At 46.7% G+C, this 445,176-nt stretch overlaps 12 protein-coding genes, 2 long non-coding RNA genes and 3 other non-coding genes across 49 annotated transcripts; 4 read left to right on the top strand and 13 right to left on the bottom strand.

The window, feature by feature from the left end:
• Positions 1–63,881: 63,881 nt before the first annotated feature.
• On the top strand, positions 63,882–157,520 carry BICDL1 (BICD family like cargo adaptor 1). 4 transcript variants are annotated; one of them, XR_011420803.1, is made up of 11 exons: positions 63,910–64,437; positions 70,875–71,090; positions 130,510–130,626; positions 133,531–133,677; positions 139,348–139,527; positions 140,141–140,359; positions 141,487–141,630; positions 147,518–147,648; positions 152,636–152,756; positions 153,632–153,740; positions 155,985–157,520. XR_011420803.1 is itself a non-coding variant. In XM_014727566.3 (10 exons), the coding sequence occupies exons 1-10, from the start codon at positions 64,006–64,008 to the stop codon at positions 156,144–156,146; spliced, it is 1,869 nt and encodes a 622-aa protein (XP_014583052.3). In that variant the 5' UTR covers positions 63,882–64,005; the 3' UTR covers positions 156,147–157,520. The 4 variants fall into 4 exon arrangements, 2 of the variants coding, with proteins under 2 accessions (XP_014583052.3, XP_023502810.2); XM_014727566.3 differs by lacking the exon at positions 153,632–153,740 and having other exon boundaries at positions 63,882–64,437; XR_011420804.1 differs by lacking the exon at positions 141,487–141,630 and having other exon boundaries at positions 63,904–64,437.
• A 668-nt stretch (positions 157,521–158,188) lies between these two features.
• Positions 158,189–176,550, bottom strand: RAB35 (RAB35, member RAS oncogene family). Of its 2 annotated transcripts, XM_070220084.1 has the most exons (6): positions 175,976–176,550; positions 170,577–170,627; positions 167,385–167,508; positions 162,131–162,255; positions 161,915–162,039; positions 158,189–160,471 (listed from the first exon to the last, which is right to left on the bottom strand). In XM_070220084.1, exons 1-6 carry the CDS (start codon positions 176,025–176,027, stop codon positions 160,343–160,345), a joined length of 606 nt encoding a protein of 201 aa, XP_070076185.1. In that variant the 5' UTR covers positions 176,028–176,550; the 3' UTR covers positions 158,189–160,342. The 2 variants fall into 2 exon arrangements, with proteins under 2 accessions (XP_070076185.1, XP_023502812.1); XM_023647044.2 differs by lacking the exon at positions 161,915–162,039 and having other exon boundaries at positions 175,976–176,240.
• MIR9012 (microRNA mir-9012) lies at positions 159,165–159,309 on the bottom strand. The gene has a single exon (NR_128024.1). It is a non-coding gene; the product is annotated as a microRNA mir-9012 (primary transcript).
• An 8,734-nt stretch (positions 176,551–185,284) lies between the features above and the next one.
• Positions 185,285–244,057, bottom strand: GCN1 (GCN1 activator of EIF2AK4). The gene is made up of 58 exons (XM_001488848.7): positions 243,844–244,057; positions 239,438–239,540; positions 236,245–236,308; positions 235,539–235,670; positions 234,926–235,034; positions 230,408–230,506; positions 230,181–230,315; positions 229,261–229,329; positions 229,024–229,132; positions 228,354–228,428; positions 227,959–228,087; positions 227,384–227,434; positions 226,950–227,048; positions 226,559–226,732; positions 225,083–225,235; positions 223,865–223,957; positions 222,706–222,781; positions 222,393–222,552; positions 221,400–221,589; positions 221,182–221,306; positions 220,212–220,390; positions 219,816–219,909; positions 218,484–218,597; positions 218,165–218,363; positions 217,108–217,263; positions 216,448–216,629; positions 214,598–214,678; positions 214,112–214,255; positions 213,050–213,177; positions 212,694–212,883; positions 212,414–212,484; positions 211,641–211,806; positions 211,098–211,292; positions 209,302–209,548; positions 208,719–208,840; positions 208,255–208,369; positions 207,306–207,485; positions 204,150–204,370; positions 202,839–202,907; positions 202,499–202,637; positions 202,213–202,409; positions 201,883–202,025; positions 199,322–199,439; positions 198,993–199,208; positions 197,672–197,836; positions 196,206–196,367; positions 195,832–195,924; positions 195,453–195,596; positions 195,087–195,356; positions 194,728–194,841; positions 194,030–194,260; positions 192,148–192,341; positions 191,892–192,006; positions 189,346–189,442; positions 188,800–188,948; positions 188,224–188,331; positions 186,537–186,755; positions 185,285–186,002 (listed from the first exon to the last, which is right to left on the bottom strand). The coding sequence occupies exons 1-58, from the start codon at positions 243,859–243,861 to the stop codon at positions 185,877–185,879; spliced, it is 8,016 nt and encodes a 2,671-aa protein (XP_001488898.3). The 5' UTR covers positions 243,862–244,057; the 3' UTR covers positions 185,285–185,876.
• Positions 244,058–245,230: 1,173 nt separating this feature from the next.
• Positions 245,231–249,362, bottom strand: RPLP0 (ribosomal protein lateral stalk subunit P0). Its single transcript, NM_001252576.1, has 8 exons — positions 249,338–249,362; positions 248,972–249,073; positions 247,818–247,993; positions 247,623–247,710; positions 247,350–247,496; positions 247,054–247,239; positions 245,832–245,972; positions 245,231–245,464 (listed from the first exon to the last, which is right to left on the bottom strand). Exons 2-8 carry the CDS (start codon positions 249,023–249,025, stop codon positions 245,303–245,305), a joined length of 954 nt encoding a protein of 317 aa, NP_001239505.1. The 5' UTR covers positions 249,026–249,073; positions 249,338–249,362; the 3' UTR covers positions 245,231–245,302.
• A 2,059-nt stretch (positions 249,363–251,421) lies between these two features.
• Positions 251,422–298,255, bottom strand: PXN (paxillin). Of its 18 annotated transcripts, none has more exons than XM_070275381.1 (15): positions 298,052–298,255; positions 264,356–264,582; positions 263,934–264,049; positions 263,352–263,488; positions 263,039–263,240; positions 262,061–262,196; positions 259,695–260,030; positions 258,341–258,616; positions 257,774–258,085; positions 257,056–257,157; positions 256,610–256,780; positions 256,314–256,487; positions 255,644–255,725; positions 255,354–255,502; positions 252,372–254,512 (listed from the first exon to the last, which is right to left on the bottom strand). In XM_070275381.1, the coding sequence occupies exons 1-15, from the start codon at positions 298,062–298,064 to the stop codon at positions 254,246–254,248; spliced, it is 2,700 nt and encodes an 899-aa protein (XP_070131482.1). In that variant the 5' UTR covers positions 298,065–298,255; the 3' UTR covers positions 252,372–254,245. The 18 variants fall into 18 exon arrangements, with proteins under 18 accessions (XP_070131479.1, XP_070131487.1, XP_070131482.1 ...); XM_023647038.2 differs by having other exon boundaries at positions 259,695–260,537; positions 298,052–298,219; XM_005612559.4 differs by lacking the exon at positions 298,052–298,255 and adding an exon at positions 270,188–270,392 and having other exon boundaries at positions 259,695–260,537.
• On the top strand, positions 297,351–327,119 carry SIRT4 (sirtuin 4). Of its 6 annotated transcripts, none has more exons than XM_070275394.1 (5): positions 297,351–297,412; positions 320,573–321,070; positions 323,581–323,875; positions 324,002–324,214; positions 326,431–327,119. In XM_070275394.1, the coding sequence occupies exons 1-4, from the start codon at positions 297,381–297,383 to the stop codon at positions 324,152–324,154; spliced, it is 978 nt and encodes a 325-aa protein (XP_070131495.1). In that variant the 5' UTR covers positions 297,351–297,380; the 3' UTR covers positions 324,155–324,214; positions 326,431–327,119. The 6 variants fall into 6 exon arrangements, with proteins under 6 accessions (XP_070131495.1, XP_070131497.1, XP_070131496.1 ...); XM_070275396.1 differs by having other exon boundaries at positions 297,367–297,412; positions 323,581–323,794; XM_070275395.1 differs by lacking the exon at positions 297,351–297,412 and adding an exon at positions 312,138–312,240.
• On the bottom strand, positions 311,776–311,916 carry LOC111774840 (U4 spliceosomal RNA). The gene has a single exon (XR_002810143.1). It is a non-coding gene; the product is annotated as a U4 spliceosomal RNA (small nuclear RNA).
• Positions 312,583–312,723, bottom strand: LOC111774841 (U4 spliceosomal RNA). Its single transcript, XR_002810144.1, has one exon. It is a non-coding gene; the product is annotated as a U4 spliceosomal RNA (small nuclear RNA).
• Positions 327,120–330,337: 3,218 nt separating the features above from the next.
• Positions 330,338–330,877, bottom strand: LOC138925332 (uncharacterized). The gene is made up of 2 exons (XR_011441333.1): positions 330,753–330,877; positions 330,338–330,457 (listed from the first exon to the last, which is right to left on the bottom strand). It is a non-coding gene; the product is annotated as an uncharacterized lncRNA (long non-coding RNA).
• Positions 330,878–333,456: 2,579 nt separating this feature from the next.
• On the bottom strand, positions 333,457–340,840 carry PLA2G1B (phospholipase A2 group IB). Its single transcript, NM_001434670.1, has 4 exons — positions 340,743–340,840; positions 337,431–337,590; positions 336,767–336,894; positions 333,457–333,671 (listed from the first exon to the last, which is right to left on the bottom strand). The coding sequence occupies exons 1-4, from the start codon at positions 340,774–340,776 to the stop codon at positions 333,550–333,552; spliced, it is 444 nt and encodes a 147-aa protein (NP_001421599.1). The 5' UTR covers positions 340,777–340,840; the 3' UTR covers positions 333,457–333,549.
• Positions 340,841–349,151: 8,311 nt separating this feature from the next.
• MSI1 (musashi RNA binding protein 1) lies at positions 349,152–372,215 on the bottom strand. 7 transcript variants are annotated; one of them, XM_023647029.2, is made up of 15 exons: positions 372,006–372,215; positions 371,796–371,836; positions 371,154–371,235; positions 370,971–371,055; positions 368,017–368,058; positions 366,365–366,457; positions 362,704–362,752; positions 361,458–361,540; positions 360,616–360,733; positions 357,585–357,665; positions 356,329–356,385; positions 353,403–353,471; positions 352,426–352,613; positions 351,913–351,976; positions 349,152–350,924 (listed from the first exon to the last, which is right to left on the bottom strand). In XM_023647029.2, the coding sequence occupies exons 1-14, from the start codon at positions 372,062–372,064 to the stop codon at positions 351,935–351,937; spliced, it is 1,089 nt and encodes a 362-aa protein (XP_023502797.1). In that variant the 5' UTR covers positions 372,065–372,215; the 3' UTR covers positions 349,152–350,924; positions 351,913–351,934. The 7 variants fall into 7 exon arrangements, with proteins under 7 accessions (XP_023502797.1, XP_023502798.1, XP_023502799.1 ...); XM_023647030.2 differs by having other exon boundaries at positions 352,426–352,580; positions 372,006–372,202; XM_023647031.2 differs by lacking the exon at positions 356,329–356,385 and having other exon boundaries at positions 372,006–372,208.
• A 46,323-nt stretch (positions 372,216–418,538) lies between these two features.
• COX6A1 (cytochrome c oxidase subunit 6A1) lies at positions 418,539–420,862 on the top strand. Its single transcript, XM_001488666.7, has 3 exons — positions 418,539–418,802; positions 418,947–419,089; positions 420,585–420,862. The coding sequence occupies exons 1-3, from the start codon at positions 418,613–418,615 to the stop codon at positions 420,666–420,668; spliced, it is 417 nt and encodes a 138-aa protein (XP_001488716.5). The 5' UTR covers positions 418,539–418,612; the 3' UTR covers positions 420,669–420,862.
• A 1,519-nt stretch (positions 420,863–422,381) lies between these two features.
• On the bottom strand, positions 422,382–424,366 carry TRIAP1 (TP53 regulated inhibitor of apoptosis 1). Its single transcript, XM_001489061.6, has 2 exons — positions 424,183–424,366; positions 422,382–423,333 (listed from the first exon to the last, which is right to left on the bottom strand). Exons 1-2 carry the CDS (start codon positions 424,363–424,365, stop codon positions 423,250–423,252), a joined length of 267 nt encoding a protein of 88 aa, XP_001489111.2. The 5' UTR covers position 424,366; the 3' UTR covers positions 422,382–423,249.
• Positions 424,367–424,378: 12 nt separating this feature from the next.
• Positions 424,379–433,245, top strand: GATC (glutamyl-tRNA amidotransferase subunit C). Its single transcript, XM_001489039.7, has 4 exons — positions 424,379–424,509; positions 424,604–424,776; positions 430,590–430,693; positions 432,316–433,245. The coding sequence occupies exons 1-4, from the start codon at positions 424,429–424,431 to the stop codon at positions 432,366–432,368; spliced, it is 411 nt and encodes a 136-aa protein (XP_001489089.1). The 5' UTR covers positions 424,379–424,428; the 3' UTR covers positions 432,369–433,245.
• Positions 429,139–430,594, bottom strand: LOC138915204 (uncharacterized). The gene is made up of 2 exons (XR_011420801.1): positions 430,392–430,594; positions 429,139–429,802 (listed from the first exon to the last, which is right to left on the bottom strand). It is a non-coding gene; the product is annotated as an uncharacterized lncRNA (long non-coding RNA).
• A 522-nt stretch (positions 433,246–433,767) lies between the features above and the next one.
• SRSF9 (serine and arginine rich splicing factor 9) lies at positions 433,768–441,898 on the bottom strand. Its single transcript, XM_023647025.2, has 4 exons — positions 439,924–441,898; positions 437,388–437,548; positions 435,689–435,861; positions 433,768–434,265 (listed from the first exon to the last, which is right to left on the bottom strand). The coding sequence occupies exons 1-4, from the start codon at positions 440,109–440,111 to the stop codon at positions 434,122–434,124; spliced, it is 666 nt and encodes a 221-aa protein (XP_023502793.1). The 5' UTR covers positions 440,112–441,898; the 3' UTR covers positions 433,768–434,121.
• Between the last annotated feature and the right edge of the window lie 3,278 nt (positions 441,899–445,176).

The raw sequence follows: 445,176 nt of genomic DNA, 5'->3' as shown, positions 1-445,176 counted from the left end.
AAAGCCAAGTATGGTGGGGAAATGGGGCTGTAAGCAGACAATTGTGAAACACTGTGATGAGTTCCTGTGGCATTGAATTCTACCAAGTGCTGTGGCACTCAAGGGAGCAGAGGGCAAGTGGTACGTGAGAGCAAATATCCAAAACTTGAAAATAAAAGAAATGTGATTGCCCTCAGAGCGTTCAACTGGGAGATAAAGCTAGCAGAGATACTCCAAGGCACCTTAAAGAGACTGGAGGATTGACTACAAGACTCAAAGTGGCCTTAGTGGAACATTAAGAATTGTACAGGGGCTGGCCTGGCGGCGCGGTGGTTAAGTTCGCATGTCCTGCTTCGGCGGCCCAAGGTTCGCTGGTTCGGATCCCAGGTGCGGACGTGGCAGCGCTTGGCAAGCCGTGCTTCGGCAGGCGTCCCACACATAAAGTAGAGGAGGATGGGCACAGATGTTAGCTCAGGGCCAGTCTTCCTCAGCAAAAAGAGGAGGATTGGCAGCAGATGTTGGCTCAGGGCTAATCTTCCTAAAACAAAAAAAAAAAGGAAGAAAGAAAGAATTGTACGTACTGTCCCTCCAAAGGACAGATCAAGTATCTGAGAAGCTAACCCTTTCTAGATATAAAGAGACAATGCTATTCTGGTTCCTTTGGCAAGAAAGAGTTCCTCAAGCTATTTTAGCTTCAGGTAACTTCTAAATCATGAAAATAACCACCATTAGCTGAGTGCTTTCTAAGAGCAAGACATATCCCAGGCATTACCTGTTTCCCAGAGATGTGCCCCCACCACTGGTATGAGAAACACTTTCAGGTCACATACAAATGTCACTTATTTTTTAAATTATACATTTTACTGTGTGTTAGGAAAAATTATAGTTAGTCCATCAAACCAGGTATTGTAGGATGTTTAGCAGTATCTTGGCCTCCACCCATTAGATGTCCCACCCACCAGCACACACTCCCAGTTGTTTCAACCAAAAATGTCTCCAGGCATTGCCAAATATCCCATGGGGGGCAAAATCGCCCTGAATTGTAACTGTGTGACATGAAAATTCCCAATGAACACATTAAATATACTTTCTTTATTTAAACCAACAAAGCTCACAAACAAACCAAAATACGTTTTCCAGATTTTAAAGGTTATGCGAATTTCTGATTGTTAGAACTTTCATTCTGACAACATTACTTTCCAAATGCTTTTCTCCAAATTTGAATGAAGAATTTCCTATCCGTGTTCTTTTTTTTCCTTCTTTGACCTTAGACAAAGCTTGTAACAAGGAAAGAGAAATTTTCAAAATCCAATTAAATGGCAATTAGCCTTCCTGCCATTTGATTCCAGACAATTTCTCTATGATGCTTGGGCATGTCGGTTAATTGTGTTTCTTCAAAAATGTTATAAACTGTAAAACATACCTCTAATCCTTCAGCCCACTGATTTCAGGAGTGTTTTATAATCCCCAATCCATTTATAATACAAGAGATTCAGGCACCCAACTCAAAACAACTGTGTTCTGAGGACAGGTAGAAAAAAAATGTCATCAGATCCCTACAGTGTTCAAGAGAATGGAAGGAGAGGCCATAGATGGGCAGAAAATATTTGCAAAAGATACGTCTGATAAAGGATGTTATCCAAAATATACAAAGAATAATTAAAAGTCGCAAATAAGAAAACAAACAACCCAATTTAAAAATGGGCCAAAGACCTCAACAGACACCTCACCGAAGAAGATAGACAGATGGCAAATAAGCATATGAAAAGATGCTCCCCATCATATGTCATTAGGGAAATGCAAAGTAAGACAACAATGAGATACCACTACACACCTATTAGATTGATCAAAATCCAGAACACAGACAACACTAAATGCTGATAAGGATGTGGAGTAACAGGAACTCTCGTTCCTTGCTGGTGGGAATACAAAATAGTACACCCAGTTTGGAAGACAGCTTGATGGTTTCTTAAAAAACTAAACACTGTTGCCATACAATCCAGCAATTATACTCCTTGGTGTTTACCCAAAGGAGTTGAAAACGCATGTCCACACAAGAACCTGCACGTGGATGTTTATAGCAGCTTCATTCATAATTGCCGAAACTTGGAAGCAACTAAGATGTCCCTCAGTAGATGAATAGATAACTGAACTATGGCACCCCAGACAATGGAATATTATTAGCACTAAAAAGAAATGAGCTATCAAGCCATGAAAAGACATGGAAGAGCCTTAAATGCATATTATGAAGTGAAAGAAGCCAATCTGAAAAGGCTACATATTATATGATTCCAACTCTATGACATTCTGGAAAAGGCAAAACTGTGGTGACAGTAAAAAGATGAGTGGTTGCTAGGAGTTCAGGGGAGGAGATGAATAGAAAGAGTACAGAGGATTTTTAGGGCAGTGAAAATACTCTGTACCATACCATAATGATGGATTCATGTCACTAAACATTTGTCCAAACCCAGAGAATGTACTATACCAAAAGCAAACAGTAATATAATATTTAACATGATTATTGGACTAGAAAACACATACTTGAAAGAGACTAGATGATTGTCGATCTCTCAAAATTAATGAACTCATATACTTATTGTAAACCGTGTCTCATGCCTTAGCTGAGCTCCAAGAAGACAAATACTTTGTCCTGGGATATGATTAAATATGTCCCATATTCTTTCATCTGGATTTATCCTAGGTCTGCATGTAATAATAACCCTCTTTTTAAATTGACTCTACCTTTCTTGTCAACCTAATATTTACTGTTTTTAAACCCATCTCCTACGCCCACCCACGCTCTAGCTGCATGAGGGCGAGGATCATCCTGTCTTGCTCCCAGCAAGAATCTTCAGTATCTTGCACAGTGCCTGGCCCTTGGGAGGCCCTCAGTAAATTTATATTCTCTGAATTAACATGTGAATAAATGAATGAATGCACCTCTGCATTCAGTAAAGTGTTAGATCTAAAGTTCAGGTGGAAAAGCCACTCTGATTTAAGTTTTACTTTTGCAAATTTTCTGACTGTGGATGGATTTGAATCAGGACATGGAAGCAGCCATCCTGCAAGAACAAGAAGACACCAATAGAAGACATTGCAGAAATAAATAGAAAATGCAGGGATTAAAGTAATTTGATTTATGTGTCAATTATATCCCAATAAAGCTGGGGGAGGAAGTAATTTGATTATTTCTTTAATAGAAAGAGTAGAAAGACTTCATCAGACTTCATTCATTCATTTATTCACTCAACAAACATTTATTGAGTGCCTACTATTTGTGACTCTATTTTAAGTGTTGGGGAGATAGCAGTAGATAAACTGAACAAAAATCCTTGACCTTGTGGAGTTGATGTTCTGGTGGGCAGAGACAGGCAATGAGCAAGATAAATAAGTAAATGTGCTATGGAGAAAAATGACCCAGAAGACGGGCTCACAGAGTGCAGGAGAGGTGCTGCGATCTTAAAGTGGTCAGGAACGGCTTCATTGAGGCGGTGACATTTGAATCAAGACTCCAAATTTGGGAGAGAGCCATGCAGACAAGAGGGGAGGGGCTCTCCAGGCAGCAGGATCAGCAAGAGCAAAGGCCCTGAGGTGGGAGGGGGCCTGGCACGTTCAAGAAACAGGAGGCCAGTGTGTGAGTTTCCTATCGCTGTTGTAACAAATGACCACGAACTCAGTGGCTTAAAACGAGACAGATTTATTCTCTTGTAGTTCTGGAGGTCAGAAGTCCAACAAAGATCTCACTGTACTAAGATCAAGATGTCGGCAGGATTCTTTCTGAAGGCTCCAGGGGAAAATCCTTTCCCTTGCCTTTTTCGGCTTTTAAAGCCACCCATATTCTTTGATTCATGGCTCCTTTCTCCATCTTCAAAGCCAGCAACGTAGCATCTTCTCTTCTCTTGTCTTCTCTTCCCTTCTCTTCCCTCTCTCTCCTCTCTCTATCTCTCCCCTTCATTTGTCACATCTTCTCTCTCTGATCCTCTTCCACTCCTCTTATAAGGACCCTGTATTTACATTGGGCCCACCTGGATAATCGCACCCCCATCTCAAGATCCTCAATTTAATCACATCTGCAAAGTCCCTTTTGCCATGTAAAGTAACGTATTCACGGGTTCTGAGGATAGGACGTGGACATCTTTGGGGGGGCCACTGTTGGGCCCACCACAACCAGCAAGGTTGGAGAAGAGTTGGTGCAGGCAAGACTTGTAGGAGATGAGGTCAAAGATACTCCTTTTCACTGACTAAAAGCTTATTCATTAAAAAGAATGGTGTTTGCAATTTCATTCTTTAAAACTAACTGGGTTGGCCTTTTCCACAAGAAATAATATTGGGTTGCACTTTTCTACTCCTTCTGCTGTCAGAGCGCCTTTGTAATGTTCTCTTTATTTCCCAACTTCTAATAAAGTTAAAACACTTGGAGAGACTGCGGTAGAAATTATTTGAGCTCTCCGTGTGTGGGTGTTAAGAAAGGCTCTCCGATCCCAAAAGGCAAACCTAGCTGAGAGGACTTTGAGAAGAAAGAAAACACAAAACGTGGAGGGGGTAGAAAAGAGTGTATTCTGGTGTTCATTAACATCCCTTTGCAGAAAAGCCCAAGATCTCTATTTGGGGGCTCGTATATATTGGGGAGGACACTGTCCAGCCTTGCATAGCTTTTTTTTTTTTTATTTATATTTTAATCGTGGTAAAATACACATAACATAAAACTTACCATCTTAACCACTTTTAAGTCACAGTTCAGTGGCCTTAAGTCATTCACACTGTCGTGCAACCATCCCCTCCATTCGTCTCCGGAACTCTTAATTTTGCAAAACTGAAACTCTGTATCCACTAGACCATAACTCCGCATTCCCCGCTCCTCCCAGCCTCTGGTAACCTCTAATCTTTCTGTCTCTATGAATTTGCCTATTCTAGGTGCCTCATACAAGTGAAGTCATAAAATATTTATCCTTTTGCATCTGCTTTATTTCACTTAGCATAGTTTTTTCAAGTTTCATCCACATCGTAGCATGTATCAGAACTTCATTTTTATAACTGAGTTTTATTCCATTATACAGATATACCACATTCTGTTTCTCCATTCATCTGTTGATGGCCCCTTGGGTTGTTCCCACTTTTTTGGCTATTATGAATAATGCTGCTATGAATATTGGCATGCAAGTACCTGTCTGAGTCCCTGCTTTCAATTCTTTTGGGTATATACTTAGGAGTGGAATTGCTGAATCATATGTTAATGCTACATTGAACTTTTTGAAGAGCTGCCAAACTGTTTTCCACAGTAGCTACACTATGTTACATTCCCACAAGCAATGCATTAGGGCTCCAATTTCTCCACATCTTCACCAGTGCTTGTTATTTTCTGTGATTTTTTTTTAATAGCCATACTAATGGGTAACAAGTGATATCTCATTGTGCCTGTTTATTTTTACTTTCCTTGTTTAGTTATAGAAATTTTTCATATGAAATGCAGGCGTTTCTCCAGATCACACTCATTCCACACTATCTGTTGAACACCTATACTTCACTTCCGACAGCCTTTAGGCTCCCGCTTTCAAAATTACTTCCCTCAAGGGCTTCCTTGTCTTTAAAACACCTAAGGCACCATTGCTTGCTTTGCATTTTGCCTCACCGAAGCCGAGGCGCTATCTAGCGGCCTAATGGAGTAACTGCAGGTGCAGCCCCCGCTTTTCACCAGTGCCTGTCCTAATAGGTAAAGAGTGCTTGATTATATTTTATTTCCCTGGTGATGCCCCTCTGGTAATACCATGAAAGGGGAAATCCAAATCCGATTCAGAAAGGACTGTTTTTCCAAAGATTATATAAATGGGCTTTCGCCACAAATGGCAATGCCTTCTCCAGTGTCCTCTTAATTGCACCCCTTCCTAAAATAGGAATAATAGAAATGCAGCTGACATTTTAAATGTAACTGGGTTGTGGAACAATCTATCCAAAAAAGAAACAATTTTATTTTCTTCCAGTCTGTTCCTTCCTTCTCGATTAAATTTCCCTTTTCCACCCTTTAAAGACAGCCCTAGCTTTCAGGTTTCCTCAGTTTTCACAAAGTCCCTTGCAGTGCCATCTGATACTTGACCTCCTTCCTCCCCAGAATAGGCCGGACTTTGGGGTGGGGGTGCGGGGGGCCACTGGTCTGCTGTTTCATGCTGTTCCCTCCCCCCACTTTCTTCCTTTAAAATTCCCCTGATGTTTGGAGCGGAGACTAGAAATTAGGCGGAAGAGCCCCACCCTACCATGCCCCTCCCCTCACACATCCAGTTAAGTTCCAAGGTGGCCACTCACTTCGTTTGTGCCCACTCAACCTCGAGAGTTCAAGCTTCTCCATTTTGCCCCCATCTCAGCCTCTCCACCTCCACACTCCAGCCATCTCCCTCCCATTTTTCTCCCTTTCCTCGGAGATCACAAGAATAAGAATAAGTATCACTCTTGGAAAAGGAGATAATGTTATCATTAGCTAGGACTGTAAACCTGAAAAACCCAAAAGACTCAACTAAGGAATTATTAGAACCAACAAGAGTTCCAAAAGATAGCCCAATAGAAGAGGAATGTATAGAAAAATCAATAGCTTTCCGTTATACCAGCAACCGCCACTGAGCTAATGTGAAGGAGAAAAGATTCCGTTCCAGGAACAGCAACATATCAAGATCCTGGAAATAAACTCAACAGGAAAAAGAACAGAGATCACATAAAGGAAACGATAAAGCTTGACCACGGACGTAAAAACAAGACATGAGTAAGAAAACAGAGAAGCATGGCAGGTCCCTAAACAGGAAGCATCAACATTGTAAGAATTCTTCTTCTTCCCAAATTAACATAAAGACGAAAAGCAGAATAAATAAATTGTGGTCCATCCATACAATGGAATCCTACTCAGCAATAAGAAGGAATGAGCTGTTGACATATGCAAGCACATGGATAAGACTCAAGACCATTATGCTGAGTGGAAGAAGCCAGACACAAAAGAATACATACTTTATGATTGCATTTATATAAAACTCTAGAAAGAGGAAAAATTGATAGCAGCTGGAGTTGACAGTGGAGGTGAAGATTAATTGCAAAAGGGTATGAGGGACCTTTTGTGTGCGTGTGAGAAAGCATGGCCCTGAGCTAAAATCTGTTGCCAATCTTGCTCTTTTTGCTTGAGGAAGATTGTCGCTGAGCTAACATCTGTACCAGTCATCTATTTTATATGGGATGCCACCACAGTGTGGCCTGACAAGCGGTGCTAGGTCCACGGCAGGGATCCAAAACTGGAACCCCCAGGCGCCAAAGCAGAGTGTGCGAACTTAACCCCTACGCCACTGGGCCAGCCTCTTGAGGGACCTTCTGAAGGTTGATGAGAATGTCCTACATCTTGACTGTACTGGTGGTCTAAACATTTGTCAAAACTCATCTAAATGTATCCTTAAAATGGTGCATTTATTGTATGTAAATTATAAATAATTTTCAATGAAGGTGAAAAAATGAAATGCAATTACAATTGAAATGTGACTCAAAAAATCCCCAATGTTAGATTTTTGGGGAAGGGCTTGGGAATAATAAATGCATGAGACCAGCCAAGAAAAAAAAGCGTAAGCTCAAAAAGCCCATCAACAAGTCCACTGCCCGAATAGGTCACACTGGGAACAATACGCCTCCAGTTTCTCCGTTCTGGCAGAACCATCCATCCCTTCATCTCTAAGAAAGTTTCCCCCATGGGGAGGGGAAGGAACAGTCCCAGCCCTTGCCCTATGTCCACGCCCCCCCATACAGCCTGGGGTGGGAGTCAAGGGCCAGAGTGAGGCTGCAGATAGCAAAGGAGTTTGCTCCCTTCTAATAGAAGAGGGGGACCGCCATTGTTTTCTTTTGTCTTTGGAATGTGGGGTCCATGAAGCTTTTTTTTTTATCTCAGCTGCGAGTCCTGGCTGCCTCCCCCAGAGTCATCCTATTACAAACAGCAAGCAAGAGGTTCAAATTCCTTTAGGACGCTCTTTTTATCGTGGAGGGCTCCAAGAACATATTATTTCATGGCATAAAAACAAGGGCCACCTGTAAGCCCAAATAAATTCTAGGGATTTAAGAGAGGCAATGTGCAAACATCACGTGGTGGATTCCAATACGCACCAAGCAGGAAAGAGGAGCACAGTGATGAATTGATTTTGTAAACTCCCACGGTTTGCTGTTATTTAGCATGAAACGCTTGAAAAGGGAGAACAATGAATTGATGCATCAACATGCTCTGTGTTCATTGCAGACAAAAGCAAGACAGTGCCTTACTGTGACCAATTTTTCTGGGCATAAAGATATTCCACGACCATTAAGACATCTCTCTTTCAATTGGTATGCTTGGCGGTATATTTTTAGAATTGGAATTTCTCGTTAAGGGATGATATGGTTTGAAGATGATCCACTCTTCCGAGCTAGTTTTCTCTCTGCTCCCCATTAGTGGGGTCTAAAAAGACTTAGAAAATAAAGGTCTTATGCCTTCGGGAGCACAATTCCAAGCTCACTTTCCTCTGCCAAATAAAAACCATTTCTAGCACCAACAAAAAAGTATTAGGTCTGAGATCCTTTACCAGTTTTTCACTCTGTGTAGCTAAGATTCTTCAAGGAACAAGAAATCATCAAGATGTGAAATTTATTGGAAATATTCTTGACTGCCAATCAATGACGGATATCGGGATCTACCTCTCCAGGATAACTTATGGAGATAGTCTTTCATTTTCTGAGCCACTGGAGTGTCTCCCTATTCACCACTAGTAAATAAAATGAGAACAACCCTATCAGGTGCTGCTAATGCCTGCTGCAAATTAAATGGAGCCTATCACTCAGATCTGTCAATATTAGTTATCTGATGCTGTGTAACAATATCGCCACACACACAGCAACATTAAACAACACACATTTATTATCTCACAGTTTCTATGAGTTGAGAGTCCAGACACAGCTGAGCCAGATCCTTGGCAGAACTGCAATCAAGGTTTTGGCCAGGGCAGCAGTCTCATATCAAGGTTTGACTGGGGAAGGATCTGCTTTTAAGCTCATGTGGTTGCCAGCAGACTCAGTTGCTTGAAAGTTGTAGCTGTAGTTTCTTCCTAGCTGTCAGTGGAAGCCACCCTCAGTTTCTTGTCACGTGGCCCAGTCCATAGAGAAACTTACAAGACAGCAGCTTGCTTCCCCAAAACCATCAAGGAAGAGAATCCTGCAGCAAAACAGACATGACAATCTTATGTAACTTAATCACAGATGTGACAGCCTATCACTTTTGCCATATTCTATCGGTTAGAAACAAGTCACAGGTTCTGCCCACACTCAAGGGGAGAGGATCACACTAGGACATGAACACCAGGAGGGAGAGTTCACAAGAGTCACCTTAAAGTCTGTCCTCCACGTTGTCCAAACTGGCTGTCGATATCACTTTAGTTTAAATGGGGATGACTTGATTGAAATGGGATGACTCCATCCCCATGACGGACAGACAGACCATCCTCTGCCATGAGTCCTTTCATTCAAGGATAGTATTTACTACACAATTGAGGGCAATTTGGGATGATTCTCTCCTCTTCTTACCTGCTCTTTCTTTCTCTTTCTCCTGTCTACCTCCCCTCCAAATAATGAGAATCCACACTGCTACTCTACTGGGCACATCGCCCTGAGTGCACCTCTTGGATACCCCGCAGTGGGGACTCGCCTGTCTCTGGGAATGTAACTATGTGTACATAGAAGTATCTACCGTCATCAATATCATTGTCACAGTTGCTCAGTGCCTCCACTGTGCAAAGCAGTGGTAGCCATGAATGGTGATGCAAAGAAGAATGAGGAATGATCTCCAGATATTTACGATCCAGATGAAAACTGCTCTGCAGTCTTACCCAAGAGAGGATAAAGGGACCATAAACCTAAAGGGCATAATGCACAGCTCTTGTCCGCTGTGTTTGAATTTTTTAAAAATGAGCATGGAGGAATTCAGAATAGACATTTCTTATCCCACCTTCTAGAAACAGAATCCCAATCTGGAAACACAATCCCAAATATCCCTTGTGAATGCCCCCTCCCTTCCACATCTTCTCAACCAGAAGCCTTGGGTGGAATTGATCCAACCCCTCCTCCAGAGAAGGGCCTCTATCAGTCATCAGCCAATCAGTTTCTCCCATACCTTTCCCCTACAGTGATTGGTTCACAATTGAGGCGGCAACCCAACCAAAGCCAATGAGAGATTAGGAGAAGATTATCGTGGTCCCTGGGAGTGAATTCCCTCTCTCTTGAGGAAGTTTCCAGAAGAGTCTCTTCCTCCATACCAGTGTTATCCAGTAGAAAGATAATGTGAGCTTCATATGCAGTTTTTAATTTTCTAGTAGGCACATTTTAAAAAGCAGAAAGAAAAAGGTGAAATTGATTTTAATAATATATTTTGTTTAACCCAATATATCTAAAATATCATCATTTTAATATGTAATCAATATAAAAATTATTAGTAGATATTTTACCTTTTTTTATACTAGGTCTTTCAAATCTGAGGTATGTATTTGATGCTGACAGCACGTCTCAATTCGGACTAGCCACATTTCACAAGAGTCACGTGTGGCTAATGGCTACTGTATTGGACAGCGGAACCCTGGACAGTACAATATAAGGATGTGAGACAAAATGCTATACTCATTTCGATACCACAAGTATGTGGGACGGGGGACAGCTTAGGATGAAACTGACCACATCTAAGGAAAAGAAGAGAACCAGAAATAAACTGGGTCTTCAGTGACATCATATGAGTCACCTGATCAAGCAGCACTTGAAATCAGTGCAACCTCAGAACATTTCAGTTACGTAAGCCAATAAGTTCCCTTTACTACTTAAATTTATTCAAGTTGAAATTTCTGCCATTTCCAAACAAAAGAATCTCAACTGATACAGAGGGTAATTATTAAAATAAAACAACTATTAATGTGCCAAAACTGAAGGATGGAAAGTAAGCATAAAGCGGTCAAAGATGGGAGAAATCAGCTTGGAGATATCAAGGTTTCTCAACCTGTGCTTTCGACATTTGGGGCTGGATAATTCTTCATTTTGAGGGGCTGTCCTGTATTGTGGGATGCTTAGCAACATCCCTGGCCTCAACCCACTAGATGCCAGCAGCACCCTCTACCTCCAGCTGTGAAGAATGAAAGCATCTCCAGATATTCCCCAGTGTCCCCAGCTGAGCGCTACTGAGCTAGAGGGGAGATTTGTCATAAATCTGGAGGAAAGGGTGGGATGTATTTAAGTGAGAAAGGCATTTCCAGTGGGGGTAACGACATGAATGAAGGAACCCGAGAGAGAAAACAAAAGGCTCACAAGGAAATCAATCAAGTCATCACTGCTCCGTCTCAGCTGTGGCTGCCAGCGACAATCAGAGCATTAAGTTTTATCCGGAAAGTCATTTTTTAAAAAATTCTATCATACCCTGTTAGTGGAAACCTAAATCAGTGCAAACCTTTTTTGGAGGGCAATTTGGCAATATCTATGAAAATGAAAAATGTTTTTACCCTTTGTCCCAGCAATTCTTCCTCTAGGAATTTATTCTACAGGAAAAATTTTACCTAACAGAAAATAATAATAATAACCGAAAAAGACAAATGTCTATTAATTGAGACATGGTTAAATTAATCATGGTAGAGCCACATAATTGAATACATGCATCCACTTTTTAAAATTAACTCTGTGTGCACAAAGAAAAATATCCAAGATATCTTGTTAGATGAAAAAAGAAGCTAAGATATAAACAGGATGTATAGTGTAATCCCACACACGTAACATGAATATCTGTTAATGTATGCCTGGAGAAAATGAGGGAAATATATACAAAACCTAACGGTGGTTATTTGAGGAGAATGCATGCTGTGAGAGAAGAAAGAAATGAGAATTACACTTTCTATGTACATTATACATATAACAATATGGAGAAAATTCTCTTATTTTCTTGGCATCGAAAATGATCCCCTGGCTCTGCCTTCTGAAAAACAAAACCTACTTTTGTTTGGTAAAAATTTGTATATGCATCTTGCAAGGTGGTTCCAGTTGTGTGATGGAAAGTGTTTAAGAACCAGCTGTGGCCAGGAGGAGCCCTGATTTATAGTGTTTGCCAATTTCTGTGGTGTAAATACTCCAACCACAGCCCATTTCACTGAATGAGCAACTGGGAAGAGAAGCACACAATTAGGTCTTCTAAGCCTGAGAGAGCCAGCTTCAGTGCTCATTCCCAGCCAACCTTGATGAATAATTGATGGATATTGAGCTGCTTTCCTTAAAAAGAAAAAGAAGGGTCAGAGTAACATCGGCCATCTACTGAGCTTTTGTCTTTTTGAGTGGGGTAAGCAAACTGAGAGCCAGTACTGAGTTGTTCCAGGCAAATGGGGGGGAATTTAGGTTGTGATGGGGAGCAAAGACAGACAGGGAGGGAGGAAGCGGAGGCAGGGGCAGTGGCAGACATTTAGAGAGGAAATTTTAGCAGAACAAAGATGTTCAAAGGGAATTGCTGTGAAGTTTGCCATGTAGTATGAAATGTAACCCTTCTTCTATGTGATGTATAACAGACCAGAGTGAGGAAGATTGGCCCTGACCTAACATCCATTGCCAACCCTCCTCTTTTTGCTTGAGGAAGACTGTCCCTGAGCTAACATCTGTGCCAATCTTCCTCCATCTTGTATGTGGAACACCGCCAGAGCATGACTTGATGAGTGGTGTGTAGGTCTGCACCTGGGGTCCGAACCAGCAAACCCCCAGCTGCCAAAGCAGAGCACGCAAACTTAACCACTACGCCAACGGGCCAGCCCCTGATTTTTTTTAACAATGAGCATGCATTATATGAGTTATCAGCAAAAATATTTTTTTAAGAGTTACCTGCACTTAAGAACATGGAGTTGAGAAAGTTATTTTCTTACCTTACTCAGTAGAACATGGCATAGAGACCTTTGCACCTAAAGGAGGAAATCAAGTCCTAGAATGGATTATAAACCAGTTGGGTCTGTAGAGAAGAGGTTTTGTCACAGAAAATAAGCTTCCTAAAACTGCTTGTTTCCTTCCATGGTATTTTTATTACAAAACTTTGACAGAACCTTTTTGCATTTGGTCAGAAACCTCAAACATACTGATAAGCCTCCCCAAACTGTCTGTATAAAGAGAAGACGTGGCCGCAAACTTGCCTTGTGATTCAAATTCCTGAGATAATGCTGATCCTGTGGACCAGAAAGCTGGATGGAAAGCATTCAAGTGTCTGACATCTTCCTCCAATGAGGTGTGAATAGGGTTTCCTATTACTGCTCAAGTAGGAATGCCAAGGTCTAGGGCCTGGAATGAGAAATTGCCGGAGAGAGAGAGAGAACAAATCTTTATACCTAGCTACAGGAGCACACTTCCTGGCTTTGGGTACTTGCTTTCTTTATGTCAGTATCTGCTTTTACCCTTCCAGTTTTCTCCCACTAAGAAGCATCCTGATACTTCTCAAGTTCACCCTCTTAGCTGTTCCCAATGATGGATATCCTTGGGGCTGGCACTCCCCCCGCAAAGCAGTATGGGAGAGAGGGTGCCCAAGTTTACTGCAAAGGCACAAGAACTTGATGCTCTCTTCCTCTATCAGTGTATTTTCTAGTTTCCAACCAGCCACCCAGCCTTGACCACTTTCCTTCTTTTGGCCTCCTAAAGTTTCTGCCCTTCTGATTTCTGCATGCTGGCCTAGATTGATGCGCAGTCTTGCCTGGGTCCTCAGCTGCAGCTGTAGGGTTCCATCTAATACTTGCTATCTGCTTCCCACCCACTGCCTAAGCTCCCTGGTTGTGGACAACTTCCAAGCCTCCAGATCCCTGGCACAGCACTGATGGCTAATGTCAAGACTAATTTGCTAAGTCAGGTCACTGCCAGGCCTAAACACTTGCTCTGTATCCTTCCTCTCTCAAAGGTTCTGTTGGCCTAATTTGTGCACCCAGAAGGGGCAATCAGAGCCAGTGCAGAATAACGGGTCAAAAAAGCATGAGGTTAGATACCAACTGCGGTGTACACATAGAATACAATTTGAATTGTGCCCTCTGGAGGAAAATTCCAATGCTGTAGTTAATGCCAATGATTTCCCCTCCCCTTTCCCCAGGGTAGTGCAAAGAGGGGGCTCTTCTGAGCTGTGTGACTTTGAACAAGTCAATTCACCTCCCAGTGCCTCAGTTTCATCACCTATAAAATGGAGCTAATATATAATACCTACCTCACAGGACTGGTGTGAGGAGAAAATGAAATGCCTTTGTAAAGTTAGCATACTGCCTGATACATTAAAAGTCTTTGTATGTGGTAGTAGTTATTATTTTCCAAGTATAAACACCATGGCCAGCCCTTCTTTAATCTAAATTCAAGTTGCAGCAGAGATGCTGTCTTTGTACTTATTGGTGGAACCAGCAAGCAATACTCTTGGGTCTTATTAGTATACAGATTGGAGCCATTGTTTTGCTGAAAGTTATGCTTGGATGGGTTTGGGTTCTGCACATTTCAACCAAGACCCGGTGTAAATGCAGCGCTTCTCAAACTTTAACATGCATATGAGTCACCCTGGAATCTTGTTAAAGATGCAGATTCTGAATCAGCAGATCTGGGCTGGGACCTAGGACCCTAGGACTTCTTTTCTGACCAGCTCCCAGGTAATGCTTATGTTGCTGGCCCACAGACATACTTTTACAGCAAGGTTTCATTGAGGTATGCTTGTGGATCATAACATTTACCCATTCTGAGTATACAGTTCAATACTTTTTGGCAAGTTTATCAAGTTGTGCAACCATCACTATAACTCAGTTTTGGGACATTTTCATCACCCCCATGAGATCTTTCATGCCCATTTATAATTAATCCCCACTCCCACCCCTGGCCCCAGACAACCACTAATCTACCTTCTGTCTTTATAATTTGCCTTTTCTGGGCATTTCATAGAAATAGAATCATATAATATGTGGTCTTTTATGTCTGGCTTCTTTTGGTGGGCATAATGTTTTTGGGGTTCATCGACGTTGTCGCATGGGTCAGTACTTCACTCCTTTTTATTGCTAAGTGGTATGGATAGAACACGTTTTATTTTATCCGTTCGCCGGTTGATAGATTTTGAGTTGCTTCCAGGGTTGGGCTATTACGAGTAACGCTGCCGGGAACATTAACGTGCAAGTCTTTGTGTAGAGGTACGTTTTCATTTCTCTTGGGTAAATATCTAGCAGTGGGATTGCTGGTGAGCAGTAAGGTTTTAGAGCATAGTAAAATGTTAGACACAAAGCTGTGTTAGATAACAGGGCTTTGTTGTTCTTTATGACTATTCCAAGGCCCAGAGATGTGGTTCTGATGCCTGGTCTCGCTGACAATTCTATTTCCATTAAATCAGGATTTCTCAACCTCAACACTATTGATATTTTAGGCCAGATGTGCTTTATTGGGGGGAGAGGGGAGGGAGGTGTCCTGTGCATTGCAGGATATTGAGCAGTATCCCTGCCCTCCACCCGCTAGATGCCACATGCACGTTCCCCACATCAGCCCCAGCTGTGACAACCAAAATTGTCCCCAGACACTGCCAAGGCTCCCCTGGGGGGCAAAATCACCCCTGGATGAGAATCACTGTATTACAGTTTACTTAATAAATGAAACTTGTTCCCGTCCTGCTTCTGACCTGGGGGTATTTAATGATTGAACACGTGGCCAGTCCTGTCTTCCACACTCAGAATAGGTGTGTGGGTCCTGTCTTGGAGCGCTCAGCGTTGACATCCTACATGTTGCTTTATTTAATTTGTTCTAAATCAGTAGTTCTCTTGTGGTTTGGTATGTATGCATTTGTTCTCAAATTGGGCCAGGAGAAGTAGAGGATTGCAGATGGCACAGGCTGTAGTCTCCACCTAGTTAATTCAGATAAGGCCATCCTGGTGGAATTGATCTGAAAGTATGAGTTTAAGACGACATGTTATAGGTACTCAGAGTGTTTCTGCAAGAAGCACAAAGCAAAATAGAGTGGATATTTGTTGTTTTTTGACTGCGAGATGATATACATGTCTCTCTTCCAAACAGCACTCTGCTTGTATTTTGAAGACCTTCTCCCTGACTGTGGGCAGTTGGTAGACCAGAAAATCCAGGAGGCGGCCCTTGCACTGTGGAAGCCAAAGGGCGTTCCTGGAGGCCTCTCCTGGCAGATCCTTCCTCTCCAGCTCCAGAGGGTGGGCACGTGTTTCAGTTATCCATCACCGTGTAACAAACAATACCAAACTTAGAAGCTTAAAACAACCATGATTTGTAATTTCTTATGATTCTGTGGTTATCCGTGCGAACAGATCTGCTGGTCTCACCTGGGCTCATCCATGTGGCGGCCTTCAGCTAGAAGGTTGGCTGGGCTGGCTAGAAGATCCAAGATGGTCTCACTCAATATTTGGCCGTGGGTGCTGACTGTCATCTGGGGAACCTCAGTTCTCCTCCAAGTGACCTCTTATCCTCCAGTAGGCTGGCCCTACAGAGGGTGGTCTCAGGGCTCCAGGAGGTGAGGGCAGAAGCTGCAAGGTTTTTGAAGACCTCAGCTCTGGAGCTCACACAACATCGTGTCTGCCCCATTCTGTTGGTCAAGGCAAGTCATACAGCCAAATCCAATTCAAGAGGATGGAAAAATAGACTTCATCTCTTGAAGAGAGAAGCAGCAACATCACATTACAAAAGGGAGTGGGCAGAGGAAAGTGTGATTCACTGAGGCTCATTATTATAATGATTTAGCACAGCATGTGACCCAGGCCACTCCAATTGGATACTCTCTTCTGGGACACCAGATGTGTGTGCGTGCGTGTGTGTATGTGTGTGTGTGTGTGTGTGTGTGTGTGTGTGTGTGTATCCGGCTTGGGTTGGCCAGAATTGACTTCTGTCAATAGCAACCAAGAAATCTTAATGATACTTGTATCAGGTCTATTGTGTTGAAGACCTTTCCCAGATTTTGATGTATAAGGGCAGACATTCACTTTCCTGCGCTGGTTATAGGGGGTAGGCACCAAGCACTGAGAACTGTCTTATCCCCTTTACCAACTCCAGCAGTGGCCCCCTTTGTCCATGTCTGTATGATGTGATCCCAGCTCTTCGATGATACTTACTGAGACCAGGAGTGGAAACTGACCCTACTGAGTTCACTCAAACGATTTCTCCCAGGACTCGAAATCAGGACATGAGAATCCATCAGGCTCTACTATCCCTTGAAGGAGGCCATGTAAACTCAAGGACTGAGGATGGTCACCTTCCACCCTATGCAGAGGAAAATAGAGAAAGTTGATGTACAGAAAGAAAGAAGTGGAGATGCTGGGAGGAGAGAGATAAGAGATCATGTGGCATCTGAAAAAGGAAGCCTGAGAGCTGTTTGAGTCCTAAGAGCTTTTTAGTCCCTGGTTCTTGTCTCCTGACCATAGAAATTGGTTCAGGAATTGGCAAATGGCTGGATTTAGGTCAACAAGAGAGAGTGAATTCCAGGACTCATGTAAGATATCAGAAGATACATTCTTTCTTTCCCTGGAGGGTGTGGTATGAAGATGAGAGATGTAAAAAGACATCTAAAAGGAGCAGAGTCTGGAGCAGCCATAGGACCACTGAGTAGACTCTGAAGATGATATCAATACTATAGGAGTTAGAATGGAGAGGCAGAAAGAAAGACCGTGCTTGGTGACATTCTGCAAGCCACTGCATCAAGCCTTCCCTGAAGAGAGCCCTACTTACAGACTTTCAGTTATGTGAGCAAATAGGTAATAAATTCCCTGTTTTGTTTAAGCCTTCTGGAATTGGGTTGCAACCAAAAGCATCCTTACCGACAACTATCTCTTATAAGCATAACCTGCTACTTCTATAGGGGGTAACAGATGGGGGAACCTCAGGCCATGTGCCATTGAAGAGGACCTAACTCCCAAAGCAAGCTCTGCAGTCTCTCTTGGCACTTTAAGAGTATTCACAGATACTCCTTGAGCCCCTTCGGTTATAGAAACCATATATCTGAGTCCTCCAATAGAACCTATTAGAGTGCTCTACGCAAGCAAAAACTCAATAAATTTGCTGATTGACTGGAAATTTTCATTTTGATTGGGTCCTTGAAAATTATCCCTATGGTTTGGGTGTCTAATTTTGAAGAAGTAGGCAAGATCCAACAGCAAGTGTCTTGGGTTCATTCTAGGCTCTTAAAATCATAAATCTCAGAAACTCATTTTTTCATATCTGGTCATTGATAAACCCAACTCTCCTCTGCGTGATGTTGACCCAATGGCTCAGGATTCAGAAATGACTTGGGACTTCCAAAAGTCATCAGAAGAGCAGCTGAGCTTGTGAGACGGAGAACTCACTTTATTCTCTTACTGCTGCTAACTTATGAAAAGGAAATGTGAGCTCCATTTAATGGATAAGGCAAATTGAGGCATATGGAGGTAACTGATTCAGCTATAAGCATTAGCGAGGGCGCTCACATTTGATGCTAGGCTGTGCTCTTACATCACCTTTGTAAATCACATATCATCCACGTGCCTAGACACCTACAAATAGAACTGGAGGCTCCTGAGGAGCTGGAAGGAGCAGTCAAAAAAAGCAGAAAAAAGGCCAGCGGCATTTTTAAATTGTAAATCTAATTTAAATGATCAGGACATGCATTATAGTGACACAGTGCAGGGACCTCATTAGCAACGGACTTTTAAAGAGTTATTAGAATTGTCCCAAAATGAATATTGATCCTTCCACAGTCCACGGGTAGAATCAAATACCATGAGTAAGTACGCAAATTGACAGGTCCCCATATACCCAGGGTCTAAAGAAAACAAATCAGGGAGCTATCCTAAGATAACTTTCAATAAATTTTGCTTTTCCCTTTATTAGCATTTGGTTCAGTTTCGTTCAACGAGCATTTATTGAATGTCTACTGTATGCCCAGTACTGGGCATTTCATCTCCTTTCATGTGATGGTCAGCTGTCACCTTACTTTCTTCGTTTAGCTCTTCCAAACAGGATACTGTATTAGTTTCTTAAGGCTGTACCACAAACTGAGGGGTTTAAACAATGGAATTTTATACTCTCACAGTTCTGGAGGCTGGAAGTCCCAAACAGAGGTGTCTGGAGAGCCACGCTCCCTCTGAAGTTTCTAGAGGAGAATCCATCCTCTACTCTCCCCGTTTCTGGTGGCTCCAGGTGTTCCTTGGCTTGTGGCTGCCTCACTCCGATCTCAGCCTCCGTTTTCATGTGGCCTTCTGTGTGTGGGCCTCTTTCCTCATCTTGTAAAGACACTACTCATTGGATTTAGGGCCCACCCAAAATCCAGGACAATTTCATCTCGAGATCCTTAACTACTACATCAGCAAAGACCCTATTTCCAAATAAGGTCACATTCTGAGGTTCTGGGTAGGCATGAATTTGGGGGGAGGGGCAAAGCTAGTCAACCCACTATAAATGGTGTCTCACAAAAGCATGAGTGAGCAATGCCAATTTCACCAAAGCTTTTGACAGGGAGGAGGAGGAGGGTTAGATTACTCACCCACAGCAGATACCTTGAAATCCCCGTGTCACAGTTTGGGTTCCTGGGAAGCAAACTCTGAGATGGAAATCAGCATGAAGGCTGTTTATTCAAGAATGCTCTTGGGATCACAACACTTGGGAAGGGAAGAGAAGAAAGCAGGACTGTGAAAAGCTGAGCTGTGCTGTAGCCACATCAAAGGCTGACCCTATGAAGAACTCTGAAGCCAGGGTGGCCCTTCAGAGCCTTTGTGCCCCCCCCCCCATTGATTATTGGATGTGGGCTTCGCAGGAAGGAGGTGTGACCTTGAATGACGGCTCTCTTTAGGAAAGGCAATCCCCGTAGGGGGCTGACAGCTGAGGACTGCCAGCCAGCAGTACGCCCAGCAGCTGGGGGAATAAGTCTTTCACCCCGAAGCGGGATCTGAGTAGACACTGTTGTCTACCACACCTCCTTAGTCATTTCTCTCTTCGTGCACCTGCCCTCGGGGGGGGGGGGGGGCTCCCTTTTTCTCCCGTCTCCTTGCAGTGCTGAGGGATCCTCACGTTTCTTACCCCCATTGAGGCTTCTTTCTCCAAACTCATCCACAAAGATGCAAACCCATCCACAAAGAAAGGGTCTGAGAGCTACCCCTAACTACGAGTTACCTCCTCAGAAGATATTAAAGGGAGTAATAAATAACAACCAAGGTGTTTATTAATGTTGGTCATTGCATAACGGAACGAGTACTGGATTTTGAGTAAGAAGATGCAGATTCAAGTGCTGGCTCCACCACTAGCTACGTAACCTCGAGCAAATTACTAGTTTATGAGACTAGAGAGCAAGGATGATGTCTGCTTTGTCTGTCACTGATTATGCAGAACCTGGAGTAGTGCCTTGCACATAGCAGGGTTTTGGTAAATAATCCCTGAGTACGTGAACGAATGAACAAGCTTTGCCCGAGCTTCGGTTTCCTTGGGATAATACTGAATTGGTAAGGATAGGCGAGGTAACGATGCTCAAAGCTTAGTTCTGCACCAGCAGTAGCAGCAGCATCACCTTGTTAGACGTGCTTATTATTGGGCTCCACCCCAGGTCTGCTGAATCAAAAAATCTAGAGAAGGGGTCCAGCGTTCTGTGTTTTAACAAGCCCTTCTGCTGATTCTGATGCAGGCTCAAGTTTGAGAACCACTGGGGTAGGTTATAACAAGCGACAAGCTCAAAATCTCAAAGGCTTAATACAACAAAGGTTTATTTCTTGCTCACACTAAATGCCCACGTTGGGTTGACAAGAGGCTCCGTTCATCCTGGTCACCCAATTCAGGTTGATGGAGCAGCTTGCACCTTGAAAGCTGTTAGTGGTCATGACAGAGGGAAAAAGAAGGGGTGGTGAATCATGGACTGGCATGTGATGTCACTTCTGCTCACAATTCATTGTCTAAAGCAAGTTGCATGGGCACATCCAACTCCCAGGGAGCAGGGGAGAGCCCCACAGTTTGTAGGATTGTTGAGAGGATCAAATTAAATAGCAGACAGAGAAGGCTTCTGGGAACTGTTAAAAGCTATTCCAATTTCAGGCGTTATGTCTATTATTTCTACTCTTGGTATAAAAGGGTTTGCTCCCTGGCTGTTTCGGTCACTGTTATAGTTGTTAAGGGACGGCTGAGAATGGTGGAAAGATGACGTTGAGTTCTAAAGCAGAAGTCACGACCTCTAAGGTTCAATGCAAAACGAGTTTATCAGCTCTTTTTAAGATCCTGGCTTTGAGGGCACAAAATGAGAGGAATGTATAAAAAACACGATCCACACAATACTTGGCACATAGAAGTTATCTGATACGTTTTTGTTACGCAAGTGATTTTTCCAACTATTTGTGCAAATTATTTGTATGATCTCACAGTTGCAAAGATTGGGTTGTGTGAAACAAGCTTTATGTTGCTGGTCATACGATTGGCTTATTGGACATTCTGTAGGTAGGAGTCCAACCAGAGTTCAAACCCCAGCTCAGTCACTTGTCACCTAGGTAACCTGAGGCAAGTTATTTAAGTTCTTTATGACTCTGTTTTCTTCCCTGAAAAATAAGGATAATAAGAACCCTTGCTTCACAGGGTGCTGTAATGATTAAATGTAATAATCCTTGTAAACTTCTTAGAACAAGTTCCCACTCATAGTGGGTACACAATTAAGTGTAAGCTATTGCATTGTTGTTGGTTTTAAACTTAAAATAGAATGCAACCTCTTCACCAATAACTTACAGACTCTGCTTGAGCACTGGCAGCCTTCCCCACCTCATCTCCTCCACTGCTCCTCACTAACTTACCCCTCAAAAGCCACACTGGCCTTCTTTTTCTTTCTCAGATATATCAACCTTGCTCCTGCCACAGGGCCTTTGGACTTGCCACTCCCTCTGCCTGGGCTCTTCCACCAGCCCTGCGGATGGTTAGCTCCATCTTGTAGTTTATTTCTCAGTTCAGACATGCCCTCCAAGTGGGAGACCACACAATCCCAAATTAGCAGCCCTAGTTATTTAGTTATTCTCTCTAGCCACCCTGGCATTTTTACTCCCTGTAACCATCCTGTTCATCTGCTTACCAGTTTATCTTTCCCGCCACCTATATAATGTCATCTTCTCAAGAGCAGGGACAGACTTCGAATGCCTCCTTTACCACTGGAACTTAAGCTTCTAAAATAATGCCCAAAGCATAAGTCGGCGCCCTATAAATGTATGTTGAATGAAGGACTCAGCGTTCCGCTTCCCTTTTGAGATGTTGGCACTCTGCTCTGTGAGAGGAAAATATCTTCTCTCTAAACTTGGGATGACAATGAATTTCTGCAGCAGAAACATTTTTCACATTCAATAAATGGCTCCAGAAATGCGGTGCGTCCAGGAGCCATGTGTTGAAGAAGTGCCATTTTTAACAGAGGGCTTGTAGGGTCATCGTTCCAGCTGATCCACTTCACAGTCTCGCCACAGATGCCCGGCAAAAGAGTGTACTCACAGCCAAATTATTTTCGCACATTACTACACGAGAGCTATGTGCAATGTCCTAGCAGTCGTGCGTAGATGTACTTTCAGGAGAAAAATAGCATTATTGTAGGTTTTAAAAATTTCTAATTTCAGAAGAATCACTAGCTCGTTGTAGAAATTTTGGAAAACAGAGGGAAGCACAAAGAAAACACCAATCTTCCAAACAGTAAACATTTTGAAGTAAGTACTTTCCAGTCTTTTTTCTGTGAATGTTTTAAAAATGAGTCTGTACCATAAAAACTGTTTTGGAGGCAAATTTTTCCCTTAGTAGTATATCATGGATGTTATTGTTCATTTAATATTATTCTACAAAAATGTTTATATTTTACAACGTGTTTAAATAATTTTGAGTTATGTAAAAATATATGCCCATGGCAAAAACTCCCAATAATACAAAGAGTAGGAAAGAAAAAAATTTCATACCATTCTTACTGGAAAAAGCATCTTGTGTATCCTTCCAGAATATTCTATGTTTATGTATACATGAAAGGAATCACTGTATTATTGTTCAACAACTTATTATCAAATATAACAATATATTTTAGATATCTTTTATGGCATGGTGTTCTGTTGTATAAATATGAGATAATTTTTAGCTAGTCTCCACTTGACACTTTCATGATTCTTAGTTGTTTGACGTTAAATACGATGATGAAATGCTCTCTCTGTCTCTCTCTAGATATAAATATAGATATAGATACACATAGGTATATAGGTATATAAATATATCTATGTATTTATAGATCTCTATCTATCTATCTGTCTACATGTATCTTGTTAGTTGCTTAGAACAGTGCCCGCACAGAGTATATGTGGTGTGTGTGTGTGTGTGTATGTGTATATGAGGCCAATTTGGCAACATCTATCAAAATTTTAAATGTACATCTCCTTTGACTTATAAATTCTGCATACTTTGCAATCTATAAGTTTTTACGTACAGAATTAATAAGTTGATAAGATACAGAATGAATAACGTATTTTAAATTTTGCTAGACACTGCCAAATTGCCCTCCAAAAGGATGTGCCAACTTATGATTTCGCCAAGAGTTCTGGAAAGTGCTTATTTCTTGACTCTATCCAACACTGGATAGTATCAATTTTTCAGATGGTTGTTAATCTGATAGGTAAAAAATTATATTCCACAGTTGTTTTTATCTGCATCTCCCTATTGTTAGTGAGCGTGTTTATTTGACAGATAGACGATAGATACACAGAGACATATATATCTACACTAAACATAGATATATATTGCTTGTTTGTTGTTTTTCTTTTTTCTGCAAATTGCCTTTTTGTGTCCTTTTGTGTCCTTTGTGCAGTTTTTTTATTGTGTTTTTCTTACTGATGTCTAATCTCTTTGTTGTACTACAGAAATCATATGTCATTACAAAAGTGCCAAATTTATGTAACTAGTCTCTTGTTATTAGCTGTATAAGTTGTTTCCAGTTTTCTGAAAATAAATCCTAGAGATTCTCAATTCTGGTTGCAAAGCAGTCACCTGAAAGGTGGTTGTTGTTATTCAAATACAATGCTCTGAGGTGGGACCCAGACATCGATATATATGGCAGGAAGCCTTAACCTCGGCACTTTTGACATTTTGCACCGGATAATCTCTGCTGCAGGGAGCTTTTCTGTGCACTGTAGAACGTTTAACAGCAATCCTGGCCTCTATCCATTAGATGTAACGGTAGCACACCCCTTCCATGTTGTGACAACCAAAAATGTCTCCAGACATCGGCAAAGGTCCTCTGGGTGCGAGATGCTCCCTTACCTGCCCACCTCCCCACCCTCAGTGGGGAACCACCAGTATATTGTTTTTAAGCCCCGGAGTGAATCTAATGTGGAAGCAGGGTTGAGGATCACTGGTATAAATGATGCTGTAGTGAGCATTTTTAAGCATATTTGGTGCATGCATCTCTAATTATCTCCTTAGGATAAACTCAGAAAGCTTGCACATCTTAAGACTTTCGACACAATTTCGTCAACCGTCCTTCAGAAGTAAAGTACTACTTACTCTCCCATCATGAGTGCTTGAGAGTGTCCTCTCCCCCTCATCTTTGCAAAATCGGGAATATTATCATCATCCTTTTAAACCAATCTGATAGGCGAGAAATGATATCATATTTAGAAGTTGACATTTTGTAGGCTTGCATTAAAAAGAAAACCTAATGTGGAATATTCCAAAGGTGACACGCAGATCAAAGTTTTTCATCACGTTGGCTGGTTGATTCATCACTTGTGAAAGCCTGAAGGGTTTGGACGAATTTCTATGCTGACCTAGCACCAGTGGCGTGCTGGTAAATGTTTAACTGGCTCTCTGGGGGTTAAAAATAACAGCAATAAAACCCTGATTTGTTGTGTGTTTGCCAGTTTCTGTGGGGTGGCTGATTTCCAATCATCAACATGATGTCATTGAACATGGAGATGGGAAGAGATGTAAACAGTTGGCTCTCGGTGGCAAATACGGTCTGGCTTCAGCTGACACAGCCTTGTACGAACGTTGAAGTGACTGCCTAATTCAGGTCCAGGTCCCACCTCTGATAGTGAGAACTTAACCTATTTCTGTTAGATTGGGTTATGTGAGCAAAGCAGACAGCAAGCAATTAAGTGATGAATTTGGCCTCTGAGTTCAGCTTGTATCATGAAAATTTTGAAAGGGAACAGGGTGACAGATGAACTCAAGGGCCTATGTCGTCCAAAAGACTTATCCTAAATGCCCAGTTGCCTAGAATATTGCACAAATATTATCACTTTGTCCCATATAATCTGGTTTCAGAGACTCTGTGCTTGACTTTGACGCTTGCAAGATATCCAGCCTTGAGCAGCCCTTAAATTTCCGGGCCTTATTTTTCTCCCATGAACTGAGGAGGAAAAGAGGTATATTATTTCACAAAAGAACTGTGCAAAGCAATCCATCGACATCAAGTATTGCAGTAAAGCCATCTGTCCCACTGATTAACAGGAAGCCACTGAAAGATAAGTCAGCTGACTCCAGCTCTGCCCACACTCAAGACAATTTCACGACCTTAATAATCATCGCGCCTCGCGCAGAATAGAAATGCATGACTTGACTTGCTGAGCAGTTTCCTACTGACAGCAGTCAAAATAAGAACGGGTTTTCCTCCTTTCCAACATAAAAAAGGCAACATACAAGATCAGATTCCAGAGGGAAAATTACCTATTGACTACAATAAACATTGAATTCCATTGTTCAGAGGCTGTTTAACCAGTTTAAGAATTTCCTAAACCAGTAGTTCCTAATCCTGACTGCAAACAAGAATCACCTAGGGAGGATCTGAAAAATACAGAGGTCTGGACCTCACTCCAGGGTCTCTGCTTTAAGTGTTTTGGGGCAGGGTCTAATAATCTATTTTTTAAATTCTCCGGGTAGTTCGAATGTGCAACCGGGTCTGAAAATCACTGACCTAAACCAATGGTCCCTCAACTTTCGCATGCATTGGAATAACTTGGGGGAAATTTATCAAGCATGTAGGGTCCTGGTTCCTACCCAGAGAGCAAAATTTGGCACGTTTTGTCTCTGCCGTGGGACCCATAAATCCGTACTTTTAACAAACTCCTCAGTTCAAGACTCATTGTTAATTTAGACAGTGGGGAACGGTCCAAGGATTGAGCAGTGATGGTCAGGTGGTCAGAGCAGATCAGGATCCCAGTAAGATGACTGGAGAGGAGAGAGACAGGCAGACTCATCAGAGAGCTGTGGGAGAAGTTCAGGCAAGTGGTTCCAGCCAGAAGTTGGTCGTTGGCACTGAGATGGAGGGTAAGAGCTGGAGCTGGGACAGACCTAGGAGGTGGTGCTAGCAGGATTTGGTAATTGATTAGGCATGGAGAATGGCAGAGAGGAAGGAGTCACAGATGACCCGAGGTTTCTTCATCCGCGACTGGTTGGACGATGGTGCAAATAAGGATATAGGAGCAAAAGCAAACTTGGAGAGAAAAGCAGTGTGTTTGGTTTTGGACCTGAGGCATTTGAGATGCCTCTGGGACAGCTAGTGTGGATATTCAGTGGGTGACTAGAGGTCAGGTGTGCTATCAAGAAAGATGATGGGTGGGGCTGGCCCCGTGGCTGAGTGGTTAAGTCTGTGCACTCCGCTGCAGGCGGCCCAGTGCTTCGTTGGTTCGAATCCTGGGCACGGACATGGCACTGCTCATCAAACCACGCTGAGGCAGCGTCCCACATGCTACAACTAGAAGGACCCACAACGAAGAATATACAACTATGCACTGGCGGGCATTGGGGAGAAGAAGAAGAAGAAGAAAAAAGAAGATTAGCAACAGACGTTAGCTCAGGTGCCAATCTCTAAAAAAAAAAAAAAGATGATGGGGCTGGAGATGGAGACGCGAGTGTCATTGGGACATCGGCAATAGTTGAAGAAATGGAAACGGATGAATTGACTCATGCTGACTTCTCCATCAGGCACAGCAGGCCCAGAACCTACGACCCACAAAAATGTTTTACTTGCTTTTGAAAGCAAAAGAAAACAAATAAATAGAATAATGAATCCAGTCTGGATTATATTCATCTTTATACCCATGCATGCAGTCGTAAAATATAATTTTTTAATATCTTTTATGGAGGAGGGGCCCCTGGAGGCTGAAGTGCCTCAGGCCCACAAAAGTCATAACGCAGCCCTGAGTCCACCCAGAGAGAGGAGAGCCAAGGCCAGGTTCAAGGAACTCTGAGGTTCTGCAGAGGTTTCTCTCCTTCCGTGTGCGTGGTATCTCTTGGGCATTCCTGTGAAGCTAGGGGAACTACAATAAGACACAGGGTTACAAAGGAACCAATTACATTGAAATAGAGTTCTCAAAGTACTTTAAAAAAGTAATTTGGGATAAAGTAACATCCAATTAATTACTTGTCCAGTATTTGCCTCCCCTTTCTCTGTGAAGATTGGGACTGTATCTGTATTCCCAAACCAGGAATAAATGTTTGTTGAATGGATGATGGGTGGATGGATGACCCACCTGGGACAGGAACTTAGAGAACAAATTATCTGTTTAAATAATTTCATTTTTCCAATTGCCTCATCAATTTTCACCCATTTTGCCTGAAGTTTATTTCATAAATTTAATCCCCATTGCCGATTCATATTAACTTCAAGCTCTGACCACAAATTTTGCTATCACTTCCAATTTGTCCCTCAATGCATTTTATTTTGGTACCGCCCGCATGGTAGGAATTGAGAGAAAGGGGAAAAAAAGGACACGTGTGTGCGTTTGGAGTAGGGAAGGGTTGGTGAGGGGGTTAGTGAGCGAAGGAGAATCAACTTGATAGAAATCAGGAAGAACCATCAGTTACTCTCCCTCCAAAGCCAGCGGCTGTCCAGAGGGAGCCTCTCGGGGGAAGCTTGCTCTTTGCTGCCATCTGGTGGCTGTTACTGGAGCAGTCCCCACAGGAAAAAAATTCCACCCAACACTTAAGCCGCACCTCCAGCGTTCAAGCCTCTGTGCCAGACAATCTATAAAAAATTCCTACGTTTTTATGTTCCTCTACCAGTTATGACACATTTTCACATACAGTATTGCAACTCAACCTCATAGCAACCCTGTGCAGACGAGGGTTCCATTTTGCAGACGGCAAAACTGAGACTCAGCTTGCGCAGAGCCTGGCAAGCTGTTCTAGAGCAGAGTTGAGGAGAGGCTGGAACCCACGTTTTCTGACTCCTAGTTCATAGACTACGGCAAAACAGATATTACATCTTTGGTTTTATTCAAGATAGAAGACCCAAAAAAATACTAAGTTCGCCAGTACTGAAGGCACAGAGACCATGAAAGGTGACAAAGAAAAGGAAAATGGACCAAGAAGAGAGAGAAGGAAGTTTTGGCATCTCTAAATTTTTTTTCCAGCTCTAAATTTATTGATTTCAGGTAATATCCCCAAATTTTAAGATTTCAGATCAGTGGGGGACAAATAAGAGTCAACTAAGATAAATAAGTCCTGGGGATGTAATGTACAACATGATGGCTATAGTTAACAATACTGTATTGTATATTTGAAAGTTGCTAAGAGAGTAGATCTTAAAAGTTCTCATCACTAGGCCAGCCCGGTGGAGCAGTGGTTAAGTTCACGCCTTCCGCTTTGGCGGCCTAGGGTTCTCAGGCCCAGATCCTGGGCACAGACCTACACAACATTCATCAAGCTATGCTGTGGCGGCGTCCCGTACACAAAAGAAAAAAAATAGAGGAAGATCGGCACAGATGTTAGCTCAGGGCCAATCTTCCTCACCAAAAATAAAATAAAATTTAAAAAGTTCTCATCACAAGAAAAAAATTGTAATTGTGTGTGGTGATGGATGTTAACTGAACTTATAGTGGTAATCATTTTGCAATATAATATGTTGTACACCTAACACTAACACAATGTTATATGTCAATTATATCTCATTTAAAAATAAATTAATTTCAAAGAGAAAAAAAAGGAAGCAATTAAGTTCACTTGAAGCTCAGCATTGGAAGGAACGCTGAAAGTCACATAAATGACTCTTCCTTCCGAAGCAAGCGTCCTCCACCCAGTGTTCTCCAACCTTATCGTGCACACAAACTCCCTCGAGATTGCGTTAAAATGCAGCTTCGGCTGCAGCGGGTCTGGAGTGAGGCCTGAGACTCTGCATTTTAACCAGCTCCCAGGTGATGCTGGTGCTGCAGGTCCAGGGTCCACACTGTGAGTAGCAAGGGTCCGGGGCAGGGGCCAGCAAGCTCGTTCAGTAAAGGGCCAAGTAACTTAGGCTTTGCAAATCACACAGTCTCTGTTGTGACTACGCCACTCTGCCATTGTGATTCTTGATTCCGCCACACAGCACCAAAGCAGCCTTAGATAAGACACAAAGATGGGTGTGGCTGGGTTCCAAAAAAGCTTTATTTACAAAGACAAAGTCTTGCTGGATTTGGCCCACAGGCCATAGTTTGCCAGCCTTGCTTTAAATACTTCTATTCCTGAAGGAGCTTTATGTGTATGTGGGAAATATGTTGGCTGAGTTGTATGTGGAATACTGTCCTGGTTGCGATCTCAGGTTCTTAAACCCAAAGACCTCACCCAGGACTCCATACTCAGCAATAACCATTCATTTAAACCTTCGTATTTGGTATCAATCTGATACCAGGTTTTGATAAAGTAGAGAATTGAAAACAATCTCACTAATCTAACAGAGTGCTTTGATGTTCCAGGCACCATTCAGAGGCCTTTATGTACATTAACTATTTAATTCTCACAATAGCTCTATGAGGAGGTACCATATTATCGGCTCCATTTTACAAATGAGGAAACTGAGACAGGTTACGTAACTTGCCCAAAATTGTATCAAAAGTAATCAGTAGAGTCAGAATTTGAATCCCAGCAGGTTGGTGCCAGAGTCCCTGCTCTTTATCGCCTCATTATACTACTTCTCAAAAGCAGCAGCAATTGGTCCTATTAGCTGGGGCCGATGGGTAAAGAGAAGCAGTGACTGGTGTGGAGAAAGATGCAAAATATGGAAGCTGAAAGTTGATAAAGTATTTTCTGTTGTATAATTTGTTGAGAATAGACCTTGTTAGTTGGGTCTTCTTACTATTCTATTTTGTCATGCATTAAGTTTCCTTAATGATAGTATGTGACTATTATTTTCCAAGAGTCAGAATAGAAATAAACCAAACACTGGTAATTCTCACATTCAATTCTAATCTGAGCTATCCTTCTTTTGCTAAAGTGCTTTAAAAATTACCCTTAAAGCAGAAATGCAAATCAAAACTACACTAAGATATCACCTTACGCCCGTTAGAATGACAAAAATATCTAAAACTAATAGCAACAAATGTTGGAGAGGTTGCGGAGAAAAAGGAACCCTCATACACTGCTGGTGGGAATGCAAACTGGTGCAGCCACTATAGAAAACAGTATGGAGAGTCCTCAAAAAACTAAAAATAGAACTACCATACGATCCAGCCATCCCACTACTGGGTATTTATCCAAAGAGCTTGAAGTCAGCAATCCCAAAAGTCCTATGCACCGCAATGTTTATTGCAGCACTGTTTACAATAGCCAAGACGTGGAAGCAACCTAAGTGTCCAGCAACAGACGAATGGATAAAGAAGATGTGGTACACATGTACAATGGAATACTACTCAGCTGCAAAACAGAACAAAATCATTCCATTTGCAATAACATGGATGGACCTTGAGAGAATTATGTTAAGTGAAATAAGCCAGCGAGAGAAAGATAATCTGTGTATGACTCCACTCATATGAGGAATTTAAAACTATGGACCAAGAACAGTTTAGTGGATACCAGGGGAAAGGTGGGGTGGGGGGTGGGCACAAAGGGTGAAGTGGTGCACCTACAACATGACTGACAAACATTAATGTACAATTGAAATTTCACAAGATTGTAACCTATCAATAACTCAATAAAAAAAAATTACCCTTAAAGCAAAGAGTCCAGCAGAGCTTGGAAGAGCGAATTTTCTGAGCAGTTCAGTTGGGCACCTGGATAACTTTTACCTACCATGTTCAATGCCCTCCTCCCAAATTGGGAAAATAGGACCTCAAGGGCACCTCAATATACCAAGACCAGCCACAGAGGGTCTACCAAAGCCTTTCAGGTGAGGCAAGTCTTCTTGATGAGACTACATCACATCCAAAAATAAATACCAAATCTGTTTGTATAGATCAAGGATTCTCGACCTCAGCATTATTGAGATCTGGGGCCAGAAAATTCTTTGCTGTGGGTAGCTGCTATCTGTGCATTACAAGACGGCTAGTCCCATCCTGACCTCCTGCCCACTGGAAGCCAGTACCATTGCCCCAGTTGTGACAATCAAAAATGACTCCAGACATTGCCATTATCCCCTGGGAAGGCAAAATCGCCCTCGATTGAGAACAACCAGTATAGATCAATGACGGTTTATAATTCGAGAATGCCCGCCACCATCTGTTTGTGGGAGTACACATAAACCTTTTGAAGAGTGCTTTTGAAAGTAGGCTTTGGAAAGCAACCATTAAAATATTCAAAATATTTGCATTTGGAAGGAAAAGGAAAGGATTTGCTATTTATAGCTCTGGAAATGGAATAGATTCATTAGGAATAGAAGTTTGACAATGTATGAGACTTTATTTTCCCTGAGTGATAGCCACAGATCCGGTGGCTGCCAGCTTCCAACAAGCCCTGAAGCAACCACGTATGGGAGAAGCCCCTGAGTAGTTGATCTGAGGTATGGGCATCTGGCTTCACTGGCTTTGTCTACACTTTACTCCCCAGACCATGGTGGTCCATCCAAGGGTGAGTCAATCAGAGTACTTCCCTAGGGTTCTTCTAACTGAACTGAGGGGGCAGGGCGGGGAAAGAGGGTGTCTCTCCTCTCTGGTCACAAGGCTGTAAACATGGGAACTCAGCATTCAATGGCCGTGTGCCCCCACCGTACCCCCCAGTGAGGAAGTTCTGAGAAAATGAAGCCAATATGTAGACAGCAGTACAGTCCAGAGGCACAGAGAATCCTTGTGACAGGCACCCCTGCGGTCAGCTCCAACCAGGACATTCCCATGGTTTCATTCTGTAAGCCCATTTGTTCAAGCTAATTCATATTGGATTCTTGTCTCTTACAACCATTAGGTTTCGACTAATACATCTTAGCAAAGGTGTAAAGATCAGGAGCCCTGGTAAAATTTTGACTTATAAATGTCCTGAGGAAAAGATCTCTGTGCAAACTAGGTGGGTGCAAATTCACCTATGGGCCTATTTTGTAAATCCTAGTGTGGCTTTTGAAAACTCTCAGCAGAAATGGCTGCTTCCTGCCATGAATAGATAGCCACCACGACGGCTTCCATTTGTTCAAAGGATTTATACTTCCCAAAGCTTTCACATTCATTGCCTCATTTGCCTTCCACCATAACTCAATCAGACAGGGAAGGAGATCTTAGCATCCCTATTTCCAGGTGAGAAAATGGAGACGCCATGTGGCTAAATGACTTTTTTATGTAATGCAGGGGTTTGGAACAAGATCAGCAGTTCTCAAATTCAATCAGTCATGAACTGTGTCATGAGTGATTTGATGCTAATGGTTAAAGTACCAAAGCTTGAGAATGATTCATCTGTTTTTAAGTAACACATTATCCCTATAATAACCTTATTCTCACCAGCGTTCACTATGCTTTCCCGAGTGGGAGAAAAGGCATGGAGTTACAGCTGGCAAATTGGGGATTCCCATGGGATCAGTATGCACGTGAATGCCCCACCGTGTGCATCCTAACAGAAAAAAAGGTTGAAAGTCGATGGATTAGTCAGGCCTGGAAGTTGCTTCCGGCTCTAAAATTAGATGATTTACCCAAAATAAACAATGAGTTGATTGCATTCGAGATCAAAACTAACCACTTTTCCCTGTTCGTGCATCTTATTAAGGATCACTCACTTCAGAGAGTTGTAGGATGATCATAAAATGTTTCATCCAAATCAAGATACTTTCAAGAGAAAAAAGGGCACCAATGGAATGGAATATCAGGGCAACAGATTAAACAGGAATTGTGTTCAACAAACCAGGACTTGAGTCACCTTAAATATATGTAACCCAAGAAAAGTAAATTTATATAACTGGAAACCGCCAGAGCTGCCCCTAGGAACATCACTTTAAAGGCGAGTTGAATATGTCTTGGTTTCGGTGCCCCCAGAAGCAGACCTGAAGACAAGGATTTAGGAGCAAGTTTATTTGGGAGATGAAGGAAGTACCTGTAGGAGAGTGGGGAAGTGAGACAAGGAGAGAAAGGCAGCCAGTAAGAATGTGTTATGAGGCTGGCCCCATGACATAGTGGTTAAGTTCAGCGTACTCTGCTTTGTCGGCCCAGGTTTGCAGGTTCGGATCCCAGGTGTGGACCTACACCACTCATCAGCCATGCTGTGGTGGTGACCCACATACAAAATAGAGGAAGATTGACACAGATGTTAGCTCAGGGTGAATCTTCCCTAGGAAAAAAAAAAAAAGAATGTGTTATCAAGTCAGCTACTGCTGTGGGCAACTGGAACATGGTCCCTGAGCTGGTCACAGAGATGTGCTGCCCACATCCCCCTCAAGGAAGGACTTATTGTCCAGCTGCAGGGAGTGCCATCAGCAGATGGCCCCCAGCTGTCAGCTCCTTCAGGGTCTGCCTCAGCTACAGAGAACTGCCTCGCTCAAGGTCATGCCCTTCCCCAAAGCAGCCTGCACCTGCTAACCGAACAAGGCAAGGGTATAAAGGCTGGCAATTTCCACCAGATGCGGGACATTTTGACGGGCAGTCCTCAGTCTAGAGCTTCCCTCTGGGTTGGCCAAGCCTTTGTCAAGCCTGTAATACAACTAGACTTTTCCTTTCCTTTCAGAGCGGTTGATCCCTAATAAGCATTTTGCATCCCAAACTCCAAACAAGCATCTGCTTCTGAAGAACCTCACCCAAAACCAACCCTCCAGGGAAATTCAGTATACTAATCATGTTTTTTAATTTTCTGTATCTTATGATGTTTTGACAACTTGGGGGGCCTTTCAGACCTGGAGAGAGACTGCCCCTACCAGAGCTAACTAATTCCCAAGAGTGGTAGACAGTTTGTCTGGAACACGCCTAGTCACTTGCAGAGCACCCTGTCCAGTGCATGCCCCTACTCGCCTGCTGGTTTAACTCTCACACACCAAGCCAGTATTTCCCCGGCCCTAAATCAACCCAGAGTCAGACACTAGACACTTGGTGACAGCTCCTATGCCCCAAAGCCAGCTGGAATTATTCCAACTAGCCTATCCCAAACTGTTACCCTGCTCTGACTTGCTTTTCCTATGGAAACCCCAATAAAGGCTCTGACTTAGGGTTTCCCCTCATTTCTGCCTCTGCCTCCTGACCAAAACCTGATGCCTCCCCTATGGTCCTGCATGGTATGGCGTACCCCCTTCTCCAGGGAAGTAAGTAATAATACATCTTTCAATGGCATTGGCCTCTCCATGTCATCACTCAATCACCTTTATCCATAATCATCACCTGTAGCACCTTTATCCATAATTGCCAAAAACTGAAAGCATCCAAAATGTCCTTCAAAAGGTGACCAAACAAGTGAAAGAAGACAATCTGAAAAGATTAAATACTGTATGATTCCAGCTATAAGACATTCAGGAAAAGACAAAACTGTAGTAAAAAGCAGAGAGTATTATAGTAAAAAGAGACAGTAGGAGATCAGGGGTTGCCAGCAGTTGGGGGTGGGAGGGAGGGACGGTAGTGGAGCACGGAAGGTCTTTAGGACAAAGAAATTGTTCTGTCTGGTACCATAATGGTGGATACATGACGTTATGTACTTGTCAACACCCGTATCACTGTACAAAGAATGAACCCTAATGTAAACTAGGGACTTTAGTTAATAACACTGTACCGATAAGGGTTCATCAATTGTAACAAATACCTCGCAATAACGTATGATGTTCCCAAGAGGGGAAGCTGAGCGGAAGAGAGAAGGGGTGTATGGCAACTCTCTGTACTGTCTGCTCAATTTTCTGTAAACCTGAAACTGTTCTAAAAACAGGACAAAACAAAAAAGTGTGTAAAAGAGGAAAGTGAAGAAAAAGTCAATGGATGGGATGCTCTAGGAAAAGTGTATCTGGGCTTAGACAGGACAGAAGGAAATTAAAGCTTTCAATAAAATAACAGAAGTAAACCATGAGATACCACTTCACATCCAGTGGGATGGCTAAAACTTAAACACACACAGCATAACAAGTGTTAGCAAGGATCTGGAGAAATTGGCTCTCATCCGCTGCTGGTGGAATGTAAAATGGTGCAACCACTTTGGAAAACAGTTAGGCAGTTCCCCAAGAGTTACACATAGAGTTACCATGTGACCCAGTGATTCCACTCCTAGGTATATACCCAAAGGAACTGAAAGCAGGGATTTGAACATATACTTGTGTGCCAATGTTCATTACAACATTCTTCATAACAGCCAAAAAGTGGAAACAAACCAAGTGTCTGTCCATAGATGAATGGATACACAAAATGTAGTGCATCCACACACCAATGGAATATTATTCAGCCATGAAAAAAGAAAGTACTGATCCATACTACAACGTGGATGGACCTTGAAATCGTCATGGTAAGTGAAAGAAGCCAGACAGGAAAGGTCACATATAGAATCATTCTATTTGTATGAAATTTCCAGTATAGGCAAATCCAAGAGACAGAAAGTAGATTAGTCGTTGCCGGGAGCTGGGAAGAGAGGAGACCGGGGAGTGACTGCTAATGGGTACAGGGTTTCTTTCCAGAGTGATGGAACTGTTCTGTAATTAGATAGTGGTGATGGTTACATAACATAGTGAATATACTAAAAACCACTGGATTGTTCACTTTAAAAGGATGAATTTTAAATTATGCAAATTACATCTTAATTTAAAAACACATACGTAACAAAGCTGTCTTCCAAAGGCTAAATTTTTTACTTTAGTTTTTTTTTTTTTTGAGGAAGATTAGCCCTGAGCTAACATCTGCCGCCAATCCTCCTCTTTTTGCTGAGGAAGACTGGCCTTGAGCTAACCTCCGTGCCCATCTTCCTCTACTTTATACGTGGGATGCCTACCACAGCATGGCTTGCTAAGCTGTGCCATGTCCACACCAGGGATCTGAACTGGCGAACCCTGGGCCGCCGAAGCGGAACATGCGCACTTAACCGCTGCACCACCAGGCCGGCCCTAAACTTTTTAGTTTCTAGTTAGTGTTTTATTAAATAAAACTCTTAAGGGAAAAATATTACAGCACAAAACCAGATACCTACATGCCTGCGACCCACCACTTAAACAACAGTTTCTTTCTGATTCATGGAATATAAAGCAGTCACCCAATTTCCAGCATCTGAGATTCCTGGGGAGCCCAGTTTCCAACATTGCTGGCAATTCTTTTCTCAATAGGCGTGTTATTGAGAACGGTTTGCCAGGACACCTACAAGCAGAGATTAGGTTCATAAACAGGCTGCATTTGAATTATCATCGGGTGTTCTTAGATGCACATAGCCTACTGGGTATATATTTTAAAATGCCATCTCTAGATCTATCTTTGGTCCCCACCTCCCAGCTTGTGCTCATGAAAATAAGTATATCTACATGATAATGATTTCAAGGGTAACCTTGACTTTATGAAATACACAATTCCAGTATGTTGGTAGGTTTTTAACTGGTGGTCCATGAGAGCCTTACTGTGTGCAGGTCCTATAAGTCTCATTTGCTCACTGAGCACCTACTATGTGCTGTTTTAAGCACTGGGTTCCAGAAAGAAGGGGCCAGAGAGTCCTGCCTCTGTTTCTGCCTCTGGTCACAGAGTCAGTTTATAAACAGTCTGTATATCTTTGTGCTACAGAATAATAATCAGATGTGTTCAATGTGCCCAGCACAGTGCTAGGCCTGACTAATAAGCCTCTGTTTCCAGAAGTTCACAGAAGGAGGAAAATGGTCAATAAATAAAGGGAAAATGTTCAACCTCACTGGTATTTATTTATGTATACCCTGCTGCGTTCCAAAAAAGATTTAAGGCAGCTTATGAGGATACATAAAACAGAGCCAGATAGCATAAATTGTAAGTAGGACAGAAGGGAAAAAAAGAAAAACAAAGCAAGAGTGAGGCCTGAAATGGGGCCAGAAATAAAGATGATAAATCCTCTGTGCTCATAGCCTGGTGTAGTAGATGCTTTTGGGGCCCTGCCCAGAGCATCTCCATAGTCACCTCTACGCGCCAAAGGACGCTCATCTCTGCACCCGTAACTCTCTAAATGAGGGTTTTGTTCTGCTGTGGAACCACACCTGGCCAGCAAGCAGGATGGTCCAGAAGTCCCAGAGAGTTCATGTCCCTGAAACAGTCCCAACCCAGTGATGGATGGGAATATCCCAGCCTCCTCTTCCTCCATGGAGATAACATGAGGCGTGCTCTCCACAGCCTCCCAGAGCTCCCTGGGGCCTGAGCTCCAGTTGCCCATCGAGGTAACTTGCTTGGCAAGCACCCCTAATTGGCTGCCTTCCTTTCTGCGTCTCCCTTTCCCTCTCCCCACACTGTTGTTTTCTGGGATCACTTTCCAAACCAACTACCTTCCCTTGACTCCTTGTTTCAACATGTGTTTCTTGGGGAATCCAGCCCAAGACAGCTCACCAGGCCCTTGTCTGCTGTTCACGGAAGAACCCCAGGCTCCTGCAATGTTCATTCCCTGCCAGAATTCCTGCAAGTGCCCAGAAGGGAGTCACACATGCCCAGAAACAAGTCTAGTCAGCTACCACGTTTGTGGATTATTCCTCCTTTCCTCCTGTTCTGGACACCCTTTCATCAACCAGGCATGCTGCTGTTTCTGCTGCTTATGACTGTCTCAGTTGACTTCCACTTTATTCAACAGACATCTCCACCTTGTATCACTAGGTACCAACTTTCCTGCCAGGAACTGCTGCCTCCTACTGGGTACCAACTTGTGCGAGGTGCCAAAGCTGTTTGATGTTCAGTGATGATGTTCAACAGAGGGGAATGCCTTCTAGCCATACTGTATTCCATCGTGTGGACAGGATGCCAGAACAACATTGCTTGGGGACCAAAAAGAGGTTTTCATTAAAAGATCTCTTTAGTTTTTACTCTCAGCCATAGCCACATAAAACTCAGGCATGTAAGTCCATAAGGACTGGTCCTGAGATTTTTTTCTTTTCTGCTTTTTTTGCTGAGGAAGATTCGCCCTGAGCTAACATCTGTTGCCAATCTTCCTCTTTTTGTATGTGAGCTACTGCCACAGCATGGCACTGACAGTTGAGTGGTGTAGGTCCACACCCGGGACCGAACTGGAGTTCGGTCACCTCAGGCCACTGGGGAGATTTAATCTGAATGACAGGTACACCACTGTCCTCAAAAATCACCCATCCAGGGGCCGTCCTGATGGTGTAGTGGTTAAGTTCCCATGCTCAGCTTTGGCAGCCTGGGGTTCGCCAGTTTGGATCCCAGGTGTGGACCTATGCACTGCTTATTAAGCCATGCTGTGGCAAGCATCCCACATATAAAAAGTAGAGGAAGATGGGCACGAATGTTAGCTCAGGACCAATCTTCCTTTAAAAAAAAAAAAATCACCCATCCAAACTCTAGCCAAATATAAGCCTTATTTTGAGTCAAACTTGTCTGACTGATCTTGCCTTTCCTTTTGATGCGTTATCTCCTGGGAGGTCCCTGAGTCCCTCATGCAAACAGGATCCATGCAAAAGGTAGGTGTCTTGGCATATGGGATTATTAACTAAAATACTACTGAATCTTGGAGGACACATACCAAAACCAATCAGTTCTTAGTTCTTCTTTCTGGCAATTCGAGAACAGGGTCAGTGGTCCATTGAAGCAACTACTGGCTCATTTGTATGAAAAACACATCTGGTTATTTTTGTGCTCTAAAACCTCCAATGGCTCCCTATTACCCAAAACAAAATTTAGACTTTGTAACATGACTTACTGGCTCCTGCTGGCTCCTGCTTGCTAACCCCATCTCCTATGCCCTTCTCCATGTGGCTTCCCCATGTATTCCTCAAACACATCAAACTCTTTCCCACCTCAAGGCTTTTGCCTCTGCTGTGCCTTCTGCCTGGGATGCTCTTCCCAGGGCCTTTCTGTTGGCTGACTTCTTTTTCTTCAAATGTCAACTCAAATGTCATCCTCTCAGAGAGATTGCCCAGCTGCTTTATTTAAAATAGAAAACCTCCCCACTCCCCACCATTATAAAGTTACTCTTTATCAAATAACTGTACATTTTTTCATAGAACTTATCAGAATCTATGATTATCCTATTCATTTGTTTTCTGTCTCATTTCACTGGAATGTAAGCTCCATGACAGCAGAGACCTTGTTTGGATTTTGCACCTAAATTCCCAGCGTCTACCACAGTGCATAGCACATAATATCCACCCAATATGTTTTTGGTGAATGATATTTATATAACCAAGTGCTTATCTTTCTGTCCTCAATGGCAGAAAGGCGTATACTTTTCATTCATCCAAAACTGGTAGCATATTATTAAACTATGAATTGAAAAGCAGCGAAGCCAGTACACACCCCTTATTTTCCCTCATTTAAAACATTTTAATGATGGTATCACAAGACCTCTCTTAGTGATTCTAGAGGAGGAAAGATTCATCAAACTCCTGCAGCTTAACCTATCATCAATTTTTGGTGCAGGCAAAGTCTAAAGAAAGGTCAATAAAATTGGCAAACATACTATTCCTAGCCAACTTGTTCACATGGTAGCAAAAAAATATAAAAGTTCATCGTAGGTGCTCAAAATAATTTTTTCTGAATTATTGTCTAGCTTGAGTTAGATCTTTTGACTAGACTAGCACTGTCCAATAGAAATATAACATAAGCCACATGCATAACTTGAAATTATCTAGTAGCCACCATGAAAAGAGTAAAAAGAAAACAATTGAAATTAATTTTAATAATACATTTCATTAAACTCAATATATCCAAAATGTTATCATTTCAATATGTAATCAATATTTTTTTTAAAAAATGAATGAGTTCTTTTTTTCCACACTAATTCTTCGAAATCTGGTATAATTTTATACTTACAGCATATCTCGATTGGGACGATAAATTTGAACTGGAAGAAATTTCTCTGTACTTAAATTTCAAAAGCTTAGAGTTGAAACAGTAGATTTATGTACCCAAATAATTCAAATACACCTAAAATTTTCCAATAACGGAATTGAGTATCCGTTTTTAAATTTAAAATGGAAATTAGTTACATTATGCTAAGTAAAAGAAGCCAGATGCAAAAGGTCACATATTGTATAATTCTATTTATTTGAAGTGTCCAGAATAGGTAAAGCCATAGAGACAGAACATTGATGGGTGGTTCCCAGGGGCTGTGGGGAGAAGAGAATGAGGAGGAGTTGCTTAAAGTGTTTGGGGTCTACTTTTGGAGTGATAAAAATATTCTGGAACTAGACAGAGGTGGTGATTGCACAACACTGTGAATGTACTAAATGTCATGGAAATGTTCATTTTTAAATGGTTAATTTTATATATGTGAATTTCACCTCTATTTAAAAATTGAAATTAATAAAATGTCAGTAAAATTACAACTTTATTTCCTTCATCACGCTAGCCGTGATCCAAGTGCTCAATAGTGTTAGGCTATGACATTGTATGACACAGAACTAGACTATTCCAGAGCAGAGGCCATGGCTTTTTTAATCATTTATTTCTATTTCTACAGGACACAGCTTCTCAGCACTTACCGGAAGGTTTCAAGGTGAAGTGTTCCAGTTTATTTAAGCGCCACCTGGCAGCCACTGAAGCGTCACGTTTCTATTTCATAAGAGGCAGCCATGAATCTGATTGCTACTGTTCCACACGATTAGCACGTTTTGGGTGACAGATTGCCAGGTTCGCCACGCTTTGGAACACACTGTGACTCTTTAATAGTCTTTCTGAAGGGTGAGAGGCATCTAGAAGCTTGTGATCTGTGCTTCAAGAACTGACTTAGGATGGTTTCCAACAGCCCTCCCCTCCAAGGTGCTGGAGAGGAGCAGAAGAGGAATGAGCTCACACAGAGCAGGCGCTGTGCTGGTAGTAACACATATTAAAAGAGCAGTTTAAATGATTAGGGGTGTGAAACCTTAAGAAACCCCGAGGATGATTCATAGGGACTCTGACTTCCAATGAGCTCACCTGGTCCACCCCAGATACATAAGAGCAATTTGCCCTTTTCTTTCAACTCCCTAGAGATGAAGATCCACAACCATTCTTGTTTTCTCTTTGCACTGAATCATACGTCTCAAGTATCAAGAAGTGTTCCTCTAAGTCTTTTTTTATCAAAACCTCTCCTATGAGTTTATCTTTTAAACCTCTTGGCTAAATCTGATCTCATTCAGTGATGACTGTCTCCTGAATATCAGAACCCTTTATCTGGAAATATCTCTTTAGCATTTTCTCATTTTTGATGCTTCCTCATCCCAATATGATTATTCAGTTTCTAGATTGCCTAGACTGTTTCTTTTCTCTCTGTCTCTCTTGCTGCCCATTGCTTTTTTTTTTAATCTCCTTTATCGGATTGGATAGAAGAGCAAATAAAATTTCCACCAGCCAGTTGTTTCTTGGCCAGTGCAATAGTGAAAATATATTCAAAGTCTAACTTTCTAATATTGAAGTGAAAGCCAGCACCGTAAATTTATACTTCTCATTTATTTATAACACAGGCCTTGAGCGCTTTCATTTAAAAAATAAAATAAAATAAAATACAAACCATGGCGGCATGTTCAATCCTGTTGCTGACAAAAGTGATGGCTTTTATAGATGCCTCAGAAGAAATGACAAACATTCCCAAAAGAGTTGCTGTCATTTATGCTTCTTTCAAGGTTAAACCTTGCCATATGCAATGTATTTGAGAAATTTTGACAGTAAGTAACAGAAATGTCCTGTGTCTAGCATAAACCCCCCCCAAAAACGTGGAGGGGGAGAGGAGGAAATTAACGAGAGGATACCGGAGGTATTTTGTGGCATCAAAGGACACGTTGAACAACTAAAATTTCGAAAAGGAAGAAACTAGGGTGAGTTTAGAGAATTCAGTAGCAGCTCATGAACCTTTTCTCCAGAGCACTGCCATTAACATCACTTTGTTCCAGGTCTCCTCGTACTTCATTCCTTTCCATTTCCAACTTCAGATTCCTGGGAGAGAGCCCAGAGTGGGTCAGGTGACTTCCAGGTACAGCCAAAGAAGCAGAGTCATGTAATGTCCTGTGTAAGGAGGAGATTCCCAGGAAAGAGGGACCCAATTTCATCAGTGGCATTTTCCTCATTCTTAGGAGACCTTTAAGAGACTTGGCACAAGAGAAAGATGAAACTACTGTTTAGGAGTGGTGACATTTGATTTGCATGAGATAATGCACATAAGGTGACTTGTGCTTTCCAAAGAAGGCCATGATCATATCTCCCTTCCCACGTGCTCTTCTGCGATGTGACCTTGCCACTCCCTCATCAAAAGGTGGTCTGATCCCCTCCCTTGAATCTGGATTGCCTTAATGGCTCACTTGTAACTAATGCAAAATGACAATACCATGACAAAAGTGACACTGTGCTTTGTGTCCCCAAATTAGAGTTGACAGACAAAATACAGAACACCCAATTCGCTTTGAATTTCAGGTAAACAAAAAATCGTCTTCAGATAAACAATGAATACATCCAAATGCAACATATTTATACTAAAAAATTATTTGTTGTTTATCTGAAATTCAAAGTTACCTGAGTATCCTGTATTTTTATGTGTTAATTCCAGCCACCTTATCCAGTATCTGTTCTCTCTTTCTTCCTTTTGGTAATAGGACCCCCCACCTCCCACCCCAGGAGTTTTACTCCAGCTAGAGATTACATTTCCCTGCTTCCCTTGCACTAGGAGTGGTCATGTGACTAGCTTCTTGCCAATAGAATGTGAATGGAAGAGTGCCAATCCAGCAGCTTGCCCACTGAATTCTTCTTTCCCCCTTCCTGCAGACTCAAATGCTGACGCGACCCTAGAGAGCCAGCTTGGACTATGCAGAAGAAGACAGTACCTGCCCAGGTATGGCAGAGCAACAACACAGCAGGAACCCAGGTCCCCATTCAACTTCTTGGAGTAGAGCTGCCTAAACTCTTGGACTAACTCCTACTCTAGTAGGAGTAGTCCCTAGCTAATAGTCCCTAGTTGAGGGACTAGAATATGGGAAAGAAAGACATTTCTAACTTGTTTAAGCCCCTGTATTTTGGGGTCTGGTTGTTACAGTAGCTTATTTATGAAATAATAGAGTTAATAACAGAGCCCGTTTACAGGGATGAGAAGCACAGAATATGCAAGTGGATCACTGGGTGTAATTGTAAGAAAGGCTGTTGCTTGATTTCCAGCTCCAATATACTAGCTATAGGGGCATAGCACATCGCCTCTATGTATCACTTGCTGGTTCAAAGTATAAACCACGTCTTTCAAGATAGCACCCAACCCTGCAGGATATGGCTTGCCAGCAAGCATACTAACTGGGCCTTCAACAGGTGTTTTAAAACACAGATTTTATTACTGTTCAGGTATAGTGAGGCCAAATGATCAGGAGATGATTGCCATTGAAAAGAGAGTTTGTTACTCATAGTGCCCAAGAGGAGGAGGTACACCATGCCACACAGGGCCACACAGGGAAGCAACAGTGTCACTCAGGAGGCAGAGGGAGCAGAGAGGAAATGTGAGCAAGAGTCTTTATTGTGGTTTCCATAGGAAGGAATGGGTGAGGCTGGGTAAGCAGGCTTAGGATGGGCTAGTTTGAATAATTTCATCAGGCTCTGGAGTGTAGGGACTGTCTCTAAGTGTACGGTACCTGGCCCTGGGGTGATTAGGGCAGGTGGATAGTGGTCCAGACTGTAAGAGCATGATAGAGTAGGTAAAGGGGGTATGAGCTCTGCATTGGCTGGTTTACATATGAAAGGCACGCATGGGCAAGTCTGTTACTATCTCTAAGAATTGGCTAGTCCTGGGAGGGGCAGTCTCTCCAGGGTAAGCACAGCCCCAGATGTCAAAACAAACACTTAGTTAATACAACAGGTCATTCCATCATTCTACCAGACCGGTTATTTCTGGGTGATGGGGTACTTAGTAAGAACAGTAAAGCCTGTGGTCATATGCCCATTATCATACTTCCTTTGCTGTAAAATAGGTCCCTTGGTACCCAAGATTTTACAGGATATTATGCCATTATATGACATCTATAGGCCAGCAGATGGTGGTGCTAGTAGAGGCACTTGGAAAGGGGAGGCAAACCCATATCTGGAGTACACAATAATGTAAAAGGATGAATTTCTAACTTCTCCAAAGTGAAAGGGGCCTGATTGGTTTCTTGGACTGGCTGGTTGGTGGCTGTGGCTGATTCCCATGAAGACTGGTGCCATATTGATCTCTACTGCTAGCAATTGGATATTCAGCAATGGCATAGCTAGAACATCCTCGGGGCGGTGAGGGGGAGTCCAAGGTGTTGTTGGGCCCATACATGGTCTCCATCTCTGTCACCATGGTCACTTTGTTCATGGGCCCGTTGTGCAAGCTACGAGTACACAGTAGTTAATAAATATTGTTGAATTTGATTGATTTATCCAACAAATATTTAGTGAGGACCTATAATGTAGTAGACAATGAGACAGGTTAAGAATATCAGCTGAAAGTATCAGTTGTGTGTTATGGGTCAGGTTATCTGGAAGCAAACACTGAGAAGGAGTTTTGGGAGGAGAGATGTTTAAAGGATGGCAAGGGGCAGAAGTCAATCTGCAATGCAAACCTAACAGAGCTTTGATCAACCCCTGTCTTAGTCCATTCAGGCTGCTATAACGAAATACCATATCCTGGGTGGCTTTTAAACAACAGAAATTTATTTATTGCTGTTCTGGAGGCTGGGAAGCTAAAATTAAGGTGCTGGCAGATTTGTTGTCTTGTAAGAGTCCACTTCCTGGTTCATAGACAGCTGTTTTCTTCTCGTAATTTCACTTGGTGGAAGGGACAAGGGAGTTTTCTGGGGTCTCTTTTGTAAGGGCGCTAATCACCCCTCAAAGGCCCTACCTCCAAATACTATCTCATTGGAGATTAGGTTTCAACATATGAATTTTGCAGGGACACAAACATTAGGTCAACCTAGCAGGAAGCTCTTAGGCCAAAATAGGCGTCTCTTTATATGCGCTCATCCTTTTAGCCCTGAGAAGGGCAGGATGCTAGGTGAGGCCAACCCTGAAGGAGCTGACAGCTGGAGGCCATCTTCTGACTGTACTCCTCACGGCTGGGCAGCAAGTCCTTTCGTGAAGAGGGATCTCAATGGCACGTCTCTGTCTGCAAGAGTCCACCTCTTGCTCATCTGCTTGGACCCATGTCTCCAGGTACGCTCAGGGCCCAGCTCCTCCATGGCTCCCATGGGCCTCTCTTCCTGAGGGAGGACTCAGAGGAGGGGATTAGTTGGATGAGCCACAGTCCCCACCTCTGCAGTTGGTCTCAAGGCTTTAATTGATACTCATCCTCTCCCTCCTCCACTGCCCATTCTGGATTCACCTCAGCCTCAGCTACCACCTCTGCTGGCCTTGCTGTCTCAGCTGGTGATATGATTCAGACGCTCATCGCTAGAGCTTAGCAGGCAGGAAGTTTATTACAGAGAGCTCTCAGCACCAACACCTGTGGGGGAAGTGAAGGAAGCAACCTTGGACAGAGGGAGAAGTTGTGATCTAGTCACAAGATTTCAGCTGACCCCTTAGGGAGCTCTGAAGCTAGGCTTGCCCTTCAGAGCTGTCCTCAACTGGGGCAAGAGGACCGGGCCTTTTTTGCCCCTGCATTGACCTCTCTTTGGAGGCAGGCAGCTCTGGGGAAGTGAGTATGATGCTGAGTGAGATGTTTTTCTTCAGCTGAGGGCAATTCCCACAAAAGGCTGGTAACTAGGATGTGTCAGCAAGCGGCAATCCCAGCAGATGGAGCAAATGTCTTTCAGTCCTGAAGGGGGGGATGGGATGGCGCCAACCACAATAGCCCCATCTATGTCCAAGATCCAGCACTTGTCTCTCCCTGTCACAGTCTCAAACTGATCATCAGAGTTGTTTTTCATTGACTCCTCGTCCAGGATTTTTTTGAAAATTTCAGTAAAATACACATAACATCAAATTTACCATCGTAACCATTTTTAAGTGTACAGTTCAGTATTAAGTGTACTCACGGTGTTGTACAACCAATCTCCAGAACTCTTCCATCTTGCAAGACTAAAACTCTACAGTCATTAAACAACTCCTCATTATCCCTTCTCCCCAGCCACTGGCAACCACCATTGTACTTTCTGTCCCTAGGAATTTGACTACTCTAGATACCCCATACAAGGGGAATCATGCAGCAGTTGTCTTTTTGAGACCGACTTCTTTCACTTAGCACAATGTCCTCAAGGTGCATCCATGTCGTAGCACATGCAAAACCTTCCTTTCTAAGGCTGAATAATACTCCATTGTGTGGATAGACCACATTTTGTTTATCCATTCATCTGTCATTGGACACTTGGGTTGCTTCCACCTTTTGGCAATTGTGGATAATGCTATGAACATGGATATGCAAATATCTCTTTGAGACTCTGCTTTTTATTCTTTTGGATACAAAGCCAGATCCAGGATGTTTTTATCCAATGTGGGTTCATCTCTCGTTGGCTTAATTCCTTCTAGGCCCAGACAGAGGCGAGGATGAACAGCCTGCTATCTTCTTAGGGAGGCAAATCTTACAAATCAGAACACTCTGGAAGGGTCAGGTTGATGGATAGCAAACCTGGCTCATGATTAATTGTGAGCCAATACATGCCATCCAATAGTTTCTGTTTTTTCCGCCAAAGGGAAAGAAACCGTCTGTAAGGGAAATTTCCCACATCCTGCTTGAACGGCTTCACCTTTTGTTTTCCTAACTGCCAAGGTTAGTTAATCACAAACAGGACTTTGAGAAATAGCCAATATGATGAAAGAAAATACAGCTAGGAGGCAGGCAGGGGACCAGCTCATTGCATCATGCTGAAGCTGACAAGGGGATGATGATGCGGGAAAGCAGGGGCCAACAAGGGAGAGGAGAGACTGGGAGAGGAGACTGGGTGGAGTTGAAGAAAATTTTGCCAAGAATCTACTAGTACACCCTTTTGTTGGCCTGGTTTAGACTTAGGCTAAACAATACCTGGGATTTCAAACAGCAAGAATGCAAAGTGCGTTCCTTATGAATTTTTAAAAACAACTCGGGCTTCTTGTCTAGGGTCTATAAATTTGGACGAACACATACACTTCAGGATTTATTTCTTCTGTTTTTATTAAAGTTAAATCCAATCTGCATGACTCAAACCCGAAGTTAAAAGTAGCCTCAGATGATTTTCGAGCTTTTCTTCACCCCAGATAGCCAGCTGAAATGGGAAAGTGATCAAAGGAGACTTAAAATTCAAATTCATTTTCGTAAGGAATTTCTCAACTCTGCAACTCACCCACACAGAGCTGTGTGCAAGTGGTAATTGATACTGAATACATTAATGGCATAATTGTATGCATGCTTCCTAAAATAAGCAGAACTGTGCCACAGTAGTTGGAAAGGAGGCTTAAAAAATAAATAAGAGAAGAAACTTCCTACCACAAAAGATTCACTTTTAATCATCATTTGAAATACTAGATGACTACGCTAGACACACCCAAGAATGTTTTCTGAAAAGATCAGTCAACCCAAAAGGCTACATTGTTATGGTTCCAGGTTTAGTGAGCTGTAGGGTAGATGTTAGTAACTTTATCCTCTTGGGACATTCGCATTTTTATGAGAGCAGTTGTACTGATACTGTATACATTTTCAGTTTTGTACAATGACTCTACACATTAAATAACTTGCCTGATGCTCATTTCAACAAGAAAAAGAAAACAGCAGAAAACAATGCAAAACAAACAAAAAACCCAACACATCTCTGACTTTCTCCATAGTTTTCCCTTTAATTGGTAGAAACATGGACAAATTTTAAAACTCCTTTCCTTTATTCTCTTTAGCAAAGATCAGATCATCTTTAATTTTCAAAAGAAGCTCCAACAGTAAACACAGGAATTACCAAAAGTGAGAAAAGAGAAAAGCCAAATTGAAAAATACAGGTTTGATTTTCTGATCCTATAAAAGCTTGCTAGCTTACTGAGACAGCTGGTTCTCATCTGACACCCTGCTCAATTTCCTCATTTAATTTTTCTTCTCTTTCTCCTCCGGCTCCTATATTTGCACCTACCCAGAAGAGGGTCCTACTCACTCAGAACTCCAAGGGAAAAGTAAACGGAAGGTAAGTAAGATTGGTGGCCCAAACCCAGGTAAACAATGAAATTTTCACTATTCTCCAGGTGGCTTCAACGTAGAAAAATTTCCCCACCCCTAGGAAATGGTCAAGGTTTCATTTCTAAGAGTAACAGTTTGTGGTCATACCTAATTTGGAATATCTATTACACAAGAGTCTAATGAGCTTCCATAAACCAACTTAAGTCCCAGAGAATTAATCTTAGCCTTAAAGGCAAATTCCGTTTGTGTGAAAAGAAAAGTAATTTTTATCATGGAAGTTGCAGCTGTCTTTGATGTAAAATTGTATCCTTCATTTTTCACTTTCAAAATTTCCCACAGCTGAAGCAAAAGATCCTGATCTGTTTTTAGACATCTCAGAGAAGCCCAGTTACCATAAAACCCTAAGTATTAAATTAAGGGCAAGAACTTTCTGAGAATGTTGTTACTACATGTTGACATAAATGACCAATATAGTGCATGAGCTGAAGTTAACACAGACTGATTTCTGTTTTTATGGTTAATTATAATGGAGTGATAAGGCAGAAGAGACTAACGAAAAACTCATTTGTGTATCATTCATTCATATTGGGATGTTCACCAAGGCCACACCCCAGCCATTCTATATAAACTACATCCTAGTCCACCACCTCAGTTTTTTAAAGCAGTCCAGGATCTGTAAACTCAGCAAATGATTCCAGAGTACAGTAGCCAGCATTTTCAGAAAGTGTTCTTTGATATTTAATTAAAATTCTCAGTTCAATTACAGAGTAATTGATCACCACTGTGATGGTTAATTTTACACGTCCACTTGACTGGACTAAAGGATGCCCAGATAGTTAGTGAAACATTATTTCTGGGTTTGTCTGTGAGGGTATTTCTGGAAGAGATTAACATTTGAATCAGTAGACTGATAAAGAAAATGGCCCTCACCAAAGCCAGTGGGCATCATCCAATCCATTGAGGGTCTGAACAGAACAAAAAGGCAGAGGAAGGATGTATTTCCTTTTCTCATTGAGCTGGGACATCCATCTTCTCCTTCCTTTGGATGTTGGTGCTCCTGGTTCTCAGGCTTTTGGACTCAGAATGGAACTTAACCAGCAGCTCCCCAATTCTCGGGCCTTTGGACTTCCACTGAATTACACGAGTTCTCCAGCTTGCAGACAGCAGATCGTGGGATGTCTCAGCCTCCATAATCACGTGAACCAATTCCTATAATAAATCTCCTCTAATATATTTATGCTACTGGTTCTGTTTCTCTGGAGAGTCCTGACTAATACAACCACCTTCAGCAAAATAACGCAAGGGTACGTTATCGCTTATCTCGGGTTAAATAATTCTATTCACTTACATTTTCTTTGTAAGTTCTATTTACCCATTGTTTAACCAGATTTTGAGATTTTCTGAACTATCCTCTAGTTTTGGTGTCGTCTATTGACTCATCATCAGAAAGTAGCGAAGTGGACAGTGGCTAGTCCCGCACCTTTCTTCAGGTTCCCTGAACCAGCCTAGTTTGCTGCAAAAGAAACAACCAGTCCTAGGCTCAGAACAGCTCCATTTCATGTTACTCTACAGCCCCGCCCCCGGAACTATCTTATACTCACTATTGAGCAGCTCACCCACACCAAAACCCCTAATTTGGCCCAAGAATTTGCCTAGTCTCACCCAAAGTCCTGCAAATCTCATAAAAATGCTTGAGCTCACACAAGAGCAGTTCTCTCTCTGTAATGGGCCCAGAATTCTTTACAAGGACAGTGGAGAAAACAATAGACCTGAGAGGGGCACCAAATGGGCCCTGTATGACCCAAAAGTTTTTTCCCTATTGGCCAATCTCAGTCAATTAAATTCTCTAATTTGAAAGTGTTCCTTTGGATGTTGGCAATGTATTTCCAGGAAGGTTAAAATGTGCATATACGTAATTCATAGCCGTTGTTAGTCATGACTTCGTTGGCATCAATAAATCTCTCCTGTTGGCTCTCAGTCACCCTACCAGTCCCTAGGAACTTGCAAGCTGTGTTGTGTGGAGGCCAGAGCTTGGCCTGCCTTCAAGGGTGTTGGCTTTGTCTCGCCCTAATAGAAAATCCTGAGGGTGTGTGGTGCTTGCAAGTAGGGGAAGAGGCACTGAAAAAAGAGGTAAGACAACCAAAGATAAATGCTATACAACTATGCTTGTGCTTTGAGAATAAGAGTTAGGCAGATTCCAACCAAAGTGAAGCATGCGTGCTCTCTGAGGTCAGCAGACTTTGTCTACCAAGAAATCTCATAAGGTAATTTCCCATTAATAACAAGATTCAATACTTACAGAGTCTTTATTGTGTGGGAGGCACTGTTCTAAACACTTTGCATGAGTTTATTTATTTAATCATTACAACGGCTCTATAAGGTAGGCACTGTTTTTAATTTCCATTTGCAAATAAGGAACTGAGGCTCAGAGACACCTATGGCCTAGTTCTGGTCTATGGGCTCAAAGGTTTAGAAATCTGGTTTTGCCAGCACATGAAGAGTGGCAAAGTATTTTAGAATTGGACTCACATTAATTAGAGCTTACTAAGTGCAATGTTCAAAACCAGGATGCCAAATTATCAATTTATGATGAGAAATTGAAACTCTCAAAGACCATGATGCTGAGGTTGGCAGGACTAAAAAGCATTCTCCCTTTGTAGGCAGAGAAGCCAAATTGCAATCAGAACATACCTTAAAGAGCTTATAATTAGAACAGAGAATTAGATGAATGAGCTAAAAAAGGGTCCCTCAGCTTGGTTTTTAGACATACTCTGCCCTTCTTTGGATAGCCTTGCCAATGAGTCTGTAATACTGGAAGTCCATTGCTGAGCCATATATTTTTTTTCTTGAGGAAGATTAGTCCTGAGCTAACACCTGCTGCCAATCCTCCTCTTTTTGCTGAGGAAGACTGGCCCTGAGCTAACATCCATGCCCATCTTCCTCTACTTTATATGTAGGATGCCTACCACAGCATGGCTTTGCCAAGCGGTGTCATGTCCACACCCAGGATCCGAACTGGTGAACCCCGGGCCGCCGAAGCGGAACGTGGGAACTTAACCACTGCACCACCAGGCCAGCCCCGCTGAGCCGTATTTTAATAGGACCCCTGATATTTACTTCTGTGATCCTCCTTCGCTTCTGCTTCCAGATAGACTTCTCTTCTGATAGACAACATTTTAAAAAATCCTGTTGACCCCCTGAATTCAAGCCTCCCTCTGGCTTAGGAGTGACCATATCTTTCTGTTCTTATATATTGTATATTTATTTTATAAATCTCTTTTGTACCACCAAATTAGTCTTATTTATAAACTCCGCAGAGCATAGCACAGTCATTACACAAGGCAAGTCCCAGAAATGTTTGTTCAAAGAATGAGAGTGAAGGAATGAATGAATAAATGCATCTCAATGTCAGATGACTTATAAATAGCTCTCCTATCACTATGGGAAACAGTATAGAGAGGCCTCAAAATTTTAAAAATAGAATTACCATATGATCCGGCAATTCCACTTCTGGGTATATGCTCAAAAGGATTGAAAACAGGACTCAAAGAGATATTCACACACTCATGTTCACAGCAGCGTTATTCACAATAGTCAAAAGGTAGAAGCAACCCAAATGTCTATCAACTGATGAATGGATAAACAAAATGTGGTAGATACATATAATGGAATATTATTCAGTCTTAAAAAGGAAGGAAATGCTGACATATGCTACTGCATGGATGAAACTTGAGGACTTTACGCTAAATGAAAGAAGCCAGTCACAAAAGGACAAATACTGTATGGTTCCACTTATACCAGGTACCTAGAATAGTCAAATTCATAGAGACAGAAAGTACAATGGTGGTTGATAGAGTCTGGGAGTAGAAAAGAGTTGGGGAGTTATTGTTTAATGGGAACAGAGTTTCATTTTTGCAAAATGTAAAGAGTTCTATGGATGGATGGTGGTGATGGTAGCACAACAACGTGAATGTGCTTAACACCACTGAACGGTACACTTAAAAATCGGAAATTTGATGTTATGCGTATTTTACCAAAACGGAAAAAGAAAAGCTCCTCCCTAGCTCATGGCTTATCTTTTTTTTTTTTTTAAGATTGGCAGCTGAGCTAACAACGTTGCCAATCTTTTCTTTTTTTCTGCTTTTTCTCCCCAAATCCCCCCAGTATATAGTTGTATATTTTATTTAGTTGTGAGTCCTTCTAGTTGTGGCTTGTGGGACGCCGCCTCAACATGGCCTGATGAGCGGTGCCATGTCCGCGCCCAGGATCCGAACCAGCGAAACCCTGGGCCACACAAGCGGAGCACGTGAACTTAACCACTCAGCCACGGGGCCGGCCCCTGGTTTATCTTTTTAAACCTGAGTGTTGTTTCCATAAAACCAGTATATCAGCTCCTTTATTTGCCCTTGCATAGTGCAACGGTATGTCCTGTTGAATATCATTCTGTTTGAGACTCCCTATTATATGGTGCCACTGCAGCAGCTATACCACAGAGTTGTGTAACATACAACAGAGCATTTCAAAATAAAGCCACAAACTATATTGTCACAACTTGCCAATTAAAAGGATAGACTTTCAATCAAGAAAATAAATACAGTATTCATGGTTGATAAGCAAAGCAACTTGATACTGAATCGACATCAACTTTGACAATCTGAACATAGTTGTTTTTTAGATCCACAAGAAACAAATCTACCAGCTGAGTGCAGTTGAACAAAATCATTACAGGATTAGCAGTTTTCTGACCCACTTACTATAAAAAGCTGAATCACTTCATTGAGACCCCAGGGAAATGCAAATTTATACATTTGACGTACTTCTTGGTTTTTCGTCAATTAGATTAAATTCTGTAACCAGTTTTTGAGTCCTTGCCATCTTCTCTTCTTTTAATTGCGTAATTTCATATGTCTTCTTGAATATATAAGCCTTTGCAAATTCTTGATTTTTTGTAAATGCAAATATATAATAAAACATGCATACAGCTTTCTTCTATGCAATTATTTTCTAAACTCATCAGGGAGGCCTTCTTCTCTCCTGATTCCCTTCCTTTATTAGATACGCGGTGAGTGGGTGGAGTGGGCTGTCAGGAAAAGAAGCCCAATACACTTGGCTGCAGATGGGCCTCAGAGAAGATGGAGGAATGATCACTCCACCTGTAGTCACACTGGCCCAATAAAGGACAGAAGCTTCCATTCCCACAGGCGTGGAGCCGTGGTTATCTCTCTGTTTCCTACCACCAGGCCTTCACCAATGTTTTTCCAAACACGGATTACAAACTTTCTCCTCCTGTCAAGTTTTCTAGCCCTCTTCCTTCGTCCATTGTGGTTTTCTTTACAAAGCTTTCTTCCACATGAGGAATAACTTTTCATTTTCAAGCCCCTTGATACAACCCCTGACCAAGATCTCATCAACAACTCACTCTTATAATTGCTATATTTATACTGATTACATGCTTGTCTTATTTCCCTGCATAGGCCAGATGTCCCTGGCCATAGCCAAATCAAAGGGCTTAATTGTGTGATTATCTCTCTTTTTCCAGCTTTCCTGTTTCTGGCAATAGCACCATCATTCTGTTGCCCAGGTTAGCAACCTCAGAAGCATGCCTGCATCTCCTTTTTCCACACTCCCACTTCCTAATATCCAGTCAGTCTCCAAATTCAGCCATTCTTTCTTTACAGTCTCTCTGACATCTTTTTTCCATTTCCAGCATAACTTCCATCCATAAGAGTCCATCTAGATTCTTCCAGCAGCATCATAACCGGCCTTCCTGATTCCCAACACCCACCTTGAGTTCATCCTTAACACGAGCACTAGATTAATCTTCCTGAAGTATGGCTTTATTCAGATGACTTCATGGTTTAAAAATCTCCAGTGGCTCCCTGTTGTCTTTGGCTTAGGATTCAAGGCTTGATAGATGAAAAGACCACAGGTTTTATAAGCAGTCTGACCTCTGTTCAAATCCCAACTCTGCCCTTCACTAGCTGTGGGATTTGGGGGCAAGATCCTTAACCTCTTAGAACCTTGGTTTCCTCACGGGTTCCCGAACCCATGAACCCCGGGCTGCCAAAGTTGGAGCACATGAACTTAACCACTACACCACCGAGCCAGCCCCATAAGGTGTTTAATATAATTCAATACTACTTATAATTATTTCTGTTCATGTTTTCTATCCTTTATTAAATTGTAAACTTTTTGAGGACAAGTATGATAGCATGTATATATAAATATTTATATATCTTTGTTTCCCCTACATCATTCCCTCATCTACAAAATGGGGGTAATAATATGCATTTGGAAGGGTTGGTGTAAGGTTTAAGCAAGGTCCTGTAAGTCAATCCTTCGGCTGCCCATAGTAGGCACACAATAAATGGCATCTTTTCTTCTTCTGCAAGCCAACGCCAACCTACCTTTATCTTTATAACTTATTCTCCCCCTGCTTTGCTGTTCTCCAAACACAACTTTCTGGCCCCTCTGTCTTTGGAGAAGCTATTCCCTCTACTTGCCTTGCCTCCATCTTTGCCCATGGAATCCCCTAGGTCCTTTAAGGGTCAACCTCGTGAAGTGTTCCTTGATCAGTTTTGTCAAATATCATCAGTGGCATACCAAGAAGAGAGGTGAGAGTATGTTACCACTGACATTGTTTAGAATTGCCAGCTCATAGCGATAATAAAAAGCACAGAAACTTTTAGTTTTCTACCACCATATCTTATAATATCTCTCTTCTCTGAATTCCAAAAAATACATAGCATAATTTTTAAGGTAGGGGTTTTTTTGGTGATGAAGCTTGGCCCTGAGCTAACATCTATTTCCAATCTTCCTCTTTTTGCTTGAGGAAGATTGTCCCTGGTCTAACATCCGTGCCAATCTTCTTCTTTTTTGTGTGTGGGTGGGATGCTGCCACAGCATGGCTTGATGAGCAGTGCATAGGTCCACACCTGGGACCCGAAACCATGAACCCCGGGACGCAGAAGTTGAAGCATGTGAACTTAACCACTACACCACCAGGCCAGCCCCAGAAGGTGTTTAATATAATTCAATACTACTTATAGTTATTTCTGTTCATGTTTTCTATCTTTTATTAAATTGTAAACTTTCTGAGGGCAAGTATCATAGCATATATATATATCTTTGTTTCCCCTACATAATATCCAGCACCACAGCTTCTATGTGATAAATGTTCTGGATAAATGAAGAGGTTAATGCAAACCATACAGACCATGTTAATATGTAACAAATCTGGTATTCTGAGAACAAAGTGTTTTTAAAAGATCTTATTGAGCGAGCACTGACTATGTGCTAGGCAATGTGTTCAGTGCTTTAAATACACTATTGATTCATCATAAAAATGTATCAAGCTCCTACTATATGCTAGGTCACTGTGCTAGGCCTTAAGCACACATCAGTGAATAAAATTATTTACTTACACAATGCATGGTGGTCAGAGAGGTTATCTAACTTGCCCAGTGTTATTCAACTAGTAACTGAGGGAGCCTCAACTTGAAACTGGGTCTTACTCTAGAAACCATGTTCTTAACCATTGTAGTATATTTCCTTTGGTGTGAGCTGTAGACAAGCCACATGAGACTGGTGAACGTCCAGTTTGACCATACTCTCTTACACAAGCAATGAGGAAATCCTGATTGAAGATAGGGATCATGCTTTCATAAATCCCAAGGGTATCATATAATGTTACTACCAAATCCATTCCAATTTCTCATGGTCACTCAATAAATACTTACTGGCCAACTGCCTTGATAGCTATATAATCCATTAGATTTCCTTATAACTTGGGAATTTAAAAAAGTTAATTCACCCGTAAAAATATTTAATCACCAATAAAAACTTACTTCTCCCAGTCACTGTGAAGTATAAATTAAATACCAATATTAGCTAGTGCTTTATTCCAACTATCTTCCTAGAATACTTAACATGCCTACATATCTCACACCTACCTGTACACCCCAGAGACAAACACAGCTACATTCTTCAGGACGTGCAACTAAATCTTGACTCTTCAGAAAATGGCAATTCCTCTGACCACAGGAAAACACCAAGAAGCACATAAAGGCTTTTTACTAAGAACAAGAAGGATGCTAGTAGCAATGATAACATAAACTAGGAAAAATAGATTAAAGTTATTTTACCTATCTACTAGCAAAAGTTTTCAGTTGTCCTAGCAACTGGATGATATACTATTTCTACAATCAGTTTACTCTGAAATTGATGACAAAAAATAAAGGAAAAACATGGTGGGGGAGGGTTCACTTAAGAAACAGTGTTAATGTGAGCAGTATCAATAGGTATAAACAACATGCTTGCCAACAGATTAAACCAGCATGTGATGCAGAAAGAACAAGACATAACAAACGTTTGGCAAATTCTTGAAATGAAATAAAACTAGGAAATGTCTAAAAATAGCTTCAGTTGAATGATATATGTAGCAAAACATATTAGCAGTGTGTTTAGGGCCAAGATCATTGAAAAGAAGCAGAAAAATGTGAACACAGAAAATTAAATCACAAATCTTTCTGGATGTAGGCATTGGCAGAACCATAAATAGCCAACTCTTGAGCATAAAGCAGTCATTTTCTGATGAGTTTGGGCAATGGAGACAGCCAAATCATTAGACGAGGGAGCGGGAGAGTGGGGAGCAATTTAGTCAATATTGGGAACAGTTCAGCCCAAAACAGAAGGATTTGTTGTTGTTGTTGTTTATTTATTTGTTTGCCTAAGTCGTATGGCTCTATTATGGCCGGGTTTCTCAATGGGAATTCTTAAGAGCAGCCCAAACCACCCTTGGGCTCTCATCATAGCCTTTCTTGTGTATAGCCCATTTATATCTTTCTCAGGTAACAAATCCCATGGTCAAATTGTAGAAGCCTCTTGTTTTAGATCAGAGTTTGTCAACCCTGGCAGTATTGATATCTAGGGACAGATAAGTCTTGTTGTGGGAGGCTGTCCTATGCATTGTAGAGTGTTTTGCAGCATCTCTGGCTTCTTCCCACTAGATGCCAGTAGCATCCCCCAATTCCAGTTGTGAGAACCAAAAATGTCTCCAGATATTGCTCAATGTCCCCAGAGGTCAAAATCACCCCTGGCTAGAACCACTGGTTTAGAAGATGAAGGATGATCATCCAGCCCAACCTCTTAGCATACAGACGAGGAAACCAAAGCCCAAGCACATTGAACGCCTTGCTCAAATGTCCACAGCTGGTTAGTGCCAGATGTAACCCAGAAACCCCAGATCATCACTCTCAATAATTCCACTATACCCCAGCTTCAATCATTTGCCTACCATCACCATGATTTTGCCATATCCAATGCCACCTATATTATTATTTTTATTTGAGTTGACATTTTTTAACTTAATACATTTATTTTTAAAGGAAACAGGCATATAAGAGAAAAGAAGACAGACATAAAATTTAGGAAAGACCATGGAGTCAGAGGGAGAGATCTGTGCTCAGTTATTTTATGTATTTATTTATTCATCAAACATCTATATTGTACCTACTATGTACCAGGCACCATTGGGGCTTAATAAAGACCTTATTAGGTAAGTACTATTATTATCCTCATTTTACAAATGAGGATACTGAGGCATAGAGGTATGAGATCACCCAACTGATAAATGGCAGCACTGGGATTCCAGCCCAGGAAGTCTGGCTGCAGAGTCCATGCTCTTAATCCATAAGGAGAAAAATTGGAAATGCCTGATGAGAAGGGAGAGACACGAGTCTGGAGCTGAAAACTCCAAAGTATTTCCTGAATAGTCAGGAAATAATGAGCAGAGATAAAAATGCAGCTAGACCTGGGGTGTTAAGCAAATCCTTGGGAGTGGTGAACTCTCACCTGGAAGAGAAAAGCTGGGCAGGGATGGTGATAGGAAAGGACAAGAGCTGGGGGAGAGGGAGTCAGGAAGAGGAGCAAGATGAGGCTTTGACTAATTAATTAAAGAGCATCAGGCACTGAGAGAAACAAGGAGCTTGGCAGGATGGGGAAATGAGGAGGCTGGAGGTGGAAATTCAGGCAGAATGGTGGTCTGAGAAAAGGTAAAAGGGAGTGCAGGGTGGAAGCAAAGGCCCAGGAGAGAACCCTGGGCGGGGTGAGGGGAATGGGGTGAGGGAGCTGTCAAGGTGAGAATTTAGAGATGGGAGGGGCTGCTGCAATTTAGGTGGGGCTGGGAAGGGGTCCCAGCAGGGCAAACTGGGGCACCATGATGGGTAGCAGAGAAAGCACACTCCCACACCAGGCAGGCCAGGGTGTCCGCTAAAGACTGATGCTGGTGAGCACCAGCCACTGAAGTTAACGTTTTTCCCTTAAAAATCAAGTTGCGAATCACTAGGGGTACACACATCACATTTTGCAAAATGTTGAATCAATTCATCTCCAAAAAATATAAAAAGCTTTTGGGTAACATTTGAGGAATTTTTGAGACTTTTATGTTCCCACGACTAGTTCATAAATAAAATATATGACTTAAAAAATGCACACGCACTTGTAATTGCTGAATGAAAATACGAAGCATAGAACTGCTTTATCACATTTTGCCAGCTCCTCATGTTTCTTCAACACTTGACTTTTCAAAAACAAATTTTCTGGAAAATGTTTTGTCTTCTACACTTTTCAGCTTTTGCAGATCAGGAGGATAATAAAAGTAAACAACTTGGGGAAATTCGATGAGTGTTGTCATATTTGGAGATATTAGGATTTCTGAGAAAGAAAATTTCATGTTTTGCCCTTAAAAATGCAACAGCACTTATGTGGAAATTCATCCATGATATGTTAAGATGGGTCATATCCAAGGCCACCAGAATATCCAGGTACCAAAAGCAACACTAACACAAATGTATTTAAAGGAATATATTAAAAACAATAAAAATGTGAAGTGAGGCATAGTAACTAAAAGCAAGCATTTTAGAGTCAGACTGGCCTAAAACACTAGCATCTTAGTACCATGTAGTGGTGTATACTGGTGTTACATAGTAGCATTATAGGGTTATTGTGGGGATTAAATGAAATGTCATATAAAGGATTTAAGGAATGTCGTACTAAATATATGTCAGCTACTATTATTCCTGTATGAAGCAGAATAAACTAAATAATAAGCTTTAGAAGGCTGAGGGTTTTCATAACTTTCCTCTGATGAGTTTTAAATCCCGGCACTCATTTCCTTGTGGGCAAGTACTTCTCCATTCTTCTTAGCTCAAAGCTGACCTAATGTTCTTGAGTGGCTCTAAGTTAACAGTTCTCAACATGCGGTTCACCAACTCCTGAAGGTCCCAAAGACCCTTTCAGGGGCCCTACAAAGTAAACATTATTTTCATAATAATTGCAATGCTACTGATTCTAATTTTATTAATAATAGTAAAACTAATTTCATAATGATACTAACTGTCCAATAGTACTTTCGTTTTTCACTGTGTTGACATTTGCACTGTTGATGCAAAAGCCATGGTGGGTGATACTACGGATACCTTAGCAGGAATCAAGGCAGTGGGACCAAAGTGTCCTGGTAATGTTATTCTTCACTACCATGTGCTCACTGGAAGAAAAAAAAGCTAGTTTCACTTAAGAACGTCCCTGATGAAGGGGTACTTTTATTGAATCCTGACTCTTGAGCACACATTTTTTTAATATGTGATGAAATGAGAAGTACCCATAAAGCACTTCTGCTGCATATTTAACTACGATGGTTGTCTTGAGATAAAGCACCTGTACCGCCATTTGAGTTATGAGCTGAACTAGCCATGTTTTTCATGGAACACCATTTTTCCTTGAAATGAATGAATGATAAATGACGATATTCAGATTTGGGTATTTGGCAGACATTTTCTCAAAAATTAATGAAGCAAGTCTGTCACTTCAAGGAAAACAACAGACAATATTGTTACTAGTGATGCAATTGGAGCTTTCAAGTAGAAATAAGAATTTTGGAAAACTCTTATTTGCCTCAGTGAGCTTGATAGCTTGCCGATACTTAAAGACTTTTCTGATGAGATCAGTGGTGATAATAATCAAGGTGATTTTTAAAACTATATAGTATAGCGACACGTGACATTATTTGGAAGATCTGCATAACCTAGTGAAGACAGATTTTCCAAATGACCAACACATGCTGTTATAGAATCAATCACACATGGATAAAAGAGCCATTCCAAGTGGAAGATACATCAATAGATCTCTTCGATATGTTTTTAGATTCCACATTGCAAGTAACATTTAAGAAGCCATAACTTGTCTGATTTTGGTGTAATAGCAAAGAAAAATAACCACGATGACCTGAAAAGTCTATTAAAATATTTCTCCTTTTCACAACCACATCTTTGTGAGACTGGATTTTCTTCATATATCACAGTCAAAACAAAATATCACATTGAATGGAGAAGTAGATATAAAAATCCAATTTGCTACTATCAAGCCAAATATTAAAGAGATTTGCAAAAATGAAAAATGAGGCCACTCCTTTCACTCATTTTTTAATTTGGGAATATATAGTTACTTTTCATTATAATACATTGTTAACGCGTAACAGGTTTATTGTAAGCATTTTTAAATTTTCTCAGTTTTAGGGCTTTTTGCCCATTAAAAAATTTTTTTGAGTTCACAATAGTTTACATCAATGTGAAATTTCAGTTGTACGTTATTTCTTGTCTGTCACCACATTTGTGCTCCCTTTCACCTCCTGTGCCCTCCCCTCACCCCCCTTCCTCTGGTAACCACTGAACTGTTTTCTTTGTCCATGTGCTTGTTTGTATTCCACACATGAGTGAAATCATCTGATGTTTGTCTTTCTCAGTCTGGCTTATTTTGCTAAGCATAATTCCCTCCAGGTCCTTCCATGTTGCAGCAAATGGGATGAATTTGTCTTTTTTTCTGGCTGAGTAGTATTCCATTGTGTATATATACCACATCTTCTTTATCCAGTAATCAGTTGATGGGCTCAGATAGTTTCCATGTCTTGGCTATTGTGAATAGTGCTGCCATGAACATAGGGGTACATATGTTACTTTGGATTGTTGATTTCAGTTTTAATTTTTAATATGGTAAATATCAATATCAAAATCTATATAAACTAAAGGTTTTTGCGGTCTTCAATAATTTTTAAGAGTATAAAGAGGTTCTGAGATGAAAAACTGGTAAGAACCATTATTCTAAATAATTCTCCAAACTTGGGCTGGTCTCATTTGACCATCCACAGAAAGATAGTGCTTAGGGCCAAATCTACAGTAGAAAATGATCACTTCCTAGTCAGGTTAGGCAGTAGAACATTGTGAGGAAGGATCTTCAAAGTTAGAGCTGGCACTGTAAGAATTCATCCTCACAGTAACAGGTAAGTCTAATAGAGTAGGACCATTGAGTTCAACAGGGTATGCCAAAGACCTTTTAAAAAAGATAGGCTGCAAGTCCCAATCAAGGAAAAATAAATAGCTAAAACATCTGATTAGGAATTGTTTGCTTTTGATGTGTGTGTCTCTATAGATAGATGAAGGAGAAACTTGTCCTTTCCTAATTAAAAGGAAATTGCAACTGGATCTCACCATGGGCCCACAATATCTGCTCAAGAGGGCCTAATAAAACGTGTTAGAACAGGCCATTACTGTAATGGTACCATGGTCACCTTCCAAAATCTAGCTCTAAGATTGATGCAGGAACCCCTCTATGGTCCGTCTCCTTCCCAGCCAAGAAGCAGACAAAGCCAGCCCTGAGGCTCAGGACCTTTCGGATTCTCACCTTCAGTCTGAGGATAGAAAGTGATGTATATAGTTGAATATGGCTTAGGCTGTGAATTTAATAAGGAATAAAAGTCATGAGAAACCATTTGGCCCATTTCAGCCTCTTGGTGTCCTGAAATTTCCATCTCACTGTGATGAAAAGAATCAAGGTATGATTTAACTGAAAAGGGGGTTGCTGTCCAAGAGGAAAGGGAAAGAATAAGGACCAATTCTAGCTTCAGACAGCATTGTTTCTGAAAATAGGAGAGAGAGCATCCCCGATGAGGTCCAAGCAACTACTGACAGGAATCATCCAGCAGGCTCTTCAATCCTTTGATCATTCCAGGAAGCTTTCCTGATACCACCTTCCATATTGAGCCAGGTCATCTTGGTCACAAATTATCATTTATCCTCCTCAAGACTTGTGTGTGAAGAAAGTAAAAAATAATGATTTACATGAACCCTGGTGTCGGCCTGCCTGGATCTGATCTTGTAACTCCCGAGGCTTCAATTTCCTCCTCTGTAAAATGGGAAGTGACAGTACTTACTTCATAAGATTCTTGTGAAGATTATCTAAGATAACGCATAGAAAGCACTTAGCACAAGACACGGTACACACTAAGTGCCTAATAAACCCAAGTTATTATTAGGGAGAGTCTTTGCTTCGTATTCCCATCTGTGAGCAATTTTTTCCGTTATTTCTCAACATAACCTCTTTCTTTCGAGGCTGTTGATCTCCGAGGCATCTGGTCCCTCAGATCCCTGAGTCATCATCGTTAAGATGCCGGGTTTCTGAAGTCATCCCTTCTCCTGCTGCTCTCTAGGGCTCCCTCTCCTGACTGCTTAGCTCTCGTAGGGGCCAGACTCAAATTCTGTGCCTGCGAGTGTCTCTTGGGGCTTGGCCACCCGTCTTGGAGGAATGGCCCAAGTGCTCCTTGGAGACCACTTATGAGGAGGCCACAAAACTGAGCACCGCCAGACTCAGAGAAACGCCCCAGCCCAGCAGCCGCAGCGAGGCCGGGGACGGGGTCGCGCCCAGAGGTGAGAACGAGGCCGGGGGCGGGACCGCGCGGCGAGGTGGGAACGAGGCCGGGGGCGGGGCCGCGCTCAGAGGTGAGAACGAGGCCACACCCCGAGGTGAGCGTGCTGGGGGCGGAGCCACACCCCGCTGTGGGCGCGAGGCCGGGGGCGTGGCCGCGCCGGGGGAGCCGCCCCGACCGTTAGGGATGCGCCAGCCGCCTCCACCGGCGGCGCGCGCAGCCGCCCCCAGGCGTGAGGCAGCCCGGGGGTTAAGGCCGCCGGCGCCACCTGGGCGCCGCTGAGGAGACCCACGAGCCGGCGAATCCCGCGCGGGCGCGGCGAACAGGTGCCCGCGCGCGTCAGGCGCCGGCGAGGGGCGGGGCGAGGGGCGCGGCCGGAAGCCCGGGGCGGGGTGCGGCCGGCCCGGTGAACAGGAGGAGCCGAGGAAGGCAGGAAGGAGCTCGCCGGGCTGCGGGGCGCGCGATGTGGAGCCGCCGCCTCGGCGCTTGCAGCAGCCGCCGCCGCCGCCGAGCCGAGGGACATGGAGCGCGGCTGCAGACAGCGGCCGCCGGCAGCAGCAGCAGTAAGCGTCGCAGCGACAGCCGAGCGCAGCCCGCCCCGTGAGGCGCTGCCCGGCCGGCGGCGGCAGCGGCAGCAGCAGCAGCAGCAGCAGCAGCAACAGGGCGGCTGAAAACCCGGCGGCGGCGTTCCTCGTCGCCACCGCTCCTCCCGCTTCGCGGCCCCTCCGCCTTCCCTTCCTCCGCCTTCCCTCTGCCACCGCCTCCTCCTCCCCAGAGCGCGCCGAGCAGCTGAGCCCGGGGGCGGGGGCGGGGGCGCGTGCCGCCGGCGCGGGGGAGGGGCGGGCCGGCGCGCGCCGCGCCCAGGGCTCGCGGGGACCCGGGGGGCGCGTGCCGCGGCGCGAGGCGAGGCGCGGGGCGCGGGGCGGCGCGGCGGGGCCCCTCCCCCCTGCAGCCTGGCGCGCGCCGGCCGGGCCGCACCGCTGCGGGCTCCGCGCGCGCGGGCCATGTCCGCCTTCTGCCTGGGCTTGGCCGGCCGCGCTTCAGCACCCGCCGAGCCGGACAGCGCCTGCTGCATGGAGCTGCCCGCCGCGGCCGCGGACGCAGTCGCGAGTCCAGCCGCCGTCGCCGCCCTCATCTCCTTCCCCGGGGGCCCCGGGGAGCTGGAACTGGCGTTAGAGGAGGAGCTGGCGCTGCTGGCGGCCGGGGAACGGCCGTCCGACCCCGGGGAGCATCCTCAGGCCGAGCCCGGGCCTCCGGCCGAGGGGGCCGGACCGCAGCCACCACCCGCCCAGGATCCCGAGCTGCTGTCGGTGATCCGGCAGAAGGAGAAGGATCTGGTGTTGGCGGCCCGGCTGGGCAAGGCGCTGCTCGAGAGGAACCAGGACATGAGCCGGCAGTACGAGCAGATGCACAAGGAGCTGACAGATAAGCTAGAGGTGAGGACGTCCCTCCTGGGATGGGTTGGAAGCAGGGGGAACCCAGGCGCCCGTCCGCCCGCCCGGCTCTGGTAGCTTCGGGAGCCGCTCACCCACCCCACCCCACCCCACCCCACCCGACTCCACCCGTTCCTTGCTCACCCTGCCTCCCAGAAAACCGCCGGGGCTGGGGTAGGGGTAGGGTGGAGGGTTTCGGATTATCAGATCAGGGCACTCGTTGAACGCACCTGACTTTCTCACCCTGCTCGCAGCAAATGGGTCCATGCACAGGTCTAACCGCTGTGGGCCGTTCTATATATGTACTGTACACAGAATCTAAAATAGAGCTTACAGTATGACTAATTTGTACAGCACTGAGGTGATGTCTGCACGCCGAGAAATGAGAACGTCGGGAAGCATTTAAAATATGCTCCAGGTTTTCGGAGAGGGAGTTAATCTCTAATCAGGGTGTTAGCCTGAAGCTTTCCAGTTCTGGCGTTACGGCCTCCAGATGCCCTTGTCTTAACTTCCCCGGAGCTCAGAGTTGTGGGAAACAAGTGCCCCTAAAGGAGCTTTATATAGCTTTCAAATACTCAGGGATTAGGAAATGTGGTTCCATTGCAGAAATCAGGCGAGCCTAGGCTCAGCATGTGACCGTTGGTGGTGGATTTAATTTGGATCTAAGTATTTATGTGTATTTAAACGGTACTGTGTTGTGGGTCTCACACATGCACCTGAATGGCTAAATGCAACCTATGAGAACCATATTACTTTAACTGTTGTTATAAATACCCCTTAAAGTATTTATAAAATTTCTACTAATTCTCTGGCAGTCTTTTGGAGCTATGCCTGTTTGTTTTCTTGCCCTTAACTAGAAAAGGGACTTGAAAGAGGTGCAGAACACCAGCATTTCTAAAAATTAGATTTTAAAAAGCGGGGTGGGGGAGATCTCTGGCAGTGGAGATGAGCTGATCTTTTTCTGCCTGTGCATTTACTGTTGTTACCCAGTTTGGTTGCAACCAGTTCTTTTTATTCTTAGTTACAAGAGACTAGTACCGTCCTGAATAGGGTCTGAAACTGACGCTACTCTGGTTCCATATCACTGCTACTGGTTGAACAGTCAGAATGTAGGTTCCAAAACTTTTCTGGAATAAAATTTAACCATGTTTGTAGTCTAATGACATATCAGAAGTAAATCAGAGAGAAAAAAGGAAAGCGATGAGTTCCCTGTAGTTCAGTTGGCCTGTTAACTAGGTCTGCCAGTCGATGAACTCCCAAGATACCACTCTGAAAAGTAGTTTGTGAAACCTATAGGTAGACTGCCAAAAAGCAACCCAATGAATTGAACTGTTTAATTTTCACTTGAAGTAGAGGTCTCGAAATGAAAGGGTATCTTTTTATAAAAGAGAGATTGGATTACACGACTCTCTGTAGAAGTACGACTGCAGAGATTTGTACGTGTGATCTGAATTCCTTCAGTGAGGGACTTGATTGAAGAGGCAGCTAACTTGAAAGGAACATCATATCAGCCAGTTTGATTAGTGACAGATTTCAGAGTAATCCTGAGTGTGCAATTACACACATCCTGGATTCCATGTGGAGCCTTTATACATTTCTTCAACAGAGGAAAAAGATTTCAGAATTCTATAACAAGAAAGCTTCTATTGTAAAAAAAAATAAGTTACCTTTGACTTTTTGTATTGACTTGATAGACAATAAAAAAATAGTTTAAAGCTCTTGTTTTTTTAAGTGTTCACTCCTCAGCAGGTCAGCACATGAACTCTAGCATTAGGTTTATTTTTAATTTCTGGAAGTTGGTTGCACAACAATGTGCATGGTTGAACTGTACTCTTAAAAATAGTTAAGATGGTAAATTTTATGTATACTTTACCACAATTTAAAAAGTAACATTTTTTAAAGGTTATTTTTAAAAAGCCAAATATTGATCATTATTAAAGCTGAGTGATGGGAAATTCAGTTGTACTATTTCTTCTAGGTATGTTTGAAAATTATCATTAAGAATTATTAGGGTTTTTTAAAACATATATTTAAAAATATCTTATAAAGGTATTGTCATTAGCTCCTTGTTAATTCTTCTAGTTTAATATTAGAGTGACAAACCTATTAACAGGGGACTATTTCATTTAATACCAGCAAGTGAATTTTCCCCACTGTGTATTTTTTAAGTAGCCTAGATTTTAGAATGTCTGCTTAGACAAAATAGTTTCTAAAGTTTAACACAGCCACTCTGATATATTTTCAATTAAGTTAAACGTTTAGGAGCAGAGAACCAGCCCTTACTTTAAAATGCATTTGTAGGGGGCCGGCCCCGTGGCGGAGTGGTTAACTTCATGCGCTCTGCTTCAGCGGCCCAGGGTTTCACCAGTTTGAATCCTGGGCACAGACATGGCACCGCTCATCAGGCCATGCTGAGGCCGCGTCCCACATGTCACAACTAGCAGGACTCACAACTAAAAATACACAACTATGTACGGGGGGACTTTGGGAGAAAAAGGAAACATAAAATCTTTAGGGAAAAAAAAGCGTTTGTAATTTTCCACAAACTGTCGCACATTGGGTCAAACACATTTTCTCACAGGTTGGTTTGAAAGCTAAACACATGAGTGGACTCTGGGAGAATGTTGATTTGACTATTAAATAATTGGGCTGGTTTTGTTTTAGTCCCATCTCCTCCCTTACTATTTCACAGTTGGTACCTTTCTACCTTCAGGACCAATTAGCCATTTTCAATATCTGTATTTCTACCTATTTATTAGTTAGTATTGAATACCTCTCCAGTTCTGTGTGCCAAACCTGAGATTTTGTTTTGTCATTTAAAACATGAAGTACTTGATCTTACACTGCTCTCGCATTAAAGGCACACTCTTTAAAGTCTTTAATGATTTAAAGGTTAACATAGAAGTTTTTTAGCTGTACCTCTCTTAAAATGAAGAAGGTTCAAGCCAAGATTCAATTTAATTTGAAAGACTGTAAGGTTTTGGTCATTTTTTCCACCCTTAGATCGACTATATTGTATTTTATTCATTCACTGAATCAGATTTTTATATGCTTAAAGTTCTAAACACATTTAAAAAATTTATTTCTTCTGCATCTACAATTAGCCCTTTTGCTTTTAAAACTTATATCCAGCCAAGTCCTTAGTTTTTTCCCCAGAATATGAAATAAGACAGTAACTTGCATTTATACACTTTTTTCTTCAGAGATCAAATATTTATTTAGTTTTAAAAATTATTATTTTTAATGTGCAGCATCCCCATTTTCCCCATTCCAGCTGAGAGTGAATTATCTCTTACTGCAGAGACAGTGTTTTTCCTCAATTACCTTTTCTTCCCCCTTTTGTAGGCCAATTCTAATGATTCTAGTACCATTTTTTTAAAAGGGCAAAATGAGTAAGATGAAAATGAATGGGAGTCACTAGTAGATTTAGGGGAGCAAACCCAGGGGTCCTGATTTGCATTTAGTGCTTGATCCACTTAAAAAATAGTACTTTTTCTTTGTATTTTTCAAGAACTGTATCTTGGACTTATGAGCATGGTATTGCTTTTTGGTTCTTTACAGAAATTCATATTTTTAACAACTGTTTTTAGGTAGGCTGATGATACTAACTTTTGTTTTTTGAGAGTTTTAAGTAGGCTTTATTTTCTTAGAATGGTTTTAGATTTACGGAAAAGTTGGAAAGATGGCACAGAGAGTTTCCATATGCCCTGCACCCAGTTTCCTCTATTATTAACATCTTACATTAATATGGTACACTTGCCATAATTAAGGAACCAATACTGATATGTTGTTATTAACTAAATCCTTAGTTTATTCAGATTTCCTTAGCCTTTACATATTGTCCTTTTCTGTTCCAGGCTCCCATCCAGGCTACCACATTACACTGTTTTCATATCTTCTTAGTCTCCCCTTTGCTGTGACCATTACTTAGACTTGCCTTGTTTCTGATGACCTTGACAGTTTTGATATTAACTTTTTTCTTTTTTTATTGAGGTATAATTGACATGTAACATTATATTATTTCAGGTGTAAATTTCAACTTTTAAAATACCATGTAACCCCGAGAACCAAGAAATAGCATGGACAGAGCCTCACCTCCACACTTACCGATATTCTGCCTAGAGTTTACTGGTTAATTTAGCACTTGATTGAAAATATAATTCTGCGAGAAACCTTTCTTTTCTCAGTGTAGACAAAAGGCTAAATTCTGTATGTTCATTGGAAAGTCTTGGTGGGACAGCTGAATTAGGATTGTCCGAATTGTCACATGTCCAAGGAAATAGAAGGACAGAATAGACTGATCAGCACCGCCTGTCCTCAACAGGCCCCTCCCCCCACAAGTGGATTGGGTTGTTTCAGTTGCCTGGTTGGGCTGTTCACTAACAGCTGTTTGCTGAATGTTTTTAAGTCTCTCTGTTCTTTTAGAACACAAGCCTAATTTATCTGGCCTCTCAATAACACTGTGATTACTGACCTCTTGTTGCCTTCTGCTCAGTCTTTTTCATTTTGGAAAAACTCAATAAAACCAAGTATCACAGTTTTGGGATTGCAGTTAGCATTTGTTTCTGCATTTCTTCCTTCTGAAATTTCAACAGTGACTAAAACATTCTCATTTTTGGAAGTTTAGCAATATGAAGAAAGCATGAAGCAGAAAATTCTCATGCTCATGAGTAGAATTCTGTCCTTTGTCATTCCTTGTCCCACATGCTCCAAACTGAGGCTGTCTAAAGTATAACAAGTATAAGTGTGTGACTTTTTCAACAAATATACTAGAGTGGCTATATGCAAGTTGGTATTTCCTTAAAGTGGTCAATTTGCAGGGCTGTACATTTATTTCAGTGAAAACTGCCTTTGCTAATGTGCTCAGAAATTTAATTTTGGATCACTGTTTTTTTCTTTTGCCACATTATTTGGACTGCTTTGTTGTGGTAAATTTTCATCTTTTGGGGGGTAAATTCAACTTTCGGAAACATTCACAAGTCACTCAGAGCAAAGTAAGAGGAATAAGATGGCAGGATGAAAAGGGATAATCTCTTTTTTAGAAACATCTCAGGTGTGAAGTAATGGGACTGATTTTGTTGTATAACCATATGCCCTGGCCCTTCAGGCTTTTGAAAAAAATTTTTTAAAGTGAGAACTTGGAACTTGAAGCATGGCTTCCCAAGGTGAAGAGATGACTGAGTACTGTGAAGTAAAGATTCGTGTGCTCATCCTAGCTTGTTGAAACGATCTCAGTGTTTGATATCAGCCTTCAGTGCATCAGAATTTCCTGTAGAACCAAGATAGATAGATAGATAGATGCACGCTTGCCCAGGCCTCATCCCATTCTTAACTGAATCACAGTCTTTGGAATCGGGGTCCAGGTGGTATATTTTGAACAATTACGCAGAGCTTTTCTGAGAGCACCAAACGTTGAGGACCATTACTTTAACTTCTATTTTATATATTCCTCGAGGTATAGACTTGGCTTGTTTGTACATCCTGTGCTTTTTAAGTAGGAGAACATACTTGCCCCTGAAAAGAGACATCTATGCTTATGTCATAGAAACAAAAAGATGTTCTTATTTCCTTCAGTTCAAAAGAACTTCCACCATCTATACTTTTCTTGCATACCATTTGTCACACACAACTTATTACTTTTATCAGCCTCTCTCACTAGAATGAAAACTCCATAAAGGCATGGGCCATGTCTGTTTTGCTCCTTATTACATCCCCAGAGCAGTGGCTGGCCCCATAGTAGGCACTCAGGAATGAATGAACGGATCGAAAATAAATATGCAAGGCTAATAGGCCATGATTGAAAGTAGAGCTGAACCTGCACTTGCCTTAATGATTTAGAAATACAGTGCTATATATAGCAACAAATATTTATTGAGTTGTGATTTAGAACGCTAAACAGAGTCAGGTGACTTGGACACAGATCCCAGCTCTGCCATTTACTAGTATTGACCTTGAGCTTGTTACTTATTATCTCCTCTTGCCGCATTTGTAAGAAAAGATGGTTAATCTGAAGGATCTCTGGAGTTCTTTCTGTCTCTGAAAATTCTGTGATTCTAAGTGCTTGGTCTTATGCCAGGCACAGTAGATGATTCCAAAAGAAGCTGCCTTGAGGACTCATTTTAAGTTGTTTAAATGTGTAGTTCACCAATTAATTAGATGACTTGCTAAATTTCAAGTGAATTCCTACGTCTACATAGTAACATTAAATATTTTTAATAGGAATGGCATTCTCCTTGAGAAACCAACTCCTTCCCTGCTCTGGAAGAAGGGAATATATTTGTGGCTGTGAAATGGGCGATTTTTTGTATGTGGCAGAGTGTTCTGTTGTGCTGACCGACTGGGAAAAAGAAAAGTTCCACACAGGAGAGTGTGAAAAGAGAAAAAAACGAGAGGCTGTGGAATTTTTAATAGTTTTTAAATCCTCTTCATTTTTCACCCAGCACTTAGAACAAGAGAAACACGAATTAAGAAGACGATTTGAGAATCGAGAAGGGGAGTGGGAAGGACGTGTGTCAGAGCTGGAGAGCGACGTCAAACAGCTTCAGGATGAGTTGGAGAGGCAGCAAGTTCATCTACGGGAAGCAGACCGAGAGAAAACCCGGGCTGTCCAGGAGCTGTCAGAACAGAACCAAAGGTTACTGGATCAGCTCAGCAGGGTGAGTCACAAGTGAGGAATTTATGGTGTAAATTACTAAAAGTTGAAACAGAGTTTCTGTGTCATGTTAAACATATATATGGTAGGAGTAGTTCTGACTTTTTGTTGCCTTTGGTGTTAATAGCAACAAGTTAAATATTTTTCACCTGTAAGAACTTGAGCTGTGCCAAACTAGGAGTCAGGAGCCAAGCCTCTTGCCTGTCATTAGCCAGCTATGGGGTTTTGACAATCACTTAACTTGGGTGTTTTCTCATTTTTAAAATGAAAAGGTTGTGCTTAATGATTTTTGTCCTTCCTTGTAGCTCTAAAATTCTATGATTCCGTTACCTAGAGGAAGTCTGTCACTGGTAAAATTATGTTAATGCATTTAGTTCAAATATTAAATGGTGCTGTCTTTAAACTGAAAAACTTAGGGAAAATTTCTGGAGTAAATGATTTCCATTGATATTACATTTGTGGATGTACATTCTTTCATACTATTTAAATATGAGAGGAGGTATGTGTATCTATATTTAAAATTTATTTTCTTTATTTCCCTGTTAAGTAAAAAATTCTTTGCTTGTACCTTTGTAGGGTGGTGTCATGGAAGTATTAATTAATTAACCAGGGTCAAGACTGTAAAGTGATTGCAAAAAAAAGGAGTTTGAGTACTGAATAGGTGGAAATCTCATTTAAATATAGAACATACCTTTTTAACAAATGCAGGAATGTTGTTAATACCCTGCTCTCTAAATCCACCTACTTTTGAAAATTAAGAGCTGGATTTACTATTGTACCTCAGTCCGTCTCATGTGTTGAAAATAAAACTACTAACTCTTCAGTTACCAGAGGAAAAAAGAACTTCTACTCTGATCTCATCCCTAAGCACAAACGTTCTCATGAGAGCACTGTCTTGGTCCGCCTGGTTAGTGTTTGGTGCTTAGGTCTTTGGGAAATGCTTAGCTAGAGCAGCATATGGTAGATTCTTGGCAGTTCCACTACTTCAACGGGTAACACTGTATGAAGTTGTTTCATTAGTTTGTGTCATAGTTGCTTCCCATAGGTACTCTGAGACTGGTCACAACCTTCATGCCTCACAAGGAAGTGTGAAGTAAATGCTACCACTGCAGCAAGGGAGAGGAGGAAGGAGAGAGAGAGAAGGAAGGGGGGAGGGGTGGGAGAAATAGAGAAGGAGGAAAAGGTGAGAGAGGCGGAGAGAAAGGGAGAGAGGAAGGGAAGGAGGGCAGAAGACAGGAAGGAAAGAAGGAAACAGAGAAAGAGATGCGTAATAACTTGGAAAATAGCTAGTTGCAGGAAATATCCAGATGTATGTGAAAGGTGAGAATTCAGGTGATGGGTAGAGCTGAAGATCTTGTCTTCAGGCTTCCCATCCAGGGAATCAAATCACTATTTGATTGGCTGGAAAGGAAGAGTTGGACAGTTCTTCAAGGAGTCATTTACAGGGCCAGCTCAGTAACAGCATTTTTGACTCAGTAAACCTTTTTCAGCAACTGGGAAGGGAAGTTCTATTCTTGTGAAGGTTTTTGAGTCTTCGTTCATTATTCACGAAACATTGAATTAACCAGATAGGCCTGGCCAGATTGATTTATTTGTTCAAAAACATTTATTTAATACTTACTCTAAGCATTTCTTATGGAGACTTATGAAAGGAATACAACAAAACAGAACAATTAAAAGGGACATCCTTTGTTGGGGACTAAGTTTATGTTACAATATAACATGGGCTGAAGCAGAGTTAATTCTGGTTTCTGATCTGGTGAAAGATAGATGGCCAAGAGAGATGAAGGGAGAAAGCAAATATTAGCATGACATAGCAAAAGAGCACAGAGCTTGGAACTTAGATGCGTGTTGAATCTTGACTCTGCTTCTGAAAAACTGGGTGACTTGTTTGTGCCTCATTTTCCTTGTCTTTAAAGTGGGGGTAAAAATTGGTACCTCATGCAAGTACTGTTGAAATGAAAATGAGATAACGTATTTATGTTAAGCAGTATATGAAGGTAAGGATTTGTTTCAGTGTTGATGGTTATTTTACTAAAGCAGCATCTTTATAGTTGAGGTTCCTTTGCCTAATTTCCCTGCGGAAAATCCTGTTAAGCTGCTCCCAGAAGAGTATAGGAGGATAACATTTCCACTAAATCTAGATTCTTGTTATCCTCTCTGGCCTTGAATGTAGGCCCTTGGTGAGTTTCGTCGCTTTTTTCCCCTTTTTAAACAGGACAAGCCCCTGGGGTTTCCATCAGCAGCCAGTTTAGATGGTGTTTTATTGTCATTTTATTAACTGAGTATTCAGGAACTAGAGGAGTTGAGTACTTTGAAGTGAATCAAGATTCTCCTAGGACAAGCTAACAGCCAGCAGAGGTAGTAGAAGACAATGCTTTTCTTATAATGTAGATAGTGTGTTTCATAAGCGTGAAATGTATTTCACAGTTTAATAATATCTAAAATGTAGTACAATATTTCAAAAATGATGCTTTTGTCCAAAGTATTTTTAAATATATTTCCTTTGCTGCCATGGCCTCCAAGTTTCTCTTTAAAAAAAAAAAAACAGTTCTCTTGAGATACAATTCACATTTACTTTTAAAAAGTGCACACTTCAGTAGTTTTTAGTATATTCACAGAGTTTTGCAACCATCACCACTATCTAACTACGGAGCATTTCATAGCCCCCCAAAAACAGACTCTGTCACTCCCCATTCCTTCTAAGCTACCCCATGCCCTGACCCCTGGCAACTACTAATCTACTTTCTGTCTCTATGGATTTGCCTGTTCTGAACATTTCACATAAATGGAATCATATTTGTGTGACCCTTTGTGACTGGCTTCTTTCTCATAGCATAATGTTTCCAAACTTCATCCAAATTGTAGCATGTATCAATACTGCATTGATTTTTGTGGCTGAAGAATATTTCATTGTATGGATATAACACGTTTTGTTTATCCATTCATTAGTTGGTGGACATTTGGGTTGCTTCCACTTTGGGGCTATTATGAATAAGGCTTCCATAGAAATTCATGTACAAGTTTTTGTGTGACCAAGGTTCTTTTCAGCTCTAAAATAGGATGCTGTGAACATATATATCCCATGAGCTTCTGGATCCTCATTATGATGAAGGAAGGGATAGATACTGTTCTAATTTTATAGCTGGGAAAACCTGAGGGACAGAACCATATGTGACTTGATTAAGGATCTTCTAATTCAAGAATGATTAGAGTTCCTGTGCCTCAATTTCAGATTTCTGAGACAGCAGTTAAGATCGCAGGCTTTGAAGCCAGACAGCCCTGGGGCCAAACACCAACTCTGCTATTGACTAGCTGGGTGAACATGGAAAGTTTTTTCAGCTTTTTAAACCTTAGTTTACTCCTCTGTATAATGGAAACAATATATTATTACTATTACCTGATAATATTATGAGGTCTGAATGAGATAATATGTGTAAAGATCTAACCACAATGTCTAGCATATAGTAAGTGCTCAATAAATGGTAACTTATCATTATCATGTCCTCATCATGTAGATGGGATTTCTGTATCTAGTCAAATGTTGATTCTCTAACTTGAGAGCAGAAGAATCTGAAGTGTCCCTAGTACATATCAGTGTATAAAAATGTTTTGTTTAGTAGTTAAATCTCTATTCAAAAATATTTGTGTAGGGGCTGGCCCCATGGCATAGTGGTTAAGTTCAGTGCACTCTGCTTCAGTGGCCTGGGTTTGCAGGTTCAGATCCTGGGTGTGGACCTAAACCACTCGTCAGCCGTGCTGTGGCAGTGACCCACATACAAAATAGAGGAAGATTGGCACAGACGTTAGCTCAGGGCTGATCCGTCTCAAGCAAAGCTGGAGGAAGATTGGCAACAGATGTTAGCTCAGGGTGAATCTTCCTCAGCAAAAAAAAAAAAAAAAAAAAAAAGTGTAAAATTGACCCTCCTAGGAGTTGTCAAGTTTATCCTATGGCACCTAGTATCCCCTGGACACTGCTGCATATACCCTGCGGATACCTCTATCCCAGTTTATTTGCTCATTTGGACAAAATGCCCTCTAAATTCTCTTTTAGCTTCTAAGATTCTCTGAGTCTCATTTTTGTGAAACTCAGGCTGACATATTTGGAGAAAGTGTAATTCACATTCTAAATTAGAAAATAACACTGCAGTGGCATTGACAGTGGGTTTAATAGGACATGTTAGACACTTATCATCCTAACTATATTGAAAGTGGAAAGAATACACTGGGCCTTGCTTTCAGAAGGAAGAGGTAAGAGACATGGGCCATGCTTGTTGCCTAAGGCGAGTACCTCCATATAAAGCTTAAAGTGGAGGTTTGTGAGAATCCTTCTGATACATAATACAGTACTTTTCACCGACATTACAACAGAAACCTCCAGAGCCCCAGACGGCAGCAGCAAAGATATCAGAGTTCTGGTCAGTGTCAAAGAGTCCTGAAGTGATTATTCACTGATTTAACCTGCCACAGTTATAACACAGTTCAGGCACTGTGGAAAGTTCTTAAAGCCTGTGTGCACAGCAGCAAGCCAAAGCAGCGATTTGAACAATGTCGAAACAGTCTTGTTCATAATACTAATAATGTCAGTAATGAGTTTCTTCCTTAGCCTTTTCAGTCTTCAGAAGCGGTTAAAATAAGATATTATTTTTAAAATGAAGCTCAGTAATGTTAGAAACGACAATAAGAGTTAAAAGAAGGCCTGTGCACAGTTTGTGCTAATAAAACACTGTTCACACATTCTTGCAAACGCTAAGGTCAGACTTGAGCACCTGTTGACCAAAGAATGGGAAAAACAATTTCTTCTAAAAAAGTGGGATTTAAAATTGCTTAGGGACTTCTAAGATTTTCCTTCCCCAAAATGCATGGCTCTAGAGTTGGTAGCAACTGGCTAGAAATTTTCTTACGCTTTTTCCCTGCGGTTGTATACCTGATGGATCAGTCACACCTCTTTCCTCCTCCTTTCCTCACTCCTCATCCCACCAACAGCAGGACCATGTGCTTGGTTTTAATCTCATTTTCTTACTAGTGTCAGGGCTTCAGTTCCCTGCAGGACTGAATGTGTACAGTTTTAGCAATCCTTTGAATGGATTATTATGTTGATTTTTGCTTTGTCCATTTAAAAAATCATGAGATATTTAAAGTGCAGAGAAAAATACAAATCCAGCTTTGTAAAATGTTAACATTTTGTCATATTCAGATTTTTTAAAGAGATAAGACATTATTGCTGCATTTGAGGCGCTCACCTCATGCCTCTCCACTTTTCCAGAGTTATCTTCCTTCCTATTCATGTTTTTATACTTATACACACACACACACACACACACACACGTATATGTGAACTTATGTATATCTTCATTATATATATACACCTATGTGTCCACTAACAATGAGTAATAATTTAATTTTTTCCATGTTTCAAACATTTAATAAATGGCAGCTTCATGTCCACATCATTCTTCAACTCGTTCTTTTGGCTCAATGTTATGTTTGGGGGATTGACCCACGTTAATAAATGTAGTTCCAGTTCATCTGTTTTAACTGTTGTTTGGTGTTTCGTTGTGCCGTTATAGTACCATATATTTATCCATTCTCTGGTTGATAAACATTTGTTTCCAATTTTTCAGTCTTACAAACTTTCCTGCAGTGAATATTCTTGTGCCTTTTCTTGTGCACATATATTTGCATTGCTCTGGGGATAAACCTAGTAGTAGAATTGCTAGGTCCATGAGAAAATACGTCTTCATATTGCCAGATTGCTCTCCAAGAGGGTTAAGCAGGTTTACGTTCTCAACCAGCAGTGTGTATGAGAGACAGTGTGTGTCATTCTTCACATCCTCACCAACACTTGGTTATTGTCAGATTTTTAAGTTTTTAATCAGTCTCATATCTGTGAAATGGAATTTTTGTTGTTTTAATTTATAATGAATTATGAGTGAGGTTAAGCATCTTTTATTTATTTATTTATATTTTTTTGAGGAAGGCTAGCCCTGAGCTAACTGCTGCCAATCCTCCTCTTTTTGCTGAGGAAAGCTGGCCCTGAGCTAACATCCATGCCCATCTTCCTCTACTTTATGTGTAGGGCGCCTACCACAGCATGGCATGCCCAGTGGTGCCATGTCCGCACCCAGGATGGGAACCAGCAAACCCCGGGCCGCCAAAGTAGAACGTGCGCACTTAACCACTGTGCCACCGGGCCAGCCCCAGCGTCTTTTATTTTTATGTTTATTGTCTATTGCCTGTTTATATCTTTCACCTATTTTCTTACTACTGTATGTGTAAGTTTTTTTTACACATTCTTGATACTATTGTATTTTCACTTTGTTTATGGAGTCTTTTACTAAACAGAAGTGTGTACTTTTAACAAAGTCAAATAATTTGTTCTTTTGTGTTTTTCTGTAATCCTGTCCTCCAAGTCATAAAGATATTTGCTCATATTAATTACAAAAACCTAAGACTTGATTTTACGTTTAGATCTTTAATCTATCTAGAATTTATTTTTCAGTATGATATAGGGATCCAGTTATGTTTCCTGCATGGAATATTATCTCAGCAGTGTTAATTTCCCCATGAATTTCTAATGCTGTATGGACTTTTTAAGGAAAAAAAAAAATCCTAGCGTTTAATCTTGACTAAAGAGCTAGGAAAACGTAAAATAAAATTTTTAGGAGGTTATGGAAAACTGTCTTAGTTTGCTAGGACTGCCATAACAAAGTGCCACAGACCGAGTGGTTTAAACAACAGACAGTTACTGTCTCCCAGTGCTGGAGGCTAGAAGTCCAAAACCAGGATGTCGTAAGAGCTGGTTCCTTCTGAGCGCTGAGGAAGAGTCTGTTCTAGGTCCCTCTCCTTGCCTTGCAGATGGCTGTCTTCTCTCTGTGTCTCTTTGCATTTCTTCCCTCCATGAGTATCTGTCTCTGTTTCCAAATTTCCTCTCCTTAAAAGAACACCAGCCATATTGGATTAGGGCCCACCTGATGACCTCTTTTTAATTTAATTACCTCTGTAAAGATCCTGTCTCCAAATAAGGTCACATTGTGAGGTACTGGGATTTGGACTTAAACATTTGAATTTGGGGAGAGGAGGCACAATTCAACCCATAACAAGAATGATCTGGGGGTGTTTTTTGCCAACAGGTCCAACTCTTGGCTCTTAGCGCTGTCTATGGGAGGCATTCACAGTGGTGCCATGTTCCTTGGGGCTTCCTTACACTCAGTGACATATTTACACACCAAAGATACACATGCTTATAACCATGTGACTAAGGGCTGCCATGCCCAATGGGGAGAGATTTAGAACCCTTAATTTTATTCTTTGAAAAAGTCCCGGATCCACCTCTCTCACTCTCGTTTAGTGACTAACTGGCATTCTATTCTTTTGAGTAAAATGGTGAAACTTTTATTATATTTTTAGATCTTCTTTAATTCAACGTTCAGCAAATATTTATTGAGCAAGGCACAGGGGATGCAGTGGGGAACACAGGACCTCTGTTGTGTGAGGCTAGTAGGAAAAGTTATATAAATAACTAAACAAATCCACAAGACACTATAGATTGTAGTAGGTACTATGAAGGGTGATCTGATGGCAAATGACCAGAAGAAAGAAAGCGACTTTAGAAAGAGCAGGTGGAGAAGGCTTCTGTGTGGAGATAACGTTTGAGGTAAGACGTACAGGGTGAAGAGTCAGCCATACAAGAGCTGGGGGAGCAGCGTTCTTTGATGGATCCTGTTAGATTGCACACTCTTTGAGAGCCAGGCCTGCATCTGTCGTGTTTATTGTTATAAACAGGTATCTAACAGAGTGGGCGTTCTATAAAAAGTTGTTGGTTGTCATTTTTGTTAAATGACTATCTAAGGTACCTAATAAAGAAATGTTTAGAACCAGAACTTTCTGAAGAATACACAACCCCTCCATGCACTCTGTAGAAAAGCACTCTTGACTCTCAAACTCACTCTTATGCCGTATATGTGCTATTCAAAAACCAGTGGTCAAAGGGACCATGGATGTCAGTGCTGTGACAGACAAGCTGTAGACGATGGTGACTCGTTTGCCTAGAGATCTAGTGTTTTGTGTCATGCTGTGTTTCTCCAGAGGTCTCTGGGTTGGTCAGTTACTGAGTGACTGGCCCTGTAGTCCTCTGACCTTGCTGATGGAGATGGAAATGAGCATTTTAGCGTTTACAAAAAAAATTCTCTTGTCTCATGGGAGGGTTGGCCGTTATTTGGATTTGGGTATCATTATGGCTTCCCCCCTCTTCCTGGGGGCATAAACGCTGGACGAAAAAGAACTCCCTGTGTGCAACTCTCTGTCATCTTATCCATTCTTAGAACCCAAAATGGTCTGTAGTGTGGAGAAGGAGGCAGCAAAGGTGCCTGCTTTTGAACAGAGCCTCATCGAGGATGCATAGCTGCTCCATGTGCAGCCCTGGATGTAAAACTCCTGAGAATTCCTCTTAAAAATCATTATTTTTTCCCTTCTTCTTCTTTGAGATTTACAATGCTGTATTCTTTTAGCTTTTATTTTCCCAGGACCCTCCCTATTAGTCCTTTTTCCCCTCATTGCAGCTCTAGAAGTGTCTCTAACAAACCCATCCCTGATTCCTCATATCCACAATTGTGGGCGTGTGCCTCGTCACTGTGGCTTTGTGTATCACTATCTAATTGTGCCAGTGGGAGAAGCTGTATTTGGGGCAATATACAGAAAGGGCTGTCCCAAAGGCTGGATGAAGCCAAAAAAGTTGTTACTGTAGAATCACAGATAGGGAGGGGGATACAAAGAATTCAGCAGGAAGTTAGGCGTAGGTCCAAGGCCAGGAGACATCAAAGCCCGCATTTCAAACTTGAAGGGCTTAGGCCAAGATACCTGGAGGAACAGTCTGAAGACTGGTGATGGAGAGGTTGAAATAAAGAACAAAGACCCACTTGTAGTTCAGGTGAAGCCAGGCAGTTTGAAATCTGTGTCTATGAAAGCTTGGCACCAGTGGGGTGTTCTTTTGTAAAACTTGATTTATCTAGCTAGGATAGAGATGGTTTCTTAAGGAACTAAGCCTTACTGAAAATCCCTAACTAGATATTCAGAAATTCCAATTATGTCCCTTCCTTAAGTTTCCACTCATAGATTTTGAAATTAAAATATATATATACACATTGTTTTTTCCAATGGCAAAAAGAACTCATGTTCATTGTAAAATGAAAGTCAGACAATACAGAGATGTTTGATGTAAGCAGTGAAAATCCCCCATGATCCTCCATCAAAGAAAATACTAATGATGATATGGTGTTAATATTTTTGTATTTCTCTGTATATCATACACACATGTGCATAATTTTTACATTTATTTTTTCTTTTTAAACAAAATAGTTTTGTTAATTTTTTTCACTTTATCTTAGACTTTTTTTCATATTTTTAATGGTTGTATGTAGTATTCCATGTACATATGGATGTACCATTTCCTATTGAAGAGCATACGCATTGGTTACAGTGTTTTAGTGTTAACAAACACTGCTGCAGCGGACATCTTGTTATATATCTTTGCACTCTTATGTTAGCATTTCTCTAGGATGGATTCCTAAAAGTGGGATGTCTAGGTCAAAAGGTATGTACGTTTAAATTTTTAATAGATATTATCATATTGCCCTCCAAAAATGTCCAAAAAGAGTCTACTCTCCCTAACGTTATCTTTATTAAGGCTGAAAAACCTATCATTCTGCATGTATAAGTAGTAAAACTATAAAGAAAATGGAGGTGATTTTCCTCACAGAAGTCAGGATAATGGTTACCTGAGGAGTTGTGTGTGAGGTGGTTGTTGTCATCACGGAATGATGCTTGGGGAGGAGGCTTCTGGGATGTTCTACTTCTTGACCTTGGTGGTAATTACATGGGTGTTTGCTTTACAAATAGTTAATATATGTTTTATGTATTTGTCTTTATGTACATTATATTTTGCAATAAAAAGAAAAATCAGTCATTCAACAAATATTTTTAATGTGTACCTACTGTGTGTGAAGGACCTGTTCTGCGTAACAGAGATACTTAGCGAACGAGATAAATTCCCTATTCTAAAGTAATGTAGTAGGTTGACAGTAAAAAAGAAATACATGAGAAATACAAATCAGGTAGTGTTAAGTGCTCGGAATACAATAAAGCCAGGTAAGGGGGAGAAAGTGGTAGCTACAGGAACAACTCAGTTTTTAATAGAGTTGTCGGGAAGGAACTTTTGAAGAGGTGAGGTTTGAGCAGGCACCTGATAGATAAAAATGAGCGAGTGTTCCAGGCAAAGAGAACAGCGTTGAAAAGCCTAGGAACAAATGGAAAGCAGGGTGATGTGACTGGGGCATGGTCACCTTGGGAAGAGTATAGGAGATGAGGTCAGAGAGGTACCCCGTGGCCAGATTATGTAGGGCCTTTCCAGCCATGATACAGAGATTTGGGGTTTTATTCAGTGTGCTGTGAAGCCAGTGATGTGTTTTTGGCAGGAGAGCATCATGACCTGACTGATAGCTGTTTTTAAAAGATTACTCTAGCTGCTGTAGGAGAATGGGTTATAGCAGCCGGGGTGGGAGCATGGAGATCAGTGAAGAAGTGACTCTCCACGGGGAGAGTTGATGGTAGCTTTGATTGTGGAGGTGGTGGGGAGGGTTAGATTGAGTGTGTGTTTTGAGGTAGAACCAACAAGACTTGTTAACAGAATGAATGGATATGAGAAAGGGAGTTAAGGAAAGAATAATAAAAAAATAACTCCTAGGGGTTGGCCTGGTGGCCATGAGGTGGTTAAGTTCGTGCCCTCTGCTTCGGTGGCCCTGGGTTTGCAGGTTCCCATCCAGGACACAGACCTACCACTGCTCATCAAGCCATGGCGGCATCCCACATAAAATAGAGGAAGACTGGCACAGATGTTAGCTCAGCGGTGATCTTCCTCAAGCAAAAAGAGAAGGATTGGCAGCAGATGTTAGCTCAGGGCCAATCTTCCTCACACACACACACAAAATGACTTCTAGATTCTGTCTCCAATGAGAATTCTGTGGTATTGAGGTGAGATTTTGCGTAAATTTCCCACAGCCTCTGAACTCTCTTCAGTACCTGAGACTCTGTTCTAGTACTTTTTGTGTGGTTTTCACCCAAGCATTTACTCATGCAGAGTGACTGAAGCTGTATTCAGATGCACGCCTGCTCCCCCCTCCTGAGTTCTACCCTCTATGGATTCCCCACCTCCTCCTCATCCAGCCCTCACACTCTCCCTCCTAGAGGAGCCACTCCTCTGAGTTGGTGTCTGTGAGGTGACATGTGTAGGAGGAAGTTGATGCGAACAGGTGCTTTGTCTGTTTCCTGCCTGTTTGGAGCTGTATTCCTCAGTCTGCCTCTCATGTCTCCTCCACACACGAAGAATATACTATGCATACTGGCTGGAGCTAATCTCCCCTGAAAAGACTGATTTTCCTCTGAAGAGTCAACAGATCCTTGTTCTTTAAACAGCTGTCTTGGAATTAGCAGCTTTGCATCTGATACACTTCTGGAAGCAAATTTCTCCCAGATTTCTTTCTCAGGGTTAAAAGCTTTGAGATAGTGGCCATTAGTGTCATAGCCACTCTGCCTCTGGTGGGTGATGCGTGGCCATCTTTGTTTCTAGGACACTTTACAGTGAATGACAACAGCTGCTCATCAAAAGTAGTGTTAATTGCTGAATGAGCTTTTGTTCCTTTTGGGGTGGGGACTGTATTACTTGTCTTCTCCTTAAAATCTGCTTCATTTACATGTGTTGTGTTGTTGTAGAAAAAGGACATGGCAGTTTTTAGTCAGCCTATCCTTGAAAGAAGTTATGAAAACGAGATTATTTCCCAACCAAATAACAGTAATTTAAATTTCCAAAGGACTTTCGCATATGGGACCTCCTCTGATCTCATTCCCACTCTGTGCCTGCAGTAATGGTAATTATTTTTTACTTGACAGATGAGGAAGCTGAGGATCAGCAGTTCAGTGACATTGCCAGGGCCTTGCACTGGTTACAGGTTAACCGCTGGTGTGAAGCTTGGTTTTTGTACATTTTCAAGGATGGGTAGTCAATCAGAAATAAAAACTTCCTCTTGTGCATTTCCATCTTATTGGCATATTTTTTAGTTGATATTTGCTGAGTTTACCGTTTTGGATGTCCCTTAACTTCAGAGTCACTGAGTAAAATGAATCCAAAGGTTTGGGATCTACTTAGCAGCTTCTGTTTGTTTTATCAAGGGTGTGCTAAAAGTATTGAAAACGATTTGTTGAGAGAATCACTTCAGCTAGACCAGAAAACGGGCTTTTGCATGTAGGAGCTCTCTTCTGTGAAGACAGCATTTCCAGCTTTTTCCAGATTGGTACTATTGCTAATTGGTAGGTTAAACACATTAGGGTGGTAATTGCTTGTTCTTTCAGCATATGGGTGTTTTTATTGGTAGATTTGCGTCTTGATTATTTGAGCCTGTTCTTAATTATTTACCCAGAGAGAGCCATGCCTGATTCAGGAGTCTTCAGGTTGGTTGTGTTAGTTACAACTGTGTCTAGTGGCTGATTGTCTTTTTCAAAGGAGAGAGCCTACGGTTCTAGCATATTAAGTCTAAATTTGGGGGGTTGCAAGGCCCAAGATTCAGCTGAATCACTGTGGGAGTATATCTTCTCAATGCTGCTGGATTTGACTTAACACAATGGCAGCCAGCTTTTTTTTTAAATTGAAATCTGCATTCCCTTGGACCCTGTAGACAACTTAGTGTATCGTGTTGGAGTGATGAAAACGGAGTTCAATGGGCTACCCCTGCCTGATGTGAACTGGGGCCTCCACATTTTGTACCTAGCAAATGGGTTGCGGGTGGTAGAAAGGTTGGAGTTTACCGGCAGAGAAAAAAAATTTGGTAACAAACTATGCACTCTTTTGTTTCCTAGGCTGGTGAACCCATAGTTCTGGTCCCTAAATATTGTTGCCTTGAGAAATAAACTGTCTGTATTCAGTAAGTAAACATAATCAGTAGAAAAGCAGGTAATGTTTTGATTCTGATTGCCTCTTCTCCATTGCTCTTTATTGGAGTCCACAACAGTAATCCAATGCTATTGTATAATTTTTAGAACTGAAAAAGAACTTCTAGCCTAGCTGGACCCGTGGTTTATAAAATGTTTACTGTTTCAGACATTCTGCAAATTTAATTATGTTTTAAAAAATTTGTAACACTTTGAAGAACCGTTACCAAAATAGCTATCATGCACTGTCTTGAGATAGATACCACACTGCACGGATGAAAGACCGCTGGTCCCTCAGCTAGTGCTGCAGCTGACTTGCTTTGTGGAGGTACTGGCTTACAGCCTTTCTTGCCATCTCTCTCAACTAGAGAGTACTATGCTGCTGTAAGGTGGGCTATGTACAAACTGGTGACATTTGTAACTCTCTCATTGAGTGAATTAAAAAAAATTATTTTCAATACTTTAAAATCAAAACTAAATGCACAAATATAGCAATACTGAGTAAAGCTGCCAGTCTCATCTTTATCCTCCAATTTCAAATTGTTTTGAAGAGACCTCATTCTTCTTGAGTTTATAAATATTATACTTAAATTTATAAGATACTTAATATTAATAAAAGATTACCTTTATCTCTATCTGTTTATTGAGACATCTCTTAAGATTTCATATGGAAAAGGGTGGTACTGCCAAAGAAAACTATAATTAAAAACTGTTGGTTTACGTGAGTGATTCTTGAACTGTGTTCTGAGGAGCCCTAGGTTTCCAAGAGGTGCCTCAGGAATGGTTGCAAGGAAGACCTGAAAGGGCCATTAAGCTGGTGGAGTCCTACACCCTTCTCCATTTTCATCTCACCCTGAGCATTTTTATGTTTCATATATTGAAGTTCTGCTTAATATTTTATTTAAAAGGTTTTTATTAAAAAGCTTTTTCAGCTGTGTATTTTAAAAAATGATTTGCTAATCACAAATCTGTTAATACATAGTTCAAGAAGCTAGGTCTGGGGAAGTTAAGTGACTTGCAGTCCCAGTGCTTTGCTACTTCCAGCGGGGCTCTTACTGAGAAGTCAAACTAGCCATCTCTTTGGAAGTAAATACTATAATAATGATTAAGGAAAAACGGAGTGGCATTCACTGTTTGTAGAGGGGTAACCCTAGTTATGGTTTTATTAATTAATACTGAAGTTTCTATAACAGATAAATCTCAAAATCTTAGTAGCATAGTAGAGGAGTTAAACACTGATATTCCTGAGTGGTGGGTGGTCCTCAATCAGGCAGTGATTCAGTGATCCAACCATCTCCTTCCATCTTGTAAGTCTGCCACCTTCAACAAGTGGGCTTCCAAGTTCGCAGCAGAAGGGAAAGAGCCTGGAAGGTTTTCTGTAGGCCATGCCTGGAAGTGGTGCACATAGCTTCCGCTCATTCACTCATCAGAACTCAGTCACAGGGCTGCACTCAGTTAACAGAGAGGCTGGGAAATGTTGGCCAGCTTTGTGCCCAGGGAGAAGTGGGTTGGTGAACAGCTAGCCAGTCTCAGCCATAATGGTGTCAGTAAAAAGAGTCGTGGACTTTCCTTTTCTAGGCTTTGATTTTCTGAAGAAGTTGGAATGGCTGATTGCTAAGATTCCACCAGTTCTAACTGGAATGGCAGACATAGCTCTAACAGTATCAGCGTTTTTGTGCACATACACCATTTTGTTCCAAATAGAGAAGCTGTTGGTCTTTTTGTCCTCAGGTAGTATCTCTGATAATCACAGATTTGGGTAAATTCGTTTGAAGATGTAGCTTGATCCAGAATCCCCAAAATAAAGAAAAGTGGTATGCTTTTCAGATTGCCTTGGGGTAGGATAGACCCATCCATGGTTATATTAGGTAGGCTAACACCATTATAACAGATAAAATGTAAGATCTCAATGGCATCACATAATAGAAGTTTATTTCTCATTCTCATAACAGTATTCCTGTTTAAACATGAGGGGGAAAAAATAGCATCATGTTTTAATGGAAAGAATTGGCCTGGAAAACAGAAGACCTCAGTTCTAGTCCATGCTCTGTCACTTTCTGACTTAAATAAATCCTCACTCTGGGTCTCAGTTTCTGTGTCAGTAAAACAAGGGGATTGAAATAGATGGTTCTTTTCACTCTCTAAATGTCTGCGTGTATATATGTGATCTCTGTTAAAAAGAAAATTCTTAAGGGGGACATTCTCACATTATGTGGCATATTGTGAGTCTGATAGTTTTGTAATGCTGCATTCTTTATGTACAGGAATGCATTCATCCTTCTCTAAGACCAGGGGCTGCTGCTCCTCTCACCAAAATTCAGTGCCTCTATATAATGAGAAATAGAGTTTGAGATGATTGGTGCCACAGCAAAATTTACTTTCCATTCCAGTCATGACACATGAGGTACTTTCCCTGCACACAACTGATGATGTGGGCAGTGAGGAGGTGTTTACGTGCTTTTCCTGTTTAAAATTATGCAGCATAGTAATAAGGTTTTACGAGGCTGACATTCTCAACTCTCTACGAAGTCAGATTTTCCACATTGCCCTAATAGTAGTCGGATTCAGTGCTGCATGTTTGTCATTTGCAGAACTGGAAGAATTCCCCTTACACACACCTCTCGTCATCAGTTGCTAGGTTACAGCTTTTTACATTGTCCCAGTCTGGTGCTGTTGCTATGGATACTAGTTGTTCCTCCTCCTATGGCACTGTTCTGCTCAGGCTCAGAGTGCAGGTAAGACGTAACTATGATGTCAGAGATGTTTTAGCATATGACTTTCCCTCTACATTAATGATAAGATCTAAGTAATAGATATCAATTCCATGTTTTCTAACATTATATAAATTAAGGAAACGAGATATTAGCTGAATCATGGACATACTCCATCACTTAGGATGTTTATTCCATTATTATTCTGCAGAAGTAAAACTGCCAGATAGGAGACCTGCCATACTGTGTCCAGTTCATGCTGGACCAGCATCCTACCTCCTATAGGAATATCCATGGAATATAATCATTATCTTTGACATTGCCCTTAAAGGTTAGGGACATGTGGGGATGCTCTTTGTTAAACCTAATTTATCCAAATGTAATGCCTACGGTCTAAATTGTATTGCTGTTTATCATCACACATGGTTGTGTTTGCTTTCCTGCTAGGTTTTAGAAACGTGAAGGCAGGGACTGTGTCTTTAACTGGTTTTTATATCTGACAATGGCAGCGATCCAGAAAAGGCTTATTGATTTGTTCTGAAGACTGAAAGAGTAGGTAATTACTAATTTGACTTAGATTTCTAGCATAGTGTTTTAAGATGGTAAGAACCTCTTCAAATGACAGTTTTAAAGGTTGAGCTTAACCCATGTTACTTAGCTCTCACCAAGTCTGACTCTTTGATCTCACAGTGGAAGAAACAACTAAGGTCCTAAGAGGATGTGACTCATTTAAGGTCACAGAGCAAGTTAAGCTGTGGTTTGTGCAAATGTGTGTTGTAAAAAACAGTTTAAAATCTTTTCAGTAAAATTAATTTTGTTTACTTAAACAATAGTGTTTTGTTTTATGCAGTCTGTTTACTTAAAAAGCTGGCAGACATACATTATTAAAAAGGAACTTCAGTGTTAAACAGGAGCCCTGTGAAAAGCACACCAATTTTTTTTTCAAATCAACTCAAAGCCTTGCATTCTACTTAAATATTTGAGTTATTCCTCAAAAACCAGATTGAAATTGAACATAGCATAGAATTGAAGCCAATCTTTCGAAATTAACATCCTATTTAAAAACTGGCAGAATTCAAATTAAAAAGTCATCCCTTGCATGTGATGGTACTTTCTAAAGTGAAAGGAATTTTTTTACCAAATGGAGTCCTTTTTTTGGGAAAAAACAAAATGAATGAAAATGTGTCTTCTGAAGCAGACTGTGGAAGGTGTCAGTTAAGGACGTTCACCCTCGGTAGGGGAGAAAGACAAATCCCGTGAGAGTCAGGGAAAGTGACAAAGCAGAAGCCCTCAAGAGATGACGTGTAATTCCAGATGAACCTCCCCTCCTTCCCAGGACCCGAGATTCAGAGAGTCAGCCCCTCCTTTCCCTTCTTACTGCTGTTCCCTTGTTGACTCTCTCTGAACTTCATGCAGCAGTACCCCACGTGTCTCCCTGCCTGTATGTTCTTCCCCTCCATTTTTGCCCATTGTCAGGTTCCCTTCCTTCATGGACGTTCTGAACAACTCATTGCCTTCAGGGGACACCCCTTTACCTACCAAATAAGGTTGAGACTCCTTGGCATGGCATTCAAAGCCCTGTACCATCTGGACCTAGCACACATTTCCATCCCTGTCTCCCACTATCTTTCTATTTGTGCCCAATGCTTCACACAAATTAGTCTGTTTCCTGAGAATGCCCTGCGCTTTCACACCTCTCATTGTCTCCTCCCATTGCCACCTGTTGGAAATGTCCCCAGTCCTTAAGGCCAGACTCAGTTGCCACTTCCTTCATGGGGCTTTGCTGTTCTTCCCCCACCAATTTTCATCTCTCCTACTGACCACCAGCACTTTCGTACCTTTCTTTTGTCACTTACAACTGCTATCTATTATGATTAATTCATGTTCTTGACTCTGTTTAGTTAAGGCTGTGCACTCAGGGCACCTCCCAGAGAGCTGAGCACCTTGTCTGAAATATAGATGCTTGTAAGTATTAAAACTACATTCACAGGGCTGGCCCCGTGCCGAGTGGTTAAGTTTGCGCGCTCCGCTGCAGGCAGCCCAGTGTTTCCTTGGTTCGAATCCTGGGTGCGGACATGGCACTGCTCATCAAACCACGCTGAGGCAGCGTCCCACATGCCACAACTAGAAGGACCCACAACAAAGCATATACAACTATGTACTCGGGGGCTTTGGGGAGAAAAAGGAAAAAGTAAAATCTTTAAAAAAAAAAAAAGAGCTACATTCACAACTCAAGCATATATTACTTAGTTTTCTGGTTCAAATGTACAGCAAATTTGACTGTTTACTAAAAGATTTTGCCCACCTGGAGAATTAGTATTTTACTTCCTTTAATGTACATTCTTTTTTTTTAGGAAACTATTTATTTTTTTATTAACTTTAAAAAAATTTTTGAGATATAATTGACATATAACATTATGTTAGTTTCAGGTGTACAACATAATGATTAATATTTGCATATATTGCAAAATGATCACCAAATGTACACTCACTCTTGCTGGATTCCTTTACCATTGTCTATAGCGCTGGTTTCCACTCTCTCAGTTTGAGGACCCTCCCCTTTTAAAAATATAATCCAATGATGTGCAGCATTTTTGAATGGCCTCATTGAGGTATAATTTAGATTTTATAAAATTCACCCCTTGTAAGTGTATAATTAAGTTATTTTTAGCAAATGTATAGAATTGTGCAATCATCACCGTAATCCAGTTTTAGAACATTTCCATAACCCCCCCCACACACAAAAAAAAGCTCCCTCATGTGTCCTTTTCAGTCGGTCCCCACTCCCATCCTCACTCTCAGCTCCAGGCAAACAATGATCTTTCTGTCTATATTGATGTACCTTTTCTGGATAGTTCATATAAATGGAATCAGTATGTAGTTTTTTGTATCTGCTCCTTTCATTTAGCGTAACATTTATGAGGTTCACTTATGTTGTAGCACATATCAATAGTTCCTTTTTACTGCTGAATAATATTCCATTGTGTGGATATATGCATTTTGTTTATCCATTCACTGCTTGATGGACATTTGGATTGTTTCTAGTTTTCGGCTATTATGAATAGTGCTACTATGAACATGAACTTGATTCACGTATGTGTCTTTGTGTGGACATATGTTTCATTTCTCTTGAGTAGATACTTAGGAGTGGAATTGCTGTATGGTGTATCTCCGTGTAACTTTTTAAGAAACTGCCAAACTGGTTTTTATAGAGGCTTGTACCGTTTTACATTCCCACCAACAATGTATGAGGGTTCCAGTTTCTCCACAAGAGGACCCTATTTTTTTTGGTGAGGAAGATTGTCCCTGAGCTAATACCTGTGCCAGTCTTCCTCTGTTTTGTATGCAGGACGCTGCCACAGCATGGCTTGATGAGCAGTGTGTAGGTCTGTGCCCAGGATCCAAACCCGCAAACCCCAGGCTGCCAAAGCAGAGTGCATGAACTTAACCTCTATGCCACTGGGCCAGCCCCTCCCCTTTTTAATTTTAAAAAAATAATTATAGACTTTCACATGATAATAGATGCCATTTTAATATCTGCAGATTGATTAAAAATATGAGAAGGACACATTATTGGGGATTTAGTAATATTTTTAGAAGGATTTATGTTCTGTAATCACAACAGCGTTTAATGATGATGTATTCAATCCAGGCAGTGCTTTGTGTGCACTCTTAGAGCAATTCAGTGTCCCCCAAGGATCCACAATTGGGAGCTACTGGTCCAGGTGACTTGTTCAGAAGTAAACATAAGCTATTTTGTGCACTTTTTTTGTATCATCTGTCAAATAGACACCTACTTCATAGAGTTGTTTGAAACCTAAATGAAAACATGTCAAGCATTTGGCCCATAATAGGTGCTCAATTAGTGACAGCTGTTACTACTAGGGATCAGCATGACCTAATAGAGTACAGGCTTTGGAGCCATTCAAGTGAGAATTCTAACTTAGCTGAACCAGGCTTAGTTAATTGCAGTCTCTACTTAACCTTGGAGTGGAGACTATATGGATTCTTGGAAACACTTGTTTCCCTACTTGCTGACTTCAAATTACTATTTGTTTCTTCTCATTTCCTTTAGTTTCATCTTTGTTGAATAGGAACCTTCTTCTCCTCCCCACCCCGAGTTTATCAAAGTCACTTAGCAAATGTTATTTCTGTGTTCTAAAGCTATAATGCTCATCCCTGATTGCACATTAGAATCACCTGGACAGCTTTTGTGCTGAATGCTGATGCCTGGGTCCCACCTCCAGAGATTCTGGTTAACTGCTATGGGATGTGACCTGGGCATCAAGATTTTTAGAAGCAAGGTGATTATAATGTGTGGCCAAGGACGAGAATTATTCTAATATGAAACCAGGATTGGTGATAGCTATTCTTGCCTAATTTAGTGTCAACCAAACAATGTTACAAGTATTTTAATTCCTTCATCAGTAAAGGGATTGAGCAAAATGGAGTCTCTGGGATACCCTGTTAGAATGACACCAAGCCACTGGAAGAACCTCGCAGGTAAGCCTTTCTTCCACCTGGTAGCAGAGTCAGTGTCTGAAAGGAGGTTGTGTGACATAAAAGCAAAAACCTTAAATCTTATTGAAGTCAGGGCATATTTCATCCATCATCAGTCCTTCTAGGATGCAGTATGGCATAGTGAAATGGATTCAAATTTTGGCATTAGATGAATCTGGGTTTATTTTGGCTCTATTGATTACTAGCTGTGTTGGTTAAGGTTCAGAGAGTTTGCAATTGCACATTTTCCTCATTTGGAAGAAATAGGGATTATTAAAAACAGAATCATGCATCATGCAGAGTTGTTAGGATTGTGGACAGTATATAAAGTTATTAGCATACTTCCTGGCTTAGTAAGTAGCAACTGTACTTGTACTGCTCCTCGTGCTGTGTCTCACCAACTGGGCATTAAAGCCCAGGGACTGTGAAGTTAGAGGCTGTCTTAGACTTGTTTGTATCTCTGGTGCCAATCATAGTGCCCTGTGCTCAGAAGGGTTTAAAGTTTGATGATACAGAAAACAGAAACATGTTATTTCATTTTTTTTTAAAGATTGGCACCTGAGCTAACATCTGTTGCCAGTCTTCTTTTTTTCCTTCTTCTTCTCCCTAAAGTACCCCTGTATATAGTTGTATATTCTAGTTGTAAGTGCCTCTGGTTGTGCTATGTGGGACGCTGCCTCAGCATGGCCTGATGAGCGGTGCCATGTCTGCGCCCAGGATCTGAACCGGCGAAACCCTGGGCCGCCGAAGCAGATCACGGGAACTTAACCACTCGGCCACGGGGCCGGCCCCAAAATTTTATTTCTTTTGAAAAAAGTCTGACTGGTTCACCTCATAGGTAAATAATTAACAGAGATGTGGCATTATAACATTAGTGCTCAGCAAGTAAATGTTGCTACACATTATTTTAATGGCAATATTCTTTCATTTTTGTTTAATGAGATTCATGGTCAAGGCCATGCAATGTCGTACAATCCAGGGACAAAAATAGTAGCACCTAGTATTTAGAAAGAAATACTTCAGTACTTACAGCAAGTGTGATGTAAGCAAGAGAATAGTTATGAGGGACAGCTGTGAAAAGTTACCAGGCAAGGAATGAGAGAAAGGTCAGAACAGGTTGGGATGAATAGAGAAGCCGAAATCAGAACATGCAAGAGAAACGCAGTTCATCATGTGTTTTCTTCCTAGCTCTGTCCACAGAGGGCCTAGAAGCAGGGAAATACTGGTAGTAATGAGTACTCCGAATGCCTACATTTACTTTCTAAATATTGTTCCCACTAAAAGGAACCAGAGCTCCTTGGAGAAACGACTAATTCCAAGTCTAGAATAGGAATTTGATGGGGTGAGCCTGAGATATCATCTTGTGCTAGAAGCAAGAAAGCTTTCAGGGGGCTGGCCCCGTGGCCGAGTGGTTAAGTTCGCGCGCTCCGCTGCTGGCGGCCCAGTGTTTTGTTGGTTCGAATCCTGGGCGCGGACATGGCACTGCTCATCACACCACGCTGAGGCAGCGTCCCACATGCCACAACTAGAAGGACCCACAACGAAGAATAGACAACTATGTACTGGGGGGCTTTGGGGAGAAAAAGGAAAAAAATAAAATCTTAAAAAAAAAAAGCTTTCAAAATCTAATGGAATTATTATACTTCAGTTTAAAACAAACTAATGGAGTTGTGTCAAAGGGACACAGAAGTCAGTTTGAAGGGACTCCCACTGGCTAAAGTTGGGACAGTTGGAGCATTAGGGAGAATGATGATTACAATTGATTTATACACGTGAATATATAAAAGTCCATGAATCCATACTACTACTCAGAAAAGAGAAAGCTCTCCTCCACGCCATCGTCAGCATTAAAAATTACTCTCATATCAGCTCCTTACTCTATATACTGACAAAAGAAAGAACTGAGCAATTTTCCAGGGACAACTGTTTTTTTAAGGTAACTGAATAGCTCTAGGTGATGAGAGTGTGCCCTTCTTTACATAAGAATGCCAACTAATATTTGTAGAAGTAATGATGTAATTAGAGAATCGCCATTTCAGCTCCTAATAAAATAACTGATTCAGGCAACAATCATCTACAGATGATACAAATCATCAGGTGAAAGATAGATGGAGAACTGGACATACCACCCCACAGATTAATTGATTATTTCAAGGGGAAAAACACAACTTTACAAAAGAGGAATTACCTTAACCTGGTGATCTATCTTGGCATCACAAATAGTATTACAACCATGCGTTACGTGCTTCTCGGTTGGGATGCAGTAGGAGGTAAACAGCATCACCTGTGAAGTGTTTTTGTGAAAATTGTTTAACCTGAATCTATTTAAGGGTCTTAGATTGACCTTCAGTTTATAGAAAATACAGGGGTTAGAGCAAACTATGGCCCTCAGGCCAAATCCAGCCCGAGGCCTGTTTTTGTATAGCACTTGAGCTAAGAATGGTTTTTATGTTTTTACAGGATTATAAAAATAAATAAACCAAAAAACCAAGAATATATGGCCCACAAGACTAAAATACTTACTTTTTGCATCTTTAAAGAAAAATTGCTGACCCTGTTTTAGAGGATCAAGTCCATTGACTTTACAAGAAAGCAATCAGACAAATCCAGAAGTGGACATCTTATCGGAAAACTGGCTGGGTCTATTCAATTTCCTAGAAAAACTAAGGAGATAGAGCATGGGAATTTATTCAAGATTGAAAGAGACTTAGGAAACATAAGAGCCAAATGCAATGTGTGGATCCTAATTTGAACAAAATAGTTTTAAAAAAATATATTGGGAATTTCTGCTTTCAACCAAGCTGGAATGACAGGAACCAGATTTACCTTCCTGCCTGGAAAGACAGACAAACTGTATAAAACAATGGTTTTCAAGACACTGGGTATCAGGCAGGGAAGGACAGTAATCCCTGGGACATGGCAAACAAAAGAAGTGAGCCCTCCAATTGCCCCATTCTGCCTTAAGTTTCTAGGCTCTGGCATCAGGAGCAGAAACTGAAGCAGAGCCTGAGGTGATGTGGAGCTGAGAGTCTGGGGAGACCAGTGCAGCTGCCGTTCATAGGACAGAGTACCAGAAAGAAGAAAGATACTTAGAACCACAGAGATCTGTCAAAGGTCTCCCTTGAGTACTCACAGACTGGTCAACACAAGCATGTGAGCAAACTTCCCAAAATTGGGGATTTGAAGAGATTAGAGGGAATGTTGTCCACTGTTCACACAGTGGTAGCAATAGGCACTGTTACTACCAGCCAGATAGGAAAATTTCATAATTCATGAGGCATTAGGTAGAGTACTCGGGAAGGTTTGCCTTAGTAATAGGTTATAATTAGCTCTGCACTTAGGCCTGCGTAACGAATCTTCAAAACAAGATTCAGAAGGATCAAAATGTGTCCAGGTAACTTAACTGTATTCCAAAACGATACAAAAATATCTAACACCTTATGAGGTAAAATTTACAATGTCTGGCATCAAATCAAAGATTATCAGGCATGCAAAGAGGCAGGAAAACATGATCCATAAAAAGGAGAATAATCAGTCAATTGAAACTGATCCAGAGCTGACACAGATACTAGAAGAGATGAACATTAAGAGAGTGGTTATAACTTACCTTTTGTAGGATCAGAGGTTAACTAGGGACATGGAATGTATAAAACAGATCCAAATAGAACTTCTAGAAATGAAAACTATAATGTCTGAGATGAAAAATACACTGGATAGGATTAATGGCAGATTAGACATTGCAAGAGGAAAAGATTAGAGAATTTGAAGGCATAGCAATAGAAATTATCCACAATGAAACATAGAAAAGAAGAACTGGAAAGAGCGTCAGTGAGCTGTCGGGCAACTTCAAGTGGCCTAATATATGTGAAATTAGAGTCCCAAAAGAGAGAGGGCTACGAGAGAAAAGAGAGAGAAAATATTTGAATAAATAATGGCTGAAAATTATCCAAACTTGATGAAAAATATAAATGCACAGATCCAAGAAGCTCAATGAACCTCAAACATGATAAATGTGAAGAAAACTACACTGTCAGTTATCAGTTTATTGCGTTTCAGTTCCAAATGCACCCTTCAATATATGCTCTGAGATAAACAAAGAATTCTTTTAAGTTTTTCTTCTTTAAAGTGGGCAAGATGTTAAGCTTTCTTAGTAGAGGGTGCTGGTGCTGGAGGGCCACTCTAGGAGAAAGAAGCCCTTCTGCTGTTTCTGGCACAGGTTGGGGAGTGGAAGTGTGGGTGTGAGGACGTCTGGTGGAGACTTCCCCAGAACCTGGTCTGTCTGCAATGTTTGTACTCTTGTCCTTTCTTCAGCTGTCTCAACATGTAAACTAGAGGCTTCATATGACTGTGCTCTGAAGACCTCCTGCCCCCACCAACACTTGGACTCCCTGCATGTTGTTGGTTCCCAATTACCTGCTCCCCCACCTGTACTCCAGAGGGTAGCTTATTGTTTGCCTGGGGACTCCAGACTACTTCTGGCCTGGCCAAACCAACAAACTTCTTTGCTATCCAGTGGGCTAAACCATAACTTCTCCCAGTGAGGTCTGAATCCTTTTGTCTTTTATGGGTACTCTCATTCAGCTATAAGGTACCATATAAAATTTCCTTATTTCTTTTAGTTGCTCTTTTATCATAATGATCCTTTCTATTAAATTTCCCCTTTTAATCTACTGTGTGATTTCTGTCTCCTGATTGGACCCAACCACTACATACACCAAGGCACATAATAATCAAATTGCTCAAAAGCAGTGATAAGGAGAGAAGTCTTAGAATCCGCCAGAGAAAAAGACACTATATAAAGAGGAACAAAGATATGAATGACATTAGATTTCTCATAAAAAATAACACATGTAGGAATATAATGGAGAAATATCTTTAAAGAACTGAAGAAAAAATCTGTCAACCTAAAATTCTCCACCCAGTAAACGTGTTTTAAAAGTGAAAGTGAAAGACGTTTCAGACATACAAAAGCTGAGATAATTCATCAGCAGACTCACACTATAAGAAATGTTAAAAGAAGTCCTTCAAGCAAAAGGAAAATGATACAAATGGAAATCTGAATCTATACAAAAGAATGAAGAGCATTAAAATGGTAACTACATGTTTTTTTCTTATCTAAACCTCTTTAAATGATAATTGACTCTTTAAACAAAAATAATGACAATGTATTATGGGATTTATAATATATATAAACATAATATGGATGGCAACAATAGCCGTAAGGCCAAAGGGAAGAAATGGAAGTATAAGTTCTTACACTTTATGTGAACTGTGTGTGAACTTCTTATACTATATATGATATCAGTTGACGATAGACTGTGATAAAGATGAAGGTATTACACCCTAAAGCAACCACTAAAATAACGAAACAAAGAATTATAGCTTTATAATATAATGTATCTTCTATATAGATATAATACCTATAGAAAAGATAAAAAGGAATTATAAAAAATATTTCATTAATGTTTTAAAAGGCATAAAAAGAGGAAAAAGAGAATGAAGAACAGTTGCCACAAATAGAAAACAAATACAAGATGACAGACTTGAGCTGAAACTTATCAATAAATCACATTAAATGTAAATGGTCAAAATAACACTAGATAAAAAAGCAGAGACCAACTGATTGGATAAAAAAGCAAGACATTAATAAAAATAAAAGGATGGAAAAATTATAGCATGTTAACAGTAGTCAAAAGAAAGCTGGAGTGGCTACATTATTTACTATCAAATAAGTACATTTCAGAGCAAAGAATATTACCAACAGTAGAGAAGTTGATTTCATAATGATGAAGAAGTGAATCAAGAGGGCATAACAATCCTAAGTGTTTATGCCTTTTGTAACAGAGTTTCAAAATACATGAAGCAAAAAGTGATAGAACTGCAAGCAAAAACAGGCAAACTCACAATTTGGTTTATCTCTCTCAATAATTGATAGAACAAGTAAACAGAAGAAAAAAAGCAAGGATATAGAATACTTAAATCAACTATCAGTCAACTTAACCTGATTAGAACTAGACCTATTAGAACACTCCACCTAACGATATCAGAATGTACATTAGTTTCAAGTGTACATCTTACCAAAATAGACCATATTTTGGGTCATTAAAAAAGAGTCTCACTATGGGGCTTTCCCTGTAGCTGAGTAGTTAAGTTCACATGCTCTGCTTCGGTGGCCCAGGGTTTTGCCAATTCGGATCCTGGGCATGGACTTAGCACCACTCATCAAGCATACTGAGGCAGCATCCCACATGCCACAACTAGAATGACCCACAACCAAAATATGCAACTATGTACTGAGGAGCTTTGGGGAGAAGAAGAAAAAATTTAAAAATAAAATATTTTTTTAAAAAAGAGTCTCAATAAATTTATAAGGATTCAAGTCCTACAAAGTATGTTCTCTGACCACAATGGAATTAAATTAGAAATCAGTAGCAGAAAGATCTCTGGAAAATCTAAGCATTTGGAAAGTAAATAACACACTTCCGGAAAAAAACCCCTCTTGGATCAAAGAATAAATCAGAATGGAAATTGGAACATTTTTGGAACTGTATAAAAATGAAAACAACATATCCTAAGAGGTTGAGTGTTACTAAAGCAGTTCTTGGGGAAATTTATGGCATTAGATGCCTATATTAGAAAAGAAAAGAGTTTCAAATCATTGACCTCAGCTTCTACCTTAAGAAATTAGAAAAAGAAGGGGCTGGCCCCGTGGCCGAGTGGTTAAGTTCGCGCGCTCCGCTGCAGGCGGCCCAGTGTTTCGTTAGTTCGAATCCTGGGCGCGGACATGGCACTGCTCATCAAACCACGCTGAGGCAGCGTCCCACATGCCACAACTAGAAGGACCCACAACGAAGAATACACAACTATGTACCGGAGGGCTTTGGGGAGAAAAAGGAAAAAATAAAATCTTTAAAAAAAAAAAAAAAAGAAATAAGAAAAAGAAGAGCAAATGAAACTCAAAGCAAGCAGAAGAAACAAAGTAAAGATTAAAGTTGAACTCAGTGAAATAGAAAACAGAAAAAACAATAGATAAAGTCAGTAAAACCCAAAGCTGGTCCTTTGGGAAGATCAGTAAAACTGATAAACCTCCAGCTAGACTGATCAGAGAAAAAAAGAGAGAACCAATGTCAGGAATGGGAGAGGTGACATCACTACAGATTCTACAGATATTAAAAGGATAAGGGAATATTATGAGCAACTTTATGCCAATAAATTTGACAACTTTGGGTGAAATGGTAAAATTCCTTGAAAGACAAACTACCAAAGCTCACTCAAAAAGAAATAGTCCTAAGAGCCCTATATCTATTAAAGAAATTGAAATTACAGTTAAACTTTTCCCCAAAGAAAAGCCTAGGACCAAATAACTTCACTGGTGAATTTTACCAAACATTTAAGGAAGAAATAGTACCAGTTCTACACAAGTTCTTCCAAAAACTTGAAGAGGGAGTCGTCTCAACTCATTCTATGAAACCAGCATTACCCTGATATCAAAACCGGATGGACATTACAGGAAAAGAAAACCACAAACCAATATCCCTCATGAACATAAATGCAAAAACTTTATAAACAATATTTTAGCTAATTGAATCTAACAATATATTAAAAGAATAAAAAACAAGAATAAGTGAGATTTATTCTTGGAATTGGTGGTTTAACCTTCAAAAGTTAATATAATTCATACTAACAAATTAAAAAAGAAAAACCATTAACAAATTTAAAAAGAAAAACTGTGATTTTCTCAATAGACACGAAGCATTTGACAAAATCCAACATCAATTCCTGATGAAAACTCTCAGCAGTCTAGGGAGAAAGGAGAACTTTTTCAGTGTGATAAAGGACATTTACAAAAACCTACAACTAACATTGTACTTAAATGGTGAAAGACCCCCTAAGGTCAGGAACAGGACAAGGATATCTGCTCTCACAACTTCTATTCAACGTTATCCTGGAGGTTGTAGCCAGTACAGTCAGGAAATAAAAAGAAAGAAAAGGCCTCCAGAAAATAAAGGTAGAATTAAAACTGTCTTTTTCCACAGATAACGATTGCCTATGTAAAAAATATGATGGACCTACAAAAACTACTAGTAACTACTAGTAAGTTATGTTAGAAAGATTGCAAGATACAAGATCAATATACGAAGAGCAGCTGTATTTTTACATGCTAACAATAACAATCAGAAATTGAATTTTTTTTAAATGCCATTTACAATACCATCAAAAAAATGTGAAATGCTTAGATAATCTGACAAAAGATATGGAAGACCTGTATATCAAATATACAAAACAGGGGCTGGCCCCGTGGCTGAGTGGTTAAGTTCGCGCGCTCTGCTGCAGGCGGCCCAGTGTTTCATTGGTTGGAATCCTGGGTGTGGACATGGCACTGCTCATCAAACCACGCTGAGGCAGCGTCCCACATGCCACAGCTAGAAGGACCCACAACGAAGAATATACAACTATGTACCCGGGGGCTTTGGGGAGAAAAAGGAAAAAAATCTTTAAAAAAAAAATACAAAACATTGATAAGGGAACTTAGAGAAGAACTAAATAGATGATGATATAGACCTTGTTCTTGGGTTGGGAGACTCAATGTTGTTAAGATGTCAGTTTTCCCTAAATTAATCTATAGGTTCAACACAATCCCAGTCAAATCTGAGTAGGTTTTTTGGTAGAAATTGACAAGTAAAATATATCAGTTTGCTCTAAAATTCATATGATAATGCAAAGGACCTAGAATAGCCAAACAACTTTGAAAAAGAAGAACAAAGTTGGAAGGGTGACTGACGCTACCTTATTTCCAGAATTATTATAAAGCTACAGTAATTAAAACATTGTGGTATGGGCATAAAGATAGATGAACAGATAAATGGAACAGACTAGAGACTCCACAAATAAACACACACATATATGGACAATTGACTCTTGACAAAGGTGGAAGGTAGAGTGGTGGGGAAAGGATAACCTTCCCAACAAATGGTATTGGAAGAATTTGATATACATATGTTAAAAAAAAGAAAAAAGAAAAAGAACTTGGATCCATACTTTGTACCATACACAGAAATTAACTCGAGGGATTAGACACCCTAAAACCGTAAAACTTACAGAAGATACATAGGAGAAAATCTTTATGACCTTGGATTAGGCAAAGATTTCTTAGATATGACACCAAAAGCATGACCCACAAATTGATAAATTGGGCTTTATCGAAATTTAAAGCTTCTGCTCTTCATAAGACATTGTTAAGATAATGAAAAGTGAACCACAAACTGAGGGAAAGTCTTTGCAAAGCATATATTTGAGGATTTGTATCCAGAATATATAAAGAACTCTCAAAACTCAATACAAAAGCAAACAACCCAATTTTTTTGAATGGGCAAAAGATTTGAACACACTTCACCAAAGGAGATATGTATGTGCAAATAAGCATGTGAAAAGATGGCGAATGTCGTTACGCATTAGGGAAATGCAAGTCAAAATCACAGTGAGATACCTACACACCTATTAGAATGGTTAAAATTTAAAAGACTTGTTACAATTAAAACTCTTATACACCAATGGTGGGAATATAATATAGTACAACCACTTTGGAAGAGTGTGACAGTTTCTTAGGAAGTTAAACGTACCCTATCATCTAGCCATTCCACTCTTAGATATTTGCCCAAGAGATAAGGAAATAGATGCTCATACAATGTTCAAAACAGCTTTGTAGTAGCAAAAAACTGGAAACAACCCAAATGTCCATTAGCAGGTGAATAGATAAAGTGTGGTATACAATACAATAGCATTCAGTAATAAAAAAGGAAAGTACTCTTGATACATAAACAACTGGGTGAATCTAAAAAGTAATTATTCTAAGTGGAAGAAGCCAAACAGAAAAGAACACCTATTATATAATTCCATTTATATAAAATGCTAGAAAATACCTCCCTATCTTAAGTGGTAGAGCAGATCAGCAGTTGGTGGAGAGACGGCAGGGTGGATGAGAGGGATTTCAAAAGGGTATGGGGACACTTTTGGGAGTGATAGATATGTTCACTATATACTTGATTATGGTGATGGTTTCGTGGGTATATACATTTGTCAAAACTTATCAAATCGTATACTTTAAATATGTGCAGTTTATTGTATGTCAGTTATACATCAGTAAAGCTATTTTTTAAATAAGATATATTAGTATAGTTGGCATTTGAAGATATACTGTGTACCAGAGAATATTAAGGAACTATTTTTAATTTCTATAGATGTGAAATTGTATTGCGGTATGTAGGGAACATCCCTTTTTTTAGAGCTTCATATTGAATATTTTTGTAGAAATTGATAAGTCTAGTTTATCAGTTTGTGCTAAAATTCATATGGAAATGCATATGAATATGGATTCATAGAGATGAATATCCTAATGTCTGTGATTTGTTTTAAAATACTTTAGAAAAAAATTGATGAAGCAAATAGAGCAAAACATTAACATTTAATACTTCGAAGTGATGGATATAGGGGCATTCATATAGAATTTTCTCTACTTTTCTGTACTTCTGTACTTTTTCTAAACTTTTCTACTTTTTAAAGTACATTCTCTACTTTAAATGAATGTAAAAAGATATATTTGTCTTTCAGAACAGTGGATTAGAAGCTGGGTAGGTAAGAACGTGGAAGATAACATGTGCTATGGACTGAATTTTGTCCCCCCAAAATTCGTATGTTGAAGCCCTAACTCTGCCATGTGATGATATTAGGAGGTGGGGCCTTCAGGAGGTAAGTAGGTTTAGATGAGGTCATGAGGGTGGAGCCCCCACGATGGGATTAGTGTCCTTATAAGAAGAGGAACAGAGACCAGAGCTCTCCTTCTCTACCAAGTAAGGACACAGTGAGAAGGCAGCCATTGGCAAACCAGAATGAGGGTCCTCACCAGGAACAAAATCTACCAGCATCTTGAGCTTGGATTTCCCAGCCTCCAAAACTGTGAGAAATAAATGCCTGTTGTTTAAGCTACCCAATCTATGGTATTTTGTCATGGCAGTCTGAGCAGATTAAGACAATATATAAGAGAAGGCTGTGCCCAGTCTAAACCAGCAGGAACTAGGCACTCATCCGAAAAAGAGCAAGGTGAATCCAGTATCCAGTGAGGCCCTTCTTCCTCGCCTGTGGATGGTTGTCTTCTCGTTGAATTGTCACGTGGCAGAGAACCGAGAGAGGAAGCAAGCTGTCTTCCTGTAAGGGCACTAATCTCATTCATGAGGACTCCATCCTCATGAGCTAATTACCTCCCAGAGTCTCCACCTCCTAATACCGTGACATTGGGGATTAGGATTTCAACATAGGAATTTCGAGGAGACACGAACATTCAGTCATAACAATATAATAAATGAATTTTCAGGAAAATCTTATAATCAATCAAGATATAATATTAATATAGTGATTATTTATTGATTATGTAAATATGACACCAAAATTACTGTTTTGTAATGTATATGTTTATGTCATTACTCCTGTATCTTTATTACTCCCACTATGTTTTCTAAGTAATAAAACATTTTAAAGAAAAAGGTCAAAAACAGTAGAAGATAAATTTAAAGCATCTATACCAAGGAAATACACTAACAAGTGAGGCAAAGGGCTTCTTCAGCTCAGGTTTTACGGATTCCTGTGGAGGGAAGGACCAGTCACAGACGCGACTTCTCAGCACCCCCAGCACTTGTTGGGGTGGGGCGTGAGAGAAGTTCCTGCTGCGCTGTCGTTTGGCTTTGGCTTGTCAGTCAGCTTGTTTGCTTCCCTTGCTGTCTCCATGGATGTGCTCTGTAGTATGAAATCTCTGTGCTTTGGCCTGACAAAGACTTGTGACTACAAGAAGTTGTTGTTTTCCCCACATCCAGGTTGAGTTGGAGTTGGTTTTAAACTATGGTGGAAATTCCATGGGGAAACTGGAGTCATATAAAGAATGTGAATTATTGAGTATTTCAGTCCTTGAAATGAGAAGAGAATGAGACTGGTGGAATAATCTCAGATCCCTTTGAAATAAAGTTGAATGTCATCCTATTCCCCTTGAGGTATCACTTTACCGTGAAATTGCTTGCAGCATTTTTGTGCTATGTAATTTTATTTGTTTTCATATATTATCTAATTTGAGACTTATAACTGTATCGTTAGATATTATTATCTCTTTTTTACAGATAAGGAAACTGAGTCAGGTATTATTATCCCTATTTTACAATAAGGACACTGAGACCCAGAGAGGCTGTGATTTGCCCAAAGTTGATCAGCTAGGTCCTGCACAAACTGTCATATTGTTGTCACTTTTTGTGTTCTATCATGGCTCTTTTTCCTCAGACTTCTTTGAGATCTTTAAAAATTTTGCAGTTTTCACTCCCCAGGTGTTGTTGAAAATATGACTTTTCTTGTGGAACAATTTATGACCCAGAATTTTCTCTTGGGTATAGCGTAGTAAGCATCCAAAATATCTTTGGTCCTCATAGGATTAGTTTAGCTATTTTCGTCCAAGACATCAGCTAACATCACTAACACCATTATTCCGAATTAACAGATTTATTTACTCTTAATTTGCAGTTATAGTCCAAGATAGGCGAACAGCAAGAAGATACAGGTTCAGAAGCACTAAAATGTTGATTGTCATGCTCCTAAATGGATGTTGTTAAGACGGTTTTAATTGAGGCAGTGGTGGATATTAATGTCGCTCTGCTTTACCGTACCCCTAAACTGTTAATGACTCAGAATTCATCCTCGAAATTGGCAATCTTGGAATGCTGTTAAATGGCTTTGTTTTTTCTCATAATGTCTGATCAGCAGGGTCATGACTGTCAGTTTAGTCCCGGGTCTGGAATTGGAATGTAGCTCTGCCATTATCTGGGACTGCAGCCTTTGTTAGGAATACCAGTTTGGTAGTCTCTCTAAGTCTCATTTTCACTAGAGTTTTAATAAGAGAACATCCCTAATTCTGTGTTCTGCTCTCTACCTTTTAGACTCTTCTGTTTCATTGGCTTTGCCAAATGTTTCAAAGGCCCATTGTCAGTCACCCATCCAAGAACTGGTCCCTCCAAAAAAGATGAATATTGAAAATAACAAGAAAACATGTTATTTTATGAAACAGGCAGCAATGGGACAGGAGTGGCCAGGAACCTAGCTATTTAGGCAGAGACTACAGATCCCATAGTTACAGGTAATTGAGGAATCAAGTCCGAGGGCAGCCAGCTGACTTAGGAAAAAGCAGGCTGGTAAACCAAAAAAAAAAAAAAAAAAGGATCGCTGAGGTGGTCGTGATCCAACAAGCCAGTGAAGAGGCTCTAGCAAATCATGCTGAGTGAGCAAAGGTACACCCTGATCTGGGGACGTGGGGCATTAGACCCACGGCTCTTACTGCTTGTCGTCTGAGGCCCAAAGTGGGTCTGCTCTAAGTCATAAGGGTGAGCGTGTTAAGATCACAGCAGGCAGGAACAGAATGCACTGTGGAACCCCCGGGGCAGTATTCTGCTCTGTGCCCTGAATTGCATAGCTGTAATTTTACCTAAAGGTTAGCACCACTTTTTCCCCTCAGTGGGTAGCACAAAGAACCCTCAGCTTCATTCTGTAGAACACAATTTCTGACATTGTCAGTATTATAACTAACTGTTCTATTTATTTTAACTTGGTTGCCGTCAATGGAGCCCTGAACTGAAATGTAGGTTTATTATTTTCCAAAGTGTTGGCAGCAGCTCTCCCTCAAATTGTGCCATTACTGTATCAATCCCAAGAAATGTATCTCAGAATAAAGGATTCCATGGTCAAGTGAATCCAGGAAACTTTTAATATCGTATCCCTTTCTTGGAGATTTACAGTGTATACTGAATCTCTAAAAGTATACTGAAAGTTTTTTGTAAGTCTTATAGTAAAGAAACCTATTTGATACAATGGTTCCCAAACGTTTTTGACCCCAGAACTTTTTTTGTTGCTAAAATCTACTAACCTTTTGAACTAATGTTTCTTGACTTGGGAAATAGAACATACTCTTGGAAATAATAGCTATATGCCAAGTGGACTGAGCTTGAAACAAGAAGAGGAGATCTAGATTATCATTAAGGTAGCCCCATGATTTAGAGAAAATGTCAAACCCTCATTAAGGGAATAGATAAGCCCAAGAAAGGGCCTAATAATGATGATCTGTTCTATTTTCCTGAGGAGGTGGCTGTATTTTGGAAATTGGAACAGGCTTGTGTTACTTAGACCTAATAGGATGATGAGGATGCCTCACATTTATGTTATGCTTTAAGATTTACCAAACTTACGTTTCCATGGTCAGAACCCTGTGAGGTAGAAAGGCATATATTGTCCCCATTTTACAAAAGAGGAGCCTCAGATTAAATGACTTGCCCAAAGTCACGTGACATGACTAGTATGTAATAAAACTAGTATATCTGGAACTCTAGGCTTCATCCCCAAGTCCAGAGCTTATGCCCACATCGCCAAAGTTGTTGCTCACATCTGTGCTAATGAGTGCTTCTTTTACAGAAGTGTACCTTTCTCTTATTCACTTTGTTTTTTTCCCTTCTAAGTACTTCTAGTTACATTTCTACCCCTGGGGGGTTTTTGCCTTTGCTACTTATCACAGCATGTAAGTGATGAGCACTCTGGACATCACAAATACCCAGTTTCTCTCTAGGCATCCTGCTTCTCAGAGGATTAGAAACTTTAGACTTGGACAAATTCCAAATTTCTCTTATAGAATATGCTTCCAGACATGAATTTAGAACCCACCATGTTTAACGTTTTTTGGTTTTGGTTTTCATAAATTCAGCAAACTTTTGAGAACTGGCTACCAGCTACAGGCAAGGCATCAGGTATCCATCACTCCATCTTATTCTCTGATGCATTTTAAAGTAAGTTGGAGACATCAGTACACTTTACTCCTAATACTTTAGCAGATATATTATTAACTGGAGTTCATAATTTGTTTACAGTTCTTTTTGGTTTGTGTGTGATACTTTTTGTGTGCCAGGCACATGATAGGTGCTTATCAAATGTCTATTGAGGGGCCAGCCCTGTGGCTGAGTGGTTAAGTTCACGCACTCTGCTTCAGCGGCCCAGGGTTTCACTGGTTTGAATCCTGGGCGCAGACCTAGCTCCGCTCATCAAGCCATGCTGACGCGGCGTCCCACATGCCACAACTAGAAGGACCACAACTAAAATATACAACTATATACTGGGGGCTTTGGGGAGAAGAAAGAAAAATTTAAAAAACAAATAAAAATAAACAAGAATGAAAAAATTAAAATGTCTGTTGAATGTGTGAATGACTCCATCAGATTAACACACAAGAAGAGAAAAAAGACCAGAGTGTGCACATTCGTGAAAGTCGTAGAACCCTGTGCAGTTTGAAAAGGCCATTTCACGTCTGCTTGCTTGACAGTCTCAAAATTCCTTCTACCATATCTTTCCTTCACTCCATTACATGTATACAGGGCCCCACTCATACCTGTGTTAGAACATTCCATTCTCAGAGGCAAAACATTCCATTCTCAGAAGCCAGGAAGAGGGAATCTTTTAGGAAGATGAGGCCAGAATAAGTCAACACTCCTCTTCCTGGTCGTGGCTCTTGGATCATGAACAATGACAGAAACAAGGGGCAGCTGATTAGGACTTAAAGGGAGGTTTTTTGTTTATTTGGCCTGAGTAACTCATGACCTAGCCAAGCAGTCCTCCATACTGCCCTGCCACTTTTAGGCTGACTGATGGGTTAAAGAATTAACAGTTAGTTTCTGCTTGTCCAAGTTCTATCCATTTTTCCAGGACCAGCTGGCAGTTCATTTCCTGGAGGCTTCCCTCGCCATTCTAGCACAGTGATTGCTTCATTTTCTGAACTCGTTATCATTTACCTGGCACTTATTACTCACTGCCTTGGAGATTTTGTTTTGTTTAACTTATTTTTTAACTAACCTTTTATTTTCTTAAAGATTGGCACCTGAGCTAACATCTGTTGCCAATCTTCTTTTTTTTCCTTCTTCTTCTTCTTCTCCCCAAAGCCCCCCAGTACATAGCTGTATATTCTAGTTGTAGGTCCTTCTGGTTGTGCTATGGGGGACGCCACCTCAGCATGGCCTGGTGAGTGGTGCCACAGCTGCACCCAGGAACCAAATGGGCGAAACCCTGGGCCACTGAAGTGAAGCATGGGAACTTAACCACTCGGCCATGGGGCTGGGCCCCATGTACTGCTTTTGTAATAATAACAGGTTAGTTAAGGGGGCTGGCCCCATCACCGAGTGGTTATGTTCCTACGCTCCGCTTCGGCGGCAGCCTGAGGTTTCGCCGGTTCAGATCCTGGGCACAGACCTAGCACTGCTGACCAGGCCATGCTGAGGCGGCATCCCCAGTAGCACAACCAGAAGGACCTACAACTAGAATATACAACTGCATAATGGGGGGGCTTTGGGGAGAAGAAGAAAAAATAAAAAAGAAGATTGGCAACAGATGTTAGCTCAGGTGCCAAGCTTTAAAAAAAAGGAGAAAACCACAAAAAACAAAAAAAGCAGTACATGTGCACTGAAGAAAATTAGAAAATAGAGACAAGTCAAATAATTTTCTTTAAAAACATCATATTTCCACCTTCCATAGATGACCAGTGAAATAGCTTAGTGTCAGTCTTTAGGGACCTTTTCCTAGGAATAGGAAAATACATCTACAGTTTTTTTAAAACCAAAATGATATCACATGCTGCGTGTACTCTTCTATAACCTGCTTTTTAAATCACTGATCTCCACCTTTCCACTCCAATGATTTCTCCTTGTTCTAAGTGGGCCAGGTATCCTGGAGAAAGTTTTAGCTTCTGAGTTTGTCTGGTTGCTTCCTCATAGTGACATTTAGCTTGTTCTTCTATTCCCTGGCATTTGCTATTAACTTGAAGTTATATATTAAAGCTTGATGGATTCAAATGAAACATTTTTAGCTAGAAGACATGCACTTAACGATGCATTACATCAGATGACACACAACTGATTGTCCCTCCATCGTTGATGCTGAGATTGACCCCTGGACTATGGCAATGATGTGAGATCCTCCATTGTTCAGCTGTGTTTTCCCCTTTTGACAAGAAAAGTAATCTATGGAATGTTCAAGCATTGACTTATGTAAAATCCTTCTTTCAATGCTACCAGATAATGGAATACAATTTCTAATCCTTCATGGTCATTGAGCATTTTGATGAAAATAGCATATCACCAACTAAATTTTTGCATGTAATTTTCCTACATGTTTTTGGTCCGTATAACTTGCTGCTCTGATTCGGGAAAATGAGCCAGTATTAGTTGTAGACTAACAGAAATTAACTTTGTCTTTAAGAATGAAATTAGAGAGACTTCAAATGTAATGGATGAAATGTGCCATCTGTAGAAATCGCAAACTAGGAATTGTCTTCTATCGAGTACCATTTGGGAACATGCAAAATACAAAGTTACTTGAGTGTAACTTCAGGAAGGCATGACTGGACTTATCTTTAACTAAAATTCTGATACTAAAATTAACTAAACACAAAGGAGTTTGTGAGCTGCGTCTGTCAGGGGGTTCCTCTCCTGGTTTGGGAGCACTGGGCTTGAACAGAAGCATCTGGTCCTGGGCAGTTGATCTCTGGAGAGGGTATGACATGTGACTTTATGATCCTGTTCAGGACATAAGCTCATCCAAGAAACTCCCCAACTGGAATTTGGCTTCACGTGACAATTTCTTTGAAGGGATGCAGGGATCAGAAAACTTTTTATTTATTGTCTCATCTGGTGAGATGGTCAGTCAGGCTGGTGGTCAGGAGTCGAGCACGCGTTCACTGAGCCTTGTGCTCAGGGTCTTACAAGTCCCCTCCACAGCACAATCCCCTTCTTCTTGTGCTACCCAGAGGAAGCACTATCCACACTTTTATGGTAATCAGTCCTTTCCCTTGCTTTATAGTGAGTTTTACTTGCTAGGTTTGTATCCATAAATAATTCTGTTCTGTTTTGCCTGTTTTGGAATTTTGCATAAATGGAATCATACAGTGTGAATTATTTTGTGCCTGACTTCTTTTGCTTAACAGTTTGTTTTTACAGTTCATACATGTTGATACATGTAGCTTACATTATATTCCGTTGTATGAATATATAACATACCTGTTTGTGATAGTTGTTTATAGGTTTTAGCTATTAACAAATAAGGCTGTTATAAACAATCTTGGACATATATTCTGGTGACCATGAACACATACTTCTGTAGGATGTACACCTAGGGAATTTCTAGTACATAATCTTTGACAGCTGCTTTGATTACTCCTGCGGATAGATTCCTGGCAGTAAAATTAATGGATCAGAAGGTGTGTAACCAAGGCAGGCGATTTCAGGACGTCTGTGAATTTACTCCATAATCAGTAGGATAGCCTTTATTCTAGTTTAATTGTTTCTACTACAGTCTAGACTAGCTATACTTTGTTCAGTCTGTGGAAACAAGCTATAGAATCAGTAAGCAATTTTCTTGTCCTGAGAGCGTCAGACTGTTTTTCTCTAAAGTTCATCTGGAAATGTAGTTCTTTCATGCGCCTTATAGCCCATTCTTTTGCGTTTATGTGGTAATTATGGCTGATTGGCTACAAAGCTTGGAACTGTTGGTGAGTCTCACTGTATAGAAATATCAGTTCACCATGATCAAATAAATACAGTGGATAAATAAATGCATTGATTCGGTGTGCTTTATTTGAGGATTCACTTTCCAGAACTCAAGATCTGTCAATTAAATGCTTTAATATATGCGCTTCTGTGTTATTGCTTTTACTTCAACAAATTTATGTTTCATGTCCTTCCTCGAATGCAGGAATGAATCTTACTCATAGCCTAACATTGCCTTTCCTATGGTAGATGTTCAATAATTGTATGTTTAAATGGTATTGGGTTACCACATTATTTAGAATTGTTGCCTTTGTTATATTTTTGCTCTTCCTTAGTATGTTAGGTTTATTAATGAGTAATCATCTTGATTTATAGAACACCTTCTCTGCCACCTAGGAGCTCTGAGGTGACAGGTTATTTAGATTCTTTTTGGCTTGGAATATTTATTCTGGCATTTGAATGACCCTCTGTCTGAATGTGCCCCAAACTTCTATTCCTATCTTTTTCAGCTTCCCTGCTCCCAAGAATTTTCAGGCTCATAAGACCGTTAAGTAATTAATCTCCATCTTGGCATCCCAGATAGACATGGAAGTTGATTGACAGAAAGGAAGCAGAAACAAGTTTAAATAGAATGGTGCTTAACAGTGAGATAGCACTTTATACCTGAAAGCCTTCACAGACATTAACTAATCGATTTTCTAACACCTTGGAGAAGTAGGAAATGGGTTTTTATTATGGATTTAGTAGCTGTGGAAGTGAGACATGTTTTTAATCTCTTAACTCTTCCTGAGAAGTTGATGTTCACTTTCGAACACATTACTTTGTTTAAAATCCTAAAGACATTTTTTATAGCCTGATTTACATAATACATTTCTATTTTTTTTTTAATCTGAATTTTTTAACAAACTCATCCTTTCACCTTCCATTTTTCTCAGGAAACAACTGAATCAACTAACAGGCTTCCTCATTTCATTTTCACAAAGCCGGTCCACTAGGCAGTTTCCAGAAGTAGTAAGCTACTCTTGTTCCCTCACCATCTTTGGAGAAACAAGAAAATAGAACAGATACCAACTTAGAACACTAAGTAATGTCTAGTTGCCCCTGAAGGATGATCCAGCAGTGGGTAGAGTTAGTTAGTTCCATGTTTTTGGGGGGGTTTTTGGTGAGAAAGATTGGCCCTGAACCAACATCTGTTGCTAATCTTCCTCTTTTTGCCGAGGAAGATTGTTCCTGAGCTAACATCTGTGCCAGTCTTCCTCTGTTTTATGTGGGATGCCGCCAAAGCACGGCTTGACGAGCGGTGCTGGGTTGGTGCCCTGGATCCCAGCCTGTGAACCCTGGGCCACCAAAGGAGAGCACGTGAACTCAACCACTGCGCCACCAGGCCGGCCCCAGTCCCATGTGTTTTAGAGGCTTGAGGAGACAGGCCAGATTGCTGACATGAATTGCTTCTGTTCACCCAGTGAGCCAGGAACAGTTGGGAATAGAGTTCAGTGACAGGTGATCCCTGTCCCAACATTTTTTCCTTAAGTCAGTGATTCTTAACCTTTTTCCCTCAAGACGCATGCTCAAAATGCTTCTGTAATGTTCAGTTTGCCCAGAGGGCTAGCTTTAACTACACCTTTGCTCTCCCACTTGAGGAAACATAGTGAGTGAACATTCTGAATTTTGCTACTATTGATATTTTTGAATTAAAGTATTCACTTTATTACTTTATTAGTAATAACAAGTGGCTTGCAACATATCTCACCACTTATCATGACCAAACACCAATATGTTCATAGTTATGCCTTTAAGATTTTTAATTAATTTTTTTTTCAAAATAGTATATGGATGTTGTTAGAAGTCTTTCAGTTTAAAAAAACACACACACACACAACCTAGCAGTCGCTGCCTTCCCACCTGCTCACATCAAATGTAGTTCTTTTTATTTTTTTTATTGTTGATTTTTGTTAAATCACTTTTTATCAACTCATTGCCTGTTATGAGCCAAGCCCTTTCTGAATACTGGAGAAGTTGCAAGAGAAAGTTGAGCAACCCCTTCCTTTGAGGAGCCTACAGTCCAGCACCAGTGATAAGGCTTGTTTTGGGGAAATAAATTGTCTTATGGGAAAGGTCACTTAAACTCTCCAAAGTTCAGTTTCCTCACTTAAGTAGTGGCTTAGTAATACCTACCTGAGAGATACTATTCTGAGGACTTAGAGACATGAGTCATATGACAGTGCTTAGCACTGGTGCCTGGCTCAGGGTAGGCACTCGGTAACTGTTCTTTCAACTTGCATGTAGGGCACCATGCAAGACACTATCATTAGATACTCAAATTATGATATGAAAGCCATTTTTAAAAGTATAAATTGAGAGACAGAGGCCAGAACTGAGAGCTAGAATTTATTAGGAAAGGCTTCGTGGAGGATGTAGGATTCAAAAAGGCTCAGAGCTTAGATGATCCAGCTGTAGGTATTACAAGGATAAGAAGTGTATAGACTCTGATTTGGAGGAAGAGTTTGGGCCCCTCCCCTCCCCCAATTACAGGGAGTCTCACCAGCTTTTTATCCCCATATAATATCTATGTTGCTTCCCTAGTGACTGCACAGGAAAATAATTCTACGCCCAGTGGTTAAACCTTTTGGGGCTAATCCTTGTTAGCATTACTGCTGTTTCCACGGCAACCATCAGCTGATATATAATCTTAGTGAGGCAAGATGTGAGAAGTATTTTCATCAACAAATGCCCAAATTTGCTGGTAGAATGTCCCACTGGGGGCTTACCACACTACTTAGCTGCTGTCTCCAAAATCTAAACTTTGCTTTTCCATATTTCCATGTTTGAACATTTAGTAGGAGGTGCTTTTAAGAAAAAGTCTTGCCATGGATTTTTTTTCTATAAGGAAATAGCATTTTGCTTGAATTCTGTTTGAATAGTTTTTGCAAAATGGGCATAACAAGATAAGGTAAACCTGAGGAAGGAAAAGGCTTTATATCTAATTTATGTAGAGGTTTTTGACTATTGATAAGTAATTAGGGGCAAAGGTAATAATTGCCATAATTTATTTTCTGTCAGTTTTACTCAAATGAAAGGAAAGATTTAAAAATAAATTTCTTAATATTTAAAAATAAAAATTTTCTGCTGAAAACTGAACTCATTCTGTAATGTGGGAATTTTATAGAATTTGTTTTGTTCCCTGTGACATTTAGGAGTATGTTTATAGACAACTGTAAGTTGAAAATGAGTGAAAGATACGTATTTTCCCTGTATTCAGTAAATTTGTCTACTCCGTTCACTGCACAGTTCTGAGTACGAGGGTTACGGCAGCAAATGAAACAGAGGCCCTTTTGAAACTGACATCAAGGGCAGAGAGAGGAGCAATTACTAACTCAGTTAAAAAAGAGCTATAGGTCAGGTGTGATAGGTGCTATAGAGAAGAATTTAACAGAGAATGGCAATAGAGATTGACATGTGTAGGGGTAGGGTGAACAAAGGAGGCCTCTGTAATGAGATGACATCTGAGAAGAGACCTGAGTGAGGGAGGGAGCAGGCCTTGTGAATATCTCAGGAACGAGTGTTCCAGACAGAGGAATAGCAAATGCACAGATCATGATGTACTCAACAGGGCTGAGGATAGCAAGAAGACCGGTATAAGTGGAACAGAGGAAATGCAGTGGATAAAAGAGATCAGAGATGAGGTTGCCGTTGAGGAAAGAATCTTGTAGACTCTTCTAAGCCGTGATAAGGACTTCACTATATTTCATTCTGAGTAAGATGGGAAGCTTCTAGATGGTTTTGAGCAGGGACGTGACCTGGCTTGGGTTTTTAAAGAATTGCTCTGCCGCATGGAGAACAGGCTGTCAGAGGACAAGGCTGGCAGCAGGGAGACCAGTTAGGTGGTTACTGCAGTGAGGATCCACCTAAGCGGTGACCGTGGCTGCAGCTAGGCTGCGAGAGTGGATACAGAGAGAAATGGTAGAATGCTGGGTATTTATTTTACTCAGTACTCACGTAGTGCTTATTATATGCCAGGCACTGTTCTCACAGCTTTATAAGTATCGACTTATTCATGCTCATAACAGTCCTCTGAGGTAAATTTCAAAGGTACAACCCACAGGATTTGTACGTGGTTCGGATGTGGGTATAATGGGGAAAAAATGGAGTCAAGGATAATTCTTGTGTTTGGGCCTAAAACTCCTGAGAGTGGAGTTCCATTTCTTGAGATAGGGAAGACTCTGGAGAAGCATGTTTGGGTGGGAGCCCTAGAATCAGGAGTTCAGTTGTTGTACATGTTGAATTTGAGATACACAGTAGTTATCCAAGTGGACCTGTTGAGTAGGCACTTGGATATAGGAACCTAAAGTCAGAGACAAGATCAAGGCTGGGGATAAATTACAAAAGAGATCTCAAAGCTTTCAGGAAGAAGTGCCAACTGGATGTCTGTTTCTTGCTGCTAAACCTATCCAGAGGTAGATGTGAGAGCAGTCTTTTCCCTTGCATGTGGTTGTGTGGTGGCATTTTCGTTGGCTTTGGGGTCAGAACTGCCTTTGAATACTAGCCCCATCATTTACTAATTAAGTGACCTTGACTCTGTGACTTAATCTCTTCTAGCTTCACCTATAAAATGGGTTAACAGGACGTGTCCCATAGCGTTGTAAAGATAAAATGAAATAATGTACATTACCTGGAGCCATGCTTGGACATAAAAAGTATGTAGTGAATATTCATTGTCTTCATTTTTCTCAGGTTTGGTTTCTTGTTTCAACTCAAGCTACCAGAATATGAGCTTCTCTTCCAGGATAAAAGAAATCTGAATTTAAAGCCTACTCCCTCAGATACTTTTCTGGGGGTGCCTATTTAATAACAAGTTCCAAAAAGGGTTTCAAATCTATCTCCTATCAAACAATAATGACCTTATAAAAGAAAGGACTTTATTGAGGTTTATAGAAGCCACAGGGAAAGAAGTTGTAGGTTCTGAGTATTAAAAGATTCCACATGCATAAGCAGAGTGAAGGTGTAGGTAGAAGCACCAAGCAGCAAATCCACGGATCAGTCACAGGTAATTTACATCAAAGCCTAAAGTAAATCAGCTTGAGTCATGATGACCTATAGGAGACAGTGCCCTTTCCTGGGGATGGGCTATTTAAATCAAAGGGAATTATCTCATTAATTCCCTGATGATCCTGCTGGAACTTTGCTAAAGGGACCCTCCTGGGGTTTAGCTTAATCCCACTTCTATTTTCTATAGCCATAGCTTAACTATCTCAAAATGTACTCACATAAGGTGTGCAGATTTTATCTCATGCAGTAAACTTTTGAGCACCTACTATGTGCCATGTACTTTTTTAGGGAAACAAAAATAGGAAATACAATTCCTGTCCTTAAGTCCTTCACAGTGTAAGAAAGAAAACAGACATGTAAACAAACAAAACTGTGTGTGGTAAACAAATAAACAAAATAGAGTGTGTAATACAGTCATGCGCTGCGTAATGACGTTTGAGTCAACGGTGGACCACGCATACAACAGTGCTCCCATAGGTTAGGACCATATAGCCTAGGTGTGTAGTATAAATCATCTCGGTTTGTGTACGTACACTCTATGATGTTCACACGACGACGAAATTGCCTAATGACGAATTTCTCAGAACATATCCCCGTCGTTAAGTGACGCATGACTGTGCTCAAAGTATTACAGGACTGGAGATGATCTGATTTTACCCTGAGACATTAGGAAAGCAATATAGAGGTCATCTCTGAACTGCGCTGTTAAGGTTAAGAATTTATTAGGTGAAAATTTTCAGGGAAAGACGTTTCAAAAAGGTAGCCCACTACAAGCAAAATCATGAAGGCGTGTTCAGAGAAAAAAGAAAAAGGCAGAATTTGATTATTAGTTTGTTTTTATGGTGGTGGGAAGAAGAAAGTGACCACCAGTTAGGAAAGCAGTTTTTCCCAAACCCTTCTCCAGCTCCAAACAAGAAGGTCTGAACTTTCTAACCTTCTTTTGAGGTCTAGATGAGTCCCCTGGTGAGCCGTATGACCAAAAGGGAAAAAAGCATTAGAAATTCTAGAATTTTCTTTCTTAACAGGATTAAACATGACAGTTATTTTCTGAGGGAATCCTGAGTGTGTCCCTTTGACGCCATTTGGCCTTCAGTGAAGGCTGCCTAAGTGTTTACCCCAGCCCATTCCCATCACTGTCCTCAGTTAACATTTGCTAAGTAGAATGTCGTTCAAAGTGTCTCCCTTCCCCCAGCCTTCCTGTTTATTATATAAAGGTTCTCAGTTTCTTTTCCAAGCATCTCTGTGTAATCTCTTTTTGGAAACAAACATTTCACATTCTAGGAAGTCCACGGTACTGCCAGTATCTTCAACCCTGAGGGAAGGGGGAGGCTGTTCCAGGATCCACGTGTTCTTGGGGACAGTGCAGTGTCTCAGTGTAGCTGGATAGTAATTCTTTTAGCTTGGCTACGTTTCCATATTCACTTCTCCTTTTACCCCCAACACCTGTCAAGATTTCTCTGTTATTACCATCCCCCATCCATGGACGAAAGAGTGTGCCTAAATCTTCTGCACCTCTGCCTCAGTCAGGGCTGTCATTCTCTCCATCCTCCATCCATCCCTATGCCAAACTTTCTGAGGCGCTTTAAGATCTGCCCTCATTTACATTTAATCTTTGACACTTTTCTGTGCCAATGACCTGAACATCAGATCTTCAGTCCGGGTTGATCTTTGAGATTATTAGAGCCAGCATCTAGTAATGATGAAGATGACAACAGCAACAACTAGCACATACAGTACTTACCGTGTACTTAGACACTGTTCTAAACACTTTACATATATTAATTTATTTCATCCTCACAGCAACCTTTTGAGGTAGCTACCGCTTTATCTCATTTTACAAGTGAGGAAACTAAGGCACAGAGAATTACACAGTTTGCCTGAGGTCACACATGCAGTAGCTGATGGAAAAGAAAGACTGTTCTTTTCAGACTTTGAGCTTGGGAGACAGTTTTCTCACAAGAACTGAGTGTTATTCATCTCTGTATCCTCAGTTTAAAGCATAGAAGGCAAGTGTTCCATCCATGTTGGAATTAGTGCAAGTTGCCAGGCCATCAAGCTAACACAGAGGATTGTGTCGTTTTGGTTAAAAAATTAAAAACAGACTAAGTGAACCAAATGCTGTGATTGTGAACATGGTATTTTGGGAATATCTGGGGCCTATTTTATTAGGAGTTCTCATAGAACATTTAAAAATAAAATTTAAAAAATCTGTTCTCTCTGACTTCTTCTGAAATATTTTTTATTAACTAGCAGTAGGAATCTGACATTGAATAATGGCCCTCTTTCAGAAACAAAAGCGTATTAACATTTGTCCTTTTTTCTTTTTCAATTAAAGCCTGTGCTGCCAGAGTTGCTGGTCTTTGATGCTGAGGGATTACGTTTGTGACAGTGGTTAAAAGGAGGATAATAAAACTATTATTGTGCTCTAATTTAAAAGTTATTTCAAACAAAACAAAATTAGACACGGCCCCTGTCTAGTGGGCATACATCTTCTAAATGTCGCAGAGCAGCTTTTACACAGAGCTCGTATAAGCAGGACCGATAGTGCAGTGACTTTATCAGGCCCTCCCTCTCAGGAGTGAGAAACACTGTTAGTGGCATCAGACTTTCCTCATCCCAAGGGATGTGCTTTTGGCATCCGTGAAAATCATCCAATATGTGGCTATTCATTTTTGTCTAAAAAGAGGCAAAAAAGGTAATAAAATGGAAAGAAACTGAAAGGGGAGTCAAGAGCTAACTCGCTCTGTGATCTTAGTCAGGACCCTTACCTTCCCTCACTCAGATCAGATCCTGAATAGGCCTCACTTGGTTGATCCCTGCCTCAGTTTCATCACCTGCTCAGTGAGGGGTTTGAACCAGATAGTCACTGAGGTTTCAACTTTCAAATTGCGTGTTTTCCTTTGAACAAATGTCAGTATTCTACTTGGCATTTTCACTTTATCATAATAGTAATAGCTATAACATATTACATATTTAATCTGTGCTAAAAATTTCATGTAAGTTATTGCATTTTAATGTTGGCATAACTTTTTTTTTTTTTAAGATTTTATTTTTTTCCTTTTTCTCCCCAAAGCCCCCCAGTACATAGTTGTATATTCTTCGTTGTGGGTCCTTCTAGTTGTGGCATGTGGGACGCTGCCTCAGCGTGGTTTGATGAGCAGTGCCATGTCCGCGCCCAGGATTCGAACCAACGAAACACTGGGCCGCCAGCAGCGGAGCGTGCGAACTTAACCACTCGGCCACGGGGCCAGCCCCTGGCATAACTTTAAAGGTTGATCTTTTAATCACCATCTTTCAGATGAGGAAACTGAGGTATAGTGGTTGCATAATTTTCTCAAGGTCACACAGCTGCGTACTTTGTTCTTCCTTCTCTTAAGGCATTTACCGTATTTTTTCTTGAGCTGTTTGTGCCGTTCTCATACCACCTGCCAGTATATACAAATATTTATTCTGTGCCGTATGTCGGCTGCTTCATGAGTGTTTATCTCAACTCCTTCAGCTCCTTGAGGATGGAGATTGTGTCTTATACTTCTTTATATACCTCACAGGGACATGGAACTTTGTAAATTTTCTAACTTGAAAGTTTGAAATAAACCCATAACTTCTTTTCCTCCCTCAGTCTTTCTAAGGTTATACTGTCTGAGGTATGTTGTGATTACTGTGTCACTCTCCCCAGGCTCATTATTACTAAAATTCCTGATCTTTGTCCAGTGTTAACAATATGCCTTTCTTTCTTTCACCTTTCTCCCTAGGTCAAGGTGTTATGAATGTACTTATTTTTAAAAAGTAAAAATAGCTTCATTTTTTCCTGATTATTAAGATGATACATACTTCTATAGACTATTCAAACATTACAAAAAAGTAATTTTTTCCAAGTGAAAATCACGAGGAATCTCATCCCCCAGAGAGAATCACTGACAACATTTTGATGAACAGCAGCCTTCCAGGGAGTCTTCTACGCGTGTGTGCACATAAATAAATATGTGCATAGAATTTTCTGTACATGGGATCAATATGCTGTTTTTTCACCTTATATTACCTTGTTGAAATCTTTCCGTATTAATACAGGTAGCATTTCATTGCACTGATATACTATAATGTTTTTAATCCATTCTGCTAACAGTGAACATTTAGGTTGCTTCCAGTTTTTTACTATTAAAAACAATGCTGCAGTGAACATCCTTGTACATAAATCTTGAGTACAAAGTGAGTTTCATCCGCCTGCATTACGTATCTAAACTAAGGTGGATTAATTAGTAAGGTAGTACAGCAGACGTCCACAGCCACACCGTTATCGTGTAACCACATAAACTTACAAGAATCCAGCAACCCAACACGGAGTAGACAGGTGAATGCCTACCTTTACAGGCATTAAACTTTGGGTTGTTCAGAAAAACAGATTCCCATTAAACACTAAAATAAAATGAAAAATTTGAATAATATGAAACTTACCTTCATCTTGTTAAAATCTCAAATTTTTCACTTGAAAGAATTTTTGGACGTTTGTTTTCATGTCTGCTTTGGCTTGGTAGTAAAGTAGTGCTTTGCAAAGTCTAGAGAGGATGCTCTGCATTATAAAGTGAAAATAGAACTTTATGGGAGAATTTTTTTTTTTTTTTTTTTAAAAAGATTGGCACCTGAGCTAACAACTGTTGCCAATCTTTTTTTTCCCCCTGCTTCTTTTTCTCCCCAAATCCCCCCAGTACATAGTTGTATATTTTAGTTGTGGGTCCTTCTAGTTGTGGCATGTGGGATGCTGCCTCAACATGGCCTAATGAGCAGTGCCATGTCCATGCCCAGGATCTGAACCCTGGGCTGCCGGAGCGGAGCGCACGAACTTACCCACTCGGCCACAGGGCCAGCCCTAGAACTGACTTTCTAATAAGAAAATATAAACTATGCATTCTCCAAATATATATTAAGCACCAATGATGTACTAAATAATGCCCTAGATACTAGAGCTCAAAGTGTAGCAGGAGAGAGATTAAAATAATTAGTAAAATATACTTCAAACTAGTTGAAACCCAAGATGAGAGACCAGGAAAAGAAAATGTTTTCTTCTAAATATTTGCAATCAGTATTCTACTTATTATGCCTCACGTTTTGTTTTGTTTTCTCCTTCTAACCTTTCTCTATCAACTGCATTGTTATTAAAATTACAAGTCCCTGTTTCCTGTGATTTGCTTTTCCATCCTTTTCAGTCATTCTCCCTAAATTGGTATCTCATTTGTTTACCTATCACTTACTGATTATGTGACCAGGGCATCCCTTCTGGGCCTCAGTTTCCTCATCTGTATAATGAGGGAGTTCAAATAACTGGTTTTGGGTTTTTTGTAAGATTCAGCTCTGACATTCTTGGAACCTAAAGTAGGGACCAGCTCTATCTTCCTCACTATTGTCAAGGCTACTGCCTAGCAGAAATCTAGCCACACGGTAAAGGCTTGATAAACTTTTGTTAACATTTTGATTTAAATTTGGGGTCTGGAGGCCAGCCCCATAACCTAGTGGTTAAGTTTGGCACACTCCGCTTTGGCAGCCCAGGTTTGCAGGTTCAGATCCTGGGTGCAGACCTACACAACTTGTCAGCCATGCTGTGGTGGTGGGCCACATATAAAGTAGAAGAAGATTGGCAACAGATGTTACCTCAGGGCTAATCTTCTTCAGCAAATTAATTAATTAATTAACTTGGGGTCTGTGTGTCTACTCTAGTTCTTTGGAGATGTTTTGTTTTCATCCCATAGTAACCAGACTTCTATACATTGAGACTTGATTCTTTTAATTTCTTAAGGGCAGTTGCTGTCAGCCTTGAAAGATCCTTAGTTTGGTTCAGTTTAGACATTTTTGAGAGCCTACCATGTGCCAGACATTGTGCTGTCCACTGGGAATACAAAAATGAACTAGACACAGTCACACCCCCCTTAGAAAGCTAAAATGGGATGAGGGAGAAGGACTCATAAATGGATAACTGTGATAAAATGTAGTATGTACTCTGCCAGAGGTATGTGCCCAGGGTGCTCTGAGAACCCAAAGGAGGGCACTCTGGAATGTCTGGGAGCACAGAAAGCTTCCTGGAAGACGTGATGCTGGGGCTACGTCTAGAAAGACCAAGAAGAGTTAGTCCTGTGAAAAACTGGGGAGAAGTATGTCCAGGGAAAGAGAACAGGGGTAAAAGGGACACAGTTACGGAGATGGAAGGTTGGTGGGGGACTGGCCAGAGAAGGTTTTTTGTGCTTGTAGGTAACAGAGAGCCACTGGAAGATTTAAGCAAGAAAATGCCTTTTTGGCTTTAGATTTTTATTTGTATCTTTTTATCAACTAATATGGGCCCTATTAATGGGCATTAGGAGAACCAAGTCTTTTCCTTGGGAAGATAATCTGTCTTTTTTTCCTTCCATCAGCTTTTCAAGATTATCTTAGTCTTTAGTGTTCTGCAGTTTCCTTAACATGTATCTAAGGGTGAATTTCTTTTTATTTATTCTGCTTGGGCTTCTTGAGTTTGTGAATTGGTGTCTTTCATCAGTTAGGAAATTAACAGGCCATTATCTCTTTGAATATTTCCTCTGTCCCATTCACTCTGTCCTTTGTGGAACTGCAGTTTAAGCTTATGGAGGATATATTAAAGTATCTCTTCTGTCTTCCATCTCTTTGTCTCTCTGTGCTGTAGTCTAGATCATTCCTTCTGACTAGTCTTCTGATTTGGTAATTTTCTCTACAACTGTCTCATGGTTACTTAAACTCTATTAATTACCTCTGTAGGAAGCTGCAAGGCTTTTTTCCAACGTGTGTTTTGCCATTTTACACTCCCACCAACAATGTCTGAGAATTTTGGTTATTCCACTATTTCCCACATATGGTGGTGTTGGCCTTTTTAATTGTAGCCTTCTCATGGGTGTGTAATGCTGTGCCATTGTGGTTTTAGTTTACATTTCCCTGGTAACCAATGATGTTGAGCACTTTTTCACATGCTTATAGGCCATTCATACATCTTCCTCTGTGAAGTGTCTATTCAGATCTTTTACCCATTTTAAAAACTAGGTTATCTTTTTATTATTGAGTTAGTAGTTTTCATATATTCTGGATACAAGTACTTTGTCAGATATATGGTATGCAAATACTTTGTCCCAATCTGGACCTTACAGATTTACTTTCTTAATGATATCTTCTAATGCTTAGAAGTCTTTAATTTTGACACTACACATCGTGTTTTAATTTTAAAGATTATTTTTTATTTCTAGACATCTTGTGTCTTTTTCAATCTGGTAGATTGTATCTTATATTTTCTTGTTCCCTAGAGATATTTTTAATCTTGTCTTTCATTTATCTAAACATAATCAACACAGTTGTCTTATAATCTGTATCTGGTAATTCTAGGATCTGAAATCTTTATGGATCTGTTTATGCTAGTTCTTGCTCATGAGTCTTTGTTTCCGTAAGTGTTTGTTTTTGTTTCTGTTTTACTATAATCTGCCTATTTTTATTAGAAAATTATTTGTGGGATTATTTGATCTTTGGATGAAGGTACTATCATTCAGAAATGATTTGTTTTCTTCTGCCAAGTGTCTAGGGACACTACCAATCTGGTATTTAAAAAAATAATAATGTTAGACTTACAGAGAAGTTACAGAAACAATGCAGAGATTCTCATATACCCTTCATCTAGCTTCCCCTAATGTTAACATTTTACGTAACCATAGTACAGTTATCAAAACCAGGAAATTCACATTGAGACAATATTAACTAATCTGCATACCTACTGGAATGTTGCCAGTTTTCCCACCAATGTTCTTTTTCTGGCCCAGCATACAGTTCAAGCTCCCATATTGCATTTAGCTGTCCTGTTTCTTTTGTCTCCTCTAATCTCTGACAGTTCCTCAGTCTTTCTTTGTTTTTCTTGAACTTGATATTTTTGAAGAGTACTGATGCATCATTTTATAGAAAGTCCCTCACTTTGGGTTTGTCTAACGTTCTGTCATGATTAGATTGAGGTTATGCAGTTTTACAGTGGTAGCACAGAAGTGCAGTTGTTCCCTTCTCCATGCATCCTATTGAGGACACATGGTGGTGATGGTTTTTTTACTGGTGATATTAATTTTTATCACTTGGTTATGGTGCGTCTGCCAGGCTTCTCCACTGTGAAGTTACTGTCTTCCCCTTTGTAATTAATAAATCTTATGGGGAGATACTTTGAGCCTATGCAAACATTCTGTTTCTCATCAAACTTTTGCCCACTGATTATTAGCATTGATCCTCTAGTTCTTGCCTGCAACGGTTATTAATGTGATGCTTGCCTAATGGCAATTTTCTATTTCCATCATTCCTTCTGAATTATTAATTGAAATTCTTCTTTAAGGAAGAGCTTCCCCTTTTCCTCAATTAATTTATTTATTCAGTTGCTTATTTATCAGTGCAGACTGATGAATATCCTATTCTATGCTTTACAATTCATTACTATCATTATTTGTTTTATTATCAAATGCTTCCAGTCTTAGCCATTGGGAGCTCCTGCAAGTTGACACCTATGTCCACTAAGTATACTCCATCATTTTTTGAGCATTCCTTTCTTTCTGGCATCACAAGATATTCCAGGTTCATCCTCTATTTTTCCTGCCCCAACCTTGAACCAGCCATTTCTTAGTTCATTTATTAGAGATTGGTATTTAGAAACTAGATGTGCTTATTGCTACTGAGATGTCCTTACTTGTAGGCCCTCTCAGGGGACAGAGCTAGGAAATAAATATACACTAATATACTCGTAAACAGACATCTATAATTATTTCTCAGTCGATTCGTTTGTACATGTATTAAAAACCTTAAGTTCATACTGATATCTCTGATTCCAGTCTAGTACCACAGAATTCACTCTAGCCTTACCTCTCTCCTTATTTGTAACTTCTTTTTCTTCAAGAGAAAAACCTGGTTCTCATTATCCATGATATATTTACGTATTTGTTCAATTCTATTAAATACGTACAGTAAAGTCAGAATCACTAACCCATACCTCTCTGAAACACCGATTTATTAACTATAGTGCAACATCTATGTATAGTCCGTTTTTTCTTGAACCTTGCAGTATACAGTCAGAAGACTGTTTTCCAAAATTATTTAGGTCATGTTCTTCTCCGTCTCTATCAGTGTGATTATGTTTTCCATTTGTGGTATAGTTAGATTGATTTGTTTCTGTTTGTGTTTTATTGATTGGTTGTAATAATTTGCACATGTAAAACATTAACATGGCTCTATCACTATCTTGTCAACTCCTTAATGCTTTTAAGAAGTCTTTTCTGTTTTATTCAGTGTATATATCTGTTTTCAGTAGGAAGGTCAGTCCCAATAACCTAGCCTACTATATTACCAGAGATGAAGCCTTTTCTTTGGAAAGATATTGGTGCAAATCTTATTCTCTTCACATATTAAGGAGAATATAAATATGTAAATTTTACTTCTAGGTTTTATTTTTGAGAGACTTTGGGAGGAATTGGCATACTGAAGCCTAGTGAGAACAAATAGACTTTTACATTTTTTGCATTTATTTATAATCTAGTAGATGGCTGTCACTTTTATTGCTATAAATCATCAAGATAGTAAAAAGGAGGCTTATCATGTAATACTCTGTCAATAGGCTCATGGCACTCACCACCAAATTTGAAAGTTTTTAACAATGAAAGTTTGAAAATAAGAAAATACAGATTTCTGGTTAATTGGATTTTCCAATTAAGTGAAAGCTAATTATAAACCCATTTTTGGTTTAAATTGGTATAAATTTTCTTTTCTAAAGTATATTCATCTACCTTTCTGACATAGTAAGGTGGCCATTCTACTTGTACTCAGGTCAAGTTCTACTGTCACACCCCAATTGCAGGTATTCATTATAATTGCAAAATATGGGAAAATCCCCAATGCCTAACAGTAAGGGAGTGGTAGAGGAAATTATAACATATTTACTTGATGGAATATTATGCAGTCATTTAAAGTGATGATTAAGAAGAGTAGTAATAAATAACATGGGAATGCTTTTGATACAATGCTAAGTGAAAAAAGAAAATCTATCTGAACAGCATGATCATAACTAATTGTACACACACACACACACACAAATATAGAAAGATTTTCAGGGAGGTCAACAAAATACTAACAATACTTTTAAAACATACCCATATTCTGCAGTGGGGTTCTATTATATTTAAATTGAAAAATAAATTTAATTATTTTTAAAGTAGTGTCGTAAAGTAGCAGTTTTCAGCCATAGTAAATTACAAATGCTTTTAAATAATTCACCCTTTGTCCTAAATTAGAATTAATTCAAGGTTCGTGCTCTAATTAGTCAATCTCATTTTATCAAGCATTTTTGAGAAGGAGCAAAGGGGGTTGGACAGGGAGTGCTATGGGTCAAGGCTGAGAGTATGAGTGTAGGAGCTGCAGCTCCAGCACCTACCAGCACCGGTATGACCTTGGGAAAACGACCTACCCTTGATATCCTCATCTGTAAATAGGAAAAGTCAGAATACGTACTTCTTCATATTATTGTGAAGATTAAATGAGAAAACAAATGCGAAATGCTTAGAACATGATAAAGCATATAATAGATGCTTGATAATGTGAACCATCACTATAGGTGGTGTCATCATCCTCATTGTCACCCCCCCCCCGAGGTGTTTCAGGCAGTTGCCCATCATTCATCATGCCCTGACAGAAAAAAATTGAGAATTTCTCTCTTAAAGTAAAATTCAGTAAGTCAGGCAGAGTATTGAAATAGTACATCTGGGGGCCGGCCCGGTGGCGCAGCAGTTAAGTTCACACGTTCCACTTCGGCAGCCCAGGGTTCACTAGTTCGGATCCCAGGTGTGCACATGACACCACTTGGCAAGCCATGCTGTGGCAGGCATCCCACATACAAAGTAGAGGAAGATGGGCACGGATGTTAGCTCAGGGCCAGTCTTCCTCAGCAAAAAGAGGAGGATTGGCAGCAGATGTTAGCTCAGGGCTAATCTTTCTCAAAAAAAAAAATAATAATAAAAATAAAAAATAAAATAGTACATCTCTCCTACTATAATTTCTAAGTTAATTGGTTCGTTTTTTTTTTCCTTTTGACAAATAAGTTAAATGGATGCTCATGTGTAACTAGTGCAATTTCCTTTCCTTCATTTAACAAGAAAGTGTATAGTTAATAGTACTTCTGCTTTGGCCAATTTAAACCAACTTAATTTAAATGTTCCAGTTTGGGGAAATGTTAATATGTTATTAATCATATCAATAAGAAAAGTAGTCATGGAAGAGCTCTGCTCGGGGGAGAAAGTAATCTGTCCACGATGGTTCTCTGACCAAGTCAAGCATATCAGGGAGAAGGAACACACTGTCAGTTTGTTTTGCCAGTTTGAGGGTTAATTAAATAGTAATAATCTAAGCAGTCAGATTATGACAGGCGTTCATTTCAGATCACTCCAGGACTATATATGTGTTAAACTTTCAGCTTTCTTTAACAGAACTAGAGTTATTTCTCAAATGTCTTATTTTCTTTATCATCCAGTCTGTATGCAATGAAAGTAAAAGAGACGTTTTTGAGAATATTAGAAATAAGTATCTAAAGATTAAAACGTTTCATAATACCCAGTGGTGGCAAGGTATTGGAAAGCGGGTGTATTTATGTTCTGTTGGTGGGGGTTTAAATTGATTCTACTGTTTTGAGGGACAGTTTGGGAAGACCTATCAAAATGAGTATGCTCTCCTTTTACCTAGCGACTGCTCTTATAGGAATTTATTCACTTATAAGATATTCTCCCTCAAGCACAAAGATGGGTAAGTGAGGATGTTTTTTGCAGCAATGTTTATAATAGCAAAGAATTGGAACACTCTAAATGCTCATAAGTAGGGACTTGTTAAATGAATTACGGTATGGTCGCATAACTAAGTACCAGACATTGTTAAAAAGACTAGATCTACATATTGACATGGAAAGATTAAAATATATGTATGTTTAAATCCAAAATTTTTGGTAATGTTTCAGATAGATATGAATAGAGAATTTCTAGAAGGACTCACAAGAAACATCTATATGATATTAGATGATGTTAGAGATATGGGTGATGTTAGAGATGTCACTGGAGAGTGGCACTGATGACCAGGGATAAGTGGAGACTTTAACTTTCATTTCAATCCTCCAATTCCCTTTAATTTTTTTTTACTCTGTGCATTTGTTGCCCTTGTTATAGGAAAAAATCTTAAGAGTTTAAGACGAAAAGAACAAACACTTGAACTAAAATCATACCATCTTTTTTATATTCACCCATGATTTCAGATGTCATTTTTTGCCACAGTTTTGCCATAGCTGTTATTGGCTGCTTACTCAGGCACAGTAGCCAAAACGCATCATTTTGAGAAGTAAACTGTAGGTCCCATGCCTGCCATTTCTGCTATCAGAATGAATTGTCCTAATATCCCTCCCAGCACCATCACCAAAAAAGGTCCCCCGGCAAAACCTCAAAGGAGGACAATTTCTATCTCTAAGAGAGCTATGGCTCCTGGTGTTTGCTGACTAGTAAAGAGCTTTGAAAGGCCACCAGGAGAGCAGAACTGAAAGGTGTGACTGCCAGATATTTCTGGTTTTCTCTGTATTTTTTAGCTTGACCACCACCTTCATGTTTGCCGAGTCGTTTAAAGGGCTCTTCTCGGTGCAGACCCCATAAGTGAACTGAACGTATGACAGCACCCTGTAACATATACATGGTGTTCTTAGCACCCGGTTTTTTAAAAAACTGAACAACTGATCCTTGGATCTCTTACTATTTCCTACAGCTGCCCTAAATCTGTAACAGTACAACATTTCTTTTCTTTATTTCCCTAAACTTCAGTGATTCGGCTCAATCTCACAAAGTCCTGAATTAGAAATAGAGAAATGGGCATTCTGTTAGACCTGCCCTTTTTGTGTTACTGTGTAAAGGTGGACTATGTCTATAATTTGGGAGAGTGAGACTCAGAGAGGTTAAATGACTCATACAGCTTGTACACATACATGTGGTAGGACAGGAACTCTATCTCGTAACTTTTTTCTTTCCATCATCCTATCCCTCCTCTCAGGAGCAGAGCAGGTCCCTTCAGAAAGACCACCGTTACCTTGGCTGACTCTCCTACTTGAAGAACTTCAAAGAAGCTCTGAAGTTCATTATGGAGCTAAAATTGGCTCTGTAGGCTTCCTGACACTTTGATCGGAGAGCATTTAGAACATTAGAGTTGTGTGTGAACTTAAGAGATTATTATTTAATTTATATACAGCAGTAGCTAATATTCCATTGTATTAGGTCTAAAGATCTGAGCCAGACTCCATCTCTGAAAAAGAAGAAAATAATTTACTTTGAAAGGTGCATTAGCTTCTTGCGAATGGTAGATTTGTCTGTCTGGTTGATCCATCCTCTCCGTCACTATCACAGGCAGATGATTGGCCATCTGGCTGGAGGTGGCTTTGGTGTGGTGGGAGAGCACAGAACTGGGAGGCCAAAGACCAGCACAGTGCCAGTTCCCACTAAGCCTCTACCTCCTTGTCTACAAAACAAGGCTGGTGATTCCTGCTCCTTAGGGCTGTTGGAGTGAGAGATGCAGGTTAAAAGCCTCTGTGAACAGTACATCCCTGAGGAATCAGACATTTGAAGGAGACATTACAGCTTAGTGGTTAGGAGCCCAGACTCTGGAGTCAGGCTTCCTGGTGGAAGACACAAGTTTGATTTCTGGGAAGATTGCTCTGAGAGGAGACTAGCGTACAGGAGCGTTTCCGATACCACTGGGCTAGCTTTGTAGCCCTCGGTGCGTTTCTGTGGCTTGGTTGTCTCCTGTGAAGATGGTGATGCTTGGAATAAGGTTAGCTGCCTGAGTTACCCAGTGCTTTGCAAATCTAAACACATTTGAAACCCTGAGAGTCAACAGAATTCAGTACAGGCAGTCAAACTGCAGCATTTATAAGAGGAAATTTTCTTTATGGGCCCTAAATTCTATTAGAAGAAATTTCAAGAGTCTTAAATAAAATTGCTTAGTATAAAAAAGAAGAAGAAAGAAAAAAAGGCCTTACCAAATTGGATTTGTGAAGTTTGTTTTCAATAGTGAGAGATAGAAATAGGAAAAATTATTTCAAGATATAAGGAGGCAGTATTACAATCCTAAGGGGATAAGACAGCCCAAAGTTTACCATCCTGATGCCTGATGATACCTTGCTGAGATGTTGGGCAAGTTCTCCACCTCCCTGAGCCTGTTCCCCCCATAGTAAATTGAGGATGGTAGGCCCTGCTTTGGTTGTGACAATTGACATAATGCATTTAAAGCATTTAGCACTGTTCTTGGCACATAGTAAGTACTCAGTAAATATTACAGTTATTTTTAGGCAAAGATGACTAACGTGTTTCTAAGTGAGTAAGATTGGCTACAGATGTTACCTCAGGGACAATCTTCCACACACCCACAAAAAAATTTAGAATAAGGAGGAAAAAGAGATGGTGTGTATTTCATTCTGTTTTATAATTGTTATTTAAAGATTAGAACTATAGGTTAAGATTCTTATGTGGCTCTCTAGTCTAGGGGAGCAATATTTGTTGAATCTATGGGACCAAAAAAAGACGGACAATTGATTATATAGCACTTGAAGAAAAAAAGAAAAGAATTATTGAACATGTAACCATTACGGTGAGAGCCTCATTGAACAGCTAGCCTACCGTTTTAACATTATTACCATCCCACCTCCTCCGACAGCCTTTCCTAACCGTTTCAGCACACAGTGATCTCTCCTGAGAACTCATGAAGCTTACTGACCCCATTTGGCCTCAAAAAAGCACTGAGGCAGTTACTTAACCTGTCCTGTGGCTTTCCTCTCTCTAGGGCTCTCCTCAGTGGGGGTTGGGCTGGGCCCTCAGGAGGAAGACTAGAGTTCATGTCTCACCAAGGGAGCATTCTTTCAAAATACTCTCCTGCATATTTAAGAGAAGGTGTTAACACACTGAGTGGTGTTTGGTGTTTGCTGTGTTTCAGCATTAGGGAATAAATGGATTAGGATACAAAATGAGCACCTCCCCAGAGAATTAAAAGTTGCAAAAAATGTTGTTGAGGAATGAACAGCAAAAATCTTAACAGACAGGACAGGGAATTTCAAAGAGTGCCCACGTTGAGTAGACGTGAGAAATGCAGACACATGATCTGCCTGGGCCCCGCTGAGGAAATGGATGGGAGAAATAAAGGGATTTCTAGGGTAGTAGGTAATCTGTCTATTCTTTCATGTAAAATACTGAGACTTTCTCTCAATTTAGTAGGTGTTTGCTGAGCTTCTGCTCTGTGCACAGTAATAATGATGATAACTAACATTTGAGAGCTTACTGTTTCCCAGGCCTATTTCCTCTGATCTAGGTCTTGGACCTAGACAGAGTCATTCATGGTAGAGGTAGGGATGGGATTTGTCTTGTTTGGTGCTAAAGAACAAATGGACTAGGGATAGGAAGCCAGCATCTCACCCTAGAATAGAGAGTTGCAAAGAGATGCTTGAGAAATGAAAGGCGGAAATCTGAACAGACTTCCTTTGCACAACCTCTGAGTCGGCTCTGAAGGTCTCCTCTGCTTGCAGGCATCAGAAGTTGAGAGACAACTCTCCATGCAAGTCCATGCCCTCAGAGAAGACTTTAGGGAGAAAAACTCATCAACCAACCAGCACATCATCCGGCTGGAAAGCCTTCAGGCCGAGGTGAGCCTTCCTTTGCAGCAGTGCTTGGAGATGGAAATGCTTCTCATTGGAGACGCTGCCCTGGGTCTTTTGGATAAGGAGCCTTCTGAACTGGGAAACAAAAACCTGCTCTATCCAAAATCTCTAGAGAGACATATCTGTGAGAAAGGTCTAACTAAATGGGGAACACTTGATCCATGTTCCTCTGGATAGCCTGTCTCCTGGAAAAATAAGGTTGCTCAAAGCTGAGTGTGTTGAAATCATGAATGACCTACATCTACTGAATATGGTGATCCCTCCAAAAACATCCTTGCCAATCCTAAATAGAAAATTAGAGAGGGAACCTTCCCTTTCTCCATTCCCTTTGGGTCCCGTTCAGTCCACCTTAATAGGGCCTGTTATTCTCACCTATAAAATGAGAGCAGTAGAAGTGTCTGCTTCATAGGGTTGTTGTGAGGGTTCAATGAGTTAATACATAGAAAGCACTTTGTGTGGTGTTTGGAAAATAGTAATGTTATTGAAAGCATATGAGAGGCTAGGCAGGGTCTGTGGCCTGGAGTGGGCCAAAGGGAAAAAGAAAGGAGCAGGTAGGGGGCAATACTGTGAGAATCCAGTTGTGGGGGTTGTATCACCAGCCCAAGCAGGGGCTCTCCCCTGAGCAGGCCTCCACCTAATCTGCTCCTGAGAACCCCTCAGCTAAGTGTCTTAACGGCAGCTCTTCAGCTAAGGTTCACTTTGAGGGACAGTCTAGGGCCAGGTGAATGCGCGCCCACTGTGGTTAAGGACTCAGCCCGTGTGGTCAGGCCCAGAGAAGCGCAGACGGCTGCTCCCCTGCTTCTAAATGACCTGAAGATGTTTTTCCTAAAGTCTGTCAATATCTTCTCTTTTCTCCTGCCTCTCATCCCCTTCCTTCCTCCCTTCCCTTGGAATTCCTACTGGTATTGAGCAGCAGGTTCTTGAAGTAAGTAGTTTGTTTGGTGGGTTTGGCATGCCTGTCTGTGACCATTTGTGTGCATGACTTGCCGTTCAACCGCCTCTGACAAGGTCTGGCTCGTTCGAGTTGCCTGTCTTCCTCTCCCCCACCCCACCCCCACTCACTTTTTCTAGACCCTCATGACACAGGATCATTCCCAGGAATGTTTGTTGCCAGATTTGGTCACAAGTTTCAGGGTGTGTAGGGTGGGGTGAGGGAGTTGGCCGCCTAACGCCGATTCCTTGCTTCATCCAGTAACACGGCTACTTTTAAAGCCAAGGTATGAAATTGTTCATTTCCAGTAAGCCACTTCATGTAACTCTGAACTTCTGAGTCTTTTTAAGGGGCCAGAGTTGTGTATCAGAACTGTATTACTTCATCGCTTCCCTGAGTGGCACTTGGGAAACAAAGATTATCTATGGGAAGGAAAATGTAAAGGTCAGAGGGTATTTAAATGAAAATCAACTGGAGGAAGAATTCCATTCACATGGGTCACGTTGCTTCAAAGTGGGGAATAGTGGGCCCTTTCACAAGAGGGGCCTGCTCCTTTTGGTCGCTTACCCAGGTGCACACTTGAGAGACAGTATTTCTTTGTTTGGCCAGATACCTGATCTCTCTGGACAAAGGCCACATGCTGCATTTCCCCAGGATGGCATCCTATCTGATTGATTGGTGGCCAGGGGAGATCTGTGCCCTGTGAACAGAATTCTAGTGCAGAGAGAACTAGAGAAGGCTTCCAGTGAGAACAGCCAAAAAGCAGACGGAAAGGTGGATTTCAGAGGACCTGGGACAAGTTAGACATTCATTTCAAAGTCTCCCCTGGAAAGGGTCTGAGGTTGGTCCCCTTAGTGAATTGTTATCCATGCTAAAGAGCATGGAAAACATCTAAACCACGTCGGGAGAATATTTACAAGCAAGAAACTGGGTGAGAGATCAGTCCAGCAGGAACTGATAAATCAGAGGAGGCATGGGGACTTGCAGGACTCCAGAAGTCCCCCAAGGCCACTAGCAAATTGAGGGACTTGGGAAGGCTTCCCGTAGCCCCCGAGCAGGGCGGTATTCTTGGGGTGAAGCATTGCTGGCCATGGGGAGTGCTGGCACAGCTTCTCACCCTGCAAACCTTGAGGCCAGAGAAGACTTTGCATTTCTTTCCTCTTTTCCTCTGTTTTCTCACTGAAACTAAAGAGACTAGACAGACCTTCCTAAAATAAGATGTATATCTCTCTTGAGACTGGCTAGATACTCAGTGTGCAAACATACCAGCTTGTTTAATAAAAGAAAAGAAGTTGCTTCTGTTTACAAATTACTTGCTGGAACAAAAGATACTTTGAGTAAAATCATCTATTTACTTGTGTCTGTGTCCTTTTCCTTCCCAGGACACAGGCTGATGCAGGCACTGCTTTGTTTTCTGTGTCGTGCTAGCTCCCCCATTCACTCAGGGCATTGGGTCTGAACTGTGACCTCTAGATCCAGACCTGCCAGCCGTGGGGGAAAGAACAGAAAGAGCTGTAGAATATGAAAATACAGCAGCTCCAGAGGCTATCTCGCGTATTTTCTTGTGCTCATGACTTGAGAAGGAAGAATGGTATAACAGGGTAGGTTGCACTCCCCCATTAAACGTGGAGTTGAAGTAAAGTTGTGGGCAGGCAAGGTGAGGCTCTTCTCTGTCTTATCTGTGGAATTTCCAGAACGGTGATATTCCTTTCTCTGCCTGGCATCCCACATTCCAGCTTCTAAAGAGCACAGCTCCCACCCTTCCCAGACAAGTTTCTAGAAGGGAAAATTTTCTCTTCAGCTTAGGAGTTCTCAGCTGTTCTCACAAAGATGGGGCACCAGGCCCCTGGGCAGAGCACTTGGAAAGACCCAGGCCTTCGTGTGTGGGGGCTAGTCCCTCCCTTCCCATCAGCCTGGGTGTAACTCCACACCACCCCTGTGGCTCTCCACCCTTTCAGATCAAGATGCTGTCGGATCGGAAACGGGAGCTGGAGCATCGTCTCAGCGCCACTCTAGAGGAAAATGACCTGCTCCAGGGGACCGTGGAGGAGCTACAGGACCGGGTGCTGATCCTGGAGAGGCAGGGCCATGACAAAGACCTACAGGTACTAGGGCAGAAGCAGCTGTCCTGTAGGACAAGGGCCAGATCAAAAGAGCACTTATCTGCCTAGCCAAAAGGAAAGGCTGAGAGGCCAGTGCCACTGCCAAGGTCAGGAGGGGGTGAAGCTAAGGTCTCTCCAGGCCTGGTTGTAGTTCTCCTCGGGTGCTCACTAACTTGGCTGGCCTGGCTCTGCTGAGAAGAAATGTGTCACTACCCACAGGTCATCCTTTCAATTTGTTCTGAGCCACTGGCTCCTGAAGCAGTTTCACAGAGTTCTTTCTGGGCTATTAACATGGCTGGAACACTGGGAGTGTCCTTCTGCCTCCTAGGGTTGGTGAAATCTACTAGAGATTTCGGAGGGAGCTTGTGACTTCCGTGCTTGGTTTACAATGCTCTCTGCTGTTGCCTTCCCAGGCTGATGCATTGAGTTGGCTGGCACTGAGCAGAAACCAAGATGTTGCCCACTGAACACAGCAAGAGTCATATCCTGCTTCTGCCAGTTGCTAGAAAAGGCACAGGCTGACCCCTATGTGAGCCTAATTAGCCTCTTTTTTCTTCCTAAAGGAAATTGCTTCATGGCCATATTTGTCCTTATTTGAGAACCGCCACCAGGCCTCAGCAGAATCCCCACGCTCACACTTGACAAGAAACAACTCCCTAAACAAAAGGATAATCGCTCCCAGCCCCCCCAAAACAGACTGTAGCATCTGCTACCAAGAAAGTTTTGCTGGGCTGGCTTAGGAGCACCTGGGCCCAGTGGCTAAGAGTACATTGCTTCCCCTTGCGCATCCTCTGAGGGTGCCAGGAGGTGGAGTAGAAGGCAACCGTCATTCGTATGGAGGTGGTCAGCCAGGTATACTCGAGCACCAGTTGGGTCCCTGTCCAGAGACCAGGCCCCAGAAGGCCCCACTAGGCCCAGCAGCCAGCTGTTTAGGAAAGCCCTGTGGTGTGGGACAAAGAAATATCTTAGGCTAAGATCACTTGTTACTGACACCATCGGCTAAGCTGCCATCTGAGGAATTAACCTCTTTAAGAGCAAATTAATGATTTTCTCCCTCCATGTTTTTTGTACCGTAAGCTTGGAACTTTGCGTATAGTAGGGCCTCAGAAGATGTCGAATAGAAAATAATGCTGGCTAAAGCCTCAGCGCGGTTTTCAAGATGGGAAAGAGTTTGCTCATCTTGTAAGGTTGATAATGATAATAGTGAACATTTGTATGCTTCTTTACAGGGAATACAGTGCTTTTGCAAACATTCTAAAACTGAGGCTTAGAAAAAATGGATCATTTGTCCAAAGTAGTGTAGGGAGTCCTTGATAGAATCAATGGTAGAGCCGTCCCACCTGCTTCACCTGGTGCTCAGTGGTAACTGCTAGCCCGTCACTGCCTCTGCAAGTCAGTGTTTCACCAGCAGTTACACCCCTGCTGAGGTGGCGTGTGGGGAGGGGGAGGGAGAGAAGTACAGAAGAATGGGAAAATGGCTCCTGCCTCAAAGGAACTTTCAGTCCAGCATGAATTCACAAATGAAAAGTCCTTATTTCAAATCGAGAACTGGGAATGTGGGGATGGGGAAGAGCCAGGACCAGTGTAGACCATCAGTACCTGGCTGGTACAGTGAGCTCCTCCTTCCCAAGTCACACGATGCTCACATCCTTGCCATCTGCACACCCACTCTCTTCCAGTGGGACTTCCAGAATGAGAGAGTGTCACTCACTCCAGGGCCTACATCAAGTCAGGCAATTCCCACCCTGATTTGGAAAATCGGCGTTTATGGGCTGAACTCTCACCTTTCCCAACTATCTGTAATTCTTTTTCTTCAATTCATATGAAACTCTCCTCAAGCTGCTGCCCCTTCTCTTCCTAAAATGGCCTATATTGGTACAGAAATAAAAATCCCAGCTTACTCAGGTAGTAGTTGAATAGTCCTAAATCAGACTTGTAAAATAGAGAGCTGGTGACCGTGGACTGTGTGTAATCTCATGATTTTAATCCTTTTCCTCAGACAAGGGATGAGGGGAAGGCTGAGCAGGCAGGGCAACAGGGCTGCCACAGCCGGCGCAGCCCTCCTTTGATCTGGTTCACAATGTAATTGAGGTTCTACTGTCAAACACAAATGTTTAAATCACTGATCAAATCCACCTCTGTTTGTTTTTAGGCTGAGAATGAGGATAAAAATTGTTATTTATTGAGTACCCAATAAATTAAAAAATCAGGCATTTTTCTAAACTCTTAATACCCGTTAAAGGATTTTGTCCCTCTAAGGGCCACTTAACTGCCCTATTTCCTACCCAGCTGTGCGTATTACAGGTGAGTGCAGGGGCCTCGTCCTGATGAGTGGGCATGTCTCATCAGTGGAGGGCATAGGCCCCACTCACTGTGGGCAGCCCAGGAAGCAGGTGACCTGGAGTCGAGACCTCGCTTTGACACTGAGCATGTACCATTAGGCAAATCGCTTAACATCGCACCACCTCAGTTCCCCCAAAGTGAAATGGGAGAGTACCCCCACTTCTGCCAACTTTAGGGACATGTGAACTTGCACTTAGTATACTATACAAACACAAGGCATTTAGTGTCTTCTTTGTTCATACATATAAATAGATTTAGTGTCATCTTTGTTTTATAAAAGATGATATTTCTTGTTTTAGAGGGTTCTCACATTTAATAGACCCTCCCCTGGCTTGGTTTGGTTTTTCTGCATGTCTGTGGATCAGTTATTGACCAGAGAGGGCTGCCCTGTCCTGGTCTTTTGTTCTCTTGCTGTTAGAATTAATTAAGCACCTTTGAGTGTGCATGAGTAATTGAACTAATTTTGTTCCGTGCATAAGAACTTGTACTTGTCTGTGCTGAACTTCTCCTGCTGAGATGTATGTGGAGTTGTCTAGAAAATAATTGTAAAGCATTTTGCCATTTTAGTATGCTGTTTGTAATTGTGCCAAATGCTTCCTAGGAATGTCTTTTTTTCTTTTTAACCCTAATTTCTTCTTTCTGACTTTCCTCAAAACTGTGGCTGGAGGAGTTCCCACTGGCCCAGCAGGTATTGTTGATCCATGGGAAGCATGCAGAGCAGGCTCACCAATTCCTTTTTCATTCTCTGAGCCACCAGGCTCCAAACTCTTCCTAGGTAAGGCACATCCAGACCACCAGCGCCGTTAGCCAGCTGTCCCCTGATGCTGACCGGCAGAGGTGAGGCTCCCAGGGCACCTGTAGGATTGGCTGAAGCTCTGCAAGGCAGCGTGTTCCGTTCCTGAGAGCTCAGAGCTCTGAGTTGTTTTCTGCTGCCCCTGAGTCTCCGCATCTCTGCAGGAGCCACGAGCCCTACCTGGCCAACAGTTTGGAAAAGACAGTACAGTGTCTGCTTTATTTTTAATGAGCAGGAGTGCCCTCAGAAATGCTATTTAATAAAAGCCTAAATTAGTTAAATTTAAATCCCACAAAGTTCTTCCCCAACCCAACCCCTAAAAACTTTTAAAAAGGGGGAGTGGATGGTCCACAAATACAAGGGTAGGAAACACTGCTCCTGTGCAGGTGTGGTCCGTAGACTTGTGCGTCTGATTAGCAGACGTGTTCAGATTCTGCAGTTAGGGTCTGCTGTGTTGAAAGCAATGTAGTGATGGAGTGCACTAGTAAGAGTATGGCATTAGCAGCCGTGGTGGAGTTGTCCCTTACATTCTGCAGTAGTAACCTCACCAGGTCACAGTGCCCTGTTTGGACTCCACAGGGAAGGGCCACAGAGAATGCAGAGAGGGATGAAGTAGCAGCAGCGAGAGAGAGGGAAGGAGCACTGGCCTGTAAGTCCTGACACTTGCATTGCTGTCCCCCCCACCACTGGCATCACTGTCCTTTGAGCCTCAGATGCTGAGTAAGGCCCCTCCCAGGCCTAGGCCCTTGTCTGTAAACCAGGAGGTGTGACACAGAAAGGAGGGAGAGACTGCTTTTTCCATGGGTTTGGGAACTCTTTGCATTACTACCAAGGTGTTATTCCAAATCTCTCCCCCAGCTCCTTTCCAAACAATCCTTTTCCCCTTAATTTTTTCATTAAAATGCCACATACATATAGTAAAGCGTACAAATCTTAAATGGACAGCCCAGTGAATTTTTACAAGTGTGTACACCTGTGTACCCACCACCCGGCTCAAGATAGATCCCGTTATCAGCACCCTACAAGCCTCTTTTTTGCTCCCTCCCAGTCAATACCTGCCACTTCCTCAAAAGCGCACCTCTTTTCTGACTTTCATCTCGTCTATCTCAGTGAGGTTAGAACTTCTTATAAATGGAATCATACAATATATATTGTTTTATGTCTGGCTTTTGTTCGACATCACATCTGTGAAATTTATCCAAGTTGTGGCATATAGTAACTGTGTTCTTTTTTCATTACTAGATAGTATTCCAGCATGTGAATATATCCATTCTATTTTTATTGGCATTTGGATTCTTTCCCATATGTGGCTTTCATGAATAATGCTGCTGTGAACATCCTGTTTGTCTTTCGTGAACATGTGTGGTCACTTGTGTTGGGTCTGTACCTAAGAGTGGAACTACTGGATCATAGGATAGGGGTATATTTCACTCGTTAGAAGCTGCCAAACAGTTTTCCAGAGTGCTTCTACATCTTCCACTCCCACCAGCAGTGACAGTCCCAGTTGTTCCACATCCTCATCAACACTATTTTTTTATTTTGTTGTTATTTATTTTAGCCATTCTGGTGAGAATCTAATGGTATCTTACTGTGTGTGCCTGTGTCTGTGTGTGTGTTTAATTTTTTATTATGGAGAATTTCAGACAAACTCCACAATAGAATAGATAATAATGCCCCAGTGTACCCCATTGCCTGGCTCTACAAATCGTCATTCCCTGGCCAGTCCTGCCATCTTCGTTACATCCACTTGCTCCTTTAATATTATTTTGAAGTAAATCCTTCACTTTTTATAATTTCATCTGTAAATAAAGGATACCTCTAACTGATAAGAACTTAAAAATATGTAATCACAAGACTATTATATCTTAAAAAAATAGTAATATTTTCTTGACATCACCAAATATCTAGTCGGTATTCAAATTTTCAGTTGTCTTATAAATGTCATAATTGTTTTTCATTTGAATCAAGATACAAATTAAAATAGGCCTACCCAGGGGCCGGACCGGTGGCACAGCGGTTAAGTGCGCACGTTCTGCTTCAGCGGCCCGGGGTTCACCAGTTCGGATCCTGGGTGCGGACATGGCACCACTTGGCAAGCCATGCTGTGCCAGGCGTCCCACATATAAAGTAGAGGAAGATGGGCACGGATGTTAGCTCAGGGCCGGTCTTTCTCAGCAAAAAGAGGTGGATTGGCAGGAGTTAGCTCAGGGCTAATCTTCCTCCAAAAACAAAAAAAAAGCCTACCCAGTGTGGTTGGTTGATATGTCTCTTAAGTCTTTTTTAATCTGTAAGTTGCCCCATTATATATTTTTTTTCCTTGAAATTTATCTGTTAAAGAAACTGAGCTGTTTGTCCTGTAAAATTTTCCAAATCTGGCTTTGGCTGACTGCATCCCCCTAGTATAGTCTAGCATGTGCCTCTCTCCTCTGTATTTTTCTGTAAATTGGTGGTTGGATCTAGAAGCATGATCAGGCTCAGTTTTTCTTGTTGTTTTTGATTTGGGCAATCCTTCCTACCATTTGCTGTCTCTTTGAAAGCTGCATCAAAGCCAGCTGGAGCTCCAGGAGGTGCGGCTCTCCTACCGACAGCTGCAGGGAAAGGTGGAAGAGCTCACTGAGGAGAGGAGTCTGCAGAGCTCTGCCGCCACCAGCACGTCCCTCCTGTCTGAGATAGAGCAGAGCATGGAGGCCGAGGAGCTGGAGCAGGAGAGAGAGCAGGTGCTAATATCCCTGTCGCCACGGCACCTGGGGTTTCCCGTCAGTCCTCCCTGTTGCTCAGTGCCTGCTGCTTCAGCTTCCACCTGGCCCGGGCTGTGGCCTGGCACCTGTGCAAGCCCCTGGGCCTGCTGGCTAGCCCTGTCATGAAGCAGGCCCTGACCGAAGCTTGTCCCTGGCCCACTGTCATCCCAGTGTGTCTTAGGAAATACTTGTTGACTAATCATCAGCCTCATACCTCTTGTATTGACAAGGTTCTAGAACATTCATGATCCATCGAATTGGCTTCTTTTCGTAATACTCATAACCACTTATACCCCTAATCATGCACTGACTCCCACCACAGTAACTGACTATATAAAGAAATGCTTTATATGGCAAAGGGGAGGGACTAGAGGGCAGGGAAAATAAGAATTGGGAGTTCCGTACAGATGTACTGGGCCCAGAAGAACTGTCAGTATTTCTTGGGACAGGTGATTTAAAAAAAAAAAAGAACAACTTTCTCCTAGAACTAGTATCTTGGGTATCAATATCTTGGGTTCATATACTAGAAAAAGAGGACCAGGTAGCAGTCTTCTCTGAAGTCCATAACCGAGACTACTTCTTTGTGGGCCAGCTGAGACTGCAGCTGTGGGAAGCATACTGCCAGGTCCGGTATCTCTGCTCACACCTTCGGGGAAATGACAGTGCTGACTCGGCCGTCTCCACGGACTCCTCAATGGACGAGTCTTCAGAAACCTCGTCTGCCAAGGATGTGCCAGCCGGCAGCTTGCGCACTGCCCTCAGCGAGCTCAAGAGACTGATACAGAGCATTGTGGATGGCATGGAGCCCACGGTAAGAGGCCAGGCTGAGCAGCTCCTTACCCCACAGCACCCGGCTCGGGGGAGGTTGAAACCAAATGCAGAGGGTGTGGTTAACCCTGGAACTGGAACCTTATAAAATCTGCAAGAATTTCTTCTGAGCCATTATAGTTTGAGAGCACTGAATGCTGGTGATCAGATGGAGGGGCTGAGAGCCGGAGAGCAGAGGGCTCCCCAGTCATCCTCCTGCAGACGCCGGAGACAAATGGAGTCCTTTCTCCATTTGGTCATGTACAGGCCACAGTGGCCTCCAGTTAAGGGCTTTCCTTAGAAGCTTGGAATATTGAAATCTGGATCCAGCTAAAAACTGCAAGTTGCTTTTCTGTAGCCCATTGATCCTAGTGGTGGGGTTAGCAATGAATAAGCAAACTGAAAAGATCTGAAGCTTCTACTAAAAAATATAAGTGAGCAGACAAAGTGGAGAAGCCCAACAGCAGGGGCCTTGTGGAGCTCCAGATGTGGCTCCTCTCGTGGAGGAGAGGAGTGTTCCCATGGGTTTTCTGGGCACACTGTCAGTTCTTCCAGCTTCATGACAGATTTCTGCCAGACCTACTCTGCATTCACACTCCCAGCTCTCAGGCTGTTGTTTCTCTTCAGGTTTCATCCCCCTGCAGACTCGTTGGGTCTTTCCGCCCATGTTAGATGAAGTAAGGTGAAGGGGTGGTTGGCCTCACCTCCACATGCCACGTTGATGTGTGGAATGTACTGTAGCATGGAGGCCAGGTCACGGTGGGGAGCGGGAGCTGTCTGAGTGAGGTGTGCTGTTCATGCCACACAATTTCCCTTCCCTGAAGCCTGAAACAAAAATAAATGTCTAGCTATTGTTTGCAGATTGCAACTGAGCAAGAGAATCTCTCTCCTCTAACCTTTTCTTTCTTCCCTCCCTTGCCTCTCCTCTTTCTCTCCCTCTCCGCCCCATCTCCTCTACTATTTTGCTCTCCCTTGAGTTGAACCATCTCTCTGCTTCCCCTCCCCCTTGCTCCCCTCTCCCCACACCAACTCCCCCCTCTCTCCTCTCCATCTCCCCCACTAACCATCTCTCCACTCCCTTCCATTGGCACCATCTCTCTGGCTGACCGGCTCTCTCTCTTTTGCTGTCAGAGCTCCCGGAGAATTGACGATGACTCCTTAGAAGAACAGATAAGGCAGACCAGTGAGGATTCAAGAGCACTAAGGGAACTCATGGAGGGAGAGAGGGGTAAACTGAGGCAAAGCCTAGAAGAGCTGCAGCGACTCCACAGTCAGGTGAGCATCCTCAGTCCAGTGAAGGGAATGTGCACGGTCCCCGGGCTCTCTTGGGACCTTTGTGAGTTTCTCTCTCCTGCATCTCTTTGGGAAGCGGCTCTCCTCTGGCAGATCCCGAGGGGACAGTGACCTGAAGTTGAAGTGAGCTGAGTGTCTTCAAGAGAAGGAGCCAATCCTCTGGTTTAGCCCAAAGTAGATTGTCAGGGATAAGAATGGCTGACCCTCCGTTTCCTCCAGCATAATAATCTGGTGGATTCTGACAGTTTCAAGTGTCACAGCTCCCAGGACACTTATGGATGCTTTTCTAGCAGCTTCTGAGCAGGGAACTTTGCAAACCAGGGAACGATTGATCTTTGCAGGCCTGTTCTCTCTTTGTAAGTGCCATCGCCTCTGCCAGCCTGTTTTTCAGCTTTAGACGGACTTACTGCTGCTCTCACTGTTCCTTTCCTGTTTGATCATGATTTCATCTCGCTTGAGAACACTGGAGAAGGACATCTATATTCTGATCTGAAAAGTTTTAAAAGGCTTAGGAGCAGCCCCACCCAGAGAGGAGCTCCTAAAATTTATCCTAGGAGATAAATAAAGGCTCTTCCTTTTGACTGAGGTCACATGTAGAGGCTCTGTCCCACTTGTAGGGGACACCAAGCAGGTAGCATTTTAAACCCTGCCCCCACCCAGCTTACCCCCTTCTTTCTTTGTCCAAAGCTAGTTGTCCCTTCCTGCTACACGAGATTGCTGAGAGATGGAATTGAAGCCTGCCTTTTGCTATAGGCAGTGTTTCTTGGTTTTAAACGACCTTATGGAAATAAACTGCTGTCTTTTTGGGGTCGTATCCATGAGACTTCCTGTATTATTCTCTTGGAAGGTATTGGGAGACCCACCTGCAGCTACTCTTGCACTCTTCTTTCTGTGGGTGACCAGATAACGAGGACAGGAAGATGCTATTGAAAACTGTAGCTTGTCCCTGGCCTAAGCCCTGGGGAGTGGGGTCGGGCAACCAAAGACACTCTCACGCCTAAACCTTCAGATCCTCAGACGGTCCTTTGGCCAGGGAGTGGTTCAGACTTAGGGACACGTCTTCCAAACCGGAAGAATAAAATGCAAGAGAAAGTGGATCTAAAAGCTCTTTGGATTAATAAAAATTTTATTTATTTTAAAGCCTATTTAAATTTCTGTGGGGTAATTCTGCTTATCAGCTCTTTGATATTGGCTGTTTTTTTGTTTTGTTGCTTCTCAGAATTATATAACTAGAAACACCAGAGGGCATTATTTCATTCAGACCCATGAGCAAGGTATAGGTTACTGAGAGTCTGGTGTGGAACTATTTAGGAAACCATCTCCACCAGGGAATTTTCCTTAAAAGTTCAGCTGATAACTCGTTTAGGTCAGTTTCCGGGGATTCCCTTTCAGATAGCTCATCAAGCAGATGGTTCTGCTCAGTCCCACATGGAGTATAGAACTGGGTCTCTCCCGTGGATCATCTCTTCCCTAAAGCTCAGTCAAAGCAGGGAACTTCTCAGCTAAACTACATCCACCCAAACCATCCCTTGGGAGTAACACTGACCTCCCAAGGCAGTGGGTGGGGTGCAAACTGAGTTCCAGAATGACACTGGAAATGGCAGCCATTGCATGGGCACGGCCTTCCTCGTGCGATTAGATCAGCACCTCCTGAGCGCCCAGCACGTGCCTGCGCTGCTAGACGCTGAGAGGCACAGGATGACGATGACAGCACCCCTGCACCCAGAACCCCTCACGGTATCCTGAGGGGAGTCAGACCAGCTTTGTACCCTTGGAACCGAGGTTCCAGCAAACAGCTCCCAGACCAGGGCCACACCTCATCCCATGGATGACCCGGCCTCCCAGCCCACTGCTGTCCGAGCACCTGAGAGTGCTCTTTTCTCTCCTGGAAACTAGGCCACAGGTCAAAGATGTGGGGCCTGAAAGGTGAAGTGACCAGCAGCAGCCTACCCAAATTTTAAATAAAAGAGAGCCCAGGTTTCATTTAATTAATAATTGTCTGTTTGAGGCAAAAATCCATAGCCAGATTGTTTCCAGATCTAAAGACTTGCCCCGCACCCTCATGCGCGCTGTGGAGGGCTCCCTCCCCGCTCCCTCTGCCGGCTCCTCTGTTCTCCAGGCTCCTGCTCATGCCTGGTGAGGGCTGGCTGTGGGGTCTGGAGAGCTGCTGGGAGGCAGGGAGGACCTTCAGAGCAATATGAAGACTGCTTATCCGTGGGACCCCTTGGCCATTGCCCAGGCCGGCAAACCAGGTTGTGGGAGGCACAGTCGTTTGGCTCCTTTATGCTTGACTCCTCCTGGAACGCAAACCAGTTACTCCAGAAGGGGCATGAAAACACAGGAGAACATGTACTGGGAGCAGTGAAGGCCTTCACTAATGAAATCGTGGTGACCCCCCTTTAGGAAATCTCAGTATGTTCTCTGTTCTCCATCCTTCTAGCAACTGCCCTATTTGAAGACCTTTAGCCTTTCGCACCTTGGCTTTGGTCATCACTTCCCAGTTTATCTGCCTTCCTCCAGCCCACTCACCCTCTCCATGGTTTGAACTGATCTTCCTGAAGCACGACCTGAAAAGGGACACCCGTTATGCCCAGTCAGTCTGGATTGATTCCCCATCACCGAGTGATGGGAAGCCTCTGGACCTCACGGACGCCACGGTCTGGCGACATTCCAGCCATCCAGCCTTCTTCCCTGCTGTTTCTGTCTCACCTCCTTTGCTGTAGCAGAATTGAACACAGGCTGTGAAAGGGCGTGGCACCCACTGCCCATGCTGTCCCACATCCAAGGCTTTTCTCTGACTCGCTCTCTCTGCCCAGGAGACTCTCCTCTGCCACCTGCACATATCTCAGCCCTACTCATCCTTCAAGTTCCTGGTCAGGTTTCACTTCCTCCTCGAAACTCTCTTGATTCCCTTCCTCATGGAGCCCCCCAGCCCTGCTTTGTCATGGCTACCCTTGTTCACATCTCATCTTCCCAGTCAAGCCTTGGATCTCCACAGGGACAAGCGCGAGGTCTGACATGCCTTTGTCCTCTCCTAGAGCATCTGGCACTGTGCCTTGCCTAGAGTAGGCACCCAAATAATTGTCAAGCAAAATGGCAAATAAAATTGCCCTGTGGCTTCAGGATATTTTCTTTGATGCTATTCAATTGCGAGGGCACCCACCTTATTTGGGAAAAGTGGATTTAGGGGTGGCTGTAACCTAAGTCGGTGTATAAACAAGCTAGATGGACCCTCGTGACAGCCATCAGCACGTAGGTCCCACACGGCTGGAGGGAGGAGAGGGCGTGGAGCTTCCAACCCTGTGCCAGGCACTGAGCTGGCCCTTGATGTGATTTATCCCCTTTGATCCTCACAACAACTCAATGGCGGGGAATAGTTATTTTTATTCCTGCTTTTTTTTTTTTTTTTTAAATTTTTTTTTTAAAGATTTTATTTTTTCCTTTTTCTCCCCAAAGCCCCCCGGTACATAGTTGTGTATTCTTCGTTGTGGGTCCTTCTAGTTGTGGCATGTGGGACGCTGCCTCAGTGTGGTTTGATGAGCAGTGCCATGTCCGCGCCCAGGATTCGAACTAACGAAACACTGGGCCGCCTGCAGCGGAGCGCGCGAACTTAACCACTCGGCCACGGGGCCAGCCCCATTATTCCTGCTTTTTATGAAAAGTTTGTGCAGCTCAGAGAGGGTAAGTCTCTTGTCACTTCTAAGGCAGATAGTTGGTGGTTTCTATGTTAACCAGGTTTTCCAGGCCAAAGCAAAAAGTTCTGGTGGAGTATATTAATGGAGTTCTGGTGGAGCATATTAAATGTTGGCATTTCCAGCCTAGCATGTAGTTTTATCTGTCGCTGACTCAGCTGGCAGAACACCTGGCTGGCCTGAGGCCATGTCAGGGCTCATTTGGTCTGAGGAGGTCTGGCTGTCTCTGCTAGGTGCTTTCTGGGTCGTGAGTTCGGGCCTCCCAGGCTGCAGGACCTGCTGAGAAGTAGGGCGAGGCCGGGCGTCTCCCCCGCTGCCTTGTCTGCCTCTGGGCTAGCTGCGTCTGCGTGCTGTGGCCTCTGCAGCACCCCCCCCCCCCCCGCCCCTGGCCTGGTCTTACCTAAGGCTTTTCATCCTGCTCACCAGAGCTGTCCCTGCCACAAAAGCACGGAGCACCGGGTCCTGACGTTCCCTACCAAGCACTTAAGAGCACAAAATCCATTGCCCCTAGGGACCACAAGTTCTCCTGTATCTCTCTTCAGTGTTGAATGTCCTCTGATTTCCTCCCAAGTGGCTGCTACTCCAGGGCCTGGCAACTCTGCTGTCTCAGTCTGGGCAGTCCAGAGTGTCTCTTGGCAAGCTTGATCTTCAGCCTTAGTCCTGGGGCCTTTGCTCAGTTCCATTCTGTCTGAAGATGATTAGACTTAGAACCTGAAGAGCAGAGGAGTGTCCTGAAAGGTGACATCTGTCTCCTTATGGGAGGGACAGACCTGTACGGATGGGTCCTCCCTTGGAAAAATGTCAAAGTATGTAATATTTAACAAGAGGGCAGGGTCAGGTATCCTGACTCCAGTCTGATCCTCTCTCTCTCTGAGAAGCAGGGGTTCCCACCCTTCCATTCATTCAACAAATATTTATTGAAAGCTCTACCAGGCAGAGTTTCTGGTTGCAAACAACAGAAACGCTCTGCTTAACTTAAGCGGAAGGAGAATGTGTTGACATTGAATCTGAGAGCTTACAGAATCAACAGGAAGGCTGGAGAGCTGAGCTTCAAAACGGGGGAGCCATGGAAAGTGAGACAGCAGAAACAATCTGCTGTCCATGTCATAATTTCCCACTGGCCTATGGCTTTGCTGTACCCTCAAGAGCTGCGGTCCCAGGTAGGGGAGTGTGACTGGCCAGTTGAAGTCACATGCCCATGCCCAGGTGCCTAGGAAAGGATATGTCTCTCCCCTTTTGGCTTCCTTAGTAGGAGGGCATGCCCCATCTCCCACCAAGACTCAAGCCACCAGAAATGCCCCCTAAAATAGGAAAGGACTTGAATGATGACTAGCCAAAAGATGGTAACTGTCCACTGCACTAACATTTTGGGATGAAGCGTCTTCTGCAGTCGGGCTCTGAGATACACAGATGGATAGGACATGCTGCCTGCCATCGCAGGGCTCAAGGTGTACACGGGCTACTATACAGTGGGTAGGGTGAGCCGTGGTCACCAAAGGAACCACTAGGCGGGGCACGTCACCACCAAAGGATGCCTCCCAGTGAAGATGGGCTGTGGCGCCATTCACTGAGGCACAGACCGCAGAAAAGCTAACAAGTTTGCAGTGAAAGGTGATAACATCATTTAGGTGTCTAATTTCCATGTGGCTTTGACCTGGGGAGCTGGATGAAGAAGATGAAGGAGCCAGGCTGCATCAAGTGCTGTCATAGAAATGGGAGCCAGGTCCCAGGCTTTGGGACCAGGCAGGGCCAGGTTAGCAGTGTTCCATGTTGGGTGGGAGATGGCTGGAAACAAACTTGAGTCCCTACTCCAAAAAAAGTGTTTCAGAGCTCTGATTAATGGTGGTGTTCATTCATTATTTCCCTGGGAGTGCCTTGGAAATGGAGGTGGTGTGGTGTGCTCCTTCCAAAGGGGATCTGGCCCCATGGCTGCAGTCCAGGGCTGAATTCCTCCCCAGCCCCCTGGCCACTGAGCTCCAGCCCAGCATGTGGCATCCTTTCTCCAGGAGGGATGGGCCTCCCTCAGAGCACGGGGCAGCGGGAGGCTACCAGCCTGCGCCGCACACAGGCGCTGCACCTGCCTGGGTCTTCTTATTCCTTTCTCCCTCGACGGGGGAAACACCCTAGGCCAGCAGCAGTGGTCTATCATCACAGTCATCCCTTTGGTCTCCCGTTAGGTGACACTGCTGAGTGTGGAGATGACTGCACTGAAGGAGGAGAGAGATCAACTCAGAGTGACATCTGAGGACAAGGAACCAAAGGAGCAGCTTCAGAAGGCCATCAGGGACCGGGATGAGGCCATTGCAAAGTGAGTGGGCATGCCTGTTTGATTTTACTTTCATTACAAGTAACCTGAGTATATGCTCGAGTTTAGGTAAATCATACAGAAGGACTCAGAAGTGAAAGTGAGTTTCCCTGCTTCCCCCCGTCACCCCACTTCCATTCTTCTCCCCAGACAGATGCTATTGTTGAAAGTTGAGGTGCATTTTTTGCAAATCTTTTTCCGGTGCAGATGAAAATGCAATATAATTGTGTGGTTTTTTTAAACATCAATGAGATGACACTCTACATGTCTTGGTTTTTATCCCACTTATATCTTAGAGAGCTTTTCAATTTCATTATATATATCTATCTGAACTTTTTTCTTTTTTAGGTTGTTTTATTTTGTTACTTTTTATTATGGACATTTTCAAGCATACACAAAAGTAGAAAACATAGAATGAATCCCTACCTACTTGTCTCCCAGCTTCAACAGATGGCCAGTCTGATTTCATCTGTATCCCCACCCACTTCCTCCACGTCCTCACTGGACTGTGTGCAGCAAATCACAAGACGTCATATCATCTCGTTCATAAACACTTCAATATAGATCTCTACCTGAAAAACTCCTGTAAAACACACCCACAGTGCAGTCATCACACTTGAAAAAACTTAAAATAATTTCTTAATGTCATCTCGTATCCAGTGTTCACATTTCCCCAGTTGTCCCATAAATGTCTTTTTATAAGTGATTAGAATCAAATTCCAGAGTCTGCATAATCCCTTTAGTTGACATACCCCAAAAGTCTGTAACACTTCCCCCTCCATCTTTTTGTGTCATATTGCATTTATTTATGGACAAAACTGGATCATTTGTCTCCTAGTTTTTCTCCATTCTGAGTTTGATTGCTTCCCCAGAGTGTCATTTAACATTTTTGTCTCTGTCCCCTATATTTCCAGTAAACTGGGTCATTTTTTTTTTTTTAAGGATTTTATTTTTTTCCTTTTTCTCCCCAAAGCCCCCCGGTACATAGTTGTATATTTTTGGTTGTGGGTCCTTCTAGTTGTGGCATGTGGGACGCGGCCTCAGCATGGTTTGATGAGCAGTGCCATGTCTGCGCCCAGGATTTGAACCAACGAAACACTGGGCCACCTGCAGCGGAGCGCGCAAACTTAGCCACTCGGCCACAGGGCCAGCCCCTAAACTGGGTCATTTTTAAATAATGTTTTGGATTTTCTTTGGCAGAGAAGAAATGCATAAATGCATTCTCTTACATTCAAAAAACTTCAGAAGTACATAGGCAAGAAACGTTTATATATTCCCCACCCCCCTGAAAATTATTTATCATGCACTCAATCTACCCTATTCACTGGGTGTGAGGAGATAAAAGGTACTAAAGATGTGTCTGCTTTGGTGGCGCTTTACAACACATTAATAACGAGACTTGTGTATCTCTTTACTGTTCACAAAATACTGGCATCCTCTAACCTCCTCGCCACAGCGAGACGTAAAAATTTTAATGCCAGTTTTACAGATGAGGAAGCTGAAATACTTTCCCCAGGATCACAGCCAGTGGTGATCACTGGCCTCCACCTCAGGTCTCTGACTCCTGTCCCCACAACCTTTCCCCTTACCATGTGGCTGCTTGTCCAGAAGCTAAAAGGAGCTCATTTGAAACAATTTGTAAATAGATACTATATGCCTTTTTAAATATGACATTTTAATTTCTGACTTTAAAATTCCCCACACCCGCCTTCTCACTTCCACACACATTTGTCCCCTCCCTTCTGTTCTCTTTAATCATTTTCATCATTGCCATTTCTTAGTTTTACCTTTGGGTCCCTTTTTCTGTCTGATCAGAACCTCATATCAGATTGTCTGTCAATTTCCAGTTCATTTGGGAATGGCACTCAGTGAGGCTCACACGCGTATCTATCTTTGCCACTGGATTCCTCGTGGATTTAATTAGTGAATACTTGAATAGCAGTATGATGTTTTGGAGTGGGAGCATATTTTTATGAAGAACAAAGGGTGAAATTGTGTCGTACAATTAGGGAGTAGAGTTAAGGTGCTAATTTTGAAAGCCCATTGGGAATAAAAAGCAGAATGAAGTTAGAAGTAGACACTGGTTGGTCACCATCTCTCGGCTACACAACTGGAAGAGAGTTGAATGTCTCTCTGACCATGTTCTGTCATCAGCATGGGAGCTGGGAGATACGACCAGAGAAAGTGTTAGTGTGCAGGAGAGAAGAAACAAGTTGTCCAGTCCTCCTCCCTTAAAATAAGTGGAACCTAGCTCTGACACCTGGGTGACAGGAGGCCACCCAATCTCCATGAAACTTGGAAATGCATGCCCTTACCTGGGCTCAAGAGGACCAGTTAAGCTCCTGGAGTCTGACCAAGCAGATTTGCACATTCTCCTCCCTGAATGGGGAGAATGCTGCAGTGAGGCCCCTGTCCTTCCTGGACCCTAGAGAACAGGGCTGGCCTTAGAGAGGGTATTAGATCACTCCAGGAGGACAGTTATTTTTCTGTCCCTTAGAAATGAAATTCTTGGTGTACAAGAATTGAGACAACAGACTTAAGGAATCATTTACACGTGAGGGAACCTCACCATATTGAATAGGACCTTAAGAGTTTTACAAGATGTTTTCATATACATCATCTCTGATTCTCCATCCTGACTAGACTTTAGAATCATCTGGGGTACTCCCCCATGCCAGGGCCTTCTCCAGAACAATTCTGTCTGAATCTCAGGGTTTGGCGCTGCTACTTAAAAACGTCACGCTGCCCCCACCCCGTGATACTCGTGTGTAGTCAGGGGTGGGAACCCCTAAGAAAGATAACTTCCCTCTCCTCCCTGGGCTGCCAGAACCATAAAGTATTCCTTATCCTCTAGAATAGATGCGTTTCAGAGAAGTTAAGTAACAATTTTATCTCCTTGCAAGTGAAAGGCCCTCACTAAAAACCAAAGTCTGGGCTAGCAGTCTGCCTTACAAAAACAAAAAGCAATCAGCCACTAGTGGTTTCATTTAAAATTCTAGCCCTTTAAAATGCTCCTTTTTGACGCTGTGATTGACATATTGATCAGCGGCTTGTGCAGCTTGGCTTTCCTGGGCGGGGGTTTCTCATGAATGACAGGCACCAAGCTTCCCTGGTGAGCAGACGTTCCGAGGGTGCAGTCCGAGGCCGGCATAGAAGGTTGGCAAGTGGCCCCTGCTTCGGGGTCTCCCGGAAGGAAGGGGACCGCCTCCAAGCCCAGCGGCTGCCGCTGCTGCAGCCCTCCGCCCCTCCGCCCCTCCACCCCTCCGCCCCTCCGCCCCTCCGCCCCTCCGCCCCTCCGCCCCTCCGCCCCTCGGCCGGGTGGCGTTAGTCAGCACATCCCAGGGTCTGCAGACTGCTCGTGGCGCCACCTGCCGGGAGATGCCCGGAAGCTTGCGATGCTGCAGCGCCCCGAAGCGCCAAGGGGGCGGACTTGGCTGGCCCGGCGTCCGTGGCAACTGGCTTCGGGCGAGGATTTCCGCTGTTCGCGCCAGCCAATGGCAAGGGGCGTGGCGGGGGCGGCCTTGCGGCGTCCGAGACACTGGCGCTCATTGCACGGGCTTGGCTCCGCCCCGCAGCCGCAGTGCTGGCGGGCGGCCGGCGCTGGGGCTGTCTCGGCGGCTCTTCTAGGAGTGGAGGGCGGGGCGCGATTGTGGACTTGAGGCTGGAGAGGAAGTGCCAGTCGGTGGCCTGAGCGCTTTACCCCCGACTGCCCCACCTTTGTGCAGTCGGCGTTCCTGAGTCCCGAGCTGGGCAGCCTCTGCGGGTCTGTGGGTCCTCCAGCTGTCCTTGGGCCGTGCACATTAGTCACTGGCCCTGTGCAACGAGGACACTTGTTAGTTTTGCCGTGTTGAATGCTAAAGAGAGCAGTTGATGAAGACGAGGGCTAAATAATGTTCATTGTGGCCGCTGGGCAACCAGTGCTTCCTCGCAGAGGCTGCCCGGTTAGTCCCTCGCACTTTTTATTCCCATTCCCCCGCCCACCCCCAAATTAATTTTCTTTTGCATTGAACAACTATGATTTAGGAATTTGGGGGAAGGGCAAACAAAGTAATATGTGAAACATATCAAAATGTGAAAAATACAAAATGCAAAAGTTGTGGGAGCAGTTACCCATCAATGACCACCATCCAGAGATAACCAAGTAGACGTTTTTGAGTAGGACTAGCAAATACAGGCAGTTTTTCTGCAAAGCTAGTATTATAACAGACCTAAGACAAGGGCTGATGCTTTTTGCATCGGACTAGCTTTTGCAAAGCTGCAAACTTTCCAGCCCTCTACAAGTAACATTATAGTTTCTGTTTGTAATAGTAACGTTACAGTTCCTATTTGCTGTGAGTTTGGAGTCGAGCCTATCAGGTCTCCTGCTAAGGTTTGATGCTTTTCTCCACTCAGCAATACATCGTGTGTCCCCACTGTCTGTAAATATTCAGCATCGTTGCTGTGACTGTATTCCGTCCTATAATTTACCACCAGTCCGCTACTTGTTGGCTGCTGTGACTAGCTAAGCTGTGATGGTCAGTGTGTGGCTACTTTTGCACATGTGTGTATCTTTAGGGCAGATCCCTTAAGGGGGGTTGCTAGTGAAAAGGAGGGAAGCAGAAGGACAAGGCCCCCGCCGTCTTTGGGGCTGGCCTTTGGGGGAAGGGTTAGCAGCTCCTTAGTGTTGTTTGAGGCCTTCATCTTCTCTGGGTTCCAGTCCTGACTTAAGTATCATCCTCTTTTAACCACTTCTTCATCTGTGAGATGAGGATGACACATAATCCCTTCCCCTACAGATTGGTTGTACAAATTGAGAAAATGTATGTGAGAGCATGCTGCAAACTTCCCAGCCCTCTACAAGGAACATCACAGTTGCTTTTACAGTTAGTTTGTTGTGAGTTTGGGGTCAGGGCCTGTTTCCTCATCCTGTGGATTCCAGGTGCCCCAGGTGAAAAAGCAAGATGCCTCCAGCGCAAGGTGCCCATGCTCACTCTGGCTTGTGTGTTTTCAGGAAGAACGCTGTGGAACTGGAACTCGCCAAGTGCAAGATGGACATGATGTCTCTGAACAGCCAGCTGCTGGATGCCATTCAGCAGAAACTGAACCTCTCGCAGCAGCTTGAGGCTTGGCAGGTAAACGGGAACCTGGAGACAGAGGATGAGAGAAGACTAGGCTCCAGGAGGGGCCTCTGAACCCAGGCAGAATGTAAGGAGAGTTTGCTACTGGAGGGTCCCATGCACATGGGTGAGCAGTAACCCCAGTCTTCACCGGTGAAATTCTGAGCTTGTGTTCCCTGAGTCCCTGGGGGAAATGCCTGAGGATGCTCTCGAGAGCGTTGAACCCCAGGCTATGCCATCTGGGGCTCTGGTGACCTCCAGGCTTGGAACAGAGGCCACCTGCTAGTTGTCTCGGCTCTGTTTAAATTAGCTGGAAAGAAACAGCTGTTAACAAGGAGGGCCCCGGAACCCCTGTATGACTGAATGAAAATCCACGGCTGGATGGAGTAGGGCAACCCTTGCGTTGCTGGCAGCTGCTGCCCTTCCCCTTCTCAAAGGCCAGCTTGCTTTTTCCAAAGAGCACTGTCCTGGCGCAGGCCTGGGGAAAATGAGTCAGGGCGGCCATCTCTGGGACCGCTGTTTGCTGAGCCCGGTCAGCCTGCCCCATCCCAGGCCCCAGATGGCTTCCCGCTGGGCCAGGGCTGTCCTTGCTTTTTGTGAATGAGGTTAGGGTAGTACAGTTTCAGGATATGAGTGTAACCATTCACGTTTCTCCCCAAGAAATCCCAACCAGACAGATGAAAAGCCTCCTGCAGCTCTCTCAGGCGAGCCCCGCCATGGCGAGCAGGTCGGCAGGGACCGCTCCTCCAAGGGCCCTGCTGGGCTGGCCGCAGGAGCACTGGAACCCTCCCCAGAGAGCGGGTCCCTGGCTCCTCGGCCTCCTGCCCTTGGCCAGCTGGCCATTCCCTGGCTCACCGCCCCTGTTCTTCTCTCTTCTCTCCCGGCTGCAGTTTGCTTCCTCAGGGCTTTTTACTATCTGGCTCCTTTGGTTTCTGATCTAGTGGCCTTTCTCAGTTCCCGTATCAACAGCTTTAGTTGTACACCCCTCCTGCCTTTGAGGTGAGACCGAGCACTCATCCTGCCCACCCTCTCCCCTGCTGCCATCGCAGTCCTGCCCCTGCCACCTCCCTCGTGGCCCACCGTGTTCTGTGTGCTGGACCCCAGCATCATCTCTGTGCAGTGTGCCGTGCCGTCGAGCCCTGGCCTCCCCCTCCCATCGCCATCATGTCCAGTGAGCGTGGCAGCACGTGGCCCAGTACTGACAGGCTGACCCCTGCCTGGTTTCTTGGTTCCATCTCCTCGTGAATGGGTTGTTTTGCCCATAGAAGTAATAGCAGACATGGAATTATGAGCAGCTCATGCATGTGTGTGTATGAAGTTCTAAAGTGATTTATTTTATTGGGATTACCTTGACAAATTTTAAAGTATGAAAAATGCAGTTTGCAATGTACCAGAAAAAACAATGGCAGCTTTGAATGGTTTCTTTCTGAAGGACCCTTTAACATTCCTAATGTTGCATTTAACAACATAGGTTTTATTGAGCACGTCCTAAGTGCAAGACAGTGTGCTGAGGGTTCAACACTGGGACCGTGGAAGTAGGGACCATGTCTCCTATTTCTGTGAGGAGGAGGAGGAGAGGTGCAGGAGGAAGTCAAGTATGAAGAAAGACAGGGATGGGGGCCGGCCCGGTGGCACAGCCCTTAAGTGCGCACGTTCCACTTCTCGGCAGCCCGGGGTTCGCTGGTTTAGATGCCAGGTGCGGACATGGCACCGCTTGGCATGCCATGCTGTGGCGGGTGTCCCACATATAAAGTAGAGGAAGATGGGCATGGATGTTAGCTCAGGGCGAGTCTTCCTCAGCAAAAAGGGGAGGATTGGCAGCAGATGTTAGCTCAGGGCTAATCTTCCTTAAAAAGGGGGGGGGGGGGGGGATGGGAAGAGAAGAATGCAGGAGAGCAGGACGTAGCAGGGGAAGGAGCAAGAGGTCCACACCCGCCATCACTGGGTATGTGGTCAGGAATGTCCCTTTGTTTCACACTGAAACCTGCAGAGACATTCGAGTGACACCCCACTAGTGGGAGCTTGGGTGAGAGTGTAGGAGGTGTTGGACAAGACAGTCAGAGAGAGGGGCCTGGCCAGCCCCACTTCCTGCCCTCATCAGGTGAGTGGCTAGAGGTCTTCTCTCCGCCATCCTGTGCTCAGATGGGAGCAGTTGACACGCTCACTCCAGGGTTTGGCTCAAGGCTCAGTGTCTTTTCTCCAGGACGGCCCAGAGCCCACCAGGTTGAAGGGTGAAGGAATCAGGCAGATTCCTCTTATGCTTCCTGCTGGGAACTAGACAGGGCTGCTTATATTTCTAAACCAATGGCTCCGTACTGTGTAAGTGGCAGAATGTGTCAGACGGAATCTTCCACAACATCAGAATCTAGTGACTAGAATGGAGAGAGAGTGGAGCTGCTCTGTCCAGAAGCCCCTCTGTGGAGTAAAAGCTGCTGTTCTGTAAGGTGGAGTCACGGTGAGGGGTCCACTTTCTAGGCAACTTCGACAGATTGGAGGGAGAAAGGTGCTATCCCAGTGAGGAAGTCAAGGAGATCGGCCTAAGCTGGAGCAAGACAAGCCCTGACGATGCTCATGCCGTGGCCTCCGCCACAGATGGAGCCTCGCCAGGGGGCACTGGAGTGCATGGTCGGTGGTGGGCAGGGGCAGCACCCAGGGAGCCTGCGTCCTTGCCATGTGGGGCTGCCCGTGACGTGTGTGCATCAGCAGCTAGGCTGGTAATAATTTGAAGGGAAAAAGGGTCAGGAGAATCCCTCTGCGGGCAGGCCATTGGGCTGGAGAGCTTGCAAGCTGAGGTGGCCCTAGGGCCTGGGAGGGTGGGTACCAAGTGAGAGGCACCCACCCAGCCCCAAGGGACACAGGAGGTGGGGCAGAGAGGGCCAGAGGCAGGGAGGCTGAGCACTGGTGTAGGGCCAGCGGCCCGGGTGGAGAGACAGGGAAGTATCGGTTGCAGCCGTTCCCTGGGCCTCTAAGGACAGGCCATCTGTGGGGTCAGCTGAGGGGATAACACTAGCAAGGAGAAGCCAGCTCAAGCCCTGAGGAGAATGGAGGTGTCACGTGGCTTCTGAGTGTCCTGGCATCGCGTCTACACTTGCTGCTTTCTTGACCAGGGCAGCCCTGGCTGCAGCCGCTCACTCATCTCATCCCTCATCCTCATCTCACGTCCTTCCCACACGTGCCACCTCCCCGCCACCGCCAGCGCCGGGTCAGAGCCCTGCTCAGCCCCATCCGCTCTGCCCTCTGCAGGATGACATGCACAGGGTCATTGACCGGCAGCTGATGGACACGCACCTGAAGGAACGGAGCCGGCCTGCTGCTGCCCTCGCCAGGGCCCACGGCGCGGGGCGCGGAGACGAGCCCAGCACCACTGAAGGCAAACGGCTCTTCTCATTCTTCAGGAAAATTTAAGTTGGGAAGAGTCAGGCCAGTGAGGATGGGTGGACTGGAGGTGACTGAAAAGGGCGTGTGGGCGAGGGCCCCGTGCACCATGTTTGCACGCGAGGGCCCCCCCGGGCTGGGCTCAGCGGCTGCACTGCCCACCCACACTGGGGCCAAGTGGTCTAGGAGGGCCCACTTGGCCTCTGAAGGCTGCCCTCAACACAGGGACACGCAGGAGCCCTGTCCCCACCGCCCGGCCAAGCCCAGCCTGGGCATCCCCAGGATCCACTGTTGAGCAGGGCTCAGGCTGCGAGCAGCCCCTTGGTTGGGGTCCGCAGCTCAGACCCAATGGATCACAGCCCACCCCACCCCCCCTCAGTGGCTCCCATGCCCAACCCCAGGCACCACTGCCCTCCTGTTTTGGAATATGGGGAACAGAAGAAATGGAGGCCCCTCTCTGCATGCCTCAAGAGGTCATCACTGCCCCCAGCTGGCCTGAGCCTTGGGGGCCTAGTCCTGCAGGCCACCAGGCCTGAGCCTCCATCCCTCCCCCAGTCGCTGGCCCAGGGAGTATAGGGAGGAGGCGGCCCCTCACCCACGTGCATGCACCTCTGCCGGGAGCACCTCTTCGGGCAGGAGACCCAGCCTGCAGGGCGTGACGGCTGGGCTTGTTCACTCATGCTCAGCCACAGTGGGCTCTCCCAGAGTTTGGCTGAGGCCATCCCGAGCCCAGGAGGACGAAGGGCCCTGCCCTCCGGCTGCCATGGCTCTCCCTCCAGTGCAGGCCTCCCCTGAGGGGCAGGCCTCCTCACAGGCCCTCTGCAGGCTTCAGCCACCCAGCCCTTTCCCCTTCATGGGGCCAGGGCCAGGAAGGGTCTCACCCTCCTCCCACAGCCCCCTTGCTCCCCTCATAGATACAAGTTCTTGGCTCAGCCAAGCAAGTCCAGGCCACAGAGTGGCCCCGGAGGGGTCTGCGGTCAGCCCCCTCCACCTCAAGGGCAGCACTGGCACACGGGGTGGATGTCTCCAGATACTGCCCACCAGGCCTGCAGAAGGATGAATCCTGCAACCTGCTGCTTCTGCTCCTTCCTCAGCAGCCACTCCACCTTCTCTGCTGAGGCCTAACTCAGAGGGCCCTGGGCTGAGCCAGCCCACAAGCCGCTTTACAAAGGATCGTCTCCCTCCCTCACTGGGAAAAGCACAGCAGGGATGAGTGGAAAGAATGTACCTATAGATATGTACATACCACAGTGCTGTAATTTTGTATGTAGCAATCATGTAAATATGTGTATGGATTTTATAATATACATATTATATATAAATCTATAAAGGCATATTTTTAGAAAAACAGCACACCACTGCTTCTTTTGAAAATAGTCTAAGAATAAAATGAATTTCTACAGAGCTTCCTGCCTCAGTCATTGGGTACCTGGAGGGTTGGTTTGGTCAGAATACGGCTTCCGTTTCAGGGTGGCCTCTGGCTGGCCAGGAGAAGGCAGCAGTGGGGAGTCCCCACGAGCTGGGAGGTCACCTCAGACGCTGGTGCCCAATCAATGGATTCAGCCCTCCAGGGGCACCTCCCTCAGACGGTGGAGGCATCCTGTCTGTGACAGCCGTTTGGGAGCAGGGGCAGAGGGTACTGCCGCCACGCCCAGCCTGGCCCTGGGCTCCCTGCCAGTGCTGCGGTTGCCCGGCTGCAGGCAGAGCCGGCCGGCACTGCTCCCCCAGCCACGAGCGGGCTCTATAACCTGGCAGAAACCTGGAGCCAGCAAGAGAGTGCTGAGGGCAGAGCTTCCAGTGCGCCCTTCCGGGCATGCGGAGATAAACACGGAGCTTCCCCCGGCACCATACCACTGTGCTCCCCGCCAACGCGTCCAACCAGAGGGGAAGCTTGGCCCAGACCAGCCTTTCATGGAGGAAACAAACTTGGCTTTGACAGTGTCCCTAGGCCCCAGCAGGCACCTGTGCAGGACTCAGACCAGAACAAATGACCTGGACACAATGGGCGGGAAGGAGCCAGGCCCACCCAGAGCACAGCTGGAGGAGAGGAAACAGACCCCGGAAGACTGTTGGACAGCTTGAACCTTTATTTTTAGTATTTTTTTTAAAAAGCATAATTAGAAACTTTCAATACAGAAATAATCCTAGCAAACCATTTAAAAGTTTTGTTGTTCGACAGGAATTTCACATCAGGTCCACCAGGATATCGGTCCAGCCCTGTGAGCCCCCCACCCCCCATTCATGCGTGTAACACTCGGGACAGGCACACAGTCACCAAAATCACCCCACCAGCTCGGGCTGGCCGTCCAGTTGCCAGAAGCCATGGTGGCTTCTAGCCTCGGCTGGAAAATTCCAGGACCCCGTCCTCTTATTGCTTGAATTTGCAAGCACTGCCACACTGGCGTCACCTGAATGCTCAGAGTCGAGTATGCCGCCCACCTCAGGAGCCCCGAGCTCTGCACACCCCCCATAGGACCTCGGGCAGCCACGACAGTCCTGAGGACGGAGACCACGTTTTTGCTCCCAGTGCCCCAACCAGTGGGGGCCGCCTGCCGGTTGGCCCCGCAGCTGCCCTCTACAGCACCGACTTCCCAGTCCTCAGAGCTCCACCACCTGTCACATGGAACCACGGGCCTTTGGCAGTTTGGGGGAAGTGAAGAGACAGGTCAGAAGAAACCCCTAGTTCTTATTGATTAAAAACCCATCAAGTGTTAACATGGAAAATCTGCAGTGTGATCTGTGACGTGATTGTCCAATCAGGGCTTCGCCTGGAAATCGCCTAGGAAAGGAAATCTAATAACACACATCATGGTGTTGAAATAAATTATTTCCAGGTTATGTGATCCTTTTAGGGGAAAGGTGAATGAGGTGTCCCGGGCGGGGTGGGCGGGGGACAGTAATCAAGTGCAGATGACTCTGGTTTTTCCACCAGGGGACCGGGGTGGGTCAAAGCTGGCTGGCTCCCAGCCCCGGTTGCCATTCCTTCCCACCCGCGAAGAAACCCTCATGCTGCTAAAACAGTTCTGTCAGTGGTCCAAGGCTGCCTGCCGTCCAGCAGCCCCGGGCACCCGCTCCCCACATTCCAAGGTGCCTGGTGCTGCATCAGAGACCCAGGGACTCAGTGGGAGGCGCTGGGCCGACACAGACAAGGGTCCTTTCCCACCAAGAACTGGCCAGGCAGGCAGAGCTGCTCTGCCAAGAGCCCGGCACCACAATGAGAGGAAGCTATTCACTTTTTCTAAAAACACCGGACCCAAAGTGAGGTGGCCACAACTTTTGCTGCTGTGCCAACCAAACCTCAGGAAGAGAAGAAAAAAGTGTGAGGAACTTAATTCATTTGATTTGGCTTCATTTTCTTTATCTGTTAAAATAATGCTCCTCAGCCCTCCTGCAAGCCCCATCGCTGCACAAACAACCCCTACCTTTGTGGTGGAACTGAAACAGTTGGCATAGGTTAGAAACCACGGCTCCCCTGGGTGTGTCACTCAGAGGCATCTAGAAGGCAGGACAAGAAACCTGTTGGCCAAAGGGCAGGGATGACTCCTGTGGAACCAAAGGACTGGGCCAGCCGGGGGGCAGGGCCTTAGTCTAAGGGAACCTCCAGGCCTACCCCAGGGCCAGGTTTCCCCAGCTGCCAGGATGGGGATGGGGAAGGAAGGGACCTGGGCTGGGAACAGAGGCGGCACAGGCCCTGGAGACGGGGGAGGCCCTGCGTGCCACGGACAGAGGCCGACAGCCCGTAGAACGAGTAACATGGAGCCCGCTCCACCAGCCCAGGTTGGCAAAAGACGTGGCTAGAACGCGATCCTGTCTCCTCAGGAAGCTGCTGGCAGTAAGATGGGATGGGGAGGGGAGGGAGGGTCTGTCGCAGCAGGCTGGCATTAAGGAGGCAAAAGCCAGAGCAGGACGTGGGTGACACGGTGGTTAAAGCAATATACATTATGTACAAACTCTGGTTAATCAGTCCGCTCGGCTGGCAGCGTCCTCGCCGGGCCCAGGCGCCTTGGCCAGGGGGCAGGGGCACCAGAAGGGAAGGGCAGGTTGTCCAACACCTTCTTGGCACTTGAGGGGGAGGGGAGGAAGTGCCCGTGGCGCCTCCCGATACAAAAACGTGGAGAGAATTCTTTAAATAACGGCACGAAACTGAGACTGTCCCCCGAGGAGCCCACGGGCCTCAGGCCAGGGGAGTGGCCGCAGTGCAGTCTCTGCAGTGGGTGGGTGGGACATTAGCAGCAGCGTTTCTTTCGTTTACTGTTCTTCGTGAGCTTCACCACATCGTTCTGTTGCTGCTGCTGCTGTTTCGCTAAGTTGTCTTTCTTTGCTCGGAGGACCAGCTCTGTGATGCAGTTGAACATCTGTGAGGGTGAAGGAGGCAGGGCGGGCCTCAGACCCAGCGAGGAGGCGCCATGGCGGCTGTGCTACCTCTGCTGGCCAGCATGGCCGCCTCCCCACCTCCCCACGCCCAGCTTTCTATTTCTACTCATGAAGTTTTTTGTATGTATGCCCCCAAACCCGTTCTTGAAGGACACGGTAAATTATAAAGGTCAAAAAGAAACAAAATCAAAGACCCCTGAGCCATGTCTTGGGGAAGGCAATCTCTCAGGGATTTTCTAGTCTGTCTTTTAAAGAGAGAAAGAACCCCTTTCCTTCAGTTGGAATCTTCCGACAAGATGGATAAAGGTGCCTCTGTTTTAGTTACAAGCTAGAGGGACACTACCCCATGTAGGAGCCTGCCTACTCCAATGCACCTTACTACACATCCTAGAACCTTCCTGGGACCACCCTAAGACGTCCTTGCAATGCAGGACCCAGTGGAACTCAACCCACCAACCCACAGTCCTCTCCTCCACTCTGCTGGGAAAGGGACATAACCTGCTGACATAATTCGTTTCACTTATTCCTCACCACCCTGGGAGGCAGGGACTCCGAGCCGACCCCAATCTACAGAAGGAACAGATGGAGCCTCGAGAGGTTAAGTCCCTGCCCAAGGGCACACGGGCCCGCCACAGGCGCCCTAGCAGAAAGGCCCGTATTGTGATCCTAGCCTGACTGAGGCACCTGGGGTCCCCACTGCTGTGCAGTCGGGGTCCAGCATGCAATGGACATCTCAGCCTCCCTGGGCCTCTGGCCGCCACACACTGTGGGGCAGGACTCTCCCAAAGCCGCGAGCACGGCCAGCCTGGGCTTGGCAAAAGGTCCAGCTTTTCTCCCACAGATTCACAACTGCTTTCCAGCAGGCCCAGCAGAGTGAAGGGAAGCCACCCCAGGCCGGAGGCTCAGCTAGTCTTCGGGGGATGCACAGCCCCCGGAGCCTCTGAGGGGCACACAGCGGGTGCCCACCTGAGCTCTGGAGGCCACAAGAAAGCAACCTGGTCTCTGCAGGGAGGCCAAGGCCCTAGGGATAGCCAGAGACCTGGAAGAGGTAACTGCGGTGGGCCCAGAGGAGGGACAATGAGGCAGAGGACTGAGCGGAAACTGTGCGTGGCTGTGGTGTGGGACAGGTCTAAGTCTGACTCAGCCTCTTAGGAGCTGAGTGAGATTCCTTAAGTTGGAACCTCAGTCTGCCATCTGAAACGTGGGAATAATTTACCTCAGAGGACTGCTGAGATATGAGCTGACACCTTTAAAGGGCCTACCTCAATCCCTGACACTCAGTGGGCACTCAATAAATGCAGCTCCTGTGACATTTTCTGTCAGCCACCTGGAGGCCCTGGGCAGGCTAGGAGTGGGGAGAGGAGGGCCATGGTGGGGGACAGAGCCGCACTCCTCCCCCATCCCTGCTCCAGCCCCGGCCTCACCTCTTCCACGTTGACGTTCTCCTTAGCGCTGGTCTCAAACAACTGGATCCCCATCTGCCCGGCGAATTTGTAGGCATCTTCTGTCTCCACCACCTTCCGCTCAGGGTCATCATTCTTATTCCCCACTTCAAGGCAAAGCAAAGTCAGCCCGGCCCTGCGGGAGCACCCCCCACCACCTCCATCCCACTGTCCCCACCCCACTGGGTCCAGCCTCACCTAATATTCGACACACATCATCACAGTTTTGGTTGATTTCGTGAAGCCACCGCTTGACGTTGACAAAGGACTCGGCACTAGTGACGTCATAAACCACGATGACCCCGTGGGTCCCCCGATAATACCTGTAGGGCCAGAGTGTATCAGAGCTTCAGCCTAGACAAGAGGAGCCCCTTCACTAGGGCCCGCCTGCCCACAGCCGGGCAGCACCAGGGAAATGGCGAGGGGGCGGATGTGCCCGCGGACACCCCGAGTCTGCTCTCCACCTGGCCTCGGCTGGACACATCCCACCCGGCCAGCAGGAAAGGGTGCACACCAGCGCTGCTTCTCACGCTTGTCCCCAGGGGACCAGTGAATAGGGAGCGCTTGGCCCTGAGGTGGCCAACCAGGTCCAAACGTCTTTTAAGTTCTTATTTTATTTCTAAAGATCAGGCAGTTTTTACATTTGATATCATATTATCACTATCTTTGTTTTAACATTAAAAAATTTTCTCTCCTCAAGTCTGTCTTAGTAAAATGCCATTCCAAGAAGACACACCATTTGGGAAGCCCTGCCAAGGTCTGCATTCACTCCCCTGGGGGCAGGTGGGCACCTCCCTTCCTGCCACTCTGGGCTCGTCCAATCCATGCCGGAGGGAGGGAGAGCACGGGAACTGCGTGGGCAGCCAGGCACGGATGGGAAGAGGATGTCCAGATACCCACCGTGCCACCGTCCAAATGTGCAGACCCCCTGCCTGAGGTTAGCTAGAAGGTCCGGAAAGCAGGAGGACGCAAACATTCCTCTCCAGACACTGCGTCCCCATTATTCACACGCTTCAGGAGGACAGATGGGGACATCAGCTCCGGGAGGAAGACAAGGTCAGGGCCTCACACTCCCGGAGAGCCTTCCCTGCCCCGACACTGTGTAATCACCCAGAGCTGCAGATTCTCCTCACCAGGGGCTTCTGAGCACAAGGGTAAGAACCACTGCCTGCAAGAGGCCACGCTCCTGAGTGGACAGGCTGCCTCCACCTGACCCGCTGGCTGCCACCTGGCCCAACTCCAAGCACCTCCACCTGCCTTGGCTTATCAGCGCCTGGGCACTTGGCCCGTGAGCCACAGGTCCTCCGAGCGGCAGTTCTGAGCCCCACGGGCTTAGCAAGGATGGAGCCGGCCAGGCTGGGGGGTGCAGCTATGTTTTCACCTGCCTGCCCACTGGCTCTCTGGCCAACTCTTCACATCCTAGGCCCAACCACAGGACAAAAGCCTCCATCTCTGAAAGGCTGTGGGACCCTGGGAAGGTTACTGCATGCGCCACATCACATCTCAGTTTCCTCAACTATTAAATGGGGATGCCGGGGCTGGCCCCGTGGCCGAGTGGTTAAGTTTGCGCGCTCCGCTGCAGGCGGCCCAGTGTTTCGTTGGTTCGAATCCTGGGCACGGACATGGCACTGCTCATCAAACCACGCTGAGGCAGCGTCCCACATGCCACAACTAGAAGGACCCACAACAAAGAATATACAACTATGCACCAGGGGGCTTTGGGGAGAAAAAGGAAAAAATAAAATCTTTAAAAAAATAAAAATAAATAAATAAGTAAATAAAATAAAATGGGGATGCCTGTACTGAACTCTTGGGGTGGCTGTGAGGAATAAAGGAGATAACACATGTTTTCACAAGGGCCGGCAAGCAGCAAACGGTCAAGGAATGGTGGCTCTTTATATCGTTATTAATATTCCTTCCATGACAATCTGAGGCCCCTGACACAGGTGGAAGCAAACCAGGGGACAGCAGAGCAGCGGTGAAGGCAGCTTCCCTGATCTGGCTACCAAGGCTTCCAGCAAGAGAAGCCCTGCTGTACTCTGGGGTCAAGCCCAACCTGTCCCCTCGACCCATCTCTCCACCCCCCAGACACCTGCTGAGATGTCCCAGGGGCTTCAATCTGCCCACAGCTTTGCTTCTCAGGGACACAGCGCCACCTCCTGCCTTGGGGAGCCCTAACTATCCCGTTGTCTAAGTGCTCATCTGGGCACTGGGCCCTCAGAGCCAGCTCTCGGCCCTGCGCCTGCCCCCTGCCCTCCAGCAGCTGCTGCTGGGAGTGCCAGGTCATCACTTGGTTCACCCTGCTGGACACCCACCTGAGCGGGTGCAGGAATGCATGCTGGGAACCAGGGGGACAGAGAGTTGTCCCCTGACAGCAAGGCAATGCAAGCAGTGGAATGCATTTCCAAATTCTCCTTTGCTGAAGACTATTGAAGATGCGAAGAAATGCCTACAGCCACGGCCCCAGCCCAAAGCCCCCGCTGCTCCCTGGGAACCTCCGCTTTCTCTGGGGCCCAGGCAGGGCGACGTTATCCAAGACAGAGAATGGTCTGGGGATGAGGTCAGGGGCTCAGAGCTCCAGCAAGGAGAGCACCAGTGCTTCTGGGCTTCCTGTGACCACTGCCACCAGTGATCACTTCCACTCACGACAACCTAGTTCTATGCCAGGCCTAGCGTTTTCTATCCACCACCTTATTAATCTTTGCCACACCCTCGTCTGACAGACATGAGGGTCGCCATTTTACCAGTGAGGACGTGAGGGTGTGTGGAGTGACCTGCCTGAAGTCACACAGCTGGAAGTCACCAGGCCAGGTCCAACTCCTGGATCCAGGGCCAGGTATCGAAGGGGCTTTCCTTCCTCATCATCTCCTCCTCTCACCTCACCATCCAACACCTCACTACTCACTCCTCCCCAACCCACCCACCAGCCACACCTCAGTGGTCAGCAAACTCCAGCTACTGAGAGACAAACTATGAGGGAGTGACACAGGGCTCTTTCTCATCAGGCTAACAGCATGCAGTTTTAGTTTCTCTTTTAATGCCCCGAATCAGAAAAGGCCACACTATTGCACCCTGACTGCCCCAATCCCTAAAAAGAAAACAAACTCCTAAACTCGTCAAGACTCCTTCCTTCTTTGCCAGCTACCATCACAGGGCGTCCAGTCTCTCCGCAGCCCCTGGGCATGACCTGCAGTGACTCTTGCCTCATGAGGGGCAGAGTCAGGGACCCCAAGATGGGGCTACCTCAGCCTCCCCAGACAGCCAGGCAGGATGGGGCTGCCCCGGTGCCCAGAGGCCACCAGCGCACAGAGTGCCCTCGGGCAGCTGAGCAGCTCCAGTGTCCCCAACAGGATGCAGGAGGCAGTTCACCCCTTCCCGCCCCGAGAGGAGCTGACCTCACGGCGGCCCAGGGAGGGCTGGGGCTGCTCTGCCAAAAGGGCCCAGGCAGCCCAGGCCCCACTGCCCTCCCTGAAGCATTTCCCGTGGCCGTAGGCCCAATGTTCTCAGCCAGCCCTGGATTCCCTGACTGGTTTCAACCGACAGGAGGCACTGGAGCGCCTGCCCTCTGCCCCAGCCCCGCTCCCTCAGGGGTAGGAAGCCAGCAGCGAGCAGGGCTGTGGACTAGGCAAAGGCAAGAGCTTTGGCATCAGAAAGACCTCAATTCAACTCCTGACTAACTGACCAAGCTAAGTCACTTCACCCTCTGGGCCTCGGTTTTCTTGTCCAGTGAGGATTAACTGAAATGAAGCAGGTAAAGTCCTTAGCAACAGTCCCAACCAAGAGTAAGGACGTGTGGGGTCAGTGCCCAGACCTCCAGACCCTCACAAGAGGTCTTGGTCTCATTCAGGCCTGGACACTCGGGCCACCCAGAGCTCGTGATATCTGTCCTACCCCAAGGAGCCTCTGACCCAGCCGCCCTCCTCAGGGCCTCGCTGGCAGTTGCTGAGATACAGGGGAGCTCAGGCGGCTCATCAGCAAGTGTCACAGAGAGCGGAGCCAGGGAGCCCCCACGATGGGGACCCCTGGGGTCTTGGGAGGTCACTGACCACGGCACACATGCGCACTACAGGGCTACCCAATGACAGAAGCCCCTCCTGCTCAGCACTGCTCAGGCTCCAGCCCCTGAAACCTCCCTGACCAGGGCCGCCCACCCACCGGGCCTATCCCCCCACCACACTCAGCCAGCACCCGCTGCAGTCCCCCCACATTCCCAGCCACCCCAAGGGGGTCTCTTCAGCCCTCGCACTTCCCATCCCTCAGAAGATCCTGAGGGGCCTGGGGATGGGCAGCCAGCCTGGGTCGGCCCCGTTTCCGTGCTGAGGGAGGAAAGGGCTCTCTGGCCAGAGAACTTCCTCACATACCTTCCCAGGAGCCCCCACTCACAGAGGAACTGCTGGGGAGGGAAAGGAGAGGCCACCGAAGACGCAACTACTACAGGCAGCCAGACACCAGCTGCTACTCTGCATACATCCCGAGGTGGGGCTCAGGCTCTGCCCTTCACTGGGAGCAGGACCCCGCTTGAGGTTCCCTCATCCGTGAAACGGGGATAATAATAGTATCGACTGCAGAGAGCATCGAGAGCTCAATGAGATCATCCATGAGAGGCCCAAGCACAGAGTACCTGGGACACAGGACACAGCATTAAAGCAAATCCTAAAGGTAAATCCTCTGGGAAACTGAAGCACAGAGATTTTAGGCAACTTGCCCAAGGTCACACAGTAGAACAGAAATGTAAATTCCAAACTGTCTGCCTTCCAAGCCCTGCTCTGTCCTGGAACCTGTTCCATTAACAGTCCAAGAACCAAGAGCCCCTCCACAGGACTCCTGCGGTCTGGAGCTCCAGCTGGGATTTCCTCCTGTTTGCAGCTAAGCACAGAGGTGCTGCAGCAGCAAAGGAGGCCAACCCTCTAAGTGAGCCAGGTTCCCAGGAAACAGCTTTGGGGAGGCAGAGGAGGGGCCTCTCAAGGGCCTCTGATGTATCAGTGTTCCTTCCAGCAGAGAGAAGCCACCTCCAAGAAGTCACAGTGGGTGATGGGAGCCTGCATGGCCGACCCTAGGGGTCACAACTGATACCTAACGAGTAGCTGTTATTGGCTAAGTGTCTGACCACCTGGTGAAGCCAGTATCACTGCTATCCCATTTTACAGACAAAGGACCTGAAGGCCAGGGGGTAAGCTGACAGACGCGTACTGTCCCGACAGCCCCCAGAGCCAGGGGGCTCAGCCACTGCTCACCCACAGGCAGCAGCCACACCTTGTCCCCTCCTCCTCATGCATCTTCAGGAAGAGGAAGGGCTCAGATCGACAGCACCCACTGCGGCCAGCAAGGAGCTCACCTCCTGACAGCCTCAGGACCCATCCCAGTGACATTTCTCCCACGACCCGGGACTAGTCTCTCAACAGTATCCAAATGTCAGTGGCGAGGGGTCAGAATGGGAGCAGGCCTGACTCACGTGGAGGTGATGGTGCGGAAGCGCTCCTGCCCCGCCGTGTCCCAGATCTGCAGCTTCACCTTCTCCCCATTGATCTCCACCGTCCGAATCTTGAAATCCACACCGATTGTGGTGATGTAGCTGCCTGCACACACACGCACGTTAGCAAGGCCCCTGGGTGTCCCGTCAGACCGTGCGTGTCCTAAACTGCACAGGCCACCCCGGGCTCCACGATCCCTCCCCACTCCCTCTGTGCCCAGCACTTTCAAGGTCTCAGGGACACAGCCCTGAACAAGAAAGACAAGGTCCCTGCCCCGATGGAGCCCACAGTTGAGGTGAGGGCAACAGGCAGGATACAATGAAACAAAGTGGTATAAGAAGACAATTTCAAGAGTGATGAGCGCCACAAAGGAGATAAAACAGGTGATGTGACTGAGGGGCGGGGACAGGTTCCTTTACTGGGAGGGGCAGGGACATGTTAGCTGTGGTCTGAGAATGGTGGGAGGCCTATGATGCACTTGGGGTTTTTGTTTTCTATTCTATTCCAAACATTTTAAACGACCCACAAAATTAACTTCCTAATACACAAGTCAGACCTGCAAAACGCTGCTCCAGGCAGAGAAGACAGCAGCAAACCCAGCAATGGGTGGGGGTCATGTGAGGTCAAGCACACAGTTAGAGGCTGGGGGGGGGGGGGGGCGGCGAAGCCAGATCTCAGGGCCTTTGTGCCACTTTAGAGAGTGTGGACTTTCTCTTGCGTGTGACAGGCAGGCATTGAAGGGTTTTACCCAGAGCATGAGCTGCATTGTAAACAGCTCTCTTGGGGCAACTGTGTGAAAGATGGAGCTGAAGAGGATTTTTGGCCAATGTAACAGTCCTGTCTAGGCTTACAAAGCCCCAAATGCTAAGAACACACATTCTCGCTCCATTAGGAGCTTACAGTATACACAGTGCCACAGATAAGTCACACACAGTGACTGTATGAGGTACGGAAAGGATATATGAAAGGTCAAAGTTCAAGGTGGGGTGGAGATCAAGGAAGGCTTTGGGGAAGAAGTCACATTTGAGCCTAGCTTGACAGAATAGGTACAATTTCAAAGGATGAAATGAGGTAGGGAAAGACATCCACCCAGAGCAAAAGAGCTGAGGCACAAGCAGAGAGAGAATACATTCCAAAAAGAAGACAGCATCTGGTGCTCCGCGAGCTCTGGATAATGCCAAGGAAGGTGGCCCCGCACCTAGTGCTACAGGCACTCAATAAACAGCTGCTGGCTGAATGAGGGAGCGTGCGAGAGAGCGAGCGCACGAAAAGACAAGAATGAACTAACAGCACGAGAGAGGAAGTCAGAACGTTGAGCTGAAAAGAGATCGTGAAGACCAGTGGTTTTCAGTCAGGAATGACTGTGCCCCCAGAGGACACTTGGCAATGTCTAGAGACATTTTTGATGATCACAAGTGGGCGGGGGTGGGCAGTGGCAATGTTACCAGCATCTAGCTCAACATCCTTCAACACAGAGAGCAGCCCCCAGAATGAAGAATTATGGGCCCAAAGTGTCAACGGTGCTGAAGTGGAGAAACCTTGCTATAAACTCTGCTCACAAAAGAGAGGGTGGCTGCAGCATTACAACAGAGAACAGACCCTGCCAGAGACGTGCATTAGCAGGCGAACTCTGCAGTCCGGTGTGGGATGGGCAGGAGCTGCTGAAATGCTTCAGGCTAGAACAACAATGGTCTGAACTAAGACCCTGGTAGCAGAAACGGAAAGGAGGAGAGAGAGTGCAAAAGAGAACCCTCCAGGAGTCGAAAGCTCATAGGACGGGGAGTAAGAGGGACCTAAGGAGGAAGAGGAATGCTTCAAGCCCAGCATAATGAGAAGCTGCCCATTAGTTGCCATTCTTAAACAGACAGAAACATTTATTGGGAGATTGTATTTATTGAGAGATTACTTAGTCCCAGACACAGTGACTTGCGCTATCTCAGGTAATCCATGCAATAGCCCATGTGGGAGGGACGATGATTAGTCCTACTTTACAGACAAGCTGAGACTTAGTCACGCTCACGGTCACACAGGGAAGACAACTCTTTCCAACATCACACCACCAGCGGTGCTGCAGAGCTACTGTGGGGAGAAACCCACCGCTCCACCAAGACAGAGGCGTTGGCCATGTAATCACTTCCAATTTGTAGCTCACTCCTCAACCACATCATAGGGAATTCCCCACAAGACAGTCACATCTCAGACCTTGATCAGAGAGGCCAATCCAAGCCGAAGCCTCTGCAATGAACCTGATGGATTCAACAAATGAAAATACGTCCAGCTTCACCAGGGATCAGGGAAATACACCTTTAAACAAGACAGCACTTTTTGCCTATCGGCTTAGTAAAAATGAAGACTACTGAGACCCAGCACTGATCAGAGTTGACAAGGGGCACTTTCGACCCCTTCAGTGGGAGTGTCAGTTAACTTCTTGGAAGGCGAGTTGGCAGTACCCATGAAAATTTTAAACGCACATACGCCCTGACCTAGTTACTCCGCTTCTTTACAAGAATAAACATACAATGTATCCCAAGTAATGCAGCATCACCTAAAACAGATGCAGCCAGAAAGCGCACACATACCAAGAGCACTGTTACTGACTGAGGGGCATCCACGCACGGCCCAGGAAACTCCACAGCCATTCAAAAGACCCAGAGGGCTGCACAGAGACGTGGAAGGATGACGCTTGATGTGCTGAGGGGAAGGCAGGTCGCTGCCAAACCGCATGCGGAGTTGAGAAAAACGTCAGAGAGATACACACGGCTACACACGCTCAGAAAGATACACACCACTCGGAACAGAGGCTACCAGGGCAGGGGGGTGGGGAGGAGGTGAAGCGAAGCTTTCATTTTTCACTTTACTGAGTCCTCCTGTTTGAAATTTTATATAAGCATATACTAACTTGTAACATTTCTTTAATTTTGTTTTTCTTTTTTAAATGTTAGGGCACAAAAAGACCCTGGGTGGAAAAAGGATGGGCCGCAAAAGGATTTTTTTGAACACGATAAAGACCGACCACGGAGACTTCTAACCTACGCCTCTCTTGCTGCTCCTTCCCTCTCTGGCAATCAGAATGAGGACAGTTGTGACATTAGGCAGAGGTAAGTGTGTTCTGGCACCAGAGAAAGGGATCTTATAACCAAAACATCCCAGCAGCACCCCAGGGGCCCACTCACCTGAGAAAGTGTTGTCTGCAAAACGTAACAGCAAACTGCTCTTGCCCACACCTGCAAGAGAGGAAGCAGGCAATGAGAGGAGGCACTGGTCCCCCTCCAACCCCAATCCTTCGGGGATGTGATTCCCAGGTCCTAACTCCTAAGAAGCCCAGCAAGACCCATCTCCCTCCTCAATGCTGTTTTTTATCTCCCCAGCCCGTTCCACACCAAGAACAGCTCTCCCACTCAATCTCTGACCTTTTCCTCCGTCCTAGTGTAAGACAAGCTGCCCCCAAATCCCCAGGGAGAGATGAGAAAGGGTTCGTGCCCAGACCCCGGACTGAGGGCTAGCCCCAGCAACCCACAGGAAGATACCAGACGACAGAAATAAAGCAAGGGGAAGGTCAACCAAATGGCACTGCCCTAAACCGTGTCTAAAACATGGTCCCTCGAAAACTGCCCTTCATGTGTGGAGCTTCAGTTCGTGTGCAATGTGAGATGAGGAATTGTAGAGCTGGAAAGAACCCTTGAGGTCATCAGGCTATTTTGCAGGTGAGGAAACTGAGGCCCAGACAACCCAAACCAACTGTCAGCCGTCTTCCCCTGGCTGATGTCTCCACCCACTGGAGGGGTAGAAAGGGCGTGTCTACCTTACACCTATCAGCCCAACAGCTCACATAAGCTCAGACCATTTCACTTGCTACAGCATCACCTGGCATACTTGTTCCAAGAACAGGCGGAACCTCATAAGCTTGGCTTCCCTTTACTTCAACACAGAGCAGCTTTAGCCCGCCAAGGTGCACCTATCCTGTGTCCTCCTGTCCCATCCCCTTACCCCAGCCACCCCTAAGGCCAAAAGCCAGCTGGGTCAACTGGCCACAGAAGGAAAGCGTTAGCATGCACAGAGCACTGTGTGTGGTGGGCACTGCAACCCTCCTGTAATTCCAACCGCATCTCTAAAGAGGCAACTGAGGCTCCAGGAAGCGAGGCAGCTGGCCTAGGGTGCCTCTGCAGGAAGCGTGGAGCTGAGATCTGAATCCAGGTCTGTCTACGCCCGCCCGAACTCTTAGCTCTTTCCAATACATCCTGCTTGGGGAGTCATCATGCATCTGTCTCAGGACATGGAATAAAAAGACCCCAAAGGGGCTGCTGCATCTCACTCCTGCTAGATGTGCAGCCGCAGCGCTATGAAAGCTGGTTATGAGGAGATCTTAACCTAGATGCTCAGAAACGCCCCAAGCTAAGTGTGAATTTTGAGTATCTGTGCATATTTGTGGGGAGGAGCCCGCAGCGTTCATCAGATCCTCAGAGAAAGCACTGCCTCTGCCCCCATCCCCAGCTGTGTTTCTCTAAACCCAACTAAGCCCAGACATCCTCTCTGGGCAATCTTCTTGGAGGATCTCTTCCAGGGACTTCTCCAAGTGAGTGAGTTGTCCAGGGATGCCCAGAAAAACTTGTTTCATGGTGAAAATCTGGGTCTTACCTTCCCAGCGACAGGCTGGGGGAGCGGCTCTGAGCACACCGGAGCTGTACCCGCAGGACCTGCAGCTCAGCCCTGGGCCTGCAGTGCTCTCGCTCAGAGCCACTTCCTCATCGTTGCTTCTGCGAGGCTTCCTGCTGAGCCTGAGGAGAGCCCAAGTCCTGGGCTGGGTCCCTCACGGCTCTGCCTGACGCCAACACCCCACCGGCCCTGCCGGCCCCTTTGCTTCCTCCCGGGGCCTTCTGGGTCTGCTTACTCAGCTAAAAGCTCGTGTCTGGGCCGCCAGGCTGTGAGTCCCTCCAGGAAGGAGATCTCGCCTCACTCACCCTGGACATCCACAGTGCTGGAAGCCGGGCCCAGCACTTAGTAGGTGCACTGTTGAATGAATTTATGACTAAATGAATGCCAATTGCACTGGCAGCTGTGTTATCTAACCCTATAACTGCAGCATTAACAGGAGCCAAAGCAGTGGTTCAGACTTTGGGGGCCAAGAATCCTTTGTTTAAATTACACTTTATCTGACTCCCGTATACCCAAAACAGACAAGGGGGAAGTGCTCTCTCCACAGGAGGCAATGAGGCACAGCGTTCCCTGGCCTCCCCGGGGCCCCTTCCTTCACCCCCAGGCTCCACGGCAGAGCTGCTGAAAACCGCCAGGCTACAAAGGCCACTACAGTCACCACACTCACTGCTGCTTTGGGCCTGACACCAACCTCCAGCACTGCTCGTCCCTTTAACAGGAACAGAAACCCACCCTGAGAAACGCCAGCTCCTAAACATCCCTGGGGAAGCACGCTGCCACCATTCACCCCACAGCACCGGCGGAGGGAAGGGAGTGATAGGTACCAATCCACCTTCACCACAGCCAATCAACAGCTTCCCATGAGCCGCATCTGGCAGGAAACCCAACCAGCCCAGCCCAGTGTCCTTTCCCTGCGAGGAGCACGGGCCTGGGCCCTCGATGCCTCTTGGTGGCCAGGAGACAAAGATTGATTCTGCAAAAACCATACATGCCACTCTGCATCACTGCTCTGCCTGCATCAAACACCCTCTCTCCCCTGCCTGCCTCTTGGCCCACACAGATCCTCTGCTCCTCAAAGCCTGCACAGAAGTCCCCACCCTCGGCCCTGCTCTTCCCTGGGCTGTAGTTCCCTCACGCCGCTTTGCTTCAGTTCTAGACTGGTGAAGACCGTTAGACCTTCGAGTAGAGTGTCCTCAATTTTAATCCTGGCTCAGCAACTAATTCACTGTATAACTCAGACAAGTCACTCCCCCCTCCCCGGAGCCGCAGTTCACTCATCTGTGAAGTGAAGGCTTTCACCAGATCTCCGACAGCCACTCCAGCCTCCAGGTTCTAAGAAGGAGGATGGCCAGCCCCATGGATCAGATGCAACGCTGTTACAAAGCGAAGCCAATGTCACAAGGGAAGAGAAAATGTAGACCCTCAGGCATAAAGAAGAGCTGTAAAAGCTGAGAGAACGTATTCCAGAAGTGTGTACAAGCGGCAGGGTGGGAAGAAGAACTCTAGATTTACAAAGAAAGAAACTAACATTGAGGGCCTACTGTTTGCCAGGCCTGACACCAGCTGCTCACACATAGCATCAATGTGCATTAACTCCTGGCTTTGCCTCTGACAAGCTGTGCAACTGTGGGCAAGTCAGTCAGCTCCTCTGAGCCTTAGTTTCCTTATTTGACAAACTACACAGGCTATGGATGAGAACCAGACGAGAAAGTGTCTGTGAAATCATTTGATAAACCTTAAGGAAGCAGCCACAGAAGGAGCCCAGTTCAGGGGAGTGCACGATGTTGGTGTCCTTGCTCAGTCACCAAGGCTTAGTTTCAACTTCCATGGCTAACATCTCCCAGTCTCAGAAGCTCTCGGCTTTGAGTAACAGCTCATCATCAGGAGAAATTAAACTGCAGAGCGTCTGTCTCCTCTGCACAACGCAGTCCTACATGCTCAGACTGAACTAGGAGCCAGACTACATCCATCTCGACCCAGCGAGTCTTCTCCCACACCTGACTTCAGAGTGAAAAATCAATACACCACGCAAATGTACTGTGAGATGGGGGCCAAAACCATCCCCTGGGTTCCACAGGGGAGAAAAGCCAATAAGCTGCGTCTTCATGTACAGTTTATGCTTTTCATTTTTGGAGACGGACACACAGGCCCCAGATGTCTTGTAGAGGAATAAGGACCCCTGACCTTTAGGTGGGCTGACTTTAACTTCAAAAGGAGAGAAATCATACTGGTGCCAAGCCCCTCAGAACCAAGGCCAGGGCTGAAATCAAATCGTGTAAAGGCATAGGCCTCAGAGCCCTGGGGCATGCCAGAGGCCATCTCCAAGAGCAAGCCTACACAGTTCGTCTGGTTTTCTTTCATTCAAACCACAATGAATCTGTCCTCCACCTTTCTGACTCCTTCCCAAGCACAGCTACTCTTCATCTCCCTAGTTAGCCCCTAACTTTTCCCCTTACCTCTCTCTTCCACCAGTAACCACGGAAACCTCAGCCATCCTTCACCTGATCCAAACCACCAACCACATCCCAATCCAGCTCCACAGTGAGACCAAAACCCACCCACCTCCCTGGCCCAGCGATGAGGGTGAAACCTAGCACTCCTACGTCAGGGTCTCACTACGGCTTTCATTTGGTCCCCTCCTTCCTTAACAACCCACAGGCTCCCCCACCAACCTGGCTTCTGCCTCTAGTCACATGACCCCTTGCCCACACTCAACTCAGGTCTGGTCTATAAACTTGGCGTGCTCCCCAGCCTCCTTCCCCATCATATAACCCCAGCACCTCAGCTATGCTCCCATAAACCTCCTAGGGCCTGCCTCCCTGACCTCTTGGTCACCCCATAAACCTGCTTACCTGCCACACTCCAAACACCTCTAAAACCCTGCACCCTTTCCCAGAAACCAGCCTACCTGTTCTAAGGACACGTAGTATTTCATTCATTCATTCAACATGTACTAGGCACCTGCTGGGTGCCAGGCACTGCACTAGGCACTGGAGACAGAGCTGGGCACCGAACTAGGAGGCCTCCACAAGTATATATCCCGTCAAAGCCCTTTCCTAGTAGTGAGTGACCCACCTCCAGTACCGTCTAGTACACAGTGTGCAACAGCAAACACGTCCTGAGCACTCACTGTGTGCCAGGCACGGTTCCGAACACTATGTGTGCGTTATGTCACTGAACACTCAGCCAGCCCAGTGAGGCCGATTCTACCATTACCCCATTTCACAGATGAGGAAACGAACCACAGAGAGAGAGCAATTCAGCAGGAATGTGCCAGGCCCTGTGCGAGATGCTTTACCGGCCTTACCTCGTTGAAACCTCGCAGTAATCCCACTAGGCAGGTTCTGGGAATAGCCCCACTTTACAGAGGAAGAAACTGAGGCTTACAAAGGGTACGGATGACCCCATCACTAGCTAACGCCCAATGAGAGCTTACTTTACCCCAGGTCGGGTGCTAAGCACTTTTTCAGCCTTATCTCGCCCAATACTCACACCACAGCGAGGCAAGTCCCCACTTCTCAGACGACGGAACTGAGGCTCAGAAAGGCGAAACAACTCACCCAAGGTCACGGAGTGAGGAAGCTGGGAGTCCCGGACCCGAACCCGGGGCTCTCCAACTCCAGAAATCGCGCGACTTGACCAAGGTCACACGTGAGCCCGGGGCGGGCGCGGTGAGCGGACCCGGCGGCCTGGCCCCGACCCCCGCGCGCCCGGCCCCCCAGCTCCGCAGCCCGGTGCCCCAACCTCACCTCGGCGCGGCCCCGGCCCCTCGGCGCGCCCCTGGGGCCGGCGGCTGCCGGGCAGCCCCGCCCGCCCGCCCCGCGCGGGCCGGCACCTCCCCACCCGCCTGCCCGCCCCGAGGCCCCCGCGGGCCGCGCCCGGCAGGGCCCACGCCGCCTCTGGCCACCGCGGCCCTCACCACTGTCGCCGATGATGAGCAGCTTGAAGAGGTGGTCGTAGTCCCGGGCCATGGCGGGCGGGGGAGGCGCGCGCGGGCGGGCGGGGTCGGTGCTGGCCTCGCGATCCGCAGCTCCCTCCGGGCTGCTCCGGCAGCGGCGGATCCACTTCCCGAACAAACAGCCGGAACTGACAGAAACACCTCCCTCGGCTCCCCCTCCTCCTCCTCTTCAGCAGCCGCCGCCGCTGCCGCCGCCTCCCTCCTTCCCGCCCCGCCCCGCCACTGCGCAGGCGCAGCGCCTGGCACCGCCTCTGCGCAGCCGCAGCCGCATCCAGCCGCGCCCTCTCCGCGCTCATGCATCGCGCATGCGCCCCGGCACAGTCCCGCGGGCGCGGCCTGCCGGCTTCGCGTCTCCTCGGCCAACGTCGCCGCCGCTGCTCGCGCGGCCCCGAGGGCTCGGAGAGCCGAGCTGCTGTCGAGCTCTAAGTGAAAGAAGCCAAGAGGGCCGGAGACGCCCGGATGTGGCCCGGGACGAACTCGCTGCTTCATCTTCAAGACCCTCCGGCGCTGCGGAGAGGAAAGGACGGGCGCGCAGTGACCGTGGGGGCGGGGCTTGCGCCGATCTCCCGGTGTCTAGAGACAGGACTCGGACGCTCCGCCCCTTCCGCGTGGACGCCGCCTCCGGAGTGCGGGCTGCGGCGCCGACCGCGTCCCGGGCCTCGAGATGGACGCCGAGGGTTACGGGCCAGGAGTCGCTTGCCGGAGCGCTGCGTGTTAGGAGTGCGGCCTCTGAGGTCGGCGCTGGGTCGAATCGCATCCTAGCCCTTGACCTCTGGGAGCCTGAGTTGCCTGCTTGGTAACGTGGGGAGGGTGGTTCCAGATTCAGAGTCCCGTGCACCTCGACGCTGAGCCCGGGAGATGCATGACCCGGCGTGTCAGAGGCACCCCGGAGACGGAAGGCAGCAGCTCCCTCGGCTTCAATTTCACACCGCCTACAGATACACATCTCAGAGTCGTGTGGGTAGGAGGACCGGGGCCGCCAGAAGTTAAGCGGTATTTGGTGTATCATCAGCCCGTTTTTTTTCCGTTTTAGAGTAAGTTCCCACCTGCCCTAAAAATAGGATGCTCCTACTGCCAACCTGATAGAATTGTAGAGAAGATTTTTTAATTCTTCATAGCCCTGCCCCTTTCCAGTCAAGTGCCTGTTGGATATTTCTACTTGTTTTATCAAACTTCCTTTTTTTTTTTTTTTATTTTGACGTTATAAAAAATAATGCTTGGGCGGCCCGGTTGCGTAGTGGTTAAGTACACGTGCTACCCTTGGGCGTCCTGGGTTCGCAGGTTTGGTTCCCGGGAACGGACCTAGCGCCGTTCATCAAGCCACCCTGTGGCGGGGGTCCCACATACAAAAAAGAGGAAGGCTGGCGCAGATGTTAGTTCAGGGACGATCTTCCTCAGCAAAAAGAGGCGGATCAGCAACAGATGTTAGCTCAGGGACAGTCCTCCTCACCAAAAAAAAAAAATGCTCATAGTTTTAAAAAGAAATGTACAGAAGCTTACCAAAAAGTACAAGTTACTATTTTTCCTTCAGACCCACTCCTTGTAGGTAATCCTGTTAAGAAGTTTCTTGGATACCTTAAAATGCTTAAAACATATTTGTTGAATGAATAAATATCCTTTAATGAATTTCTGTGCCTACCCAAACACATATATGTATATGTGCCTATGTACGTTGCCTTTTCTCTTTAGACATGGTCATTTTGCAGCTGCATGGGATGGTACTCCATCATATGGTTGTACCATAATTTAACCACTCTGCCGTTGACAGGCATTCATGTTGTTTATAGTGCTTTGTTACTATCAGCAGTGTTGCAGGGAAGATCCTCCAACAGCACATGGAGTGTCTGACTCCAGCTTTGAGTTGTTTTCCAGGAGCTGAGAATCAGTGTGGTGATGTCAAAAGAACATGGGCTTACAATCTGAAGGTACGGGCTGGGAGAGGAACTGCTCATATGCTCATATGCCTGTTGGAAAACGGTCCTTCTTGGTCCGGGAAGGGCTGGTGGGACCCCCTTTGATCCAGCAGTTTTAGGGAAGAAGGAAGCCTCAGTGCAGCCACCAGCCAAGCACACTCAACCCTGACCAGTCAGTGCGGCAGGAGATGACTCCACATCTTCTGGAGTCGGAGAGACTTGGGTTCAATTGCTAGCTTTGAAATCCTGACTCCATCCCTTAAAAGATTTGAGATTTTGGATGTCACCTCACAGTGTCTCGGAGCCTCAGTTTGCTCACAGAGTAGTTGGGAGGATTAGAGATGTTTGTAAATTACCTGGCACCTATAGGCATGTGATAAACAGTAACTAATGCTGCTAACCAAGGTCATTTTGCACGGACTTATTCATACTTGCAGCCATTTCCTATTGTAGACTCTCATACACATTCCCAAGGCAGCCTCCTGATAGCAGGGCTGCAGGATACTTTCGAGAAATAGAGCAGAATTGGCCATTATAAAGACCAGATTCCTGATTTGCCTGCCTGTGTCTTCTGGAAAGCAATAGGCATTACTTCATTTATTCAGTAACTATTTAAGGCATGCTTTTTATGATGTGCCACAGATTGCAGAATAGAGCCTTTTCCCTCCGGGAGCTTACAGTATCATCAGAGATAAGACATACTCATGAGGAATTAAAAATACAAGACAACACAGTAGATAAAATAGCTGTCAAATAAGCAGTCTAGACTTCAGAGGAGGAGAGCTATTTTTAGCCACAATGAGGGGGAGAGATTTCATCCTAAGATTTCATGATGGAATTGGAATTTAGAGAGCCTTGAATGACAGGTGTATTTAGACAGCTGCTGTCACAGCCTGTGAGAATCATCAATTTTGGCTTTGAGGGGGAATTCCCTATGGGCCAGGATATGTGCCTGGCATCCCAAAAATGAAACTGAGCACATTTCCTCTAGAAACATTGTTTTGCATTTATTTAAACTACAATTCAGTGACTGGAGCTGTGTTATGGTTGATAGATAGACAGAAACTTTATAGAAATATCCACTTATGTGATCTGAGGTGAGTGTTGGTGTGTCAGTGGGAAATGTCCGCTGTTCAGAACAGCCAGCTGACAGATGAGCTTCTGCAACACCACCTGTTTGTACCTGCGAAACTACAATGGGGACGCATTGAAAGTTTTTGAGCAGAGGAGCAATATCAAACTATTACTTTAGGAAAGTAATCTGGCGTGAGCATGCAGGATGGATTTTAGCTGCAGCGCTGTAAAGGAGGTGATTGTAAAGCCCAGGTGTGAGGTAACAGCAGGAAGGGATGGATGCAAAAGACAATATGCAAACAATATCAACCAGACAAAGCAGCATTAAAAAAAAAATCCTGTAACTTGCCTGGCAACTGGATTCATTTGCTACTTCAACAGATATTTGTGTGCCTCCCAGGTGCCAGGCACTGTGCCGGGCACTGAGGATATAACATCGAAACAAAGCCCCCTCCTCATGGAGCTTACAGTACAAGGGTGGAAGACACGGCATTCATTCTTCCACAAATATTTGAGGGCTTACTGTGTGCCAGGCGCTGATGGAGGAGCTGGAGAGGTAGCAGTAAATAAAAATTTAAAATCCCTGCTTCCATGGAGCTTACATTCTGGTAGAGAATACAAATAAATGTGTGTCTAAAGAGAGAAATAACTGAGAGTAATGGGGAAAGGAGTGTGCAAGGTTTACAGGAACAGACAGTGACACCATGGAGGTGGTGGAGGATATACCAGTCACTCAAGTGTGGCCGTGAATGAAAAGAGAAATAGAAGGGTTGGTAGAACAGTGGGGCTGAATGAAGTATTTTTCAGGGTGGTGGAGATAGAGGATTAGCAGCCAGTGAATAGTAAGGATTGAGTAGTAAGGACTGAAGATGGGTTAGGGGCACTCTAAGAGCTTAAATGGCAAAGAGAGTTGGGAAGTGCAGTGTCACCAACAGGGAGGCTGAGAGGGTAAAGGAGAGGAAAGCTCAAGCCTGAGGCCTTGGAGACAGAGCCAGCAGTGCCTCAAGGGTAGCAGTCAGAGAGATGAAGATTAGTGCAGCGGGGGCCTGGAGAGACCTGTGAAATCCAAATTTCAGACTGCTCAGCAGTGGATTCTAACGCTGAGATAGGTAGCAAGGGAGGAAGCACATGCAAGAAGGTGGGAGTGGGTGATGAGAATTTAGAGAGGGCAGGTAAACTGAAGGTCGGATTGAATTAGGAGGGGCTGGGGCACCCTCCAACATGCTGGTCAAGGAGGGAAGGAATAAAGGGGGTTGCATCCAGTCTCCCTTTGATGAGACTGGAAATTGGCCCTTCCCCCATACCTGCATGCCTGATGCCATACCAAGAGACTTGGCCATGGCCTTGCCCTCAGGTAGCCCCCAAAATCAAGTGAGCATTAAGTTCTTTGACTGCAGGGACCATCCTGATATCCTCTGGGACCTAGCTCATGGGGCACTTGGTGTCTGTTGAATTAAAGTGAAGCCACGAGCCAGCCCTGATGGCCTAATGGTTAAAGTCTGGCGCGTTCTGCTTCAGTGGCCTGGGTTCAGTTCCTGGGCACAGAACATCACCACCCGTCTGTCAGTAGCCATGCTGTGGCAGCAGCTCACATAGAAGAACTAGAAGGACCTAAAACTAGAACATACAACTGTGTACTCAGGGAGAATTTTTCCCAGCAAAAAATAAGTAAAATGAAGCCACACACAGAATTTAAAGAGTTAGAAGGAACATCACAAACAATCTAGTGGAACTCTCTCTTGAGTTTGCTTTCTGTGGGGTGTGGGCCAAACTTGGGGTCTCTCACTCTAACTCAGGGTCAACCCCCACTCCCTCTGCTCCTGCCAAACCCTTCAGTAGGATTTTCCCCCTCATCTTTTAGACTAGATAAGTGGTTTTCAAACTAGTCTGACCCTAGGGCTCCCTAAAACCCTTTCAAAGGATCTGCAAAGTCAAAACATTTTCATGATACTAAAATGTTATTTGCCTTTTCCACTCTCATTCACTTATGGGTGTACCATAGTTTTCCAGAGCCTACATGACGTGATATCACAACAGATTGACTGAGAATCCAGACATTAAAGAGACTTGGAAAAATGTAAAACAATGCCACTCTCCTCACTAAACTGGCTCTTGTTTTGGAAACTTAGTTATATTTGTTACGGTTATTTATGCTAACAGGTAATGGGTTTATTAAGTGAATTAATAAAACTTTTAAAGCTGACCAGTTTTGATGTCTAGGATGGTAAATATTAACAGATAAGATACATATAAGCAAGAGCTCTTTGGGGTCCTCAGTAATTTTTCAAAGTATAAAGAGGACCTGAGGGGCTGGCCCCGTGGCTGAGTGGTTAAGTTTGCGCGCTCTGCTGCAGGCGGCCCAGTGTTTCGTTGGTTCGAATCCTGGGGGCGGACATGGCACTGCTCATCAAACCACGCTGAGGCAGTGTCCCACATGCCACAACTAGAAGGACCCACAACAAAGAATGTACAACTATGTACCAGTGGGCTTTGGGGAGAAAAAGGAAAAAATAAAATCTTTGGAAAAAAAAGAGGACCTGAGGCCAAAATGTTTGAGAAATGCTAGATTAGATACCCCTGTGCCCCAGCTTCCCACCCCCTTTTTTATGGGAATCTAAATGGTAAGAAGGATCTAATGTAACTTATGACCAGCTGCCATCTCAACCAGAGAAATCTGAGAACAGCATCAGAAAGTAACCGATGTATTCCACTCCGACACACTCAGGAAGTCTCACCCAGAAATCCCACTGAGGTAATAATCCTTGGACCAGTTTTTCCAGTTTCCGAAGCTTTGGTAGTATCAACACCACCCTTCCACGCGGGCGGGCTGCAGGGAACGCTCCTACCAGAACTGAGGGGCAGCTCAGAACCACTCAGGGAAGTAACTGGGCTCCAGCTCTTCCAGAAAGTGAAGCCCAGTCACTCCACAGAGCCACATGCCCAAAACTTGACTAGTTTTTGTTAAATTCATCTCTAAAATTATCTTTATAGAATGGCCCTGGGGCTCAGTAACCAGGGTATCAAGAAATACAGGTTTTCTCCAGTTCTGCAGCCAACTGGCTATATGACCTTAGAGACGCTCCTTTCCATCTGTACCTCAACTTTACTCCTCATGAAATAAGCCCCATCTCCTCCTGGCCTCTCCCACGAGTGAGTCTGCTCTAACAACGATGGTACAGTGCTTTCCTGCCCAGGCACAGGGAAGACCCATTCACATGCTGACATACCTCTCATTCAGTGTTTCAGATATTCAAACACAGTAACGGTCATTCCTCAAAAGAAATCTGATTTTCAAACTTCGGGCTCAAAACGTTAACAATACATCTGCAAATTCGGGTCCAGCAATTAACTCCTGAATACGAGAGCACTCATATGCTTGCGACACACCTGCTGCGGCAGGAGGTGCCTATGGCTCAGTCTCTTTTCCTTGACGTATGTCATTTTACTCATATCATCCACGTACCGAGCACCTCCCATGTGCCCAGCCTTGTGCTGAGTGCATTACCTCATTCCCTCCAGACAAGCCTGCGTGACTGAACCATCACTGTACAGCTGAGGGTACGTGGGCTCGGAGAGGTTAAGGAACATGCTCTGGGTCACCTAGCTTAATATTAAGCGGTAAAGTTAAGGTTCAAACCTGACTTCAAAGTCCATGTGGCTCCAGTACAGTTAGTACACTAGACTAGAACTTTAAATTGCTATCTGCATTTCCATAAAAATATTTTAGAACCTAGATCTTTAAGTTAGACTAGTTCCTGTTTTTCCCTATTGTTCTAATTTAGAAAGGCTTGAAACAATTTAAGGCATGTACACAGAACCTAACTTAGAAGAAAAACTTTCCTAACTGCCCATCTTGTTTCAAAATCTGCTCTCAGTAATATAATGTCTCGAAACCCCTGCAAATAAAATAGTGTCAATCCTACAGGACCCTTCCCCCCCACCTCCCCGCCCCAAGCCCTCTAGGATGAATGGAACTCACCTGTAGGTTTGGTTCCTAGAAGGCATGCCATACTCTCCCACATTTTAAAATAATCTTGATTCCAGAGGCTCCCAGAGTTAGTTGAAGGGTTGAGAATGCTCAATTTCATTTTCCCTGGACTAGCTAAGGGCACATCATTTTGTCATTGCTTTCAGACACGTGGTGTCCTGTAAATGCGGTGAGGTATCAATCAGCCCGGAGAGCAGTGGGTGGGGACTGGGTGGGGGGGGGGGGGGGCGGATAGAGCCCCGGGCGTCATCTGGAGCCGCCTCAGCCATTTAACCGGCATGCAGCACCTGTATTTCCATTGCCTGTGTGTGCCAGGACAAAGTTCTGGAGGCACTGCTCTAAAGAATGAAAAAGCTGGTGCCTAACCAGCCAGCACAGTGGAAGTAAGAGAAAGGCTAGGAATATGAGCTCTGGGGACAAACTGCCATTTATTAGCCATATGATCCTGGGTAAGTGACTTCTCTGTGCCTCAAGTTCCCCCTCTGGAAAACAGTAGTAACAAGAGAACCTACTTCATAGGTTGAGAGGATTAAATGAAAAAATGCTAAATGTCATCTGTTATAACTACTATTAAATCCTAAAGGATAACTTTTTTAAAGGATAACAACAGAGCTCTCTTGTTCTCAAAGTTATCCTTTAGGATTTAATAGAACTTCCATTCCAAATTCCTCATTTTACAGATGAGAAAACTGGCCCAGAGAGGTTGGATGACTTGTCCAAGGCTAAACAGCTCTACCAAACCACCAGGGCAAATAGCTTTGCTTCTCTGCTGCCAAGCTCCATTTCCTCCAGGGTGTTCAGTCTGAGCTGCTGTTTTCAGGATTGCCACGACTCTGAGCTGACAAGGTCCTTTTTGCCTGCTCTGCTGTCAGTCTGTGACAGCCCTTCACAGCTCACTTCCTGGGAACTCACACCCGCCTTCCAGACTCAGGGAATGCAATTTAGCATGCTCTGGGAGCCTTTGAGTCATCTCCGTCTGTGAATCAACCTTCATCCATCTATCCTGAACAGAGAGATCTCATCCTCCTCCAGTTTCTGGAACTGGAGCCTGGTGTTTTTCCTTTGGATTTTGCTTACTATCTCTTAAGTACATCAGGTCCCATCCCCCACCTCACTCCCACCCCCACTTCCAGACTGGGGACTGACCACCAGAGGTGGACACAAGCACCTACTCTCAGATCCTGGAGGAAACACTGAAGACTACCTTAGGGGCTTAACAGAGGTTTTCCCACCCATGCCCCCTCACATAAAAACTTCATCTGCCTCCCCACAGCTAATTGGCAGAGGTAACCTATATGCATACAGCTTGCTGGACATATGCCCCAGGCAGCTGGGAGGACACTGATGACCATCTGAATCCCAGAAGCAGAGAAGAGTTACCATGGTTACCAAAAGCTATGACCGTTGGCTGCTTTAGCTATGGGGACCGACTCAGCTGACCTCTCAAGGTCCCTTCCAGCCCCGGGATTCTACAATTACCTCGAACCAGCTGAGACCATGTCTGCTGCAAGAAAATAGGAAGCCCTGTGACATATAAGGCTCGGGCATAGAAAAAAAAATTTCATCAGAAGTATTGTAGAGGTCACCTTGTCTTATTCATCAGAAGCGCTGAGTCACAAGGCTACTTTCTGCTGCATTATTAATAAGCAAAGCCTTGTTTTTGGTATAGCATGTTAGACCTTTTACAAAATGAGTTCACTACCACATTTAATTTTTCTTCCTTTTACAACTCTGACCAGTAATTTTGATAGAGGTTTGTTCCATATTGTGACCAGAGAAACAGCCCAGGAAAACTTGCGTCACTGGGCCCAGAGGGGCGTGCTCCATCAGACAGGACGGGTGGGTCACGAGCCTTCTAAGAACCAGGAGGAAGGAAGTCATTCACAAAGGAGGCAGATGCTGAACTGCAACTTTGGTTTCCTCTGGCAAGTCCTCTGACTACAGGAATGTGGTTCTTTCTGACTCCACAGAGGGGAGGGATTTCTCTTTAAAACTTGACTACCAGAAGCTCTCTGCCTTTCTGAGTCAGGAGAGAGCAGAGAAGTGGCTACTTGGACCCTTGCCTTCTCCATGCAGGGTGAGATCGCAGGCCTGGCTGCACACCTCTTGAGACCCGACCTCAGGACAAAGAAGTCTGCAGACATCGACAAGACTCTGAGAGCAGGAGAGAGTCGCCCAGAAATCAGAGTGCCGCCAATGCTTACAAAACAGTCGCAAGCCTTGCCTTATTCCTGATGCAGGAAGCTTCATGTTAATGGATGTTTGGAGATTTAAAAAAATCGGCTTATAACAAGATTAAATCAAAGCCTTTATTAAACATTCCTCCTTCAAATAACTGCATTTAAACCTATACCCCTCCCCCAACTTGGGAAGCGCCGGGGCTGTGGGAGTATCATTGCCACCTGACAGAGGTCTGATCCAGTCAGCCCGCACAACACTGAAAAGCCATGCCAAGACACACCACACCAGGCAGACCCCCTCAGTTCTGTGCCCCACTCGGGGTCAGGAAGAAAGGTTGACAGCACTGGCTCTGTAACCAGAGCTCAAGCAGAGGAGAAGAGGAACCAGAGGTCTGACCCAACTGCTCTAGACCTGGTCATGCTAAGCTGGACGATCAGCTCTTGACCGCCACTCAGTGAGGCTCACGCATGTGCTTTTTCTTCTCTTCTCCAAAGAAAAGGGTGAGAGATGGAGGAGGCAATTTTCAGTTGTGTGTGGGTTTGATTTAAGGCTTTGGCTGTGGGCTGTTGATATATTAAAATATTTTCTGGGAACGCCATCTCCTAAGCTCCCCATCGGAACAAACGTATTTTCAAAAATGAAAACACTGAACAAAGAGGTGGAGCCGAAATGCTGATGTGGAGCCCAGTGGGCAGGGCGAGGCCCATCATGTCAGAATGGTGTCGTCCACCTGCTCTGTGGAGTCAGCCTGGCTGGCCAGCTTCTTCAGGGACCGCCGGTTACACTCACTCAGCACCTCCAAACTGGCCACATCCAGGATCTTGGAGACGGACTGTGGGGAAGATGGAAATGAGGAGACAGAGTCAGAAAATGGCTTAAGCTTTCTCTGATCAAAGACAAAAACGAGTGTTTACCTCAGTAGTAGAACCACTGAGGTGAAGTCTGGCAAAATAAGGGAATCAGATGGATCCAGGGAAAGCCAAGAAAACACTCCTCATGCTTTTCATGTGGGGAGGTGGCAGTGATCAGAGTTTTCAGTGCTTTCAAGGTTGCTAGGAGGTAGGGGACTGAGTGAACAGGGCCCTGGCTTCACAGGCAGCCCTACTGGGATCTGTTTTCTAGGTTTAGGAGCATGTGACATTTTATTTGAAGAGAGGGCTCTGTTGCTGAAAGAGTGTGAACACAAGAATAGAGGAATGTGTTTTCAGGCACTAGACCAGTCACCTGATCACAATCTGCCCCTCAACACTCAGGCTTACAGGGAGGCAGGGAAGAGAATGATGCTCAAATACTGTCATGCAGAAGAAGACTGCAAGAAAAATGCCCACAGCATGCCCTGGGGAGGCACTCCGGTCCAGGCTCCCACCTGAAACACCTCTTCTCCCTGCCTCATCTTCAGGAGGTTGACAATCGCCTGGTCACTGTAGGCCCTTACGACAGTGTTTTTATCCTTGGTGTTGTCGAGAAGAGCCTTCAGGATGGGTTTGATGGCCTGGGGGTCCAGGGGAGGCAATGGGTCCTTGTTTGCCCACCAGATCATCTTCTCAGCCACCAGCCTGATGTCACTGGATGGGTTCTGCAGACACTATGAAGAGGAACACAGGCTTTTAGTCAAGCAAATCCCATCTATTTCTCAAAGAAATTCAAAATTCTGCCCTGACACTCTTTCTTCATCACGGAAAGTGACCCCACTACTCTCTTCTGATGCCTTCCCTCCCATGGGAGGGTGACAGGTGTGATTTGGCCCTGTCTTCCCCTCCACCTCATCTCGTGCCACTCTCCCCTCTGCTCACTATTCTTGGCCCACATGGGACTTTCACTTCCTCAAACATACCATATTCCTTCCTGCCTCAGGCCTCTGCATCGGCTGGTCCCACTGCCTGGGACATGCTTGCCCCGGATCCTTGCTTGGTTGGTTCCTTCTTATCCTTCAGGTCTCAGCTCACATGTCAACCTTCAGAGGTCTCCCCTGACAACCCCATCTAAATTAGGGCTCTCCCCACGGGCTTTCTGTGTCTCCAACTCCAGAGATCTTGTCTGCCCTGGTCATCTCTACACCTTCAGGGTCTTGCCCAGCAAGCACACAAAGAGTCCTCCGCAAACAAATGCTGATGACCAGCTGCACATAGGGTGCTGCCCTCCTACAGGATCAGTCTGATCGGGCCCTGTACACTCCCAGCAGGGCTCTGGGTGTCTGCAGGGAGGGGGCCATCACCCTTTAGAACCTCACTACTCAAAGCCATGTCCATGCACCAGCAGCACTGACATGCCTGAGAGCTGGTTACAAAGGCAGTCTCAAGCATGGCCCCATCTCTTAAAATGTAGATTCTGGCTCTGATTTGTGTGCACGTTAATGTTTGGGAAGCATGCTTCACTAAACAGGCAGTGGGGGCTCCACTGTTGGGCTCCCTGGCTTTCCTAACTGAGGCCTTGCAGCAACCACACCAGCCACACTAATAAGTGCCATGCCAGCTAAAGGGAGACAGGGAAGAGAAGATTTGAACCCAGGTTTGTTCCAAATTTTACAAAATTGAGGTGCCTAGAAAGAATGCCTAAAATAGTGGTTCTTTTTTTTTTTTTTTTTTTTTTGAGGAAGATTAGCCCTGAGCTAACTGCTGCCAGTCCTCCTCTTTTTGCTGAGGAAGCCTGGCCCTGAGCTAACATCGTGCCCATCTTCCTCTACTTTATATGTGGGACGCCTACCACAGCATGGCGTGCCAAGCGGTGCCATGTCTACACCCGGGATCCGAACTGGCAAACCCTGGGCCACTGAGAAGCGGAATGTGGGAACTTAACCACTGCGCCACCGGGCCGGCCCCAGTAGTGGTTCTTAACTTGATTTGGGATCACAGGTCTATTTGAGAATCTGACAAAACGTTGGGCATTCTTCCAGAGAAAAATGCACACAGAACCATTCTGCACTCCATCCTAGGGGTTCAGAGTTCCTTGCAGGCTACCCATGGAGAACTGCTAGAACAGAGCCAGTCTCAGGGCACACTTCTGGTGTTCTCTGGTCATAGGTCCTTCTCACAAGCCAGGCTGCCCCCGCTCACCTTAATGAACAGGTTGGAGAGTTTGGATGGCAACTGTCCTCCTCCTGTCTCGATGTGATGCTTCATCAGGAAGCCCATGCCCCGGACCCCGCTAACCGCGATGGGGATCTGTGGAGAGAGGAGAGAGCTAGACAGGACGACATCCTGCTCCTTCCTCGGAGCAGCAGGGCCAGGCACAATCCCATTCTCAAGAATCTCCAGGACCCCGCTTCTTACCACCAGCCCCCCTACCCTCATTACTTCATAGCCAAGACTCCTTGATAGCTCTCATGCAGACAGGCTGCCCTGGCTGTGAGGCAGATGAACAAAGCCTGGATCACTGGTTCCCAGGAATAGGGATCAGAGACTTTCTGACCTAGAAGGGACCTCTAGATGCTCCCACCAAACTCCTCACTGTTTAGGTGATGAAATTGGGGCACAGAGAAATGAAGTACTAGTCTAAGGACACAGGAGGTTACCAGCAAAGACAAAATTTGAATCCAGGCCTGGCGTTCCCCATGCTATGTGAGTAAAGCTATGGCAGTGGAATTTTGACTAGGGGTCGGGAGGACTAGTCTCGCTTCCCCAAAGCCTTACCCTGTCTGCCATGGCATTGCTGAGGATCATGTCCTGAACTTCACTGCTGTATTTGCCTGCACAGAGTCTGCTGGGAGCTACATTCACAGCCACAGAGAGTGCCAGGCTCCGCCCATGCCGAACCATCCAGTCAATGCCAGACACGTCCGCTGGTTGGAAGGACACAACTGGGGTCAACCTGCACTTTACAGCATGCCCCCAACACCCATGCAGCCCACAGGTCTACCACACCCCTGAGACTAGCGTGCCGACTTGGACCTGGCAGAAACCCCAGTGCACTGTACAGGGACCGCCCTGCTCAAGGTGGCCTGTTAAGGCGAGGTCTCTCGCAGACTGATGCAGACTTGCAGCTGTGCTCTGTGAGCAGAGATGCTCGGGGCTACAGGATCACTGGAAACTCCATTTTGTTTTAACAGCTGAATTCCCAAGGAAAGGGTGGCCCAGCTGTCAGAGACCTTTTAAGGGGAAGGGAAGACAGGCGCACACAACTCTCCTCCAAGGCTGGGAGGCTCTGAAGGGGAAAGCCCCAGTGGACGAGAGACCTACCCAGCAAGCACTGCTCAAGAACAGCGCTAAGCTCCTCTTCTGTCAGAAAGGCACACAGTTCCCCCAGGCATCCGGCCGAGGAGACGCGAGTGTTGTCCTGACAGGGCAGAGAAGAGAATGAAAGGTGGTGTCAGCCACGCCACCAGCTCCATGGTAACCAGGGCAACCAACTATGGCCCGGATGGAGGGCAGGGAAGAAGGCAGAACAAAGCAACCCAGGAACTCTAAACCAGTCCTTACCCCAGGCACTGGTGCTCCTGCTGCCAGACTGGGACTGCCGTTCACTGCAACTGCCACTCAGCGCGGAGTTAAAAATTACACACCCGGCACTTCACTTAATTATAGAAAACTCCAGTGTGTGTGCATATGGTAATCATCATCACAATAGCAATAATAACCAGATTTACATAGCACCTTTCTTTTTAGGAAGTCTGAATGCTTTACATTTATTATCTCAGTTACTATCAACAGCCCTGTGAGGCAGGGAGGGGCACGCAGAGGGGAGGTCCCTGCCCACAGTCACCAGAAGCAGCCAGAGAACCACTCTGAGCTCCATTTTTTGTGTGTCATCTTGTGTCCAGAGCAACTCCCTGCTATCTCTCTACTGTGTTGGGGCCCCACTGCCACCTCCATTATTCAAGTTTGTCCTAGGAAGTCAAAAAGAAGCTGCTAATCAACCCCAGGAAGACAGGTGACAGCCATGCTTTTTCTGTTAGAATCAAAGCCAGATACGTGGGGCCAGCCCCGTGACGGAATGGTTAAGTTCGCAGGCTCTACTGCGGTGGCCTGGGGTTTCGCTGGTTCAGATCCTGGGCAAGGACATGGCACCGCTCGTCAGGCCACGCTGAGGCAGCGTCCCACATGCCACAACTAGAAGGACCCACAACTAAAATGTACAACTGTGTACTGGGGGGTTGGGGGAGAAAAAGCAGAAAGCAAAAAAAAAAAAAAAGAGTGGCAACAGTTGTTAGCTCAGGTGCCAATCTTTAAAAAAAAAAAAAGCCAGACATGCAAATGGCTCCTTGATGCCTCTCCCTCGTCGGCTAACTGCAAGATCCTGAGCAAGTGGGTTTTAAATTATGTGCTATATTATTAATAAGTACCAACTTGACGTGCCTCTCCCAAAACAACCCACCAACTAGGGACTCAATGACCTGTGGGGAGGCTGACACCAGGCTGGCACCCTGGAGTGCCACCTTCGATCCAGGGGAAGTTCTGAGTTGGGGGAGGATGGTCTGCCAGCAGTTTGGGCCTCTGAGCTCCAAGCAGAAGCCCAGGTGCCAAGCAAGGCTAAAGTTGGCTCTCTCTGACACCCACTCTCTCCAGCAGGATCTATTTTAAGTTCCATTGTGGTGAAATGCAAATTGGTTTAAATACTAACTTTTGCTTGTACTGTGCATGGCCCTGTAAAAACCCTGACAGATTGTGACAAAAAGAAGGCCGAGTCTCCCATCTGCACCCCCAGAGAAGACCAGGGCTTTAGTCAGAGCAGGCAGCTGGGGATTAGACCAGACCTGCGGAGTCGTGATAAGTGCAGCAGCAACAATGGCCAGCCCCATGTGTAGACACACAACAAAGTGTGAAACCACGTGAACCCAAAGGCCTCTCTCCACAGATTAGGCCCCACAACAGAGGGCTGTCTGTCAAAGGTGAAAGAGAAAATTCTTATCCACAGACTCATCTCCTACTAGACCTGCCACAGTCCCGGGCAGCCAACAGGTACTGAACAAACGCCCCCAGACTGTGTAAGGAAGGGCTACACTGCTGGGACCCAGACAGGACAAGGAGGCGCAGAGCTCCGATCCTGGTTCTGACTCTACCACCTGCTAGGTGTGGCCCCAGGCAAGTCCTTCCCTTCCCAACAGTGCTAAGACTTTCCCCCCGGACAGACACCAGACACTAAGTGTATTGAGGGCTGTGACCATGCTTTAATCACCTCTGGGCTAGGCCCTTCGACTCAACAAATGTTTTCTGAACCAATAAATGAACCTCTTCATTTTTTTTTTTTTTAAGGTTTTACTTTTCCTTTTTCTCCCCAAAGCCCCCCGGTACATAGTTGTGTAATTTTAGTTGTGGGTCCTTCTAGTTGTGGTATGTAGGACGCTGCCTCAGCATGGCTTGACAAGCGGTGCCACGTCTGCACCCAGGATTGGAACTGGGGAAACCCTGGGCCGCCGAAGCAGAGCATGCGAACTTAACCACTTGGCCACAGGGCTGGCCCCTGAACCTCTTCATTTTACAAATGAGGAAATGAGAGGCAGAGAGGGAAAATGATTAAGATTAGAGATTAATGAGAGATATAGACTTTAAAAAACTTACTTTCCTTACCTATAAAACATAATAATCAATATCAATACTACCTGCCTTTTCTCCCTCACAAGCAAATGTTAGATAAACCATAAAGAGTGATATGAATGTCAGGATGATTATGACTACTGACCAGCTGGCAGCTGTACCAAATTCATCTAACACAAGCAGAGACACCAAACAAACAAAAGAAGGAAAGCAGTCAAGCCCACCAGCCCCGCCACCACCTACAGCCATACCTCGTCGTGTCCCAGCATGTTCAGCAGGAGTGAGACGATGTTTTTCCGGATGACTGTGTCCACTTTGGCCCCTGCTCCCTGAATCACAAACCTCAGGGCCTGCAGCATGGTGTCCCTATGGAACCAACGCACCCAACTTAAAACCTAGCTCTCCTGCACCACTGCTCCCACCCACACAGGTACAGCCCGGCCCGGGGCTGCTTCAGCAGCTGCCTGGCCTCCTTGCAGCCACAGCACATCCCCACTGGCACCTCACCTGACACCCGGGTCCTCCATGACACGGATTCCATTCAGCAGCTCTGTGAAGAGGGGATCCACCTTGATGTGGATGGAAATGAGCTTCCCCAGTGCATCAGCAGCCTTCAGGCGCACCCCTCGATTGGAGTCCTGCAGGGCTTTGGTAAAAGTGGTCTGCAGCTGGGGCAGGAAGGGCTTCAGGGCAATCCCAACCTGTTGGAGAAACACCCAAAGGCACAGCTGTGGTGGAGCCCCAGGCCACAGTGTACTACAGGCACAAAAACAATCCAAAACCACCACGAGCTGAGCCAGCTCTCATACACGGGCTAGGAATAGATATCCCAGAAGAGAGGAGCACCAAGCACAGACAGGTTATGCTCAGCCTCCTCTTCCGTTTTCAGCATCCTTCACTGCACTGGGAGGAGCGGGGGCGGGGGGGAGGGGGAGGATGACGAGGGTGACCACCACCACCAAGACATGGTCAGCTTGGCTTGGTGGAGACCTATCCACGTGGACGAGTGACTGGAAACCTCCATCTCCAAATACATTAAAGAGCAGGGCAGGCAGCCGGCGGTCAGCACCAGTGAAGAACTGTTCTAGTGCCAACAGAGGGAAAGAGACTGAGTGTGTAAGGGCAGGTACCATCCAGTGAGCAACCCATACACAGGTTGAGCACTTGACAGTTAGCCCTCAACAATCCTATGAAACAAATGATCTCAGAAGTCATCCCTGTACACATGTGCACACCTCCAGTAAAAATCCAGTTTAATCCCTGACCATATATAGAAAAACAGGCACACTTGTGACAAAATACAGATGGGTCCAAGACTAAAGATTTACTTATTTGCTAAATGAGAAAATCACAGTAGCTGTCTGGCAGTCTGGAAATACCAGGGTCGGGGTTTGCAGGCTGCTGGAAGGCACACGACAGAGTGAAGCCAGTAAATCTGAGGTGGGAACCATCTGCCCAGGGGTGACATCTGACTCATGGCCTAAGGGACAAATTCTGTGAGGGAAGGGCTCCATTTGTTCAAAGAATTACAAAAATACCACAGAAAAAAGCACAAGATACAGATAATACTTACTTAAAAAAAAAAAAAAGACTCAATTTGCTATAGAATGAGGCTGATGCTCACAATCCCACTTTTCAGCTGGGAAGTTGCTCCCCACAACCTTCTCCCAAAAGGAAAAAAAACTACACATTTCAAGTTTGCTTTTGTTTCCAAACCTCAAGCAAGAATTCAATTTTTTTTTTTACAACAACAAATCTTGGCTTTGTTCATACTTTTTTAAATCTAAAGGGCTTAATTCTTGCCCTGTACAACATTAGAAATGGTTAATATGTTGTATCTTTGCGTCTTACACTTTTGGCAAAAACTGAAATTATTCCAGCTGCTCTCAGACTTCATTCTCTCATCAGATTCTCAGCATCTCCCTTTGCGAGGTGGCAATAAAGAACAGGAGCATATTTAAACAATGTTTTACTTGTATTGATGTGGCCCTGGATTTTTTCCTTTGAAGCAGTAACTCTTCAAAATAATAGGAATTAGCATGTATTGAGTGCTCAGAACGTCAGGCACTGTGCCTGGCATTATTTCATCTAAGTCCCACATTTCACAGCCCTCCTTGAGGCAGGCAGAATTAGCACTCTCAAATTATAGGTGAGGAAACAGGCTCAGAAGTTATATGACCAAGGTCATCCAGCCACAAGGCTACGAACTGGTGGACCTGGAATTGACCATTGTGTAGTGTGAGCCTAGAGTCCAAGGTCTTAAGTCCCTCTGCTATGCCATAATAAGCTGTCACTCTGCTGCCACGTGACACCATGTACCAGTCTCCTGCAGATGATCTGTTCTCTAAGATCCAAATGGACCAAGAGAATGAACTCGTCAGTCACTCACCTTGGCCAGCAAGAGGCTGAGTGTCTCGAGCAGAGCTGCCTTCACGTTCCAGCTGAATCGGTCCCCCAGGATTCGAATCAGAGGGCCAGTGATGCTGACCACGGAGGGCCTCAGGGCGTCAGCTGAGGTGAGGCGGATCACCAAGCCTAAAGCTTTGGCTGCTTCCTCTTTCTGTTCTGGGCTGCCAGTCAGGACTCCCTCCCGCAACACTGGAAGGATGGAGGTTACTCCCTGACAAGAGAACCACACCTGAGAGTCAAATCTCAAAGGCACTGGGCCCAAGTGTCTCCCACCCAAAGAAAGGTGCTCCTCAACTCCACAAAAAAGACTAATCCAGGCTGCCAGCATCACGGCCTGAGAGGGTGCTGGCTGGGGAATAGTTTTGACTTGACATTGACAAGACGATAAGAGCTTCCAACAGGCCTATTAACACAGAGGGATACACACTGCTGTCACCTCTGTGACTCACTTGCTCTGGCTAAGGTGGCCGCCACAGTTTAAACCAGATGCAGCATGAACCCTGTCCTCATGTGGCCACCAAGGGGAAGAAACACTGTCTGGGCAAGTGTGGAACAGCACCTAGGGTGCTAAGTCAGATTAACACATGGCTGCTCCAGCTGACCCAGAGTGGGAGTGGGGGTGAAGGTAGAAGAAGGCCACATGCCCACAGCAGCCTGCACCACGAGCCCCTGGCTTACCTTCTTTGGGAGGCAGAACCCTGGCACGTGCTCCCCTTTGCTCTCATTCCCTATGAGCCGGATTTCTTTGTGCAGTTCTTCAATGAGTGCCAGCTGGTTGCCAGCATCCAGCTTCTATGGGAAGTCAGGAAAAAACAGAGAGGATGTCAGAGTTCTAAGTACAGCCCTTTCAAGACTGCTTCAAAATAATACAGCAAGGGAAGGGGTATGGGTGGGAGTATAAACAGGACTGGCCATGGATTGATAAATGTTCAAACTGCATAATGGCTACCTGGGGGGTTATTTTAAGAGTCTAGTCTTATAAGCATCTGGAATTGTCTAAAAGCAAAAGCTGGTTGTGGGGTCAGCAGTCCCCTGACCTTGGTAATGGCATTCAGGGCATCCCAGCTCTCCTCCAGAACCACAGGGCTGGAGTCATTGAAGAGTCGGATGAGGCCGGAGACGAGGCTCCGCAGGTGGCTGGTGTAGTCCGCCTTCGAGCGGGAACAGTAGATGTTGAGGATGATGGCAGCAGCCTGCCTCATGCCCACCTCAGGGCTGCGAGTGGCTTCCAACAGATCCTCGATGATGATCCGGTGCCCGGTGTCATCCTCTACTGAGAGGATCACGGCCTGACAGTTGGCCATCTCCTAAAACCACAGCGGACACCTGGGCTGAGCACGGCTTCACAGGGGGAAGGACAGGACAGCTGTTAGAAAGCTGGCGGGAACCATCATGACACTCACCAGCTGCTCATCTGGAGTCCCGAGCTTCTCCTTCAGGGCCAACATGACCGCTGGGAGGATCACTCCAAGATGACGGGTCAGGGCGTCGCCTGCCACAGATGAAAGGAAAGCCAGCACCCGGGTATTGACAGGGGGAGTCGTCAGCTGTAGAATGAACAACGTCAACTCAATGAACGCTGCCCCGTACTGGCCACTGCACTAGGCTCTGGGAGAGCCATTCTCACTGTTCAGGGCTGAGTGTCTGCTCCAGGGCATCCTGCATCCACCACCAGCCTCCTCTAACATCTGAGTTCAGAACTGGGCTTCATGGCAGGCCCATGAACAATGATGGGGCTGTGGCTTCTGGGCCAGAGAGGGGTTCCCATGTGTTGGGATTTACCTTGGGCACAAGGTAGGGCAGCACCACACGACTCTTGATGGCCATAACTTGCTTCAGACCGTCCAAGGCAAATTCTGACACCTCCTCATCATCCTGCAGAGGGGCAATGAGGGCAACACTGAGGAGCTGGCTCCCATCCCCACCTCTGCTGTCTAGACTAGCCACTGCCAACTTCCTTCTCCACTTTCTTCCCTCCCACTGTACCCACACTTACTGACTGTCAAAGAAGAAGCACAGAGCCAAGTGTGATCCTGCCGCACCCACTCCCTCTGGGGGCCCACACTGCGGCTGCCTTGGCACAATAAGCCCCCTATGTTTTGCTTCTACAAAGATAATAAAAGCCAAACTGGTAGGTGTGTGGCAGATCCACTCACCAGCTGCTTCAGCAAAAATGGTAGAATGTCCTCCAGAGCCTGGTGGCCGATGGTGGAGTGCAGCTGCTCGAAGGTCTTGGCCGCCGCCTCTCTGACCTCCTCCAGCGGGTCACATAAAGCCTTCCTCGCCGTGGGCACAAGGGACTCAGAGAAATATAGCACCTGCAACAGCACACGTGCACTGTACCTGACACAGCAGAGACACGGAGGGAGCGGAAGCGAGGCCCTCTGGCCCAGCCAGGCCTCCACCACTTCCTTGGCTTGACTTTTAACTTAGCTGTTTTCTGTGAAAATGTGCAAGTATAAAAAAGCAGAGAGGATATGTAATCTAGCCCTGAGGACCTTTCACCCCGACTTAATAATTAACAGCTTGATTTTTGTAGGTAAGTTCTCCAGATACTCCCCATCTCCTACAGGAGGAACTCCTAACTCCTTGCCCCAGTGAGGCTCTCCATGATGTGGCCTCCTCTCCTCCGACTCTTTCTTTTGCTTTTCCTCTTGGAACACTCCAAGTCCTTCTTCACGTCTCACTCAGACACCTGCTCCTCTATGAAGTCTTTGGGGCTATAGCAGGGCCAAGGACAGCTCTGTCCCCTTTGTAACCAATTCCACCAAAGCAAAGCTCACTATGACTCTAAGGACGGGTTATATGTTGGCCTCACCATCGGCAAAGTCTCAGCCTTTGGGGGACTCAGTAACTGTTCAATGAATCACAACTCTATTTGGTTGAGTTTTCTTGGCCAAATATGAAACCCTAAATGTAAAACATATAACTGATACACACAGGACAAGGATCTAGTAAATCAGATGAGGATGCTCAGGCTAAGCAATAGGCTATGTGCTTACTTTCTGACTGGCCATCCACTCCACTTTGGCACTTTCATTCCAATCAACAACCCTATGCATACTCAACCTATTCCCAGGAATGCTTCCAGGATCAAATACCTTAGAATGTAAGGTCAGTGAGAATGACTCCAAATCAAATGTTGCTACTATGGGAACAGTAGGATTCCTGGAGAGAACACATTTCCACCCACTGGGTACTTACTCTTATCTACTCCACTCCTTCTAAGAACAAGCGCACGCCCCTCCTGCTCCCTGCCACCCTCCTTTCCCTGCTAAGGATATCACACATTTTAACTGAACTGACATAGCAACGCAATAGGGATTCATGTGGAGCAACCTCAGAAGTAGTGAGAAAAAGTTCATCTCTGATTTCTAAAGGCCACTCAAGACCTCTAAACCGCTTAGTTTTCAGCCTGCAAAACTGATAGTAAAGCTGAGAGGAGGGAAATCCCAGTCCATGTGTGGCCCACCAACAGCCCACTGCCAGAATGAGGTTCACGTGTCCTGAGGGGGAAGTGAAGTGTCCCTGGTGGTGCAGCTTCTCCTGTAACCGCCTCCCAGCCCTCGGAGTCAGGTCACCTGCAGGGGCAGGGCCTGTGGGGTCCCTGAAAGGTACTCACGGCGTCCCGGCTGGTGGACTTCATGATCTCACTCAGCCCGATGCACACGCCCTGCCTCTCATCACTCTTCTGAGACCGCAGGCCTTCCTCAAGGATGGGGATGATCTCAGGTAGGATTTTCTCCCCTAACTTTCGGACGAGATCTCCCAACGTCCTCGCTGCAATCTGTCAGCAGAGATCAAGCCAGGCATCAACTCCCTGCAAAGCCCAGGGCACCCAGAGGACAACTCCAGAGTGAGGGCCCTGGCACCTCTTATACTTTATCTCAGTCATTGACTTAACTTCCCCAAATGCTCTCATCTCTGAAAAGCCCCCGCCAAGATGCTTACAAAACACTACAAAATAAAATTATGTTTGTGTCACACATACCTATACAACCTAAAGCAAGAGCTGGCACCTTACATATGAATGGGAAGTTCATCATATGCTCTCAGTCAAGGGCCAATTTCCCTGGATTGAAAACTGCAGCCTAGAAGTCACTTAACTACATGCTCTCGCCCAAGAGGAGTTGAATTTGGAACAAATGCTTTAAGGAAAAAACCCATCTCCTCTGAGGCCACATGCAAATCTTTCTTCAGAGCCAAATATGCAGTGTCCTAGCCAGGGATGGGGGCTGGGAGTGGGCCAAAGGAGACTGGCAGAAGTGATCATCAGTGCAGGCTGGGCCCCTCCTCCCAACCAATGAATGTGGCCTACCCCAGCCCAGTGCGTCAGCCATATCTCACGCCATGCTTGTGCCTGCCTGCTTTCTCACTCCAGACTCACCAGCCTTTGCTCAGCCCCTACTGTTGGCCATGTCCCTGCCCACCACAGGGCTTCTGCACATCCCACCCTTGTATCTAAAGCACTATTCCCTCTGTCTGGAATAGTCTTTCACTGACTCCTCACCTGGCTGGTGCTTACTCATCTTTCATCTTCAAGCATTAATTCTTCTGAGAAGCCTCCCCTGACCTCCCTAGCCAGGTCCAATGTCCCTGTGATAAGCATTTGCAGCGCCACGTAGCACTTGCCATAGCTGCATTTACATCTGTCTGTGTGATTATTTGATTAATATCCTTCTCCTCTACCAGACTGTAGCTCCACGAGGACAAGGAATGAGGCTGCCTTTCTTCCCCATTCTATTCCCAGGTCTTAGGCCCCTGCTTAGCACCTAGCAGATGCTTAACAAATATTTGTTGAAAGACCAAGTAAATAAACAAACGTTCCCCTGTTAAGAGAGGGGACCCTAAGCACTCTCCTGGTCTCTGCAGACCCAGCTTTCTAGCCTCTGAAAGGAGGCATCAGGGCCTGCTGGGTCAGAAGCAAGGTCCAGGAAACTTACCGTTCTCTTATCTGCACATGTGCTGGCTAGGAAACCCAGCAGGAGCCCAAAGAGAGTGGGCAGGATCTCACGCAAGGTGCGGGGAGTATTGGAGACCACAATCTTCCAGACGTGCAGGGATGCTTGCCGCACAACCAGCTGGGTGTCCGAGCGGCCCATGTACAGCCCTGCCAACACCCGGTTCCGCCGATCTACCCCCAGGGCAGTGATGATCGCCTGGAGCCAGTGGAAAGAAACAGAGAACACAGGGGGTGAAGCCTCCACAGCATGAGTGCCAGGGCACGTCCCTACCATCAGCAGAGCAAGGAAAATCAACTCAAGGCACGCACCTTGTTGGACTGGGCAGTTCCAAAGTTATCATCTTCAGAGGCAGTTTCTGTGGTCATCTTGCCAGTGACTCCTGAGATGTGGAACAGGAGATCCCCAAGGAGCTGAACAGAGCTGAACCTGGGAAGGATGCCAAGAGCAGAGTCACACAGCCACAAAGGGTAATCTCAGGGCACAACCAAGCACAGGGCAGAAAAGAGACGGGAAGGAAATGCACCCAGAATATTCATGGTGGTTAGCTTGGAATGGGAGAAAAGTTACAGGCAATGGTCATTTCTTCAGACTTTCCACATGTTTTCTTGCCAAGTTTTCTACTAATAAGCTTTAATCATGGAAAAAAATAAATTTTTTTTTTTTTAAGGAAGATTAGCCCTGAGCTAACTGCTGCCAATCCTCCTCTTTTTGCTGAGGAAGGCTAGACCTGAGCTAACATCCGTGCCCATCTTCCTCTACTTTCTATGTGGGACGCCTACCACAGCATGGCTTGCCAAGTGGTGCCACGTCCGCACCTGGGATCCGAACCGGAGAACACCGGGCCACCGAAGCAGAACGTGCGCACTTAACTGTTGCACCACTGGGCCGGCCCCAAAAGTAAATATTTTTAAAAAGCACATGTAAAGGACTGGTCCGGTGGCACAGTGGTTAAGTTTGCACGTTCTGCTTCAGCAGCCTAGGGTTGGCTGGTTTGGATCCCAGGTACGGACCTAAGCACTGCTTGTCAAGCCATGCTGAGGCAGGTGTCCCACATATAAAGTAGAGGAAGATGGGCATGGATGTTTGTTCAGGGCCCATCTTACTCAGCTAAAAGAGGAGGATTAGCAGCGGATGTTAGCTCAGGGCTAACCTTCCTCAAAAAAAAAAAAAACAAAGCACATGTGAAAATTTCTATAATATAATCTATCAAAGAACAGAAATAGAGCACAGAGGGAAGCATTAACAGGAAACCAAAAATGCTGATCATCAGAACTGGAGACATCAGAAGAGGCCTAGAAGGCTAAACTTTATTTCTCTTCAAATTAAATGAGGTTTATTGTTTTTTTTTTTTTTTTTAAAGATTTTATTTTTTCCTTTTTCTCCCCAAAGCCCCCCCGGTACATAGTTGTATATTCTTCGCTGTGCGTTCTTCTAGTTGTGGCATGTGGGACACTGCCTCAGCGTGGTTTGATGAGCAGTGCCATGTCCGTGCGCAGGATTCGAACCCACAAAACACTGGGCCGCCTGCAGCAGAGCTCGTGAACTCAACCACTCGGCCACCAGGCCAGGCCCAATTGCTGTTTTTCAAAGAATGGCACCTGAGCTAACAACTATTGCCAATCTTCCTTTTTTTTTTTTTCTGCTTTTTCTCCTCAAATCCCCCCAGTACATAGTTGTGTATCTTAGTTGTGGGTCCTTCTAGTTGTGGCATGTGAGACGCCGCCTCAAGGTGGCCTGATGAGCGGTGCCATGTCCTCGCCCAGGATCCGAACCGGCAAAACCCTCGGCCACCAAAGCGGAGTGCGCGAATTTAACCACTCGGCCACAGGGCCCGCCCCTAAATGAGGTTTACTGTTTTTAATGATCATAAAAAATAATAGTCATATTCAAACTGAAAATTTTAAAAATACAGAAAAATGTAGAGAGAGTATAAACAATCACCTAAACTCCCACCACCCAGACAACCACCCTGACACTCTGGTGACATTCTTGCACACACAGCCTCTATAGACACACACTCCCCCGCACAATGTGGGAAGTGGGCCCGTACCACATGCACTGGCCACCGCCTGCACTGCTCCATCAACAAGAGGCTGAGGAGCTTTCTGTGTCAGCTGATATAGTCCTCTTATGCTATCCTTTGTAATGGCTGAATAAAAGTTCATGGTGTGGATGTACTGACTTTTTTTTTTTTTAAGGAAGTTTAGCACTGAGCTAATATCTGCCGCCAACCCTCCTCTTTTTGCCGAGGAAGACTGGCCCTGAGCTAACATCCGTGCCCATCTTTCTCTACTTTATATCTAGAACGCCTGCCACAGCATGGCTTGCCAAGTGGTGCCATGTCCACACCTGGGATCTGAACCGGCGAACCCAGGGCCACCAAAGCGGAATGTGCAAACTTAACTGCTGCACCACTGGGCCAGCCCCATGTGCTGACTTTTTAAAATCAAACTCCAATTTTCCCAGTGATAAACACTACTGCGACAAACATCCTTCTATAGACATCTTTAGGCACTTGACCAAATATGTCCTTGGTATAAATTCCTGTAAGTAGAATTTCCAGATTAAAAAGTATATTTGTGCTTAAAACTTTACTACAAACTGAAGGACTGAACAGAGAGAAGTTTTTAAAAGAGAATCAGAATAAAGACCCTGCTACAGGAAACTGGCGAGTTAGACAATGGTTAAAAGCAAGAATCTGGGGGGGCTGGCCCCATGGCTGAGTGGTTAGGAAACTGGCGAGTTAGCAAATGGTGAAAAGCAAGAATCTGGAGAAAGTTGAGAGCGTTCTTGGCAACATTCTGCTCATTTCTCGGAGTTCCCAGAGTGCAAAGCTGGAGCCATTGGGCCTTCCCACCTGAGTTCTCACCTTATTCTCCAGAGGTCATCAAAGAGGCCTTGCTCCAGCTGGGGCAGCAGCAGGGCAATGGCCGTCTCAGCGTACATGGAGATGACCCGCTGGCCCGCACGCAGGGCGGTATCACGCACAAACTCGTTCTCATCTGCAAGAGCCTGCACACACAGAGGGTGGGTCAGCCAAAGTTGCCACCCCAGGCACCCAGACCCAAAAGAAAATGGGACTCCCTGAATAGCAGGATGAGGACTCCTGCCAGCCAACCCCAATTGGCAGGGAGCCCAGCTCTCTGGGAGAACACATGCCCTCCTTAATGCCATCCTCAGCATGGTCTTTGGTGCCTACTTTGAGGATACAGGGGATGATGGGCCCCACATAAGGAGTGAACTTGTCCCCGAAGGTGATGGGCAGGTAGTTGAACATCATGATATAGCCATCTCTGACATGGGGTGCAATGTCCACTTTGCTGGCTGTAGCCACAATTTCCGGCATCAGCTTCTCCAACTTCTCCACCCCTAAGCCAGCCATGACCTCAGCCAATCCTGTAACAAAAGGACAAAATGAACCCACTGGATCTGAGGGCCCCTAGAGGGCATTCCTGGACTGGCCCCTGGGCCTGCTCTTGCCTCACCTTGCGCAGCGCCTGAGCGATCCACAGAGCTCTGCTCATAGGTCAGCGTCTCCATCAGCCACGGCAGCAAGTCCTCGAAACACGACTCCCCCATGCCCTTCACCATGGCCCCAAGAGCCTTTGCAGACACTGTTCGCACCTGTCAGGTAATCAAAAACAAGGATGGTGAGGAAATCTGACTGAAAACTAGGTAACCACGAAGAAGCAGAGAGGGACCCCTCGGGTCTCCTTCCCTCTACCAGACAGACACAAAAGCAGCTTAAAGAGAATTCTCAGAAATCAATTTTCTGGGGACTGGGCTAAAATAACAAGCTCCTGCCCCATCTCCTCCCAGACTCACCTCAGGTACAGGGTCCAAAAGAGAGGCTTTCAGGCCAGGTGTCACGCTTGGCAGGTAAGGAGCCAAGTCCTGCAATAACACAAGAGGCGCCTCAGGCAGAAGCCCAATTCCTACTTTCTCCAGGTTCTGTTCTACTGTGGACCCTGACCTCACCATTCTGCTGACAAGGAGTGCTCAGTAGGGGTGCTCCCAAAACAGGTGGGGAAGGGCAAGTGGCGAAGAACTCCCCCCTCTGACTAGTTCCTCGAAGGCCCCGTGCAATTGCTTAGGGAAACCTAGAAGGGACCCAAGGCCCATTCTCAAGAGGTCGAGAGAGCCACCAGCTACAGTTCAATGTTCTTCCCCCGCTGGTCCTCCTCCTGAGACCAAGCCCTGCCCAGCCTCTGGAATCTAGGAAATTATTTCTGGTACTTTCCTTTCAGAATTGCATTATCATCTTCCCTTTCTTCACCTTAAATGGTTTACATCTCTTGATACAGCATTCAGCTTAGGAAACAGTTTTAAATATAGAAAAAGCCTTATGTTCACTGAAGCATTACTTAAAATAGCAAAAAAAACTTTGGACACTATATGACCGATGATAGAATTATGTAAGTTATGGTATAAAAATTTGTTGGAATATTATAAAAGTATTAAAAATCAGTTTTATAAATAACTTGTTTTAATCTGAAAATAAGTTTATGTTCAGTAACATAATTTTTAAAATATAATAAAAATCATTAACAGTAATTGTTTTAGTGTTGGAAGGCTATCAATAAAATTTTTTGTCTTTCCAATTTCCCAAATTTTCTAGGATTGACATAACTTCCCACTTTGTCTCTTGTGTCCCTAGGCTGAGCAAGCAAAGCAGAGATGTGGTAGACAATGAAATCACACATGCAAGTCCTTGGGAGCAAGTAAACAAACAAACAAACAACATAAATCTCAACTAGGCTAATTTCCTCTGAGAGGTTTCCAGAAGCAAATGCTTGTGACAAGAAAACATTGCAAGCAGTCAAAGCAGCAGCCACTTTCCCAACATTCCTGAAAGGCCAGAGGCGAGGCTGGACCTTTCCTCCCTCTCAATCGGTAAATGGGGCCCACTGGGATGGGCCTTACCTGGGGGCTGAGCTAAGAAGGACTGGAACCACTGCGCTCTGCAAGACGCCCACAGAGCCTAGATTTCCACCCTCCACCCCAAAATGGTCCGTTTCTCCCTCTAAACATAATCAGGGACCAAATGCCCACAGCCCTCCCACGTCTACTGTAGGACTCTCTGCCCTAAACCAGCATCTACTTGTCTGAGCCGGACCAGCCCCAGTGGGCTGCTACCTTCTGGTCTGTCAGGGAGTACATGTTGCCAATAATCTGGGCTGCCATCTTCCGAGTGTCGGTGGAACGGTCCTGGAAGGCTCTCTGGACGATGGGCATGATGAGGGCGAGCGACGGGGCATCAATGAAGTGGACAAACTTTGTGTCAAGCAGGGTCTGCAAGCATTTCTGGGTCTTCCTGGAGGGATCCGTCAGGGCATCTAGCAGGACTGGGGCAATGGCTGCATGTCCAAACAGGAGAGAGGCTGGTTTGTACAAGTCTATGGTGTGGCAAAGCCTCTAGATCCCCAGAACTAGAGGGGATCAGAAGAGAAGGGAGTCCAGGACATGCCTCCCTGGAGCCCCACAAGTCACCAAATGGGGAAGCCAGCCTGTCTGCAAAGAGCAATCCTGCTCCACCAAAAGAAAGCTGTGTGGAGGCGGCAGCCGTCAGTCCTCTGCACTGTAGCGCTACGATCTAGCTTCAATGGGCACTGAGCTGGGGCCAAAGTGCTGGGCCTCCACAGGAGAGCTGGTTGGGCACGATGGACCTTACTTACCCTGGAAGCAGTAACACCAAGTGGTTTTGTGAAAAAACTTTTAAGACACCAACCAAAGGCCCCTGAACCAGTGGTTGGAGGGAAGCACGCAATGCTCAGAGCAGCCAAGCCCAGGTAAAATGAGCTCTCAAATTCAGCATCATGAGCCCAGTAGAAGGAATTCCCAGAGGAATACTTGGCTTATCTCTTCCACTAGCCCAGGGAATTTAACCACTATGAAGACCCGTGCTGGTGGTCAACAAATAAAAAAACCGAATAAGCCAATTTAAAAATGGGCAGATGGGCCAGCCCCATAGCCAAGTGGTTAAGTTCATGCGCTCCGCTTCAGTGGCCCAGGGTTTCGCTGATTTGGATCCTGGGCACAAACCTAGCATCACTCATTAGGCCATGCTGAGGCGGCGTCCAACACAGCACAACCAGAACCACCTACAACTAGAATATACAACTATGTGCTGGGGGGCTTTGGGGAGAGGAAGAAGAAGGAAAAAGAACCAAGAAGTTTGGCAACAGATATTAGCTCAGGGGCCAATCATTTTAAAAAAAAAAAGAGGACAGATGATTTGAATAGACAGTTCTCCAAAGAAGATATGCAAATGGCCAATAAGTACGTGAAAAGACGTTCAACATCATTAGTCATTAGAGAAATGCAAATCAAAACCACGAGATGCCACTTCATACCCACTAGGATGGCTGTAACCAAAAAGACAGACAATAACGGGTTGGCAATTAGAACTCTCATGCATCGCTGTTCAAACGATACAGCCACTTTGGAACAAACAGTCTAGTACTTACTCAAAAAGTTAAAGTTATGACATGACCCAGCAGTCTCATTCCTAGGTATCTAACCAAGAGAACTGAAAACAGGTCTAAAAGAGTCTTGTACACAAACGTTCACAGAAGCATTCTTCTTAATAGGCAAAAAGTGGAAACAATCCAAATGTCCATCAACTGATGAACAGATAAACAAAATGTGATCTATACATACGATGGAATATTATTCAGACATAAAAAGGAATGAAGTACTGACAAATGACACAACATGGATGAACCTCAAAAACATAATGCTAATAGGGCCAGCCTGGTGGCGCAGTGGTTAACCTCATGCACTCTGCTTTGGCGGCTTGGGGTTCGCAGGTTCAGATCCTGGGTGTGAACCTAGCACCACTTATCAAACCACACTGTGGAGGCATCTCGTATAAAATAGAGGAAGACTGGCACAGATGTTAGCTCAGGGACAGTCTTCCTCAAACAAAAAGAGGAAGATTGGCAACATAGTTAGCTCAGGGCCAACCTTCCTCACACACAGACACACATAAAAACCAAAAAAATCCCATAATGCTAAGTGTAAGAAGCCAGACACAAAAGGCCACATGTACGATTCCATTTACATGAAGCGTCCAGAACAGGCAAATCCACAGAGACAGAAAATAGATTGGTGATTGTCAGGGACTAGAGGAAGGGGAGGAAATGAAGAGTGAATGCTAAGGGGTACGGGATTTCTTTCTGGGATGATGAAAGTGCCCTGGAACTAGACAGTGGTGATGCTGATGTAGTTTTGTGAATATACTAAAAAACCAAAGAATTGTACATTTTTAAAAAGTGAATTTTATATTATGCAAATTATTTCTCAGTTAAAAAAAACCTAAGCTGGATTCCCAAAATGAAGACACTTCCACTCATCTGATAGAAATGAGACTGTTCCAGGCCTTAGAATTCCCCAGGGATGTTGGACATTGTAAAAAAACAACAACAAAACCCAAGTATATCTATTCATCCCTTAAAAAAGGAAAACGGGCTGGCCCTGTGGTGTAGTGGTTAAGTTTGGTGCACTCTGCTTCAGTGGCCTAGGTTCACAGGTTCGGATCCCGGGTGTAGACCTATATCACTTGTCAGCCATGCTGTGACGGTGACCCACATATAAAGCTGAGGAAGACTGTAGCAGATGTTAGCTCAGGGCTAATCTTCCTCAGCAAAAACAAAACCAAAACAAACAAAAAATTACATCATTTTCTGCATGAAAAAAACTCTGGCTGAACTACACTGAATGGGCACTGATGCTCCACGTTGAAGCTTAAAATTTAACAAGTGATGCACTAGTCAAGGTGGCCGCTGGGCTTTGTTTCTAGAAATCAACCTCTTCCTATCACTCAAGAAAGAGTCATACTAAAGAGGACAGTTAAGGGGAACATCCTTTCCTTATCTTTCCCTTTATCACAGGTCTCCTGGAATGAGAGAGAATAGAAAGTTCCCAAAGAACCTAACACTTTGAACGATGCTGATGTGGTCCAGAGCTTGCCATTCAGTTCTGTTTTGACAGCAGGACTCAGCTTAGTGCACAGGGCTCTCTCGGACTCAAGCTGCTTCTGAGCCAGTGACTCAGTTTCCCTACCTGTGCAGTCAATGGCAACTGCTCCAGACCAGTGGGAAAACAGAGTGCTTCCAAACTACTTTCCACTAATTATTCTAGGAAAAGAGCTTTCCAGAATTTAGAAGTTATTTCAATATGAAAATATCTGTCCTCAGAGGGCAAAGATTTTTGCTGAACGGGTGTGTGTTCCCAGCACCATCAGGGATGGGAGGAGGAGCAAGGGCCAGTGCCCTTCTGGGAGAGGCGTACCCAGGATCTCCGGGTTCCTGATGACGGAGCCGATCTGCCTGAGTGCCTGCTGTCCAGCCTTTTGCACTTTGACGTGGGAGTCAGTGAGCACCTCCGTAAGCTTGGGCACGATGTTGGGCAGGCAGGATGACAGCTGCTTGGGAGCACAGTACGCCATCGCCCCAAGCAACTCCACCGATCCTGCAGACGATAGACACACGCCCAGCATGGAATCACTGAGCACAGCCTGGCAAGTAGCCTGGGCTGCCTGCCCAGGCAAGGGACAACCAGCCTGCTCCTCTGCAGACTGTGCTCAAGCAGTCCCTGGGAAGAAGGCAAAGGGGCTGGCTCCAGCAGAGTGGGCAAAATGCTCCTGAGGCCTGCTGAGCCATGAGATCCTGGGTGAGGGGCAAGGCAACATGGGGGAGAGAGGCGAGGCCAGGATGGGGAGACTTGGCTTAGTTCTGGCGGTGATCCAAGGCAAATTCACTAAATTTTTCGGACCTCAGTTTCCCCATCCACAAATGAAGAAACTGATTTAGATCAGTGATTTTTCGAACTGTAGAGCAAAGCCTGAAGGATTGAGGGGGAAGTCTAAGTGGGAGGGCCCCAGACCTTGACCCAAACCAGAAAAGCTCTGCTTGTTATCTATATTAGAATTCCAGATAAGAATATATTTTCTTAAAAAGAGGTTTAAAGGGGGAAAAAAGCCTTAAAGTCACAGAACTAGCCACAGACTAGCTTTAAAGCTCTGGGATTTCCTGACTTAGGGCTGTGGCTCCTGTCAGAGGCTTGTTCTTTGTGTGAAAGCACACAAACTACTGAAGGATTGAGCTGTCTAACGGCTCAGAGAGTCGTGGCCATATCCCTGGGCTGGGAAGCATACAGACAGGACAAGGGCTGTGGCCACCTGCATAGGAAAGTTTTCAGAAAAGGAAGCTGTGAGAGACGTGGAAGGGAGCAACCTTACCAGCTTTGGTCCTCCAGGATTCCTCCTCCAGGGCAGCCAATAAGGAGGGAAGCACCAGCTTCACCCCATGAGCACTCAGGTTGCTCATCACAGCCTTGGCACAATCATCTGCAGCCTCAAGGGAAGAGAAAAGACATTCAGGGGCTTTCTTGCCCAAGCAAGGGTTAAGGCTTGATGCCAGATCAAGAGTTCCCCCAGTGACAAACACTTACTGGGGGTCCACTGTGTCAGACCCTGTGCCCGGGCCTGCAGATACAGCTGAGAAGAGAGATCGTTTCTTACCTCAGAGAGCTTCACTACTTCACTGGGAACCAGAGGAGTCTGTCCTAGTAACCACTGCCCAAGGTATGGGCAGAAGGGGTTCCAGCCACAGGGCCTTACACCATTTGAGACTCCCTGTCGAGTCTCACCCCAGGGGCCGCCCCCAGCTGCTGACGGTTCTCACATGCAGCCTCAGGACTTACCTCACGAACGTACTGGTTCCCATCCCCGAAGCAGAGCAGCAGATGGGGCAGCACGTGAACCACATATGGCTCAAAGAGCTTCCCCAGCATGGTGCAGAGCATCTCAAAGGCAAAGAGGGCTCCTAAGGGAGGAGAAGGAGGGAGAGCTGGGAACAGAATGTCCTCTGGGGGCAGCCACAGGACAACCTCCCTGCTACCTCCTCACCCTCTGGAAACACGCAGGCAGCTATGGGACTAAAGTGGCTGCCCCATGAGGGAGCAGCAGCATCTGCCTCAGCTTGAGAAGCCCCAGAGCAGGGATGGAGCTGAGTAGAAAGGAGGAGAGAACAGGGGATCATCCATCACTTCTTGGCACTAACAGCTAAAAAGGCAAAATCTCTCAGCTAAGGGTATTGCTGACTTCGAAAGTCCAGGCAACATCAGCAAGGACTGGATGGAATGGCTCACACACAGGTGCCCCCTCTACAGCACACATACACAAACACCAGCCCTTCGGTGGGGAAGGAAAGAAAAGATTCCTTTCTCTGGCAGCTGTGGGGACCAATTTCCCACACTGGGCAGCACCAAGCTCAGAGACACTTACCCTCTCGCCGGCGGAAGTTCTTCTTATCCTGGATGGCATCGGTCAGTGCTGCCATCATCTCCTGCTGCTTCAGTGAGAGAATGCCCAGGCCTTTCACCAGGCCTGCCAGCCCATATGCAGCCCCTTTACGCTCTGCGTATTTGTCAGACTCCAGCAGCTGTTGCATCAGCCTCTGGATCATCCCTCCTGCGTCTTCCTTGATGGCTGGCACAAGGGGCGGCAAGCAGCTGGCCACGGATTCCTGGACCTGTGGGAGGAACCCGTCTTGTCACTGTGGCACCTCAACCATAGCCGGTTCCTGGTGTTTGACACAGTCCTCCACAGTACCTCACCACTAGATGTCCCCAAACCTCACCACAGCCCCTGCCTATCAGACAACTATACAGGGCATTGGAGAGGCAAAAAGTGTCACACATTCATAAATGACACGAGCTCCATCAGATTGAATACTCCATCTGTTAATGACGAGAGCATCAGCCATTCTGGTGCTATTTCTGGTCTAAATGGGGAACCCAGGCCTGGGTGGGTGGGAGAAAAGTCCAGGAAGACTAAACCCCTTCACAGAGAAAGATCCAGAGGGAAGCAGGCTACTGTGTTTCCTTAAAAAAGGCCCAACTCTTTCAGTTTTCAAACTTGTCCAAGTCACAGGGAAATGCAGCTGGCCTTACAGGGCCAGGCCCAAATTGAGTGGCACCAAAAGACCCTGTCAATCTTGCCTCCAGCTACAGCTCATTAAGCCCAACTTGACAGTAGAAAAGTATCATGCTGCCAGGGTCCCAGGCAGGACCCTTAGCAGGTTGGGTGTTCTGAGAACTTATTTCACCATAATTTTGTGAACCTGCATGTGATGAGAACACTCTGGGTGGTCCAAACTGCAAGTCACAGATAATTCATTCAAAAAAGATTAAATTAAAAAACAAAATTCCGGGGTCGGCCCCGAGGCCGAGCGGTTAAGTTTGTGCGCTCCGCTTTGGCAGCCCAGGGTTTCTCCAGTTCGAATCCCGGGTGCAGACATGGCACCACTCCTCAGGCCACGCTAAGGCAGCATCCCACATGCCACAACTAGAAGGACCCGCAACTAAAAACACACAACTATGTACCAGGGACTTTGGGAGAAAAAGGAAAAAAAAAATCTTAAAAAACAAAATTCCTGAGGCCGGCCCAGTGGCGCAGCGGTTAAATGCACATGTTATACTTTGGCGGCCTGGGGTCCACTGGTTCGGATCCTGGGTGCAGATATGGCACCGCTCATCAAGCCATGCTGTGGCAGGTGTCCCACATATAAAGTAGAGGAAGATGGGCACAGATGTTAGCTGAGGGCCAGTCTTCCTCAGCAAAAAGAGGAAGATTGGTAGATGTTAGCTCAGGGCTGATCATCCTCAAAAACAAAACAAAACAAAAAACAAAATCCCTGCACTGTGGCTTGGAGGCTGCATTAAAAGGCCCCTGAAACATATAACAAACACACAGAGAGGGTCAGAGAATGCTCAATACAGAGAGAGCCTGGTTTTTTTTAATTTTTGTATCCTTAGTGCCAAATATATACTAAGTGCAAAAGAACGATGAATGATATTAGTAAATGAGTAGAAAAAATGAAAATATTCAGGAGGTTGTTTAGAACAAAGCAACAAGAAAATTCCCTCTCCAGGGGTATTCTTGACTATAAACCAGGCTGTCCCCTGAGAAAGGGGTCAACTCCTCACAGGTAACTGGGCCTTCTGGACCCTGACAGCTAACTCAGCCCCAGCATCCCACTGCCTATCTGCAGTCAGGGCCCCAGGACAGGTGACAGGTACCTGCTGGGAGGGGGTGGAGAGGGCAGCGATGAGCTTGGCAACAATGGGCTTCACTTTAGGGTCACTCTTGTCCAGGTGCTTAGCCAGAGAGCCCATCAGGACCACCACGCTCTGCCGCACGGCATCGTAGCTGGCGTCGTTGGGCGCGTTCTTTAAGAACTCCTCGAACACTGGCAGCAGCGAGTTGACGTTCTCCTGGAAAGCCAAGTGCACCCAGAGCCTCACATCAACCTCATAGGCTCCATCTGGCAATGACAGTCTCTGCCCCAAGGACCAAGCCCAAGTCTGGCTCTGGGACAGGCATCCTGACAAGCCAGCCAACAATGCCAGCAGGTTTCCCAGTTTTCTGACAGGACTGCAACAGACTTATAAGAATTTAACACCCTCTTGGGGTCTTTTTGGCTCAGAAGAACTACAAATGGAATTTTCACGGGGGCCAGTGCCCTGCCAGAATTTTTGGCCCTCCTTGCGTCACCACTGCTCAGCCTGCCTCTCGCTTGGCCCGGTCTTCTCCCCACCCATCAGCTGGCTGAAATCTTTTACCTTCCCATGGATGTTGAGCGTCGCGAGGGCTGCATCTAACATGCATTTCCGGACATCAGGGTTTCGGTCGTTGAGGGCATCAGGGACAAAAAACTGAAAGAGTGGCTTCACCTGAGAGCTATCCAAACACTGGGAAAGCTTGTTCAGGGCCAAAGCCAGGCCACACCTGGGAAGGAAGTGGGGGCATGTCAGCGGGGGAGGGCCACGTCTGCTGGTGGGGTCTCTCTTGGTGTGTCACAAGGAGAGGGAGCTGGCCAGCTGCAAACACCCCTTTGGAGGGTAGAGCACAGCATGAAGTCTGTAACAGCCCACTTGTCAAATAGAGACCTGCCATCTGCCTGGAGTTTACCTCCTACAGGGTGACCTTGGGCAGGAGACCACCTCTGCCTCCATTTCCCCATGTGTAAGTGCAATGTCTACCCCCCTACTGCCAGGGCGGGCTGCAGGAGGAGGAGAGGTAAAGGAACTAGACGTGAAGGCACAGGAAATGGATATATTCTACAATGAGAAAGTGCTGTTATTCTTTTCGGCTATAGAGCAGTAAGAAGATCCCCGGGGCCGCTGAGGAAACAGAGGCCTGGAGGCCCAAGCTCACACGGCTAGCACAGGAGGAACCAGCACTTGAACTCAGGTCTCTCTGACTCAGAGGGAGGTCTTGCCCTTTCCCTCTACTGGTCCATTATTCCATGCTGTCTCCTCAGAGCACCTAGGCAAGCCAACCTGCTACATCTCAGAAAGCTCTGAGTGGAACAAGATTATAACAGCTGTTATACCTGGCTTCCCACTGATCTGGAGGAGATTCTGAGATAACTCGTCCCAAAGCATCCAGCACTGGGGGCGGCCGCTGCAACAAAACAGGTTGATAAATGTACTACAGTGTTCTCTCCAGCCAAGCCGGGCAAGCCAGCAACCTGGGTGTGAGGCGGGAGATCAGTCACAGCCACCCTGAGCCAGTGACCTCCAAGACTCCTGTCTGGAACAGGCCGGAGGCTGAGTAGAGTCCAATGCACCCTTACACCACCCAGACCACATCAGAGTGCACAGGATACTCACGTAGAGCTTCTCCTGGTAAATCTCCATGAGCCTGCCCATCACCTCTGCCGCCTGTCGCTGGTAACGTGCCACTGCTTGGGAGAGGGCTTCAGCCCCAGCCTGCCTCACAGCTGCCTCGTGATAGATCACATCGTCGATCAGCAAGGAGCAGAGGTCTGGCTGCAGATCTAGGCCCATCGTCGACCAGAGCCTGTAACAGACCAAAGGCAGGGGCTGGTCACACAGGGATCTCCAGCGCCCATGCCACCAAACCCGACCACCCAGCCCTTCTCTCACTGTAGGCTGAGCACATTGGGTCCAGTTATTTCATAAGGGGAAAAACAACAGAGCAGGAAAAACAACCTTTTGGCTCTTACCTCTCAGCCAGCTTCCGGATCTCCTCCTCTTTGTCGAACTTGACCACCCAGAGCCTCCGCAGAAGGTTCAGACCATTCTTCTCATCGGTGTCAGGTGCTGGCAATACCATGTGGAGTTCCATCAGCCCCTGACAGGGGGTGGGATCGGACCGTGTGAGGCATGACCTTTCAGAAGAGTCCCTGACCTGCCTCCCTGCCTCCCTCCAGGGCTGCACTGTCCAAGATGTAGCCACCAGCCACACATGGGTCTTCAAAGTTAAATCAACTAAAATTAACTCTAAGTTCCTCAGTCACACTAGCCACATTTCAATTGCTCAATAGCCACACGCTGGCTTAGTGGCTACCGCATTGGACAATACAGATATAAAATATTTCCATCACTGCAGAAAATTCCATTGGTCAGAGCTGGTCTAGGGAATGCTATGAGTCAGCTCAACTCACTAGCTGCTTAATCTCTTCAAATAGTTTTTCTTTTGTGAAATGATGGTGTGTGGTGGTAGAATATTTTTCAATGTAAAATTTAAAGATGCAACTCTAAGCAAGACAGATAAAACCCCAGAAGAAGGGCATTTCCTCTAAAAAAAATTTACCACATTGCCATCATTTTTCAGATTTTACCAAAGACCAGTGAAAGCTCTGTAACAGATCAACAGCAGGAGGCTGCAGAGTGGCATTCGGGAATCATCATCTCATACTCTAAGGGGATCCTTTAGTTTTTAGTCGAAAAGCACCAAGAAAAGGCAAGTACAAGCTAGTAGGTTAAAGAAATGAACTACTCCTATGAGTTATGTTTCTCTATAGAAGTATCAAGACCCACATTCCATTTTAGAAACTAGGTGACATCTTTAGAAGTGAAGAAAAAAATACGATACATCATGACAACTGCTTCATTTTCGGATTCCCAGAATGACCCTTTTTGCCTCCAGGACACACTAGTGCAGATGTAAGGCATCTCCCATCAGAATTGATGGGACATTTGAGAGAATGTCCCTCGTGCAGCTCAAACACTTGCACAAGTGACAAGGGACACTGCAGTGGCCCCAAGAGGGAGTGGGCACGTACCCGAAGCACAGTGTCCCGCACACTGGCACACGGGGACTGCAAGGCAGAGAGCAGCACGTCCACCTCCTCCTGCTCTGCGAAGGCACAGCCATCCTCGCCACTGCTGCTGGCACACAGGGTGGTCAGGGTGTCTGAAGCCAGAACCTAAGGAGAACATCGATCCACTGGGTGCAGTTCAGCAAATTATCTACTTGTATGGGGCCAGGTGATGTGCTGAACGGCCCAGAGAGGGATCTGAACTGAGAACATCCATCTCACAGCCCTATTAGGGCTGAGACCCCAGCTCCAGGCCAACGCCAGTGATAGTAACCAAACAAAGCCCCTCACTAGCCGAGAACAGTCAGGCTGGCTCTCAAAAGCAGCCCTTCTGCCCAGATCCAAAACTGGGGGCCAAGAGAGAGAACTAGGACTCAACCTCAAGTGCCAGGACCTGAAGTTGAGGTTATCAACTAAGTCACAGCAACAGCCAACTGAAAACCAGATTACCTGTAGGCGGGGAGAGCCTGTCCCAATCACCCAAGTCAGAAGGCGCAGCATGGCCACACGAGGCAGCAGCTCCGGGCCATTCTAGGAGAGAAGAGCAGATAGTCAGGGTGAGGCTCTGGGGAAGGTCTGTAACCAAGTTTGGCGGCACAGGAAGAAGCATCCTCTCACACACTGGGCAACAGTCAGGGTCATATGGACGAGTCCACTGTAGAAAGACCATCAGTTTTACAACTAAATCCACAGGAGCCAACCCCAGTCAACCATAATCCTCAGGGACTCAAAATAAATAAACCCTGAAACTCCCTTGAAATTCACAGAACAAGAAATACAGATGGCCCCTAAACACACAACGAGACACTTATTTAACCTTACAAGTAAGTAAACAAACACAAAATGAGATACCATCCTTTCACCCATCGTTGGCAAGATTTCTATTATCTGAGGTTGTGTTCAGTTTGGAGAAAAGGGAACTCTTAGTGAGGGTATAGCTCAGAACATGCCACATAACCTAGCAACTCCACACCCAAGAATCCGTCCTATGGAAATTCTCACATGGGTGCACAGGGGCCATATACATAAAAGGGGGCACACCATAGCACTGCTCCCAACAGAGAAAAATTAGAAACAACCTTAAAACATCCATCAACAGGTAAAGACTTAACTAAAAAATGCTGTAGCCATTGCAGAGAATCCCACAGCGCCTGTAAAATACTTCATTTATATGCAATGACATGGGAAGAGATCCAGAGTATATATCATATGAAAAAAGCAATACTTTTTATTTTTTTTAAAGACTGGCACCTGAGCTAACAACTGTTGCCAATCTTTTGTTTTTGCTTTTTCTCCCCAAATCCCCCCAGTACATAGTTGTCTATTTTAGTTGTGGGTCCTTCTAGTTGTGGCATGTGGGATGCCGCCTCAACGTGGCCTGATGAGCAGTGCCATGTCCGCGCCCAGGATCTGAACCAGCGAAACCCTGGGCCACCGAAGCAGAGCATCAAACTTAACCACTTGGCCACGGGGCCAGCCCCCAATACTTTTTTTTTTTTTACAATATTTTTACAATATTTTTGCTTTACTGTGTGTGAGGGTGTGAGTTTTACATGTGCTTGCTTAAAAAAAGGTTCACGTTGGGGCCAGCCCAGTGGCATAGTGCTTAAGTTTGCATGCTCCGCTTTGGCAGGCCCAGGGTTCGCCAGTTCAGATCCTGGGTGCTGACCTATGAACCACTTGTCAAGCCATGCTGTGGCAGGCGTCCCACATAAAGAGTAGAGGAAGATGGGCAGGGATATTAGCTTAGGGACAATCTTCCTCAGCAAAAGGAGGAGGACTGGCGGCGGATGTTAGCTCAAGGTTAACCTTCCTCAAAAAAATAAAAGGGTCCACGAGGGTATACACCTAACTGCTAGCAACTGTCCCCTCTGGGGATTGGCACTTCTGTTTTGTTTCTGTACTGTTGGAATTTTTAAAAATATGCATGCATTACTTTGGCAAATTTTTAAAACATAATCTATTAAAAAGAAAACGCCTCCATGAATAAGGTCCAATCTCATAATTGTAAGTCACAGGAAAAGGCAGCAGTACTATCTTCTGAGTTAGAAATAAAACAAACATAGTAAATTGATACAAAATCCTTCAATTTCTTCAGGTCATAAACTATCAGACACAAGAAACCCGTTAAGCTTCTTTGAGGCCTTGACAGCTGCACTAAACAGAACATCTGGGTTCTCCTCACCAATGGCTGCTGCTGTAGGTGTAAACACACACTCCACTGCCCCACCAAGGTGCTGAAAGCCCCTGCCTCCCCAACTTCCCTTAAGCCAAGGGGAGAGCGGAGCTCCCCTGCCAACCTCATCCACACGCCCGGGCGGGTTGCTGGGTGAGGCCCTCAGCTGGGCATGGACAGTGAGGATCTGAAGAATCTGGGCCATGCGCTCCTCCTCCTCCTCACTGTGGCAGGGCATCTCGGTCAGCACCATCTTCAAAAACGGGAAGACTAAGGAGAAGGCTGGCGCAGACAGGGGCGCGGCATCTGTGAGAGCAAGAGGCAGACACAATCCTACAGGCAGGGCAGGGCACAGACGCTGCTGCCTCAGTCTCCATCCTCAGAGCGAGTGGGCAGGGGGAAAGGCTGGAAAACCTTTCTGACACCCAAAAGCACACAGTATGATGACAGGGACGACAGCTGGTAGCCCAGTTCTAAAGCCAGTCCTGCTCCTACCCCAAACACTGCCCAGTTCCAGAATGTGAGAGTTAAAATGGACAAGTAGGTTCCACTGACAAGAAGTAAACCCTCAATGGAGGTCTCAGCAACTCACAGAATGCCAGGATTGAACTCAAAAATCCTTCATCTACTCCAACCCCCACTTTTTGGATGAGCAAACCAAGGCCAGGGAGGGAAGGAAGCTGCCCAAGGCCACAGCCTCAAGAACTCTGGGGGACGCCACAGTTCATGGATTCCCCACCCCGACTCATATCACCTCGAGCCCTTTGTCTGCCCTGTCCCTTACCTTGCTCACCCTTGCCCCCCCTGCTGGTGATGGTGTGGCTGTGCAGCAGGGTCACTGCTCTCTTCACAGCCAGCGACAGCTCTTCTTGGCACCATGACTTATCCAGGGCACACTCTGGCTTCAGCAGACGCAGAGTCACATGGCTCACCAAAGTGCCTGTGTCCAAGAGAAGGGACTCAGCAGAGAATGACCCATGCAAAGATGCAGAATCTGGCCTGGGTGCAAACCAGGGACACAGGGCAAAGACGCCACATCCCTCTGACTTAACAGTAATCAATTCTGCCGTGCCAAAATATCCTCACCCTAACTTCTCATTTCATCTCTGTGACAGTGCTGAAGGGTAGGCAGGCAGGGAGCTGTCCCGACATTAAGAAACTAAAAGTATGCTGAGAAGAGGCAAGAGCCATCCAAGGATTATTCAGCCAGAAGTAAAGCTCTAGCTGTATGGCATTCCTACCTTCCACGCAACAGCCCAGCCAGCCAGGTAACACTTCTGGCAGCTTCTATATGTACTGACTGACTTTTCCCCTCAGAACAGTTCCCAGATTCCACCCTCACCCATGGCAACATATCCTTTAGGCGAGGAAGTCTGCTCAAGGTCATTAAACAACCCACAAAGTGAGGACACCATAATTCCCAGTCACTCTACCTGGTCTTTGTTTCTCCAAAGCCAAAAGAAAGCTAAAGGTCACAGAGACCTCTAATCACCAACAAGTGGGTGCTCTGGGGTGCGCTGACTGGCCACGTGGCATCAAACCTTCCCCAGCGCCACTGAATTTCTGACTCCCTAGTTTTAAAACTCCTACAGAAAGATCACACTGACTAGTACCTAAACCTTGGTCCTCAGAGTGAAAGCACAGCAGACAAAATGGGAGAGAGGTGGCATTACGTCATTCCTAAGGACATGCAGCTTGAGGTTCCCAAAGCTGCTTCCATATGGAAACAAAAGTCAGTAGCCTAGATCACTGTGTACCTCCCCACAAGCACTCAGGGGCATCCGCTGCCCACCTCTCAACCTGCCCCAGGCAACACCCACAGCCAGCAAACAAGGACTAACCCAAAGCCTTGAGCCGAGGGGGCATGACACAGCCAGCCAAGGACAGGAAAGGGTTCTTGATCCTAGGAGCGGCCAGCGGAGATTTCAGCAAGGGCAGGAAAGAGTCAACCAAGACAGGGATGTACTGGGTCAGGCCAGATGGGTTCTTGGCCAGGATGGTGTCCAGCAGTCCTAGCGCCGCCTCCAGCTCACTATCCAGCTGCAAGTAGAGTTGTCCCAGGGGGCAGGTCAGCAGGGCCCTGCTCCAGGACAGCAAAGAGTGGGGCTGGGCCGCCCAGCACTCTCACAGCACAGGTGTGTGGTGGCAGCAGCCACTTACCTCCTGCAGCCGCCTGCGGATCTGTGCCTCCTTGTCCAGCTGAGCCTGCAGCATCTCCTTCTGCTTGCTGGTCAGCTGCACCTCCTCTTTTATGCCCTTCTTCTTCTTTATCTCCTGAAGGGAACGAGCAAAGCAATTTCATCTCCAGGGAACAGACCTCCCTCCCTACTACAGAGGAGGGCAAGCTCAGTTCCACAAGCACCATGCTAGCTCTAAGTCTGTGACCTGGGCCCCCAAACCTGCCATGTGGCCTCCTCCATCTCCCACAAAGTCTGCAGCCATCTGCTTTCTACAGAACGGAGAGAGTAGTGGAGAAGGGATTTCTTACTGGACTCTCTACTGACAAACACAAGGGAGCCCTTTGATACATTAGAAAAATGAAAAGTCCCCCAATGTGCTGAAAAGGGTATTTTGGTACACACATAGCTTCAGAATCAAAACTTCAGCCTCCCCTCCTGGCCAGGACCTCCCTACAGAAGCTCTCCCCGGTCTAAGCTGAAGCCTGGAAAAGGTCGAGAAAGCACTCATTCATTCAGCGAGTATTTACTGAGCACCTACATTGTGCCAGGCACTGTTCTAGATGCTGGGGAGACCATGGGGAACAAGACCAAGTCTCAGCCCTCACAGAGCTCACAATCTAGTGGGCAAAGATAACAACGAGCAGGTAAATAAATACACAAACAAGATGACTTCAGATCACGACAAATGTTATAAAAGGATTTAGGAGGATGCATAGTAACCAGGAAGAAGGATGGAGTTTACTTTAGATGGGGTGGGCAGGGTGGTCACCTCTCTAAGAAGGGAACACGTAGACATGTGAAAGATAAGGGATGGGAAAGAAAGAAGAACCCAGTCTGATAAAGACCGAGGGAAGAACAAAGTCTGAGACAGGAAAGAACCCTGTGTGCTCTGCTTCTATCGGAACCAGTTCTGTTAGAAGCTGAATACGGCAATCAAACCACACTTCCTCAGAGGCTACATTGTGCCACACCCTGTGCCTGCTGTCAGGAGGAAAGACAGGTCCCAGCCTTCCAGGAGCTGAGAGGACAGGCATGGAATCAAGCAACACCACTTAGTGGAGGAACATACGAACTGCTGCCGGCACCCAACAAAGAGAGAAATTTGTTTTCCTTGAGTTGGGGGTGGAGAAAGCTACGGACAAAGGGTAACTAAAGAGTGTGAAGGACCTGGGAGGGTGCGGGAGACCAAAGGAGTGTGCCATGGGTCTGAGGATGACCCAAGGGAACAGTATATAGTGCACCAGGAAAAGTCACCAGCCTGAGGCCACAAAACTCAGCAGCCACTCCATGTGCGATGGTTCCGCATACTCACCTCCTTCAGCTCCAGCTCGATGATCTGCTCCTTGAAGGAATAAGCTTTGTTCTCCCGCTTCATGTTGGCCTTTTTTATGCTGTCTTGCTGGGCACTGAAACACCAGAGTAGGTGATCAGCCAGCTTCAAAATAGCCAGCAGGCCCTTCAGCCTCCCACTAGCCATGAAATCCCAGCTAGCTTTTAGGTAGTATGCACCAGAAAAGTGCTGGACACTCAACATGCTCTTGTATCCCGGGACTAAGCATGTGCCTGGAACAGAGCAGGTACCTGTCCAGTGAATGCATAGGTTGTTTCATTTGTTCCTCACAATGACCCTAAAAAGGAGGTGTTGTCTCCATCTTACAGGCAAGAAAACTAAGCCTTGGGCCAACTGAGCCCAGAAGTGGGGTCTCACCTCTGGATGATGGATTTGTCATACAGTTCCCCGGCAGGAGTCTGCATGATGGCAAACTCCTCCCGGGTCACCTGGCGCAAGGCAGGGTTCTGCACAGAGGCGGTGATGGTGCTGATGAGCTGCGGGAGGACTCGGTCCGGCGACAGGATGGAGAGGGAACCCATGGCATTCATGGAAGACTGCCAGGCAAACACAGATACAGTCAGTGTGCACTAAGGCTGGCATTGGAGAGGGGTCCTGCCACGCCTAAATGCCCCTAGAAATTGGCTCCCCTTCTTGCCACTGCCTCTTCTTTTTGAGCACTGCCTGCCAGAGTGGACAGCTGTGGCATGTTCCTGCCTTCTCAACAAGCATTTATCCCTTTGTCTGGAATAGCAGCCTGATTTGGGGGACACACTCCTCCTCTACTCTCAATCTCTATGCTTCAGGTGAAGCTGTCCCCACCCTTTCCAGAGGTGGGCACGTGGTCCAGACCAGAAGGAGAGGCTCAGGGACGAGCATAGGAGCCAAGTCAGGTCAACCAGGGACAGTGAGAGCACATGCCAGTTGAAATGACTAGAAAATGCACGCTGCTTCTACTGGAGCTGATAAGAGGACAAGCTGTAAGCCTGGAACTCTAGCCACTATCCTCCTACCAGAAAGGGGAATGCTGTCTGAGAAAGGAGCCCACATCGTGGAAAGCAGGGATGAGACAAGAGAGACGGACAAAGAGCAAGAGAGACATCACCTACAATGTCCTGAGGACAACATCTGAGTCCCTGCAGCCAGCATCACCTGGAGCCAGTCATATCCAGGGACTTAGCAGTTAGACGAGGCAGTGAGTTGTCTCTGTGCTCAAACCAGTTTGCATTTTCTGTCACTTGCAACCCCAGGGTCCAAGCCCACATTTCATCACATCTTCAGCTGTTTCTTTGAATCTTCCCTTCCCACACTCTGACCCGAGGCCAGAACCAGCTCAGGCACTAATCACCTGGTTGAGGGGACTCTGTGTGGTGATCCTAGGAATGATCTGATCCAGGTGCCTGGTGATGAAGGCTTCGGGATCAATCTTCATCCTAGTGAGAAGTGCTGGCCAGAGTCCAGATTGCACTGCCACTGAAGGGGAGTGGAGCTGTTTGAGGCTTTCTGCTCAGCCTGCTCTTACAAGAGAGCCCTCCCACCCCTTGCACACCCACCCCAGACACAGACCTAAGGATGGGTGGTGGGAGATGATCAGCATTTCCTGGGCCAGCTGTTCAGTGTTGGTGACGTCACCCTCCAGGCCTGGCACCCCAGAGATGATACACAGAGCCTCCTGCAGGACTCGTGGAGGCACACAGGCCTTGCCTGACTCAGTCACCTCCCCAGCATCGGTCACCAGAGCCTCTAAGGGCAGCACCTGTGTGGAGACAACACATGAGCTCCCACTGCTCAGAGTGCTGTGCAGGCTTGGCACACATGGACACAACTGCCTTTTGCTCATGTTGTTTTCTGGGGCTCCTACTGGATAAAGACTGATACCCAGCTCCCTGCATTGGGACCTACAGGCTGTGAGATGTGTCTGGAAGGAGGAAGCACCTGTGACTTTGCACCTAAAAAGCCCACAGGGGAAAAGAAGGCAAGAGAAACTGGTCCAGGAGACCCAGCTGACAGACCCACCCGTCCGTCACTGGCCCACATCCCTCAAGCAGGATTAGGGAGGGAGGGAAGCAGGGAAATGGGGCACAGAGGGCAGTGAAACAGGAGCCAGGTCTTTGGAATCTACTCCTAGTTCCGCCACCCACTGGCCAGGAGACCCTACGCAAGTCTTCCAGATGCCGGAACCCTGGATAACTCATACAAAATAAGGGTAGCAAGCCTGTCTGCCTTTTAAAGGCATTGTGAAAAAGCAAAAGGGAGAATGGGCTTTATAACATTCGTGAAAATGTTATAAAGGGCTTTAAAAACAAAGTGTTATTCCATTAGTCAGGGATAAAAAGGTTGCACTACATGTCATAAGATGTGGGAAGAAAGAAAAGGGTCTATGAAAAGGAAAAGGAATTTTACAAAACAAGATGTTACCGGAGCTTGAGGGCAGAGAAGATTCTAGCATCACACAGGGTGTGAGTGAGTAAGAAGAGCCCAGGAGTGGCCCAGCCAACACCCCATGGCATAAGCAGGGTCAGGAAACAGCTCTGAATTCTGGTGCCCAGGTGCCCTCACCTTGTGAGAACTGAGGACAGTCTTCAGCTCCTCTAGGAGTCCGTACGCCAGCTTAAAGCCCCCGAGAGAGGACAGCAGCTTCCGAACTGTCTGCTGAGCCTGCCTGCGCACGTGCCAGGTGCGACTCAGGAGCACCGCCACCAGAGCCCGGTGGTACTGCCTGCGAGCACAGGGACAAACCTTCCTTGGGGACGGCCAGGCGCGGGGCTCTCCACAGCAAGCCCTCCCACCCCCTGCACACCGCCGTTCCTCAGGATCCTGCCAGGGTTTGCCTCGTTTGGCCCAAGAGGAAAGGTAAGTGAGCCTCACGTACTGAACTTTGTTGGCTGTGAGTCTCTGAGGGTGGTCAAGGAAAAGTCTCTCCGTCAGCTGCAACACAGTACACAGGGCTAGGAGGGGAGAGAAACAGCACACATGATTTTAAAGTAGAGAACACATCCAGAAAAAACTGGAAAGAACTGGAAAATGAACACCAAAATGTAAATGCGATTATCACTGGATGTGAAATTACAGCTCATTTGAATTCCCCTCTTTTTGCTAACTATGCACACATGTATTTTGGAATATGTAAAAATATACACTTTCTTTTAATTAATTAAAAATTACTATGCAGTTCTAAAAAAGAATAAAGACACTCATTACATACTGGCATGGAATGATTTCCAAGTCTAGACAGCATAATGTGTACAGCAGGCATGCTACCATTTGTGTAAAAAGGTAGAGAACTAACACATAAAGATATTTGCTGGTATAAATATAAAATACCAAGGATACACAAGAAGCTGATAAAATTGGTTCTCCATAGCCAGGGACACTGGGTGGCCAGAGATCAAAGCAAGGGTACAATTTTCAGTGTAGACGCTCTTGGATCTTTTATTTTTGAATTACATGAATGTACTTCCTATACAAAAAACTAGCTAAATTTTTTTTAAAAAACCAGAAAGTGACTAACAGTTATAGCTCATTAATAGGATGTTGTGATTTGTGAGTCAATATGACTTTTCAAATCATCAATTAGTGGCAGACACGCCTAAGGCAACCTAGAATTTTAAACCTACATTTAAAGATCAACTGTTTCTTCTCTGCCAGGATAGAAACCAGCAGCTTTTGTGCCTCCTGGTAGGGGAGTGGAGCCAGCCACATTCTACCAGAGCTTCTCTTAATAGAACAAAACCTCTGAGACAGCACCAATTACCCAATCAGCTATAATTACACCTAATATCACAGCCCCACAACCATTAGTGCTCTGTCTCCACAAATCTCCCACTTCCCCTCATCTCCCTGGCATTATACACGCCCCGCAGGAATAAATTCATTCTCACGACAGTCAAGCTGCTGGCCAGATCACCCTGGTCCAGGTTTTTGCAAAGCTGACTAGTCAAGACAACAGATAATCGGGGAAGGGTCCAGTCCGAAGACCTGCCAAAGACTTGGCCCCAACCTCAAGTTCAACCAAGGGGAGAGTAACTCACCATCCTCTGAAGCCATGAGCAGGAATTTCTCAGAAGTGAAAATCTGCTTCTTCTCATCCACAATCAGCTGCCAGAAATTGCTCAGTTTGGCCTCTGCAAGAAACGAAAGGTTGCTCCACAACCCAGCTCACCACGTCCAGCAGAGCTGGTCCCCTCATCCTGAAGCTGTGGGGCTGGCTTTGCTGACAGACCCTCAGCTACAGCAGGCAGGGGTGCTCCGCCAGAAGGGATAAGTCATTCCCAGGCCCTCTGCCTGCCCCCATTCTGAGAACTAACCGTCCTTCTAGTATCATCGCCTGTATGAAAACCTTTGGTGGTTCTCTGTTGTCCACAGGATCCCAGGCGAGCTGCCTCCCATCTGAAATTCCCACCTAGCCCAGGCACCAGGCTGAAATACTTGAGGTTCACACATGGTGCTTTCCCTGCCCTTCTCTGACTGGGGCTGGTTTGAACTCACACTGGGCCATTCCCTTCCAGCTGGCGAAAGACTTCCTAGCCTTCAGGACCTTAGTTCAAATGCTCCCTCCTTCAGGAAACCTTTCCTGGCACCCAGCCAGTGCCCTGGCATATACAGAGATGGCATATGACTCCATTTCTAACCATGGGAATAAGTTCAGGTATGTCTGTATGCAGAGTAAAAAGTGGACTGAAGAAAGCATGGAATAGCACACAGACACACAAAAAAGTTCTTTTTGTTGTACTGATTTGGAATCTTTTCCAAGATATGCTCAGTATATAACATGGCATATACAGTTTGTTACCCAGCATGTTTAGTTGATGACTCACTGACTATCCTTAGACACAAAACTGGTAATACTGCCCAGGAAGGGGAACTAAGTGGCTGGAAGACAGGCTAGCTAAGGGGAAGTTTTTCACATTATATCCTCTCGTACCTTTTGAATTCTGTACTCTCTAACTGTACAACCAATTTTAATAAAACGTCCCCTACTAAACTCAGGTCAGTCTGCGCATTATCTACCGGCCCTGATCCCAGAGCACTGGATGAAAGAGGACGGTGACAGAGTCCCCTGACTGCATTCCCATTGCTCACTGCGACCCTGAAGCTTATCCCTGCAGATGACAAGCAGCCCTGTGGCTGACCCAGAGCAGTAAGTGGCCAAGCTGAACCTGTAAAATTCTAAACACCACGACACTCCTCCCAAGGACTCTGAAAGAGGCTCTTGTCTACTACCATCCTAGACACTTCTGGACTCTTACCAGCCTGTGAGTCAGCCATGGAAAGCTTCGAGAGCAGCAGGGCTGCGGCGACTCCTTCAGTGACTGTGGGAACCTGAGTGCTTTGGGAGGCTGCCTTCTCCACTGTCTGGACAAGCAAGGGCAGTAAGTCCAGGGCCTGCAGTAGTGTGTCACCTGTGGAGAGAGGACCAGAACCTCACAGAACACTCTGATCCTTGGGAGTGACAAGATTACTCAAGAAAGGAGTTATCCACCTAGATCTGATCCGGCTGACTAAAACCCTTCAGTTACCCTGTCAAATATCTTGAAGAAGTGGAATTAGAATCTGAGGCTTAACTCAAACTCTACAGCCATAAAGTTAGAGTTAGAAGGATCCTAACTAATCCAATAGTCCAGCTATTCATTTTTATGGAAAAGGAAACAGACCAAGAGAGGTTACATGAGTTGCCCAAGGCCACATATCTGGTTGAGGGAGAGCCAGGGCCAACCTCAAGCCTATCAATTACTATCTGGGGTTCTTCTCCCATACCAGATGACCTCTGGACCCAAATTTCAAAAGCAGAACTAATTTGCTGACCTATGAACTATGAAACTCAGAAAAAAAAAGGTAGAAACCTATTAAAACTATAGCTAAATCCATGTTTTCTTAACTACTAAACTGGCATATCAGAACATTTCACAATGAAACCAGTTTTCCTTTCGGATGATGTCATGGATTTGAATTCAGGAAATGTTTATTTTAAAAGTTTATTTTATATTATGTTTATTTTAAAAGCATCAAGCAGAACTAACTAAAGCTGCAGAGACTAGGTTAAACCATGTCTTAGCTATCTAGAACTCAATTTAAAATCAAGGCTGATCAATGCAACAAAATTGCAAACTGATATATGAATATAGGAACTATATAAAACAGTGTCCCCTCTCTAAAGGCAGCTGTAGAATTTCCTAGACATTTCCTTAAACACAGCCATCCTAAGTTTAAACCTTTTTAGAAGACATACAAGCCTATCTCAGAGGTGGAAGTCAACGTTGGAGATTTTCCCCATGGAGATCAAGCTCCTGTACGAACACGAAAGTTTCCCCTAGCTCTTCCTGGGAAGAGGTGGATGCCTATGTCCAAATAACAGTAGGTCTGCTGGCACTGAAGCAAGGGCAGAGGTTGTTTTTAATAGGTCCAGCACAAAGTTTATATGAAGTTGGACCTTTCCTCCAATCAGTCCTATCAGAATCACTTCTCCATGATCTCAGATAATGTAGTGGCAGGTTCTGGTTCCGGGTCCTCTCTGAATAAGCTTTTTATTTTGAAATTCTGCTAAGGAGGAGAAGCCAGAATTTACTGTGAAGTTGGACTCTGATTCTGAGCTTTATGGATGACTAAGCCAAATGCTGCCAGAGATGTAAAACTAAATGATGCAAAATAAGCTGAACCAAAAGGGAAAGCCTGGAAAGGTGATCACGCCCTGGAGACTTGGTCCCCTCCGCGGGGCAGGATCTCACCTCGGAAGCAGGCCAACATGCACTGCAAGTAGGCGTGCCTCACTGCAGAGGTGGAGGTTTTAAGGCTGAAGGCTTTCTTGAACCATTCAGTGAGCTTCTTGGGCACTTCCGTGGTGAATCGGTTACACCAAAGAGCCAGGACAGAGACAGCATGCACCAAGGTAACTTCATGAACTAAGGCAAGAAGCAGAAATCCAGTCAGTCTGACATTTTAGACCCACGTCAAATCACTGCCAGCAGTGTAGGAAAGCAAGCAGGAGTACCAGGGAGAGAAAACAGTGATGCTTCGGGAGGAGATGTGCCTTCAGAAGAGGTTCATGGCAAGCTGAACACGAAAACCAGGATCAAGGTTGGGTCTAGACTGCATTCTCACTATGCTGCACACAATTACCTTCTTGCTGGAGAAACGGGATGAACAGCTCAGCAACGGTCCCATTCAGGACTTGACTGGAATGCCCAGAAACCACGTGATGACTGACACTCCCAATCCCTGGAAGGTAGGGGATCCCCCGCTCAGCCCCTCATCAGCATGAAATCACCAACACATGAGTCTTTCCGCCACTGCCCACCTCCGCAGCAGCCATGCCTCTCCTCTGGCCATTACTGACCCTCCCTCAATCCCCCCGCAAACACCCTGCCTTCTGTAGAAGCCAGGCCTCCCACTAGACTTGCCAAGCAGGCAGGCAGCAGAGTCCTGGGAGCCAGGCTGGGATGTCCAAGATTGTCAGAAGAGTCAAGATCCAAAGAAGGACTCGCCTTACCCAATAGTTACATTACACCTCATCTACTACCACACTTCCTACTACCCACAGAGAAATTCAGTACCTGAGAGGACGCTGATCTTCTGGGCTACAATAGTTAGTTTTCCCTCTGAGCCTGAGAGGAGAGACAGTAGAGATACAAAATTCACATCTGCCACATTTCCCAAGGGGTGAATATTGTAGTCATGTGTGTGACATCCAAGATATAGTTTCCGATTCCATTAAGTAGTCTTTCTGTTGTGAAGCTGGGTTTAAAATAACATTTACTAGCTCTTTTCCCCAACTAAAAAAGGAATATGTTTTTACAGAAAATCTAAGACACAGAAAAAATACAAAGAAAAATATTTTAAAATCACTCATGTTCCCACTACTCAAAGACACTATTAACATGTTGGTGTATTTCCCTCTAGTTTTTTCCTCTATGCAGACAATAATATATATACCTAAAAAAAAAAATGAAACTGAGAACACCTCTATCTACACTGCCCTGCAAGTGCTTCTGTTCACTTTACACATTCACAGCCTACGGCCTTCACATGGCCTTGCCACGAGCAGCCTCGGAACACCAAGTGCTAGTCAGGTCTTGGAATGCTGGAGGCCACCCCTCAGCCATCTCCACGGCCAAGAAGGCTTGCTCACCTCCAAGGATGGCAAACAGGTGCCTGGTCAGGGCTTCCATTGCCGAGGAGTCACTGCATTGGTGGGCCAAGTTTCGCAGTGCCAGCACGGCTTCGTCCATCAGGCGTGGACTGTTGGATTTCAGCTGACCTGGACACACAAACAGCCACAGCTCACAGGTTGCCGACAGGTGAATATCCAGGCTTTCATCTTTGACTTTTCCATGCTCCCCACTCTTCAGTCCTAGCTCTATGTTCTCATTATAGAGGATCTCAGGAAAGATACTATGCAAACATGGTTAAAGCCTCATTTCTAATCTGAGCTGTCTCCTACCCCTTTTTCTATAATAATTGGGACAAGTACAACCAAAACCCAAGGTGTCACTCTAGGGGCTGGATAGGGGTCAAGATACTCACTGGCCAGTCCTTTCACGATGTCCAGGGCATACTGGCTGAGATCGAGAGTCACTGATGCCAGCAGACTGGAGATAGCTGAGGGGCAGAGAAAGCACTGATCATGTCAGTCTCAAGTGTAATACCCATTTTTGCCCTACTCCCCAGCCAATGTCATCAGGCTTGCCATCTAGCCACAAAGAACCATGACCACTCTTCATCTCTATATGGTCACATGAGTGGTCACACCTTTGCTCCAAGCTCTGATGTCAAGATGTATAGTGCCCCATCCCAATCAGCAAAAAATCACCCCTCCAACAGTCCACCTACACCTCTTACCAAGATTAACGGGACAGAGACTCAACTCAAATCCTATGGTTTCAAGTGCCACTTCCACATCAAGTTCAAACTGTCTAGAGAAGAGGTTCTTAACCTGGTCTCCAGAAGGTTCTTGGACCTCTAAAATTATAGGCAATATCCTAAATAGATATACTTTTGTGCATTCTTCTAGCAAAAGGGCCCATGACTTTCAACATATTCTCTTTAAAAGGGTCCCTGATCTCTCTCCCAAGGTCCCACTGAAACAGTGAATACATCCCCCGTCCTCCCCAATGCTTCCTGCTGCCAAGTATCAGGGATTCAGCTTATCAGACAACTTGTCTCCCTCCCACTGTCCTGTTTGGCAGCAACCTACTTTCAATAACATTTTCTGGACTCCTCAGTAAAGACTTCTGGATGGTGGGCAAGATCAGATCCTTAAATTCCGAGTGGGACATGTATCGGAGCAGAGGGGCACAGTTATCCTACAAAGAGAAAGGAGTCAGGCACCCAGCCCTCCCAGAACAGACCAAGAATAAAGGACAGTTCTGAATTACAGAATTTAAAATGGGATTTAGCTTGTCCAGGTGAGTAAGGGCCACCTCTCACTCACCAATAGATACTTCTGAGGCTTTACTTTGCTCATCAGGATGTTCTTCATGTAAAACTCCAGCAGGGCGCTCTAGAGAATGCAAACACCTGGTTACACCCTGACGTTCTGTGGCCTAAGAGACCCCTCTTGTGGGAATGCCTCTAAAAATACAAATCAGTGCCCCAAATTTCACAGTGTCAAGTAGAGAGGTCCCATTGATCATGCCATTCCCCATTTAAACACCTTCCACAGTTTTCCAGCACTCCTGGAATCAAGTCCAAAGTCCTTGGCTTGGCTCTTAGGCCTGCCTGCTACTCGGCTGGCTGCATCTCACACCTCTCTAGCCCACTCGTGCCACTCTACCCCACTCGCCTCCTCTATGTCCCTTCCCGCAGGCTGCTTTCTCTGCCCTCAAAGCTCTTCCTCATCCCTTGACCTTGCTAAGCCTGCTTCACCCTGTAAGATCCTTCGCTAGAGATGTGTTCCCCGACCTACAGCCTAAGTCAGGTCCCCCATTAGAGAGTAACACAGCTTCTTGCACTTTTCCCTTGAAGCGCTTATCATGGCTTTAATTAATTAGACGACTGTCTGTCTAATGGCAGACTCCTCCTCAGACTCAGTTCCGTGAGGGCAGGGAACACAGCTTCCTTGCTCACTGTTGCATCTCCAGCACCTGGCACAGTATGTGGCGCCTGGCAGCTAATCAGCTGTGGGAGAATAAATCACTGCACTAACAGGCAGACCCTCATCCCAATAACCTTGCCAGGTTTCACCCCAAGTCAGAGCTGGAGGGAAAACTGTCTAACTCCTCAAGGTTCACGTATCATGGCAAAAGGCCAGGGTCTCACGTGAGAAAACAAACAAGCTTCAGATAAGACCAGCAGCTGGAGCCACCAGGGCAAAATCAGCTCCCCCGCCTTCCCTCTAGTGAGTCCACTTGCCTTGTGCTGGTTGACCACGTCCATCTCCTTGTGGCTCGTGCAGAACTGCACCAGCAGCCCCAGCATGCCTGCATAGTTCTGGTTGGGTTCTAGGCTGAGAATGGCTGACAAGTACTGTTCCACCAGCCCGGGGTTCTGAAGAGGAAAGTGTAAAGCAGGTACATCAGATGGCAACTGGGGTGGCAGGGAAGAAGCACTGCCCACCACTCCCTGCAGCCTCCTGTCACCTCTTTCCAGAGTTTGGTGAGCTTCTTCACAGCACCATCCACAGCATGCTTGTGGGAGCCGCCCAGCACCTCCAGTAGAAGCAGGCACTGCACCTCCACCTGCCAGGACCAGGAGAGGCTCAGGTCAGGACATGAAACGGGAATGGAGGTCCCATGGCCCTCAGAGCCTGCCCAAGCCCTTCATCTGGCCCACCAGAACCTGGGTTCATCTCCACTGGGCCTCTCCCACTCAACTCCAGCCAGATCCACTTCCCTCCAGCCCCAACACTTAGCCGTGCCATTGAATTATATCTGTTCATTTATTGAGCACCTACTGTGAATCAGAGAATGAAGACACAAGGGGACCAAGGCCGATATGATCCCTGCTTTCATGCACTTTATAGACCAGAGGGAGAAAAAGGTATCAAACAAATAAACACACAAATGAATATATAATTCCAGCAAAGTAAGTGCCATATAAGAAGAGGACAACGACCCTGTTCCGTGTATTTCTTTATCTGCCTTGGCTTTTCCTTCATTAACTCCACAAATACTCACTGAACACTGACTAAATGGCAGGGACCATGCTGGGTACCGTGGATACAAACACAAAGACTGATGTGATGGTCTCGGCCTGTGTAGAGCCCACTGTCCGTCCCAGAGTGAAACGCCTAACAGGTGCTCAACTAAAAAACCTCAGAGACTTTATGGCCACAAACACTGAAGGTCACTGGTGAGCAGTGTGAATGGCCACCCTGAGAAAAAGGGCATGCTTAAGAAGTCTGCAGAATTCTATCTGCATGTGTACAAAATGGCATATGTACAAGGTTATTCACTGCAACATTTTCTATAATGATAAAAGATTGTAAACAACATAAATGGCCATCAACAGGGGACTACTTATATATACTGTGGCACATCCACTCAAAGGATTAGTAAATACTTATCAAGAATAAGAAACCTGGTAGAAGTAATCAACAACTACAGCAAAGTTGCAGGGTACAAAATCAATTTGCATAAATCAGTAGCATTTCTATACTCTAATAACGAACTAACAGAAAAAAGAACTCAAGAACACAATACCATTCACAATCTCAACAAAAAGAATAAAATACCTGTGGGTAAATTTAACTAAGGAAGTGAAGGACCTATATAATGAAAATTACAAGGCCTTTCTGAGAGAATTGGATGACGACATAAGGAGATGGAAAGACATTCCATGTACTTGGATTGGAAGAATAAACATAGTTAAAATGTCCGTTCTACCTAAAGCAATCTACAGATTCAACGCCATCCTAATCAGAATCCCAATGACATTCTTTACAGAATTAGAACAAAGAATCCTAAAATTCATATGGGGCAACAAAAGACCCCGAATTTCTAAAGCAATCCTGAGAAAAAAGAACAAAACGGGAGGCATCACAATCCCTGACTTCAAAACATACTACAAAGCTACAGTAATCAAAACAGCATGGTACTGGTACAAAAACAGGTGCACAGATCAATGGAACAGAATTGAAAGCCCAGAAATAAAACCACACATCTATGGACAGCTTATCTTCGACAAAGGAGCTGAGGGCATACAATGGAGAAAAGAAAGTCTTTTCAACAAATGGTGCTGGGAAAACTGGAAAGCCACATGTAAAAGAATGAAAATTGACCATTCTTTTTCACCGTTCACCAAAATAAACTCAAAATGGATCAAAGACCTAAAGGTGAGACCTGAAACCATAAGGCTTCTAGAAGAAAACGTAGGCAGTACACTCTTTGACATCAGTATTAAAAGGATCTTTTCGGACACCATGCCTTCTCAGAGAAGGGAAACAATAGAAAGAATAAATAAATGGGACTTCGTCAGACTAAAGAGCTTCTTCAAGGCAAATGAAAACAGGATTGAAACAAAAAAACAACCCACTAACTGGGAAAAAATATTTGCAAGTCATATATCTAACAAAGGCTTAAAATCCATAATATATAAAGAACTCTCACAACTCAACAACAAAAACTCAAACAACCCAATCAAAAAATGGGCTGGAGACATGAACAGACATTTCTCCAAAGATATACGGATGACCAATAGGCACATGAAAAGATGCTCACCATCACTGATCATAATGCAAATCAAAACTACACTAAGATATCACCTTACACCCATCAGAATGACAAAAATATCTAAAACTAATAGTAACAAATGTTGGAGAGGTTGTGGAGAAAAAGGAACCCTCATACACTGCTGGTGGGAATGCAAACTGGTGCAGCCACTATGGAAAACAGTATGGAGATTCCTCAAAAAATTAAAAATAGAACTACCATACGATCCAGCCATCCCACTACTGGGTATTTATCCAAAGAGCTTGAAGTCAGCAATCCCAAAAGTCCTATGTACCCCAATGTTCATTGCAGCATTATTTACAATAGCCAGGACATGGAAGCAACCTAAGTGCCCATCAACAGACGAATGGATAAAGAAGATGTGGTACATATATACAATGGAATACTACTCAGCTGCAAAACAGAACAAAATCATTCCATTTGCAATAACATAGACGGACCTTGAGGGAATTATGTTAAGTGAAATAAGCCAGCTAGAGAAGGAGAATCTGTGTATGACTCCACTCATATGAGGAATTTAAAAATGTGGACTAAGAACAGTTTAGTGGATACCAGGGGAAAGATGGGGTGGGGGGTGGGCACAAACGGTGAAGTGGTGCACCTACAACACAAATGACAAACATTAATGTACAACTGAAATTTCACAAGATTGTAACCTATCATTAACTCAATTAAAAAAAATAGGAAAAAAAAAAAAAAGAATAAGAAACCTGGGGCCAGTCCCATGGTGTAGTGGTTAAGTTTGGCACATTCTGCTTTGGCGGCCGGGGTTCAGAGGTTCGGATCCCAGGCGCAGAACTGCACCACTAGTCAGCCATGCTGTGGTAGCAATCCACATATAAAATAGAGGAAGACTGGCACAGATGTTAGCTCAGGGCTAATCTTCCTCAAGCAAAAAAACAAAACAACAAAAAATGAGGAAGACTGGCAGAAAAGAATGAGAAACTCTTTACATGTTACTCTGGAACAAACTCTAGGCCTGGGTAAAGAAAAATAAAACAAGATGAAAGAAAAAAGTAGGTATGGTATGCTATCATTTGTATTAAAAAATCTATTTAGTGACATATGCAAAGTAGATATCTACACACCTAAGGAACTAGTAATAGAAGGGACCTAAATGGTTAGGAAAGGGGTGAGAGGGAAAATAGTATATCCTTCCACACCTGTTGAATTTTGAACTGTTTATTTTTTTAATTAAAATAGTTTTTCAAGCTTGGTGATATCACATTCAGAACTATACTGTTGTTCCCTCTTCCTGGAATGTTCTAACCCTTATCTGGGCATGGTTTGTTCTTTCATATCCTGCTCAAATGATACCCTCTTCGAGAGGCCTTCCTCCCACCATCACCCTCCACCGCACTCTCTTTTCTGCAGCATAACTTTACGTCTTATCATTTATTTGTGGACCAGTTTGTTGTCTATCTTCTCCACAAGAGCATGTCTTGCTTTAGCCTCTGCTTCTGGAACAGCACCCAGCAAGGAAAGGGGAAAGGCCCTCAACAAATACTTGGGCGACTAAATGAACTACAACCTATGGGTATGGTCGACATCAGCAACGAGCAAAGGAAAAACCCAGATTCAAGACACAGAAAAACTAAACATGGTCTCAAGCTCCTGGTGCATTCTGGTCCATAAACACAACCCTCCAGGGTTGACCCCTCCCAGTCACTAAGCCACAAGTATACTTATCTATCTTGGATAATGGTTATAAGAATTCATTGGAGAGAAGCCAGTGAGGGAGCCCAGGATGAACCATCTTATAAGAAGGCCTTTTGGTAACAATGAAACCCACATTCTGAAGCGAGTCCAATTCCAGCACATCCACTACCTGTGAGGTTTCAGTATCTTATCCCTCAATCAATCACTGATGGCCATTCCAGTCAATCCAGAAGTGTGCTGGATGAGCCCAGGGACGAGGCCATCAATGTGTTCTAGCTGCTGCTTTGGGGAGAGGCACTTACAGTTCCTAACGCGCTTCTCGTGTACCTGCACAGCCCTCTGTGAGTTTCTACAGCCCTTTCACACCTCATCTGAGCCCATCTCCACGACAACTCTTCCAGGTGGATGGGGTGGGTGGTGCTTTTTCCCATTTTGCAGATGAGGAAACAGGCTCAGAAGTTAAGTACTTGGCCAGATTTCATGGGCAAGGATCAGATCCAAATCAAGATCCTCAGACTCCTTTTCACAAAACCGTAAGACCACTCCTCTTGCCCTCCACTAATCATATCTAGACCTTCAAAAGAACCTCCCAACCTTATATATTTGATAAATAGATGAATGTTATTATGTTGCACTCATGCCTATCCACACCTCGGGACAATTCAAAGTGCCTGGTCACCCAGCACTGAAAAGAGCACTTGGTCAGCACATGCCCCAACTCTGTGCAGAGAGCTGACCATCGCTACTCCAAAGACCCAGGGAACCTACCAGTTTGTTCCAGAGGTCTCCTTGCCGCTTGGCTCTCGAGGGAAAGACAATGCGCACCAGTAGGCAGGTCCAGGACAAGGCCAGCAAGGCGGCCGAGCCGCTGCTCTTACTGCAGAGGGGAGGGAAGGCGAGGGGTGAGTGCAGAGCAGCAGCCTCCATCTTGAGGACAAATGCTCACCGCAAAGCCCTGCCTGGTATGTAAGACCTGCCCTTGACCTAAAACTGGGCAGAACTTGAAACCACTTTCCCCACAAATCATCTGTAAAAACTGAGGACAAGGAGTGCAGGCCTCGTTGGCCAACCTCCCATCTCTTAGCACTCACAACTATAAAAACAAAAAGACAGCCTCCCCCATTCACTGCCTGGTAGGCATCTGGTTTCCCCTCAAAAGGGCCTTTCTTCCACTGGTTTCCCAACTCTGTTCCTCAGCAAAGTGGTTTCTCCAATGAGCCTGCCATCCTGGCTTCTCCCTCTACTCAGAATGCAGACTGCCAGTGTCATTCAGAGCTGGAAACGGGAAAGGGGAAGGGACAGGCACGCTCACACCTGCTCAACGCAGCTCGTCTGCACTCAGTTCTCCCGAGAGGGCTCCACCAACCCCTTTCCCTCTTACCTGGGGACACCTGCTTTGGAGCCAATGCCTGAAGACTGCAGCGAGTGCAGGAGGTTCTTAGCAGTGGCTTCTGGCTGGGCCTCAGCCAACTGCTGGATGGCTGCCTGCAGGGCCCTGCGGGAGGCTGCATCTCTAGGGAGAGAATGAATGGGAAAGGTGAACCTGTGGACCCAGGGAAGGGGCAAGGCAGCTCAGGCCGGGCACTGGTCTTTCTCAGGAAAATTGGATTGCACTGTATTCCAGGGATCATAGCTGATGGGATTAGGAAACAACTAGATAAATCTACCTTCTCCCAGAGTTCTAGAAGCAGCTAGTATGGGCAAATGAGCCACAAAGGCTATAAGGGCAACCCCTACATTTATGGAGCACTTACTACGGGACTCAAACTAGGCCAAGTACTTTTACATGTATGACTGACGACAGCGTCCACACTGAGCACTCATGACGTGGCACGCACTGTTCCAGGCACTTTACACTTACTAACAACCACATATGAGGTAGATAACAGCATCATCCCCATTTTGCAGATGAGGAAATTGAGGTACAGAGAGCTTAAGTAACGTGCCCAGGACCCAATAGGTAGGATGTAACACAGCCCAGATTTGGACTCAGGCAGTCTGGCTCCAAACCCTGGGCTCTAACCACTACCCTATATCACCTCTCTGCACAAAGTACTTCAGACACTGGGCCCTTGGCTAGGATTCACCTGTATCGATGCAGAGTCAAGCAGAATAATTTGCAGAGCCCTTTCACTGCTCCCTCTGGCAGATCTGAAACCAAAGATTACACAGAGATTAGTCAAGAAAAACTACCTCACGAGCATCTGCTTGAGCCATCATTCTGACAGACATGATCTCTGCCCCCTGGACACTCCCTGTTCATTTCAGAAATAATTCCCAAGAGGAAAAAGCAGTGACAAAATAGGACTCTAGGAAAAAATCTGGTACAGAAAAGCTCTCGGGGGCACATCTGTTAAATAAATGAAACTAAGGAAACACAAGCGGCCCCAAATTTAACACGCTATGGAGTGGAGGTGCTGGAATGCTGGGACTCTTCTGCTTCTTGAGCTGGGTGCGGGTCACGTGGGTGTATTCAGTTGATGATAACTCAGTGAGTTGTTCATTTTTGATATGTGTACTTTCTGTATATCCTAATAAACAGTTTTTTAAAATAGTACAAAATTCAAGGTCTACAAGGGATCAGAAAAGGGAAGAACGCCTGTAACTGGATGGTTTCCAAAGGTTTTAAGGACACAGAAGCTTAGCCTAGCAGATTAAGAAGCTATGGAAAAGTGGAAAGAGAGGGAAGTACATGCTGAGTGGGGTTAACACGAGCAAAAGTATAGGAGTGAGACAGCATAATGCCTATTCAGGACCTGTGAGAAGGAAGAGGAGGAGGAGGAATAAAAACACCCAACACGTAACTAATGCTCACAAGGCGCCAGGCCCTGCTCTAAGCAGTTCACATACATTAACTCATTTAATCCCTATAAGGTGGGTACTGTGATTGAGTCCATTTTAAGACGAAGAAACTGAGGCACACGAAAGCAGGCAGACCAGCCAAGTGAAAGAGAAACTTTGGTTGAACAACAGAGCTCAATAATGGAAAACCAACCTGTGCCAGGTCCTGCACGCCAGACTGCAGCATGCAGACGAAAGGGAGAAGGGTCTGAGCAGGGGAAATGTAGGCTGCGATGTAGGACAGATTACTCTGGGAGGCACCGAGAGCAGTGGGCCCACGAAGGGCTCGCACAGTGCCTCACACATCAGGCATCTGAATGTTAGGCGCAAATGAAGGAAGTGCAGGGACCCAGTACCCCAGGGCCCTGAACACTATTGTGGTCCACCAGATTTGGGGCTATTTCAGTAATTGAGAAAAAGAGAAACTGGGGCCAGAAACAGTTGTGGTTTATCATAGCCGGGGACTGTGTTAAGCACCATCCATACATGTTCTCATTCACTCCTCAAACTAACCCTTTGAGGGAGGCACTATTGCCACCTCTATGCTCAAAGCAAGGAGACAGGCTGAGACAGGTTAAGTAAGCTGAACCAGGTCACACAGCCTGTAAGTGGTAGATTCAAGGATAGAATGCAGAGTCCATCTGACCCCAGAGCTGAGGGCTTCATCACTGACTGCTGCCTACAGACCTGTGACTGGGAAGATCAGGCACAGGAGACGCTGCAGCAGCGAGTCGCCAGGTTCAAGCACACGAAGGCAGAATGGAGCAGAGCATCAGAGAGGCCTCAGGGCCAGGCGGAGCTGAGCCATGCTGACCAGCTGCATCCCGGGTTAGACAGCCCTGACAAAGTCTTCAACTCCTCAGCCTGGCTAAAAACATCTCCCTCCACCTTAGGTTAACTCACTTGGTTATCTGCTTGCTACCCTAAAAACAAGAGAGGCCTGAATAATTATCACCACGCAAAGGCTCCTCCTTAGACTCAGAAATTGAGAAAATTGAGAACTAATGATTTCATGCAGGGGTAGTTAACTTCCCATAATCGACTCGCACATCAAAGGCTACTAAATACTTTACAAATATAATTTGCCCTGAATTGTAGAGTTTTAGGGTGATTAAAGAATAAAATCACCTTGAAAAGGTCCTGAGTAGTTCATAAATTTCACCCATACACATCGAACTCCTTACTCCATAAAATGGGGAAAAAGCGTAGTATTCAGCAGTTATTTAGCAGGGAGTCAACCATCATGGTTCAGAAGGTCTGTACAGCTACTCTCTTGTCACACGGCAGCCTTGTCTAACTAGAACCTTGTTGAGAAAAGTGACCAGAAAGACTTTTGAAGGTGCCATAAAACTCATACACTGAAGCATTAATACACAGGAGAACCTCTGAGAAGCTCACAAACAGCAATTTACTTAATTTACACACCTCTTTAACAAGCTTGGGTACATTACCAGGTGACAGTAGATCAGAAGCGGCAAACAAGAACTCGGGGGAAAGGGTGGTAGGAAGTAGGCTCTTCACTAATAAGAAGGGAAGGTTGACGGAAGGGGCACCCAACTCTATACCGCCATGGTTCTCAAACTTTGGCAAACCCAGGAAGCACCCAGAAGGCTTGTAAAAACACAGATGTTGAGCTCCACCCCCAGAGCTTCTGAATCTGAGTTTCTAGGGTGGAGCTGAGAACTCGTATCTCCAAAAAGTTCTGGGATGATGCTGAAGCTCCTGATCTAGGGACCAGACTTTGAGAATTAATGCTGTATAGTAAAAACACACCAAAGGGAAACTCAAAAACTAATCAGGATTTATTGGGTGAAGGCAAACTAGGCTTACACACTGCAATAGGAGGTAGGGATAGCCCTTGGTTATGGAACAGAATCAGGATAACCATATGTGCTCAGCACTTCCCAAAAGGTGTTCCCCAGACCATGAGCAGGTTTGCAACAAAAAAGAAGTTCAAGGAAAACATCAGATTGAAGAAAGCTTAATAAAGTTAAAACACCTTCCTGGAATATGCTGCAAGTCTCCCAGAGGGCATTAGAAAACGTGACATCTCCCAAACTTATTTGATCTTGGAATCCTTTACTGGCCAATCACCTATTACCATCTTGCTGACTTCCATGGAGCACAGATTGGGAAAAATGGTGCCCCAAGTCATAAAGAAAATTTTTTGACATACACTAAATTACTTAAGAAAGACTGTTGGTATCTTTTAGAAATACATATTTCCAATCAAAATGGTTAAAACTGTAAAAAGCTTTGGCACCTAAATGGATAAACTCTCCACCAACCCAACTGCTTCAAGTGTTTCAATGCACATAACAAGCAAATACAGAAAGTGATCGCAGAAGTTGCTGCGAGGGGAAAAGAAGACCATGGTTCTAAACAGAGAACACTTTGAAATGGAATCATCTCCAGGCCATGGGGATGGAAAATAAATACCTTTTCCAGAAACACATTTCCCAAGTTCACTGAGGATTTCTCTCCGTTCCTTCACACTGGCTGTTGTCACCTTCCCTGCAAAACGCTTTAGTGTCTCGGAAACCTGTGAAGACCAAGCCCACAGAGAAAATTTCACCCATCAGACTACAAAACAATGAGTGTGTGTATGTGCTATGGACGGGGGGTGCAGAGTTCAGTGAAGATCTAACGCAGGGTTTCTCAACCTCCACACCACTGACATTTGGCTGGCTAACTCTTTGTTGAGGGGGGGCTGTCCTCATACATTGTAAGATTGTGAGCAGCGTTCCTGGCCTCTACCCACAAGATGCCAGGAGCAGCACTCCATTCCTCCTACCCCAGGTAGGACAACCCAAATTGTCTCCAGACATTGTCAACTAGTCACTATACCTTATCTAAACTTGGATTAAAAAGAGGCAAGGCAAAAGGCAAAAACCTCACAACAGAAAATATCCTTTCAGAATTATGCAAAATCCAGTGAGGGCCTACTAAGTGTTGGGCATGTTCCCTTTCTATCAGCTCATGTAAACCTCCCACGAGGGAACTGTCAGTATCCCAGCAAGTCACTACTGGAGCATAAGCATAGTGGCTGAAGGGTGAAAGGTTAAGAGGCTGAATCCCAGCTCTACCAGCTGTGGAAACTCAGTCAAATTATGTCATCTCCTTGATCTTCAGGTTCCCCATCTATACAATGCAGATAATAGCACCTACCGCACACGACTGCTATGGAGATTAAATGAGATAGTGTACGTAAGCACTTCCTCTCATCTCAAGCACAAAGTCAGCTACGACTACCAACAAGCCTTGAAGTAGGGATCAGCATCCCCATTTTACAGTTGACAAAGGAACTGAGTCCACGAGGGAAAGCCATTGCTCTGACTAGAGTTGAGAGCCACAGCACCTGCATTTTTGATACTAAACCTGAAACCAACAGGTCTAGAAACTGATGCTAACAAGTCCTTAGCTTTCAACCACCAACCATGTTACCACAGCTGCATCCCCTGCACAGAGATATAAGCATAAGACCCAGAGAGGGGCCAGGTTGCAAATATTCCTGAAAATCTAGTCCTGTGCAGTATTTTACAAGCTACGAGGTAAGCAGGTCATGGATACAAGAGCAGTAGAGCAGGGCATAACAAGACCAAGTAATAACACATTGGTGCCAGGGTATTTCACAGAAAGGCTTTATTAAAATAATATTCAAGGGTGCATAGAGAAATCAAATAATGCTGAGTTTTCCTTATACTTAAAGCCCTGCTACAATTCAATTGGTAATGAATAAACTCATGTCCAAAACTGTCTTCTATATAAATGTTTTAACAGTCATACATGCACATAATTAAAGAGTCAAAGTTGAAGAGTTCTGGGAGGTTTGCTATGAAAACCAGTCTCTTACCCTCACTCCCCAAGGACCGTCTCTTTCACCAATTCTAGCTGGTTATTTTGGTATTTATCTCTAGATAACTTGCTTGTGCTGCTACTTCTTGATTTTTCAGTTTTATGGCCTTTCCACCATAGCTCTTTCCTTCTCCAACCCCACTACACACCCTCCCCATTTCCCCAATATAATTCCTGAGTTTCACAATGTGGGCTAGCTCAGTAGTCAGTGCTTACATGTAAATGGTATTCAACTTCCATTTAATAAACTACATTTACTACCCTGCACAGCTTTTTTATTAACCCTGGAGTTAAGCGTCTTTCCCACCTCACCTCAGTTTGCCTTGTTTTATCTAATTAATAATTCAACCCCAAACTTTCTGCCACTTGTCTAAATCCCAATACATTTAGGCAGATCAGGTGTTCTATTAAATTGCAACTTCCTGAAGAAGCCTCGTCCAGAGCTTTCTGACCTGCCCCAATTTGGCAGGTGACCCTCTACAGCTGCTACGCAGTTATCACCCTGAAAATGTACTCTTTCTTGTGTTCGGGTGAGGCACATCCTCCATTTTGTGTAGTCCTCGCAAGTCTGAAAATATTCTAGCCTTATACTTGATTTAAGTGTGCCTGGATTCAAAATTCTAGGTTCAAATCATTTTCCATCAGAATACCAAAGACAGGTCTCCACTGGGTTCTAGCTTTCAGTGTTGTTATTCAGTCCAAGGCCATTCTGATTCTTGATCCTTTGTATGAGACCTGATTTTTTTCCCCTGGAAGCTTCTAGGCAGGATCTTCTCTTTGTGTCCAGGGATCTAAAATTTCACACTAATGTGCTTTGTTGGGAGTCTATTTTCATCCCTTGTGTTGAGCATTTTTAGTCTGGAAACACATCTCTCAGTTCAGGGAAAGTTTCTTGAATTATTTTGTTGATGATTTCCTTGGATACTGGATGTCCCACACTGGTCTTCACAATGATCCTGTTTCTTACACTCTCCAGAGAGAAAACTTCCAGTCTTTTGCCAAGGGGAGAAAGACAGCCTGGGATCTGACTGCATTGGAAAAAAGGGCTTTCAACCAATCCTCCTAACTTAGCCCGTCACTTCCAGAATTTAGCTGATACCACCAATTGCCAAATGTCAGAGATTCCGCAATGTAAAGCAGGTTGGTTCTCAGCTTTCCTAACTATTGGCTTAGGAATCCTTTTCATTGGGTCCGCTAAATGCATTCCACTCACCACTTCCTAGCTTCCAAAAATTTGCTGCTATTGTCTGCTCACCATTCTCCCAATGGCTTAGGAATCATTTTCATTGCGTCTGCAAAATGCATTCCACTCACCACTTTCTAGCTTCCAAAAATCTGTTGCTATTGTCTGCTCACCATTCTCCCAATCCTTGTGAGATTTTTAAAAAACCCTTTACTAGTTTTAGTGATGTTTAAGGAGACAGCAAAAATAGATGTATGTATACAATCTACCATCTAGCTAGAATTCCCACATAGCTGTCTTTCCACGATAATATTAAATTCCTGGCTCATTTCTCTCACAAAGATGAAAGAGCTTTTCAGGTTCAAGGCTCTTCTTTTCCTTAATCATAAGATGAATGTTACCCACTTGAGACCCTGTCAGAACAAAACTGAGGAAGAGCACGCTAAGATCCTTCAGAGAAGTTATTTGCTAGAGAAATCAGATGCAAACAGCCATAAAGTTCACAGGTTTCTCTCTAGAGCAGCATTGTCCAACAGAACTTCCTGTGAAAATGGAAATGTTCTTCTGCACTGTCCAATACAGTAGCCACTAGCCGCATGTGGCCACCGTGCACTGAAATGTGACCAGTGCAACTGACGAACTGAATTTTTAATTTCATTTAACTTTAACTAACTTAAGTAGCCATTTGGCTATTAATTAGCCAAGTGGCCAGTGGCTACCACACTGAACACCACAGCTCTAGAGAGATTTGTTTTTTTTCTTGCACTTGAGTATTAATGTTAAACATTCGGCATGTATTCCCTCAACCCCTTTCAAAATACCCAACAGACTAAGCTTTTCTTTCCAGGATTCAACATAACACAACTTGGAACAAATTACCAACCCTTTGGTAACAGGCAACTCTCAATATGGGTCTTTTGAATGTTGAGGTTAAGTGGTCACTCTCTGATCTCAGGGCCTCCAAATCAAAATCAATTTATCTCCTGACCCTGGAGACCCAAGTGAGCCAAACTGTCCACTTGACACCTATTTTTTTCCCCCATAATATTGCCTTTTCACCCTAAAACACTCACAGCTACAAACGAGCCTGCGGTGGCGGAAAACGGTTTTCCCAAGTCCTTCCGAAGGACAAGGTACCCACAGGTGATAACATTCAAGGGTGACAAGACTCTTCCTGGATAGTGACAGTTCTTTTATCTAATTCTAGACCTAATAATAACCAACATGCTGGAGTCCTACTTTATCTCATGGAATCCTCACAACAACCCTATGGGATAAGTATTATTTTAAGCCCATTTATACACAAAAATACTGAGACTTGGCGGGGTTAAGTAACTTGCCCAGCGTCTCATAGGAATCGATGAGCTAGGACTCAGACGCAGAACTGCATAAATCCAAAGACTGTGCCAGAAGTCCCTGCACATAATAGGTGCTCGAGACACATCTGCTGAATGTAAAGTTTAAGGAAGAGTTGGCATTGGCCCAGCTCATTGCCGGAGGGCTTCGGAGAAACGGAGCAGGGACTCCGGGAGGTGAAGGTCTACAACCCCAGGGTCGGGGGAGGCCCCTCCGGGCTCCAGCTGCCGAAGCCGAGGCCAGAGCCCCTGGCTCCTCGAGCGCGGGGTCGGTCTGCGCCGCCCGGGCCGGGCCGGACTCGGAGCCGTGAGGGACCGGCCCGAGGCGGCCCAGGGGCCGCGCCCTCCGCAGCCGCCGTCCCCTGGACCCCTAGACGAGCGACACGAGCGGTCGGGCCCCGCCATCCGCGCTCACTCGCTGAGCGCTTCGGCCCCGCAGCCGCCCTCCTCACCTGCGTGTCCGCCGCCATCCTGCCGGCGCTGACTCCGGAACCGCTTCCGGAGCGCTTCCGGGTCACAGCGCGGGCCCACGCGGCAGGGCGAGGCCGGGAGCCCGCTGAGGCCGGGCCTGGCGCCCCCGGGCGGGACGGCGGCCGCTGCAGCGCAGGCTTGGAGTGGGGTGCCGGGCCACGCGCCGGAGACGAAGGCCTCCTCCTCAGGGCCCGCCCTTCAGCCTCGGGCCGGTGCCCTTCGCCGCCTGGCCTCGTGTGAGACGGGTCTCTGAGGATTAGTAACGCGGTGAGATCGCCCTGCAGTCCCCGACCCCCTTCGAGCCCATAGGTCCAGCCTGGACACTCCCATGGGGGCCTTTCCTGAGTGAAGACCACGTGCTTTAGAGAAATGTGTTTCCTAGATGGCAGGAACTGAACTAGGTAAAAAGGAGACAGCGAAATATAGTGTCTTGTCCTGAAAGTTTGTAACCCGGGGTGGACGATCAAGGAGTTATAAATCAGGGGTAGATGTGGCAGTCAGGAAGGGATTCAGGACCAGAGGAAACCTTGGATGCTCCAGGCTGGGAGCTTAAGCCAGGCCCAAAGGGTGGGATGCTGGGGGAAAAGAAAAGGCCTCACGGTCCAAGAGTTGTCTGAATTTCTCATAGTGCAGACCTGCCCACGCTATAGACTAGAGAATGGAGTCTGCATAGCTTAGTCGTTGGTCCCTCTACCAGCAGTGGCTTTCAAACTTTTGACTGAGACCCATTACAATAAATACATTTACATCATGATCCAGTACAAGCTTATAAATGAAATATAAGCTTCACAACAAAATGCCTACCCTTTCAGCAGTCAGGTGGTGTTTTCTCTCTTTAAATCAGTCACCACCTAGTCTTTATGAATTGGACCGCCACCCAGTTTAAAAAACCCTGGCACTCATTGAGCGCTTCTCTCAACTGACTAAACCTACTGGTGGCTAGTGGCTGGATGGCCATGGAACCAAGAATTCTAGTATAATAAAAAATATAGTTATGGGCCAGCCTGGTGGGGCAGTGGCTGAGTTTGCATGCTCTGCTTCAGTGGCCCAGAGTTCACCAGTTCGGATCTTGGGCATGGACCTACGCCACTCACTTATCAAGCCATGCTGTGGCAGGCGTCCCACATATAAAGTAGAGGAAAATGGGCACAATGTTAGCTCAGGGCCAATCTTCCTCAAAAAAAACAAACAAGTTAAAGGTGGGTCTAGAAAAAACACAGGATGTTAAGAGAGCAATACTTCACTTACAAAGAGGAGACCCAAATGTCAACTTCAAATAAAACTCTGGTTTTACCATGGCTTTAGTTTCTATCATACAGCACATAAACCTCAAAATGCAAAAAAAAAAAAAAAAAAGGAGTCCAGAGATTTTTAAGAGAAGTAAGCCTTTATTTCTTTGTTTCACAAATAAAGCTGGCTGAATTGGTTGCTTTTTGGTGATTAGTCAAAGAGACCAAATCCCATATCCTCGTCCGACTCCTCCGACTCTTCCTTTGCTTCAACCTTGGCTGGGGCTGCGGCAGCAGCAGGAGCAGCAGTGGTGGCAGCGGCCACGGGGGCAGCAGCCACAAATGCAGATGGATCAGCCAAGAAGGCCTTGACCTGAGGCAAGGGGAAAAGTCTGTGGTCAAAAGGGTCATCCGCAACCCCTACTATTCACAACCCTTTGGCCTCTGTAGAGCTCTAGTTTAATGGCCAACATCTTTCAAACCAGTGAAGCCTACCCCGGAAGTGACCGGGGAGAACAGCCTGGTGAGCTTAGGCCCAGGTCCTACCTAGTAACTAACCCTTCTCTGGATCTCTTGTCATTTCTAAAGTCAAGGACACACCTCCCCTGCCCCTCAACCTCTCTAAACTACACTTAAAAATTTTACCTGCTATGTAAAATATAAAAGCACTAACTCTGCGGGCTGCCATTTATCCCCCTGCTAACTGTCAGGCCACCTTGGTCCTCATGGGTTCTTTTTACCTTTTCAGCAAGTGGGAAGGTGTAATCAGTCTCCACAGACAAAGCCAGGACCCGCTTGTACCCATTGATGATAGAATGGGGTACTGATGCAACAGTGGGGTAACCAATCTGCAGACACACACTGGCAACATTGCGGACACCCTGTAGAGAAGGAAAAATTATACTTTAGGTGAGACATCATAGAGAAAAGACAGTGAAGTCCAAGCAAGTTCAAGGGCAGACAAGACTGGCTAGGTTAGCATCTTGGCCTCACAGAGAACACTTCATCCCACACCAAATGCTTCTGGCAGAGCAATTCATAAATGCTTTTTGCCCTCATTCCCCATCTGGATATTCCCTATACCATAATGATGGTGTTTACTTCAAAAGCCACGATTTTGTGAAAAATATAAACTGTTAACGTAACTGCTGAGTTCCATGAGAAAAACATTAAATTCCAGGGGCTGGCCCTGTGGCCAAGTGGTTAAATCCACATGCTCCGCTTTGGTGGCCCAGGGTTTCGCTGGTTCGGATCCTGGGCGCAGACATGGCACTGGCTAAGCAGGCCATGCTGAGGCGGCATCCCACATGCCACAACTAGAAGGACCCACAACTAAAAATATGCAACTACGTACCAGGGGGCTTTGGGGAGAAAAAGGAAAAGTAAAAAAAAACATGTTTTAAAACATTAAATTCCAGATGTGAATTTCATCCACTAGTAAGATTTTCAAGAAATAAGATGAAGTTAAGAGTATATATATTTGCAACTTTTCATTTGTCCAAGAAAAGAAAAAATTTCATCTTCTATCATGTTATTCATTAATTAAAGGATATTTTAATGGCAAAATTAAGCAAGACAGTCTCAGAAGAGTCAATCCTCCCAACAAAGGGTTCTTGGCAACATTCATGTATTATTAAATTGTCCACGTTTTTCTCATTTTTCCTTTGACTCATGACACTACCCAAAATCTCACTTTACTGCAGATTTATTATTGCTAGAATAGCCCTCATTATGTGCCCAGCACTATTCTGGGCTGGGTAAGGCTTTATACCCATTAATTCATTATGTCCTTCAACAATCTTATATTGTTATTGCCATTTTACAGATGAGCAAACTGAGGTAGACAAATTAAACTATCCTTGGTTACATAGTTAGTTTCAGCTGCGTGACCGGGATTCAGTTAGATGCTAGTCATGCTCTCAACCATTAATGTAAGAAGGGGCTGGAATCAGCAGCATGTACCTCCAGGAAGCGAGAATGCAGAGTTTCCTCTGTGATGTCAAGCACTTCCGGGTTGTAGATGCTGCCATTGTCAAAGACCTGCTGGATGATCAGCCCAAAGGAGAAGGGGGAGATGTTCAGCATGTTCAGCAGTGTGGCTTCGCTGGCTCCCACTTTGTCTCCAGTCTTAATCAGCTGCACGTCACTCTGAACAAGAAGATAACAGTTGACAGTTAACACCTGGACATCTAGCAGGCGCAAGGCAACCATGCCCCAACCACTTGCCTGGCCAGCACTGGCAAGCCAGGTCCACTCACCAGAATTTCAATGGTGCCTCTGGAGATTTTAGTAGTGATGCCTAAAGCCTGGAAGAAGGAGGTCTTCTCGGGCCCCAGACCAGTGTTCTGGGCTGGCACAGTGACTTCACAAGGGGCAATGGCACCAGCACGGGCAGCAGCTGGCACCTGAACAAAAACAAGAAATGTGAGACGTCTCCTCTGCACAGATACAACCTGAGAATGGTCCATTTTCCTTTTAAGGAGCCAAAATTAGTGATAAGGTCTCTTCTGCCAAACTAATTCTCCCCTTACCTTATTGGCCAGCAGCATGTCCCTGATCTCAGTGAGGTCCTCCTTGGTAAACACAAAGCCCACATTGCCCCGGATATGAGGCAACAGTCTGCAAAGAGAAGTTTACAGGAGATGGTCACCTTTCAGCACCATTCTTCTCCAGGAAAAAGGAGAAGGGCACCGAGGAGGACAAAGATGCCCAGAGAATTAACTGACTTCTCCAGAGCCGGGTTGTTTTCCAGATGCCCTCGGATAGCCTTGCGCATCATGGTGTTCTTGCCCATCAGCACCACAGCCTTCCCGCGGAGGGACATGCGGATCTGCTGCATCTGCTTGGAGCCCACATTGTCTGCTCCCACAATGAAGCATTTTGGGTAATCATCCAAAAGTTGCTACGAAAACAAGCCAGAAACAAGCAAAGTTTACAAGGAGAAAAGAGGAAAAATATCAGGAGAAACTAAATCCTACAATGGCTGGTTTCAATCTCGTTCCCTTTCTTCTGTGCTTTTGAAGTGACTCAGAGATTGGGACAGTTCTTCCCACTAGGAGCCACCAGAGTTCTAACACGGCCACATTTGTCAAAGATTTGCTTGCCGAGTATGAATGGTGAAAATTAGGTTTGTACGTTCAACCAAAACATTTTTTTAATTTTAGCTTTCATTTTTAATTTTTTCCACTTAAGAGGCATGTTTCTGATTCACTAAAATGGCTGAGTTAACAAAAAAACAGTGCTCCAAATAAGGCTAGATTTACAACATTCAAAACACAATGTAAAGCAAATACAACATAACATTACTTGCAAAATCTGGATTTTGGGTATGTGATTATTGTACAAGTCTCGTAAGTGTTTTGTGTGTCTGAATACCTTCATGATAAACAAGGGAGGATATAATAAACTACGCTCCACAATGCAGCCTGAAGGGCAGCACGGTCAGAATTTCCAGGGAGGGAAGACCCACCTGAAGTCCATCAAAAAGATAACATTCACTAGACCTTTAGTTTCTTGACTGACAGGACCTAAATATGCAACAACTTGCCTCCTTATGACGAGTCATTCGTTGCCTCAGCCCTTCCCAAAGATGGAGGCAGAGAAGTAAAAGCATGATGAGCCTATCTGGAGGACAGGCAGACCTGGGTATCAATGCTGTCATCACAGGAGCCACCTAACCTGCCTGCGCCTGTTTCTCTGCAACAAGGGTGGGAGGGGGGCCGCAGAGGTCAGAAATTTGTGAAGATCAAATAAGACTCGATAAGTGTCTAATTCAGTAACTGGCACCAAGTAAGCGCTCAGCACACAGCAGCAGACTGTCCCTGTAAGCGCCCGGGGCCGAGGCAGCATGATGGGCGGCCGCGACCCATCCCGCACTTACGATGATCTTAAGGAAGTAGTTGGACTTCCAGGTCGCCCTGTCTTCCCTGGGCATCACGGCGGTGCGTCAGGGATTGCCACGCAGGGTTTAAAGACGATGTCACTGAGGAGAGAGAGGGAGCTCAGACACCCCGACACCGAGCCCCACCGCCCCGCCGGGCTCCAAGCCCGAGGCCTATACGGAGCGCGCCCCGCGTGAGCGCCCGCTGGCTCGGCCTGGGACTGCCGCCGCTCGGGGAGCGCGAGCCGCCGCCGCCGCCGAGGCCCCAGCCAGGATAGGCCTAGACCACGCGGCCCCCAAACCCCCGCAAACACTCCCATCCTTCCCTCCGCCGGTTCCCGGAGCGACTGCCCCGACCACACGAACCTCTCACGAGGACGCCTGGCAAAAGGAGTACCGCCCGCCGGCGAGTACCTTTTATCTGTGAACGAAGCCACCAATCAGAAGCCGCGGACGGCACCCCTGCCTATTGGCTAGCGCGAACGCCTGTCAGGTGAAGCAGAACTGACCTAGGCAGCCATTGGGTGATATCGCTGCCACTCCAGCCAACGGGAAGCCGTCTCTAAATTAGGTATTTAAGGAAGGCTCTGCCTGATACCGGAGGAGGTTTCTCAGAGCTGCTTCCCTCTGCTGGCCTGGAGCTGCTTTGGTGTAGGAGCTAGAGTGTGAACTGAGACCTGGTTTCTCCCTGCCAACTGGCCAAGTCTCAAACTAAAGATAATGACGTGGAGCTGAGAAATAATTGCACATGCCTTAGAAACAGAATGGTCTCTGGTCTCCTCTACAGTTTGTTCTTTCCCCTACCAAAACAAAGGGATGCTTTAAAACCTAAGTCGGGGGGCCAGCCTGGTGGCACAGTGGTTAAGTTCGCCCCTTCCGCTTCTTAGCGGCCCGGGGTTTGCTGGTTCGGATCCTGCGTGCGGACATGGCACCGCCTGGCAAGCCAAGCCGTGCTGTGGTAGGCGTCCCACGTATAAAGTAGAGGAAGATGGGCACAGATGTTAGCTCAGGGCCAGTCTTCCCCAGCAAAAAAGAGGAGGACTGGCAGTAGTTAGCTCAGGGCTAATCCTCCTCAAAAAAAAAACCTAAGTCGGATCATTTCCTCATCTGCTCAGAATTCTTCAAAGACTCCCCAATTCCCCTGAGTAAAAAATCTAAAACTTAAACTGCCTGCAAGGCCCTATATGATCAGCTCTCCGCCTCCACCTCTATAATCTCACCCAGACGCTGCTCTTTGCTGCTTTTCCAGAGTGTGTGCCTACTTTAGGGCTCTTGCCCTACCTATTCCCTCTTTCTCGAAGGCTCCTTGCCCATATCCACAGGAGTAACTCACCTCCATCAAGTCGTGGCTCAAATATCACTTGCTCAGAGGCCTATCCTGATTGCCCTATTTAAATTTACAAAAAAAATCCACTCCCACTCCCCCTTACCCTGTTCTATTTTTTCAGTAGCACTGACACCTTCTAACACATTATATAATTTATTTATTACACTGTGGTTTTTCTGTCTCTCCCTGCAAGAACGCAAGCACCACAAGGTAGAAATTTTTGTCTTGTCCCTGGCACACAGTAGACGTATAATAAATGTTTGTTGAATGAATGAAGGCAGAGTTTGCAATCAGATGACCTAGATCCAATTACTTATTCTGCCACTTCCTAGCTGGGTCATCTTAGGAAGTGATTTCACCTCACTGACCCTCTTTTCCCTTTCCTTATCTGTGAAATGGGGATAATAATAGTATCTACATTCTAGAGTTGTTATGAGGATTACATGAGCTATGTGTTAAGACAACACAGTTCCTGGAATGTAGGAGGAAGTCACTAAATGTTAGCTTCTTTTATTATGCACCCATTCAACACTTATTTGAACAATTGTGTTATATCAATAAATTTTTTTTAACGAATGAGCTTAGATCCTTGGGCCGAAGGAAAATTTTTCTCTATCTCCACCCTTTTCACTCCACCAAGTTAGAAATCTCTGTATTTTGTTTTAAACCCTCTTAGTGCCTCTGATGATGAGCCTGTTTAGTGAACCGCTGGAGTCGATTACTGCTAAGATCCCTTTTTGATGACAACATACATGCATGCTCAGCATTGTGCTAAGTACTTTGTGTGCATCACCGCTGTTGATCTTTACGGCAATTCCCTGAGGAAGTATAGTATTGGTATTTCTGTTTTATCGATAAGAAAATTCACAGAGAGGTTAAATAATTTGCCTAAGTCCCTCTGCCAGTAAATGATGGCTTCACAACAGAAATCGAGGAGTAAGTTCAAAGCCCATGGGCCTTACTATGCTATAGTTCCTTCCAAACCCTGACTGTCTCCCACTAAACACACTTTTCCAAGTATGTACATACTCCCGTGGTAACTTTCCAAGGACATCCTGGCTCTGATTATATAAATATCATCTCTAATTGCAGTACATCAATATAATGGAATACCATGAAGCCATTAAAAAATGATGCAAACCTATATTTATTGACACGGGAAAACGTTCACTATGTACAATTGAGTGAAAAAGCCAATTACGAAGAAGTGTACCATATCCATTTCTAAAAAGAAAAAAAGAAATTCAACATGGGCTGGAAGAATAAACCAAGTCATTATCTTTGGGTGAGGGTTGAAGGTAATTTTCACTTCTGAGCTCACAGTGAAATGGTCAAAGTTCAGACTAGAATCCAACATGCTGCTTTTGGAGGACCATTCCAAACAGGGAAACCGTGCAGCCACAGCTCAAGGGGGAACAAAGCTGTCCAGGAAGCTTCTGGTGCCCTTAGCTGGAGTTTCGGTCCTGACAGGAGCAAGGAGGAAGCATGCAAATATGCACATGACCACAAGGGAGCAGTAGAGACCCATCTTCAACTGTAAATCTGCAGCCTTCAGTTTGGAAGGTTCGACACCCAAGGTGTGCCAGCATGTCGAGGGTGGCGTGTCCGGTCAACGGCGGAAGACAGGCAGAGGCCAGCCCCGGGGTCCACATCCTGTCTCTGTGCTCACTCAGAGGCTTGCCTCATGCATGTTGGTTCTCCTCTCTGAACCCTTCTCCATCTGCAAATGAAAATAAGGCCACCCACAGGACCATATGAGGATGCCCTCAGTGAATCCACGGCAAAGCACCTGGGGCAGGGCCTGACCCACACAGGGCCCAGCAACGCTGCTCCCCAGCCTGCCCCCACCAACTACTGAGGAAGGAGCAAAGCTCACACAGGAGCCAGGAGGACCTGTGACCACAGACAAGTGTGCTGTGGGGCAGGGATCCCATCCCCAGGGCTTTTTGCCTCAAGTAAGGGAACATCAATGATTTACCCGCAAACTGGTCCTAGCGAGTCTGGGGAGGGTTTGGTCTCACTTCTGAGACTAAGCTGCTATCTCAGACCACAAAGAAAAGGCACTAACACAGGTGAAAATAATGGCAAACTTTATTGGCATAAATCACAGAAATTGAAATGGGGAAAAGCCTGGTTAAAAGTTTACAGAGAAAAAAAATCAAATCATCAAATAACCATTGACCCAGAGGGTGGACCCCAGAAACCCCAGTCCCTGTAGGAGAGTGGCCTGGGGCAGGTCACTGTAAACACAGCAATAAGGCCTATGGGTGGAAGTGGAGACTTTAGACCTGTGGAGGGGTCTGGCTGACCTCCCCTGTTCCCAGCCCTGCCACAAAGGAGGGACCGTCTCCTGAGACCCCAGTGCACTCAGCCTCTGCCATGAGGCTAGCAGAGCAGTCTGGATCTTCCTCACTTTAGACCCCACTGGGGCCCCTTTCTGCTGACCAGGAACCCCAGGTGTGCCTGCTCCAGTTTCATCCTTGGGGAAGAGAGCTGTGGGGCTTCCCATTATTTCAGCAGGATCCTGTCCCTCTGCCCAGAATCCTTTCAGGCCCCTTGCAACAACCTGGGCCCTTTCCCCAGACCCTTAGTCTCCAGGGAGGGCAGGAAATTTGGGGAAGTGATGCGCCCAGTGGAATCAATAAGACCAATGGTCAAAATCAGACACCAGCTTTCCTGAGAAGGCAGAAGAGAAGCAGTGAGGAGGCCAAGAATGTTCAGTGGGTTCTCTTTGTTGCCAAAAAGTTCACAGGGGAGCAGATGCTCCTAATGGCTTAGACAGACAGGAAAGTACCCTTAAAGCGTACTTTCCCCTTCTCCTCCCTCAGGAACAGGACGGATGAGGTTCAGAATTCTCGGCCCCAAAGGGCAAGACACCCTTAGGCCAGTTTCAGTTAAGAGCTTGCTGGCCTGGGTAATAAGGAAGGGGTTTCAAAATACAGCAGTTTATAAAACAGTCCTGGTGAGCTGTGAAGTTAAAGGAGGGGAGTCTCAGAGCTGCTCCCAGTTCACCTGCTTATGCTAAGAAAAAATAAAATACAAATTGCTTCCCCACCCCAAGCCCTCAATACAGGTTAACCCCGTACCACAGCCACCGTGACCAACAGTACCAGCGGCAGTGGATAAGGAGTAGAGTACAAAAGGGGACAGCTTTAAAATGTCTTCAAAATCATTTTGTATAGAGAAGTAAAAGCAACGCGGACGATATGAATTCAAACCTCAGTGTAGAAATCTATCAAAGTCAGTACAGTGCCAGGCATGGGGTGACTCCCCGCCTCACGCCATCCCTGGAGATGGAGGAAGTGACTACAAAACATTATTGCTGGAGAGGACTTTCTCAGTAGAACCAGAGCATTTATGGGAGGGTTCGGGGGCGGTCGCCCAGGCCTGGGGAGACTGGAAGGGCAGGAGGAGCACAAGGAACCTTCCATGGCCCCTTGGGCACGTCCATCTTTGAATGGATGGATTTATGCTGGCATTGTCTGGAGGGAGCCAGGTGTCCCCCAACACTCTCAGAACAAAGGTAATTAGGTCGAGGGGAAATAAGGATAAAAAGAGACCCCATCTGACCCTGCCTGCCCTCCCCGCTGGCTCTACTGCCAAAATATGAGTAAGAGATGGCTCCAGTGTGGGGTGCTGGCTTGGCCAGGCGAGTTTGTAGGGACACGCATGGGGTGGGGTGGGGCCCTCCAGTCCCCATCTCCAGGGAGGATGAAGAGCTGGCAGCCTGGGGAGAGCTGCAGGAGGAAGGAGGCCCAGAGGCTGTGACAGGGGGAAGAAAAGCTGGCAGGGCCCCACATGGCCCTCTTGCCATCCTGCACCAGCCGAGGACACGGTTTCCAGTTTCAGTCGGGTTTGCCCCTTCACCCCTGGGCGAGGCCTCTGGGTCACAGTAGCAGTTGGGGAGGCTGGGCCAGGGGAGGGGGCAGATGAAGGGACGAGGGCGCCTAGCAGAAGAGCTTGAGGAAGCAGTTCTGACAGTAAGGCTTGTCGTTCTGCTCCTTGAAGGTGCCCTTGTTGAGCTGCTTGAGGCAGAAGGCACAGACGAAGTGCTCTGGGTGGAATTTCTTGGCCATGGCGGTGATGCAGCGGCCGGTGATGGGCTTCTGGCAGCCAGAGCACAGGGAGCCGCGCCGCTCGTGGTAGTGCACCTCACAGTAGGGCTGCCCGTCGTGCTCAAAGAAGCTGCCATTGACGAATGGCGTGAAGCATTCCTGCAGGCAGAAGAGGCGGTGGGGCAGAGGGAAGGGGGCTCAAGCTGGGGTAGGGGGGCTGAGGCAGCTCCCAGCATGAGGGGCAGGAGACAGTCATGGTCGCACGCTCCTAACAACTCCCACTCACTAAGCATCTCCTATGTGCCAAGTGCGGCACTAAACACTTACTGAATTCTCCCAACAGAGGGGGCAACTGAGGTGGTAGAAGGTATGTGACTTGCCCCAGGTGAGGCAGCTACTAAGTTGCACAGCCTGGATTGAAACATAGGTCTGACTCCTGAGCACTGAACCAGGTGGCTGTAAGGTGTGCTCAGAAACCATGGTGCTGAGAAAAGGGTTCCGTGGTCCAACTCTGCATCTTAGGTTCCCGTTTGGAGATTCACATGCACACAGGCATACAGTGAACGGTGTTTCCCAAACTTATTTGGTCAGAGGGCCCTTGTTATTAGATCCCTAATAACATCTGTGGGTCCCCATTACCCTCCAGAATACAGTTTGGAAACCACTGCCCATTTCCATTGAGGCTACAAAATGCTTGCATCATCCCACTTAATTCTCACTTACCTTCCTCCTGAACACAACCAGTCCCAGGGCTGCCACACAAGACGAGGCCGTGGAACATGCTACCTTGCTCCTGGTTTCTCCCAGCCTCAGTATGAGCCCTGGCCCAGGACCCAGTGGACTTGAGGAAGTGTACCCACTGCCTGCTCACCCCATCAATAACCCCAAACAAGGCCTCCAGTTTGTCCAGTTTGGATCCAGAAAGCACAAGAGAGAGGCCCTTCTCTCCCCAATGCCCGCTCCCAGCAGCCTCAGGATGCGTGGGCAGGGGGCTTCTTACCCGGCACACGAAGCACTCAGGATGCCAGAGGGTGTTGAGGGCCGAGATGTAGTTCTCCAGGATGGCCCGGGCACAGCCGCCACACTTGGGCGCAAACATGTCAAAGTAATCCTTCCGGCAGTAGGCCTTGCCATCTTTCTCATGGAACCCTGAGGAGTAGGGGTTTGGGGGGCAGAGTTAGGGCCTCCAGAGGCAGAGCTACCCCGACTCCAGCACCAGTAAAGTCTCCCAGCCCCCCACGCCCACCCATGCTACTCCCGGGGGCAGCAAGTTAGTCTGCCGGTCAGTACCTTCAGGACCGAAGAAGGCGCCACACTGGGCACAGAAGAAGTGCTCGGGGTGCCACGTTCGGTCAAGGGCTGTCACCACTTTCTGTGAAAGCAAAGTGTGGGATTAGAGCCAAGGTGTCAGCCTAATGGAGAGATCCCACGACTGAGACCCACAGGCAAGGCTGTGCTTTCCACCCTCACCCCCAGTGCACAGCCAAGGAAAGAGCAAATACTCCCAAGGTCGGGGTCTCTCCTAATCGTGCTCTGAATACCACCGAGAATTCCAATTTGACACACTCTCTCTTCTTTAATCTTTACATGGGCTCGAGGTCATAGGTTCTATTGTGATTCTCATTTTATAAGTGAAGAAACTTGGGCTCAGAGGCTAGGCATTTCCCTCACATCACACAGTGGGAGAGTGAGTGAGCTGGCATTCTACTCCATTTATCTAGGCAGGGCTCCTAACCTCTGGGAGTCTCTGTGATGGGAGGTGGAAGGGAAGTGGGGCTGCTTAATGTGCCCCAGGCCTGGGTTTGAATCCCAGCCCCACTGTTTCCTAGCTGGGTGAGCTCAGGCTTGTGACGTGACCTCTCTGAGCCTCAGAATGCACCACCTGCACCCTCAGAGGGTTATAGTGAAGACGAAATGAGCCCACGTGGCTGCCTATCCCCGCTGTGCCCCAGGAACTCACATCCAGGATGGGACCGTTGCAGTAGTAGCAGCGCGGAGAGAAGAGGTTGTGATAGTCCTTTTCACAGTACGGCTGTCCATCCCGCTCAAAGAAGTTCCGGGATCCGATCTCCTCCTGGCAGTGGGTGCAGACGAAGTGCTCCGGGTGCCACGTCTTCCCCATGGCAGTCACGACCTGAGGACAGAAGCAGAATGTGGCTCAGCCCTGACCTGCCACATTGCACCCTTGAGAGAGCAGCTGAGGTCCCCGTGCCCACCTGCTGCTCCCTCCCCTGCCCCGCCCCTACCCATCATCACCTGCCCGGCGATGGGCTTCTTGCAGGCCCCGCAGACCCCTTTGGCAACCGTGGCGACCCCCAGTTTGTTCAGGTCGGATTGCAGGCTCCCCAGCATGCTGTCTAGCTGGCTCCCGGGCTTTGGGGGCCCCCCTGGGGGAGAGCTGCTCCCCGTCTTCCCCTGGGCCATGAACTGTGGAGACAGGGAGAGAGGGCTGGTCAGGACTTCTGGGCTTGGGGATGGTGTGTCACAGCACCACAGTGCTGGGGGCTTTTCTCCCTCATGGACAGATGGGCTGATTGAGGCACAAGTGCAACCTCCTCCAGAGGCCTCAAGAGCCCTCAAGGTGACAGTGGCATCTGCAAGACACCCTGGTGGTCAGAGGGGCTCACAGTACCCTGCCGGCCTGACCAAGGCCCAGGAAAACATAGCAAGCAGGACACTAAGCCCCCAGCCTTGGCACTGACCCCTCCCTCGTCCTGCCCTTCAGGACTGCTCTGCCTGCCGTTCGGAGGCCAGCCAGCTGCCCAGCACAGCTCTCCATCTGCTCTTTGTTCCAGGCCCTGGACCTTAGATAGGGGAGGAAACGAGGAGAAGAAATTTTTTTTTAATTAAGGAAGAAAGAAAAAGAGACCTTGTTATTGGACCATTTCACAAAAGGGAATTTAGAATGAGATAAGAGGGGTTTTTTTTTTCCCCCATTGGCAGTACCAAAATCAGAAGAAAAAGTCTAGAGAAAAACAACCCAGAGAGAGAGGCCGAGGGAGTGATGAAGAGGGAAAGGGAGGTGAGCCAACCAAAGGCATGGGACACAAGAAGGAGAGGTGACGGGGCCAGAAAACAGAGAGGCCTCCAGGTCCCAGGCCTGGGAGCCACGGGAGGAGGAACAGATTGTGGTTTCCCTTCAGGACCTGGGGCAGGACTGAGGGGGAGCAGGAAGGGGCAGGCAGAGGAAAGCCCCACGGGGAAGCAGAAGACACCTGACATCCCTGGGATGGGAGAGCGGACATCAGATTAAGTGAGAGTCCATGGTCAGGGCAAGGTCTAAGGAAGGACTGTGGTCTGTGCTGGGCTTGTGGCCAGAGAAGCAGAGGCTGTGTGTGCACATGTGCACAGAGTGGGGACGCCACTTAGACAACAGGATAGGGACAGGCAGGGGCGGTGCTGGGGCCCCAGGAGGCCTGCCTGCATCGGGGGGAAGAGTGGGTCCTCGTCGGTCTGGCAGCCCACAGACCTCCCAGTGTGGGGCGCAGGAGGGGGAGGGGTGGGACCCTGCGCATCGTCTTCCCAGGACCCTGCCTCATCACTCTGGACCCCAGAGGAACCATGGGTGAGAGCTGAGGGCCCCAGGACAGACGGGGCAGGCAGGCTGGGCTTGGGAGAAGAGCTGCTGGCCGAGGCATCTTTGCGATCCTGGAGCAAAGGGACAGGAGGAGGAGAAGCCAGAACAGAGAAGGTTCTTCTCAGGGGAATGGGAGAGCCAGGAGGGAAGACAACCTGGGAAGAAGAAAGGAGGGAGAGAGATGAAGAAGGTTGAGGAAACATCAGCTCAGTGAGCAAGGACACAGAGAGGTGATGTCCCCAGACTCCCCCTGGGCCTTCCCACCCTGGCATCTAGAGCAAGGCCAGCCTCACACGGCCACAGGATGCAGGACCACCCACACACCAAATCTCCCCTCCAGCCAGTGCTGGGGAAGAATCGGGGCACCTGCTGCCCTGGCCCTGGCCCAGGCCTGGGCATCTCCTTGCTACCTTCTCTACAAGCTGCCCCCCGGCCCGCCTCCCACGTGGCTGCACAGTGATGATGACGCCCTCGGTCAGCCAGTCCTCGGTGGAGGCCCCTGCTGCCCCCGCTGCCTCCTCCGCCTCCGGCTGGATGCCCAGCCGACCCTGCAGCTCTGCGATGAGCCGCTCCTGGGATGGGGTCCTGCTCAGGGTGGCGGGGTCCAGCCGGCGGCGAGGGGAGGGCTCCCGGGACATGGGGTGCGCGTGGCCCGTCTCCCGGCTCCTCCTGATCACAGAGCGGATCTGAGGGGGAAGGGGGAGGCTGTCACAGTCCCACTCTGGGCTCGGTCCAGTGCTGCTCAGTCCACACTCAGGTGCCCTGGGGAGGGGAGGGCAGAACAAATCCAGCAGAGAAGAGCCAAGCTGAGGTGGGGTGGAGGCAGGGGCAGAGCAGACTCCCTTCACGCAGCACTCACCTCCAAGTCGGCACTGACCTTGGGCAAGACACTTTACTTTCAGGGGCCTCAGTTTCTCTATCCTTGAAATGGGGTTACAGTATTTTCCTGGCTACTTTACAGGATTATTACAAGAATTATTTGAGAGGATGTTAAGTGGACATTCTTGAAAGGGCATAAGGCTTTTTCTTTCTTTCTTTCTTTTGTAATAGAAAAATGAAGTCTTTTCTTCAAGTAAATCTTTCAACTAGTTTTTTTCTTCTTGTTTATATTATAGCCTATTTGTCTGTAGCAGTTTGGGGTTTTACTGTTGTTGTTTTGTTTCGTTCTGTTTTTGGAAAGGGCATAAAATTTTAATCAAGCAATAAGAAATAATAACAGGAACATCAGCCATGGCTTGAGGACTGCGTACTGTGTTCTAAGCACTTTCCAGGCATTGTCTCATTTAGTCCTCTGGACAACCTTGGGGGAAAATGGTCTATTATTACCCCTATTCTAAAGATGAGAAAACTGAGGCTGGTGGGGGGTTGCCCAAGGTCACATAGGTAGCAAGTGTTGGAGGCGTGGTTTGTATTCAGTTCTTTCTGGTTCCAAAGCCCATGCTTCTAGCCATTTCGTGCACATCACATCAGGATGAGGGGGGAGCTCATCTAAAGGCAAAAGCCTTAAACAAACAAGAGGTTTGCTGTCACTAAGAGAATGAGGTGGGTTGTCACTAAGAGAAATCCTGGGGCCCAGGAAGCTCCACTGGCCCCAGAGATCCCATTGCCGAGTGCTGGCTGCCAGGGTCACAGGCCATGGTATCCTGAGATTTGCTGCCCAAGCAGACATGCGTAGAGTGGGAGGCTGCATGCAGTTAGCCAGGAGTGGCGCACACTCAGGCCTGCCAAGGGCCATGACTAGCAGCCGTGCGAGCTTGCGCCTGCCTGGCCGGAGGTGGAAATCCTCTCAGTGGTGCTGGGTGTGTCCATGACCGCGGCATGTGGAGACTCTGGCTGTTTCCGCTTGGCCTCGGCAGCAGCTTCGGTGGTGGCCTCTGGCCGCCTGGGGGTCTCGGGTCCCTGGGTTGGCCTGACCAGGCTTCCCTTCATGGGCGTCTCTCCACCTAACTGCTCATCAACTGGGGCAGGGCAGCTGCCTTCCGCCTCCGCTGGCTCTGGCCTTGCCCTCTCCTTCCTCTGTCCACGTTCCTTCGTGGGCCTCCAGGTATCTGGGAACACAGTCTGACGGTCCACAGCCTTGACAGCTGGCTCGGTTACTTCCTGGAAGGTGGGCGTAGCTCCATGGGGAGTCTCAGGCCTGAGTACCTCCAAAGCCCACGGCTGCGACCAAGTGGCAGCCATAGACCCCTCCGAGTACAAAGGACTTCTCGACGGCCCTTGGGGGTCTCCAGGCTCCGGGGGACCTGTACACCCAGCTCGGGGTAGAGAGTGGTACGGGGGAGCCCTGGAGAGCTCACTCATGAGGTCTGGTGGGTCCCTCCAAACTTGAGCCTGGCTCTCTGTACCAGATGGCCCCAGAGAACCCTCTGCAGAGGGAAACCTTGAGTTGGGGGTGTCAGGCATCACCCCGAGGCCAGCCAAATCAAGCCAGCTGGGGGCCACAGGAGGCAAAAGGCCCCGTCCACTATCATTGCCCTCAGCGCAGAGGACCTCCAGGGTGTGACCATGGCCTCCAGGAGGAAGAGGAGAGGGAAGTATGTGGTGTGGGGATGGAGCTGAGTTGGGCAGCAGCCCCGGGGCACTCAAGGCCACAGCAGAGGAGCTGGTCTGGAAGAGGAGAAAGACAAAAGGCAGAGGGGAGAGGAGAGAGAGACGGGAGAGGTGAGAAAGCAGGCTCGCTGCAGGGGGTGGGCTCGGCCATGGGGCTCTGAGAGCCACCATCGACGTTGACCAAGGTGGCTGGGAAGCTGAAGCATGAGGACTGGCCCTCAAAGAAGAACCAGACCCCCAAAAAAGGTTTTCCTGGACTCCAGGTCCTTGGACCCCATCAAACCCAGGCAGCAGAAAACAGCCACTGAGCCATACCTGTGGGGCCACCACAGGCAGAGCAGGTAGGAAGGAGAAAAGGCTAAGGTGAGGTAGGCCATGGGGAGACAGGTGACCATGGGGAGACAGGTGACCAGGGAGGTCAGCCCAGGCACCAATCAAGGGAGAGTCAACTGCAGGCAGCTGCCCTGTCTCCTCCAACCTCAGCTCAACTCTGGCCTCGATCTCTCCCAGACAATCCCAGCTTTCCTACATCCCTCAAAACCTTGCTCTAGGGGCACGTCCAGAACCAGTGCAGCTTCTCACGGGGCATCACGACTCTGGCTGTCCCACAAAGCAACAGCAGGAAGAGCGCTAGGGCAGGGCTCCCTTAGGCCCACACCTGAGTCCAACTGACTTGCTTCTGACCATGGCTGCTCAGAACCACCCGCACACAAGGGTCACAAGCCCAGGCTGCTCCCATGCCCCACTGTGAAAGCCAGCCGAAGGGAGGCTTGGAGGCACCATCAGGGCCAAGAGCACTCGACCGCTGGCTCCCCTTCTCAGATTCCCTAAGTACGCCCCAAAGGTCTGGGCCAACCCACGTGGAAGGGTGAAGTCAGCAACTGTTGGCAAGTTCAGTCAGTATCAAATCCCACGGAGGCCCTGCATCCTCTAAATAAAACATCTCGGGTCTGGCAGGCCTGGGGAGGCCTGGGAGGGGAGGGGGCGGGGCCACCTCCTGCAAGATTGGCCCAGTAGCTGACGGGTTAGATTTCCCACAGACAGAACTTGTGGGGACTCAGAGGCCTCTGGAGGGAGAGGGGGAAGGATGAAAGGAGGCTGGTAGAGCAGGCCTGTGGATTCAGGAGCCAGAGACAGAAAGAAAGAGGACACGTTGAGGACAGCCAGCACGGGAGATGGGGCTCCAGGGCAAATGACCTCTCAGGCACAGGATCCCAAGTCCTACGTGGCCCAGTAGAGAAGGCCCTCCCCCACCAAGAGCAGCCATCAACACAGAGCCCTTTGTCCCAGCCTCCTGATCCCCTCGCCTGGGTGGCTGGGAGCTGGGAACACCGAGGAGGAAGGAATGTCCCTGCTGCGTACTTCTCTGCCTTCACAGGCTGTGAGGCAGCTCAGTCCCCACGTGGGCTGACCCTCCCTCCCCCGAATCATGGCCCGGCCAGGGCACTGCAGGGTCCCTGGCTCAGGGAGAGGCATCCAAACATTGAGGGGCTGAGTTCCAGCTACTCACACTGAGGTACAGAGGGAGAATGGGGAAGGCTGAGGGGACAGGGCATGGAAGAGGAGGGGCCTCAGGGCACCTTAAAATCCGACAGCGAGGCCATGAGTTCATCTAGCTCCCTGGTGGCAGAAGAGGCTGAGATTCGAGTCTGCTGCTGGCTGGAGGTGACTCGCTGAGGGCTGCTCATCTCACCCTGGTTCACAGTGATGGCAGGGCTGCAGGGTAGGCATGGCATCAGCGGGGACCCCAGAGTCTAGGCCCATGCTCCCCCAGAGTGGCCCTCCCCTCCTCAGGCGATCAACATCTTAGCTCAGCACTGGGGTGCTGCCACCCCCAACCCAGAAGATGCCCACCAGCTCCCAATCTCTCCTGGGGACCCATCAGTGGGAGGTGGCTACTGTCAGCTAGGGGGACAGAGCGCTGCAGTGAGCTGACGTAGGAGAAGAGAGGGCAGCTAAAATGGCATCCTTCCCAGGATGACGCCTCTGGCCCTCCTAGCCCAAGTTCAAGCTTGCCTGTTAAACAAGCCCAAGCACCCTGTGCATCCTCCACAACACTCTGTGTATATGTGAGATTGTTCTAACGACATGGTAACACCAAGAAGAACTAACATTTAGTAAGCACTTGCCGCGTGTATTACAAGTTGCGAGCCAGAAACCATTCCAAGTGCTTTACATGTGTTAATTGGCCTTATCCCCACTATCCCACATCCCTTTACCCATTTTATAGATGGGAAAACTAAGATTGGAGAGACACCACTTAGCCAAGATTTGAACCCTATTATGTGGCTCCAAAGCCTGTGCTGACAGCCACTAAGCTATGCGCACCCTGGGTATCACGATGTCTGTCTTTTTTTGATGGATGGTGGCTCATTGAAGGCAGGGATGATGTCTGTCTGACTCACCACTATCCCCCCAGTGCCTAGTGCAGGGCCTGGCAAACAACAGGCACTTGTGGAGGCAATGGGTAACACTGGGGCTAAGTGGACAGACAGTGGAGCATGGGCACTGGCCAGGTGAGACCTTCCCCAGCCTGGGAGAGCCCAGCGGATACTCACACGGGGCTGGGCACGGAGCTCTCCAGTTCATCCAAGAGACTCTCCACGCTGGGCCGCACGTCCTCCAGGCCCCGGCCCCCATTCCGTTTGGGCTTCTCTTTGGTCAGGGTCCCAGCTTTGCCCCCCAGCGGGCTGTTATTCTCCGGGATGCCATAATGGGGGCTCAGAGCCCCAGGAAGCGGGGGGCTTGAGTTGGCCTCATCTTGAGAGACAGAGAGAGAAAGGCTGCTCGGCCCTAAGCCCTCCAGGGATCCAGAGGTCATCCAGGGTCCGGGGGTTCTGGCAGGCCCCTGCCCCAGGGACCCAGACCTACCTGTGGGGAAGCCAGGGGGGTTATGCTGCACAGCGTTCAGTTCCAGCAGCAGGCGGTCGAGTTCGGAAAGGTTGCTGCCCAGAGAGGAGCTCATCACAGTGGGTGAAGGCTCAGCTGACTTCTGTTTGTTGGGGAAACTTGGAGACGCAAAGGGAAGACGAAAGTGAGATGCTCTCCAGCTTTGGTGGCCCCAAAAATTCTCAAGGAAAATACAGCAGAGGAGATATAAAGTCTTGCCCAGCAGGAGGACGGATAGCGGGGAAGGGATGTGGTAAAAGGAGGGAGGAAGGAAGTCTTGCCTCAGTTCCTCAGCTACCCAGGGTGACATGACAGCCCAGTCCAGCCGCTGCACGGAGGTGGCAGTAATGAGGCCATCGGAGATAAGAGGAGTCGAGAGGCATTGTGAACTGGCTGGGAGCCTCGGGGCCTTCTGCAGTTTAATCCAACGACCCGACCCGTGAGGCAGAATCCTCCTCTGGCCATTGCCGTGCCTGATCCCTGGCCTCAGCTGCCTCCAGCCCCACTGGACCCTTGGATTTCCCAGCAGGAGGAGAACGTTTGCGGGGAGGGGCTTGGGAGTACCTGTAGACGTGCTCTTCCTCACCGGCTCGGGGACACTGAGGGCCCACGCTGTCCTGGGGGACCGAGGCACTGGAAGTTTTGGCACTGGAGCTGTACACGGGCGACGGGGACTGACGCTGTGAGAAGGAGAGTACTCAGAGCCTCCCTCAAGGGGAGAAAGAGGAACAGCCCAGTCACCCACAGGAGGCTCCTGCGCACAGCCAGTCTCACCAGGGAATTTCCACACTCTGGCCGGGAGACAGGTGATTAACACTTGGTCACTGCCCCCCTCACATGGCGTCTGGTGGGGAAAGCCCGACGTTGCCTGGCCCCTCTCCCCATTCCCCTGATCCCATTTCTCCGCTGGCTCTCCAAGCCACTGCCAGACAAGCTCCTTTTGCCCCAAGGCTTCTGGGGGCTTCTGAGCCTCTGTCCCCACCTACCTGCTGGTGGACGAATCGGGAGGCGCTGGGCTGCCACTGGTCTAAGGGGTCAAGGATGGTGCCATTGAGGGCCTCACTGGATGGGGGTGGAGGGACAGGGGGTGGCACGGCAATCTCCTGGTACGTGTGGTTTCCAGTTGGGTATGAGTAGGGGGTCTCCTCTGACAAGAACACAGGCCGTTTGGAGATGTGGGAAGTGGTGGACTCCAAGTCTGCCAGCAGGGCGTCTACGGAGAAGAGGCGCGAGGAGCAGGTAAGAACCAGGGATCCCAGCAACTCTCCAGTGGCAGTGCCCTCCCTTCCTGCACCCAAGAGCTAATAACTTCTGAGCACCTGCCCCGCCCATGGGAAAAATGACCAGCCTTAGGACAGGAAGATACCAGCCCAGACCAGCCTGCCTAAGATCCAGCTCCCAAAGCTGACCTCTTCTCCCCAGACCAAGACTGAAAGTGCTCTGGAGGCTCTGCGGGCTGCCCTTGGGGGTCTCCTACCTCTGGGAGCCGGGCACCTGCCTCTGCCTTCCCTCCTGACAGGGCTGTGCCGCTGGCTGGCTGGGAGTCAGAAATGCCTGCCTGGAACTCAGCACTCTGACTCCGCAGGGCAAGGCGGAGAGAATGGGCGGGAGGGGCCCCACGTCACAGGGAGGGGCCCGGGCAGTACCAGGTCTCACTGAATTTCCAAGAGCTTAGGCTTCCTCAGCTCCCAGACTGGAGAGGTGGTACCTGCCTTCCTGACCAGGGAGAAGCAGAACCCCAGGCTCCAAGCTTCTCCTGAGGCTCCGGGCTATGAGGTGAAGTATATGGGGAGGGGGGCTGGAACAGGCTGGTGCTACATTCCCCACCCCCTTGGCCAAGCAGGGGGTCAAGACTGCTCCATAGGCTGTTTCTGCAGCAGCCTGGCAAGCAGCCTGGCCCCAGAGGCTCCAGAGCCCCACTATTCTGCTTTTAACAGCAACGTGGGAGCCGAATCAGCCCTCAAGTGCAAGCTTCCATTTCCCTGGCACTTGGCAGCCAACAGGGGGGCCCCGAATCTCCCCAGTCTCCAGACAAGAAGGGTACAGCTGGGGAGGCAGGGGTAGGAACTCCCCTCCTGGGACCCTCAACAGCCCACAGTCCAGAGAGCCTGGCCCTCAACTTCATTCCTGCCATGCTCATGGACTTGCTCCTTCTCACCTCCCTAGTGACCTGTGGGGGTCGGGGAATGTTCAGCCCCTGACCCTGAGGATAATCATCATCAGAAAGCAGTGACTGTGGTGGGGCTGGCCCAGTGGTGCAAGGGTTAAATGCACACGTTCCGCTTCGGCGGCCTGGGGTTCGCCAGTTCAGATCCTGGGTGCGGACATGGCACCGCTTGGTAAGCCATGCTGTGGCAGGCATCCCACATATAAAGTGGAGGAAGATGGCCACGGATGTTAGCTCCGGGTCAGTCTTCCTCAGCAAAAAGAGGAGGATTGGCAGTAGATGTTAGCTCAGGGCTAATCTTCCTCAAAAAAAAAAAAAAGAAAGCAAGCAGTGACTGTATTTATTGCCATTTGCTAGTAACAGGCAGGCGCTAGGCATTTTGCATACCTGGTCTCTCAGTTAATCCTCCTAACACCCTATGAACTTGGAATCCTGATCCTCCCTTTACAGATGCAGAAACCAGCTTCGAGAGGTGGTGGGACTTGCCCCAGATAACAAAGCTGATGAGTGACAAGACAGACTCCTCAGAAGCCCCAAACCCCAAAAATCTGGCCTGGAAGACGCTGCCGTGACCACAAGATGATGCTATATTTAAACAGTACAATTTCCCGAGTGACAGGGCCTGAGCTCTGAGGGCTGTCAGTCTGATCCTTCCTTGACGCCCTGTCCCCAACCCCATCCCTGCTCAGAGGAAGTAAGAGAGAAGCAAGGCCCACACCCAGGGCCTTGGTTTGCGGGCCCACACCTCCCAGCTGTCTGCCCTGGTCTCCTACCCCAAAGGTCGGCCACACCTTCCCCAGGCTCCTACTCAGCAGGTCAGAGGGGAAGCTTGTTCCAAGGCCCAGGACCCCAGGGCCATCAGCCCAGCACAGGTCTCCGGACTTCCAAGAAAGGTCAGTTCCTGCAGCCCCCTCCCCCTCTAGGTCCTTGGGAAGAAGTCTAACTTCCTGTCTCCAGCAAACCGGAACTAGAGGGAGTCAGTGTGTGTCTAGGTAACAGCGGAAAAGGAACGAGTGTCCAGGACCAATCCCAGTGGCCTCTCCACAGCCACACCTGCTGCTTTGGCTTCACACAGCGTCCATTTCCTCTGGGCCCAGTCCAGCAGGGGCGGGGTCCCTCCTTCTCCATCATGGGCAGAGCCAGCTCCCCAGAGCAAGCAACAAGTGCAGCCCTGGTGGAATAACAGGAGCTCCTGGCATGCTTGAATGCCCAGCATGCGCCAGGAGCTTTGCCTGTGTTACCTCCCTTCCAACAGGGCAGCAGAGAGGAGGCGCGAGGAGCAGGTAAGAATCAGTGATCCCAGGAACTGTCCAGTGGGGGTGCCCCCCCTTCCTGCACAACACTAGCACAGCTGGGAAAACTGAGGTTCCAAGAGGCAGAGTAGCACCCCCATGCTGCCAAAGCTGACTGAAGTGACACAGCTGGGATCTGAACTTGGGTCTTTCAGGCTCCAAACACTCAATAGAAGACAGATGGTTAACCTGCCCGTTACACCTTCTGAGTCAAGGACGCCACTACCCTCTGCACCAAATACCCTCCCCCCTCCTCCATGCATGACCTGACTCTCAGTCTGGCTTATTGGTTTATGTACTGGATTCTGGTTTATGACTTCAACGGGCTCTTTTCAACATGAAAACACCTGTCGGTCAGAAGGAGCAGTCCTGAGGGGCGGAGACAAAAGATCACAAGTTGAGGGGTCAAGCGAGACCTGAGTTCAGGTCTGAGAGGACCTCAGCTTCTCTAGCCACGGCCACAGAGAAAATCACTTAGGTTCCCTGAGCCTCAGTTTCCTCTAGAAGTTGGAGTTCATAATTCCTACCTCACAGCATTGATGTGAGATTTATATGGGACAGCAGATGCTATAGTACACGGAAAGCTACAAACATCAGATTTTATTTGCTTTGTGAAATTCAGAAAAAGATCTTCCTCCAAGGAGATCGGGGTGGGATGCAAAGTCCTGACTTCTCCTCCTAAGTCGTCTATGGGTAGAATCTGGGCAAGGCATGAAAAGGGCGACCTTGAAGAGAAACGCAAAGCAATAAAGTAACATTCAAAGTGAGACACATGTGGGTGTCAGGGAGAAGGCACATCATTTTCCAAATGTGCAGCTGAGTGAGAGAGGAACTGCGGCAACCGGGTCCCTGCTGTACCTTCCTCCTCTCTCTCTACCCTTAGTCTTTACTCAGTGACTGGACAGGACTTGGTGTCACTGTCCCCCAAACCCCCCACGAACGCCTCAGGGAAGAGCCAGGAATATAGGAGGCAGCCAAGGAGTACACTCTGGCCTCTACTCTGATTCCTATGGGTACAGGAGCCCGCTATCTCCCCACAGGCTGCAAAATGGTTGCCGGCCAAAGTCTCCTTGCAAGCTCAGCAAACCCCTCCCCTGCTTGAGTAAACAGAGGCGCAGATGGAGGACTGCACAAAAGAGTCCACATGCAGGCAGCACCCCATTGTGGGGGTGGGAGGTCCCAGTTTTCAGCTACAGCTCCTGCCTGGCACCCAGCTCTAAATACCCTAGGGGTAGGCTCAGATTCCTTCTACCCACACCCCAAAGGAGGTGTCAGAGAAAATGGTGCCCACTGGAACACACCCTCCCCTCCCACATGTTCAAAGGACAGCTCCAGATACACAGAAGCAGTATCTGAAGAAGTCGGGGCTTGCTCATTCAGACTAAGGAAGGCCTCAAACTTCCTCAGCATCTCTCCACTAAGTTACTAGGTCCAGGCCTGAGACCCTCAGAACAAGTAAGAGACACTAGGCCCACCCCCGTCACCCTGTGGAAGGAAGCTCTCCCCGGGACTCTCGAGCCCCTTCTAGAGGAAATCACCCTAAATTCTGCAGGCTTTTGCCTCTCTGGGCCAGCCTACAGCTTCTATCCACAGAGAAGGGAAAGCAGAGGTCTCTAGGTGAGACCTCCAACATGTGTGCGGAGGGGAGGGCTTCTCCTCTATAAGCTGCAGGCGAGGGGGGACAAAGGGGCTGAGCGCAAAGTCTCCAGCCCACAAGGGGCTAAGGCCACTCAGCTACGCCCTGGCGACGAAGGGGTGCGGACCGTCTGCCGCTTCCCGCCAGAGGGCGCTATCGGCCCGTCGGCTCCCTGCCGCAGGAGTAACCGAAGGTAAGTACGGAATTACGGAATTTTCGAGCCGGGGATGACCCGGGAGGCCCCAGCCACCGTGCCCTGGGGAAGCTGCAATGCAGGGAAAGCTCAGCTGAGTTGGAGGGACGAAGCAGGCTACAAGCAGGAGCGCGAGGGGGCCTGGGTGCCAAGCCTCCAGCTCGTGCTTGGAGCACACTATCATTTGAAGGCGCAACCCAAGAGTGACGCAGCCCGTGGGGCTCTAGAAACCCGCAGGGACCCACGCCCCGGCTGCCAGCACCCTCTCCGCAGACGCAGCGAGGGGCCGCCCCTGTCCCCACCGGGTGGCCGCGCCTGGGCCCCAGCAGCCGCTCAGAACCGGCAGCGGCTTCTGGCCAGGAGGCAGCCCCAGAGCAGGCGACTGAGCACCATGGTCCACCGTGGGCAGGCCCAGACGAGGAGCCCCCCACCCCCACCCCTGGTCCCCAACCACCACCGAGCATAATTCTGACGGCTGGGTGGGAGCCGCTGGGTCTACAGCCCCGAGCAGGTTAGGACGGCAGGCATCCCCTGCCCTGGGAGGGAGGGGACTTAGGGGCCGGTCTGCCCGCATTCCAGGGCAAATGCTGCAGCTGCACACCTCGCATTCCCAAACCAGCCCAGGGGTGCAGGAGGCGGGAGCTCCCCGCCCGCTCATGCCCCCAGTGTAGGGGATGTCTCCCAGACTGCAGCTCTAGGGACCTAGGCTGACCCACAGACACACAGCACCCAGTAAGTTAATCAATGAAGCCCTTCCACTTCCACCCCCAACAAAAACAAGTGAGGGCTCTTTCAAAGGCCTGGCTTCCTCTTACCCAAGCCCAGCCACTTCTTAGCATGTGATAAAGACTGTCAAGACCAGAGGCCTACAGCTGGACAGAGGCCAAGAGCGTAATAAAGGTCCATCCAGGATCCTTCAAGTGTGTGTGTGTTGAGGGAGGGAGGGAGGGAGGACCCAGAGCTATTTCACTCCTTCCTCTCAGGTTCTGAGCACACTACATGTTAAAACTCACACAGGGGGATTCTGAGTCACACAGACTCTGCTCAATGGCCAAGCTGCTCAGCCGGCTGCTTAACTGCTCCTGTGCCTCGGTTTCCTTGTCTGTCGGATGGGAATTCCACCATCTTACTCACAGGAGTAAGGATTACGTGAGGAAATGGATATACAGTGCTTGCTTAGCATAGTCCGTAGAACAGAACACACGCTCAGTAAATGGGAGTTGCTAAGCAGACGGAAGCTCCCTCCCAGAGAGATGGTTAGCCTTGGAGGTGAAAAAGAAAGCTCCCGATTAGAGATGGTTGGCCCTGGAGGGGAAGAGAAAGTGCCTCCCCATCCCATCCCACTCCTGAGGGTAAAGGATGCTGCAAGCCTGGATCAGCAGTTAGAGGCATCATTCTGAGGAAAAAAGTCGCCCTGGAGAAGACTCCTTACCCAGGTCTCCAGGGATGGGGCTGGTAAATGTGGGCATCATCCAGTCCCAGAGCTCACAGGCTCCCCTGCCACACCCGCCCCAGTGCTGAGTTCCTCACCACCTCGCCCTCCGTTGCCACTCGGGACTCCTCCACGGGCAGCCCCAGGCAGAACTAGAAGAGGTGAGGTCCTTGGGCCGTCAGGAAGACTCCACCTTGACAAGTCTTGTACTCTTGAGGCCTGGCCTAGGAGAGGCGCACTATAAGAACAAGATCTTTTCCAGACTCAGCTCAGCCACCTTCTTTCTGCAGGCCAGTTTAACTCAGCTTTCATCACCCCAGACAGGGGCTGGCACAGTTTCCTGAGGAGCTGACGAGCAGAAGGAAGGAGCACCAAACACCACCCTGAGAGCTCCAGGAGAGGCAGCAAGGAGCTGCCAATGCACAAGGGCCTTCCCACAGCCCAGGGCCAGCTGTCCATCCTGGTCACTTCATATGAGACCAGAATTCTCAGAGAGAGCACCAGCTCGGCAAGACCCTCCCCTCCGGGTCCTGGAAAAGCCCAGCCTTACAGCCTATCCTGCTGGGCTCATATCGCTGGGCAAGGGAGGTTTCGGCCCCCTGCTGACCATCTGCATGGGCTTTGGTGACCTCGAGTATCAGAGGAGAAGCTGCCCAACCTCATTACGGCTGCCTGAGCTCAGGGATATAAGCCATGAGCGGGGCTCGGCCCTTCCTAAGGAAGGAGCTATGCAAACAGCAGGACCAGCTCCTCAGGGATGGTCTCATCTCAGCCCCTTTGCTGACACTCTTCCCGATTAGGAAGGAAAGCAGAACAGAAGGCGGGTCTCCCCCCTCCCCCAGCCCCGAGCACATGAGCAGTTGGAGCAGAGGTAATCTAATCCGCAGCGGGGTACTTTTACTTGGTGAGTAACTCCCCAGGAATGGGGAGCTGGGTATATTTATCCTGATAACTGTCCTGGGAGGAAAGGCAGATCTGTGACCAGTGGGGGCCCATCCACAATTAGGCCAGATCCGTTCTGCCCCCACCCAGCCAAGGGACCCAGGGCCTGGACACTGACTAGGAACTCAATCTCCTGGAGGGGGCTCCCCTGCCAATTTGGGTTCTTGTCAACCGACTGTCTCCTCTCCAAGAATTAAGCTTTAGAGAGCAGGGGCCTCGTCCATCTTGCTCGATGCCATATCCCCAGAATGAATGGTTGACTGACAGAGGCACTGTGAGGAGGAAGATGGGCAAGGAGCAGCGGGCAGAGAAAACAGCCAGTGCCAAGCGGAAGCCAGGACGCTATGATTCCAGGCCTAAGCTGCTGGGTGCCTGTCAACGGGTGGTACACCTCTCCGGGTCATCTTCTCTATCCGTAAAATGGGCAGAACCCAATTTGTCCCCATTTCTGGTAGCAAGCTCTGAGGGGGAGATAATACAATTTCAGGTGAGATTTACCATATAGTACCTTGCAGGTCTTCGGAGTTTGTCTAAATCCAAGACATCATTATTATCTGAATCCCAGACAGGAAGTGCTCTTCCTGAGGGGATGGATGAGAAACAATCAATGCGGTAGTGTCACTTAAATATTTAATAGCTGTGCCTGGAGGTTATGAAGACTCAGCCACCATTCCCCTTCGCTGACTCATGCCTCACTCAACAGGAACTGCCATTTTCCTGTCAGAGCCCTGAAGGAAGTGTGGGCTGGGGGTGACACACTGGAAACCAGAGGAGAAGGCCAGTCTTCCAATCTGCTCCTGGGCGAGGCAGGAGGTGGCCTTTGGATATGCCGTTTCTTCCCTGGGCTTCCCACATGCCACAGGAGGGTGGCCTCCTTCCTGTCTGCTGAGGAGCCCCGCCTTGCAGGGGCTGACACAACGGGAATGTGCTGGCAGGTTTACTTTCCTTATTGGGTGCTTGGCTTGCGCCCAAGGTCACACAGCACAGGTAAGCAGAGACTGGAGAGAATAAAGGGGGAAAGGCAACTCGGGAAAGGTCACCCTGAACTCCAGGCAGAAGCCCGACGTGCCACGCCCCATCTGCACCAGGCACCCACACAGTGCACCCCCCCCACATCAATCAAGCCCCTGGCTGCCATCAAGCTTCCCGATCTGATGGGGCTCCCGGAGGTTAAGCAGCAGGTGGGAGGAGCCGCCCAGGTGTACTCTGCACACCTCCACCCCCTAGGGGCACAGGAGCAGGTCCAGGCTGGCAGGACAGCACAGTCTCTCTTATATTGTAAATACATCATCTCTCTGTCCAGGATCAGCCAGCCCCGCCCTCCCCTACAGGTCCCATTTCATTGGTCAGATTTCTTTTTTTTTTTTTTTGAGGAAGATCAGCCCTGAGCTAACATCTACTGCCAATCCTCCTCTTTTTTGTGGAAGAAGACTGGCCCTGAGCTAACATCTGTGCCCATCTTCCTCTACTTTATATGTGGGATGCCTACCACAGCATGGCTTGCCAAGCGGTGCCATGTCCGCACCCGGGATCCAAACTGGCGGACTGCAGGACACCAAAGCAGAATGTGCAAACTTAACCGCTGCACCACCAGGCCAGCCCCCAACTGGTCAAATTTCATTTACCTCTTTGGGTCACCCAGAGACCCTGGACTTTTTTTTTTCTGGTCAGGAAGATTGGCTCCAAGCTAACATCTGTGCCAATCTTTCACTTTGTATGCAGGACACCACCACAGCAAGCGGGGGTAGGTCCACGCCTGGGATCTGAACCAGTGAACCCAGGGCCAACGAAGCAGAATGCACGAACCTGACCACTACACCACTGAGCTTGGCCCCTGAGACTCTGGACTTTTTAAGGTCAAGCCTAGGGCCCAACTCCAGGCCCAACCCACAGTTCCCTCAATGGGTAAAACACTATTTACATACAAATAGGCAGACAGCCTGGAACCCAGGAGGCTCCCGTGCTGGAAATTTTCTCAGCTATTTCAAACCCAGTCCAATCCATTCCTGCAACCCAGGCTCTCTGAGGCAGAGCAGGGTGGCTCCTTGGGCCTCTCACCCCTGCTAATCACCAACAGAGGTTAGGAGGGGCTCAGAAGTGAGTCACCCGCCCTACAGAGACCCAAACAGAAAGTCTGCCTGTTCCAGGAATGAGCTGTATAGTCTTTTCATGCCGTTGTGGATTTCACAGCACTAGTTACCCTCTCTTTGCCAGTCAAGTTCTGACCAATGAACACAGGCCACGGTGGCCACAGAACAGGTGGGTGCCTCCCCATCTCAGGCAGCTGGGTCGTTTCCCTAACCCATTCTCTCTTGCCTGCCTTGCCTGTTCTCCTATTAATACCCGTAATAGCTCCGGCCCTCTTCTAGCTCCCCACCCTTCACTGGTCACCAAGTCCTGTCGATTCTTCCTTCACGGGCCGATCTCCGTTACTTGCCTCCCTTTCCTTTCATCACAGGCAGCCGACAACTTGGACTGGCATCCGAATCCTCACTCAGCCCCTTCCGGAACCTGCCTACAGCTCCTGCTCTGGGATCTCCCAATCCGACCCTTCCAGCAGACACCAGCAGCATGAACTTCTTGGAACCTCACCTTTCTTGTGTGCGCCCACCCGTCACTCTCACTTCTCCCATTAGACTGCACGCTCTGTGGACAGGGACCTGCTTCCCCCTCACTAGATACCCACAGCTCAAATACCCTCTCATACAGTGACTGAATGTGTGCTGAGCAAGGAGCCACAATATTTAGCCACTGATGGCCACTCTCTGCCTACAGGATGAGATCAGAACCCCCGGGGTTGGCAGTTTGGTCTTGAGCTTCTCAGAATATGGCCCCAAAGCAGCGTCTACCTTCTCCTTGGGCCCCGTCACTGCAACCTGCCTCTCCAGCCAAACTGGGCCCCTCTTCCCTTTTCCCAGCTGAGTGTGCCTTTATTCACAATACTGAATGTGGCCCCCTACCACCACCATCTTTTACCAGCATATTTACACTCCCAGGGGACAGCTGGAGGCAAGGGGCACAGGCAGCACCTCAGGATAAACCCAGAACACCTTCTGAGGATCAGATTTACTCAGGAGCAAGTTTTAAACCACTGCCTGAAATTAACCAACAAGGCTAGGTTATGGAGTCAAATGCAAAATGCAAATGAAATGTAAGATAAGAAGTGAGGCTTCAAAGAGACTTCTTGCACTTGCACGTTGGACTTGGGTGAACAATTTTAAGCAGCACCACAAAGCCACCACTGCCCACACATAAAGCCACTCCTGTCCATACCACAGATTTGGCTGCTCCAGCGGTGTTGGGAGCTGGGTCAGTAACTGTCTGCTCTTCTGGCATCTCAGCCCACCTGGCAGTGTGGCAGAGTGGCCTCCAAGCAGTGAGGCAGACGGGTTCGAGTCTACCACTCACTAGCCTGGGAGGCAATTTACCAGAACATTCTGGGCTCTACTTACTCAGATACCTCAAAGAGCACATGGTGAGCAATCAATGAAAAAGTATGGGAAAGCCACCATGAGGGCTGGGGAGAGCCTCCTCTGCCCTCCCACTGTGACACAGAGGAGGAGACACTGGGTAAATAAATCCGCGTCACTGATTTTCATCTCCCTTAAGGATGGGAGGGGGAGGAGGTGGAGCCAGGGACTGCGGCCAGGAATCTTGGGAGCTGCGACAGGTCCGTCACTAACTCGGGCCTCCTTGCTGAGCAAACCACTGACCTCACCACTCCGTGCCTCGGGTTCATTCCAAGTCCTCCTCAGAGAACATCAGCTGAGCCCAGAAGCCTCCAATTCACTCCCTAGCAAGGACAGAGACAAGAGAGAGAAGCTGCAGAGCTCCAGCGCCCCCCACCCCCACACCAGCTTTACTGCCTGCCGGGAAGTCACAGCTGTCTGAGAGCCCTGTGGCTTTGAACCTGGAATCATGACAATAGAAGGAGCTGCCCAAGTTCCATGGAAGTCCCCATCGTCTGACCTCCCAGAGGAGCAAGCCCAGCAGGCAGCAGCCTCCGCTTCTGCCACTGATGCTCCGAGCCCAGCAGAGTGCCACAAACAGACCCAAAGACAGGGCTGCATGGCCAGAAAAAAGCTCAGACAGGGGGAGGGGAAAGAGTGAAATAATCCTTACTGAGCATCTGCGAGGATCCTGGCCTCAGAACCCCATTTTACAGATACGGACAAAGAGATGTCCAATGAGTACACTCTGCAGGCAGGGGGAGTCCCCCATGAGGACAGCTCTGCCTGACTGCACAGCTCATCCATGTTCTTGCCATGACACCCCACGAGGAGAGGAACAATCACTTTCAGCAGCCGTCCCTCTGCCTGTCACCACTCTCTTGCTCCCAATGTACCAGTTCCTGGAGTCCCTGGAACGATCCAAAAAGGCAGGGCTCTCCACCGCTGCCTTTGCTCTAGTCTCCTTTCTTCTCTCCCCCATGCCTCTCTTCCTCACCCTCTGCCTCAGGCAGGGTCCTGAGCCACTGATGGGCCCCTAGTGGTGGCACTCAGAGCTCAAGAATTCAGAGAAGGCTGGAGCTCCATATTCTAGGCTAACTTGTTGTTATACAGGTTGACGTGCATGGGTTTTCCTCCTGCGCTCCATGGCCAGCAGCCCCATCTGAGCAGCATGATGCAAGATGGGGCTGCCCCAGGCACTGACCTCCACCCTTGCTTACTGCCAGGCAGTCTTCTTATCTGGACAACAGAGAGGGGCCTGGGCCATTTGTTCTGGGGCACAGACAGATCAGTGGTTTCTCAGCCCCTTCAGAAACAGGCAGAGACAGCATGAGAATCATCAGGAGACAGATAGGTGGTCAGGGTCCCAATGAACGCACCAAACAGTCAATGGCACCAAACAGCTAACTGAGGGCAGGAGAGAGAATTTCAAGCCTGATGTGTAATCAGCCATGAGGTGTGCCACCACCCATCTTTGACTAACAGTCATAAAGTATTGACATTTGCAACTGATCTGCTTTTAATTTTAGAAAATAAACTGAAGTGGATCCAAGATTACCCCATGACCGTCAGCCCAAGCCACGTGTGTTCCAATATGCTTTCTTGAGTGAGAGAAAGAGCTGGGAAGTGCACCGAACCCCAGGAAGAAGGATGGGCAGTGCATGATCCTTATCTACAAGTGTTACCTTCAGGGTATGTCACTGTGGAAGACAAGCTGAAGCCACTGTCTGAGACAGTGCAGAGTCTGAGAAGGGGCAGAGAGAAGAGAGCCAGGGCCACCTGAACCGTGTCCCCCAGTGGACCCTCAATGATACTTTCGCTTCCCTCGAGGCATCTGCACCATCCAGCCCTGGTCTTCTCTGTCTTACAAGTTTTGGAAGCCATCTGCTCGGTTCTGGGCAAGACCAAGTTCTCCTGGGGTCACTTGACAGCCAGTGTCAGGACTAACTGCAGGCAACTCTTGAGTGAGGGGATGGGCATCGCACACACAGAAGCGCCGAGTTTTGTCTCAGTCCCTCCTGAGCTCCCCACACTCACTCCCCGTGCTGGCAGGCGGCAGGCCTGACCTCACCAACCTGAGTCCCAGGTGGGATGGCGTCACTGATCTACAAAGGAGAGATGCCTCCAGCCACTGTCCTGAGGAGGGCGAGAAAAATTTCTCCCCAAACCCAGATGCCTGTTGACTCTCCGCATTGGGAAATCGGCCTCTTCCTGGATAGCAGATGGAGGCCACAGTCCTCATGGCTTTGGCTAACCAGAGTCACACTGGGAAACCACAACAGAAAAAAAGGAGGGAAAGAAAGGGAGACCTCTGGGCTGCTAGTCTTGTTGGCAGGGCTCACATGTAGGGACATCAAGGTGCAGAAGGGGAGCACAGGGTGGGAAGAGAACCAAAATTAGACCCTGTAATCTGCCTGCAAGCAGCCCACCAATCCCAGAGCTGAGGCAGCAAGCCAAGCTGAAGTCAAGCCTCATGGGAGAAGTGAAAGGGGCGGTCTGTGGCCTGGGGCTCATGCGGCAGAAAGGGTCCCAGGGCTCCGGCTTGGCTTGGCGTGGTGTGCCTGGCCTCCCTCCACCACGCCCAGCTGGTTACTCGAGCAGATTGGGGGAGCTGGGTGGGAGGGTTCCACCTCGGCCCTGGTTTAGATTTTACCAGAGGAGACACTTGGGCTCTGGGAATCCAACCCAACAGAGCCAGGACAGATGGCAACAGCAGTGCCCAGCCGTAATGACCAAAAACATCACACGGTAAGTCCCAAGGCACACATAGAATATTCCAAAAGTTTGTCTGGAAGTTGGATTTTGAACCGTGGAGACTGTCTTCTAACAGAAACAATATCTGACGGGGAGACTGGGGTGAGTGTTCAGGCAGACCGTTTATGTCACTCATTCCACTGGACGCTAAATTCCGCAGTGTCTACAGGGAGTGCTTTCTCACTCTGAGGGGCCAAGGAGAAGGGCCACTTGGGGCAGGGGGCAGGCCAGTCTAAGTTAGGAGCTTTGAGCCCCATCACTCCACACTCACGGAGCCTGTGCTGTGCCCAGCAGTGTGCTGTGCACTGGGGGGTACAGCGGCCCTGGACGCTCCTGGTCTAAATTTCCCAGGACAGAAGGGACAAGAAATTCTGTGCTTCTGCCCCTGAACAATTGTACGGAAAATCAGGGATTGTGGTTACTCGGCAACCTCGGATCTGAACAAAACTGCCAGTTGGGACTGCTGCCTCTTCCCCTGTCTGGACAGGAAGTGGTCGCCAAGGAAGTCAGCGAGCTGATCAGGCACCACCCACTACTGCCCTGACACCACTTGTTTCTCCTTTTTAAAAGTGCAAGCCTCTGTCCCCGTCCACCCTCCCTATTGTGCCCCAAATGGTAATGTCTTCCTCCTCTGTGGGCACCGTCCCCTGGCAGGGGGTGCCTGGCCCCACTCCCCCATCTTACTCCACACCTAGTCGAGGTGGAAGCCAGGATGAGAGGAGTCAAATCTCACTGAATATGAACAATGACTCCTGTTTCCACCTGAGAGGGACGAACTTCAAAACCCAGGCACAGAGTGGCCACGGCCCTCCCCTAGTGTCCAGGTCCTCTGAGGGAGGACCCCAGGGGCTGTGCCAGCCTTGGGGCCCAGGGCAGCTCAGTGTGGGGTGCAGACAGCAGGAAGTTTCAGCGGCCTCTGGGGGTGGGAAGTAGGCACCCAGGAGCTGGTGGTTAAAGCCCAGACTGCTCAGCCCGTGGGCAGAGACTCCCAGGTATAGATCTTACATTACCTTTCCATGTCTCCCACCTTTTTGGTAAAATAGGAATCATAAATGACTACGGGTTGGCCCAGAAAATCTTCCAAGATCTCTTTTAGCAATGAACTCTGATTCTCCTTCCAGAGGGGACTCCAGGGCAGCAGGACCAGGGGTAAGGGAAACTACAGACAACACAGCAGAGACCCCAGCCCGAGGCCCGCAGGCTGACCCCACCCCCTACATGGATGTTTGTGCCTTTTAAGAAATCTGAGCTAGTCTTAAGAAATCAAGAGATTTCACATGAAAGCCAGGATTTCGGCTTCCAGGGGCAGTCAGAAGAGCTAGCCATACTGGTCTGCTTCCCTGCAGAGCAAGCAGTGGCTGTAGCATGAAATCAAGCTCCCTTTCTTTTTGGCCCACTTCATCCATTTACAACTCCTGCCCGGCCTCAGCAGGACGTGAGTTCGCAACATACTGTAGTGTGGGTTCTGGAGTTGAACAGCTTAGGTCTAAGTCTTAGCTCTGCCACTTGCTAGCACTGCACCTCGTTGAACTCAGTTCTCTCATCTATCGAACGGGTGTAATAACAGCCTCTAACCCCTTGGGGATTGCAGAATTCCCAAGCCTCACTCAAGCCATCTGGAGGAACAAGTAAGATAAAGTACATAAAGCAGGCCTGGCTTATCACAAGCACACCAGCTGTACATATCATACATGCCTACCTCACCTGGTGACACTAGGCGATGCCAGGTGACAGACAGGGGCTGAGTAGCTGTCCCACCTACAAAGCTGACATCCCTGACTAAGCAGGGGCAAGGGAGCATCCAGTACCACCAGCCACAAGCCATCGCACAGAAGGTGCTCTGAAGGGTGGCAGGTGGCCAGCCCAACCCTACCACACTGCCCCCCCAGATCCATTTGTTAATACCCCAGGACCGGATCACTGGTCTCTGCCAACAAGGAGATCTTGCCTAAAAAGTTGACAGGTTTGTGCAGGACCCAGCCAAAACTGATCTCTCTCCCTGGCTTCAAAGCCATTCCCAAGTTCAAAGACTCGCCAAGTGGGAGCCACCATAGGCCTGTATCTCGCGGCATGGGGAGCTCAATGCACAAGGCCAGAGGAAGGAAGGGCACTGCTGGTCCTCCTGGGAGCCCAGTCCAAAGGCCAACCTCCCAGCCCCACTGTGTCATCTGTTCCGGACAATCCAAGCTCTGAGGAAGGAGTCCAGAGATGGGGCAGGATAGTCCCTGCTGTATGTGCCCATCTGAGGTCGCTACCTCCTAACCCGCCAGAGGGTTCAGCCTTTGGAGCAGCATGAACACAGGCTGCCCTGGACTTACTCCAGAGGCCCTGAGTGTCGGATATGACAAGCGCCCAGCTGCTCACTGTGGCCTGCACCCAGCCCTGCAATCCATCCATGGGGCAAAAGGATTCCTCATTCCCCCAGGGCAAGGAGGTGGAGCGCCCCACAGCAAGGGAGCACAGCTTCATACCAGAGGTCTGAACCTGGCATCCACAGACAACCCTCCAGGCGATGTCTGGACCACCCGAAATTATATACAAAACGTGTGCATGTCCCTACAGTATTATTCCGGGGAGACGGTTCACAGTGTTCATGGTCCAAAGGGAATGGCAATCCACAAAGGTGAAACCACTGCCCAGGACGAGGGCTGACAGTGGCCACCCTGCACTTCTCAACTCACTGTTGCGTCCTCTGACGTCAAATGTGATCATTTGGGGCTGAAGCAGCCTCATCTCCACCTCAATCCCAGGTGACCGGCATTTCCGGAATGGGCCCTGCTGGGCACTGACTCAGGCAACACACACCCCTCTCCAGCAAAGCGACCACCGCTCAGGAGGCACAGAGCGGACACACACAGCCTCACCTGGGTAACCAAGGCTATCCTCAAAAAAGGCAAGCTCTGTGGATGCGTCTCACCTGCTGCCTCCAGTCCTTCCATCCCTCTCCCTGGGTGCCGCCTCATCTTTACCAGTGGTGACCCTGACAGCACCCACAAACGCCATGCTGGGCACAGAGGAGACAAAAATACAATGTCTGTTCCCAGGGAGCACTAACTAGTGGAAGACTGTCACATCGGGGGGAGGGCGAGAGGGCAGGAGGGGCTTTCCGGGCACAGGAAGGAGCAGAGGCAGAGGTGAGAAACACCCAGGCGGACAGAGGGGGCTGGAGCTCAGAGTACAAGTCCCAGCTTGGTGGAAGATGAGTCGAGGACCCAGGGCCTGCTGCAAGGTCTGGACTTACAAGGGCAAGCCACGGAAGGCTGTCGGCAGGAGGGCAGGACCAGGCTTGCTATCAGATCACTCAGGCACTGTTTGCAGGAGAGACGGAGGGAGGTGGGGCTCCACCGGAGGAAGACCAAGAGTTACAATGCTCTAAATAAAACTAGGTAAAATCAACAAGACCTGGTAATTGAGTGGCTGTGGAGAAAGAGGGAGGAGTGCAGGATGCCTCCCACATTTGTTTCCTGCGGGAGGAATGGAACATCCATCAGATGAGATAGGGAAGATGGGATGAGCAGGGAATAAGGTGCATGGGAGGGTCAGGGTGACAAGGGCAGTAATCAAGCACAGACAGAGCCACAGAGCTACCAGAGCGGGGCCCAAAGGCCTTTCTTTTCCCCTGGCCAAGTCACCGATAAATCTCTCAGGGGCGCAGAAAGTAGCAATTTGGGAAATGATACAGGGCTGCCACTCCAGTGTGCTCTTCCTCTGAAAACAAGCAGTTCTCCCAGCTCGGCCTTAGAGGAAGCTGTAAACTGCATGCAGCCGGCTCCAGGAATTCTCAGAGCGCTCGGGAACACCAGGGGTTCCCTTCCTCCGTCCTCTCTTGGGGCTGAAGTCCGCCCCTGAAATCCAAATACAAACCCAACTCTGTCCCCTGACAGCCGCCCTCCGGAAGAGGGGCCAAGCCAAGTGTGTTATCACAGGAACCAGGTCCTTCCTGCCACACGAGCACATGGGCTCGCTACTGGGGCTGGCGGGCCCAGGACACAATCTCAGGCCCCAAACTCTTGTGGAAATGCCCTTTAGGACCGGCCCTGGGCCCCACCCCAGCTGAGTCCAAGAAGAATTTGCAAGAACAGAGCTCAACATCTGACTGGAGGATAACAGAAGCCCCAGAGACCAGTCCTACCTCAGCTGCCCTACCTAGGCCACTGCAAAAGGTCATTCCACTGAGGAAGCAAAGGTTAGCAACTGTCCTTGGACTTGTGGCTCAGGCTGAGTTGATTAGTTTCTAGGATCCAACTGGGAGGACACGGAGTGCCAAATCATAGACAACAAAGGTAGTATACACACATGAAAGCCCCCTCCCTCCAGGCCTTTGCACTGGCTGTTCTCTCTGCCTAGGCCACCCTCCTGTCTTTACCAGGCCAAATACTTTCTTATCCTTTGAAACTCATCACAGTTCAGATGCCTCTTCTGCAACACAAGGATAAAAAGGATCCGCCTTTTCTACCTAAAAAACAGGAATGTGTGGGTTTTATGCTGGGGGGCCTCTTCTGTAAGATTCTCAGACCTTATTTTGGAACGGCCATCTACACAAAGGATGAAGGTTTGGGGCTTTTCTAAATGTCAAGATTCCAGTTAAAATAAATGCACAACAAAGAATCAGCTTAGGGTACCATTTCCTCCAGGAAGCCCTCCCTGACCACATTCCCTACACAGCGTTCGAGTCCCTTCCCCTTTGAGTTCCCAAAGCACTGTGCACTCCCCCTATGAGAGCACATATCAAACTGGTAGGAACTGTCTGCCTAAGTGCCTATGTCCCATCAGCTTGTCACAGCTCATGGAGGGCAGGGAGCGTGTTTTTATCCATCTTCACCTCCTTGCATCAAGCAGAGCCCAACACATAATAGGTGCTCCATGGACAACTACTGAACAAATGGACAAAACACCCTTGCCAAGCCCATCTCCTGCAGGGACCTGCCTCACCACTCCAGTCCATGCCACCTCCGGGCCCTCCAAGAGTGCTTGCTACATGCAAAGCACCACGGGGGCCAGCAACACACGAGCACAGCGCCCAAGCCCTCCCCACTCACCTATCACAGGAAATTTTCATCTACTGTGATCTAGTGACCACCAACCCTCCCCAACAAGCACCACGCCTACCCTTCAAATAAAAAAAATCAAAGGAACACTCCACAAGACTTTGTGGCCGCAGCACAGCAGCCCCTTGTGGGTATTTAAGGTTTAAACTCACTGTGTGGCCTGTCTGGCTTCCTCTGTGGGTGGGGGAGGGCAAGCCGGCGAGGTGGGCTGGCTCACAGGAGTGAGGCCGCTGGGAGGCAGTCTGGGTACCCAGGCCATCAGAACCAGGGACTGGGAGGCACTCTCACTTGGGGCTGGAGGAGGAGGGGGGAGGTATTACCAAGCGACAGGACAAGAAGGAAGAGAAAGAATGGCAGGCCCAGTGTCCTTAGATCTTGTCACACCTCTCCCCAGGGGGCAGAGGGGGCAGGAGACGTGAGCTGGAACGTGCGGATTTCTGAACCATCCGCCACTGGAATGTGTTAGCAACACTAGCCATGGGGCTCTGTAGCCTGGAACAGCTGATAGCATCATTGATTATCGTGACTGAGCCACAGAGGAGATGAAGCACAAAGCATGCCGAGAAGATCAGCAATGCTGAGGGAAGCTCCACCGGCACGGAAAGAAAGAGGAGGACAAGCTTTTGGAAGAGAAACTGAAAGGGAGAGGAAGGAAGAAAACAATGTTTTGCAAACATTTTTGCTAATTTCTTTAGACTTTAAAAGGCCCTTTTTGCAAAGGAATAAAGAGTGCAAGAAATAGTAAATTTGTGGGTAAATATAAAAGACTAACAACACAGAGTGGGTTTTATAATATATGGAGACATAAAATTTATGACAATAACACAAAGGATGGGAGGAAATGGAAATATGGCGTTGTAAGGTTCTTACATTATACATGAAACAGTATAGTGTGGTTTGAAGGCAGAGTGTGATAAGTTAAACCTGCAAACCGTAGAGCAACCACTAAAAAAAACAAACCAACGAACACTAGCTAAATAAGCCAATAGTGGAGATAAAATGGAATCCTAAAAAAATAATGAATCCAAAAGAGGGCAGGAAAAGAAGAAAGAATAAAGAACAGATGGCACGAATAGAAAAATGGAAAGATGGCACACTTAAACCCAATCATACCAAAAATTAAATGTTGGAAGGTCTATACACTCCAATTAAAAGGTAGAGACTGTCAGACTGGATAAAAATGCAAGACTCAACATATGCTGTCTATAAGAAACACTTCAAATATAAAGACACTGATAGACAGTTCCTACCAGTTTGACATGTGGAAAACGGTGGAGAAAAATATACCACGCTAGCACTAATATCAAGAAAGTTGGAGTGGTTTTGTTAATATGAGACGAGATACACTTCCAGACAGGAAGATTACCAGAGATAAAGAGGGACATTTCATAATGATAAAAAGGTCAAGATGCAGTAGTCCTAAATGCGTATACAACCAATAACAGAGCTTCAAACCAGAAGACGCAAAAATTGACAGAACTGAAACGAAAAACAGACAAATCCACAATTGTAGCTGGAGATTTCAACTCTCTAATTGAGAAAGCAATAATCAAAAAAAAAGTCCTTCAAAAGGAAACCAGAGGAAGATAAAAGCAAATAATCCAAGAGGTGAAGAGCAGCTGGACAGAGGCCCTACAGAGCTCTGGTCTGAGGAACAGGCGGAACCCCAGGCCTTTGCTCCCTGGAGCACAGGGGGCTGGGAGTGGCCATTGAGCAGGAAAGGCCTCCCTCCTTCTGCTCGGCCCACAGACCTCCCCTGAAGGGGAGGTAGGCACATCAGCTCAGACCACACTTCCCAGTGGTTTTCAGTCCCTGACAAATCTGGGTGGGGTAAGCATTCAACAACCCCCTCATACAGCTGGTTGATCATTTTCTCAATTACTACACTCTGAAGCACACTGATCCACATCCACAAAATACACACACAAACACACACCCACCCGCCCCCTCTTCTCCAGTGGCACTCAGTGGCGTCGCTGAGGGGGAATCAATGTACTCAAAGGGGGCTGCAAGGAACACAGTGGGCTACAAAAGTCTCCGGATTCCAATCCTGGCGTGGCCAGTTACCAGCAATTCACCTCAGGTAAGTCACTCACCTTCTCTGTGCCTTAGTGTCCACACCTATAAGAATACCTACTTCATAGGGTTAATGCGAGGAAAAATGTGGTGACACAAGTAAGGCACTTAGAACAGTACCTAGCACAGAGCAGACATTATATTAATACTGGTAGCTATTATTCCAATTATGTAAATATATATGCACTGAAAAGATTTCACAGAAATGCATTAAAATATGAATTGCGATTATCACTGGATGATTATCTCTATGAGTTCTCATTATTTCCTTCTTTGCACATCTCTGTAGTTTTCAAGTTTCCTACAAAGAACACGTATAACATTGATAATCAATAAAAAAATTAAATATTACAAGAAACATGAATATAATTAGACCTTTTAACAGATATTTACATCAATATAGAAAAATAAACTTTAAAAATAACAAAGAGATGTAAACCCAAAAGAACTGAAAACAAGTAGTCAAATAAATACTTGAACACAAATGCTCATAGCAGCTCTATTCACAGTAGCCAAAAGATGGAAACAACCCAAATGTGCATCAACAAATGAATGGATAAACAAAAGGCAGTCTACCCATATGATGGAATATTACTCAGCTATTAAAAAGGAATGAAGTTCTGATCCACACTACAACAGAGATGAACCTCCAAAACATTATGCTCAGTGAAAGAAGCCAGACACAAAAGGCCACATCTGGTATGATTCCATTTATATGAAATGTCCAGAATGGGCAAATCTATAGACAAAGAGCAGATTAGTGGTTGCCAGGGGCTGAGGGAGCAGGTAAGAGGAAGAGACTGCTTAAGGGGTACAAGAACTCCTTTGGAGATGATGAAATGTTCTGGAACTACATAGAGGTGATATTTGCACAACTCGCAAATGCACTAAATACCACTGAATTGTCCATTTAAAATGGTTAATTTTATGTTATATGAGTTTCATCTTAGTTAAAAAACAATGAAGGGTGTGTATATCATATGCACATTTATATATTTATAAACCTATAGAAAATGGTTGGGAAAGATAGACAGTAAACTATTAACAAGTTACCCCTGGTGGGAGAAGGAAGAAAGAACTTTCACTTCTGTACGTTTTTCTTCTTTTTACAATAAGCATGTATCTTCTTTAACAGAAAAAGTTTACAAAAGTAAATAACAGTATCGGATACAAAATGACATGAGAAAGATCCCTAGGAAAAAACAAGGCTCGAGGCTACACTGTGGCAGGTGTGTAGTTCTAGAAATGAAGAAAACTAGGACCCCAGATATTCTCAAAAAAGAGCTAGAAAGAGGAATAAGCACAAGCTGCTCTGCTACTAAGTGTCCCAGGAAAGTGCTTTCTCCTCAGAGGACCTCAGTCTGTCCATCTGTAAAACGGGTGAGTTGAACCTCGTAAGTGATTTTCAGATGTTTTACATTTTTATTTTCAAATTTTTAAAAAGCCACAAAACCTCTTCTGCAACTACAGTCTTCGATGGAAGCCCAATATATAAACTGACAAAAAATAGGCAGTTCTGACTAAAGAAGGTGATGGGCAGGCAGGGACCCCAAGCATAGGAGTAGGTAACATCCTAAGGCTCCTTCCAGCTCTGGAAGCACGGGGATCTAAGAAAGATTGAATTAGTCCAGAATCACAGAGATGAGAGTGTTGACTGATCATACCCAACAAAACATTCAGAAGCCAAAAGGAGCTGCCACCACCGACGTCATCAATAGCCAGTTACTAGCAAACCAAGGGTGCCCCAGGGGCAGATGGACTGTGACACCCCAGGCCCCCAGGCCTCTGTCCAGGGTCAGGCAGATAACAGCTGTCTCCAGGTCAGTGCTCCTGCTGCTCTAGGGGCACAAACAGGATCTTTGGAAACAGATGACCACAAGCAACAACAGGAAGCCATGACAACCACCTCCAGGTGATGCTCCTCGTCTTCCCCAGCTTGTTTCTGGCATGGCTGCCTCAGCAGACCAGGCAAAAAGACTTTAAGTGCCGACTTCCAAAGAGAGAGAAGGGGCCAGAATTCCTGGAAAGTCCAGGACACAGCAGAAGAGGCCATCTGAGGTGGTGAGGCAGGGAGGAAATGAGGCCACCCAGCTATCCCAAGAGCTCCCTCACCCCAAAGACGCAGCTAGGCTGACACTACTGAGGAGGGGTTAGGAAATGGCACATCCACTCATGAGGACAGAGGACTTTCCAAGACAGGCAACACATGACCCAGCAAACTCAGGACAGCCAGGTCGGGTCTCCAAGGCATGAGTGGAGTGTTCCGGGCACCACAGCCGCTCCTTCACGCCCACTCAGCTGTCCTGGAGCTCACCAGCAATGAGAAACCACTCCAACTGGCCAGCCGAGCCAGGAGCCCACAGGGGAAATGGCAAATTCAAAGGAAACCAAGTGCAGGCCATGGGACAGTCCCATTTCCACCTAAGGAAGAGGAATGTTCCTGGAAACAGAGTGAGGAAAAGCCTGTCCAGGACTCTCTGACCCACTTCAAATCCCCAACGGGGCCTCGGGCTGATGCAACAGGTCAACTGCTCCTAAGAGGGTACAGAGGCAGGCAGAGTAGCCCGATCAGTGTGCCAGCTTCCAGCTAATGGCTGTGCCCACTCAACTGACAAAAACCACAGGTCACAATACAGAAGAACACTCTCCCTTTTCTACTGCTACTAGGAGCCTCATCAGCCACCTCCAACCTATGAGGCTTCACAGATGTCATGGAGCATCCTTTAGGGCCTGCTTTGACCAGAGGAAGGCCTGAGGGTTCAGGAGAAGCCCAGTGCCTAACTGGAAGCGGATCCCACAGCGGTTCTCTGCAGCAGCTCTCAAATGCTAGCGTTAGATAAGTGATTAGTATAAACCAAGCCACCAAACAACCTCCCCGACAGCCGCTTCCTCCTCAAAGCCACCAAAGAGGCTCAGGAGAAATGAAATGTCACACAACCAAAACCCAACTTAATACCACCAGCACTAAGGTATGACCACTTCACCTGTAGAGCAGGGCCCCGAACACTCACTACCCCAAAGGGCCATGCAGACTCCCAAATCACATTCTTCCAGGAGACAACTGAAGTCAGCCCCCTCTCCCAGGCCCAGCTGCCCAGTCAGTCAGGCTCACGTGCTCTAAATGCACGCCATCAAGGCCACAGCAAACACAGGCAGCAAATATCTGAAGGAGAGAGGGTGGCAGAGAAAGCCAGACCCGCAGAGCAATGTCTAGATTATTGCAAGGATGAACAATAATGATAATCATTACCATTTACTGAGCACTTTAAATTATTTTAGGAAATGTGCCTGTTTCATAGATGAGGGAACTGATGCTCAGGGAGTCAGTGACCTGCTGAGGTCACAGTGAGTGAATGGCAACACCAGGACAGATCCACGTGTGGCTGATGGCGGAGCCTGTGTTCCATCTGTGACACTATGCTACCTCCCCACCTGGAAACCAGAAACTTTTTCGCTCAGATTCTCCAGCAGAGGAAGTGGTTTGCTAGAGGTTGGGCATCATAGCGGGTGTCCGCAGCTCATACCCATTTAATCATCAACCACCGTCAAATATTTATTAAGTAACCACAGAGAGAACCGAGCTGTATATGGCGGTTAGAGACGTTTGAAAGGCAGATAAGATCCCTGTCTTCAAGGGGCTTACTGGGCAGAAGGGGAGACAAAAGGAAAGAAGCCCAATTCACAGAGATCTGTGAAGTTATACTGAAGTGGGAGGGGCAAGAGGTTGGCTGGTTTTAACTGGAAAAAAGCCTTCTCAAGAAGGTGGCTGCAGCTGAGATCTTAAGGCGGAGGGTGAGGGAGGGAGACAGGCGAAGAGGCTATTTCCTGCGACGTGAACAAAAATCCAGGCTCCGGGGCAGAGCTAAGCGCTGGGAGGGGTCAGAAGTCAAATCTAACTTGGAGACTGCAGTTCCAGAAACCCCTAGACTTGGCAACTGTGTGTTTGCCGTCCATATGGAGCAGAAAGAGGGCATTCTTAGAACCTCCCAAAGCAGGGCCAGGTAGGAATATGCACGAGGGAGCGAGGCCCACCGCAGGCAACAGAGAGGGCCAATACGAGGGCTGGAGCTGTTGAGGTCAACCAAGTGGTGCCACCGAGGACGGGCGTCCAGTGTAGCCAACTCTGATTTTTCAAAAGAAATGACATATGGATTTTTAGGTACAATCTCTTGATGCTTTAAATGTTGGCAACTAATTTGGAATATTTGTAAATACCATGAAGGGCAAGCAACACGGGTCTGCAGGCCAAACCCCGCCCGTGATTTCTCATCTCTGCCTTAAGATTTCCAGTATGAAGCACCAAAAAGAGAATGGGTTGGGTGCCAGAAGACCTAGGTCAAGCTCTTGCATCATTATCTGTGGTGACACTGGGTGTGTCCCCTTCCTCTGCGTCCCCTGAGCTTCAGTTTAGCTTCCTCATCTGTAAAACGGGGAAAACCACCACCTACCCAACAGGGTTGTTGTCAAGATCGTATAAAAAAATGATGAAGCACATGAAAATGTTTCCTAAACCTAAAAATGCCGCACAAGTGCTCATGATTTCACACAGGCCAAGAGAAGAGAGGAGACAATAACAGAGAACACAGACAATAGAGGAGGCCATGAAGAGAGAGTGAGAAGGAAATGAGTTGGGTCTTTGCTGGCGTGCAGACCGGAAGAATCTGGACAATAGAATCCACGTCAGGGGCAGAAATTCAAATTTAGGAGCCGCCAGCACACAAGTGATAAAAGAGGTCACGCAAGTAAATAAACTGACCTAGGTACCTCAGAGAAAAAAAGGTGGCCCAGCAAAAGCCTTTGGAATAACACAGAGGCACACCCCCCAGGGAGAGATCAGGGAAGGAAGGGGGGAAGGCAGTTGGGGGTTCTCAGGAGAAGAGGGTTCTGTAGAGAAGGGGGGGTTCTGAGGAGAAGGGGGGTTCTGTGGAGAAGGGGGTCCTGAGGAGACGGGGGGGTTCTGTGGAGAAGGAGGTTCTGTGGAGAAGGGGGTTCTGTGGAGAAGGGGGTTCTGTAGAGAAGGGGGTTCTGAGGAGAAGGGGGGTTCTGCGGAGAAGGGAGTTCTGAGGAGAAGGGGCAGTTCTGCAGAGAAGGGGGTTCTGTAGAGAAGGGGGTTCTGTAGAGAAGGGGGTTCTGAGGAGAAGGGGGGGTTCTATGGAGAAGGGAGTTCTGAGGAGAAGGGGCGGTTCTGTGGAGAAGGGGGTTCTGTGGAGAAGGGGGTTCTGTAGAGAAGGGGGTTCTGAGGAGAAGGGGAGTTCTATGGAGAAGGGAGTTCTGTAGAGAAGGGGGTTCTGAGGAGAACGAGGTTCTGTGGAGAAGGGGGTTCTGTGGAGAAGGGGGTTCTGTAGAGAAGGGGGTTCTGAGGAGAAGGAGGTTCTGTGGAGAAGGGGGTTCTGTGGAGAAGGGGGTTCTGTAGAGAAGGGGGTTCTGAGGAGAAGGAGGTTCTGTGGAGAAGGGGGTTCTGTGGAGAAGGGGGTGTTCTGTGGAGAAGGGGGTGTTCTGTGGAGAAGGGGGTTCTGAGGAGAAGGGGGTGTTCTGTGGAGAAGGGGGTTCTGAGGAGAAGGGGGCTTCTTAGGAGAAGTGGGCCTTAAGGAAGAGAGGAGGAAATATGTCAGCTAAAGAGTGAGAGGCAGTCTTAGCAAAAGAGAACAGATGGAAGAATGGCGCAGGCTATGTTAAAAAAAGAAAAAGAGGCTGGCCCGGTGGTGCAAGGGTTAAGTGCACACGTTCTGCTTTGGCGGCCCGGGGTTCGCAGGTTCAGATCCCCGGTGTGGACATGGCACCACTTGGCACGTCATGCTGTGGTAGGCGTCCCACATAGAAAGTAGAGGAAGATGGGCACGGATGTTAGCTCAGGGCCAGTCTTCCTCAGCAAAAAGAGGAGGATTGGCAGCAGATGTTAGCTCAGGGCTAATCTTCCTCAAAAAAATAAGTAAATAAAATTTTAAAAAACAGAGAGAAAAAGCCTTCTTTTTAAAAAAAAAGAAAGAAAGAAAGAAAAACGAGCAAAGTAAGGCAGTTAGGAAGGGCAGAAGGTAAAAAGAGGGAACCAGAAGAAAAAGAGGTCAAGGTAAACCGCAGATGGAGAATATCTGGTCACATTAGGCTAAGGTGTCTACACCAATGGGATATACTGGCGGGGGGGTCATGGGGAGTTCTAAAGGGTGTCGAGGTGGAAAAACAGATGTGTGAGGTGGAGTTAAGAGTGAATAAACAGAGAGACCTCATGGAGGGTCTGTCTGCCGTGTGCCAGGCACGACCACAGCCCTCATTTCACACAGCTGCCCAATTGCGTGAGGGGCAGGCATTAGGCCCATTTTACAGCCTGCTCCCAAGAGGCTTTTTCCGTTGCTGCAAGAGGCCCAAGTCTCCATGGCTCATTCAAAAAGACACACTGGTGTCCAGAGGAGAATCAAGCAGCCTGAGGATCCTTGAGCTAAATCAGAAAGGAGCTCCCCGGAGGCTTCCACCCACCTTGCTGTGCTCACCCAGGGTTCTACTGTTCCCAACAGCTGGAAATGTGTGCCCCGCTCTCCCCAAGAAGAAAACAGAACAGAACATGGCTGTTTCTGCCAAGTGAGTTCTGAATAAGCTGCATTCCATTTCATTAAAACAATTACCTGAGCCCCAGCCAAGAATTACATAAAGCTTCCTCCCAGCACCACCCCCTTCCCCCACCAATAAAACACACATCACGCTGCTTTGCAAACAGGCAGAGTAAGGCCGAGACACATCACTCTGAGACCACACTAGGAAGATCCCACCATCCCTTCAAGTGGCCAGCCTCTGCGTCCTTGCAGGCTGACAGAGAGCCGTGAGGCTCAAAGAAGACCCTCACATGAAGCGCTCCCCTTACGAGGGCCTGCTGGCTGCCCAAACGTTTCTAGTAGGCACCAGGGCCCTCAAAGCCAAGGGGGCCACTGGTGCCAGAATCCAGCTACTTCTCCCAATCAGATGGGAGGCTCAAGTGGCAGCTTTTGAGTCAGCACAAACAAGAGGGACCTGGGAGTGGGGATTCCAGAAGAGGGAGCCTGAAGTCTGGAGAACTGGATGGCCAGATCTGAGCTACAAGCAAGAGCCTGGGGCCACTCCTGCCCACGCTGCCCACAGGCTAATGGTGTTCCTTTGGCCACAGATAAGAGGTTCATGATGTGAAGAGAATGGCATTTCATCCCCTCCCCCAGGCTCCAGCTGCCGAGAGGCTGTTCTCTGCCTTTTGTAGAGCCTTGCTCTGTGTCCTACCACCCAGACCACCTCTTCTAAGCTCCAACCAGAGCTCAGCATCTTCCTTGCCCTGACCCTGGTCCAATCAATGTCACCCAAAATAACCCCAGAGGCTGCCTCCCCACCATGGAAGCTCGCTGTTCTCTGGCAGGCCCTGTCCTTTTCTCTGCACAGGTCATGCTGGCTGTGCCCCCATCTCCAGCTGACAATCGCCAGTCACGATCATCCCAAGCCCAGTTGGCTCCTGTCTCTGCCCACCTAGTCTTTCTACCACCTGGCTGAGAATCACAGCAGGCCAAGTCACTGAGGTCAACCACAGGCAGACACTTACAAGCACCCCCTGGCCAAATGACCCGGAGCCCAGTAGGGAAAAGCAAGGTTTTCTTACTTTTTTCCAACTTTGTATCATGAAAATGTCTAAACATACTGAGAAGTTGAAAGACCATCACAAGGAACATCCGAATACCCTCCACCTAGGTTCAATCATTAACATCTTGCCATTTTGTATAAAAATGTGCATGTACACACTCTCTCTGTATATATCTTTTTTAAAACTAAATTGCAGACATCATGTTATTTTACTCCCAAATACTTTAGCATGCACCTAACAATAACAATATTCTCCCATAAAACCACAATACCACAATCACACAAGAAATAAGCATTAAAAGGCCGTCTTTAAGGGAAAACTTGGCCACCAGGGCTCTGCTGGGCCGGGCCAACCACACGTTCTGCCTGCCACTGGCCCAGTGTCCAAGGCCTCCCTGGAGAGGCCAGCTCTGGCCCCACTGGTTAGGCAATCAATTTGTTGGCTGGAAGACTTATCAGGATGAGAAAGCGCCCTCAAGGCCAGATGTGAGACTCCCAACTAGACCCCAACTGAAAAGGCGAAGTGGTCCTGGGAGGCTGCGGAGGCTCCAGGCTATCCCAGGGGAGGCGATGATCCCCGACACTCCTTTTAATCAGTTGCTTTGTCAAGATTTCTGGGAAAACTCAGCTTCTTAATTCTTTCTCTCCCTCTCCCTCCCACAGGACATCCTCAATTCTCCACCTTAAATTAAGTTTTCAACGGGGGCCGGCCCGGTGGCACAGCGGTTAAGTTCACAAGTTCCGCTTTGGTGGCCCAGGATTCGCCGGTTCGGATCCCAGGTGCGGACACAGCGCCACTTGGCAAAAGCCATGCTGTGGTAGGCGTCCCACATATAAAGCAGAGGAAGATGGGCATGGATGTTAGCTCAGGGCCAGTCTTCCTCAGCAAAAAGAGGAGGATTGGCAGTAGTTAGCTCAGGGCTAATCTTCCTCAAAGGAAAATGAAAAGTTTTCAATGACTTCCTCTTCTGGAAATGGGATGGCTCCCAATGGCAGCCACATACAAACATTTGAACAAAGACAGGAGAGTGTCTGTATAGGATGGGGGGCACAGGAGCTTGTGATTCCAACCAAAGAGGGAGAAGAAGGACCGCAGAGGACCTGCCCCAGGTGCTCCCCAGCAGCTGTGCTTTCAGCTCACAGATCTGTCGCGAGGGTAACAGGTGACCAGAGAGGTGACGGGTGAGGGAGGAGTTGGGCCATCCACTGAGCAGGAGATACACCACAAGTGCCCGGCGTCCCATCCTGAGTCCCCAAGAAAGAACAAAAGAGACTGATGAAAAGGACTGATGTGGGAGACTGAACAGAGAACTGGGGGTGTGGGAAGGGGACAGAAAAGATTTTTAGGGGCCGGCCCCATGGCCGAGTGGTTAAGTTCGTGCGATCCAATTCGGCGGCCCAGGGTTCCGCTGGTTCGGATCCTGGGCACAGACATGGCACCGCTCGTCAGGCCACGCTGAGGCAGCGTCCCACATGCCACAACTAGAAGGACCAACAACTAGAATATACAACTATGTACTAGGGGGATTTGGGGAGAAAAAAGCAGAAAAAAAGGATTGGCAACACTTGTCAGCTCAGGTGCCAATCTTTAAAAAAGAAAAGATTTTTAGCATCCTAGAAATGGAAAGCAATCAAACCAAGAGGCAAGCAAGATCCAATCCAGTATCATGAACTGAGGTATAAAGAAGGGGGACAAGCCCAACTCTATTTAAATTCCAGGCCTGGATTTAAATCCTGGCCCTGCCACTCACTAGTTATAGAACTTGGGCAAGTGGGCTCACCTTAAATGTGCCTCAGTTTCATCATCTGTAAAATGGGTAACAGCGATAATAACAGAACCTGCGCCTCATATGGCCCACATGATTCAACGCGTGCAAGGCGCCCAGCACAGTGCCTAGAAAGAGTAAGCACTCAGTTAACCTGATAGAAAAGAGTTCTGTAAACACCGTAAAAAAGAAAAATGTTCTATAGACGTTTGGTATTATTAATGAAGGTACGGAGATCAGGACGACCCAGGGAAACGCTGGAAGGAGAGTGAAGCTGGGAGGAAGCTTTTTCAATGCCTCTGGCCTTGGAACAAGGTAAAGGCCCAAAGGCAGCTTTGAGAGTCAGCATCCCCCACGCACGATAAGCAAATGGGGGAAGGGGGCTGCTTTGCACCTCAGCCGTAACTCTGGCCTTCCATTGGCCCCTCCAGCTGAGGGCCCACGCAGCTTGGCCAGTGCATGGCCATCACTAGGGAAGCTGGAAGAAAGGAACACTCAGATGTTCCCTCAGAAGACCTCACACCCACAGTGGCGAGGCTATGGCCCCGAGCAGCCCGAACCTCTCCACGTTAAGCCATGGCTGCCCAGGCAGCAGACAGCTTAGCACAGCAGAAAAGGCATCTGCTTAAGAATCAAACACCCCGGGGTTTGAATCCCAGCTCTGCCCCTCACTAGCGTACAGCCCAGGAGAAGATCTGGCGCTGACAATGAGCCCAGGAGGAGCGCACCATCACTCGACGCGCTGCCTCTGCCAGAGTCCAGCAGCTGGATGCCCTGACCCTGGCCCAACACACAGAGGCACCTCAGATGGGCAAGCCCAAAGTCCAGACTTTCCATGGAAACAGGGAGGCTCCGTAGCCCGGAATGCCCCAGGCAACTCCCCTGCCCCCTAGCACTACCCCTGAGGACAATGAGGCACTGTTTTCCAGAGGGTCAAGACTGCTGAGAAGCTGAACGAAGACATGTCCAGATTCCAGCAGCAACTGGGCATTGCCAACAGCTGGCCGGTTCCCCCTGCGAGAGATGGGGAAGGCAAACTATCTAGGCCTCAACTGGACCCACCCTTTGCCATAGAGGCCATTTCCTGGGGATGGCCCCAAGGACAGAAATTTTAAAGGTAACTAGCAATTACTCAGCAGGCCCCATGGCTCATCCCCCTGGTTAGTCACTGAGCACTTACTACCTCATTACAATTAAGATGACCAGATCTAGAACTGGATCAGTCTGGGTTCCAATCCCAGCTCCCCCACTGAACTTCCGAGAGCTCGGGTTTCCACATCTGTAAAGCGGAGATAAAATATCTCCCTCTCAGAATGGCCATGGCTTCGACGATACACGTAAAGTGCTGAGTCCCGTGCCTGTCTCCCATCAAGCACCCGTAATCCCGACGGGACGGCAGCCGTGGTCACAGGCCCCCGCAAGCGCACGAGGAACAGGGACAAGGGGAGAGTGAGGAGTTGGGTCAGAAAACGTAATCAGAGTGCATCTCAGTGTTGTGGGAACTCTGTCCAGGAAACTCCAGCCAGAACTCGAACAGGGCGAACTCCCAGCCAAACCAGCGTCTAAACAGTAATGAGAAAAGCCACCAGAAGCCACCCCACAGCACAAAGCGAAGAGAACACAGAGGGAAGGGCTGTGTTTATGTTTTTCTGCCCAAAGAGCTATAAATTTGTAACTTATTAAACAGCACATGGTGAGTCTGTCACTAGCAGGTATGGGGAGGGAAGAGTTCGCCAACTTTTTTTAAGAACAAAAACCAAAGTCCCAGGAGAGATTCTGCCCCCTCCCGCCTGGCCACAGGACAGACTGTAAACTCTCCCCTGTTTCAGGGACCAGGAGGCTCACAGCTGAGAGCACTCTCAGGAGAAAAATAAAAACAAGAGGCCCGGCCTTTGTGTCCACCCTAACTAAGAAAAACAGCTGACGGGCAGGGTGCTGAGCAGCCATCCGGACAGCTGATGGGGCCTGAGCACACAGGCAAATTCCTCTCCCCTCCTGCACACCCCATTCCTCCCCACCCTAGGCTCCGGATCAGCCAGGCGTGGCTGGCCCCCTGGGAGCTCAGGCCAAGGAAGTCGAGCAGCCCGGATTCAAACAACTGGGGAGCGTGTGGTGGAAAGCAGAGCCTGTGGTGGAAGGCAACAGAAGTCACAGGTGGCAGCCATCACCCTGCTGGGACCCCTCCTTCACACGCCTGCTAGCCCCCTCCTCAGGAAGAAAGGCCTCTGGGTACACAAGAGCTGCAGAGCTAGAAGCTAGGGATTGGGCTTCCGGTCAGGGTTTTGTCATTTCATGGCTGTGCAGCCTTGGGCAAGTGAGTCAACCTCTCTTAGTCTCAGTCTTCTCAATTTGTAAAAGGCAGGTAGTAATGAGGGCAGTGGCCCTAAGGGGATCTTATAGAGGGTTGCGGTGAGGACAGGACAAGTTTAGGTACAGGGAACCACTCCATAAACAGCAAATTTAAATTCCTACAATCCCCTCTGCCAGTACACTCTCTTTCCTTTCATAGACTAACTCAGTTTCCTGGCCCTAAATGGAAGACTGTCAGAAGACAGGAATTCCGGACTTCGACTGTAAACTCCTCAAAGACTTTCTCAGTCCTTCAAACAGCACCAGGACCGTGCAGAAGCAACAGAACCACACCAGCATCTCAGAAACTGTAACTCTGCTCCCCAGTTCCCACTGGGAAAGCATCGAGACTTTCAGATCCTGATTCAAAAAATATCTTCCAGCCTCCTTTCAGCTTAGTTATTTTTATGTGAAAAAAAATACCTGCCTGGAAGCCATGCCAACCTTGAATGTGTTGGAAAAATGGGTGCCAAGCCTGACCCAGAGGCAGAACTATGCTTGGCAGCCATCACACTCTGCAAAACAGGCAGGATCGTACACCATCCCCAGCTCCAGGATCTCTCAGGGGCAGCCTGATGCCCCCAGAATGCTGCCAGGTCCCAGTCCTTCTCCCCGGCCCCTTGGAAGTCTAGTGCCTACAAACAGCCAGTCTTAACTTAGTGCCCTGTGTGCTTGGGGGAGGCCCGTCAGTGCTGTCTGATGAATCCAGTCCTCAGAGCCTGGGACAGAGAAAGCATCAGTGGTCATACAAGCCACCCACAGTCCAGAGAGGGAAGACAAGGCTCCTACAGAGAAGAAACTTTTCCCCCCTCCTCACCTCCCCAGTTTAGAGGCCCTCCAGCCACAGGCGAGAAGGGGAGGGAGAGAGAGTGAATCCTCCCACTCCAGGGTTCATGCCACCAAGGCATTCCCAGCACCCTGGCCCAACCTGCCTTGGGTTTAGCGAATGGTTCCAGGAGATACTTTCTCCCGCCCCAACACCAGATGAGGACTGGACTGAAAAGAGGCGTTTTGGAGCTCCAATAACACGAAAACAGTAAAACTCTGTTGCGGGCATCCTGTCCTCCTTACCTGTGTGGCTTCCAGCACGATCCGATATTAGGGGGCTGGGAGCACTCTGCCAGCCAGGACAGGTTCAGAGATCCCCATACCTTGGGGCCCACTTCCCTCCTCATTCCCCTGGCATTTCCCCAGAGTCTGGAAGTGGGGGGAGAATCATGTCTTACTCTCCCAGGACTAGGCTGGTCTGCGATATGAAAGGGGAGGAGCTGGTCCACAGAGTGCAGAGGGCGGTCAGTGAAACGGAGTGACCGGTCCATGAAACAGAGCGGCCAGACGCGAAGTGGGGGGTGAGTGGGACACATGGGAAACTTGTCTTTGTGGGGGTGTGGTCATCAGAGCCTCATCAAGTTGTGAATCTGACTTGGGAAATGAAAGGGGTGGGCTCAGAGGGGCTATCCCTGAAGTGGGGGTACCAGACTGTGAAGTGGGGGCGGGAGCGGGAGCAGGTCCTAGAAATGAGGGACCAGCCCATGGGCTCAGGCAGCTGCTCCCCGAGTTGGGCGATCGATCTGTGAGGTGGGGGTGGGGGAGCGGTCTGTGAACTCAGGGTCCCATTGCTAGGAGGTGATCTGGTCCAGGCAGTAGGGGTCCCATCCTCGAGGCGGACGGGGCACGTCCCTGAGCTGCAAGCTGCTCGCTGGGGCTGGTCTGGGAGATGGGGGTGGGTCCCCGAGTCCAGGGTCCGGAGGTGGGGCCGTCCCCGAGGCGGGGGGTGGCGGCTGTGAGGACGGCGGCGGAGCCGGCCTGGCCCGGGACTCGGGCCCAGCCCGGGATCCCGGCTCCGCGGAGCCCCGGCGGGCAGGGACCGGAGCCGAGACGCGGGCCGCCGCGGGTGGGATCCCGCCGCACCCGCCGCTCGCTCGCGCCCGCCCGGGCCGGGGCCGCGCGCCCCTCGGGCTTCCTCCCTCGGCCTCCGGCTCACTCACCCAGGTCGTCCATGGCGGGGCCACGGGCGCCGGGAACCGGCTCGGCGTCGCGCTCGCTGCCCGTCCCGGGGCCGCTCCTCTCCGTCCCGCAACTTTTCCGCCGCGAGCCTCGGCCCGGAACGGAACGCGCCGCCGCTAACGCGCGCGCCCGCGCCCGCCGCGCGCCCCGCCCCCGGCCACCCCCGCGAGCACGCGCGCCCCGCCCCCCCCGCCGGCCCACGGGCGCGCGCCCCGCCCGCGGTCGCCCCCGCGAGCCTGCTGGCCCCGCCCGGTGCGCACGCCGGCCCCGCCCCCGCCGCCGGCCCGCGAGCGCGCGCCCAGCCCGGACGGTGGGGGACACTGGGCGGGGCGGCGGCGCCCCCTCGCGGCCCAGCCGGCTGGTGGGAGGCTCCCAGGCTTTAAAGGCGCTGCCGTCAGTCTTTCTGTCTGTCTCAAAGTCACATGCCTGACCGTCTGGCTGACGGCTCCATCCGCCTGTCTTGACTTCTCCCAGTCTGACCTGTGCCTGTCCATCCATCGGTCACTCACTCATCCCATGTCTATCCACTGGAGAGTCAGATTTGTCGGCCTGTCTGTCTCCTAGTAGGTCACCTCCCAGAAGAACCCTAAATGAGTCCAGGCAAGGCCAGGAGCCTTTGAAGGAGCTTTCCTGGGATTGCCTTTTGCACCCATGGCAGTGCGGCCTGCAGGCCAGCCTGTGGGGCCAGATTCAATTCTTTCGAGGTTATATATCCTTTAATCTTCCATTCGTCCGCCCTCCCTAGAGGGAGACTTTTCCAAAACTCTGCATGGAGCAAAGAGAACCCCACCTTAGACATTAAAGGAAAAACTACAGCGAAGTGGGCACAGTTTCCTGAAATACCCCATTGCCATCCCAGACCCCAGAGCGGCTCTGCTCCCACACTCGGAAATCAGGAAATAGCAACAGCTGCCTTTATTGAGTGCCAGGTAGTATATAGCTACTATCTAAATTAACTCTCACAGTTATTACTATCGGCCCCTCCTCACACTTGGGAAAGGGCAGTGGTGGTCTGTCGATTTTATAGAAAAGTGTTCTGTAAACACAACGTCAAGCTCTCCTTCCCGCGGGAATCCAGCCCCCAAGACCCTGTGTGTCGCGTCAGGTCCTCCAGGAAGCAGATGTTCGGAAAGTGTTGGCGGTAACGCCTGTGAAAGAGAAAAGGGAAGAAGCAAGATTGAGCAAGGAGGGCGTCAGAACTGACAGAGATAGGCCAACCCAACTGGGAGCCCCTGAGCAAAAATTCTTAGAGAAGTCCTCATTGGGCAGAAGCTTGCGGGCCCCAGTCTTCAGCCGTTGGCTGGGGCTGCCCAGGAAGCGTGTGGCCTTCCCCTGAAAGCTTGATCTGGAAGCTGTCATTCCTGGAGCTGGATGACAAGCTCTGTTTTGAAGGTGGAACCAAGCAGCTCACTTCTGTGGCTGCTGCATCTTCCTATACCAAAATTTAAGAGCCCAGACTGCTCCCCAGCTAGGCAGTCGCTCTATTTCATCCCCTTCCAACCTCTCGTGGACCTCTGTGCTGTAGGTACTTCTCACCGCTGCTGCTGCCGTTTACATTTAGTGATGGGATTGTTTAACAAATGTCTCCTTATCAGACTAAAAGTATGTGAGGGCAGGAACCATGTGCATTTCTGCTCACCCCATGTCCATACTTACTATGTGTGTGGCACATGGGAGGTGCTCAATATATATTTGCTGAATGACTGGCAGGCATTTTGCCTGACACTTGGAAGGAAGCAAATCATAGTCCCGTTCCTCAGAAAGTTCACAGTTTAATGGGAAAAACAGAAGATAAGGTAGTGAGATCCCTCATTAAGTCACTCAATGATGAGATATTTAACAGTGCTTGCTCTGGACCGGGAGCTGTGCCAAGGCTGGAGATACAGTGATGAATAAGACTGATGTGGTGCCTGCCTTCTTGGGGTTTACCGGCCAAAAGGGCAGGCAGGCGAGCAAACAGGCCATAGTCATCCTTCCTGTGTAATTTAAAATTTGTTAATGGCCACTTTAGAAAACGTAAAAAAAATAATAATAAAAATAAAATTAATCTTAAAACATTTTATTTAGGGGCTGGCCCAGTGGTACAGCGGTTAAGTTCACACGTTCCGCTTCCCGGCGGCCTGGGGTTCATCAGTTCGGATCCCGGTTGCAGACATGGCACCGCTTGGCAAGCCGTTGCTGTGGTAGGCTTCCCACGTATAAAGTAGAGGAAGATGGGCACAGATGTTAGCTCAGGGCCAGTCTTCCTCAGCAAAAAGAGGAGTATTGGCAGTAGTTAGCTCAGGGCCAATCCTCCTCCTCAAAAAAAAATGTATTTAATCCAAGATATCTTAAATGTTATCATTTCAACTTTTAATCAACATGAAAAATCAGAGATATCTAACTTTTTCTTCATACGAAGTCTTCGAAATCCAATGTGTATTTTACGCCTTCAGCATATCTCAGTTTGATTAGCTGCGTTTCACATGCTCAATAGCCACGCGTAGCTAGTGGCTACCACATTGGACAGCACAGCTCTAAATCTGGCATCATTATTTTGGGGGATTTCATCCTAAAAGCCATTTCCTCAAAAAACCATTCCCTGACCTGCGGGACCCATGTTATTAAGATCTTTTTTTAGCACCCTGGAGGCACTCCTCATAGTTATAATTAAACAATTCTGGGGCCGGCCTCATGGCCGAGTGGTTAAGTTCTCGAGCTCCACTTCGGCAGCCCAGGCTTTCGCCGGCACGTCCTGGGCACAGACATGGCACCGCTCATCAGGCCATGCTGAGGTAGCACCTCACATGCCACAACTAGAAGGACCCACAACTAAAAATATACACAACTATATACAGAGGGGATTTGGGGAGAAAAAAAGCAGGAAAAAAAACCCCAGTTCTTACGCACTCATTATTTGTGTGCATCATCTCCTAATAAACCTTCACGAAGGCAGGGACCGTGTCTGTCTGCAGGGACCATGTCTGTCTGTAGTGACCATGTCTGCTCTACCCCAGTGCCTGGCATGGGGCACAGCACACAGTAGGTGCTCAATAAAAATAGACTGTGTGAATAACGTTTATTAAGTACTCACTTAATGAATTAAGCTTAGCACTGCACTAATGGGAAGAAGGAGAAGGTTAAGGAAAAAAAATATTTAGAACAGTAAATTTCTTTTTTTTTTTTCTTTTTTTTTAGCTGAGGAAAATTCACCTTGAGCTAACATCTGTGCCAGTCTTCCTCTATTTTATATGTGGGTCACCACTACAGCATGACCCCTGTCTAGTGGTGTAGGTCTGCCCCAGGAACCAAAGTGGAGTGCGCTGAACTTAACCATCAGGCCACAGGGCAGCCCCTAGAAGAGTAAATTTCAGAGCTTACAATATAGACGTGGAAATTTTCTGTACAACAGTTGCTCATTCTAGAAAGAAATTTAGAAAAAAACAGGTACACTAAGAGATGAAAATTAGAATTGTCCATATTCCAAAAAAATTAATGACCAACTGAATGTTTTCTAGACCATTCTTTCACACACGTGTATCTTTATGTAAATATAAAATGTTTAAATATGTATTTTTGTATGTCTGCACACCACTTTGAAACTTGATTTTTTTTTCCCACTTAACACCATTTTGTGGACATCTTTTTGTGGCGTTCGATAGTCTTCTAAAACATCATTTCTTTGGGCGAAATAGCATTCTGTCGTATAACTGTGCCAGCATTTACTTAGCCAGTTCCCTGGTTACCTTTAGCTATTTCCAAGTTTTCACTATAATGAGCAATGCTGAGAAGAACAACCGTGTAGCTAACTCTTGGAACACATCCTTAATTATTTCCTGAAGATCAATTCCTAGAAGCGGAAGTGCTGTATCAGAGGTTAAGTGCACTGTTGTTAGTCCTTTTGCTGGGTGTTAACAAAGTGCTGTCCGTAAGAGCTGTATCTAGGTAAATATATAATAAAGATTTCATGAGCACTGACTTGCACACAATCTTTTAGGGTGACCCCATAAAGATTCCCCCCAAAACTGGTACAAGTGCCACCAGTGGAATGAGAGATGCGTCAATGACACGGGGACAAAGCTTTCTTATTTTAATGGTTACGTATTTATGTATAATAGAAAAACATCTAATTAGCACATAAAACCAATATGATAGTTCAGGATGAGGCTAAGTAAGAAAAAAAAAGTGGGTCATTTGCAGAAAAATATTTAGTAAGTCATAACACAGTGGGTTCTCAGTTACAGCAAAAATTATGACTGGAGTTTGAGACACTGCCTGCTGAATGGTCACTCCCCGAGAGCATCGTGTAGTTGAAGAAGTCAAGCTGGAGCAAAAGAGCACTCCGAAAAAAAACAAACAGTGTAACAGAAAGTGAGAGCTGAGCTGGAATCCCAGCTTTCCTCAGTTACCAGTGGCAGGATTCCGGGAAAGTGAATGAACTTCGAGAAGCCCCAGCTTGCTCATCCATAAGGCGAGAACGCTGCCGATTCTTCTCCATGACCAACGTTCCATACCTCCCAGGGAGGCAGGGCTTGTACACAAAGAATCGGAGGGTTAGAAAGGATCTCAAGAGATTATCTAGCCCTTCTGTGGAGGGAGCTGGATTTCCCTCGGAAGCTCCCCGCCCTCACTCTCCCTCACGTCCGTTAAGGGCCCCACGTGTTGACAATACGCACACATGGAAGTCATCCATGAGTCCTCCGTGTCCTGGCTGTCATAGCCTGCGTCCCTCCCCTATTTCCACCTCCGCTGTCATCTCCCTCGTGGCAGCCACGCCACCACCTGGGATTACGACACTAACCTCCAAAGTGGGCCCCTAGGGTCTGTTTTCCACCCAGAAGCCAATGTCTTTAAAAAAAAAATCAACTTAATTGAGGTATAATCTGTACCCAGTAAAATGCACCCATTTATACACATCCATGTATCCACCTCGTCAATCAAGACACAGAACTTTCCATCACTCCTTCGTGCCCTTTGCATTTGATCCCCTGCCCACTGCTGGCCCCAGGTAACCGCTGATTTGCTTTCTGTCACTATAGACTAGTTTGCATTTTCTACAATGCATCTATATAAATGGAGTCATACAGTATGTGTTCGCTCTCTCTTTTTTTGAGGGGGGCAGGGAAGATTAGCCCTGAGCTAACATCCGCCGCCAATCCTCCTCTTTTTGCTGAGGAAGACTGGCCCTGAGCTAACATCTGTGCCCATCTTCCTCTACTTTATATGTAGGATGCCTACCACAGCATGGCTTGAGGAGCAGTGCATAGATCTGAACCCAGGATCTGAACTGGTGAACCCCAGGCCCCCGAAGCAGAGCACGCGAACCCAACCTCCATGCCACCAGGCTGGCCCCATCTCTCTTTTTTTTCCACAGGATGTGGGGAGGTCTGGCTTCTTTGGCTCAGTGTGTTCATGAGACACATCCACGTCTTGCGTGTATCAAGACTTTGCTCTTTTTATTGCTGAGTCGCACTCCATTGTATGGATGTACCACCGTTTGTTTCTCTATTGTCCTGTTGACGGATATTTGGGTTATTTCTCCAGTTTTGGCCGCTGTGAGTAAAGCTGCTATGAACATTCATATAGAAGTCTTTTTGTGGACATGTTTTCATTTCTCTTAGATAAATACCTAGGAGTGGAAGGGCTGGGTCACAAAGTAATGTTTAAAAAATGTACGTTGTCTCATCATCATCCCCCTGCTTAAGCATTCCAGTGGTTTCCTGTTGCACTTGGAATAGAATCCAAACTCCTCAAAGGGTGTCCAAGGCCACACCTCAGCTCTCGTCTTCTTCCAGTCTCCCCTGGTTCCTCACACTCCAGCCACACTGGCCTCTATTATGTCCCTCGAGCACAGAAAGCTAGTTCTGACTTTGGAGTGTTGGCAGCTGTGAGCCCCTTTCTGGAATGTTCTTCCCAGATCTTGGCATGGCTGTTCCTGCTCATAATTGAGGTCTCAGTTCGTGCATCAGTTCTGTGTGTCCTGGACATTTTATCTAAAGTGTCCTCAACCCCCATCAGACCCTGTCCCTTTATCCTGGTTTATTTTATTTACTTTTCCCTTCTGACATTGTGTTCTGTGTCAGTTCATTTACCTGCTTATTATTTGTCTCTCCTTCTCCCATTAAAATGGCAACACTATCAGAAAAGGGACTGTGCCCGTCACTCTCTAGAACAGTGGGTGTTCAGTAAATATTGTTTGAAAGAATAAAAGGCTGGGGTCACCGAGGTACAAAGAGAAGTTGACGGGGCTGTAGAGTTCGTTGCAGGATCAGGACGAGAACCCCAGCATCCCGGTACCCAGCCCAAGCCTGTCTCCTTTATCACGGGCCATTCGCGCAGCTTCCCTGGACTGACAGTAAAGACCCAAGTACAGTGTTCTTAGTTGCAGTGCTGTTTTTAGCAACCCAAATATCCATCAATAGGGGATTGGTTAAATAAATTACATTCAGTCCTACAATGGAAAACCGTGTAGCCACAGAAGAGATTGAGGAAGCCTATTATGTACTGATATGAAACAGTCTCCAAGATCTAAAAAAATACAACTGGACAGTGTATGTAACATGTGTATCATTTGCGGAAAAAAGTAGGAAACAATATGTTTGTTTATGAGATGCTTACACATGCTGGCACAGCTCTGGAAGGATATGAAAACGCTAGTGTTGAGGAGCGGGGGGCAGGGGGAATGGGCGGCTGGGGGGCAGGAGTGGGAAGATTTCACTAAATACCCTTTGAATCTTTTGAATTTTGAACCCCATATACAATTTTACCTATTCCCAAAATGAATTAATATTTTAAAATACAGCTACATTGTAAAAATCACACAACTGACATTAACGTGAAGGGGAATCAACCGCTTAAGAGTGCTTCAAATGAGGCTTGTAAAATGTTTCCTGGAAAAGAGCTAACTTGACCTGATTTTGGGAGAATGGGAGGCGGTGGGAAGGGCATTCCAGAAGGAAGGGCGGGTATTCAGAAAGTACGCCAAGAGCCCCAGAATAGGGGCAGGAAGACTGAAAGTTTCCAGCCTCCTCTACTTATCGTACGGGTGAGCCAGGTGGCTCAGAGAGTGGGTCCCAGCAAGCACTTCAGCCCTCTTTGGAGAAACCCTTAAGGTCCAGGAGTCCCAAGACAGACAAGAGTTCAAATCCCGGCTCTGCCACCTGTCAACTGTGCAGCCTTGGGCACGATCCTCATCTTTCTGAGCCTCGGTTTTCTCATCAGTACAATGGGCATGAGGCTCTGCAGGTCTGATACTTAGCTGGGTGTTTTGGGCAAGTGTTTAACCACTCTGAGCCTCAGCTGCCTTAACCATAAATTCTGGATAATAAAACATACACCTCCCAAGGTTGTGATGTGGTTTCAACAACAACAACAAAAATGCAAGAAAAAGGCTGAGGAATTGTGCATCTAATTATCATGGGAGAACCCAAGTGGGACTTTCAGGCTAGAGGAAAAAGGACAGATTTGGGAATTTATCCAGCCACCAAAGGGTTGCAGAAACAAGGTCATGAATATTATTAATAATGTTAATAATTATCATGAATAATTACTATTCTAATAATTCTCTAATGGCGCTTCTCTCACATTAAATAATAAATGTTCCCCCAAATCGTCATTATTCTATATACTAGAGAACATTTATTGTTTAATGTGTGGGTAGCGCCATGTTAAGTGTTTTACATTATTACCTCATTTAATCCTTGCAAAGATCCAATGGAGGTTTTATGACTATTTTACAGACCAGGAAACTGAGGCTCATAAATAAAGTCACCTGCCCAAGGCCACCCAGGTATGAAGTGGCAAAGTCAGGATTCAAATTCAGGACTGTCTGACTCCAGAGTCCATGTGCTGGCTCTTGAAGGGGAGCGTGGGGGGTTGTGTCACGGTCCCTTGGCAAGTTCAAGGTCCCCAGCTGGCTTGGATACAGTGCCTGAGAAGGCCCTGCTGCCTCTGAATTTGGGGGGAGAGCACCATCTGGGTCACTCACCGTCCTGCTGAAAACCTTCATGACATCAGAATAAAGCCAGTGATTCTCCATGACCTCTGACCTCAGGAGAGGACCCAGTGCCATATGTTTTCTCCCAAACTCTCGCCACTTTCTCCCTTCTCAGCTCCAGTTGCAGGGAATGACTTTTGATTCCTCCAAGAAGCCACAACCTCCTGGCTCTAAACCCCTGCAGGAGCTGTTAACCCAGCTGAAATGTGTCCTGCCCTCTTTCTCCTGGTTAACTCCTTTCCTTCAGTTCACAGCTCAGCCAACCCATCCTCCAGGAAGCCTTCCCTGATTACCACTCAGCCTTGGATAATTGGTCCCAAAACCCCAACCAAAACATTTAACTCTGTGTCAGGCGCCATTGAAAGCCCTTTCCCTATATTATCTCATTTAATATCCATGAAATTTCCATGGCAGTGGGTCTCATCCTTGGTGGCACATCAGAATCACCTAAGAAGCTTTAAAATATATATATATTTTGCCCAGAACTAACGCTCAGAAATTCTGATTGAATTGGCCTGGAATGCAGCCTCCACATCAGGATTTTTAAAAGCTCCCCAGGCGATTTTGTGAGCAGCCAAGGTGAAGAGCCACTGGCCTCTGAGATAGATGTAGTCCTGACACTCCTTTTACAGCCAGGGAAAGTGAGGCGCAGAGACATTAAGCCAGTGGCCTAGGGTCACGCAGCTAGTGAATAGTGCAGCAAGGATTTGAACCCAGAAAGTCTGGCTTCAAAGCTTCAGGGGAAAAAAATCGATTGGCCTTAGTTAATTTCCCCAGTGATGGCGCGCTGTGAGCCAGCTCTTTTCTGAGACAGACACTGAGAGCCCTCGGGCATGGGATATTTTTAACCTACAGAAGCCAGTGATTCTTGCAGACATCTGCGGTGACATGAACACTGAGAAGATTGTTCGGGGGCTGTTAGACCCTTTCCCTGATGAGATAGTCCTCAGATCCAGCATTTCCATCCACTGGAGCCAGTGGGTCCAGGCTGGCTCCAGAGACAGGGTGGGAGGCTGGGGTGGGGGTTGGCTCCATAAGGGGCTGATGTTTCCAAAGATATTTCCATACATGGTGGAGGGGCAGAGGGTCAGCATTACCTCACCCAACCCAGCCCCTTCTCCCTGCTCTCTGTCTGGAAAGGAGCTGGAGAACAAACAAGTGTTGGAACTGGATATGAAATCCACCCTCCTCCTTCGTCCCCTCCCTACCCCGGGAGAATCCTGTGAAAGCTGCAGAGCACGTCCAAACATCTCTGTCAAACATTCTCCAGATGCTCTCCTACGAGGCTTTGTGGGCAAATACACAGGTACAGCCTTGGGGGAGCCAACTTCAGCCACCTCTAACATTCAAAATATGCACATCCTTCACACAGGCAATCGCACCTGTAGAAATGTCCCTAGAAATAGCCCACGAGTAGGCAAAATTCCCCTAGAAATACCCCGTGCGAAGGCAAAGATGCACATCCAGGGGCCGGCCTTCTGGCGCAGCGGCTAAGTTCGCACATTCTGCTTCGGAGGCCTGGGGTTTGCCGGTTCAGATCCCCGGTGCGGACCTATGCACCGCTTGTCAAGCCATGCTGTGGCAGGCATCCCACATATAAGTAGAGGAAGATGGGCACAGCTGTTAGCTCAGGGCCAGTCTTCCTGAACAAAAAGAGGAGGATTGGCGGCAAATGTAAGCTCAGGACTAATCTTCCTAAAAAAAAAAAAAAAGACACACATCCAAAGATGTTCATCATAGCATTGCTTATAATCGGGAAAAACTAGAAACAACCTACATGTCCACCCGTAGGGGGTAGTAGGATATATCCATACCAGACAAGGGTAGCTATGCACTGACACGGAAAATACATCCATGATATATTGTTTAGCAGAAAGAAAAAAGAAGTAATAGAACTGTGTGCAGAGTCTAATCCAATGTTTGTTAATAATTATTTTGACATATGAATAGAATAATTTGGAGGAACAGTTCATTTGCCTGTGGCGATCTCCTTTAGCAGTGGAGGTGGGATTACAGTGGGAGTTGGTTTCATACACATAACATTTGGATGTTATATACAAACATGTGGTAATTTTGTAACCAGAAAAAAATTAGGTTGTGAAACAGAAAACAATAATAGGTAAAAATTGCATGAATCCACTTTTTTTTTTTGAGGAAGATTAGCCCTGAGCCAGCTGCTGCCAATCCTCCTCTTTTTGCTGAGGAAGACTGGCCCTGAGCTAACATCCATGCCCATCTTCCTCTGCTTTATATGTGGGACGCCTGCCACAGCATGGTTTGACAAGCAGTGTCATGTCCACACCCAGGATCTGAACCGGCGAACCCCAGGCCACCGAAGCGGAACTTGCACACTTAACCGCTGCGCCACCAGGCCAGCCCATGAATCTACTTTAAAATGGTTAATTTTATGTTATATGAATTTTACTTCAATTAAAAAAAAAGTCCAGCCCTGTGGCCAAGTGGTTAAAGTTCCATGCTCTGCTTTGGCGGTGGAGTTCGCAGGTTTGGATCCCAGACACAGACATACTCCACTCCTCAGCCATGCTGTGTAGGCATCCCACATCCAAAAAAGAGGAAGATTGGCACAGATGTTAGCTCAGGGAGAATCTTCCTCAGGGAAAAAAAAAAGTGTAACTCAAACTACCCAGCCAAAGGAAGATTCTAGTAGAACTGAGAGAAAAAATATTGCATGTACGTTCCATAAATTTTACTTTTTGTTTAATATTGTCTTGCTTTTCTTAAGCTATTTGTTGATCTTTTTGGTGATTTTTTCATGCTTTTCTTTCTTGTGTCTGCTTACAAGTGAATCATTATTTTACTTACTTGCTATTACAAATTCTAAGAAAATCACACACACATCACCCGGGGCAGTGTTTGCCAGAGCATCATCTGACTTTCTGATCAATACAAAATTTGCCATGGGAGGGAGCATCCATCTTCTATGGCTTCCAGGTCTGTTTGACACCCAGATTAGCCATCTCGGCAACCAGCTAAGGAGGAAAGAAACGGCTGGAGCGCATTTTCAGACCACGCTATCAAGGATACTTATAGCTCCTTGAAATTTCAGCCTCTGGGCCGCACACACTGACTCCTCTTGCAGTTCCCATAATCAACAAGAGGCTCCACACGCCCCTTTGAGCAGTTACCACTGACCCTTCCTTCCATCACGTGTGCCTGGTTCTGATACATTCGCTTGTCAGGGGAATGTTTTTAACTTCCTAGGACTACGGGTCCTGAACACAGGGTATTCCCTGGTTCCGGGAAACCCACCCTGGGTTCCAGAGAAGAACTGGTGTTAATTTATCTCAGCCATATTCTGAAGACTGATCAGGAAGTGGTTTAGGGGAGTGGTGTGGAAAGCAAACGGCTTTTAGCATCAAACAGTTGCTATGTCAGGGATTGTTCATTCCTTCCACAGATTGCTGATTACATACAGAAAAATGTACTTTTACAGTAGAGAGAGAGCAGTTACTACCTTACGCAGGTGCTCACACTCAGCATCACTCATAGTGGAAGGTGCAGTACAGAGTTCACAGCACCACCTCTGAAGTTCTCTTGATCTAATCAAGCTTTGAGGTCTTGGTTACAGGAAATTCAAGGGACAGAGGAACACCATGGGGGACACAATCAGATAAATCATCACGTGGGACTTCTACAAGATAACTATCTTTGGGGCTGGCCTGGTGGCATAGTGGTTAAGCTCGCTCGCTCTGCTTTGGTGGCCGGGGTCTGCGAGTTCAGATCCCAGGAACAGACCTACACACTGCTCATCAAACCATGCTGTGGCAGTGTCCCACATACAAAATAGAGCATGATTGACACAGATGTTAGCTTAGGGCCAATCTTCCTCACCAGGAAAAAAAAAATCACTATCTTGGACTCTTCAAAAAATCAGTGTTGTGAAGCAAATAAGAAAGACAGGGAGACTTGTCTAGATTTAAAAAGACTGCAGATGGAATGTAAAATAGTCCAGCCACTCTGGAAAATAATCTGGCAATTTCTTACAAAACTAAACATGCAATTTACCGTATGGCCCAGAGAATTAAAAACTTACGCTTACATAAAAACTTGTACAGGAATGTTCTTAGCAGCTTTATTCATGATAGCAAAATGCTGGAAACAACCCAAATGTCCTTCAAGGGGTGAATGGTTGAACAAACTCTGGTACTTCCATGCAATGGAATACTACTCAGCAAGAAAAAAGGATGGACTATTGATCTATGCACCAACCTGAATGGATCTCAAGGACATTAGCTTAGTGAAAAAAAGTCAGTCTCAAAAAATCACATATCATATGGTTCCATCACACAAAACTCTAGAAAATGCAAACTTCTATAGTGACAGAAGGTGGGAGGAGGCGATGAGAGGGACAGGTGGATTACAAAGGAACAACAGGAAACTTTTGGGAGTTATGGGTGTGTTCACTATCTGGATTGCAGTAATGGTTTCATGGGTGTACATGTTTCAAAACTTATCAAATTGTATGCTTTAAATATGTGCAATTTAGGGCCCAGCCCAGTGGCACAGCAGTTAAGTGCACACGTTCCGCTTGGGCGGCCAGGGGTTCACCGGTTTGGATTCCGGGTTTGGACATGGCACCGCTTGGCAAGGCGTCCCACATATAAAGTAGAGGAAGATGGCATGGATGTTAGCTCAGGGCCTGTCTTCCTCAGCAAAAAGAGGAGGATTGGCAGTAGTTAGCTCAGGGCTAATCTTCCTCAAAAAAAAAAATGCAGTTTATTGAATGCCAATTATACCTCAATAAAGCTGTTTGTAAAAAAAAAAAAAAAAAAGGAATGGGGAGATAAGTTTCTGTGAAAATTAAATGAAAGGAAGCATGTTAAGTACTTTGCACACAGTAAGTGCTCAATACTTGTTCTTGGAACTTGACTGGTCTCCTGAGTGGCTCTATCACATCTTCCTGTTTCTTCATGGCACTGAAGCAGTCTGTAATTATCTGGTTTATCTGTTTGTTTACTTATTTGTGGTGTGTCTCAAGGCTGTGAGCTCCCTGAAGTAGGGACTGGGTCTACTTTACCCCTGGGGCAATTTTCCCCAGTGCTGCTTTGAACCAATAGATGCCATCCCGCCACCTTCACCCTTAGTAACCACATCCTCTTGCTTACAGGCCACAGGAGTGTTAGATGGTTGGTAGCCTAAGTAGGTCCAGCTGGATCGGCCATGCCCAGGGGTAGGAAGGCTTTTGTGCGGGGACATCCCTGGCCTTCCTAACAGGACAAGACTGGAGGCAGCCAGTGTAGTGGGCACCAGCGCACCACTAGGGGTGAGGGGCCTTGGTGCCAAGCCCAGCTCTGCCCGGGACTCCACAATGGGACCTGAGCAAATTTACTGCGTCCTCTTCCCTCCTGGTTGTAAGGAAGAATTTGGACGAGATGCTGCGAATTTGTAACGCTCTGGATGGGGTTGTCTACTTCCGCCGGGATGGAGATGGACTCATTCGATAGCTGTGAGCTTTTTGATAGAAAATACAACTACTACAACCAAACGCACGCACTCCGCAGCGAGAGGTCTCCAGGTACACCTCTAGACATAAAGGAAGCACGTACTCCTACAGCAAGAGCAAGTGTCACACATGCCCCGCCAAAATCTAAGACAGTACCCAACATAGGCGAACCGAACAAAAGCGAAGACAAACACTACCGAAACAGAACACAAGAACAAGCACGTTTTAACTCTAAATCACTTACATTGAACTTTGTAAAGATTCAGTCTCCGTAGAGACTGTCAAAAATTGCCAGTGCCGACTATATTTCAAGTCGTCACGGCGGGGTATTGGGAAAAGTTTTCAATTAGCAATAATCGCGCCTCGGATAAACCTCATTGGCTACGATACTGCCACTGCGCAAAGCTAAAGGAAAAAGCTCACCCACACCGCTCCCCTACGGATGACAATAGCCTTACAATGAGGGTGAGCGACTGCCAGCCAGATCGTGGATATGACGCGTTCCCCTTCGTGGAGTCAGATTTGAGGCCCGTCTGCGTGGGAGGCTTCTTGTTGTTGGATCATCTAGTGTCAAACATTCAGGTTTTGGAAACAAGTGTACATCTGCTGAGGATGCTGGGGAACCTTATGCAAATCACCATGACGTCACAGAGATAACCATATTGACTCCAATTTTGAGCGAGAAACACTGAGTCGCGGGAAGGCGTGGAAACCCCGGGTGAGCAGAAGAGGTAAGAGTCGCTGGGGCTGAGGCTGCAGAAACTGGGCAGGCAGGGGCTAGGGTTGGCATTTTCTCACTAGTTAAAATCTCAAACGTTAGCGTGGCGAAGACAAAATAGAGAAAACGCGCTGTGAACATAAGAAAATACGCCCACGAGAACAAAAAAACAAAGAAACCTGACTTGCTTAACCAAGCTGAGTTGCTGGAATCGATCAACAGCTGTAACCGAAAACGAATCGTAATCAAACTAACACGGTGATTACTGTAAAACTTACAGAACCCAATGCATAGAATCCAGAAAAACTCGCAGTGGAAACCACGTTTTTTTTTTTTTGTAAACCGAAATATTCAGTCTCCGTAGAGACTGTCAAAAATTGCCAATGCCGACTATATTTCAAGTCGTCACGGCGGGGTATTGGGAAAAGTTTTCAATTAGCAATAATCGCGCCTCGGATAAACCTCATTGGCTACGATACTGCCACTGCGCAAAGCTAACGAGAAACGCCCCCTACGCATCACCCCCAATAAGCAAGGTTCCTATTTCAGAAAGACGAGTTTGAGTCGCCTGGAAAAACCTTCAAATGTTGTTTGGTTGGAAATTATATAAACACATGAAGAGCTCTCGAAATGCATAAGCTGTTTCTGAAGATTCAGTTGTTTGATTTAACTATGTTTTGGTGGAGAATGAAGCAAAGCATTATGGGAGAGAACATGCTAATAACTTAATTCAGAGAATGAATGGGGCGGATGAGGAATCGACTCAGTATCAGGATGCTGTTCACTTGGCTCCCATTTCCCAGTGTAACTATGTCTCTAAAAGTTTTTTTAATTGTGATAAAATATACATAACATAAAATTTACTATTTAAACATTTTTAAGGTACAGTTCAGTAGCGTTAAGCACATTTACATTGTTTGCAACAATCACCACTATACCTCTCCAGAACTTTTTCATCATTCCAAACTGAAACTCTGTACCTATGAAACACTAACTCCCCCATTCCTCCCTCCTCTAGTCCCTGGCAACCCCTGTTCTGCTTTCTGTCTGTGAATTTGACTACTCTAAGTGCCTCATATAAGCAGAATCATACAATATTTGATCCTTTGTGTCTGGCTTATTTCATAGCATAATGTTTTTAAGGTCCACCCATGTTGTAGTACATATCAGAATTTCATTCCTTTTTATACCTAATATTCTATTCTGTGGAATTTTGTTATCCTTTTATCCTTCTATAGACACGCGTTCCTTCCTCCTTTTGGCTATTGTGAATAAGGCTTCTATGAATGTTGGCATCCAAACGTCAGTTTTGAGTCCTTGTTTTCAATTCTTTTGTGTATATACCTAGAAGTGGAATTTCTGGATCGCATGGTAATTCCATGTTTAATACAAAAGAGTTTTCTGTGGACTTCTTAATTCAGAGGAGAGAGGCTGAAAGAAAGAGGTTATTTCCGCAGAAATAGCCACAGTTCACGAAGTTTGAAGTAATTTTCACTTTCATTGCCTATTTTCCCTCAGCAAGTGGAAAGCTGTTAGAAAACTATATCTGGCCTTGTTTTCTCCCTGAACTATAGTCTCCAAAATACTTTTGGTTTTTGTTACTCATTAAGATGCAAATAGTAGGTCCGAGAAACTGACATTTTCCCCATTTTATTGTAAAAAATTTTGAACATGAAACATTCAAAGTATCATTCAGTGAACATTCGTGTTGTCATCATCTGGATGCAAAAATGGCATTTTAAAGACCTGTTTGATGCTAATGTGTAGTTATTTATTTATTTGTTTGGTCACAGCCATAACTGCCAGGGTAGGCAAAACCAGCAGGAAAAAGGAAAAGACTAGCGAGCTGATTTAGGTTATTTTACTTTAATCCAATCAAGGAGTTAGTCATTAATGTCCGGTGTGGTGGAGTTGTGAGGAAATAAAAGACTAGGGTTATCCAAAGAACATCTCAGCCCTTGAGAATGTCTTGATTGGATGGCTCATTACACTCTGTCAGTAGCTATCAAGGGAAATCGTGTGTTTCACCAGCTGTCTTGGATGCCTTCACCCTCCACAGACGCCTTTTCAATGCTATGAGAAAAATGGAAAACTCCACTAACTTCTCCCCAGAACATGAGACTCTCTGGGGCCCAAAAGCACAATAGTCCTGTATGTCCAGCCAATCCCTATTAATGTTAATGATGCTCATTCCACTTGGAGAACTAAAAAACTTACACGGGTTTGAAATGTTTCATAATAAAATTTGACCTGGGGGGGGCGGGGAATGTCACCATTTTGGCATTTCCATAGGTTTTGATCAAACACCATGTGTGGAGAAAACGTTCTAGATTACAACTTTTTGACTTGGCGAAAGTTTCTATTCTGTGCTTTGGTTCTTTCTTTCAGCTGATGTGGTCATGCTAACTAAGGCACATAAGGCCTTCATGTCAGGTGATCCTCCCCACCTAGGAAATCCTACAGCTAGTGACCTATCCCAGCTGTTGCTGGAGGTACTGCTGCCAAACTACTGGACTGATTTACCTTACCAATATTTACCTCGGTGCATACAATGAGAGAGCCGGGACTCGCACTCTGACTCCGGCCTCCGTACTACTCCCCTGAGCTTCAGTTCATCTTAAAATGGGGGAAGGGGATCCTTAGGTGGTTTTCAAGGTCCCCGCTGGCTGCCCTTTGATTATGTTCCAAGACACCCACAAATTGATATCTTATTTAGGCGATGCTATAGAGCAGCAGTTCTCATTGGAAACACATTAGAAACAACTGGAAAGTTTGTAAATCGACTTTGACGTCTAGGCGTCTCCCCACACAAATTAAATCGGAATCTCTGGGAGTGAAAGCCAAGCGTGGTGTTGGTTCATTTAATAAAAACACAAGATGACAGAGCTCGGCCGTGCCCGAGTGGTTAACTTCGTGCACTCCGCTTGGGCTGGGCAGGGTTTCACTGGTTCGGATCCTGGGCGTGGACATGGCACCACTCATCAGGCCACGCTGAGGTGGCGTCCCACATGCCACAACTAGAAGGACCCACAACTAAAAAATATATAATATACAACTATGTACTTGGGGGATCTGGGGAGAAAAAGCAGGAAAAAAAAGATTGGCAACAGTCCTTAGCTAGGGTGCCAATCTTTAAAAAAAAAAAACAAACACGAGATGAGAAATTGAGAAGCCAAGTGAGTAAACACATTAGTCCCTATATATTATATTTGGCTTTCATTGTTCACATTAATTGTAAAAACAATTTTTCATATATTTGTGAAATAATGTAGTCACAACCCACTGCAAGGTGGGAACTTGATTCTGTCACGGCGAGTGGAAAGGACCATAAACATTGAAGTTGAGGATGAGTCAAATCTTGCATTATTAAAGCTTCCATCTTAAGGGAGAATGCATGCCTAAATTAGCGCTGTTCGGATGTACTGTTTTGCACTCAGGACGTTGGTGTCCAAGCTTTTAACCGCTTCTCTGAGACAACTTGCTGGCTTAGGTGAGAAAGGCACATCGCGAACCAGGGTTCAAGCCTCTGAACCTTAGAGGAGAGGCGGACAGGGGGCGCTACTGGACAATCTGAGTCCCTCAAGAGGATTGTGGGACTTGTAGTTTTTTCTGCATCACTTTAGCTTCATGAACTACATTTCCCAGAATGCAAATAGGGCCGGTCAGTCCCACTGTCGGGGCGTACGGTGTCCTTTAAGCTGTGAAAGTGTGAAAGGTAAGTGTGTTCTGTGCGGGCTGCAGGTTTCTACAAGTTGTGGATTTCTTGTAAGAGATTCCATTTCTCCTTTTTTCCCTTTGGTGGGACCTGAGAGAGAGCAGCTGTTCCAGTAGAGCGTGTTTTCAGCGGGGTTTCTCGAGCCCTGTGGTCTCAAGAATCGGGACTATGTATTTGTTTAGCTGTTCACGTGTTGCTGCGGAATGTCAAGGAGAAATTGGGGTCCTGAACCCAGATCTGGAGAGCAGAGCATAAAATAATGTTTACATACGGGGTACGTGTCACTAGAGAATTTCTGCGTTACATCAAATATGTCAAAGCCTTGTTTTTACAACTAGAAAAGCTGACCCGCGGGGGTAGAATGTCTTGTCTGGTCTCAATACTCTTTGCTGTGTGCAAGTATCAGAGTTTGCAATTGAGGGTAAGCTAAAAGAATATGGGGAAAACGAAAGAATAAAATGTGTGCATGTGCTTAATTACATTAATAAAATCAAAAGCCTGAAAAGTCTGAGTAACCACTTCATCAACACCCGGCATGCTAGAAGTCATATGTGATTCTCTTAGGTTATGAAGAAATAAGATCATTCTAATTTATAAAATAGAAGTAGGTTTATGGAGCACACAGTCCCCAAGGGATGGTATTCACTAAAAATATAAATGTATTCCTCTTGTAGAGACATATTTAGATGTAATCATAGATAGAATGACAATGGACTATTAAGGGATTTAAAAGATTTGGGGCTAAGCCGTTAACCTTTTGAAGTTTATAAGGAATTCAGTTCTGACCAGCCATGTATTTCTGGGAGAGACAGAATAGGCCTTAAGTTAGGCTAGAATCCTGCTTTACCAATTTTTGCTTTACCTTCCTTCTTTTTTAAAATAGACTTTATTTTTTAGAGCCCCCCTTTTTTTTAAGATTAGCCCTGAGCTAACGTCCGCCGCCACTTCTCCTCTTTTGCTGAGGAAGACTGGCCCTGAGCTAACATCGTGCCCATCTTCCTCTACTTTATATGTGGGATGCATGCCACAGCATGACTTGACAAGCAATGCGTAGATCCACACCTGGGATCCGAACAGGCGAACCTGGGCCGTGTGAACTTACCCGCTGTGCCAACTGGCGAGCCCTCTTTTTTTTTTTTTAAATAAACCAAAATACATAGTTTCCCTTGGATGCAGAAAGGCTTGGCAGATTCACCAGCCATTTTCAGTTATTTCCATCTGATGGCCACTGGCATAGTAGAGCCGTAGCTGTGGGTTCTTAAGAGGTTAGGAAGACAAGATGGCTTGGGCTGTTATGAAATAGTCCAGTATGGAGACAAGATTTTAATATGCGGAAGGTATTAGAAATTGTTGACCAAAACAAATTGTTAAAAAGGTAATAAAAAGGTAGGCTTGTTGTTCAGGTTGGACTTCATAGGACCCAGGAGGGGGTTCTGGAATCAGTTTGTACCAGTGAGGATCAATTGTTAAATATTCAGGAATTTGCTAGTCATTTGTTAAACCATTGGTGGCCTGAAATTGGCCATTATGGGATATTTTTCTTTTTTGAGGGGGAGGGTATAAGGGAAGCCAGTTTACCAGCATACCTCTGGCAAGGGTCAGTTGTCTCTAAAGCCTGGAGCCCCAGTGTTCAATACATCCTTGAATTATCAGATCCTGAGCTGGCTCACCCTTCCAAATTTTACAACAGACTGGATTACAAAATAAGATTATAAATACACTCTAGGTGTGTGTAGGGGGCAGGGGGCTGTACCTTTCCAGTGAAAGATATTCTTGTTTATTTGGGGGCCATCCTTCAAGGTACTGAAGTCATTCATTCGTTATCAATAGGTTGTTGAGATAAACATGAAATCTGCCGCTGGAAGTAGTATGGTCTGCTGGGGTAGTTTTCTTAGATTATATAAAAACCCATACTCCAATACATTTTTCTTTTTTTTTTTTTTTTTTGAGGAAGATCAGCCCTAAGATAACATCTGCTGCCAATCCTCCTCTTTTTTGCTGAGGAAGCCTGGCCCTGAGCTAACATCCGTGCCCATCTTCCTCTACTTTCTATGTGGGATGCCTGCCACAGCATGGCTTGCCAAGCGGTGCCATGTCAGCACCCGGGATCCGAACTGGTGAATCCCGGGCCACCGAGAAGCGGAACGTGCAAACTTAACCGCTGCACCATCGGGCCGGCCCCTTCCAATACATTTTTCTAATACCTAGATATTCTCTTTCAGAAGACAGTATTGTATGCAATGCCAACAAATTCCTACTCCCCAGCCATTTCTCAATATCATGCTGTTGGCTCTCCTCACCCTTCTCATAAAACATTTTAGTGTACAGGTTTACTGATTATTAGATACCTTTTGGGTTGGCAGCTTTCAGATATAAGTTGGATGAGTCTTGAAAGCTCATCAGTAACCTGCTCCCAAATCCCATTTAGGGTGGACTTTTTTGGGGCAACGCCACCCAAGATTTCCTTTATTAGTGATTTCTTGCCTAGAAGTTAGTTAGGGTTTGTCTATATATTTTTAGGCCAACCCTAGCCCTTGTTTATCACTGTAGTGTTGATAATCATGTGCCCTTGCTTTCATTTTTGTCTAGATCAAGGGCAACGTGAAAGAGGCAGACTTTAAAATTACCAGCCCTAATTCACTTTGTGCATTTAATTTCATGTACGTTTTCTCCAAAAAACGATATGACTGTTGATATAGTCCAGATGTTGGAGTTTTGTCTACCTTTAAAGTAAAACATTCCACATTTTAGCTTCTCTTCAAACTTCTCCATTCTTTTTTTCTTCTCACTTTTCTGATCATATCTCTTAAACTTTTAAAATATTCAAAAGATATAAGCATTTTCCTTCATCTCATGGCTTTTAGCATTCCTGCACTTCCACTGTCCTGGATGCACTAGGACATCTTCAATCCAGACATTCCTCTAAGGAATTATTATTTTTTTTTAATTTTATTGCAGAGATAGAATAATATAATGAACCGCCATTCATGAACCCATCACCCAGCTTCAACAATTCACAATTCATGGCTAATCTTGCTTCACTTATATACTCCTATCTACCCCCCCTTAATATTTTGAAACAAATCCTCCCAGATATATCATTTCGTCCAAATATTTCAGTATGTAACTCTATAGGATGAGGACTTTTTAAAAAATCATAATACCATTTGTCATATATTAAAAAGTTAACACTAATTTTTTAATATCAAACATCTGGTTAATGTTAAATTTTCCAGTTGTCTTATGTCATATTTTTAAAGTGTATTTGAATCAGGATCCAAATAGGGCCCACAGTATTATAATTGGCTGGTATGTCTTTAAATCTCTTTTAATCTATAATTCCCGCCTCGTATCTCTCTGTCTTTATCTCTCACAGTTTATTTGTTGAAGAAACCGATTTGTCTGTCCTGTAGTTTCCCATAGTCTGACTTTGCTGATTGACAAATGGTATCATCTAACACATTGCTTTGGCCTCTGTATTTCCTATAAATTGTTAATTAGCTCTAGTGACTTGATCAGAGTCAAGTTCAGTTTTTTTTCCTAGACCACATTTTGGGTGGTGGTGTGCTGTTCCATCAAGAGTCTCATAATTCTGGTTCTCTCTCTTTTTGTAATGTTAGCAGCTGTTGATATTCAGTGCCTAGATCCTACTATTGTTTTTCGGCTATAAAATTAATGAAGTTCTGATACATTCTCCCTTCCTCCAGCCCCTGGCAACTACCGGCCTGCTTTCTGTCTCTATAGATTTGCGTGTTCTGGACATTTAAGTGGAATCATATGATATATGTCATTTGGTGACTGGCTTCTTACATCTAGCATAATGTTTTCAATGTTAATCCATACTGTAGCATATATCAGAACTTCATTCCTTTTTATAACTGAATAATATTCCATTGTGTGGATAGACCACATTTTGTTTATCCACTTATTAGGTGATGGTTACCTTTGGGTTTTTTTGGTTTTTTTTTTTAAAGATTTTATTTTTCCTTTTTCTCCCTAAAGCCCCCTGGTACATAGTTGCATATTTTTAGTTGTGGGTCCTTCTAGCTGTGGCATGTGGGATGCCACCTCAGCATGGCCTGATGAGTGGTGCTATGTCCACGCCCAGGATCCGAACCGGCAAAACCCTGGGCCACCGAGGCAGAGTGTGCAAACTTAACCACTTGGCCACGGGGCCGGCCCCTTACCTTTGTTTTTAAAAACCAGTTTCTAAAAAAGAAACCCAAAAATATCAAACTGATAGATAAAGAGAACAGATTGGTGGTTACCAGAGGCAGGGGGTGAGGGTGGGTGAAATGGGTGAAGGGGGTCGAAAGGTGTAAAATTCCAGTTATGGAATAAGTCATGGGGATGTAATGTACAGCATGGTGACTATAGTTAATAACACTGTATTGCATATTTGAAAGTTACTAAGAGAAGAAATCTTCAAAGTCCTCATCACAAGGAAAAAAATTTTTCTCTAACTATGTATGGTGACAGATGTTGACTAGACTTATTGTGGTGATCATGTCATAATATATATAATATCAAAATCATTATGTTGTACACCTGAAACTAACATAATGCTACATGTCAATTATACCTCAACAAACAAGCAAAAGTTTCTCACATGAGGTTTCTTTCTCTCTAGAATGAGGATGAGCTTTGGGTTGACTTTCAGGACAGCAAAAGGCCACTGGCTGGTGAACCTCAGCCGGCAGTGCTCACATGGATCCACTGGGTTATTTGTGCCACCAAGTCCTCCTCTGGACCCTGAGAAAGTCAAAGAGCTACAGCGCTTCATCACCCTTTCCAAAAGACTCCTAGTGATGACCGGGGCAGGAATCTCCACTGAGTCGGGGATCCCAGACTACAGGTCAGAAAAGGTGGGACTTTATGCCCGCACTGACCGGAGGCCCATCCAGCATGGGGATTTTATACGGAGTGCTCCAATCCGCCAGAGGTATTGGGCAAGAAACTTTGTGGGCTGGCCCCAGTTCTCCTCCCACCAACCTAACCCTGCACACTTGGCTTTGAGCAACTGGGAGAGACTCGGCAAGCTGTACTGGTTGGTGACCCAAAATGTGGATGCCTTGCACACCAAGGCAGGGAGTCAGCGCCTGACAGAACTCCATGGATGCATGCACAGGTGCAGGAAGGCCTAAATAGTTTGAACACAGAAACGTAGGCTTCCGTAAGAATGGGGACTTTGGCTGTCTTGATCACTGTCGTCTTCATTAGACCTTGAGAAAAGGATCTGGGAGCAAGTGGTTCATTTTGGAGTTGATCCCAGCAAACTCAGTGAGGGAGTGGGGAAGTGAAACAGGGAAGGGAGGAAAGCCAAGAAAAGGGTAGGTTAATGAATGGTTACTGCTTTGGGCAGCTGGGGCTTAATTTTGTGAGGGACCCCCCCCAGACTGTCCGGAGCATGTTTCAGAATTGTCTCACTGAAAGTCGAGGAAGATGGGGTGTTTATCCACCGTCTCCCTTCCCTCATTGGCTGAGGGTCACTCTTGGGGAATTAACTCCCTAACACTGACTCTGCTCCTCTTGAGAAGCCTTCCTTGTTCAGAGAACACCGTAGGCAAGAGAGATGCAGAAAGTTGCTTATAGGACCACTGTGTGCAGTGGCTCTAGGGTATCCTGAGGGGACTATGAGCAGAGCACCAGCAGCACATGCTACACACTGCTGGGTCTCAGGGGCCTTGACACACAACACAGTGTAGCCTGGCATATAGTCAGAACCCAATAAACATTGATGGAATGAACACATGTAGCCCTGGCAATAACTTGTAGCTAATTGCAGACCATTTCCTTATCTTTAAGCCCCAGAGATCCTCCGCTGAGAACTAAAATCAGTCTGCCAACTGTAAAATGTTTATTGGGTGCCTGCAACATGTGGTGTGTACTGGTGTGCTACTTGTTGGTGTGGAGGGGTTAAAGCCAAAATATAAAACATGGTCTACTTTATGTGTGAGAACTTTGCAATCTGTTTAGGGGGAGACCCAAAAACAACAGGTTTAATGACAAACAGCTCTATACATGATTGTTAAGTTGTATAACCCTTGATAGACAAGCTTTACAAGTTCAGAGAAACAGATTTAGTAAAGATTGGAGTAATAAGGAAAGCTTTTATGGGTAAGGTGGGGCTTGAGACTGGCTCAGGTTTGACCAGGCAAAGAGCAGGAAAGAAGGCTTTCTCTGTGAAAGGAATTTCTAGAGCCCAGAGGAATCTGGCTTGGCCTCTGTAGAGACTAGTATGAAATCAGATTGTCTGGGTCAGATTGTCTGGGAAGGCTAGACCCAAATCATGGATGCATTTGAAAATTATGCAGTGCAATCTGGAACTATTGTGAGAGACCAAAGGGGACCATTAGTGGTTTCTGAGCAAGAAAACAGCATGATAAAAATAGCATTTGAGGAAGGCTAAACAGGATTAGAGAGAGTGGCTCAGGGAGGTCAGCCTGAAGGACCTAGATTAAGGCGGTATCAGGACAAAGAGAGACCTAATGATGGCCATGGGTCCATTAAAAAGTTATTTTTTCATGATGAAAATTTCAACCATCCACAAAAGTAAAGAGAATAGTATAATGAGCTCCCATATACCATCACTTAGATTATCAACGAGTTTTATCTTGTCTACTTTATCCCTTCTCTCCCTGTCTCTTCTTAAATATTTTAAGACAAATCCAAGACTTAATGTCATTTCACAGGGGGCCTTGTAAGTAAAAAAGTCAGCATAATCTGATGGCTGACTAGAAAAAGAGTAAAAGGAGAAGAATGAGTAACTAGTTTTTTCCAAGGGTTTCAGCGCAAGTAACTGGAGAAATGATGGTGATGGCGAAATTGGGGAGGTGAGGTTGAAGACAGAAGGGAAGCTTGACAGGACAGCCAAGAAGACTTGGAATTGGACTAGAGTTTGGGAGAGAACAGGAGAGGAGTCTTAGATAGAGGAAGAAACCATTAGCACACAGGTGTTCGGCAGTGAAAACGGAGAGTCCCCAGGGTGAGGACCGTAGGAAGAAAACAGCCTGGAGGATTGAAGAGCAGAGGAGGAGCCAACTAAAGCACCTTTCCTTCCTTCAACAGCTATTTAGTGAGTGCCCACAGCGTGCAGGCACTGACCTAGGTGGTGGGCCTAGAGCAGTGATCAAAGGACTCTAAGTTCTTGCCCTCACGGAGCTCACGTTCCGCTGGTTAGAGAGGTGAGAAGAGAATCAGAAGATATTGTGTCATAGACACCAAGGGGGGAATGTGTCTTAAAGAGAGGGTGGTGACCGACACTGACTATTCCAGCAGATGAGGAGAGCAGAGGATGGAGGGAAAAACACTGGTTTTGGCACTAAAGAAATCATTTGCTAAAGCATTTGCAGTTTTGTTAAGGATAAAAATGAGCCAGCAGAAAGTTGAGCAGGGAGTGTGTAGTAAGGAAACAGATGTACATCACTTGTTCTAGAAGGTTGGCAGTGGAAGGAAGGTGAGAAACAAACGATGGTAGCCAAAGAAGTCATGAAAAGGTATTCCCAAAATGGAGAAAAACTGGGTGTTAGAAAAAGAAAGCAATGATGTAGGGGCTGAAAATGGTCGAGGATGAAATATCTTCGGCAGCTTCGTGCCTCCCAGGACAGATGGTTCAGTCGGCCTCCTCTTTGGTTTCAGGGTCCTCTGCTTGCATTGTGGTGAACAGACTCCCCGCGGGGTGCTGCAGGAGCGGTTCGAGGTCCTGAACCCCACCTGGAGTGCCGAGGCCCACGGCCTGGCTCCCGATGGCGATGTCTTTCTCACAGAGGAGGAGGTCCAGAACTTTCAGGTCCCGTCCTGTGCTCGATGTGGAGGCCCCCTGAAACCAGATGTCGTTTTCTTCGGGGACACAGTGAGCGCTGACAAGGTTGACTTTGTACACAGGCGTGTCAAGGAAGCCGACTCCCTCTTGGTTGTGGGATCGTCCTTGCAGGTGTCTGACTTGGTTGCAGGGGGTAACTGTCCCTTTTGGGGGATAGGGAGCCCTGGAGAGGCTCCCCTCCTGGTTTCTCTCTTTATGCATCTAGAAAGCTCTTACCTGGCTCTTCTCCTGGTACAGGTGTACTCTGGTTACAAGTTTATCCTCACTGCCTGGGAGAAGAAGCTACCCATTGCAATACTGAACATTGGGCCCACACGGTCGGATGGCTTGGCATGTCTAAAACTGGATTCTCGTTGTGGAGAGTTGCTGCCTTTAATAGACCCACACTGACCACAGCCTGATGTTCCTGCGCCGGAAACTGGAATTTCCACTTGAATCCTGCTGCTAAAGGTAAATGCCTTCTCAGATATCAGATGCCAGTTTCCAGTCAACTGAGAGCACTGACAAAATACAGAAGGTTCTAGGCTGCTTAATGTGTGGCCATTCTTAATTAAAACCAATTTTTTAATGTGCATTAAGCTATAGTGTTTGAAAGACTATGATTTTCAAATTCTAAGCACATGGCTATTTAAGACAATGTTCCAAAATCTCCTGTTTTTTTTAAAAAAACAGCTTTATGAGATATAATTCATATATCAGAAAGTTCACCCTTTAAAAGTAGACAATTAACATTTTTTTTTTCCCTCTTCTCCCCAAAGTCCCCAGTACATAGTTGTATATTTTAGTTGTAGGTCTTTCTAGTTCTGCTCTGGAGTCGCTGCCTCAGCATGGCTTGATGAGCAGTGCCAGGTCCATGCCCAGGATCCAAACCGGTGAAACTCCAGGCCACTGAAGCGGAGCACGTGAACCCAACCACTCAGCCACAGGGCCAACCCCATAATTAACTTTTTTTTTTGAGGAAGATTAGCCCTGAGCTAACTGCTGCCAGTCCTCCTCTTTTTGCTGAGGAAGCCTGGCCCTGAGCTAGCATCTGTGCCCATGTTCCTCTGCTTTCTATGTGGGACGCCTGCCACAGCATGGCTTGCCAAGCAGTGCCATGTCCACACCCAGGATCCGAACTAGCGAACCCCGGGCTGCCGAAGTGAAATGTGCAAACTTAACCACTGTGCCACCGGGCTGGCCCCTACAATTAACTTTTAATACACTCATGAAGTTGTACGTTAATCACCACTGTCTAATTCCAGAACATTGTCATAATCCCAGAAAGCAACCCTGTACTCATTAGCAGTCTCTCCTCACCACCACCACAGTTGCCCCCAGTCCCTGACAACAGCTAATCTTTCAGTTTCTGCCTATTTTAGACATCCCGTACAATCTGTGGGCTTTTGTCTCTGGCTTTTCCACTTAGCATGTTTTCAGTGTCATCCACATTGTAGCATGTGTCAGTACTTTCTATCTATTTTAACCTATGAGTACAGCCACTTAAAAAAATAACAGCTTTACTGAGAGATAAATCACATACCATCCAGTTCACTCATTTAATGTGTACAATTCAATAGCTTTTAGTATATTCTCAGAGGAGTACAACCACTTTTTTTTTTAATAGACCTTAATTTTTAGACTAGTTTTTTTAGGTTCACAGCAAAATTGAGCAGAAAGTGCCAAGTTCCCATACACCTCCTGCCCCTGTACACTCAGAGTATTCATCATTCTGCTCAAGGACATCTTGGTTGCTTCCAAGTTTTGGGAAACTATGAATAAAGCTGCTCTAAACATCCACGTGCAGGTTTTTGTGTGGACATAAGTTTTTAACTCATTTGGGTAAATACCAAAGGAGCAAGATTGCTGGATTGCATGGTAAGAGTATGTTTAGTTTTGTAAGAAGCTGCCAAACTGCCTTCCAAAGTGACTGTCCCACCAGCAATGAATGAGAGTTCTTGTACAACCACTTTTTAAAAACTGTTGTAATTGAAGTATATTATACATACAGCCAAGTGCACATATCATAAGTGGACAGCTTGATGAAGATGCAGAGCATTTAGATCGAGGAACAGAACATTACTATACCCAACAAGTCCCCTTGGCACAAACATTTTTTAATATACTTTTAATCTAGCTCCTTTCTTTCCTTTCTTTTGCTGAGGAAGATTCACCCTAAGCTAACATCCTCTTTTTGCTTGAGGAAGATTTGCCTGGAGCTAACATCCTCTATTTTGTATATGGGTCACCACCTCAGCATGGCCACACAAGTGGTGTAGGTCCAGACCTGGGAACTGAACTCAGGCTGCCAAAGTGGAGCACGCCGAACTTAACCACTAGGCCACAGGGCCAGCCCCTAGTTTCTTATTACTGGAATAATACATATTTATTGTACAAACTTTAGAACATGCAGTTAAGTAAAAAGAATAGAATACAAATTGCCCATAATCCCACCCCCAAGATAACCAAAGTTCAACATTCCGGTATAACTAAATCTGTTTTCAATTGAATCAAGCTGTGCATAATGCTTTACTATGTCCTGTTTTCACATAATAATATATAGTGGCCATCTTTACATGTCCTAAATGCTATGGTTTTCTGAAAGGTAGGCCGATGTTCAAAATCATTTCCCCTACCTCACTTTCTACTTATTTTGGCATTAACTTGTTTCATTTTTTTTTTTCCAGATCCCTAAGAATTCATCCCTTCTTCCTCGAACTAATGGAAGCTCACTGAGGGCAGCCTGTGGAGGGCAGCAAACCAACATCTCTCTGCCAGCCTGTCTCTGAACTGGGCCGGTTTCAGAGCCAAGCAGTTAAGTTCTTCAGGCTGATGAGATTTGCCCCTGAAGAAAGACTTTTTCAGAGCAGCAGCTTCTCTTGATAGGAAAACTGCTTTCTCTTCCTTTTTATCTCCCCAGGTAGAAGAAATGGCCTGGTTAATATGTAGGCCAGAATGGTCTTTGGAGTGCTAATGTAGGGATTTCACTAATGTAGGGTGTGAGGGGAGAAGGAAATGACTTAATTTATAATCTCAAATGCTTAAATGTTTTTAACTGAAGCATTCTGATACATTTTTTTTTTTGAAAAGATGAGCAATGGTATGAATGAATTTTTTTTAACCAAGGAATAAAGGAATCTTTTTTTTTTTTCCTTTTTCTCCCCAAAGCCCCCCCGGTACATAGTTGTGTATTCTTCGTTGTGGGTTCTTCTAGTTGTGGCATGTGGGACGCTGCCTCAGCGTGGTCTGATGAGCAGTGCCATGTCCGCGCCCAGGATTCGAACCAACGAAACACTGGGCCGCCTGCAGCGGAGCGCGCGAACTTAACCACTCAGCCACGGGGCCAACCCCTAATAAAGGAATCTTTTTAACAGCATACTAGGTATGCGGGCTGTACATTTCTATTCTTTTTTTAATCAGGTGAAAGAGAATGGGGCTTAGTAACATGGTTCTCTAAGGATTTCTGCTTGATTTCAGCCGCCAGAACAAGACACCTGCCTTGAACCCAGCCTGTAGAGAGGAAACAGTGAATTCCCAAGTGGGCTCTTAAATTGTTTTTGGCGAGGAAAGCAGCAAGACTTGTTTGATTACTGCCTTAGCCAGAAAGAATCATTGTACCAGGCTAAAGCTTTCTGCACAGTCTCAGCAAAAAGTGAAGCGGCTGAAAGAATCACAACTATTCCGGATAGTCTTTTGTCTAAAATTAGGGCAAGCAATACACGTTCATCCTGCACCCGCCTAGAAAGCAAAGTCCCGTTAACTGGGATAATCTAAGCTCTTGAAAACATAAAGAGTGCTTTTCACCTGCACAACTGTAGGTTTGCTCATAGTCATTAATTCTGCAGAGGTTGTTGTAAATCTCAGTCCAGCTTTTTTGTAGGTGAGGATCCTAAGGTGCTTTGAATCAGATTTGCTCAGTTACCCAAAGTCAATGCCAATAATTGTATTCAAATCTGGGTCTTTGAATGTCAAGCCATTCTCACCCACAAATCTCAGAAATGGTTACTGACAGTCACTGTATTAAGGTCCCAGGGCTACAAAGAAACAACCTCTTGCCCTGGAGTGTCTCACCGAGGATGAGCTATTTCCTCACCCTTATTCTCTGCCAGAAAATGTCGGAGTCATGCATGGAATGACAGAATGAGAGAAAATTTAGTCCATCCCCCTTCATTTAATCTTTGAGGAAACTAAGCTCCAGGCTTACCTAAGGCCATGGTATGTGGTTTCCAAGCCGGGACTAGATCCCAAGTAGACTTCCCTCCTAGTTCTTTTCTTTTTAAACAACAATGCTTCTCTTTTGTTTGAAGGCTATGGTTAGAAAGAAGTCAGCCAGAAGTAGAAGTAGAAGCCAGCAGTACACCTGGCCAAGGAGACCAGAGATGGTTAAAATGTGGGCAGCGGAGAGCAGGTTAGGTTGCCAGGGAGAGAAGGCAGGCTCTGTCATCACCTTGATGCTGGCATGATTCATGAAACCAAGTCTTGAAGACCTTAACAATGCTCATTTTGTTCATATTTCCTCCTGAGATGGAATTCTTTCCAAAAAATTTGTCTCAAGAGGAACTTGGTATTTCTTGAAGGTGATGCTTCTCATGGTGCCTTCCTTGACATCTTTTGCCTTCTGCTCAATGGCAGTTCCTAACCCACTGTAAGTGCCCTCGGTTGGACTAACAAACATCTGCTAGTAGGTGCTATCAGTTTGTCACCACCCAGGTTGCATACTTATAATTGCATAACCTAGTTTAGCCATGACTTTCGGTCATGTCCTTTCTCATTGCTGCTGCGGTTCTGCTCTGCTATCACAGTTTCGTAAGTAGAAGTCACAAAGGCAAACAACTACATAACACTCGAAACCTCTTTCGCACTAACTCCTACTTTTTTTTTCTTTTTGAGGAAGATTAGCCCTGAGCTAACTGCTGCCAATCCTCCTCTTTTCTCTGAGGAAGTCTGGCCTTGAGCCAACATCCATGCCCATCTTCCTCTACTTTATATGTGGGACGCCTACCACAGCATGGTGTGCCAAGTGGCACCATGTCCATACCCGGGATCCGAACCAGCGAACCCCGGGCCGCTGAGAAGCAGAACGTGCGCACTTACTGCTGCGTCACCGGGCTGGCCCTAACTCCTACTTCTTTTTATGTTGTTGTAAACTGAGTATCCTTCTCTCACCTCTCCCTTAAATAACAGCATTTCTTGAGCACACTATATCCCAAGCACTATGCAAAGCATTTACGACACGTTAGTTCACTTATTAAGAGTTAACTCCACAAGAGATCTTGGACATGCACAGGGGTCGGTCTTCAGTGAATGCTGGGACTTTTCCTGAGAGGACCAAAGGAAGGACCTATAGGAAATTCAACACTCCTAGGTGGGGTGACCAACTGTCCCAGATTGCCCAGTACTGAGGGGTTTCTTGAGATGCATGACTTTCAGTGCTAAAACCAGGATGAGTTGGTTACCTTGCTCCTGCAAATAGCGGAGGTTGCCACCAGGTGTTAATTAATTCCAGCTGTATTATCCTTAAGATTCAAGATGGTGCTCTAAGATCCAGATTTTTTATTTTGATCTGTTACAAAACAGATAAATTCTATTTCATAAAGAAAAAAAAAATTAAACTCATCCAAGAAGGGAAAGTGGTTTTTTTTCTTCAATTCATTAGAAAAGGAATATAGCATGGAATTGAAGCTCTTATGGTATAGACAGACTTGGATTTCCATCCATGTCTTGCTACTTACCAGTTAGATGAACTTGGGCAAGTTGTATCTAATTTTAGTCTCTTTATAAATGAAGGTAATAGTAGCTACCTCATGAGTTGTTATGAAGATTAAACAAAGTAGGGGCTGGCATGGTGGCATACGGGTTAAGTTCGAGTGCTCTGCTTCGGTGGCCCGGGGTTCGCCGGTTCAGATCCCCAGCACCAATGTATGCACCACTTATCAAGCCACGCTGTGGCAGGTTTCCCACATAGAAAATGGAGGAAGATGGGCACAGGCGTTAGCTCAGAGCCAATCTTCCTCAGCAAAAAGAGAAGGATTGGCAGCAGATGTTAGCTCAGGGCTAATCTTCCTCAAAAAAAAACACAAAACACCCAAAAAAGTAACCATGTGTGTGAAGCTCAGAGCAGTGCCTGCACATGGGAAGCAAATGTCAGCCATTATCATTAGGATGTGGGAAGAGAGCAGATGGTGGGAAGGGAAGCCAACATACCTGCCAAATCTTTGTCCGCTCTTGAGTACTCCTTTAACTAGACTCATAAGGATCTTCCCCAGAGACACATTTCCTTTTCATGTGAATGTTTGTCTTTTTTAAAAAATTACAAGAGCCAAGTCTTACTTGATGTAATAAAGCCCTTCTAAAAAAAAGTAAGTGAATATCCTTTTCTATTCCCTTGGGAAAGTAATAATATTAAACATTTACTGTACAACAAGCACTATAGAAAGCATTTTACAACGCATTGACTCACCTAATTCCCACAATCCTATCATCTGCCCACTTATTGCATTCGAAAGATGAGGACCCTGAAGCTTCGAGACCTTATTTAATTTGCCCAAGGTCACCTAGGGTGACCAGACCAGTAATCAAGCCCGTTCCGTCCAGTTCTGAGCTCGCTCTCTTCCTTTAATGCTCTAGAAACGCGGTGGGGTAACTGAGCCACTGAACTTTGGGAGGGAAGAGGGCAAGGCTCAAGATACTTCCAGAAGTGACCCCAGCTGGGTCCTGAAAGATGAAGAGACAATCACGAGGCGAGAAAAAGGAAAGCATTCCAAACAACAAAAGCAAAAGCATAGAGGTCAGAACTGCAAATCCCTCCACTCTTCTTTTCCTTCTTGAAGGTGGGGGTGGGGATTCAAGTGGGAACTCGGGGCGCCCCAGAGGGCCTTGGCTCGCCCCAAATCCACTCGCCTCTCTCGTTGGCCATTCCTCCTCCTCGCGCCATTTTGATTCCCTGCGCCCCACTGTCCCAGGCCCCTCGGTCCCTCCCCGGCCTAAAAGCAATGGAGGAATTACCAACCGGAAATTGACGAGGAGCCTGGGGGAAGAGGGGCGTGTGTGTGTGTGCGGCGGGAAAACCGAGAGAGGGATGAGCGCGACAGCAAAGTTGTCCCCAACGTCACACCCTCGTGAGTTCGCCCTCTTTTCACAGTCGAATCGTTCACTCTGTCCTTTCGGCTGGATTTTGGCTCAGGAAAAGAGAGTACCAGGAAGCCCCCACCTCACAGGAACGCCGCCTCAAGCTACCATTACCAACCACTGCGCCTGCGCCGGCTCGGGCTCTAAGCGTCAGAGGGCGGGGCCTGAGCCTGGGAGGTGCGGAGATGGTGCGGGGGCTGGGCTGCTGTTCACCAATAGAAAGGAGGAGCCGAGAGCCACGTGCCCACAAGCTATCCAATCATATTTCCTACTCCGAAATCCCTCCTACTCTGGGGCGTGGCCGGCGGATTGACAGGGTTGGGCGCACAGGATCACGTGATCCGAAAAGGTAAATACGGCCGCGTGGTTTTTTCTCGACAACCCTTGCGCCGCACTAGGATCTTCGCTGAGAGGTTATTTAATGAGCGTGTTTGATGTGCTAAGCGCTGTGGAGGTACTGTGGCTGGTAGGATGTAACCCCGACTTCAAATTACTCTCAGTCCAGTTTATTTAATTATTTATGCATTTAAATCTTCCCAGCCACTGTACTAGTGTTTCTCGCATTCCGTTTCCTGTAATGAACACCCAGCAGATGCTTATTAACAGATTATTGAAAGAGTTTACTCTCTCTCCCCCAACCCTTGTGATAATGAAAAAGAGGTAGGTTTTTAAGTTAGAGGATATTTTTTGAGCCAGCTATAGCTTTTAGTACTGTGTGACTTGACTGTTTCGTCATCCAAAAAAAATGGGATAAACAATAGTCTCCTAAAATCCCACCTTTCTTGCATCCAAACAAGGGCTTGCAGTTTCTTTCCATTGAAAAAAAGACATTTGTGACCTTTACGGTTCGTTGAAAGCTGAGGCCAGGTATAACTTAATTTTGCATCCTTTGCAGTCCTACTGTGGCACAGAATGCCTATTCAATCTAAACTTGTTGACTCTAAATTTGAAAACAGTCCCATTCTAGCCTGCCAAAATCCTGAGCACTACTGACCAATAGGTCACTGGGCATTCAGCAATTATGTATTACATGCCCCCTATGTGTCAAGTATTGTACTGGGCAGGTAGGGATACAGAAGTGATTGACACCTCACTCTGCCTTCAGCAAGTTCACAGTGTGATAGCACGTTTCCTCTAAATTGTCCAAATGTGGGTTCTAATCTCAGCTGTGCTACCTATGAGTGGGTGATCTTTGGCAAGTCACTTGCTTCTTTGAGCCGGTTTCCTCATCTGTAAAATGAGCATGTAATAATACCTACAACTGTAGAGCTTTTGTGAAAATGACGAGGTAATCGTGCAAAATGCTTGGCATGGTCTGGAGCATGTGTAACAGTGCATATGCCGGTTCGAAGAGCAAGAAGAAAAGCCTTAGAGAAGGCTAAGCTGCAGGCAGCTGCTAACAATAAATCATTGTCTTGAGGCCAACCCCCCAATACATTGTATTCTTGGCATTTTGTACAGTGCCTAGCCTAGAGTGATTGTTCAATAAATATTCATTTAATGGGTGAATGAAATGAGGGAGAAATTGGACCAAAGGACAAACCCGTGCACACTACTTTGCTGCCTACCGTTCGCCCAGCAGTGGAACGTTCGCCCAGAACAGTGGAGGCTGTTCTGTCAGCCTCCAGTGGTTTAAAACTGCTTAGTGGTGGCTTCTCATAGTCAGCATTGTTCCTTCTCATCTTTGCTTTTCTAATTCAGTTCCCGTAATTCAGTTCTAATTCTGCCCTCCCCACTCTCTCTGGTGAATTTCAGTGCCAGTGTAGTCATAAATCCTCCTAGAAAAACTTGGCTGAATGACTTAGTGGTTAAGAGCTCAGGTATTGCCATCAGACAGATCTGGTCAAATCCTGAGTCTGGCATTTGTGTGACCTCCAGCAAGTGACTTAATTTCTCTGAGTTTTCAGTTCCTCGTCCATAAAATGGGCTCAATAATATTGATGTCACTAAAACTGGTTTGAACGTTCAATGAAATGAAGTGTGGAAAGCCCTTAGCACAGAGTGATATGCAGTGAGTGCTCAAGAAGTCGAAACTGTTATTGTTTATTATATTTGATGACTACAAAGTAAAAATCAGGTTGTAGAGTGTGGTGAAGTCTCTGAAGGGCTTAGAAAGAAAAAGAGTTGCAGAAAAAATGGTTTAACACAGTTGGGAATGGAGGCAGAGAAATGAGCGGAGGCAAGATCTGGCTCAAACTGAAACAAGAGCCCACCGCTTCAGGCAGCGCAGAGTAGTCTAAGAGTGTGTGTTCTGTTGTCAGACTCACTGGGTTCAAATCCCTTCTTTGCTACTTCCTAGATGCGTAGCGTTGGGCAAGTGACCTCTCCTATTGAGCCTCAGCTTCAAAAAATAGGATTTGCTAATAGTGCCAAAACCTAATAGGGCTGTCCGAACAATTTAGAGACACACAGTCCTGGCACAGAGTAAATAATCAGTGGTTGGTAATCATTATTCAGGTCTCATGGTGCTTGCTTGCTGGAAACATCCTTCTAATTCAACTTCCAAGGCTGGAAGGAATGATGCCCACAAAGGACTAGGAAGAGACTTAGTATGTTCAGTAGTAGAGAATAAAACAATCTCCAAATATGAGGCCTTTCAACAAGATGCTTTATTGGAGGGCGCAGGGTGGGGTGAAGGCCATGAGGCAGGTAGGGATGACTGTTTCCAGGGGTGATGCTTAGGCTTTACACCTCTTGCTGTCCAGGTTCTTGTTCTCCGGGTTGTATGGGGCCTTTGAAAAGCAGATGGCAGCATTTCGGTCACAGTTACAGATAAAGGCCTCACAGGCGTTGTTTTTGTCTGGAAAAGAACAAGAGGACAAGATTGAGCCAAGGTGGATCCTGCTTGAGACAGTCCAGGGGCAGGAAGAATTAACTGGAATAATCCAGTGGCCATTCCATCGGTGCAAATTTAGGGTTGACAGATTAAGCAAATAAAAATACCGAAACTGCAGATCAACAATGAATGCAGTATTTGGGATATAGACTAAAAAATTGTTCATTGTCTGTCTCAAAGTCAAATTTAACTGGGCAACCTGTGTTTTATTTGGTGATCCTAGGGGTGATTTGGAAAGTCTTGTCTATTTCACACCCCTAAATGAGCTCCCTGCTTTTAAAACCCATATAGCTGGGGCCGGCCCAGTGGCCAAGTGGTTAAGTTCACATCCACCGCTGCGACAGCCCGGGTTTGCGCCGGTTCAGATCCTGGGCGTGGACATGGCACCACTCATCAGGCCACGCTGAGGCGGCGTCCCACATGCCACAACTGGAGGCACCCACAACTAAAAAATATATGCAACTATGTACTGCGGCGATTTGGGGAGAAAAAGGAAAAATAAAACTACAGATCTCTAATGACATAGGCAAGCAGTTATAAACTGTATGGAAAACACTAAAACATATACTTAAGGCAGCAAAGTATTAGACATTTCAACCTAGTGAAGTTTAGTAAGCCGATTTCTCTGCTTTAAAGCACATATTAAAAAAATTACAGAACATCGTTACAATAGAATATTATACATTTAAAAGAATTAAGTATGTCTACATGTGGAAATATTTCCAAAATATTTTATTAAAAACCAGCCCTGGTGGTCTAGTGGTTAAGATTCTTTGCTCTCACCACTGTGGCCCAGATTTGTTTTCCAGTCTCCCCGTTGGGGAACCACACTACCTGTCTGTTGGTTATCACACTGTGGCAGCTGCGTGTTGCTGTGATGCTGAAAGCTCTGCTACTGGTATTTCAAACACCAGCAGGGTCACCCATGGTGGACAGGTTTCAGTGGAGCTTCCTGACTAAGACAGCCTAGGAAGAAGGGCCTGGCCACTCACTTCCGAAAAAAACTGGTCATAAAAACCCTATGAATAGCAGCAGAGCATTGTCTGATAGAGCTCCAGAAGGTGAAAGGATGGCTCAAAAAGACTGGGCAGGGTTCCACTCTGCTGTAAACAGGGTCACTAGGAGTTGGAATTGACTCAACGGCACTGACAACAAGTCTTATTAAAGAATAGCCAGTAAATGCCTAAAAAATTTGAAGGGTTCTATATCCAACTGGTTATCCTTGGGTAGTAGGAACAAAGATGCCTTCCCCTTTCCATGACATGTATTTCTGTAGAGTTTGAAATTACATTACTTTGGCCCCATTTACTTTGTAACCAAAAGAAACAACACAGATAACATTTTAAATGCATTTGAATTTTATTATCCATAATTTAATTGCGTATCTCTGCTTACCTTCAATAATCTTACTAAAGCTTTGTTTCTGTCTGCTGCTTTCTTTTAAAAATCACAAATGTTTTCCTCACCCAGTAAACATCCCTTAAAGCCTAAATTAGCAATTATATTATAAAGTATACACAAGATATTTAGTGAGTTATTGTTAATTAATATGAATAATTGGAAAATAATTGATTTCCCATATATTTAACTTTCTAAAGTGGAGCACAGCTGAACTGTTACCAGGGGAGTGTGCAAGCAAATTAAGCCACGGTATGCAGCGATTAAAGGAGTAACAATGAAGAGTGTACGGCAATATGGGAAAATGGCCGTAACACGGTGCTAAGGGAGAAGAGGCATAACGCAAGATTGCGTCTATGCATTCACCAAATATTTCCTGAGCACCTACTCTATGTCAGGCACTGCTCTAGGTTCTGCAGATAACAGCGTTGAAGAAAACCGAGACCCACCCCAGTTCCTGTGGATCCTACTTTCTAGTGGAGAGATAGAAAGTAAAGAAGTAACGTAAATATATCACATGTTAAGTTCTGTGGAGAAAATAAAGCAAAGAAAGAAAATAGAGAATGGTGGAGAGATGGAGAGAGTGTGTATGTGATTTAAAAGAATGTGGTGAGGGAAGACCGCACTGAGAAAGCGACTTCTGAAGAAAGAGTAAAATGATATGAAACTTATTCCAAGGATAAGGGCAGAAAGTAACAGGGAGGCATGACACCACTGATTTCTTAGGATGGTGGGATTCTGGGTAATTCTTTTTTTTGACACTTTTGGATTTGAATTATGGTTCTTCCAATGATGTTTGTACAGTTTTGAAAAGTGAGACCTGTCTGTGAGTGCAAAGCGGTGGGCTATGAAAATCCAGAAGGCTAGCCTGGCACAACAATATCCTTCACCTCTCTAAAGAGTCTGCTCTTCAGAACCGCCTTCGTGGAGGGACACAGTTCACCATAAGCACTGCCTAACTTAGCCGTTAAGACCACAGCCTTTGAGGGGGCCGGCCCTGGTGGCGTAGCGGTTAAGTTCTAGTCCTCCGCTTTGGCGGCCCAGAGTTTGCAGGCCTGTATCCCAGGTGTGGACCTAGCACCGCTTATCAAGCCATGCTGTGGCAGGCGTCCCATATATAAAATAGAAGAAGATGGGACAGGCTCAGGGTCAATCTTCCTCAAAAGAAAAAAAAAGAAAGAAAAGAAAAAGAAAGACCAGTCTTTGAAGTCAGAAGCAATTGAATTACCCTACCATTTGCAAGCTGTGTGATTTTTGGACACGTGGCTATTTTTGAGCCTCAGCTTCCTACCTTGTAAAATGAGGTTAATAAAACTTCTCTCATATACATCTATAGTCTAGTACCCGGCACGTAATAAAAGCCTAATAAATGCTAAGTTCTTTCTATTAAATAACAAAACAGTATAGCATGACAGTTAAAAGCAGAGACTTTGGAGTCATATAGACCTGTGTTCAAAAACCAAACGCCACCATTTATGAGCTGTGCGCCCTTGGGTAAATGGCTGGGCCTTCTGAGCCTCGGTTTCCTCATCTGTCAAATGGGGATAATAATAGTCCACTTCCCGACACCAAGAAAATGATCAATAAGTGGTGGCTATCATTACTATTATTTCCTCCAATGCCTACTGAGGACCTCTGAGCCAACAAGGGGGTAAACGTACCGCTGCAGGTGACCTCAGTGCCAGAGCATGAGAATTTGTAGCTTTCAGTGTAGGGGTTGTCCACCAGGAATCTACAGCTGCTCAGTTCCTTGGCCTGAGTGTAGCAGTTGTCGTGTACCTGGCAGCACCTGGAGAGGGGGAGGGACAAAGATGAGGCAGCAGCAGGCTCTGGGCAGCAGGTCAGCCTGCACCTGCTCTCTCAGCAGCAGGTGGGGATGTTTTAGCTGACATGCTCCAAGAGATATTGGTCCTGTGGCTTCAAAAAAAACTTAAGTCCTTTTTATCGTGTTTATTGAAAGCGATTTAAGAATGGTTGCAGAAATTCGGTACAATCATATATTCTGAAAATGCAACGATGGTTTTAACACCGCTGGAAGTTAACGCTTGGATCGTTGTTGGAGTGTCTTGTGTTTCAATATCCTGCCACTAGAGGGCAGCAGCATCCACTACTTTACATCTCGACCTTGCTCTTCCCATCCCTAACAGAGCGCTAGATTCAGGGTCGTTTGGGAACATATTTGTTGATATGACAAGAGGTGAAAATATGTAATCCTTAGCAAATATGCGAATCCCCTTTCTGTGCCCCCTCGTCACGTCTTTGACTTGTGCTCTCCCCTCACCCCACGGACACTCCACTCTCCCTGCAGATCAATCAATTACTCACGCGTCCAGTTCGTCCACAGGAGTGCCAGATCCACCCAGGCCACAGTAGCAGCCGTAGTCATTGAATTCCAAATAGGGTTTGCTGTTGGGGATCGTGCACTGGATCATGCTACGGAACTGCCACACTGCCCGCGGGCTGATGCCGTTCTCACCAGCGCCCACTGCAAGAAGACGCAGCCTGGGTTCAGATCCATCCTGGTTGGCTCTGCCAGCGCCCCGGGGCCTCACGGCCTGCCTGCTCTCTCGGGCCCCACGCTGCCCCCCCCCAACCCCCGATCCCTGGCAGCTGCCCCTTCGTAAGAGAGCTGGACACAGGAACCTGGCAAAGTGAGTAGGGATTTTTTTTAATGAAAACTTTTTAAAAATAAGTTTTTATTGAGATAAAATTTACATAACATAAAATTCACCATTTTAACCAAAGTGTATAATTCAGCAGTTTTTAGTATATTCGCAGAGTTGTGCAGTCATCACCACCAATTCGAGAACATTTTCGTCACCCCGAAAGAGCACCCTTTCCAATTGCTCCCTGTCTCCCCACCCCTCTGGCAACCACTCCTCTGCTTTTTGTTTCTCCAGATTTGCTTCTTCTGAACACTTCATATAAGTGAAATCATACACTATGTGGCATTTTGTGACTGGCTTCTTTCACTTAGCATGGTGTTTTTGAGGTTCATCCACGTTATAAAATGTATCAGTACTTTATTCCTGTTTATGGCTGAATAGTATTCCACTGCGTGGATGGACCACATTTTGTTTATCCATTCATAACTTGATGGGCATTTGGGTTGTTTCTACTTTTAGTCTATTATGAATAATGTTACTATGAACATTTCTGTGCTAGTTTTTGTATAAACATATGTTTTCGGTGGGGATAATTTTAAACTATCCCCATTATCAGTGAAGAAATAAAAAAATCTATAGGGGCTGGCCCCATGGCCGAGTGGTTAAGTTCGCGTCCTCCGCTTCAGCGGCCCAGGGTTTCGCAGGTTCAGATCCTGGGTGCAGACATGGCACCACTCATCAAGCCATGCTGAAGCAGCGTCCCACATGCCACAAGTAGAAGGACCCACAACTAAAAAAATATATACAACTATGTACTGGAGGGCTTTGGGGAGAAAAAGGAAAAATAAAATCTTAAAAAAAAATCTATAACCTCCTTGAGCTTACATCCTACTTGGGGAGAAAAACAATAGATGAAACAGAAATAGAAAAAAGAAAAAAGAAATAGATGTAATATGGGGCCAGCCCCGGGGCCAAGTCATTAAGTTTGTACACTCTGCTTTGGGTGCCCAGGGTTTTGCCGGTTCGGATCCTGAGCACAAACATGGCACCACTCATCAAGCCAGGCTTAGGTGGTGTCCCACATAGCACAACCAGAAGGACCTACAGCTAGAATATACAACTATGTATTGGGGGCTTTTGGGTAGAAGAAAAAATAGCAAAATTAAAGTAATAAAGAAGGAAATCAGATATTGTGTTAGAGTGGAAAATTGGAGCAGAGTAAGCGGAATCTAAAATGGTGGGGAGGTGTCAGGAATGAGGTAGGGCAGGAGTGTAAGGAATAGCGAGGAGGCCTGTGTGGCCTCCCGTCTTCAACAGGACAACCTCTTTTCTGCCTGAAGGCCCACGCAGCTGCTGTTCCCTCTCCCTGGCACACTTGTCATCTCACTTTTCAAAAGGCTGGAAGATCTTGGTTTAAATGCTACCTCCTCAGAAAGGCCCTTCCTGCACATCCAAGCCGAATGGCTCTTCTGCTATTACTCCTCTTCGTGTTCTTTGCTTCTCACAATCTGTATCCATCTGCGTATTTAATGCCTGCCTCTCACAGGACCAGAACCTCCTCAAGAACAGACCTCATGTCTTTTGTGCCCCAGGGCCGAACATGTGCCTGACATATAGTAGGCACTCAATAAATAAATGATGAGTTAAATGAATGAAACAATCAAGAAATGGATTAGGGGCCGGCCCGGTGATGCAGCGGTTAAATTTGCACATTCCGCTTCGGCGGCCCGGGGTTCGCCGGCTCGGATCCTGGGTGCGGACATGGCACCATTTGTCAAGCCGTGTTATGGCAGGCATCCCACATATAAAGTAGAGGAAGATGGGCACGGATGTTAGCTCAGGGCCAGCCTTCCTCGTCAAAAAGAGGAGGATTGGCGGCAGTTAACTCAGGGCTAATCTTCCTCAAAAAAAAAAAAAAGGAAAGAAATGGATTAAAGAATTGCCTGGCACGTAGTAGATACTCAATACATATTTCTTGAATAAGCGAAAAAAGTCTGCCTCTAGCTGAGTGTTTGCCCAAACTGAGCACAAGCCTTGGCACAGCAGACTCAGAGAAGCAGAGCCCCATCACCCTGTTTGCAGAGCGCTCCCCTGTGCGATGGGTGCCCTCAAGAGAAGATGGCACTAAAGGACTTGGGGTCCTGTCCAATTAGCCACCAGTGTTACCTCTTTGCCCCATGCCTTGCCCTTTCTTTCCTTCATCTGCTAGGCACACTGGAGCTGCAGCATGTGCCCCAGTCCCGGGGGGAGGGGAGGGGCAGCAGCTGGTTGCTGTCCCCTCTGAGCGGCCTCCCGGGTGGCTGGCAGAGGCTGCATCCAGCAGCAGAGGCCTGGAGCCTGCTCAGACAGGAGTGGCCTGGCTCCCTTGGCCCAGCTCCAGTCACTCTCCTGCTTCCCTCTGTTTCTCTCCCTCCAGTCCAGCCAGCGCTCATTGCAGAGGCCAGAGCTACACAAGGCTACTGCTTGTGTGCGTGTGTGTGCGTGTGCTCCTTGGATAGGGAGCCTGGCTCTTTCATCTCTGAGTCCTCAGTCTCAACCCAAACCTGACCCTGAAGGGCTCTGATACCATCAGTGTTGAATGAATGAATGAACCATGGATGAATGAGGTGGGATTTGAATTCCAACGTGTCTGATTTCATTAATTCATTCAATATGCTGTAAAACAGCATAGCCCTGGTCTCATGGAGCCCATGCTTCGGTGTGGGTAGGGGATGCAAAAGGAAATGAATCAGAGAGAGACAAGGTGCAGGCAGAGGTCCTTGCCCCGAAGACCCTGTGGCAAGGCAGTAGCATAGAAAGAAAAGAGAGGGGCCTCCCGTAGCTTGGGTGGGCGGGGCAGGCCTTTCTGGGAGAGGTCATCTGAATTCAGACCTGAAGGTTGAAAGGTGCCAGCTGTGGGGGATTTGAGGGAACCCCAATATGGGAGCTCTTAAGCCCCACCGGGAGCCCTGAATAAAGACTAGCCCTGTGATCCATTCCAGAGGAGCGAGGTCTTAGCACCGAGTGGGTGGAGCTGGGGAGACTCGCCTACCTGTAAGCAGAACAGCCAGCACAAGGAGTTTCATCTTGGCGTCAAGTTGGTGACTGAAAGGATTCAAGCCTCCTGTGGCCTCCCTCCTTATAGCTGCCTCACGGCCCCAAGATAAGGCTGTGGTGTTTGCTTTGCTCCTGGGCTGATTCTGCGTTGGCCTTGAGTTTATCTGTTGCAGGAATGACCCTGACCAGCGAGCAAGCCCTGCCAGCAAGGGGTCATTGGAAGTAGTGGATGGGTGTGTCGTCGGCACTTTTTAACAAAACTGGTTATTTCTGGAGTCGAACATCTTGAAATCTTGACCCTCACACCCACCGCTTGGCACTCAGCCCAGTTTCATCGTTGTGGGGGTGTCAACAAAGCCAGATCCCCACTTAACAACTGGAAGAACGGGGGTAGGAAGGAAATGTCTGCTGTTTCCGTGTCTTCTCATGTGCCTGGGTCTGAGCTGTGGGACCATCGAATGGTCCCATCAAGCATGCACTTTGCAGACAAGGAAACAGGTTCAGAGAGGTGAAGGAACTTGCCTGAGGTCACACAGCTAGCAAATGGCAGAGCAGAGGCTCAAACTTAGGCGTGTCTGATTCTAAGGCACACGTTTTATTTTTTCCCACTATGCCAATACCACCCGTCCCCCATTCCCCACTGTGGGTTTGTGAGAAAACCCTGGGCTTTGGAGTTCTAAAGGCTTGCATCTGATTTATAGAATAAAAAAGGGTTTTCGAACTGCCACATCAAATGTCTATATAACATTGTTTGGGTGAAATTCACATAGCATACAATTTAACCATTTTCTTTTTAAAGTGAACAATTCAGTGGCATTTAGTACATTCACAGTGTTGTGCAGCCACCATCTCTGTCTAGTTCCAGAACATTTTCATCCTCCTCAAGGGAAACCCTGTACCCATTAGCAGTCACTCTCCCCAGCCCCTGGCAACCACTCATCTGCTTTGTGTCTCTATAGATTTACCAGTTCTGGATATATAAGCGTTTACTTGCTGCTCTCCTGTTGAGTTCTTATGCGATCTCTGCAACAACCCTGTGAGTTAGGAAGGCCTTGTTGTTTTAATTTAATTTATTTATCTATTCATTTACTTTTTTTCTTGAGCAGAGAGGTCCTGCATACCCGCCCCCCCATAGTTTCGTCTATTGTGCATTTGTTACAATTGATGAACCAATGTTGATAACTTATTATTCTTAAAAATAATATTAATAACTCAAGCCCATAGTTGATTCAGATTTCCTTAGTTTTTACCAAATGTCCTTTTTCTGTTCCAGGTTCCAATCCAAGACAGCTCATGATGTTAAGGGGCCATGTCTCCCTGGCCCTCTTGGCTGTGGCAGTTTCTCAGATGCCCTTGTTGTTGATGACCTTATAGCTCTGAAGAACACTGGTTGGGTATATTGTGGGACACGCGTTTACTGGAATCTCATGTTTTGATGATTCGATTGGGGCTTGGTTATGGGTTTCAGGGAGGAAGATCACAGAGGTAAAGTGCCCTTCTCATCATATGTTTTGTTTCATTCTCTCTCGTCCTGGGAGGCATCTGGGCCCCGTTCCAGATGAGGACACGGAGGCTTAACCTGGGGTAAAGCCGGAAAAGGCCATGCCCAGACTTGAACCCACACCTGCCCCTTCCCCTGGGCCACTTCCTGGCTCCCTCCCGGGCGGTGTTATGCTGTGTGTGAGTCAGCGCAGCCTCAGTTGGCCGAATTCTAACGCTGTGGCCCCTGCTCACGCACTCCAGGACTCCAGCTCTCTGCACTCCTCCCTTGAGAAGGCGCTGGGGCCAAGGAAGAAGGCCATCTGGAAGGACTTCCCTGCTTCCTCCCAAGTCCACGAGCCCCAGGAGAGGTCCTTCGGCTAAGGAGATAACACTGAAACAGCGTTTAGTAAGCAGAGGGGGAAACTGAGGCCCAGAAAGGGGAAGTGATTGATTCGCTTGGGCCCGACTCTGCCCCCATTTGACCCAGGCTTGTTTCATGACACTCATCTCTTCATACTTGCCTGAGGGTTCTACATCTGCCCCACGTGGTAGCCATTAGCCGTATGTGGCTATTTAAATTTATTACTATTAAACAATATGAAAAATCGGTTTCTCAGTCCCACTAGCCACATTTCAAGTGTTCAGTAGCTACGTGCGGCTGCTGTATTGGATAGGGAAGATATAGGGTGTTCCCGTCATCACAGAAGGTTCTGGTGGACACTGCTGCTCAGGACATCACGGAGTCTGCCTCAGTGCTGGCTCAGAGGTGGGAGGGGGCTGGGAGAGCTACTGGAGGCGGGGTAGGGTTAGCTCGGGACCCCACATCAGTCTGACGAGTGCTTCTGCCTCTTCAGCCCCCAGAATGAGTGAAGGCTGCCCAAGGAAAGGGAAGGCTTGGCCAGCAAAATGCTAAGTCCCTCTTCTGTGGGCTCTTTGGTGTCAAAATGAAACTGAGGAATGCACACTGCTCCTCTTGGGAGTGGTCTGAGGAAGGAGGAGTAGCGGATGCTACAAAATCCTCTAAGGCTAATAGTATCAATTAGCATTCACTGAGCACTAACTCTATTCCAGTCCCATGCTGAGAGCCTGGCACAAACCTCTGAGGTAGGTCCAGTTACAAACTCCATTTTACACAGAAGATGATTGAGGCTCAGAGAGGTTAAGGGACTGCCCCAATGTCACACAGCAAGACCAAGATGTGAGTCAGATCTGGTGCTTATGCTACTACCACAGCACCTCATGGCAGGGAATTGTCGCAGGGGGTGGGAGCGCCGAAAGCCCCTTGAGGCCAGAAGGAGGTTTAGTCCTTCCTACATCCCTCCTTTCCTCCTCCCCCACTCAGCTGGAGGCCTTCCACAAGGACAGGCTGGACAAATTCCCACGTGCCATTTGTGCCTGGGCTTAGACAAAGCACCTGGTGGGGGAGGGGTCAGGCTGCTACTAGAACCCTCTTCTCCCTGGAAAGAGACATGCTAAATGTGACAGTCCAAACCTCTTCAGAAGACACAGAGGTGGCAGAGGAATGGACCCTGCAGATCACTGGGGAGCCCACCAGGCCCCTCCACTCTTTGTGCCATGACCTTTGGCTTCCCAGGTCCGTCCCCAGGTGTGAATGGCACAGCTTCTCCCAGCCTGGGAAAAACACACTCCCCAGTGGAAAGAACAGCTAAGGATAGCTTCTTGACTCCTTCAGGTGACAGCATACCCACACTCCAGCAAGGTCACACCTGCGCAGCCCTGAAGGACAAGGCTCCTGCTTCCAAGAAATGCAGAAAAGTAGCCACTAGCTTCATTTGCTGAGTGCTTCTTTATGCTTGGTACTGTGCAAAGCACTTTCCATATATTGTTTTTTGGCCTAACAACAACCTTCTGATATAGTTATTATTGTTGCCATCATTTTCCCCCTTTTACAGATAATGAAACAGGTTCAGAGAGCTTAATTAACTTGCTCAAAGTCACACAGCTAGAAAGTGGTGGAGATAGGATTTGAACCTGTGTGTACCTGTCTCAGTCCAGGGCTCTCTTCAATAATATTAATAATAATTAATAATAATAACAGCAACCACAGCAGCTAACATCCCTTGAGTGTTGTGTCAGGAAAGATACCAAGAGCTTTACACAGATTAGCTGACAATGAAGTGCTGTTACAGATGAGCAAATTGAGGCAGCATACAAAAGTATCTAAACCTTTTTCCATACCCAGATCCACCGTCCTCAGCATCTGGATTTTCATCAGTCTCCTAACTACTGTAGCAGCGTCCACTCCCTACCTCCCCCATCCATCCAGAGAAGGAATTCTTTATATATTCTGTCTATTAACCTTTTATCAGATAGATGATTTGCAAATATTTTCTCCCATTTCATAGGTTGCCTTTCACTTTGTTGTGTCCTTTGATGCACAAAACTTTTTAAGTTTGATGTCGTCTCATTTGTCTATTTTTGCTTTGGTTGCCTGTGCTTTTGGTGTCATATCCAAGAAATCATTGCCAACTCCAATGCCACGAAGCTTTTCCCTTATGTTTTCTTCTAGGAGTTTTATAGTTTCGGGTCTTACGTTTAGGTCTTTAATCCATTTTGAGCTAACATTTGTAGATGGTGTAAGATAAGGGTCCAACTTCCTTCTTTTGCATGTGGAGAACCAGTTTTCCCAACACTACTTGTTGAAGAGACTGTCCTTTCCACACTGAGTGACCTTGGCAGCCTTGTTGAAGATCACTTGCCCATATAAGTGAGGGTTTATTTCTGGGCTTTCTATTCTGTTCCATTGTTGGCTTATGTCTGTCTCTATGCCAGTACCTCACTGTTTTGATTACCGTAGCTTTTGCAGTATGTTTTGAAATCAGGAATTGTGAATCCTCCAACTTTTTCAAAATTGTTTTGGCTATTCAGAGTCTCTTGAGATTCCATATGAATTTTAGGATGAATTTTCCTATTTCTGATAAAAATGCCACTGGGCTTTTGGTAGGTATTGCACTGAATCTGCAGATCACTTTGGTAGTATAGACATCTTAACAATATAAGTCTTCCAATCCATGAACATGGGATGTCTTTCCATTGATCTGTGTCTTCTTTAGTTTCTTTCAGTAATGTTTTGTAGTTTTCAGGGTACAAGTCTTTTACCTCCTTGGTTAAGTTTATTCCTAAATATTTTATTGTTTCTGGTGCTATTGTAAATGCCATTGTTTTCTTAATTTCCTCTTCTGATTGTTTACTGTTAGTGTATAGGAACACAATTGGTTTTTGTGTGTTGATTTTGTATCCTGCAACTTTGCTGAATTCTTTCATTAGTTCTAACAGTTTTTTGTGGTGTCTTTAGAGTTTTGTACATAAGATCACATTGTCTGGGAAGAGAGAGAGTTTTACTTCTTCCTTTCCAATTTGGATGCCTTTTATTTCTCTTTCTTGCCTAATTGCTGTGGCTAGGACTTCCAATACTTTGTTGAATAGAAGTGGCCAGAGCAGGCATCCTTGCTTTGTTCCTGATCTGAGAAGAAAAGCATTCAGTAGGAATTTTTTTAAACATTAACTACAATCCCATGATCACACTTAACAAAAATAACGATAATTTCTTAGTGGTATCTAATACCCAGACCACTTTCAGAGACCTTTGATTGTCTCAAAATGTCTTTTTACAGTTTTTCCAAATTGGATCCAAATAAGCTATATATATTCTTACATGTGAGTCAAATACTGTATGAAAGAAGAAAAATAAAGAAAAACAAAACAACTATGGGGTCAGAAGGACCTAGTTTTGAAGTCCCATCCTGCCACTTAGCAGCTGTGTGACTTTGGGTAAGATACTTCACATCTCTGAGCTTCTCTTTCCCCATATGTAGGATAAGAGTGCTGGGAAGATTAATGTGATAAAGCACAGAAAGCACTGAGCTCAGTATGTGGCTGATGGAAGGTTCCCAGAAGGCCTTAGATAACATTGGGCTATTTTAACTTGGCCAAGGTCACCGTAAGGTGCTGAGTCCCGTTCCTCCTCTTATCACACTGTGTCTCCAGTTGCAGCTGAGCTCAGCTGAGAATATTTCTCAAACTGAGCACAACCACCAAGGAAGCTGACCTTCTTCAAAGCCCGGGGCTTTGGAAATCCAGAAGCTGTCCCAAACATTCCCTCTCTCACCCCCTTCTCCGTCTAGTCCCATCCAAAGTCCAGCTCTCAAGCCATGCCCTTCTTTCAACCTCCAACATCCTGGTCCATGCCCCAGCATCTCCTGCCCAGATGATAGTAGCAGCCCCTTCAGTGGCTCGCCACTCCCCTGAGCAATGGCCTCCCTCAAATCTGTTCCCCATTGTGTAGCCTGATGACCTTTTCAAATGCAAACCTGATTATGTTCTCACTCTACCACTCCACTGTCTAAAACCCTTCATATCTTCCCAGTGGCTCTTATGGAAGAAACAAAACCAGCCTAGAGGCCCAGTCTGATCTGCCCCCAGCTACCTTTCCACCAGGAGTAGGGTGGGATACCCTCTACTCCAGCCATAAGGGGCCTTCTTTCAGCTCCTTAATTACAGGCCTCATGCTTCTTCCCATTTCAAGGCTTTTGCACATGCTGGTCTCTCCTCCTGGTATGCCCTCCCCCTCGCATTACCTAGTTAATTCTTACTCTTCTTACAGATCTCAATTGAACTTGACCCCCCAGACACACACTCAAACTAGCGCTTTAAGGGGACCAATTGTCCTGGTTTTCCAGGGACTGAAGGGTTCTTGGGACTCAGAGCTTCCCATTCTCAAACCAGGAAAGTCTCCGGCAAAGCAGGACAAGATGGTCAGCCTATAGTGCCTTACACAGTGTCTTACGCACAGTAGATGCTAAAGGAAAGTTTGTTGAGTGAATGTGTGAACCGCAAGCTGTTGGTCCCACTTGGGAGGGGGGCCACTGCTGAGCTCCGATCACACATTTCCGGGCACCTGGGGCAGCTTGATATATGTATTTTTTTTACAGATTGGAACCTGAGCTAACATCTATTGCCAATCTTCTTTTCTTCTTCTTCTTCTCCGCAAGGCCCCCCCGGTACATAGTTGTATACTCTAGTTGTGGGTCCTCTGGTTGCGCTGTGTGGGACACAACCTCAGCATGGTCTGATGAGCAGTGCTGTGTCTGTGCCCAGGATCTGAACTGGCGAAACCCGGGCCACCGGAAGCGGAGCACTTGAACTTAACCACTTGGCCACGGGCCAGCCCCTAGGGCAGCTCAATGTTAATAGCAGCTACTATTTGCTAAGCTCTTACTGTGTGTCTCGCCTGGTGTTGAGTCCTCTGTGTTCACCCTTCCATTTAATTCTCAACCCCCGAGTTACTGCTAGCATTCTCTTTTTAAATTTATTGAGGTGAAATTCCCATAACATTAACCATTATAAAGTGAACAATTCAGGCATTTAATATATTCACAATGTTGTGCCACCACTAGTAGTTCCAAAACACTTTCATCACCCACAAGAAATCCCTGAACCTTTAAGCAATTGTTCTGCATGCCCCTCCCTCCAGCCCCTCCCAGTGTGTTTTCCAGCTCTATGAATTTACGTCTTCTGGGTATTTCATATAATGGAATCTTAGAATGTGTGGCCTTGTATATCTGGCTTCTTTATTCATTCCTCTTTGACAGATGCAAAAATTGAGGCCCAGAGAGGCTGAGGAACCTGTTCAATGTCCCCCAGCCTGGAAGGAGAGGAGCCAGGTGTTGGCACCCACACATCTAACCATTTGGTTGTACTCACCCCAACCTGAGGTTCCCCCACTTTACTTTCTTAGGATTCTGTTTGAGTTAAAAGCAGACCAGAGCACAGGGTCCAATGCTAAGGTTTTTTTTTTCAAAGATTTTATTTTTCCTTTTTCTCCCAAAGCTCCCCGGTACATAGTTGTGTATTTTTAGTTGTGGGTCCTTCTAGTTGTGGCATGTGGGATGCTGCCTTAGCGTGGCCTGATGAGCGGTGCCATGTCCACGCCCAGGATTCGAACTGGCAAAAACCCTGGGCTGCCAAAGCGGAGAGTACGAACTTAACTACTCGGCCACGGAGCCGGCGCCGTAAGCCTTTTTTTTTTTTAAATTGGAGTAGAATATACATAACAAAATTTACCATTTTAAGTGTACAACTCAATGGCATTAATTATATTCACAATGTTCTGCAACCATCATCACTATTTCCAAAACTTTTCATTACTACAAATAGAAACTCTGTAACCATTAAGGAATACCTCACCTTTCCCTCCTCCCCAGGCCCTGGTGACCTCTAATCTACATTCTGTCTCTATGAAGTTACCTATTCCAGGTACCTCATATACATGGAATCATATGATATTTGCCCTTCTGTGACTGGCTTCTTTCATTTAGCATCACGTCTTCAAGGTTCATCCATGTCGTAGCACGTCAGTACTTTATTCCTTTTCATGGCTGAGTAATATTCCATTGTATGGATAGACCATATTTTGTATATCCAATTATCTGTTGATCCATACTTGAATTGTTTCAGCCTTTTGGCTGTTTGAATGCTGCTGCTATGAACATTGGTGTACAAGTATCTATTTCGGTCCCTACTTTCAGTTCCTTCAGGTGTATGCCTAGGAGTGGAATAGTTGGAGCATATGGTAATTCCATGTTTAGCTTTCTGAGAAACTATTGAACTGTTTCCACAGTAACTGCACCATTTTACATTCCCACAGCAATCCAATTTCTCCACATCTTCACCAACATTCGTTATTTTCTGTTTTTTTGATAATGGCCATCCTAGTGGGCATGAAGTGGGTTCCCATTGAGGCTAAGCTTTGAGGCTGGTCAAGAAGTTGGAGATGGAAGCTGGGTCAAGTGGAAAGTGAAGACTGTTCCAGGAGAAAAACAGGAGAAGGGAAGGGGGAACAGGGTATCATTGGGGTGCCTGGACCTGAATACACACAGAGACGCAAGACACTCAAGCCCAGTACCGTTTTCAAATAATTTATTAGGAATTTAAAACTGAAAATAAAACCTGGAAAAAGAAGTTACAGATGTGGAGAGAAGAGACACCGGAGGGTGGTAACTTGCTGGCTTTGAAACACCATGTAACATCTTTTTAAAAAATTCCCCAAACAAATCAGAAAACGGAATTCCAGGGCCCTGAGCCCATGGGTGGGCCCAGCGGGGTGGGGGGAGTCACAGGAAAGGGGAGGAAAGGGAAGCTGAGTCTCTCATGACTCAGCTTAAATGTGTAGAAAATTAAAAATAAAAACCAATAAAATGCAGCTTCTCTTTTATTAGGAAACATTAAAAAAAAAAAAAAAAGAACACGAAGAGCCGCGCATCTCAGTAACAAAGATTATTGCTTTGTGTTCTCAGGGCTAATAGGTTAAGCACCTCACACACACAATTAACTCTCCAAAGGGACTTTTAAGGGGCGGGGACTATGACGGGGAAGGGAGCTTATGTCTCCAGCCTCAGACCTGGGGGAGAGGGACACAGACAGCGGGGACAGTGACGGGTGGGCCTCAGCCCTGCCACGCCAGCCAGGTCACTCACTGTTCATGAAGTCAGACCCTGAGCCTCTTTTTCCTTTGAACGGGGCTCGAGGGTGAGGGGCTGCCAAGGGGCTCTGGCCATGGGACCATCCTGGTGGGAAACTTCAGTGAGAGAATGTGGGGGTTCCCTGAGAAGCCCTTTGCTTTCCCCTGGGGTCCACCCCTTCCCAAAGTGCCCCCTGATGCCCACTCATGGGGGGGCTCAGAGCAGAAACCATGAAGGCCTGACCTAGGTAGGGGGCAGGGGGAGACCTTTGGAGAGTTAATTCCTTTCCAGCAGTGGCTCCGGGCGAGCCCTTCTCTTCCCTCGCCCCTTGCCCCCATACTGGGTTTCCGGGGTGAGCAGGCCCAAGGCCTTGACCCCTAGGGCCTGAGAGAGTGGGCCTGCCTTGGCCACAGTTGAGGCCTGCAAGCTTACAGTAACGGTGTCTGAGGAGGGGACAGAAACACAGGGGGCGACCTTTGCCGGGTGGGGCGAGGCGATGCCCTCACCCCAAGGGGTCTTAGAGAGGGGTGGGGGCTTCACCTCCCAGTATTTACATATGATACAGGACGGGATGGTTCCAGGGGCTCGGCCTGGCCTGCGCAGCCCTGTTCTCCTCTCCAGGGCTGGAGGGAGGTGGCCAGGGGCCCACACCCACATAGATATTTTGTTCTCAGCTGGTGGGGGGCACCTGGCCCCTTGCCCCCTGAGGCCTGGGGCTTCACATTCACAAACCTAGAAATAGTTTAAAAAACAGTTTCTTTAAAAAAAAAAAAAGGGAGGGAGGAAAGGAGGGAAAATCAGAATAAAAAACAAGCGTTGGGGCTGCGGCCTGTAGCAGGCTCCCTCCGCCCTCACTCTAGCTATGCACAAATACAAAAGCCTCCTTGGGGGGGTCCTATGGGGGCGCGGCGGGGAGGGAGGGGCGCAGACCCGAGGGGGAGAACCAGGGGCGGTGGGGGGCAACCGGCTAATCCAAAATAAATAAAAGCGGGCAGGAGAGGGGCAGGCGGGGGAGGGGGCCAGGGGCAGAGGAGGGGCGGTTAGTAGGGGAGCCCGATGCCGTCCAGGGGCAGCAGGGCAGGGGCCGGGCCCGGGGTCGGGGGCAGGCAGTAGCGGTCCGAGTCGCTGCGGGGGAGGGGGCGGCGGCTGCGGCTGAGGTGTCCCGCCCCCTCGCTGGCTCACTCGTGGTCCTCAGTCAGCTGCAGGCTGGGGCGCTGGAACACAGCCGAAGGTTAGGGGGACCCGGGGTCCTGCCCCCTGACCTCTCCAGCCCACCCTGCCTCTTTGCGACCCCAGAACACGTCTCCCGGTGCCTAATGCCTCTTCCCTAATCCCCTCCTGGACAAGCTTTGTTCACACACTTGGCACTTGCCTTTCCCTGTCTGGAACACTCTTTCCCCAGATTTTGAATGACTGCATTTATTCATGTGTCACTTCTCAGAGACGCCCTTTCCGAACCCCTAAGCTGAAGTAGGCTGTTCATGCACAATTCGGAATGATCTCGTTTGTTCACTTGATTTTTAACTGTAGAATGAGCCAGGGGCCTTGTCTGTCTTATACATCCCTCTTTCCTGGAATAGCGCTCAAAACAGTTGTTTGAACGAAGGAATAAAAAAACAAAATATCACTGGTTCAATGGTGCCCCGCCATCTGGCTGTACAGTACATGAGGGCTGTGCATACAGGGCTCTCTCTGTTTACGTACGTATATCCATGGCATCCTGTTTTAACAGCTGTGTAATATTCCATTGGGTGCATAAACTCGAATTTGTCTAACCACTCTCCTTTTCATGGGCATTTCAGTTGTTTGCTAGTTTTAAAATAAATGCCTAGAAGCAGAATCACTGGGTCAAGGGTATGAATGTTTCAAATCTGGATAAACACTGCCCCGCTGCCCTTTGGAAACCCTGAGCCAGTTTGCAGTTTCCCCCACAGCCTCATCAATGATGGGCATTAGCAATCTTAAAAACATCCTCGCCCGATGAGTGGCATGTGCTGTCTCATTGTTTCCATTTACATTTTTTATGTAGCAGGTCGAGCAGCTTTTCATGTCCACTGATCATTGCTGGCATGAAGGTCTGTCGCCCCACTGGACTGTGGGTTCCATGAAGGCAGGGATGGGGTCTGTGTCCTATACTGGGCTGCCCAGGTACCATCCTCCCCAGTGCCAACCCCATCCCAAGACTCCTCCCCATCTCCTCACCTCCTGCCACCTGTCTCCTGCTTCAGTGGTACCCATTGGTGAAAGCTGTGGCAATCAAGGGGCCCTGGAAAGAAAAGAATTTGACTCCTAGATTCTTGGGGGAAGCAGAGAAAGCCCCAGGGCTCCTACTCTCTCCTTCAGGAAACCCAAGGTGAGGTGCAGACTCTTCTCTAGCCCTGCCCATATCATCCCCACTGCAGACCCACTTAAAGATTCTCCGGGGTAGGGCCTGGGAATCTGCATATAAGCAGGACCCTGGATAAAATGAGAGCACCCTGAGCTAGTATCTAGCCTCTGTGCAGGCAGAGATGAGTCTCATTGCACAGCATCCCCAGGGCCCACCTAATGCCTGGCACATGCAGGGTAATCAGTAAAGGCCCAGAGAATGAACGACGTCCCCCTTGGTGACACTGTCTTTCTCCATCCATCCTCCCTTGCCTCCCTTCTGCCCCGAAAGATAGACAAGGCCTCTCCCGCCTCCAACTTTGGGTTCCTCCAGGACCTGCCACTCACCCCAAGACTGTGGCCGAAGCCAGTGCTGGGGGCGGGGCTGGCAGCACTGATGTAACTGCTGACCCCCGAGTCCTGGTTGGCTGCCCCATAGAGCTCGGCCATGGGACCGGGGCTGGTGGTCCCCAGGAAGCCCCCTGTGCGGCTGGGAGTCGAACCTGGAGGGGGAGCCATCGTCCAGGGGTGAGAGCCTGGCAACCCAGAAAGAAGACGGTGATAGCCCTGGTGCCCTCTGCTGCCCACGGCACCCCTCCAATCTGCTCCACCCACCCTGACCTTGACCCCCTCCTCCTCCCCATCCCCCTCACATCCCAGTCCAGCCTGTGGGTCTACCTCCTGGAGATCTTTGCAAGTCTATCCCCCCCACTAGCCCTGGCCCAGGCCCCCAGCATCTCTTGTCTGACCCCCAGCAGCCTCCTCACTCATCTCCAGGCCTCCCCTCTTGAGTCTTTCAAACCTTTCCCCACGCTGCAGCTGAGTGTATTTTCTAAAACTGACATCATACCACTGCTTACAATGTTCAGTATCTCCCCAGGGCCTGGTTCCTCCTTCCTCCTCCTCCCCACTCCCCATCCCTGCACTCCACCCATGCTAACTGGCTTCTGAGCCTTTGCACATGCTATTCCCTCTGCTGGGAACACTCTTCCTCCTTTTTGCCTTCCAATCGGAAGTTAAGAGGCCCTTCCTCCTGGCAGCCTTCCCGAGAGGCCGTGGTGATGAGCTCCTCTGGTACCTGATATCATCCTTCAATCTTATTGCCTTCTAAAACCTGCGGTCCCCACGGGCCTGTGAGCTCTGGAGGACAGAGACCACGTCAGTCTCCTTCCTGGCTGGCTTGCCAGGTGCTAGTTCATCCTTGGTGAGTGAATGAATAAATGAGTCCCTCTGAGAAGGGGTGGCAGTGGCCACTTTCCTTCCCCTCTAGACTTCCTGGCCCCCTGCACCCCCTCCCTCGCTTCCTGTACCCCTGAAGGCCTCACCTGTCCCTCGAACCACAGCCGCTGCTGCCGCCGCTGCTGCCATTGGTCCGTAAGCAGTGAGAGGAATGGCTGGAAGGAAAGGCATGTGTGCTTCAGCGTGGCGGGTGAGGGGACGGAGGTGGACGAAGGACCCCCCTCTGGGCAGAGCCTCTCCAGCCTGACCCCACCTTAGGGGGGTCAGTGTAGCCCCAGGGTCAAGGCAGAAAGAGCTCCCTCGGGCTGCCATCCGTGCCCTGACCCACAGAATGGATGGAGAAAGGAGAGAGGACAATTTCCCCCTGGACTCCAGGGACACACTCGACCAACCCAAAACTCATGGCGGGGCAGGGGCGGGCACCCCAGCCTGAGCGGCTCTGAGCATTGCCCACAGCTGCCCCTTTCTCCAGGGAGTACCCTTGCCGCATGGGGCCACCTAGCCCAGAGGTACCCAGGAGGTTACGTCCCTAGTCCCAACCCCAGCCCACTGCAGCCAGTGACTGACCAATGAGGGTTCAAGAAACCAGGCCCATTGCTTAAAGGGGGGACTGACTCTGAGGTGCAGGTCGTGCCCCAGAGCCCCTTGAGGGATCAGGCTGGAGCTGGACTCCGGTGAGGCCACAATTCTGCTTCCCTCACTCCTCTTCTAGACCCTCAGGAAGCTGTGTGCACGCACCGCCCTGCCTCAGGGCCCCGCTTACCGCCCCCCAGCCAGAAATGACCACTCCCTCCCCCAAACTCCCTCAGCCCCTTTTCTCTGATCCCCTCTTCAGACACAGGCATCTTATTCCCTTGTTTGCTGTCTGCCTCCACCCTGACCTCCACAGCACCTAGCACTACGCTGCCTTGTATACAGTAGGTGTTCGATAAATGCCAGCTGAAGGAGTAGAAGGGAGCTCTGCTTCAACAACTGGTTGGCTTGAGCCTGCAGCTCCCTGGGGCTGGGGGTGAGCGCCCCCTACTGCTTGGCTCTGCCCGTGCAGCCCCCAATAGGCTACACCCCGCCCAGAGCCAGAGCCCGGGTCTGCAGAGGTGGCATTTGCCCTCAGGAACACCAGGCTCCCATCCCAAGATGCAACCCTTGGGGCTGTTTTGGTGACCCTGGCCCTGAACCGGAACTGGACCTGTGGCTAGGGACTCTCGAAAAGGCCCCTAAAAATCCTTGGCAAGGTCACTGGGCTGGGAGATTAAAATCTAGGACAGCATGGTTCCTGCACCACGAGGAGCCTTGCCTAAGATCTTCATAGAGTTGGCTCCTTCTCACTCAGACATCACCTCCCCTGAGAAGCCTTCCCTGGCTACTCTCACTGACGCAGCCCCTTGCGTCCAACCCTAGCACCTTAGCACATCTCCGTTTTATTTTCCTCGTGGAACTTCCTCACCCTTCAAAGTATCTTATTTATTACTTACTTGTTTGTTTACTTCTTTATTGCTGTCTCCCTCCACTAGAATACCTGGTCCGAGAGGGCAGAGACCTTGTCTATTTCATTCACGGCTGTATCCCCCCCACTGCCTGGAACAGCATCTGGCACGCTAAATATTTACTGAATGCATGAAGGAAGCACTCATATCTCCCAAAAGTGAGAGGAAAGTTTGGACCCCAGACCTCCAAGAAGTGCTGAGCCTTGAACGCACTTCCTCCCCTGCCAAGACGTCTGCAGAGGGGGCATTTCCTCCCTCAGTTCTGGAAGGGCAGGCGCCGGACTCTGAGGTCTGGTTTGGGGTCCCTGCGGGCATTTCCACAAACCAAAGTCAGCGTGGCTAATCTGAGCCAGTGCTTATCACAACCGTCAAGAATTACTTATTTGTATAAAAAGCATTTAGTTCCCTCTCTAGACTACAAGTTCTGAGGAGCTGGGCCTGCCTCTGTCTTGCCCCTGCTCTGCCTCCGGGGCCTGGCAGCGTCCCCCACAGTAGGTCCTCAGCACAGAGTTCTTAAATGAGTAAAAAAGACCCCTTTCCGCCTCCCCTCGCTCTGCTCAGGAAAGAGCCTCTATCACGCCCACCTCCAGGGCTCTACGCCCTCCCCTTCCTTCACTTCGTGTCTCTCTCCTCTCTCCCCCATTTTGGGGGACCCCTGAGCACACCTTGGAAGGAAGGTCTCCTCCAAAGCAACACCCATGCTCACATCCTCCACACACGGCCAGGTTGGGGGGGAGAGTCTGAGGGTGGGGGCGGGGGGATAAGCAGGTTGAACAGAGAAACCCCTTGCAGCACCCCCATCCGCATATGCCCTTCCCCTGCCCCTGGCCTTGGCCTTGGCCTTGACCCCAGCTCCAGAGCTGAGCTGATGACCCAGAGGAAAGCTCCCGCTGGAGAGCTGGCTCTGGATGACCAGCACTTTCATCCTGCTTGCCCAGAAGTTGCAAGTGGACAGCCCAAGGGCTGGATTCAGCCCTCAAATATGTTTCATTTGGCCCAAAGTATTTTAAAAATTTGGAATTTCTTGCCAACATTTGAAAATAATTGAAAAATTCCTTCGAAAGCAAAAGCCAGATTTCTGGCTTCTCTTGGAAGATAAGATCTGCAAGTACTGGGTCTGCATCCCATCCGGGGAAGGTCACTGACACCGAGTGGAGGCATGCCCACTCCAATCTGCCAAAGTCCTCGCCCAGCCCACTCTGCTCAGAGTTTGAGACCCTGGCTTGTTCACCGCTGGATCTCAGAGCCTACACGCTGCCTGGCACGCAGGAGGTGCTAGATAAATATTTGCCAAATGGATGAATGAGCAGCTTTGCCTCCATCTGCTGGGTTTGGCCCTACGCCCCACCCTTAAGGGCCATGTAACTACACAGGCTGGCCAGTGCCCGGCAGAGCCTGCTGTGTCCCCACAGCTGGAGGGCTGGCCGGCAGGGGAAAAGGGTTCCACTAGCTTTCCCGGGAAAGGTCCCTGAGTCCTTCTCTTCCTCCCCGTGTGGCCTGTGAGATGTATGAAATCCGAGCGACTGACCTGTAAGCTCGGGGAGGACTGGGGCGCTCGGGAGAGGGGTCCGCTCTACACGGAATTCTAAAATGAAACGTAAAACAGCTTAGGAAGATGCAGGGGAGGCCCCTCGGGCATGGCCCACGGAAGACAAATGCACCCACAGGGACACTGGGTGGGGAGACAGGCCATGCACAGGACCAAGAGCTGGGGATGGGGAGAGCATGGCCCTCAGCAGGCAAGGCTGGGGAAGGAGACAGAGAGAGAGAAAGAGTGGGCAGAGTTGCCACCTATACCCTGGGCACAGGGCCATGTTGGAGCTCCCGTTCCTGGTGTTTCTTAAAAGGCTTGAGATTGTATCAAAATATCTCCCAGAATCCTCCTCTCCTTCTATTTTTTGGGGGAAGGAGGAGCTGGGAAGGCAGCACTGATGCAAAGTGATGATCCCAGAGCAGGTCAGGCTCGGGTTGGGCCCAGCTCCACCACCTTCTCACTGAGCCATCTCAGCAAGTCCCTTTTCCTCCCGGAGCCCGACTCCTCCCTATATAATGGGGGTCACACTCCTCTCCCATGAGACTATCGTGAAGATTCGACAATATAATGTGTACAGAGGATTCCAAGCAGGACACCTCAAGACACAAATGATACGAGTTCGCAGAGATGTTCTAAAAAAATAAGACCAAAAAAAAGAAGCCTTGCAAAAATATATTTCAAGGAAAACAACATTGAAAAGTCATCATGGGAAAGTTCAGCTCCTTCTTGGGCTTTCTGCCACTTATTTGAAGGTCTAGTGTTATTTTTATTTTGAATTACAAGTGAGGGTGATGATCATCATGCTTTTAAACTATTTTTCAGCATTCACGGTCTCCAAAGGTCTTAGCCTTGAAAGGGCTCAGGGTACCATGAGGTCATTCTAAGTGTGTCCATAAAGACAACCGATGCTGGCCCTCAGGGAGCCCCCCCCCCCCAGCCCAAGCCCAGTGCCCTCTTTGGTGGAAGTGGCAACCCCAGAGTGGGATGGGGAGGAGAGAAAAGCAGGAGGCAGGCAGAGAACGGTGCCATGCAGGGCCGTGCCGGGAACCCCCCGCCCCCAGCTTCTGGGGAAGGGGTGAGGAGGGGATGGGTGGAGAGAGGCGCTCCTTCCTCAGACATGCCCTTCCTTCCAAGCGTCCAGCAGGCAGACCCCCTCCCCAGCCATGCACCCCTAGACACCACCCTAAGGAGTGAGACTGCCTGGGAACCGGGGACATGCTGGCAGCAGAGGGACACTGAGCAGGACTTACCGGGGAACTGGTAGGTATAGCCAGGGGCGAGGCCTGTGTAACTCCTGCTGGCGTAGGTTGTGGCTTGGAAACCGGGGTAACCTGATGGAGCAAGGGGGCTAGCGTCACATGCCTCACCTCGAGCTCGGACCCTGCTCCAGGGGAGGGTCTGAGCCACTCATTTCCCTCCCCATTTCATATCACAAATAAGTCACATTTGCCAAATACCTTCTGCATGTCAAGCTCTGTAATAAGCCTGACGCACCCTTTATCCTCTCATTAAACCTCACAAGAACTCTAAGAGGTAAGTCATATTAGGAGCACCATTTTACAGATGAGGCTCAGAGAGGCTAAGAATACTGCAAACCCCTTATCAAGGCCCTTTGTGCTCTAGCTCCTGCCTCCCTCCCCTCCTCATCTACACTCTGCCCCTCGCTCACTCTGCTCCAGCCACATTGGCCTCCCTGCTGTTTCTCAAATTCACCACACACCTTCCCACCGCAGGGCCTTTGCACAGGCTGTTTCCTCTGCCTGGAACACTCTTTCCCCAGGTTTTCGCATGACTGTGTCCTTCTCATTGTGCAAGTCTCAGCTCAAATGTCACCTCCTCAGAGAGGTCATCACACAAGAGTCCTCCCTCCCTCCCACCAGTTACAATATTTAGCATGTCACTTTCATAGTACTGCTGATGGTCATTTTTTGAGCTCATCTCAGGATTTCTTAAAGTGCTGATTTTTTGTCTTCCCCATCTTTTATTTCTGTCCTCCAGCATGAGCACAGTGCCTGCTACTTAGCATGCATCTAATGAATATTAGCAGCTTTGAAAGAAAAATCATACAGCGAGTAATAATGGCACAATTGGGATTCAAATTCAGATATGACTGGCTCCAAGGTTCTTAACCACCATTCTCACTATTTGTTAAAGGTTTTCTGGAGGCTGGCCCCATGGCCAAGTGGTTAAGTTTGCGCGCTCTGCTTCAGTGGCCCAGGGTTTTGCTGGTTTGGATCCTGGGTGTGGACATGGCACCGCTCATCAAACCATGCTGAGGTGGTGTCCCACATGCCACAACTAGAAGGACCCACAACTGAAAAAAAAATACACAATTATGTACTGGGGGGTTTTGGGGAGAAAAAGAAAAAATGAAAATCTTTTAAAAGATTTTCTTTCATTTTTTTTCCTGGTGAGGAAGAGTGGCCCCGAGCTAACATCTGTTGCCAATCTTCCTCTTTTTGCTGAGGAAGACTGTTGCTAAGCTAACATCTGTGCCAATCTTCCTCTATTTTGTTTGTGGGCCACCACCACAGCATGGCTTGCTGAGCAGTGTGTAGGTCTGTGCCCAGGATCCAAACCTGCAAACCTTGGGCCACTGAAGTGGAGTGCACGAACTTAACCACTACGCCACCAGCTGGCCCCTTTTTCACTTTTTAAATGGGGTAAAACCAGCTAATAAATCACCTTGAAAAGAAAACTTTCTCAATGTTCCAGATCAAAGGAGACCAAAGAGATAGGACAACTAAACGGAATAGCCTGCATCTTGTTCTGGAGGTCAAAAACATGCTATAAAGAATATTATTGGGTCAATTGATAAAACTGGAAAATAGATAGTAGATTAGATAAAAACATTGTATCAATATAAATTTAGTTGATAACTATACTGTGGTTACATGAAAGAAGATCCCTAATCTTAGGAAATACACAAAAATATTTAAAGGTAAAGGGCCACAATGCATGTAACTTACCCTGACATGATTCAGGAAAAAATCACAGGTGTACTGTGTGTGTATACATATATATGCTTGTATATATACACACACAGAGAAAATAATAAAGCAAATGGGGTATAATGTTAACAATGGGTGAATCTGGTAAAGGATATATGGATGTTTTTTATACTACTTTATTTTTGCAACTCCTCTGAAAGTTTGAAATTACTTCCAAGTAAAAAGTTAGAAACTTTAAGAGAAGACAGTGCCCCACTTGGAGGGTGTTCTCCTCACCCACCCCTTCTGTGATTCCAAACCTGACCCTGTAGCCCAGGCCATGCCCCCCTCCTCTGAATGCCCAGACACCCCTCCCCCATACCTGGCATAAAGACCCCCTTGTACTGTTCTCTTTCTGTGTACACATCTTGCCTCTCCAGGGAGTCTGGGAGCTTCCTGGGGGTCCGGCTCAGATTTTCCACCCTCAGTCATGGGCCCCAAGCACTGCTGACTCCTGATCAAGTTGCAAGGCTCACGACAGCCTTCACCTCCTCCAGGGAGCCTTCCGGACCCCCAGGTGGGTTTGAGTGTCTCCTTGGGCCTCCCACAGCCTCCAATCCCTCTGTGCGGACACTGCCCATTTACTCCTGTCTCCCAGTTGATGGGGAACCCCACAAGGGCAGGTCCTGCCTCTCAGAAGCTGCTCAGTCAATATTAGTTGTAGTAATTAGCACGGCCTTCTTTTTGCCTTCCCAAAGGCCTTTAGGTCTTTGGAAATGTTCTACCCTCCGCCTGAAACACTTTTCCCCTTCCCCTCTCCCCTGTCCTCCCCCAGCTAGCTCCTACCCAACCTGAAGACTCAGCTTAAATGTAACTTCTTTTCTGGCTTCTCCGAGTCTTGATCAATCTCCCTACGACCATGCTCCCTTGGCACCCCACAATTCTCCATCCTAAACTTATTTATGTTCTTACTTATTTCTTTTCCTTCCCAGACTGTAAAGCGCCAAGGAAAGTCACGGTCATACTTCCTGGCACAGTGCCTGGCATTTATATTTTCTCAGTAACTATTTTCTGGATGGACAGATGGATAGATGAATGAATGGACAGAAGGACCAATTAACATGGAACAACTGTACCATTCCTCTAGTTACCACCAGAGGGCAGCACCCCACAACCAAACCACCCCACCTTTGGTAGGACTGCCAGACCTGAGATCCTTGGTCTCCACTCCGGCCCAATGACTCAGGCAGGAGGACAGACCACAGAGGAGATGCAACACCCACACAGCCCCTGGTAGCCCGAGGAGCAGTTCCGGGCAGGAAGAAGCCACAGGTGCAGGCCTAGCACATACCCAGCATGCCGATGCCCAGCATGAAGGCGTCCATTCCGTAGGGCATGACTCGAGACCTCCCCCGGGCCGAGCCTGTTGGCGACATCACCTCTTTTGGCTGAGCTTTCTTACATTCCACCTGCAATGAGACCTGGCAGTCAGTCTCTCTTACAGTCCTAGCATCACCAACCCTCCTATTCCCTGGCAGGCCTCTTTATTGTTAATTTCAGCTACCATTTACTATGTGCTACTTACATAGTTACCACTCACTATGCGCTAAGCACTGTGTAAATGGCTTTGCATGCAATAGTTCATCAAATGCTTACACTAACCAGATGATGGAGGTGCCACTGCCACTCCCATTTTACAGATGAGGAAACTGAGGCTCAGAGAGGACAAGCCATCTGCCCAATGACTAGATTAGCAAGTAGTGGAATGAGGATTTTAACCCAGGTCTCTCTCAGTCCACTAACTATACTTTTTTTTTGGTGAGGAAGATTGTCACTGAGCTAACATCTGTGCCAATCTTCCTCGATTTAGTCTGTGGGATGCCACCACAGCATGGCTTGCTGAGTGGTGCATAGGTCTGTGCCCAGGATCTGAACCCACAAACCCCAGGTCGCCAAAGCAGAGCACGATAAATTAACCACTACACCACTGGGCCAGCCCCAACCACCAGCCATACTTTTTAACCACCACGGGACACTGCCTTCCTGTGCCGATTTTTGGGGGGTGGGAGGACTGGCTCTGCCCCCGTGACCGTGAGGCCCCTCTGCCTGCCTCCAGAACCCCACGCGTCCCCGGCTGGCTCAGCCTGGAGCCTGTCTTCCTCAGCACCTCCACCAGATCCAATCCCCCCTCACCATTTTGTTGTTGATTTCATGGAAGTGAATTTCACACACTTTCTCCACGATGTCCTCGCTCTCAAACGTGACAAACCCGAACCCTAGATGGCAAAGGCAGGGTCAGAACCGGGGTTCATGGTCAAAAGGCAGTCCCTAGTCATACCAAGACCACCACTCCTCTCTCACAGGCTGGTGTCTGAGAGTTACCATAAGGCTCTGCCCACAGCCTAGGAACCTCTCAACTATCTGCTGAGATGGGGTTTCTAGTCCCAAGTCACAGATGGGAAAACCAAGGCCCAAGGTCATACAGTAAGTTAGAAAGTGGCAGAGCTGTGATGAAAATACAGTCAATGTACTTTTTCTCTTTCTCAGATACTTTCCAAAGAGGGAAGAAAGAACACATACAAATACTTATTTAAATTTACACAAAGATGTACACACTCAAACATATGTTTGTCACAGTCACACATATACATGACTTGTAGTGCACACACACGCACACATACACAACCAGGCACTCCTATATCACACAGACACTCACCAGTACTCACAAAGGTCCCCCTACATGTACACAGTTACCCTGACACACCAGACATACACAAACATTCAGACATAGACACCATCATATGCACAGATATAAACACACACACAACAGCACATACCCCAATCCCAAAACAGGCCAAAACACCCAAAGCCCTGAAGCAACTGGAGAAACAACCCCGCCCCCTCCTGGGTGTGCCCCAGGGGCTGGAATGGGATTTCTCAGAAGGCAAGGCCCTTGGGAGAAAAACCACCAGGCAGTGTACACACTGTGGCCCAGAGGCTCACAGCTTCAGGGGCAAGGGGGCTGGGGGCTGGGCTCTGCCCGTGGGTGGGGGTTAGGGGGCAGTGGCAGGAGCAGACTGCCCAGGATTGTGGAGTCAGCCTGACCCTGGGGCAGCGTGGCTTCAGCTCTGGTTACCAGGGACAAGGTAAGCCCCGGCAGACACAGGCTGGGCAGACACCGGCTGGCGGGGGTGGAGGGCCCGGTCTGCAGTGAGGAGGTCTGCTCCTCTGCTCCTCTCGGGTGTCTGCAATTCGGCAAGTTTCTAGCACAGGAAACGGCGGGACAAAAGCCTTCTGTAAGGCCAGGCCCCAGAGAGGATGCAGATCCTTGGGGATAGGATGTCAGGAGGCGAGATGAAAGGGCAGCTGTGACCTGCAGCCCCCTGGCTGACCACAGTCCCCCAGCCTGGCCTGGGAAGGGGGAGGGGGCCACACTCACCTCGGTGCCGGTTGGTGGTTTTGTCAAACATCAGCATGGCATCGTCCACCTGAAACAGAGCCTACCATGGAGGACCCACCAGGTACCAGGGGACCCACCACAACCCAGGAGCAGGGGCTCCCACACCCACCCCCTCTTGCCCAGTCTAGGCTTTATCTTAAACCTGCTCCCTGGGCAGGGGACAACTTTCCATCTGCAACCCCAACTGGATGCCATAGCACCCTTCTTTCAGCCACCAGATTCTCAATGGACCAGCCTGCAAGTATTAAGCACCAAATATATGCCGGGCACTTTGCCCCATCATCCTCTCCACATTCCCCATATGGTAAGATCCTCATTTTGTAGATAAGGAAATGGGCTCAGAGAGGTGAAGTCACCTGCCCAAGGTCACACAGCAAATCCTAGACCAAGCCTGGGAGGAGGAGGCACAGAATGGGTGCTAGAGGAGGAAATACAGACACAAGATATGAGATGGAGAAGTGAAAGCCTCTTCCCTTTTTGCAAGAGGCCAGGAGGACAGCAGCCGCTCCAGCCAGACTTGACTCCCCTCTCCTGGTACAGATCTTTTCCTCTAATTGAGGTTTCCTTTCGCTAGAGGCTGTAATTAAAGCAAGTAGAGTTCAGTGCCTGGGCTGCTTGCCTCCCACTGACTGGGGGAGGGGAAAGAGGCTGAGGAAGAGGGGGGTCCACATGATCATCGCCCCCCCCCCCTTGGACCCCAGTCCTCTCTTCTTGCTCCTCCCTCAAGACACCCCCTTGGATACAAGGACAGCCAAAGGCCTTAGCTCGCCTCCCGCAGTCCCATCTCCCTCCCTTTCCCTACATCTGGTGCTTCCTCCTTGCCCTCTGAATTCTTCAGCCAATGTCAGCTCTCTCCTGGGGTTAAGCTAAGGTCTGATTCATCCTGGGTGGAAATCAAGGGCTGCCTCTGATACCCCCCTCCCCGCCACTTCCCACTCCAGCTGCCGACCCTCCCCCAAGTGGTCAGACACTCAAAGGATGAAGACAAACTTCTCGAGGCCACAAGGCACAGCCTGTCCCCCACTCTCTTTCCAGGCCCGTCACCTGCCTCATTCAATTGGAAAGGGCAGCCCTGAACCTGGTGGTCCTCCAGCTCTCCTTAGGCACCACGCTGCGCCAGGCCTCTGACTTTCCCCCAGAGTACTAGGACCCCACTGAGGCAGGAGGCAGCTGGGTCCCCGGAAAATCTCAGAGAGAAATGACGTCTCCCTCCCCAAGGAGCTTCCTGCCCCGGAGTGCCACCCTCACTCCCATCCTTATGGACTCATCCCAAATCAGCTGGACCATCCAAACTAGACCGAACACTTCAGGATCAGCACATCTTCCCCTCCCCATTGCATAAACAATGGAAAAGAGAAACCCAGAAGGAAGAGCTGTGATAAAAATACAGGCTTTGAGTAGGACAGGCCCGAACTGGAATCCTAGATCCTGCATTTGCTGGTTGGGTAACCTCGGGCAAGTGGCTTTATGTCTCCATGACTCAGGTTCTTCATCTGTAAAATGGGCGTAACAGTGTCTATCATATAGGGAGGAGTTAAATGAGATAGTGCGTGTAACGCTTTTCATTCACAGTACCCGGGCTACAGTAAGTGCTTGATAAATAATGTCTATTATTATCTTTATTATGAGGGGTTTGCCCACAGTCACATGAGGGAGAGGAGCAAGGCAAGAGAGAGAACAGCCCAGCACCCCTGGCTTCGAAGCTTCCAGAAGGATAGTACCTGTGTCAGTTATGACCATGACCATCCAACTGAGCTCCTTGACTTGTGCTCAATAATTATTTTTGGAATGAATGAATGAATGAACGAGCCAGCCACACCCTCTTTCCTAATACTACAGCTTTGACCTTCTGCCTGACCAACAAATTGATTCAGCACAAATCTACAGCCTTCTCGCCTTCTTCTCCCCAGCCTTCCAACTCCACCATCCACAGCCCCCCAGATCCTTCAACCTGGACGTTGGCTGGACAGGCCCCTAGTGGGGCAATGGGCTTGAAGCCAGGGCAGGGAGCCAGAAAAGTGGCTGGGGGTCCAGGGGACCCTCACTGGTGTCCCCTCCTGGGGCCAGCTGAGGGGAGGGAGGCTCCCAGCCCAATGTCCTTAATAGGCTTTGGTCTCCATGGGAACCCGGGGGCAAGGGGGCTCGGGCGGGGGGAGGGGAGGCGGCCGAGGCCTGCTGACCAGTGGGAGCCGCCAAGTTCGGCGGCCGCTAAGCCTGAGTGGCAGCCATGGCGGCTGACCATTGTTCCCCCCTCGGCGGCGGCCCCTCGATGCGGGCGGGGAGCCCCCCGTCGCGGGGCCCTTGGCATTCCCGGCTGTCCCCCTCGCTCCCTGGCAGCCTATTCTCCGGCTCCCCCTGGCCTCCCCGGGCCGGTTTCACATGCCAACGCCGATTTAGGCCCGAACAAAAGACGCGGCCGCTGACGGCTTCTCCTGGGGCCCGGTTGCCATGGCAACGCCGGCCCCGGGGGCAGGCGGCCTCCAATCACAGCTGCTGGATCAGATTAGTGCGAGCTCTAATGCTCGGCGCTCAGACACAAAGACACCCCGCCGGAGCCGAGCGGGGCCTGCTGCTTCCCAGGAGCGCCCTTCCCTCTGGGGCCCAGGCCGCCGACCTGCCCTCCGTCCTGTACCCGGGTCCCCACAGAGGAGCCTGAGCCTAAGCCTCTGGCCCCCACGCCGCCAGCATCCGCTGGCCAGGGGACCTCCCACCCTCTCCCTTTCTACCTTACAGACAGGGGGCTGGAAACCCACCCAGTCCCCGGCTCACATCCCATTCCCAAGCCACTTCTCCTTTGCCCTTTGCCTAACAGGGAACTGAAAATGCCTTCATGGGAAAGTAGAGACCCAGCCTGTAGCCTGTCTCCCATAGGAAAAGACCAGGGACCCCAGCACTAAGCAGCCGTACTTCACCCAGACTTAAGCCTTGGTCCCCTCATTGCCATCTCTCCATGGGACGTTGATGTTCACATTGCTCACCTTTCTGGGGACACCCTATTGTCTGATGTCGCCCCATCTCCTACTTCTTCGTAGACTAAACAGCCCAGAAATTTACGCTCGATGCACCTCAGAGCTGAGAGCCAATCCTCTGGACCTGATCAGGAATTTGGGGTGCTCTCTTCAACTCCTCCCCAAATAGCCAGGGGATCAGCACCCCCCACCCCCAGGTTCTGCCCCAAGCTCCCGACCTGTGCAAGCAGGGTGCTGAGTGCAATCGGGAGTCTTATTTATTGCCTCCTTATCATCATCACCAGGAAGGAGTGGGGGAAGGCACAACCGCCCCGTGGCCTGGACAGGTGCAAACTCCCAGGAGGCCAAGGGGTGACTGGATTGAACTGGCTATGGGAGCGCAGCCTCCCTCGGGAGAATGAAGATAAGCAAGAGAAAAACACAGGGGAAGTGCTATAACAGGGACAGCTACTGTGTGGCTTCTCTCCCTGGGGATGTGTCCAGTCTGAGGCCCATAGATAGGCCAGGAGCCTGAACAGTGGGTTGGCCTGGCCTCACCCACAGAAGGAACCAGCCCCCTTTCACCTCTTCCAGGAACTGGAACGACCCGGCTGGACTCCGCTTGCTACTGACCAATTCTGCAGGGCCCCAATTCTAGACAGTCCCAGCAAGCACCCCCAGTTTTGACCCACCTTCCCGAACTGCTCAAAATATTGCTTCACGTCCTCCACCGTGGTGTTCACTGATAGCCCCCCCACAAAGATCTTCTTCGTTCGAGTCACCATCTGTTACGGGGAGGGAATGAGAAAGTAGGCATCTGAGTCCTGTGGCCTACCGCCACCAGCAGGGGCTCGAGCCCTCCTGCCAGGGCGCCAGCTGACAAGCTCTCTGTGGCCCCAGCCACTCGAAAGACCGCCCCCCCACCAGCTCCCTCTTGGACCCCCGCCTCTAGGCCTGTCATGGGCAGCTGTGTACCCCACAGCCAGGCTGTGCCTCCCTCCTACCTACCTCCCTGGGGTTGGGAAAATGCCTTCCCCAAGGACCAACACAGGTAAAGGGGCGGGTAGTCACCCAGAGCTACAGCCTACTTCAAAGACCCCACCAGCCCCCCTGAGGGAGGGCAAGGCCCATCACAGCGTCCCCTAGAACTCCACAACGACATTTTCCTCATCAACCTCCTCCCAACCCAACCTCTGGCAGCCCCGTGGCCCCAGCCCTGTTTTAGGAAGAACACATGGTCCTAATTACCCCAGGAGCGCATGGCTAATCCACGGCAATTCCCAGCCCCATCCTAACACTAAAGCACCTTCTGTCACCAAACTGCTTAATGGAATTAACCCAATTCTGACCATGTGCTCCCTGGTGCGGCTTCCTTCGAATACCTGCTCCGTAATTGCTTTCAGGCCCTCTGCTGGGCCCTTCCAGAGATGCCCTTTTCCTGTCTCCTAAAACTTGCCCCTCTCACTTCACTGTGGCAGGAGCTCAGTGCCACGGCTCAAAACCTTAAAGCATCCCACTTCCCACCAACCCCTTGCAAAGGGGGAGACTGAGATCTCCTGGAGAGGGCCATGGTCCTAGGACACATGAGAAGCCAGTGGACTTGGGGGGCCTGCTCCCTGTACTGTCTGTAATCGGCCTTCCTGTCTCCTATTTTCAACCGCTTAAAAATGAAGACCTGGCTAGTTGCCCTGGGGCCTGGAATAGAATCTTAGGCCCCTGCCCTGCACCCACAGTTTCAGGTGCTATATGGCTCAACTGCTCAGAAATCTGCTTTCCACACACTCAGAAAAACTCGCCACAGCACCAGGGAAAGAGAGCACTGGGAGGGCAGCCCCACTCACTCAAGTTGAAGGACAACAGGTGACAGATTCTATGGTCCCTTCCCCCTCTGCAAGCCCAACACATCTCACCCCAGAGGTAGGAGGGCGACTGGGGGGTCAGAGGTAGCTCCCTGGCCTGACTCTAGCTCAGCCTCAGGGGGTAAGTCTGTCCTGTGTTTGACCCCCCAAGGCACCAGGCACAGAGGCTGTGATCTCTGAGGGCAGAATCACACTGAAGGTCCAAACTGTAGTGGCTTCAAAAACACGGCAATGAATTGACTGAGGGGTTCCCCCTTCTCTCAACACAGGCAGCCCCCTCCCCAGTCCACCCCAGAGCACAGATGGAAAGATGCGTGGTGTCTGCAGTCCACAGAGCAAGGACATCAAGAATCCTCCCTCCTCTCATCCCAGTCCATTCCAGAAACACTCCAAACAGAGGTTCTGGAAGCATCTTCCCTAGAAGGGAATGCTGGGAAAATCGCTGCCCGCAGTAATGAGCCCCTCCCAGACCCAGTTACACCTACCTTAGGTTGTGCTCGTCGAGGAAAGGCCACCTTGGGATCAATCTGAAAGAGAAGGAAGGGGTAGAAGAGGCCTTGGTTATCGTACTTCAGATGGGTGACCACAGCCTTCAGCCCTGAGGACCTCTCTCGTCCCAGGACACAGAGGTGACACAGGGATGACAGAAACCACCACAGCCTCTGGCAGAAAGAGTGTAGTGGTTAAGCATTTAGGCCCCAGAGCCAGGCTGCTGGGTTCGAATCCTACTTCCACTCTTTCCTAGCTGTGAGACCTTACACACGTTACTTAACCTCTCTGAGCCTCAGGGTCGAGCTCACCTGCAAAATGGGCAGATAATAACATCCACCTCAAAGGGTCAGCTGTGGATCAATGTTTACAAAGCATCTGGCCTGGTGCTAGCTCACAGCAAGAACCAAAAGAAAACTAAGTAAAGTCTTACTCCTTCAAGTACCAGGTATACATACGGAGGGCCCTCCCCACACAGCTGACTTCACATGCTACCCGTCTAGGGGAGGCATGCAAACCAGACTCTGGAAGCCTGGTGAATGGAAATACTCTGACTGAAAAAGGCTTCAAGATAAGATTTCATAAACCAGCAGGAGTGGCCTCAGTTCTGCCTCCCTGAGACCATGGACATCTAACGGCCTCCTTGAGGCTGCCAGCAAACAGCTCCCTGATAATGCAGCCAGGCTTGGGGTGAGGCAGAGTGCAGGCCTTGCTGACGTGCAAGGATGCGGGACTTAGACTCAGAAGCTTTGGGCCCCTAGCCAAACCTGTGATCTTAGTAACTCGCCTGACCCCTCTGAGCCTCAGTTCCCTCATCTGCAAAGTGGGGACAATCACACCCACTTTTCCCAGGGGCAGCTGTGGGGACTCAAATGAGATAATGTGGGTGAAAGCAGCCCTTTGTGAACTGCCCTTCATTGCACAAACAAAGGTGCTATTGCCAGTGGGCCACCTTTGCCCTTGGCTGTGAACAACCAGAAGGGAAAAGCAAGATGCACCTGGGTACTATACCTGTACTCACAGACAGCACAAGCCAGAGCGTGACACTGGGATCAACGCAGGACCTACAAGGCCCGGTCAGGCCAGCGTGTCTTCCCTTCACATGGGTGGACGCCACTCAGAAGTTCACCAGCCAATCGCAGGGAAGATCTATCTTTCCCCAAAGTTCCTTCTGTTCAAAACTCAGCCTCGTTCTAGGCAAGCGGCTCTGGCTCCTCTCTGCCTGAACGCCACGAACCCAGGGACAGGCCTCCTACAGGCTCCCCCTCTGGAACTGCCCCTAGAGAAGGAACCTCCAAAATCCACGCTGGGGCAATACCTCCTCTCTCCCAAAGTCCCACTGGGCTCCAGAGAAAACCAGAGCTGCCCATTTCCCCAGTCTGGAGGTGTGATTTCGTACCTCCAAAGACATTTGCATCCTTCTACTTCTGGAAGCAGCCTCCCCAGCCACCAGAGAACCTCTCAGATAGTCCCCCTACATAGACCCTGCCAGGGAGATGGTACCCAAGCCACATCCCCGCAGACCCACGCACACCCGATTCCTGACACACCCCACCTCCACTCTGACTCACAGAAGGCAACATAAATAAAACCCAACAAGTAAATAAAAGGTGAAAGTCAGAACCCAAAATAGACTCCCCACAATAAACCTCCCTTCCTCCCTCCCCCCTTTCCCAGGCCAGAAACTGCCAAACACAAAGCCCTTGCCCTTTTGGAGTCCTGCATCTCAGAAAGATGCCCATCTCACCTTGCTTCCTCCCCTCTCTCTTCCCTTTATCAATCTGCCACGGCCCCGCCCCCAGCCCCAGCCCCTAACTCTCAGCTTCCTGAGCGCTGCAGAAGCCGTCAGTGCCTTCTGAGGACAGGGGATGGTAGGAGAACAGGCAGCTCGATGGCAGATAATCACCAAAAACAATAGGCCACTGTCTCTCCATTCCCAGCTTGGGTCACTCAGCCTGCGCCAAGAAGATCCTTTCAGAGCCGGCAAAGTTGAGGCCTGGCCTCATTTGCTCATTACCGCAAGAGAGCGAAGTGGGAGCCACTGGGCAGAGATAACAGGAGCTGGGGACAGGCGGTAATTTAACAAATTCTTGGGCACAACCAGCTATTGTTGCAGGTAAACAGGAGCCAGTGACTGACCCAAGCAGGGAGGCCCAGGGCTGGGGAAGAGTGGGGGAGTGTGGACAGAGATCACACTGTCCCAGGCCCCTGGCAGACGGTCACCCCCATCACAGACTAAGCCCTCCTCTGACTTTCTCCTTTTCCCTCGCCCCTTGAGCCAGGGCCTGGGCCAGCGCCCCCTGCAGGGCCCAAGACACTGGGGAGCAGTGGGACAGCAGCAAAATGTTCCAGGAGTTTGAATGCCAAACAAGCAGCTAAGAGCTAGCCCTCAGAAGGGCTCTTTCCAGGCAAGCCAGCTCCCTTCTCATAAATCCCTTCATGGGCCAGGCAGGTCGAGTCTTCCACACAAAGCAAGGAGCTCATTGACCAAAAGTCAGTGGAGGGAGGGAGGAAGTGGGGGGGATTCAGTGATGCTTTGCTATTGGTCTGGAAGGGGGGGTGGTGTCGCAGAGCCAAATACTAGTTAGAGTTCAGAGAAGCCACGGGATGGGTCACTGCAGCCCTGACTCACCCAATTTGGGCTAGGGGAGGGACCTAGCCCCACCCTAAGCTCCTCTCTGAGGCATCAAGATTAGTACCTATAGGGAGGAGGTGGGAGCTCCTCCGGAGGGGTGGAGGGATGCAGCATCTCATGGCAGGCCTGGGCTTTTTCTCCTCCCTCTCCTCTCAACTCTAGTGACAAAGTTTCAGAGCATGGCAGCCCTTTTACTCAGAAAACTCCCTCCTTCCTTGAGGACCCCGTTCAGCTGTCCCCTGGGGAGAGTCCTGACCCTCTCCTCCGGCAGCCTCCCTCTCCCAAAGGACCCCCGAAGCCCCGAGGACCACTCACTGTTTTGGAGTCGAGTTCGTGCCGCGATTGCGCCAGCACTTTATCCACCCCCGCCTGGTCCATGAAAGTGACGAAGCCGAAACCCCTGCGCGCGGTGGTGAGGGAGAGGCAGATGGTTACAAGGCAGTGAGTGGCGGTGGAGGGGGGCGAGCCGGGAGCAGGAGGAGGGGGTGAGGGGCTCACCTGGATCTCTTGGTGAGGGGGTCCCGCATCACCAGACACTCCTTCACCTCCCCGAACTGGCCGAAGTATTCGCGCAGCCCTTCTGTAACCACACACCCGCCTTCGCACCAGCCCGGGCCCCGCGCCCTTCCCCCCTCCCCCGTCCTTTGCCCCCAATGACCCCGGAGCGGCCCCGCCACCCCCGCGCCAAGCTGCCTGCGCGCTCTCCACTGCCCCCCCCACCCCCAGCCCTCACCCGGCTCCGGTGGAGCCTCCTGGCGCCCACCCGGGCCCCAGGAAGCTGAGGGCCGAGCTTGGCTGGAGGGGGGACGGCTCCGGCCGGGTTCCCGCCGCTCCGGGAGCCGCCTCACAAAAGTTTGAGCCGCAGGTGCGAGCGGACTTGGCGCTGCCGCCGGCGGGTCTCGGGGGCCCAGCCCACCCCCCGATGCCCCCTGAACCCCTCATCTCCTCCCCTCCACCCGCTGGGCCGTGCGCGCTTGCCGATCGTCCTGCGCTCTCGGGGTCCCCGGGCGGGGCGCGAAAGAGGGCGCGGGGGCGCCCGGGGTCAGCAGGGCGCAGGGCCGGGCTGGGGTGTCCGGTTCCGGGGCGCCGGGGGGTCCGGAGTGCCCTGCCGGGCCGGCGGGCGCTCCCAGGCTCGCTCACCCTGCGTAGTCTGCCAACTGAGTCCCCCGATGAACATCTTGCTGCGGGAGGAGAAGAGACACAAAGGGCCCGCGTGAGCGCCGGGCGCCAGGGCGCAGGGGGCGCGGGCCCGGGCCCCGGGGAGGCCCGGCCCGACCCAGATCGGCCATGTTGGTGGGGCCGGGGCGGGCGCGGGCCGGGCAGGCCGGGCCGAGCCGGGCCGGGCCGTACCAGGGGTCGTGCGGCGAGTCCGGGGAGGCGAGGCCGGGCTGGGGCGCGTCAGTCTCCATCGGGAGCCGCGGGCGGCGCGGGCAGCGGAGCGGCGGCGGCGGCGGCGGCGGCAGCGCTCGGCGCGGGGCAGATGAGGAGCGCGGCGAAGGGGGCCGGACGGACAGGCCATGCTGCCCCCTCCCCCGACCCCGCTCGGGCGGGCGGGCGGGGACGGCCGAGGGGAGGGCCCGCCGGGGGCCGACCTGCCGGCTCCTCCCCCCGCCGCCCTGCGCGCATAAAGCCCCGCGCTCGCCCGCGCGCCCGGGCGCCCACGGAGGTGGCGGCGCCGGGACCCCGCTCCCGCCGGGCTCCCGGGTCCCCGAGGGCGAGAGAGACCCCGAATCCCGATGCGGGCCGGGACCAGGGCGCGGCCGCACCCCCACCCACCCCAGCGCGGGGGCCGGGCCGCGGGAACGCCCTCCCGGAATGAAGCGCTTCCCGGTGCCTTCAAGGTAGCTCGGTTCCGGATCGGGGACCCCCCTAGTCCTTCCTCCCAGGTCCCCCGTATCCAGAACCTAAGAGATCCTCAATCTTCCTGGGTCGGGAGGGAGATAGCCCCAGTACCCCCGAATCCCCCCACGTTCCAACTGGTAAGGTCCCCTCCATTCTCCCAGTTGGAGCGAGATGCCGCCCTCGGAGCCCCCAATTTTCTCCGAACCTAACTCAGGGTCCTCCTTTAGCGGCCCTCAGTCGGCTCCCAGTGTCCCATATCCCCCATATTCAATTTGGGGAGCCCTCTTGCGTCCCGAGTGGGGAGCCTCTATCAGCACGCCAGTGGAGACCGCATCAATTTCCCCAACCCTTCCTCAGTCCTTACTGTCCCGAGTGAGAATCCTCCTCTGCCCCCTAAATCCCTTCGGTCCACAGTTGTGGACTCTGTAGTCTGTTGAGAAGCCCCCCTGCCCCAAGCCCGGGTTCCCAGTTTCCCGTCACCCCCACCCCCAAATATGAGGAGTCTCCACTGTTTCTCTGACTCGGGGGCTCACTTTTGTGAGCCTCACTGAGACTTCTGTCCGGATTCGGGGAAGCCGGTTCCAGACGCTCAGCGCCCCCTCCCCACGGAGGCTGGGAGAGACGTCAGTGCCTCTTAGAGCCTCCCTTTTCCAGTTTAGGAGTCCGGTGGTTCAGCTGTGCACCTTCCCCTCCGAATGACCCCCGTCTTTTGCAGAGTTCTAAGCCCCGCCCCATCGGATTGGAAGAACCTAAAGTGCCTTCCCACTGCGTTTGGAGTTACTGCTCTCAGTCCGTCTCAATTTGAGACTGCTCCCCAGGAAGGCAAACGCCTCCACTTCTCCTTCCTCCTCCCCGCGTCCCCATCTTCTGGGGCTCTGAGATCCCCCAGAACTTTCCCCCAAGGCTCCTGGGGGCCGCCTCACCCACCACGAAAACTTCCTCCCTCCAGCCTGGGAACCCTGAGAAAGTCCCCTCTGGAGCACCTCCGGAGCCAGGAGGACCTCGCCATATCCATATGCTCTCCTCAATTCCCTGGCTGAATCCAGCCAAGAAAGGGTCAAAGCAGGAGGCTAAGGCAGCCACTCCTCCCTCCATCCCTATCCCTGGTGGGAGTCTCAGTGCCACACAAGCCCCTCCCTCTCAACTCACCTCCCACCCCTTCCCCCTCCCTACCTTAAATCCTCCCTGTGTAACCCAGTGACAACCCTTGATGACGCCTCTTGCTGCTCACCTTGACATCCATCCTCCAGTCAGCCTTCTTTTATTAATGTGTGCAGCAGCTCTGGGCATCCTAACCCTGACCCTGGAAGGGTGCCCTTCCCCCCGTCTTAGGACACCTTCCCACCCCCCCACCCCAACTACCACATATAGAAGAACGTGAGAGACTCAAGTTAATGGTTCCCTCAGGGACCTTCTGGGAACACTCAGCGGGTGTATCCTGCCACCCTGTGTGCATAACACTAGAAACCAACTTGCTTTTTCCTGTTTTTATCATCCTACTCACCCACAGTTTCTCAGCATCCCCCCGACTGGGGGTGGGGACACCCCACACAGGGCATTTCTCACCATCTCACTACAAACTGGAACATCAAGTGTGTCCTGGGAGAGGCACGGATGGGGGTCAGCAGGTAGCACCTCCAGTTTTAGGGGAACTAACTATTCCTAGGTCTAAACTTCAGGTTCCTTGTGTGTAAAAGGGGGCAAATGGGAGGTACAGGGAGAGGGGAGCCCCAAAAGTTCGTGAGCATTGATTTATGTGCTGCTACTGTTGGGCAAGTGGCTTGGAGGGTAGGAAGTGGGTGAGTCATTTGTTCAGAGCCAACCAAGCCTGCATGAGTAGTAGGTTGACATTTGTTAGTGTCCTCATTTAGGACCTCAGAGGAGGACGGGTTTACTTTGTCAATACCTGGTTTGTAGCACAGTAACAGTAACCTGTGGGCTAGACTTACAGAAGTCCCCTCCTACTGCAGGTTCATCTCGGCCCTGCTGCTTCTGTCCACTTCGTTCATGGTAGGGGCCACAGGTCCTTCTGGGGTAGTCCTCACGGGACCATGCAGCTGTAAATGCATGATCCTCATCGTAAATTGAGGATCTCAGTGGCATTAAGGAAAAATGATCTTTAGAGCAACTGGCCCAGACTCCAGAATTAGGAGATTAGAGGATGCGGTTCTAGCTCTTTCTCTCTGGTACTACATACACTGCGCATCACTCAGATGATTAAAGAATAATTTGCTTTATTATTTAAAAAATAATATCCTTTTGAGAAAGATAGTGGGCAAATGACATTATGCCCCAGCACTAAGATGCAACTTGGCACATTCACTCATTCCACAAATGTTTACTGAACACTTGCCAACTAGCAGACACCGTCCTGGGTGCTATATGCCGAGGACCTGCCTTTGTGAAACTTGCTTTCTAGAGACAGGAGTCAGATAATAAATAAATAAGTAGATAAATAAGTAATATGTCATTAGATGTTGGTAAGTGCCATGGAGAAGGAAGGCAGGGAGGGAGGGTGGGAGGCATAGGGGAGAGGATGGTATGCAGTTTTAAATCAGGAAAGTTCTCATGGGGCGGGGTATGTGTTAGCAAAGACTTGAAGGAAATGAGGTACATTAATCTGTGTTATCCAGAACTCTCATTTAAACAGAATGTCTGTATCTCTTAAGTACAATGATAATTGCTATTCATAATTTGATTTTCACTGCTCGAAAACAGTGGTTCCCAAACCTTAAAGTGCATAAAAAAATCACCCAGTGATTTTCAGTAGACACAGGGTGGACAGGGGCCCTGAAAACCGCATTTTTTAACAAGCACCTCTATCAGATGATGCTGATAGCTGAGGTTTTCCTGGGACCACTCTTGAAGAAATACTGCCCTAAACTATACTAAAGAGTCTTCTAGAATGATAACAACAACAAAACTAAAGACTAAATTACAGTCTGTGTGGTTTTAGTGTTGAGAGTAATTCACTGTGTTCTCATGCTTTGAAAATGCAATGCCCAAGCAAAACCCTGGATTACCCAGGACATCCCATTTCTTGTCTATGCAGGAGAAGGGACAGTTTATCGTAGGCTGATTAGGAGCCAAACATTTATAATCAGTCTGTTTTACACCCTTCTCCTCCTTTTTGGCCCTAATTTTTCTCTGTACTTTTTCCTTTGCCCATATTTCTGGACTCAACTGGCAGGTGATCGACCCGGGTAATGAGACCACTTGACTGAGAGTTAAAAGATGCGTAGGTGGGTCCTGGAACCACCACTCTTCTGGTTGAGTGAGTCTAAGGATATGCCACTCAGCCTTCTGAGCTTCCATTTACTCTCAGACTTGCGTCAGGACTTAAGTGAGATTGTGTATGTGAAAGCACCTTAAAAATTCTAGAGCACTGGAAAGATAAGGAAGAAGGAAGCTCTATGACATGACGGTGCATTCCCTGATCCAGCTAATTCGGTCCAGCGCAAGTTTAGTTACTTCGAGACACTGTGGAACTGGCATAGGCTGTACATATAGATCAGTAGAATAGAATTGAGAGTCCAGAAATAAACCCCCGCATTTGCAATCAACTCATTTTTGATAAGGGTACCAACACAATTCAATGGACAAAGGGCAGTCTCTTCAACAAGTGGAGCTGGGACAACTGGGTGTTCACTCGCACCTTGAAGAATTAAGTTGCACCTCTCCCTCACACCATGTACAGAAAGCAACTCAAAATGGATCCGAGACCTAAATGTAAGAGCTAAAACTATAAAAAGAAAGATAGATCAATCGGACATTATTAAAATTAAAAACTTTCAGGGGCTGGCCAGGTGGCCAAGTGGTTAAGTTCACATGCTCCACTTTGGTGGCCCAGGGTTTCGCCGGTTCGGAGCCTGGGTGCGGGCACAGCACTGCTTGTCGGGGCACGTTGAGGCGGCGTCCCACATGCCACAACTAGAAGGACCCACAACTAAAAAAATACACAACTATGTGCTGGGGGGCTTTGGGAGAAAAAGGAAAAATTAAAAAATCCTTAAAAACTTTTGTGTTTCAAAGGACACCATCAAGAAAGTGAAAAAACAATCCAAAGAATAGGAGAAAAATTTTGCAAATCATGTGTTTGATAAGGGACTTGTATCTAGAATATATAAAGAAGTTGTATGACTCAATAATAAAAAGATAAATGACAATTAAAAATGGGCAAAGGCTCAGAATAGACATTTCTCCAAAGACGGTATATAAATTGCCAATAAGCACATGAAAAGATGCTCAGTATCATTAGCCATCAAGGAAGTGAAAATCAAAACCACAATGAGATACCACTTCACCCCCACTAGGATGGCTAGAATCGAAAAGATAGATAATAACAAGTGTTGGTAAGGATGCGCAGAGATTGCAACTTTGCACGTTGTTCGTGGGAATGTAAAGGTGTGCAGCACTGTGGAAAACGGTCTGGAAAAGCAGGTCCTCAAACAGCTAAACATAGTGTCACCATATCACCCAGCAATTCCACTCCTAGGTATATACCCCAGAGAAACGAAAGCGTATATCCTCACAAAAACTTGTGCATGAAAGTTCATAGCAGCGTTATTCATCACAGCCAAAAGTGGAAGCAAACCAAATGTCCATCAACTCTATACAATGGAATATTATTTGGCCATAAAACGGAATGCAGTACTGACACATGCTACAACACAGATGAGCTTCGAAAACCTGATGCTAAGTGAAAGAAGCCAGAAACAAAAGGTCACGTATCATATGATTCCATTTACATGAGATGTCCACGGTAGGCAAATCCACAGAACAGGAAGTAAACTGATGGTTCCCTAGGGCTTAGGAGGTGGGGAGAAGGTCTGGGGAGAAATGGGGAGTGACTGCTAATGAGTACAGCTTTCTTTTTTTTTTTTTAAAGACTTTATTTTTTTCCTTTTTCTCCCCAAAGCCCCCGGTACATAGTTGTATATTCTTCATTGTGGGTCCTTCTAGTTGTGGCATGTGGGACGCTGCCTCAGCGTGGTTTGATGAGCAGTGCCATGTCCGTGCCCAGGATTCAAACCAATGAAACACTGGGCCGCCTGCAGCGGAGCGCGCAAGCTTAACCACTCGGCCACGGGGCCAGCCCCAGTACAGCTTTCTATTGGGAGTGATGAAAATGTTCTAAAGTTGATTTCAGTAATGGTTGCTCAATTCTGTAAATATACTAAAAAACCGTTGAATTATGTAGTTCAAATGGGTACCTTATATGTTGTGTGAATTATATCTCAATAAAGTTGTTACCAAAAAAACAATTAGTTACCTATTATAAACCTTTCTCTGATCCCAGTGCCTAGCCATCAAAATAAATTTACTCTTTTCTCCCATAGCAGCTTGTTTTTATCTTTATCTTTATTTTTTTATCTAGAAATTATTAAGTACTTTCCATATACCAAACTCTGTGCTAAGCTCTTTTCAGAGATTTTCCCATTTCATTCTCCCAGCAATTCTGCAAGGTAGGAAAAATTGTGTTTTTATTTTACTGATCAGAAAAACAAGTCTTAGAGAAGTAATTTCTCCAAAGTCACATAACAAATGGGAAAAGTAACAGCTAAGGTTTATTGAGCAATTACTATGTTCCAGGCACTGTACTAAGCCCTCTGCTTCAGGATACTCATTCAATCCTTCCAACAACTCTGTGAGGTACGTCCCTATTTTACAGATCCATAAACAGAAGCATTGAGACGTAAACTTGCTAATAAAAACCAGAATGGTAGCAATTGAGGGAGGTGAGATTTGAACTCAAGTCTGACACCAGAATCTCTACCATGAACCACTACATATTATCTATCTATTTAATGTATAGGCAATCCCCTTGTTATTATAGATGGCTCTGGACTGTCTGTTATGCTGGAATGAGAGCTGCTTAATAAGGGCAGTGTCCCCCTGCTAAGCCTTTTTGCAATCTCCTTCACCACCCTTCCCGTCCTCAGGACCATACCTTATGCTAGGTGTTCAATAGTTGTTTCTTAAGTACTTGCCTAAAACCAGTCACTGTGCTAGTGCTGGAGGACGCGATGGTGAATGAGACAGACATTATCCCTACTCTTGCAGAGCCTACAGTGCAGAGACAAATATGCACAAGAGTTATGTACATCCTTTTAACCAGTTCATCTTAATCACTGCAATAATCCAATGCAGGAAGTTCTATTCATATGCCTGTTGTACAGATAAAGAAACTGAGACTCAACACCTGAAATGACACGTCCAAGGTCACACGGCTAGGGAGTGTGTGGGGCCAGTCAAAGAACCCAGCTCCATCCAGCTCAAGCATTATGCTACATTCTGTCTCCATTCTTTCCCCCTGCGTTTTCCACACTGCCCTGGCAGGGAGGGAATTAAATAAACTGTTCTGCTTGCCCAGCTGAGAACACCCCACAGTCTGTCCAGACCTGCTGACTCTCCCACTTTCCCACTGTCGCTTCCAATGACAGCCAGAGTCGATTTGATGTGTTGGTGGAAGGGGGATGCTTTGGGAGTTTTATGGTTTCAGCATCTGAAGTCCCCTCTCTGTTGTAATTAACTATTTGATTTATTCTGGTCAATTCACAATTCCACAATTCTGGCGCAGAAGACAAAGACGCTAAGAGGGTGCTTCCTTTATTTTTTATTTTTTTAAATGTTTATTTTGGGAAACTGAAACTGCAGACCTGAAGAACAGTAACCACAGGTCTGTCAGTGGTGGCTATGGGGGAGGGGATGCCAGGCTCTTGGCGGGGGCTTCCGGTTACCTCAGGCAGGGCAGAAAGATGAGGGGCTGGCTAGAGGGGCGGGTCTCATCTCTGAGCCCTGCCTGGGGAGCACACGGTCTCTCCCTAGAGATCAGATTTTCAGGGACCCCAGGGAAATAGTTTTTGGAGTCAGTGAATGTAGTAGAAAAAGCATTAGACAGAGAGTCGGGAGCCTGGGGCTCCGTCTCTGACCTTGAAGCAGTCTCTTCTCCTCTCTGAGCCCTAGTTTATTCATCAACAAAATGAAAGGAGGCCAGATTATTTCAGAGATGAGAAATTGCTTTCAGTTTTTCTATTGATTAGTAGTGGCTGGGGCTGGGAATGGATAGAAAGCTGTAATTGATTGGCGATGTCTGCCATGGATACAGGTAATCAGGGAATAGTAGAAGGAGTGTCATGTATTTGCCCTTCCTAGACCATCCCTACTTCTCCAGTTTTGGTCTTCTAAAAACTTTGGAATAAGAAGGGCAAGGATCAAGATATATGCAGCCATTCCCAGGGGCCAGGCAGTCAAGGTAGGAACCACCAAAGTGATAATTTTATTAATAACGATAATACATGATTCTATATGTGGAAGAAAAGGTCTGAAAGGATTTACATCAAACCATAAACCATTAACATCAAACCGTTAACATGGCAAGGGGAGGGGCACATGTTGTGTGTTAATATACATATGGATTTTTCTCTGAGTATGGATTCATCTTTTTTTTTTTTAAAGATTTTACTTTTTCCTTTTTTGTCCCCAAAGCCCCCTGGTACATAGCTGTATATTCTTAGTTGTGGGTCCTTCTAGTTGTGGCATGTGGGATGCCGCCTCAGCGTGGCTTGATGAGCGGTGCCTTGTTGGCGCCCAGGATCTGAACTGGTGAAGCTCTGGGCCGCTGCAACGTGAACTTAACCACTCAGCCACGGGCCAGCCCTAGATTCATCTTAACGATCAAAAAACATAGTAGAAATAATTTGAACCAGACTATTTAAAGACTTTTTCAAGAAGTCATAGCAACATTATTCATAATAATCAAAAATTGGAAACAATACAAATGAATATTAACAGGACAACGGATAAGCTATGATATATCCATACAATGGGCTACTACGCAAAAATAAGAAGGGACAAATGACTGATACACGGATGCATTTCAAAAACATTATGTTGAGCAAAAGAAGCCAGATGCAAAAAAATAGATTCTGTATGATTCCATGTATATGAAGTTCTGGAACAGACAAAACTAATTTATGGTACAAGAAGCCAGAATAATGTTTATCTTTGAGGGAAATGAAGCAGATATTGACTGGGAAGCAAGGGAATTTTCTGGAGGATGAAAGTGTGCTATACTGGCACTGTCCAACAGAAAGAAGATGCAATCTGCACTTGCAAACCGTATATGTAATTAAAAATTTTCTACTAGCCACACTAAAAAAAAAGTAAAAGGAAACAGGCAAAAGTTACTTTAGTAGTAAACTTAAAACATTACATTTCAACATGACATGTAATCCATATAAAATTAATGAAATACTTTACATTCTTCGATATCCAAAGTATAATTTGTGTTTACAGCACTTCTTAGGTTGGACCAGTCACATTTCAAGTGCCGTGTAGCCACACATGGTGAGTGGTCACTGTAACAGACAACACAGCTCTGTATCCTAATCTGGGTTGTAGTTATATATAAAAAATCATCAATTTGTCTGTTTTACTTTATGTAAATTATAGCTCAATAAAAAAGAGAATGATACTTTACTTCATTGTTAGTGCTGTCGAGTCCATTCCGACTCCTAGCAACCGTATGTACAGCAAAGTGGAACCCTGCCCGGTCTTTTTGCGCCATCCTCTCACCTTCCAGCGCTGTATCAGACAATGCTCTGCTGCTATTCACAGGGTTTTCATAGCCTATTTTCTCAGAAGGGGTGGCCAGGTCCTTCTTCCTAGTCTATCTATCTGTCTAGTCTGGAAGCTCCGCTGAAACCCGTCCACCATGGGTGACCCTGCTGGTATTTGAAATATTGGTGGCATAGCTTTCAGCATCACAGCAACACGCAGCTGCCACAGTATGACAACCGACAGACGGGTGGGTGGTGTGGTACCATGACAGGGAAATGAACCCCGGGCACAATGATGAGAGTGCCAAATCTTAATCATTAGACCACTAGGGCCGGCTGATACTTTGCAAAAAAGGCAAAAAAAAAAAAAAAAAAAAAAATTTAAAGAGGTATAGGATGAGAGAGTAGGGATAGAGTAACCAGGCAAAGGAAGAAAGCTACATGCGTAAATCTACTTCCCGTCTTAGCAGGGAAATCCACTCCCCCTCAGGACCCCCGAGACTGGGTCAGAAAACCACAAAAGATCAACCTTGTCAGAAGCTAATCAAGAACTTAGTTTTCAGTCTTCAGCATCGGATCCTAATTTTCTAGTGTGTTACATGTAACTAACAGTAAAAGTAAATACTGACAACTTTATTGAGCCCTTGCCATATGCTCACGATGGTGCTAAGAACTTTCCTGCATGATGTCATTTAACCCTCTTCACAGCCCTCTGACATTGGTTCCATTGTGATCCTCCCATTTTGCAGACCAGGAAACTGAGGCTCAGTAACTTGCCTAAGGTCACTCCGCTCAGAAGTGGCAAAGAAGGGATTTCAACGCAGGTCTCCCTGGCTTGTGGCTGGTATTCTTAACCACTGCTCTACTGAAGCTTGAAAATGCTTTATTTGCTTTAAAAAAAAAATGAAGAAGAAAAAGAAATAAACAAATAAGGAAGAATGGATTCAAGGTTATGTCTATAAATAACGGTCCTCTTGCTCCCTGCCCTTCAGATATGCTCTCCTGATGGGCGAGAGGAGAGCTGGGGTTATACAGAGCTTCAGGCTATCTTATCTGAATGCCCACGGAAGTGTGCGTCACATGGGAATGTCATTCATCAGGAGTGTCCCAATTTCAAAAAGATTGAGAACAGCTGCCATGGAGAGCCTCCGATGCTCCCTTCTTGCTTTACAGATAGAGAAACTTAAAGATCCCAAGAGAGAGGAGTCTTGCCCGGGGTCACAAGCTAGTACTTGATGATTCCATCTTTATCTCTTCACTTTCCATTGAAGGAATCAAATACACCTCTTCCACTACGTCAGGTACTTTGGAGGGATCCAAACCTGATTAAGATTTCCTGCCAATTCTTGAGGAGTCTACGCTCCGGTAAAGGGACAAATTATATCAAGTAAAGCGTGAGGACCTTAAGAGAGCTTGGGAAGCTCAAGGGAGGAAGAGAGTACAGAAGGTTGGAGAGGAAGGGAAAGAGTGGCATTTGAGCTGGATCAAAAAGCAGAAATAGAAGTGTGGGCACTCCCCAAAGGAGAGCCAGTGGGCGCCCATGTTGGCTGAATTGTGAATTTCCCATCTGCCCCAACTATTACCCTACGTCTAGTGTCCAGCGCGGTGCTGGGTTTACATTAAGGCTCAACTAGTGTTGGGTGACTGACAGGGTGGGACTCATTCATCAGAAATGGAGAGAGAAAGGCGCCTTCATTCATTCATTCAACAAATATTTACTAAATGTCTATTATGTTCCACGCATAGCGCTAAGTGCTTTTCCTGGGGCTTCAGTCAGATATACTAACTGTTACCAGGTCCACCCTGCTCCATCTGACACAATAGAACAAGAACAATAATGGCAGGATTAGGAGCTGTAATGACCATTTGTCACATGCTTACTATGCGCCAGGTGCTTTGCTGAGCAATTTATATTAGTTGACTCATTTAGTCTTCCCCTCAAAACTAGGTAGGTACATTTATTATCTTCACTTGACGGAAGAGGAAACCCAGAGACAGAGAGGGTGTGTAGCATCTTAAGGCCACACAGCAAAGAAATGGGAAGGTGGGATTTGAACACAGGCAGGTTCTAAACCACTCTGTGATCTAATTGCTTCTATCCATCTTCTCGTCCACCACGCAAGTCCAGACACCACCTCAGTGAGATGTCTATAATAGTATACCTGATCTTCCGGCAGCTGCTGTCACCTTCTGCCCCAGCTGAAAACCCTCCAATGGCTCTCCTGCACTGGCAGAACAAAACCCAAACCCTTACAGTGGCTTATAAAGCCCTGCATGATCTGGCTCCTGCCTCCCTCTGCAGCCTCATCTCCCTCATACCCTACTGCCCCTCTTCCCTCTGGTCAATGGACCTTTCAGAGCCTGGAAATCAGCAAGCTCCTTCTCAACACAGGGCCTTCCCCCAGCCTGGATCGGCCATCCCTCAGCCTGCAGCATCCCTCGCTTAACCTGGAGCGCCTTTGTCTTAGCCCGGACGTCCTTCCTCAACCTGATCATGCCTCCCCCAGACAGGAACGGCCTTCTCTCCTTTCTGTGCCTGGTTACTTCCTTTCCATCTTTCAGATTTCAGCGTAAATGCCACTTCTCCATGAGACCTTCCCCGATCTCTTCTCTGATCCTTTATTCCTTTGCCTTTTCTCCATTTCCCTTGTAGTGCTTGCCCCTACGTGTATCTGTGTATATGTATCGCTCGGTTAATGTCTATGCACCCCTAGGTCATAAGCTTCTTGAAAGGAAGGACTGTTTTCCTCTTGTTCCCGTTGTCTGCTTGGCATATAGTAGGCACTCTATAAATCTTGGTAAAAATCTTGGCAAATAGGTAAATAGTGTGGTAGATACATTATCCTCCTTAGGCCTCAAGTAATAATAATAATTACTGTTATTTATCAAGCTCTTATCACAGGGCAAGCACTTTCACATGCTGTTTCATTTACTCGTTAGGTAACTCTGCGATGCAGGTATAATTATTATATCTCCTTCTACAGATGAGGACTCTGAGGTTCAGAGAAGTGTCACCATTTGGCCAAGGTTGGATGGCTGGTAAGAGGAAGAGTAGGGCTTCAACCCAGGCCTTTCCAGTCCAGGTACATCTCACTCATCAGGCCATACAGCCAGCCTCTCCTGTCCCTTCCTTCAGTTCCTCCAAAGGGGTAGCTGCTTTGAATTCCTCAGCTAGCAGAAGAGGATCAGAAGGTCTATCAGGACTTGGCTCCTTAATATAACAATAATGATCATTGTTATTGTTTACTGAGCGATGACAGGTGCCAGGCGCTGCACTCGCTTGCGTCACCTCACTGAGCCCTCATCACAGCTCTGTGAAGTAAGGACTATTATCTGAGGCTCAAAAACGAAAAGCCGCCCACCTGAGGTTACACAACTAGGAAATAGATAGAGCTAGGTTCCAACACCTGTCCTTCTGACATTGGACTTTGTGACCCAGAGAGGGAAGTCAGACCCAACCTGGAGAGTTCGCTCCCGTGCCACGCTGCGGCAGTCCGGGCTGTCCCTTTAGAAGGACTGCTGACCTTGCTCTGCCATCAGGACCAGCAGGCCCCAGAGAGGGTCCAGAGCCCCGGGAGCACTCAAGATGATTCACCAAGAAAAGACCAGGCCTCCTAGATGTATTTTATTCTAGTTCATCTTTTAAAGTTTTCTTTTGTGTATGTTTTATAACACAGATATTATAACAGTATAATTATAATATATATATTTTGTAAATAAGTACATCTACATTTATTAAAGATATGGACTCAAAGATTATTTCCTCTTGGGGATGCATGATCAACAAAAATTTGGAAATCATTGGTTAAGATGGCAAGGACAAGGATTGAAAACAATTATTATAGAATGTCTACATGCAAAGAAAACGAAGTTAGGCCCCTATCTCGCACCATATTAAAAAATTAACTTATAATGGATCAAAGACCTAAAACTACAAAACTCTTGGAAGGAAACGTAAAGGTAAATCTCCATGACTTGGAATTAGGCAATGGATTCTTAGTTATGTCACCAAAAGCACAAACAATAAAAGAAAAAATAGATTAATTGGACTTCACCAAAATTTAAAGCTTTTGGGCATCAAAGGTCACTACCAACTAAGTGAAGAGAGAACCTGCAGAATGGGAGGACTATTTGAAAATTATATATGATAAGGGTCTGGTACCCAGAATATATAAAGAACACTTACAACTCAATATCAAAAGGATAAACAACCCAATTAAAAATGGGCAAAAGACTTGCCTAGATATTTTTCCAAAGAAGATATACAAATAGCCAGTAAGCACATGAAAAGACGCTCAATATCATTAGCCATCACAGAAATGCAAATCAAAGCTACAATGAGATACCCACCTCATACTCAGTAAGATGGCTATGATAAAATTTAAAAAAAAAAAACTAACATTACATGTCTTGTAATTTACTTTTCTGTTATCAAGAATGTGGAGCAATTGAAACCTTCTGTACATTGCTGGTGGGGATGTAAAATGGTGTGGTGCGGTAGAAAACAATTTGGTGGTTCCTCAAAAAGTTAAACATAGAATTACCATTTGACCCAACTCCTAGGTATATACCCAAAAGAATTGAAAACAGATATTCAAACAAAAACTTATACGTGAACAATCAAGCAGTACTATTCACAGTCAGCAAAAGATGGAAACAACCCAAATGTCCATCAAGTGATAAATGGATAAACAAAACGTGGTCTAGCCATACAATGGAATATTACTCAGCCACGAAAAGGAATGAAGTACTGACACATGCTGCAACATGGATGGACATTATGCTGAGTGAAAGAAGCCAGACATGAAAAGTCATACATTTTTGTGATTCCATTTGTATGAAATACCCAGAATAGGCAAACCCATAGTGACAGAAAGCAGGTTAGTGGATGCCAAGGGCCAGGGAAGGGAGGAATGAGGAGTAACTGCTTAACAGGTAAGAGGTTTGCCTTTGGGGTGATAAAAATGGTTTGGAATGAGATAGAAGGGATGGTTACACAACACAGTGAATGTACTAAATGCAACTGAATTGTACACTTTAAAATGGTTAAGTTAACCTCAATAAAACAAAATTAATTATTACAAAAGAAATACATTATTGTGGTAAGAAAATAGTTTTTTCAAACAGCACAGAATGGTACTGAGTGGTCTCTTCCCACTCCCCATTTCCACTCCCCAAAGGAAATAAACACAGATGCTACAATTTATTATGTATTCTTCAACTGTTTTCTACACATATAGAAATGTGCAATATGCGTGTGTGTGTTTATGTGTAGATATTTCCTTTCCGTTTTTACACAAATGGGATTATATTACACTCAGCATATTGCCTTTTTTCTCTTGGCAATGCGTCAATGACCATTCCATATCAATACATTCTTCTTAATGGCTCCATTATATGAAACGCCCATGCTCTCCCAGTCTCTCCAGCCTGAGTCCTGAGTTCCAACCCCCATCCTGCCACAGACTAGCCTGTGACTTTGACCTCGGCTTGTTGCTTCTTCAGAAGGCATTGTATAGTCTCTAATACCCAGCAGGTGCCTGGGCCCTGGCTTTGTGAAAATGACAGCCCCCTCTCCAGCACTCTGTCCTACTCTAGGATCCGCTGAGGGTCGTGAGGAATAATACTCAAGTCTAGACTCTCCCTCTTACTAACTGTGCGACCTCAGGCAAGTTCCCTAACCCCTCTGAGCCTCAGTTTCTTCGGTTGCATTGAGGAATAGTCCTACAGGATGATGCGCGTGAAGCAGTGAGCACAGGGCCCAGCTCAGAGCCCACTGGAGTCCTATGATCTTTCAATCTTTCAGGAAGAAAAGGCGGCTGAGCCCTGCGTCTGCGGCCACCTGCCTTTGGGTAGGGCTCTAATGCGGGGTGCTGAGGCGGGAAGGTGAGGCCGAGCTGGGCGGCCCTGGGAACCCGGGAAGGAGGCGAGGCTGGAGTGGAAACGATTAGAATGAGAACAAACTGGCTCCTGAATAGAAGCTTTTATTCCTGCCGGAGAGGGCTTTGTTCCCCAAACACGTGACACACAAAAGCCTCTACTTGAATTCGGGAACCCTAATTGGTTCTCAGGTGGGGGAGGAGAAGGGTGTCCGGATTTAGGGATTCCTTAAAGGGACAATACTATGGAGAGCTGGGCTCAGGGTTCGGTCTCATTGTCAGGGGGAAGGGGTGGGGTGGGGTGGGGTGGAGGGGGGAAGAGCTGGACCAGTGGGGGTGGGGCAGCTGTTCAGAAGAGGAGGGGGAGGGGAGAGGAGGGGAGATGGGAAGAGAGGGAGAAGCCTGGAGAAAGTCACAGCCCTCAGCCCCTGGCCCAGTGCCTGGAAAATAGTAGGGAAGGAAAGAAGGAAGGAAGGGAGGAAGGAAGAAAGCAGGGAGGGAGGGAATGAGGAAGAAGGGAAGAAGGGAGGGAAAGAAGGAAGGAGGGAAGGAAGGAAATCCACATTTCTTACCAAGTCCCATAAGCCCAGCCTGGTTAGGGCCCTTCCTCCCTCCCCAACCTCTTCCCACCCCACTCTCACAAGCTCCATCCTGCCCCAGGGTCTTTGCACTTGCTCTTCCCTCTACCTAGTATGTTCTCCAGCTCGCCTCCCATCTTCCCAGGGCTATCCTGAAGTTCAAATATCACTTTCTCAGGAGAAGACTTCCTGGACCCCCATGACTCTAGCCGATCACCCTGTTTCACTGTCTTCAAGGCACTTACCACTCACAGAAATTACTTGACTATTGTCAGATTCCAACTGCAGGAGAGCACAATGACTGACTATATCCATCTTGTGCTCAGCTCTATCCCCAGTGCTCAGCATAATACTTAACGCACAGGCACAGAGATGATCAGAAGACCTGATTTTGGGGCTGGCTGGGAAAGGAGTGGTGGCTGCAGTAACTTCCCTGGTCCGGAGCTGTTGTTTTTAGGGTCAGCTGGGCTCCTGTCTCCCTTTGAAACTTTCTAGCTGGGTGGCCTTGGGCAAGTCACTTGTCTTCTTTGACTTAATTTTCCTCTTCTTCAAACAGTAAAGAACCAGCCACTCGGGGGTGTTTTGAGGATTGAAGAGAACATTTAAGCACTGAGCACGGACTGGCATGTAATGGGCACCTGATAAACAACAGCCACACTGGTAGTGACACAGCAGATGATTCTATGGAAGGCAGAGAGAGGACTCCCATTCACTGAGCCCCAATCATGTGACAGGCACTCCCATATGGTATTTTAGCCAGTGCTTGTAAACAATGCTTAAAGCAGGCTTTGACTGTCCCCTTCCTACAGGTGAGAAAACTGAGCCTCAGAGAGGTTAGGAAACTTGCCCAAGATCACACAGGTGATAAGCGGCAGAGTTAGGATTCAAACCCACCTCTGCCTCTGTGTTCTGCCCATTCTAAGTGATGTGTTCTCTTTGGCTGGAGGAGATCTTTGGCTAGTTCAGGACCCTGAGGGTGGGAATGGGCAGAAGGAAGACCTTGAAGGACCCACAAAGATGAGGCTGCCTCAGTGCCCTCCATGAGCACCCAACCTGGGGCCTCATTATATCAGTAGGTAGAGTCCTGAGTTCTGGAGCCACGGGCTCTGTGCTTCAGTTGCTAATCTGAACACCTACCCTGTGCAAAGCATCAGCATACAGCTGTGAACAGGACATATCCTACAGCTGTGCACTAATGAGGCCAAGGAGGGTTGAAACAGGAAGCCCTTTGAAATCCCTACTGAGGACAGGGAAACTATGGCCTGGAGTGGTGGCATCCACACTTTGCCAGAGCTGAAGGTATTGTTGGGGCTCTCTCCTGCTCCCAGCTCCAGCCTGGGCCCAGGATGCAGGGGCCCTTTAAGAAGATCGTGTCCCCCCTCCCCTGCCCCCGCCCCCCCATAATTAGCCAGCTAAAGAAAGAGCTGGCTTGAAATGGGATTGTGCAGACCCAGCTTTGGGCCCCGAGGACGCCGGATCGGGGATTGTTATGCTAATCGCCTGAGATCAGCAGTGTCCGTGCCCTTCAGATGGCAGGTAGCAATGCTGGGCTCTGCCCAGCGGCTGTGGCTGCAGTTCTGCAAGGGGGCTGGCCTTTTCCTCCTGCTTCCTGCTTCTGCTGCTCCCCTCCCATCCCCCTAAACCCCCCTCCCCACCTACCCCGTCAGACTTGCCTTGCCTGTCCTCCCACCTGCCCAGTGGCTGGGAGGCTTGGCCTCCCCTAGAAATGTCCAGCCCAGCTCTTTCCACTCTCCAAAGAAAGTGGACAGCTACCCTCTTGCCTTCAGATTGGGTGCTACTGGGGGACTCAGAGGCATGAAAGAGAAGGTACCCAGCTCCTCCTTACAGCTCACTCTCATTTCCAGGCACTGAACCTCATCCTTCCTGGGTCCTTCCTACCCCCCAGCTCTGGAAACCACACTGGGTGGTGGCTTTGCCACTTACTAATTACGCCATCATGAGCAAATGACTGCCTCCCAGAGCCTCAGTTTCCTCATCTGTAAAATAGATTGACAATAATAGCACCTACCTCGAAGGACTAAAATGAGGATGGAACGAGAGCAGGCGTCTAACATGCCCGACTCATCAATCCAGCACTTGACAGGAGCTCTGGTGTAGAGCCAGCCCTGTGCTCAGTCCTTTTATAGGGCGTTATCCCATTTTGCCTTTCAACCGTCTAGTGAGGTAATTAGCATTATCACCCCCTTTTTACAGATGAAGAAACCGAGAGTCAAAGGATCTAGCCCATTTGCTCAGGATCCACCCTGAGCCGGCCTGTTCTCTTAACCTCTATTCTGCAGCTTAGCACGTGGACATTGATGTTGCAGAAGGTAATCTTGGTTAATACAAAGATATTCACATAAACATGTGTAATAGTTATATATTTAATGTGCAGGAGAAAAAAAGAAAACTATCATTTCAAGCCTACGAATTCACAAATAGTATTGCTTAGGTTAAATATATTTAACTCCATACAATGAGTAGTACAAGTCTGATCACAGCGGCTTTATTCATAGTAGCCCAAAACTAGAAACAGCTGAGACTTCCGTCAATGAGAGAATGGGTGAACAAACCGTGGTCCAGCCGCACAGTGGAACACTCCTCAGCCAGCAGTGAGAGGCAGCGAACCAGTGTTCCAAGCCACAAGGTGGATGCATCTCAGAGACACAATGTTGAGCGAATGGAGCCAGACTCGAGAGAAAATACTAGTATACGACTCCATTCATATGAAGTTCAAGCACAACTAAAACGAATCTATGGTGATAGAAGTCAGACTAGTGGCTGCCAACCGGGGAGGAGGGTCTTGACGGGGAAATGACCCAAGGGAACCTTCTGGGGGGGTGGGAATATACTATATCTTCCCCCCCCCCCCGCCTTCTTCTTCTCCTCAAAGCCCGCTAGTACATAGTTGTATATTCTAGTTGCACATCCTTCTGGTTGTGACATGTAGGACGCCGCCTCAGCATGGCCTGATGAGTGGTGCCATGTCTGCGCCCAGGATTCAAACCAGCGAAACCCTGGGCTGCCAAAGCAGAGAGCAGGAACTTAACCACTTGGCCCGGGGCCTCCCGGGGAACATACTATATCTTGATCTAAGTGCTGTGACATAGGGGTCTGCGTGGGTAAAAATACATTTGGAGGTACACTTAATATTTGTTCAAGTTAATGTGTGCATCAGGAAATTACTGCTAATAACTGAAGTTTAAAAAACATAAATTCATTTAAAGAAAAATATCAAGTATTACCTAATAATAATTAAACTATCTAATAGTAGCTCAGGAGGTATGCCGATATGGCCAAAAAGCAAAAACAAAAAACTCCAGTGACTGAAGTTGGGAGAAGATCAGCATAAGTGCTGTGCGGTGGGGTTTTATTCGACTTCCCCCTCTCCTAGGGTGCCAGATAGCATATAGGGCGCCTAGTTAAATTTGAATTTCAAGTAAAAAACAAATACTTAGTATAAGTATGTCCCATGCAATATTTGAGACATACTTACACTACAAAAAAAATTTTGTTTTTGCTTTTATTCGTCGTTTATCAGAAATTCGAATTTAATCGGGCGTCCTGTATTTTTATTTGCCGAATCTGGCAACCCTACCCTCTGGGAACCCCGCCCCGTCTCGCAGCCCGGTGCCCACCGCAGGCGGGAGCGCCCTGCGCAGTGCAGTCCCGCCGGGCGCAGCCTGGCAACGCGGCCACAAAGGGAGCCCGGGAGGCGGAATCTTTCCACATGCCTGATCAATGGGGGCGCGGAGACGGCGGCGCAAACAGGCCCGAGACAGCCGCACAAAGAGGAGGCCCCTCGGCCGCTCCCGCCTTCCATTGATCCCGGCCCTTTGTGGCTCGGACAACGGGGGCGCGCGGGAGGCGCCTCGCGGCGACTTGGCCCACTCTCATTAGAGGGAGAAGGCCCGGGAGGACCCCTGCCCCGCCGCGCCGCCCCACTGTTCCTGCTCCCGTGGGCTCCAGGCCTCAGGTCTGGGGGTGTCCAGATCCTGTCAGGGGCCCTGGGCAGGGCACAGGGTGGGGTCGGGCCAGGCCAAGGAAGGCCCTGTATTTCAGAAAGATCTGGAGCTTGCCAGTGGGACCAGCCACCCAGATCTGGCCTCTTGAGGACCCCCCAGTCTGCTCTGGCAGGCCTTCTCTATCCCCCTGGTTACAGGCAAGCCTTGCACAGTCTTTTTTTTTTTCTCTTTTTAATTTATTGAGCAAATATTTATTGAGCGTTTATCTCTAAGCTGTTCCCACTCTGTTTTGCCCCCATGGCCACTTAAACTGGCCAACTCCTCCGAGGATCACCTCTCTGGGAAACCATCCCTGACCCCTCTCCCACCCCAGCTTGGGTAGGGAGACCCTTCTCTCTCTGTGTGTGCCCTGCAGCTCCCTACTCTTCAGTCAGGATGGGAACAGCTAATGATCATTGAACACTTACTATGCATGCTGTGCTAAGCATGTGACATTCCCCGCCTTCTTGCCTTCTCTCAGCAGCCCTCTAGGTTGGAGCTACTGTGATCTTCATTTCCAGAGATGGAAACTGAAGCTTGGTATGTTAAGGTGGTCATCCAAGGTCACACAGCTAGCAACTGGCAGAGTGGGGATTTGAACCCAGGCGGTAGATTCCAGAGCCCAGGATCCTTACCACCCCAAGTCTGGGGCTCTGCAGGATTCATTACTGTGGCCCAGCAGGTGCATGCTTGATGTCTCACTTACCCCATCAGAACATTTACTGCACTGTGTTGTGTCTATTTGCCCATATTCTTCTGTTTTTCCCTCTATACTGATTGCTCTGTCCACCTTAGTGCTCAGCACAAAGAAGGTGCCCAAGGAACATTTGTTGATTTGAACTACTGGGTTTGAGAACAGTTTGCTAGGCCCTGGGGTTGAGAAGTGGGGGGAGGACCTAAAGATGAATCTTGTTCACTTTCTGCCCACAAATGAGCTTGAAATCAGACACTCAAATAATATAAGGGTTGCAGGGCTCTGGAATCTGGTGGACAGTTTTTTCCCCCTCTTTTTAAAAATCAACTTCACTGAGATGTAATTTACATGCAATAAAATGCCCCCATTTCAAGTGTCCAGTTCAATGAGCATTGACAAATGAATACACCCATATAACTAGCATCACTGTGAGATGTAAAACATTTCCATCTTCCCAAAAAGTTCCCCTGTGCCCCTTTGCAGTCAATGCCCGCCCTCCACCCCGGTTCCCAGGCAACCACTGATCTGCTTTCTGTCACTATAGGTTAGTTTGCATTTTTCTAGAATTTCATATAAATGAAATCATACACTGTGTACTCTTTTGTGTCTGGCTTTCGCTCAACATGCAAGTTTCGAGGTTCATCCATGCTGTTGAATGACCCCTTGGTTTCAGATCCCTTCTCTGCTCCTGACCTCTTTGAGCTTCAGCCTCTTCATCTATAAAATGGAGGTGAAAGCTGTGAGATTTAGTGGAGGAAGTGTCTGCAAAGTGCGCAGCATCTGTGCACAGTAGGCGCACAATAAATGTTCTGGCTTAGTATAGCTTTTCTGGCAGACTGCAAGCTCCATGACACGGTAGGCACGAAATCTGCACAGAGTAGGCATTCAATAAATCCTCTTGGTTAGCATAAACTTTCTGCTAGACAGTACCATCCATGAGGACAGGCACCTTTTCTCTTTTGTTCACCACTCTCCATTAATGGTAGTGACTACCATTTATTACGATGGTAAATCTGGAGGCTCCGAGAGGTACAGCAACTTGCCCAACATCACACAGCTAGTAAGAGGCAGAGTTGGGATTGAACCCAGGCAGCCTAATCCTGGGGCCTTTACTCTTTTTTTTATTATTATTATTATGGCAAAATATACGGGATCCTTTCTCTTAATCACTATTCTAACAAGTCTCACAAGTGACTTTTCTCCTCTCCCACAATCTCCCTGCACCTTCCTTTTTGTCACCTTCATCCTTTACCGACCTCCCCATGGAGGCAGCATAATGCATAAAAGAGGAACTACACTATTAATAATAAATTTGGGGGGTTATGTGCCGGGCAGTATTCTAAGCACTTCCCATATAGTAACTCGTGTAATTCCCAACCACGCTGTAAGGTACCTTCTGTGTTTCTCCCCATTTTACCGGTGAAGAAATTGTAAGGTAGCTGAGAGGCTGTAGTTTTGGAGTCAGGACGTCCTCCTTTTGAAGCCCAGCTTGGCCGCCCTCTCCATGGGACTTGGACAAGTGTGTTCCCCTTTCCGGGTCTTCCCCGCAGCCCCTCCCTGACCTGCCATTTTTCTGGACACTTCTCTCTGACCCCTCAGCAGGGTTTTCTCTTCCTGCCGTTTCTAAGTTTCTTTTCCGAGTCCCTCCCCGGCCTTGGCAGGCCCAGGCTACAATTTCAAAAGGAGTTAAGTTCCTTCTGGAAAGGGGCTGGGACCGAGCCCCTCCCCTCCCGTCTCTTCCCATAAATACCCCCTGTGTGCAGCGCCCAGGGGCCCCGGGAGCTGGGGAGCCAGGCGGCTGACCTGTAATTAGAAACTTTTCTCCCTTCCCCAGCTGGGAGGAGGGAGGGCCCGAGTCTGGGCCAGCCATTTTGTTTGTCATGAATTATTCAGGAGATGGGGAGTGGAGTGGAGAGGGCCCCTCTGCTGACCAGACATCTCAGGCCCTGCCCAAAGCAGCCTAACCCCCCGCAGCTCTGTCCCTTCCACCTTCTCAGAGCCCTAGAATAAAGAAGCCATGTGCCCGGCCCATTTACAGAGGGAGTTTTCATCAGACCTCGTGAGGGAGTTGTGTTCTTCAGCTGAGAGAGATGACAGGGACTTACCCAAGGTCACGACGCTAGGAAGAGGACAACTGAGCTGGGATTCCACCCTAGGAACGGAGCTGGAGAGAGGAATGGATGAGGAGGAGAGCCCAGGAGGCTGGCCAGGAAAGGCAGAAGGGGCTTTCCTTTCTCTCCTTGCGGTGGCCCTTGCTAAATCTCTGGGGTGAGGAGAAGGGGGATAATGCGAGAGAACTGCCTTCTGGGTGACACCCCTGGGTGGCAAGCAGGCATTATTTTGCATGCAATGCAAATCCTCACAACCCTCTGAGGAAGGTGTTATTATGCCCATTTTATGGATGCGGAAACTGAGGCTCAGAGAGGTTAAGGGAGTTTACTTGAGGACACATACAGCTGGTTAGTGGCAGGACGAGGGCTCAAACCTGGCACATCTTCCATAGCACACTCTTTTTCCACCATTCCTGGGTGGGCGGGAAGGCAGGGCACCAAAGAATCCAGGCTCTTAAACCCACAATGATCCTTCAATCGGACTTCTCTTGTTGTCAAACCTCTTGGTATCCATGGCACTGAGTTCATGGCGCTGCTCCAGGACAAGCCTCTGAAAATCATGAATGGCTCTAAAGGAGCATCAGGATGCTATCCACCACCCCACACCGGGCAGCCTTTGGAAGGTAGCCCTTTAGAAGGCTCAGTGCTTCCTCTTAGGCATGAAGCTGGCAATTCTGAGAGACAGACCAACTCCAACTGTAGTTCCTGGAGAAGCTAAGAGCACAGGATTTGGGAAATGACTGCCTGGTTCCATTCTTTACTATCTGTACGAACTTGGGCCAGTACCTTAAACACTCTAAGCATCAGTGTGCCCATTGGTGAAATTAGCTGATGATAAGGAATAAATATGAGGAGTCAATATGATAACTCATATAAAGCATTTAGCATAATGCCTGGCACATAGAGAGTTAACGATTATTGTTATTAATTATTAATTATTATTCTTATTCCTGATGACAGCCTCTTCTTAAGCTTGGTTAACAGAGAGGCAGGAACTACCAGATGGTGAATATGTGTCTTCTTCTGGAAACACCCCGATTTCCCTGGGGAACTCTCCCTCTGCCAATATCAGTCCCTGTACCTTGGATGGGGCTTACTCTGCCTTTGTGATCCAGCCTGGCCACAGGATTCATTGAAAGGTGAGCGTGTGACCCAAAGACAGCCAATGAGGGAAGCCTGAGATTTTAGCTGGAGAGAGGCAATCCCTTTTCCGCTAGGAAAAGAAAGCCAGTGCGGAGTTTCTGAAGGCCATCTTGTCACTCTGCGGGGGAGCATGTCCACCTGAGAACGAAGTCACAGAAGAAAGCAGAGCTAAGACATGGCAAGGACACTAATTGAAATCTTGGAACACCTGGATCCACTTGTGAGCCACTAAGTAATAATTATTAACTATTAATTTTTTTTGTTTGCATCTGTTTGAGTTGAGTTTTCTGTTGCTTACAACCACGACTTCTGACTAAATATTCTGCCCGATGATTCTCTCTCTCTCTGTATGTATATATATACACACACACATATATATCTTTGATTAAAATGACAGTGTGTGTTGAAGACTCACTTCTAATTATTACTTTTGCTTTACAAACTTAGGTCAAGAGAGAATATCGAGTAAGATTTTAAGATTCACAATACCTAGGTACAAATTATGGGCCTTTAACTCGCTAAACTTATACTGTCATGGAGTCACAGACTTAGAGTCATGGCTTGGCTTTGACTATGGTTTTCCTTTCTGCTTTCAGGAAAACATTTAATTTCCACCCTGGGCGTAGGCTATCCCAGCTTCCTTGTGGTGCGCTGTTTCTGTCTGCCTTTTGTCTGTGTGCTGGTGGTGTCAGAGCTAGTAACTATCTGTTTACAGTTTCAGACAGAAGCATTAATTGCCTTTTGAACCTCCCATTTTCCTCTAAGAACTCCCTGCTCAACTCTCTCACTTACATTTCTTTCTGCACAAAGAGAAACATCTATTTTTTTTTTTTTCAGAAAGTCTGACCACCTGCAAATCCCTACATATTCTCTTGTGAGTAGGCAACATGAGAGAAAAACGTGCAGGCGGTAAAATATCTGCATTAAATGGAGCTTCCAGGACAAGTTGTCACAACCCAGAAGCTTCTAGGCCAAACAAGGAGGCAGCTGTAGGGTGGTAGGAAGAGCGCCGGAGTTGGGGTGAGAGCAACATTTGAAAGCTGGTTTTGTCACTCACTTGCTGTGTGACCTGGGGCAAGTTACTTCATCCTACTGAGCCTCAGTTTCCTCATCTATAAAATGGACATGATGGTACCTGCTTCACAAGGTTGGATAATGTAGCTGCTTGACAAAAGCACTTTCCTCTGCTCTTTACTTGTCTGGTGTGGGTTCGAAATAATAATTAAACTAGCATTTATTGAGGATTTGCTATGGCCTCAGCATTATTTCAAGTGGTATTCAGCCTTACCACAGACCCTAAGAAGTAGTTACTTTTATTAGACTCCTACCTTTCAGGGGAGGAAGTAGAGGGTCAGAATGGGTAAGTAAGTTGCCGAAGTTGCACAGCTAAGAGGCTAAGCTGGGATTTGAACCCAACAGTTTCACTCCACAGCCTTCTCTTACCCATCACTACGTGGCCCCTAGGGAGGTAGTAGATCCCAGCCACCCCTACTGGAGGTCAGGCAGGGCCAGAGGCTGGGGTGGCTGCCTTCTGGGGCAAACTGCATCATTCTCTGACTTCCCTGCCCCACATGCCACCTCTCCTCCACAGAGAGCTTGCTGTTCCACGAGTGCAGACACTCCCTACTCTTGGGAGGCATGGTGGGAATAAGGAAATGGCGATTTGGCTTTGGAACCCAAATCCTGCCCTCCCACGTATACACACTCATACCTCCTATGTACCAAGGAGAAGGAGTCGGGTCCTGTGGGAACCCGAGCGGGGGACTCCATGTGCACATGTATCCGCACACAGCTTAATTGGTCACCCTCATGCGAGCAGAGCACACGCTAACATGGACACGCACCAGTGCTGTCACACTCACAGTGATCACCTGTGCACACCTCCACCCACCCCACCCTGTGCGGAATTCCCGAGCTTGGTCAGAACCTCATCAGGCAGTGGAGCAGGACGGGCAATCACACAGACCCTGGCTCCTGACTGCTGGGTCTGAATCCTGGTTCTGCCACATACCAGCTGTCTGATTTGGGGCAAATCCTCTCAGCTTTCTGTGCCTCAATTTTCCCATCGGAAAATGGGAGTATTCATAGGATCTACTCCCTGAGGGTGTTGTCAGAAATTTTATAGAGAGAGTACATGGTGAGCGGCCTTGAAGTGATGCTGTATCCTTTAGCCAATAGGCCGGGTTCTCTGGAAGGCAGACTCAGAGATGGAGTCTCATGTAGAACTTTGTTAGGAGGTGCTCTTGAGGTCAACACCCATGGAAAGGAAGGGAAGGGAGGAGGAATGGGCAGAGGAAGGAATTGGGCTGCTGTAATGTAGTCTCAATGGCAGTCCAGCCAACACCATGGGGGGCTCTGAAGCTGAGATGGTCCATCAGAGTTGTCCCGAGTTGACATGAGGGAACTGCGTATTTACATTTGTGTTGACCAGTCCTAGGATTTGAGGTGCCCTGAGAAGGAGGCATGACCTTGGTGCAATGGCTCCCTTCAACTGTGGGCAGGCCACAGAGATGACTCAGTTGTGACCTGTCAGCCACCAACATCTCCAGCAGCTAGGGAAATGCATGCCTGGGTCCTGAAGGGAGTTCAGGGCAGTGCCCCACAGCATCTGCTACACAGCCCCCCAGACCACAGCCATTCTCCACCCTCCTCTCATCTCTGAACTCCAAAAAAGGACCCTGAAAACAGTGAATCAAGGAAGAGGAACCTCAGCATTCCCTGACTTGGGCCTCAGACCAAGCTGTTTGCTTTTGCCTCTGTATTCCACGGCCCCTTACTCCCAACTCAGGACCCCATTTAGCACATCCTTGAATAATAATAAGTGGTGCTAACATTAAGGAGCAGTTGCTTAAGAGATATGAACCAGTTCTAAGTACAGTAAGTGGATTAACTCATTTAACGCTTACAACAACCCTACGACACTTCATAGATGAGTAAACTGAGGTACAGAGAGGCTAGGTAATTTGCCAAAGGTCACACAGTTTTCATGCCGTGGAACCAGGATTCTAACTCAGAGAGTCTGGTTCCAGAACTCAGTCTTAACCAGAATGCCCCTGTGGTTAGTGTTTAGTGTTAACATGGATGATGGATATCTGTGGATGGACAGAAGCATGGACAGACGGATGGATGGGCGAATGAGTGGGTGGATGAAGAGAAACACTAGCAAATGAATGGACAAATCAATGGCTATAAGCATCAGTGGGGCCAGCCCTGTGGCATAGTGGTTAAGTCCGGTGTGCTCCATTTCAGTGGCCCCAGTTTGCAGGTTCAGATCATGGGCACAGACCTACACCACTTGTCAAGCCATGCTGCGGCAGCAACCCACATACAAAATAGAGGAAGATTGGCACAGATTTTTAGCTCAGAGTGAATCTTCTTTACAAAAAAAAAAAAAGAATGCATGAATGGGTAGATGGACAGTGGATGGACACACGGATGAATACATGGATACCCAGTGTCCTGGACTTCCTGGAATTTTCCATCAAGGATGATGCCTTTCCATCCTGAGCATCCGGATCTAACGAGCAGGGAACACGTCCCCGCCCCTAGAAAGGAAGACAGGTCTACATCTTCACCTCCTGGAGCTCTGACTTTCAGCCAAGAGATTATGGGACAATGTAACAAAAGGAGTTCTCAGAGGCAATGGCAGAATCCTAGGCTTGCCAGCTCTGTGGCCTGGGGAGAGCCTTCCTCTCTCTCTCCGGGCTGCTGAGGCCTCATCTGTAAAATGCAGTGGCTGGAACTTCTGAGCCAGACACCCTACAATTCTTTGAAGTGAGAACTCAGGTTAGGGCATTTAGTCCTCCTTCACGGGCAGTGACCAGCCGATTCGCCATTCACTTCTTCCAGGTACCTTCTGTTTCTCCACTGTGTGTCCTTGCAGCCTTCCCACAGAACACACTCCTTCTTTGGACATTTTCCTTCTCTCTTCTCACCTCTTTCTGTTCCTCTGAATACTTCATACTTCTACCCATGGAATGGCCGTGGCTGAACATGCACTGGGGCTGCCTGCTCTCCTCCCTGTCTGGGCATGTGGGTGCTTAACTGCTATTTCCTTTTTTTTATGACAGACAGGCAGCACCCAGCCCTGGAGGGGAGACGCACAGCTGGGGCTGTGGTTCTCAGAGACTCTGAGTCGTGTTGGAACCCAAAAGCCCCACAGGAAGATTTTCTCAGGCAAAGCATTTTGGAGCTCCTGCCGTCCTGACTCCCTGGATTAGCGCCCTGTGACCAGACAACGGAGCACAGTGGGAAAAAGTCCAGCAATCTGGGCTAGTCTCTTCTCCTGACTTTGGGCAACTCACATCCCTTTTCTGCCTTAGTTTTTCTATATTTACAGGTAGAGCTTGGTGAGTCTGTAAATTCATGTCGAGGGAATCAGATTGTCTGGTTTAAATCACAGCCACACGCTTACCAGCTACAGAACCTTGGGAGAGACACTTACTTCTCTAAGCCTCAGTTTCCTCATCTGTAAAATGGGGATGAAAAAACCACCCATCCTCACTGGGCTCTTGGGAGAAGGAAATGAGCTAACGCATGTAAAGTGTGAAGCGCAAAGGAAATGTTCAGTAATTGGTGGTAGTTACACTTTTAGAGAAGAGAAAGAAAAGAGAGAGCTGGCAGCAGATGGCAGAGATATATATCTAAATTCCAGGTGTTCCCACCCAGCCAAGTTGAACCCACCCCTTCCCGTCTCCTCTCCTCCTCCAGAACGCCTGTGCCCGTCACACTTAGTGAAATGGACAGGACATCTCATAGACTGTGGGTGGGGTCGTAAAGAAGGGTAACACTTGAGAAATGATTTGACAATGCTTTTTAAGAGCCTGAAAAACGGATACACCCTTTAGCCCAGTAACTCCACTGCTGAGCTATGAGGACATTATTTGACATAGAGGAAAAGATGTAAGTATAAAGTCTTCATCTGAGTTGTTTATAATCATAAAAACTTGGAAGCAGCTTAGCAGTCGGAGTGTTTGAGTGAACGATTTTTTATTGCTGGGATATTTTGTAACTATTAAAATTCTATTTGCAAATCATTTATAATAACCGGGAAAAGCATATAAAAATAAGTGAATGAATAAAAGGAAAAAACAAATCTACATATATAGAAGGAACGGTGTAAAAAAGACCAAAATCCACTCCCCAAAGAAAACACTGCAGAGAAGCATTCAAAGTTTATACACTAAAATGTAAACAGTGGTTATTTCTGAATAGTAGGGTTTGAGTGATATTTACTGTCTGACTTTTCTACAAATATATCGTTCATGTACATTTTTCCATTTTTAAAGTTAAAAAAATATATTTAGAGATAAAACTAGAAGGAAATCAACCAAAATGTTAACAGTGGTTGTCTTGTGATGGCAGACGGGATTATATTTTCTTTCATCAACATCATATTTCTTTAATGAACTTTCTGTTTATTTAAAGAACATTGCATTTTCTTTAATGAACATATATTAGAATTATATATAGTTAAACTGCATTTTTATTAGCCAGTTTTTTGAATTACACATATAACATATGTTCACATTAAAAGAAAAATTCAATCACTACACAAAGGTATAAGATGAAAAGTAAAAGTTCTTGACCCCTCTTTACTCCTTAGTCCCTTTCTCCAAAGTAACTGTTACTAGTTTCGTGTATGTTCGTCCAGAAATTTTCTGTGCATATACACTTAGATACGACTGTCCGTTAAAAAAAAAGACACACACATACACAATATAAATGACTCTGCAACTTGCCTTGTTATTCAATGTAGTATAGATTTTTCAGTATCTTTGCATGTATGATATTGTCTTATAATGACTACAAACAATGCCCTGTAATGTTACATGATAACTTAATTAATCCTTTCCTTGTGACCATCAAGGTTGATGACGAACATCAAAGTTGTTAACTTTTGCTTTTATAAACACGGCTGCAATGAATATATTTGTTTATACTATTTACCTTTTCCCACTCCTATATCTGTAGAATAGAATTTCAGATGTGGAATTGCTGACACCCAAGGGTTCGTGTATTTTAAATCTCAACATTTTGCCATCCAGTAACATAAATACATACATAAAAAACACAAGAGAAAAGACAAATGCAAGAAAATCTCAATCTGTTGCGGCAAAAGTGTGTGGTATAAGTATGCAAAACACATAAAAATAAAAACTTTGCATAGAAATAAATCATCAAAGGCTATATACCAAAATATTAAAAGTGGCTTTCTTTGGGTGGGCTCATGGGTGTTTTTATACTTTATTTTCTCAGTGTTTTACACTGAATCTGAATTCCTTTTTAAATTAAAAAATAGTGTCACAGATATTATGAAAAGTATCTCTTTTTCTTTAATTACAAAAAGCAATACACAGTCGTAAAAAGTGAAAAATAAAGAAATGTTATAAAAAATGTTAATCATGTCCCTCTCCTCATCTCCAACTTCACCCCTGAAGTAAACAATGTTCAAGGCCTGGTGAGAATACTGCCACATTTTCTAGAGCATGTTATTTTTGCACCAGAAAAGAAAGAATAAATAAATGACCTTCCAAAAGAAAATTTCTTCTAAATGTAAGGCTTCCCCGGGCCCTTTGGCGGACCACCCCTCCCTACCTCCCACTCCGCCAAGCTGTTTGCCCTCTTTCCACGTCCAAACATCTTGCGCTCAGAGAAACCCACTTGGGGCCCTGCTCCCCGGAGGCACCTGCGCCTCTGCCTTGGCTCAGGTTCAGCAGAAATCAAGGCCAGGCCGAGGAAGCGCCCGCCCCGGCCGGGCGGCCCCGAGAGCAGCGCTCCCAGGCGGGGAGCCGGGCGCAGGCCGGGCGGGGCAGCGCTCCCGCAGAGGCCTCCCTCCGCCGGGGTGGAGTCTGCGCCCGGCCTCCCGCCCGCCGCTTTCTCTCGGAGTAATTAAGAGTGAAATCCTCCTCCTGGTGACCCCGGTGCTCCGGGGCCGGGCTGATTTACACATGAAAGGTCTACGGAGGGCCTGGGCTTTCTCCTTTCACATTCACAATGAGGCGCAGCCTATAAATAAAACCTCTCTGAGAAACAAGAGGCTTCAGAAATGTCTTTGTGTGTGTGTGTGTGTGTGTATGTGTGTGTGTATGTGAGAGAGAGAGAGAGAGAGAGAGAGAGACCCAGTGGGTGAGGGAGAGCTTGAAAGAGCCAGGGAGGGGGAGAAGGCAGTGAAAGAAGGGCATCCTAACAACAGCTGGTGTTTATTGAGTGCTTACTGTGTGCCCGCATCCTCCCATCACCTTTGTGAGAGAGACATGATGGTCCCTATTTTATAGACCAAGAAACTGCGGTTCAGGACGGGGAAGCCCTGCCCTAGGTCCCACAGGGAATGAGAGGGGAAGCTTGGACTCAGGAAGTGGGATGAGCATAGGATGCAAATGATGTTCTGTGTCTCCATTATGATGGTGGTTACAGGACCATATGTATCTGTCAAAACCCATAGGACTATCCCCTAAGACAGAATTTTACGCTATGTAAAGCATACTGCAATAACCCTGACTTTAAAAAGGTAAAATAAAATAAAATACAGACCAAAAATACAAAGATGCACATGGGCCTTGAGTGGTTGAAGTCCCTGGGGTGCTTGGGGCCTCTCTGGACCCTTCCCTCTAGCAAGGCTGTTTCCTTATTTGCCTCTGTATCTTCAGGCTCAGGGCCTGAAACTTGGGAAATGTAGATACTGGGGAAATATTTACTTGTTTAAATGAATGAATGAGCTAAATAATTCTCTCTGGACCCATTTCTCCATCCATAAAATGAGAAGTTGATGAAACACTAAGGCGAACTCCTCCCAATCAGCTCAGAGGTCACCTCCTCCAGGAAGCCTTCCCAAATCCCCTCCCACTTCCGGACTGGATCAGGTGCCTCTTCTGGGCTCTCACAGAGCCAGGATGGATTCCCATCCCTGCACTGATCATACTTAAGGTATTTGTCTGGTTCTGTGTGTCCTTCATGTGAATATTCAAGTTCTCTGTAGCAGGGCCTGTGTCTTGTTTTGCTCATCTCTGTACTGCCAGTGCCTGGCACAGAGCAGGTAGAATGTCTAATGAATTAACGGATTAGTACTTCTGGTCTGAGGTCCAAAGTTGAATCCTGCTGGTGTTGGCTGCAGCTAGGCGAGGGTCCGAAGCAGCAGAAATGGGCCAGGGGACAGAACCAGGAAATCCTTGCGCAGCAGAGATGAGTTGAAAGCCCTGCAGAGATGAATTGAAAGCCCTGCCTTCTAGAGCTCGGAGAAAACAATCCTGCTGTGACCTCGGCAGGAAATTCAAGCCTCCTCCTGTATGGGGCAGGGGGGCCAGGAGGAGAACAGCCAGATTCTGGAGGGCAGATGGTTTGGAGGGGGGCCTGGCTCGGGGAACCGGCAATCTGCCTGCATCTGTTTGGGGGTGAGGATGGGGTGGGGGTGGGGTGGGACTCATGGGGCACGGGGATGTGGTCAGGTTCCAGCTCTTCTCCTTCGCTGTCATTCAGCCTCACCAACCCTCAGTCTCCACATCTGTGAAGCGGGTAAGGAGTATAGTTACACTTACCTCAATGTGTTCACGAGGAGGGCAAAGGGATACCATGAGGTCAAAATGTCCGCTATTGTGTAGCTGCTCAGAAATATTTTAAACTCCCTAATATCTTTTCACTCTTCTCCCAAATGTTTTCACACTAATTAGAGCTGCCACTCATGAGTTCCTAATAATAATATTAACTATTCCTAACATTTACTGGATGTCTGCTGTGTGTCAGGCACTGTCCTATGCACTTGACATGTATTATCTCATTTAATCATCACGAGCACCTCATAAAGCAGGTTTGCTATTATTCCAGAGAGGAATACAGATTCAGAGAGATGCGGAGACTTGTCCGGGATCACACAGCCTCTAAGAGGTACGCCTGGGATGTAAACCATCTGTTAACTTGAGTGAGCACCATAATGCCCAGGAGGGCCTGTTCAAACACAGATTGCTGGGTCCCACCTCTAAGTTCCTGATGCAACAAGTCTGGGGTGGAGCCTGAGAATTTGCATTTCTAGCAAGTTCCCAGGTGATGTTGCTGCTGCTGGTCCTGGAGCACACTTTGAGAACCACAGCCTAATACCAAGATTTCTCCACTGTCATTATCCCAGCTAGGCATGTTATGTCATGTCCAGCCTATTACAATAGGCTCGGTTCAAGGAATTTGAAGTCTAGCATAGTTCGCTTAGCACTTGGCACGTATGACCCTATATTCATTTCCCCCCCATATTTTTAATTAACTAAAAAAAAAAAACCTTCCATCTATTTTAAAGATGCAAAAAATAAAAATATAAATTAGCGGAAAGAAGGACAGAATTAGCTCCGGTCTCATCAATTACTCAGAGAGATGACTTTTTGCTATACACGGTCGTATAGTAGAAGCTTTCTGGATTAACTTAGTCACTGGATCAAGCTCACTGGAGCTGGCTCACTGGATTGACCACCACTTGCCTTGCCTACTGTAGAACCCAGAACTATGCAACGCCCACAGCAGCTGGTGGACGCATCTCCAGCATGACCAGCCACTAACTCCTCCTGTTGACTTAACCATGTGACTGTGTGCTTACCAAGAGTCAGCTGGGTTGGTTCTCCAACCAGTCAGTTACTCTTGTTGTTAAATCATTTAATTGTATATGACAAACTGATGACACAGGAGCGGGAAAAGAAAACTGATGTTTCTGTAAAGGCGGTTGAACGCTTTCGAAAGTTAGTTTGTATGTGTCATTACAAATTTACCCAAACCCATAGAATGGACAGCACCAAGAGTGAAGCCAAATGCAAACTGTGGACGTTGGGCGATAATGATGTGTCAATGTCGGTTCATCAGTTATAACAAATGTACTGCCCTGGTGGGGGAGGTTGGGAATAGGGGAATCTATGCATGTGTGGCAGCGGGGGTATATGAGAAAGCTCTGTACCTCTTGGTAATATTGTTGTGAATCTAAAACTGCTCTAAAAAACAAAGTCAAATAAAAACGGGAAAGAGGCTGGCCTCATGGCCGAGTGGTTAAGTTCATGCACTTGGCTTTGGCGGCCCAGGGTTTCGCCGGTTTGGATCCTGAGTGCGGGCCTAGCACTGCTCATCAAGCCATGCTGAGGCAACACCCCATACAGCACAACCAGAAGGAGCTACAACTAGAATATACAACTATGTCCTGGGGGGACTTTGGGGAGAAGAAGAAGAAGAAAAAGAAGATTGGCAACAGATCTTAGTTCAGGTGCCAATCTTTAACAAAAAAAAAGGGATGAGAGGAAGGAGGAAGGAAGGAAGGAGTAAAGTCCCAGCGTGACCCACAATGGCTACAGAGTATGAGCAAAAAGTACACTTTTGTCATAAGCCACTGGGACCGGGGGAGCATTAGTTGGGTTAGGTGTGGCCTAGACAACTAGACCATTGGGTGGGGATGGAGGTGGAATTCTAAAAATCTGGACAACTAGGGCCTTCAAATCTACATCAACTTTTAAGTAGCCCAAACTAGAATTCAGGGGAGTGGTTCATGCAAGAAACATGTGGGGGAACGCCAACCAGCTGACTCAGATCAGGCTCAAAGAAAAGGCTTTGGCCCTCCAGCAAAAGATGGGTGAATGAATATACAAGAATAGGTTTCTAAGTTAAAATAGAATATTTAAGGGTTCTAAATATTATTTTTTATCATTTCCTGCTTCAATGGACTTTTTCAATAAATTTACCAACTACTCAACTGATCAGATTAGATAAAAGAGCTCCTACTACAGATTTTTTTTTTTAAATGAAAAAGAGGTAGGGGCCAGCCTGGTGGCACAGCGGGTTAAATTTGCATGTTCCACTTCAGTGGCCCAGAGTTCGCCGGTTCGGATCCCGGGTGTGGACATGGCACCGCTTAGCAATTCACGCTGTGGTAGGCATCCCGTGTATAAAATAGAGGGAAATGGGCACGGATGTTAGCTGGGGGCCGGCCCCCTGGCTTAATGGTTAAGTTTGGCACACTCTGTTTCAGTGGCCTGGGTTTGGTTCCCAGGCCCGGACCTACACCACTGGTCAGTGGCCATGCTCAGGCAGTGACCTACATTCAAAATAGTGGAAGATTGGCACAGATGTTAGCTCAGGGTGAATCTTCCTCAAGCCAAAAGAGGAAGATTGGCAACAGATGTTAGCTCAGGGTGAATCTTCCTCAGCAAAAAAAAAAAAAAAGAGAGAGAGAGAGAGAGGGGGGGGATGATATGGTTCTTATTTATGGATTTCTATTACATCTCTCTCCAGCCATTAATATCTAATATTGGCACAGCACTTTACAGTTTATAAAGCACTTTCAATTCTATTTATTTTATTTATGTCTCATAATGACGCTGAGTAGCAGGCATTATTACCCCCTTTCTACAGGTTGGGAAACAGGCTCAGAGAAGGGACTTAAAGGCTTCAGGTAAACTACCTCTAGAACATTCAACTAGGGAAGAATTTGGTCTTAACTGACCAAGTGCCTAAGTGCCCCAGGCATCGTGTTAGCAAAGGATCCGGAATAAAAGCATTAGGCCTTTACCAGTTGAGGAGGAAATGCCTTGGGGCAGGAGGTAGGAAGTAAGAAATAAAGGCTAAGATGTGACTTTTTCTGGTTCATCTCTGGATCCTGGCACACTAGGCCCCAAGAAATATTTGGTGTTTGGTTGAAGAAATAAATGAAGTGAGAAAATGAAGTGAAGGGAGTGAATGAAAGAATGAAGTGAGAAGATTGGAGCAAGGCCCCTCCTCTTTCTGGTCTCAGTTTCCCCATCTTTAAATTGAAAGCTAAGGTTTTCCTGCTTAGGACGACGGACGGACGTACACAATTTTGTACTCTATTTCTGGATGTTCTGGAACACCCTTCTGAACCCCTACTATAGATTACTCAGGAGAGGGAGATCCATCAAGCTCTAAGTAAGGAACCCCTGAATTTGAGGATCTGAATTTGAGGTCCCTTCTAGCTCTGATGTTAACAGTTGTAACGATAATAATAGGATCCGGAAGTTTTTGGACCCTGCCTGGGCTAAGAGCTTTACCTCATTCAGTGTCTTCACAGCCCTGTGCTGCGGGCATGATTATTATCATCTCTGGTGAAGAAACTGCCTCTTAGAGGGACTAAATAACTTGCTCACGTTGCAAGTCAGGAAGTAGGGTCCTTAGTCTCCAGCTTAGCACTGTGGACACCAGAACCTCGATACTCTCCCACCTCTACTCCAGAAGAGTACAAACATATGACCTCCGTGTGGCTCGGCCAAGGACGAACTCAAGTCGCTGTGTTTGGAGAACGTGTTATAACCTGGCAACCATCCATTCAACATCTTGTACGAACACCTCCTCTGTGCCAGGCACAGACTGGCTGATGCGGCTCACGATGATCGTGGTCCCTGCCCTCAAGCAGCCTCTTTTATTGCGTTGTTCCTCTGCCTCCCTTGGCACCAGATTCCTGATGTGAGCTGTTACGATGCAGATTCTCAGGCCCTGGTCCGTGGAATCAGACTCTCTGAGGTTGGAGGCGGGGATTTTTACAAGCTCCGCAGGTGACTTACAGACCCTGAGGTGTGGGAACCCCTGGGTGGAGGGGGGAGTGACCCAGAGGAGCAAACAAGCAATTATTACACAGAGAAATACTTTCTATATGGATTGTGGGGGTTGCCAGGGAAGGCTTCTTGGAGGAAGTGACCTTTAAGATGAGACCTGAGGGGTGGGTAGGAGTGAGGAGGAGGGGGAGGGGGGGAGAATAGCAACCTAGCAGAATGATGGACCCAGGGGGCTGTGGGAACTTGGAAGACGCGCCTGACTCAGCCTGAGGAATCTGAGGAGTCAGGGCGACTTTGCAGAGGAAGTGCCCGTGGTTTCCAATGCTTTGTCAGATATAAGCATCTGCTTCATTGCATCTTGGGGGAAGAGAATGGGCGTGGAAGAGAATCAGGGCTGGCCTGGAGGTGTGTTCTCCCAGGACGTTCGAGGCCCCTTATCAGCCGACTAACGGTGGGCGGAAGCCGAATCATCCTCTAATCTGGCTCCTGTTTTCACCTCCATTGTCAATGCTAAGCCTTTGTTTGTTTGAACTAAGTCCTTCTATCTAAAGTTCTTAGTACCCAGCGGTAAATGGCGACATTTGAATAAGTGGCGAATTCCTTTGTAATGGGACCCGGAGAACACCTGCTTCTTAGATCCACCCTATTAGAGGAAGCCGGATCCCTTCCCTCTTGGAATAACCCTCAGGGCCATCATTGATGACTCACAGTTAGGTGGGTAGCAGGACTCTGGCCCCGGCCAGGCTGGATTCAATCCTTCCCTGTACCACTTGCTAATTACTTGTCCTCGGACCCACATTACAGGACCTTCCAATGCCTCAGTTTCTTCCTCTGGCAAAGGAGACTAATAATAGTAATACTATTTCCAAAGAGTTGCTTTGAGAATGGAATGAATTTTCCTATGAAATGCTTAGAAGAGTTCCTGGCACACAGTAGGACCTCAGAAAATGTTAGATATTATCGTTCAGGCACCAAGAACAGTGCAAAGAGTTGAGGATACACCAACAAAAGACAAGCTAAACGCCTTCTTAGAACTTATGTTGTAACGGGAGAGATGAACAACGGAGTAAATGCAATAGAAAGAGCAACACAGATTATGATTTATGTTATAAAAAAAATATGATACTTGCTATAAAGAAAGAGGGGCTCCCTCAGAGAGTGTGACCAGGGAAGGCCTCTCTGAGAAGGCTGATATTTAAGGGGGAGACATACCATGTGACAAGCTGGGGGAAGAGGGTTGCAGGCAGACGCCACAGCCGTTGCAAAGGCCCTGAGGTGGGCATGAGGTTGGCTTGTTGAAGGAACTAACAGAAACTTGATACAGCTGGAGTGTGGCACAGGAAGTGATGGAGGCAAGATTTGAACCTGGGTTGAGTTTGCCCAGGAATTTTATTAAGTGTTTTAATTTTGCCATTTTGCAGCAGGGTTCAAGTTCATTCAATGATCATGAACTTGAACGGAGACCTAGCGTCTGACTTAACCCTGAGAACAGCCTGCATCACAGACAAGGTTTAAACAGACGTCCTCTCCACCAGAGTCATTTGTGCCAGTCCGACAGCTCCCACACGGGTAATGTGTAATGTCGGGATCGATGCCACGTGCAGAACTAGGGGATGAGGTAGGGGTAGAAATTAGGGATAGAAACTGACCGGCCACTGTCAGCCTCCCTTCTCTTTGCCCCTGCAAAGTCTACGAATGGAAATAAGGTTACAGATGCCATTTAAATCAACAATAGCTCTAAAGGGCAGGCCCATGGGCAATTTTCACCTGCTAATTTATTTCCGTCTGAAGTTTTTACAAGGGGCATATTTTCTTTTGTCATCATCATCAGAAGAAGAAAAAGCAAAACAATAAAAGTCTTCGATGTAAAAACCTTTTTTTAGAACAATTAGTATTTATTACTATACAGCCTGTCATGGGAAATGCAGACACGGGGGTGTGGTGATTGCCTGGGTGGACTTTAGGATATAGCTGTGGAGCACATGAAGTTGTTAGGTAAAAACAGAACTCAGGACCTTATATTGCACGGTAGAGTGTAAAAGTTGTGTCAAAATTTCAAGAAGCAGAATCACCTCATTTAAAATCTGGTTTGCGTTAGGCACTATGTTTGATGTTGGGATACAGGAATAAGCAAGACAGATGAGGTCTCTGCTCTCATGGAGCTCCCAGGCTACTTAGAAGTTAGTGAGATGAAGAGTCGGAAGAGCATTCCTACAAAGGGGGCAGCATGAGCAAAGGCCTTGAGGTTGGAAGCGTCTTGGCACAGTATTTCAAAAGCAGAAAGAGGGCTAGCTCAGAGGGTGAGTGAGGTGTCCTTGGTGAAAATAGTGGAGATAGGCAGTGATTGTGTCCTTTATGACCTTGGAGGTCAGAGTAAGGCATTTAGGTTTTATCCTAAGGGAACAAGCATCCACTGAAGAGTTGCAAAGAAGAATGGAGGTATAGCCAAATTTGTACTTTAGAAGGATTGCCCTGGCTTTTGTGGAGAACAGACTGGAGAGGGTGAAGCTGTAAGGAGAGAGACCAGCCCGGAGGTTACTGCAATAATGCAGGAGAGAGAGAATAGTGGCGGTGATTAAAGCCGGGGTGGAGATTAGAGAGAAATTTCTAAGGTAAAATCCACTTGATGGTTGATTGGCTACGAGGATGAAGGAGAAGGAGACAAAGAGAAAGACTGATTCTGTTTGTTAGCTTGGGGACTGAGTGGATGATGGCGCCGTTCTAAGACCACATATCCAATGACAAGAGGAGCCTGAAATTAATAATCTAGTGGGAGAGCCAGGCATGGAGACAACCATCCATCACACGTGGTACAATGAAATGCGCTAAAAGAGAGATGCTGGCAGGGGCTCTGGGGGCAGAAAGGGAGCGAGGGATGGATTCTGGCTGGGGAGCCTCCAAGGGGGAAGAGATCACAATAGATGGAGCAGTTGGAGGGAAACTGGAGACAGGAGGCTGGGGCAGATGACGGCATGATGCAGAGCTTGGAGAGGACCTATGTGGTTGACACATAAAGTGGGTGGAGGCGCCCTGGGAGGCCCTACATGTCAATCCGAGGAGTCAATGAAGAGAAATTACACCTAGTTCTAGAAGAGGTCTTGGTCCTTCTCATATTTTAGAAAGTCAGCGGTGAGCGTGTGAGAGGCATTACAAGAGGTGCTCGTCTATGCACTGAATATCTCCAGAAGGATCATCAGAACTCTCTGACGTGGTCATCTTCTTTGGAGTGAAACTGGGTGGCTGGAGGACAGGGATCGGGGGAGGCTTTTCCTTCTTTATCTTTTTTTTTTTTGTATTTTGAACCACGTAGATGTATTACATATTCCATACTTCAATACTTAAATAATTATTAAGAAAAAAGCATGCACTGGTCGAAAGCAAAGACTTTGGGCTCAGACAGGCATGCATTTGGATCTTGGCTCTGTCAAGCTTGTCTCGAGTTGTGTCAATTTTTGCTTCTCATCCGTACAGTTTCTTCATCTGTAAAATGGGGATAATAGCAGTTCTTACTTCATGGGTTGTTGGAAGGATTAAACGAGATAATGTATGTCGAGTGCCAGCACTTCAGTAAGGATAGGCTAAATAGGTGCTATTAGTATTAATAATTAATAATGATCAGTTAGATGGGCACACACCCCATCCAAGGATGTCTCAGCTTGACACATGGGGTGGTCTAGGGAGCGGATCTGGAATCAGACACAGCTGAGGTCTGTCTCTCTAAGTGGGCGCCACCTCTCTAAGCCACAATGACCTTCCTCTGCACAATGGGGATGCTAACACACCTCCTTCCTAAGATCAAAGAGCTACTGGGTGGGGACAGTTAGTCAACTGCCAAACGCGGCGCCCTGTGAGTTATGAGTTAGGAAGATGAAGATTTCCCGGATGGCCTCTCTCTCTCTCTCTCTTTCTCTGTCTCCCAGGCAGACAGGGGCCTTTCAGTCTCTCTTCTCTGCCCTCCACTAGAGAGTGAGCTGGGGAGGGGGGACATTCTCTAGGAAGTGAAGTTTTCTCTTGTTGTTCCAATCGGGGAAGATGCAAAAAAAATCTCAGACGCGAGACCTTAAGAAGGAATCCTGAGGCCCAGGCTGGGCTCCCTCTATCCCTCTAGCAGGTTCCGCCTCCCACCCCACTTTAAAGATCCTGAGATCAGACAGCCACGTTGAAGGTCGCAGGCACGACTCATCTCTGGCCAGACTCGTGGGCGGCGCCCGCACATGCGGAGCCTGCCACCCACAGGGCGAGAGCGGTACTGCAGGAGCGGGTGCCAGAGAAACCCCTATCCTGTCGCTTTTCCGTCACTGTGTCCTCAGCGCCTTTTCTGGGCCAGGCAGAAGGGGTCCCTGCCTTCATGGGGCTTATAGTCTAAGAGGAAGAATACCAGCAGCGGAAGTGCTGATAGCAACTTCACAGTCTGCTTTTTGGTGAGAGCCTTTGTTCCTATAACACAAGTAATATATATTCATTGTAGAAATTTTAAAAAGAAAACTAAAACCCAGACATAACTTCTTTTTTTTTTTTTAAAAGACTTTGTTTTTTCCTTTTTCTCCCCAAAGCCCCCCCGGTACGTAGTTGTATATTCTTCGTTGTGGGTGCTTCTAGTTGTGGCATGTGGGACGCGGCCTCAGCGTGGTTTGATGACCAGTGCCATGTCCGTGCCCAGGATTCGAACCAACGAAACACTGGGCCGCCTGCAAGCGGACCGCGCGAACTTAACCACTCGGCCATGGGGCCAGGCCCCATAACTTCTCTTAACATGTGAATACAGCCCTTACAGTATTAGTCTATGCATTTTACAAAAATGGAAACGTGCATTTCATAATATTTTGTAGCCTGCTTTTTTATGTTTAACAGTTTTATTGAGATACATTTCACATACCATACACCAGCCTTGTTTTTAACTTAATGTAACAGTAGATGATTAATAATAATATGATACGAATTGCTGCTATTTGTTGAGCAAAGTGCTAAGTGTTTTTACACACATCATCACATTCAGTCCTCCCAACAACCTTGTAAGGTAGGTCCTACGATTTTCCCCAATTTGCAGATGAAGAAACTGAGGCATGGAAAAGCAAGTGATTTGTCCAGCAAAAGTAACAGAGCCAGGATTTTAATCAAGCTTTGTCTGAGAACTTGAGTTCTTAACCAGTTTGTTATGCCTGCTCTGTGCCACGCTGCATGGGAATTCAGAGGAATCTGGGAAAAAAAGGGGGCGGGGAGCGAATCTTTTGGAGTTCAGAGTGAAAATGAGGAAATGGAATAGTCCTCATACAGGATAAGTAAGCTTAAACATCACTGGGGGCCCAGAGGCCAGGGAGCTTGGTGTAACCAGGAAAGGCTGCCTGTAAGAGGTGAGGACTGGGTGGGGTGTGTGCTATAGGGTGGGAAGGGCATTTCCAGTTAAGACGGGCCAGCCTGAGCAAAGCCCTAGGTGCAAACAAGAGTACAAGCATAAACAGGGAGCCGTAAGGAACAATAATTGAGCACCAAGTTCTGGGGGGTTAGAGAGATGGACAATACCTGGGGTCTGTCCTCCAAAAACTGACAATCTAGCTAGACAGAGGGTTGAGGGGAACCAGAGAAATAAGTAATAGCTACCCTTCACTGTGCATGCCGGCTTCTCTACCTACACTATCACATTTAAGCTCACAACGTCCTTGGAAGATGGGCAGTTATTACTCCGCTTATAAATGAAGAAAAGAAGGCTCAGAGAGGTAAAGTGGCTTGGTCTAGGTCCTCTGGGTAGGGAGGGCTAGAGCCAAGAGGCTCAACCCAGGTGGTTCAGGATTGAGTCTAGGGCTCTCACCCGCACAGCTACACTATTCTGCATGCCACGAATGCCCCGCTCCCACCCCAAAGAAAGAGACTCTCACACCCAGCCCCCATGCAAGCCTCTAGGCATGCTGCCCTCAGGGATCTTTCTAAATCGCAAAGCTGATCACCTCTCTCCCTGCTTAAAGCCAAGGCTTCTCAGTACCCCTAGGGTAAATTCCTGACCTGTAGAACCCTTTGAGATCTTGCTCCCTCCCTCCCTCCCCTCACACCTCCAGGCTTAAGGCACTGTTTGGAATTCTGGATACAGTACCCATATCTTTTCTCTGTGCTGATGTCTCCCTGGAAAACTCTTCCCATCTCCCTCCCAACCCAAACTTGTCCCTGACTCACTCATATTCATATTTATATGGGGGGGGGGGATGACTTAGATGCCACCTCCTATGGGAAGCCTTCCCCGACTGCCCCTCAAAGTCCAGGCCAAATGCTCCTCTGTTCTGCTTCCATAGACCCTGTACCCTCTCCCTGATCATGATAGTAATAATAGTTAACAATCATTGAGCAGTCACTTTGTGCCAGGCACTGTGCTAAGGTCCCTTGAGTTATTGAAACAGCATCTCATAGTGGCTAAATGTGCAAGCTTTGAGGTCAGACTTCCTGGGTTTAAATCCTGGCTTGATCAATTAAAGGGCTGTGAAGCTTAGGCAAATGACTTAACCTCTCTTTGTGCCTCAGTTTTCTTCATCTGTAAAACGAGGATAAGAATGGCACCTATCTCATAGGAGTGTTTTAATGACTAAATTAATACATGTGACAGATCCCATACATAAGTGCTTAATAAATGTTAGCTAATGTCTATTATCTTGTCAAGTCCTTGTAATAACGCCAGTGCACAGGTGAGGCTCTAAGAGGTGACTTGACTTGCCCACGATTACACAGCCAAGCAGCAGACCTCAGACTTGAATTTGATGCCAAGGCCCACGCTGTACTGCCTCCCATTGTAGAGCCCCCACACTGGTTGTATTAACTGTTTACTTGTCAGTCTCGCCCTCTAGAGCGAGTATTCCATGAGGGTCACTGCTGTTGCCCCAGCCCAAGGACACAGTGTCGACCCTAATGAAATGAATTAATGATGCTGAGTGGCTCAGACAAGTTATTCAGAGGATGGAGGTGGTGGTCATAACACCCTGAATTCCCATGCAGCCTGCTTGGAAAAATGCTTCAGTGCCTTCTCCTAGGATTAGACTCTTGGCAGACAAATATTTATTGGTCTAGGAACTGAAGGTGCTCTTAACTGGGAAAACCACAGGAGTAGCATGTAGGATGCCCAGATAAGCTTTCCTCTAAGCAAGCCATGTCCTTGACTAGGCAGCCTCAGCCAGTATTATTCCTATGCCTCCCTGCCATCAGCAGCTGCCCCCAGTATTGAGGCGCACACCTGCCAGCTCCCTGTTTCAAAGAAATAGAGCATCAGACCTTTGTGGCTTCAGCATGAGTGTAAACATCACCAGCTGCCAGAGAGGATGACGTCAAATCCAGGCCTGGCTGGCCATGGCCTTGGGGAGGCTTCCTGCACGAAGAGACCTGATGCCCTGGGCGTCTACGAGTGAGGCAGGACGAGCTAAGGACTGCCAGCTCAGCATCTTGAGGACACATTTGATGATTCTTTCCATTCTCAAGGACCTCATAACTTGAAATATTTTTCTTTCCAAACCCACTGAAGTCAGAAATTAAATAGCTGTTGCTTTTCGTGCTAATCTCTATTCAGAGCATCAGATCAGCAGGAGCTTGACAGAGTGACCTTTCGGAGTTGGTATCATTCTACCAAAAGCTAAGTCTGTATGTCTCTGAGGTCAAAAGAACTGGCTTGAGTCCCAGACTGCCTGGGTCCGCCACTTGCCTAAAGCTTTGTGACCTTGGGCAACTTCCTGCACATGTCTCAGTTTCCTTATCTGAAAAATGGGGAGAATAGTATCTAGCTCACAGGATCACGGTTGGGATTAATGTATATGCAATGAGTGTCTATCATGTGGCAAGTGCTGGGGTCACACCAGTGAGCAAAACATAGTTCCTCCCCCGATGGTGTTTGGTGAAGGAAGGCAGACAATAAACTGATAAATATTTAATACAGCAGATGGTAGTAAGTGCCACAAAGACAGATAAGGCACAGCAAGGAGGATAGAGTATCAGAGTGGAGAGGAGTTATTTCATTTCAGGGTGGTCTGGGAAGACCTTTCTGATAATATGACTTCTGAGCAGACCCTGAGTGAAATAAGGAAGCAATTTATGGGGCTATCTGGGGGAAAACACTTCCAGGCAGAGAAATAAACATGTGCAAAAGTCCTGGGGCAGGAATGCGCCTGGGATGTTCAAGGAAAAGCAAGAAGGTCAGTGTAGCTAGAATGAAGCGTGCAAGGGGACGGGTAGAAGGGATGATGTCAGACAGGTGGCTGAGGGCAGGGTTTGTAGGGTCTGGTAGCCCCCAGGCATTTACTCTAAGTGAGGTGGGAGCCATTGGAGGATTTTAAGCAGGAGGGGAAGGTGATCTGACAGGTTTTAAAGGATTCCTCTGGCTGCCACGTAGACACAGACTGTAGGGGGACCAGGTAGCAGGGAGACCAGTTAGGAGGCTGTTGCAATTGTCCAGGTGAGAGATGAGAACACCTTTGATTAACCTAGCAGCAGTAGGTATCTAGAAGTGGTCAGTTTCTGGATATGCCTGAAGGAAGTGCTGGCAGGATTTGTTGATGGAGTGGATATAAAGTATGTGTGTGTGTGCACGAATGTGTGGGTGTGCATGTGTGTGTGTTTGTGGAAAGAAAGAGAGAGAGAGAAGAGTCAAAGATGCTCCAAAGTGTTTGACCTGAGGAATGGAGTGGCCATTTACCAAGGTGGGGAAGACAACTCACGTAAAGTGCTTAGCATAGATATGAGCACAAAACAAATACTCAGTAAATATTAGCTAGTCTTTGTATTGATGATTTTGGTTTCCTGGGCTGTCTAAACTCAGTCTCCTAAGGCTTTGCAAATGCTAAGCATACCTGACCATCATGCCAGAGTAGGTCCTGTGTGCCAAGGACAGGATAGACAGAATTTTTACTTAGCGGTACCACCCTGCATGGTGTATGAAAGCCCAATGAGAAAATGAGCATTAGTTGAATTCTTAACATATTTCAGGCGTTGAGCATTTTTCATTTAATCCTTTCTCCACCACTAGAATGTAAGCTGCATGAGGGAGACCTTACAGCTCTTCTGTACTACTCCACACACCTGGAACACAGTAGGCATCTTAGTTAATATTGAGTAAACAAATCCTCATTATTAAAGACGGAGGTTGAGTGACTTCCCAATGGCCCTGGTTTTAATACATATTTGTCGGATGAAGGGATGAACAAATGTGTATTACATTCCCATTTTAGAGAAGAGGAAACAGGTGGTGGCAGACCAGACCTCTGAACCCAAGCTGAGCTTGGACCCTTTCCATAGCCACAGTGTGGGGCCTCATATACACCCTTTGGCTGTGTTTGAGGATGCCTAGGGATTTGATGACCCTGATTACACCATAATATATAAAAACCAAGGCTACTCAGAGAAAGTAAGATCAAATGCTAGATCAAATTGTGAGGCTCTAGTAATAGGATCCTAAATTTTTGTCTTCATGAAACTGCATGACCTTAAAGAATTTGCTTTTTTTTTTTTAAAGATTGGCACCTGAGCTAACAACTGTTGCCAATCTTCCTCTTCTTTTTTTTTTTTTCTGCTTTTCCTCCCCAAATCCCCTCAGTACATGGGTGTGTATTTTAGTTGTGGGTCCCTCTAGTTGTAACACATTTGTTTAATCTAACTTGTCCATGGTCACACAGGCTGTAAGGGAAGGAAATGGGACCCAGTATTCCCACACCAGTCCCTGCTTGTTCCCCTACTCAGGGGTTCATAACGCGGGACACAAGGACTCCCAGGGGGTCTCCAGAAGGTACTTTGTGGTACCTTCTTCCCCCAATATTGTCTACTAAACTGTGTGGATCAGGAGCAGGAGCGTTTTGGGGGGAAAGGGTTCATAGCTTTCATTATATTCTTAAAGGGACCTATGATCAAAAAGTTTAATTTTATCTTACGTATTTATTTTTGAACTTTTATTTTTAAAACTGTTTTTAGATGAGTAAAAGAAAAAGGAAGAAGCAGGAGGGGAAAAAAAAAAAGAATTGTAGAGACAAAACGTAACATGCCAACTTTTGTTTCCAGAGTTTCACGGGAGAGAAGGCTAATGTAACTAAAGAAGCTACAAGTTGAGGCTGTTGAGCTGGGATTCGAATCCAGATCTTCTGGCACCAATTCCAGGGCTCTTTCTGGTTCCCATGGCTATTCATTCATTCACTCACTCATTCATTCATTCATTCATTCAGACAATTTGTAGTGAGCACCTGCTCCGTGCCAGGCACGATTCCAGGCTCTGGGAATGCTGCAGTGGCAAACTCTTGAATCGCAGAGCTTATATTCTAGTAGGGGAGACATACAAAATAATAACGACGACGAATATTCTGTTAGGTACGATGAAAAACGATGTCGGGGGTGGGGGGCATTTTAGATAGGGCGGCTGTGCTCTGAACCTCTCGTTGCTGTCCACGGACTCCAACGAAGAGAGCTGGCCCCGGAGGCCAGCGTGCCCTCCACCAACCTTTCTTTTGCGCATAGTCTCACCGGGTTGGGCATGGTAGGGACAGGGGAGCGCAACGCGAAGCGCAGAGCGCATGCTCCCTCAAACAGCGCCCGCGAGGATTTTGACAAGGACTCGGTCGGCCGGGAAGAGAGTGCGCAGGCTCCTCGGTTAAGGAGAGCGAGAAGGCACCGCCCAATGGGCGCTTCCTTTGGAGCTTGTGGTCCCGCCCCCAAGGCCACTTTTCTGCTTCCGCTTCCGGCGCTGCGGCGGTCTAGATCGAAGATGGCTGCGGCAGCTGCGTCCCGGGTTTCTGGGCTGCTGGGTCGGTCCCGGGCACAGCTGGGGCGGCCTATGTCGAGTGGCGCCCACGGCGAGGAGGGCTCAGGTACCCGGGCTGGGGTCGGCGAGGCGGGCCTCAGCCCCACTGGAGCGGGGCGGGGCGGGACTGTGACCTTGGCTTGAGGCCTTAGAGGCGGGGGCGAGACGGCGCGGGCTCATGCCGGGCTTGAGCGGTCGGTCCCCTCCGCAGCTCGCATGTGGAAGGCCCTCACCTACTTCGTCGCGCTCCCCGGGGTGGGGGTGAGCATGCTGAATGTCTTCCTGAAGTCGCACCAAGGGGAGCACGAGAGACCCGAGTTCGTCGCCTACCCCCATCTCCGCATCAGGTCCAAGGTACGCCCTTGCAGTCTGTCGGAGTGTCCTTTCTCCTTTCATTCCAAATGCCCCTCGTTCTCAGGAACAAATTTTTATTTTCTCCGGTTTTACGGAAGGGAAAGTCTCAGGGGTCACGTCTCACTCTTTTCTTCAAGGTCATACAATAAGTGCCTTTCAGTTTTCCTTTTCTCCGATTCATCCCACCTTCTGCCTTCTGAAACAGTTGTCGGTTGTATAAAACTTGGAGGTCTGGGACACCTCCTTAGAGTGGCAAAGCCGGACGGTGGTTCACCTTTCTAGGACCTGGGCGTCTGGCAGGTACTAGCTGCATGATTAGAGACTGACAGCTTTCCCTGTTCCCCGCCTTTAAGCTAGTTATCTTCACAACTATTTTATCCTTTGGCTGTTGATACAGATAAATTATAATCATTTATTTTCCGCTGCTTTCTGTAAATATTCTTTTAGGGGGGCGGGGGAAGATTAGCCCTGAACTAACATCCGCTGCCAATCCTCCTCTTTTTGCTGAGGAAGACTGGCCCTGAGCTAACGTTTGTGCCCATGTTCCTTTAGTTTGTATGTGGCACACCTGCCACAGCATGGCTTGATAAGTGGTGGGTAGGTCTACACCTGGCATCCAAACCCGGTGAACCCCGGGCCACCCAAGCGGAGCACCGGAACTTAACCGCTGGGCCACTGGGCCTGCCCCCTGTAAATATTCTTAACAAGAACCTCTTCTGGTTCTTTAATAACTATTACATCACTTAGCCTAAGCAGGACTGGCTTCATAGAAACTTAACCTAAACTCTTAGATTCAGAAAGAACTTTTGAGTCTTTGAGCCTCACACTCACCCTTGTACAGAAGAATTAGAAGCCATATATATAGCAAGGTTTCTCAACCTCAGTACTGTTGACATTTGGGACTGGATAATTCTTGTTGTGGCAAAGGGCTTTCCTCTGAGTTGTAGGATGTTTAGCAGCATCCTTGACCTCTACCCATTAGATGCCAGTATTACCTCTCCCCTAGATGTCTCCAGATCTGCCCAGTGTCTCTGGAGGGGCAGAATCGTCTTGAGTTGGAAACCACTGCCCTAGAGCAATGCTTTTCAGAAGTAGCATGCAAAGTAACTGAGGGTAGGTTGCATTTTCCAATCCAGAGATTTCTTTCAGGTCTGAAATGGATCCCAGAAATCTGCATTTAAATAAGCATCTCCTCCCCTATACCCACCTCTACCATTCTGATACAGGTGATTTGAGGATTACACTTCATAAACAGAGCAGTGATAGACTACGGTTACCAGAGAGAGGCTTATGAGTAAGGAACTTGAGCTTGCTTTTCCTACTGTCTAAGGGTTCCCCTGGAAGTTGTAAGTGCTCCCTTAAATTATGGGAAGGCTAAAATATGCCAGTAGTTATAAAGGACTAATTTCCATTTTGTTTTATATCTTATCTGTTACTTAGCCTATCTATTTTAAGCAGTTCATGGAATTGCCTAATTGACATCTTTACTCCACAGCCCTTTCCTTGGGGAGATGGTAACCATACTCTATTCCATAACTCTCATGTGAATCCGCTTCCAACCGGCTATGAAGATGAATAAAGGGAACCTGGACCACTGCCCAGTGGGGACCACAGCACTGGTTTGGACCATTACTCTGCACATGGACCAGAAAAGTGTACGGGACCTTAAGCTCACCTTCTTCACTTGTATCAGATGATGACCAATATCCTGACCTTCCGTCCCTTTGCTTATGGCAGGAGATGGCTTAAATAAATAACTTAGATTAGTCATGACCTGGGAGTTGCATTTTTTGGTGGTGTTTTTCCCTCAGAAATTAGCATTATTGTTATTTGTTTCTGCAATGAAGGTCTGTGGCTGCTGTTTACACTGTTTCGCGTCCAGTTCAGGCCTCTGAATAACAGTGTTTGTAACAGGCCTGTCCTTGGTTTCTTGTGCCTGGAGTGAGTGAAGCAAAGGGACCATGAGTGGGGTTAATTAAGGATCAAGATTGGGTCCTGACAGACTTGGGATGGCAAAGACATTGAGTGGCCAGCAGAATGGCTGCAGTTTACATCTAAAAGAGGTCTCTGTGATTCTCAAAAGGAAGTGCTTCCTCTGTGTCTCAGCTTTCTCCTGTCCCATTCCACCAGCATTTGCTGCAGAATATTCCCTGGCGTCATAATTTTTTCCAAGGGTGTCAAGTTCTCGTCTTGGGGTCATATCTCAGCACCCTCAAGGCTGGAAGCATCAGAAACCTTTGGGGAAATAAAGGCAGTATGATACATTTCTGCATATAGTAGTGGCTTTATTTGTTTCTGGAATTAAAACCTTTCTGTAGCCAGAAGAATTAGGGAGAAACAATAGTAATAATTATAAAATCACCCTTAAAGAGCAATTAAGAATTCCTCCTCAAAATGTAAAACCTTTGAAGTAGCTGAGATAGTTGGAGGCACTTTATGGGGAGGATAAAGTCAAAATAGTATGAGGAACAATCAGAAAAACGTATTCCCTCAGTAGCAATTATAGTAAAAGAACTGGTTGGCTTTGAGCTAGTTTTATTCTCAAGGCTCAACCAGACAGTTTTGTGATAAAATTCAAGAGGCTACAAGGTTTTGGTCTTGCATTGTACATACAGTAAAGTGGTACTGCAAAGGTGAGGCACGTGGAAACACGGTGTGGAAGCCATGGACAGTAAGGAAAAAGGAGTCCCTGCTATCTTTGCCGTTTCATGATCTGACCCCAGCCTGTGCTTCCAGAGTCCTTGCAGAGCTGGTGCGCTTGTGCCCCGTCTGAGGTCAGGCAGATGTACTCTACTCTAGCCTCCCTCAGCTGAGTTCCAGTTATCTTTTATAATCCTTGTATGATGGGCCTTAAACAGTCAAAATATAAAGGTAGAATTTTTTTTTTAAAGAATGTTTTGAAATGACATTAAGGACTGGTCACATTAAATATGAAGTAATAATGGGTAAATCAAGTGTCATACTATCTTTGGGCGTATATAATAAATTGAACCAAATTACTCAAGGTAAGCAACTGTGGGGGACTACGTGACACTCTGAAGTCCTCACCATATCTTGACATTTTTTTTGTACCATTATATAAACACTTTAAGAAGATATTTTTGTAGCCTACTGTGGAAATAAATTTTAGAAATCAGATTTCTAATTACCATACTACCTAGCTTAGATAAATCTTCACTTTTTCTTCAGCTTTAAATTACAAAACATAAAACTCCCCCCGGTGTATATATGGGATATGTGGGGTTACACAGTAATAGTTGTTCCATAAAGTGCACTGAGTTCCAGGGGCAAATGATAGAAACTACATGTTACAATTTATTCCATCTTCATGATTACAGACATTACACGGCAGGGTGGGCACACAAGGCAAATCAAACTCTTCTCCCATTGAACCAGATGCAGCATTTTGGCATTTTTATGGTATACAGGTTGACTTAATGCATTGGCTTCAGTTGAAAGCTGGCAAAAGCAAATCTTTATAATTTAGGATCTTCCTCCATAGTGAATCCAAGGATCTTAATTCCTGAGTCTGCACTATGAGCTCTGAAGTGGTGTTCGCTGCAACATTCTTGAAGCTTTCACATCAGAGTCTGAGATCTAACACTGTTAGAATCTGTCCTCCTCTTGGCTAACCCAGTCCACCAGCAATCTTAACAGTTAAGTTACTATATAAAAATAAAACTGTGCTCTCAAGCACTGATTAGAACTGTTGTGCTGGGAATCCCTTTGCAGAGCATAAGCTCCCTGAGAGAAAAAAGGTCCTAGCCAATTGCTTTTATGAACAATGACCCCAGTACAGTCTCCCTAATGTCCTTTGCAGCATAACTCAAGAGGTCAGGCAACCCTGACCATCCTGACAAGTTTATCACTATTTACATTCAAGGTGTATTTAAAGCCAGATCAAGTATTGCAACCATCATCTCAAGAAATCATTCAGTTTTAGCACAGTGAGTTTCTGCAAGATGCCAGAGCAAGTGAGAAATCATCTCAAAGCAGAGAGATGGTTCATCTTTTACAAGTAAGAGAAAAACAGTGGAGGAAAGAAAACTCCTCCCTCCTAAACTCATCAAATCAATCACTAGCTTCACAGCCTTAACAGACAAAACCCAGAGTCCTCAATTTCTTGATTTGAGGAGCCCATTTTCAAGGTGACGTCAAGGTCAAGAAGAGCTTTCCGGCTTTTCTTTGCCACGTCCCATGAACTCCAGTCCTTCAATGGGAATCTCCTTCTCCTTTATTGCTTTCTGATGGGAGGAGACAACACATAAAGGTCTGTATGAAGTCTGAGAACCAAACTTTGTAAACAAAATATGATAGTACAAAAGTAAAATCAGACTGCACGATAAGGACTCCCAACTATGATTCAAACTCCATAGTTTTTAACATAAGTACCATGTGAAGAAATTAAGTGTAAGACCAGGGAGAGATTGGAAAGTAGTTGTGAGGGAATCGTCAAAATTCGCAAGTGGAATTTAAACACTATCACCACTCTATTGTGACAGGCACAAGTTCAAATCTAGGTTCCAGGACTTACTGGCTATGTGACCTTGAGCAAGCTCACTTTCTTATCTGTAAATGAAATAACGATAGCAGCTCCACCTGAAATTACCCCGAGGATGTTTTAAGTTAACTAACTGGGAGTGATTTGCCCAGTGCTGTTCTTACAATTCAAACCAGTTTCACATTCATTGGGCTGGAATGAAAATTTCCTAGCTAGTCCAGAGAGAGAAAACAGGCCAATGAAGGGATTGTACCAACAACAAAAAAATCAGACCCTTCATGATGTCTAACAAGCCAGAGAGAGGCTAACACCCTGCCTCGCCCTCATCCCCCTAAAAGTAGCGGAAAAGTGCACCACCCAAAAAAAATCAAGGAAACTGGATTCTAGTGAACTTGGACTAATCACTTCCTATTTCTGGGCATGCGTGTTCCATGTATAAAACACGACTAAGTATGCCAACTTTGCAAGTTTCAGATGAGCACCAAATGGACCAAAGAATGTTACTGTGTTCCAGTGACATGCGTGTGGCCCGGGACGCCGTAGAGAACCGGGGCCGGTGGGTAGAGGCGAGAAGGCTCGGGCCGCAGCTCACCTGAACACACTGCTGGTAGCGCTTGAAGAGGTCGGTGCACGGGTCCCCGGAGCCGTCGCCCTTGAGGAACTTCTCGGCAAACCAGCGATTGAAGCACTGGTCGTACTCGCGCTTCATGTCCGTGCAAGCCTCCCCTACGCTGTTCATGGCGGCGGCGGCAGAGGCGGCGCACTCTGATGTCATCACCCTTAGGCGCGTCGCTTGGCTTTTTGTGAAGACGCACTACGGCGGCTGAGAAGGAAGGAAATGTGGGCGCGGGCGTGGCGGCTGGGCCTTCGGGCCCTGGTGGGTGGGCGCCGCGGCTTCACTTGCAAGGCGGATACTAAGGTAAAAGCCAGGAGCGCCGAGGCGGGTGGGGAAGCAGGTCGGGAGGCGGAGCAGGCCCCACCTGTGACCCACACCCTCCGCCTCATCCCCCCAGGGAAGTGGCAGGATTACGGCCGAAGTGATCGAGCACCTGGAGCGTCTAGCGCTAGTGGACTTCGGGAGCCAAGAGGCTGTGGCACGGCTGGAGAAAGCCATCGCCTTTGCCGACCGGCTCCGCGCTGTGGACACGGACGGGGTGGAGCCCATGGAGTCAGTACTGGAGGACAGGTAAACTCGCGGCTGCGGCCCCGGAAGCCTTGCCTGCCATTCATGTGGCGATTAGTGTCTCATTTCACAGAGAGGGAAAGAAGCTTAGCGAGATTCAGGAACTTGCCAAGTGGTTACACTCTTCCCCTTGTTCATTATGGATCCTTTCACTCCTGTTTAAAATCCTGGAGGCCTCCCAGTGTAACTAAGATCATCGCCTTCAAGGTTCTACTTCAGAGAGTCCCTGCCTACCACTTGGACATACTCATCTCGTCGTATTCATCAGTACAGCCACATTGGCTTCCTTACTGTTTCTCCAGCATACCAAATTCGTTCCTTCTCCAGGATCTTTGCACTTGCTATTCCTTTTTTGTTGGACAGTCTGCTTAGCAGGTTTTAGCTCATCTCCTCCGAAGGGCCTCTCCTGACCACTCCAAATCCCCTCTTCCCTTCCAGTCACTAACTCCTTATCCTGTTGGGTTGGGTTTTCTTCTAATATTTTTCTTATCTTATTTTTGTTGTTTTGTCATGTCTCATGCTATTAGAATGTAAGCTCATGTCTGAGTTGCTTACTGTTGGATTCCTGTCTCAAAAATTTAAATGTACGTATTTTCTGACCTAGTGGTTCCCTATGGAAATATCTGTGGCAGTGCATCAAGATGAATGCACAAGTGTCCAGGGTATGCAAATCTGTTTATAATACAAACAAACAAAAAAACCAAAAAAAATTCTAAGTGTCCTTCATGGCTAAATACATCATCATACAATGGAATATTTGGCAGTTGTTAAAAATAATTAAACTGATAACCGTAGTATATGCAGGTATGGAAAGGTCTCCAAGATATATTTAATAAAAAAGGCAAAGTTCTGAACATTGTGTATGGTATTATTGATACTTTATGCGTAATCTATTTTATATATTCTGGTGTATGCTTTATTTATTTTTTTGTGCTGAGGAAGATTTGCCCTGGGCTAATATTTGTTGCCAATCTTCCTCTTTTTGCTTGAAGAAGATTGGCCCTGAGCTAAAATCTGTGCCAGTCTTCCTCTATTTTGTATGCAGGTTGCCGCCACAGCATGGCTGTGGATGAGTGGTGTAAGTCTGCTCTGGGGAACCAAACCCCGGCCACTGAAGCGGAGTGTGCCAAACTTAACCACTAGGCCACCGGGTTGGCACATGCATTAAGTTTTGTTTTGTTCCCTGAAAGGGCATGCAGGAAACTGTTAACAGTGATTAGTTTTAAAGAAAGTAGGGATGCAAAGGAAAGTTTTAACCTTTCATTTACATCAAGAGCCAAAAACAAATGCCTAAGGGGGCAGGGTAATAATACAAGTAGTGAAGTAGTGTAGTCTAATGCAATAGGGAAGGGCAGGTCTTTGACAGAGTAGCTCGTGAATACTATGTCTAAAGGGCATAGCCTTTACCCACCTCTACGTATTGCTGCCCAATCTTAATACATTTTTAAAGAAAATGCTCTTTTTTGAAAAGCATACTTGTTTGCTGTTTGGGACTGCAGCGTCTTGGGAAGGATGGGTATGTAGCTCATAAAGACAGGCACAATCTACAACTTTTCCTTATGGAATTAGAAAAAACAAACTCCTAGTACAGGTGGGAGCAAGAAAAGGTTAGCCATTAGTCAGTGCCACTAGGGAAAGACAGACCTATCTGTCACCATAACTTTTGTGTAAAGTGCTTTCTAGCCTCCTCCTCTCACCTCCAGGCTTTGATTCCTTTAAATCCTTTCTCTATTTCGTAATCTCATGCTCAGGTGTAGGGAGTTTAACCAATTTCTCAAAGTTATATAGCAGTATAAAAAGAAATCTGTTGGCACTCTCCTACCCGAGCCCTTCAGGTGGCTTCCCAGTGCTCTTTAGGATAAAGACAAGCTTCACCATAGCCTGTAGGGCATCATTTAACCTAGCCCCTGCCCACCTCTCCTAGACAGGGCTGTAACTTTCAATTCCTTGAGCTCTCCATTTTTTTTCCTGCTTAGAATTCTGGGCCCTTGCCTTTACCCCCACCTCATCCCACTCACTCGTTCTTCCCTACTTAATTTCCTTCCTTCTTCAGATTTCGACTGCCACTTCCTCAAGGAAGTTTTCATTCTTCTATTTTGAGTCAGCTTCCCTTTCAGGACCTATGGCGCTCTCATGGTATGCAATAGAGCTATACTTTTACATGTATTTAAACATCTATTTGAGTGGTTTTCATTCTCTGCCGCTCTCCTACTACTCATCCACATTCCAGGGAGCATGTCTGTTACTGCTCATCATGTTCTCAGTATCTAGCACTGAGCAACACTCAGTAAATGTTTTTAGAATGTTCTTCAATAATATCTATGGAAAAGGAGGGAATAGAAGCACAAAGAGGAGTCAGAATTTCTCAAGCCATCTAGAGGGTAGCTTTTAAAAAATGTACCCATTACTCAGGGAAGAGTCTGTGAAAAAGATGAGGGATTTGGATCTGGTAGCTGGAATAGTGACTTGGTATTCAGTGATCTGCAGTCTTGCCATAAATTTGGATATGATTGTGGGTTAATGATTCCATTTTAGAAATGTGACGTTTGTAGGATTTCATGTTTTGAACATACTCTCTGGCATTTGAAATGGAACCCAGCAAAGTGAAGAGAAGTGTTAAACGGTTTTAGGTGATAGCCACACTACCTGTAAAAGCTCTGACTGGCTAATAGAAATCTCTTGGCACTTTAATAACCTATCATTTGGTTTGAGCTAAAAAGCATTAGTGTGCTTACATGCCAAGCACTAAGATTTTATATGCATTATCTCAGTTATCACATTCAACCCTGGAAGGTAAATGCTAGTGTCTCTTGTATAGGTGTAGAAACTGAAGCTCAGAAAGGTTATGCCCCAAAGTTACACAGGTAGTAAGAGAATCCAGGACTTCAAATTCAGAGCCCCTGCTCTCATATACTGCTCTAGATATGCCATCTAAAGTCAACCCCTAGAAACTTTATTATACTCTTTCATCTCAAATCCAGAGAGTGACTCAGATTATGACATCTCTGATTGCAGCCAAATACTTATGTTTAGGATGTTGTTCAGAGCCTCATTTGAACCAAAAACTCTTAGCCAAATTGATTAGCTCTCATTCCAGTCTGCATCAAACTAGAAACAAATTAGGAGGGAGGGAAAAGGCTTGTAGATGGAAGTAGAGTAGTGCCCAGAGAAACTCCTGGGACTCCTGGGAGCCTGATACCAGGAGGAAGAGGCAGAAAGAAACTAAAACAGCGGCAGAACTGTCCCACTGGACAGTCCAAGGGCCGACAGAGGCACTTCCGCTCCCTCCATGCTGCCATAGTGCTCTCCATTAAATGAAAGATTTTTATTAGCATTTCCCACATTTACTGGTTTAAGTGCCTTGTCTGTGAGCCTCAGAGGGCAAGAATTTCTAGTTCACAGGTGAAGCCTTCCTCAGTCAGGGTTTTCCACCTGAACCAGAACACAGAAAGATTCAAGTGACTCTTTTTCAGTTCTCCCAAGGATGGTACCTAACTGATATTAGCCCAGATGCATAGAAGTTGATTTATCATCGAAATAAGTGTCCTATGGTATTTGGGCTAAATTCTTCTGTAGAACCCTGACTGAGAAGATGAGGTGAGGTAGACTTTTAGTCAATCAATAATTGATAGGCACCAAAAGAGCTCATCTGGTCCTGTTCTGTGTTTTATGCATGATTCCAAGGTCAAGAAAAGTTAAGCAACTTACCAAGTGAGGGGTCTGCTTGATGACTAAGAAAATCGGGAGGTGTGGGTTTATTCTAGAAACTCCATCATAAACAGTAATTAGGCAGAAATGCGTGATATTTAAAGGGGTGAATTTTGTTTTTCTGGAAACGTCACCTGCATAGGAACCCTGATTACCAAATGAGTGAATAAATCAATTACTATTAGATCTGCTGGGAAGCAGCACCACCTGTTTTAACCACCTGTTGATGGTAGCAGTCTTACTTCTGTCAAAACCTCTAATTAGCAGCCCCCGTCTGTGCGGGCTAGGCAGGTTACGTGTGACTGCAGGAGGTTAAGTGCACAGGCATACTCTGAATGAGCGGTGGGGAGTGAGGTAGACCTGGGGTGCACTAACTCCTTCTGAAAGGAGCAGGTGCTCTTCAGCACCCTCCTCTTATTGCCCTGAGAATGAAGGCCTAACATTATCACATTGTCTTTTTTAACATTATTTCATTTAGTCTTCCCAGCAATTCTATGAAGCGGTCTACACATAAGGAAACTGTTACATGGAGAGGATAAGTAACTTGCATACATGTCACACCTGGCTCTGGGATTTGAACTCAGCTGTGATTCAGGAGTCCAAGTTCTTAGCCATTTTGTTATATTGTCCAACATAAACTCCAGAAAAATCCAATGGTCATCTTTACGGATGATTTTTATTTTTGTTCTCCAAATTTTCTTAAATGAATACATAATCCTTGTGTGGTTAAAAAAAAAATCTAATGCAGCCTTCACTTTTTTTGGCAAGAAACTTAGGTTTGGAAAGACCACACTTGTTCAAGGCCACACAGTAAGACAGTGCCAGATCCTGGAATAGACTCCAACTCTCCACTCTCCACACCATGAATAAGTGTTTATTGTGTCTAGCTGTAGGCTGAGTGCCACAAAAGAAACAAGAACTAGTCCTTTCTTAAAAGAATCTTATCATGACAACTTAGGCCTTTAGGCAACTTCTGTCCAGATGTTCATGTCACATCCTTGCCCCTTTGTCTCACTAGGTTTAGCCCTCAGTCTATGTCTGGCTCAAAGCAGAAAGAACTTGGCTGCTCCCCTATCAGTGACTGAGCTGTCTGCTTCTCTTCCAGCCCAAGTATGTGGAAGTAGCTCAGACCTTGTGATGCACTTTTAAACCTTTAAACAGTAGTGAAGCCTCCTAGGTATGTTCAGCTCTTGTTTGCTTTCACTGGTTTGCCATCCGGATACTTTAATGAAGCCACTAGGTCCAAACAACAGTGGGAGATTCTTGAGCTGTTTGTGGTAAATCTTGCAAAGGCAGGCACTTTTATTATCCCCAAAGGTGGCTGCAGTGAAAAAAGCACCATATTAGGGGTACCAGAACAGGGGTCAAATCCCAATTCTGTCACTTAGGAGCTAATATCCTTAAGTCACTTTTGGTGAGGTTGTCCCTGAGCTAACATCTGTTGCCAGTCTTCCTGTTTTTTCTATGTAGGATGCCACCATAGCATGGCTTGACGAGCAGTGTGTAGGTCTGTGCCTGGGATCGGAACCTGTGAACCCCGGGCCACCAAAGTAGAGCACACAAACCTAACCACTTATGCTACCAGACCAGCCCCCCTTAAGTCACTTATAACCACTCTTGAGCAAGTTTCTGCACCTGCCAGAAGTCCGTTTTCCCATCCCCTCAATCCAGCTACTTCCTGCCTGTCCTTTAGCAGTCACATCACCTATTCTGAGTACCTATTCCTCACCCAGGCTGGGTTAGGTGCCCCTTTCAACTCCCTTGGCAAACTTTGCTTACGTCTGTTAGACTCAACATTGCACTGTAGTTGCCTTTTTAATTATGTATCTCTACCAAAAGCAATTTACCCATAGTGATCATCCAAAAATATTTATTAAACATAGCAATCCTAAGGAATAATTACCACTTACCTCACAGGGTTGTTGGGAGACTCTATAAACTGTAGACTGTTATTTGGTTTACTGTTGACCACAGGTCCTCCATCTTTGAGCATTCGAACATAACTCAAGAATATGCTGCTCCCTTGTTCTCCCATTCTTGACTCTCTCCACCCATGCCCTAGAAGCCCTGTCTTCTGAGAAGGTAACCTTACGCTTCTGGTTTTGTAGATGTCTGTACTTGAGATCCGACCATGTGATAGAAGGTAACTGTGCTGAAGAACTACTACAAAACTCTCATCGAGTTGTGGAGGAGTATTTTGTGGCTCCCCCAGGTACGTGTTCCCCAAAATGGTTTAACAGATTGTCCTACAGTGAACTAAGAATGCAGTAGAAACTGTGAGACCCAAATTTGCTATGTGAAAGCACTCTGAATAGTATAAAGTGGGAATTAGGTGCAGGTGGTCAAAAGGTACAAACTTCCAGTTGTAAGATAAATAAGTCCTGGGGATGTAATGTACAACACGATGACTACAGTTAACAATACTGTATTGTATTTGAAAGTTGCTAAGAGAGTAGATCTTAAAAGTTCTCACCACAAGAAAAAATTGTAGCTATGTGAGGTGATGGATGTTAACTAATCTTATTGTGGTAATCATTTTGCAATATATACATGTTATACAGCTTAAACGATACAATGATATATGTCTACTATATCTCAATAAAACTGGAAATAAAAAATAAAAAACACATGTATTAACAATGAAAAAAGTATAAAGTGCATATAGGTGGTGGCAGTAAGGTGGCAGTAGAGTCCAGGAGTCACACTCACCTCTAGGGGCCAGTCAGTAACAGGAACAAGCAAAACAGGACTGGGCAGGGAGGGATGTGTACAGTGGCAGATCTGGAGCTCAAGCTCTCCCTAACAGGGCAACTGGCATTTGCTGCTTCAGTCAGTGCCAGGCAAGAATATGAGCCCATTTTCCCAGAGAACCTGGACACCTGACATTTTTTGTGGTATTTCTGAAATTTTAAGTATTGGCAATTAAGTATTTAATTCAAGATTAAAAAAAATAAAACACCATGCAAATAAAACATACCTGCAAGCCAGATGCATCGTGTGAGCCATCAGTGTGCAACCCCTGGTGTGGAGATTTGCATCTTTAAACCTCACTGTAACTATTTTAAATGGAAGCTTTAAAATAACTCTGGGCTACTAGTAAAATCCAGAACCTTGGGTGGGTTGAACTGTTTTTATCTCCTCTCTGCAGATAGGTGGGTTCTCAGAGCTGCTATACCCCTCTGGACATTTGGGAATAGGACTAGCATAAGCACTCAGGTAGACAGCTTTCCAAGCGTCAACTTCAAGTTCAGATCCCCTCAGAGGAGAACCATTCGAAGCAGCCTTCAGAGACAAATAGCCCTCCAGCTCAGGGATTACCTCTTTGACCAAAACCAACCAGTTAAAGGAAAGCTCTTGTTGAAGCAAGGATGGGAAAGAAAGCTAAAAAAATTTGTGAGCTCTTAATCATGCCTCTGACTCACTAAACCACTTCAGTTAATTGTGGAGAGATTTTATAATTTATCTTAGAGCCTGACAGTTGTCACTGTTTCAGTGGAACTATCCATTGAGTACATATTCTATTTCTCAAATAGAACCTTTTGTCAGACCTTGCTTCTTGGGACAAACTGAGTTCACACTCAGTCTTTCCTTCCACTCCTGTGTGCAGATAAATGGCTAATTAACCTGTCTGCTCCTTACTGAAAAGTACATATTAATAAGGCTTCACTTATAACTGTGATTCTTTGAGACAGTTAGAAAAACAGGACAGTAGCTATACTTATTTCCAGTGCTTATTTTGCATGACAAATCAAGTGATAAGTTCGCTAATAGAGCCAGTTGGGAAGCAGGCTCAGCTATAATATTACATTCTTTTTTGTTATTGTTTTCAAACAGGTAATATCTCTTTGCCAAAGCTGGATGAACAAGAGCCCTTCTCACACGGCTGAGTAGCTATTCTGGGAAGAGGTACCCTGTGAACACATGGAAGCGCAATGATATTTTGTTATTATGAACATTAATGTTCCCACTTTCTTCAGTCACCTGAAAAAAATTGATGGTTAAGTACTTTTTAGTAACTAACTCTTCTGAAGTCAGAATTGGGAGAGATCTCAATAAGGCAATGAGTTCCTGATGCTAATGGAATTAAAAGGTATTGTCAGTTTCCAAGGAAATGGATGGATCAAGTATTTACCGACAGGCGGTTCAGTATGGAAGAGGTTATCTCCATTTATCTCCTCCCAAAGACTGCCTACCAAACTGCACTTAAGTGAATTTTTCTGTTTACATAACTGTTAGACATTGTATCTGATCATCATGTGAGAACCTAAATTATCCTTTTTAGTTGCTGTTTCCATCAACTTTTTATCTTTATTGAACACACTTGAACATTTGTTCCTGGATACCCACTTTGCTCCAAGCAGAGGGCTAGCTTTCTGCTAAGGTCTGAAGTGTTCAAAGTACACTACAGCTTGGGAACTCCTAACCTAGAACCATCTACTCCCACAAAAGTGATTCTATGCAAAAAGGATACTAGCCACACCTACAGTTTCCCTTTCTGAAAAAAAACATACAAAAATAGCCCTGGGATAGCTTACAATACTCTATTGCATACTTAAACTTTGCCAGGAGGGTAGATCTTAACTTACCACACATAAAGGAGTAGGGAGGAAACTTTGGGAGGTGATGCATATGTTCACGGCTTTGATGGTGGTGATGATTTTATGGGTGTATATGTAACCCCAAATCTAATGAGCTGGATACATTAAATAAGTATAGCTTTTTACATGTTAATCATACTTCAATAAAGTGGTTTTTTAAAAACTAGCCCCAGACCTGGGACAAAGTAGCCCTTCCTCACTATGATTAACGAAGTGAGCAGAATCCAAGATAGTGGAGTTTTTCTTTTTTAAAAAAGCTCAGATACCAATGATAAATGAGACAGATTGAGGAGTAGAAGTGATAGAACCAGATTTTTTTTTTTCCTAATTAAACTGCCAAAGTTAGTTTTGGCTAAGAATTTCCCCATGATCTTTATGCTGCCGCCCACTTTAAAAGGTCTGTTTTTGTTCTTCCCATTCCCTTCCCCTATCTGCAATGCTCCCTTTTTTCTTTAAAGCAGCTTAATTTACAAGCTTGACCGTGAATTACAAGAGAACTCTGAACCTGCCCTTAGGATTGAAGTTCTCAAACCACCACCAGAGCAACTACGTTTATCCCCAAATAAAGTTATCCACTCCTGCTCCTTACTAATTGGGTACAAGGTGCTACTACAACTCAATGATTTTTTTTTAATCAGTGTGCCTGTTTCATGAAATCTATGAACGTAATCAAGGACAACCACACATATCAATTACTAAATGTTTAAAATATATTTCTAAACAGAATGGGCCGACTCAGTCACAGTTAACTGCTGATCTCCATTGCAGAGCAACCCACAAAGACAGAGCACTGATTTTTTTTTCCCATAATCAGGGGTGAAAAATATACAACTTGTTTCTGAACCAAAACCACAATTTCCGCAGTTAAAAAATGTTTCACTGCTAATATGGCCCTGGTAGAAATTATGTAGTTTTATTTCCTTAAAAAAAAAAAATTAAAAAAATTTCCTAAGACGCTAAATCATCAATCTGGAATGTAGAGTCTGAGCACAAAGCAGCTCAGTTCACCTAAAAAATAAAGAAAAAATTCCCATCACCTGTCTCAGTAGGGCCTGAAAGGAGAGAAGTAGTGTGGGGAACCCCTGCTTTGGTATGGAGAGTCACGGCCCCTTGACCCAGACCGAGACCGTGAGTAGCCATAGCTGGTGCTTCTCTCTGGATAAACTCGAATGTAGGAAGTTTCACCCTGAAATCCAAACAGAAAGAGTAAAGGAAAAAAATAAGTCCCAGAAGAATAAAGCACACCAATATCTAACATGGCCGCCTAACAATAATATTTAAGTATTGAGCAATTACTGTTTGCCTGGCACAATGTTATCTCGTTTAACCCTCACAATAATGCTATGAGGTAAGTACTCTTATTAGTCCATTCCAAAAATGAGGAAAATTGTTCATTCCCCTGCCACCTCATGTATGTGTCTTTGGATGGGCACCCATGGAAGGAGCTAACCTGTATTCAGCACCTCCCAGGTGTAAGGGCCTGGGCTAGATGCTCGAGTTTTCTTCATAAGTTAGCGGCCTGGCAAGTCTTAACAAGACAGTGCTATTAGTGTGACTATTTTGCATTTGGAGGAACCAGGGTTCAGAGAGTAGCTTGGCTAAGATCTTAATAAGCAGCAGAGGAGTTATGTCCAGGGTGGCCCGTCTCCAGGCCCTTCACCCTCAGCCAGCATTATCAGAAGATATAAAGATGCTAAGATGAAAGAAGCCAGATGCTTTTCTGTAGGTGAAGTCAGTAATTGCCCTTAGTGAGACCCTGCTTTGCAGTGTAACTGAGAACCAGGTGCTATTTTGTTTTTGCTCCAAATTCAAGTCCTAGAGGACAGTCTGAGCAAAAGCACTGTTAAACTATGCAGCCTCCACACCACAAAATTAGGGAATTATATGTATGAATCCTTAAAAAAGAAATGCACCCAGAAATTTATGTCCCCAGACATTCCTAAATCCCACACCAAGTCAGGACAGGATAACCAGAAAAAAATGTCCAATTGGTGGTCTGGTATCTGGTCTCAATGGTATCAAAAGGATAGTCACCATGTGAATCAGACTGAGATATCAAAAGCAGAAGCTGCCTTCTTAAAAGAAAGGACATGGAGAACTAAGTCGTGAGGGTGAGGTGATCAACCACAAGAAAATGACAAGGTGGCCCAGGTTTCAAAGAGGATCCCATACTACTTTGGGAAAGGAAAAATGAAGTGACAACTCTGCCTCAACAGCAGTACCTAGAAGGTCTGAGATGATGAGGTTGGCTTGTAGAGCCCAGACTAGACCCAGAGGAGGGACAGCCATAATAATTAGGTTCACAGAGGGACACTGTAGATTAAGCCAGTTGTGAAAGGGGTCTTATCACAGAATGGCTCACCACATTATGACAGACTGTACCAGTATCCTCTCTGGGTTAAAAATACTATGAATGCAGACTTCTCTCTGTTATGACCCTGTAGGACTTAGGCACGATGAATTCCTTGACTTTGTCCACTTAAGATAGATCTTTAATAGTACTGTGAGGTCAGCAAATGGCAAATGCATGGCCTGTTGCTACTTCTGGTAGGTCAGCTTCACGTGGAGTGGTCTGGGTACAAGCTCCTCAACAGAAGGTGGAGACCCACCTCATGAGAGCGGAATTTGGTGTCATCCAGTTTACGCAGGGCATATTCCATGTCTTCTTTTCTGAGATACTCAACCATCCCCATTCCATCCTTCTGCACATCTGCATAACAGACATCCCCAGCCTCTCGCATGTGATCCTTCAGGTCCTGCCAGCTGCCTGATGGAGGAAGTCCTGGGCATGGAGAACATAAGAGAAAAGGCCACATCCTTCAGCCATGTTAAATGCCCTGTTAAGAACTAGCAATACCTAGAGTACCTTCTCCATCAATCACTACTTTTAAATTCTGAGGGTCCCTAAATCACAAAGTTTGATAAGGAACACAAGACCAAAGAAGAACACTAAAGTATGTGTGGTAAACCACTTAACAAGCTGGTCTCTTCCAGAGACTAAGTCTTTCCAATAGAACAAGAAGTCCATTCCATTACAGGTTTAGTATCTCTGAGAATTCATAGCCTCCCTTTCTTTGTCCTTCATAATTAATACCAAACTCCTAAGACTTTGAGTTCTAATTTTTTCCATTATGAAATTTATCAGTACCAATTATTTCTTGCCTGACTGGGTTCCCAGGACATAGAAATTTTGAAACCATCCAATGAAACAACTGAAGTGTAGGTGAAGGTAACAACACAACAAAAATCTAAAGTTTGTTTTCTTATAGGTGTGAATGACTGACAAACTAGACAAAGTACCTCTTAAAAGATCACCAACACTCTTCAATACAGTGGGGGAAAAGGTAAGACTCAGACGCTAAAACTAGTTGGGAGTCATACAACCCTACCTGATGTCATGAAAGGGAAATGTGCTCCTGCTCTCAAAGGCTGTGTTTACCGCTCACAGCTCAGGACTGCAGCCATTTCCTAATAGTTTTCTAAGCAGGATTTCAGAGCAGCATGGAGAGAAAAAAAGATATGTATGACATCCTGAAGGAGGGAATAGAGTTCTGGGGTTAAAAAATTACAAAGGGACACAAGATAGGCAGATACTGACAGTATCACTTAAGCACCATGGAAGTCTGCTGTGATTGTGTGACATTCACATATAAGAAAGTGTCAGGCTCAATACATTTCACTCCACCAGGGCCCTAAAATGCCCTGGAATATGCAGAAGGCCCCAGGTCTTCACTGGTGTGTTAATATTTTCAAAAAGATCCAGAAACCTCTGATTTTAGCATTTCATCACTTGTCAATACTAGACATTTCATTCTATACTTTGCAATACAATCCCTAAGAGTTCAAGTTGTTGTTTTGTTTTCTTTTTTTTATATATTTCCAAAACCACCACAAAATCTGGCCTTTTTCAGGATCCAAGGCTGGGTAAACTGTTCAAATCTGGGTCCTGGAATGTCCTTCTAGCAAATCTGATACCAGGGTACATTCCAAAAGAAAACATCTTTAGAATTCCAGCTCAAAGGGTTTTGCCATCATTTTCCCTTTCAACACGAGAAAACTCCTTTATAAGAAGCAAGTTTACATTCTACCAAGGCTGTACTACTGGTGCAATTTCATTTGCAAAATACCTGCCTCACTGGCAAGACAGGGCAGGGCTTCAGACTGTCACTGTGCCTAGGTTATTGAAAAGAAGGCCCCACCCCACACATATCCCATGTACTGATGAATAACAGCTAACATTTCTTGGAGGCCAGACACTATGCAAAGTATTTTACATGCATCATCTCATTCAGTTTGAAAGGAACATACCTGAAACAAGAACTCGGAAATCAGATCTTCTTGTAGGAGGCCCATTCCTCCCACCACGGGGCCACCCACCCCGACCTCCGTAAGTCCTGGGGAACTCCACACGAAGCCGACACTGGCCATAATCATAACCATTCCTTCCATAAATTGCATCCTCAGCATCTCTGCAAAGAAAAGTTTGGAGTTAGTGCTGCTCAGGAGGCTGAGTGACTTCCCAGTGAGGGGCATGAGTAACAAGTATAAGAGGAAAACCTAGAGTGAGGAAAAAAAACAAAACCAACAGGATCTTGATGCACTGTTTTGGTCTGAAGACCTTTCCTGATATTGGAATTGAACTTTACAGCTGTCACACACAGGCTTTTCTAGGTATGAAATGATAATGAAAGGGTAAACAGATTACTTAAAGAAGATTAACTCAGAAAAAAAAGAATTGTTAACAGATGACTGATTTTGCCAATAAGTGTTTCTCGAACTTTAGTGAGCAGATTCTCAAAATGCACACCACCCACTAGTCCTTTAATATTCTTCCACAAGGCCTAATACCATCAAGTCCATACAAAGAAAAACTCATTTAAAAAGAAGTAAGGCTCAAAAGACAAACGCAAATTGGTGTTTTGTGAGGAATATGGAACTTTCTCAAGTGTACCTTGTTCTGCATGGTTTGGAGAACTAAGTTGTCAAAACCACCCTCTGGGTACAATTTTGCCAAAAAAGGTAAATATTCAATAAAGTTACTTTAAGTCTTTTCTAGGGCTCTAGGTGAGTTAGGAATGCCAAGTTGGTTCTCCAGTATTAGATGGGAAAAAGAATGCCCTCAGAGCCTGCGTGGCCAAGCAGAGCTGAGGATGTACTAATGAAGGCATCATTCAGTTGTCCCAGGCACATAATCACTTATCAAGGTTCTAGTCACAACATTAAAAGCAACGAGGACCACATCCAGGGCCACCCTAGCAATATTTATAATGCAGTGGGAGAAAGGGTTTAAGAGCAGACTTTGAATACAAATTGACCTGAGTTCAAATCATTCATCTGCTTCTTACTAGTATCTGTCTCTTGGTGAGTAAGTAACCAAGATTTTACATCTCTGACTGTGACTAATATGCCTATTTCACAGGGTTATTGTCAGGATTAAATAAGATACTATGTATGCAGTGCTTTACTTGAAACTTGGCATCTACTGACATCAAAAGACAGCTTTTCTATTATGAAAGAATGGGGAAAGAAATGACAATGTAGCATATCATAAAGTAAGGTTGTATTCTAACGGGCAGAACAGGGGTTCAAATCCTACCTTGGTCCCTTACTAGTCTATCAACTCTCTAAATCCTCCATTTCCTCATCTGTAAAACGTGGTTAAGAGTACCTACCTTATACATTGCTGAAAATGCTAAATAATGCACAGCATAGTGACTGTTCAAAAAACCACGCCGAACTGTTACTAATTAACAGAGGCACAACTTTCTCCAGTTTAGGTGTGAAAATGCCTAGTTCCATTTTTTGAGGCAAACGGCCAGAAGCTAGGAAGGAGCTCTGCCAGTCTTCAGCCCTCAACGCCTCAGGATGCTTCCCGCCTGCCCCTCCTCAGATCTCTCCTGCCCGGCACCGCCACACCAGGTAGGCACGGCACCCTGCGGCCAGTCCTCGTCGTGGAGCCCGCAAGACACAGCCAGCTAAAGCGTCCCCTTAGACGGCGCTGGAAACGAGCGCGGGCTCCCGTTTACCCCGAGGGGAGGGACCAGGACAGTGCGGTGGCTTCTAAGAACCACCAACCGCACTTGTGAAAGCTCGTAGGTCTTTTCTGGGCGGAGAGCCCACAATGTTTGGAAAATCCGAAAGACCCCCTGGAGCTGGTTTGGGGATCGAGAGCTTCCCCGGCCTTGGGGCCCTCAGCATGTAGCGGCGCCTCCCTCCCGGAAGAGGGGAGTGGAGGCAGAGAGCCCCGCAAACTGTTTCACAAGTTTTTCCAGATCCCTGCCGCTTTTATCAGGACGCAGCCCTGGCCTTGCGGGGCGGGGCGGGGCGCGCGTGGCTGGAGGTCTGTCCCATCACAGGGGCCCTTTACGCCCTCCAAAGGCATCCACACGCCCGCAGTCCGCGCCCCGCCAGCGGCGAGTTCTGGTGGGGGCCGGGGGGCGGTGCACGGAGGGCGGCCGGCCGCTCCCGCTCTTCACGGAGTCCTCTCCGGGGCTGGGTCAGGGGCCGAGGCTCCCGGGGCCCGGGCCACTTCCCCTTAGGGGCGCCTCTCGGGCCGTGAGGGAGAGGCCGGTCCTCTGGACCATCCCCGAGGACGGGCTGGGCGGGCAGTGGCCCTCCAAAGGCCCAGCTTCTGTGTTTTTAAGTAAAGTACAAAAATAATAATAGAGGAAGTGGCGACGGAGCAGAGGACGGCCCGGAGCCAGCGGTGAGGAGGCCTCATGCTCCACCCGGGGGCGCCCTGAGGGGTCTGCGCTGAGGGGGGAGGGGCGCCGGGGGAGGGGAGGAGGGAAGCGGGGGCCCGGGGCCGCGGGCCGGCGGGCGGGCGGACGGAGCGGGGCCTCACCGGGGGTCCTCGAAGCGCACGAAGGCGAAGGGCACGAGGCCGTGCCGGTTCTTGAGCTCGATCTCGCGGATGCGGCCGTACTTGTAGAACAGGTCCTCCAGGTCCTTCTCGCGCACGTCGGTCGGAAGGTTCCCCACGTAGATGCGCCCGTCGCCCTCGCCGCCGCGCTCGTCCGCCCACCCCGACATCCGCACCGCCCGACGCCGCGGGCCCGCCGCAGCCCACGTCGCCGCCGCCGCCTCAGCCGGGGTCCCCCCGCAGCGTCCCCGCGGGCTCTGAGGCGCTCAGCCGCACTGCATTGTGGGGACGCAGAGCGGAAGTGAAGGGGTCGGAGGAGGCAAAAGGAATCCCTTAAAGGGGACGCGGCTGTGATGACTGCGCGTGCGCGCAGGTCGGCGCCCGCTGTGGGTGCGGGCGGGACCCGGGGGCGAGGAGGGGGAGAGCGTGAAGTCGGGGGAATCGGATTCAGTTCCCGAAGGCAATTCACTCGCCAGCTGCTTGGACTTGGGCAAGTGGCTCAGGCTGCCTGGGCGTCAGCTTCCTGCCTCTGTGGCGCTGCCTGCCTCACAGGCTTTTGTGAGCGCTCATTGAGACGACGCGGGGGTAGCGCCCCGGGGGAGGGGGCGCGGGCTGTCACTCGTCTTGCGGGGCATCGGAGGGAGGGAGTCAGGCCTCCGCCGCAGGCTGACCCTGAAGCGGCTTGAGGGAGCCCCGACGGCTGGGCACGGCGGGTCTGTCGCGGCCCTCAGCCTCAGGTCAGTAGTCCTCTGGATCGCGCTGCCCCACTTTACAGTTGCTTGGGACTGAGGGTGTGAGGTGGCCTAAGATGGGTGTAAGAGGCCTGAGATGGACTCCATAGCTTGGACTTGAAGTTCATCGGAGACAAAGAGGGAGGAGAAGAATCAGAACTGTCGCAACTGTCATTATAGAGTGCTTCCTGCGATTTGCGCTTTTGGTCCTCCCCCGGGATGGGGATGGTGGGGTTCCGATATTTCAGGTGAGAAAACTGAGTTTTCCTAGTGGGGTCAGGGTTAGAACCACATCCATGCTCTCAGCCTCTGTGCTGAGTCTTTAAGGGGCTCAGAGCAGGTCGACTCCCACCGTGGCACTTTGCACATTTACCTCCCATAGTGCGGGGCACTGAGTCTGGGGACGGTCAAAAATGAGGCCATCCCTCAGCAGAGTCTTGAGCTAAAAAGATTTTCATATTAAAGATGAAAGCTCTGTAGATTGATGGCGGGTAGATAGATGAGAAAGCAAGTAACAGCAGAATGTTAACTGTAGAATCTAGACGGTGGGTGTATTCAGTGGGTTTACTGTTCTTTCGACTTTTCTGTATATTTGAAGTTTCATAATAAAATGTTGAGGGGGTATGAAACTTGTGAAAAACCAACTCCATTAATGCCAGCGGTAGCCGGGGAATAAAACCGAACATTTAATCTGAAGGCAGCTGATTTGTAGTTATACCCCCTCTGAGCCTTTTAAAAGCAAAAAACCAAACAAATAAAAAAGTAGGGGGCCGGCCGGGTGGCACAGCGGTCAAGTTCTCATCTTCTCCTTTGGCGGCCCGGGTTCTCTGGTTCGGATCCAGGGTGTGGACATGGCAGTACTTATCAAGCCACACTGTGGCAGGCGTCCCACATATAAAAAATGGAAGAAGATGGGCACGGATGTTAGCTCAGGGCCGATCTTCCTCAGCAAAAAGAGGATTGGTGGCAGATGTTAGCTCAAGGCTAATCTTCCTCAAAAGAAAAAAAAAATTGGGGGGCTGGCCTGTGGCCGAGTCGTTAAGCTCCAGCGCTCTGCTTCGCAGGCCCAGGGTTATGCTGGTTTGGATCCTGGGAGTGGACATGGCACTGCTCATCAGGCCATGTTGAGGTGGGATCCCACAAAGCACAACCAGAGGCACTCACAACTAGAATCTACAACTATGCACTGAGGGGCTTTGGGGAGAAGAAGAAGAGAAGGAAAAAAAAAAAAAGATTGGCAACAGTTGTTAGCTCAGGTGCCAATCTTTAAAAAAAAAAATTGGGCACCCACACAGAACTACTGAGTGTATCACCTTTTTGGAAGGCAAATTGATGGTGTACATCAGGACCTGATAATATACATATACCTCTTGATCCAGTAATTTCACTTGTAGGATTTTACCATAAGAAAATAAGAAATTCTGATGATAAATTATGTATGTTCATTGCATTCTGTGCAGTTAAAAAGAATTAAACTCCTGATAATAAAGGAATAGTCCATGCAATAATATTGGATGTTATACAGTTATTAAATCCTATTAAGGTCTTGGTAATTTAGTTAGAATTAAAATGAATTTAAAATGATGTTTAATATATACATATACACGTAGTATATATTCTGAAGGAATCTGTTAAACTAATTGACACCAGTTGTCTCTAAGGAATACAATTGTGGGAACTTTCAATTTAGATATCATACATTTCTGTAAAGATTGTTACTGCAACTATGTTTCATTTTTATATTCTGGAAAAAACAAAAGAAAATTTTATGCAATGTTTAGTTCTGTACAAGAGAATATGTATTATATATAAATATATCATTTATATATAAATATTCATTGCCTTTAACAAAAAAGCATAGGAAAAAATAACCTTCCAAATGTTTGTGGAGATACCTCTTGATGGAAATAATTTCTATATTTTTATTTTTATTTATGCTTTTGTGTATTTATCAAATTGTAAACAGCTTGTACTACTTTTACAATTGTAATAAAATACAATAAATTATTTCTAAAATAAAACAAACAGAGCCATCTGTTGTATTCTGGATTATGTGAAGCTTCTATTTGTTCTTTGCCGGCCCGCAGAAGGCAAGCAGGAAAGAGCTGGCCAGATGTGATCTGGAGTCCAAATATACAGCCTTATAGGAGCTTACATATCTTAAAGTCATCCTAAAGTCCAGATGCCTCCTCATTTTGGGGATGTGCTTAGGTATGTTAACACCACTCTCTGAGTCCTACCACTCCTACGTAATTATTGCCTGGAAAGACCAAAAAAAAAAAGGTGCTGTTGGAGACAGTTGGGTAGTCTCCTAGGGAGAGAGAAGTGGAGTCAGCTAAGTGACCTAACAGGACTCGGTGGAAGACTGCTTTCAAATCGTAGTGATTCAGCTTGTATTGTGCAAACTCTTGCAGAATGTAATCACTCAAGGAGTTCATACTCACCCTAGGAAATGTACCAGGATGTGGGCATGTGGCAAGTACAGTCTTCCTGGATTAGAAGGAACACAGCTAAGTTGCTAGGAGGCATTATGGTCATCCATGGAACCCCAAAGGTGGATTTTGTTTCTGTGAGCCCAGGTACTAACCTTTGCAGGTTAGAACACAAGTAAGGCAAGAATTATGGCCTAAAGCTTAAGGGGCCCATGGACTCCATTCTCTGCTAAGGCTACAGACCCTAGGCAGGGACGCCCTTTTGAGCTTTTGCTTACCTAGTTAGTCAGCATCATTCAGTGTATGCCATAATTTAGGCCCTGTATGAGACCTATGGCATGTAGTAATACAACTCTCTCCTCGAGGTGTATATTCAAGGTGCTATTCAAAGTCATTTAGAGGGGGTCGGCTCCGTGGCCAAGTGGTTAAGTTCGTGTGCAGCCCAGGGTTTTGCCAGTTTGGATCCTGGGCGTGGACATGGCACCGCTCATCAGGCCACGCTGAGGCAGCATCCCACATAGCACAATCAGAGGGACCTACAACCAGAATATACAACTATGTACTGGGGGGCTTTGAGGAGAAGGGGAAAAAAAAGAAGATTGACAAGAGATGTTAGCTCAGGTGCCAATGTTTAAAAAAACAAAGTCATTTAGAGTACAGTTGTGATAAAGATAAGCTGCTGTGAGACCACCTAACAGTCTTAGAGATTATAAGGAAGGCTTCCAGGAGGAGATGTTTAGGTCCAGCCCTGAAAGACCAGTAGGAGTTACCCATAGGGAAGAAGGAGAGGCCTTTTCAGGCAAAAAGGATAGCATGAGCAATTGCCCAGAGAGAAGACAGCAAGGAAGACTGGGGACAATTCCCATCGCCCTACAGTATGGCTGGGGTTAGCAGTTCAAGTAGGCAGAGGAGCTGGGGTTGGGGCTGGCAAGGCCTAGTAGACCACGTTATGAAGTTTGGAGTCTCCTGAGGGCAGTGGGTAGCCACTGAAGGGTTTTAAGGAGTTATGTTCCGATGAGACCTTCTCAGTAGGAAGAGAGAGCTGAAGGGATTAGAGATGCAGCGTAGGGGTGGGGTGCATGACCTAATGATGGTGGATGGGCATTGGAATCCTCGGATACGTGGGATAGGACTGCCCTTCCTAGAGTGAGAAGATTTCACTTGCAATATATAGGAACTCAAAAAAAATTCATCATTCCTTATATGGTGATAGAATGGCACCCATGGGCTTGTCTTCAGATTGAAAAGAAGGCTTTGACCTTGACAGACTGTTAAAAGAGTTAATTCATTTCCCACAGCAAGCCATTTACTCCCTACTAAGGAGTAGGGCAATGCCCAATTAAAAAAAAAAAAATTAACACTGGAGATAAAACATTCTGTGAACCTGCCCATCTGGTTTCCTCCCTTTCCCTATGACATCAGTGCCCTCTGGCATCCCAGCAAAATGTTTTCTTCTCTGTCAAGTTCAGTCATGATCTTCTTCCGGACCCTCGCCCTTGGGAGCAGTGGGCAGAAGAGGAAGTGATGGGGGAGTAGACCATCAGGGGGAAAATGAGTCATCTCGGACAAACTGGTCCAGGCTGGCAGGGAGAGCTGTGGGCTGGGTCGCTGCGGAATGTGTCCCTTGTCACAGCACCCTGGGAGCTTTCTCTCTGTCTTTCTTTGCCACTATATTTGTGCCACTATAAAATAAAATATTCTGGGGCTGGGCTGTGCAGGGAGAGAGAATCAGCAGCAGAACTAGGAGGTTTGGAGAGAGTTTGGAAGGGGCATGCAGAGAGCTTTCGGGAAGCAAGTGCCATGTGTGGGAGGATGAGAAGAGAAAGATGGGAAAGACGATTCAAGAAGAGTTTCAGTGTGTTGTGAATATTATTCCCCTTTTGTGCTTTCTTAAGCGACTGCTGAAAATCTTGAACATTGTTTTTCAATTATTTTTGGATAATAAACTGATGTTTCTTTGAATGCAGCCAGACAGTAACCCAAGGGTCTGGTTTTATACGAGGTGCATTTAAAGCAGTGAGTATACTGAATTTGTAGCCGCTTCATTGCTCAATTTTTGCCAACTTGTTATA

This window comes from Equus caballus, chromosome 8 (assembly GCF_041296265.1).
Source record: "Equus caballus isolate H_3958 breed thoroughbred chromosome 8, TB-T2T, whole genome shotgun sequence".
NCBI lineage: Eukaryota > Metazoa > Chordata > Mammalia > Perissodactyla > Equidae > Equus > Equus caballus.
The sequence above is the reverse complement of the archived record's forward strand: the minus strand, read 5'-3'. Positions and strand labels throughout refer to the sequence as shown.

What these genes read in the sequence shown, in the direction of transcription:
- BICDL1 (XM_014727566.3), top strand. Translation starts at nt 64,006, where the DNA reads ATGTCCGCCTTCTGCCTGGGCTTGGCCGGCCGCGCTTCAGCACCCGCC. An exon ending in TGGAAAGCCTTCAGGCCGAG is followed by an intron (nt 130,627 to 133,530) that starts GTGAGCCTTCCT and finishes CCACCCTTTCAG; the next exon opens with ATCAAGATGCTGTCGGATCG. An exon ending in TGCAGCGACTCCACAGTCAG is followed by an intron (nt 141,631 to 147,517) that starts GTGAGCATCCTC and finishes GTCTCCCGTTAG; the next exon opens with GTGACACTGCTGAGTGTGGA.
- RAB35 (XM_070220084.1), bottom strand. Translation starts at nt 176,027, where the DNA reads ATGGCCCGGGACTACGACCACCTCTTCAAGCTGCTCATCATCGGCGAC. An exon ending in TTCCGCACCATCACCTCCAC is followed by an intron (nt 162,256 to 167,384) that starts GTGAGTCAGGCC and finishes CTGGCCCTACAG; the next exon opens with GTATTATCGGGGGACCCACG. An exon ending in TGATGTGTGTCGAATATTAG is followed by an intron (nt 162,040 to 162,130) that starts GTGAGGCTGGAC and finishes TTTGCCTTGAAG; the next exon opens with TGGGGAATAAGAATGATGAC.
- GCN1 (XM_001488848.7), bottom strand. An exon ending in CATCGTGAAAGGACTGGCCA is followed by an intron (nt 228,088 to 228,353) that starts GTGAGTATCTTG and finishes TTGTGTGTCCAG; the next exon opens with GTCAGCTGAAATCCAACAGT. An exon ending in CCCTCGGCTCAAGGCTTTGG is followed by an intron (nt 217,264 to 218,164) that starts GTTAGTCCTTGT and finishes TCTTGGACACAG; the next exon opens with GCACTTTGGTGAGCCATGTG.
- RPLP0 (NM_001252576.1), bottom strand. Translation starts at nt 249,025, where the DNA reads ATGCCCAGGGAAGACAGGGCGACCTGGAAGTCCAACTACTTCCTTAAG. An exon ending in ACTACTTCCTTAAGATCATC is followed by an intron (nt 247,994 to 248,971) that starts GTAAGTGCGGGA and finishes TTGTTTTCGTAG; the next exon opens with CAACTTTTGGATGATTACCC. An exon ending in TGCATTCTCGCTTCCTGGAG is followed by an intron (nt 245,973 to 247,053) that starts GTACATGCTGCT and finishes CCTTCTCTACAG; the next exon opens with GGTGTCCGCAATGTTGCCAG.
- SIRT4 (XM_070275394.1), top strand. Translation starts at nt 297,381, where the DNA reads ATGAAACAGAGCGGCCAGACGCGAAGTGGGGG. An exon ending in CTCCATGGATGCATGCACAG is followed by an intron (nt 321,071 to 323,580) that starts GTGCAGGAAGGC and finishes CTTTGGTTTCAG; the next exon opens with GGTCCTCTGCTTGCATTGTG. An exon ending in TTGTGGGATCGTCCTTGCAG is followed by an intron (nt 323,876 to 324,001) that starts GTGTCTGACTTG and finishes CTCCTGGTACAG; the next exon opens with GTGTACTCTGGTTACAAGTT.
- PXN (XM_023647038.2), bottom strand. An exon ending in AGCTCCGTGCCCAGCCCCGT is followed by an intron (nt 262,197 to 263,038) that starts GTGAGTATCCGC and finishes CCTACCCTGCAG; the next exon opens with CCCTGCCATCACTGTGAACC. An exon ending in AGAAGCCCATCGCCGGGCAG is followed by an intron (nt 256,488 to 256,609) that starts GTGATGATGGGT and finishes TTCTGTCCTCAG; the next exon opens with GTCGTGACTGCCATGGGGAA.
- PLA2G1B (NM_001434670.1), bottom strand. Translation starts at nt 340,776, where the DNA reads ATGAAACTCCTTGTGCTGGCTGTTCTGCTTACAG. An exon ending in GCTGGCTGTTCTGCTTACAG is followed by an intron (nt 337,591 to 340,742) that starts GTAGGCGAGTCT and finishes GTCTTCTTGCAG; the next exon opens with TGGGCGCTGGTGAGAACGGC. An exon ending in CACTGAGGTCACCTGCAGCG is followed by an intron (nt 333,672 to 336,766) that starts GTACGTTTACCC and finishes GTTCTTTTCCAG; the next exon opens with ACAAAAACAACGCCTGTGAG.
- MSI1 (XM_023647029.2), bottom strand. Translation starts at nt 372,064, where the DNA reads ATGGAGACTGACGCGCCCCAGCCCGGCCTCGCCTCCCCGGACTCGCCG. An exon ending in ATTTTGAGCAGTTCGGGAAG is followed by an intron (nt 362,753 to 366,364) that starts GTGGGTCAAAAC and finishes GCTCTGTTTCAG; the next exon opens with GTGGACGATGCCATGCTGAT. An exon ending in GCTTCGGCCACAGTCTTGGG is followed by an intron (nt 351,977 to 352,425) that starts GTGAGTGGCAGG and finishes TTTTCTTTCCAG; the next exon opens with GGCCCCTTGATTGCCACAGC.
- COX6A1 (XM_001488666.7), top strand. Translation starts at nt 418,613, where the DNA reads ATGGGCGCTTCCTTTGGAGCTTGTGGTCCCGCCCCCAAGGCCACTTTT. An exon ending in CCACGGCGAGGAGGGCTCAG is followed by an intron (nt 418,803 to 418,946) that starts GTACCCGGGCTG and finishes TCCCCTCCGCAG; the next exon opens with CTCGCATGTGGAAGGCCCTC. An exon ending in ATCTCCGCATCAGGTCCAAG is followed by an intron (nt 419,090 to 420,584) that starts GTACGCCCTTGC and finishes TTTACTCCACAG; the next exon opens with CCCTTTCCTTGGGGAGATGG.
- TRIAP1 (XM_001489061.6), bottom strand. Translation starts at nt 424,365, where the DNA reads ATGACATCAGAGTGCGCCGCCTCTGCCGCCGCCGCCATGAACAGCGTA. An exon ending in GCTACCAGCAGTGTGTTCAG is followed by an intron (nt 423,334 to 424,182) that starts GTGAGCTGCGGC and finishes TCCTCCCATCAG; the next exon opens with AAAGCAATAAAGGAGAAGGA.
- GATC (XM_001489039.7), top strand. Translation starts at nt 424,429, where the DNA reads ATGTGGGCGCGGGCGTGGCGGCTGGGCCTTCGGGCCCTGGTGGGTGGG. An exon ending in CTTGCAAGGCGGATACTAAG is followed by an intron (nt 424,510 to 424,603) that starts GTAAAAGCCAGG and finishes TCATCCCCCCAG; the next exon opens with GGAAGTGGCAGGATTACGGC. An exon ending in GTATTTTGTGGCTCCCCCAG is followed by an intron (nt 430,694 to 432,315) that starts GTACGTGTTCCC and finishes GTTTTCAAACAG; the next exon opens with GTAATATCTCTTTGCCAAAG.
- SRSF9 (XM_023647025.2), bottom strand. Translation starts at nt 440,111, where the DNA reads ATGTCGGGGTGGGCGGACGAGCGCGGCGGCGAGGGCGACGGGCGCATC. An exon ending in GTGCGCTTCGAGGACCCCCG is followed by an intron (nt 437,549 to 439,923) that starts GTGAGGCCCCGC and finishes TTTTCTTTGCAG; the next exon opens with AGATGCTGAGGATGCAATTT. An exon ending in CCAAATTCCGCTCTCATGAG is followed by an intron (nt 434,266 to 435,688) that starts GTGGGTCTCCAC and finishes TTTGGATTTCAG; the next exon opens with GGTGAAACTTCCTACATTCG.